A 487,587-nucleotide genomic window follows, 5' to 3' on the forward strand; every position below is an offset into this window, starting at 1 on the left:
CTATGGACATCTGCCTCTTGGATTGCTCTCAACTTGCCCTCTGATGAAACATTTTGTGAGCCGCAGTTACCTCCGATGGCTACAAGGTGGCGCTACATTCAGGTGAGAGCACAAGTATGCACAAAATGTTAGGGGCTTTTGCTAGATTTATCGGTGGATCTTGCATATTTTTTTCAGAGGCTAGATATTGCCTAGAAATGCTTTTCAACATAGAGATGCTGGAGTTATAATGTTTGGTCGGGCCTCAGCCCTTTCATTGTCTGCCCACTGTAACATATTTATTACCAGCACATGTGAGTGGTGACTCTGCTTTATGAAACTTATCATATATTAGGACAATGAATATAGCAGAAGGGGCGATCGAGATGCTTGCCTACATATTTGTTTATTTTTTTATATATGGCTGATTAATCTGTTCATGATATTTCCATTTTGTGACATGCTGCATTAAAATATGTCCTGCTTGCAGAATATATAAGTATTTGTACTGCGTTGGCCGAGAATCAAACCTGCGTCAACTGCTTGGAAGGCAGCTATGCTCACCAGTATACCTCCAATGCCCTCTGATCTGTGTGCTCTTGGTTCTAAACATTACGATTCTGAGTTCAATGTCTATCTTGCACCAGCTTCAACGGTGCATTTGGTTTAGATACCAACATGAAAAGCAGTAGAAAGTTTTTAGCAGATTGTAAGGAACTGGGATTGAAACCAAGGTCAAAGCTGTGAAGAAGAGAAGAATGAAAAGCAGCAGTACAAATAATAGATATGAACATATAGAGGCAGCATGGGAAGCAAAGCAGGGAAGAGAAAGAGAGAACATTCCAGGAAATGCCCAGGAGATAGATAAGAGTAGAACAAAAAGGGAAGAATGAAATTCAAAGCATGCCCAGAAAAGTGTTTGAAGGTCCCACCAGTCATTTATGCTTATTATTGTGTGTCTTTACTTTCAAAGTACAGGGTGGATCCTTTGACGATCCCTCTCTTGTATTTCAGCAGACACTGATAGTTGAGAAGTCTTTCCTCACATAGCTGGCAAAAGCTTGCGCTTTTCCTTGCTGGCAGCCTGGAAATGACAGCTTGGTCTTTTGAAGAAAATTCAAGCAAAATTAGCAGTTGATGGTCTCGATCCATCGACCTCTGTGTTATGGGCTCAGCACGCTTCCGCTGCGCCACTCTGCTGCTTTGTGAAAGTGTTCTCTTTATGCAGATGAGGAGTATTCAGCAGAGTAGTGTGGGATTGGTTGGGGTCTTACCTCATTTGCCTAAGTATATCGCAAGGTATGCTGGGTGCAGAAAATCTTTATCTTCCCCTCTCACAATCAGTCATAACTGAAAGTCAGACACTCTTAGGCACTAGCCGTTTCAGACCTTTATCAAGACAGCAGCTCTTGAACCCTCTCTCTCTCTCCTAGTGCTAGCATGCTCAGGATTTGGCTTTACCTGGGAGCCATAGATCTACCCTGTGAGGGTTTGCCCGTTGTAAGTCTTTTGAGCATTTGGAAGCGTTCGGGACGTGAGAGGACGTTGGACTGGAAACTATGCAAATTTGAAGCATCCAACCTTCCTGCTGCAGTCAGAGGCTCTTTCCATGGACATCTGCCTCTTGGATTCCTCTCAAATTGCCCCCTGATGAAACATTTTGTGAGCCGCAGTTACCTCCGACAGCTACAAGGTGGCGGTTCATTCTGGTGAGAGCACAAATATGCACAAAATGTTGGGGACTTTTGCCAGATTTATTGATGGATCTTGAATTTAGTCCCCTTTAATCCTGAGTGTCCCTGGGTCCACCTAGCCCACCACGCACAGAGCTGAGTTGCAGAGAGGTGGTCCGAGGCCATGCCCCATTTTATACCTCTCTGCAATGCAACCCTGTGGCACTTACTGGACATACCTGGTGAATTAGTTGGCCCCAGGGACCCTCAGGATTCAAGAGGATTTAACGCCCAACTTAAAACGGCCACAGGGCATGTTTGCACACATGTCACCTCAGGCCCCCCCTCCCTTCACCAGTTTGCAAACACGCGTTTTAAGAGATAGTTTTAATCCCCCTGCCCTATTATGTACTAGGGGCTTAGAGAGGAGGTAATGCTAATCACAGGGGTACCCCAACGCATAGTGTTCCCTAGTGTATGTAGGTGTTTTCACTGTATTCTAAGTATTTTAACATACCACTGGCTCCAGGCCTGGTTAGTCAGAGTCAGTTACCATCAGTACCCGTCTGAAAAAGTTGTGGGCACAGGATGATTTTGTAACAAGGCCTCTTTCTGCTCCTCTGTTGGTTCTTTCTGCCCATGTCTTCCTGCACTTTTCTTTGTCTTTGAGGACTTTGCTTCTTTCTGCATTTCTTTTGCTTCTTTCTGTGCATTTTTTCTTCTTTCTTCACATGTCCTACCTCTGTAGGCATAGTTAGAAACTAGCATTTGAAAAACCTTAGAAATTCAATCAAAAAACCATAGGTTTCAGGCACGTTATAGTTAGGAATTAGCATTTAAAAAACCTTTGAAAATCACTGAAAAAAACATAGGTTTTAGGCACGTTATAGTTAGAAATTAGCATCTAAAAAACCGTAGAACTTCACGGACAAAAAACATAGGTTTCAGGGGCGTTATAGTAAGTTGGACCTTTCACTCGTACAAAACCATAGAAATTCCCCCGTTATAGTTAGTTCAGCTAATTATAACTTGCGCGCCCGCAATGCACTGCTGATGACGTCACATAATACATCACTCATGACATGATCAGTGACATCACTGATGACGTCATCCTTGTGATAGAGTGGCAAACCTCCTCTCACCCTAATATAACCTTTGATACACACACCTCAAAAATAGAAACTAACATTTTCAAAACAATGGACATACCAATACCAGTTACAACACACCTATTCAGTAATTCCAAGATCTACACACATATCCACTTATTCACCAACAGTCCTATACAGTCACTCATACATGTACTCACTCATCATATGTACTCATACACCTGTGCATCCTGTCACACACCGCCACTCATCCATAGAGTTACTCACACACATAGCCACACATGCAAACAAAGTATCAAACATCCATTTACTTGCATATACAGGTATACACACACCACCACACTTACTTCTACAGAAACGTACACATACTTACTCTCTTAAACGATCACTTATAGAAACACATATTTATCTATACAGTAACTCTTCCAATATCTCACTCTCACATATACTCACTTATATACACCAATACTCACATATACTAGTTTAAAACATATGTTGTTACTCATAAAAACACTATTGAGACAGCCATTCACTCACTAACACACCCATACGCATCCACCCATACAGTTCTGCACTCATGCGGTCTTCAACACATACAAACAGTGAGTCACTCATTCATGCATCAATGCACTAATACCCCCACCAAACCATACAGACACTCAGACACTCATACTGATACTCAAAAAAACAACTAATAACCCATATAGACACTCATGTAGCTACTCACCAACCAATGCAGCCAATTATTCACAAAGTGAGAGACTGATACAGATATTTACATATTTAAACATTACCCGCTAACCCATGTATTCACTAAGATACACTTAATCAGTCAGTTATACAATCAATTTTACAGAAAAAATCATCCATTTAGACAATAATATACCCATTTATTCTTCCATCGACCTTGAGATATACATATATAAAACATATTTAATTTTCAGAAAAACACATTCACTGGATGATGTCATCAGTGATGTCATGAGTGATGCCATTTGAGATGTCACGAGTGATGTCATGAGTGATGTCGCTGACCATGTCATGAGTGATGTAACGTCATCAGAAGTGCATTGCGTGCGCGCAAGTATTAGTTAGCTGAACTAACTATAACGGGGGAATTTCTATGGTTCTGTACGAGTGAAATGTCCAACTAACTATAACGCCCCTGAAACCTATGTTTTTTTCTGTCTAAAATAAACTTACTTGCTGTAACTGCTGTGGGCTCGCCTGAATTCCTTTCCTGTGGAATCCTCGGATCGCAATATATATATATATATAAATATATATATAGCTCCCAAAGGTGTCCCACTTCAAAAGACACTCTGGGCACACTGGGGATTGTATGAACAACTTTTAATTGCAACCAGCATGACGCGTTTCGTCATTGCGACTTCCTCAGACGCTGAATGCAAAGTTCAAAAGCTTCTTGCTGTCAACAGTTTTTAAAGGTCAGCCTGGCTCCTCCTGTTCTGGCACAAGCGAAGAGGGACTCTTTCCATAGTCCTCCCCCTTCTAATTCACCTGGTTTTAGCTGCCATCTTGGAGTGTGTTTTGCGTTTGTCAAATGTGCAACTTCAATGTTCGTGGCTATGTTCCACTGGTTAAGTCTTCCATTGTTTTGGGTAGGAAACACACTGTTCAATATGATGGTACGATTTTGCCAGAAGTTGTTTGTGGAGCTTGTTGGTCCGCTGTGTCCCCTTCCGCCGGCCGCTGCTTTCGAAACCCGTGTCTGGGTAGACGATGTAAGTCATCCGTACTACCTTGCGTTAGTCGCAATTTCAGAAAACGGGGTTCACTTTCAACGGCGGTTCTAGCAGGCAGTATCCACAGATTCCATCACAAACGCCGCTTGCCTGCTGAACTGCTTGGGGCGGGTGCATCCTTCGTGCAAACGGCAATGCACGTGTAAATATAGCTCCCAAAGGTGTCCCACTTCAAAAGACACTCTGGACACACTGGGGATTGTATGAACAACCAGTGGAACATAGCCACGAACATTGAAGTTGCACATTTGACAAACGCAAAACACACTCCAAGATGGCAGCTAAAACCAGGTGAATTAGAAGGGGGAGGACTATGGAAAGAGTCCCTCTTCGCTTGTGCCAGAACAGGAGGAGCCAGGCTGACCTTTAAAAACTGTTGACAGCAAGAAGCTTTTGAACTTTGCATTCAGCGTCTGAGGAAGTCGCAATGACGAAACGCGTCATGCTGGTTGCAATAAAAAGTTGTTCATACAATCCCCAGTGTGTCCAGAGTGTCTTTTGAAGTGGGACACCTTTGGGAGCTATATTTACACGTGCATTGCCGTTTGCACGAAGGATGCACCCGCCCCAAGCAGTTCAGCAGGCAAGCGGCGTTTGTGATGGAATCTGTGGATACTGCCTGCTAGAACCGCCGTTGAAAGTGAACCCCGTTTTCTGAAATTGCGACTAACGCAAGGTAGTACGGATGACTTACATCGTCTACCCAGACACGGGTTTCGAAAGCAGCGGCCGGCGGAAGGGGACACAGCGGACCAACAAGCTCCACAAACAACTTCTGGCAAAATCGTACCATCATATTGAACAGTGTGTTTCCTACCCAAAACAATGGAAGACTTAACCAGTGGAACATAGCCACGAACATTGAAGTTGCACATTTGACAAACGCAAAACACACTCCAAGATGGCAGCTAAAACCAGGTGAATTAGAAGGGGGAGGACTATGGAAAGAGTCCCTCTTCGCTTGTGCCAGAACAGGAGGAGCCAGGCTGACCTTTAAAAACTGTTGACAGCAAGAAGCTTTTGTACTTTGCATTCAGCGTCTGAGGAAGTCGCAATGACGAAACGCGTCATGCTGGTTGCAATTAAAAGTTGTTCATACAATCCCCCGTGTGTCCAGAGTGTCTTTTGAAGTGGGACACCTTTGGGAGCTATATTTACACGTGCATTGCCGTTTGCACGAAGGATGCACCCGCCCCAAGCAGTTCAGCAGGCAAGCGGCGTTTGTGATGGAATATATAAATATATATATATATATATATTACCTACTGGCGATAGCCAGTAGGTATATATAGTTAGGATTGATTTCCATAGGGAAATCGCAACATTCTATTGGGCATAACTTTGGTGCCTGAATTTTTCAGCAACTTTGCCTCGCGGCGCTCCGGTCCTTCCCTGAAAGTTTGGGGGGGATCCGTCAAGCGGGGGCCGAGATCAAAGGGGGGTCCCAAAACGTGTTTTCCCCATGTTAATTTCCATAGGGCGGTCGGTCGCACTTTTAGCTCGAACGGCTGAATGGATTTTCACCAAACTTGGCAAAATTGTAGGGACTGGTAGCCCGATGTGCCTTTGCTATGTCTCAAGATATGTGCTCCAGTGGATTTTGAGTAATTTAGGTTTAAAAAAATGTATATATCTATAGCAGCTTACGTGTAAGCTTACTGTAAGCTTACTGTAAGCTTACCTTTTGAGCTCGAGATGCATTCTGATTGGCTGCCAATGTCTGTCAACACTCCAAAACAGAAACTGTTGGCAGCCATCTTGTGCCTCGGTAGACTGAGGCACAGGAAAGCAGAAAAACAAACGTGTAGAACTCAAAAAAGGGGCAGGGTAGAAGCACCCCGACCCCCTAGACCTGCTCAGGGGGTCCCACAAGGACCCCCAAGGCAAAACATTTTTTTTATTTTTTTTTAAAAATCGCGGGGTACGCGCACGGTATGCGTACCTCGACATTTAAAAAAATAAATACTTTTTTTTGTCTTTTTTTGTGTCTTTGGGGTCTTTGTGGGACCCCCTGAGCAGGCCTAGGGGGTCGGGGTGATTCTACTCTGGCCCCTTTGCGAGTTTCACACCTTTGTTTCACTGCTGTCTTGTGCCTTGGTTCTAACAAGGCACAAGATGGCTGCTAACACTTCCTGGTTTTGAGTGTTGACAGACAGTGGCAGCCAATCAGCATGCCTTCCCGAGAAAGCTGCATGGTCATTGGCTGTCAACACTTCTAACCAGGAGGTGTTGGCATCTATCTTGTGCTAGTGTTGACAGACAGTGACAGCCAATCAGCATGCCTTCCCGAGAAAGCTGCATGCTCATTGGCTGTCAACACTTCTAACCAGGAAGTGTTTGCATCCATCTTGGGTCTTAATAGACTGAGGCACAAAAACACCCTGACCCCTTAGGGTGCTCAGGTGGTCCCACTAGGATATTAATATATTTAAACGTTATCCGCTAATAGAATTAGCATTTAAAAAACCTTTGAAATTCACTGAAAAAACCATAGGTTTCAGGCCTTATATAGTTAGGAATTAGCATTTAAAAAACCTTGCAAATTCACTGAAAAAAACATAGGTTTCAGGCCTTATATAGTTAGGAATTAGCATTTAAAAAACCTTTGAAATTCACTGAAAAAACCATAGGTTTCAGGCCTTATATAGTTAGGAATTAGCATTAAAAATCGTCTGAATATATAAAAACTTTATCCGCTAATAGAATTAGCATTTAAAAAACCTTGCAAATTCACTGAAAAAACCATAGGTTTCAGGCCTTATATAGTTAGGAATTAGCATTTAAAAAACCTTGCAAATTCACTGAAAAAAACATAGGTTTCAGGCCATATATAGTTAGGAATTAGGCACAAGAAAGCAGAAAAACAAACGTGTAGAACACAAAAAGGGGGCAGGGTAGAAACACCCTGACCCCTTAGGGCTGCTCAGGTGGTCCCACTAGGATATTAATATATTTAAACGTTATCCGCTAATAGAATTAGCATTTAAAAAACCTTTAAAATTCACTGAAAAAACCATAGGTTTCAGGTCATATATAGTTAGGTATTAGCATTTAAAAAAACCTTGGAAATTCACTGAAAAAACCATAGGTTTCAGGTCATATATAGTTAGGTATTAGCATTTAAAAAACCTTGCAAATTCACTAAAAAAACTATAAGTTTTAGTGGTGTTATAGTTAGCTGGACATTTTACTCATACAAAACCATTGAAATTGCTCATATATAGTTAGTTGGACTAACTATATTTCGCGCACCCGCAATCCACTGCTGATGATGTCACATATTACATCATTCATGACATGGTCAGTGACATCACTGATGACATCACTGATGACATCTCAAATGACATCACTGATGACATCACTGATGACATCATCCAGTGACTGTGTGTTTCTGTAAAGTTTAAATATGTTTTACATATTGAAGAATGAGTAGATGTATAAGTGTCTGGATGAAGGATTTAGTAGGTGCGTGACTGACTGTATGAGTGAGTGAGTGATTAAATGTGTCTTACTGAATGCATGGGTTAGTGACTAAACTGTCTGAATGTGTGCATCAGTATGTCTGCTGTTGTGTAAGATGCTGTATGTGTTGATCAGTAGCTATATGAGTGGCTATATGGGTCATTGATTGGTTGCCCAAGTATTTGTATATGAGACTGTGTCTGTGTGTGGGTGACTGGGAGGTGTGGAAACAGCTGTATGGGCGGTTTACTGTGTGCATTGGTGTGTTGGTGAGTGAATGTATATCTCAGTGCTACATGTCCAAGTAAGTACATATATAAAACACAGTGCATGTGAGAGTTGGTATATATAAATGCCTATACATGAGAGCCAGTGATTATGCAAGTGGCTGTATGGATCAATGTATACTTGTATCAGTGATTGTTTAAGAGAGTAAGTATGTGTTAGTATATGTTTGAATAAGTAAGGTGTTGTGTGTATAACTGTATAGATGAGGAAATGGGAGTGTGATTGATTCTTTGCATGACTGACTAGGTGTGTGAGAAACTCCATGGATGAGTGAATGTGTGTGAGTGTCTCTATAGGTTTATAAGTGCATATGATAGTATTGTATTGATGAGTGACTGTATGTATGAGTGATTGTATGGGTGAATGAGTGGATGTGTGTGTAGACCTAGGTTATATTAAGGTTATATTAGAGTGTGAGGAGGTGCATCGTATTATCACATGAATGATATCATCAGTGATATCATCAGTGATGTCAAATGAGATGTAATCAGTGATGTCATCAGTGATGTCATTTGAGATGTCATCAGTGATGTCATCAGTGATGTCACTGACCATGTCATGAATGATGTAATATGTGACATCATCAGCAGTGGATTGCGGGTGCGCGAAATATAGTTAGTCCAACTAACTATATAGGAGCAATTTCAATGGTTTTGTATGAGTAAAATGTCCAGCTAACTATAACACCACTAAAACATAGTTTTTTGAGTGAATTTGCAAGGTTTTTTAAATGCTAATACCTAACTATATATGACCTGAAACCTATGGTTTTTTCAGTGAATATATATATATATATATATATATATATATATATATATTACCTACTGGCGGTCGCCAGTAGGTATATATAGTTAGGATTTTTTCTCTATGGGATTTTTGAAAATTCTACGTCTAATAACTTTGGCGTTTGTGGACGGAATTGGCTGAAATTTTCAGGAAAATGGAACATTTTGTTTCTGAGCAGCCCTTGGAAATTTGGGGGGGTTTAATCAAGGGGGGGCCGAGAAAAAAGGGGGGTCCCAAAACGCGTTTTTCCCATGTTAATTTCCATAGGGCGGTTGGCCTCACTTTTAGCTCGAACGGCTGAATGGATTTGCACGAAACTTGGCAAAATTGTAGGGACTGTTAGCCTGATGTGCCTTTGCTAGGTCTCAATATATGTGCTCCAGTGGATTTTGAGTAATTTAGGTTCAAAAAAAGATATATATCTGGGCGGAGCCTAACCACACATCTGATCTGATTGGCTGTCAGCACTTCATCCAAGAAGTGTTGGCAGCCATCTTGGGACCAATATACATGATAGCACCTCATTAAAAAGCATTGTAGTTAATAGAGGGTTTTAGGACTTTAGTTACATTATAAATCATTTGTTGATGGTACCATACTCGTTTTAGGAATTGTGGTGGGTTCTAAGGTGATTTTACCATGTGAAAAAACCTTCTGCTGTGATATCATGAATATTGTTTGAAAGAAAACTAATATCTCATGATTTTCCCACAGTGGTTTGGAAGGGGATCTATAAGCTAAACTGAAAGCATATTTTCTGTAAATTCACATTATCTTTCTCAGTCATGTGAAAATGAAGTCTGACATTCTCAGTAAAACATGTACATCCAACAAGGACAGAGACTGTCAGTTGATTCCTTTGTGTTCTACTGCAGCCTCCTAGAGTGTTCTAAAGAACAACTAGAGCGCTAACAGTCCTACTTATTACAAAGGTATGGCACACCTGAAGCCATCTTGATTGGAATAAAGTGGTAACTCTTAAAACATTTAATTTAAAAAGAAACAACATGAGGGGGTATATTTTGCCATAGAAAGTATGATTAGTGCTGCAGAATGAAAAATTAGGGCACATTTTGAGTGACTTCTCAAATCCTTTTCTATTTCATTAAAACATTCTGACATGCAGTCTCCCAAAATGGCCACCAGAGACAAAAGAGCCCAAATGTAGCCCAAATATCACCCAGATGTAGCCCAAGTATAGCCCAATGACAGAATGTCCCAGAGTGTTCTAAAGAACAACTAGAGCGCTAACAGTCCTACTTATTACAAAGGTATGGCTGTGTTGTACATAGCTTTTCCCTATCTGTCCTCTCCCTGCATGCTCTGGCTCCAACCTTCTAGACTGCTTGCATAGTTCTCTCTGTGTCACTGTCTGCCATTCCATTCTGTGGCAGTTACTACCTGGCCAGATGAGGTTACGGTCCTGTTACTTTTCTGTCTGCTGTATTAAACTGCTTACCTGCAATCTTACCGGATTTGGAGTCTTCTTTCGTTATACAACATTTTGGCGACTTCAGGATGGGAGCATCTGGCCAAATGTTTGCTACAGCCTAAGAAAAGATTATCCTACAACAGCGATCCGTTCCTCGACGAATCCACGAGTGTCAGCGCTTTGAGTTCTCGATGTCTTCTCCTTCTGCAACCGTCTGATGTCGAGATTTTATGGATTCAACTTCCTAAAACAGCGTTTTTGTTCTTTGCCTCCGTGGTTGCTACCCACAGCGTCACAAGCCTGAGGTGCGTAGCAACGGAGTTGAACGTCACTTGTGTGTGTCCCGCGTGGCCATAGCAACGGTCTTGCTGGATCTGCTTCCACGAGCGGAGTCTCGAGCTGAGTCTCGCGCATTGACTGCGCACTACTGCACGGACCTCCGGTTGTTGCGTGGTGTCTACGCAAGGTCATTAACGTGACCTTCGTGACAACATACGCTGGCGGCCATCTTTGTTTACTTCCTCAGTCCGATCTGTGCAGTTCATCAGTCCGATGCGAGCAGTTCGTTCATTTCAAGTTAAAGTCGTTGGCACGCAACGTTTCCACACAAGTAAGCACGTTATTCATTAACATTAACGCTAGGAAGTGCAGCGCCGAACATTTTTACTGGTCAAAGTTCATAAGAATGATACGATATTTATTAACATTTGGTGATTACTCCTAACGCTAGGAAGTGCAGCGCTGAATCTTTTTACTAGTCAAAGTCCAAAAGAATTGTACTTTCGTTGCGACACTGAACTCCCTGTGCTTGGTATTCATATTGTTTTGGCTGCTGGTCTGTAATGGCGCAATCTATAAACATCGCTCTTCCTCCTCAGTTTCTAACTGAACCTGGCAGTCCTTCCACTCCTTGGGAAGACTGGGTCATTATGTTTAATGACTACATTGAAGCCTTGGATGGTGAGGGCTTCTCTGCCAAACGTAAGAAGGCCATCCTGATGACCACATTAGGCAAGGAAGGGCAAAGACTTTTTAAATATTTACCTCAAGTTCTTTCCGCCACGTCACAACCTTTGGATGAATTTGAAGAGGCCATTGCCAGACTGGAGAACAGATTTGGAAGGGAAGAAAACCTAATTCTTCAACGTTATAGGTTTTACAAAAATAAACAACTTGAGGGCGAAAGTATTGATGACTTTGTTGCTCGCCTTCGTGAGTTGTCAGTCAAATGCAACTTCGGTCAAATGGCTGACGAGCATATTAGGGATCAGTTGGTGGTACAGGTCAACAATAGAAAAATTCAGGAGCGCTTGTGGGCCGCTAAGAACCCTACTCTGAAGGTAGCAATCGATCTTGCTAAGGTGGTCGAGGAGAGCGAAAAATGTATTAAAGAGTTATCAAAATCTAGTTCGGATACCAAGGTTGCGGAAGTATCTTATAAATTAACTAATAGCGATATCAGTGATGATGAAACTGCTGCTGTTGCGATTGTCAGAAAGAAAGGTTATGTATTACAAAAGAAAAATATGTCTCAACAGCCATTCAGTAGATCACAGTCGCAACCTAGTAACAAGTTTGTGTCTAAAATGTGCTCTAGATGTGGGAGTTATTCTCATTCTTCTGATGCAAAATTTTGTTTCGCTAATAACAAAGAATGTTTAAAATGTGGTAAAATAGGCCACTTTGCAAAAGTGTGTAAGAATAGAGCCAATCAGAGGGTTACTGTGGTGTGTGATTACAATGAACTGAAGCGTGATGTCAACAAAATACTGATTTTGTATGATTCAGTGTGCGCGTGTGATGAGAAGAGGGAGCGTATTATTAAAGCAAAGGTCTTAGTTGATGGAAAAAACGTTGACTTGATGGTTGACACTGGGTCCAAGTGGACTATCATTCCCTCGTCTATGTTGTATGAGGTTTGGGGTAACAAACATTTGGAGGTCTGTGACATCTTTCCATCCGGTTACCAAGGGGAAAAAATTAACCTCCTTGGTTACTTCAATGCAATGATTGTTTTCAAGAACAGGTCAACCCAGGGCAAGATTTATGTGTCTGTGGATGGTCCCGCAATACTGGGTCGTTCTCACCAGTACGATCTACACATTATTGTCAATCCCAGAGCTGATGATCCCGTTCTTGTTGTGGATGATTGTTACGTGGATGACATACTTGCCAGTCACAGTCAGGTTTTTCGTGAGGAACTGGGTGAGCTACAGGGGTACACACACAGGATACTGTTAAAAGAGGGCAGTATTCCCGTACAGCACAAAGCGCGGCGTGTTCCTTTTGCCTTGCGGGCTGAGGTCAAGGCTGTTTTAGATGAGATGTTACAGGGGGGTATTATCGAACCGATTGAAGCCTCCCCATGGGTTTCTCCTGTTGTCATCTCGCTCAAACCTGACAACAAGATTCGTTTCTGTGTGGATCTACGCTCCTTGAACAGATGTGTGGTGGCCGATATATTCCCTTTACCTAATATAGGCGAATTAGTTTCCACCCTTAAGGGAGCTAGGTTTTTCAGCAAGCTAGACCTCAAGCATGCCTATCACCAGATTCGTCTGGATGATGCCTCAAAGCATCTTACGGCTTTTATCACGGGTGAGGGAACTTTCCAGTTTACTCGCTTACCGTTTGGTCTAATCTCTGCTGCCAGTGTTTTCCAGCGCATGGTTTCTGAAGTGTTCAAGGGGCTAGATAAAATTATCTTCTTCCAAGATGACATCCTCATCTTTGGCAATACCTTGGAGGAGCACAATGATGTTTTACGCAATGCCTTAGGTAGAATTGTGGATGCGGGTCTCACGTTGCGCCGAGAGAAGTGTGCGTTCTTGGTTGAAGAGGTTGAATATCTGGGTTTCTGTCTCTCTGCTGAGGGTGTAAGGCCTAAGAAAAATCTCTTAGAAGCGATAGAGCTGGCTCCTCCTCCTGTAGATAAAGAACAACTCAGGTCCTTCATGGGGCTAATTGAGTTTTATTCTAAGTTTATCAAAGATTTTTCCTCAAAGACTGCTCCCTTAAGAGTTTTACTAAAGAAAGGGGTCAAGTTCTCTTGGACGAGTGAGCAAGAGTTTTGCTTTAACTGTATCAAAACTGAACTTAAGTCTTCAGGTGTTCTCACACCCTTTGACATTAGACGTCCTTCTATTTTGATGGTTGATGCCAGTGGTGTTGGTCTCGGAGCTGTTCTCCTCCAGAAACATAAGTGTGGTGAGAAAACTGTCGCTTTTGCCTCGAGGCCTCTGTCGACCTCTGAGGTCAACTATTCTGTTATTGAGCGAGAGGCTCTTGCGGCTGCATGGGGCGTTAACTACTTTAGAACATATCTATGGGGTTCTCGGTTTGTTCTTCGCACGGATCACAAACCCCTAGTAAATGTTTTGGCACCTGGTGGTACAGGCAAGGGCTCCCCTAGGCTGGCCAGGTTAGCTTCTCGCCTTCAGGATTACCAGTTTGAAGTTGAATTTGTTCACGGCTGGAGGAATGTACAAGCCGACTGTTTATCGCGTCTCCCGGTTTCTTTTCCCAACCCCGGGGATTCCTTGTGTGAACAGGGCGATGACAAGGCTGTTGCCTCCTTACATGATGTCGTGTCTTTGTGTGAGAGTTCCTTTTCAGCTGAGGAGTGGTCCAAAGGCATGGATGATGATCATGTTTTGAAAGCTGTAGTTGATCTTGTTCTCAAGGGGGCGAGAAGAGAAAGTGCCGTGGAACCAGCTGTCAGACCCTTTCTTAAGGTTGTCAATGAGTTGTCTGTGTGTGGGAAAAATGTTCTCATGAGGGGCGATCGTTATGTTCCTCCAAGCTCTTTGAGGGGCAGGATTCTTGGTTTAGCTCATGAGGGCCATTTGGGTCAAACTTTTACTCAGCGGCGTGTAAAAGAAAATTTCTGGTGGCCCTCAATCAACAGTGATGCTGTGGAGTGTGTTGTCAAATGCTCCTTGTGCATGGAAGGAGAGAAGCGTCTCAAGGTCATTGGTTCTCAATCTGTTGGCAGCATTTCCTTTAAAAGCTTGCCTTGGCACACAATATGTTTAGATTTCATTGGCCCTATGTGCGAATTGCCCGTAAATCAACGTTTTGCGGTGGTTGTTGTTGACTGTTTCTCTAAGTGGTTGACTGTACGTTTCATGAAGGAGATTACAACTGACTCCACCATTCTTTTCCTCAAGTCTGTTTTTGTGAATGAGGGTTATCCTTCAGTTCTCATTACAGATAACGGCACCCAGCTCACCTCTACCAAAATGGCTTGTTTCTTGCGTGAATGTGGTATATCTCATCACCGCACCTGTCTTTATAATCCCGAAAGCAATGGTCTGTGTGAAAGGGTCAACCGACTAGTCAAGGGTGTTATACAGATGTCAGTTGCTAGTGGGTGTTTTTCTGATGAGCGTGTACAAGAGCTGGTTTGGGCTTACCGCTCAACACCCCATGGGCAGGCTGGAAAATCCCCTTTTGAACTGATGCGAGGGCGTTCCCCTGTGTCCAAGCTAACTCCTTCCTGGTTGAGGGATGATAACAAGCTTTCTTCCCCTTCAGATATTTCCCCTCTTCCCATCTCCACTGGCGATTTGGTCAAGGTTAAGCCGGGTCGCTGCTCCAAGGGCCTTTCTAAGTTCACTGGTCCCTTCCGGGTTAAGAAAGCTTTTCCCCATTTTGTTCTTCTTGAGAATGGTGCTAAGTGGAACTACAGAAGGGTTGCCTTATATCAGAAGGAGGTCTCCAATACCCATGATTCCGATCTTATTCCTTCTGAGACAGGCTGCAGTGGCTATATGTTGTCTGCTCGACAAGACTCCGAGTCGCGTGACTCACCTGCTGTACGGGGGGAGGTGGGTGGTGGCGATGCTCCTTCGTCTGCGTGTGATGATATGCATGAGTGTTCTGATACTACCTCTGGTGTTTCTTCTTCCAATGTCTCCTCAAGGTGTCCACGTTCCCGTCATCCTCCAGCTTACTTGAGTGACTATGTTCATTAACAGCTGTTATTGTTATTTTGCTCTTTCTTTCCCTTGTTTTCATTTTGTTCCCAAAGGAGGGAGATGTGTTGTACATAGCTTTTCCCTATCTGTCCTCTCCCTGCATGCTCTGGCTCCAACCTTCTAGACTGCTTGCATAGTTCTCTCTGTGTCACTGTCTGCCATTCCATTCTGTGGCAGTTACTACCTGGCCAGATGAGGTTACGGTCCTGTTACTTTTCTGTCTGCTGTATTAAACTGCTTACCTGCAATCTTACCGGATTTGGAGTCTTCTTTCGTTATACAACAGGCACACCTGAAGCCATCTTGATTGGAATAAAGTGGTAACTCTTAAAACATTTAATTTAAAAAGAAACAACATGAGGGGGTATATTTTGCCATAGAAAGTATGATTAGTGCTGCAGAATGAAAAATTAGGGCACATTTTGAGTGACTTCTCAAATCCTTTTCTATTTCATTAAAACATTCTGACATGCAGTCTCCCAAAATGGCCACCAGAGACAAAAGAGCCCAAATGTAGCCCAAATATCACCCAGATGTAGCCCAAGTATAGCCCAATGACAGAATGTCCCAGAGTGTTCTAAAGAACAACTAGAGCGCTAACAGTCCTACTTATTACAAAGGTATAGCACACCTGGAGCCATCGTGATGGGAATAAAGTGGTAACTCTTAAAACATTTAATTTAAAAAGGAACAAAATGAGGGGGTATATTATGCAATAGAAGGTATTATTAGTGCTGCAGAAAGAAAAATTAGGGCACATTTTGAGTGACTTTTCAAATCCTCTTCTATTTCATTAAAAAATTCTGACATGCAGTCTCCCAAAATGGCCACCAGAGACAAAAGAGCCCAAATGTAGCCCAAATATCACCCAGATGTAGCCCAAGTATAGCCCAATGACAGAATGTCCCAGAGTGTTCTAAAGAACAACTAGAGCGCTAACAGTCCTACTTATTACAAAGGTATGGCACACCTGAAGCCATCTTGATTGGAATAAAGTGGTAACTCTTAAAACATTTAATTTAAAAAGGAACAAAATGAGGGGGTATATTTTGCCATATGAATTATGATTAGTGCTCCAGAAAGAAAAATTAGGGCACATTTTGAGTGACTTCTCAAACCCTCTTCAATTTCATTAAAAAAATTCTGACATGCAGACTGAAACATGCACTTTGAATACCAGCAGCAGACGTCCCTGGTGAGCAGTAGCTTTACTACAGTGATCTAATGTGCAACTAGAGTGCTAACATTCAGAATTTATGGCAAATGTGTGACACATCTGAATGCCTTCTTGATGGAACCAAAGTAAACAAGCATTGAAAATGCAATAGATCTCGCCCTCGTTTAAGTTAAAGCCATTCTGTTTTTAATGAGGTGGCTTTTTAGCTTTGCTTTTATTAGTGTTTTTTCAACTTTCATGTAAATAACATGCATCTGTATGCATATAAGTATATGTATGCATGCATTTATGTTTGTATTTATATAGATATACAGATGATATATGTTTATATATGTATGTATATATATATATTCACTGAAAAAACCATAGGTTATAGACCATATATAGTTAGGAATTAGCATTTACAAAACCTTGAAAATTCACTGAAAAAACCATAGGTTATAGACCATATATAGTTAGGAATTAGCATTTACAAAACCTTGAAAATTCACTGAAAAAACCATAGGTTATAGACCATATATAGTTAGGAATTCGCATTTACAAAACCTTATTTTACTCACACAAAACCATTGAAATTCCATATATAGTTAGTTGCACTAACTATATATCGCGCACCCGCAATCCACTGCTGATGATGTCACATATTACATCATTCATGACATGGTCAGTGACATCACTGATGACATCACTGATGACATCTCAAATGACATCACTGATGACATCACTGATGACAACATCCAGTGACTGTATGTTTCTGTAAAGTTAAAATATGTCTTACATATTGAAGAATGAGTGGAAGTATAAGTGTCTGGATGAAGGATTTAGTAGGTGCATGACTGACTGTATGAGTGAGTGATTAAATGTGTCTCACTGAGTGCATGGGTTAGTGACTAAACTGTCTTAATTTGTGCATCATTATGTCTGTTGTTCTGTAAACTGTTGCATGTGTTGATAAGTAGCTATATGAGTAACTATATGGGTTATTGATTGGTTGCCCAAGTATTTGTATGGGAGACTGAGTGTGTGTGTGGGTGGCTGGGAGGTGTATGACTCTGTGCATAGATGTGTGAGCAGTTGATTCACTAGATGTATGGTTTCAAAAGTGCATGTGGAAACAGCTGTATGGGCGGTTGACTGTGTGCATGAGTGTATTGGTGAGTGAATGGATATCTCAGTGCTACATGTCAAAGTAAGTACATATGTAAAACACAGTACATGTGAGAGTTGACATATATAAATAACTGTGCATAAGAGCCAGTGAATGTGTGAGTGGCGGTATGGATCATTGTGAACTTGTATCATGGATTGTATAAGAGAGTAAATATGTGTTAGTATATGTTTGAATAAGTAAAGTTTGTATAACTGTATAGTTGAGGAAATGGAGGTGTGATTGATTCTTTGCATGACTGACTAGGTGTGTGAGTAACTCCATGGATGAGTGACAGTCTGTGAGTGTCTGTTTACACTGATTGTATCTAAGGTTATATTAGAGTCTGAAGAGGTTCATCGTATTATCACATGAATGATATCATCAGTGATGTGATCAGTAATGTCAAATGAGATGTCATCAGTGATGTCATCAGTGATGTCATTTGAGATGTCATCAGTGATGTCATTTGAGATGTCATCAGTGATGTCATCAGTGATGTCACTGACCATGTCATGAATGATGTAATATGTGACATCATCAGCAGTGGATTGCGGGTGCGCGATATATAGTTAGTGCAACTAACTATATATGGAATTTCAATGGTTTTGTGTGAGTAAAATAAGGTTTTGTAAATGCGAATTCCTAACTATATATGGTCTATAACCTATGGTTTTTTCAGTGAATATATATATATATATATATATATGTATATATATATAGATGTAATTGCACAATTTGCACAGATGTGTTTTTTTTTGTTTTGCAATCATTGTCATTTCACGGGCAACTGATATTCCAATTTTAAACCATATCTTTTCATCAATACAATGTATTTTGCTTTTGTGCATGGACATATATGTACAATTGCTAAAAACAAAAAAACTATTGTTTTATTTTGTAAAACTATGTTGAGGCCATTTCAAGTTTGAGCATGATGTCCTTCTCTGTTCAGTTTTTGTTCTGAGGCAATGAAGTTAGATGGAAGCGACCCTCTGCTGAGACTCTTCTGCAAGGTGGTGACTAAGAGCACACCTTGGAAGAGCACAGATTTGATAAGGCAGTGGTTGCAATACGCTTCCCATGATGAAGTCAAGGTTGACTGTCTTCACCCCCTCAGGCAGGTGGAATGTAAAGTGTCGCAGAAGATTGGAGAAGAAGATGAAGAGCTCCGTCCTCGCCAGCTGTTCCCCCAGGCAGACACGATGCCCTGCGAAAAGAATTGGCAATCTTGGTCAGACTTGGACACATGTGATCAGCTGAGATATCAGAGTCCATCCCAAATGACTAGTGAGTGACTTTTATTTTGTTATATCATGCTCGTGCCATGCCAAGAGATGTATTACTTTCAGTTTCATTATCTCAGGATACAAAAATCTCCATATAATTAAATTGAAATAACAAAGATGTTAGAAGTGAAAAGAAGGAGAAAGGAGCACAAATAAAACATAGTTGAGGTTAAGTAAAAGGGGAGAAGGGATTAGTTTAACAAGAAATGGAAAATCCAAGGGCTTTCAGGTTTGGCACCTTTGGTGATGAAAGCTGTATGAAAAAAAGTGTGCATTGAAATTGCATCTGAACAGAAGGCAGTGGTGTATTTTTTACTATTTATTTTAGATACTGAGATAAAAGTGGAGTAGATAATCAGGGGATACAGAGCACTTAGGTCAGTAAGCTTTACTGGTTACAATCTCAACTTGCTGGTTATTCAGGCAAATGGGAGGTGTGTTTGTAACTGACTCAACATTGTGCTAATTTCAATTTGCACTGCCCTAGTTTTTAGGTCGAGCCTAAACAGCGCTTGTACTGTCAGGCGGTCTCTTGTATCTACTTTGTGGGTTCTGACTCCTCCTCTGCCTAGGAATGGCTTTTGTGTGTGTCATTTATTGTGTGCTAATAGCTGATGGTTGGTGCATGTCCCACCTTTCCTTACCAGTTAACTCCCATGGAGTTTTGCTGCTGGAAAGAGCAGGGACGCGCATGCTGCTAGAGTTCTTTTATGTTCTTTTTATTTGTTTGTTTTCGCCTGAATGCACTTTGGCTACAAAACATGTTCACCCCTTGTGAGAATACATGGGTTTTATTTGGTAATGTACTTGTGTTTTTTTTTCTGGCCTTGTGCGTGCATTTTATTTCCTTCTATTGTGTAACAGTATTTATTGTATATTTGGGCTGGTTTAATGTAATAAATGCTGCTAAGGTCCGTTGGGGCGAGTGCGCGCTTATTACTATTACACAATACATCTGCTAATATGCCAACCACACTTTAGGCATGCACACTTGTTATTATCACACTGGACATTTGTTAATATGCCACCCACACTTTAGGCATGCTGCTATGCTGTCTATGTATTTTGTAGTGTATTTTAGTGCCAGGTAGCAAACCCCCTCTCAGCCCCCCCTTCATAGCAGCACCAGCCTAATGGAGCCGCTGCAATTTTTTATGGGTTTAAACACAGAATGTTATTCACCTGAAGTCACTTTATGTAAATTAATATAAAAGAAATCCCTACCCTACAGCTGCATTTCTGACTTTATGTGTATATTTCGTTTCTTGTTTTAGCATTCACTGAACACAGTGAATGCAGCGAATCCTGTGATAACATCAAACAATTTTGGTGATTACTACTTGCTGGAAATATTTTTTCATTAGATCTTGCCTAGTTTTTTACCTGTAAACTCACTCTGTAAAATGCACAACATTTGGGAATATTTTGCGTGTTTTATGGTTTTGACGTCTGTATGTTTGTAAAATATTAATGAAAATAAAGTTGATATATATCACCAATGCTACATTTTTACTACTTTGTTATTTGGCTCTATATATATTACTACAAAAAACACACAATTGATGGATGGAATGCAGAGCAAATCAAAACATTCACCCCCAGTAAAGAGCTCTGGGTTAAATTCATCATTCTTTTGCTCACCATGTCACCTCAGTTAAGACCTGGCAAATGCAAATCAGTCTTGACCCTGTACCTCATAGGAACAGTCCAGTCGGAACTGCCAAGCCAGGTCCTCCCTGGACCGAAAACATGCATCCTAGGACCGGTTTCGGGGTTTAAACTCTTATCAGCTAGAATAGAATCCGGTGGCACAGCGAGCCTGGGACCCACATCTTGGTATAGCCGGCGCATTTAGGGCGAGAAGCACATTACAAAATTGTAACAAAAAACCTTTGAATAGATATTGGAGGTATGCTTCAATATAAGACTTCTCCCTCTGAAATTTACTAACTATGCCTATCTAGAATTTTAAAAAAAGTTACTTGAATAATACCATTAGACAGTAATATGTGAAATGTATGAAAAAACGGGACTTTTGAATATGCATTAGGAAAGTTGTCCAACGTACATAAAATTTGTGTTTAGAGTTTTTAAAATAAATATGAATAGAAGATGTCCAATCATGATAACGTGTTCAGCTAATTGTGTTACTCTGTATAGGTTTCTATTATACAAACCTTATACTACTTATATGAAGCACTTTGTGTTTGTAGAATTTTGAGTAAATTAAAATAAGTGTGTAGAAATAGTGCACTGCCTGTTTTTAAAAAAATTGGATATAGTTGTACTTATTGTAAATATTTTGTATGTATTTTTTGTAGCCCTGAAGAAGTCTGTGCAGGACGAAACACATTGGCTACTATATCTACTATGCAATGGCGTTTTTAAATGAAGAACATGAATAAAGAATAATTGATCTGAGACACTTTTGTCAGATGTAGTGATTTACGTTGTGTATCAAATATTTAGGTGTGCCTTCAGTACAAATCATTGGTGAACATATGCTGAACTCTCACTAAACAGACATGTTGTTAAACTTCTTTGAGTGCTGGCCCACTAGTGATAAATGTTGTTTTGAAGTTTCTTTCAAATTTTAGTAGAGAGGGGTTTTACTCCTGGTTCTGTGTACCACACACAGATTAATAATTTAACCTACTTATTTGGCTGTTACGTGTGGTACTGTATTGCCTCAATCCCTCTGTATATAGCTGTGTCATGAATTTATAAAGCATACATTCACCCATGGACATTTTCGGCTAAATAAAACTTATTTAATAATATCTAAAAGTAATTATTTTGTCAACCTCACAAGGATAAAAGGTACAGTCAACACGCAAGGATTTGAACCTATGTTTTACAGTTTATTGGTGTTATTTTGAGTTGCTTTTACAGGAGGCAAGTCATAGTTAGGTGCTACTGTTTGTTGGAACAAGGAAGTCCCTTTTTAGGGCTTTGTAACGGTTTTGAATGTAGAGGGGATGCTCTCATACTGCACCATAATTCAAGGGTTGAAACGTCGACGCATAACTAGAAGCACTCTAATCCAACCTAACCATCGTAAATAGAAGGAACAGAATTCCACTTCAACCTGCTATTATCACCATGTTTTCACGCTATCCCTAAATGTAGTTGTTTTCATGTATTTATGCACCTATTGTATTAAGTTGTGGCATATGTAAAAAGCACCTCACTTCTCTTTTGTTTCACTTTCATATTTATGTGTACATGTCCTGTGCCACATTGACACATGATTTTTTTCATATAAAGTCGAAATACGCTTCCAAATAGTACAATTAGTTTGTGCCTTCTTTCATCCTTTTTTTAAAATATGTGTTTACACAGATTTGTTTATAACAATAAATGTAATCCCAAGGTAGAAGGGGATAAAAAAGTTTAAAAGTTTAATTTTGGCAAGTGTGTTGTGGCAGAACCACTTCTCTTTTAATATCCCTAGGTTCTGCACATTACTGGGTATCCCCATTGTTTAATACTGACACCTGACCACCGCAGCAGTGGCCTCTAGAAGACTGCAGTACCAGAAGTCTTCCCACCGCCGTATTACGAGTTGACTATGGTGCCCACTGTGTGGCTGCAGAGTTCTTGCGGAGGTGGTGATTGGTTTTCCATGTATATCAATGCCTGTGTGAGCATTCCGACTGCTTATGTGTTGAATGCACACATATGCATGATAAATGTAAAAAATGCCATCTACCTATTGATGGAGTTCGGGCCATATCTGGGCAGTCTAGGCATTGTGTATATAGTATAAAAATGACTTACCTGTATATCGCAGCAAACAGGGTCATATTCTTTGGGGTGTAGATACTGCTGTGAAGGGGGGTCCAAAGAAAGGGATCAAAGTCGAACTCTGATAGGAAAGGGGTGAGAATGTCCCCCAAATCCTTGGTTTCCGCCAACCATTTAAAGTGGGGATTAATGGTAGTTTACCAGTTATGTGTTCTGGGACTTTAGGTAATATGTCTTTAATGATTTTGGTTGTGGGTTCCTGAGAACTGGTGCTTCACTCTGTTAAGTCTTGTAACATTTCTCTCACTTCAATTTCTGTAACATTTGAAGAGTGTTTGTGCTCTTTTACATTAATTACAACTTTTTTTTTGGTAGTTGCCCTTCCATAGCCTGCATTAGAATAATATTTAGTACATTTACAGTTCATAGTTTCTGTCAAAGCACTTTCTTGGCTGTAGGTGTAGCGCATATGAATCAAAAATTGCTTTCCTTGTTGTGAAGTGATAAATTTGGCTCCTTCTGTCATTAGTTTAATCATATAAATATATTATAGTTCAATTTTGCATGTCAGTGATTAATATATTTAAATTGAAGTTCATTTCATTTTAATTACTTATTTAGATTTTTTAAGATGTGTTGCATGGTTTTGCAAACTTGGAGCAGATGTTTGTTTTCTGAAGACAGAGTAAAAAAAATTAAAGTCACTTAAATTGATATTTTTTGCGAGTTTCTTGAGGTTTATTTATTATTTATTTTGAAAGTTTTATATAGCGCGAACAAGAACCTTGCAGATATCAGAGCGCTTTACAAATACATGGAATAAGAAAAACGAGCGAGTGAATAACAGGGTTATTGTGCACGAAATGACTGTAGGTTATCAATGGAGAGCAAATAAAATAGGGAAACAAGGAACATAGTAGATCAGACATGACATATAGTAAGAGGATAACCGAAAAGTCTCAGTAGATCCAAGGCAAATGTTCAGGTGAATTTAGCCATGAGGATCGCTTTGACTTCTTTTTTGAAGAATGCAGTGGAGGAGATAAGTCTGGTTTCTGGAGGGAGGGCATTCCAGATCCTGGGTGCCATTCCTGAGAAGGAGCGTTTATAAGTTTTTTCCTTCCAGAATCTTTGAGGTTTTAGAAGAAGATTTTTTGTGCTTCTAGTGGCTCTTGAGCCACCTGAAATTGTCAGCTTCTGGGTGAGGTAGCTCGGCGAGTTGTGGTGTACAGCCATGTGAGTCATGCAGGCGCTTTTCAGATGGCTTCTAGCTTCCTAAGGCAGCCAGTTCAGGGATTTTAAGTCAGGGGAAATGTGCGAGCGTTTTTTTGATCCAGTGATAAGTCTCGCTGCAGAGTTCATAGAGGCTCTTAGTGGTGCGGTAGCTGAGAGGGGGAGACCACAGAGGGCGACGCTTCCATAGTCTATCCGAGGAATGACTAGCGCTTGTACTGCGGTTTGGAAGTCCTTGGCTGGGAGGAAGGGTTTAATCTTCCTCAGAGTATTTAGTTGGAAATTAGCTCCCTTAGTTGCCTTGCTGATATGATGTTGCATATTGAGATTGGTGTCAAGGGTTACGCCTAAAGATTTCGCTGAATCCACGATGGTAGGTTGGACGTTGAGTGCAGTTAGGGGTTTAAGCCAAGTCTGAGTGATAGAGATTTTAGCGGGAGGTGAAATAAGAAGGAATTCCGATTTTAGAGCGTTAAGTTTGAGGTCATTCTCGGCCAGCCATGTCTGGGTCTTCTTAAGCGATGAGTTGAGTAGTTTGATGTCTTCAGGGGATTGTATTTTGAGGTAGAGTTGGGTGTCATCAGCGTACATGTGAAATTGTACATTAGATGCTTGCAGCAAAGTGGTGAGTGGTTTCATGACTAGGTTGAACAATGTTGGGGATAGGGAGGATCCTTGTGCGACGCCTAGTGTTACGGGAACGGGTGAGGACATCGAGTTGTTGATCTTGAATTTCTGGGTCCGGTTATGCAGAAAGAAGGTAAACCACTTGAGTACAGTCCCTGATAGACCCATTCTGATATTCAACAGCTCGAGTAGGTTCTCGTGTTTGACGGTGTCAAAGGCTGATGAGAGATCAAGTAGGATGAGTAGGCAGGTATCATTCTGATCTAAGATTTGGAGAGCGTCATCAATTATTTGTGTCATGGCTGTTTCCGTGCTGTGTCCTGCTCGGAAGCCTGATTGATGAGAGTTGAGGAGGTCAAACTGATCAATGTGTTTTGTCAATTGGAGTTGGACGCATTTTTCCAACAGTTTGGCCAGGGTAGGAATATTGGAGAAAGGACGGTAATCGTTTAGGTCAGTAGGGTCTGCTGTGGGTTTCTTGAGTATAGGCGAAACTTGTTCCACTTTGAGGGAGTCGGGGATGAGTCCTTGTTGAAGTGAGCTGTTAATAATTTTGGTCCAGAGCGGGAGAAGCAGTGGGATGAAGTCCTTTACAGCGTTTGCAGGGAGGGGGTCCGTGAGGTGATTACAAGGTTTCACGGTACTGAGCAGTTTGCCAATTGTTTCTTCTGTGTAGGTGTCAAAGGACGACCATGTAGCATTGTTTTTTAGTTCAATGGGTGTGATGCTGTGTGGGCTAGAGTAAAGGCTTAGATCATTGAGGAGGTCGTTCCTGATATTATCTGTCTTTAGATTAAAGAAGGCAGAGAATTCTTCACATGACGGTAGAGTGCTCGTAGTGATATGTGATTGTTGAGGTTGTTCCTTGGATTGTGTTCTGATTAGCTCAAACAGTTTTTTTGGCCGGTTTTTTGCTTTGTCAAGCTGGTGGCTAAAGAAATCTGCTTTCAAGCATTTGATTTTCCTGAAGTAGGCGTTTCTCTTTTCCTTAAGAGCTTTAAGGTGCAGAGCCGAGGGGGCTGATCTCCAGTTGCGCTCTGCCAGTCTCATGGCTCGTCTATCTTCATTGAGCCTACCATCATACCATGGTTTTGAGTTCTTAGCGGAGACTCTCTTAAGTTGCAGGGGGGCGACCTCATTGATTATTAAGGTCATAGAATTAAGGTAATGGTCAGTGAGAGCCTGAGCGTCTGAGGCACCAGTAGGGGGAAGGAGAAGATTGCAGCTGGGGGAAGGTAATGAGTTAGGGTTGAGTTTTTTCAAGTCTCTTTTCCAGACCTTAAGTTTGGTGGATTGAACCGGGTTGATTTTGACATTTTCGTTGATGAAGAATGTGATAATGTGGTGGTCAGACCAGTCACAGGGTTGGATTGACCCAAGTTGGGTAGATTCCTCTTTGGAGATGATTAGGTCGAGGATAGAGCCTTTGTCATGAGTGGGGCTGTTGCAGATTTGGGTGAGGTCAAGAGCATTGAGGAAGTTCTTGAGACTATTTACTACCGTGTCATTGTGATCATTCCAGTGGAGGTTGAAGTCTCCAAGGAATATTTGAGTGTTTTGATGACCGGAGTTGGTTGTGATCGTGTCCATGAGTTGTTGGGTGAAGGTGAGGTTGTCCCCCGGTGGGTGGTAAATAATATGTAGAGAGCATACAGGTTTGCCCCCTGCTGATGATGTCGAGGCAGATGTATTCACAGGAGGAGATTATAGGGGAAGTGGCTCTGGTAACTGAGAAGTTACTCCTATAAATGCATGCGATTCCACCGCCTGTCCTGCCATTCCTGTCCAGTCTAATGATGTGATAATTGGGGGTAACTAGAATGTCAATGATTGGCGTAGAGGATACTGTTAACCAGGTTTCAGTGAGAATGGTCAGGTCAAGGTCTAATGTGTTGATAAGGTCAGCTATGTCGGAGAAGTGTCTAGGGGCCGATCTGCAGTTGAGTAGTGTGCATTTGAGCCATGGGGTGATAAGGGAGGATGCGGGTTCTAGAGTGAGGGAGACTTTTTTAAGGTTATTAGGGACGGAGCCTCTATTGTTGTGTGTGGGGGGCCTAAGAGGGTTGGAGTGGATAGTGGGGATGGGAAGGTGTGTGGTGGCTATGTGGTTCAGGGGAACGGGATCATAGGAGCGTAGGAGGGAGCGTATGTCGTATTCTGAGAGTGGATTGATGGTAGGTCGAGGACGGGTGGCGGAATTACGAGCGGGGATTGAGATCGAGTGAGGAGAGTTTTGTGTGAGAGAGTGAATAGGATGGGTGGGGGACTTGTTAGGAGAAGAGGTAATGGTGGGTAAGGGATGTCTGGGTTGAATAGAGAGTAGCTCTTTGAAGTTAGTGATGGGAGCTGAGGGTGAATAAGTGTCAAGGGTACTGTAGTGGGAGAGGGGTATGCCATTGTGAGGGGAAGCTAGGGTAGGGGAGGGGTGGGACTGGTGAGGGGGTGGTGGAAGGGGGCGGAAGGAAGGTGGGGGAAGAGTGTGGGATAGGGATGCTGGGAGTGCCAATGTGGCAATGGGGTCTAAGGATGGGAGGGGAGAGGGTCCTCGGAGGGGAAATGGACCTGTTGTCGGATGAGGGAGTGGAGTTGAAGGAGGTAGGGTGTTCTGAGTGTCCAGCTGGCAGTGGGAGGGGAGGGGTATGGGAGAAGGAAGGCGGAGTGGGGGTGGGGGTGATGTAAGAAGAGGAGTGATCTCCGCCTGGAAACGGAGGGGGTGAGGTAACTATAACAGGTGAGTGTGTGACAAGAGTACTGGGGAGAGGGAGGAGGGGTGTGTCATTGTCATTCGGTGCTAGGGGAGAAGGAGGGAAGGTGGGAGGGGTGAGGGGACTAGCTGTAGGAGGCGCTGTGGAGTCTTGGGTGCTATGATTGGAGGTCAGATGGGTGGGAGTCGGAGGATTGGAGACATGTTCTTTGAAGGTGGGGAACAAGTTATCGAACAGGTTAAGGTTCTGGTCCGTGGATTGAATCAGGATAATGCCGTTGTTGTGGATAGTGATGGTTGCTCTCGCTGGGAAGGAATGGGATGGTGCAAAGGAAAGTGCTAGGCCATGAGCGGACTTCCTAGTGGCGCAGATCGTTAGTAAGGTGAGGAAGGTTTTCCTCCATTGCGCTCTATGTTTGGTGTAGAAGATGATATCGGTGGTTTTGACTCCCTTGTTTAGTGAGAGGTAAGTGTCCGCAAAGGGAGTTTCAGGGTAGGACTTCAGGAAGTTGTGTTTAAAACGTTTGGCGTTTTTTTTAGGGAGCTCAGGGGGGTAGTTGATTTTATAAGTGTACGTACCTGAGGGTTCCATATTGAGAGTTGAGGTGTAGTTAAGTGGAGGATGTTGTGTGGGTAAGGGGGGATGGTGTAATGAGGGCTAGGAGATCTAACAGGCTTGTCGGGAGTGTTGATTCAGTGCTATTGTAATTGCGAGAAGGGTGGGGTAGTTCAACTTAAGAAGTGGGCATGTGTGAATAGTGAGGGTGACTAGTTTAAAATGGCCGAATCCTTAGGAATGGTTAAGTAAGGAGGGGTGACTAGTCTAAGATGGCCGACACATTAGAGGAGGTAGGGAATTGTTATGTAGTCCAGCTTCACGGGTGGCTGCAGGACTGCAGACGGGCTCCAACATCCGCAAAACAGGTAAAGAGAATCACGAAGAACTGCATGTGACAATCCAGTTACTCCTCAAGTTGTGTTCCTCACAGCGGTAGATGCTAACAGGGATATTTCCCTAAAAGGGGATCCCAAGCACTAGTTGTTTTTGGGTGCTGTTTGGGTGAGTTTCACATTTATTATTTATGCATACTCACTCAATTTTATAATATTGGTGTGTTGTTGAAGTTGAGATTTTGTTGAAGCTTGTTAGTTTAGAAGTTGTTTTCTTTACTTTCTGTGTACAATGATAAATGTTACAGATTGTGTTACTATTTACTTATAAATAAACATTTTTATAGTTTAGTAATATTTAGTGGTCGATTCCGATGTCACTAAAAATGCCTTCCCAATGCTATTTGTAGGCTTACCTTACGACTGACTCGTATCTGGAGCTTTTTTCTACAAACGAGCAAGTACGATGCGTATTACAGGCAAATTTCCGACTGAATCGTCCGCTCCGATTCGTGCTCTATTTCACGACCGAACAGGCTCAGGAAACATGGAAATCGAGTCATATGGAGGCTTTTCCCAACCAGTTTCCGGACACGCAAATACGATGTGTTTTTTCTACGCGTCGTACAGGGTGCCGCTTCCAGCACGTCACAGAATTCGGACAGGGCGTATTTAAGCTCCGATTCGCGCCAGAACACAATCAACGGGGACGAGACGGAGCAGCCATTTATCCAATCGCGCATGTCTATCTCGAATCTTGCGCGTACGAGTCTATCGCCTCAGGCTCCTTTCCTGCCTACTCGGACGTAATTTTTTTTACAGCCGAGTCGGTTGTAATTTTCAAGCATCGCATCGTACTCAGCCATTTGGAAGGTGTGTGTATAGTTCGGTCGGAAAATATGACAGGTCCATTTCGGGAAAAACGTTTCCAGCCAAAATCGGAATCGACCCCAGGATGTTTAGTTTAAATATAAGTATTACTTACTTTGATATGTAGTTGTAGAAATTTATATTTTCTTCTATAATTGTTTATAGCGAGTTTCCTACTCTTGCGGTGTTTGTTGTTTGTGGAGTCATTATTTGCTTGAATCACTGTGCCTTATTTATATTGGTTGTTTACTTGCTTGAGTTGTTTGATTGGTTAAAGTTATATATAGTGTTATTTTTGTGGTCTGTTTAGTAAAATTAGATTTCTTTTATCAGTTAAACGGTTGTTTGGGCAATGCTAATTTATGTTTTCATTTAGTATTATTATATATATAATTGCATTTATTTAAATATGAATTTATTTGTTTCAATATAATATTTTATATTGTTATTTATATTCAAGTCTTTATGGTTCATAATAATGTTTTAGGTGTAGTTATTGTATTTTTATACATGTACTGCTTTTTAGGGGTTTAATGTTTAATTTTTGGGTGATGTCATATATTTTAATTTAGTTATAGATGTTTGTTATAAGTTTAGTTTTTTTTTATGTAATTGGTCTATATAAAAATAGAGTTTTTGGTGTTTATTGAATTTATTTGTTAGCTTGACTATGATTTTGTATTTGATATTGTGATAATCAATATTTTTGACATGGTATATGTCTATAAGTAACAATATTTGTGATCCCGATAATTTTGTTATCGATATATGCAAAGTTTGATATTTTTGTTGACGATATTTGTGTGCTCTATATTAGTGATAATCATAGTTATGTATGCGGAGTCAATATTTTAGTTCTCAATATTTAATTTATGATATTTGTTGTTCTTGATATTTGTTGGATCAATATTATGTCACTGATCCCTTAAAAATATATGAATAATAAATAAACACCTGAAATGTACTGACTTCATAAGATCTCCTCCATCACGTTTAGTTAATGATGTCAATCAACTGCAAGTAAAATGTACCTATCCACCTGGAGAGTAAAGACGCTCCTGCGATCTTTTCAACTTTTAGAGTATCAGATTTACCAGTGATATTAACCAGGAGCAGGAGATCTGCGATAGCACCTAAGATTGCCTCAACTTCTTATATAGCCTGTGCCCAGGAATCTGCCTGCGGTTTGTTACTGTGGTACTGATCTGTACAGTAAGTGCACCTATACAAATTTTACTTTGGAACATTTACTTACCCCCAAGGACAGTGAATAATAATACTTTGAGAGAGGGCTTGCAGAGAGAGATAAGGGATATTCATCATAGAGATGAGAAACAGCATACTATAGGAATCAACTAACTTGAGCTGTGTAATTTTAAATGGGAGATAAATATCCCAACTGTGGTTATTCAGAAAGCCTTGAAAATTGATAGATTTTGCAATCATTTCAATTGGTGTCAATTATTTACATTATACTACTTTCAAAAGGCTTACGTGATTACAATTTATTTTTATGTTCAATGGGCATATTTGTTGGGGTACTCCTATACTAACTTGCATGATAAACGTGTAAAGCTGTTCCAAGTAGATTCTGAAGGAGATATTTTATTATAATATGAATGATGAATTCTAGGTTTTGTTGACACTGTCTCAATAAAGAAAGTTCAAGGGAATTCTTTAAGATTCTCCATGAGTCTGATTTTAGTTTGGCCAAATCAAAGTATAAAAGAATGTCAAGCAGGCGCTCATTGGTATTCAGTTTCTAGAGCAGGCTTCTCCAACCAGTAGCTCTCCAGCTACCTGTAAGTAGCTCTCCTGTGTGCAGCCTAGTGAACTAAGCTTGAAGCATTTGCTTGGTTGAATCAATATATATATATACTAAGATGAAATGCATGTTTTCAAGATGAAAATGTTTATACAGAACTCATAAGTAGGCCTGGGCCGAACTTGCAGAGTTATCGGAAAACTCCACAAGTTTCTGCGGAGTTCCGCAAGAGTATGAATGAATGAATAATTTTATTTATATTGCACAGTTACTTAAAACCATTTGCAATACGTCTTACATACAGTTTAAAAGAAAATTGAAGCAACAGTTATAAAAGAAAAACATTTACATGCAATACTATCAAAGCTTTGTACAAAAAAAAGTAAGTATATACAATGATAAGACGGCATGAAACTGCCAGTTCAACATTTTTGCAGAGATTCAAGTAAGTTATAAAATTTACTAGCTAAAATAACACCTTCGCCGACTGGTTAGTGGTACTTGTTAAGCCACATTGTCTTTCATCTTGCCTAGGCCCTCTTCCTCAATAAGCCTAATTCGTAGCTCGGCCATGTATTTCCCAAACCTGGCCAAGTCCGACGGAAGAGTGCAGGGAAAAAAATACCGAAACGGCTTCTTTTACTGTTCGAATCCTGTTACGCAGCCAGATTTGTTTTAAAAGAATCTGACGAGGCTGAACCATACTGGGACATCAATAAATAAAGTGTAGTAAAGATTTGTGTTTGTAGTTGAAGAGTCTACATCTGATTTTGTGATCAAGAGACTTCCACCCAGGGTTTGATTCTTTGATTTGGAGGGGCACCAGTCTGGCCCATGTAATGTTTTTGAGTGCTTTCCTTCCCAGAGCTTGATTGAGATAGGGCTGGATTTTATGCCCAGTATATGATGTTAGCAACCTTGGTGGCCCTCTTCCTGTTACATATTCCATGAGGTCATTTGTGCGCGACAGTTGGAAACATTGTTTATTGATTGCATTTTTAATGGGCAGATAGTTTATTGACTCCTCCTGCCAGTTTTCAATTGCCAGGCCCAGTGTTTCCAGTGCTTTTTGCTTGTAACCTTGCCACGGGTTGGATGTCTCTTCATAAATTGGCTTAAGCGTACTCTTTAAGCTTCTGACTGGAGCTGTTAACACTTGATAGTAATACTTTGCATGCGTTCCCAGGCATTCCTTGCTTTGCTGCCTTAGGCCGAATTCCAAACAAATTAGGCTGTTGCGAGTATATTTGGGAAGTTTAAAAATATGTTTGTAGGCCAGGCATTGCACTTTGTCCAACATTGCGTCCATTTTGCCTGGAAATGCCTGCTGTGCATAAACTGCAGTTGCCCTAATTTTAGCTTGTATTACTTTTCTAATAGGGGCTGACGTTGGACTGTGCATTAACTCATTTAATTTGTATAGCGAAAAGATTGTTGACTGTGCTCTGGCCTTCATTTTGTGCATATGTGATGTTGGTTTACCTGTTTCATTTAGCCAGCACCCGAGATAATTGTACGATCTCGTGGTATTAATGATTTCCTTACCCACATGCCATTTCAATAAAGCTTTTTTGGGGAAATGGCCAAAAATGACTACTTTTGTTTTTTGAGCATTTATTATAAGAGGACAGAGTATTTCTTCTACCACAATCCACCTATTCCTTTTCAAATTCAAGGTGTAAGGATAGATCATGCCACTAGATGACACTGTTCCATTATTAATGCAAGCTGGAGATTGTGAATAATATAAGTTCTAAGGATCAAAGATGTTGCGTATCTGGACATCTTCTTTCACAGTTAATTTGAATGGCACTGAAAGGGGAACATCACTTACATGCAACTTTTACCACGCAGTGCTTTTACATCGCAGCTTTTACAATGCAAACCATTACAACGCATTGCCCTGGGGGGCGCTCTAGGATAGGGAATATATTTAATTTACTATCCAACACCTTCCCTACTATCCACGGGGACTGGAGTTGGAATAGTAAATTAAATAATTCACTATCCAGCGCCCCAAAGCACTATGTGTTGTAATGGTATGCGTTGTAAAACTCGCGTTGTAAAAGCATGCGATGTAAAAGCATGCGTTGTAATGTCGTACATCCGCACTGAAAACAGCCAAGCACACATGTGGCTTCTACATCGGGCGTACCTCCATTCAGCACTGTCAGGCAAACCTCAGTGAAAATGACGGTAGAAGTATGCTATCGCTAAAAGAAAGGTGAAATAAAAATGTCAAAAACAAGGGTTGGATTGCGCACTGCCTCTTTGAATCAAAGTGAAGAGCTGCGGTGTGCTACAAAGATACCACCCCCTGACAGAAGGTGTTGTAATGCAAATGAATGTCCGCAGCACTTAGGATAAATGCTGACTCTGCGCACAACCTCTCGAAACGAAAAACGTTTTTTGAAAATGTTTGCCAATGAAATTCAAATCGATGTTGTAATGAATTAATTCATCTTTTATTCACTGTTGTTTGTCACATGAATAAATTTGATCATTTTCTCATGGTCGATCAATTCATAATCCACATATTGCTTTTGATAAATTCATCGTCACCCAATGCATTTCGGACTATGTCCTTCATCAGGGGTGTTCTGTAAATAATATAAACACAACATATGTATGATCCCATAGGAAAAGTTAGCTGTACATAAATCAAAACATTAAAACATGTCTGTATGCAGGCAAAAATATGGAATCAATTAGCATGTTAACTCTTTAAGAAGTGAAATCAAACAAAGTCATTCGTGAATATTCGTAAGGTAAAACGAAAAATAAACCAACGTTAAAAATATCGTCAACTGATTAGAAGGCCACCTATAGGGAAAATACGGGAGTGTACAAACATGTAAAACTCAATGGCAGGTGACGCGGTATACATATCAGTCTGTGCGATGATTAAAACCCATTGGCGTGCAATCACTCGTAACACATTAAAAAGAATTGGCAGATGGTATAGCGTAAATTCTAGCGGTTTGTTCTCAGTGCACTAATGTGCTAATGTGAGAGTTACGTAGGGTATAAACTCAGCAATGTTGAACAAAGTTCACAGAAATATGCAAAATAATGTTATAGCGGAACTTACTGATGATGCGGCGTGGACCTACGCGTCTACTCCATGCGTCTGAAGACGTTAGTGTGTTTCGAATACACGGAAATGAACCCAACTTAAAACATCGGTATAGAAAGAGGACTATGTAATGCCGGCCATGTTGTGATGGTCAAAAAATAATCTGGTGCACAATTGCAAAGTAAACATAGGTGAAATATGTGAGATTGGCTATAGAATGCTTAAAGATCAAACGAAAAATTACTCATTTACAAATAACATGCAAACTCCATACGATCATTAAGACCCAAAGGTTTAGTGGATTGTAAAAATGTAATCCAATGGTTTTCACGTTGCAGCAAAAAATTGTTGTTGTCTCTGTCTTCTCGCTTTGTCACCACTTCAACAGCAGCGAACCTGAGCTGACTGATGTTGTGTCTCTTATCTTTGAAATGTGTCGCCAAGTTGGATTTAGCATTTTCAGTTCTTATATTACTTTGTGTTCATTGATGCGTGTTTTCAACTTTCGTGAGGTTTTGCCAGTGTACACTAATCCACTAATTCACATTCTCAGTGTCACACGTTGCGTTCAGTTTCAAGTGAATTTGAGACGCAAGCCAACAGCATGATCAAACGTTTTAAATTGAGAGGTTATCCTCACAACATCTTAGATAACGCCAAGGAACGCTGTGACAAACTCAAACGTCAGGACACACTAACAATGAAGAAGCAAGACAACACAACAAGACCTGTGGTTGTTTCAAAATTTTCAGTTGTTTCTAAACTTTACAAGGCGTCAATACTCAAACATTGGCCCATCATCAGCACATAACCAGATTTTAAACAACTTTTTCAAGAACAACCTCTGTTTGCGTACAAAAGGGGCAGGAATTTAAAAGAAATAATAAAACATCCAAGACCAACCATTTCCACCATTTTCAAAGGGAACCAACCATGTCTCAACTGTAAAAATTGCAATAATTTGATGAAAGGATCAGTTTTAAAACATCCCATGAAAGGTACTGACATTCACTTGAAACTGAACGCGACGTGTGACACTGAGAATGTGATCTACATCGTTAAATGCCCATGTGGATTAGTGTACACTGGCAAAACCTCACGAAAGTTGAAAACACGCATCAATGAACACAAAAGTAATATAAGAACTGAAAATGCTAAATCCAACTTGGCGACACATTTCAAAGATAAGAGACACAACATCAGTCAGTTCAGATTCGCTGCTGTTGAAGTGGTGACAAAGCGAGAAGACAGAGACAACAACAATTTTTTGCTGCAACGTGAAAACCATTGGATTACATTTTTACAATCCACTAAACCTTTGGGTCTTAATGATCGTATGGCGTTTGCATGTTATTTGTAAATGAGTAATTTTTCGTTTGATCTTTAAGCATTCTATAGCCAATCTCACATATTTCACATACGTTTACTTTGCAATTGTGCACCAGATTATTTTTTGACCATCACAACATGGCCGGCATTACATTGTCCTCTTTCTATACCGATGTTTTAAGTTGGGTTCATTTCCGTGTATTCGAAACACACTAACGTCTTCAGACGCATGGAGTAGACGCGTAGGTCCACGCCGCATCATCAGTAAGTTCCGCTATAACATTATTTTGCATATTTCTGTGAACTTTGTTCAACATTGCTGAGTTTATACCCTACGTAACTCTCACATTAGCACATTAGTGCACTGAGAACAAACCGCTAGAATTTACGCTATACCATCTGCCAATTCTTTTTAATGTGTTACGAGTGATTGCACGCCAATGGGTTTTAATCATCGCACAGACTGATATGTATACCGCGTCACCTGCCATTGAGTTTTACATGTTTGTACACTCCCGTATTTTCCCTATAGGTGGCCTTCTAATCAGTTGACGATATTTTTAACGTTGGTTTATTTTTCGTTTTACCTTACGAATATTCACGAATGACTTTGTTTGATTTCACTTCTTAAAGAGTTAACATGCTAATTGATTCCATCTTTTTGCCTGCATACAGACATGTTTTAATGTTTTGATTTATGTACAGCTAACTTTTCCTATGGGATCATACATATGTTGTGTTTATATTATTTACAGAACACCCCTGATGAAGGACATAGTCCGAAATGCATTGGGTGACGATGAATTTATCAAAAGCAGTATGTGGATTATGAATTGATCGACCATGAGAAAATGATCAAATTTATTCATGTGACAAACAACAGTGAATAAAAGATGAAGCAATTCATTACAACATCGATTTGAATTTCATTGGCAAATATTTTCAAAAAACGTTTTTCGTTTCGAGAGGTTGTGCGCAGAGAGTCAGCATTTATCCTAAGTGCTGCGGACATTCATTTGAAATAAAAATTTCCCCATCTATGGGATTTTAAAGGTAATGCCAGGAGGCTTATGCCATAAAGTTAAAATTACTCCATTCCCAACCTCTTCCCGCCTAAATGCTACTCGCTCTCCCCTTGTTTCTGCTAATATGCACACCTTCCCTTTTTAATAAAGATATACAAAGGATGCAGGGGTAGGCGCAAGGCTTGCAAGTGATCTGCTGGTGAGGAGAAGACTTCGGTCGGCTCTCGCGACACCATTCCCATTGCAGAGATTTGTCATTGGAGAGTAATATTCCAAATGTAGGACCTTATGTATGAAGCCTTGTGTCAGTTTTGCGTTTCCGATGCGTCACTTTTTGTGACGCATCGGTGGCGTAAAACATGCCTCCTGTTGCGCACTATTTACAAAGTGACGCATCTAAGCAGATGTGTCACTTTATAAACCCCTGCGCTACATTATACCTGGGTCAGGTATAATGTATATAGGGGGGGCGTTTCCCCGCAAAAAGCATCGTAGAAGTGACGCAGTAAAATCTATGGGATTTCACTGCTTCACTTCTAGGATGCCGTTGCGTCAAAATCTTGCGCCTGCCTCACATCAGGCGTAAGTCTGACACAGGCCCTTTCACATGGGGCTTGCCCCATGTGAAAGGACGCATTGCTGTAGTTGTGTCACTTTTGTGACACACCCCAGCAATGCGTCACTTTTGCGCTTACAGATACGTCAGAAATATTGACGTATCAGTAACTCTTTGCAACATCATGCGTCATACATTAAATATGACGCATCAGGTATGTCGCAAGGAGTGCGGACTGAGAAGTGCCGCATCGCTGCTTTCACACAGCGATGCGTCATTTCTCATAAATGAGCCCTAGAAATTAGAGCACTGGCTCAGGCAAGCATGAGACTGTGGGGGTTCAGCTGAGGTTTCAGTTTACAGTATAAGGCGCTCACACAGTGCAAGTAATAGCGGTGATGATGGACAGGTTAGGAAAAAGTGACGACGGTGCAAACAGTATAGAGGGAAACCTGAAAGCCTCTCTATGGTAAACAGGCACAAAGATGCCCGGACACTTGAAACAAATAAACAACAGGTACTGTGCACACGTTAGATAAAAGCAGTATTGGTAATGTGGTAGTCTCTTGAGGCAAAGAGAAATGTGAATAACGTTGATGGATTGAAGACAGTTTGTAGTATTAAACATTGGTCTTTAATTCTTTTCTTTATTTGAAAAAACGCAGCCGACACGTGTTTCATCACAGGTAGGAGACTGTGACTCATCAGGGCTGTGGAAGGCGTGATGAATATCAAGTTGTCTTGGGGTACGTGATTTATCCAGATAAAATGAGGTCAGCAGGGGTATGAGCTGAATGGAGATCCGCCGTGCATTAGGGTGCAAATGCTGCGGTCTGTCCTGAGAACGTATGTAATGCTCCTGGCCGTGGTGTGGCAAAGGTGAGGGAGCTGAGACTGTGCTCAGCTCAATATGGGACCAGCACAAGGTCATATGAGGCTCCAGGGGGCCAACCGCATACACCTATCCCGAGGGAGGAAGGATGTCACTATGGAAGACATGGTCTGCCTGTTTCGAAGTTCGCTGAAAAGGACTGATGACTGGAGGATGAAACAGGCTGCTTGAGACACAACAAAAGGAGGCCAAAAGAGAGGGCTGTTGGGGGTCCTGCTGCGATCAGGCACAGTGGTCTCGAGCATGTGGATTGCCCAGGAATGGTGACACAAAGGAGGCAGGGCCACAAATCTACCTGGAACAGTGAAGCTCATACGGCAGGGAAGGAACAGTGACTTGCCTGTGTGCCGGCACATGGGTGCAATGCAAAACAAATATAATCAAGTAATGGAAGGGCTGTGATGGACCACAAAGTCAGGAAGAGGTTTGAGAACAAGGGAAAGGAGAATCCTGCAAACACTATGCTGTTTCAGGTTATTCTGTTGTGTTCCAGCTGGTTTATGATGTACAGCAATGTTCTTTTTTTATGAAGAATAGCTGAATGCATCACCAAAGCCCTCCACCTTTTACTGCACAGCAATGGAAGCCTTGCTTTAGATTACATCAGAATAAGTACCAGGACTGCTATTAAAGCAAGCATTTGCAATGCAATAGGTCCCGCATTTGCGAGATTTTGATCTATTAGTATTGTAAATGACAATGCCTCTTATTTCTGTGTTTTGAAAACCTGCAAGCAACGACTATACTTACAAAGTGCACATTAATAAAAAGTGTTGTCATGTACAACGCCAATAGGTCAGATTTTCGAAAATGCAAGACCTATTGCATTGCAAATGCTTGTTTGGTTAGGATATTATTGTTAAATTAAAAAATAAGATCACTTTTATAAACGGCTTCCTTTCAAGTATATACAAGTACTGGCGACGACTTAAGCCGTGTGATTAAATTTCACACAATATGAAGCAGCAAATGACAAGCAAATTATGAATGACCTGGTTTGTCTATAGAGCATTTGCATGTATTTGATGGTGTATATGCAAATACTTTAATTCTGTTCAGAGACTGAACAGACTTTGGTGACGAGGGGAAGGCAACAGAGGACAGAGGCTGAAACCCGTGAGACTGAATACGCAGCAGAAGTCGGGGAGCTGTGGACAGAAGTAGGAGTGGAGAGCTGGAGAATTCAGAGTTTATATGTTTTAAATTATGCACTAACCTCGCCATGCATGTTCGACCTGCGGTGCCCATATTCATGTCCCATAATGTAACGTTTGAACATTAAATCGCATGTATTTAATGTTAAGTAAAAGTCAGGCAGTGTTGGTGAAGTACCGAAAAATAATTACGATCATATAGAGCTATACTTACTAATAGCCCTAATACCGATTACCATTAATCAGTCAGTTGGCAGTGTAGAAGGTTCAATCATTTATTAAACAAACAACTCTGCCAGAGGAGCCTCTCGCGACCTAACCCCTCGAGGTCCGCCGAGAAGACTGCTGGCACATTAACAACAGATCACATATATACTGTTACAGTTCGAAACCGTTACCTAAGAAGGAAAAATACAAGTTGGTACAGGTTGGTGCAAAGGAAAGACCATATATGGGACACAAAGCATCCTTACTTTAGCTCAGCTCGTTATAGCAAGGTCGAGGAGGGTGACTCCCTTCTGCCATCGCTAGGAGAGTTCGCACAGCACCTCCTGGAATGTGCTTATCCATCCTACCCCCACCTACAACCTTGACAGGCCTAACGGGCAGAAGCAGCAGTTGGCTACATTTGTCGGACTGTTTCCCAAGAGAACGACTCTTGCTAAAGATAATGGTAGGTTTCCACTAATGCCGTAAGCAGACTAGGCCACAAAATGGCGCTGGTCAGGTTAATCTGTATTGCTCGTAAAGAGGGCAAATGACTAGCATAAGACATCTATTGATCCTTTAACTACTACGTGTGTGTGGTTAGTAACACTCAAACACCTTCACTAGACTAACAGATACATCACGCTAATTAATAACTGTTACTATATGTTTTACTAGGCCTAACTCAGATTTCAGTTCCTCATTGGTGCTCAGAATATATTTTAATATATTTTAACGTTGTGCTTTTAGGCGAGAAAAAGATTGCGGTGTTTAAGAACTGTTTTTAGGTGTTGGCTGTGCTTTGTTGAGTTTGTGACTGAGGTCTGACAGCCTGTGAGTAAAGTATGGTGGTCCCTGGTCCTCCTGAGGTGACCCGTCCTGGACTGGTCTGTGATCCCAGGGCAGTGCAGATCGGTGTGCACGCACGCACAAACAGACATAAGGTCCTCGACCCGCAATGTCTAACATCATGCACTCTCTGGACAGGAGCTCATGGGATGCGCCACACATAAAGGGCACACAAATCAAAGATGTCAGGTTGGCGACCACCCTCTCCCTTCTGCAGCCCCCACTCCAGCCTGCAGTACAACAGGATGTCACCTGACTCTACCGCACACTGTACAGCATCTTGTGCCTTCAGTGAAGCACCCAGAAGGGTGAACACAGGCGCACATTAAGTGTCATGTCAACTGCCAACAACAGCACTTGTGTCTGGTCTCCAACCATGGTGCAAAACACACAGCGTCTGTTACTGCACCGGATAAGGAACACCCAGGCTGTCAATGTCCTGCCAAGCACCCTCGTGATGTCACTGCACTCCTATACATACACGTTTCCGTGCCTTGCTGCACAGTGTCTCCAGCCAGCAGTGTTGCCAATGAAGGCCCTTGGCCGGATCCCCACTGAGTATGCAGTACAGTCACCATCCATCAAAGAAACACAGGGGTAGTTGCATGGATGCACAGGCACACAAACAAAAACAGACACGTGCCACGTGGATGTCATCTAAGACCCTCTTCTCCATGAATGATATTATAATGCAGCCATGTCCTGGGGCACAGATGAACACACAGGCAGCACACGCCGAAGGGGCAGTGTCAGCTCTCTCCCCATCCTCCAGTGCAGCAGGTGGGAGTCTGTTGACGCTGCCTGCAGGGTCTCACACCGGTCAGAGGTACATCATTAAAGCAGGAGAGAGTCATCAACATTCGAAGATACCTAGGCCTGTCATTAAATCCATGGTGCCTTCCAGAGCAACCCTATTCTGTCATAGGGTTAGTCTCACCCCATCAAATATGATAATGCAGAAATTAATGTATTACTCACTAGGCTTTCAAGTAGAGAAAAACAAGTTTTATTAGAGTCATCTTTGCAGCATAATTAACAGCAATCGATATTCAACACTGAAATGCACTTCTGATAAATACCACAACAGGGCATGGATGATTTCTGCAGTTGCTTCCTATGTCAGCTAATGAAGTTGATGATATTATTCACAAGCAGGCTGTTACCACAGAAGAGGCATACCAAAACAATGCAGTAAATAAGGAGATATTTTATCCTTTTCTTGGAGGGACTTGTGAAACTAAATATTAGACATCTTTCAGATTTACACAGTATGCACCTTCACTATGCAAGCTTTAAAGCAATTGCCGGACATTGGGTTTCTGATTAAGGAGGGGTGAAGACCCTTCTCAATCAACAACCACAGTCTTTGTCAGGATGAGCCACAAAAGTCACTAAATTATCCTGTGCTTAACCCTCTGGTAGCTTGGCATGAAATCAGTCAGGCTTAACTTAGAGGTAATGTGTAAAGTATTGACGCATCACATAAACAGTAATGGAGTGAAAACTCAACTTAAGAAAAATTGCATACCAATTCAAGGAAAATAGAGTGATTTTAATAAACAAAAAACAGAGATACTCAATTACAAAGTAAGTACAGTGTCTAAAACCACAAAGCTCCACTTGCTGTCATCTGGTCATGCTAGATAAAATATATGCAGAAAAATGGTGGTGTAGGGGCAAAGCTCAATGTCGGGCTAGATATGGAGAAGGTGGCATAGAAGGTGGTAAGGGGCATTCGGGAACACGTTTTAATGTCCGACTGGACCTTGTCCCACACCGGCAGCACGTTGCGCTCCCAAGAGATCGAAATAGACTCAGACAGGAACACGCCAAGATACAGCAAGCCTCCATCTGCCACTTGCAAAGCCGACGCCCAGGAGCCCGCATATGCCCCGTCGCCCAATACCCACAGGGTGGACTTACGAGGGTTAAGATAAAGACCCAACACCTCGCCAAAGACGCGCATAATTTCCAACACCCGAGGGCCCAATCTATCCAAGTCCGTGAGGAAAAAGAGGACGTCGTCCGCATAGAGTGCGATCCTGTCCGTGAGTCCCCCGCCCCACCGAAAGCCCCGCATCTGAGCGTCCATACGTACCCAGGAGGCCAGGGGCTCCATAGCCAGCGCAAATAGGTACGGGGACAGTAGGCAACCCTGGCGGGTCCCCCGACCGATTGGGAATCTCTCATAGACCGCCCCCCGAGACTCGCACGGACGCCGTGATGTCGGTGTACAGAGGCTTGAGATAGGAAATAAAAACCGGGCCCAGGTTAAGGTGGGGCAGGAGCGCAAACAAGTAGGTCCAGCTCACGGAGTCAAATGCCCTATCGATATCCGCCAACAGTAGGGCTGCTCTCTCTCCCGTGGCCCCCATCGCATCAACCGCCGTCTGTGCCCGCCGAATATTATGTCGCGTCGCCCTGTGCGGCGTAAAGCCCGCCTGGTCCGGGTGGACCAGATCCGCCACATAGGCGGTTCGCCAACGCCTTTGCCAGCAGCTTAGCTTCAATGTTAAGCAAAGAGATAGGGCGGTAGGAGTCATGGCGGTCCGGTGGCCTACCTGGTTTCTGAAACACCACCACTTCAGCGTGGCGCCAGTCAGCCGGCAATCGCCCCTGCTCCCGCGCCACCTCCAGCACGGCCCGGTAGTGGGACCCTAATTGGAGGTGGAATTTCTTATAAAACTCGCAGGGGAAGCCGCTCGGCCCAGGAGCTTTCCCGGGGTTGAGCTGACCCAGCGCATCGCCCGATTCCTCCGCCGTAAGAGGGAGGTCCAATGCCGCGCGTGTGTCGTCAGAGACGGTTTTCCGGGGTAAATGAGCAATACATTTATCGACCTCCGCAGTCGGAAGACAGTCCCGCGGCGCATATTGCCCTGCGTAATATCGAGCAAAGCTAGCCGCCAACTCCACCGGATCCGTCAATGTCACCCCGGCATCATCTGTGAGCCCCAGCAGCGTCAGGGGCTGCAGTGTGCGCTGACACAGCCTATGGAGCATAGTGCAGGACTTATCCCCCCACTGGTAAACCCTACTTCGCGTGGCCAGCCATGCCTGCCGGGCCTCGTCTAGCAACACAGACGCATATGACTGCTATGCCTGCAAGAGTAGCCGCACCGCTACATCGTCCCCCCCTCCCTGACACCGCCGCTCAAGAACCTCCACGCGCGCTGCGGCAGCAACTACGGCTTCCTTGCGTCGGCGACGGGCCGCCACACACCACGCGATGTCAACCCCCCGCAATGTGGGCTTCATGGCCTCCCAGGCCACCGTCACGGCCACGTCTGCCCCAAGGTTCTCTTGCCAATAGTGGGCTATCGCCCCCCGCATATGGCGTACATAGTCAGCCTGCTGCAGATGCCATGAGGACATCCGCCACCTAAACGGTTGTCTTTTCCTGTGCAACTCAACATCTAAAGCTACTGGGGAGTGGTCAGACAGCCCCCTAGGCAAAATATCTGCCCCGCGCACTCTACTCAGGAACGCACCAGGCACAAAGACACAATCCAGTCGCGAGAAGGAGCCAAGCACAGCTGAAACGTAGGTATACTCACGAACCTTAGCATGCAAGTGTCGCCACACATCAATCCAACCCAACCCGTCCACCATCGCACTCAGCCGGGTGGGGGCTACTACAGTCGGTGTCCCCTGCGGTCTCCCACGGTCCATAATCACGTCCATCACATCATTCCAATCCCCGCCCAGTACGGCTAGGGACTCCGGAATCTCCACCCACACCTCAAACAGCCTCTCAGCCAAGGACCACTGCAAGGGGGGAGGCGCATACACACTCCCAAACACAACAGATTCTGAACCCACCATACCATTCACAAAGATAAATCGGCCCTGCGGGTCAAGCCACTGCCTCTCATGCACATATGCCAGCCTGCGGTGGACCAATATGGCAACCCCTCTGGAGCCCCTGGTAAACCCAGAGTGATAGACTTGGTGGTAGCCAAAGCGTTGTAGACTAAGTACTTTCGTCCCCATCATATGTGTCTCTTGTAGCAGTAGGACATCCGCTGCCTCCCTCTTCCCCATCGCAGAATTGCCCCCCGCTTAATTTTATCCAGCATCCCCCTGACATTCCAACTCAAGATACGCATGGACGCCCTAGGGAGTCCCGGAGTTGATGCATCAACCATAGTCCCAGGGAACATCAGACCAGGGCAACCAGCAACAGGCCCGAGTAGACAACACAATCAGAAATGGAGCAGCAGAAATCACGTGCATCCCCCACCAACCCCTCCCGCCCTCCCCACCCATTCCCCCCCCAGAACACCCCCCTCAACCCCCAATCCCCCTCCCCCTCCACCCACCCCTATACCTCATAGAACGCTGAAGTATCTGTCGCGGCATGGGTAACATCGGGCCCAAAACAGAGCGCCCAAGGCCAACCATACCAATGGATCCCAACTACCCACTCAACCAAGACGAACCCCCCCCCGCCAACTCCCTCCCACGTAGGAGACAAAAAGCCCCTGCACATAAGCTCCCCGAACCCTACCCCGCAGCCCCAAACAATCATGGTTATGCAAAGCGAACAGTCATCATATACTCAGTCCCCGACTGTCCGATCAGCAGGGTGCAGCCCTCCGATCGCCCCCGGCAAAGGCCCAGGACACCAGCAAATAATCTCACGCCCCAGCGTCCGTCAATGTTCCTTTCCGGAGTGGTCAGAGTCAGCAGGTGTCCCATCCCATGTTCCACTGCGAGAGGAGGAGCGCTTCCGCGACCTAGATCTCCTGTGCCGCTTGCTCCGGACATTCTGGTCGCCTCGCTCCTGTGATGAGCCCCGTGACGAGCCCGGATTCAAGCCCGGTTGGGCATGCTGCCGGACCCTTACCGTCTCATCGGTCCACCTGAAAACCTCCTCCGGGGTATCAAAGAAGTGGGTCCGTGACTGGAAAACCACTCGAAGGCGGGCCGGATAAAGTAGGGAATACTGAAGCTTCAGGCCCCGCAGTTTCGCCTTGGCAGCGATGAAGGAGTGGCGTTGTTGCTGTACCAGTTTAGTATAGTCCGGGAAGATCATGATCTTCTGGTTCTCGAATGTGAGCTGATCCTTAGCCCTCGCCGCCCGCAGGATGGTGTCTTTGTCGTGGAAGTTCAGAATTCGAGCAATCACTGGCGGGGCCGCTCCCCAGCAGGCGGCTTCTGCGTTAGAGCTCTGTGCGGACGTTCTATCACAAAACAGCGCGACAGAACATCCGGGGGAGCCAGCTCTCCAGCCACTGGGATAAGAAGCGTTCCATGTTCCCCTGCTCGCAGCCCTCCGGAAAGCCCACAAAGCGAAGGTTGTTTCTGCGCGCCCGCCCTTCGGCGTCCTCCACCCGGAGCGCAAGGCCTCTCTGAATGTTCTCCATCGCAGCCACTTTCTGCTTCAGAGTCCCCACATCATCTTCCACGCTCGAAATTCTGGACTCTGCCTCCGTGATGCGAGTCACTGCATTGCAAAGATCTTGACGAAGCAGAGTCACATCAGCCCCTACCGCTCCAATCTTGGCGTCCAGCATATCCCTGGACTGAGTTATCGCCGCCATAAGGGCTGCGTTGTCCAGCCCTGTGCCCTGGCCACCTCCAGATGCCCCAGGCCCCCCACTCGGTCCGGTGAATTTGTCGATTGGCCCCTGTTTGGAGGACGCACTGCCCCCACCGCCTCTGGTCATGTTGGGGATGGATAGGGGGGCAGTGCCCAGCAATCTATGCGCGAAGCATCTCAGGCCGGATCGACTGCGCCACCAGGATCAACAAGGGTCACTCCACCCTATGAGCTCTACTGCCCCAAGGCACACGGTCCACTAATGACCAGGGACACCTCAGACCTCCATGCAACTCCGGCCGTCCGCCATGGAGAATAGTGTGGCTCCGGTCCGGCTATGCCTCCCCGCTCCTGTGGCACCAGTCCAGACCCTTCAGCTGCTAGCCACACACCTCGGGCCGCCGGCTCCCCCGCACCACTGTCCAGAGTCTCGGGGTGGTCTACTGGCACACCAGCAACGGGCCGCAGCTCCTCCGCCTCTCGGCCACTCACACGGGGGCCCCGGGGACACTCACCGACCACGTCTCGTCTCTGCCGCCACTGCTCGCGGGCACTCTCAGCTCCCGGGTATCACTTCCGTGGAGGCCTCAGGGATTCCACCAGACAGGAATCCAGGCAAACCCGGCCGCACACCGGGCAGGATCTCGCCCCGGGGGCCACAGCGCCGTCGGCTCCTCCGCTGCACCGCTCAGACCTCCTCCACGCACCACCACTAGTCGCCCGGGACCTCCAAACTCGAGGCCCCGGTCTCCGGATCTCGGCGCAAGCCGCAGTCCTCCCCCGGCATCTCCACAGCCCTGTCAGCCACACCTGTACGTGAGGGCACGGCCAAGCCCCTACTCTTCACACCGCCACCAATCCAAGCCCCAGGGCAGGGGCCCAACAGCCGTGATGGCCGACCAGCCTCGGGAGCCCCCGACCGGGAGTCGCCAAAATCGAGGCCCCGGCTGCACCCGCCGGGACCAGGCCTCAGGCCGCCGCAGCCGCTAGCTCCACTGCCGAGGGTCTGGGAGCGCAAATCTCCGCACAGGAAGGCACCCCCGCCGTTCGCCACCACAGCAGCAAGTTTGGGCTAGAGTGCGGGTCCGGGGGCCAGGATAAATCGTCGGATCAGGATCGGGCTGGTGGGAGCTCTAGCAAGCTGCGTCCATTATCTTCGCCCGTGAAGCCACGCCCCCGCAAAATGCAGATCTTGCATTGCTGGCCGTGTCTGTAGCACAGAGAGTTGGGCACGACACTGTGTTGTGGTCGTCACGGACGGCAGAGTCTTGGTGCAAACAGGCTCATTCGCAGTTGCAAAGAGTTCAAAGCTTCAGGATTTTTTCTTTCTTCACAGAGTAGTGCGCTCTGATGCCACCCATGGGTCCAGGACCAGGGAAGGCACCTCTTGAGAATCAGGGACTCATTCTAGTAGAGGCCAACAGGGTCCAGGCCAGTCAGTTGCAGCTGGTCAGCTGGACAGAGCCAGGGAGTCCTCTGGAGCTTGTTGTGTCCCTGTAGCTCCTAATGGGAGGTCGCGCACTTGCAATTGTGAGTAAAATTTTATCAGGTCGAGCTATTTTTAGCACCTACTAGTCCCATCAGAGTAAACTAAGGCAAAGGAACAGGTTTCTGTTCATGCAGAGTGTGAATGAGCGATAAAGTGTTTTTTAACTAATTGCTGCTTGGAAAATTAGGTTTATTTTTCTCTCTCTTACTAGAGTTAGAGGTTTTTGTCAGGTGAGCAGTCTGAAGATGTCAGTTATTTTTCTCTAACACATAACATTGAAAAATAAATAGCCTGTAAATTAATATTATAAATATTTCACAATATATCAGGAATCACAAAAGCACATTGTTTTGTAATTCGGAAGTATGACGCAAAAAAGAGTTAAATAGGAGTAAAACAATCCGTAACACTTTACTTGGTGATGTGCAAATGATACATATTTGCAGAAACTCTATTTCCAAACAATATTGTTTATACACTACATAGTTTTATCGGTAAAGGTGCACGTCAGTGGGAAAGTTTGTGGCCATTTCAATGTAAAATCTGCTGATTACAAATGACAGCGTGCTACCACTTTATGCCTTAGTTATGTATTTATTAATAGTGATAGTTTTAAAATGTTAATGAACTAAGAGGCAAGTCAGGGGTAATGTGTACCCTATGTGTGGCCAGATTTGTAATGTATATGGAAAAAAGTTTAGTCTATAAAATCAAACAAGAGTTTTTTGTACTGCAGACATGCTGAACTTGCACATTTGAAGGTGATCTCATATGTGATAATGAAGAATATGGCAGCTAAATGAATACAATTATTTGCCCACGATCACATCATTTGAATACAGTTTATAGGTCAAGAGCATTACAAGTAGGTCGAGTAGATTTTTTTAAGTCACTAGACCTGCAGGTCTAGTAAAATATTTAGGATGTTTTGAGGCCTGCTCAGGTTAGCCTTGGATAATGGAAGCATGTCCAGTCTTCCTTCTCAGAGAGCAGGCCGGCCTCAAGCAGCAGGACAGTTCTCTGAGGAAAAAGGCAGTCCTTCAGCGACCCTTGACCCTGCTCCCAGGCAGGTCGCTCCCCACGCCACGCAGCTCCACCTGTCTGCGCTAGTGTCCCAAGCTCTGCTGCTGCCAGGTTCGCAGCCCGCCGTAGGTCGCGCTCGCCTCTCCTTTTTACTTTGTGCACTGTGATTGTACTCACATATTGTTAAATTATACTGTGCTGCTGTTTGGTTCTGTCTTCTCTGTTTTTTCTCCTTCCCCTGCACCCACGCACACAAGGCACTCCATGACACCAGACCAGCGTACCTCAACAGCCGACTCAGCCACTACAGCCCCGCCAGCTCTGCTCCTCAGACCGCGCCCTCGCCACCGTCCCCCACATCCGAAGAGTGACCGCCGGCGGCAGATCATTCTCCCACCTCGCCGCCAAGACATGGAACACCCTTCCCATCTCCTCAAGACCTGGCTCTCCGAACAGTAGCAGCATCCCCCCCTTAGCACCTTGAGACCCTCAAGGGTATGTAGTGCGCTTTACAAATGCTATGATTGATTGATCAGTTGTAATCCACAGGCCTAGGAGTGTACTGAAGAGTTACTTTGCGGGTCCCATATTTACATTTGGTGCCATCTTTTGAAGTGGGAAAAACTTCTAGACTAACCCACATCTGGCTCTGGAAATATCCTTCCTTCCCTACCCAGCCTCTAAGTGGTCTAGGGCAGGGGTTCCCAACCTGGGGTGCCCACACCGCCAGGGGATGCGATATGGCATTTCAGGGTGTGTGACAAAGAGGGAACGTATGTGGTGTATGCATAATAGAAATCCGGTGAGACTTTTGTAGGTGGTGCAAACATTTCCTAGTGGTGCGGGCATAGGAAAGGTTGGGAACCCCTGGTCTAGGACAACTGTAGGCTAGGGTCAAGTTCCTTTGTGAGTGTATTGGGGGCAGCCTTTTGAGAAGTAAGTGAGGCAGGGAACAGCTTTGTCCCATTCATCCTATCAATAGCTAGTCCACCTTTGTCTCACTGTCTGGGAAAAACACACAATGGCCAACTGTTATTCACAGTCTTGTGACCCAGGACACAGTCTGCAGGCACCAATTGGTTAGGACAAGAAAATGCCAACTTTCTAAAATTGGGATTTTCAGAATTGTGTCTTAAAATTTGACTACCATTAAAGAGGATTTTAAATTACAATTCTTATGAGACCAAATATAACATTTCTACCTGTTCCCAATCAAAACCACTTATTAAATGTAATAAGGTAACCCAATGCTAACCTATGTGAGAAGTAGCCTCACAGCAGTGAAAAACAAATATGAGAGTTTTACACTACCAGGATTTGTAAAACTTAAAAACGTTTGGCATACCCTTGAAATACAGTGTGCCCTCCCATAATGGCTGTTTAGGGCCTACAATAGAGGTGACTTATATATAGTAAAAGGGGAGGTTTAGGCCTGGTGAAAGGTTTATTTTACCAGGTTAAGTTGGCAGTTTAAAACTACACACAGGCTGCAATGGTAGACCTGAAACATGTTTCAAAAGGCTACTTCAGTGGGTGGCACAATAAGTGCTGAAGGCCGACTCATATCAGTTACTTTATAGGCCCTTGGTACATGTAGTAGTGTAGGAATAGGTAAATCAAATGTGTCAGTTTAGACTAGTCTAGTATACATGATTTATAAAGGGCATGGTTATCCACACAGGGCTTCCCAGCACTAGGCAGGTGGCAGGGGAGAGGGAATAGTAACTACTTGAATACAATTGTTTTTAGCAGTTTTCTAGAGGGGAGCTCGGAATCGGCCTTCCTTATCTGTGGAGAAAGTGTGTTCCACAGCTTAGGCACAAAGATGGCAAAGGAATGTCCACCAGCCCCAGCTTATTTTATTCTAAGGACAACAAGAAGTTACTGGGTAGAGGATCGCAGATGTCTTGAAGGCTGATGGGGAGTCAATAGGTTTTGTATCATTGTGGATCCTTTGTTGTGTATTGCTTTGTAGACCAAGCAACGCACTTTGAAATGTATGCTCTTTTGTACCGGAAGCCAGTTCAGTGAGGTTCTAAAAGCTGTTACTGACTGAAACTTCGGGATGTTCCACACAGTGTGAACTGCTGCATTTTGTATTGTTTGAAGCCTTTTGATGACAAATTTGGGCTGCATAGATATAGGGAGTTACTATAGTCTAGGCAAGAAATAATCAGGCCCTGTACTACAGTTCTACGTGTGGATTCTGGCAGCCACATCAGTAATCTCCTGAGGATGTGAAGAAGGCCAAAACAGGTGGCCGCTAATTTCTTTGCTTGTGTAGTCATGGCGAGTTCCTTGTCGAACCAAAACCTAAAACTTTTCACCTCTTCCTTAGGGGTAGCTTTACCGCCCTTGCTTGCTGTCCAATAGAGGCCTACCTACTGTGTGGGAGTTTCTTCTACTACCGGGCACCTCTGTTTTACCCCGGTTGAGTTTGAGGCTGCTGGCAGCCATCCAATTCACAACATTATTTAGGCATTGGTCTTAAAGGACGGTGTCAATCTGATGCGAAATAGGTATGACAATTTAGGTGTCATCCACCTAAGAAATGTCCGTGAAGCAATACTTTTTGGTAATCTCAGCCAAAGTACATACATAAATGTAAACAAAATGCCAGGCTTAGGGAAGACCCTTGTGGTACACCACAATCAGCAATCCCTAGAGAGAGTATTGGAGTGTTTATCCGCCTCAACAACTTGAAAAGTTCTATTTTGGAGGAAGGCTGCTAGCCACATAAGCACAGTTCCAGAGATTCCTATTTGTACCATTCTGTTGATCAGTGCTGGATGAGAGACCGTATCAAAAGCGGCACTCAAATCCAGAATGATGAGGGCTGCGGATCCTTCCTTATCTAGAATGTCTCTAAGGTCTTCAGAGGCTGATAAGAGTGCTGTCTCTGTACTATTTCCTACTCTGAAACCAGTTTGGGATGGGTGTAGGATATTATTTCCTCTAGGTAGGAAGCCAAGGTATGATTTACATATTTTTCCAGAATTTTACTAGGTCTTAGGTCCTGGCAAAAGGGAAATAGGGCGGTAATTTTTATTTGTCAGTGGATTAACGCGGGCTTTTTTTAACAATGACTTCACTAATGCATGTTTCTATGCTACAAGTACAGTGCCTAATTTGAGGGACGAGTTACAAATATTGGTAAAGGTACATAGGGGTGGTGCTCCTCCTTTAAATAAAATATCTGGGAGGGGGCTGGATTAATTGGTGACCCTGAGCTGAGAAAAGAGAGAATCGCTGTGGTTTTCTCAACCATCATCTCTAAAAATATACACCATTTTCCATGAGTTGGGTGGTGTGTGAGTAGAGTCTCTACGACTCCTTCCAGGGTTTGATGAACTTTATTAACCATTTTCAGAAAACAGATATGTTGATTTATTACAGCAATCTTCTGATGGCAAAGGCCCATTCATATTCTTGGGAGTTGCCATTAGGTTATTTACTATTTTATATATTTATTTGGAAAAGTGTGGGGCAGGCTCGATTGTTGCTGTGAAATATTTAGTTCTGGCATCCGATTGCATAATGACATTTTCTAACTGCATGCAGTGAGTTTCATGATCCCATCACAGTTTTTCCTCCATGCTGTTTCTAATCTCTTAGTTTATTTTTCCAATTGCAACCCTCTAAATCTGGGTTGATATTTGCAAGTAAAGTTTTCCAATCTCTTGGGTTAAGCTTCAACCAGTTGCACCCAGTATTGGCCTTATGGAATCTGGTGGCTTCCGAATTGTGTTTAATTAAGCAAAAACATATTAACTTATTCTCTAACCAGAAAATTTCGATCAGAACTCCTACTGTTAGGTGTGGAGAGCTGGAAAATATGTGATCTAATAAATAACCTCGATAGTGGGTAGAAGAGTCGAGATTTTGATAGTGTCAATAGTTAGAGAAGTTGGCAGATTTAAAACTGTATTCGGCAACAATTCCAGGAAGGGCATGCAGAAACTGAGTGGTGGGGCCGGGGGGAGGGGGGCGGTGATATATGAGGAGCCTTGAGAAGGTGGAGGTAGGTGCCAATTCTAGCATGAAACATAAACACTTACACCGCGGGAGAGTTACAGGTTCAAATGTCTCCTTTATAAATGACAGCTAGGCCTCCTCATCTCCTCTCTCCTCTCTTCTCTCCTACTCTGTCTTTGCTAGCCAGTTAGATGTGAACCAATTTTACAATAGTTGAAGGAGAGCGCACAAGTACTTTAGCACTATAAACAGTGGTTAAGTGCACAGAGTCTTAATGCCCACAAAAACAATTTGAGCAAACAGGAGATGTGTAGGCAAAAGGTTTGGGGGTGACCCTGCAAAGAGGGCCAAGTCCTAGAGCACTTGATAAAGTAAATTAACTAATGTAAAAATGGGGCATGGCCAGGCTACCGACCACGATGGGCGTGTAGTTCTGGAGCTCAGCCGATCCGCCTGACATCCTGGCCCTTAAGCCTGCTAATTGCAAGCCACCCTGCCCACCGGAGGTTGTTCCGTAAAGGTGACGACTTCACTGACCTGGCGCGCTGCTCCTGGATCTGCGGGGTGCCTGAAATCCAGAGAAACGTTGTGTTTGAGAATGTGTCTGCTGCACTGGCAGCCTCCTATCGGATCTCCTGTGATCCTTCGAATCGACTGTACTGACTGTCTGGGGACCTGAACGACAAAATTAAACATCTCTACGTAGAGGAGGTAAAGATAGTTCTAGGGCCTAACTAAATGTCAACATTCCATAAGACAACCGTGTACTAATGGCAGATGAGTGCGTATTGACACAAATCAGTAGTACTCATATTATCAACCTCTGAAGGATGAAAGGCTTGAACCTGGGACCATGGGAGTCAAACACAAAATCTGAGCACTGTGCGTTTTAGCTCATAGAGCAACCAGATGCCGGATGACACCACTGGCTGTAGTGTGATACATTCATCCTATGTTAAAGAGAACACTGATGTTTGTCAAGTAAGATATCATTACCTGCAGAGAAGGGTATGAATGCCTCCTTCCTCACAAAATGTCCTTCTTTGTCCAGGAAGTGACTTGGGTTAAACTCTTCAGGAACCTCCCAAATAGTGTGGTCATGAAGGGCAGAGAAGAGGTTGGCGATTACAATGGTGCCCTTAAAGAGAAAACAACAGTTTTTTTTTAATTCAAATGAGTTGAAATGTGTTGGATAAACTGGGTGAATTGATGCAAAACATAACCAGTCAGTGAACGGGCAAACAGATGGGCAAATGGGATTGGCAAATGGAAAAAGGCGAGGATGGACAGGCAGACAAGTGCACTCAAAGGCACGGGTGAGACAAAAGTACAGGCAAGCTGTTCAAAAAACAGATGCTAGGAAGGCAGGATACTGGACAGCAAAGAATCCCCCACTGCAGCTGGAACAAGGTCACCGAAGACCAGCTAATCACCAACCTCGCCCGCGACCCTCCAACCAAGCACACCAACACCGACACAGCCACCTGAAACCTCAGGCAATGGAATGACGACTGCGCCACCACACTCACCCCGATCAAGAATTCCTCACACAGATACACCGACAGAAGGGCCATCTGGTTCACTGCCGACCTCCAGGCATCCAAGCAGACCTGCCAAAGACTAGAGAAGGAATGGCGCCACAAGCAAACACCGGACAACCATGCAGCCCTCAAGAATGCCAGCCGCAGGTACCACCAACTCATTCAAACTGCCAAAAGGACCTCCTTCAAGGAACGCATCGATAACAACCCACATAACAGCAGAGAGCTCTTCAAAATCGTATCCGCAATTTTCATGCGTTCCGTGTCCTCAACTCCGCTGAAACTTCAGTCGTATATTCATGTTATGTTCAGCTTACAGTACCGGGATTTCTTTAGCAGCAGGACCCGCGGCTTCATGTAGAATGTCAGGATAGAGAAGCCTGGCCTGCATAGTCCCTTCAACAGGCGGCCATCCTGCAGCGGGTCGTAGCCACGCCCTCTGTTTCACGGTTTTGTCTGTATTTTCACTGTGGCCTGCAGCACAGCTTTAGCAGCTTAGCTTGCAGCACAACTTCAGCAGCTTTGCCTCTGGCGATTAATACATGGGGAGCTGGGTCCTTCAGTTCAGCCACGAAGAAAGCTGACACTGGAACTCTGCTGTACTTAGATGAGCAGTGCCTAACAGCGCACTTTTTACAAGTTTTAGCTCCCCCAACGCGACTGCCATAATCTTTTTTTTTAAAGTTCTTTAAAAGAACAGTTGCGGGAACAACTTAGGAGGATGCAATGAAGAGCGATGTGGGAATGGTCCAATGGTAAGTAGCAGGCAGGATTAGACTCAGTGTAGTGTTTACAGCAGGTCTTGCAGACAGCGCATGTGCGCTGCCTAGGCTCAACCTAAAAAGGGACACTTGGTCTGGCATTGGCTGCCAGCTTCTTGCCTTTTCTATTTCTCTTTTCTAATGTGTTTGTAAATCTTTATTACAAATAGCTAAAGAGGATTGGGAAAAGTTAGATAAATATAGAGGCTTGCAAAGCCAGATAGAGAGGGTTATATAGATAAACAGTATTGCAAGGATAGATAGATAGATAGATAGATAGATAGATAGATAGATAGATAGATAGATAGATAGATAGATAGATAGATAGATAGATAGATAGATAGATAGATAGATAGATAGATAGATAGATAGATAGATAGATAGATAGATAGATAGATAGATAGATAGATAGATAGAACAGACAAGCAGATAGATAGGAAAATGTGGAGGTAGATAGACTGGTAGAGAAACGGATAGGCAGGCTGATAGATAAACAGGTAAATAGACCGAGAGGCAGGCTGATAGATAAACAGGTAAATAGACCGAGAGGCAGACATATAGAAAGATGGGTAAATAGGTAGACAGACAGGTAATGAGGAAGGTACGTAGTTGTTAGGCACACAGACAGACAGGGTTGGATAAACAGACAGATAGACAGACAGACAGGTAGTGAGGTAGACAGACAAGCAGGTTGTTAGGTAGATAGATAGATAGATAGATAGATAGATAGATAGATAGATAGATAGATAGATAGATAGATAGATAGATAGATAGATAGATAGATAGATAGATAGATAGACACGATATTTTTAATCAAAGGCACAGCTTCAATTAGTAATATAATAGTTACATGTCTATATATGCATGTCTTACAAGAACACTGAAAGCAAACAAGAAAGCCATACAGCAGGACCAAATTAGTTTGCAAGCATAAATATAGTGTGCAATTATGCATACCAGCATGACATAAAAGAGTGCCGTTATACATGCACTTCATTGTATGCGCATTGAGAATAGGATACATTTATAAAGAACAGTTTCAAAAGGACACACTCAGGTATGTTGCAAAATAGCAGCAGTCAGATAAACAAAGGCCAATCCAAAGTAATTTACAACAGCATTTGCAAGAGACAGGAAATGATAAAGCTGGAATGCGCCCTGAGCTCACATCTAGTAGAAAGCATTCTGTTACCACATCAGAACTCAAAGGCAGCAAGTAAAAATAAACAAAAACACTGGCACTGAATGGAACTACCTTGTGGGTGGATGTGCCCCTTGTGAAAGAGGAAAATATAGCCACTCAAAATGATGGTAGCCAGTGGCTGAAGTAGGCTTCCCATTGCCCCATTCTGCAGGCTGTATTGGGCAGAAGTAACATGTGAATCACACAACAACACACCAATGAATGAAGAGGGCAGGTTTAAAGCCCCTTTAATTATGTATATTTTATATATATAATTTGAGGAATATCAAAAGGTCTTGACAAACACTGCATCTGAAAAATACTGTTGGCATAATCTGTTCTTAATTCATTGAGAAAGTGGAAGCCAAATACCATAAGAATAGGATCTCATTACAAGACCGGAGGCTACCATTATGCATATTTCTTTTAACGCAGTCCAAGCAGCCGCATACATCATGAAGCAAAAAGGTTCCAGAATAGAACAGTAACAGCAAATAAAAGGCATGAGCCCATAACAATCTGCCTCTTTTAAATGTGGCTCCAAGCAGAGAAGTTCATTTACATTTACTTTACTATTGCTTTACAATACTGTTTAAATACCGATCTCCGGGGGGCGCTAGTGGGCGCACTGCGGAATGGTTGATGTTAGACCTGGCATCATTGGCATGAGTCTCTCCTCCATTTTTTCTGTTTGCCTCCTCTGTTTACGATGTTTTTGCTGGTTGGTATATGCTTTGGGCACTGGGCCACTGCTGATCAGTGCCACAGTGCAAGTGCTCCCTATGTGAAATTGCTGTATTGGTTTACTTCCATGTTTGGCTTATTTGGTTTACTATCAGTCCCTAGTAGCGTGCACCAGGAGTGCCAGGGCTTGTAAATACAAATGCTGCTAGTGGGCTTGCAGCACATGTTGTGCCACCCACAAGAGCGGCCTAGTAAAAGTATGTCTGAAGGTCTACCATTGCTAGACCACGTGCAGTCTGACTGTCACAAGGACTGCGCAAGTACACCTACTTGCCAGTCCCTAAACCTTCCCTTAACTTCATGTTAGTCACCCCTATGGTAGGCCCACGGGCAGGGTGCATTGTAAGCATAAGGTAGGACAAGCCTGACAAGGTTGGCATGTCCTAATAGTGAATTACAGCCATAGTCGTTTTTCACTATTGTAAGGTAACCTGCTCTCCATCAGTTAGAATGGGCTGCCAGGATTATTAATGCTATAATCCTAGCGGGCTCGGGGAGCATGGTGCAATGTCGAGTTTGGTATCCCTGAACTCAGGGCTTAATAACGCATCCGTTTGTGTGGATGGTTTTTGGACTCTGTGTTTGAAAATAGCACTTTTAGAAAGTAGCTATTTTCTTGTCTAACTGTCTACCGGTCTCTGCTGGTTCTGGTGTGTGTGTGACAGGAGCTGGGTGGCTCCAGAGAGTCTGAATGAGTCAGTGTGGGATGAGTGGGGCATTTGCATTAAGAGTAGGGGAAGAGTAGCTCCTGATAGCCTGCCCTGCCTGATACAATGTTGGCTCCGCCCCCTGCCAGGCGACTGATGACTCTGTGCTTGCCTGGGACTTTCCTGGCCCACCTCCTGCCGGGCAGCTGATGGCCCTGCCCCTGCCAGTGACAATGCTGGCTCCGCTCCTGCTGAGCGGCTGAGGACTCTGTCCTGCCCAGTGAATAGGCCAGGTGCTTCGGCCTGGCAACACCCACAACAAACCCAAGATGGGGGGAAATTCCCCTGCATGGACAAAGGGATCAAAGCCAAAAAGGGGTATAAGAGAAGGACCCCTGAACCAAGAATTCAGATCACTTCTGACAAGGAAACCTGAACCAAGGACAAGAAGCCTGCTGATCTAAGGACTGCCTACCCCTTCTGCCAGAGTGCTGTTTGTTGGGGGAATCCTGCATTGCTTCTTTATTTTTGCCAAGGAACCAGGAGAGAGGAACTGTGTGTGTACTCTCACTCTTTGCTGAGAAAATCTCCAAGGGCTGGAAGAGTGCCAGTCTCCTGTTGAAGTCACAGGGCTAAAGGACTTCATTTGCTTAAAGTGCTATTTGCTGGAATTTGTGAATCCAGCACCTCTGAAAGAATTCAGCAATCTCGATGCCGACTGACGCCGCCGAATCCAGCTCGACATCGTGAGTAACGGCTCCAGTGTCCCGCTTCCTCGACGCCGGCCGCCGGGCCCGATCGACGCCAGCAGCAACGCCAGTGAGTAGTGAGTTCGGCTCCAGCTCCAAGTGACCTCGTGTCTGCACCGCCGCTGATCGCATCGACTTCGAGCCCTCTCGACGCCGTGAGCGCTGCTCACTCTTGCAACATCGACATCGACGACGCCGTACCCTGCTTCATCCCGTGAGCGCTGCTCCCGCCTGACTTCGGTCGACTCCGCTGCAGATCGCCCCGACTCCGAGGCCCGATCGACGCCGAAGACGCGACGCCGGACATCTCGACGCCGCTGATCCTCGAGTGCTTCACTTTTTCCAAGGTACTGTGTTGTGGGGGTCAGTGCGACTCCGGGCTCGACGTAGCGCTCCTCGCGGTCGACGCCGAACCTTTGGATTAACTTTGCCTCGACGTCGTGTGACTCCCGTGTGGGTTACATTGTTGCCAAGAACTGTGTTTTAGAGAAGAAGAGTTGCTTTTGATACTAAAGACTTTTTGTGCTAAGAAGAAACCGTGCTTGAACTATTATTTTTCCTTCCAAGAGTATTTATTAAGATTGTGGTATATTTTTGGCGTTATTTGGTCTTGTGCTAAGCCTTATATAAAAAATACTTATTTTTATAATACTACTGTGTCGTGTCCATTTGTAGTGTATTCACTTTATTACTGTATGTGGTCATAAATGCTTAACGCACTGCCTCTGAGATAAGCCTGTCTGCTTTGCCAAGCTACCAAGGGGGTGAGCAGGGGTTATCTAAGTGTGTGATCTCCTTGCCCTGACTAGAAGAGGTGTGTCCCTATTTGTCAGAAGTGTATACCTCTGCCAACTAGAGACAGCCGCTTCTAACATTGGTGGGTCAGCGGTGGGATTTTGAACTTTGCATTTATGACCCATGTGCAGTGATTAGTGTGCGCTACATAGTGAAAGCAGACCATAGCGCAGCCACAATCTGTTTTGGTTGGATATTCTATTTTTGTTCTCCAATTTCCTGAAGCTTGATTTTTGAAACTGCCAGTTTTGACCATGAGTGACGCCGGAGTCACTGCCCCTGTTGCTGTTGTTGTGGAGGAATTTGATAGAAGTAAGATGAACGACTATCCGCTAAAGAAGCTGAAAGCCTTTTGCAAACAGTTGAAAGTTCCTACCACAGGCATTTCAAGAGACCAGATTATCTCAAAGCATTGGAGGCCTGGTTAGAGGCCAGAGGTCCCTCTGATCCGGTGGTGGTACCGACAGAGGAAGGGGAGGAGGAAGTGCCCGTGACTGGGCCTGTATCCCCTCCTGGCAGCAGTGTTTCCTCCAAAGGTCTTTCCCCTGAAGAAAGAGAAGAAAGGGCGAAGGAGCGAGCATACAACATGGAAATGGCAAAACTTAAGATAAATGGGCAGTTGGAGTTAGAGAATGCAAGAGGCAGGAGAGAAGCTGATTTGGAGATCAAAAGGTTAGAGTTTGAAAGAGAGAAGTTAGCTGTTGAGCGTGATACCAAGTTGAGGGAGTTGGAGCTCCAAGCTAAAAAGTTAGAATTGAATCCCTCTGGTGGCAGCATCCCATCTGTGCCTGCAGAAAGTAGGTTTTATTTTCCCAAAGATGTGATCAAAGATTTTCAGAAGAATGAGGATATTGGTCAATGGTTTAAAGCATATGAGTTAGCATTGTTGGCCCACCGGGTCCCTGAGAAGGATTGGGGAGCGGGGTTGTGGGGTCGCTTTGTGAAGAGATACCCTGTTAGACATGCCTGTTGAGGATAGGATGTCTTATGCTCATATGAAAGATGCTTTAATGTTAAGGTATGGCCTAACCCCAGAAAAGTACAGACAGGCCTTTAGAGAATGTAAGAAGTTGCCTGGTACCACGTGGGTGGAGTATGTGTCATATTTTTGCAGAGCCATGGATGGTTGGGTAAAGGGCAGCAAAGTGGAAAGTTATGATGCTCTGTATGATTTGTTTGCTTGGGAGCACTTGTCTAATAACTGTTTTCCAGAGCTGCGCCAGCACCTTATTGATAGCAAGATATCTAACCCTAGAAAACTTGCTGAAGAGGCGGACCGCTGGGTCAGTACCAGGGTCCACAAGGGTCCAGTGGGAGACTCAGCCAAAGGTGGGCAGGGTCCCCAGCAGAAGAGTGGGGGGGACAAGGGTAAACAGAAGGAGTTCCAGAAAGGGCCCCAAAGTAATCCCCAAGGGAACCAAGGGAAGGGTTCCCAGCCTCCCCCAGATAAGAAATCAGAGGCCCCGACAGGTAAACCTGTTCGTAGGGGCCCCATGACTTGCTTCGCTTGTAAGCAGGTGGGACACCGTTTTTATGATCCTCAGTGTCCCTTGAAGAACTCTAGTGCACCACCACGTGCCGCCCCCCGTCAGTTGGCGAGTGTAGCTCTGGGAGGGGAGGAGATGGTTGCCCATGGTGGGGAGGGTCCCGCAGAGATGTCCCTGGTCTCCCTAGGAGACATGGAATTGGTCCCACCACCCCCTCTGCCTAGTAACACTAAGAAATATAGGCAGTGGGTGACCATTAATGGCCATAGAGTGGAAGCTCTCAGAGACACCGGAGCGAGTGTGACAGCTGTCAAGTGTCACTTGGTGTCCAGAGAGCAGGTTGTTCCCCACGCATTCTACCCTGTGATAGCTGCTGACAACTCCCAGAGAGAGTGTGAGGTAGCTCAAGTTTCCTTTGAATGGGGGAGAGTTTCAGGTACTCTTCAAGTTGCTGTAAGGCCCGCCATGCCTGTTGATTGTCTCCTGGGCAATGATTTAGAAGACTCCCCTTGGGCTAAGGTGGAGAGGGAGACACATTTGAAAATGTTGGGTGTGCCAGAGTGGGTGTGTGCAACCACTCGATCCATGACAGCAAGTAAGGGTGTTGATGGGGTTCTGGAGCCTGAAAGTATGGCCCAGGACCCAGCTGTGAAGAGAAGAGGCAGGGGGCGCGGGAAACCGTCCCCCGTAGTTCCCGTGGTCCAGGAGGAGGCAGACCTTGAGGGGTATGCCCTGGAACCCACAGGTGAACAAGTTGCTGAACTGGGAGACCTGCCCGAGCTGACCCACTGGCAGCAGGATGGTGGTCCCTCCAGGGAAGAATTTTGTGCAGAACAGAAAGTGTGCCCTTCTCTTGTGGGTATGAGGCAGCAGGCCTCAGCCCAAACCTCAGGTGATCAGTCAGGGTCACATTTTGTTTACTGGGAGAACGACCTCCTGTATAGCGAGCCTAAGGCTGCTGAGCCTGGGTCAGCCCGTGTGCTGGTGGTACCCCAGCGCTTCAGAGCCTTCCTACTGGGTTTGGCTCACGACGTACCGTTAGCTGGACATCTGGGGCAGGACAAGACCTATGACAGGCTTGTCACCCATTTTTATTGGCCTCAGATGAGAAGGGATGTAGACATCCAGTGCAAGACCTGTCAAACTTGCCAGGCAAGTGGGAAAAGCGGGCGGAAGCTGAAGGCTCCCCTCCAACCTTTTCCCGTGGTCAGTACCCCCTTTGACCGAGTGGGGATTGACATTGTTGGGCCACTGGACCCCAAGACAGCCCTGGGCAACAGGTTCATCCTGGTCTTGGTGGACCATGCCACACGGTACCCGGAAGCCATCCCTCTCAGAACAGTGACTGCCCCCGTGGTGGGACGGGCACTGATGGGTGTTTTCTCCCGAATGGGGTTCCCCAGAGAGGTGGTGTCAGACCGGGGCACCAACTTCATTTCCAACTATATGAAGTCTCTGTGGAAGGAGTGTGGGGTAACTTATAAGTTCACCACTCCTTACCACCCTCAAGGTAATGGGTTGGTTGAAAGATTCAACCGTACCCTTAAAGGCATGATTATGGGTCTTGAAGAACCAATGAGGCGTAAATGGGACGTCCTCTTGCCATGCCTGTTGTTTGCTTACCGTGAGGTGCCACAGAAGTCTCTAGGGTTCAGCCCCTTTGAGGTTTTGTATGGTCACCCGGTAAGAGGACCTTTGAGTCTGGTCAAAGAAGGCTGGGAGCAATCTCCCAGGAAACCTCCCCAGGATGTATACAGTTACATGCTGGCCTTTAGGAACCAGACTAGGCGCTTCAGAGATCTTGCTCAGACAAATCTGGAGGCCAGCCAGGAGGAGATGAAGCGGTGGTACGACCAGAAGGCCACTCTGGTAGAGCTTCAGCCTGGACAGAAAGTTTGGGTCATGTCCCCTGTGGAACCTTGTGCGCTCAAGGACAGGTGGACTGGACCATTTGAGGTTGTGGAGAAAAAGAGCGATGTCACCTACATGGTGGACTTAAAGTCTCCCAGGAACCCCTTGCGGGTCCTGCATGTCAACCGTTTGAAGCCCCACTTAGAAAGGTCCGAAGTGGGCATGCTCCTAGCTACAGATGCTGGAATGGAGGAGGAGAGTGAGCCTCTTCCTGACCTCCTGTATGCAAAAGAGCAAGATGGGTCAGTGGATGGGGTGGTCCTCTTTGACACACTGACCCCTGAACAGCAGCAGGATTGTCGCCAATTGTTGGGACAATTCCCTGATCTGTTTTCCTTGATTCCTGGTGTCACTCAGTGGTGTGTCCATGATGTGGACACCGGGGACAGCACTCCTGTCAAGCACGAGGCTTACAGAGTGACTGACAAGGTCAGAGCATACATCAAGGAGGAGGTCTCCAAGATGTTTGCCTTAGGGGTGGTTGAGTCCTCTAGCAGTCCTTGGGCCAGCCCAGTGGTCTTGGTCCCAAAGGCTGCAGCGCCTGGTGCTTCACCGGAACTTCGGTTCTGTGTGGATTACCGAGGACTCAATTCAGTCACCAAGACTGACGCGCACCCCATCCCCAGAGCTGATGAGCTCATAGATCGGTTAGGGGCTGCCCGGTACCTTAGTACGTTTGATCTAAAGTCTGGGTACTGGCAGATCGCCTTGACCGATGGGGCAAAGGAGAGGTCAGCATTCTCCACACCAGATGGGCACTACCAGTTCCGGGTTATGCCCTTTGGGATGAAGAATGCCCCTGCCACCTTCCAGAGGTTGGTCAACCAGGTCTTGGCTGGACTGGAGGATTTCAGTGCCGCCTACCTGGACGACATCGCAGTGTTCAGCGCCAGCTGGGAGGAACACTTGCGCCACCTCCAGGAAGTGTTGTGGGCCCTGCGCAGAGCAGGCCTCACAATCAAAGCCAGTAAGTGCCAGATTGGGCAGGGTTCAGTGGTGTACTTGGGGCACCAAGTAGGGAGCGGCAAGGTGGCCCCCCTGCAACCCAAGATTGATACCATCCTGGCATGGGCACCGCCCAAAACCCAGACTCAGGTGAGAGCCTTCTTGGGTCTCATGGGTTATTACAGGAGGTTTGTCAAGGATTATGGTAACATTGGGCACCCCTTGACTTCGCTGACTTCCAGGAAGCAGCCAAGACTTGTGAACTGGACTGACGCCTGTCAGACGGCCTTTGACACCCTGAAAACTGCAATGTGCACAGCACCCATACTCCAGACACCCGACTTTTCTAAAGAATTTGTTGTCCAGACGGACGCTTCAGAGCATGGCGTGGGGGCTGTTCTAGCTCAGGTGAATGAAGAGGGCCGAGACTTACCTGTAGCCTTCATCAGTAGGAGGTTACTTCCCAGGGAACAGAGGTGGAGTGCGATAGAAAGAGAAGCATTTGCTGTGGTCTGGGCGCTGTAGAAGCTAAGACCCTACCTGTTTGGGACTCACTTCCGGGTTCAGACAGACCACAGGCCCCTCAGATGGTTGATGCAGATGAGGGGTGAGAATCCAAAGCTGTTGAGGTGGTCCATTTCCCTACAGGGGATGGACTTCACGGTGGAACACCGCCCTGGCACAGATCACGCCAATGCTGATGGTCTGTCCAGATTTTTCCGCCTTAGTGATGAGGACTCCCTAGGGTAAGGGTAGTTCTCCCCACATTTCAGCTGGAGGGGACACGTGTTAGACCTGGCATCATTGGCATGAGTCTCTCCTCCATTTTTTCTGTTTGCCTCCTCTGTTTACGATGTTTTTGCTGGTATATGCTTTGGGCACTGGGCCACTGCTGATCAGTGCCACAGTGCAAGTGCTCCCTATGTGAAATTGCTGTATTGGTTTACTTCCATGTTTGGCTTATTTGGTTTACTATCAGTCCCTAGTAGCGTGCACCAGGAGTGCCAGGGCTTGTAAATACAAATGCTGCTAGTGGGCTTGCAGCACATGTTGTGCCACCCACAAGAGCGGCCTAGTAAAAGTATGTCTGAAGGTCTACCATTGCTAGACCACGTGCAGTCTGACTGTCACGAGGACTGCGCAAGTACACCTACTTGCCAGTCCCTAAACCTTCCCTTAACTTCATGTTAGTCACCCCTATGGTAGGCCCACGGGCAGGGTGCATTGTAAGCATAAGGTAGGACAAGCCTGACAAGGTTGGCATGTCCTAATAGTGAATTACAGCCATAGTCGTTTTTCACTATTGTAAGGTAACCTTCTCTCCATCAGTTAGAATGGGCTGCCAGGATTATTAATGCTATAATCCTAGCGGGCTCGGGGAGCATGGTGCAATGTCGAGTTTGGTATCCCTGAACTCAGGGCTTAATAACGCATCCGTTTGTGTGGATGGTTTTTGGACTCTGTGTTTGAAAATAGCACTTTTAGAAAGTAGCTATTTTCTTGTCTAACTGTCTACCGGTCTCTGCTGGTTCTGGTGTGCGTGTGACAGGAGCTGGGTGGCTCCAGAGAGTCTGAATGAGTCAGTGTGGGATGAGTGGGGCATTTGCATTAAGAGTAGGGGAAGAGTAGCTCCTGATAGCCTGCCCTGCCTGATACAATGTTGGCTCCGCCCCCTGCCAGGCGACTGATGACTCTGTGCTTGCCTGGGACTTTCCTGGCCCACCTCCTGCCGGGCAGCTGATGGCCCTGCCCCTGCCAGTGACAATGCTGGCTCCGCTCCTGCTGAGCGGCTGAGGACTCTGCCCTGCCCAGTGAATAGGCCAGGTGCTTCGGCCTGGCAACACCCACAACAAACCCAAGATGGGGGGAAATTCCCCTGCATGGACAAAGGGATCAAAGCCAAAAAGGGGTATAAGAGAAGGACCCCTGAACCAAGAATTCAGATCACTTCTGACAAGGAAACCTGAACCAAGGACAAGAAGCCTGCTGATCTAAGGACTGCCTACCCCTTCTGCCAGAGTGCTGTTTGTTGGGGGAATCCTGCATTGCTTCTTTATTTTTGCCAAGGAACCAGGAGAGAGGAACTGTGTGTGTACTCTCACTCTTTGCTGAGAAAATCTCCAAGGGCTGGAAGAGTGCCAGTCTCCTGTTGAAGTCACAGGGCTAAAGGACTTCATTTGCTTAAAGTGCTATTTGCTGGAATTTGTGAATCCAGCACCTCTGAAAGAATTCAGCAATCTCGACGCCGACGGACGCCGCCGAATCCAGCTCGACATCGTGAGTAACGGCTCCAGTGTCCCGCTTCCTCGACGCCGGCCGCCGGGCCCGATCGACGCCAGCAGCAACGCCAGTGAGTAGTGAGTTCGGCTCCAGCTCCAAGTGACCTCGTGTCTGCACCGCCGCTAATCGCATCGACTTCGAGCCCTCTCGACGCCGTGAGCGCTGCTCACTCTTGCAACATCGACAACGCCGTATCCTGCTTCATCCCGTGAGCGCTGCTCCCGCCTGACTTCGGTCGACGCCGCTGCAGATCGCCCCGACTCCGAGGCCCGATCGACGCCGAAGACGCGACGCCGGACATCTCGACGCCGCTGATCCTCGAGTGCTTCACTTTTTCCAAGGTACTGTGTTGTGGGGGTCAGTGCGACTCCGGGCTCGACGTAGCGCTCCTCGCGGTCGACGCCGAACCTTTGGATTAACTTTGCCTCGACGTCGTGTGACTCCCGTGTGGGTTACATTGTTGCCAAGAACTGTGTTTTAGAGAAGAAGAGTTGCTTTTGATACTAAAGACTTTTTGTGCTAAGAAGAAACCGTGCTTGAACTATTATTTTTCCTTCCAAGAGTATTTATTAAGATTGTGGTATATTTTTGGCGTTATTTGGTCTTGTGCTAAGCCTTATATAAAAAATACTTATTTTTATAATACTACTGTGTCGTGTCCATTTGTAGTGTATTCACTTTATTACTGTATGTGGTCATAAATGCTTAACGCACTGCCTCTGAGATAAGCCTGTCTGCTTTGCCAAGCTACCAAGGGGGTGAGCAGGGGTTATCTAAGTGTGTGATCTCCTTGCCCTGACTAGAAGAGGTGTGTCCCTATTTGTCAGAAGTGTATACCTCTGCCAACTAGAGACAGCCGCTTCTAACAGTTGACTTGTAAGTCAGCTCCGCCGGACGGGTGCCGAAAACGCGGCCTTTCAACCCCTGGAACCACTGCTAATGTGCTGTCACAGGCATAATTGCGAATCGGAAGATGTGACCAATACTCCGCTGGTGATGTGAAATTGCAAGGGACGACATTGTTCTCTAAAACGGCGAAAAACGGTGAGGAGACGAGTGGCGATCCAAGACGGCCGCACCTGTCACTCGGAGCCACAGATGATTCGAACTGACGCCAGCCCTGGTGTGACCCACAACCGGCAAGTACACCGTCCAGGCACTGCAGGGACCGACTTTCGCCAGGGCGACACTAACGTTGTGATGTGCGGTCAGTCGGGGCGCTCTTGCTGAGCTTGCGTGTCACCGGTGACAAAATGGCGGAGACGGTGGAACGCAAAACCTGCATATCGGCGGAGGGAAGGAGCGGGACTGTACGGAGGCAAAGATCGAGTGGACCGGTCAGCGGTAACGTCGGTGGAGCCAGCTATGAGGTAGTGTGCTAAGAGAGCGAAGACGGGTCCTCCGCTTGTCCATGGGCAGTGATCGGGGCTTGTGGCGGTGCGTGGCTCCTCGGACTTAATGAAGGCGCGGAACGAGCGGAGTGTACGTGTTGGAAGTGGTGCCTAACAAGCTGTATTGACATTGGGAGCGTGCTGTGGCCACAAAAAACTGGCTGCTACTGTGACTGGCACGAACGGCAGTGCGCAGATGGTGAGGTGCTCACACGCTGCGCGCTGGCAAGAAAAGTCGGGAAAGTAGTCCCCCTCGAGCACACTACACGGAACAGCGCAAGCAGCCCAAACGACAGAGCAAGCAGGAGTTGCTGGTGTGATCGCTGGTCATTGAGTGGCTGTCGCCGGTCGGGTGGCAGTGGTAGACGACCTGACGGGGAGTGCTGAGGTGTAGAGAGGGAGACAGCGCATTCCTATTGACGTCATATACCTGCCACAACAAAAACAGCTAGAGGAACATGCATCCTTGCGGCACATTCCGATGAATACCACTGGCACACGGTGGGCATCCAGAACACCCCAACGTCGAAATCGCTCTCTTGTGAATACCGCGCCAAAGCTGGGCCCGGGAACGCCGCGACACAGCCCTCTCACGTGTACTGTCACTATGGGGAAACCGGACAAACAGCAGACCAAATTGCCTTTTGAGGCCAGGAGACAGACCAAAGGCAATGCGGCAACATCGGACGCGGAAGGAGACCAAGAATCGACTGACGGGACCGGCATGGAGGCAGTCCTAAGAGCGATCCAGCACAGTCTGCAAGACATGAACAACAAGCTGGACAACGTAATGCAACGTGTGGACAACATGGCGGCGAAAATTGAGAAGCACGACGAAAGGATAGTGGAGGCAGAAAGGCGGATCTCCACAGTGGAAGATGAGTCCAGGACCACAACGAAAGCATACAGCGGCATTGAAAAGACACTGGAGGTCCTGCGTGCCAAGGTGGAGGACCAAGAAGCGAGGTCCAGACGGAATAAAGTCCGCATAGCAGGTCTGCCGGAGACCACCAACACGGGAAAAATGGAAAGCTACGTTGAGAAGATGCTGAAGGAACTGTTTGGCACTGAGAGCCTGTCAGCGGTTTTCCTGGTTGAACGAGCGCACCGCTCCTTGGCGCCAGTCCCAAAGCCGGGAGCCACCCCGCGCATAATAATTGCCCGCTTGCTCAACTATAGGGACAGAGACACGGTTTTACGACTCGCTAGAGAAATGGGCACAGTTACATATCAAGGCAATACACTGGAATTCTACCCAGATCACACCATGGCTGTACAGTCGGCGAGGAAAGAATTTGCGCAAGTAAAAAAGAAGCTACGAGAGCTAGGTCTCGAGTACGCAATGCTGTATCCTGCAAAGCTCAAAATCACGAATGCGGACAAACCTGTGATTCTACCGACGGTGCAAGCGGCTCAGGAATATATCAAGAAATTTGGTAAGCGGAGAATGACACAAGACCGAGAGGACCGGACATGCGATAACGATTGAGGAGCTGTTGGATTGAGGACCTCGTGTTTCACTAAATCGTCCTACAGATGACAATCTCCAGAGATCTCTACTACTTAAGTGAATGAAGGGGCCATGTTGAAGCAAATATGTCGCTCGCAGAAGTCCTCTAATGTCATGAACGCCGGCAGGTGGGGACATGAATGAATCATGCAAGTAAATGCAATTGGCGGACGGGACACGAGCTGTTGTCCTGCGCAGTGAGTACCATTGCGACCAAGTGCTCCGGACTGCAGATGCATTGAATGTGGCAATAGAGTACGAGACTGTGGTAAGACTGCGACGGGGAGTGGGTGAGGGAAGAAGGGTTATTGTGATCGTTAGAAACGACAAACGCACCTGTCCACATCCACCATGTGGATGGAGATGTGTGCACCTGGCGACACCCCCAAGCGGGTGTACCCCAGCTCAAGTTCTACGTTTGAATTGGTTGTTACAAGGGGATGGCTTTGGCAAAGTTTGGGCGCTGAAGTGGGTGGGGGGCGGGAAGGGATACAAGGGACTGTTCAAATAGATTCACTGTGGCTGAGAAGCATTGCGACCTCTCTATTTTGCAACTGCACTATTACTGTTAATGTACTCATTGCTAGACGATATGTTCTTTTATCAATGATGGCGCACAATGTGGCCGAGCTGTATGATAGAAAAAGTCACGCAATGCCATGGCAACACCCATAATTAATGGTCTGGCACGACCAGACACTCTAAAATTCATAACGTGGAATGTCAGAGGCTTGGGCAATCCGAAGAAAATTAGACAAATGTTTGCTTATTTCGATAGATTGCACATAGAAGTGGCTTTCCTGCAGGAAACACATATGGCGGTGAACAATACATCCACATGGGGGAGTAGATGGGCAGAATCAGTCACTAGTTCAAATTACTCGTCGTATTCCCGAGGGGTCAGCATACTAATACGGAAGGGAGTGCACTTTCAGATTTCAGAAGTACACAGAGATACAGATGGTAGAAGCGTGATAGTTGCGGGTACGGTAAGACAGCACAAGGTTGCATTGGTAAACACATATGGGCCTAATGTAGATGACCCGGGTTTTTTTGAGACACTATGGCACAAAGTAGCTGATATCCAGATTGACAGTCTAATATGGGGGGGCGACTTCAATATAGCACTGAAGGAGGGACTTGACAGGTCACTACACACGGCAGAACCACATGTGAGAGCGAGAGCGAGGCTCCATGATGTTATGGAAGATTTACGACTGGTTGACATGTGGAGGGTCCAACACCCAGGGGAATTAGTTGCTACGCACATAAACGCGGCGCACAAAAGTTGGTCTAGGCTGGACTACTGGCTGGGCACACAGAATATGCTATCGTGGACACACAATATCAAACATCTCCCTAGAACACTGTCGGATCACAGTCCAGTGCTGCTGGAGGTGAGGATTCCACACTACGAACCTCCGCCGTTCACATGGCGATTCAATGCAGCCGCACTACGTGACCCATTGTACGTCGACACACTCCATAAAGCAATTATAGACTATTTTGACCTAAACTGCCCCGCGGTAGAGGATCCTAGCTTACTATGGGAAGCTTTCAAAGCCACACTACGGGGGGTTTGCATTAGCACGACTACAGGCATACTAAGGGACATCAGGCAACAGTTAAAAAACCGCGAAAACGCAATACAAACACTAGAACAAAATTATACAACTACAGGGGACACTGCGCTGCTGGGAAACATACATGAACTACTAGCGGAACATAGACAGTTTGCAGCGGATGAGCTTAAATATATCTTTAAACGCAAAACTGCTAGAATGTATGGGGAAGGTGGCAGGCCGGGAAGAGCCCTAGCGGAAAAAATATGTACAGGGCGAGCACCACAGCACATTACAGCAGTCAAAACCCGAGTGGGCACGGTGACTCATGACATCAAGGGCATAATGAGCAAATTCATGGACACATATGGCAAGTTGTATGAGGCACGTCCGTCGATACCACAGCAGGACCTATTGTCCTACATGGAGGATGTGGAAATAGCGTGGTTGTCTGAGGGCCACAGAGCGTACCTAGCTCGCCCTATAACGACAGAGGAGGTTATTGACACTATTAAGCGGCAACCAAATGGCAAAGCACCAGGGCCAGATGGCTTTGGGATAGAATTCTATAAAACATTTGCAGACTTACTTGCCCCACACCTAGTACGTTTATACGGCGCAGCGCACGAGGCCCAAACATTGCCACCATCCATGAGGGAAGCCTTACTCATCGCACTGTTGAAACCAGGCAAAGACGAGGAGCAATGTGACTCATACCGCCCCCTGTCGCTCATAAATGTGGACACTAAAATAATCGCCAGCTTACTGGCGGAACGACTAAAACCACTAATGCCTCTCCTGATACGACCGGACCAATCCGGCTTCATACCGGACAGATCAACAACGCACAATACACGCACGTTATTTGCACTAGCACATTACCTGGCGCCGGACATAAAGACAGTGGCGGTTTTACTAGACGCGGCAAAAGCGTTTGATACAATAGATTGGCCCTTCCTTCACGCCGTACTAACACGCATGGGGTTTCCGCCAATTTTCATTGGGTGGATCACAATGCTCTACACGAATCTAACTGCACGCATTAGGATAAACAAACATGTTTCGGACCCGATTAAAATATGTCGAGGCACTAGACAGGGGTGTCCACTCTCCCCGATGCTTTTTGCCCTCATTCTTGAGCCCTTAGCCTGCAAAATTAGACAACATCATCACTACTCGGCAATACAGATGCCGTCGCGCCCCATACATATATCGCTATATGCAGATGATATGGTACTTTACGTAAAAAACCCTGAACAACACCTTAACCCACTACTGCGCGAATATTTGAAATTTGGCCAACACTCGGGGCTGCAGATCAACTGGGCCAAGTCCCTTGTTCTGACGCTAACAGATAGCACAAGCCCGACGGCCCTGGACTATCCCCTAGAATGGCAAGACGAACCGACGCGATACCTGGGAGTATGGTTTCACAGGGATCCAGAATTAGTTGTCCGCACTAATTACGGAAGAGTGATATCGACTCTGGAAGAGAAGGTTAAGAGATGGAACAAACTGCCGTTATCACTGGCGGACAGAGCTGCTATCGTAAAGATGGTGCTTCTACCCAAGTTCCTATATTTGTTTAATAATATACCGATCAAACCCCCTGCGGAGGTATTCCGCAATATAAATAAATTAGTCCTGAATCTGTTATGGGCGGGAAAGCAAGCCAGATTGGAGTTAAGAACACTACAACTCCCGTATGCTAAAGGTGGTTTCAAGGTCCCAGATCTATATCTATATTACTTGTGCGCTCAGGCACAGTTTGCACATCACTGGTTTCACGAAATACCCTTTCTGACACATGTGGCGGTGGAAGCGGGGGACACGGACCCGATTCCGCTGACAAGCATACTACCATATAAACGGGTAAAATTACATGACCATGACATTAACCCGGTTAATACCACCGTGGAAGCGTGGAGATTAATGGGCAAGTTAACGGATGGCCTACCACTTTATGCACCTGCACTCCCACTAGCTCATCATCCGGCGCTTTCAGTTACGCAGGAACAGGTCAGAATGGACATACTGAGAAACGCAGGTATTGACAAGCTGGGAGACCTATACAAAGAGGGGATCTTTCAAACATTAGACGACCTAGACTATATTAGCAATCCCACACTGCTGTTTAGGTTTACCTACTATCGACTGCAGAGGGCGGTGAAAGAGCACTTTCCTGATTTCCCGGCGGAACCACGTACCCTGGCGCCACTACAGCTGATACTCACAACACACAAGGCCTCACACCTGGTATCTAGGTTGTACACAAGCACACAGACAGACATTGGAGGGAACACCGCTAAGGCGAGAGATAAATGGGGCGAAGTGCTAGATGATACACTGTCGGAGGAGGAATGGGAATCCACTTGCCTGCTCACCGGCATGCTAACATCTAATGGTAACCTGAGGATCATCCACTACAAATACCTCCATCAAATGTACTATACGCCTCTGCGGCTACACAGATTCGGACTAAGGGACGACTCCAACTGTGTCCGCTGCAGGCAAGAGAACGCAGACTTCATACATTTAGCGTGGCACTGTCGCCCTGTGGCGAGATTCTGGGAACAAGTGATTCAAGCCTTAAATGACATGCTGGGGGAAACAATTGAGTGTACAGCCAAGGCCTGTTTGTTGGGTATTGTACCTCAATTAAGAGCGCAAAGACGTAAATTTTGTATGATAGCGCTATTAATGGCAAAGCGGAGAGTGTCACTGCATTGGAATAGTAAACTGAGACCACAGATGAAAAACTGGCTGGAAGATTTAACGTATTGCCGTGACACACTAAACACTTATGAGGAAGAATTGCCTGCTGGCTCACGCCCTAGAGACTATTGGGTGTATCTAAGGCAATATTTACTAACACATGCAGCGGAGCAAAGTGAATCACAATAGCGAAACGGACCACGGAGTAACAGATGGTGATGTGTACTGATAAACGTTTACAGTGGGGGGGGAGAATGCTGTGCCACAGTGACCTAAGTTAAATGAAGGATTCATTTTTGGTTTAGTTGTTGGTTAATTTAAGCAAAAAAATGTAAGAATCTGAACGTGTTTGTAAGCGATAATGGCACTGTACTGTATCGCACATGCTTCTACATGTAACGCCGCCGGTCTTAATGATGTCGGCTGATGGGCTGTGTACAACGCGTGACTCGATATCTACAACATGAATGTATCTAGCCGGCCTCTTATGGTTGTAGGCGTGGAAAATGTATTACGTTTCCTTTATGTGTGAAAAGTGCAATAAACGTCTTACACAATAAAAAAAAAAAAAAAATACCGATCTCCAATTTATGGAGGTTAGCCCCTGACCCCTCCCCCCATTTTTTAATCCTCCTCTTTCCCTTGAGTTTACTTGTTCGTTGGACTTCTCGGTCCTAAACTTACTCCTCCTTGGGGGGAGAGGTCTGCCTCCCATAGGCACCTCTCCCCCATGCTTCAGAGTCCCGATTTTGCACACTCACACTTGCGCATTATCAATCCTCGCTAATTCGACCTCCCGCTCTCATCTTCATGTTGCATTGCCTTTCGCTACCGTGCCTTAACCCAATTATGGGCTTATACTGTTACGCGGCCTGACCCTCTTCTCCATCTTTCGGAGAGTGCTGCTTTAGAGGAAAGGGCCTAGGCAATGCGCTCGTTGTGTGGTCGCTTTGCCAGGGTGCTTTCCTCACTCGCTCTAACAACGAGAGCAAGCTAATCGGGTGCTCAAGCTTTCTGACAGTTGCTCGACTCGATCAGCTGACATTCAACAGTACACTCGTTGCTGCGCTTGGAGGCTTCCTTTTTCTAACAATAAGGATTTAAAGTCTTTAATTTAGTGTCTTTAGTGTTTCACATTCTATTTTTTTAAAACACCTTTGTGGCTTTGTGGCTATCCTCTACCGGCTGTTCCCTACTAAAACCCACATTATTCCCCACTCCTTTGTTCTACCTGCCCTGAAACCTTTGTATCAATATTTTAAAAACATCGATAAATAAAGGGCGCAATTTACCTAATTTTAATACAGAATATAATTTTCTTTTTAAAAAAGGGATAAGGCATCTTACTGTCAACTTAATAACCCTTGTCATCTATATTATGTCTGATATAGACTCCGATGAGGCTAGCGCCCCCATCCCTAATATGGATAACGAAGCATTCAAAAGCATGGTCCATAAAGAAATTAGATCTTGTATGTTGGAAACCCTATCTAAAGTTATGGTATTAAAGAATTCACTCTCTTCTGAGGAGGTTGATGCTAATGAGAATCAACATATCCTATTCACCGACGATCTCATCGAAGTAAGGGGGAAAAGACTTAAAAGGAATAAGATTATTGATCATGCAACCCCCAAGAGCACTATGGGAGATCCCAGCACCTCAACTTTTATGGGAGGTCACAGCAGCTCAAATACATTGGGTGTCCTTGGCGGCACAACTCTTAATGGTGTCCTCAGCGACACAAACTATCTGGGTGGCCCTAGCAGCACAAAATATCGAAGTGCCCAAAATAATGATCTCGAGTTGGGAGATGACTATTTTCAGGATGATGATGCCTCTGATGTTCCAGACGAATACGACTTAGATTTAGATGACGATGACCAGGAGTTTTATTCTCAACCATTTGAGGACGACCTCCCTTCATCAAGACAATATTGTAGACCCTCTTGGCGAGGAAATATTTTCTCCCCTTAATATACAACACCCTAGAAGCTCAGAGTGGTTCCACCATGAACACGTGGGCAAATTAATTTAAAAATGGCTAAGGAACCCTTTGGAGAGAGATAGTCGTAATCTACTAAGAGACGAATGATCCAGACCTTCCATAGAAGACAAAGTCTGCCAAACCCCAAACCTTGACCCCCAACTAATGAAATATCTGTGTAAACTCGGTAGGGACCCCAGAAATGGGATGGAGAGGTCCCTTAAGGGTTGTCAAGACCGGGTCTTTGATATCCTTGGTCCCATGGTCAGGATTATCAGCTGAGGATAGCCACATCAATGGCACTCCCTTGGACACTGAAGTAATTAGAGGCCTCAGTCAGAGAGCCTTAATTTCACTGGGCAACGCCAATGCCAGCCTCAACTCCGAGAGGAGAAGAGTGGTTCTAACTACAATCAACCCAAAATTGAGTGATTTGGCTGACAAAGAGCCCTCCCTCAACCCCAAGGGATGACTTTTTGGGAAATAACTTATTAAGACAATAGGTAACTATGTGTCTACCTTTACAGCATTGGACAAGGCCCACCAAAATATGACAAGAGTATATAATACCAATAACCTTTTTGGACGGGCAGGAAGAAGGGGCCTCTCTTCCGGCCACTTCAACCGCAGGCCCTACCCTAGATCTAGAGGATACGACAGAAGGAGTTACAACCCTCAAATACCCCCCAGTTTTATCCACAAAGAGGAAAACGTTTTCGCTCCACAAGCTTCAGATCACAAGGAGCCTCCAGTGACAACAACCCTCAAAGTGAGAACAACAGCTCCTTTTCCTTCCCCTTCCTTTTCTCCAAAGGTGGGAGGCAGACTCAAATTCTTTTTTCACAATTGGAAACTGATTACTCAAGACCCATGGGTTCTGAATACGGTGAATGGGTTTATGATAGACTTTATAGAAATTCTCTCTCAAACCTCTTTCCCCAGAGACATCCCTCTCACCTTAGATCAGGAAAAAATAATAGAGGAGGAGATATCCTCCATGCTGCAGAAAGGTGCAATTATAGAAGTTCCCCTTGAGACGTTAAGGTTTATAAGCACATTCTTCCTCGTAGAGAAAAAGGAAAAGGGTTGGAGACCCGTCATAAACGTAAGGGAACTCAACAAATATCTTGTTTACAGGCACTTCAAGATGGAGGGCATTCATCTTCTGAGAGACTTATTATTAGAAGGAGACTGGCTGGTCAAACTAGACCTAAAAGACACTTATTTTCTTATCCCTATGGCCAATGCTCATCAACGTTTTCTTCAATTTATGTGGAAAAACCATCTCTTCCAATTCCAAGCTCTCCCTTTCGGCCTTACCTCGGCACCATGGTGTTTCACCAAAGTGATGAGATTAGTCGCCACTTCCCTCTGAAAAAAGGGTATACGTATGATCATATATCTAGACGACATCCTCATTCTATTCCAGGATCTTTCTCAAATCATTCAAGACCTGAAGACAGTAATAGACCTTTTAGAAAACCTAGGGTTCATCATAAACAGATAGAAATCGATATTATCTCCCTGCAGAACCCAGGAATTCTTCGGGTTTACCGTAGATACCACAAAATTCCTTCTTCTACTCCCATAAAAAAATATCCAAAATCAGGAAAGAGATAAAAAACATTCTGAAACAACAGAATTTATCATTAAAAGAACTGGCCAGGTTACTTGGTCTCCTTTCTCCCTCTATCCAAGCTATCTTTCCGGGTTCCCTAAATTATCGCGCTCTTCAAAGAGTAAAAGTGAGGGCCCTACGATCAGGCCTCTGGTATGGGGATCGCATTTCCCTGGACCAGGAAACAAGATTAGAGCTGACCTGGTGGCTAGAGAACTTGGATGACTAACCATACAGGGTTTTTTTGGGTTTCAGAGGAAGTAGGGCGCTCTACCTAGAGTCAACGTTAAAGGTCCTTTCAAAACAAATAAGGGTGCGGTGCGTAAAGAGCGAACGGGAAAAACCCTTAACCGTTCAAATAGAAAACCCAAAGACTCTCTCAAACATAAAAAGGCAAAGCTCTCGCAACCACAATTTAGTATAATCAAAGACAGAATGTCTAAACAAGGTAGGTAACAGTTCAGTAATAAGCAACAGCAAATCCGTGTGTCTTTATGTCTTGTCCTTCAGGAAGGTTGTTTATTAAATCCACATTCAGCCGACACGTGTTTCGTCGTGTTAGAGTTGAGTCAACACGACTCTTCAGGGCTAGTGGAGAGACCCACTGGTCAGTAGGTCGGATTTAATTGACGTTTCTGGACAGTTCGGTATATAAGGATAATAAACCTCAGAGATAGGTAGTAATTTTCCGCTCTGAATTTAGAGCAATTAATTAGTCTTCAGTATTAGTAAGTTCCAACCAAGTATGGTGAATGCACGCAAGGGAATTTTGGATCCCCTCCCGGTAGGGTCTGGTACGCACACGTATCCAGTATTCCCTTGCCTGCATTCACCATACTTGGTTGGAACTTACTAATACTGAAGACTAATTAATTGCTCTAAATCCAGAGCGGAAAATTACTACCTATCTCTGAGGTTTATTATCCTCATATACCGAACTGTCCACCAGAAACGTCAATTAAATCCGACCTACTGACCAGTGGGTCTCTCCACTAGCCCTGAAGAGTCGTGTTGACTCAACTCTAACACGACGAAACACGTGTCGGCTGAATGTGGATTTAATAAACAACCTTCCTGAAGGACAAGACATAAAGACACACGGATTTGCTGTTGCTTATTACTGAACTGTTACCTACCTTGTTTAGACATTCTGTCTTTGATTATACTAAATTGTGGTTGCGAGAGCTTTGCCTTTTTAGAGAACTTGGATGCTTGGAACAAAAAAGCAATTTTTGGGTCAACACCAGAGTATGTCTTAGAATACGATGAGAGTCTTCATGGCTGGGGAGCCTGTTTCCTAGATCAGATCACGGGCGGTGTTTGGTTTTAAGAAGAATCTTCTCACCACATAAACTACCTAGAATTGACTGCCGGTCTCCATGCTCTGATGAGTGTCGAACATTCTCTTCAAGGCAGATCTGTCATTCTAAAGATGGACAATATGTCCGCTGTTACCTATATAAATCGTCTGGGTGGAACAAAGTCTGCAGACCTCTTGAATCTAGCCAAGAAACCTTGGATGTTCTGTCAGGAACACAAGATCTCCATGAGGGCCGAATATCTTTCAGGGAAAACAAACATATGTGCGGATTGGAACTCGAGGTGCCTCTTAGACCACAGCGATTGGAAGCTCAACGTCTCTGTCTTCAATTCTCTCCACAATATATCGGGTCCTCTGGAAATAGATCTCTTTGCCAGCAGATTGACATTCCAACTGGAGAATTATTACAGCTGGATGCCAGATCCGGGTGCTCTAGCAATGAACGCCTTTCTTCAGTGCTGGAAGGGGACCAACGCGTACGCCTTTCCTCCTTTTGCAATGATCCAGAGAGTCCTTCAGAAAGTGAGCCATCAACATTGTTCAATTGTCCTAATCACTCCCTTCTGGCCATCCGCGTCTTGGTTCCCGACTACCCTGGAGCTGGCTTACGACCTTCCCTTCCTAATTCCTTCCCAAGTGGATCTTCTTACAGACATAGACGGACGAAGTAACCCCCTAGTTCAAACAGGGAATTTGAACCTTCTTGACTGGAGAGTGTCAAGAGATCCAATGATCTCTCAGGACTTTCGTCAATAGCTTCAGCTCTCCTCAGAGAGTCTTGGGACCCTGGTACACACTACCGGTATAACAGCATATGGAAATTATAGGTATGTTGGTGCTTGGAAAGGAATCTGGAGTCCCTGGAAGCACCTATCGTTGACACAGTTAACTTCCTTGTGGAACAATTCGTAAGGTGTCTTAGTTATAGATCTATCAATTGTTATAGGTCAGCTATTTCCACAGGACATGCTCTTATCAATGGTAAAATGGTAGGTAGAAACACCCTTATTTGTTGAGTTCTCAAAAGTATTAGACTCAGGACACCCCCTAGACCTAGATATCAATCTCTGTTTGATGTTAAGTTAATTCTTGATCTTTTCTCTAGCTGGCCTGATAATATTCATTTGAATAGGGAAAATCTGTCCATCACACTTGCTACACTGCTATGCCTAGTATCTTGTCGTAGGGTCTCTGATGTTAAAGCCCTTGAAATCTCAAATAGATCCTACAACATGTTTGGAGTCAATTTCGATTCGTTTAGAAGAACAAAGACTATGTCTGATTCAATCTTTTATCCACCTTTTGATCTTTGCAAAAAACTTTGTGTGTTAGACTGTATGAAAGAATACAACTGCAGAATGAATGCTCTTCGTCCTTTCGGTGTGAATCAATTACTTATCTCCTTCGTTAAACCTACAAAGCTATTTCTTCTGCTTCTATTGCTAGATGGGTTAAAATAGTTATAAACTTAGCAGGTATTGATTTAAAAATATGCCAAGCTCATTCGATCAGAGGTGCTATGGCCAGTAAATCCTTCTGGTCCAGTGGTAAATTGGATGATATTCTTAAAACTGCTGATAGGTCTAATACTAGGACTTTCCCACAGCTTTATTGTAAACCATTTGCTCATATATCTGATGTAGTCTTACAAAGCTACCAACACGCACAATGGTAGCCTCCGGTCTTGTAATTAAATTGCGATTCTCCTATTACCATGGCTATAGAATCTGGATTTCATTAAAGACACGGAGGCTAACATTATCCCACCTTCCCTTTCTCTTGTATATTTAAAGCCTACAGTATATACTTTTACTCTAACATATCTGATGTACTTGTTGTTATTGTATCCTTGTTTTATTTGAAGTTTTCTCAATTTATAAATGCTTTCTTGTCTTTTATTATACCTTTGTTTAATTACATTGCTTGCCTCCTTATTTTAGAGTTTTTTATTCTGGAGTTACTTGTATCTTTCTCTCTCTTTTTTTCAGTTAATCTCCCTTAACTTCAGGATTTTGACCTTCTTTCTTCCTTCTTTGGACTCTACATTTTTCAAGACTTATCCTGTTCCACACCACATTTAAAAGAGGCAGATGATTGTTATGGGCTCATGCTTTTTATTTGCTGTTAATGTTCTATTCTGGAACCTTTTTGCTTTATGATGTATGCGGCTGCATTAAAAGTAATATGCATAATGTTAGCCTCCGTGTCTTTAATGAAATCCAGATTCTCTAGTCATGGTAATAGGAGAATCGCAATTTACCAGTAGGAGTATGGCGAGAAAATAGGACGCGTTCTGGCTCATCAGAAAGCAGATTAAAAAGGGCCGGACTGCAACTCATTGCGTCATCGGAGACGATGGAGTCGCTTATAAGTGTCCGCAGCTTATCACTGATCAATTTTCTGCTTTCTATCAAAGGATTTATAGTAAACCAGGTATTATTGAATGGCAGGTCATAGTCAACTACTTGGCTGAGAGCCATATCCCCGGCTAAACTTTATACAATATTCTGTACTAGATGCAGAGGTGGAGATAGGCGAAGTGGAGGAGGCAGGGAGTAATTTAGCATCAGGGAAAGCCGCTGGGGACGATGCTATCCCCCTGGAATTGTATAAATTATTTATAGATATTCTAGCCCCTGAATTCTTACAACTGATAAACCACATATACAGTGGTGGGAAAGCTCCAGCATCATGGTGAGAGATGAATATTGCTGTTTTCCTTAAGAAGGGTAAACCATCGGAAGATAGAGGATCTTAAAGTCCAATATCATTGATAAACGCAGATGCAAAGATATTCTCCAAAATCTTAGCTATGCGACTGGCCCATTACATGCATGAGTTAGTTTCTAAACAACAACATGGGTTTGTGCCTGGAAGAGACACAACGGTGCATATTAATACTGCCATCTCTGCCTTTGATGTTGCTAGTGAAATACAAGAACGAATGGGAATGATAATGCTAGACACAGAGAAGGCTTTAGAAAGAGTCAACTGGGAGACACTCTGGGTGACTATGGGAGCGTTCGGCATTGGTGATCAATATATAGCTCTAGTGCAGAAATTATATACTGAGCCAAGGGCCAAAATTGGATTGGGTGGTAAAGTTTCCTCTTTATTTTCCAAATTTAGGGGGACGCGACATGGATGAAGTAGAGAAGGGCATTCAAGGGTTAACAAGTAACAAGGCCCCGGGCCCGGATGGTTTGCCTCCGGACCTTTTTAAATCTTGTATCCCACTATGGGCCCCTGTCCTCACAGCTGTAGTAAATGCAGCCACGGTCTTTGGATGCCCAAAGTCTTGGGGGGCATCGATCATAGTACCCGTGTTTAAAAAGGGTGACCGCAGAAGCCCGACATGCTATCGTCCAATATCTTTAATCAATTCTGTAGCCAAAGTGGTAGGGGGTGTAATCCTGAATAGACTAACTGCATGGGCAAACGAAAATAATGTCATATCCCCGATACAATATGGCTTCAGACCTGGACACTCGACAATCACCCAATGCCTGAACCTATATTTGATCATAGGAAAATATACTATGGCCCGGCAGGGAACAGTCCACATGGCCTTTATGGACTTATCGTCCGCATTCGACTGCGTGGACAGAGGCAAGTTATGGGTCACTTTATCAAAGATGGGTGTAGAGCAGAATTTAATTAATTTATTGGCTGACCTGCACTCTGATACTAGAGCTAACGTTCGATACACCCAAGACCTGAAAGTGACGGGGGATTTTAGAATTAATCGCGGTGTGCGGCAGGGATGTATCCTAGCCCCATTCCTCTTTAACTTGTATATCAATGAGTTAGAGGAACATTTGTTAAAAACAGGGGCAGATTATCCATATGTAGGTCAGAAAGGCGTCCCAGTCCTGCTTTATGCGGACGATGCTGTCCTCATTTCTAGGACAGCAATCGGCCTCCAGACACTTTTAAATTCTTTTTTTAAATTCATGGAGTCCCGAGGCTTAAGTATCAATAACTCTAAGTCTTATGTTATGAAGACAGGCCTGGGGCTGCGAAAAACCAATCTTTTTAACATAAACGGGGAAAAAATTCCAAGCACCAAAACGTTCTCATATCTCGGGGTCCTCTTTAATCACCAATTATCCTGGGGCCCCGCTATATTGAGAAAGAAGGGCGAGGTAACGCGTGTGAACGCGGCTATACTCAACTTCGCAAGAAAAATTCGTAACAGCCCGGTCGCTGCCCTGCTTAAATTATACCAGGCAAAGAGCACTGCCGTTGCCTGCTACGGAAGTGAGCTTTGGGGCTATAGTCGGTTGCGAGATCTGGAGGTTGCTGAAAATAATTTCCTGAAGCAGTTACTGAGGCTGCCAAGGGGAACAGGTAACTTCCCTGTACATGAGGAACTAGGGGTGTCCTACCTAAGCGACAGAATAGCAGTTAACCCCTGGTGTGTTGGATGAACTGTTGGCTAAATAGTGACATATCGCTTACCCATGATATACTAAAAGAAGCCCTAACATGGGAGTGTAGGTCCAAGGTTCCGTGGCTGAAGTACATCTGTGATTGTTTTACCGCAATAGGACGGGCTGATTTGTTTCTAATACCAAACTCTATTACCAAATTGGATGTCACTCTTGTGAAAAATACATTTCTGACAAATAGGTACTTAGCTCGGGAAGAGGTTGAGTTACAGAAAGACAGTGTTAGGAAACATGCATCACTCAAAAGCTGTCTTCAAATGGAACCATATTTATCATGGCCCATGACAGGCTATGAACGCTATTTACTAACAAGGTTCCGTTTTGATTTGTTTCACTTCTTACTGGCAGTACCGAGTGGAGCCCATCGAGGCCAAATGCTGCCAGCTTGCGGCTGTGAGGGAAAGTCTCCGCAAGACCTGGCGCACTTTTTATTTATTTGCCCTTTTTATACAGTACCCCGGAAGCTATACTTAAACCCTTGTCTCAAGGAACTGAAATTTGCACAGATTAAACCAGCACTTTATTACCTTCAACTCCTGAACTGTGACTGCACTTTGTTTGTATGTTGCTTCATGAAGATAGCTATAAGATTCAGAAAAAGTATGGAGGGATAATAATGTTGCTGCTGTTAGGTATAATGCAATTTTTTTATCTTTGCTATAAGTATTTATATTTTTAATGTGTATATTCTGCCTGTTATTCGTGTTTTATAGCGTTTACATAATCTTGTCTCACATATGAATTGGATCACCTGCTTTTTTAACTGTATGTTTATCAACTGTGCTTTTATGATTGTACAACTAACAATCGAATAAAGTTATTTGAACTTGAACTACTGAGCCAAGGGCCAAAATTGGATTGGGTGGTAAAGTTTCCTCTTTATTTTCCAAATTTAGGGGGACGCGACATGGATGTCTGTTATCCCTGCTATTGTTTGCGTTCTATATTGAACCCCATATTAAACATCTACTGCTGAACCAGGATATACGGCCATTAATGCTACATGGGGTTGAGCTCTAAATAGCTGATATGCAGATGATGTCACTGTATAGGCCGCCAACCCATGTACTGCTATGAACTGCATCTCCAAGGAAGCAGAAGCATTTGGGGTGTTTTCCGGATACAAGTTAAATCTACTGAAAACTCAAACAATATTGAACTATGAAACGCCCACTCCACATACTCCAGCGATGAGAGTTACAGACACTGCTACCTTCCGGGGGTTCGGTTAAGTAGTAAAGTGGAAAATATAGTCGCCCTTAATTACGAGCCGTTACTAAAGTTAGTCAACGCCAACCTACGGCAATGGAACTGATTTCCTTTGAGTATATGGGGTAGATGTAATATTATAACAAGCATTGGCTTAGCCAATAAGTCTTGCTTTTGGGACCTTATACGTATTTAGTTATGCAGCACAATATCCTTGGTGCAACAACATCAACTGTTGCATGGCTAAACACTTATAAGGTCCCAAAGGCGAGTCCAATTGGCTATGCCAATACTTGTTTATTATGCATGAGGGAATAAAAGCAGAAGGTGGGAGATGAGGCGCTGGAAGCCGCTCAAGTGACCGTGGCGATTCGGATTGCAGTTGATGCTGAAAACTGTTAGAGCTGTTGGCAGGCCTGGGACGGTGCGCGAGTAAACGAGAACAAAACCTCTCCTAGACAACACATTTAATACATTGGTAGTATATCCATTAATTTGTATATGACATCATTGTCCCACAACAATTTATTTGAAAACCATGTTTCTATTTATTTTTTAGACATTGAAAAATTATACTCTTTAGATATATACAATGCACATGAACATATTATACACATAACCGCCCCAATCAACCTGCAACAAGCAACCATCCTCACATGCATCCAAACAACCATACACAATGGCACAACAATACAAAAATACATTACAAAGCAAAGCACAAAAAAAGAGAAAATTTATAGAAAATACAGTGATTGAAAACATACAACAAGAAATAAGGAAAAAGCACCTCCGCCCGTTTCGGAAAGGGCTACTGTCCGGAGTTCGTTCGTCAGGGCGCAAAGAATACAGTTCTTCAAAAGGCGATGCTGTCGTCAAATTTCCAATAGTAAACCAACAATGTATGTTATAACAAAAGCGGGGGTCTCAATCTTGAGATATTCCAAAGCATATAAATATAATCTCCAATACACATAAGTCTATTCTCCGAATGTCCTGAAGGGGCAAGGTGTCTAGGCAGAGGTCACGGTTCCGGGAATAGAAAACCACCGAAATTCCAGCGGCTAAAGGGCCCTCGAGATGTAAAACGAAGATACTGTAAGTAACCAAGTCCTGGCTCTGGAGCGCGATGAAGAAAATGCCCCTTTAGAAAGCGGGAGAGACAATATTTTCAATTATACTGTAAAGATCTAAAAAGCAATATTCCTGACAACAGCTGTGCGAAACATCAATGGATGAATGCTCCAGGGGAAGACACGGTAATAGAAGGCCCTCGGATTTCACAGGGACTCAAAGTAAGCTAGGCAGGTCCTCCAACGGCATGGCGTCTACGGGTGACGCTGAACAAGTGGGACGGCGCGCGCTCTTAGACCATCAGAACAGCGGGTCAGTTCATTATGTTTTCTCGGGATGATGGAAGAGCCGCAGTGGCTAGACAATCTCGCAAGCAAAGGCATTAGGTCCCTGCAGTGACTTTTCAAGAGCATCAAAATCACCCCCAAAGTACTGATTAGTGATGCTGGTCAACTCCTGACAAATGTCCAGAGTGGCAGAGCATTGAAAACTCTGCCATTTCCAGCCGAACTCTTCCTACAGAAAAATATCGCTCTTTCAGGTGTTCTTCCATTGTTTTCTCAGTACAGAAATGTAGTCACAAGTTCACAATAATCTTTTTCGTATAACTAAAGCCTTGATCAATTCAAAAGGTCTGTATCTTGAAGATATCAATGTGGGTGCACTGGTACATTCATCTGTTGTGTCCTGCAAATCCCGTTTACTGGACCTAATATCCATGCTTTAAACAGTAATGCAGCCAGGGGGGCAATTTCTATTTAAAAGAATAATATTAGCGGTTTATTTTATTTAGGTAGTCAGTCCAGTGGTGCAGACATAAAACGAACTGGCAGCAGATCAGCTGCTTAAGGCAGCCATTGCATGTTACGTGTGATCTTCAAAGGGCAAGTTCAAATGATGCAACCTTTGTATTATTTTAGTATTAAGTGAATTCGTTTTTTTTTTTCTTTGTCCTCATCTTTCGCCCTTGGTGATCAACTAGTAGCATGTGAAAAATGACCTTACTGTCTCAGATAATCTGGAAGGAGCTCAAGCGAAACGGCCCTAATTGCCCCACAGTAAGTAGTGTCATAATCCAGCTAAGCAACTTTGGAACAACCGTCTGGGACAAATGCTGCGTTGATATACCCAGTCCTGTATCGATTCCACCTTTATTGGGTATAGTCAAGTAGGGGAGAAGATGCCAAGCAGCGTAATCATTGGACCTTGGGGGAAAAAAAACAACCCAAGATCAAACCGGGACCCATTACCAATTTAGTAGACTCCAGAAGTTTCTCTTATTTTGATTTCCTGATCTTAAAAGGTCCATCTTCGATGTCTGTAGCACTGATGTTTGCCAGTCAAGCAAGGTAGGAGGTAAAGGGTCTTTCCATTTCTTACATATTTCTCTCCTTGCCAACAATATACAAAAGAAAATTAGATCTTTTTCTGGACCATGAAACTCTGGAGAGATACCAAAAATAACAAGAGCGGAACAAAGAGTTAGTTGGGATCCCAGGGAGGTGGATATTAAAGTAGTAACAGAGGTCCAAAACAATGATAAAAGTGGGCAGTCAAGGAACATGTGTAAGTCCGAAGCCTCGGCCTAACCACATTTAGGACATGAAACCGGCGACTTATCCGAGAACTTCGACAAACGTTGGGGCGAGTAGTAGGCCCTATGTACTGTAAACAAGTGGTTACGACGTAACCAAGATGGTTTTACAATGCTCCACATGATCTTAAAGGAATCATACCACATATTCTCCACGCTGATATCAGTAATGTGTGTGGACCACAGCTGCTCTGGTAGTTGGAACTCAGCCTCTGCTTCATCCAGTAGAAGATTATACCAGAATGAGCCCTCTTTCTTGAATGGAGGCTTATCTGTTAGGAGAGACACTAATGTACTGTCCCCTCCCAGCTGAAATCTACCTTTAGGGGAGGTCCGTGAATGTGCCCAACTTTGCATTTGAAGGTATTTGAACCTGGAGAACCGAGACCCCACTTTTAGTCTTAATACCTCCCACGGCAGTAAGCTTCCCTCAACAAAGATGTCCCCCCAAACTACCAAACCTGACTCGCGCAATGGTGTTGCAAGGCTATCCAGAAGCCAGCTCGGGGAGCCAGGAGAGTTCCATAGTGGAGCCTTACAGTAGTAGTAGTCGATTCTAATAGTGCACCTCATTTTAGCCCATGTTCTACATGAATCTCTAAGCACCTTCAGTTTTATTTTCTTAAAAAACGTAGGGTCCACAAACTTAAACAAAAATTCTCGCTCAGCCACCTTTTCTCCTCTGAGTAATGCAGCAAACATATGCCCACAACCCAAATTTATCGGGGATTTTAACAACATCCTAACATGGGACATCTGGAAGGCCCACCCGTAAAGCTGTAAATCCGGAGCCGCCAAACCTCCCTTCTCTCTACGTCGCCTGATCTTCTTCCAGGCAATTCTCGGGTTGCGGTTGTTCCAAATAAAAGAGCGTATATCGCTTTGAAGCTTAGCTCTCATAGTGGGATTAAAATAAAGGGGAATGGTATTAAATAAAAATGTAAGCTTAGGTAAGATCGTCATCTTAACTAAATTAGATCTACCCAGTAGAGATAGTGGAAGTGTAGACCATGATTTCATTAGTCTACGACATTGTTTAGCAATAAGCGAGAAATTTGCTGGAACTATCTCGTCTATGTCTTTATATATATTCAGACCCAGATAACAAAGGATTGAACTTATCTGAGCCCCTGCCACGGGCTCAGGGTCATTCCAGACCATTATGTCTGTCTTGGCAGCATTGACCTCGTACCCTGATATGACTCCAAACTCTTTAGCCAACGAAATTACTGCCGGAAACGCCGACCGTAACTATGATGTAAAAATGAGAACGTCATCCGCATATAAGGCTACCTTCCTCTCCCATCCCTCAAACACAAAAGACTTGATGTTGTTATTGTCTTAAGTATTAAGTAAATTAGTAATATTTTTGACTATATTAAGGATCCTGTTGAGTAAAGGCAGGTAATAGAGTCCGACACTATACAGGAGCCATAATCATTCGTTTTGCAAATAGTACAAGAGCACAATATTGCCATCTAAATGAGGCACACGCAAAGTTCTGAAGACACATAGTAAAGGCCAGACATCCAAATATTCTAACCAAGCATTAGCAAAGCCAATAGGTCTCGTCTATGTGAGAGCTATTAAATTTGTCAAGGTTTTTTTAATTTTATTTTATTTTTAATAGCCTTCCCTGTGTGTCTATCGTTGCTGTACAGTCCCGCCAAAAGCAATTGCCAAAGCTAATAGGTCCCAAAGGTGCGACCTACTGGCTTTGCCAATGCTTTTTGCTTTACTACTGGCAACGCTGCCTGATGGTTAACATTGCTGGTAATATTTCAGTGGTGGCCTCAACTGTAATCTTGTCTTGTGGGTCACTGTTACAACATGAATAATATTAGTAGCTCTTGGTGATTTTTACTCGAACATAAACTGCTCATTTTACAGGAAAGGTTGAAGACCCTGTGTAGAGACTGTGGGTAGGTTTTACAGTAAGGGGACAGAGGGCTGGATTCTTACTATCACTTGTCCGCTCCACCGTGGTACTCACGTACAGTATTAGCTATGAGTTTTTGTCTGTGTACTTCCAGCTGGGAGCGCCCAATAACAATTATTGCATTTGTTAGTGGGATCCATCTTAGCAGCCCATTGGTCCAGCGGTAACCTACACTCCAGCTCTAGCAGCTACAATTGAGGGTCACGACAACACTGCATTGGAAGGTTTGAAGAAACTATTTGGGAGGCGAAAGGAGCATGGTAGAAGGGGGGAGAGGCTGAGGGTTACAGATTGTCCAAGACAGTCACAGAAGCGAGGTTGGGGCTAAAAAGAGGCAGGAAGTCCATAGAAGAGGATTGCCCAAGAGTTGGGGTCGTATCTCGAAGTGTAGGGTCTGGGTGTATAAATTGAAAATCGATTCCTGGTCATGACTCTTTGTGTGTTTGACTTTGAAGCAGCATTGCGGCACAGATGTCTATCAGGGTGTCCATGTAATGTTCAACTCTACAGATTGCTGAGGCATATGGGCGCAGTCAAAGATTAAAGGGCTTGCTGTGCGTCCAGCAGAGGGCAGCAATGATGCATTTAGTGCTCTTTGCATATGTTCATGCATTTATTATAACGACTTGTTACGAGCGATTGTCTGTACTGCATAAACAGATCATAAACAGTTTGGTTTTGATTGTGGTGGTGGTAAAAGCTGTCGGCAGTATTTTTATTTGCTGTACACAATTCTGTGTGTTAACCCCTTCGGTGCTCATGATGAGCTCAGCTCGTCATGGCATATACCTCTCAGGTGCTCATGACGAGCTGAGCTCGTCATGACCACACCCGTTTTTATTACAGCCCAGCACTGCAGGGGAATCGCCCAGCAGCCATGAGGTTAAAATACAACTGTAGTCAATGCAGAAAATGTGAATATAGGAAACTGTGGATACATTCAAACCCAGCGACACAAATCTGATTGCATGATACAGCTATTACTGCCGACAAAGCTGTTAGTGATATTTCCTGGTAGGTTGGATGGGAGTATGACTAGGGTGACCAGATCAGGACAATCAAAAACCGGGAAATTTTGCAACAAGTGCATGCGCCTCGCACTGGCAGCAGGGGGGAGGGAGAGAGGAGTGGGCCTGCGCTGTTTCCCTTTTAAGAGCGAGCCGGAACCATCTGTCAAGGCTCGCTCCCGCAAGGGAATCGCCAAACATGCACGCGTTGCAATTGAAAGCAATGCAACACATGCACGTTTTTGCCTGCAAAAGTGAATCGATGGATAAAGGTCTTTTTCCTAAGCGGCGCATGTGCGCTGTGTAGGCGAGACCTAAAAATGAATATTCTACCTAAGTTTCTTTAACTTTTCCATTCATTACCGATGCGGGTACCAGATGTGTTTTTTAGGCGACTTGAAGGGGCTATAGGGAGTTTTTTATAGGGTTATAGGAAAGTCAGTTATCTGAAATTGCCATATGGGCAGGGAGGACTCAAACTGCCAGATTTCAAATTCTATTTTTCGGCTGCATTCATTGGCCGAATTTGGGGTTTATTGAATGGGGATAATTTGAGGAAATGCACAGATGGCTATCAATTAGCATTAGGTCCAGATACCAGATATGCAATGCATAAGCTTACAGACCCTAACTATTTTAAAAGAGTAAGGTTTAAGGTGACTCAGGATGTGGTTCAAGTTTGGCGTGAAATATGTACTAAGTAAGCATGGGCGGATTTTGCGAATTGGCAATCCGCGAACTTGCGTATTTACGGATTCGAAATCCGCAAAATCCGCGAACTCTCGCGAGTTTGCGGATTTTTTGGGGTTTTTTGTGTTCGCAAGGATTTCTGCCAGTTCGCGAGGGTTATGTACCAGTTCGCAATTGCGAACTTACTTGTCGGCTCGCAACGGCCGCGACTATGTTGTTTCTACATCTGGTTCATCATCACAGGTTCACAGCACCCTCTGTTTCACCACTGCCACCCTCTGGTACACCAATGCCACCCTCTGGTACTGCCACTCTCTGGTTGGTTTATCACTGTAGATTATGGGGGTGAAAAAAAGCAAGCACACCTGCCCTGCTTCAACTGACATGAATTAATTTGGGGTTGATTAATGTGTCACTGAATTTAAACTTCCAGTCTTTCTGGCACCTGCTTCCTTATCTGTAATTTTCTTTCTGTTGCAGTGCAATTTTTTTTCACAGGACCTTAGTGGCCTACTTGTAGCTATTCTCTGAGCCTGCTGTGAGGGTCGGAGCAGGGTCATAGAATAGTTGCAAGTAGGCAACTGAACTCTGAGGGGGCCCCTCAGGAAGCACTACAGGGAATGGTTACTAATGATAAGATTGAACTTTTGCACCTGCTGAGTGCTTTCAGTTTTGCAAAAATCCAAATATCCAGCAGCATCCACAAAAAGTAATCCTTCCAGGTCAAGATCCAAATCAAAGTGACCAGCACATGAAGAAAGCACTGGGAGGAGCCTGCTGGACAGGAACAGGAAGTTGGAGACTGTGGGACACTTCCTTCCTCCCACCCCCCCCCAAAAATGGACTCCTTGCAAAGAAAAAGTGCAGGCAAATGTCAACCTGAGGAGTTATTCTGATTAAAATCATAATTTTCAAGGTTTATGCTGCCTGCTGGTGGACTTCTTGTGCGAAATTGCAAATTTTGCAATCTCGCAATTGCGAGATTGTCGCTGCCCGCCGCATCTACGTGTTCGCAAGTGTTTACTCCCGCGAAATTGTATAGTATTCTAGTTGGCAAGTGCGACCAAGCAAAAAATCCACTTTGCACGGATTTTACGAATTTTCGGCAAGTTCACGAGAGTTCGCGGATTGCGAATTTGCCGAAAATCCGCGAGCGGAACGGATTTTACGCCCATGCTTAGTAATAAGTTCTCTTTGCCAACTATACATGCGCTTACTCCATTATGGGGTAATCCACTCTTCCCCAATATCTTTTGTGTCAATGTGAGGCAAACTTGGGGAGATAGGGCACTTACAAATTTGGGCCATTTATATGACAGTCAAGGAGTACGATCCTTTGCTGCATTAGAGGCATCATTTGGCCTACCGCAAAGATAATTTTAAAAATATCTCCAGGTCAGGGACTATCTCATACGCAAATGCGAATGTATTAACAACCAGAAGACCTCTGGAGTTTATACATTACTCTATCAATCTTCACAATGCGGCATAGGTTTATGTCGCATAGTGAAAATGATAGCGGCAAAATGGAGCTAACGGTTATCAACTACATAACAGGATCAGACATACAAAAGGCACAGGAAATACTTGATCAGGCAATAATTTCTGTGACTCTCAAAATGCAACATTTTAAAACGGTATATATGCTTTATTATACACCAGATCGTATTTCTAAATTGACATCCTCTTGGAATTCAGTACGTGTATATTGTCCAAAATGAAATCTTTATGCTGCAGACATTGTACATATGTTTATTGAGTGCCCAGACCTAAAATAATTCTGGGATAGTTCATTCTAACTTCTATCTACACAGATGGGGATGAACTTTACCTTAAATAATAAAGAGATATTAATTGGTCCATCTATATTTCATTCATCAGTTTTGGTGCCTCCTTTTTTTGTTCTCTTCTTTTATTTTCCCTTTGTTACTTAAATAATGTGATGAGATGTACTAATAAGTAATTTAACTTTGTAAAATGTTTTGTAAGATGATGTGATCATTCTGACTCCCCAAAAAATAAAAATCTGTTCCTATTTTACATAAACTGTCCTGGAGATAATGCAGTTTCATCTTCTTACTTACTGCAGATTAGTTGTATGTAGATGTTACAAATGACCATTGTTTCCCATGCTGTTAGGTTTCTATCTTTGGGAGTGGACATTGAGACATGAGCTTTATGTCATATTTTAATTTACCAATTCTATAGTTTGTATTGCATACTTCTATGGTTTTACATATGTAAACCGAATAAAGAAAATGAGCGAATGACCATTATTTCTGTTTTGTTGACACTATTGCTTATGTTAAGGAAGTGGGTTTTTATGTATAACATGTAATTAACCATCGACCCTCTCAGCTATAACTATATTGAAGATTATTTCTTTTGTATATTGTAAGACCTCTGGGGCAGGATCCCAGTTTCATTTTGTTCTGCTGAAATGGAGATTTTACTAAACCTTCCAGAGGGGAAAGATTTTGCACAGCAAGTTTCCATTAAGCAAACTATGTTGTTATCTTTATTGTAATCCCACAGGATAGAATTTGTATGTATGTTTGGTACTCCACTGACATTCCATGAGATAATGTGCAGTCGTCAGATCGTCACTATCTTTTTCGTGTTCAGGAACTAGGCTTTAGTGCCTTTGACAGACAGGACCATATTTTTTGTATTCTGTTCGGGCAGACTCACTGTCCTCCAGTTAATTCCATTATTAACACTATTGATGAGCTATTAGCCTCCTTGCTCATTAGTACTTCCGGTCCTTCATCCTCAGCAAGGAGGGACAGATATGGCTTGTGGCTTTTTAGGTCAAGCCTAGACAGAGCTTGCGCTGTCTTCGAGACTTGTTGTATCTACTTTGTGGGTTTACAGCCCGTCAACTGCTTTTCATATATTTGTTTCAGTGTTATTTAAAAATCCTTGCTTCTAAGTGGTTATTTTTCCTATTTGGCTCTCCTTTTTTTAATTCTTTGTTCCCTCTCATGGAGCAGACCCCCATTACTTGTAGGCTTCCATTTGTCCCAGTTTAGCAAACTGTAAAATGTACTACTTTTTTCTTTGTGTAAGAGCACTGCACATGAGCGCTGGATGTTTTCAGTTGCTCTGCTTATATCCCCATTGTTAGGGCGCATAGAACAATAACCCCCTAAGCACCCCAAGCTCGGTATGCATTGCCAATTGAAGGGGTTGTTACCTGATTAGTGCTGCATTCACAAGTTGCTGTCTTTGTTGCACAATGCTCCTCCCCACACTTCCACATTGCTTGCCCAGTATTTTCTCTCTTGCTAGAGGCACTTTCCATTCCATGACATTCAGGTGAATAAGTGGAAGCCGAGCAGCCTTGTTCTTTTGTGTGACTGTTTGTTGGAGGCTGGTTCAGCATATAATCTACACCTATGGCGAGACACTGTGCACTGAGTCCAGGAAACCCTTAGTGATAGTGATTAGGTCCCTGAAAACCAAAACATTCAAGGGGTAGCTATGGGGAATAGCCAAGGCTTATCCAGGAGGGTGTAAAACAATTGCATGTCCTACTATATTTGGTCAGTAAGCTTTTCACAGAGTTCTAGGACCCTTCCCAAATGACCCTGAAGGAACCACTTGTTTCAAGGAAGGTTGGAGAGTCACCTCACCCGTGAATACCCAGAAGAGACCGGTACCTGCACCAGGGAGCCCGGGTGCATGGGGGTGAACTGGTATCGGAAAGTTCGATATTCGCCAATGGAGGGGCGTGGAAATTCAACAGCTACAGCATTTCGTGATCAAGCCAGTGGAACCAGGATGAAGAATCCAGATGAGAAGAAACTGAAAGCAGAGGGGACAGAGTCCAAACCATGCGGAGTTGACCAGGAGGCACGGGAGCACAGTATCATCCCTGGTTGGAGGTTCTTTTGGTTGCACGGTGAAGAAGAGACAGCAGTTGTGGAGACCAGGTGATGTTCCAGAAGCCCAGGAGCATTACACAAGCTGTCCCAAGCTGGTCAACGGGTGCAGGGTGCAGGGAGGTCAGTGGCTTGCAGGACCACCAAAAAGCCTTGGCAAACGCAAACAACGGTTCACGGGAGAAGATGCTTGGTTGCAAACCAACGAAGTCTGTGTGACTAACCCAGCAAGGATAAGTCAGGGTTGGCCATCAGCATCCATAAGAGCCAGCAGGAATCGATGGAGCCTCCTCAAGGACCATTTGGCAGCAGGCACAGGGAGTCACAGGGAGACCTCAACAGCACACAGAAGGTGAAGGCACCCGACGCAGAGGACGCAGGGCAAGATGGGGTTCTTGGAACTGTGTAGTGTTGGGGCAGTGGCTACTTGAAGCTTGAAGATCTTCCATGAAGACAGCCAACAACCCTTGGCAATGACAAACAAACACAGTCTAGAGGGAGGCTGTCTACGTTGGCTGGAGAGGGATTGCAGTCCTCTGACTTGCAGAGAAGACTGGTCAGGCCTCTAGAGAACCAACAAACCACCACCTGTGTTACAGAGACGGGCGATGTCCATGGGACAACAGGATCAGTCGAAGTCAAGGTGCCTGCAGATGCAGGGAAGTGACTCCTTCACTTCAAGGGAGATTCCTTAAGGCTGGGATGCAGGCTGAGTCCTTGGTGACTGAGGGGATACACAGCCATAGAGTTGCAGATCTTGGGAAAAGACAGGATCACTCCCCTGTCCTTTGTGTGATTTCACACCAGAGCGGGAACCAAGGGCTCCTGAACTGGGCCAAGCTGATCTATGCAAGGAGGGCACCAAAAGTGCCCTTCAGTGCAGTCTGGTGGAGCTTGGAAGTGCCACCCCTACCTAAATCTAAAGGAGAGGTGGTCATACCTCTCCTTTGCAGGAAATACGTTATTCAGCCTCCCCTGCTTGACTGAAGCTCATCAGTGGGGGGGCAGAACGCTGTCTAGGGTCAGCACCAGCGCGGGCTGGCAGTCAAACCCTGTAAGGCTACACAGGTAGGTATTGGGGGGTCGTCTAAGGAGCCCCCCAGTTCATGGTATCATGCAATGAACACTGAAATCGGTGTAGTTGCATGATTCCCACATGTTTGATACCAAACATGACCTGGTTCGGGCACCCATTATGAAGTTAGACTACTCAACTTGCCAGTGTCCACGACATACCTTATAATCCTGTCCCTCACTTACAAAGCCCAGAAATTTGAGTCTGGGATCTGTAGGGCTACTTCTGTTCATTCAGTGGTACCCACACACTTTGAACCATGCACCCTGCCCTTGGACTGAAGGGCATGCCTTAGGTGTGACTTATTGATTTTAAGTGTTGTGACCGGTATATAATGGGAAACTTATATCTGAAGTGAAGGGTACACGCACGCTGCCAGACAGACTGCAATGGCAGTTTTGCAGACACAGTTTGCATGGGCTCCTATAGGTGGCAAAATAAATTTGGCAGCCCATGGGAGACCCCTGGGGTACCAATGCCCTGGGTAACTCAATATCATATACTCTGGACATACAATGGTACCCCAGTATGCCAATTGTGTGGTGTACAAAGTACCTACCAAGCACATTTAGAGAAGAGAGCACAGTCACTGATAAGCAGGATCCCAGTGAACTGCAGTCAAAATACACTGACACCAGGCGAAAAGTGGGGTATCTATGACAGAAAGATCCCACTTTCCTACACTCTTTTGTTTTTCCCAACTATAACATAGCTGGTAGCACCTTCACTCTGAATATTGTTCTGTCACCACTGCTACATTCTCCCTTTCATAATGTTTAATTATCCCAGTAAAATATAAATGTATTGCTGAGCTGCTTGGTACACAGAAGTTGTCAGGGTTATAGTTGCTTCTACCTGAAACACAGGGATTGCTCGCTATACGACTTGAATGAGTCGGAACACTGTTTGTCTATCCTCTTTTGTGATTGGGTATAAGGTGGGCTACTGCCGTGGCTGGTTAAGCTGTCTCTGTGATCCTGAAGCTGAAAGTGAGTAGCTAGACTGGGAGGATGGCGGCAGCTGTTGGTGCAGGTAATAGATTGTGCAGCCTGGACTGCATGCCTCTCTGGGATGTAGGCATTTTGTCTTTGAAACCGTCTAAACCCTTTTTTTCAGAATGACTTTATGTCACAGCATATAATCCATAATTGCTGGATTTGTCCAATTTAAACAATGATTTGGCTGTTAGGGGCACTTGTCAGCTTCTGACTGGTGGATTGGTTTGTAATGGTGTGAGTATTTGTATAAGGTTTCGGACCCTCAATGAGGCGCTAATGCACTTTGAGGATTGGTAGCACTTTACTTCATGGGAAACCAATCTTAAGCGATTAATCAATTTTGTGCTATTTTAGTGAGTTTGATCTGATAGGATGCTCCATCCTACATGTTAATAACGTTGTCATGCATGGGTGTAATACATTAACCTACCATTTGTGTGTGCTTTTTAATCAGTATGCCATGATTTCATGGTGCCTTGATGCTATAAGTATATTTTTTCAGTGTATATCTCTGCCAAAATGAATTCAAGGCAAAGTTGAAAGAGCTCTTCCAGTGGTGTTATTGTATTCAGAGAAACGGGCTTGACAAGTGACTGCCTGCCTTGTGACACTTTCAGGCACCATATTGCATTGATGTCTTGTAATGTTGCTTGCAATTTAAAATTATTAACCTGTAATATGCTACTGGCTAAAAATAATAATCAGGAGTAGTTCACTTTAATGTCACATAAGGCATGTGATCCCTTGGTTGTGGCGGCTGTAGAGCGTCTACACCATAGGAGTATAAACCCAACTATGTGTGCATTGTATACTTCAGTGTGTCTTTGAACATGTAGATTTTTTGTATCGCTTTATTACTTTTTTCTAAGCACTTGTATCAGTTCCATAGCAAAGAGATCTCCTGCAATAGTATTTTTTGTATCCAATAGGATAAGGGCACTCGTGAAGCACAAATTAATTTCTGTGTTTTTAAAACTTGACATGATTGGCATTGGACTCCCTTAAAGTTGCAACGAGTTGGATTATCATCGCATTCTAGGTGTTGGAGATGCTCTGAAGCTAATTGTGACCTCCTGCATATAATTTTTGAATGTCCTTTTATAAAACAATTTTGGCAGCAAATAGGAGCTACAATACTAGAAACTATTCGTTTCATTCCCTTTCACACCTGCCACTATTTTGCTACATGACTTTAGAAGTTTTCCTACTATTTCACAACCTCAGAGTCGACTCTTACACACTGCACTTTCTACTGCTAAACTATGTGTTTTAAGACTGTGGCAATCACTTAGCCCTCCCTCCAAAGAGGACTGGATAGCTGTGATGATACAGACAGCATCCTTTAGACAGGTAATTTATAGGATGCAAGACCAAGAACAAATATTCCAGCAGGTATATAGCTTTTTCCCTTCTGCTTTTTCCTTTTCTTTTTCCTCCTTTTTTCCTCTTCTGTTATATATTACAGATGTATATTATTTGTCACATACTGATTTATATGTACTATATTGTTTTGTATCCTATGAAATTGCCTATCTTTGATCTCCAATAAAAATGATGACAAAAAAAGTCCGTATTCAATTCATCCCATGACTGCACACTCAAGGTGAAAAACAAAATGGAGTAGCATGCAGTCCATCCACTGAAACCAGGTTGATGACTCATCTGGCATTTGAAGTACTATATAAAACAACTAAAATACAATGCAGTAGCTGGCAGCACCATGTAGTTGGATTATTTTCTCAATGTAGGTCCTCAATTTGTGCTCTGGTGTCTGAATTGTCGATAGTGTGTGTGTTCTTGTGCCAGCTGTGTGTGCAGTAGATGCTGTTGTGAATCACTGTTGTCGTAATTATACCTTATTTCCAGTCCTGGGAATGGGTGGTATGTCTATTGATTTAATACACTTGCCTGTCACTTCACAGGTTGATCAAGAGATAAACCAGAAAGTATTTTTTCAAACCATTTAGAAAAAGCAAGCATTTCAAAGGAAAAAGTAAGAATATATCTTTGATACTAGCATAATAATGTGGACAGCTGGCATTCCTGGAAAGATATGTTGCGTTGTGTTCTAATTAATATGGCCGACAAACTGCACATGTTTTCAGTACACTTTTTCTGTAATGTATTGATGCTGTTTTCAAGTGTGCCACAAGCTCTTATGTGCTCCAGACTTTCTCCTGAAGGTAGCTGAGGATTATCAGACCGTTTTCATTTAATCATTTTAGGTTGTGACACATTGGGTAGCCTGATTAATGTATTAAGTACTCTTCCATGGCACACTATAAGTTGAAAAGAGCACCTTTAGGCACCATCTAGACACTGCACATGGTAAAACCTGGCTAATAACGACTATTAAAAACAATGCTAAATTACAGTAAGCATGTTGAAACTACAAAGAATAAGATAAATTAATTGTACATTTACTGACACATTTCAGAAAGAAGCTGCAAAAATAATCAAATAATATGCATGATGTCACTTCTGCCATTAATCAATATAGGTTTGTTTTCATTGTGTCGCCGACTGGTGCAGTTAGTGAAGGCATTATTTGAATAGAATTATCTTTATTCATCACTTAAATTCCTTTAGGTTGCAGACTTTTCCTATCTAGGCATAATTTGCATTTCTAGTGTTCATTAAATAGCACGAAAGCCCAACCTTGACTGTGTGTGGCCGTTCACCAGTTGCCGTGAAGTAACAGTAGATATTGTAGCACCCAGGATAATGTGCTGCATGGCTAAACACTTACAAGCTCCCAAAGGCGAGACCTATTGACTATGCCAATGCTTGTTATCTTTGAGGGAGATGTTTTCTTAGGGCTTCACTTAGTATGTGTGGTTATCTTTCTGCCTCTGTTAGCTTCCCTATAATGCATAAAATGAGATGGAAATGAATTGGTTCCTGTTATATCCGATGTGTGGATTTTAATGCATTCTATTACATTTTCATTGTCACCTTCTGTTTCCAAAGGCCTTACATTAATGCTACATTCTTTCCAGTCATAGTTCTCTGTTTGTATTGTGAAATAAGCCACTTTCTTTGCCAGTGAGTTTAAGTTGAGTGGTACCTATGACTGGTTTATGATCTCACTATAGCTGGGCATCAACTGATTCTGCTGTATTTGATACAGCTGGTTTCCCGGTGAGATTGTGGTATTATTAGTGGTGACTTTGATATGTTCTGTGTGAGGCTTTATTTAAGATGGGCTACGTTTAGTTCGACTGCTGGGGCAATTAAATTGTTACCTGTCCCCTTTTCAGATTGGTGAAATATTTGCAGATTATTACCAAATAACCTACATCGTAAGACCTCAATAAATATCTTGTTTATTAAAGTCAGTATGTAACGTTGTTCCCTGGGCAGCTGTTTATTTTACTTCTTATTTCCTGCGTGTGGTTCGTTGTCAGGGACAATATCTGGTTGGGTACAGTATCCTCATTATTATAACATATCCTTTGTGTTGATTTTAATTTTCCGTATTTTTTGTGGTTGTCTTCTTCTCAGGCTGAACATTGTCTTAGCTCTATTCTCATTTTCTTGTGTTGCTTTAAGTCTAGAACTAATGTGCTCACTATTGCTGGGAGGGTTGTTAATCTGTCTAAGAGTGTGGGGCAAGAGCAGTTGGCACTTCTGTCTCTCACCTCTCCTTTTGCCCCCCTTTTTAGGTCGAGCCTGGCAGTGCACATGTGCTGTCTTCGAGACATGCAGTATTCACTCTGTGGGCTTTGTACACGCCCATCACTTTTCATTGGTTGTTTCGTCTGGTTTTCGAAATTCCTTTGCTGTTGTTGGTGAATAGTTTACATGTGTCCCAACTTTTGGCTATTTTGTTCCTAAATTTCGAAAATCCTTTGCTGTCATTGGTGAATAGTTACATTTGTCCCACCCTCTGGCTGTTTTGTTATCGCTTTTGGAGACTGCCATTGCTATATAGATCCTTTCACTATCGGCCATAGGTTTAGTTTTGTTGCATCTTTTTTTATTATATATTTAGCAGTGGTTGCAACTTTGTCTGTATTCCGTCTGAACACTTCAAGTTTCCCATGATCTTTTAAAGTAAGGAAGCAGTGCTTTGCTTTTGTTCTGCACGGCCTGGCTCACCCACCTCTTTTGTCTGCTTTTGTTTGAAGCAAAGTTATGTAAAAGATCCTATATCTTCTCCAGTTGTGATTTGTGTACTGTTACGCTAGAACATATGTCTTCCAAAGGAGGAACTCAGCAGAGCAACACACCCTGACGAAGCTAGGGTGCCACTGCTTGTTTATGCCATCTCTTCCTGTTAGAATAAATACCTCCGTTGTTCAGCAAGTGCACATGAGCCATAGATTTGCATTTTCGCACACCACTTCCAGTGTATAAGTCCTTGAGGCATATTCTGATTTTATCAGTGGCTCTGAGATGGATTTGCTGCAAGGCACGCAGAACAGAGGCTTAATAGAGCCAGTGGTTGGAAAGCTCTAGGTTGTCAACCAATTGCTGTAAAAAACTGAGATAGGACCAATGACTTTGTCTCATTGGTAGGTCTGCAGAAATAGACAAACTGATTGTCGGAATGCCAGTATGTGAGATTTTGTGCACTAGGGATTGAGGTGAGTGGAGATATTTTAATAATTAACTTAGTAGGTCAGTGGGGTGGGTGGTGCCCCAACCGTGGTGATGGAGGCCACAGACATACACAAAATCTGCTTCCTGCTTTCGCGAATACCCAACACTTGCCAGTAGCTCTTCCCTCTTTCCCCTCCTTGTTTCCCTGTGCTGCCCATCCTGCCTGGAAAAAAAGCACTATGATGCTGTACGAGCGCTTTCCCTCCTGGAAGACTGGGAATGTAAATGTTATAGTGGTGGAAATCCCACAGGTGGATTCTTCCTTGGATTTACTGCTTTCTCAGATATTGGGTTTTCCTCTATGCCATGCCCACTGCACTATATTGTGTTGCGCCTCCCTCGCCTCCCAATACCACCACCCGTAACCTGTCACGGTCTTCAATGACTCACTATGGTGGGTGGAAGTGGACAGAAGTAGGCAGTAATAGGCGGTGATTAGTTCTAAGGATGGAATTCCTTCCGGCGTGAGTTGTGGGTGGTGGCAGTCTCAGAGGCAAAACACAGTTTACTTTTCTGGGGAAAAGGTCCTACGGGGCACACATGCTCCCTGACTCTTCTGCAGGCCTCTGCTTCCAGCCTCCTGCTACCAGCTTCAGCTGCATCAACTCCTCAACACATCAGTCCTTGCTTTGAGCAGCTGACAATCCTGTAAAATGAAATGTACACTTGCAGCCGCATCAGGTCTGCCCAAAGAAAACTGCAAAATATTGGAACCAGCAGAAGAGATACGTAAGCCTCCCTTGTTGGCTTCTTTCTACACCGCAAGCCAGACTGACTAGATATTAAATGTACTGACTTCTCATTTTTTGGGGGAGTTTTATACAGCGCAAACTTAACCCGAAGGTATCTGAGTGCTTTAAATGAACATCAATTGCATTACAAACGGACACCTTCATTTATTTCTTTTTTGTTAGGCACGGGGAGATTACACGATTTGCCCAGAATCACAGGATGTTGAGCGCCCCTTTTTTCCTATCCATGGAGAGACAAAGACATAAGGGAAGTAATTTGGTTATGCAGCTAAATCATGGTTCAACCACTGGCCGCAGAGTATCAATGGGACATGACTTCCTGTGCTACAGGGGCATACATCACCTTCTTGGGAATGTCCAAGCATATAGGTATCCCCTTATGGACCTGATCATCACATGGATGGAAATTTGATGTGGGATTTCTCCTCACACGCACATCTTTAGTTACTGAAGTCTAAGAGGCACATCAGAACTTTTTGCCATTTCAGTTCTTTGCTGGGGCAAACATAGAATAAGCTAACTTTGGACTATTTTTGCTGCTACTGTTACTAGAATGGAGCAAATATTTTTGCTCTGCTTTTTATTCTGGAACGACAGGGCATGATTCAATTTAAATAATAGTGGAAAACCCTCCAATAGCTGAGGAAGTGGTATCTCCAAAAAATATTCCACCTGTGGAATTTCCTCCATGGAGGAAATATAGCTAGTGGAGTCTCCATCCAACTTTTGTCTGAAATCATAATCAAGCCTTAGCTTGAGCAAAACTGGTGTGTCCCTTTCACATTGTGTACACAATATTTTGACATCTGGATTTAGCGCTTCTTCCATAAATGTGAAGATTTTCCAGTAGTCCAGCACCTCCATGTTTTGAGTGACTGATCTGTCACTAAACTGTGATTTCATCAAATATGCGGAGCAAAGCCAAAGACACAGAAGCAAAGGCATAACTGACTCACGGATAACCAACCTTCCTGACACCTCAAGGATAAATGTTGTTACCTTTTTAAGATGAAAGCCCTGAATAGTCGTGTCCTTCACACAAAGATGTGCCAGGCCAAGAGGAGCAATACTGCTGTAGCGCTGTATCTCATGGATCACGGCATTGGTGTATGGCAGCTTCTTCCGGTCTTCATATTGGATGATTTGGTTGGGTTCAAGGACATCATCAAGCTCTCTCTGGATTTTCTCTGGGGAGAGATATGCAATAGTTACTAGTGGGGAATACACTAGGGACTACCAAGCCTCCACTCTCCTCTCCCATCATGTTGAAATGATTCAGACCTGTGGCATTCACAAGCTCTGTAACTCCTGAATAGGAGCACATTCTTCAAGTGCAACTGTCATTTTCTGGGAACTTGACAAATTGTAATATTGATAATCTGGACTTTTTTTACAGTACTAACTGCAAGTTGGAAGCAGCTAAGGAGACTCAGAGTCCTTCCTCATTGTCGCAACCACATAAATCCACATCAACACAAAATGCATCTGATTTTCTTTTTTTTAATATATGTTTATTTTATTGTAAGAATTCAAACATGTCATAGCATATATCATTTAGCACATTAAACTATACAGTATATTACATATGTGTGCATAAAGTATCTAACCCCAACTACTATCAATGCATCTGATTTTCTGATACAAAAGTGAGAGCAGCAGTGAGAAATTTGGAATCAATAAATAAGGTGTTATGTGGTCCTTGGCGGACGGCCTGGCAGCTTGCCAGTATAGCAGATGCCATGGCCCTGTCAACCTCTCACCCTTTAGTGAAAAGGCTCCCATCACAGCACAGGAGGTTTATCAAGCAGGCACCATTTTTTAATACCACAAACTTTTTTGTATTAAGGAAAAAACCTGTAAAATGTTTTTCTCAATTAAAAAAATGAATGGTCCAATGGTGCAGTGAGTTTTCTACCTGTATGAGGGGGCAATCTACATTTTCTATGCATTTTTCAGTCATGCCTCACGTAACAAACTCGGACAGTGGCTGCGGTCTCGCCTTAATAAAGATGGAAAATCGTCACTGCGACTTAGTGGATTTTTCATGGATGACTGTCCACATCAGAGATTTATGATGGCAGAGACAACAGTAGCTCTACCACTGTGAACACAATGCTTCACCCAACTCAAATTAGAGGAGAGGAACTGAGAGTTTGGCAGGGCTGGATCAAAACTGGTTTGCGATTGTGGTACCACTCAGCCAAATCAAAATGAGTCCCTAGGTGTGTTAAGAATGTAGATGCATATTGTGGGATCAGGTAGTGCTCCCAGCCCAAGAGACTGCTAAAGACTGCCACTTTACTGTAGTCACTGATCAAATTATAGCATAGAATGTGCTGTCAAAAAGAGGGTGAAACTTAGGTAATTCACCAACAACCATCTCTAACATGTGTATTGCATGGCTTGTCCATGAACACAAAAGCTGGGAGGCTTATGGAAGTGAAATGGCAATGACTGTAGACTTGGAACTAGATCTTACCTTTCAGCAGGAAGCATGAGCTGCACAAATTGTGCCCTTGTTGAGGGTATCTGTAGCTTCTAAGACATTTCTCAGAAAACTTGCTGGCAATGTAGTTTGGTAAGATGAGCTTTGGTTCTGATGCACAAGTTACTTACCTTTGGTAACGATATATCTGTAAGAAACAGTATTTAGTGTTAGATTCCTTACCTTAGAATATCCCCAGGCATCAGGCTGGATCCGGAAAGTTTTCTTCAGCAGTACCCTTGCGCGTCGGTAGGCGTCGTCTGCGGCCCCGCGTCTGCCAACGGCGTCGTGATCTCCGGGATGACGTCGTCGGAGTACTTAGACGCTGCCCTCGCACGCTGACGTGAGTTATGTACATAGCTTTCCGCTGCAGGAATGCAGAGCCATGCAAGAAACCGACACTGGTGACATGAAACTAGGGCCCTGAAAGGGATGACCTTAACCCTAGATATTGGTTCCCAGAACGGGGTTGGATGGGTGGGTTGGTAAGGAATCTAACACTAACTACTGTTTCTTACAGAGATATCGTTACCAAAGGTAAGTAACTTGTGAATCTGAAAGAAACAGGTTAGTGTTAGATTCCTTACCTTAGAATAGATACCCCAGCAATACCAACCCAGGTGGTGGGTCTGCAAACCAAGATCACACCAGAAAGTCCTGGAGAACAGAACAGCCGAAAAAGCCATCTCTCCTGACTTGGCTGTCCAGGCAGTAGTGCCTAGCAAACGTGTGCAGCAAGACCCACGTAGCTGCCTGACAGATGACCTGCAAGGGGACTCCCCAACTAAGTATGGAAAAATTTTGCGGATCTGCGGTCCGCGAATTTGCACGAAATCGCAAAAAAATCTGCGAATTCGCGGATTTTCCTGCAAACTCGCGTTTTTGTTTTGCGATTTGAACTCTACTCAACTGGAGTAATTTCTACTTGCTAATCAGTAAGTGCTACCTCGTTGGGTAAATGTATAGTGCTTTTCCTACACTGCAGCTGCATAAAGGGCCAGAAGATTTGTCTCCACTGAACATGTGTGCCTGTAACTTTGCCACCGCGCCAAAAGGCACCGAGGTCCCTTGAGTGAGCTGTCCATCATAGTTGGGAAAGGGCGGGAAGACATTTGATACCACTAGTGTGTGGTGCGGGGCCAAACGGGCAGGGTTCTATGCGTGTCAACATGCCTCTCGTGTATAGGGTCAGAAAGCGAGGAGGGCAGCAGGTGAGGAGAAAGCAGCCTCCTGGTCACAAGAACTACACGGGGATTGCGTCGAGAAACTCATTGATTCAAAGACCTCCCTCGAGTATTAAAGCTAATTTTCAATGGCAGATATGGGGTTAAAGCACACTTGCCCGGCCTCGACCGTACTCACTAATGTTTTGGGCTGATTAAAACGTTACTGAATTTGAGCTTCAACTTGGGCACCTGCTGTAAGTGTTTCCTGTTGAGGTTTAATTTTTGTGACAGGAGTCTCGTGCCAGAATGAATTCTGCCCTGCAAAGTTATCCACGAAGATGCCACCGTTTTGTGCAATACCTCTACTGGAGTACTTTCTACTGGCTAATCAGTAAGTGCTACCTCGTTGGGTAAATGTATAGTGCTTTTCCTACACTGCAGCTGCGTAAAGAGCCCGAAGATTTGCCTCTAGCGACCCTGTTTACCTGCAACTTTGTCCCTTGAGTGAGCTGGCTATCAAAAAAAAATCCACCCGCAAGCGAATTTGCGAATTTTGCGGCAATTTCGCCATATTTGCGTCTCGTGAAATTGCCGAAAATCTGCCAATTTCTCGAGCAGAGCGGATTTTTGGCCCATGCTTATCCCCTACCCAGGGCAGTAGTAGCCGCCGTGGCCCGAGTGGAATGGGCGCGCAGCTCCACAGGAGTAGCAAACCTTGATTCACAACACGACCCACCGAGAGATGGTCCGCTTGTGCACCGCCCGTCCCTTCTTAGCGCCCACATAACCAACAAAGAGCTGGTCGTCCACCCGGAACAGGCATGTGCGGTCTAGATAGGAGAGCGCACATTTTGGGTCCAGATGGTGGAGACTCTCTTCCTCTTTCGAGGGATGCGGAGGTGGAAAGAAGGTGGGCAAGGTGATGGACTGCCCGATATGAAAGGCTGTAACCACCTTGGGCAGGAAAGAAGGACAAGTCCTCAGAACAACTTTGTCCGGATGGACTGAGAGGAAAGGAGGCTTAGAAGATAGAGCCTGGAGCTCACTCATTCTCCTGGTAGAGGTGATGGCAACCAGGAAAGTAGTTTTAAGAGTCAGAAGACGAAGAGGACAGTTATGAAGTGGCTCAAAGGGAGCGCACATCAGATAAGTCAGTACAAGGTTCAAGTCTCACTGAGGCATCATGAAAGGAACAGGAGGGAACATGTGTGTGATGCCTTTTAAGAATCTATTTATGACAGGGGGCTTGAAAAGAGAAGGCTGATCAGGAAGCCTCAAAAAGGCTGAAATGGCTGAGAGGTAGCCTTTGATAGCGCCCTGAGCAGAGCCCTGCTGGGCAAGAGAAAGAAGGAAGAGGAGAACCTCTGAAAGGGGGGGTAGAGAGTGGATCCACATCCTTTGCTGTGCACCATGCCAAAAACTTGTTTCACCTGCAGGCGTATACTGATTTTGTGGAGGGACGCCTAGCTGCCAGAATCACATCACAGACTTCAGGAGGCAAGTCAAATGGCCTCAACTGTCGCTGCTCAATCTCCACACATGGAGGTGGAGACTGGACAGGTTCGGGTGGAGGACCGTCTCCTGCTGCTGCGTCAGGAGGTCCTCCTGAAGAGGCAGTTGAATCAGGGGATCGACTGACATACTGAGTAGCTCGGGATACCAGTACCTTCGTGCCCAGTCCGGAGCCACAAGGATGACTTTGCCCCGGTCGCGCCTGATCTTTTTCAGCACCCTGGGCAGAAGTGGTATAGGAGGAAAGGCGTACAACAGACCGCAGCTCCACTCGCGATAAAAAGCATCTCCGAGCGAGTGCCGCCTTGGAGATTCCAACGGGCAGAACTGATGACATTGCGAGTTCTCTACTGTGGCAAATAGATCTAACCAAGGCTCTCCCCACTGCAGAAAGAGGCCTGGCGCCATGTCCGAGTTCAGACGCCATTTGTGAGCCATCATACACCGATGGCTGAGTTTGTCTGCCCTGGTGTTCAGGGAACCTGCCAAGTGTTGAACCACCAGGGTGATGCCCTGGCATTCCACCCATGTTCAGAGGCGCAGAGCCTCTTGACAAAGGGTCAACAACCCCACCCCACCCTGTTTGTTGCAGTACCACATGGAGGTGGTGTTGTCCGTGAACACCTGCACTACACTTCCCCAGACAGAGGGAAGGAATGCCTTCAGTGCAAGCCGGATCGCCCGCAGCTCCAGAAGGTTGATATGGAGCCGGGACTCCACCGGAGACCAGAGGCCTCTGATCTCCGCCTCTCCCATGTGGCTCCCACATCCCAGGAGGGACACATCCGTCACCACTACATGCTCCATTTGGGGTAAGGAGAGGGATCTGCCGTTAACCCAATCTCAGTCCGTGAGCCACCACTGCAACTGACTCGCAGTGCCCTCCGAGATCAGGACGTGGTCAGACAGGTTGCCCTGATGCTGTGCCCACTGAAACTCCAGGTCCCACTGCAGAGCCCGCATCCGCCACCTGGCGTGCTGCACCAGTAGGATGCAGGAGGCCATCAGCCCCAGGAGTTGCAGCGTCAACCTGACCGAGACCCGGGATAAAGGCTGAAAGATAGGAATCAGAGCCTGAATATCCCGAACCCGCTGCTCGGGGGGATAAACCCGAAACTGCGCCACTTCCAGAACTGCTCCTGCTCTGATAAAAAGAAAGGAGCTTCTAAGAGGGGCACAGGTGTGACTTCGGCACGTTGATGGAGAACCCCAGTAGGTGCAGGAGGTCGGCCGTAGTCTGGAGGTGGGAGACAACTGTGTGGGGCGAGCCCGCCTTCAACAACTAGTCGTTGAGATAGGGGAAGACTGAAACCCCTGATCTGCGAAGATGAGCTGCGACCACTGCCATCACTTTCGTGAACACCCAAGGGGCACTGGTGAGGCCGAAGGGGAGCATTATAAACTGAAAGTGTTCATGGCCTACAGCGAACCGCAGGTTGCGCTGGTGGGCCGGCAGGATGGGGATGTGAAAATAAGCATCCTGCAAGTCCAACGCAACCATCCAGTCTCCAGGGTCTAGGGCAGCTAAGACCTGAGACAATGCCAGCATCTTGAACTTCTCCTTTCGGAGGAAGCCGTTGACGTTCCAGAGGTCCAAGATAGGGCGTAGGTCTCCTTTGCCCTTCTTGGGAACCAGAAAGTAGTGGGAATAACAACCGCACTCTACTTCTGGCTCAGGAACGTGCTCGATGGCCCCCTTGGCCAAGAGGGCCGTAACTTCCTCTTGCAGAAGTTGCAAGTGATCCCCTGCCATGCAGTGGCATGGCTGGAGGGGTTGCCTCGAAGAGGAGAGAGTAGCCCCTTCGGACGATTTGCAGCACCCACCTGTCCGAAGTGATGGTACGCCAGTGAAGGAGGTGATAACCCTGCCCCCCACTGGCATTGAATGGGCCTGAAATGCCAGACAAGGAAGGCTATGAGGCAGATGTGGACTGACCCTGCCGTTGTCCCTCAGTACCACCACGGAGATAACCACACCTGCGTCCACGTTAAGACTGGTTCTGTGGCCTGTGGCTGGCTGGACGTGTGGGGGCGCCCCTTCCTTGGCCACGAAAGAGGCAAAAAGCAGAAGTTTGCTGGCGCTGGCTGAGGCCCAAGGACTTCGCCGTAGCCCTGGAGTCCTTGAAATGCTCTAGCGCACTATCTGCCTTGTCGCCAAAGAGGCGACGTCCATCAAAGGGAATGTCCATGAGCGTGGCCTGGACATCCCCCGAGAAGTTGGCAGACCGCAGCCAGGCATGGCGACGAATCTCCAGTATCGTGGAAATCGCTCTGCCCAGCTAGTCCGTGGTGTCAAGTCCACATCTAATTGAGTACCGTGCTGCATCCCGCTCCTCCGCCAGGGCTTGGGCGAGCCGTGTCTGGGCCTCCTCCGGACACTGTAGCAGCACCTCCGCAACTGTATCCCACAGAGAGTGGGTGTAACGGCCCAAAAGGCAGGCGGTGTTGACCGACCGCAGCCCCAAACTCAGAGAGGAGAACAGTTTCTTCCCAAACTGATCATACCTTTTGGATTCCTGATCCGGAGGAGCGGTCAGGAAGGCGGTCTGGGATTTAGAGGCCTGAATCACCAGGCTCTCGGGGGTGGGGTGAACGGGCAGAAAGCAGGGGTCACCTGGAGCCGGGCGGTGGTGTCAGGCCACGTTCCGATCCACAGGGAGGCCTGCAGAGGGCTTGGACCAGGTGCCCATCAGAACGTCGGTGAGGGCTTCATTAAACAGCAGTAGAAGCTCCGAGGAGCTTGCCTGCAGTTTGTGCACCTCAGTGAGGAGGTTAGTCCTCACGGCTGCGACAGGGAGCTCAAGAGCCAAGGCCTTGGCTGCCCTGTTCAACACCACGCTATAAGTAGCCCCCTCCTCCAAATCCACGGAGGGAGGAGAGATGAATCCAGTGTTAGGCGAAGTGTCTAGACCACTGCCTCCCCCAGCTCATCTTCCCAGTCCTGGCTCAATTGGCACTGCCCTCCCAGTCCTCCTCATCATCCATCTCCTGGAAACCAGGCAAAAATTATGGAGCCGGGTCGTAGGTGAACTGTTCACCCATCGGCGTCGCTCCGGCGTCGCACCCGGACAGGGGTTGGAACTGGGGATGGTGTCGTCCGAAGACGGCACCGGGAGCGACACCCTCGGGGTCGGCGCCAGCGGAGGAGTTGTGAGGTCGACTGGCGACTACCGATATCCAAGCCTGGATCCTGTGGAGCCCTGCGACGTCAGGACGATGGCGCCTGTGCCGAAGCACCCGACGGCGCCGGGGCCAGAGCCGCCGGCCCGCTAGGGCTCCCAGTCGGACTCGCGGGGCCCGAAGGCGCCTCAACAGGTTCTGACAGAGGGAAGTGAGTCCTCATGGCCATGAGGAAAGCACTTATGTCTTCCGATGTCGCAGGCAGCTCAGGGACCGGCAGGTATGGAGATGGACGCGGTGCCTGCGGCTCCAGCGGAGCCGCACGGGCGGTGTCGCCCGAACCCCTGGCCGTGTCGCATGAGCATCGGGGGAGTCGGAAGAGCGATGACGTCTCTCTAACTTCTTTTTCGAATGCCTTGACTTACTGGAGGACTTGGATGACTGCGGACCCGCGACCAGTCCCTTGACTTCCTCCTCGACCGGGACCTCGAGGGGCGCAGGGCTGACTGCCGGAGCTCGAGCAGCTTACGGGACCGCTCCTGTCTAGCCTTCGAGGCCAAGGCCCAGCAGTCAGGGCACGACTTGTCATCATGGTCGGCCCGAGGCAGTAAAGGCACCGATGGAGGGAGTCGGTCAATCCATCACCGTTCTTTAGCACACTCTGCCACCTCAGTTCAGACATGGCCATATGCAAATCAGTCCAACCCTGTGCCTCATGGGAACAGTCCAGCCCAAACTGCCAAGCCATGCCTTCCCTGGAAACAAGCTTCCTAGGACTGGTTTCTGGCATTTCAGCCGTCTTCAGCCAGTCTTGCTTGCACCATATGCCAGGCATCGTGCGATGCCTGGCATATGGTGCATGGAGTGTGTGGGGCACTACATGTGTCTCCCAGGGCACTTTTACAGTGACCCACAGGGGACAGGGGCCCTATTTGGGCCCCCAAAGTCCATTTCCAACAGCCATGAAAAGGCTGTCGGAAAGAGACATTGTAATATTTGCTATTGCCATCACTGGGGATTGCAATTCCGACCACCAATCAGTAGATCCTATAGGAGGTGGTGTTCTGTCCCCCATATGGCAAGGGTCCGACTGACTGCATCATTATGCAGCAGTCAGACCGAAGGGCTGTCTGTCGGTGGGATCGTCACTGATGCCTGTTGGTGATGGTCCCACTGACCTCGAAATCAGGCCCTTAGTTTCACAGCATTGTGGCAAATGTAGAAAAAGTTGTGCAAGCATAAGTGTTATTTGATCTTTAACCAATCTGAACTATGTAGTAGTGCAGTTGTTAAACTACAATCATATGTTCATGGACATCTGGCAAAGTGTATAATCGAACACTAAGCATGGGCGTAAAATCCGCTCCGCTCGCGGATTTTTCGGATTTTCGGCAAATCCGCAATCCGCGAACGCTCGCGAATTTGTCGAAAATCCGTGAATCCGCTCGCGGCGGATTTTTTGCTTGGTTGCGGCGCGCGGCGTGGTGCACGGCGTTCACTTTCCGTCATTTTAGCGTTTGCCGAGTTGTTTTTCTTTGCGAGTGACGCGCCATTTTAGATCTTGCTGCGTGTTCCCGCGGGAGTTTGTCGCCCGCGAATACGTACTCGCGGCTTGCCACCTTGCACAGCACACCTCGCGAGAGTTCGCAATTGCGAACATGTAGTTGCGGCGGAAAGGAACAATCTCGCACTTGCGAAATAGAGATTTTGCAATTTCGCACAAGAAAATCACCAGCAAACAGGATAAACCTTCAGAAAATTATGATTTTTATCAGAATCACTCCTCAGGTTGACATTTGCATGGCCTTTTTTTTTGCAAGGAGTCCATTTTGGGGGGGGGGGGAGGAAGGAAGTGCCCCACAGTCTCCAACTTCCTGTTCCTGTCCAGCAGGCTCCTCCCAGTGCTTTGTCCATCTCCTGGTCACTTTCATTTGGATCTGGAGCTGGAAGGATTACTTTTTGTGGGTGCTGCTGGATATTTGGATTTGAGGCCTTTTTGACTGTCTTTGGATCACTTTTGGATTAGAAATCAACTTTCACAAGTAAGTTTGTTTGGGGCATTACAGTTGCTGCAAGTACAATTTTGGAACTTTTTCAGAAAATTAAATAAATTATATTGTGGGTAGCCACAGTATCCAGTAGGACCAGGGTTGGTTATGGGTGCATGATACAACTGTTTTGTTGAATTTAAACACCATTGAGGCCATGGATGGGCTGGGATTGTGCAGATTTTATTGTTTTTTGTCGTTTTTTTGGGCCTGCTGGTGTGGCCCTTTGCCCAGGGGTGGTGAGTGTTGCATGGGCCTAGTCTTTCTGTGGGGTGTCTTCTTGAATTTAAACATAATTGAGGCCATGGATGGGCTGGGATTGTGCTTATTTTATTGTTTTTTGTCGTTTTTGGGGGGCTGCTGGTGTGGCCTTTTGCTTGCCCAGGGGTGGTGGTGGTGCATGGACTGAGTGTGCCTGTGGTGTTGTCCCACTCTCTTTGATGTAAACATCATGGATGGCATTGGATTGTGGTGATTTCTGGCTGTTTTTCTGTTTTTTGGGGGTGTACTGTTGATGTGGTCTGGCCATGTGGGTGGTGGTGGTGGCCATCTTGAGTGCTGGCTGGTACAGGCAACATGTGCTTGGGGTGTAAGGGGGCCATTTTGAGGAGAGGCAGTGTCTGAGGCCTGCACTTATTTTGCCTACTTTTCATCCCTTATGCCCAGGGGTAGTGAGTGTTGCATGGGCCTAGTGTTTCTGAGGGGTGTCTTCTTGAATTTAAACACCATTGAGGCCATGGATGGGCTGGGATTGTGCAGATTTTATTGTTTTTTGTCGTTTTTTTGGGCCTGCTGGTGTGGCCCTTTGCCCAGGGGTGGTGAGTGTTGCATGGGCCTAGTCTTTCTGTGGGGTGTCTTCTTGAATTAAAACACCATTGAGGCCATGGATGGGCTGGGATTGTGCAGATTTTATTGTTTTTTGTCGTTTTTTTGGGCCTGCTGGTGTGGCCCTTTGCCCAGGGGTGGTGAGTGTTGCATGGGCCTAGTCTTTCTGTGGGGTGTCTTCTTGAATTTAAACATAATTGAGGCCATGGATGGGCTGGGATTGTGCTTATTTTATTGTTTTTTGTCGTTTTTGGGGGGCTGCTGGTGTGGCCTTTTGCTTGCCCAGGGGTGGTGGTGGTGCATGGACTGAGTGTGCCTGTGGTGTTGTCTCACTCTCTTTGATGTAAACATCATGGATGGCATTGGATTGTGGTGATTTCTGGCTGTTTTTCTGTTTTTTGGGGGTGTACTGTTGATGTGGACTGGCCATGTGGGTGGTGGTGGTGGCCATCTTGAGTGCTGGCTGGTACAGGCAACATGTGCTTGGGGTGTAAGGGGGCCATTTTGAGGAGAGGCAGTGTCTGAGGCCTGCACTTATTTTGCCTACTTTTCATCCCTTATGCCCAGGGGTAGTGAGTGTTGCATGGGCCTAGTGTTTCTGAGGGGTGTCTTCTTGAATTTAAACACCATTGAGGCCATGGATGGGCTGGGATTGTGCAGATTTTATTGTTTTTTGTCGTTTTTTTGGGCCTGCTGGTGTGGCCCTTTGCCCAGGGGTGGTGAGTGTTGCATGGGCCTAGTCTTTCTGTGGGGTGTCTTCTTGAATTTAAACACCATTGAGGCCATGGATGGGCTGGGATTGTGCAGATTTTATTGTTTTTTGTCGTTTTTTTGGGCCTGCTGGTGTGGCCCTTTGCCCAGGGGTGGTGAGTGTTGCATGGGCCTAGTCTTTCTGTGGGGTGTCTTCTTGAATTTAAACACCATTGAGGCCATGGATGGGCTGGGATTGTGCAGATTTTATTGTTTTTTGTCGTTTTTTTGGGCCTGCTGGTGTGGCCCTTTGCCCAGGGGTGGTGAGTGTTGCATGGGCCTAGTCTTTCTGTGGGGTGTCTTCTTGAATTTAAACATAATTGAGGCCATGGATGGGCTGGGATTGTGCTTATTTTATTGTTTTTTGTCGTTTTTGGGGGGCTGCTGGTGTGGCCTTTTGCTTGCCCAGGGGTGGTGGTGGTGCATGGACTGAGTGTGCCTGTGGTGTTGTCTCACTCTCTTTGATGTAAACATCATGGATGGCATTGGATTGTGGTGATTTCTGGCTGTTTTTCTGTTTTTTGGGGGTGTACTGTTGATGTGGACTGGCCATGTGGGTGGTGGTGGTGGCCATCTTGAGTGCTGGCTGGTACAGGCAACATGTGCTTGGGGTGTAAGGGGGCCATTTTGAGGAGAGGCAGTGTCTGAGGCCTGCACTTATTTTGCCTACTTTTCATCCCTTATGCCCAGGGGTAGTGAGTGTTGCATGGGCCTAGTGTTTCTGAGGGGTGTCTTCTTGAATTTAAACACCATTGAGGTCATGGATGGACTGGGAATGTGCAGATTTTATTGGTTTTTGTCGTTTTTTTGGGCCTGCTGGTGTGGCCCTTTGCCCAGGGGTGGTGAGTGTTGCATGGGCCTAGTCTTTCTGTGGGGTGTCTTCTTGAATTTAAACATAATTGAGGCCATGGATGGGCTGGGATTGTGCTTATTTTATTGTTTTTTGTCGTTTTTGGGGGGCTGCTGGTGTGGCCTTTTGCTTGCCCAGGGGTGGTGGTGGTGCATGGACTGAGTGTGCCTGTGGTGTTGTCTCACTCTCTTTGATGTAAACATCATGGATGGCATTGGATTGTGGTGATTTCTGGCTGTTTTTCTGTTTTTTGGGGGTGTACTGTTGATGTGGACTGGCCATGTGGGTGGTGGTGGTGGCCATCTTGAGTGCTGGCTGGTACAGGCAACATGTGCTTGGGGTGTAAGGGGGCCATTTTGAGGAGAGGCAGTGTCTGAGGCCTGCACTTATTTTGCCTACTTTTCATCCCTTATGCCCAGGGGTAGTGAGTGTTGCATACTTGCATGTCCCTAGTCTTTCTGTGGGGTGTCTTCAATGTAAACATCATGGATGGCATGGGATTGTGCTCATTTTTCTGTGTTTTGTCGATTTTTTGGGGTGTATAACTGAACTGATGTTCCTCTGTCTTCCATTGCTTTTAGGTGCACAAGAAGACTCAATAGAACCACCAGTGCCAGGAAGAAGTCCTGCAGCGGTGTGTGCAGCATAACGTCACGCGACGTCACGTCTGGACACAGAACCCTCTGCAACTCGTGCAACTGCTGCCTGCTGACCTGCTCTGAAGAAGATGGCCCCAAAAAAAGTAACCCGTAGCTCCTCTAGCAAGAAAGGTGCCAGTAAGGAGCAGAAGAAGCAAGTTACCAAGGACACTGGTGTGCCGCCCGCCCCTTTTTTTGTGAGTAAAAAAAAAAGTATGCCTGCAGCAGCTGCAGCGGGATCTGCTGGGGACCAAGCTGGCAGCAGCACCCCCGCTCCATTGGGCTCAGTGCCACCACCACCACCACGCCAACTTAAGTCCAAGCCCTTGAGTGCTGCAGAGGCAGCCAGTATACTTCTTCAATCACCATCGACCAGTGATGTTGGCTCATCGCAAGAAAGCAGCAGCAATGTCCCTCAATCAACACAGGTTGTTGTAGCTCATCTGACGAGTGTTGAACAACCACAGCGGCAACAACAATCACATGTGCAAGTACAAGCCCAAGTACATGTGGAAGGAGAGGCAGCGCAAGGAGATGCGCATGCAGAGGTGCATGGAGGGTCACAACAAGTGCCCACAATAGTTGTTCCTCCCGAAGTAGGGGCACATCAGGAAATCGACAATCAAGGCGAGGTATCATTTGAGGAAGCCACTCCTCCTGATGATCCTTCATTGTCTTCCACAACCCTAGCAAGGAAGAGATCAAGGGTGGTGTCTACATCCTCTTCAAGCACACCTCCTTCTGATGATACGGATCAAACTTGGGAACCAGCACCACAGCCGTCTGAGAGTGAGGCACACCATGATCCAACAAAGGTACTTAAGCGTAAAAGGAAGCTCGTCCAAAGTCTCAGACTTATGGAGTGTGATGAGGCTCAACAAGAAGTGGCGGATACTGCTGCTGATGAAGACTCTGCCAACGACGACCCAGTCATCATAAAGGTCACTGCAGCCCCAGCGGGCATGCAGCAAACAGACATTTTGACCCTAGCCCGAAGAGCTGCTGCGCGTGATGATGATGATGATGATGTTGTCGATGAGGAGGCAGTGGAAACACCACAATCATTGGAGTTAAGTAGTACACCAACTCGTCCCGCTTCCATATTTCTTTCTGGCAAGAAGAGACCTGCGTCAACCTCGACCTTAATTAGTGGCGGTGAAAGTGGAAAACGTACAAAAGTTGGCCAATCCAGATCCTCCACTTCATCTGGCATTAGCTTCATGACCACCACCACCACCAGTATCGCCGCCTCCTCCAGGTCCCACAGACACTTCAAGTCCCCAGTTTGGGACTTCTTTACTGTTTGTCCCAAAAATCCAAGGTTTGCCATTTGTACCCTTTGTAAGCTTGCAGTTAGTCGTGGTAAGCCAGGTAGCAACTATGGTACCGGCGGCCAGAGTGGTCATCTTGACAGAAAGCACGCTGTCCAATGGTTTGCGCACCTAGCTGCGATCAAGAAAGGCCAAAATCAAGGAAACGTTGATGTTTCATCTGATGTTGACGAGCAGGAAGAAGACGTGTCAAACACTTCCCTTACACCCAGTACCCCTCTCAGCAGCACACCCAATGTGAGGCACACTAAGAGTGTTGGAGCGAGTGAGACACCAACGCACAAAAGTTCACCAGCGAGCAAAATTGGGTCAACGAAGTCATTATCAGCCCGTAAATGCTTGGTCCAGGCCAACATTAGAACAATGCTTACTTCAGACGTGCCATATGAACGCAACCACCCACTGACGCGTCTGTATAACACTAAGCTGGCTAAAATGCTAGCTGTGGACCTTCTACCTTTTTCTTTTGTAGAAGCGGTAGGTTTTCTTGAATTAGTTGCAACGCTCTGCCCTAAATGGAAGGTTCCGAGCCGGTTCTATTTTGCCAGAGTTGCGGTTCCAGCACTACATGAAGATGTGCTGCAGGCGATTGGGGCAGCTTTGCAGAAGAGTGCTGTTCACACAATACATCTGACAACAGACATGTGGACCAGTGGCCCAGGCGATGATTACATGTGCATCACTGCACACTGGGTCTCTTTTTCAGGTGTTATAGCAAAGCTAAACGCAGGTGTTGACCCGGACCAAGTTTTCAAAGCTGCTCGGAAACATGCAACACTAGCCATGTTTGCCTTGGAGAAAAGTCACACAGCAGAAAACCTTTTGGAAGAGTTTGACAAAAAGGTGTTGTCAATGCTATCCCCCCTAAAACGCAAGATTGGTTATGTTTCCACGGATAATGGCGCCAATGTAGTTAAGGCCATGTCACAGGGTCACCATGTTAGAGTGCCGTGTTTGGCGCACTGTATCAACCTGGTAGTTCAAAAATTCTTGAGTGATAAAGAGAGTCCAGCGTTCGAGGTAATGGCCACCTGCCGCAAAATGTGCAACCATTTCAGCCATTCTTTTAAGGCCCGGAAGCATCTGCGGAGACTGCTACTTCAACGTGGAATGCCAGTGAAAGCACTCATCCAGGAGGTGGCAACACGTTGGAACTCAACCTTCTACATGCTTGAGCGTCTGCATGAGCAGTATACGGTACTCGATCACTATTTCTTGACAGAGGCTACATCTCAGAAGGAGGACCTGCGGATGAGTAAGGCGCAATGGGCCATAGTTAAAAGCCTGACAGACATGCTTCGTCCTTTTGAGTTCTTCACGCGTGCAGTCAGCCAGGAGGACTGTAATTTGGGAAAAGCTATCCCATTGTTGTGCATACTGGAGCACCAACTGATGGCGGTTTCTTCTGAGTTTGAAAAAGATGAAAAAAAAAAAACCATTTCATTTTGTCTGAGAAAATATTACATCGCCTACGTGGTGATGAACGTCTTAAAAACATCAACTCAGATCAGCATTACATTTGTGCTACTATTCTGGATCCACGCTACAAAAAGGCGCTGGCAGACAACGCATTCTTTCCTTTCGCTGATGCAGATGTTCAAAAGTACAAACATTGGTTAGCCTGGTCAGCCAAGAGGTTTGAAAAAGAACGGCAGGTTATTGAAGGAGAAGCCAGTACATCAGCATCAGCATCAGCAGGCCATCCGCAGTCACAAGAATCCACTTCTGCACCTGTGGCTGGGGCACAAGTGACCTCTCAGCCGTTAAAGACACCGGCAACTGGATCATCTGCACCACACACAATGACAACACTAACAGTGGCTGGGGAGGAGGATTGGCTAAGTTTGATGGGGTATGGTTCTCTAAAAAATGTCACAGGCACAGCAAAAAGTAACAAAGTGGAGGAACAGTTGATGACCTTGAGTCGATGGTGCAGGACTATCTGAATGACTCAACAGTGGTCTTTCTTAATGAGGAGCCATTGCAGTATTGGCATGGCAAAAAACAATTGTGGCCACAGCTCTACAACCTGGCTATAAACTATTTGTCTTGCCCACTCGCAAGTGTGTCTTCTGAACGTGTTTTCAGTGCTGCTGGTGGCATTGTAACTGCCAAACGGAGCCGCCTATCGCCCAAAAATGTGGAGCGGCTGACAATGATCAAGATGAATCAGCACCTCATACCACCAGATTACAAAGTGCGAGAAAGCACGCCACATGAAGACGATGAGGACAGCAACGTAGATGAGGGGATTTTTTCTCTGTTCGGTGCCACTGACCTCATCCAGCCTGAATTCGCAGAGTATGATGACGAAATCTTGTTCTTATTCCCTGACACCGAGCCCTGAAAATGAGACAATCAATCAAGAACTTTCTTTTTCGTCCTTATTCACTTTTATTCCTGTGTGCTTTGTGTCTCTCTTTCTTTGTTTTGCACAGTTAATTTAATTCAAACTTTAATCACCTAATCCCAAAAACAAGACCATCATCAGAACTGTCTTCACTTGTTTGCTTATTGATTTGAAGGTGCCGCAGTCTACATTCCTCAGGTTCACAAGTTCTGAAGAACATGCTCCTCTATCCTCCTCCTCCAGACTGTGATTTCCCTCCAAGCAGAGTGCTGGATTACGCACAATGAAGAAAGACTCAGCACTTGTGGGGGTGTTGTACTTCTTTGCGGGTGAGTTGACGGTTTTGGGCCCATTGCTGTGAAGCTCTAATAATGGACAAAAGTGTTTTGGACCAAATATGAGGTGGAAATTTCTTGCCGTTTTTGCTGACTTGCTTGCCTTTGAGGTGCTCTTTGGCGGGGTTCCGGGGGTTTGTGTGTAATTTTTGGTGTCTGTCGAAGCACTGCTGCGACAGTCTAATCTTGATTGCATTTGCTTTTCAGGAAATCCGTGGTGGAAAACAGGAGTTATGATGATTGATGATGACCTAGCTGCACAGCGCGTTACTTTGGACCGAAGGCCGAGAGATATTGTAAGTATGAGATTTAGCTTTTTCGCTGTTTGGGGGTGTTGTCGGGTGTTTTTTTGCGGGTGGGTTGGCGCCGGCGGGTCTTGCCTGGGGCATTCCTGGGAAGGTCTAATACCGGATACAAGTGTTTTGGACAAAATCCATAAGGAACAGCCTTTTTTTTGCCATTTCTTCAGACATCTTGCTCAATGTAGCCTTTTGGGGGGCTTCCTGCTGTTCGTGGGTGGGTTGCGGCCGGGGTCTCTGTCGAAGCACTGCTGCGACAGTCTAATCTTGATTGCATTTGCTTTTCAGGAAATCCGTGGTGGAAAACAGGAGTTATGATGATTGATGATGACCTAGCTGCACAGCGCGTTACTTTGGACCGAAGGCCGAGAGATATTGTAAGTATGAGATTTAGCTTTTTCGCTGTTTGGGGGTGTTGTCGGGTGTTTTTTTGCGGGTGGGTTGGCGCCGGCGGGTCTTGCCTGGGGCATTCCTGGGAAGGTCTAATACCGGATACAAGTGTTTTGGACAAAATCCATAAGGAACAGCCTTTTTTTTGCCATTTCTTCAGACATCTTGCTCAATGTAGCGTTTTGGGGGGCTTCCTGCTGTTCGTGGGTGGGTTGCGGCCGGGGTCTCTGTCGAAGCACTGCTGCGACAGTCTAATCTTGATTGCATTTGCTTTTCAGGAAATCCGTGGTGGAAAACAGGAGTTATGATGATTGATGATGATGACGACCTAGCTGCACAGCGCCGCGTTTGGACCGAAGGCCGAGAGACATTGTAAGTATGAGATTTAGCTTTTTCGCTGTTTGGTGGTGTTGTGTCGCGTGTTTTTTTGCGGGTGGGTTGGCGGGTCTTGCCTGGGGCATTCCTGGGAAGGTCTAATACCGGCTAGAAGTTTGTTGGACAAAATCCATAAGGAAACACCAGTTTTTGCACTTTTTGTAAGTTAGGGTTCGTTAGGGTTAGCCCTAGCAGCAGGATTGCATGTGTTTAGGGGGGTTCTATTGCAACGCGGTTCTGTTGTTGTAGAGCACTGTTGGAGCGATGCTGGCTATGGATACTTTTGCTTGCAGGCAAGTGGTTTGAATACAATCCACGGTCTGTATTTGGGTCTACTGTTACTTTCAAAGTACGTTTTGTAACCATTTTTCTGCTAGGCATCGTTTTTGGAGATATGATTGGGTTCTTCTACATTTTTGCGACTGGCTTTAGTAAGGGTCTTGGTGGGAGCATTGCTGGGAAGGTCAAATTTTGTTCTAAAACACAGTAGTACACCCACCTTGAGGGGAAAGATCCGCTATAATATTTTGGCCATACTTATTGATCCTTAAAAAGGTGACTCAGACAGAGCACGCAATTTCAAAAATATTGTACTGTCTATTAGGGAAATCAAAGTGTGACTTTTTGAACCACACAGCGTACATACCTTTTATTTATTTATCAGTGGTATTGTAATAGCACTTCCTGTTTTCCGTTCAATAATTACAGGCCGGGTTTCAGTCAACATCCGCCAGGCAGGCAGTGGACAGGGTGTCTCTTCTGTCAGTGGTCACCACCACATTGATGGACGAAGCGTCAGCTGGAATGGAGGAGTGCCGCCAATAAGAGGAATTGTTTGCTGCATGCAACTTACTTACCAATTTCAACAGGACAACTCCAACAACATACGCAATACAGATACAGTATCCATTGTTGTCTTTTATTCTATGAGTGTGACTGCATGTGCTTACCTTTACTTTGTAACCAAAGATTGTCTGTAAACTCTGTATCTTCAATTATTGTTTGTCCATGCTCTGCTTTTTTTTTCTTCTCTCAACAAAACCTACCCAAAAAGAAACCCCCATTCCCATCCATTTTACAAACCCTAACCCTCTTCCCCCGGGCTGTGTTGTTTTGCTTGATGTCTGACTAAAATGACATCAATAATTCCACACACTTGCTGGGGAGGATAAGGTGATAGCAGCAACAGGCTGGTGAAGGAATACGAGGATATCTTCTAGACTTACTCAGCTTCAGTACTATATCTTCTAGTAGTAGTAGCCAATGTCAAATAAATTCAACGCAAGTACTAGTTATACTTGCAATACTTTACCATTTGTTAGGCTACATTATGGCACTGTTCTAGTGTACTGTCACCTGCTATTTTCTCGATCGTACCGTAACCGTTGTAATGCTACAGTAAGGAGTACAAACAAGGTTTCGTTTTCTTTTTTTCCATAGGCATGCAACTGCCACTGTGTCACACCACTAGTAACACCGCAATGAGGAAATGTCACCCGCCCAGGAATGACAACGTTAATCCCCATTTCACCTGGAGCCAGCCCTGGGCCTAGCCCTAATTTCTAACACAAATTACAGGTAAGATAAGCGTTTGGTGGGAGGTAGTATAATGGAGTATTATTTCGGAGTAGACAAGAGTTTGACGGTTGTACTACTAAAGTCCTACGACTGTTCAGGAAAACAAAGTTACTGTTACACCCCCGCCCCCCACCCACCAGACTGAAAAGCAGTAAAAAACAGGTATGGTCAGATAAAGTAGTTGAAAAATATATTTATTTATCCCTAACAAAATAATCTCCCTCACCCACCCTAACCCCAACGATTGTCTCTGAAACGTCCCAAAACGATCCCAACTCCCAAATCCCACCCCCCAAAAGTCTATAAAAAAAGGGCAAGGGACACTCCACTACTGGAGGGTGCTGGTGCTGGTGCATGATGCGGCATGGGCATCATACTCCTTGCGGAGGGTGGCAAGCTCGGAGCGGAGGCCCTTAACCAAGGTCTTATACCTCAGGACCTCCTGCTCCAGGTTGGACATGCGGACTCGTAGGCGGTGTTGGCGTTCCTTGCAGCTCCTGTGGGGGGCAGCTGGTGTTTCGGGTGCTTGGCGGTGGCGGTCGGCTTTCTTAGCCCGGCTCGGTCCCGCTGGTTTAGTCACGGAGGAGGATGCAGTGGTCACAGTCGAAGATGTTGCCCCGCTCGACTGCGTGTCCTCCTCCTCCTCCAGGGCCACCAGCCGCCGATACTCGGCGACTGTGGCCTCCAGCCTCCGTTGCCGGGCCAATCTAGCCTGCTCCCTCCTTGTTGTTGATTTGGAAGGAGCAACTATATGAAGAAAGAAAGACATAGTCTGTAACCAATGCTCCTTATTAATAACACAAAGTGATTGAGCCGAAAGTTGGGTCACAGAGTACAAGTAGCAAATTGAAAGCACAGTACATAACTATTGAGGACAGTATCTATGTAACCCTCCCACTTCTGCATCCTTGCTCTAACAGTAGTGGTAGTTTAATGAACTAATTCTACGACCACTATGGACTTCCATTACAGTCGACTATGACAGTACACCAGTCTTATTCTTCTTCTTCTCTCTTGTTTAGGGAAATGGGTACGTTATCTTATGCAAGCCGGCAGAATGACATGGACACAGCACAGTGAAGTTGCACCCGAGAAAAAAAGTTGCACACCATGATGATGGAGACAGACTTGCGTTACTGTACCGGTCCAGTACATGCAGGTGGTGAAGCTATTACTTTTCTATTACGGGTGGCACTGAGAATACTCTGTTACAAGGGCTACTGCTTAATTAATTTACCTTTCACCCTACAGTGCAAATGAGTACTAGAAAAGGAAACTGAAGAAGCTAACTAATTTGATTATCTATCACTTCACATGGGACGTATTTAATGACAGATGAGATGACTTTAGGTGCTTTGCTTAATATTGAGTGAACACAGTGATACACCCACACATGAATGACGTACTACAAGTAAACTAAAGTTATTAAGAGAGGTACGGAGTGTCCACCGTAATAACCAGATATATGCTGTGAATGCAAACGCAATACAAAGTACTGCTACTATTCATGGTAGTATTGGACACATTTACAATTTCTTTTCCTTGCCTTCCCTGCACTGGGACGGACGTGCGGGTGCGGTGGTACATGCTCTTCAAGGTAACACTTACTTCACCTGGCGACCATCTACTCTCTCTAGATACACATTTGCTATGTAAGAGTCAGAGAATACCATGCTCCAGGCATCCATTCATTCAAAGTATACGCACACATACAGTTTCTGTTTCACCCACCCAGGCTGCTGTCCTTCCACCCATCCTTGCTTCATCATTGACCCAGCCATGCACCATACCATATTCTTTCCTTCCCAGCCACCTCTGGGTCCAAGCAAACACATATCGTTCTTCTTTGCCAGCCATCATACAAGTTCGCGTCCCACTTACTTACACCCTTCTTTCGCTTTTCGTTCATCCCATCCATCACGTTCGTCTAAGAACTTATTGGGATTCTTCTCACCAAAAACTTCACAGCTAAGTCGAAGTACATTTCGAGGAGGCTACTACCTGGTTGATTTGTAATTGTAATACACCCGTGCAGAAAGCACACTATGCAGTCTTCAATCTCAATAAGTAAGGAATATATAGCTTACCTGTTTCCGCCACCACCGTTTGATCCCCCACAGGAACGGCCACCAGCTCTTCTACCGCCGCATCCTCCCCAGAGGCCTCCGAGTCCAAGTCCAACACATCAGCCACCTCCGCGCTGGCCCCGTCACCAGATGTTACACCTACAAAGTACATTTAAGAAAGTTAGAATACACCACTCACTACTATATAATATTTGGTCTAGGAGAAATGTTAAAAAAACAGAATACAATGTAATAATTTGTGACTGTCTACTCCATAGTAAAAATGTCTGTTGTCTTGCTGCACTTTTATGCACAACTGATGAATGCTTGCTTTTGATTTTTAACACGCACCACTTTTTCTCCTAACAGACAGAAGCTTGACTCCTGAGTCCTAAGAACACGACCAGGATCAAGTTCAAAGTAGGTGAGAGTTCGGCTCGACCACAAGAAATGTGTCCAATTAATCGTCAGCACTAACCACTTTTCCGTTTACAGTTAAATAGTTTTATGACAAAGTAGATTTCAATAAATGTGTTTACTTTTAATAAAGCTTTTACACTTAAATAGACTCTGTGGTTTTTGTTCCTCTAGACTAGAGTGGATGAGCTAAAGGTTTTGGAATTTTTGCAAGCATGAGTGCCTCTGACACTTCTTGACTGTGCTGTGACTCCGTACTACTCTCTTGTCCTGCGTACGATAATCTAGAGATCATTGGGGATCTATAATCGGTGACTTCGGGAGCTGAATGACTCTGCCACACTATCTAGTCAGTAAGGAGACAGTGCATAGAGGTATTGCTGAATATAATGGGAGTCCAATGGAATTGCCAAATGTCCAATCTTAGTTAGCTACACAGACAGACTAATAAGAATAGTCTAGTAATACCACAGGGAGTCATATTCGAGGCAGGATAAGAATTTATATCCAGTCTACAAGAAGATCAAAGACGATTTAGAAAAAATCGAATGAGGAACGCTAGGAAAAAATAGGTACTGTTTAGTAAAATGTAAACTTACTGGGGCCAGCAAAGGAGCCCTCGCCTGCCCGATCCTGGCCTGCATCCTCAGCACCCTCCTCCTGTGTCCTCTTGCCCTTGGGGGGAGCTGATGTACAACATGAAAGAAAGAAAAACCATAAAACATGGATGAGATTTTTCAACCAAATCAAACATTTCAAAAGAACAATAACAACATATTTTGGAAAAATAGCAAATAGATAGACAACTATTCCACGGGATCTATCTCATGTGGTATACTACGTTATTCGTATTGCCTGATTTGCGGAACGTTGACTTAGAAAGTTCCTATGTAACTCAATAAACAGACTACTAAAGAGGTTTGCCTAGGCCTGGCACTGCAGGCAGTAGTGCACAACACGTGACAGACAAAGTCCATCCTGCTTGCAGATCAGTGAATACTCAAACTATCAATCCACCCGCCACCACCGCCACTATTTCTTCTGATAGCCATGTGACTGTCTAAAGGAAGGACACTGGACTTCAGTCTGTTGGGGCTGATTTATAAGTCCCTTGCGGAAGTTGCGGCTGATTTTCCTCCATTGTTGCGTGCCTTTTCTGACGCAGCGGCAGAACAAAAGACTCGCCATGGTGTTGGTGCGGCGTATATATTAAAAAAAAACACACATATGGGCATATGGGCGATGCATCACGTTGTAAAGCCCTGCGCCATCAGGGGGCGTTCCGGCGCAAGGGAGGGCGTACCTGCGCAGGAACGAATCCTAAAAGTGGCTGAGGGAAATCTACAAGATGTCAATCAGTCATTTTTATGACAATGATGCATGACTCAAACCCTGCGCGCTTGAAGCCGACGTACGGCTTGATGCAGCATTGGGGAGATAGGGTACCCCAGAGCATTGCTGGAGCTGCGCCATCGTTGGCACGCAACTCCAGCAATGCGCTGCCTTTACGGCACAGATGCGTAAGGCTTCTGTGACGTTTTGGGCCAATGGGTGGTGGTGGCATGGCACACAATTACTGCCGCATCCCTGCTACTTTGCAGGGATGCGCCGGTAATAGAAAATATGACCCTTACTGTCTAGCATTACGCAGTTCTTTTCTTTACAGTACACTGATACATAATTTCTCAGGCCAATGAAATGCTTCTGAACACAACATACAAAACAAAGAAGCATAGTAGCAAGCAAGGCTACTGAGAAGGAGAGCAGTGCACCTGAAAATGAAATGCATAGAAGATTTTGAAATATAATTTACCTCAATGTAATCGGCAGCATTATTGCTCTTGGTAAAGAACAAAGATTTGCAAATAACAGAGCAGGATAAAACAGAGTAGTAAATGTACTACTACTACTACTCACCAAGCCCGGGGACCTCTACGCCGAGCGCGTCCAGCAAGTCCCGCTCCCGGTCCATGACATCGGTCCAGCGGTGGGTGGCCTGGTTATATGTGCGCCGGACCCCAGAGATCTTGTACATGGCCCGGCACACCTTCTCCCACCGCTGGCGGCGCTCCCGGATGCCATAGCCGGTCGCGATCTTGCCGCCTCCCAGGATCGTCTTGGGGAGGCGGCGCTGGACATGGAAGATCAGTGCCGCCACTTCCTCCGCGCTAAAGATCTCCCTCGGGACCACTTGCTCCCCCCTTAAACGCCCGCACGGGAGCCGGGCACGGGGTGCGGGACCCTTCCCCTTCTCAGGGTGCTTCCCGGCTCCCTTTACCATGGTCTGGGCAGAAATAAACTTAAATGATAAAGAAGAAATAGAATAGTGAAGAAGAAAAGAAAAGAGTTTAAAAAAGTAGTTTAAAAGTAACTAAAAGCTGCAGAAAACACAAAAATATAGAGCTAGAAAAATAGAGGGTTAGATAATAAGTAAAATTAGATCAAAAAAACTTCAAACAAGCAAAGGATGGCAGAGATTGAGAGAGGATAGAGAAAGCATGCCCAGAACCATAGCAATGAATGAGAAACAAGATGGCCGCGCCCGTTCACGACCGCGTGGGTAAGTTCGCGCGAGATTTTCCTTGCGAGTACGCGCGAACTTGTACTCGCGAGCAGCACACTTTGCGAGATTACACATAGCGGGCGGAAACGGAATTACGTCACGCCAACAAGATGGCGGCGCCCGTGTACGACCGATAGGGTAACTTGGCAAACGAATAGCTAGAAGCGCCTCGCGAACACGCGCAAGATCACGCGAATATACACGTCGCAACAAAAACAATTTTGTATTCGCACGTATTCGCGGCTTCCGAAATCGATCTCGCACGGATTCGCGCCCCAAATAACGCGCGAAATTGCAAAAAAAACGATTTTAGCTAAAATGAAAGCAATGAGCAGGTGCAAAAGTTCAAACTTAACATTAGTAACATTCAAGGTAGTGCTTCCTGATGGGCCCCTCCAGAGTTTGCAACAATTCTATGACCCTGCTATGACCCAAACAGCAGGCTCATAGAATAGCACCATAAAGGTCCTGTAAAAAAAAAAATTCACTGCAACAAAAAGCAAATTACAGATAAGGAAGGAAGCAGGTGCCAGCCAGACTGGAACTTTCAAAATTACTGACACATTAATGAAACACAAATTAATTGATGGCAGTTGAAGAAGGGCAGGTGTGCTAGCTTTTTTCAACCACCATAATCTACAGTAATAAATAAACCTAATAGGTGCCTGTGAGGATGTACTAGAGGGTGGCATGGGTGTCCCAGAGGGTGGCAGTGGTGAAACAGAGGGTGCTGTGAACCTGTGATGATAAACCAGACGTAGAAACAACATAGTCGCGGCCGTTGCAAGCCGAAAAGTAAGTTCGCAATTGCGAACTTGTCCCAAAATCGGCGCGAACACGCGCCAACACAAAAAACGGAAAAATCCGCAAGTCCGCTAGAGTTCGCGGATCTTCGCGGATTGCGAATCCGTAAATACGCAAGTTCGCGGATTGCCAATCCGCAAAATCCGCCCATATGACTTAACTGTGTATATGTCTTCAAAAAGGTATGGATTTGGGCATGGTTTTGACCATGGTCTGTCTGTGCGTCCCACATCTAACAAATGGTTACACTGCATGCCCGGTGGCTGTTCTAGTGGGGGGATGGCGCTCTAAGGCACTACGCAAATATTATAGGGTGAACTTAGGCGTAAATGCGGTGCAAAATGGTAGGTCATCCTAGATTGTGGTAAACCACAGACAAAGAACTCCAAGGTCCCTTGCACACGCTAGTGGTACATAGATTTAAGTTAGTACAGTAATGAATGTAGGAAAGAAAGAAACACTGTTCATCCTGTGCTCTGTGTGGTTCCAGGATTTATTGTCCTTGTTGTGCGTTCCTTGGTACAGAGTATTAGCAAACACATGTTTCGTCGCTACCATGAAGTATACAGTGACTTCTTCAGGGCAACATTTCTATGATTACGGTCCTTATTGTCGGTTGTACTTTAGTCCCAAAGGTAAATAGTAGTAGAAGGTCTTGAGGGTAACAGAGACCAGAATTCCATTTAATTAAAGTTTCCTGATGAAGCAGATATTCTGTGATGCAGACGAGTATTCAGAATATGCAGTTTCTAAATATTGTGAGACCCTATTCGTAGGGTTATGGCTGTCAGCCAGCTATGATTGTATTGTCACTGGTTACCCGATCCGGTGAAGCAGCTGGTGAAGTCTCCCGCGAGTGAGAGGGACGGTGTTGCAAATGGTACTGCACCCAGCATTTGAATGGAACTACCTCACACTGTTGGAAATCAGTTACTAAAGTACACTTTCTTCTTTATTGGGGGTATTTGTGCACCACAAATATTGCCTCAAAAAGGCAGCAGGAAGCTGTACATAGCAAACTCATTCAAAGTAAACATGGAGGCTAGAGGGATGGGTAGGTGAAGCAAGCACGGCCTGTGCAGGTAGGGGCGAAGGGCTGGGGGTTGGGGGAGTCGACATACAACCACGAGGGAAAGTTAAATTAAAAACAAGAAAACCATGTTTTTCTTTTTTTATTTAAGTTTCCGTTGTTGTCGAATGTCGAATCCCCCTCCACCCAGCCCCACCACTCTTACTTGCCTGTGCCGCACCTGAGATGTAGGTGAGACAAGGAAAATGTACAGGCTAGGATTGGAAAAGGATAGTTACCAGGAGACATGTTGAGACTTTTCCTGCTTTACAACTCTGAAAGAGAAGGCCTGTGGTGCAAAGGAAGGTCATTAAGAGTCATCACACACAGGCTCAAAAACATACACACACACGCAAAAAAGACATGTTGGATTGTGCATAGTTTGAGAGCCTCGGATAGCCAGCCTGGCAACGGATGTGCCCTTAGTAGTGTGGTTGCCATTGGACACACTGTATTTAGAAGCTGGGTAGAGCCATATATATAAGACTGAAGTGGATTCTGGCAGGAAGAGGAAGCAAATACGATTATTTTTTTGGTAGGCAAGATTTGCCCAATTTTCTTGGTTAGTGATTGGTAGAGATTCTGCCTGAAGAATAGATTTGATAACTGTCATTCAGGACTCCAAGAAAGTAGTGAGTAGTGCATCAGGCTGATCAGTGTTCTAGAATACGCCTGCCTGGACCAGAAGGACATAGAGGGGTAACTAAGATTTGAGGGTTTTCATACTCCACTGGCAGATTGGAAGTTGTCTTGTAGATTTATATTACTGAAGCAAACACAAGAAGTTTTCAGCCCTCCGTCCATCATCTCCTTGTGTTTTCTTTGTTTGCCCTAAGTTGGCAGGGTATGCCCAGACAGGGGTCCTTTGCTCACTTAATTAAATCTAGCCTGGCTGAGGAAGGGTGTTACCCCGAAACCGGTCCCAGGATGCTTGTTTCCGGTCCAGGGAACACATGGCTTGGCAGTTCGGGCTGGACTGTTCTCATGAGGAACAGGGTCAAGACTAATTTGCATATGGTTGGGTCTAAACTGGGGTGGCGAAATGAGCTAAAGAATGATGATGAGTTCCACCCAGGTCTGTGACTAGGGGTGAGTGTCTGAAAAGTTTCAGCACTCCATCCATCGTCTCCTTGTGTTTGCTAGGTTTATATTATTGAGCCACTGTTGGATGAGGGGCTTGGGGGTTCCCCCATTTATAATGACAACTCATTCATTGCTAATATGAGTTGCTGGCTTCATACACATAAGCACTTAGAGGTTTGAATGACATTCAGGGAGAATCTGAGTTAAGGATGGTGTTTGTAAATGACACTGCAAAGTACATTGGGGCTTCCTCAGCGTACTGGGGGATAGCGGTACATCTTGGCTGTTTTACTTCCAGAGCCTGTAGGTACAGATTAAATGTCATGCTATGGGACTGAGCATCGATCCATGTGAAACTCTACAGAAGTTAGGAATCGAAAGAGAGCTGGATGATTCAACCTGTACAAATAGTTTTTCTTTCTAGCGACGTATGAAGGGAACTAATCCAAGTCGGAGTTGTTAATATCCGTTGCATGAATGGAGGCTTTGAAGTATGACCTGGTGGTCATCAATATCAAAAGAAGCTGACTGCTCAAGAAGAACCAACATACGCAGGTACACTCTTATCTGTGATTTATAGAATGTTACCTACTTGCTTTTTTTTCACCACAATGGCTTTGGGCATTTGAACACAATATAAGTTTCCTAATTAACTAATAACAAAATAAACAAATAAATAAATACATTAAACAAATAAATGCATTAAATACAATATAATACATAATTATGTTACACGTTATTTCTTCTATTTAATTAAAGTCCACATTGAGGGCTGCCATCAGTAAGACACTCGGTACTTCCACTGGAGCCTCCTTCCAAGCACGATCTAAAATGTGACCCACCGATCTCATACTCAAACCATCTCTCTTTCAACTTGAGTGTGGCTTCTGTTATAGGGCTTTGGGGCCCCACCCCTTCAATTTCCATAAAAATGTAAATGCAATGTCTCCATCTTAAATGTAATGTTTAAAGTCCCTGGCTGCCTAGTACTGATCATGCTGATAAATTCAGGCTCTGAATGACAGCCCACTCCACATTACAGGGCTTATCTTTTCACAGGCTGTAGGCATCATTGGGGAGTGAATGCAGCAAAGACGCAATTGGTGACCGTTAGGAATGGGGGTCTCTAGTTGGCAAGGGCTGGTACCTTTGGACAAATAGGGACCCTTCTTCCTAGTCAGGATAAGGGAGTTACACACCTAAAAGAACCCCTGCTCACCCCCTTGGTAGCTTTGCACGAGCAGTCAGCCTTATTCTAGAGGCAATGTGTAAAGCATTTGCACATAACCAACAGTAATATAGTGTAAGTACTACAAAAGGACACCACAACAGTTTAGAAAAAAGTTTAGAAAAATATCCAATATTTTATATACTCAAGACAAGACCAAATACGATAAAAATCCACAATACAGCACTGTGAAGTCGCGGTGTGAAGTGGTGTGGTGCTTGTTGCGGTGCTGGCAGGTCATGGTGCAGATCACGGTGCAAGCAGTGGCAGCGTCATTACTGAAGCACTTTCCTCGGCTGACAAAAAGGAGTTGATGACGCCAGTGTTGGTAGGCCAAGGCTGCGGTGCGGGATGAGGGTGATGCATTGTGTAACTTTATGAGTAGTGCCCTCAAACCATGGTGCAAGCAGCGGCATTCATTTAGGCGTGGAGCGTCGTCGTCGGGGATACCAAGGCGTAGTCATGAAGCGGTGCGGAGTGCGGTGCCCACAGGTTGCAGTGCGAGCAGCAGCTTGGTGGCGACGTTAGCAGGCGGCAATGGTGAGATCAGGGTCACGGTGCGGCATTGCCCTCTGAGGTGCCTTAAGGACACGGAGTCCGCAGCAGCGTCGTAGACGCGTAGGGTTGCTTTTTCTTCTGTTGCAGCAGAAAAACACACAGTCCCCAGTGCTGAGGGCAGAAGAACTTGAAGTCTTTGCTGTTCCTGAGACTTCTTGAACAGGGTGCAATCTCTACCTCAAGCCGTTGGAGAAACTCACAAAAATAGATGGCAAAAAGTTCAGTCCAGTCCTTTCACTGCCCAAGAAAGAAGCAGCCACTGCATGCCAACACAGCAAAGCACAGAGCAAAGTGGTAGTTCCTTCTCACTTCTTCTCCAGTTCTTTTTCTTGGCAGTCTTCCAGATCCAAAAGAGTTCCAAAGTTCTGGGGTCTGAGCCCCGATATTTATACCACCAAATCCTTTGTTCTCTGAATGCAGAGAGTGTCTGTACCCAGCCCAAACCAGTTCTGTTCTCCCTGGTGAAACTTCCTGGCAGGAGATGGAGACAGCATTGTCCAAGGCAGACAGGGCCTATTCAGGTACAAGGGAAATCTCCCCCCACCACTCTAAATGCAGACTGGGCCTATTCATGTGCTAGTGACAACTCCTCCCACTACTCTGAATGCAGCCCAGGTCCATTCAGCCCAGCCCTGACTCATTCAGTAAAGGCAGGACACACATCAACCCCCCGGTGGCCATCTGAGAGAATGCACCTCCCCAACTCCTGTCACTCTAAAGCCAGACAGTCAATACACATCCTAGCAGAGGCAAACAGGATGGCTAAGCAAGAAAATACCTACTTTCTAAAAGTGGTATTTTCAAACACAGAATGTAAAAATCACCTTTACTAAAAGATGCATCTTTAAATTCTGAGTTCAGGCATACTAAACTTTATTTTCCTATCTGGTTCCAATGGGAAGTTATATTGATAAGATGTTATGAATTAACCCCCATGCTTTACTATGGGCCACATAGCCTTTCAATAGTGGAAAACAAAATTGGCAGTAGTTCTCTATCAGGTCATACACCACACCCACCAGGGCATGTCCTACCTTTCACATACACTGCACCCTGCCTCAGGGGTACCTCGGTCCTACCTTAGGGGTGACTGACAGGTAAGAAAAGGGAAGGTTAGGGCCTGCCAAGTGGGTACACTTGCCAAGTCAACATGGCAGTTACACACTGCATGCAGACTCTGCAGTGGCAGGTCTGAGTTACCTTTTATGGGCTACTCATGTGGGTGGCACAATCAGTGCTGCAGGCCCACTAGTAGCATTTAATTTAAATGACCTGGCACACTCAGTGCACTTTACTAGGGACTGACAAGTAAATTAAATATGCCAATCATGGAAACACCAATCCATAAAACAATTTACACAGACAGCATATGCACTTTATTACTGGTCAGCAGTGGTAAAGTGCCCAGAATCCTAAACCGAACAATGGGAGAAGACCATTACAACGCGGTCTTTACACAGCACTACCATTACGACACGGTCATCACAACGCAAGTCGTTACAACGACTTGCACTGGATGGCGCTACATACTAAGGAATAGTATGATTTACTATTCCAACACCTTCCCCACTGTTACGTGGGCTGGAGTTGGGATAGTAAATCATACTATTCCTAAGTCCAGCGCCTACTGTGTTGTAATGGTAGCGCGGTGTAAACACCGCGTCGTAATGACATACATCCCTGAATAATAGCAGGTCAGGAAAAAATAGGAGGAAGAAGCAAAAGGTTTGGGGATAACCCTGCAAAAAGGGCCATTATCAAGAGTGCCAAAGGAATTTGGTGTCACATGACAATAGACACTGACGCCCTGTGTGATGCAGTCATGCCCTTATGTATTGTTCAGGTTAAAGCTCCCTTTTCAACAGTCACTCTTTAATGTTTACTTGAAGACACTGCCTGCTCAGGGAGTACTATTGCCTGTGTACTGACAGAGCTAATGACTGAGGGTGAGTCATAAAAGCTTTAACTGAATTTAAACAGCTCAGATAAATTGGTCATTACTCTGGATATTTTCCATATGCTCTATTTAGATTAAGGGTGGGCGTAGTGGGGCTTCGTGAAGCTACGCAAAGTGGGCAAAACACTACGCCCACCCACGCACTTCGCGTAGCCCCACTACGCGCCACCCGCCTCCCTCCCGCCCTCCCTAAATGCTTACAATAATTTATTAAATAATTATAAAACCACTTACCTTGTCCTGCCGCGTCCCCGGGGCTCCCGCTCGTCATTGCACCACCGGCGCGCGCGTCCTGGATGCTAATGCGCATGCGCCGGCGGCGCAATGACGAGCGGGAGCCCCGGGGACGCGGCAGGACAAGGTAAGTGGTTTTATAGTTATTTCATAAATTATTGTAAGCATTTAGGGAGGGCGGGAGGGAGGCGGGTGGCGGGCAACTTCGCTACGCCCACAAAGTGGGCGTAGTGTTGCCTGCTTCGCCTACTTTGCAAAGGGCGAAGTAGGCAACACTACGCCCACTTCGTGGGCGTAGCAAAGTTGCCCGCCCACCCTTAATTTAGATACATTTAATATTGCTTTCTTTTGTAAAAGCTGCTGAAGTGCTTATTTATCACGAAGGATGCCACAAACAGCATCCAAGTTCGGACTCTGAAACAGTCCGCAAGATAGCACGCATACCGAACCGAGCTATTTGAGAATAGAAGGTCCTTCAGAGCGCGCACATATACTGTGCGCTGATTTTGGGTGTATTGAACAGGATCGACGTTCAAGATTTATCCACTACCCAGCCGATCTTAGGCTTGGACCGAATTATAACCAGCCAGAAGGCATAAAAAGAGAAACTGAACCTTACAAGCCCTGAGGAAGTCGTGGATCCTACCCCATCCGCGAAACACGTGTAGGCTGGATTCAGTGCAAGACTTAATATTAAAAGCATACTGTCAAAATATTGTGCTCATTCTGTAATTCTGAAAGTAATTTAACTTGAAAAAAATCTGTATTTAGGTGTGATAGCGCTTTACGAATACGTTAGGGATCTGCAGATCCATTTAAGGGGATTTTGGATGATTGCCCCTCCCTAAGCACCCAATAAGAATAAATATCCTGAATTACCCAATACTGCCGAAAGTTGAGAGCACCACAATCCATCCAGGGTATAATCATCCCACTTTTTGTCTCATGCAGCAGTAAAAGGAATCAGGGATAGTGTAATTCGTAGCATCGCCCTTGAATTCCACATAGTGACTGCTCTCTCAGCTCCAGAGTACAACAGGGTGTGTGCTTAATGTCTTTTTGTACCTGGAGATGAGAATCGGGTACACTATACATGGCGTACTCCTGGGCCTCACTGCTCTGCAGGCATTATCAATGGCGCATGGGCCCTATTGCAAGGAAGGAAAAGGATCCCCTGGCAGCTCTTTGAACTATCAAATACAATAATCAGGGTTTGGGGGTCCCCAGTAGATCTCTGGACCGGAGTGCCGCTACTCCTGCTGTACCAATGTATTTCTCCCACTAACTTCTATTGAGGTGTGAATCAGGCCTATTTGCATATATGGAACATGCTTGTGTGCTGCTGCGGGTACCGAAATGAGAAATGCAAATATACCTTTTTAGGTCGAGGGACCGCGCACTGCGTAGCAGTGGGTGGAGCCCAAGATTTAATGATTCTTAGCGGGGGCTTGGAACCCGCCCCTCTTCTCCATTGGCTGGCCTAGTAAATGCTGGCCAGCCATTCGAGGAGAAGGGGGTCACTCGGTTCAAGCCCCGTCTTTTTTGGGTCCGGGGATGTGTTTTTTGCGTTCTTTCTATCTGCGACGTCATCCGTCACTCAGCAAAAAACGCGCCCCAATTCCGAAAAGTTGTGGTCAGGAACAGCCCCGCTGCCATTCCATGTATGTTTGTGAGAAAATCCATGCCTCTGGGGTGTCAGGGTCTTCACCAGATAGTTCGGTGACAGCCCCCGCCAAGCCTGCTGGGTGGCCTTCTCTCTGGCAAGTGGCACCAGCGCACGCCAGACTTTGCTGCGAGATTCAGGGACAGGCCGCCAAGCTCCGGAGCTCCATGTTCACTTTTCTTTAGTGCTCGGCGCTTGATGATGTTTGCCTTAGTCATTGTGGCGATAAGTGCCTGCGGGCTGCAACCCTCCCTCCTCCCTCCTAGTTTAGCGCAATCTCAAGAGCACCGCTAATCTTGTTCCAGATCCGGAGAAGAGCCCGGTGTGAAGTGCTACAAGTCCCCGTCAGGGGTAGTGAGTGGCATATAATGTAATTACAATACAAGCCCACGCTAATAATACTACCACTGTGACACTCAGCGGTTGGCAGTCCATGGTAGTTCACACAGGCTGCATCATAAGCCCCTTTTACGTGTGTCACTTACAGACGACACAGGTGAGAGAAGACTCAAGTCCAGCGCGCTGCACGGTCCCAGCCCACCCAACAAAGCTGACCAGGCACGCAATGCCACTGTGGGTCCCAAACAGCTGCGTACTAGGAGCGCTTCCAGACACCTCACGGCCACAACCAGAGAGGGGAGGGTTTAACACAGGCCGTCCCAGCAGCTCCCTGCCCGTCCTGTCAGCTCCCTGCCCTTCCCGGCAGCTCCCTGCCCGTCCCGGTAGCTCTCCACCCGTCCCAGCCGCTCTCTACCCATCCCGGCAGATCTCCGCCCCTCTCGGCAGCTCTCAGCCCGTCCCGGCAGCTCTCAGCCTGTCCCGGCAGCTCTGTGCCCCTCAGCTCTGTGCCCCTCCCGGCAGCTCTGTGCCCCTCCCAGCAGCTCTGTGCCAGTCCCAGCAGCTCTCAGCCCGTCCAAGCAGCTCTGTGCCCTTCCCAGCAGCTCTGTGCCATCTCTCCCGTTAACCTCTGTCCCCTCAGGGCCATAAACTTTAAAACAAAATATCCCCAAATGGACAGAACCGGGGAGTACCCAGCTGCTGGAATGTGAACATAAGACCTAAACCTCGAAGCGCTGCGTCCCATAACATGAGGGGTGCACACAAGGGGTCCTCTCGCGCATGACATGGATACAATCCTCACACCGACTCAAAGCGAAGACACTTCCAGCCACAGATCCTGCAAGGTGCGACTGCTGCTCGTGTAGGCAAGTGCCTCAGTGCCCCACAAAGGAGTAGAAGGCACTATATTAGCATTGCAATGCAAAGCCCACATACCTCCCACTTCTCTCCGTGCTCTGCCCCCCCACACACACCAAAGCACACTCACTCTGGCACTCCTGGTGCACAGGCTTCTCTGCGCTGGATCTGTTCACTAGCGCGCAGCTGCCTGCAGGCGCTGTACCCAAAAGATACCCTTTGAGGACAACAGCGGGCGCTGCCAGCCCATGCCTCTCGCCTACCTGGGGTGCAGTCCTGCAGGATGATGGACAGGAAGTAATCCTTTGTCTACATGATACCAAGTGGGCGTCAGGTACCCACGCTGCCCATCCCGGGACCTGGGGGGCACCGCAGCCCCTCAGCCGCACTCCTGCCTCCAGGGGGGCACTGCAGCTGTACTCCCGCACCCAGGGAGCCATGCGTCTCACCGCATCACCGGCGGTCCCAGGGCAGCGGCGGCCAGGGGCTCCTCTCTGCACCGCCCGATGCAGTGACTGCTGCTCTGCCCGGGGCGGGGAGTGCGGAGGAGGGTCAGGAGGCAGCGAGAGGAGAGGAGCATTCTGGAGCAAGTGCAGGCGAGGGTCTGAGAGGAAGGACAGCACGGAGGTAAGGAGGGACCGCAGGGAGGTAAACAGAGACAGCAGGGAGGTAAGGAGGGACAGCAGGGAGGTAAGGTGGGACAGCATGGAGGTAAGGAGGGACAACAGGGAGGTACAGCACAGAGGTAAGGAGGGACAGCAGTGACTGTGCGTGCTCCCCTAGCTGTGCTTGCTTCCCTGCCCCCTCGCTGTGCTTGCTTCCCTACCCCCTGGCTGTGCTTGCTCCCCTGCCCCCTGGCTGTGCTTGCTCCCCTGCCCCCTGGCTGTGCTTGCTCCCCTGCTCCCTGGCTGTGCTTGGTCCCCTGCTCCCTGGCTGTGCTTGCTCCCCTGCTCCCTGGCTGTGCTTGGTCCCCTGCCCCCTGGTTCCCTTGCCCCCTCGCTGTGCTTGCTTCCCTGAACCCTCGCTGTGCTTTCTTCCCTTGACTCTCGCTGTGCTTGCTTCCCTGCCCCCTGGCTGTGCTTGCTCCTCTCCCCCCTGGCTGTGCTTGCTCACCTGCCCCCTCGCTGTGCTTGCTTCCCTGCCCCCTCGCTGTGCCTGCTCTCCTGTGTGTGTATGTGGCTCTGTGTGTGTATGTGGCTCTGGGTGTGTATGTGGCTCTGGGTGTATATGTGGCTCTGGGTGTGTATGGGGCTCTGTGTGTGTGTGGGACTCTGTGTGTGTGTGGGGGGGGCTGTGTGTGTGTGTGTGTGTGGGGGGCTCTGTGTGTGTGTGTGTGTGGGGCTCTGTCTGTGTGTGGCTCTGTGTGGCTCTGTGTGTGGGGGGCTCTGTGTGTGTGTGTGTGTGTGGGGGGCTCTGTGTGGGTGGCTCTGTATGTGTGTTGGTGGCTTTGTGTGTGTGGCTCTGTGTGGGTGTAAATGCAATCGGTCATGCATTTGCGAGCGATTAAGCTATTGGCATTGTAAATGACAATGCCGTTTATTTAACGATTAAGCTATTGGCAATGTAAATGACAATGCCATTTATTTATGATTTAAAAAAAAAAATGTCATGAGCTCTACCTTTAATAGTGCCGAGACCATTGCATTGTAAATGCTTGTTTCCTTTCCCTGTTAGGCGCATTGAGAAAGCGCTATGGCAGGCAGATTGAGCCTGACAAACATGTTGTGCACTGGCTTGCAGGAGCGAGTTACTGGCAGTGCATACTCTGAGTCACACAAGACCAGTCCCTGACGGATGAAGCCCGTTGGAGAATCAGATTTTTGCATTCAGGAATCAGGAGGCGGGAGACTAGTCTTAAAATTTGTAGTCTCCTGCCTGAATCGGGAGGGGTGGACTGTATGCATTATTACTATAAAACTTGGATGATCAAAGATCATTATTTAACAAGCACTTTAAGTTTGATAGATCAACGACTGAGCAAGTGGAAAGGCACTCTTAATCAAAACATTTTATCATTAAGAAAAGAAAACGTTATTAGGTCAAGTCTCACGCTTTCTATCCTAACTGGTGCAGCCCACTTTGGGGGGTCGGACATGGCTCCTTGAGGTGGATACACTTACTCAGGGCTATAAGTGGGATGACAAAGCAGGGGGGTCTCTCAAAGGGGTGTGTCCGATGAAATTGAGGGTGTGGCTTAAAAACACATACCCTAAAAAGCGCGCGCACACCACCGGAGGACTTTGGTTAAGGTCCTGACGAATGCTGAGCAAAAAGCAACTGACAGCAGAAACATGTTGACCATTGTTTACTATTGACTAGGATCCCGGTTCCTTAATTCAGAACCTGTTGGAGTCCGCCCACTTTGTTTTTATGCAATGCAGGTTGGTCTATATTAAAGACTTTTGTAAAGGCACAACCTTGCATTTTTTAAAACACTCACACCTTCACTATTAGTCACCTCCTAATTTCGGCACTGTTGCATTCACCACATCCTGCTCCGCTGTAATCAGGCGTTGTAGCACGCTGGGGGGACATTCGGTCACCCCAGCGGGGACCCGATGATGAAGCATGTCACCAACTAGTGGTGAGTGAGGGTCCTTCTAAATAAATAAGGTTATTCTTTGTTCCGAACACATGGTGACTTCCAGGCCCTTTTGGTTTTCTTCCTTCAAATAGGAGCCATCGGGCATACACAGGGAGACAGTTTGTTTGTTTTTCTCCTGCTGGGTGCCAGCATGTATGTGTGAGTTTTGACCACATCTGCGACACTAAGCGGGACAACATCACACTTATTTTCGTTTTATATCTCAGTCACTCCTTTTTTGCTATTATAGAATTAGCCGCGTGTGCACGTCCGGCGCTAGGCATGGGCAGTATGGGCAGCTGCTCAGGGCCTCGCGCTCAGTTAAAAAACATAGGGCCTCCATTCCACATGAAAGGCTTCATTAAAATCAGGCCATCTGCTCCTCCGGGGCCCCCTCCCCTCCGATCACCGCAATTTTACATTTTGCTAATGAGGTGTTAGTCCTGGGTTTACGGGCATGGGGGGGGGTGGAAAGAATGGCCAGTGGTCTTGGGACAGCAGGGAAGGATATTGTGTGTGAGCAGGTCAAGGGTTGGGCTGTGTCTGTTGAAAAGGTGCCATTTGCGTTTCCACGCAACAAATGGCCCTTTTGTTTTCAGGATCGGCTGAACAGTAAGTAATAGGTGGGGAGAGGCGGCTCAGTAGAGGAGGGAGAAGCCGTGGCTGGGCAATGTTTATAGGCAACCACTCGCTTCTAAGTCAGGGGAGGTGGCCCGGCCCCTTTCCCTTGGCTTCGATGCGCTGGATCAGGGCCCAAGTGTGGGGCCCCATTCTCTTGACCTCACATCCCTTATCCAGTGCTGTGAGCCCCAGGGTAGCAGAGGCCCCTCTCTTGTGCCGTGCAGCAATGGATCAGACCTCAAGGCCCAAGTGTGGGGCCCCCTGCCCTGGGACATGCAGTCATTATTCAGAACTGTGAGACCCAGGGTAGGGCCCCCAACCCCATCTTCTGAACTTCGTAGCACTGAAGTATGGCTCTGAAGCACATGGGACGAAACACTTTCCCCTGGGCTTGGTGCGCATCGAGCAGCTTAATAGAACTGAGTAACTAGGTTAGAGTCCCAGCGTCTGCGGAACATCCTGTGATTGTGGGCATATCACTATCTCCACATGCCCCTAAAAAATGAAAATATAATTTTTACTGCCTTAGAGCTGAGTTCACATCATATAAAACTGCAAATCCCCTCAAGTTATGGAACTGTGAGTCATGCCTGACTTTACTGCCACAGTCCATGTAACACAGCAGAGTTTTACATTTATGGGTGCATTTGCTGTGTTGGCAGTCCAGAGAATTTTCACATGCTCTGGAAATAGGGGTGAGTGGGGTGCTATAGCACCCCTAAATACTCCTGCTGTTGTTCAAAAGGTAAAGGAGCAATAAAGATGCTTTTGAATTATTGCTTTTATGTTGTCACATTTGTTGTGTGTGTTGATATCTGGGTCAGTGGTGTACCCTGCCCTTCAGGAGATAAGTGGATGGGAACGTGTGGAGTGAAAGTGTGAAGATAAAATATAGCAATAGAGGAGAAATGGGAAGACTTCTAACGTGGGACAGTATGTGATCTAGAGACAAGATGTTGGAGGGAGACTGAGAGAGGAAAGCAAAGAGGATAATTGAGAGAAGTGAATAACAGCAACACACTGACTATGGGGAAACAGTGTGCTTAGACCAGGAGGAGGCAAGGAAAAGTGTAAAGAAATAAAGTACATGCCGTATAGGAGGCAAAGAAGGATATAGGTGCTGGAAGTAGGAGTGCGGCCAGGGGGCGGGGGGGGGGCAGCTGCAGAACCCCCAACTTTAAAATGCTGGAGTTTGGAAAGAGAATGAGCAATAAAGATACCTGTAAATTTCAGACAGACATCAAACGTCTGGGGATATGTTCTGACAAATTGCTGCCTATTCTTTTAACATATAGATTGTTTTCTTTTCTTTGAGTGCAAAGTGAGAGGACTTTACAAATTGATCTATGTGACAATCTTGCTGATGTAAAAGGAAAGGCTATAGGATGTAATTTTATTCTAGCACACAATAGCATTTTAATATATAATGGTGTCGGGCAAGAACAGGCTGGCTTGGAGGTTGGTTGTATGTCACCAAGGGGCCACCTGCCAAATTTCCCTGGTCCATGCAAGATGTGCTACTAAAGCCCACGTTTTTATTTTGATTTCTGGGATTTGTAGTTGTGTTTATATCATTATAAAGCAAGACAACAAGCCCCAGAAATCAAAGGAAAAACCTGGACTGGAACACCACATCATGCATGGACCTGGGAAAAATGGCAGCTATGAGGGCAGGGAAAAGGTTAATGGGTGTTAGGGAAAGCATCTTAAGAGCTTTGAGGGTTGTACAAAATAATTCACGATCGACTACCAGGGAGTCCTCTGGGCCATAGACACATGAAGTTTAACCATTAACTCAGTCTGGGAAATGCTGGTTTTCTTCACTATATTTTTGTGGGGCAGGTCTCCTGTTGATCTAGGACAGCTTCTTTGCAGGGGTTTTTATAATATGTACATATTTGCATTAGAGCTTTGACCTGTAAATGACATCAATACAGAGCAATAGGGCCTTCTTTCAAAGTCAGATTTTAATTATTATGTGGCATGAAATCCAGAGGGACCTGAAAGCCCTGACCCTGGGTTTATGCTGTTTACTTTGGTTTTGTACATCCCTTTGTGTTACTGAATACCTGGGCTCATAAAATTGAACTCACACTTATCAATTGTAGATCCTGTACCATCATAAGTTTCAGCTACTAACACTAATGGATGATGAACAACTGGATGTCTTATTCCTAACAGAAATGTGGCTACATGATATCTCTAGACTAGACATCCCCAGGGATATTATGTATGTAGGGAAAACTGAGTGCACAAAAGCTGTGGGGGTATCGCTATCATCCTAAAAGACACACATAGATGTATATTTTCATTCCTTGTCCATCCCAGACTCTGAGAATTTCTCTTTTACTATAAACTTGTCACCCACTGCTTCCTTCTCAGGATTACTTATGTATAGACCTCCAGGTCCATATACTAAGTTTGCAGAAGCCTTACCTGAGATAGTAGCTAGCATTGCCATTGAAAAACCAAATTTCTCTCTCCTAGGGGATCTCAACCTTCATGTGGATATAATCAACAACCCTATGGTGTCAGGCAGCTTACATGACCTATGCTGTATGCGGCTCACTCAAAGAGTAGCAGGTCCCACCCATGACAAAGGACATCTTCTATATCCAGTGTTTAGAAATGACACTAATGTAAAAATTGTAAACCTATGTCTGATGACCATGCCCTGATCTCATTCACTGGAGGGTATCCCATCCCCTTTGGAAAATAAGACATGGGAAGCTCCTCCGCGCTATGGGGAAGGAGCACCGACCCCTGAAATAAAATTAAAACGACACTAACCCAGCGTTTATTATAGTTTTATTTTGTTTACATGAGTCTGGGGACCGGGGCCAGGGGGGCAACAGTTGTCCAAGTGGAGTGGTGTACACTGTTTTCTTTATTTTATTTATCTTTTTTAATGTAACAAGGCGTTAAACACATCTTACATTACAGTTGTTAAAAACATGACCAAGGATTATTACAGTGAGTCATAGGGTATCCTTTGCTAATCAACTTCTGGCCTCAACATTATTCGCACTCACATAATCTTGTAGTACTTTCAGAATGGTGTGCACTGTTATCAGTGAGCAGGACTATTTGGCTGGCTGTCTCAGGCCAGCCAAACCATCATGAGCATTAATGCGCTCTGCACCCTAGCTGCTTTGCTGGGTTTGAGACAGCAAAGCACAGGCTCCCAGTCCCCCTGGGAGAGTAAATCATAATTGCTCAGGCCAATCCTGAAGCTGCTCCCCTGGGTGAGAGCAGCTTCAGGATTGGGTGCAGGAGAGTCTGGGAGAAGCTGCCTGCAATGGAGGTCTGAGAGTAGCAAAAGATGGCGATGCGGTGGGCAGCAGGTAAGTTCTTTGTTTTATCCTTTTTTTATTGTTTGTTGTCTCTCCCCCTGGCCCTTCCCCTCTACTCAGACACCAGCCGCTACTGCAAAAAGAACATAATCAGCCTATGACGACGCTGGTCAAAACTCAATAAAGAAATATGAATGAACTCCATAGCCTCAAAAGAGCCGGCACAGGTAAACATCCCTCAGCAGCAAATTCCATACTTGAAGAGTGGATTAAGGACTCCCTAAATGAAACCATTCCTATCACTATTATAAATAATGGAAATAAAGAGAAATCAGCACCTTGCTTCACTGCCCACCTGGTCCCCCTAAAAAACCCAAAACTCTCCTACCTGATGGTTTTCGGGCATTTCCATCAGGAAATTTAAAAGGCACAGTCAGCATACTACAAAGCTGAAATAATGAATATAGTCAATGTCCTGAGGGAACTTTTCTGTAGTGTTAAGTCACTCACTACTCCAAAAGATAAAAATATTCTACCTACCCCTACAGTATCACCCTGCAACAAACTTGCAGTGTACTTCCATGATTAAGTTGTTGTTATCTACAGTAACCTACAACAGACAAAAAAAGCCTTGTCTATTCAGCCGGAGACACATGTTCTGCATGAGGAGATGACTTGTATCTCAAACTCCCCCCTACCACAGGGGAGTCACTCTCAGCATTATTTAGCATAGTTGAATAGGGATCTCCTGTGTACACGGCACCACCTCACATTCTGCTACAAGGAGCACAAGATATTCTCACCACACTTCTTGATCTCCATTCATCCCTTTCCACTGGAGTAGTTCCAGTGGTTAAACCTCTGCTTACAAAACCCAACCTTGAACCCTCATGTCCCGGGAACTACAGACCTATGTCCTTGCTTCCAGCCATTGGGAAGGTACAACAAAAACATACCAATCTAAACCTCTCCCTGTTCCAGCAGGAGAACTCTCTTCTTTACTCAACTCAGACTGGTTTCCTTCCACAACATAGCATGGAAACCACATTATTAGCAATAACAGAGAAGCTGAAAATATTACAGTACAAAGGAGGTTCCGTACCATTATCCTTCTCTACCTGTGGACAGCATTCAACAACGTTGACCACAAGACTCTGGTACTCAGGATGAGTAAAAAGGAATAGAAAATGATGCTATGACCTGGCTTTCCTCGTTCCTGAAAGAAAAGTCCTTTCAAATTTGCGATCCTCCCTACTATTCAGATGTCTTCCCTTTGAAGTGTGGGGTTCCCCAGTGCTTTGCATTGAGGCCTACACCTGACCACATTTATTTAAGTCCATTGGAAGACATCGTCAAGGAATTTTAGGTGCTTATGGTCTCCTTTGCTGACGACCCCCAACTGGCAGTCTCCCTTTACCCGGGAACAGGTTTACAACAACAACTAGCCCCTTTTCTAGAGAAAGTTTCATGATGGATTGCTAACTGCACACTTAAATTGAAGGGAAACAAAGCCAAGCTGCTGATTTTAAGAAACAAGCCAACACCACAAACAACCCTTGGATGGCCAGAGTGTCTGGGGGCACTGCCAATCTCTCTTCCTCCCTATTACGATCTTAGGTATGTGGTTGGATAGCGCTCTATCTATGGAGGCCCAAGTAATAATGTTTACAGCATCTTGATTTTGGCCTTATCAGAACCCTATGGAAAATCCTAGACCTCCTACCTACACATTCTAGGAGAATTGTGGTCAAAGTGCTGATTCTTTTCTGCTTGGACTATGGAAATTCCCTGTATATGGGCTCAACCAAATATATCACCAAGAGACTCCAGTTAGTCCAAAGTGTGGCAGCAAGGACTATCCTCAAGCTTCCCAAACATACCTCAGCAAAAATTGCATTGGCTTCCAGTGGAGGAAAGGGTAGAATTCAAGGCACTTTACTTGGCGCATAGGGGAATCAACTATAGTGGACTCTCCTCGATAGTGGCTCTTCTGGTACCTTACACTCATAGCAGTACCTCAACATCCTCCAATGCTTGATTGCTAAAGGTCCAAAGGATCAGCTTGGGGGGGCGTGTATCCTTCTTGCATTTGACCCCTAAGCTTTGGAATGCTATGCCCGCTGAGCTCAGAAACTAAATGAACAAGACCCGATTAAAAAAAATGCTTAAAACATGGCTTTACTCTCACTTGCTCTAGACATGTATCGCCTCAGAATCCCGCTAGTGTACACGGTGATCGACTCACGTAGCACTGGGAAGCCCTCGGCGGCTATGTGCTTTATAAATCTGCATAGAATAAATCTACATAGCATAACTTGAGAAGCACTGCTACAGGGTGGTAGTGACGAAATTCATAGCCAAGGAGCTCATTGGCGAGGCACCAACAAATATTGTCGCACCGAGGGCCACCAGCACTGACGCCGGCACTGGATGTCGCAAATTAGAGGGGGCTCACATCTTCCCTTTCGCCCAGGGCCCCAAAAGTCGTAGGACCGGCCCTGCCCGCTTGCGAGCTTTGGAACCGTTATGACGAGCTCAGCTCGTCATGAGCACACGAGCACCGTGGCTCATGACGAGCCATGGGAGGGGTTAAAAGAGTATTTACATGGCCGTGTGAACTGGATAACAATGCTTTTTTTTTCCCACTGGCTCCAGTACCCCTTCGGTCCCCACCCTGCCTATTCCTTACATTTCTATTTTACTTTGACTGCCACAGAGGCAGAATGCATTTCGCGAAAAGGCATATCACGAATAGTGTTGCCACCTTTCCTAGAGAAGATTATTGATCATTTGTTGTATAAAGAGTCTTTGCAAAAGTTTTCACCCAAACTCACACCACTCACGCTGCACTCTCTCAGACTATTCACCATCGCTCAGCAGAAGATAAGAGATAGCAGGGTGCAGCAGATGCAGTGGCACCAGGGCCTAGAGGCCAGAGGGGGCTACTGAAACTTGATTAATGCCTTACACGCTCATAAACCTGACGCTACAGCCGTGAGGGGAACCGCTTCTTTTCTTGCTATTTCTGCCTCCACTCCAACCCAACCATGAGGGGAACGGCTTGTTCCCTCACCTGACATCGGGCCACGCTGTGAGGGGAACGGCTCCCAGGACCTGGACTACATTTCCCAGCGGGAGCTGGGCGATACATGCAGATCGCGTCATCGCGGTGCCAGGAGGCGCTTCAAAGAGTGAGCAGCCCTCCCTCAGCACAGGTGCGCGCGGGCCAAAGGCGGGCCCGTCCGCACCCGTCAGAGCCAGGAAGAGGCTGGGCTGGGCCACCTCTCTAACGTTCGTCAAATGGGTAAGCGCAAACATTTGTTAATCAGGAACAGGAGGGTTTAAAAGGCTAAAATCCCCAGAAAGACTCCATCAATAATATCATACCTGACTTCGGCAGTGGGAGCCCTGAATAAAGAGATAGCCAATGCTGAAAAGGAGCTGGGACTGGGTACAAGTCAAATTTGCGGAGAAGGGACTTTGGCAATTGACCATCCACCGCATATTCCCGTACCACTAGAATCGGTGGCATTGATTAGTGCCCCAAAAACAAGGAGCGTAGCTAAGTTTTTTGAGACTGTATTGTCAGAGGTTGTAATTTCGGAAGCTCCCACTTTGGATAATGAAAGACCTACACAGGGTGCAAAGGGGGAATATGCGGAGAGAAAAGGCATTAACACAAAGCCAGTAAACTGCAAAAAGGCGCAAAAAAAAATGCCCCCCAAAATGTCGCCTAAGGTGGATGAAAATATCCAATTGACATTACGGAACCTGATAGAGGATATTTTTAGTGCGCAGTTTGATTCCATATTAATTGGTATTGCTAAAGACGTTATTGATACTCTTAACTCATGTGTTGCGGACCTTAAGAAGAGATGTGAGAGGATGGACTCCTTTTAGAGGGATATAAAGTATATCCCGCAAGTTACTTAAAAAGCAGGATTGTTACCTAATCCATCTATAGAGAGCGGGTCTAATCATCAAGTGAAACACCTAGGCAATCAATCATTTCAACTTTCAGGGGGAGGGGAAAAATCTAATTTTGTTGTAAGACCGGTGGTCAATCAAGATGTAGGAGCATTAGGGGTGAAGTCTCGCCCAGGTATTCCAAGCCTAGACAATTTGCAGTCTACTGGCCCATCGCTGACAATTACCGAGAACTGTGCCTCCCAAGTAAAGAAAATTAGTCATAATGGCAGTAGAATTAATCTCCCACCAGAAGCCACCCCCTTGGCAGCAGTTCTAGTTGGGGTTCCCCCGCTTAGGGTCCCTGATAGTGAATCAACGATGGCCTTGATACGAAAGACGAAACATTGGTGTGACCATTATTGTATCGGCCAACCTGAGATTTCTGCCCATATTATAATGGCTAGAAGGGTGGCTTGGGTTGGGGATGGACCCAAACAGGTACCTGGTGACTGCATCATAATTAATTTCAACAAACGGGATGTGGTCAACAGACTGTTCTGGGATACCTCTACCTTACATGGAGGCACTACCATTATGTTTCTTCTATCCCCAGCAAGTATTACAAGAGCCTGTGATAGAGTAAGTGTGGCAGACTCAACCAGCTGTTATCAGCCCCTAACATGCCCCCATTGCAGTAAAAGTTCTGCATTAGGTTCTGATATAATAAATGGGGGTGTAGTAACACCTTTAAATTTGTTACCTCGGTTGCCTTGGCCTGTTGAGGGAGGCTTACCCCTTTCAAATAGATTTTCGCCTCTAGCTCAATTGGAGGGGAATAATTGACTGAATGTGAAAGAGGGTAGTATTTCTGTAGCATGCCCTAAGGGTTCTGCCATAGCTGATACAGGTGGTGAAATTCCCCCGAATTGTATTATAATTAGGTGGAATATTGTGGGCCTTAGGTTAAAAAGAGATGACCCGATTTGGCTGGCATGTATTAAATCACATGATATAATAGCGCTACAGGAAACCTGGGATACGGGGGATAATTTCTGGCTGGATGGGTTTAGGTCATTTTTTCAACCTGCTCGTCCTGCCTTGGCAGGTCGAGCAATAGGTGGTCTAGTGCTCCTCCTTTCCCTCAAACTAAATGGTTCTTTAAAAGGGTAGAGGTAGATTATTCAAACTGCTTGGTAGTAGAAGTAACTTCCTCCAATCATCCAAAGCTGTTATTGCTAAACTTTTATAACTCTGGGGATTCTGATGTCAGGAACCAACACTTGTGTTTTCTTAAATTGTTTTTAGAGGAATATAGGTCAAAGCAATCCACTTATTATTATATATTGCTAATGGGCAATTTTAATATACATTTTTGTGAATTGAATTGTTTTATTGATGATCATTTAGGACATAGTCATTCGGTGGCTCCTCACTTTGAACACTCACCTGGGGGGAGAGCCCTAGAGGACCTTCTGTCGGAAGCTAATCTTTTTTAACCTGTTTTTATTTACTCATTCAGAGCGGTTTTCCACGTTCAAATCTAAGAGTAAAGACACTATTATTGATTATATATCTTTGTCCCCCATGTTGTTAGACAAAGTAGTATTTCATAATGCTAGGTTGTCTCCCTACAGCAACCACAACCCTGCCATTTTAGCACTGGACAATGGTGTTGGTATCTTGGGCTATGGGAAAAAAACAGGGAGTCAACTGTATGGTAATGTGCGATCAAGGAAGGAGGTTTAAGTGGTCTAAAGTGACGCCCGATTCCTTTTTAATGATTTTTGTTTGAAGGCTGAAGGGAACCTTGCAATATGCGCTGACTCCTCCAATCCAAAGGATATGGTACTCATAGCTTTTGATGGAATATGTAGACAGATCACAGCGGATATGACTAATAACACCAAAATCAAAGGGAATCGTGGAATAAGGTGGTTTGATGATAAGTGCTCACAAGCCCACCGTTCCCTAGTTTCAGCTCTGAAAAGCTGACCCCGAGATAGGGCTCAGGTAGCGAGCCTCCGGAAGCAGTACAAGTCAGCAGTGCATCTGCGGAAATCAGAGATTAAGTCAGTGTAAAGATGCTCCTGGACACAAGCTGCTTTAGATAACTTTATTCTCATAGACAACACACCATAAGCAGGACTGCATGGCAGTGAGCACAGTCCGTAAATAACTGTCAACTGTCAAACTCAGCTCAGCTGTCAACATTCCAGCTGGCAGCTGACCAATGACGTGCAAGGAAAAGGCATGATCTAGGGAGGGTAAGGGGAAGAAAGAAAGGACTAACCACAACACATCTCCTTTCATATGGAACATAGGAAGGTTAGAAATTTGCTAACCCCTTAAGCTGTAATATATTCAAGAATGGGCGGCCGTTTGAAATCGGACCAGAGAAGCCCGGTGTGGCTTGCATCACCTCTATTTCCCAGCGGCACCCTGCCACCTGTCTCCCCCCGCCGCCGCAGCCCCTGACATCGTGCTGCGGCCGCCGAGCGGGGGAGACTACAATCCCCAGCCTGCCTTGCGGCAGGAAGCCGCGAGACCTAACTTCCGCACCAGGAGGCGCTACTAAGTCCCTCAGCAGTCCCAGGGGAGCGGGCGGCCATTTGAAATCGGACCAGAGAAGCCTGGTGTGGCTTGCATCACCTCTATTTCCCAGCGGGACCCTGCCACCTGTCTCCCCCCGCCGCCGCAGCCCCTGACATCATGCTGCGGCCGCCGAGCGGGGGAGACCACAATCCCCAGCCTGCCTTGCGGCAGGAACCGCGAGACCTAACTTCCGTGCCAGAAGGCGCTACTAAGTCCCTCAGCAGTCCCAGGGGAGCGGGCGGCCGTTTGAAATCGGACCAGAGAAGCCCGGTGTGGCTTGCATCACCTCTATTTCCCAGCGGGACCCTGCCACCTGTCTTCCCCCGCCGCCGCAGCCCCTGACATCGTGCTGCGGCCGCCGAGCGGGGGAGACTACAATCCCCAGCCTGCCTTGCGGCAGGAAGCCGCAAAACCTAACTTCCGCGCCAGGAGGCGCTACTAAGTCCCTCAGCAGTCCCAGGGGAGCGGGCGGCCGTTTGAAATCGGACCAGAGAAGCCCGGTGTGGCTTGCATCACCTCTATTTCCCAGCGGGACCCTGCCACCTGTCTCCCCCCGCCGCCGCAGCCCCTGACATCGTGCTGCGGCCGCCGAGCGGGGGAGACTACAATCCCCAGCCTGCCTTGCGGCAGGAAGCCGCGAGACCTAACTTCCGCGCCAGGAGGCGCTACTAAGTCCCTCAGCAGTCCCAGGGGAGCGGGCGGCCATTTGAAATCGGACCAGAGAAGCCCGGTGTGGCTTGCATCACCTCTATTTCCCAGCGGGACCCTGCCACCTGTCTTCCCCCGCCGCCGCAGCCCCTGACATCGTGCTGCGGCCGCCGAGCGGGGGAGACTACAATCCCCAGCCTGCCTTGCGGCAGGAAGCCGCGAGACCTAACTTCCGCGCCAGGAGGCGCTACTAAGTCCCTCAGCAGTCCCGCGTCGCGGGAGCGCCGGGCTAAGCCCGGGCAAAGGGCGGGCCCTCTGAGGCCCTCAGAGGACCGATTAGGACGGGACGGGCCTCCCTCCTTGTATCTTCTGCTAAAGGAGGTATAGTGTATACACATTATTTTGATTTTCTTCTGTAAAATTACTATCTCCACTCTGATCATGCCCTGCACGGGGGGAACAAGCTCAGCTGCGCAAATGCACCAAACGATTACCACAAGCTCTCTGCCTATTGCTCATGTGATAGACATAAACTGTCCTTGTTACTCTCCATCTAGTACGTTATCTCCTCCATTAAACTCTCCTGGAGTGCATATTCTGTCCCTGTGGGATGAACTAAACAGTCTATGCAAAACAAAGTATGTCAGTTTGGATGCACCCTCTCTTGCCAAAGGTACCGGTACTATAAATACTAAGGGCAGTACACAGGAATCCCCCTTTTTATTGAACAAAGTTAATACACAAGCCTCTGTACTTCCATGGCTATTACCCGTCAAAAGAAAGCATGATGAGGACAATGCCGAAAGGACTCAATCCAAATTCCATAAACCATCTGTAAGTCCCGCACGGTCTGTTCATAATCTCCCTATCACCATGGAGACTGATGTCAAACTGGATGAATCAATATCTTATTCCCAGATCCCTCTACTGACTCAGATTGAACAGCTTGTTAAAACCATCATTTCCCCACTAACAGAAAAAATCAATGCCATAGGAGAAAGGCTCTTGGGTCTAGAGAATAAAATCACGGCTATCTTGAAACCCATCGATAATTCAGTAACATCAAACCGACCCCAGCCATCTACCACTCTCCTATCAGCTAAGCCAACTGCCATCCACAAAAGCATGCAAGTCACTCTACATTCCCCTAAAATCCCTGATTCAACTACTTCCAAAGCTCCTTTCAAATCTGTTATACCAAGGCCCTCAGAGGTCAAGACAGTACGCAAAGTACCACACATACATCTCCCGCCAGAAGCCGCGCCATATGTGTCCGTCCTCTCAGGAGTACCAGCACTTGCGATGGGAAAAGCTGAAAGACAGCAGGACCTATTGAACAAAGTTATATTCTGGATGGGAAGAAATAGACCCCTACCACCGGACAAAGACGGCGGAATCCTGAGTGTGAGAAGGGTGGGCTGGTTGGGTCCACTACCAAAAAACATTTCAGGGGACTTGATACTGGTTAGATTCAGGAACCAGAACATCGCACCATACTTAAGATCTTGTCCGCCCCAAGAAGGGGATGGCCCAATACATATTTGGGATCTATTTGATTTTTATCCCTGTATGCCAAATATCCCCCGGTTAGGACCTACAATAGCCTACCACCACGCGTTGGGGGGGGAAGTCCAGGTACCCAGTGGTATTAGTCTTTTTGTTTCCAACAGATTTGATCCATTGTACAACTGTCGTAACTCTTGAGTCTACTCATCTTAAAGGACAAACCCGTGTATCTTCACTCCAGATAGGGACAAACCCCTTGAATAATATGTTACACTACTGAATTCTGAGGTTGGGGTCATGTCTTCTTTGAAATTGAAGTTATGTTACTCTTGAATGTACATATTTATTTTCAATGATTGTCTTTTTTTGTACGCTTTTATGATTTTAAAAAACAAAATCGAATAAAGCATTTCATATATATAACCATATATTCAAGAATGTAATTCACACACAAAGGGGCCGATTATGATTGCGGTTTTTCCGCATCCTCCGGGCCGGCGGAAGCCACCGCCGGCCCGGAGGATGCAGAAAAACCGCTGCGGAGCCTCCAAAGACCCACCGCCAAATTAGGATGGCTGGTGGGTCTGGAATTCCGTCCGCAGCTTTTCCGCCGCGGTCGCCTTCCGACCGCGGCAGAAAAGCTCTAACATGGCTGGCGGTGTCTATCAGACACCGCCAGCCATATTAGAATGGTGGTGAGTACATGCTTTTCCGCGGCGGCTTTTCCGCCGTTGAAAAGCATACGGACTTTCACTTCGGGGGCCTGTTGCGGGCCCCCTGGGTGAAAGGGGGGTGGGGGGTGCACATGGGGGTACCTATGGTACCCCCCTGCATTTGCATGCACAAAGTGGCAGGCACTGCGCAGTGCCTGCTGCTTTGTGCATGCAAATGCGATGCATGCATTTTTAACCTTGCGGCGGGTGCAGCTTGAAGCTGCATCCGCCGCAATGTTAAAGATAGAGGATATGACCGCCACCCTGGTGGTCACATCCTAATCTGCTCGGAGGGAACGCCGCAGCCCCTGCGGACGTTCCCTCCTCCTCAGGGGTCGCGGACGGACTCAAGTCCGTTCGCGATCCTAATCGGCCCCAAAGTCTTTATATTTGCTTGGTTTACTAAGAATGCGCCCATAGCTGCTGGTGCTTGCGCTGGCTTCTCCGACACTTTCCGTGGGCCTACTTTCTGTGTCCTCCGTGGATGTGTCTACCCCACTAGCAGTGACACTTGTTCCTTTTGTGTTGACATCACACTTCCCTTCTCCATTATCAGAAGTCTCATGTTCAGAGTCTGTACAACTTGTCTCCACACTTTCCTGTGGCTCCACCGACTCGTCTGAGCTTAGACTCCTGTCCATTCCAATAGATTCTATTCCTTCTTGGTTTTGTCGCGGTCCGATATCCGTACTCTCCATAGGTGCACTGCATTGGCTGTCTTCTACATCATCCTCATCATCTGAACATTCTAAGTGGTGATCGCCCTGCTCGTCGCTACGTTTCTTTTCCGTTTGTTCCTTTACTTCTGATCCACGACACAATGCCATCCTTGAAGCGTGCCATACTTTTCCGTCACTGAGTAATGCTGAGTTACAAAAAACTTCTACCACCTCTAAGGGTGAGGAATATCTATCCTCCCCTTTGGCTATGTGTCCACTTTTTTTATCCTCACCATGTCCCCTACCTTGATGCACACTTCTTTGCAGTTCTTGCTCTTGTCATGCTTTTCTTTGTAAATATCTTGGGCGTGCTTTATCCTTTCCTTAATAGTTTCCATGGACCATCTTGTTGTTTTCGCTGACTTGAGCCATCCGATGTTGTCTTTTGAAATGGGTGTTCTTCCTCTCATTACTTCGAATGGGCTTGCTAATGTCTTTTCTCCAGGAGTAATCCTGTACCCCCATATCATCTTCTTTACTTCCTTTCTCCAACACTTTCCACATTTGTTTGCCAATTGGATGGTTCCTTTTATCACCCGATTAAACCTTTCCACGGCGCCATTTCCCGCCGGATGATAGACTGAAGTTGTTTTATGGATGATGCTATTCCTAGCAATGTATCTTTTGAAAGCTTCAGAAGTGAATTGGCTGCCGTTGTCGCTGACAATAGTTTTCGGTATACCTTCCCTGGTGAACACATCGTCCATGAATGTTAATATGTCGCATGTGTCAACCCTCTTGCACACCTTTATCTCTGGCCATTTTGACAGATGGTCCACCATTACTATTATGTACACCTGTTCTTCCTGCCATCTTATAGGACCTGTTATGTCCACTCCGATCCTCTCCCATGGCACATTGGGGCACACCAAAGGTTTCATTGTTGGCCGGAGAGTTGTTTGTGATTTATCTGAATTTTCACAATCTACACAGTCCCTTACCGCTCTTTCTATCTCTTAATCGCAGCCTGGCCACCAGTACCAACTTTGTATTCTTTGTTTAGTTTTGTTTACGCCCAAATGCCCTTCATGACATATTCTTATTACTCTATTCCTGAGAGTTTTGGGTGGTATGATTTTTCCTTGTCTAAAGATGAGATCGTCTTCTACAGAAAGTTCATTCCTCAATTCCCAATATGCTCGTAATTCTTCCTCCAGACCTTTTTTATTTGGCCATCCTTTGACTAAGAGTTCACGTACCCTTTGTAGTGTTTTATCCATGAGACTACTCTGAGTCCACTCCTCTTTTTGAATGGTAGGGAATTCTTCACAGACACTTGCCACGCATAACTCTTCTTCTTGTTCTACATTTTCCATGTTCTTCAATGGTAACTTGCTCAGGAAATCTGCCACCACATTTTTAGCACCTGGCAAGTATTGAACCTCGTAATTATAGTCCAAGAGTCTTATTGAAAGACGTGCTAGTCTGGGTGACGCTGTGTACAACCCTTTCACAGTTAAAACTTTGGTAAGGGGTTTTTGGTCGCATCGCAGTACGATTTTCTTGCCCCAGATGTACTGACGGAAATGTTCCATTCCCCACACACAGGCCAGTGCCTCCCGTTCTATCACCGAGTACCTCTCTTTCGTTTCTGTCAAAGAACGGGAGGCGAACGCGATGGTCACTTCCTTTCCTGTTTTTTCTATTTGTGTAAGTACTGCTCCTATTCCTCTCCCGCTTGCATCTGTGGTGATGACACACTCCAATTCTCCATCGAACCCCTGCAGAGGAGGTGCAGCGCAAATTTCTTTCTTTAATCTTTTGAAACTTTCTTCACAATCCTTTGTCCACTCAAATTTGTTTTTGTTTTTTAGTAGTGTTCTAATATTGTAAGTTTTGGTTGAAAAATCCTTTACGAACTTAGAATAGTATTCAACTAATCCCAAGAACGCTCTTACTTCATCCTTGTTTGCTGGTATAGGTGCATCTCTGATAGCTTTTATGAGTTCTTTCTTAGGCTTTATCCCTTCATGAGTTATTTCGTGTCCCAAATAGTTTACACTACTTTTGCTGAATTTGCACTTCTTGTATTCTGCGGTCATGCCGCACTTCTCCAATTTTTTCAGTACTTGTTGGAGTCTGTTATCATGGTCTTCTTGATTCCTTCCCATAACTAAAATGTCCTCCTAGAAGATGAGTATGTTCCTGACGCCTTTAAATATTTCCTGCATGAGCCTTTGAAAAAACGCTGCGGCAGACGCTATACCAAAGGGGACTCTTTTAAACCTGTAACACCCGAAGGGCGAAATAAAAGTTGTAAGGTGTCTACTTTCTGGTTGCAATTGTACCTGGTGGTATGCTGCCGCAAGGTCAATGGTAGAAAACACACTCATTCCTTTCGTGAGTGACAACATCTCCCCAATTCTTGGTAGGGGGTATTGGTCGATTACTATATTTTTATTCAAATCGCGAAGATCCATGCATAATCGGAGTCTGCCATTAGGTCTCTTTGCGACAACTAAAGGAGCGACCCACTCCGCAGATTCTGTTGGTTCGATTATATCTGCTTCTAATAATTTGTTAATCTCTTCCCTAACCTCTTCCTTTATTGTAATGGGTATGTGTCGTACTTTGTGTAGGCAGGGTACTGCGTCCTCTTTTAGTTTAATCTTGTGTTGGAAACCTCTTAACTTTCCGATTTTTCCATTAAATACCCCTGGGAACCTTTCCAAAATGTTCTTGTCCAATAAAGTGTCATGTTGAACCACTAAGACGGGCTCCGAGCTGTTGGGGTCTAGGGTAATGCCCAGCTTTCCCTGGTCTCTCTATCCTAATACTGACGGGCCAGTAGCTGCCACATACAGTTTACTGCACATTTCTCTTTCTTTGAAGAAGAAAGGCAGTTCTCTGAACCCCAGAAGTTTATTTGGTTCCCCTGTAAAGGTTTTCAGTGTTATGTCCGGTTTTTCCAACCTATTTCCTAAAACCTGTTTAAACTTTCCTTCCCACACTCTGTGGTTGACAATTGTGCATGGTGAACCCGAGTCTGCAATTATTTCTAGCTTTACACCACCAATTTCAACTTTGCAAACTGGTTTCTTCTTATTGCCTTTGTTTTCGCCTTTGTTATTTGTTGTCTCTTTCACATTTAATACGCAGAAGTTATATTCAGATTCATCTGACGAGTTTTCCTCATTCTACTCTTCCTCTTGGACATATTTTACTTTCATTTTTCCACTTCTCTTGCATGCTTTTTGAAAATGCCCTACCAACCCACACTTACTACATTTGGTGTTCCTCGCCGGGCAGTTCCAATCATTAGCTAAATGCCTGTTACTGTCACAGCGATAACATCTAAGGTTACCATATGTTCTTTCCTTACTGTAGGTTCTTGTACTGTTTTTTTCCTTGCTACTATAATTTTTAATTTTTTTCCTTGTTGCACTCACTTTTGCCACCACACTTGTCTCTTCATTCTTTCCCTTGCTCTCATTGATCACTTCCTTTGCACATCTCCCTGTGAGTTCTGCTTTTTTCACACTGTCAATTACCTGTTGTAGGGGTTTCTCACCTTTTGCCCACAAAGCATCCTGTATATTTTGATTAGCTGTACACATAACGATTTGGTCCCTAATGAGGTCGTCGTGTAATCCCCCAAATTTACACATGAGTGCCATGTTTTTTAATGCTGCTACATACTCATCAACGCTTTCCTCTTTACTCTGTTTCCTCCTGTAGAATTTGTATCTATGTACAGCAACACACACCACAGGCTTATAATAAGAATCCAAATCCTCCATAGCATCCACAAACACATTCCTGTCTGCCCCCTCGTGGCTTTTCTTTGCAATGTTATTGTATACCTTTAGACCACCTGCTCCTAAACGGTGCAATAATATTTTTTTCTTTTCCTCTGGTTTTAATGCTTCGTCCTCCTTGTCAAATGTGGATATATAATTACAAAAGTATTCCTTCCACTCTTCCCATTTGATATTAGGAGTACCTTCCCCTTTCAAAAATGGCTCAGGTGGCTGCAAGTTGTATATGTTGCTGTTCGCCATATTAAACTGCTTGTAGTTGTATTTATTTATTTATTTATTTTTTTATTGCACAATGTACCTCCCTCACACACTATACACAGTCTTCTTTGTTTACTTTTAAAAGGATACAGATTTATTTTTCCAGTAACTTCCACTGTTTGTTCTAAGTAAACTCGCGTTGCACGCTATTGAATCTGTGAGTGTTTCTTTTAGTATTCAAGTAATTCACTCAAGATGGCGCCCAGCGCGATGACGTCACATGCGCCGATGCGCAGTTCTCATTCTCCTCACAAGGCTTCCTTCGTGTACTTCCTCACACGATATTCGCTCGAAGTGAGTGTTAAGCCGTTTTGTTTTTCCTTCGTGTATTTTACTTTTAAAATGTTTATCTTAAATGTCATTAGACGATACTTTAATGCCACTTACTTTTCAAGCTTCTCATCACAGTTCGTAAACCTTCAGAGCATTAATTACGACAGACACTGAATGTTTTTTTTTTCTGCTCAGTTACGATTTCGAAGCGTTCAAGAAAAGTACCTTCAAATTATTTTGGTGCGCTTCTGCTCATGCTTCCTGCAACAATTTCTGAATAAAATGTCACTAGATTAAGTTCAAATCCTTATAAACAGATCTGCTCCAGTCTTCTTACACACCGATATACTTTCGCACCTTAGTTCTTTATTTATTTAACTCAGTTGTTATTTCTCCGCTTCGTGACAAGCCGTCTTATTTCCTTTTCATCCGGTTTTCTTGTCTCAAAGTTATCTTCTTTCTTTCATTTATTTTGCATAGGTTAACTGGCGTGTTGTGTCCTCGTCGCCAAATTGTAAAGATGCTCCTGGACACAAGCTGCTTTAGATAACTTTATTCTCATAGACAACACACCATAAGCAGGACTGCATGGCAGTGAGCACAGTCCGTAAATAACTGTCAACTGTCAAACTCAGCTCAGCTGTCAACATTCCAGCTGGCAGCTGACCAATGACGCGCAAGGAAAAGGCACGCGCTAGGGAGGGGAAGGGGAAGAAAGAAAGGACTAACAACAACAGTCAGAGACCTGGAATGCTTTTTTGTCTGTAGAGATCTTAAAGGATAGTTCTAAATTCTGGGCTATTGTTAATGCTCCTTTTTTCTCCACTTTAGAGAATGCCCAGGAGAGTAACATTACAGAGGCACAATGTTTGGTCCATTTTGAGGCAATTAATGGCTCCATTGTATTACCGTCCACCACTCCCAGTCCACCACCTCGGCAGGTAAAAGCCCCATTTGTGTTTAGTGAGGTGGATATTGAGAGAGCAATAAAGGAGACCTCTAGTAATAAAGCTCCTGGACCTGACGGTGTCCCTGCAGATCTATACAAATGTGATCCTAAGTTCTGGGCAAAAATATTAGCTAATGTTTTTAATGCATCTGGAATGCAAGGGTTCCCGGTATCCTGGAGCCAATCAATCATCACCCCAGTTTTTAAAAAAGGCCAGAGAGGGGACCCGTGGTACTACAGACTCATATCAATGATTGATTTGGTGGTAAAAATATTGGGCACGGTGGTCTTAGCTAAAGTTACAGAATGGACCACTGATAACAAGATTTTAACCGATCTACAGTACGGTTTTAGGCAAGGTGGAAGTACCATGGACCAGTGCCTCAATTTGTACTTACTAATTAGTAAGTATACTGTGGCTAAAGAAGGTTCCCTGCAGATGGCTGTTATGGATTTATCCACAGCATTCGACCTGGTAAACAGGTCTAAGCTGTGGAGTATCCTGTTGGAAATGGGTATTGAGCCGTGTTTAGTTTATTTTTTGGCTGACCTCCATCCCGACCTTTTTGCATCAGTTAGGATTTCCGACAATGTACTAGGTCTTTTAAATCAGAACGGGGCATTCGCCAAGGGTGTATATTGGCGCCCTTACTTTTTACACTTTATATTAACGCCCTGGACAAATCCTTAATGGAGGCGAGCCCGGACATACCGCGTGTAGGAGAGTGCCTAATACCGGTCCTCCTAAAAGCTGATGATGTTGTCCTTTTAGCTCGTATTGCGGTAGGTCTCCAGAAAATATTGGAGGCTTTTGGAGCCTACATGCTGTCGTTGGACTTGGTTGTGAAAAATGGGAAGTCACATATTATGATAACTGCCCAAAAAAATAGAAAAGTGAAAACGTTTTACTGTAACGGGGTGGAAGTGTCCAGGGTGACCTCTTTTACATACTTAGGGGTATTATTTGATGATAAAGGTTTATGGGTCCCCCAACATCAAATTTTAAAAAATGCAGTCACTAGATCTACAACAGCTTTATTAGGGTTTGGCCAGTGCTTGGGGGCTAGGCCGGTAGAGGCCATTCTTAGGAAATATAGATCAAAATGTCTGGCCATTGTGGTACATGGTTCTTTCATATGGGGTTTTAAACAAGAGTCGGGGGTACAGATAGTTGAAAATAGATTTCTCCGCAGTCTTCTGTCTGTACATCAATCAACATCTACCTTTGCCATTCACCAGGTATTGTGGCTGGGTTATGTTTCGGATACCTTGAGTTTAGCTCCATTATTGTGTTGGCTTAAAACCCGGCTTAATCCAGAATTGACTTTGAACCATATGATGTTGCGTGATAGTGTCAAACTGGATAAAGCTAATAAAATCAAGTGGTTGTAGTATGTCAAGTGTATGCTTTTTAAAATAGGGAGGCCTGAATTATTTGAAATCCCTGAAAGGATCTGTAAGGAAGATGTGAAGTGGGTCAACATGAATTTCTTGAACACACTAATGATTGAACTGGAAGAAATGGAGCTATAGAAACCTTCAGCTAGGGCTCATTTTTTGTCAAAAACCACCTTGTTAATTGAACCCTATCTGATAACTGTGACTCTGCCTTTTCATCGCTGGCTCCTGACTACGTTCCATTTTAATCTGATTCATTTCTCGTTGGGTGATCTTCCGGGGTGGTGTAAACCTGAGGACCGGATCCTTGTCATTGTGCTCATTTTTCTGTACAGGACACTTTACATTTTATGATGTTCTGCAGTTATTACAATGTTATCCGTAGGAAGTTTCTAATACCTTTAATGAGCGGAAAGGGCTTTTTACAAGTTAGACCGGCGTTACTATATCTTCAAATGCTGAGTAACCCCTAGGATATTTTTAATCTTACTTGTTTTCTTGTTGCTGCTGTTCGATTCAAGAAAAAAAGATGGCTTACTTTAAACAGTGTATAATTTTTAATGCTATTGTCCCATGGAATTTTCTTTTATAACTTTGAGATACTTGGCTCTTTTTTTAGACACAAAATCATTGCATTATATATATTGCTCAAATGTTTTTATGGGATGTGTTTTTGTACTTTTGTCTTCTGTACTTTTATGATTTTAAATAATCGAATAAAGTGCATTGATTGATTATAGCTGTATTTCACTTTTCAAACAGGGGACCCATTTTGTTTCTTGCACTATGCCCCATGACACACTGGCTAGGCCACTGACAGCAGCCTGAGATGAAGGCTCTTGGAGGTTAGGCTTTTTACATTTGTGTTTCGAGTTTAATATTATAGCCGAACAATGTAACTTTTCCTCAACTATTGGAGGTATCATTACATGAGAACACAATGCACCTTGGGGGTGGTTGCTCGAATCTGGAAGAAGCAGCCTAGCTCCTGTTTTGGGGAATAAGGGTTTTATCCCAAGCATTCAGTGGCAGCCAACTCTTGTGAAAGAGGCAAACCCCTTAAAGTTAATGTAAATTGACCTGTAAGCCAGTTGCAGGCCTGGTACTTGTGTTGATGAGTTGTTGGTGGCTCTACTCCACATGCAGCATCACTGCAGAATGTTTTGTGTAGTTGCACTAAGAGACTAAATGAGCGATTAACCCAGAGAGATCTACAATGCATCAGATGGCTGTGTGCTTTGCCGTCCGCAACCAGCTTTCATGCTGTCTAAAATGAAAGATGGTATCTTGTTGAAGGGTCTCATCTTGAAATTATGATGAAGATATCAGGTATCGGAGCACTTTACATCAGCATCAGTTTAGTTACAGACAGACACATTCATTTTTGTTAGGCATGGAGAGATTAAGTTATTTGCCCAGAATCACAGAATGTTGAGCGTCATTGCCTAGGTAGACTGCTTTACTCTGGATTCACTATCTTCTTTTGTACCCTCAACATGTGATCTTGAGGGCTTTTTGAGTCTCTGCTTTGCCACCAGTTCTTGTAGATTTCTGTTATGTCAGCCTACTGTTGCTTATCTTCCTTACTCCTTTTACTCAGTTATCTGAGATGGTTGAACTGCGGTTTTAAGAGTTCCAAGTGATATGGTTGTAGGAAGCTGGCTCTGTATATACTATAACAAAAGGAGGTATAGTGTGCACAAAGTCCAGTGGAACCCCAAAGATAGGCAGAGGAAAAAGTAGATAGCGCCGTACTCTTTATTTGTGGTAGTGTGTGCAAGCAGTAAGGCTTTATCAGAGGGTAATGTTAAGCATTTGTTGTACACACTCAGTCAGCAAATGATAGCACACACTCAAAGACTGAATTCAGACCAATTTTGTTTGTATAAAAAATATTATTTAGTTATATTTAGTTCTCAGAACCAAGCAAGCCTGGCAGAGTTAGTGATTTATACTTTGCAGTAACAATACAGTTTGAATTGCAGTTGTATATATTTTGGTTTATTTATTGTAGAATTACTGGAAATGCAATACCTTAAAATATTGTACATATTCTTTATAATGACCTTTCAATAGGATGTCAAGTAAATTACTTTGCAGATTACTTTTCTTTCACAGTGTAGTATACCTGGATACTGCACTGGGACATTTCCTGCAAACAGGTTAGTAAATGTGTTTTGGTTATTTGTACACAGTTGTATAGACATTTATAGATTTTCCAACTCCACACTTTGAAAAGTTTCATATAAAGCTGTCAATGTTATCCTATAGGAGGAAATAGAGTTATTGGTAAACAGGTAAGTACTTTGTTGTGGGAGTTGGTTTTCTGGGGTTATACTCAGGGGACTCCCAGGGTCGAGGACTCTCAAAGCACCCTCAGCAGCACTAGGGCAGGCGGGTGCAGAGTGCTGAGGCCCAATGTTATCCAACGGGGAAAAGGGGGCCTCCGGTTGGTGGCTGCTCACGAGCAGGCCACAAGGTTGTGGGAGCAAATCTCCTACACTTTATCTCCGGGCAAACGGGGGTTCAAGTTAGCACCAAAGGTAAACCCTCAGCAGCACTAGGGCGGCTGGGTGCAGGGTGCTGTTTTGTCGCTGGGTGCCCTGTTACTTTCAATGGGGATTCTCCAGTTTACAAACACACAGCAGGCTGGGGGATGAAGATCTTCTGGAAGCGACCACCACTTAGAAGGGTAAGTTGGGATGCTGGGAGTTGGCCAGACACCTTCAGTTGGGCCACCCAAGGCCATGGGGTGTCGGATGCAGGGGTGTCTTTTAGGGTTGGATCTTTTTACGAGCTTGTGGACGCGGTTGGGGGGACCAGCCGGATTGAGGCTGCAGGTGTCGGCTGGAGGCTTGAGACAGGTCAGGGATCACTGGATCTCAGGTCAGGATTGCTGAAGAGACCTCCTCGGGGTGTTGGGCCTGAGGTTCCGTGACGATTTTACTCGTGTTTGTAACATTGTCGTAAATACATAATTTCGGTATCAGTAAACCGCAAATGATCCATTTAGTATATCCTGGTGTTTTCGCTATGCTACGAGCAAGAGCACTCCTGTTACAAACACATTTCTGTTCTACCCATGGCATCCATCTTAGACACGGAAGCCATTTTGTACTCCTTGCCCTCACATAGTCAATGGACACGCAATGACCTCTTTTTATTTAAGGACACGTAGGCTTTAGCCGGCGATTCACCTTGCGAGTGACACGTGCACCTTAGGCCAGCAACGCAGTGGCAGCATGACTCGGCAAGAGCTGCCTCCCCAGCCTGAGGCCAGTCCTGCTATACTGGTTCTTGTGTTCGTTGGCCTGATCATGATTAGGCGGCCGAAGCTGGTAACCGTGCCCATTTACGACCCACAAACATCTCTTATCCTGTCTTTCTATCTTCCACACCTGGCTCTGCTCCTTTCCTTCTGGGCCTTTATTAGGGGGAGGTAACAAAATTTACGATGAGGCGGTCCGGGTCTTGAATGAAGAATTGACATGGGATTATGATGGACTAGTGGGAACCCCTCATTCGTAATGTTTTGACATCAGATACTGTTGACGATTCCTGTGCAACGCCAAATATTTATTGTTTAAGACACAAATGTTTAGAACTGTGGTAACATGTAAAGAATTTGCCCCAAGCAGAATATTTAGTATATAAGGAACAACCCTCTTTGTACAAATTGAACAGGCTCCTAGACACTGCCCGTGTGCAGTTTCTGTGACTTCTGTGTCCCTGCAGTAATAAACCTTTGGTCTTTGACGCCACCATCGAGAAGCCCGTGTTTCTGTTTGTTTGTGCACCGAGACAGGTTGAACTCCGGGGTCTTCGGGTGTTTTCCCTGACACCTCTGGACGGAACCAAAAAGTCCAGAACTCCAATTGGCGCCCAACGTGGGGCGACGTCATTCGGTACCGGTCCAAAAGCCTGAAGAGTTCGAGGAGCTTCGTGTGAAGATTTCAGAGGGAGGCGCCCCACTTCATCGATCCCGGCATATCGCAAAAGTGGCCCCGACGTTCTCTTCCGCGAGGGTTCCCGTTCAGACGGCTGCAGTGGTCCGTTGCCTTGACCGTCGCCCTGTCTTGGACCCGAGGTGCAGTCCTTAGTACGGCGAGACGTGACGGGTTTCTCCTTGGTGACGTCTTCAGTACCTCAGTTAAGTATTTTGTGAGGGTTGCTCCTGTTTGGATAATCCTTTTAGTTCTCAGTTCAGTTCAGTTCTGTAAGATTATCACTGGTTATTCTGGTTACGATAATCATTCTGTTCAGTTCAGGTATCGATACGTTTATCAGTTCTGGTAGGCCTAAGTTCTTGGTTTGAGTGCGCATCTTTTCTGTTTGTGTCTTGTTTGTTTTGTGTTCCGGATTATAAAATGGTAAGTCGGAAAAATTGTATGTTGTCTTGTTTTAGTTGCAACAGTGATTCCCAGTTGGAGGACTCGTGTTTGGTTCCTCCGATTGGAACTCCCCTTTATGATCTATATTGCAAATTTGGTGTGGGCCCTATCTCTTATAACGAGGTATGGATCCGCTTCACAGAGAAAGATGGTGTCCTTAGTTGGCCACTACATGGTAGTTTTGAACCTGACGTTCTCGATAATCTAGAAAGAAGGTTGTTTAAGAAGAAAGCCCGGCCGGCAATGTTTGATTCTTTCCGTTATTGGCGAAAAGAATCTAAACAGAGAGAAATTAAAAAGTTGAAGAAAGAACAGAAAGAGCAAGAGTTGACTTTAGAACAGTCTGCTAGGCAGCTGCAACTCAACGAGTCTGAGAAAGCGATGGAGGTGGCCAATAGAGAACGTAATTTAGCGATAGACAAGTGCTATCCTGCTTTACCATCGAGTACGGCTAAGATAGTAGAGGACCCTGAAAAGGATCCCCTGTTGTCTTACTTGTTACGATCACCCCCACCGTATGCACAGGGTGCTACGACTCCACCTATACCGAATGTTCAATTACCGGTTGCTGGACAACACGGTGTCCCTGTTCCCGCTCCCCTGAATCAAGTTCCTGTACCTCCTGTGGTCAATATTAATGTTCCTTCGACAACCCCTCTTCCAGGGTTGCCGGCTTCTTTACCTATGCCTGTGTCGCTCACACCTGCTACTTCACAAGCTATTTTTCCTGCTACTCCTACTGTTCCTAATCTATCTGTTCCAACTGCTACTCTATTTACTGCTTCTGCTAATATTATGACTCCGCTTTCTGTTCGTCGGAGAATCACTGATTCTGTCTCCAATATTCTATCTCCCTTCTATAAAACTCTGATTAAGACTCCTACCTCTGACTCTGTACAGAGGCGTAGTCAGCTTCCCAGTACTGAAGAAAGAGGAATATTAGATTCTACTGCTCTTAGATGGGTTTCGAAAGTTGGAAGATATAATGTACAAGATGTATTAGATACATTTATGCAATGGAATGAACCGACACAACGATATGTGTTCGATGAAATGTGTTTCCTTCTACGTGAGGAATTGGAAGAGGATGACCCTGAATCAAATCTAGGAGAAATAATTAATGTTCAGAAAGAGTTTGCTGCAGGTATGATAGTCGGTCAAAATATAAAAGAAGCGATGGAACTGGTTCTAAGTTATAGGACCGACTCATCCCTTCGTTCACCGAGAGAGTTAGAGAAACGCAGTACGAAACAAAATCGTCAATACCCAATGAGAGAGGTTCCACCAATTTGGCGTGAAGCTGTGCAAGCTAATGTAAACCTTGGTATTGCAGCCGCTCCAGCCCAATTCCAGAGAGTATGGATACATATTCCATGGAAGCGAGCTGAAGTATTAGCAGTGAAACAGGCCTTGCCAGATCCGCGTAAAAATCCTGCAGGGTACTACAAAGAGTTGGCTCAAACAGTTGACGCTTGTGTATTGAATCTTGCTGACATAGATCTGCTATTTGGTAATGTAGTACCGCAACCAATTTGGGCTAAAATTCGTAAAGAGAATCATCCAGTTGCCCTAGGTGGTGACTGGGCAGCTATAATTGCAGCGGATGGTCAACAAATAGGTGGTTCTAAACCTGAACCCTTAATTGCTAATTTGCCTGGTAGGATAATCGATTTAATGAAAACTTTGATGCCAGCATTGCGCGTTAACTGGGACAAATTGTCCGCGTGCAAACAAAAGAAAGACGAAAGCGTCTCCTACTTTTTCACAAGATTCGAGGAGACTTTCGTGGATCATAGTGGTCAGGATATGAGCACAGAAGGAGGCCAGAGATTATTTGTTGATAAATTTGTGCACAATCTGTTGCCAGAACTTAGTGGTAAATTAAAGAATTCTGAAAGTGCGTGGGCTGTCTCTACGACTGCGCAAATACTTGCGACTGCCCAGTACTATGAAAATAGGGATAAAGAAGAGAAGGAAAAATCAGATAAAAAGACGAAAGATTTAAAAACTAAAGTACTTTTACAGCAAGCTTATCCGCCTCGCACTAATCAGACTAATATGCAGCAAGGGTCATATCAAAGAACGGAATATAATTTTCAAAGACCACAATACCAATAGAATCAATGTGCTTATTGCAAAGTGGAAGGTCATTACAAAAATGAGTGTCCAGTTCGGGCACAAAATAATGCTGCGGCAGCTCAGAGAGGTCGTGGTAGTTCCATGCAAAACTCTAGAGGTCGAGGACGAGGTGCTATGCCTCCGCAGACGAGTGATCGCCCTTCTAATTATTTCGACCAGCGAAATGGACAATCTGCCCAACAGAATAGGTCTCCACAATATCATGTTGAAGACTATTATGAAGCTAGTGAGGAAGTTCAGCAAAGTGAGTACTAGGACAGCCATGGACAAAGAGAGGGAGTAGTATCAGTTCCAGTAGATCAGAGTGGGCCTTATGTCGCAGTAGCAACATCAGGTATAGTCGAACCGTTTCTGTTGGATACTGGTGCAGCAAAAAGTTCTATCATACATGCGAAACTCCCTGGCGCACCTTTGTCTGGCTCAACAAACGTTTCAGTAGGTTTTTCGGGCGCCCCTGTTCATAACCCTGTTTCTGGTCCTTTGTCTATTTCTGTTGGACCCTGCCACTTGAAAGCACCCCTGATTTTGACGACAGGTTGTAACGAAAATCTGCTTGGTTTAGACTTGTTAAAACGCCTATACGCGACATTGTACTGTTCTCCAGCAGGAGTACAGCTTACGTTGGGTAAAAGAATAATCTCTCCGATGTACTTGTCGATGGATGCGCTCCCACCAGAGCTGCGTTCACTCCCTGATACTCTTTGGGCGACTGGTCCTAATGATGTAGGTCTGTTGGAAATTCCACCCTATGTAGTAACTTTGAAAGCAAATGTCAAACTTCCACGAATTCCACAATACAGAATCTCTAGTGAAGGTGAGCGTGCGCTCCTACTGATAGTGCATGATCTGATTGAGAAAGACGTTATAGAAGAAACTAGAGGTAATGTCTGTAATAGTCCTGTACTGCCTATTTTGAAACGAACTGACCCTACAAAACCTCCAGTATATAGGTTTGTAATTGATCTCAGAGAGGTTAATAAAATTGTGATTCCACAGTTTCCTGTGGTTCCAGACATTACTGCATTGTTAACGTTGATTCCTGCCACAGCAGCATGGTTTTCGGTTGTCGACTTGAAAAATGCCTTTTTCAGCATTCCGATAGCCGAAGAAAGCAGAGATATCTTCGGTTTCTCTCTAGGAGGACGAAGCTTCAGGTTTAAACGCGCTCCACAAGGCTATTGTGAAAGCCCATCCATTTACAGTCAAGCATTAAAAAGCCAGTTAGATTCCTTCGTACTTCCTCCTGGTTCTGCTTTAATACAATATGTTGATGATCTTCTAGTGGCTGCTGATGACAAGGAAACTTGCAAAACAGCTACGATTTCTTTATTGCATCATTTGTCAAATTTGAATCACAAGGTGTCACCTTCAAAAATGCAATACTGCTGCCAAGAAGTGACCTACTTAGGTCATCTCTTGTCAAAGGAGGGAAGGAAGTTGACCCCAGAAAGAATAAAAGCAATTACGCAGATGAATGTTCCTAGCACGCAGAGAGAAGTACGTGCCTTTTTAGGTATTACCTCATATTGTAGGCAATGGATCCCAAATTTTTCTCTTTTAGCAAAACCATTGGTAGCCTTGACTGGGAAAGGTGTTCCGAGTCCGGTACCATGGTCTGCAGAATGTCAACAGAGTTTTTCTGAATTGCGAAATGCACTGTGTTCAGCACCTGTATTGGGTACACCCGACTACAGTAAGCCATTCACGCTCTATGTCCACGAGAGAGAAGGTTGTGCATTGAGTGTGTTGACGCAGAAATTCGGTGATAAACAACGCCCTTGTGCGTATTTTTCATCAACATTAGATCCAGTAGCTAGAGCGTTGCCTAGTTGCTTGAGAGCTACAGCCGCAGCTGCAGCTTCCATTCGACAATCTGCTGGTTTAGTAATGAACAACATGCTAGTGGTTATGGTTCCTCATGCGGTGGATACACTCATGAACCGAACCAAGACGCAACACCTTACCAGTGCTAGATTATCAGGTTATGAACTGACACTGTTAGCTAGTCATATTCAGATCAAAAGATGCAATGTATTGAATCCAGCAACATTGTTGCCGACTAGCCAAGAGTCGAGTGATTCCGAACCACACGACTGTTATTTCAAAACTGAGGAAGAAACAAAAGGACGAATTGATCTAAAAGACACTCCGTTGTCAGATCCAGATGGCACGCTGTATGTTGATGGGTCTTGCTTCAAATTGGAGAATGGTGATGTGACTGCTGCTTATGCAGTAACGACCTTGAGTACGATTGTGGAGACTGCAAGAGTGAGTCAGAATTCTGCCCAGGCTGCAGAATTGATCGCGCTAACAAGAGCGTGCGTTTTAGCTAAGGGAAAGAGAGTGAATGTGTTCACAGATAGTCAGTACGCGTTCGGCGTGGCCCATAGTTTTGGCCGTTTGTGGAAAGAGAGAGGTTTCATTACGTCCCATGGGACTAAGATTCAACATGGCCAGCTAGTTAATGACTTGTTGGAATCTCTAACCTTGCCGACTGAAGTTGCGATTGTGAAATGCAGTGCTCATAAAGCAATCACGGATGATGTTGGTCGTGGGAATGCTTTTGCCGATGAGACTGCAAAACAGACAGCTAGAAATATGATGAGTAGAATGTATGTTGCAACATCTGCAAGATGGATTTCTGAGTCTGGAATGTGTGAAGACACAGTAGAAAGCGTGAAAGAAATTCAGAAAGAGGCGACTGAGGAGGAAAAACTTGCATGGAGAGAGAGCACGGGTAAATTGGACTCGAGTGGGTGTTGGATTGACTTGTCGGAACAACAGCGTTGGATGTTGCCTGATGCGTATGTGCTTGCAGTAGTGACAATGGCACATGGAACAGCGCACATCAGCTCAAAAGGGATTTGTAAGATGTTGGCTCCGGTCTGGAAGAATGATGGGATTAGTAAGTGTGCAGAGAGAGTGGTGAGAAATTGTATGGTATGCTTGATGCATAATCCTGGCAAGGGAATCCCCACACCTGCAGGTCACTTCGCTCCTCCTTCCTGCCCCTTTGAAGTGATCCAGCTAGACTTCATTCACATGGATCGTTGTAATAATCTAAAGTACGTCCTAGTGGTAGTTTGTGCTTTCTCCAGATGGATCGAAGCATACCCGCTAAAGGACAATACTGCCTTATCCACTGCCAAAATTCTTCTTAAAGAATACTTCCCCAGATACGGAATGCCACGGATTGTATGGTCAGATAACGGAAGTGAGTTCGTAGGGAAAGTTATGCAGAGTGTGTGTGCCGGCCTAGGGATTAGACAGAAGTTTCATAGTGCGAATCATCCCCAGTCCGCGGGTTTAGTCGAGGGTTACAATGGCACCCTTAAACTGAAACTTGCTAAGATACAAGCATCCACGGGTTTGTCCTGGCCAGACGCATTGCCTTTGGCTTTGCTATCAACAAGAGCAACTGTACATTCTAGAGTAGGGCTTAGTCCTTATGAAATAGTTTTTGGTCGTCCTGAAAATGTTTGGGGGGTACCTAGACCAAAAGAATTCAAGCAGCTGGAATACCCAATGTTAATTGATTACCTTTTCGACTTGACTGCTAAATTGAGTCTTATTCACCAACAGGTTTTCGATGCATTGCCAAAGCCACCGGAGAGTCCAGGCCATCAGCTGAAACCGGGTGATCAGGTGGTCATTAGAAATTTTGCAAGAACGAAAAATCTTCAGCCCAGATTCATTGGCCCTTTCCAAGTCCTACTAGCAACGAGAACTGCTATTCGTGTGGCCGGAAGGAAGAACTGGATCCATACGACACATGTCAAACGTGTACCTTTGCCACTTCCTTACGACAACTGGGTAAAGAAAGGAATCGGTGCCTCTGAAACGGAACAAGTCCCCAGGTTCATACCTTTCAGCGATGCAGAACTGATCACTGATTCACCAAATTCTGACTCTCCTCTTGAAACTGCTCTTTTGAACCCTGAACATTTGTCATCCACACCCAACGAACATTTGCCATCTGCACCAAAAGAACATTTGTCATCTGAAAACGTGAACATTGCAACGTCGGCTGAAAATACATTGTTTCCAGACCAGACAGCTCCTGCAAAACTGAGATACAACTTACGTTCTCGCAATATGGACAAATAAAGCAGGAAACTGCCTATTTTCAGATTTGAATTTCCTATACACTGCCTCCAGCCAGGAAGTTTGCTAAAACTTTGTATTGTTTCTTTTTGTTTTAAAATTGCCTTGCCGTCTGGGTAGCCGTAGGGTCGTGGCTGTGTGCCTAGTTGAATCTGCGGGGGTCAGACACAAGGTCGATCTTTCTGTTAGTTCTGGGAACTCCCAGGGCTGATAGAGGCATTTTCATCTACGTACACATCATCAGTGGTCGCGAACGGTCGTAGAAGATGGAGCTTCCTGAGCTGCAACGAGAAAATGTAATTTATGTACGCAGAAATAGACTGTACAGAATACTTCACAGCAAATGCTTTCTAATGCAATGTGCAGTTACATTTTTAATTGTTTTGATAACGTTGGTGGGTGGAATCGTCTTTGGTGTACATTTGATTTTTATGCCAGTAACTACAGTACCTCCCCTTGATCCTACTACTTCTACGGTTTCTTCTATGCATTCTTTTCACTCATTTCCTGAACACGAACAAGCTCGACGCTCAGAATTTATTAACAATACATTTGTACAGCTCTTGCATCAACACCAACTGGTAGTTAATACTACAGACTGCTGGGTGTGTGGCCTGATACCTCACACTATGGATAAAGGCATTCCCTATCTAGTCTTGCCTTTTAGCTACAATGGATCATTTCAGGCCTTTCAGACCATTTTTTCATATGCCCTTGAGACCTATCCTCCGCGTCCACCACGGTCCACTAAATACAACTCAGCCAACAAAGCTTTAGTCCAGGGAATTATTGATATGATTAAAGACGTCAATAATACTCCATCTTACCCTAGAGATGAATTACGGGTGTATTTGAGTTGGAACTCTACAGAGTATCGCCTTAGTTTGGGAGAAAGCAAGCGTAAAAGCTCCACTTCAGTTTGGGTCGTGCCTCACCGAGGTCAGGTCTGTTTGCAAGGAAATGGGAGAAATCTGAGAGCTCAGCTAGGGAGGAGTGAGTGCGTTGAGACTTACGTATTTCCGTCTAACTCCTCCCCTGCCTTCCTGACTGCTAGGGGTACCTACTTCATCTGTCAGGACAGAGCATATACATGGCTGCCTGCTGACTTTTCAGGTTCATGTTATATTGCTCGATTGTTACCTCCGACATACACTGCTTCTTCAGATTATCACAAGACCAGAGTAGCAAGAGGTGTCTTCAGCAAGGAAGATACCGCTGGTCAAGAAGCTGGAGACTTTTTCAAAGGTTTCCTTCCGTTTTGGGGGCCTATGGCCAATAGTAGAAATCTACGTCAACTAACACGGGTAGTTGAATCTACTATTACAGAAACTGCTGGTGCCCTTAGTAACTTAACAGCTGAGCTTCAGGCGGATCGTCTCATGACGTTGCAGAACCGTATGGTTCTAGACGTAATACTTGCAGATCGAGGTGGAGTATGCAGAATGATCCAATCGAGCTGCTGTGTCTTTATTCCAAATAATGCTCCAACAGTCTATGAAGCGATCTCTAAGCTTCACAAGATTTCCGACTCTATACACGTAGATAAGGGAAACTGGTCCTTCATGGAGTGGTTTTGGACTCTGGTATCAGCGTGGGGATGGAAGGTTCTGATGGTCATTGGTGTCATCCTAGTATTTCTGTTCTCGTGCTGTCTTATTATCCAATGTGGTCCCGCTCTGTGTAGTCTCTGTGCTGCAACCTGTTTCAGAAAACCACCTGCATTAGGAGAAAAGGCACGAGACAGGATGATGATACAACAACATGTCACTGACCTAATGAGCATAGAATTAGACTCTGACTCTGATATAGACTGAGTAATTGCCTATGTAAGGGCAAAAGGAGGGTCTGAGGTTCCGTGACGATTTTACTCGTGTTTGTAACATTGTCGTAAATACATAATTTCGGTATCAGTAAACCGCAAATGATCCATTTAGTATATCCTGGTGTTTTCGCTATGCTACGAGCAAGAGCACTCCTGTTACAAACACATTTCTGTTCTACCCATGGCATCCATCTTAGACACGGAAGCCATTTTGTACTCCTTGCCCTCACATAGTCAATGGACACGCAATGACCTCTTTTTATTTAAGGACACGTAGGCTTTAGCCGGCGATTCACCTTGCGAGTGACACGTGCACCTTAGGCCAGCAACGCTGTGGCAGCATGACTCGGCAAGAGCTGCCTCCCCAGCCTGAGGCCAGTCCTGCTATACTGGTTCTTGTGTTCGTTGGCCTGATCATGATTAGGCGGCCGAAGCTGGTAACCGTGCCCATTTACGACCCACAAACATCTCTTATCCTGTCTTTCTATCTTCCACACCTGGCTCTGCTCCTTTCCTTCTGGGCCTTTATTAGGGGGAGGTAACGAAATTTACGATGAGGCGGTCCGGGTCTTCAATGAAGAATTGACATGGGATTATGATGGACTAGTGGGAACCCCTCATTCGTAATGTTTTGACATCAGATACTGTTGACGATTCCTGTGCAACGCCAAATATTTATTGTTTAAGACACGAATGTTTAGAACTGTGGTAACATGTAAAGAATTTGCCCCAAGCAGAATATTTAGTATATAAGGAACAACCCTCTTTGTACAAATTGAACAGGCTCCTAGACACTGCCCGTGTGCAGTTTCTGTGACTTCTGTGTCCCTGCAGTAATAAACCTTTGGTCTTTGACGCCACCATCGAGAAGCCCGTGTTTCTGTTTGTTTGTGCACCGAGACAGGTTGAACTCCGGGGTCTTCGGGTGTTTTCCCTGACACCTCTGGACGGAACCAAAAAGTCCAGAACTCCAGGCCACCCAAACTCGGGCAGTGGGCGACGGGTGCAGAGTGGTGCAAACTCGCAGATTTTGCAAGAGCTGGAGCCTGTGGGTGAACAAGTCTGGTGTTCACAGGACAAAAAGTATTTTCCTTGGAAGGGAGGGCAGGTCCTCGGGATTCTCGGGGTTGCTGGCTGCAGCACACATCAGAGGTTCGCTTCTGCAGGTTTGAGGTGGGGACAGGCCGGTAGGGCAGGGGCCAAGTCAGTGGATGCCTTCCACTTCTTTGCTTCGGTACAGCTGTTCGGTCCTTCTTCTTCTTCTCTTCTTGGTCGTTGCTTGTCTGACTTCTTGGTTCCGGATTTGCCCCCTAAATACAGTATTTAGGTGGTGTTTTAGGGGTCTTGAGGTCAGTAGCCAATGGGCTACAGACCTTAGGGTGACTTCACCCTTGGTGTGCTCACCCCAAGTGGTGAAGTGAGCACAATCCCTAATCCTGATTGGCGAGTGCATGCCATTTGCAAGATGGCAGGCACTGAATAGTGGGCTTCACCTCACCTTCCCCACTCCCACCCCAGGGGTCCAGAAACATGTCTCGTGGTGGCAGGCTGTTGTGTATCAGTTAGGGAACCCACCAGAGGCTGGTTGTTTTTTAGGAGGCATCTCTAAGATGCCCTCTGAGTGCATTATTTATTAAATTGCACGCTGGCATCAGTGTTGGTTTAATGTGCTGAGAAGTTTGATACCAAACTTCCCAGTTTTCAGTACATCCATTTCGGAGCTGTGGAGTTCATAATGACAAGCTCCCAGCACCATATACTCTTAATGGCATACTGCATGCACAATGTCTAAGAATCCGTCTAGACACTGTAGGGGTACAAGGCTCATGCACCTGTACCCTCACCACTGGTATAGTGCACCCAGCTAGAGGGGTGGCTGACCTATGCCAGGGCAGTGGGTTGTAGGCATGGCACACAGGGATGAGTGCCATGTCAACTCTTCACTTTGTTCTGCACCAAAACACGCAGCCTGCAATGGCAGTGTGTGTGTGTGTGTAAAGGTACAGGGCCTCTAAGGGTGGCACAATGAATGCTGCAGCCCTTAGAGGCCCTCCCTGGCCACCCCGCCCTTCGTACTAATGGTATCTTTTACAAGGGGCTGACATGTGGCCGTAGAGGAGCCAATTGGGGGTACAAGGTACAGTTTTGGTGAAAGAACACAGGCCCAGGGACTCAGGGCACATCAAGTCAAAGCGCATCAGTAGTCTGGCAAAAAGTGGGGGGGTTACTGCAACATAAACCCAGCTTTCTACAATGGTGTCACCAAATACCTGTGCAATAGACATGAGGATTACAGCCTGGAGAGTTGGTGATTTCAGTCCCAATTCCAGCAGTTCTGTTTAGGCGCCAATCCATTTAGGAAGCGTTCTGGAGGTACGAGAAGTATTCGCATGTGTGTAGGATGACAACTTCTCTCCATGTTAACACAGACATTTTTTCCAGTCATACACTTCTAACTCACAAATCATTGGTATTCAGTGGTTTTCTAATTAATTTTATAGAAGCAAACTAAGACTACAACACACAAAATGCTTACATTCCTATACCACTACCCACACCTAAAGCCTAACATGAACCTTTGCTGAATTTATCACTACTCTACCCTCTATACGCACTGTATATACATAGAATCTATGTTTGTATCGTGATGCCAATTTTGACGTAGATATGATGTAATCTAGGGCTTGTAGGCTACCTCCAGAAGGACCAATAAATGGGCTCACCGTGGCACACCCAAAGGCACCCTTGGCCCACCCAGATAAAAACTTCCTGGAGCCTGGCCTGATATATGAGACAATAAACAACATTATACCTACAACAAGGCAGGACTATTGGCTTTGTCAATGGTTGTAGTTGGATAAGATAAACAAGCAACAACTATGGCTTTGTTTTTTATGATATTGAAAATACTTCAGTTCTGAAATGATGAAACTGTGAAAGAACTAAAACGAGTCTCTTTAAAGTTATATCAAAGGCTTTGAGCAGTGGTCCTGCTGTAATTACACAAATAATTTCACTCTGAAGGTGAGGACAAAAAATGGAGAGCCCAATAGGGACCCATCTCAGCACCTGCTTTTAAGAACTGCCAATGGTGAACACCGGCAGGACCCAGCCCTCTTAAAGCCCTGAAGTTACTGTACGCCCAACCTCTGGCTAGGGTCCACACAGGCAGGGTTTATTTAGACAGGTGGCAATTGCAACGGGGCACCATTATACCCAATTCTGTTTGCCCCTGATTTTGAGCGACTGGCCTTTAAATGCGAGCAAAGGGCCTCTAATAGAGAATATTATTCGGGAAAAAACATCACACAGCAGTGTGGTGTTTTTTTTTTGTGGCATGCAGACAAAACATTAATGTTTCTGAGGAACGCGAAGTGGTTGATGCCCCTACTATTACCAATGTTGCCAGAATTTGGACAGGCATCGGGACTTAAAGTTAAATAGGAGAAGTCCTACTAATACCCACTGAGAAAGCCGCCAATGGCAGGCAGACCTCCATATCTTGGGGGTACACTACAATGGGAACCCACCACTTTCAAATACCTGAGTATCCTGATTGATCATATGGAATTCGACCTGAAGGGCTGCAATTTTGATAAATGTTTTGCAGGGGTGCGTGGTGCCCTTCCGTTCTGGTTCCAGGTGCCACTCTCTCCTTTTGGCCGGAAGGCCACCATAAAAATTGTAGTTCTTCCCTCCCTACAATACTTCTTTATGGCTCTACCCCTACACTTGCCAAAGACATTCTTTTGGGAGCTGAGATCCTTATTCTCAGAACTGATATGAGGGACACAGCATAAACGTCTGGTACTTGATAAGACCACGCATTCCCTGGATGGTGCCAGAATCCAAAATCTATTACATAGCCGCTCAGCTAGTGTGGATCATGAGATAGCTGGCGATAGAGACTAAACCAGAACCACAGGACCTACAGCATCTAATGCAGGAGGGGAATCACTTGAAACCACTCTACGACAGGACCAAATCAAGTCACACTATAGAGCAGTAAGGGTCATTAAGGTCTACTGGGACAAATGCACCAAGACATTGGTAGTGAAATTGCCATACTTTCCCTAACCTTACACTGTGGGTAATACTGGGACTATCGGACGTAGCAGATCACCACTCTGTGCTTGTAGACATTGATGGGTATCAACACTCTGGGTGACAATTACTCTGGTGGTAAACTACTTACATTCAAAGCACTTGTGGACGATCTTTGCTTGCACAGAGGTCTGTTCCTAACCTTCGACACAGTGTGTGGCGAGCTCCGACATCTATGGGTCAAAGAAGCGGTGGAACCGCCATACTCGGAGTTTCTAACTGTATTACTGGCATATTGGACACAACACAGGGCAGTGGCAAATATGCACCGTGCCCTAGCCCCCTCCTTCTCAATTTCACTGGGACCCCCTGAAACTCAAATGAGAACAAACACTTGGACCTGACATAGCAGACAAGGAATGGGGGGAAATACTGGATTATACTAAAACAGTGAACAGAAACCATGGCTCAAACAGCCACAACTCAATTATTTACTCTGTACATACCTATGCCAGGTGCATCTGGCTACAATGTACCCAGGGCTCCTTTCAGAATGCCCTAGATGTTGAAATGAGATGGCAGATCTTTTCCACATATTGTGGGACTGTCTACGCATTGTTCCCTGCTGGACTACTATCCTGACACTGCTGACTGAAACCAACCCAACCATTCCGTACAAGGGAGAACGACACATAAACATCAAATGTCAAGGGGGCAGGGTATTGTTTTGACACATATACAGTGTACACATTATTAACAGGGGAACTGCACAAAAGCTGGAAAAGGCAGAAGTGGTCTCCTCACAGAGGTGAGGATTAGAGGATGGATGTAAACGGGTTATGTTGAATGCTTTTGCAATGTACTGGCACCAGCATGATGTGAGACCACAGCATGTATGACCGTGTATACTGCTAACAGCTGTAACAATGATAATGGCGTCATATGTATGTGGACATATTAATAATTTGAAAACAAAAAAGGGTTATGCAAAAAAAACACTGACTGGGGCACCGATTGGGAAGAACTGTAAAAGAAAATACTTAACTGCAATTTATAACGATAGCAAAAAGAAAACATCCGAAGCAGCTGAAGTTATACCTGAGGAAGTAGCAGTCTCCATGCAAAACATAATGATAAAAGGTAAAAAATAATGCTAGAGACTATGAATACTGGAAATAAGTTGGCGGAATCAAGACAGGCCTGGATGAAATTATATTTTGCATTCAAAACACACAATGCCAAATTATTTTGATCTTTAATTGGTTGGACAGCAAAACACACAAGATGATGGACGAAATGTTGCACAGTGGCAAAACATTCACCCCGAGTCACAAATCTGAGTTTAATCCATTGTTATTTTGCTCACCAAGCCACCCCAGTTCAGACATGACCATATGCAAATCAGCCTGACTCGGCCTCATGGGAACAGTCCAGCCCGAACTGCCAAGCCATGTCTTCCCTGGACCGGTTTCTGGCTATCAGCCGTCTTCAGACAGGATAGCTTGACTCCAATGGGGTAGTGAGCAGGGGACCCAGGTCTGGGCATTCCCGTCCCACATAGGGTGAACAGCAAAACACACAAGATGATGGACGAAATGTTGCACAATGGCAAAACATTCACCCCCAGTCACAGATCTGGGTTTAATCCATCGTTATTTTGCTCACCAAGCCACCCCAGTTCAGACATGGCCATATGCAGATCAGCCTGACCCTGTGCCTCATGGGAACAGTCCAGCCGAACTGCCAAGCCATGTCTTCCTTGGACCGGAATCAAGCATCCTGTGACTGGTTTCTGGCTATCAGCCATCTTCAGCCAGGATAGCTTGACTCCTGTGGCGTAGTGAGCACGGGACCCACGTCTGGGCATACCCTTCCCACATAGGGTGAACACGAAAACACACATGATGATGGACGAAATGTTGCACAATGGCAAAACATTCACCCCCAGTCACAGATCTGGGTTTAATCCATTGTTATTTTGCTCACCAAGCCACCCCGGTTCAGACGTGGACATATGCAGATCAGTCCGACCCTGTACCTCATGGGAACAGTCCAGCCCAAACTGCCAAGCCATGTCTTCCCTGTACCGGAATCCAGCATCATAGGACCGGTTTCCAGCTATCAGCCGTCTTCAGCCAGGATAGCTTGACTCCAGTGGCGTAGTGAGCACGAGACCCACTTCTGGGCATACCCTTCCCACATAGGGTGAACAGCAAAACACGCAAGATGATGGACGAAATGTTGCACAATGGCGAAACATTCACCCCCAGTCACAGATCTGGGTTTAATCCATCATTATTTTGCTCACCAAGCCACCCCAGTTCAGACATGGCCATATGCAAATCATCCTAATCCTGTGCCTCAAAGGAACAGTGCAGCCCGAACTGCCAAGCCATGTCTTCCCTGGACCGGAATCAAGCATCCTAGGACCGGTTTCTGGCTATCAGCCGTCTTCAGCCAGGATAGCTTAACTCCAGTGGGGTAGTGAGCACGGGACCCACGTCTGGGCATACCCTTCCCACATAGGGTGAACAGCAAAACACGCAAGATGATGGACGTAATGTTGCACAATGGCAAAACATTCACCCCCAGTCACAGATCTGGGTTTAATCCATCGTTATTTTGCTCACCAAGCCACCCCAGTTCAGACATGGCCATATGCAAATTAGCTTGACCCTGTGTCTCATGGGAACAGTCCAGCCCAAACTGCCAAGCCATGTCTCCCCTGGACCGGAATCAAGCATCCTAGTACCGGTTTCTGGCTTTAAGCCGTCTTCAGCCAGGATAGCTTGACTCCAGTGGCATAGTGAGCACGGGACCCACGTCTGGGCATACCCTTCCCACATAGGGTGAACAGCAAAACACATAGGGCACAGGGTCAAGACTGATTTGCATATGGCTGGGTTCAAACTGGAATGGCATGGTGAGCAACTAAACAATGGATTTAGGCCCAAATCTTTGTACTGGTGTGAATGTATGACATTGTTCTACATTCTGTCCATCAACTGTTGTTTTTGCATTTGTCACCCCGAGTGGGACGGATATGGTCAGACTTGAGTCCCGTGCTCTCCATACCACTGGCATCAAGTTATCCTGGCTGATGAGGGCTGAAAGCCCGAAACCGGTCCTAGGATGCTTGTTTCCAGTCCAGGGAGGACCTGGCTTGGCAGTTCGGGCTGGACTGTTCCCATAGGGCACAGGGTCAAGACTGATTTGCATATGGCTGGGTTCAAACTGGAATGGCATGGTGAGCAAAAAACCGATGGATTTAGGCTCAGATCTCTGTACTGGGGTAAATGTATGACATTGTTCTACATTCTGTCCATCAACTGTTGTTTTTGGTTTAATTGGTTGGAGAACTGGGTCCTATAGAGCAGATGAAGATAATTTCATATCTTATGATACCTGGAAGTCACATATAGATACCTTTTATGCTAGCATTATGTCCACCGCACCTGATCTTTCTAATTACTCAAATATTGATCTGACAATTTTCCAAATGAAGTAGAAGCATTGATTTAGAAATCTTAGTCCTCAAAAGAAGCTGGCCTGAATGAGATTCCAGTTGAAGCTGATCACAGTTTTTGGAGTTTACTACTCCACAACCTATTTATATGGCTCTAAGAATCGGGCAATGTTCCATCTTCATGACAAGTGACTGCAACACATCCCATATATAAAATAGTATCAAAAAGGGATCAAAAACATTACTGCCTCATTGCTCACCTTGACGCAGATGAAAGCTCTTTGCAAAATACATAGCAGATAATCTTTACACTTCTGCTAACAACCATATTTTAATTTCATTCAGTCAAAATGGCTGTTCTATGGCTGACCATATTATAGCTGTTAGAAATCGGGTCTCTAATTGGGGAGGTATGCAACCGGTCCAAGAAGGGACGCACACTCTAGTAAGGGTTAAGTGTAGTACACACAAAAAGTTTAACTGTGCTCACCCTCTGGCATCTTGACACAGAGCAGTCAGGCTAAACTAAAGAGGCAATGTGTAAAGTATCAATGCACACTCACACACACACATAGTAACATAGTGAAAACACCACAAAAGTGCTCCACAACAGTTTCGAAAAATAGGCAATTTTTATCTGAGTAAAACAAGACCAAAAACGACAGAAATCGAACAAGATATTCATTTTTAAATAGTAAATTGCTATGCAGTGTTTAGCAGTCAATAGCTCCAACTGGAGCTATCTGGCTGCGCTTGACCAGGAGGGATCCAAACGTTCAGTCTGCCCGTGATGGAGCATGGTTGGAAGCACGCAGACACTGGTACAGTACCTTGGATGCGTCAATGTCGAGAGCATGGTGCATTGATTCTCTGGCATTGATTTTAAACCGCTGGGCTGAAAACAATGCATCAGTAGATAGCTATGCAGGGCCACGGACAAATCTGAGTTGGAGCGAGGCAATGCTCTAAACTCGGTTCTTCTGAGGCGCTGCGGCAAAGTTGGGGCTACGTTGAAAGTTAAGGTTGTTGCGTCACACATTCGGCATGCGGTGTCCCCGGAGTCGGGGCAGGCAGCAGTGATGCAGCAACCTCGCAGGGTAGCGCCAGTTCCGAACTGACTCTTGGAGTCGATGCATCAGTTTCTTGGTTGCAGCACCAAATATACCTCCAAAGGCCCAGGAATGGATTTGGCACCACTTGGCAGGACAGGATTTATAGCAGAGGACCCAAGTGCTGGTAGCAAGATGTCCCTGAGACTTCAGCAACAGGAGGCAAGCTCAGTCAAGCCATTGGAGAACCTTAGAAAGCAGGATGCAGAGAGTAAAGTCCTGTCCTATCACTCCCAGGCAAGACGCAGCAGGCCAACTCAGCAAAGCAAGCAGCACAGTCACAGTCCCTCCTGGCAGCACAGCAGCTCTTCTTCCAGGCAGAATGTCCTCAGTCCAGAAGTGTTCTGAGTACATGGTGTCAGAGGTCCAGTACTTATACCCTATTTGGCCTCTGAAGTAGTGAGACTTCAAAGAAAGGTCTTTGTAGTGCACAGGACCCTGCCCTTACCAGGCCTGGCTCCTGACACACTTCAGGGGGTATGCATCTCTTTGTGTAGGCCCCCACACAGCCCTATTTAGATGCAAGTGACAGCTCCTCCCACCCTCTAGCTTAGGAAGGCTCAGGAGCCCGGCGATGGGCCACACCTCAGCTCCCTTTGTGTGTGACTGTCTAGAGTGAATCCACCAGTCATCCAACCCACATGTGTATTCTAGGGATAAGCAGAGGCACAGAATGGTTAAATAATAAAATGCCAACATTCTAAAAGTGCCATTTTCTGACCTGCAATTTAAAAGCCAACTTCACTAAAATATGTGTTTTATATGGTGAGTCCAGAGACACCAAACTCCAATTTTCTATCTGCTCCCAATTGGAAAAAACATTTGTAAGGTGTTACAAGGCCGCTCCAATGCCAACCTATGGGAGAGATAGGCCTTGCTATAGTGAAAAACGACTTAGCAGTTTTTCACTACTGGGCATGTAAAACTCACACGTATATGTCCTACCTTTTAAATACACTGTACCATTCCCATAGGACTACCTATGGCCTACCATAAAGTTGTCTTACATATAGTAAAAGGAAAGGCTTGGACCTGGCAAGTAGCTGAACTTGCAGATTGAAATGGCAATTTAAAATTTAAAATTGCACACACAGGGCCTGCAGTGGCAGGCCTGAGACATGTTTGCAGGGCTACTCGTGTGGGTGTCACAAGCGGTGCTGCAGGCCCACTAGTCGCATTTGCATTACAAGCCCTGGACACCAGTGATGCACTGTATTAGGGACTTATTAGTAAATCAAATATGCCAGTCATGGAGAAACCAAATACCATCATATTTTAGACGCAGAGCACATGCACTTTAGCACTGGTCAGCATTGGTAAAATGCCCAGTTCTATAACCAGCAAAAACTAAGTTCAGCACACAGTCAAAGACAGGAAGCCAGAAGCAAAAAGACAGAGGAAACCACACCAAAACATGCCAGGTCTAACAATAACACTTAAACATTTGGTGGGCAAAGCTTTAAAAAGCATTTTTAATCTCTATATGAATGTTCTATTGACTATTCTTCTGCAGTTGATAAGGTCAGCCAGAAAAATAACTCTGGGGAATTAGCCTGACAATATTGCATTTGTTGATATCTCAATATGATAAAACTTTACTTCAAATTTAATTAAAAAGGAAGGCTTTTTCAACTAAGCCACTAACCCCAAATGGCCCCAAGCAGGGCTGTATCCTAGCCCCTCTATTTCTTTCATGGTACATTGCATATTTGTCATCATTTTACAACCACACTGAAGGCTTATCTCCAAAGCTAGGAGGGAAATTGAATAGCTATTTGACATATGAAGATGAAATAATTATCTTCTTGTTGACCTAATCTGGCCTACAACTTTAGTTACCAAAGCAACAGGGATCCAACCGTGTGAAAAATGAGTAGAGAATCAAGGGATGGTAAAAAAGTATGTCCTTTGGCAAGTCTCAAAACCAATTAAGACAAAAAATTGATGACTAAGAGGAAGTCAGAAGCTATAACTGCTTAGGGCTTACAGTGTATAACATTTTAACATGGTCAAATCCCATTTCAAACATTAAAACAAAAGCCTATGTTTTTTTAGACTAAGTTAAGAGATTTTCCAACGTTTATGGAGGCCAACCCTTTTGTTAGTTCATAATAGCAATAAAGTCTAAACTTGCACACTCTTTTTATATGCTTCAGTTGCTTTTCAGGACAAGTTAATAAATGTATATAAAAGAAAGTACATTTTTACTGAACCTTTTTTCATCTACGCTGCATACTAAATTGTTATTCTAATTATCTTTGACATTGATTACTGCAAGTCATACTGCTGTAATGTTGAATTATGTGTGTGATTGTATGGTGTCTGATGAAAACTCTCTCAGATTCCTGATATATATGGAAATAATAAATATGAATGGATACACCACTTAATAGAGCCTTGCGGCTGCAAATAAATTCACTTCCGAGAACAGTTTGCCTCCATTATTCGTCCTTTCAATGTCACTCGACCTAAGCGCAAGGGCTTAATAAGACGCACTATCAGAAAAAATAGGAGACTAGTCAACCTGATAACTTTAGAGAAGTATAAACATGCACACTAGACACTAGAATCATATACTCACTTAATTCAGGAATATTTATCCTATAATGTGGAACCTGTTTGCAAACTTAAATATTTAAGATTTTGCCCCCTATTAATTCCAATATATCAATTAGAAGGCTTATGGAATGCAGACCTGTTACTTTTCAATGATTGCTTGATGATTACTTGATGTGATTATAAGGATGAATCTATAATTTGTCAATGTGCTGCACTATTGAACTTGAGGAAAACATATTTGAAGTCTTGGGGCCAGATGTACGACCCACCAATTTGAGACTTGCAAATTGCGTTGCATTTGTGACTCGAATATTGGGATGCGCAACAGTGTCTCAGAGACTGTTTGCGAATCCTGATGGGGTCGCAAATTGCATGTCTCATGAATATTAGTGAGGCAGTCGCAATTTGCGACCCCATTGGGAATGGCTAGCACTAACAGGGATGGTGGCCTGTTTGGGTCAGCAGACCACCATGTCTGTGACCGCTTTTTTTATAAAGCAGTTTTCTATTTCAAATGCAGTCCATTTTTTTCTGAAAGGAAAACGGGATGCATTTAAAAAAGAAAAATGAAACTTTTCCGATTCATTTTTTAAGGGCAGGCAGTGGTCCCTGGGAACAATGCCTGCTCTTTAAAATATATTTCCTCGATTACTCACAAAGGGCAAGAGATCCCCTGGGGACCCCTTCCTGTTTGTGAGTGGTTTACCACCTACAAAATCTGGGACCCAGCCCCACAGCGCGCAAGACCTCAAGAAGGTATCCCCAGTCCACTGTGTCGAACGCCTTGGCGAGGTCAATGGACACCAACACCATCTGTTCCCCCGATCCCGCACCTCATGCAGAATTTGATTCAGCCACCGCAGATTCATAGCTGTGTTTGGCCCCTCTATGACCCCACACTGATCCTCATGGACCAAGTGAGTCATGTATGGCGCTAATCGAGAGGCCAGGAGCTTACATAAGATTTTAACATCTGCATTGATCATCGTAATCGGACAGTACGATGAAGGCTCATGGGCATCCCTTCCCAGCTTTAGAATCATGCATATTTCCCCTTGTGTCATGCTCGGTGGGAGAACTCCGCGTTCAAATGCCTCGAGATAAACCTGCAACATGAGTCGGGGAAGTGTACCTGTGAATGCTTGATAGAATTCAGGAGGGATCCTGTCACTACCCGGAGATTTGGCCAATGGCAGATGCTGCAGGGAGGATTGTACCTTACCCAGTGTTAGAGGTTCGTCTAGTTCCTTCTGCACCTATTTAGGGATAGACCCTAGGGTCAGATCCTGGAGATAAGGGAGATAGGAGGCCTTGCTGATTGTTAAGTCTGCAGTGTATACTAACTCGAGATGGGATTTGAGCACCCACAACAGTCCCACCTCAGAGAGCACTAGGTTCCCTGTGGGCTCCCGCAAAGCCACAATTGCAGAAGGGACGTGTTCCCGGCGGCGAATCCAGGCCAGTATACAGCCTGATTTAGCCCCTTCCCTATGAAGGCGTTGTCTGTATTGTGTAAGAGTGTATTTGTCAAGCCTGTCCCAAATGTCATGGATGCGTTCCCGGATGCCACGTTCCCCATCCCTCCCCGACGAATCAGAGGTCTCAGAGGTCTGTACTTCCAAGAGGCGACGTTCCTACTCCTGCAGCTCTCGTTTATGCTGCTTCCAAACCTTGCACGGGCCGTCGTCAAACGATCTGGGCCCCTCCGTTCTCTGCCGAAGTGCCGCCTTTGGAGGTAGGGGTGCCTCAGGGCTCTATTTTGAGCCCTACTCTCTTTAACATCTATATGGCACCTCTGGCGGCACTGGCGGAGTCTTTCGGCGCCCAGATCGTTTCTTACGCTGATGACACCCAGCTCCTCTTCACCTGCAAGAAGGGTTCTGACTTCGATGGAGTGCAGATCAGAGGCTGTTTGGGGGCGGTGTTCGAGTGGTTTGAACTTAACAGCCTCAAATGCAACTCCGACAAATCGGAGCTGCTGTTTTTCGGCTGTCCACCCGATCCTAGGTGGCGGTCTTGGTGGCCCCCAGCCATGTTTCCTCCTGCGGCCGCGTCCTCCAAGGCCAAGAATCTAGGAGTGCAGATCGACGATGGTCTCACCTTGAAGCCACAGATTCTTGGCCTTGTTGGGAAGTGTTTTGGCATCCTGAAAATGCTTAGAAAATTCCTTCTGTTGCTATCTCATGACCACAGGAAAGGTACCGTACAGGCCCTGATAGGCTCCCGTTTGGATTACGCAAACGTGCTCTACCTGGGCCTGCCGGAATATCTCCTATCTCGCCTACAGGTAGTGCAGAATTCTGCTGCCAGAGCCATTTACGGTCTCCACCGGAGATCCAGTGCCACGGTTCTATTAAAAATATTGCATTGGCTCCCTATTAAAAAACGGATTGCTTTTAAGGCGCTTACGCTTGCTTTTAAAGCACTCCATGACTCAGGTGCGAAATATATCAGGAAACGACTGACTTTCTACTTACCATCAAGGGTGCTGAGGTCTGCCTCCCTGGCCTTGGCATCTGTTCCGCCAATCAGACGTGCCCGGATTGGAGGTCGCTCCTTTCGTCACCTGGCACCTCAACTTTGGAACTCCTTGCCAGTCCCTCTGAGGAAAAACTTTAATCTGCTAGCTTTCAGGAAGGAGCTGAAGTCCTGGCTGTTTGTTCAATAGTTGTTCTGCTCTGTTTCATTTGCTCCTGACTTCTGCATCGGGTTTCTTGAAGCGCCGGGACACTCCTCGGAGTAGCTGAGCGCTATATAAAACCGATTTTAACATAACATAACATAACAGGTAAGGCTTATGCATGTCCCTCTCATTACTGACTTCAGGGCTTCCCATTTCATGGCCAGCAATTGGTCCGACCCGGCCCAGTTTAGGTCGACATAGTCAGTCATGGCTGTTTCTAGGTGATGCCTCCCTACCTGATCCTCAAGGATCTCTGCTGGCAATCTCCAGATCCGTGGGCCACGTGTCGGGGCCCCTCCGCTAACCACACACGCCACAGGGGAGTAATCAGAGAGGAATCGCGCTTGATGAGTCACCTCAAAGGACATAGCTACAACAGAATTTGCGAGTAAGACCCTATCCAAGCGACTGTGTGTTTTATGAGTGGATGAAAAACAGGTGTACACTTTCTGGGTTGGGTGTCTCTGGCACCATATATCTTGGGCTCCTATATTCCCCATAACCTCACGGAGTTTCATTGTCATCCTTGGTTTTGTGCCAGTGCGGGGCGGGAACCTGTCATGGACGGGGTCTAGGACACAATTAAAATCCCCGATCCAAAGTAGTGGAACCTCTAGCTCTGATACCAGTACCTCCTGCAGGGAGTGAAAGAAGTCCGGGTCATCTGCATTTGGGGCATAAGTGTTCATTATGGCAACATCCCCCATTCATGTCAGCTCCCACATATTGGATGGCGAACGGGACCCCGGGGCCACCCAAACAAGGACTCTCCTAGCACAGGTAGAGAATGAAGAGTGGAAGACCTGTCCCCGCCATTTCTTTGCCAATTTCTGAGCCCCTTCGTCCGTGAGGTGAGTTTCTTAGAGGCATGCTATCGAGACCTGATGTCTGCGGAGAAAGGACAGGACCCTGTATCTCTTGGTGCATGTGCCCAGCCCCCTCACATTCCAGCTTAGAAATGTAAACCCCATGTATGCTAGAGTATCCAATCCCGTGTGTTACATGTCTCATGTAGCTACCTAGGCCCTGTGCCTTTACAACCAACAAAATTCAGATAAATGTTGCCTTGACCCCATTAGACTAGCATCTGTACCATCAGCTCAGGCTAAAGAGCAAATATGTAACTCTGGACTTGCTCTAGAACCACCCAACTTTAAAACCACTCATGTGAGTAAATTGCCCGTAAGACACCCAAACAACTAGTAACAATGCTGTACTGAATGAGGCAGAGGGTCAGCCTAAGTACTACAGAGCAAAGCAGACACAAATGGAACAAAGACCTTGACATCCTATTTACAGATGAAATATGGGAATATAGTTACTTTCAAACAGGGAAGTTACTACCAAGCAGTAAGCTCAACGTAATTCACTATAGACACCTCAACAGAACATACCACACACCCCTGCATAAATACGGCCTTAGTCAAGATTCAAAATGTAACAAACGCTGAGCCACAGATGCATACTTTATGCATGGAGCATGGAACTGTATCAGAGTGTAGACCAAAAGAGATCTGGTCACCAATTGTACAGTACCTGTTGCAGTCTGAGGAGGAAGTAGACCATAAGGAGACTTACACCAGACTGTAAATTTGTGTACAGGGAGATGATGTGGGGTTCTTTAGGGAAATATCAGCTGTTATGCAAATATTTGCATGTGTTTGTTGATGTAAAACATAAAAGCATAAATAAAAAATACATAAATCACCCGAATAAAATATTCCTTAAAAGGTGCCACCCACACGAAGTGAAAAGCAACAATTCACATTCCCCAATCCTGCATCTCTATTACCAACAATATGTATTCTAGAATGTCGCCTTGCATGGCACCGCCTGTTGGGGTGTGGAATGTCCTGTGACAATGCTATTTAAAATGCTGTAAAGGTTTTCTGTGATTGATTTTTCTTGTCAACATGTTTCTAACTATAGTATTTTTTAGGTCAAATATAAATATTCTGTTTCTTTATCACGCTGCTACATAATGGGTGCAAGTATCAATGGCTGCACTTGTGTCCCCCTCGAATCTGCAATCACAGAGTACTTTTTCTTACATTTTGTAGATTTTAAAGATTATTCATATTGGTATATTTGAATGTTGCTTTATTCGCCAACTCACCTTGTATATGGGGATATATGGTCCTTTTCTCTGTGTGATATCTTCGCACATCCAGAATGTCTAAGGAGTCTCTGTCCTACTCAGAAGAATATATTTAAACTCTTATGGGTGGTCCTTCTCTCCTTTCCTGACCATCCATTTCCCCTGCTATTGCCCCCACTGCCAACATCTCCCGTGTCCTCTTGGAAAAACTTGAGAAGCTAAGAAAAAAACAGATCCGTACCGAACTGCACGCCCGCATGCTAACAGACTACCTCAGATCAGGCGTTATCCCAGTGGGACTCCAAATTCGCAACACACCTGCTATCTTCACCCAAGACCCGAAGTTTAGGACAAGCTTCCGTCACCTTGCAACCACCTGCTTCAGGCACTGGATGGTGCTTGGCATAGACACAGCAATTGAACACAGTAAACAGGAACTCAAGGAAATCGAAGAACTGGAACAACTGATCCTGGCAGACTCCACCATTCTGGACGCCAAAAATCTCATAGAAACGGTCAATACTACGATCTCTACATTCGGAACCTTTGAATTGAACAAGAAAGCAACCATGATACAAAAGGACATCAAATTTTACAAAGTTGAACAAACATACCCGTATCTCAACGAGGAATTTTATAATACTCCATACGTGCTGCCTAGATCCAGGAACTGGGGCAGATTCAGAAAGAATCAACGGATCACCTTTTCCGATTCATCCAATACCTCAGCCGAGGAATCAGACCCCGGCGAGGGCTCAAGTGCTACACGCCAGGCGAACAGGCCACCTCCCCTACTCCCCCAAGGTTTTTTAGGGAGAGGCCGCAGACGCGGCCAACCAACCACACGCCCCACCAGAACTCGCCAATACCAACCGCAACTCTCAGGGGAGAGACAAACACGCAATCGTTTCTACCAATGGGGCCCTCAATAGTATCCACACCTGTCATGGTACTAGCTACCCCCAACTCCATCGCTGAAAATCTCGCGGAGTCAATTCCAATTTTCAACTTATCTGACCAAATCCTAACGGCAGATGAAACGCGGATTTTCTCCCGTGGACTGAGTTTCGTCCCCACTGAACGGACTAATTTCCTGGATCTTCAATAGAGTCTACTCAAATTTTTTCGCAGAATACGTTTGCGACAGTTCTTCATAAATGGACCAGAACCCATTGAACCGGTGATACAACGTTTTCACCCTGCATCAACCTTCAACCCACCATCCTCCATGATGCCACCTGAAATTCTTGCCTTTGAGCGGCTTCTACTTCGCGATATTGCAGAACTACAAAGTTAATTCCAATATGTCCCTTACAATATCTCACTCACGAAAAAACATGCCCTCCTCAGCCTCAAGAATAACACCGATCTTATAATTAAACCAGCAGATAAACGCGGTGGATTTGTGGTGATGAAAGCAGACAAATACGACCTGGAAATCAAGTGCCAACTGAATAACACTGACCACTACCGCCCTTTGCAAAAAGACCCCTTTCAAGACATCCGGGAGAAAATACAAAGCGTCACCACACAGGCCGAATTGAGAGACATTATCACACATAAGGAATATCTTTTCCTTAACAATCCTCACCCACGTACCCCTGTCATCTACGTACTCCCGAAAATCCACAAGGATCAAAACAATCCACCGGGCCGACCTATTGTCTCCGGCTGTGGGTCTATCCTCGAACCGATTGGCAAATACCTGGACGCCATCCTTAAAGAGTTTGTCCCCATCACGGACACCTTTATCAGGGACACTACTGACTTAATCAACACCATCGATGACAAGCCCTACAACACAGAGACTGACCTCATGGCTGGGTTAGACATCGAGTCTCTGTACACGAATATTCCACACGCCGAAGGACTACAAGTAATCAAATCCCTCCTCATGGATAGACCAACTCCTCAGAAGATACCCACGGATTTCATCATGGATCTTCTAAGAATCGCACTCCAGAACAACTACTTCCTTTATAAGGAGACATTCTATCTACAGGTCAAAGGCGAGTCAATGGGCGCTTGTTTTGCCCCCAATTTGCGATCCTTTTCGTCCATCACCTTGAAAAAAAACATATTTTACACAGTAACAACCCATTCTCCAACAATATCAATTTATGGCGTCGTTACATTGACGATGTCCTTTTGATCTGGAATGGCACCAAGGAAACCTTAATGTCATTCATGGACTGGCTCAACCAGTCACAGGAACATCTACGCTTTACATGTGACAGCAGGATCAACGACCTTCTTTTCCTAGATGTGACTATACACGCCGAAGATGGGAAACTAGGTACCTGTCTCTTCAGAAAACCGATGGAAAGAAACACCCTCCTCGAGTACAGTAGCTATCATCCATGAGGACTTAGGGATGGACTACCATATGGACAATTTCTCCTGATCAGGAGAAATTGTAAATGGCGCAAGGACTACTTCAGAGAGGCGGAGGTCCTAGACAAAAAATTGACAGCAAGAGGCTACCCCAAACGCCTTATCTCAAGCGCAAGAAAGAGAGCATGGTACTGCCACAGGGAACACTTTCTAACAATCCAAACCAAGAAACAGCTGAAGAGGATTACCTTTGTCTCCAGATTTAGTCCCAACAGCAACAAGGTGGCCAAAATCATCAAGCGGAATTGGCACATACTTCGCCAATTCGAACCGTTCAAAGAAGAACCTCTGTTCTCCTACCAACGAGGGGATAACTTGGCGTCTCACTTGGTACATGCCATTACCTGGCCCCAGAAGACCACGGACAAACACAGTATAACTGCTGCCTGGGTGCTCCCACCAGTAGTTGGTCACTTCAAGTGCCAGAACTTCTCAGTCTGTGAACTCACCTCCAACACCAAAGGATTCACCTACAAAGACAAAACATACACCCTTAAGAATCATACAAACTGCAGATCGACTAATGTCATTTACGTCATCAAATGCCCCTGTGCCTACCGGGGAAGGCGCAACTTCACTACCTTCTCAGATTCCTCATATAGTTCGGGTGAGGACTCTGATCGAGCCGGTCCCAGTAGTGCATACGGATACCAGGACTCCTACGGTCCATCTTATCAACCCCCTTTTTTAGGACAGGGAGGATGGAGACCCCCACGTGGCAGAGGCAACAACTGGGACAGGGGAACTGGCAGAGGCCAATTCAATGCGGGCCAGGAGTGGGACTCCGGGAGAGGAAGAGGCACGAAGCAGGTGAGCTTCCCCCAGGAGGAACACGGGGAAAGATCCACCCGCAGGAAGAACTACAGATGGTAGAGAAGACCTCCCCTGTGATTAATATCTCAAAGTACACTCTCAAGGAGGATGAAACAAAAGTGCTAAGTCGTGGTCTGTCCTTTGTTCCCACCTCCACACCGGATACCTTCAACACTGTGGTCAAACTTCACAGATTTTTTAGGAAGATACGACTTAGATACTTCTTCAAGGACAAGCCTCATCAACCTTCCACGTCCACAACTAACTTAAGGATACCGTCTACATTTGTACCATCCACGTATGCCATGACCCAGCGAATCTTGGCCTACGAAAGTCTAGTTCTACGCGATGTAAAGACAATCCTGGGAGATAAGAAATTTGTCAAACACAACACCAGCAGAGCTGAGAAGTTCGCACTCAAATCTCTAAGGAACAACACGGAGATAATTGTCAAACCCGCTGACAAGGGCGGTGCCATTGTAGTCCAGGACTTGGACAACTATACGGGGGAAATTCTGCGACAATTAAACGACGGGATCAGCTACAAAAAACTGGGCGGTGATCCATCCAAAGATCTGATGGCTGAAATCCTGAGGGTCACACAAGATGGTCGACAACAAGGATTTCTTACAGAACACGAATTCCAGTACTTGAACCAGAAGCACCCTCGACTCCCCACCATCTACACGTTACCCAAAGTCCACAAAAATCTTCAACAGCCTCCGGGACGGCCTATCGTCTCTGGATGTGGTTCATTGCTGGAACCCCTCTGTAGGTATATAGATTTTTTTCCTAAAACCACTGGCGGAGGCTACAACAACATATCTGAGAGACACCACCCACACTATCAACCTGATCGATGGACATCCATTTGACTCTAGCCGACACCTTTTGGCAACATGTGACATTGTGTCACTGTACACCAGCATACCCCAGGAGGAGGCCCTTGTGGCAATGACAATTGCACTGGACACTCGGGAGGCACCAGTCCGGGTACCCACATCATTCATCATCCTATTACTTAAGATAGCTATGATGAGGAACTTTTTCATCTTCCAGAATTGTTTCTATCTTCAGACCAAGGGTGTGGCGATGGGGGCGGCCTTTGCCCCGGACCTGGCCATAATTTTCATGTCCATGTACGAAGATACCTTCATACTCGCCGAGGCCAACCCTTTCAGATCTCAAATACTCATGTGGATGAGATACATAGATGATATCATCTGCGTCTGGTCAGGAACCGAGGATGAAATCACCACCTTCTTCAACTGGCTCAATGAGAGGTCCCCTGATATACAATTTACCATCAAATTTGATAAGAAGTCCATTGACTTTTTGGACCTAACAATCTTTGTGGATAATGAGACCCTTCAAACAACCCTCTTCAGGAAACCGACGGAGAGAAATTCCTTACTTTTGTACTCCAGCCATCACCCGAGGGGCCTCCGCGATAACCTCCCATTCGCCCAGTTCCTGCGGATCCGCCGTAACTGCAGTAGGAAGGATGACTACATGGAACAATCAGAAATACTAATGGGCAGATTGCTGGAACGTGGATATCCAAGGCGTTTGGTCAAGAAAGCCATGAAAAGAGCATGGTTCAACCCCAGGGAAACTCTACTACAATCAGGAGAAAAATCCAACAATAAGGAGGAACGCCTCATTTGTGTAACAACCTTCTCCACAAAAAGTAATATGGTGAAAAAAACTATCAACAAGTATTGGAACCTGATATCTGAGGATCTCAACACCGAGTGCCCGCCCCTGCACGCCTTCAAAAAGGCAAGGAACATTAGAGACCATGTGGTGCGCTCTTTCCTCACGACTCCGGAAGCACCATCAATTGCCACAATGTGGAATCTGCCTCCCATTGTGGGACACTACCGATGTGGATCCTGCAAAGCATGTCCAAATACGATTCAGACTAAGATCTTTAGCCACAAACAACACCAAGTTCCTCTCAAGTCACACACGAACTGTAACTCCACCAATGTGGTTTATTGTATAATATGCCCCTGTGACTTGATATATGTGGGACAGACACAACAACGTGTTAAAGTACGCTTCCTGCAGCACTGCAGTCGTGTCAGGTGCAAGGTCACTGGTGCCCCTTTGGTTGACCACTGCAATGCCAACAATCACCCCCCTGAGAGTCTGAAGTGGACAATTTTGGAACAGGTCAAACTAGGCCCAAGGGGTGGTAGTATAGAACCGGTCCTTAATGTAAGGGAGATAAAATGGATCCGATTTTTTGATTCTGTCACTCTGGGCCTGAATGAATCTGAGAGTAGTTTTGCGCAAATGGCAACACTTTGATCCTTGTCCCACACATTGATAGGTGTCCAATATAATACCTCGGACCCCTCATAACCTCGTTCCCCTGTATTCATTCCACTGTACCCCTTTCATTCATTCATCTCTCTGAGTGCCTTTGATGCCCTATGAACGCTAGACTACCATGCTTGGCAGGTCCGCGCCAGTAGAGTATCGACCCCAATGGTTAACTAACATGGTATAATTGGTACCCAAAGTTTGCCAAAATGAGTGTATGACTATCATGATAATACAGTGTTAGTAAGGAATGTTTATTCCCCCCTTCTTCGAATACCGAGCGCCTGACCGCCGTGGTTTGGCAGGTCCGCGACTCTATTTCCCCCATATTCAGTAAATGTGCATGTTGGACATAATGTTATTTTGCAAGAAAGCTCGGAACATTGTACGCTTGAACGCCATGTATGACAGGTCTGCTTTTTGTATTTTTTGTATTCATTCCACCATATTTCTTTTATTCATTCATTTCTCTGAGTGCCTTTGATGCCCTATGAACGCTAGACTACCATGCTTGGCAGGTCCGCGTTAGTAGAGTATCACCCCCAATGGTTTACAACATGGTTTAATTGGTAACCCAAATTTTGCCAGACTATCACGATATAATAGTGGTATTAAGGGATGCTTTCCCGTTTTTTGAATACCGAGCGCCTGACCGCCGCGTTTTGGCAGGTTCGCGACCAAAATCCCTTATATTCAGTAAATGTGCGTGTTGGGCGTTATTTTATAATTTTACTATGCAAGACTGGTCGGAACATTGGCCTTTTTCCCTCCTAAATTCTTTATGCATCCAATAATCTGACAGCCAGAGATGTGGTACTAACACACGTGCGCCCTCTGACCGCGGTGGTTGAAGGTCCCAGTATGTGGTGCACATTAGTCCGCATCTGACGTTTCTGGTGGAATTGTTTAATTTAATGACATGGCCTACCCCTCGCTTAAACTGATATGGGAGTCTTTCCTCCCCGCACCTCCTACAGGACGCCACCTGGTCTCTTAGCAACGCGCTAGAGTCTTTCCTCTACGAGTTTAGAAATCCAACCCGGTTACCTGGGCAACACTTCCTCGTTGTGCCGACAGATGCGGAGAGACGCCGGCTCCTAAGTTCGGCTCTGTTTCACCTCGGGTGAGTTTCTAAAAGCAGAAGTTGCTTTACCCCGCTTACCATATAATCGATTCTTGGGTGCAACGCTAATACCATCTGATACTTGGTGTCTTACAGATGATTGACGAGTGTGCCTGATTAACCCATTGAGCGCACTTACACGGGGACATTGTAATCCTTAATCAGAAGACGCGCGGAGACGCCCGACTGTCCCTCCCTGTAATTTTTGTCGTTTTCTACAACGGGTGAGTGCCTGATCCAATTTTACAGTGTGCCCCCAGTCTAAACCGCTACCCTCATATGATTACAACTCCGCTTTTAATTTTAATTTTATTTTCGGTTTTTTTTCAGACATGGCACGATCCAAAAGTGAATTGTGAGATTTTTAAATCACGCCAGGCACGACGGCAAGATCGGTGATCTTTACCACTGTGTCTATCAATTAAGGTAGGCCGCCCCTGTTCACGCCCCAGACCTTGTAGCAAATGCTTCAATCAATTGGTACCTGTTACTTCAATGTCAGTTTCTTCATTATGATTTCCAGACGATACCACACTGGAACAAGGGACCGCTTGAACACGGACCACGCCCAACGGGCAGGCCGTTTTTTCTACCTGCATCGTCAGGTAAACCAAACCACGTAACTTGGTTTTCTAGAGCTCTTCCTCAGTATAAGCTAACCTCTCTTCCAAACCCCTTTATTCTTCCTTTAATTTTTAAAAATACCCCTTCTGGGTGTCTTGATGAATGATTATGTCGGGACTCTTTTGAGACCGTTTCAAGTAATTTAGTGTTTTAAATTTGTGCCTAGGAACCAGCCCCACATTACCCTCACCCCCCTGTCCCTCACGTCCTGATGAAGACCCGCGAGTAAGGATCTACAGTCCTACACCTTTGGGTCGAAACGTAGACCATCCTCTACAATCAAGAACTCCTAACCCCAGTTTGATAGTAATAATCATTATGGGAGTCTCTTTTCTTTTGTAAATTGGTTTATTGGACATGTGTGTTTTTTGACCTCTTCCTTGTGGATCTATGACAATCATGGTTTGAATGCTGAATTTCATGTTTTATGAATTTTTGATTAGTAATGTATAACTAATTGAAATACACCCCCTCCCTCACACACCTTCCTTCCCTTCTGTGGGCGCACCCAAATTTGTGTACTATATGTATGATTTTTCGAACATTGAATGTCCTTTGGTGCAGTGACAATAAAAACACTGAGCACCATCATTTGCTTTTTGATTCTATTTAAATAATTATGTGATTGAAAACATTTTTCTATGTTCTTGGTCTGGGACCCTTTTCATATACCCCTTACTATATATCGGTCAGACTACACAACCCATCAAGAACAGAATCATCCAACACAAAAGCCAGATCAATTGCAAAGTCCTTACGGCACCCCTGGTCTCCCACTTCCTTGAAAAAGACCACCTCGACAGCGACATCAGATGGTAGGTCATTGAACAGGTCACATTGCCACAGAGAGGCGGAGGCATCAAAGCCCTCCTCAACAGATGCGAATGCAAATGGATGACCTTTTGTGACACGATCAACAATGGACTCAATACCATTGATGAATGTAACAGTACAATATCCATCTGACCATCCCCCTATCCCCACTGTTTCTTTTAATCTTTCTTGAACTTATGGTCTAACTGACGCCACTGAATGACCACTTTCCATCATTCTCATGCCTCTATAGACCTCTTGTACACACACTGCTAATAGGTCCTAAACTGTACAGGGAACTGTTGCCTTAATAAGTATGTTTTTGCCTTGTTACCTGCCTGTATAGACCTCCTGTGCATACACTGCTAATACGTCCTAATTTGTACATGGAATTGTTGCCTTAATAATTATGTTACTGCTTCGTTACATGTTGCATGCTTGACCACGCATCACTATGCCACTTGCACAGGTAACACCTGACACTCGCTTGACATTCCCTGAATGCTGTCCCCCTACTACACCAACTATACCCCTGCTGGACCACACCCAATCTCCCGTGGTCAACAGCCTTTATCTGCCACGTCTACAGCATGCTCCTTTTCATACCTTGAGCCCGCCCCCCCGCCTCCCCGCTTCTGGGATTCACTCTACACTAACATTGACACCCCACCACCCCATCTGTCATTTGCGATTGGTGTTCTCTTGGCTAGCACTCTCCTTTCTTCGAAGGTTTGACAGGATTTACAATCCTCCCTGAGCCAAATCTCACGATTGATATGACTCATACCGGGCACTCCCCCTCCCTGCGCGCTTAGCCAATCACCCGCTCCCTCGCTCCTGAGACCTCCGCCTTCCACCCCTTCTACGCCCCCGCCCTATCACCATCAGGCTACCTGCCAAGCCTCCGCGTCTCCCGGGTTACTCAGAACTCCCGGATATTCAACGTGGCAACCCCACGCCGAGGTACGATCTCCTCCTTGCCAGCTACCGTTTTCAGCTTTCCCTTGCCGCCACCTTTACCGGCCTTATTTTGCCCCTTTGCTTCCTTAGATTCATTCCCGACATCCCAATCACTTCTTGGATTGGAATACAGGAATTCTTCAACCTACCGGACCCCCTACTCCAGCTGCATCCATTGCTCATCTCGGTAAGCTTGGCCGCCCTTTGTCTCCCCCGTAGACTCTTCTGTCCAATTTGCCATTTCTAACCCTCCTCCTTTGCCCCGACAGACGAGGACACGACTCTGGACCCCACCCCGCCCTTATCAGCGGCCTCCTCTAGCTTCGATCTTTGGTGAGTAGCTCGGTACTTTTTTGATCCCCATAGCCCGGCTTCCATGTCATTCCCCTCACTTTTCTCCACATTTCCCCTTCCCAGATCGAGCGCCACGCCAGACCTCTACCAGACGCCACCGCTCGATGATTCTTCCTTCGCAGCCCTGATCTCAGGTACCCCTTGCTGGTTTTTGCCTTGACCGTTCGCTCCCCTTGCCCTCCAGCCCTTGATAGCCTAGCTGTCCCCCGTTCCACTCCTCGCCTCGCGCCTCTCCATGAGCCTCACCCCTTTAAGCCAGGCGACCCTCTATTATCTCGGCCTCCTTTCGACCTACTATGCCATACCCTGTCCCTCCTGGTGCACAGCCCTGCGATGTTCCCGCATCCCTCCCACATGGGCCTGCCAGTCTTGACCATCCCGCTTCCCTCCACCTCCCTCCCCCGGGGCACAGGCTTATCCCTTCAGTAACCACCACCCGCGGACGGGCCCCTGGCTACCTGTATACTCAGACTACCCTCCCCTTCGCTTAGACGGTCATTCCTTAGTCACCATCTAGCCTTCCAGATAGCTTCCCCTTCCCTCCAGCCTAGGCACCTGACCCCCTTCTTACTCCCTTGTCTCTTACCACCCGTGCTCCAACCCTTTTCTTTGCCTTCATGCAGCACTGCCCTCAACCCAGTCCTGATGAAGATCCCACCTTGAGGGGATCGAAACGCCGTCGACCACCCAGCGCGAATACAGGCGCAAAACACGAAGCGGCTCACGATACTAAAGAGACCTAAAATGAACTCTTAAAACTACTCGGAACCGCCGTGTATCGAATATTTCACTGTACATTTATGCACCAGTCACCTTGCACCACCCACGCTGTTTCACATTGTCACAAGCGTCGCTACCTTGGTTTTCACTTACACACCTAGAGCACCTCGTACAATTTGGGTTATTTTTTTTTTTTTTTTTTTGTTAAATTGTATACTGCAGTGCTGCAATAACTGCAAATTACTTCTTTTGTTCTACCTTTTCCCTTAAACGTATGTATAAATGATGCCTTGAGCACATGCCATAATCAATACCGAGTCTCCTTGCTTCCTTTCCGATAATGGTGTATACATATCCTTACTAACTGTCTGTAAAATAATACCAGTTGAGATACTATATTTCTTTACTATACCGAATCCCAATCCCAACACGGTTGATGGGTACCTTGCTCCTGTTGTTTTTACAACATAATGGGTGCAAGCATCAATAGCTGCACTTGTGTCCCCCTCGAATCTGCAATCACAGTACTTTTTCTTACATTTTGTAGAATTTAAAGATTATTCATATTGGTATATTTGAATGTTGCTTTATTCGCCAACTCACCTTGTATATGGGGATATTTTACCACATAGAGAAGGGCCCAAAGGAGTGTTACAGCAGTTGTTTCTGAACCTGCATAGAACAAGTCCAATAAAACTTGAACCAGGTTGGCCTCATCAAATGTAGCGTTTGGATCATTTTTGGCCTGCAGAGGAAAGAGTTTCACTCAATAAATTACTAGTACAAGGTCACATAGAGCACCAGCATTGCCAAAGAAGCAATCTACTGTCTTACAGATTGTGTGTCTGTCATCCACAATCAGGACTTCACACTGCATAATACACTGGCATCAGGCTGCCACACTTACTTCAAAACTCCTGCTCCACTAAATGCATCCCTAAACCCTACATGCTGGTCTGTTCTTCAACTCCGGTAACAGCGACTCCATCCAAGCAGTACCAGAGGGATCTGCACTGCTGTCAACAGAGATACTCCGTGAGAAAGCCATCTATGTAGGATGCTGCGCAATGCATAGAGTTAGTGTGCTAGCTGCAGTAGTGCAAAGAGTTAGTGCGCTAGCTGCAGCAGTGCATAGAGTTAGTCTGCTAGCTTCATCAGTGCATAGAGTTAGTGCGCTAGCTGCAGCAATGCATAGAGTTAGTGTGCTAGCTGCAGCAGTGCATAGATTTAGTGTGCTAGCTTCATCAGTGCATAGAGTTAGTGCGCTAGCTGCAGCAATGCATAGAGTTTGTGCGCTAGCTGCAGCAGTGCATAGAGTTAGTGCGCTAGCTTCATCAGTGCATAGAGTTAGTGTGCTAGCTTCATCAATGCATAGAGTTTGTGCGCTAGCTGCAGCAGTGCATAGAGTTAGTGTGCTAGCTGCAGCAGTGCATAGAGTTAGTGTGCTAGCTGCAGCAGTGCATAGAGTTGGTGCGCTAGCTGCAGCAGTGCATAGAGTTAGTGTGCTAGATTCATCAGTGCATAGAGTTACTGCGCTAGCACATATAGTCAGTGACTGCTTCTCACAGACATTTGTGACCGTCCACAAAGGTATATTGTATCGCAAATGTACTTTTATGACCCAATTAGACTTTTTATAGTTGTCAGGAATTACAAAGGGATTGCAGGCACCTGTAAGTGCAGTTAAAGGAGTGGATACCTGCACCACATGTGCGGAGATCTCTTCAGCTATAAATGCCACTCAAGGGATGGAAAGTGGGCTTTCAAAAGTTGGGAATGCCACAAAGATATTCATATGGTACACTCTACACCACAAACTCTTCACATCTGCTCACATCATATGTCTGTTTTTCTAGCAGTGTTTGTAAGCATAGGATTAGCACTATGAAACCCATGTTGAGTTAGAAAAGGGACAAAGCCTTTTTGTCATTTTTGGTGCAGAGTCTTTAGGCATAGGATTAGAGCTGAAAAATGACTACTGCCTTTTACCATTTCAGGCACAGAATCACAGCTTTGGACAGGTAACATATCATCCAGGCTAACCCAGTAAAGCAGCCCTTATTAGAGTTCATCATTGAGGCATAGCTTTGTCACGCTGGTTGGGTGAGTCCTATGATTCAAATGTACATCCAGAGTTATTAATATTGTTATTCATTGGAAGGTGATCATTTATTTGTGTTTATTTATGCACGGTTTGAATTGTTTTTCTAATTATTTAATTTTTTAATAATGAACAAGTCATCATCCGATAAAATACATAATACAGGGTGTACCTTGTATTATGTATTTTATCGGAAAGTCTGTAATGTATTTTGTTTATGAACTTTTATGGTTTTGCACAAGTAAACCGAATAAAGGGGCATATTATCAAGGGGGTTTATCTCCGCTTTTTTGGCTTTAAAAGCCAAGAAAGCGGAGATAAAATTATCTCCCTATTACCTAGCTGTCGCTAACACCAGTTAGTGACAGCTAGTAGGAGATAGCGACCATCTTGGGCGCCACTTTGTATGTCAGTGAAATTTATCACTAATGACATGCAAAGTGGGCATGCCAAGATGTTAGCGACTGGAAACAGTCGCTAACATCGTGTGACCAGGGGGCGGAGCTGCTCTCCTTGGGGCAACTCGCGCCACTTCCGAAACCCCCTCCAGGTATGATCCCCTCTTTTTCATCCCTGCAGCAGCCCGTGGTCTGGAATGGGGCGGCGCCTTGGGACACATCCAGCTCTCAGGACGAGGAGGGACGCTGCTTCTTTAACTGGACTGAGGGTGATCCAGGCCACGCCCCCTGGTCAGCTGGGACCCCGGAAATAAAAGCCAAGCCGGCGGAAGAGACGGTGTGTTCATCACCCGGAGGTGTCGTGGAGTCGAACAGGGAGGACGGAGACATAGGGAGCAGCAGTAGCAGAACCGGTGACGAGAGCGAAGCGGAAGAAGGAGCGGAGGAAGCGGAGAGCCCAGCTGTTGCAGAGCCAGGAGGCCAACGACACGGCGCTTCGCCCAGCCACACTTCAAGGGAAGTGTGGCTAACCCAGGTACGGGACCGTATCGTGGGCTGGGCGGGTAGAAGAGGTTTTAAACCTCTGTAGTGCACTCGCCGCCGATAACCTATCACTGAATCCCTTCCCTACACAAAACCCCGACACTTCGTTATCAGCTTTGTGCACGAGTGCAGTCCTCACCCCTTCCCCTGATCACCTACTGTGACCCAGAGCCTTTGCCTGAGTCTGTGTTCTCTTCTCTTTTCCATGCGCGCCGAGACCGACTAGCAAGACGGACGCGACTACAGCACCCAGAAGTCCACGGGAGAGAGGAAAACCCGCGGGTGACTGCAGGAAGGAGAAGAGCTCCCCAGTCCGACGAGTCACAGAACCTCCACTGCCCTATTACAGGAACCTTCCACAGCGCAAGCGACTGTTAAAAACAATAAAGCCTGCTTTACCAGCACTCCCCGAGTACTTGTTTCCCTTGATCCCGCCACACATCGCTATCTCCTATTACCAACTTTTGGAGATATTCGCGCTAAGCGCGATTATCTCCAAAAGCTAACACCTGCCCCTGAGCAGTTCTTAGCCATGTTATCCAATGGTAGGTGGATAACATGGCTAAGAGCATTAGCTCGGTAATGCATGAATATTGCTGACTTTTCAGCGATATTCATGCATTTCGGCCGTTTTTTATCACTTAGGAGATAAACCTTGATAATAGCACGGTTCCTAAGCGATAAAAATCGCCGCAGCTCAGCAATAAAAATATTGACGCTAAGCCAACATAGCGATAATTATCGCTAGTTGTTGGTAATATGCCCCAAAGTGTTTTGAAAGAACAAGCCATCACAGAAATTCATATTTTGATTTCTCAATTGTTGTTTTTAAGCAATGTTTCATGGAATATGAGTAGGTGAAGGGTTAGTGGGCTTTACTACTAATTGTTTATTTTGAAAATGTTCAACAATAGCGTGTGTCTAGCATTGGAAGATGGCGGCATAAGCCTTCAGCTCCTCACTAACAGAACGGGTAATCAAAGTAAAAACCGTATTTCTTCGGCGAAAGCGTGATATTTACCGATAGGAATGTGCACACGATCCCTAACATTCCTTGAAAAGTCGGCGCGGTGCTGCCAAACAGCGAAGTGCAAGGAGGTCCCACGAGGTGCTCCCACGAGGGCTGACGACCGACTCCCGACTCCCGAGTCCGCCGCAACCACCGCTGAAAATCACTGCAGCCTCATCGGACCCCCGGTGTGAAACTAAGCCGACAGTACAATCACTCCTTAACAACGGTTCTGTGCTGCCTCAACAATGAGGCACTTTCAAAAAAGGCTGATGACAAACTCCCGGGTCCGCCGCAACTGCCGCGACCACCGCTGAGAGCACTGCAGCCTCATCCGTCCCCCGGCGTTGAACTAAGTCGGCTGAAGGAACAGATCATAGACGTCTCTTAATCATCAAACGTCACCGCATTGATAATCATCAAAACGTCACCGCATTGCCACAGTATTCAGCAATCTGCAATCTCACAGAGGTGAAGTGAGTAAAGTGAGTAAACCAAATAAAGTGGTTTTGTGTAATGGGCAGTTTGAACTACTCTGAGCTGTTATGAGCAATTGAGCAATGCTGGTAATGCCCAAACCTGCTGATATATTGTTGCTCTGGCAACCATTATGCCATTAAGCTACTTAACTCTATTAAGCTCCATTATCTACTGATCTTTTACTGCTTTGGCAGCCATTAAGCTCCGTTAAGCTCTTCAAGAGTTATGTGCGGCAGCGGCAACCATTTTATGTACTGGACACAGAGCTGTAATTCTTTTACAGCAATTACTAGAAGACACGCAGATTGTAATAGTGGCATAAGGAAAGGAGGCATAAGGAAATGCATAACACATTAATTTACCATATCCAGCCAATGCTACCGATGTTAGCGATGTTACCGAACAAAACAGTTATGACACAATACCAATACCTTTTTCTCTGTGCCTGATCTTAAGATGGAGGAAAGTTGCAATACTGCCAGCAATCTATCTGTAATCTGACCGTATCCTGACTTCATTCCATTACATTCTGACTGCAATTACTAGAAGCTGTTATTATTTTACAGCAATTATTAGAAGACAAGCAGACCATAATAGTGGCATAAGGAAAAGAGGCATAAGGAAATGCATAACACATTAATTTACCATATCTAGCCGATGTTACCGATGTTAGCGATGTTACCGAACAAAACAGTTATGACACAATACCAATACCTTTTTCTCTGTGCCTGATCTTAAGATGGAGGAAAGTTGCAATACTGCCAGCAATCTATCTGTAATCTGACCGTATCCTGACTTCATTCCATTGCATTCTGACTGCAAATAACTTCGAAAACTATCAGCTAACTATCATCCTGCATGCCACTACCCAGGAGAATCACGCACCACATCCCATCTGGTTTATCTCCAAAGGCCATCAGTGAACCAATTTATAACTTGGCACCTGCATGTGCCACACGACCTGCACAATCACTTGTATTTAAAGACCCAAAGTACAAAGGAAGGATCTGTACCAATATGGCAGAGAAAGACTCTAAGGCGAACCTAAAAAGAGTGAAATCTGACCCGCCATCACCAGACTCACCATTCAAACCCAAGCAAGACAGCAACACTACCATGGAGACCATCTTAGTAAAACTAGCAGAAGTACAAGAAATTGCTAAGTCTACTAAAGATGAGATATCTGCAATTCGCACAGACATGAGGGAGGCGAGTAATAAAATTACTGAAGCTGAAAATAGAATCAGTCAGCTGGAAGATGATATGGTGACAACGAAAAAAATGGTCACGAGCCTAGATCAAAAATCTGAATCTTTTAACAAGCAAATTGCAGAATTGGAGGACAGAAATAGAAGGGGGAAAATCAGCATCTTTGGAATTCCTGAAGGAAGTGAAGATGAGTCGGGCTCCTGCATTGGATTCCTAGAGAAATGGTTGCAAAAATAAAATTTGACAAGCCACTGGAATTTGACAGGGCCCACAGAGTCCCAACAAGGAGAAACCCTACTCAGTCTCAACCCAGACCAATTGTTTGCAAACCGCTACAGTACCAGCACGTGGAGGTAATATTAGCTTTTATAAAGAAACAAAATCATCTGCTTTGGAACTCAAACAAAATCTTCATCTCATAGGACTACTCGAAAGCAACTGTTGAAACAAGGAAGAGCTTCCTAGCGCTCCCTCCAAGAATGACAAGGTTGGGCTGGAAATACTCTTTTGCTGGCCCGGCTAGATACCGTGTTATAGCCCAAGGATCTACTCATGTCTTCTGCGACGGCTCAACACTCAAAAGAATCTTAGACAGTTTTGAAGACCTCTCAAATGATGATCTCTCAATAGACACATCTAAGATCCAAGAGCATGTTCAGAGGAATAATAGTGTGACCTGAGCGCAACCAGGGCTTGAGGCTTGAATTACGGTTGTATGATCTCTTGTATAATCTCTTGTGCCATACACCTTCATGTGGTGGGGTCACATGGCTGCACTGTAATCTGTAAAGTTGGGTCACTAAAATAATTATGTTATATCCTGTTATACATGATACACGTATTATGTATTACGTGTTACTGTATTGCTAGTGCCTCTGACATTCACAAGTGCCTCTGACATTCACAAGACTACACGTATTACGTATTCTAGTGCCTTAGACATTCACAGGATTATTAATATCATTACATCTCATACGATATTCAACTAAGGCTATCCTAACTACATCCACGAGCATGAGCCCATTATATCTCAGGCTAACATGAGACAACTATAACTTGGACTAACAAGAGTTTACAAGAGTTTGCTATACCTCGTACGACATTTGACATTCCTCTAATACTACTTGAATGCTAGTCGAATTACACCCAGATTATTTTACCCACAAGATTAACATTACCGCACCATCTATTAACGAACTACTAACGAACTAACAATGGTTTTAGTTATTGGATGCTGGAGTACTTAGACATTGTTTGAGCTTTACCTTGTGCACTATTGGGACACTACCAATTTCTTTATACGCACTAGTGGGACACTAGCAGTTTCTTTATACGCACGTCAAGCAAAAACCACAACACAATTCAACACAACACTAATTCATATAAATCAATCACTGATATTGTACGTTTCTCTTATGGTTCCGCACGGTTTAAAGAGTACCCACAAGATGTTGAATATAATGTTAAATGTAAATAGGGTTTCGACAAAACATATGTACATGTATTTATATAGCGCAAATCACCGACACAGTATCTAAGCGCTTGCTTAGGGAACCCGTCCTGTTATTCCCCTGTGAGAAACCCCGGCAGGGTGTCCACAAGGTGAAAGCCAGGCATCCCACCGCGAGGGGCCGTAGTGGAGATTAAGCAAGCTATTGCCCAGAGTCACAGAGTGTGACCCCGTGAGTCGAGTAGGCACCGGAGCGAGAATTATCGAGTCCATGGAATTTTTTGAGCCCGAGACCCGCCGAGGCGGGGAATTAAACCCTGGTCCACGGTCGATCTCAGCTTCGGGGTCTGCCGCCTCTAACCACTGAGCCACGCTTCTCCACATAAGTTTCCACATGTTCCGGGAGGGAGTTGACATTTTCCTGCAATCGCCACGTCATACTCTATGCACTTGGGGGGTGGGAGGGGAGGGAGGGATGGGGTGAAGGGGAGGGAGGGGAAGGGGGGATCCGGTTGATGGGGTTGTTGATAGGTTTAATGAGAATGTTCCTACATGTTAAGCCAGACTTAGACACTTTTACAAGAAATGTCCCTCCTGATGTTATTTTCTGTTGCTTCTTTCCTTTCGTCTCTTTTTTCACCTTTCCTTTTCTCCTTTTCTCTCTTTTTTCCTTCTTCTTTCTTCCGCTCGGTAGCCAAAGTACAATGAGAATTTTATGCCTTACAAAATATTTAAAAAAAGGATCACACTCACGGAGTTGGTCTTCTACGATCCACAATACCAACACAACAGACACAAAAATGAACTCACTACTTAAGCAGATTAAAATTGTCTCTCTAAATGTTAAGGGCTTGAATCTCCCAGTATTAAGGAGGAAAATTATGGACTACATTGACAAGCAGACAGCTGACATCATTCTCCTACAGGAGATAATGCTAGATAATAAATTAGCGAGCTCTTTGAAAGGCAGCCTCTATACAGAAGTTCTTTGTGCAGGCGCAGTAGGGAAGAAGAATGGAGTAATAACTATGATAACAAAGAGATCTAGGTTAGAATTAATTTCATACTCAACAGACAAGCAAAGGAGGTGGATTATCGCTAAAATACAGAGAGAAAACTCATCCTCTTTGTAACCAACATCTATGCCCCGACGAACTACGACAGCTTATTCTGGGAAGACCTAGAAAATAACATTCTCACGATCCCGGACTCTGCTTCCTCCGTAATTGCGGGAGATTTTAACCTACCTTTGGACCCTTGTCTTGCTAGGAACTCCTCCTGTAAATTTAAAGTTAATAAATCACACAAGGCACTGATACACTTATGCAAAAGATTCAATATGCTAGATGCTTGGAGGTTGCAAAACCCCACAGAGAGGGACTGCACATTTTACTTGTTTCCCCATAACTCATATTCACAGGATAGATTTCTTTTTGGTTTCAAGGAATGATATAAGGAGGGTCGACCAATCAACCATTGAACCGAGAGTGGTCTCCGACCACTCCTGTATTACATTGACGCTTACAGACTAATCCTCACATACCAAAGAATCTCTCTGGAGATTTAATGATGAGGTCTTAGTCTCATTGGATCACAAAAAAATATTGAAGATTTCATCATTAACTTTCTGGTTGACAACAAAGTGAATGACAGCAATAAGAACTATGCAAAGATAGTATCCCTCTTGACCTATATTTCTTTTACAAATGGCTTCTAGGAAGCTCAATCTTGGGGCATATGAAAGAATGTTCTGCTACATATAGAACTAAAGTTTCATTTGTACTATTTATTTTTTTATAGAAAAAAGTTTTTGTTGATTTACATTAAAACATAAGTGAATCAATCCACAATTTCATGAGACATATTTTACAAAGAAAACTGTATAGATAATTTTACATAATACAGTGTATACTAATCATGTGTAACACAGTTTATACATTATTCTCAATAATAAATATTTTAGGAAAATCCAGATTCACAATCATCTCCATACATACAAGCCTCTTATTCTACTACATACACATCACTTGCACTCACTCATACACACTACACACCCCAGTACCTGACTGCATACACAGATGAACCAAAGAGGTGAGGATCTCAACTCTCTAATGCTGTGCTGAGAGCTGGGGTGTTACACACAGCTTGGTCAACACGCGTTTTAATGGCTTATTTTTCTTTATTTGCCATCTTCTTCAGGACTTATTTCTTGGAAGATTTGGTTTGCGGGCTGGATGAAGGAGAAAAGCGAAAAGGACTCTGAAATAATAATGATACAGAGCATTACTAGATTACTCGCAAACAGCCCCTTAGGAGTAATATGAGCCTATCTCCTAAAAACATATACATACTTTGAGCAACTGCCCCATATATACATAGGCTCTAATGTCTGCTCCAGGGGACTGGTATAAGAGTAGTATTACCTCTAATGAGCTGAGAAGGTTGGGATTAAGGTTTTCTGTAGTTTCTGCGTTCTCTGCAACCTTGTCATAGGTGTGGCTTAGTCTCCGGTGTGTTTCTTTACTCCCAGACTGACGGGGAACATTTCTTGACTGGGTACATTAAAGAAAATGTATACGAAAAGACACAATTAGGGTCGCTCTCAATTAATTTTAATAGCTTGTATAAATTCGGCCTATATCAAGATGCAAATGAGAGCAAGTACATACCTGTCAGTCCCTGAGTCTTTATAGAGTCACTCATGCGCTGATCAGTAACTTCCTCTTGATATAGCAGCGATAGAGTAGGCTTTGGTCTGCCAGCCTACGAAATGATAAGTGCATTACTGCTTGTTTACAGGATCTATTCAACGCGCAGGGGGAATGGTGGACAGACATATTTCCTGTCTATCGGTATCTGTGAAAACCCCCACAAACACTTAGCCTTATTATGGTACAGGTGAGCTAAACGGGCGTGTGAAACATCGCGAACGTAAGGGCTTGGGTTTTCTGGCGCGCTTCTAGGAACTTTACACACCCAGATTGGTAATTTGTAGGACCAAGCGAGTGAGTATGACCTCGCATCAGGTTGCACTCAGACTAAGAAGTGCTCCAAGAGGTTATTACGCATGATGTAGGGCATACTAGGACTGTGTTGCCTACCCTGTCCCGTCACAAAATAACAATAGCTGATCGTGTTAAGAGTCAAGCAAACTGCTATCTGTAGTGGTCAGGCACAATTTACCATGTGTTATCATAATATCAGGACAAACGCACGATGCTTTGTATTGTCCCTTCGTGCCAGTGACTCAGAAACGTGTCCATAATTGCGTGGACTGACATGCAGCGTTACATGGCATTAAAACGATCTAAGTTGTAATAAGCTGCCCTAGCTCAACGTGTCATCTCCTTAAAGGAATAGATGCACGGTGCTTTGCATTACCCCTTCATACCAGTGGCTCAAAAACGCAACAATAGTTACGTAAAGTATCATGCAGCATTAAACAATCTGAGTTGCAACATGCTGTGCTGGCTTGAAAGCAGGAATAAATCCCTCTGTGCTTACCTGGCATATATTAGTGCGGGGTGACTCTCTCTCGTTCCCGTCATATTCGTCTCTGTGGGTCCACGGCAGACTAAAGCTGCTGTTCAAATATGTTTGGCAAGCGGAGCTACCGGTTTGTTGGTAATGGGAACCAGCTGTGAGTTCCTGTGACGTGGCCGGCGGTGCGACTAAATTGTGCACGCCAGTTTCTACGGTTGTGCTCCGTCGGCGCCATCTTGGGAAGGTGACCTACGCCAATGCATATAAGTGTGTATGAATATGTCCCGGCGATGCGTTTTAACCCATAGAGCATAGTTTCGCATTAAATGTGTGAACTATGAGCGATATATAATTACGTTATGGTTCTGTCACCTACAGAATATATGCATTAGAAAAAGTAACTTATGCCGATGAGTATAGGAATGCATACCGGCAATACACTCAAGCCCGTGTGGCATGTACCCTCATCAACCAGATGGGATGAGGGGGATGTAATAAGGTCAACCTGTCATAGTTTACGCTATGTACATTTCTAAGGAGGAGTGACAAGGTGCACCTCCTCTCGTGCCATCTTAGAACGGTATGGGCGAGGTGTATGACCAATCTTGTCTGTGTAATATGTTAATAAATATGGAATATTTCAAACACAGTCTACACTGCTCCGTTTTCCAACACAAATGACAGTGAGAGAAAACTAAATTATGTGCTCGTCAATTTTAGGGCACAGCATATGGTTACCTAAACCTCTGGGTTAGAAGATGAAAATGATTTATTAGATCCATGAAGGAATACCCAGCGTGGGTCTGAATATCAAGTTTTATTTAGAAGGTTTTATAGAGCGCGAACAAGACCCTTGCGGGTATCAGAGCGCTTTACAGGCGTATATCGGAAACAAACAGTTCTGTGAAAGCACACAATTGTAATATATTGCTGCCACTTCAGGCATTCCTAAAAAAAAAACTCCATTACCGCAATGACTTGCTCTCTTCATCCAAAGTATTTGCCACATATGTATCCCTTTTAAAGACTGCGCCCCTGTTGCCCGGATCTCCTTCCACTTGTTTCACCTGCCCCATTTTAATGATTTCCAGAGAAGGCTCCCCATGTCTGCATGCGGTCTCAAGTTTGAACACAACTGGAGCAGACATTAGAGCCTATGTATATATGGGGCAGTATATATTTCATATGGATTCTCTCACAGTTTCCTTCATTTTCAGCCATATCCTGAGTCTATGACGATATAGAAGAAGTATTGGAGACAGGATAAAAACATCAATCTGCCTTGCGTAATTCTCAGCAGTCTGCCTATACAAGACAAAGGTAATGTGTGAGAGAGTTAAGTCTTGGGCCGAGTAGCAGGCCATAGCCTATAGTAAAAGTGTATGCTAGACCTTAGGAGGAGGCACAGACTAATCGCCTCAGCAGACCTGTGGGATCTTGTTAGTCCTTGATAACACAGAATAACTACTGTAGATAGGACAACATAACTACCTGGTCTGAGCATATTTCAGTAACCCTTATGCAAAAGACCCAGGCATATTAGGAAAGAGTGAGGATTGGGCCTAACAACAGGGAGGTTGGAAGTCAAAACTAAGGAACAGATAATTACCCACCGTCTAAATAGATCAGTGGGGTTCCCATGGTTAATATAGACCAGACCCACAGAAAATAAGTATTGAGATATAACATACTGAGGGGTAGAGGACCTCCTAATCAGGGAAACATCTATGCTATGTTAAGTTTATCTAAAAAGTACTGAAGAGGTATTAAAGAAGCTTTTCTCTTTCTCTATCTATTTCACTTGTTTTCCATGCCACTTTTTGGTGTAGGTTTATCACGTCAATGAGAACACTCAATGTTTGGCACATTTGCTCAAAGTATGTAAAGGAATGTAGCTCAAGAAGATGGCAAATAAAGGAAAATAAGCCATTGAAACGTGCGTTGACCAAGCTGTGTGTAACACCCCAGCTCTCAGCACAGCATTAGAGAGTTGAGATCCTCACCTCTATGGTTCCATCTGTGTATGCAGTCTGGTACTGGGGTGTGTAGTGTGTATGTAGTGAGTGCAAGTGATGTGTATGTCGTAGAATAAGAGGCTTGTATATATGGGGATGATTGTGAGTCTGGATTTTCCTAAAAAAGTTATTTTTGAGAATAATGTATAAACTGTGTTATTACAAATGATTAGTATACACTGTATTATGTGAAAATATCTATACATTTTTCTTTGCAAAATATGTATCATGAAATTGTAGATTGATTCACTCATGTTTTAATGTATATCAACAAAAACTTTTTTCTATAAAAATAAATAAATAGTACAAATGAAACTTTAGTTCTATATGTAGCAGAGCATTCTTTCATATGCCCCAAGATTGAGCTTCCTATAAGCCATATTTCAAAGAAATATAGGTCAAGAGGGATACTATCTTTGCATAGTTCTTTTTGCTGTTTCTTCCCCCCTTCTCCCTGACCTAAGATTACCTCATAGGGGGGTGCCTTATCTACGAAGATCATTAGTGGTTTTTTAATCACAGGCCTCATTGGTGTTCACTCGTCCGTCGGATGAGGTAAGCGAATGTGTCCATTTCAAAAGTGTTCTCATCTTTATTTTCAATTCCTCTCTGAGATTGGTGTTTGGAGACTTTTTGACTTCATCACTCTGTTTGGATCATATTTATTGTCTCAGATATCTTGGTTTGGTTCTATCCTTAATTTTCCTTTACCTACACTTTACACGATCATTCGCAGTTTTTATCTCTTTAGAGTGATTTCTTTTACTCCACCAACGGATTTGGTTCTCACCAGAGAGAGTAATGGAAGCCCTACAGACATTTGGCTTTACAGATTGAGACTTTACAGCACTAATAGGTGAGAGTGCTAATATCAACCAGAGGGTGACACTATCTGGTGTGGAAAATAATGAATGGCAAACATTACTCAACTTAAGAAAAAAAATGTAAGAGAATAGAGTCTCACGCAACATTTATGTTAGAATATCTTCGGGCTGGAGTCATCCCAACTGGGCTGCAAGTACGTAATGTGCCAACACTGTTCGTAGAACTGCGAAAATTCTTGGAAAGATGGTCCCATATAAGTAATAGGTGTTCAAGAGATTGGATGATCTTACTCATAGAAAAGGTAAGAGAATTAGCAGCAGCCCTAAACCTAGAAATTGAAGAATTGGAAGGAAAACTTAAGAGCAGCACAGCAGTGGAAGAGGCTAAGCTTAAATTAGACAGCCTGAATGCTGAATTACATGACTTTGAAGAATACATAATCAAGAAAAAGACTGACAAACTTAAGAATGATATGACATGATTTACCCTAGAGAAGGCATACCCATACCTTAGGACTAACTATTATCAGGAGTGGCAAAACGGTAATGAGACCCAAGCTCAGGGGCCCAGTAACAAGAGAACAGTCCTCACCTTTTCAGACACCAACTCATCGGAATCCGATGGAGATGGTGCAGATAATTATGACCAATTTCAGGAACCACGACCACAAAGAGGGAGAGGTAGAGACTATCAACAATATCATCAGACACCACCTCCTTTTTTTAGGGAGAGGCTGAGGTCAGAACAGAATCCGTTTTGCAAAAATGGACAGAAGAGGGTACCAGCAAATGGACCCTCAACCTCCTCAGATGTATATGAGGACCAGGAACAGCCAGTACTGGAGGTCCTAAAGAATGCAAACAAAACTGACACCATACCTATCTTTAGTAAGTAGAGGATTATCTTTTGTACCCAACACCAACTGCAATAAATTTAAACTCACTCAAGATATCTTCTCCTTCTTCAGGAAGATCCGTTTAAAGAATTGAAGTGTTGGAGGAAGAAGAGAACCTTTCAGGGTGCAAACCAAAGTCTACCTTTACTCTTACCTTGGAGATGGTAGGGTCGAAAGTGGCAATTTCTGAAAGATCTGTTCTGAATGAGATTAATAAGGTCACCAAATACACTTATAGTAGTAGACCAAATCTCTCCACTCTGGAAAGAAAAGCTCTCCAGAAAGTACAAGATACCCCCAACCTGACTATAAAACTTGTGATAAGGGAGGGGACATCGTGTTGATGGATACTACAAACTATGATGAAAAAGTGAAGGAAATGTTGGCCGTGGAGGAACATTACAGACCCGTTAGACCTGGGTCAATCACAAAATTACAGGAACGAATAGAGAAGGTCACTAGTAAGGCCAAAGTAAAAGATAGCTTTTTTCGAGTTTTAGTTTTAAATTCACAAAAGCAACAGAGTACAATACATTACAGAATTAATCAGTATTAAACAAAGTTAAAAAATGTGAATTCATGGTGGATCTACATCTAATCACACATTTCAAAAATGCTGAGACTAGGTACATTGACAATTCATCTTCTAACATCTTAAGTTTCAACAGGGCAGGTCTACACTCTCTCAACCCCCATTTCTTCAGTAAGAATAATATATATTTTTTCCTCGAGAGTGAATAAAATTTACGGAATAAAACACAATGAATCGTGGACTGTTGTGATACATGGTCACAGGGCCACAAAGTAAGGTTTATTGACCAGCTATTTGTTTCTGGAAAGGTAACTAGTCTAATAAAACTGTCTCCCCTCAACTGTGTTAACAACATCCTAGAGTAAGTGCTCTGGGTAGAAATTAAATATTGCTATAGGCCAGGTCCCTGCAGTATTATTTGATTCTGTAATACGGACCCCTTTTTTCCATCCAGCTGCCACCGTTTGTTCTCTAACAATTCAAGACACCTTTCTTTTAATTTTTTCCTGGTGATTAACGTTAAGGCAGTAGGGAGTCAAAGTATTCAGGATACCCAATCTCTGTTAAAAAGCCCTTTACATATAGAAACCACTTGATTTTATGTGTCCCCTGGAGTTTTAAACAGTCCTGTTTAATTTCCCTGTTAATCCCGGTTTCTTCAGATGTACAAACCTTATGCCATAAAAGCACAGGGATTATTTTATTAAGATCTGAGACATATTCCAGCCCTAATTCTTTGTGGCATACATATGTAGATGTTGAGCTTGGGACGGCTAGTAGATAACAGAAGAAAGCATTTTCACACAGTTGAATATCTCAAGTATCTGCAATCCCCCATATGCCTGCCCCATATATTGCAGTGGACACACATTTCGATTTATAAATGTCCACTAGAATGTGTACTGGTTGACCCCCCGGTTTGTTTGCGAACTGTCGTACACGAGCAAAAGCTAAATGCCTTTTAGCGGCTGCTGACGACCAAGTCCCCTTCTTATTAAAAGTGATCCCTAAATAAGAAAAATTATTTGTTGTCTCTATCTTTGACTTTGCTAAAAACGTGTTCCATTGAACGTTAACTTTAGTTGAACAACACATGTTAAAAGTTTTCCCTATATTAATTTTCAAGCCTCTGGCTCCCATATAATCTGAAAACGTGGTGAGCGCGCGTTTTAGACCTACTTGAGTTCTGGCCATAATTACCGCGTCATCTGGGTACAGCAGTATAGGGACTGGGCTGTCTTTCATTTGGGGGAAGTCCAGTTTATCTAAAGGAATGTAATTGGCCACACTGTTTATATAAAGAGTAAACAAAAAGGGCGCGAGGATGCAGCCCTGTCGGACTCCTTTCTGATCAGTAACTTCCTCTTGATATAGCAGCGATAGAGTAGGCTTTGGTCCGCCAACCTACGAAGTGATAGGTGCATTACTGCTTGTTTACAGGATCTATTCAACGCGCAGGGGGAATGGTGGACAGACATATTTCCTGTCTATCGGTATCTGTGAAAACCCCCACAAACACTTAGCCTTATTATGGTACAGGTGAGCTAAACGGGCGTGTGAAACATCGCGAACGTAAGGGCTTGGGTTTTCTGGCGTGCTTCTAGGAACTTTACATACCCAGATTGGTAATTTGTAGGACCAAGCGAGTGAGTATGACCTCGCATCAGGTTGCACTCAGACTAAGGAAGTGCTCCAAGAGGTTATTACGCATGCTGTAGGGCATACTAGGACTGTGTTGCCTACCCTATCCCGTCACAAAATAACAATAGCAGATCGTGTTAAGAGTCAAGCAAACTGCTATCTGTAGTGGTCAGGCACAATTTACCATGTGTTATCTTAATATCAGGACAAACGCACGATGCTTTGTATTGTCCCTTCGTGCCAGTGACTCAGAAACGTGTCCATAATTGCGTGGACTGACATGCAGCGTTACATGGCATTAAAACGATCTAAGTTGTAATAATCTGCCCTAGCTCAACGTGTCATCTCCTTATAGGAATAGATGCACGGTGATTTGCATTACCCCTTCATACCAGTGGCTCAAAAACGCACCAATAGTTACGTAGAGTATCATGCAGCGTTAAACAATCTGAGTTGCAACATGCTGCACTGGCTTGAAAGCAGGAATAAATCCCTCTGTGCTTACCTGGCATATATTAGTGCGGGTTGACTCTCTCTTGTTCCCGTCATATTCGTCTCTGTGGGTCCACGGCAGACTAAAGCTGCTGTTTAAATATGTTTGGCAAGCGGAGCTACCGGTTTGTTGGTAATGGGAACCAGCTGTGAGTTCCTGTGACGTGGTCGGCGGTGCGACTAAATTGTGCGCGCCAGTTTCTACAGTTGTGCTCCGTCTGTGCCATCTTGGGAAGGTGACCTACGCCAATGCATATAAGCGTATATGAATATGTCCCGGCGATGTGTTGTAACCCATAGAGCACAGTTTCGCATTAAATGTGTGAACTATGAGCGATATATAATTACGTTATGGTTCTGTCGCCTACAGAATATATGCATTAGAAAAAGTAACTTATGCCGATGAGTATAGGAATGCATACCGGCAATACACTCAAGCCCGTGTGGCATGTACCCTCATCAACCAGATGGGATGAGGGGGATGTAATAAGGTCAACCTGTCATAGTTTACGCTATGTACATTTCTAAGGAGGAGTGACAAGGTGCGCCTCCTCTCGCACCATCTTAGAACGGTATGGGCGAGGTGTATGACCAATCTTGTCCGTGTAATAAGTTAATAAATATGGATTATTTCAAACACAGTTAGTCTACACTGCTCCGTTTTCCAACACAAATGACAGTGAGAGAAAACAAAATTATGTGCTCGTCAATTTTAGGGCACAGCATATGGTTACCTAATCCTCTGGGTTAGAAGATGAAAATGATTTATTAGATCCATGAAGGAATACCCAGCGTGGGTCTGAATATCAAGTTTTATTTAGAAGATTTTATAGAGCGCGAACAAGACCCTTGCGGGTATCAGAGCGCTTTACAGCCGTATATCGGAAACAAACAGTTCTGTGAAAGCACACAATTGTAATATATTGCAGCCACTTCAGGCATTCCTAAAAAAAAAAAAACTCCATTACCGCAATGACTTGCTCTCTTCATTCAAAGTATTTGCCACATATGTATCCCTTTTAAAGACTGCGCCCCTGTTGCCCGGATCTCCTTCCACTTGTTTCACCTGCCCCATTTTAATGCCTTCCAGAGAAGGCTCCCCATGTCTGCATGCGGTCTCAAGTTTGAACACAACTGGAGCAGACATTCGAGCCTATGTATATATGGGGCAGTATATACATCATATGGATTCTCTCACAGTTTCCTTCATTTTCAGCCATATCCTGAGTCTATGACGATATAGAAGAAGTATTGGAGACAGGATAAAAACATCAATCTGCCTTGCGTAATTCTCAGCAGTCTGCCTATACAAGACATTTGCATATTAATTTGCAGTGACCCCCGACGAAGGGCTGACGCTACAGCCCGAAATGCATTGGGTTTATAATAAAAGGAATGCTGCTACGAACTATCTGTTGTACTTGGATCTTATTTTGGAAGAGGCCTGGATGGGCACGCTAAAATACGAGAAGTTCCCAAAGTACATTCTTGTCACGTATGTGGATTTGAAAATGCAGACAATTTTTGATAAAACGCGGATAAAAGGACGAACTTTGAATAATGTGAAACAATGATAAGTTGGTTGGATTTAATATCCTATTACGCAGTGCAGCTGGGAGTGGAGCGTGGATTGTGCGCTCCCTATATTCATGTACAGACCTTAGGAGGAGGCACAGACTAACCGCCTCAGCAGACCTGTGGGATCTTGTTAGTCCTTGATAACACAAATAACTACTGTAGATAGGACAACATAACTACCTGGTCTGAGCATATTTCAGTAACCCTTATGCAGAAGACCCAGGCATATTAGGAAAGAGTGAGAATTGGGCCTAACAACAGGGAGGTTGGAAGTCAAAACTAAGGAACAGATAATTACCCACCGTCTAAATAGATCAGTGGGGTTCCCATGGTTAATATAGACCAGACCCACAGAAAATAAGTATTGAGATATAACATACTGAGGGGTAGAGGACCTCCTAATCAGGGAAACATCTATGCTATGTTAAGTTTATCTAAAAAGTACTGAAGAGGTATTAAAGAAGCTTTTCTCTTTCTCTATCTATTTCACTTGTTTTCCATGCCACTTTTTGGTGTAGGTTTATCACGTCAATGAGAACACTCAATGTTTGGCACATTTGCTCAAAGTATGTAAAGGAATGTAGCTCAAGAAGATGGCAAATAAAGGAAAATAAGCCATTGAAACGTGCGTTGACCAAGCTGTGTGTAACACCCCAGCTCTCAGCACAGCATTAGAGAGTTGAGATCCTCACCTCTATGGTTCCATCTGTGTATGCATTCTGGTACTGGGGTGTGTAGTGTGTATGTAGTGAGTGCAAGTGATGTGTATGTCGTAGAATAAGAGGCTTGTATGTATGGGGATGATTGTGAGTCTGGATTTTCCTAAAAAAGTTATTTTTGAGAATAATGTATAAACTGTTATTACAAATGATTAGTATACACTGTATTATGTGAAAATATCTATACATTTTTCTTTGTAAAATATGTATCATGAAATTGTGGATTGATTCACTCATGTTTTAATGTATATCAACAAAAACTTTTTTCTATAAAAATAAATAAATAGTACAAATGAAACTTTAGTTCTATATGTAGCAGAGCATTCTTTCATATGCCCCAAGAGTGAGCTTCCTAGAAGCCATATTTTAAAGAAATATAGGTCAAGAGGGATACTATTTTTGCATAGTTCTTTTTGCTGTTTCTTCCCCCCTTCTCCCTGACCTAAGATTACCTCATAGGGGGGTGCCTTATCTACGAAGATCATTAGTGGATTTTTAATCACAGTCCTCATTGGTGTTCACTCGTCCGTCGGATGAGGTAAGCGAATGTGTCCATTTCAAAAGTGTTCTCATCTTTATTTTTAATTCCTCTCTGAGATTGGTGTTTGGAGACTTTTTGACTTCATCACTCTGTCTGGATCATATTTATTGTCTCAGATATCTTGGTTTGGTTCTATCCTTAATTTTCCTTTACCTACACTTTACACGATCATTAGCAGTTTTTATCTCTTTAGAGTGATTTCTTTTACTTCACCAACAGATTTGGTTCTCACCAGAGAGAGTAATGGAAGCCCTACAGACATTTGGCTTTACAGATGCAGACTTTACAGCACTATTAGGTGAGAGTGCTAATATCAACCAGAGGGTGACACTATCTGGTGTGGAAAATAATGAATGGCAAACATTACTCAACTTAAGAAAAAAAATGTAAGAGAATAGAGTCGCACGCAACATTTATGTTAGAATATCTTCGGGCTGGACTCATCCCAACTGGGCTTCAAGTACGTAATGTGCCAACACTGTTCGTAGAACTGTGAAAATTCTTGGAAAGATGGTCCCATATAAGTAATAGGTGTTCAAGAGATTGGATGATCTTACTCATAGAAAAGGTAAGAGAATTAGCAGCAGCCCTAAACCTAGAAATTGAAGAATTGGAAGGGAAACGTAAGAGCAGCACAGCAGTGGAAGAGGCTAAGCTTAAATTAGACAGCTTGAATTCTGAATTACATGACTTTGAAGAATACATAATCAAGAAAACTTGAGAATGAAATGACATGATTTACCCAAGAGAAGGCATACCCATACCTTAGGACTAGATATTATCAGGAGTGGCAAAACGGTAATGAGACCCAAGCACAGGGGCCCAGTAACAAGAGAAAAGTCCTCACCTCTTCAGACACCAACTCATCGGAATCCGATGGAGGTGGTGCAGATAATTATCACCAATTTCAGGAACCACGACCACAAAGAGGGAGAGGTAGAGACTATCAACAATATCATCAGACACCACCTCCTTTTTTTAGGGAGAGGCTGAGGTCAGAACAGAATCCGTTTTGCAAAAATGGACAGAAGAGGGTACCAGCAAATGGACCCTCAACCTCCTCAGATGTATATGAGGACCAGGAACAACCAGTACTGGAGGTCCTAAAGAATGCAAACAAAACTGACACCATACCTATCTTTAGTAAGTAGAGGATTATCTTTTGTACCTAACACCAACTGCAATAAATGTAAACTCACTCAAGATATCTTCTCCTTCTTCAGGAAGATCCGTTTAAAAAAATTGAAGTGTTGGAGGAAGAAGAGAACCTTTCAGGGTGCAAACCAAAGTCTACCTTTACTCTTACCTTGGAGATGGTAGGGTCAGAAGTGGCAATTTCTGAAAGATCTGTTCTGAATGAGATTAATAAGGTCACCAAACACACTTATAGTAGTAGACCAAATCTCTCCACTCTGGAAAGAAAAGCTCTCCAGAAATTACAAGATACCCCCAACCTGACTATAAAACCTTGTGATAAGGGAGGGGACATCGTGTTGATGGATACTACAAACTATGATGAAAAAGTGAAGGAAATGTTGGCCTTGGAGGAACATTACAGACCCGTTAGACCTGGGTCAATCACAAAATTACAGGAACGAATAGAGAAGGTCACTAGTAAGGCCAAAGTCAAAGTCAAAGATAGCTTTATTCGAGTGTTAGTTTTAAATTCACAAAAGCAACAGAGTACAATACATTACAGAATTAATCAGTATTAAACAAAGTTAAAAAATGTCAATTCATGATGGAGCTACATCTAATAACACATTTCAAATATATATTACAGAATAAATCACTATACAAAGAGTTAAGGGGTTTCAATTCATGGTGGATCTACATCTAATCACACATTTAAAAAATGCTGAGACTAGGTACATTGACATGGAGTAGTTTCTGTCCTGTAACTCCAGTTCTGTAGTAGAGGTATCTCTGTTATAATCATAATCTAGTGAATAGTCCCGCCCATGTGCGCGGACCCCGGAGCAATCAAAAATAATCTCTTAAGTTGTCAAAACATGCAGAACTGCACAGACACTTAAGAGAGAATTTAAAGACAGATAATGCAGCCTATATCCACAGGTTACACTGTCCAGTACTTCAACTAGGAATTCCACCAACATCCACAAACAGCACAGCCTGTCCAGGGTTTTCTACAGAGAAAACCTTGCCTTTAACAGCAAAACCCTCTGGAATGATAGAGAGGAAGAAGTGGACAGACAAGCCCCATAGGCTGCCATTATGTGGCTCAAAACAGGATACTGTGCCTTTAAGAGAACTTTCCAGAAGCCTCACAGTATCCCAGAATGCACTGCAGGTCCCTTTTACTTTCAGTTCTCTTTGAAGGCGTAACACGCCAGACCTGTAGCATTCCTTACATGAATATCTCTCTCCACCGGGGAGGAGGGCGGGCGCTTATGACTATAACAGAGATACCCCTACTACAGAACTGGAGTTACAGGACAGAAACTACTCCTTCTGTAGTAGGGGATCTCTGTGTATAGTCATAATCTAGTGAATAGAATGGCAAGCCCATCCCCACACCAAAGCGGCGGTGGAGAACAGAGAAATAACACCACTACCGTGCGAACAGATTTCGCAGCGAAGCCTGCCCAACCTGAGCATCTGCCCTGGCATCAGTGTCCAGACAGTAATGCTTAAAAAAGGTATGGACCAACGTCCAAGTGGCCGCCTTGCAGATTTCTGCAATTGGAACATTACGGAGCAAAGCAGTCGTGGCAGCTTTGCCTCTGGTGGAATGAGCCTTAGGTTTACCCCCTAAGGTCTTATTAGCCTTTCGGTAACACAATTGTATACAGGACACAATCCACCTCGAGATTAACTGTTTAGAGGTAGCGAGACCGGTCCTGACTGATCCCTAATTGATAAACAATTGGTCTGACCTACGAATATCCTTGGTTCTATCCAGATAAAATTTCAACACTCTCCTAACATCCAGGGAATGCAGAGATCTTTCTGCTGGAGATGAAGGATTCTGAGAAAAAACTTAGGTAAAGTCATAGTCTGGTTAACATGGAAATCAGATATAACCTTTGGAAGAAATTTAGGGCGAGTACGCATAACAACCTTATCAGCATGAAATACAGTATAAGGTGCTTGGCAACACAACGCCTGAATCCCCCTCACCCTGCGGGCCGAAGTAATGGCCACGAGGAACGCCGCCTTCCAGGACAGGTGCTGCAACGAAGCCTTATGAAAAGGTTCAAAAGGCTCCTTCATCAATCTGAACAGCACCACGTTCAATTCCCATGAAGGCGAAGGAAGCCGGACAGGAGGGAACACTTTCTTCAAGCCTTCCAAAAAACCTTTGATCACAGGGATCTGAAAGAAGGAAGTCGGTGAAGGCCATTTCCTGTAGGCAGTCAGCGCAGCAAAATGAACCTTAATGGAATGGACATTAAGGCCAGACTGCGCCAGGTGTAGAAGATACGGAAGGATGACATCTTCCCTACACGTTGTTGGGTCATAATCCTTGGACTTGCACCAGATGCAAAACCTCTTCCACTCGTAAGCATAAGAAGTCCTAGTGGAAGGTCGCTTAGCCTGCTCCAGTATGTCCATACAATCTTCTGGTAGATTCAAATGGCCATATTGCACTATCTCAGGAGCCATGCCGCCAAACTCAAAGAAGAGAAGTCGGGGGGGCAACATCTGCCCACCCGAACTTCGTGAGAAGGTCCGGCCTGCATGGCAGCTGTATGTGAGGAAGGAGAGACCGGTGAAGCAGGTCCGTGAACCATCACTGCCTGGGCAATTCGGGGCAATCAGGATCATCCGCGCCCTGGACTGGGACAGCTTGATGAGTACCGCCGGAATCAGGGGAATGGGTGGAGAAGCGTACAGAAAGCTGTTCGCCAGTTAATCCATAACACATTCCCCAGCGTCCCCCGCTGGTAGTACCTGGAGGTGAAGTCTCGGCATTCGCTGTTTTCGGCGGTGGAGAACAGATCTACGTCTGGAGTCCCCCACCTTCCGAAGACTCCTCCTAGTACTTCATCGTTTATGACCCATTTGTGATTTTCCTGAATCAGTCTGACCAGTGCGTCTGCCTGAACATTCTGCATACCTGGCAGATGGGTAGCCGTTATCGTCAGCCCTCTGGCAAGAAGCCAGCGCCAGATCGCCTGCCCCTCCTGCGACAGAGTGCGCGATCTCGAACCCCCCTGCTTGTTGAGGTAATACATCGTGGTCGTATTGTCCGTCTGTACAAGCAGAGAGGTGGTCTGGAAGGACGGAAGAAACGCCTTCAGTGCCAAGTGAAAAGCTCTGAGTTCCAGGAAATTGATGTGATACGTGGACTCCATCGGGGACCACGTTCCTTGTCTCTGTCAGTTCTCCGGAACGCACCCCCCAGCCGTGCAGAGACGCATCCATCACGATAGTCTGTGTGGGAATGTCCTTGTGAAAGGGAACCCCTCTGAGGAGATTCTCCGCTGAACACCACCACTTCAGAGACTGAAGAGCACGCAGAGACAGTCGTATCTTGTCGTCCCAAGATTCTTTCCTCTGATCCCACTGTTCCTCCAAGCACCTCTGCAAAGGTCACATGTGCAGCCGTGCGTGTGGCGTGAGGAGGATACAAGAGCCCATCGACCCCAGTAGAGAAGACACCGTCCTCACTGTTGTAGATGGAGCGGCCATAAGAGCCTGAGCCTTCCGAAGGAGTGATAATCATCTCTCCTCTGAAGGAGACACGCTTGCTGACAGCGTATTGATGGAGGTTCCCAAGTACTGTATGCACTGGACCGGAATCGGGACAGACTTGGACATGTTGATGTGCAACCCCAGCTTGTTCAAGAGAACACACGTCTTCTGGAAGTGTGTTTGAGCTTCCGAGAAGGAGGAGGTCTTGATCAACCAATCGTCCAGGTACGGGTAGACAAACACCTCATTTTTCCTCAGGTGTGCAGCTACCACTGCCATGCACTTCGAGAATGTTCTGGGCGCAGATTTCAGCCCGACTGGCAGTACTGTGTACTGATCATGATTGGCGCCGTCTTGGAATCGCAGGAACGTCCTGTGTTTGTGTGCAATGGGCACATGGAAGTACGCATTCTGTAGATCTATGGCACAGAGCCAATCTCCCTGTTGCAGCTGAGGATAAACCTGATGCAACGACAGCATGCGAAATTCCTCTCTCTCTCTGCGAATCCATTTGTTTGCTTGTCGCAAATCCAGAATGGGCCTGAACTCTATCTTGTCCTGCTTGCGAACCAGAAAGAACCGGGAGTACAGACCTCTTCCCCTTTGAGACAGAGGTACATCTTCTATTGCCCTTTTCCTTAACAGGATATCGGCCCCCGCCTGGAGCTTGCGCAGCTGAAACCGCGAGCTGACCGGAGGAATTGCTGGCGGAGGGCTGATGAACCGAAGACTGACTTAGACCCGGCCGGCCTTTGTTTGCCGAGGAGCATCAAGCTCTCCCGCGTATGCGCACAATATACTTGTTAAGTAGTAAATGGCGGCCCGGGACCACAGACAAATCCTGGGAGGATAAACGCCGCTATAAAGGGCAGAAGGCCTCAAGCCGTTTTCCACGCCCCAAACCTACAGCCTTCCAAAAGTCTCCGATTCAGACTTCTTGTGGGCCACTCACTACCCTCATGGCAGCCCAAGGGTTGCCCAAAGAACGGGAGAGTAGAAGCACACTGCTGAGCCGCAGGCTGCAGAGACGCCCGACGAATACAAGTACGGCAACGTAGGACAAACCCACCATACCTGGGGGTCGGCAGGAGAGAAAACTCCGCTCCGACACAGATGCTTAGATCTGAAACTATCAGTCCCTTTAGACTATCTCTTGTAAGGCTTCCCTCCTGTCTCTCGGCAGGGGAACCATTAATTTGTGAAGAAAACACCCCCACACAGGGATCTTACCACAACGGCCCAGCAACAACGGGCCACAGCATGATGTCTACATGCCACCACCCCTGCGACCAAGTCAGGAGTACGTTCGAAGCCAGAACCTCCTGGCAGATGGTAGTGGACGAAAGTTAAGTACAGCCAACCAGTTAAGAGTCGGAGAGAGACTCCTCTTACTCATGGAAGACACATCCCTGGCATCAAGGCACGGGGGTTCTCAGACTGAGGGGCTAAAGGCCCCCGGGGTGGTAGGTGGGAGAGGGAACCTAGAGAATTCCGAAACATCCCCGGTGGTCTCACCAGTGGTGGCAGAGCAGGAGGCGACCTAGCCGATGAGTAGGTATGCGAATACTCAAAACTAAGCAAAAGGACCAACGTCCCTCGCTTACACAGGGTGAGTAGCCACAGACTCCCCATCAGAAGGGTTCCTCGACGCTGATCAACTGCTCGGCGTCGTGAGTGGACGGTGCCGGGAACACAAAGTCCCTTCCTACGAAGAGAGGCTCACCACGGGCCGAGGCCTGGAACAAGACCCAGGCGTTAAGCGCCGGCCCATGACGTCGATCTCACTACGACGTCACCATCACTATGACAGTGACTGTCTCTACGACAACCAACACTCCGACGTCAAAATGTCACTACGGTGTCAACCACCGAGATGCCGAGCCATCCATAACGGTGATGTCTGGACCCAACGGAAGATAGCGGAGCCCAAGCGATCAACGCCCCAAAAGGAGCATCACTGCTCCATGACGTAGAGCCTCACCGCTCCATGACGTCGAGCCTCACCGCTCCATGACGTCGAGCATCACTGCTCCATGACGTCGAGCATCACCGCTCCCTGACGTCGAGCATCACCGCTCCATGACATCGAGCATCGCCGCTCCATGACGTCGAGCATCACCGCTCCATGACGTCGAGCATCACCGCTCCATGACGTCGAGCATCACCGCTCCATGACGTCGAGCATCACCGCTCCATGACGTCGAGCATCACTGCTCCATGACGTCGATCATCACTGCTCGATGACGTCGAGCATCACTGCTCCATGACGTCGAGGCACTCCATGACGTCGAGGCACTCCATGACGTCGAGGCACTCCATGACGTTGAGGCACTCCATCGACGTGGAGGCACTCCATCGACGTCGAGGCACTCCATCGACGTGGAGGCACTCCATCGACGTGGAGGCACTCCACCGACGTCGAGGCACTCCACCGACGTCGAGGCACTCCACCGACGTCCAGGCACTCCACCGACGTCCAGGCACTCCACCGACGTCCAGGCACTCCACCGACGTCCAGGCACTCCATCGACGTCCAGGCACTCCATGACGTCCAGGCACTCCATGACGTCCAGGCACTCCATGACGTCCAGGCACTCCATGACGTCCAGGCACTCCATGACGTCCAGGCACTCCATGACGTCCAGGCACTCCATGACGTCCAGGCACTCCACGTCCTCGAAGCCGACCGGAACCGCATCATAGCTCAGACGTGTCCTTACCGGGGAGAACCCCAGAGGTTACAGCATGGGACTCGGTAGAGGACCCACCCTTTCCTTACCCAGAGGCTGAAGATGCCTTCAAACTCCTCTGTTCTAAACCTGGGAGCCGAAGCTTCCCAGAAAAGAAGTCACAGAGAAGACAGGTGTCAAAAGACACAGGCAAAAACCGAATACAAACCTGTGAGCTCCAGCTTTGGTCTTTAGTACAGCTGCAGACAAAGCACTTGTCAGACTAGAAGTAGTATAAGACAAGAATACTGCAGAAATTCTGCCAAAAAACACAGCAGAATGTAGATAAAGGGCAAAGACGTCGAGTGAAGTTGTAAAAATCCACATTTATCACAAAAATAATATAGAAAAAGCTCAAAAAAGAAGAGCTAATGCTCCAGGGTCCTGCTAGCAGGAGCCAGAAAAAAGAACTGAAGGTAAAAGGGACCTGCAGTGCATTCTGGGATACTGTGAGGCTTCTGGAAACTTCTCTTAAATGCACAGTATCCTGTTTTGAGCCACATAATGGCAGCCTATGGGGCTTGTCTGTCCACTTCTTCCTCTCTATCATTCCAGAGGGTTTTGCTGTTAAAGGCAAGGTTTTCTCTGTAGAAAACCCTGGACAGGCTGTGCTGTTTGTGGATTTTGGTGGAATTCCTAGTTGAAGTACTGGACAGTGTAGCCTGTGGATATAGGCTGCATTATCTGTCTTTAAATTCTCTCTTAAGTGTCTGTGCAGTTCTGCATGTTTTGACAACTTAAGAGATTATTTTTGATTGCTCCGGGGTCCGCGCACATGGGCGGGACTATTCACTAGATTATGACTATACACAGAGATCCCCTACTACAGAATTCATCTTCTAACATCTGAAGTTTCAACAGGGCAGGTCTACACTCTCTCAACCCCCATTTCTTCAGTAAGAATAATATATATTTTTTCCTGGAGAGTGAATACAATTTACAGAATAAAACACAATGAATCGTGGACTGTTGTGATACATGGTCACAGGGACACAAAGTAAGGTTTATTGACCAGCTATTTGTTTCTGGAAAGGTAACTAGTCTAAAAAAACTGTCTCCCCTCAACCGTGTTAACAACATCCTAGAGTAACTGCTCTGGGTAGAAATTAAATATTGCTATAGGCCAGGTCCCTGCAGTATTATTTGATTCTGTAATACGGACCCCTTTTTTCCGTCCAGCTGCCACCGTTTGTTCTCTAACAATTCAAGACACCTTTCTTTTAATTTTTTCCTGGTGATTAACGTTAAGGCAGTAGGGAGTCAAAGTATTCAGGATACCCAATCTCTGTTAAAAAGCCATTTACATATAGAAACCACTTGATTTTATGTGCCCCCTGGAGTTTTAAACAGTCCTGTATGATTTCCCTGTTAATCCCGGTTTCTTCAGATGTACAAACCTTATGCCATAAAAGCACAGGGATTATTTTAATGAGATCTGAGACATATTCCAGCCCTAATTCTTTGTGGCATACATATGTAGATGTTGAGCTTGGGACGGCTAGTAGATAACGGAAGAAAGCATTTTCACACAGTTGAATATCTCGAGTATCTGCAATCCCCCATATCCCTGACCCATATATTGCAGTGGACACACATTTCGATTTATAAATGCCCACTAGAATGTGTACTGGTTGACCCCCCCGGTTTGTTTGCGAACTGTTGTACACGAGCAAAAGCTAAATGCCTTGTAGCGGCTGCTGACGACAAAGTCCCCTTCTTATTAAAAGTGATCCCTAAATAAGAAAAATTATTTGTTGTCTCTATCTTTGACTTTGCTAAAAACGTGTTGCATTGAACGTTAATTTTAGTTGAACAACACATGTTAAAAGTTTTCCCAATATTAATTTTCAAGCCTCTGGCTCCCATATAATCTGAAAACGTGGTGAGCGCGCGTTGTAGACCTACTTGGGTTCTGGCCATAATTACCGCGTCATCTGGGTACAGCAGTATAGGGACCGGGCTGTCTTTCATTTGGGGGAAGTCCAGTTTATCTAAAGGAATGTGATTGGCCACACTGTTTATATAAAGATTAAACAAAAAGGGCGCGAGGATGCAGCCCTGTCGGACTCCTTTCTGATCAGTAACTTTCTCTTGATATAGCAGCGATAGAGTAGGCTTTGGTTCGCCTACCTATGAAGTGATAGGTGCATTACTGCTTGTTTACAGGATCTATTCAACGCGCAGGGGGAATGGTGGACAGACATATTTCCTGTCTATCGGTATCTGTGAAAACCCCCACAAACACTTAGCCTTATTATGGTACAGGTGAGCTAAACGGGTGTGTGAAACATCGCGAACGTAAGGGCTTGGGTTTTCTGGCGTGCTTGTAGGAACTTTACACACCCAGATTGGTAATTTGTAGGACCAAGCGATTGAGTATGACCTCGCATCAGGTTGCACTCAGACTAAGGAAGTGCTCCAAGAGGTTATTACGCATGCTGTGGGGCATAGTAGGACTGTGCTGCCTACCCTATCCCGTCACAAAATAACAATAGCTGATCGTGTTAAGAGTCAAGCAAACTGCTATCTGTAGTGGTCAGGCACAATTTACCACGTGTTATCTTAATATCAGGACAAACGCACGATGCTTTGTATTGTCCCTTCGTGCCAGTGACTCAGAAACGTGTCCATAACTGCGTGGACTGACATGCAGCGTTACATGGCATTAAAACGATCTAAGTTGTAATAAGCTGCCCTAGCTCAACGTGTCATCTCCTTATAGGAATAGATGCACGGTGCTTTGCATTACCCCTTCATACCAGTGGCTCGAAAACGCAACAATAGTTACATAGAGTATCATGCAGCGTTAAACAATCTGAGTTGCAACATGCTGCACTGGCTTGAAAGCAGGAATAAATCCCTCTGTGCTTACCTGGCATATATTAGTGCGGGGTGACTCTCTCTCGTTCCCGTCATATTCGTCTCTGCGGGTCCACGGCAGACTAAAGCTGCTGTTTAAATATGTTTGGCAAGCGGAGCTACCGGTTCGTTGGTAATGGGAACCAGCTGTGAGTTCCTGTGACGTGGTCGGCGGTGCGACTAAATTGTGCGCGCCAGTTTCTACGGTTGTGCTCCGTCTGTGCCATCTTGGGAAGGTGACCTACGCCAATGCATATAAGTGTATATGAATATGTCCCGGCGATGTGTTGTAACCCATAGAGCACAGTTTCGCATTAAATGTGTGAACTATGAGCGATATATAATTACGTTATGGTTCTTTCGCCTACAGAATATATGCATTAGAAAAAGTAACTTATGCCGATGAGTATAGGAATGCATACCGGCAATACACTCAAGCCCGTGTGGCATGTACCCTCATCAACCAAATGGGATGAGGGGGATGTAATAAGGTCAACCTGTCATAGTTTACGCTATGTACATTTCTAAGGAGGAGTGACAAGGTGCACCTCCTCTCGCGCCATCTTAGAACGGTATGGGCGAGGTGTATGACCAATCTTGTCCGTGTAATAAGTTAATAAATATGGATTATTTCAAACACAGTTAGTCTACACTGCTCCGTTTTCTAACACAAATGACAGTGAGAGAAAACAAAATTATGTGCTCGTCAATTTTAGGGCACAGCATATGGTTACCTAATCCTCTGGGTTAGAAGATGAAAATGATTAATTAAATCCATGAAGGAATACCCAGCGTGGGTCTGAATATCAAGTTTTATTTAGAAGGTTTTATAGAGCGCGAACAAGACCCTTGCGGGTATCAGAGCGCTTTACAGGCGTATATCGGAAACAAACAGTTCTGTGAAAGCACACAATTGTAATATATTGCAGCCACTTCAGGCATTCCTAAAAAAAAAAAAAACCTCCATTACCGCAATGACTTGCTCTCTTCATCCAAAGTATTTGCCACATTTGTATCCCTTTTAAAGACTGCACCCCTGTTGCCCGGATCTCCTACCACTTGTTTCACCTGCCCCATTTTAATGCTTTCCAGAGAAGACTCCCCATGTCTGCATGCGGTCTCAAGTTTGAACACAACTGGAGCAGACATTAGAGCCTATGTATATATGGGGCAGTATATATTTCATATGGATTCTCTCACAGTTTACTTCATTTTCAGCCATATCCTGAGTCCATGCCGATATAGAAGAAGTATTGGAGACAGGATAAAAACATCAATCTGCCTTGCGTAATTCTCAGCAGTCTGCCTATACAAGACAAAGGTAATGTGTGAGAGAGTTAAGTCTTGGGCCGAGTAGCAGGCCATAGCCTATAGTAAAAGTGTATGCTAGACCTTAGGACATGGGTACTCACAAACTTTCTCTTGGGGGCCAAATTTACAGTGTGGTTTGTGGCCGAGGCGGGGTCAGTGGAGGAGGGGGAAGGGGCTAGAAAGAAAAAACGTGTGACCATGAAGTTCAACACAGGCCCCTGCAGCTGACGCGTTCATCCACTGAGCCAACAGACCAGCATACACACACATCTCTCTTTCTCTCTCTCCCTATCTCTCCCTATCTCTCCCTCCCTCTGTCTCCCTCCTTCTATATCTCTCTCTCGCTCCCTCCTTCCCTCTCTCTCTGTCTCCCTCTGTCTCTCTCCCTCTGTCTCTCTCCCTCTGTCTCTCTGTCTTACCTCTCTTTCTCTCTCTGTCTCCCTCCATCTCTTTCCTTCCCTCTCTCCGTCTCCCTCCATCTGTCTCCCTCTGTGTCCCACTGTCCATGTCCCTCTGTCTCCTCCCTCCGTCTGCCCTCTGTCTGTCTCCCTCCCTCCCTCTGTCTGTCTCCATCCCTCCCTCTGTCTCCCTCCCTCCCTCCCTCCCTCTGTTTCCCTCCCTCCCTCTGTCTCCCTTCCTCCCTCTGTCTGTCTCTCCCCCTCCCTCTGTTTGTCTCCCTCCCTCTGTCTGTCTCCCTCTGTCTTTCTGTCTTCCTCCCTCTGTCTGTCTGTCTCCCTCCCTATGTCTGTCTCCCTCCCTCTGTCTGTCTGTCTCCCTCTGTCTGTCTGTCTCCCTCTGTCTGTCTCCCTCTGTCTGTCTCCCTCTCTCCCTCTCTCCCTCTGTCTCCCTCCCTCTGTCTGTCTCCCTCTATCCCTCAGCCTCCCTCTGTCTCCCACCCTCCCTCTGTCTCCCTCCCTCCCTTCCTCTGTCTCCCTCACTCCCTCCTTCGGTCTCCCTCCCTCCCTCCTTCTGTCTTTCTGTCTCCCTCCCTCTGTCTTTCGGTCTCCCTCCCTCTGTCTTTCTGTCTCCCTCCCTCTGTCTGTCTGTCTCCCTCCCTCTGTCTGTCTCCCTCCCTCTGTCTGTCTCGCTCCCTCTGTCTGTCTCCCTCTCTCCCACTGTCTCCCTCCCTCCCTCTGTCTGTCTCCCTCTGTCTCCCTCCCTCTGTCTGTCTCCACCCCTCCCTCTCTCTGTCTGTCTCCTTCTGTCTGTCTCCCTCCCTCTGTCTATCTCCCTCTGTCTGTCTCCCTCCCTCTGTCTGTCTCCCTCCCTTTGTCTGTCTCCCTCTCTCCCTCTGTCTGTCTCCCTCTCTCCCTCTGTCTGTCTCCCTCTGTCTGTCTCTCTCAGTCTGTCTCCATCCCTTCCTATGTCTGTCTCCCTCTCTCCCTCTGTCTCTCTCTGTCTGTCTCTCTGTCTGTCTGTCTCTCTCTCTGTCTGTCTCTATCGCTGTCTGTCTCTGCCTCTATCTGGCTCCGCCTGTCCCTGTCTCTGACCCTATCTAGCTCCGTCTGTCCCTATCTTTTTCTGTCTCCGTCTCTGCCTCTATATGTCTCTATATGTCTTTATCTGTCTCCATCTCTATCTGTCTCACCTCACCCGGTTCTCATTCCCTGCTGCTCTCCCACCTCCCCCGGCTCTAACTCCCTGCTGCCCTCTGTCAGCTCACCCGGCTCTCACTCCCTGCTGCCCTCCACCTCCCTCACCCGGGCTCTCACTCCCTGCTCTGCCCTCCCACTTCCCACACCCGGGCTCCCAATCCCTGCTCTGCCCTCCCACCTCACAGGGCTCTCACTCCTTGCTCTGCCCTCCCACCTCACCTGGCTCTCACTCCCTGCTGCCCTCCCACCTCCCTCACCCAGGCTCTCACTCCTCCCTGCTCTGCCCTCCACCTCCCTCACCCGGGCTCTCACTCCCTGCTCTGCCCTCCACCTCCCTCACCCGGGCTCTCACTCCCTGCTCTGCCCTCCCACCTCACTCGGCTCTCAGTTCCTGCTGTCCTCCCCCCCTCCCACCTCCTCTCCCCTGTGTGTCAGCCTGGCTGACACAGCTTCCCGGGCATCCCACTGCTTCACAGCTCTTTAAACGACCATTTGTTTGTTGATGAGGCTTTGTTCACCTCTTAGCGCCCCTGCAGCTCCACTCTTGACTGTGGCTGGAATTGCCCGGGCCCCCACAGAGCAGTGTCTCTGACTCGCACTGCTGCTCCGCGAGGTGTTTGCTGAAGTTAAAAAAAATTAAAACACAGAGGTGTGATGTCTCAAGCTCCGCGGGCCGCCACTGAAGGCTTGCCGGGCCGCTACTGGCCCGCGGGCCGTACTTTGAGTACCCCTGCCTTAGGAGGAGGCACAGACTAACCGCCTCAGCAGACCTGTGGGATCTTGTTAGTCCTTGATAACACAGAATAACTACTGTAGATAGGACAACATAACTACCTGGTCTGAGCATATTTCAGTAACCCTAATGCAGAAGACCCAGGCATATTAGGAAAGAGTGAGGATTGGGCCTAACAACAGGGAGGTAGGAGGTCAAAACTAAGGAACAAATAATTACCCACCGTCTGAATAGATCAGTGGGGTACCCATGGTTAATATAGACCAGACCCACAGAAAATAAGTATTGAGATATAACATACTGAGGGGTAGAGGACCTCCTAATCAGGGAAACATCTATGCTATGTTGAGTTTTTCTAAAAAGTACTGAAGAGGTATTAAAGAAGCTTTTCTCTTTTTCTCTATCTATTTCACTTGTTTTCCATGCCACTTTTTGGTGTAGGTTTATCACGTCAATGAGAACACTCAATGTTTGGCACATTTGCTCAAAGTATGAATATGTTTTTAGGAGATAAACTCAAATTACTCCTAAGGGGCTGTTTTCGAGTAATCTAGTAACTCTCTGTATCATTATTATTTCAGAGTCCTTTTCGCTTTTCTCCTTCATCCAGCCCGCAAACCAAATCTTCCAAGAAATAGGTCCTGAAGAAGATGGCAAATAAAGGAAAAAAGCCATTGAAACGCGCGTTGACCAAGCTGTGTGACACCCCAGCTCTCAGCACAGTATTAGAGAGTTGAGATCCTCACCTCTATGGTTCCATCTGTGTCTGGTACTGGGGTGTGTAGTGTGTATGTAGTGAGTGCAAGTGATGTGTATGTTGTAGAATAAGAGGCTTGTATGTATGGGGATGATTGTGAGTCTGGATTTTCCTAAAAAAGTTATTTTTGAGAATAATGTATAAACTGTGTTATTACAAATGATTAGTATACACTGTATTATGTGAAAATATCTATACATTTTTCTTTGTAAAATATGTATCATGAAATTGTGGATTGATTCACTCATGTTTTAATGTATATCAAAAAAAACTTTTTTCTATAAAAATAAATAAATAGTACAAATGAAACTTTAGTTCTATATGTAGCAGAGCATTCTTTCATATGCCCCAGGAGTGAGCTTCCTAGAAGCCATATTTCAAAGAAATATAGGTCAAGAGGGATACTATCTTTGCATAGTTCTTTTTGCTGTTTCTTACCCCCTTCTCCCTGACCTAAGATTACCTCATAGGGGGGTGCCTTATCTACGAAGATCATTAGTGGATTTTTAATCACAGGCCTCATTGGTGTTCACGCGTCCGTCGGATGAGGTAAGCGAATGTGTCCATTTCAAAAGTGTTCTCATCTTTATTTTCAATTCCTCTCTGAGATTGGTGTTTGGAGACTTTTTGACTTAATCACTCTGTTTGGATCATATTTATTGTCTCAGATATCTTGGTTTGGTTCTATCCTTAATTTTCCTTTACCTACACTTTACACGATCATTAGCAGTTTTTATCTCTTAGAGTGATTTCTTTTACTCCACTAACGGATTTGGTTCTCACCAGAGAGAGAAATGGAAGCCCTACAGACATTTGGCTTTACAGATGCAGACTTTACAGCACTAATAGGTGAGAGTGCCAATATCAACCAGAGGGTGACACTATCTGGTGTGGAAAATAATGAATGGCAAACATTACTCAACTTAAGAAAAAAAATGTAAGAGAATAGAGTCGCACGCAACATTTATGTTAGAATATCTTCGGGCCGGAGTCATCCCAACTGGGCTGCGAGTACGTAATGTGCCAACACTGTTCGTAGAACTGCGAAAATTCTTGGAAAGATGGTCCCATATAAGTAATAGGGGTTCAAGAGATTGGATGATCTTACTCATAGAAACAGCAAGAGAATTAGCAGCAGCCCTAAACCTAGAAATTGAAGAATTGGAAGGGAAACTTAAGAGCAGCACAGCAGTGGAAGCTAAGCTTAAATTAGACAGCCTGAATGCTGAATTACATGACTTTGAAGAATACATAATCAAGAAAAAGACCGACAAACTTAAGAATGATATGACATGATTTACCCAAGAGAAGGCATACCCATACCCTAGGACTAACTATTATCAGGAGTGGCAAAACGGTAATGAGACCCAAGCACAGGGGCCCAGTAACAAGAGAAAAGTCCTCACCTTTTCAGACACCAACTCATCGGAATCCGATGGAGATGGTGCAGATAATTATCACCAATTTCAGGAACCACGACCACAAAGAGGGAGAGGTAGAGACTATCAACAATATCATCAGACACCACCTCCTTTTTTTAGGGAGAGGCCGAGGTCAGAACAGAATCCGTTTTGCAAAAATGGACAGAAGAGGGTACCAGCAAACGGACCCTCAACCTCCTCAGATGTATATGAGGACCAGGAACAACCAGTCCTGGAGGTCCTAAAGAATGCAAACAAAACTGACACCATACCTATCTTTAGTAAGTACAGGATTATCTTTTGTACCCAACACCAACTGCAATAAACTTAAACTCACTCAAGATATCTTCTCCTTCTTCAGGAAGATCCGTTTAAAAAAAGAGAAGTGTTGGAGGAAGAAGAGAACCTTTCAGGGTGCAAACCAAAGTCTACCTTCACTCCTTCCTTGGAGATGGTAGGGTTGGAAGTGGCAATTTCTGAAAGATCTGTTCTGAATGAGATTAATAAGGTCACCAAACACACTTATAGTAGTAGACCAAATCTCTCCACTCTGGAAAGAAAAGCTCTCCAAAAATTACAAGATACCCCCAACCTGACTATAAAACCTTGTGATAAGGGAGGGGACATCGTGTTGATGGATACTACAAACTATGATGAAAAAGTGAAGGAAATGTTGGCCGTGGAGGAACATTACAGACCGGTTAGACCTGGGTCAATCACAAAATTACAGGAACGAATAGAGAAGGTCACTAATAAGGCCAAAGTCAAAGTCAAAGATAACTTTATTCGAGTTTTAGTTTTAAATTCACAAAAGCAACAGAGTACAATACATTACAGAATTAATCAGTATTAAAAAAAGTTAAAACATTTCAATTCATGATGGATCTACATCTAATAACACATTTCAAATACATATTACAGAATTAATCACTATAAAAACAGTTAAGGGGTTTCAATTCATGGTGGATCTACATCTAATCACACATTTCAAAAATGCTGAGACTAGGTACATTGACATTTCATCTTCTAACATCTGAAGTTTCAACAGGGCAGGTCTACACTCTCTCAACCCCCATTTCTTAAGTAAGAATAATATATATTTTTTCCTGGAGAGTGAATAAAATTTACAGAATAAAACACAATGAATCGTGGACTGTTGTGATACATCGTCACAGGGACACAAAGTCAATTTTTTTGACCAGCTATTTGTTTCTGGAAAGGTAACTAGTCTAAAAAAACTGTCTCCCCTCAACCGTGTTAACAACATCCTAGAGTAACTGCTCTGGGTAGAAATTAATTATTGCTGTAGGCCAGGTCCCTGCAATATTATTTGATTCTGTAATACGGACCCCTTTTTTCCCTCCAGCTGCCACCGTTTGTTCTCTAACAATTCAAGACACCTTTCATTTAATTTTTTCCCGGTGATTAACGTTAAGGCAGTAGGGGAGTCAAAGTATTCAGGATACCCAATCTCTGTTAAAAAGCCCTTTACATATAGAAACCACTTGATTTTATGTGCCCCGTGGAGTTTTAAACAGTCCTGTATGATTTCCCTGTTAAGCCCGGTTTCTTCAGATGTACAAACCCTATGCCATAAAAGCACAGGGATTATTTTAATAAGATCTGAGACATATTTCAGCCCTAATTCTTTGTGGCATACATATGTAGATGTTGAGCTTGGGACGGCTAGTAGATAACGGAAGAAAGCATTTTCACACAGTTGAATATCTCGAGTATCTGCAATCTCCCATATGCCTGCCCCATATATTGCAGTGGACACACATTTCGGGGCATATTATCAAGGGGGTTTATCTCCGCTTTTTTGGCTTTAAAAGCCAAGAAAGCGGAGATAAAATTATCTCCCTATTACCTAGCTGTCGCTAACACCAGTTAGCGACAGCTAGTAGGAGATAGCGACCATCTTGGGCCCCACTTTGCATGTCAGTGATATTTATCACTAATTTTATTTATTTATAGCATTTGTAGAGCGCTTCTGCAACCCTACGGGCATCCTGGCGCTGTGTACATATTGCTGAAAATACTGTGCATCAGAGGAGGGGGATAGTATAAAGTTCTGGTGAGATTAAACTTTGGGGAAGAGCCATGTTTTCACCTTTTTACGGAAAGCCATCAGTTCGTCTGTTTTCCTGATGTCGATAGGCAATTTGTTCCACAGATGGGCTGCGGCTATGCTGAAAGCTCTGCCACCATAAGTGGCTTTCCTGATCCTGGGTATGCTTATCAGGTTGGAGGATGAGGAACGGAGGGACCGTGTGGGTATATACCATTTGAATTTCTTTTGAAGTGGTCGGGGGCCCATTCCGTGTACTGCCCTGAAGACAATGCAGAGGGATTTAAAGCAGATCCTTTGATGTACAGGTAGCCAGTGAAGATCGGCTAGAGCGAGGGTGGTAGAGGATCTTCGCTCTCGGGAGAGTGCCAGCTTCGCTGCTGCCGCCTGGATGCTTTGCAATCTGGAGATCAAATAGGTCGGGGATTCCAGAAGCAGAGCATTACAGTAATCCAGGCGGCTGAGAATGGTGCTCCTAACTATGGTGGTTCTGACCTGCGCTGGTAAGAGGGGTAGCAGCTTTCGCAGTCCTCTCATTAAAGCAAAGCAGCTACTCATCTGCTTGTTGACATTGGTCTCTAAGCTCAGACAGTCGTTAAAGCTGACTCCGAGATTTTTCACTGATTTCACTGGGGCTAATGACTCCCCCAGGTCCAAGGGCCAGAAATCGGTGGGTAGACTTCTGGTAATTCTGCCAACTGCGCAGTGCATTATTTCCGTTTTATCACTATTAAATTGTAGTGAGTTCTGGTTTAGCCAGAGTGTCATTTCTGCCATACAGGTATGGAAAGCCGTGAGTGAGTTGGCCTGGGCACCATCAAGGGAAATCATCAGCTGCGTGTCGTCCGCATAGTTGATCACGCTAATACCGTGGGCCTTGATAATGCCCAACAGGGGTTGCATATATATATTAAAAAGTATCGGACTGATTGCGGACCCTTGTGGGACGCCATGTGGGACTTTAACAAATTCCGACTGATATGGGGGGATGGCTACTGCCTGCCATCTGTCTTTTAAATAGGAGTGAAACCAATCGAGCGCCACTCCGCCGATTCCAGTATTTTTTAGTCTTGTCAGCAGGATGTCGTGGCTCACCGTATCGAAAGCGGCGGACAGGTCCAGCAGAATCAGGATTGCTGATTCCCCCCTGTCCGCCCTCATTCGCAGGTCATCCAGAACTGTCAGCAGAGCTGACTCGGTTCCGTGAGCTGGTCTGAAACCGAATTGCTCCTCTTCCAGGATGTTGTTGGTTTCTAGGAAGAGGGCAAGGGATCTGCTGACCCACCGCTCTATGATCTTTATAGGGTATGGCAGGAGCGATATAGGACGGTAGTTTTTTTTGCAGTTCGGGTCTAGATTAGGTTTCTTTAATAGGGGGGTAACAACCGCCAATTTCCATTCTTTTGGTACTGTGCCAGAAATGAGGGATTGATTGCAAAGCTGTTGCAATACTGGGAAAAGGTCATCCCTGAACTCCTTTACTATTTTGTGAGGCAAAGGGTCCAGAGGGGACCCTGAGGTTGTATTAAGAGCAGTTTTTGTGAAGTCTTGTTCTGTAAGGACTTTAAAATGTTCTAAGGTAGCCTTTGGGTTGGGTCGTCCTGCGTTGTCTTCGCTCTTCTCCCTATTCTCGGGGTTACTAATATCCTGCTCAGAGGAGATGGAAGCACCCTTCATTCCCTCAATGATTTTAGTGATTTTTTCCTGAAAGAAGGAAGCTAAGTCATCGCATAATTCTTGTGAGGGCTTAATTTGACTGTTCGCACAATCCGGATTGGATAACTCTCTGATTATCCTGAAAGTGTCACGGGACTTATTAGAGCTGTGGAGTAGTAAGTCGGCGAAATAGTTTGCTTTGGCTGCGATGATATCTTTTTTATATCTTACAATGGTTTGTCTCCATATCAGTTTCTCCGGCTCCGAGTAATTTTTTCTCCACATCCTTTCGGCGTTTTTACAGGCTCTTTTCAGTGCCTTCAGGTTATCCGTGTACCAGGGCGCGGAGGGTCTTCCTCTTTTCCTGATTACTTTCAGGGGTACAGTATCGTCGAGCTTTTTGGTTACTTCTTTACACAACGTGAGATAGTTAGTGGTGATGTCGTTCTCTGGTATGCAAAGTGGGCGTGCCAAGATGTTAGCGACTGGAAACAGTCGCTAACATCGCTATCTCCTATTACCAACTTTTGGAGATATTCGCGCTAAGCGCGAATATCTCCAAAAGCTAACACCTGCCCCTGAGCAGTTCTTAGCCATGTTATCCAATGGGAGGTGGATAACATGGCTAAGAGCATTAGCTCGGTAATGCATGAATATCGCTGACTTCTCAGCGATATTCATGCATTGCGGCCGTTTTTTATCGCATTTACGATAAACCTTGGTAATACCAAGGTTTATCTGCGGTAAAAATCGCCGCAGCTCAGCGTTAACATTTTCTCTCTCACCAAGCAATAGCGATAATTATGGCTATTGCTTGGTAATATGCCCCTTCGATTTATAAATGTCCACTAGAATGTGTACTGGTTGACCCCCCCCCCCCCGGTTTGTTTGCGAACTGTCGTACACGAGCAAAAGCTAAATGCCTTGTAGCGGCTGCTGACGACCAAGTCCCCTTCTTATTAAAAGTGATCTCTAAATAGGAAACAGTATTTGTTGTCTCTATCTTTGACTTTGCTAAAAACGTGTTGCATTGAACGTTAATTTTAGTTGAACAACACATGTTAAAAGTTTTCCCAATGATAATTTTCGAGCCTGTGGCTCCCATATAATCTGAAAACGTGGTGAGCGCGCGTTGTAGACCTACTTGGGTTCTGGCCATAATTACCGCGTCATCTGGGTACAGCAGTATAGGGACTGGGCTGTCTTTCATTTGGGGGAAGTCCAGTTTATCTAAAGGAACGTGATTGGCCACACTGTTTATATAAAGATTAAACAAAAAGGGCGCGAGGATGCAGCCCTGTCGAACTCCTTTCTTTATCGGGAATATAGATGTACATCCACCCTTACATCCAAAGCGTACCTTAGCCCCTGCGCCCCTATATAGTTCCTTAATAAAATTCAACATATTAGGTTCAATTTCCAGTTGTGACAAGGTATCCCATAAAATTTCGTGACTCAGGCAGTCGAAAGCCGAACTCAAGTCAACGAATGTTAAATATGTTACCTTTTTTTGCCACCACATATTTCCCAACTAATATTGCCAAATTTAGCCCTTGTTCAACAGTGCCCAGTCCCGTTTTAAAACCATACTGAAATTTCGAAAGGGCACCTGTCTCTTCTGCCCATGACTGCAGTCTGTTTAGGATGATTCTGCCTGCCACTTTCATCAGGGAGTCTAAATGAGAAATGGGTCTATAACACTTTGGGTCATTTTGGTCCCCTTTTTTAAATATTGGGACCACAATCGCCTGTTGCCAAGTGTCAATAAACCCTATTTTATTGCTGCTATTAAGAACATTAGTCAAGAGGGGCGCCCATAGTTTTACATTTGACTTATAGATATCTACTGGGACCCCATCGGGCCCAGCGGCTTTACCAGCTGCGCTTTCTGCAATTGCTATTTCCACTTCAGGTAGGGTGAACTCAATATCTAAAGGGAACAAGCCCTGTAGATTAGTCCCCCCCCCTTCCCGGGGCTATTTATGTGCCCTGTTCCCACATGCTCATCTTTTTTATACAGTGCAGTGAAGTAATTTACCCAGGTTCCTTCATCTATGGCCGTCTCTATGGAATCAGTATTTCTATTCACAAAGAAAGGGGTATTGACTGCCTTCCAGAAGCCAATATTATCCTTCAGGATGCATGCTTGATGTAAAACTCGCCATGCTTCCTGCTTCAGTTCCTTTTTCCTAGATTTAATAGTAGAATAATAAATGGATCTAGCTTTTCTTATCTCAATAACATTTTTCGGTTCCCTCTTGAGGGTTGCTTTTAGGACTGTGTGTGCCTTGCTACACGCTGAGTCAAACCACCCCTCTGCCTTTGCGCTCGCGCCTTTCCTGGATGTCCTTTTTAATGCCTTGCCGATTTTTTCAGAAATCTTCTGAAAGGCTGCAATTACTGAAGGACAATCGGTGTTTTCTGATAAGCAGGTCATAAAGTCCTTATACTGATTTTTCAACAATATTACAAAAAAGGCTGTAGAATCTACTTTATTCCATTTTATGGAATAGCCGTTCAATTTTGCTAAGGTTAACCCATAGTTATAAAGATTATCAATTGCATCATTGTTCTTATTGTTTCGCGATGGGGAATATAAGGAGAGACTGATGGGAAAATGATCACTTAGTGCTATGTCTCCCGTTTTAAAGCCACGAATATTGCTGAAGAAACTATTGGAAACCAGGGCAACATCTATCACAGAACAACACCCCCTGCCATTATAGGTGGTTTGCAAAACAACCAGTGGACTACATAAATCATTTGCAAATCCCAGATCTAATTGGGAAATCAAAGAATTAAAAAGATTGCCAGTGTTGGAGTGTTCAAAATGGGAGCAAGGATCACCCTTTAGATTCTCCACCCCACAAACACCCGAGTAACTATGATTACATAAGTGGCAGTTAAAGTCCCCCATTAATATGACACAGTTCCCCCCTTGCGTATATTCAATTAAATTCTGCAGACTTTGTGTAAGACCCTCAAAGACCTTGTTTAGTTCTTCCCTTGGAATATTGTTATAAAGTGACCCTGGGCGAAGCACTACGCTACCCGCTCGCGGAGTTTGCGAATTTTTCGCAACTTCGCACTACGCGAGCTGCACGTAGCACAGTGCGAACATGCGTAGTGCAGCGTAGCGTAGTGCAGCGGTAATTTTTTGCTTGTTCGCGGTCCTGAACGTCATGTTCGCGACCGCGAGCAAGCAAAATGACATCCCGGCGAGATTCTCAACACGAGGAGGTCAGGTTTCTCATTGTGAGTGGTTGCGCATGCTCGCGACCGCTCTCAATGAGAAACTACCTGTTCGCGTTGAGAAATCTGCAGCTCGAGTAATAATCTACTCGAGCGGCAGAAAACTACAGCTCGCACTGTGCAAGATGCCGTTTTCAATGCTTGCACAGGGCCGGATGCTTGTCCGCACTGTGCAATCATTGAAAACGCATCTTGCACAGTGCGAACATGCTACTACGCAGCTCGCGTAGTGCTACGTGAAGTTCGCGTAGTGCGAAGCGTAGCTTCGCGTAGCGCTACTACGCGAACTACGCCCAGGGTTATTATAAAGGTTGATCAACGTACATGCTTGGTTTCCTCCCAGGGTCAAAGCAGAATCTGATAATAATCTGATTCCATGTTACACTTTCCAACAATGACAGCTGCAGTGTTGGAAATATAAGTACAGAGCCCCTGAGTTCCTACCCCTCCTTGACAATTTAGCAGGTGTGTGAAGTGTACGGAAACCATTAATATGGATTTCCTCCCTCTCCGAGCATTCTTGTAAACAAATAACTGAGTAATTTTCTATAAAAGACAAGAACACCGGCTCCTTAAATGTATTTGATAAACCCGCTAAAGTTCCAGGATAGTAGGGTAGTAACATCGATCTTAGATCATTGTGGCCCTGTCGTTGTTTAAAACAACCAGACTAGTGCATGGCGATGTTTGAGTTAGTTGTATTTCTATACCCCATTGATTGTCTGACGTCACTTGTTCTTGTGGCACCACTGGTAATGAAACCGACGGGGTATTAAAGTTCCCTGTCTCACACTTATCAATGATGCAGTTACTGCCTGCCCCTTTACCTAATGCGGTACGCTTAGGAGAAAATTGCGAATTTTGATTCCAGAACCCATGTTTACTTTCAGTTTTTTGTTCTACGGTCGGCCGTAGTCAGTATACCATATCTAAACAACTAAACCTGTTTTCGGTAGGGACGCCTCTCCATCTATTTATTTGGCCATACCCCCCCCTTTCTGTTCTATCCCGATTCTGATGCTTAACCCGCATCTAGTTGCCATCACAATCTGGTGTTTCAGTTACAGGGTAAAAGTAGGAAAGTGGGCGGGCTTCTATGGGTGAATGTGTTTTATAATTTCTCCAACTACAGATATGGTCAACCGTACGGGGATCCCTAAAGTTGACCAGTACACAGTCACCCGGAATTGTTTTTGTACTGTTCCCCACCCATGTAGTTCTTCTAACCATCCGTATTTTACTCGTCATATGAGGGGGTAGGGGTCGGTTAGTTTTTAGCCAATGAGCTACTTTGTTTTTCAAGGTCATAAATGATTCCTCCGAGTGAGCACTTAGTTCTGGGACTCCAGTTAATACAACCAAGTATGGGCTGGTTTCTGGGGGAAGGTTTATGATATGTCTTCCCTGTGGAGCATCTAATGTCAGGCCCCCTCTAGCATAATTTGGGGGGATGTTAGATGCAATGATGCCCTTCTCAGGGAAAACAACGGGACGAGGTAGTTCTAACGGTAGATTGCTCGTTGGTGCACTTAAGTTATTTAAATTTGGTTGCTTAGGGAGGGGCGGAGATTTACTGGTTTCTTGTGCAGCCAACTCAGTGCTTAATAATGCAATACGTGGGCATAGCTCCTTTTCCTTCAAAGTAGCTAACAGGCCCACAGTGATCGCCTCAGTTGAAGACGTTGTGTTTCGATCTGTGATAGTCTATCTTCCAGGGGTGTAAGAAAGAATTTTAACAGGGCCCCCAATTTTTTTACCAATCTTCCTCGCTTCTTATCTTAGTATTTAGTAAAACTTCAGAAACCGAATCTTCACACTGAGAGTTTAATGTCGTGGCGGTCTGCCTAGTTTGAGTGATCCTTTCACCCTCCCCCTTTTGATTATGGGATATGTCAGTATTCTCCATGCCTTTAGCTACTTTTGGCTTTCTACCTCCCATCACAATTGTATTAGCCCGCTTTCTCTTTGGTTTTGCACCCTCCCTTCTCTCCCTTAGTTGCATGGCATCAGATTCTTGTGGTGAGGAATCCCTTGTTGTTTCTATGTTAACCTCTGCTCCTTTTAATGAATGCAAGACACTCCCAGACTGAATGCGTACCTGCTCGTTGGGAGTAGGGATACTGTGAACAAGTGTGTGAACTTCAGTTATATTGGCTCTTAGTGGGTGTTCTGGGGTTCGAGCAGTAGCGATATGGCCCATGGATGATCGATTCGCCATGGCCAAATCTTGAGACACCCGGCGTTCCATCAAAATAATCCCTTGGTCTAATACGGAGTTTGCTCTTGTTATAAAATTATTCAGGGTACCTGTTAAAGTAGCCCCCCCTGCAGCAACTCTGCTCTTGCTCTCCCGTGCTGGCATGTTAAAATATGAAAAGCCTCAACCAAGGATACTGTTTTACAATAACAAAGTACGTACAGTTTATTTAAAGGTGGACGAAAGAGATGGGGCCCGGTCCGGTCTCTATCGGGCTCGAACGGGCTAAAACGGGCCCGCCCTTGGCCCGGGCTTCGCCCGGCACGCACCCGCGCGCATCCCCGTCATGGGTAAATGGAGTCTGTGATATCCGTCCAAGCAGGGGGCGTGGGCGCTGAGGGAAGAGGCTGCAGCTGTGTGTCAAAATAGGCTGCTGGTCCTCGCAGTCCCTCCGTAAAGCACAACCTCCAATTCAGGCAGCAAACACCTCTACGAGCGGCTCCCGCGAAGCGGGGGCCACGAAAAGTATTTCAAAGTCCAGGCAGGAGGCGTGGGCGCTGAGGGAAGAGGCTGCAGCTGTGTGTCAAAATGGGCTGCTGGTCCTCGCAGTACCTCCGTAAAGCACAACCTCCAATTCAGGCAGCAAACACCTCTACGAGCGGCTCCCGCGAAGTGGGGGCCGCGAGAAGTATTTCAAAGTCCAGGCAGGAGGCGTGGGCACTGAGGAAAGAGGCTGCAGCCGTGTGTCAAAATGGGCTGCTGGTCCTCGCAGTCCTTCCGTAAAGAACAACCTCCAATTCAGGCAGCAAACACCTTTACGAGCGGCACTAGTAAGACAATTGAGGAGTCTGTTATTTGTGAGAAGGCATACCAGTTTCTGAATAAATCAGACACAGTTACACTAGCACTATATGGTGTGCCTAAGACACACAAAAACATCCATGATCCGCCCTTACGACCGATCGTATCCTCAATCAACTTGTCCACGGAACCGCCGTCTAAATATGTCGATGCGTTTCTATGTCCTCTTACAACCATGTACAAATCCTACATCAGAGACACAGGAGACATTATTAACAAACTAGAACATGTACCATTTGACCATAGCTGCGATGTCCTGGTGACCCTGGATATCGAAGCATTATATACAAACATCGCTCAACAACAGGCAATAGAAGCAGTGAGAATGCTCCTGTATAGAACACCAGGAGAGAGGCCAGATGCTTTTATAGTGGGATGTTTAGAGATTGTCCAGAAAAAAAACTTGTTTGACTTTAAAGGGAACTTATTTCATCAAGTTAAAGGGACCAGCATGGGGGCATCCTGTGGCAAATATATACATGGGCGAGTATGAATTAAAAAATATCTTCAATGAAATGTCACCATTTTACGAGAACATGCAAGAGTGGCACAGATTCATTGATGATATTTTTTCATATGGCATGGGGAAGATGATACCCTCTCCACTTTTATTGAATGGCTTAATGCCAGTGACGATAATTTAAAATTTACAGGTCACAAGAGTACCGAATCCGTGGAGTTTTTGGACATCATCATAAAAGGGGAGAGAGGAGAAATCTCGGTGGATTTTTTTAGAAAGCCGACAGCCAAGAATACTATTTTGTCTCACGATAGCTATCATCCCAATTGCCAGAAAGATTCCATTCCCTTTGGAGAATTTCTACGCATCAGACGCAATTGTTCAAGTCTTAAAGACTACGATACTGATGGGGAGGAACTGAAGCACAGATTGCTACAACGTGGATACCCCAAACGTCTGATATTGACGAGCACATAATTTTGTTTTCTCTCACTGTCATTTGTGTTGGAAAACAGAGCAGTGTAGACTGTGTTTGAAATAATCCATATTTATTAACATATTACACGGACAAGATTGGTCATACACCTTGCCAGTACCGTTCTAAGATGGCGCGAGAGGAGGTGCACCTTGTCACTCCTCCTTAGAAATGTACATAGCGTAAACTATGACAGGTTGACCTTATTACATCCCCCTCATCCCATCTGGTTGATGAGGGTACATGCCACACGGGCTTGAGTGTATTGCCGGTATGCATTCCTATACTCATCGGCATAAGTTATTTTTTCTAATGCATATATTCTGTAGGCGACAGAACCATAACGTAATTATATATCGCTCATAGTTCACACATGTAATGCGAAACTTTGCTCTATGGGTTACAACACATCCCCGGGACATATTCATATACACTTAAATGCATTGGGGTAGGTCACCTTCCCAAGATGGCGCCGACGGAGCACAACCGTAGAAACTGGCGCGCACAATTTAGTCGCACCGCCGACCACGTCACAAGAACTCACAGCTGGTTCCCATTACAAACGAACCGGTAGCTCCGCTTTCCAAACATATTTAAACAGCAGCTTTAGTCTGCCGTGGACCCACAGAGACGAATACGACGGGAACGAGAGAGATTCCCCCCGCACTAATATATGTCAGGTAAGCACAGAGGGATTTATTCCTGTTGTCAAGCCAGCGCAGCATGTTGCAACTCAGATTGTTTAACACTGCATGATACTCTACGTAACTATTGTTGCGTTTTCGAGCCACTAGTACAAAGGGGCAATGCAAAGCACCGTGCATCTATTCCGATAAGGAGATGACACGTTGAGCTAGCGCAGCTTATTACAACATAGATCGTTTTAATGCCATGTAACGCTGCATGTCAGTCCACAAATTATGGACACATTTCTGAGTCACTGGCAGGAAGGGGCAATACAAAGCATCGTGCGTTTGTCCAGATATTAAGGTAACACATGGTAAATTGTGCCTGACCACTACAGATATCAGTTTGCTCGACTCTTAAAATGATCAGCTATTATTTTGTGACTGGATAGGGTAGGCGACACAGTCCTAGTATGTCCTTCAGCATTCGTAATAACCTCTTGGAGCACTTCCTTAGTCTAAGTGCAACCTGATGTGAGGTCATACTCGCTCGCTTGGTCCTACAAGTAACCAATCTGGGTGTGTAAAGGTCCTAGAAGCACGCCAGAAAACCCAAGCCCTTACATTCGCGATGTTTCACACGCCCGTTTAGATCACCTGTACCATAATAAGGCTAAGTGTTTGTGGGGGTTTTCACAGATACCGATAGACAGGAAATATATATGTCCACCATTCCCCCTGCGCGTTGAATAGATCCTGTAAACAAGCAGTAATGCACCTATCACTTCATAGGCTGGCGGACCAAAGCCTACTCTATCGCTCCTATATCAAAAGGAAGTTACTGATCAGCGCATGAGTGACTCTATAAAGACTCAGGGACTGACAGGTATGTACTTGCTCTCATTTGCATCTTGACATAGACCGAATTTATACAAGCTATCAAAATGAGTTGAGAGCGACCCTAATTGTGTCTTTTCGTATACGTTTTCTTTAATGTACACACAGTCAAGAAATGTCCCCGTCAGTCTGGGAGTATATAAACACACCGGAGACTAAGCCACACCTATGACAAGGTTGCAGGGAACACAGAAACAACAGAAAACCTTAATCCCAACCTTCTCAGCTCAATAGAGGTAACACTACTCTTATAGCAGTCCCCTGGAGCAGACATTAAAGCCTATGTATATATGGGGCAGTATATATTGCATATGGATTCGCTGACAGTTTCCTTGATTTTCAGCCATACCATGAGTCCATGACGATATAGAAGAAGTATTGAAGACAGGATAAAAACATCAATCGCCTACAGAATATATGCATTAGAAAAAATAACTTATGCCGATGAGTATAGGAATGCATACCGGCAATACACTCAAGCCCGTGTGGCATGTACCCTCATCAACCAGATGGGATGAGGGGGATGTAATAAGGTCAACCTGTCATAGTTTACGCTATGTACATTTCTAAGGAGGAGTGACAAGGTGCACCTCCTCTCGCGCCATCTTAGAACGGTACTGGCAAGGTGTATGACCAATCTTGTCCGTGTAATATGTTAATAAATAAGGATTATTTCAAACACAGACAGTCTACACTGCTCCGTTTTCCAACACAAATGACAGTGAGAGAAAACAAAATTATGTGCTCGGCAATTTTAGGGCACAGCATATGGTTACCTAATCCTCTGGGTTAGAAGATGAAAATGATTTATTAGATCCATGAAGGAATACCCAGCGTGGGTCTGAATATCAAGTTTGAACACAACTGGAGCAGACATTAGAGCCAATGTATATATGGGGAAGTATATATTGCATATGGATTCTCTCACAGTTTCCTTCATTTTCAGCCATATCCTGAGTTCATGACGATATAGAAGAAGTATTGGAGACAGGATAAAAACATCAATCTGCATTGCGTAATTCTCAGCAGTCTGCCTATACAAGACAAAGGTAATGTGTGAGAGAGTTAAGTCTTGGGCCGAGTAGCAGGCCATAGCCTATAGTAAAAGTGTATGCTAGACCTTAGGAAGAGCGGTACAAAAAGGGGTACAAAAAGGGGTGGTGATGGACGGAGCATCTGAACCAATCAAACACTCAAACCCAGTCAAAAGATCTGGGTTGAATCCATCACCTTTCTTTAGCTCACTCTGCCACCCCAGTTCAGACATGGCCATATACAAATCAGTCTGACCCTGTGCCTCATGGGAACAGTCCAGCCCGAACTGCCAAGCCATGCCTTCCCTGGACCGGAAACAAGATTCCTGGGACCGGTTTCTGAAAGCCATGAAGTACACGATCAAAGGTATCAGGGATGGAAAAGGACCAGTTCAGACAAACACCCCAAAAATTTCAGACTCTTTTAAAGAGTTTTACGAAAAGCTATATAGTCCCATAAAATCACATAAAACACAAGAATATTTAGAAAAGGCAGCATTGAACTCACTAAGTGACCATGAGAGGGGCTCCATTAATGGATTAATCACGATGGATGAACTCAAATTGGCCATTACAAAAATTAAAACTGGTAAGGCCCCCAGACCCGACGGGTATAATGCATCCTTTTATAAGTTCTTCGATGAACACATTGGTGAACCTCTACTACTTCTATACCAACAGTTTGCAACCTCTGGCCAAATAACTGGCACACCATCGGAAGCCATAATCACAGTCATCCCAAAAGAAGGGAAAGATGATTCATTGACAAAAAACTATAGACCAATTTCGCTAATAAATCTTGCCTGCAATTATATATGATTTTATCTTCCAGAATACAAAATATATAACTAAACTCATCCACCCCTCTCAAACAGGATTTCTAAAAAACAGGTTTTCCAGTGATAATACCAGAATATTTTGCCATGCAATAGAGAAAGCGAAATTACTAAACTCTGCGACGGTCGCAATAACGCTCGCCGGTGAAAAAGCGTTTGATAAAGTCGACTGGACATTCCTAGAGATGTCAATTAGGAAATATATTCTAGGAGAGAACATGATCAAGATGATCATGGCACTATACCATGAACCAAGAGCTTGAGTGAGAGCCGGAGGAACGCTTTCAGAATGTTTCCCGTTAAAACAGGGTGCGAGGCAAGGCTGCCCATTATCGCTCTCCTTATTCTTACTAGCAATTGAACCTCTCCTCCAATGTCTATGGGCCAATCAGGAGATCCAAGGCATAGATTTTGGAGAGAACACATTCAAGGTCGCAGCATGCGTGGATGAGGTTCTAGTTGTGACCAAGGATGCATGCAAATCCAAGCTTATTCGGCGGCTTCAGGGAATACCCTCAATATTGATAAGACCGAAGTTAAATTACTCAGTCTATGTGGCTCCAGGGAAATCTTGGGCAAGTCTTGGCAACCTGTACCAATAAAGTATCTAGGACTGGAATTCACAAACTACGTCATCCACTCTAGAGGTTAACAAATAAAAAAAAATCACAAATCTTCTTGAAGGGTGGTCTCCAAAATTCTTATTGTGGTGGGGAAGGGTTGAAACGTTTAAAATGATGATCGCTCCTTTCATAAACTATGTCGGTAGTATGCTCCCCATGATGCTATTGGATAACTTTTTAAATAAGGTGGATAAGGCTATTAGTAACTTCCTATGGCAAGGGAAAAAAGCGAGGATCTCCACAAGTAAATTAAGGCTCGGGAAGAACATGGGAGGAGTTGGCCTTCCTAATTTCAGAAATTATCAAATAGCATTCCTCTGCAAACAGGGAGCTGCATGGTTCATAGATAACCCTAACTACAAACCACAATGGGTAGATGTGGCATTAGAACTCACTAAAGGAATCCCCATACAAGCGATTATGACTATGCAGACAAATAAAATGAAACCCTCTAAATAAATCATAGCAAAAACAAAAAAAAGCTCTACAACATCTGGAGACTGTCCTCACAACAAAAATGGGTGCATCAAATGTACAGGCAATCTGGAACAACCCTGTGATAAAAATAAATGAAGAAACTATATTCTGGAAAGATTGATCACACAGAGGGACCAATTCCTTAAAGACCTATGCAATGAGACTGGTCCTATTCCATTCTCCACAATTAAAAAAGATAAGGGTTTAACCAAGTTAAATTTTTATGACTTCCTGAAATTGAAAGTCCAGATCTCGAAACTTACCTATAATTTTAACCCCCCCTCACTCCCCTCAAAACTCACCCAATTCCTAGGAGCAGGCCACACAGTCTCAAGGATTTACAAACTTCTGATCCGAGAGCCATGCAAACAACACTTGAATAATGTGACAAAGTGGGAAGCAGAACCAAACTGCAAAACAATTATACTGGACTGGAATCAAATACACAGAATGCCCTTCAAACACAAAATCTCCCCTACTCTCTCACAAACAAAATTTATGATCATAAACAGGTCATACTGGACCCCCGAAAGTCTATTTAGATTATTTCTAATCCAATCCCCACTCTGCTGGAATGGCAATGCCCACACAGGTCACTTATCTCACATGCTTCTGTTATGCCCAATGCTAGAAAAGTTTTGGAATCAAATTTTCAAATACATTTCACTGACTTTTAACATCCGCCGGTTAAAGAACTATCTTATATTTTGGCTGGCTTTCTGGACCCTGATTTGACAGGGGAGGATGAATGCTTTCTGCTTGACTTAATGTTAACACTTGACTGTAAAATAGTCCTTTGTAATTGGAAGAGCTTTGGGAAAATCAGATTCAAGAATTGGCAAGAATTGTAATGTTTTTAAGAGCAGCAGATAATATTTTCTTAAATACCTCCCCCTGGAAGCCCAGACACAGGATACTATGGAAGACGCTGGACCAAAATGATCACGCTCCTTATCACCTCACACCCCTCACTGCCCTTGGAGACCTCCCGCTGGAACTAATTGAAGGCTTCCCCCTTTTTGATTTGACTTTAATACACTACCTCTAGTTCTTTGGCACCAAGCTCTAGCCTCTCTCCTCTTAATTTCTCCTCCTTCTGTACCTCTTCGCTCTCCGCTTTCCTTCTCTTTTTTCTAACCTTATTCTGCAGCCTTGAACTGTTCAGAATTCGACCCTTGCTAGAATTTGGTCTATCATCAAATTCATGGATAATATGCTGTGCATGATGACCGGTCTCATTCAGTTTGTACCCCAGTGAAACATTACAGAGGAAAGTACAACTCAGCATATGGACCTGACACGGACCTGCCAAGTATATCCAGTGTACATGCTATCTCATCATAGTACTCGGTAATTAAGGCTTTCTGCGTGCCTGGTCGCCGAATCAATTTCTTGTGTTCCTTTGCATTTAGCCGATTGTAATATGCTGTCCGTTCCACCACTTGTTGTCTTCTAGTATTGGTTACATGAATGACGTGATGTACACACAATACTTCGCCTGTTCTTTTATGTATTTTGTGGTGTAAGTAAAATCAATAAAATTTCCTTGAATTGAAAAAAAAAAGAAAATGTTCAACAATGTTTCCACAGACTATATAAACTAAAAGAAAGCATTATTAGATAGAAAGGAATTTTGCTCCAGGGATACATGTTTGAGGATCATCCTGCAGCTGTAAAATATTTTCCTTGCTGAAGGATAGGTAGAAGGCACATTGAGTCCCCTGTCTGGCTTATCAGTCAACTCAAGGCGATAGCAGCTGAGATGCAGAGAGAAACAGTAGCTGGTGTTTCTTTATCGAACATTGCTTCAATTTTTAAGAAAAGGTATGGGGGTGTGAACCATTTTTTAAACTCGAGTAAACCCCCTTTTGTTGCTAAGTTTTGCGTAGTTAGCCTATGGAAAAAAGGGGTTGGGAGATACTGATGTAAAGAAGCTATATAATCCTGTCAGAATGTTATAATATTTTGATAGTTCTTTCTTCTGACAAGTATTATTCCCACTATTTTGAATATTTTTATAATAGTTACTATGAATATTATGTGAAATAGGATTTTGATTTGAATAAATCTCTAAAATACAGTCTTAGGTTCCTTGTGTTTGTGAGTGTGCCTATTCATTATTAAAGATGGTTTGGGGGCGGCATGGCTAAGCAAGATGGCCAACTAGAGGTGCCCTGCTGTAGCTCCCACCAAGAAGAGCATAATCCTGCCACATCCGGACACACCTAAGGCATTGAAACCCCACGGATAAGGGTGCATACCCACTGGAGCCCTGGAGTCCCCATTGTGTCCTCAAAAATAAGCCCCCACTGATGTGTGGGCGAGAGACAGGCTCCTGTAAAGGCCTGGCTGTGGAGTGGCCTTGCGTGAGGTGGCGCTCCCAGGGGAGAGCGTCACCAAGAGCAGTGCGGTAGGCCGGTGGGACCATGAAGCCGGGCGAGCCCGGAGCCTAGGGGTTCCAGTGCAGGACACCACAAAAATCCCTGTGGCTATACAGGGCTCCAGCGTAACACTGAAGACTAAAATGGACATGATGGCCATGGAAATAAATCACGTGAGATTGGAACTCCGCAAGAGCGACGCAAGAGTCATAAGTACTGAGGAGGAGGTCACCACCCTCTGAAAGAATGTTAAAGGACTCCAGGCTACGGTAGTGGGCCTAAAACACAGTATGATGAAAATGGAAGAATGTCCGGGGGACACCAAAGGGAGCGCCAGAAGGAATAACCTGCACTTCCTTGGGCTCACGGAACAAGAGGAGGGCTCCTCCGCGGAACTCTTTCTTGAAGAATGGATTATTGATGCGCTCTAACCCAAACATTTGTCTAAATTCTTTTCCATAGAACATGTACATAGGGCATTTGGGCCCTCGCCCCATCCTGGTTGCAAAACACGCAATGCACCCTAGACGCATAGGTATGGTTTGCATCTTAGGAGTACTCTAGATTGTTATAGCATTGTACATGTATGCCCACAAAACTTGTCTCAATAAAATGGTGAGCTTTTCATTCTATTTACTGTTTTGACACTTCTCATAACTTTCTTCCATCCTACGTTTATTTAATCCCCAAATCCACAGTCCTGCTGATTAGTAGAAACAACAAGACAGAACCTGCATATGGACTCAGCCTAAGTGAGTCTTAGCCCTTCAAGTGGCTCCCCTCTATCCTTGACCTTTGGAAGTAGTGCTAAAGGTGCCCAGATATCCCAAATTCAAAATCTGGGGTTTCAAAATTTTCTAACACAAAGTGCTTTGAAAACCGAGAGGTAACTGTGACCTACCTGTTCATGATCTGCCCACGGTTCATTACTGGTTGGCCTGACTTTGCTACCGCTCCCACTACGTTCTTCTCCGCCACATCATATTTTGTTCAGCGGCTGCTTGCAGAAGGGGTTTCCGCCGCATGAAGCCCCCGTTGGCTACAGCCTGCAGTTTTGTCCCACTGGAAATCTTTTAATTCCCCCAAAAAAGACTAGGTCCGAACGAGGGAATCTTCACTGCGACTTCGCCTAGCGGCTCCTCAATGATGACACCTTCTCCTCAGACACCGTCAGCTGCCCTGCTGAACTTTATCACCACCCCCTTTTCTGAATCGGAACTTTATCTTCTCAGCCTTTTTCTTTCCCAATTTCTACTAAGTCCGAAGGTAAGTGGAGACTATGCCCAATCCACTTCTTTTTAAAAAATTTTTATCTCTCATTATTGTAAGTACGTCTTGAAATTAACATTACCCATACAGTAGCAGACATATGTACAAAAAGTCAAATTGTTTACACCACAACCTATTTGTATAGGATTTGCGTACATTTATTAAGAGACCATCTTGTCAACATTTCCATTAATTGGTAAAGTGCATTAATCACTATCATCCGTCGAGAGTCCTGCTGTCGGCATTGTACAAATATTCCTTCTAAATTTGTTCCATCCTCCCCACACCCGCTCCCATTTCTTGGGACATCCTCTGTGTACATACACTGCTTTTGTGGCCACCATGGCCCAGTCCATGTCATTAAACCATTCCCGTATGTCGACACATTCTGTGCTCCCCAGAGCCTAGCGACATTACATTTGGCTATTGTCATGCCCAATCTTGGGTCTTGCAATTGAAATTAGTGGCTTCCCATATGTTCAGGAGACATTGTTTGGGGTCCGGTGGAACCGGAGCCTTGGCGACTCGTCCTATTGTGTTCATAATTGTTTTCCTGTATAGGTTGATAGCAGGGCAGTCCCATATGGTGTGGATGAATGTACCTATTGCTCCTCATTGTCACAGGCAGAGTGGAGAATCCTTCCTCTCCTTTTGGCAAGTAGTACCCTAGTGAAAAATGTCCTGTGGCACACTTTGAATTGTACCAGTCAGAGTTGTCAAGGTATGGCTACCGCCTGTGGAGACTCTAGCGCTTCCTGCCAGTCAGTGTTGTTTAGTTCCCATATACCTGCCTCCCATCTCTCACGGAGTCTCTGTGTGGGGTCAGCCTGGTTATTAATTATTTTCTGGTAGGTTTGTGATAAAGCTCCATCATCAATATGCTCTGCGAGTAGCCAGTCCTCCAGTGGAGAAGCCTCTGGGAGGGGAGTGTCTGGCAGAATGATGGTCATAAATGTATGTCTAATTTGGAGGTAGCAGAACAGTTCTGTGGGTGCCATCTCATATTTACCCTATGACTGTGCAAACGGAATGACTCCTTACTCCTTAGGTCCCCCCTGATATGCCTATTGCATCCCATTGCTTACATCCCTTGTAATCGCTCAGTCCGCCTAGTTTCCCCATCTGCCAGAGAGGGGTTGGCTGAGTTATTGTGTTATGCCAGCCCAATTTTTAACGGACTGTGTACCATATTTGAACTGTGTGCGAAGTAGGGCCTAGAAGTTCTGTCCGGAGGGTCTTGTTGTAGAGTGCCCTTATGACCCCTCCCTCTCCCAGAGTGTGTCTATCCATGCAAAATGCAGGTTTGGTCTGGGGAGAATGAAGCCACTGGTTAAGCACGATAAGTTGTGAGGCCGAGTAATATGTCTGTATGTTCGGAAGTGCTATGTCGCCATTGTACCACCCCCTGATAAGTCTGTTCACAGCAATCCGTGCTGGCTTCCCGTCCCATAAGAGATTACGCGCTCCCGCCTCTATCTCCTTGAAATACTACATTGGAATGGGAAATGGGGTATTTTGCAAGGCGTAAAGAAATCTGGGTAGTGCCATTTTTAAAAAGTGCAGCCCTACCTATTAGTGTCAATGGAAGGGACAGCCAGTGTTTGGCATCTCGACGCAGCTGCTTCAGGGGTTCCTGGAGGTTCCTATTCATAAATTCATCAGGGTTTCCTGTTATAAATATTCCAAGATACCGAAAACCGTTTTCCACCATTCCTACCTCCCAGCCCCTAGGAAAAACCGGTGGCGGCCACTCAGTACATATAGGACCGACTTACTACAGTTGATGGTATACCCCGAGTACCTTATGTGTGCCTCGCTTATGTCCAGTAATCTGGTTAAAGAACGCTTCGGAGATGCCAAGTATAACAAAATGTCATCCGCACACAGGGATATCCGGTCCTCCCACCCCTCCGTCCACCGGAGTCCACAGATAATAGGATCTCTCCTTATCCAGGTCGCCGGCAGCTCTAGTATAAGGGCAAAAAGGAGCAAAGGCAGTGGGCAACCCTGTCGCGTTCCATGTCCCAGGGGAAAAGCTGCAGAGTTTCTACAGTTTACCTCCACTTGCGCCAGTGGTTTTGTGTATAGGAGGTGTATCCAGGATCGAAATTTGGGCCTAATCCCCTGACCCTCAAGAACGGCAAAGAGGAATGGCCATACAACTGTATCAAGGCCATACGTTTGTCAAGGAAAAGGATGACGGTGTCTTCCTGGATAGCATGTTTGGGACCCAGTACCCCATGTAGACATCGCAGATTGAGTGCTGTATTCCTTCCTGGCATAAGCCTGGATTGATCTGGGTGCACTAATGTATTGAGATGGGGTGTCAACCTGTTGGCCAGTACTTTAGCCAACATTTTTGCCTCCGTATTTAGCAATGATATGGGCCGATATGATGCACACTCATGGGCAGGTTTCCCCGTATTGTGGATGGCCACTATTGTTGCCATGCGTTGGTCCCTCTGGAGCTCTCCCACCTCTAGGCCAGCCTCGTACATGCTTAGCAAGTGCAGCGTTAATTTCGTTGCTGCTTTCTTATATAGTTCAATAGGGATGCAGTTGGGCACCAAGGCTTTCCCAGATTGTTTGTCTCCAATGGCTACTACTGTTTCTTATGGTGTGAGATCCATCTCTAAGGATTGGGTTACTTCCTCTGTAAGTGTAGTGAGACGGATATCACTGAGAAACCCTGCGGCCTCGTCTGACATGGCTGTGGCTATAGGGGTATAAATTCTCTCATAATGATGTGGGAAAGCGGTTACTATCTGTTGTGAGTCCTCAGTGATCGCTCCAGTGTCGAGCCCTGCCTGTCTATCTAAGCAAGGAGTTTATCGGCCTTATCCCCCTGTTTCGATATTGTGTGTTGTGTTGGTGCCAATTTGGTTTTAGCCCCCTCCCACATGTGTTCTTTGTATTTTTGCTTTTTTCCTATTTAGTTGAGCTGTGTTGCGCTCAGAGGGGTTCTGGAAGTGTATGGTTTCCAATTATCATACCTCTTGTTCCAGGGCTACTGTTACTTTTGTTCTTATTACGTCCCACGATAAGCGAAATTGCCTGTCCTCTAATAACCTACTTGTATGATTCCCATAGGACAAGGGGGGAGGAGACCGAATGTTCATTTTCATCGAAGTACTATTGTGTAGACTTGGTCTGACCTTTCCAAATCTTAGGGCTTTTTGAATATGCTGGGTAAATCAGAAATTTACGGTGTGGGGCCAGTGGGTTCAAGGCATATTTGAGGAAAATGGGAGAGGGATTTAAGATGCCCCTAGCTAACTAATTTATCTCGTTAAATTTCCCCACCTCTTCCGCCAGTGTGAACATGTAGTCTATTCTAGAGAGACTATTGTGTGCACCTGAATGAAACGTGTATTGCCGGGCCTGGGGGAACCAGGAGTGCCAAATGTCTGCCAGACCCAGGGACTCCAGGAAGTCTGCGAGCAGGGATTTTGTTCGATGTTGTCTGGGGGGCATCCGATCCATTGAGTCAGCAAGTGTAGTATTAAAGTCTACCCCTACCACTGGTTTGCCCTCAGGGAACTGAAGGAGGAAGGCGCCCAGCGCCAGGAGGGCCATTGAATGAAGCGCTGGGGGGATGTATAAGGTGACTATGTTTATTACCCGCCCCTCCCATTGACACAACACAGCCGCAAATCATCATTGTTCGTCAGTCCATGTACGTTGTATGATGAGTGGGTACTATTTCCTAACCAGGATTCCCACCCGTGACCCTGATGTGAATCCTGAATGTACTTCTAAATGGAAGCCCCATCTGTCCAGAGCGCTACATGTTGTTCCCACCAAGTGGGTCTCCTAAAGTAGGGCAACTGCCGGCGCATGACTTTTAATATATTGCAAGACAAGGCCTCTATTCACCTTGTCTCTAAGGCCATTCACATTCCAAGAGATGAGTGGCAGGTGTCGACTACCTGGGAGGTGCATGTCGGGTGCAGGTGTGGCGTTATTCATCGGTGTGGCCGCCTGTGTTATCTGAGTCATCTATACGGATGGATTGAATAGTATATCGGATTTGAGACCATCTGTGATGGGCGTCAAGTCGTGTCATGAATAGAAAAATTACAACAATTACTTACCCCTCCATTCCATCCCTCCCCATCCCTGCCTACCTGCATGGCAGATTTAAAACTAGCCACCTCCCCAACAGTGCAGAGTGCTTGTTACCCATCCCCCGGTACCTCTGTGGGGGGAGCATGTCCAGTATCCCCCCGTGACCACCCCTGTGTCTCTAGTGTCTGGAGTGGCGATAATGCAGCGGATGAATACCAGTACCTAGAGGTGGGGAGCATAACAGAATCAACAGAAGTATGTTTGAATCCGGATCTTGTACAATAGTCCTCACTGATCAGCGTCAGTCCTCCTTAGGCGCCTGAGTTACAGTAGTTTTTTTCTGAAGTTTAACGCCAATGTTTAAGTCTTGTAGGGCCTTTGCGCTCTCGAGGAGATCCTGGTAGTAGCTGTGCATCGCTTTATGCCTCTATCCCCCGAGGAGTCATCTGTGATGTCATCAGTGATTTCACTGACCATGTCATCAGGGATGTAATATGTGACGTCATCAGCAGTGCATTGCGGGGGCGCAAGTTTTAGTAAGGTCTACTAACTATAACGGCCGAATTTCTCTGGTTTTGTATGAATGAAATGTCCCTCTAACTATAAAGTCTCTGAAACCTGTGTTTTTTTCAGTGAAAATCTAAGGTTTTTTTACATACTAATTTCTAACTATAACGTCCCAGAAACCTATGGGTTTTTTTCAGTGAATATATATATATATATATATTCACTGCTGCCTTTGGTATATCGGCTCAACCACCTTTGTCGTAAAAAATCGTATACTGGAACATTTGCGAGCAATCACCAATAAGGATAACAGCTATAGCACAGCAAGACACTTTGCCAAGGAACTCAAATCTGATTGGACCATGGTGAGTTTCTTTGCCCTAGACAGTGTGTCTGCCAACATAAGAGGAGGGAATCGCATTTCCGCACTTCGGAGACGCGAATCCAGGTTTATATTACAAGCAGGCCCCAGTTTCCCCATGGCATGAACCAGGATGAAGAATTGTACAGTCATTTATAGTGTCCCGTCGAAACCACCTGAAATCAATGCAACCATATCGCTACAACATACTATTCCTCTATTTATCCTTTTAACTCACTCATCCCACACCCCTCCCCCTATGCACTAATCTAGTTTTAACTGCAGATACGGTCTATAATTTACATTTCAAAGAGAGCTTTGATTACAAGCAAATGTAGGATTGACAATGTGTGTTCGGATTACTAATGGTCTACCCTTTCAATCCCACAGGAGAGCATCGCACTTGTGGCTGCGCTATGGCACTAACATGAATAAATGATAAGAGCACGAGAGTCTGAGACACCCGTCCTGACTCCATATCACATAGAAGAATTAGCGCACCCTGGTACTTTACCGACATTAGGAGGACTAACCTCATCAACGTGAAGGTACTCATCCCATAATTGGAGATATGAGGGACACAGAATGTTTTGACGCATATGAGATGCATCTATCATACCTGAACCTTTATTGGATAAATGCACAGTTGACCTACATGCCTGTATTCATACTATGCAATCATGACGAATGCATGTATAAATAATGATTTGTACCTGCTAGTTTTCTTAATCACACCTTGCTTTTCATGTGACTTTGTAAAAATATGTGATATAACATAACTACAATTTTTCCACAAATGCCCAAATATGTTGTTTTGGTTGTTAACTAATGTACCATACAGCTAATTAACCTTTTAAAACACAATTTCATTTTGGCATTTTAAAGAAAAGACATTGATATGAAAACGTTTTCTATGTCCATGACTATGACTGTGTGTTTTTTCGACTATATATACTTGCACTTTTGGAGACGTGGGTCATGTGACCAAGACCACGGACGTGGTCGAAACGCGACGTTCTTTCTGCACCGAATAAACCACCTTTGCTGCAACTTCTGTGGGCTCGCTTGATTTCGTTTGCTTGTGGAATCATCGCATCACAATATATATATATATAATCATGTTTTCCTGCTGTAAGAAAAGGTATCTTCACACAGTTTTATTTCATTTGTTGAAATGTGTATAATTATTTTTACCTTTGACCAATAACTGAGGAGTATACAACATTGGGATTCATCCTGATATTTAATTGTGCCTAGTTTGTTGCAAAACTAGAAGTGGTAGTATTTCTTCACCTGATAGCTGATGTCACCATGAGTGGGTGTACAAGTATCCTTGCAAATATATAAAAAAAGCATTAGTTTATTGTAATGTTGCAGTGTGAACAAGGGCGAGTTAGCCTGAAACGCTTAGCTGTTCTCTGTGTGGTTGCAATAAAAACATTCTTGCTGATTCCCTCGTTTGCTGGCGTGCGCTGTGGCTCGAAACGCTGAGAGAGTTGAGGAGGAGCTGACGTTTTCATATATATATATATTCACTGAAAAAACCATAGGTTTCACACCAGTTATAGTTAGATGGAAATTTTACTGGCATAAAACCAATGAAATTCCCACGTTATAGATAGTTGGACTCACTATAACTTGCGCGTGCAATGCACTGCTGATGACGTCACATATTACATCACTCATGACATGGTCAGTGACATCACTCATGACATCACTGATGACGCCATCCAGTGAATGTCTGTCTTTCTGAAAATATGTGTTATATATGTATATGTAAACGTTGATGGAAGAATAAATGTTAAAATAAGTGTTTACATGGATTTTTTTTTTAAATTGATTGGTTAACTGGCTTATTAAGTGTATCTTAGTGAATTCATATATTAGTGAGTAATGTTTAAATGTTTAAATATATGTATTAGTGTTTCACTTTGTGTATAAGTGGCTGCATGGGTTGGTGAGTAGCTACATGTGTATGTATATGGGTTATTAGATGTTTTTGTTAGTATCAGTATGAGTGTTTGTATGGTTTGGTGGGGTATTACTTAGCACATGGATGCATGAATGACTGACTCTCTCTTTGTATGTGTTTGGAAGACAGCATATGTGCAGGACTGTATGGGTGGATGAGTGTGTATATGTGTGTGTTAGTGAGTGAATGACTGTCTCACTAGTGTCTTTATCAGTAACTACATATGTTTTAATCTAGTATATGTGAATATTGATGTATAGAAGTGAGTATATGTGAGAGTGAGGGATTGTAAGAGTTCCTGTTTAAATTAGTATGTGTTTCTATAAGTGATTGTTTAAGAGAGTAAGTATGTGTAAGTTTCCTTAAAAGTAAAGTGGTAGTGTGTGCATAGCTGTATATGCAAATAAATGGATGTTTAATAGTTTATTTGCATGTGTGAGTATGTGTGAGAGTATCTTTTGGATGACTGTCGGTGTGTAACAGGATGTATAGGTGTATCACTACATATGATGAGTGAGTATATGTATGAGTGACTATATAGAACCATTGGTGAATGAGTGGATGTGTATATAGATGGTGGAATTATTGAATTGGTTGTTGTAACTGGTATGGGTATCTCCATTTTTTTGAAAATTGTAGTTTCTATTTTTGAATATGTGTTTCAAGGGTTACATTACAGTGAAAGGAGGTCTGTCACTCTGTCACAAGGATGGTGTCATCAGTGATGTCATGAGTGATGTCACTGACCATGTCATGAGTGATGTAATATGTGACATCATCAGCAGTGCATTGCACGCGCAAGTTATAGTGAGTCCAACCGACTATAACGTGGGAATTTCATTGGTTTTATGCCAGTAAAATTTCCAGCTAAATATAACTGGTGTGAAACCTATGGTTTTTTCAGTGAATTTAATAGGTTTTTTAAATGCTAATTCCTAACTATAACTGGTGTGAAACCTATGTTTATTTCAGTGAATTTCATAGGTTTTTTAATAGCAAATCTCTATAGGTATGAAAAGTAATATTTTTTATAACATATTTTATATTGTATAATTATGTAAATTATTATTTTATTTATTTATTTATTTTTGCCCCGGGGCGCGTACCGGGGAGCGCCCCGGTCAGCGTAATGTTGCGGCGCGCCCCGGGGCGCGTACCGGGGAGCGTCCCGTTAGCGCTATTTTCGCGAACGAAAACAACATCGTGACATATCGCGTAGACGCGTGATGCGTCATATGGCGCACAGCGTAAGCGCACCCGGAAGCACGCGAGCGCATACGATCGCGCAACGTCTTGACGCGCTTACACTACGCACCCACGGGCGCGCCCCGGAGCTCGACTACGGGCGCGCCCCGGGGCGCGTAGCGTAAGCGCGTCGGGTCATGTGACCTGAAAATAACACTTTCTATTGGTGCAGAACAGTTTTGGTTTCCAAATGAGTAAAGCCCGGGTCATATGACCTGAAAATAACACTTCTCATTGGTTCAGGACACTTTGTTTTTTGCAAATGATGAAAGACCCCACCTTCTTACCTTATTCTGACTTTGTCCTTTGACTGAGGAAGACCTGTTTCAGCAATAGAGAGAATTATTTTGTACTTTCAAATGGCTACTGTAGCTGCAACAGCTGGAGCATCTGCACCACCACCACCACCACCACCACCAAGAGGACCACCACAACAGTACATTGGTGGTCAAGAAGAGGAGGAGGAGGAAGAGGAAGAGGAGGAGGGGAGAAGATGGCTGGCTGAAGACAATACCCCATACCAGCCGAGGCCACACATTCTATGGGAGTTTTTTTCAATCCCAGAGGGCAAGAAAAAAGTGAATGCGGCCAAGGTAACTTGCCTAATCTGTGGCGAACAACTCTCAAGGGGCAACACAAACAAAAAATATTCCTTTGGTAATAATACCATGATTAGACATATGACCCACAAGCATCCAAACAACTACTCTGCTGCAGAGATCAGGGAACTGGCCAGTAACCTCCCCCAGTATTCAAGGACCTCCTCCAAAAGAAAGCAACCCAGTCCATCGGGACTAGAAACAACGGAGACGATGCCTTGTATTCAACCTCGATTTGCAAAATTTAGAATCACATGTATTGATTGTGGCAAGCTCATCTCCTATGGTGAAAAGAGCGTAAAGCTCATCGTCCTTGCTGGAGACAATCACAAATTCCCCAAAGAAAAGTAATTTTTTTCATTTTTTGTTTTTTGCTCCAGTTGAGCCATTTTCAATTCCCCTTTTTTTGTTTTTCCCTATAAAAAATACAAAAAAAATATAAAACTGTTTTGAAAAGCTAAAAAAAGTACAAAATGTTCAAAAAAACATTAAAAAAACTATAAAACAACAAAAAGAAGAAAAAAACAGTTCTTTTTAGAACTACCTTTTAATTATAAAAATAAACCTATATTTTTAATGAATCTCTGTCAATTTTTTTTTCTTAGGGTACGCGTACCGGGGCGCGCCCCCCAAAAAATAGAAAAAAAAAATTTAATGAAGGAGTTAGCATGAGGGAAGAACACAAAGAGAGTAATGTTAAGAGAAAGACAGCTACAGGATGAACACAGAGGGATTGTTTATTACATAGTAAAAAACAGAGAAGGTGTAATAGAGTGAAAGTGAGAAAAGTAAAATGACTAAAGGAGCGAAAGAAGGGAAGAGAGAGGAAGAAGACTAAAGTAGAGATAGTGGGAGAATGTGAGTGGGTGTTGAAAGAAAAAGAAAGGACAGTAAAAAATTGAGAATGAAGGGTAGTGGCGTAACCGGGATAAATGAAGAACGGTGAGTGAGGGTAAGAAAAGACCAGTTAGTGTAAGTAAAGAGGGGTGAAAGAGGGTGAAATATTGAATTAGGATAAGACATGGGGAGTGACAAAGAGAAAGGACAAAGAGAGTAAAGAAAACAGTACCTGAATGGGTTTGAGTGAAACAGCAAACAAAGATAAGTAATGCAATGTGTGTGACTTATAGGGAGTCAGTGGGTGTAGGTCGGGGTGTGGGTGTGTAAGGTGTGTCTCTGGGTGTGGCTGTGTGGGGTGTTTTGGTGTGGGTGGAGGTGAGGGTGTGTGAAGTATGTGTGAGGAGTGTATGGGTGTGGGGTGTATATGTGTGCGATGTATGTGTGTGTATGGAATGTGTGTGTGTATGTGAAGAGTGTGTGTGGTGGGATTTTTTGTGTATGAGGTGTGTGTGTGGTGTGTGTGTGGGGTGTATGTTAGAGGTGTGTGTATGTATTGAGAGGGGGATGAGGTGTGTGTGTAGGAGTAAGGTAAATAATTAAGAAAAACAGAATGAGTGAAGAAGCGAAGGAAGGGAACAGAGGGTAAGTGAAGTAAAGAATAGGGATTGAAAGAAGTTTAATATGAGAGGGGAAATAGGGAAATTGGAGTAAACATGGAGAATAAGAATAAGTGAGGGAAGCAGAATAAAGACACAGGAGTGAGGTTGGTTGAGATAATATTAGTGAGCTTAAAGCAAAGGGTGATGACAAAATACATTTTTATAGTCATACTTACCATATAATAAATGTAACTTTAATTAATTTGTTTTACTACACTTTGTATCTGTGAAAGAGAGAAGAAAAAATAAGTTATAATTAGTAAAATGTGTATTTTAAATTAAAATATACAAATGAAGAGGTTAAAAATCATAACAGTGTATTTAGAAATAAAGTAAGAGTGAAGGACACAGAGAGGGAAATAAAGTAAGGTATAAGGATAAAAAGAGAAAAAAAGAAATAGAATGAGAGCAAATTACTAAGAGTAAGGCATATAGATTCACTGACAGAGGAAGAGAAAAACAGAGAAATGAACTGAAGGTAAGAAAGATACTAAAACAATGTGAGTTAGCAAAACTAAGTCAGGAAACAGTAGTAAGTAAAAAGATAATAACAGAGACGGAAAAGAGTCTAATTAAGGATACATTTAGAAGATTGAGAAATAGAAGATAACTGAGAGTAAGTGAAGAACAGTCAAAGTGAAGGGATGAAGGGAGAGAGGATAATATACAACGATTGAGGGAAATGGAGTCAGGAAGTTAGTAGACAGACACACTAAGAGAAAAACTGAGTGAGGTGGAGTACAATGAGTGACAAAAGGAAATGAGTAAGGGAGCAAAAAAAGGAAAGAGAGGAGAAGACGACTAAAAGAGTGGTACTGAGAGAAAATAATTTGGTGATGAAAATAAAGAGAAGGACATTGAAAGAAAGGAAATGAGGGATAGTAATGGAACCAGAGTAAAAGAAATGGGATGAAGAACGATGAGAGAGGAGCAGTGAAGTTGTTGTAAAAGAAATGATAGAAGGTAGATAAACACAAGTGAACATAACACAAGGAGAGTGAGGCACTGAGGACATAGAGGTAGTGAACGCAAAATAGAGAAAAGAGATCAAAAGAAAGGAGCAAACAAAGATAAGCGAGGGAGAGTGGGTGAGTTATAGTGATAGAGTGCGACAATACTGCTCAGTGAGTAAAGAGGAATTAGTAAAAGAGCAAAGGAGGAAAAGACGGAAAAGGGAAGTAAAGCAGAGAGACTGAAAGCTGAAAAGTGGTGCAAGGGAGAGAGGGGATGCAGACAGTTGAAATGAGAATGAGGGGTTGTGAAAGAAGTGCAGTAAACGAATGGGTGTGAAACAGAGTGAGAGAAAGGCAGTGTGAGTGAGTAAAGAGAGCTGAAAGAGAGAGGAAAAAGGAAAATGAGTGTCAGAGAATGGGAATACAATTTAATTTACACAATCCAAATTATAGTATAACTTGTACAACATGTTACATAGTTTATTTTTGCTGTTCTCAGAATATATTGAATTTCACTTAAAACAGTGAGTTCAAATTACTCATCATATGACAGCGGGAAAAAAAACCACAATCTAAAAGATTGTGTTTTAAAAAAAAAACTTAGATACTGACAAATGACAAATGTACACTAATCTTTGATTGACTTACTTTTCCTTGAGGCCAAATAGTATATCATGGAGGTCCTTTTCTCGTTGCAAAGTACTCTGCTGTTCACAAAAAAATCCATTTCATCGACTTTCTAGAAGAAAAGCTCCAAGAACATCTGAAATATTTTCATTATTTTCATATACTCCTTTCTTCAGTCATGACTCCTTACTCATTCCTGTACCTTTCCTTTTGGCCAAATAGTGTCAGATGTATGAGTATATTTTCAAATTAACTCTAAGAAACTCTGAAATTACCTTTTTTCCGACGTTCTGAAAGAAAGGCTCATACAACATTTTCACAATATTTAAGTATTTGTAAAACCATCTCTGACTCACTCAAGTTCATCATTTTGTATAATACTAATATCACTTACTATGAGATCCACTTACAGTACCTATATGACAAGTCAATTTTTTATATTACCTGGATCACTTTTACTCAGAATATATTTTTAAACAGCAAAATAACCTTTATTAACTGCTCCCTTCTTCAAAGGCCAATTACCTTTACTTAAATTTTGGTTGTAAAAACACTAGGTATGAATTTTTTAAGCCAAAAGGCAAACGTTGTTTGAAAGTCAAATGAATGTCGTTACAGTGGGTCCAACCTTTATAACTTTTTAAATAGCATGTGTAATGCCCTGATGTTGTAGAAGGACCGTCATGAAAAATAATAGCTACAGTTGCAAAGGTTCTTCCTGATATTGATAACTGAGAACCAACGAAATTTTTAATAGAAGTTGTCAATTTAGTTCCATCAGGTCTACATCGTTGGAACATTAAAATGACATACTGACCATAATTTTGTAGAAATAATGTGGACAGCATTGTAGACTTACATTGGGTACACACCATATTGTGATCCGCTGCTTTAACTAGATTATTAAAAGGCACTGATTTGCAGTCTGGTAAAGTCAAATATATAAATCTTTCAGTGTCTATTCTAGTAGTACTTGATAAAGTACAGTTGTCGCAGTCATGCTGCCATTGATAAGAAAGGCTAAAAAGATTTTTTATATCTACACCTTCATCTTCCAATACATCAAACATATACATTAAAAATTCCTGAAAATCCTGCTGAATATTCTGTGAAAATTGATTTTGACCAGAACATATGTCTAGAAGATTTCGAATTTCTGAAACACTTTCTATTTTTGCTCTATCACTGCTACATTTCTCAAACACGGAATTCAACAAACAACAGAATCTTTGATCCCGATTTTCAACAATCTGTTCTTGTATATTTTGAAGAAAAAAAACAACATTAACCACTACATTAGCATAGCAGTTGACACCAGAACTGTTTTCAAACTGAAATTCAACATCTTCAACAGAATCCTTTTTCTTTCTCCTTACAATTACAGTTTCATCTACTTTTTGTCTTTTTGCTACTACCTCACTGCAATTATTCTCATTTCTTCTTTTTCGGCCTACCACACGTTTTTCAAACAGAGGATATTGAGGCAAATGTGGAGCATACTCTCTTCTTAACCTATTGTATTCTTTAACACAATGTAGATCTGCACAAATCTTTGTTTCATCACACTCAATCAAGTACAATCCTGATAAAGTTCTGACTCGTGATAATGCCACATATGCCATACCCTCTTTAAACACAGAACTTCCAATGTTCACCAAAGCGCTATCTACACTTAAACCTTGAGATTTATGAATTGTCACCGCATATGCCAAACAAATAGGAAACTGTTATTGGCGAACATATAAGTCTTTCACAAGCAAAAATCTAGCTGAACAACGACAAATTTGTTCTATTTCCTCAATGCCATCAAATTTAATTTTTAAAATTTCAATTCCATCTCTGTTTTTGTAATTCACAAAACCAACAACATGACCCATTGCTCCATTTAACAGACCTCTTTCAACATTTAAATTCCTTCTCAAAATGATACGACAATTTAAACACACATTCAGAGTCTTTTCAAAACCAGCAGTTTTAGATATAGTCTTCTCTAATGAATTCAATTTTGATTTCAAATTTTCAGACAAAATAATTGTTGCTCCCATATGTTCAATTTTATCTATAGCTTCCAGTTTCACTATCTCTTCATTTTCTAACTTTAACATTTAGTTGTTGAACATGGAACATTCTTTCAGAGTTGGCATCAAACATATGCCAGATTTCTTCTCGTTAATTTTCTTAAAAATATACTCTGGAAGAATGTTTTCATTTGGGTACAAATTTGAAATTAATCGTCCATGTAAAGCTTCTTTCCCTTGCTGACTTACTTTTCCGATTCTTACATCTTGTAGAATATTTTTATAATCTTCATCCTTTGCCTGCCGCATATTTTGAAGCAGTTCTGCATATTTGAAGTTTAACCATATATTAACGTTTCCAATGCTTCCTAGGCACTTCCTGGTATCTTCATGCATGAGCATTTTGAACACAGGTTGTCCTTTCACTGGAGTCAACTGCAGTAGATCTCCAAAAACAATAATATGTTTTCCTCCAAATAAGACATCATAGTCTGTTCTAAGAATTTCTTGCATTCTCAAATGCACAAAAGCAAGCATTATATTTGACACCATGCTTACTTCATCAATGATAAGAAGTTTCATTTTCTTCAGGACTCTCGAAACTTCGGAACACGCATCTCCAGATAGCTTGTTATATTGCAATTTGTTATAATGATCCACTGGCAGCATCAGTAAACGATGTAAAGTAATCCCTTTAATGTTATGTGCTGCCAGCCCAGTTGGAGCAGTAACAACACAAGATAGCGGTGATTCAGTCCTTTTCTGCAGATAAGTTGCAATTGCTTTAATCAGAAAACTTTTTCCAGTTCCCGCTTCTCCACTTACGTACAGTTGGACTGGTTTAAATGATGTACATGAGCACTCTTTTTTCTCATGAGTGAATCCATGTTCAATCTGATCTGTGACTTAGTCATATATCTGTTTCTGCTCAAGGTTTAGTTGTTTCACCAAATCTTCTAAGTTAACTACATCATCTTGAGCTTGTTCCATAGCTCTTTCCACCTCATCCATGGCAGTGGCAGCTTCATTTTGAATAATTGGTCCTCCAAGTGGATCCTGACTCAATGAAGCAGAACTCTGACTGTCTTGAGAACTGTCTCTAGCAATCTCTGCAGCAATTGGGGCTTCTTGCACTATTTCTTCGTACAACATTTGCAGATAATTTGGAAAAACAGGACATTCTATGGTATCCTTGGTTGCATTAAAAGAATCTTCATAACAGAGAAAATCTCCAAGTAGTTCCTCTTCTGTACGCCATGGCTTAAAGAGTTGCAAAAGAGCTAAATAGTAAAATTCCCTTTTGTCTGGATTTTCACAACTCAATTTTCGATGATTAATCAAATGGCCTTTTTTTTGTTTCACTAGACATCCTTCACATCCAATGACAGCATATATTCCATTATTGATATCTTCTCTGATGTTCCTCTTATAAATATAGCTTTGAAGAACTTCATAGAGACAAACGTTCTCAAGGTGAGGACTTCTATTTGGATAGTATGTATACAACATGTTTGTCTTCAAAATATCTGTACTTTCTGGTTCTTTCTCCGCCAAAGACTCTATCTCTTGTACAGATTTCAAAACTCGATTTCGTGTTGCAGCAAGACCTAGACTCACCCAAATGATGGTTCTAGATTTGGCATAGAGACTTGCTGATGACAATCGATCAGAACATTCATATGCTCCAATTTCTCGATGCGACAACATCTTCAGACTGTAACTGTATAATTTCTTGCTTAGACTCTTTTCATGTGAAATGTCCTCCCACATTTCCTTCAGTTCTGTCTTTTCTTTTTTTGTGATGTAAGACGTCACATATCAATCAATCAATCAATCATGCTACTTGTATAGCGTGCTACTCACCCGGGAGGGTCTCAAGGTGCTTGGGGGAGGGGGTCTGCTACTGCTCGAACAGCCAGGTCTTGAGTTATCTCCTGAAGGCGAGATGGTCCTGGGTCAGCCGAAGGTGGATGGGGAGGGAGTTCCATGTCTTGGCCGCCAGGTAGGAGAAGGATCTGCCTCCGGCGGTTGCTCTTCGGATGCGTGGTATGGCGGCGAGGGCAAGGCTAGTAGACCGTAGCTGGCGGGTGGGCGTGTAGAAGGTCAGGCGGTCGTTGAGGTACTTCGGGCCCAGGTCGTGGAGAGACTTGTGTGCGTGGGTGAGGAGCCTGAACGTGATCCTCTTTTTGACGGGGAGCCAGTGCAAGTCCTTCAGGTGGCCGGAGATGTGGCTGCGTCGGGGATGTCCAGGATGAGTCGGGCGGAGGCGTTCTGGATGCGCTGGAGTCTTTTCTGTAGTTTGGCTGTGGTTCCGGCGTAGAGGGTGTTTCCGTAGTCCAATCGGCTGGTGACAAGGGCCTGGGTGACCGTCTTCCTGGTTTTGGTCGGGATCCATCGGAAGATCTTGCGAAGCATGCGTAGGGTGTGAAAGCATGATGAGGAGACGGCGTTGACTTGTCTGGTCATCGAGAGGGAGGAGTCCAGGATGTAGCCCAGGTTGCATGCGTGGTCTGTTAGCTTGGGAGAGGTGCCCAGGGCTGGGGGCCACCAGGAGTCGTCCCAGGCAGAGGGTGATGGTCCCAGGATGAGGACTTCCGTCTTGTCTGAGTTCAGTTTCAGGCGGCTGTTCTTCATCCAATCGGCGACGTCTTTCATCCCTTCGTGTAGGTTGGTTCTGGCGGTGTCGGGGTCGCTGGTGAGGGAGAGGATCAGCTGGGTGTCGTCGGCGTAGGAGATGATGTTGAGGTTGTGTTGGCGTGCGATGGCGGCAAGAGGTCTCATGCAGACGTTGAAGAGGGTGGGGCTGAGTGATGATCCTTGCGGAACGCCGCAGATGACTTCGGTGGCCTCGGATCGAAATGGGGGGAGGCGGACTCTCTGTGTTCTTCCGGCGAGGAACGAGACGATCCACTCCAGTGCCTTCTCTTGGATGCCGATGTTGCTGAGGCGCTGTATTAGGGTGCGGTGGCAGACAGTGTCGAACGCTGCGGAGAGGTCCAGGAGGATGAGTGCCGCTGTTTCCCCGTTGTCGAGCAGGGCTCGGATGTCGTCGGTTGCTGCGATGAGGGCGGTCTCGGTGCTGTGGTTGGCTCTGAAACCGGACTGCGAGGGGTTGAGGGATGCGTTCGTCTCGAGGAAGGCGGCAAGCTGTCTGTTGACGATCTTCTCGATGACTTTGGCAGGAAAAGGAAGGAGCGAGATGGGGCGGAAGTTTTTGAGGTCGGTGGGGTCCGCTGTTGGTTTCTTCAGTAGGGCGCTGAGCTCGGCATGCTTCCAGCTCTCCGGGAAGGTGGCGGTGTTGAAGGAGGTGTTGATGACGTCTCGGAGTTGGGGTGCGATGGTGGAGTTGGCCTTGTTGAAGACGTGGTGGGGGCAGGGGTCAGTCGGAGATCCAGAGTGGATGGTGTTCATCGTGCGGGCTGTGTCTTCGGTGGTCACCGTGGTCCAGGTGCGGAGGGTGGCGGTGGGGGGCGTTGGTTCGGCGGTTGGGTGCGTGGGTGGTGCGCCGAAGCTGTTGTGGATGTCGGCAATCTTGCGGTGGAAAAATCAAGCCACAGCAATAGAGTTGTCAGCAACGAATTGAATATCCATGTTAGCATTCCACATGGACAAAATCACTGGGTTGTAGTCGTTGATGTACTTGGACTCTTCGTTTCTTTTTAAATTGTATGTATTTTTTGGTGACTTCCTTGTCACAGTATGTCGCAGAGAAGACATCAAATTATTTACTCTTCCTTTAGAAATCACTGGTCGTGGAAAGCTGAAACGACATTTTGTGTAGAACTTGTCCTTGTTTCTGAATTTTCGACGACAGTACTTTCCACAACGATGGGATTGAAAGCGTAAAACTTGTTGCCTTAAACTGTTTTCTTCGGTAGTTTTCGGAACAACACATGTTGAATACTCTTCGATGAAGCTCATCACTTTCTCATCCGAATCTGTTCCAAATTTGGGTGCATCTTTAATCCACAACAACATATGTATGTGAGGAGCACCTCTCGCTTGACACTCCTTTCTCCAAAAGAAATCCAAAACCTCTCCAAGGGGAGGATTTTTTTGTTGGTAATAAAAGACATCATAGCTTCAAATCTATGATTGAAATATCTGCATACATTCACTGGATCCAAAGAACACAGTTCTCCAGGTGTTTTGAATTCTATATTTTGTATATTTGCATTTGCCTCGCGTAGAAATTGAAGTAAGTCGTCCCATGCATACTCGGCACAGCTAAGAGTGAGGAACCATGTAGGAGTTCCTAAGTTTCTTAGTATACATTTCAATTCCCAATGACGACGGTACCAATACTCGTTTGTACCACGCTGACATGCCATGAGATTGATTAAATGAGATTCCAAAATATTATCTTGCAGATTCACTTTCTCCATAAAGTCCCTCGCCGAAACATTTTGCAGATGTGCTCCACTTTTCAGTATATGGTTTACTGCATAGGAAAGCCCAGACAAGTCACTTTCATACAGTAAATGAAACAAATAGGGAATGCATTGACGAAACCTTGGATCTTCAGCATATAATCTTACAGTTTGACACTCAGATGCAGGAATTTGAAGTGGTCGATCGTCATATCGTCCACCTCGACCTGTTGGAAATAGCTCTGGAAAACAACGAGCTTCCAAACTTTCTTCCCATACACTAATGGGACTTCCTTTTGCTGCTTTCATTTGAAACAATTCAATTGCATTCCCCATTACTTCTTTGGAATGCAAAGGATGAACAGTATAATATTCATATATTTCTTCACTTCTAGACGCATCAACTTTTTCAATTTGGCCGCCTGAACAATCACTGTCTTCATCTGCAGCTGTTTCCTCTGCTGCAACACATACATCTTTGTAATACTCATTGTTTTTGACTAAATACAACGTTGCCTTTTTTACTTTCCTAACATCCACTAAATCTTGCCAGATTTTCTTACCCTTTGTCGGAACCCCATTAACTAGAATAACTAAAGGTTCCTCTTCTACTTTTTCTATACCAATTGTATCAATATTTTTTTTTAAATCTAGAGGCAAATAAACAACTCTTCCCTTTAATCCTCTCTGCAAATCTGTAGGAGGCAATTTCCCTATCTTAGGCTCCATGCGAACAATTGCCTGAAAAGGATGGACACATTGAATCAAAATAGACTCATATGTATTTAAATCCATCAACTCACGGGGAATGTCTACCAACTCCAGATTATTATGAACAGCTCTAGCAGGCATTCTGTTTTGATTTAATTTATCATAACAATATTTACAAATACGCTGATCACAACTCAAATCAAAACAATTCTCCACCCACAAATAAGTTGCAAAATCCTTCCACTCATAATTATTCATCTTTTCACTTTTTACGTATAAATCAACTAATCTAGTTTGATGTTTATAATGACTTCGTCGACAACACACACAAGTAAAATTCGGCCTTTCACTTGATTTCACCTTAAACCTGGTAATTTCCTGCTCAAACTTTTCTGTACTTGAAATCTGTACATTCTCTTCCACATTACCTTGAATTGCTGTGTCAATTTCTACACTGTCCTCTTTTTCACCAAAATAACAAATCTCAATTTCTTCACAAATCTTCTTCACATCTAATTCAGTTCCATGCAAAAGAGCACTGTTTAATTGTTTAAGCTTAAGTGCTGGACTTTTTACATAATACAACATTCTCACTAATTTCCTCATTTTGGTATGATGCACTGCTAACATCCTAAAATGATGAAAAACACTCTGACAGACTTTTCTAGAAAGACAAGCCAGTGAATGCCCTTGCAAACCTGTGTTTTCTCTCACTCTGCAAGGATCTAAGTCTTGCAACAACTTCACTTTCTGCTTTAGACTTTTCTTACTATATGGACGTAAGAAATTACAAAACAAATCAATTGATTCCTGTCGCACACTACAAATACGACTACACTTCCAAGTGTACACTGGACCCTTAGTACGTCTCCCTAAAACTTCATCAGTTAACACCTCTTCTGGTTCTCTAGGCACAAGTTTCTCTTTTTCAATCGGACAACCGTCTTTCACTTCATACGCTCGACCACTGGTGTCAACTGCATGCACTAAATCATTCTCCTGGAAGTAACTCTCCTCATTAAAAAATGGCTCACAACTTGAACTGTGCATCCATTCTCCTGAAAAAAATTTACAAAAATTAGTCTGATTAATTACTCTTTTCCATCTACTGTTTGATTTGAAAACTTCAATTGTCTTCTTAAGTGTCCTAATTCAATTCATTATTAAAATAAATAATTTTTTCTTAACTTCAAAAGCCTGATCAACAATCTTCTCTACACTTTTCTTTTTCTTATAAAAAGCAGCTCTCTGTTTACCTTTCCTAATGTTTTTTAACAAATTTAAAACCACCCTATTGCGAAACATTCGTTTACGAATGTCTCTAAACTGATTCTGCCTTCTATTCCTATACATATTATTCTCTCCTGCTCCAGTTGTAGGATTCTTTGAGGTTCTCTCCTTCCTTTTCAAATGTACTCTCTCATTCTCTTTTTCTACATGCTGTCCAACATTTTTTTTTGATCTACATATGTTCCGTAAGAAAGACTTACTTGTCTTACCAGGAGCTTTGTTCCTGTTTTTTGAAGTATTTGTTGTTGAAGAGTGCTGTAATTCCGTTGCTGTTTTTGTTTGTAACCGTATTTCATTTTTCCTTCTTCTTTGCCTTGAGGGCATCTTTCCTTACTCTTGAAATCTTGATTTCAATCTGTGTTAAAAAAAAATAGCACATTATAGACCACTATTATCAAACAACAAAGCAATGACAAAAAGCAAACGGTCTATTCAGGGTTACAGATCAAGTGAGGATTCTCCAAGGGTGCAGAAGAGGTGAGACCTGTATTGAAGAGTGTAGTGGAAGAGAGGTATGTCCACAGGTACAAAGAAAGTGAGACCTGTGTCTAAGAGTGCAGTAGGAGATAAGCTTCATGAAGTCTAGTCCACTGCACTCTTACACACAGGCTTCACCACCTATGTTCTCCAGGAAAGGCCTCTCTCCTACTACAGTCTTGAACTCAGGCCTCACCTCGTCTGTCCCTCTGGACATGCCTCACCTCATCTACACAATCTACTTCCTAATCTAAGGTAACACAGGTGACATTATTGTGAAAAGATGAAATATATGTATTTAATCATGCAGACACTATTTATTCTTTCTCAAAAATGTAGAATTCATTGATTTGTCCCAAAATCGATTTTTCAATAACATTTTAGAAACACAGTGCAGGTCCTACTATTTATTCTTTCTCAAAAATGTAAAACTCATTAATTTGCACCAAAAATATTTTAGTAGTGTAATGAAAAGCTTAAATGAATGAACAACCAGAGAGAAAGGGCTATTGTAAATACTCTCCCGCCCCTGGGGTTAACCAATCCTAAACAACTAGAGAGTATATCAAACAACAAATTACAAGAAGCTCCTATCACAGAAAAAGTAAGTAAAAAACAGCCACCAGCACCCCCCAGTGCTACATGCAAACAGTTCTGCTGTGTCATAGAAAAGAAAAGTGGGGTTAATCAAATGAGAAAAAGAACCCTCAGGCACCCTCCGAAGATGGGTAGCCGTTTGTCTTCATTGGGTTCTTGAGTTAGTGCATGTGAAAAGACATCATACTAAGAAAAGTGCAAATTAAAATGAGTATAGATCACTCCCTCAACCAACACTTTTAATGGAGAGGTGATTCGAACTCAATTAAAACCACTGTGTATAAACGGACATAGAGAGTTAAGTAAGTTTGAACTCCCTGTCCTAAAAAACGGTCGACATGTTTCAGCTATCTGGTCTTATTCGACCCAGCATTCCTCAGGACCAGAAATGTAAACTCACCCGACCGGGCAGTACACGCCCTAAAGTGTCTACTCACGGTGGGTGGATATTCACAAAAAACGTATTTCTACCCACTTGCGGTTCTATGTGTTGGTAGACGTCTTATGCAAAACCTCTATTCTACGAGGTGTATGGAATTTGATTGGAATCCCATTATAGTCATACGTGTAACAAAGGTGGTGACTTCTCTTTGTGGGTTCATATCTCCCCAATTAATGACTCCATGAGTCCGTGGTGGAGGAAATCTTCACGACAGCATTAGTTTACTGGCGACTCCCCGCGTCTACACCTACAGACGGCTCTTCCACAGCTCGAAAAACACAGCAGAACTGTTCGCATGTAGCACTGGGGGGTGCTGCTGGCTGTTTTTTACTTACTTTTCCTGTGATAGGAGCTTCTTGTAATTTGTTGTTTGATATACTCTCTAGTTGTTTAGGATTGATAATGAAAAGCTTATATATATGACCTTTTCTCTGTTTTTCAAATGTTATTCTAAAAAAAGATTATAAGGCCTAAGCAGGAGTGCTCATGTGATGAAGCCTGTCCAGGGGAGCACAAAACGTGAGGCTTGTGTCCAAGAGTGCAGTGGACAGGACTAAACTGGAGTAGTGTGCAAAAAAAAGATGAGCCTCATTTATAAAGCCCTGCGTCAGTTTTGCGCTACTGATGCGTCACTTTTTGTGACGCATTGGCGCATAAAACATGTGCCTTGTTGCGCCATATTAAAAAAGTGAGGCATGTAGGTAGATGCGTCATTTTTTAAACCTCTGCGCCACATTATACCTCTGTCAGGTGTAATGTACACAGAGGGGTCATTTCTCCGCAAAAAGCCTCGTAATACTGACGCAGTGAAATCTGTGAGATTTCACTGCGTCACTTTTAGGACACTGTTACGTCAAAATCTTGCACCTGCCTCACAGCAAGCATAAGACTGAGGCAAACGCTTTCACATGGGGCTTTCCCCATGTGAAAGGATTCTGACACCTAAGCAGGAGTGCAGATGAGATGAAGCCTGTCCAGGGGAGCACAAAAGGTGAGGCTTGTGTCCAAGAGTGCATTGGACAGGACTAAACTGGAGTAGTGTGCAAAAAAAGATGAACCTCATTTATGAGGCCCTGCGTCAGTTTTGCACTGCTGATGCGTCACTTTTTGTGACGCATCGCCGGCATAAAACATGTACCTTTTTGCGCCATATTTAAAAAGTGACGCATGTAGGTAGATGCGTCACTTTTTAAACCTCTGCGCCACATTATACCTCTGTCAGGTGTAATGTACACAGAGGGGGCATTCCCCCGCAAAAAGCCTCGTAATAGTGACGCAGTGAAATCTATGAGATTTCACTGCATCACTTTTAGGACACTGTTACGTCAAAATCTTGCACCTGCCTCACAGCAGGCGTAAGACTGAGGCAAACGCTTTCACATGGGGCTTTCCCCATGTGAAAGGATGCATTGCTAGAGTTGCGTCATTTTTGTGACACACTCCAGCAATGCGTCACTTTTGCGCTTACAGATACATCAGAAATACTGACTTATCTGTAAATCCTAGAAACATGATGCGTCATACATTAAATATAATGCATCATTGGTGTCACAAGGAGTACACAGTTAAAAGTGATGCATCGCTGTTTTCATAAATAAGGCTCTCAGTGTGCTTCCTAATCTGAGGTAACACAGGTGACATGTTTGTGAAAGCTTCAAATTATTTTATTTAATCATGCACACACTTTTTATTCTTTCTGAAAAATGTAAAAGCTATTAATTTGCCCCAAAATCGATTTTTCAATAACATTTTAGAAACACAGTGCAGGTCCTATGTACAATCATTCCATTTCAGTACTGAAAACTCACTATTTTACAAAATAAATTTCCTATCTCTTGCAAACATTCCTACCAAGCATTACCCAAAAAATGAAACAAACCAACAGCAAAGAAACTCAGTCTGCTTCCCAATCTGATGTAAAACAGGTAACATGTTTGTAAAAGATTCAAATATTTTTATATAATTATGCACACACTATTTATTCCTTCTTAAAAATGTTAAAGCCATGGATTTGCACTAAAATCGTTTTTCAATTACCATTTTAGGAACAGAACACAGGTCCTATGTACAAGCTTTTATTTTCACTACTGAAAGTCATTAATTTGCCCTAAAATCGTTTTTTCTTTAATATTTTATGAACAGAGCACAGATCCTATTTACAAGCATTCATTTTCACTACTAAAACCCATTGTTTTGCACTAAAATCGTTTTTCAATTAACATTTTAGAAACACTGCACAGATCCTATATACAAGCATTCATTTTTACTACTGAAACCCATTGATTTGCACTAAAATCGTTTTTCAATTACCATTTTAGGAACACAACACAGCTCCTATGAACAAGCATTCATTTTCACTACTGAAACCCATTCATTTACCCTAAAATTGATTTTTAAAATAACATTTTAGATACAGAGTGCAAGTCCTATGTACAACCATTCAACTTCACTACTGAAACATCACTATTTCACAAAATACAAATCCTCTATTTTACAAATATAGAAACCATGCATTTTCAAAAAGCATCACACAAACCAACAGCAAAGAAAATCAATGTGCTTCTTAATCTGAACTCTCTATCTAAATGAATCATAACTCACCTTTACAAATGCTTTAGGAGATTCAGAACAGTGTCAGATACACACACCAATATTTCTTTAGCAGAGCAAAAGGTATGTTCTCAGGCACTGCAACCATCAATGGCACAGAAAACCTCTAATTCTACACACATATTCCTCATGGTAACCAATCAAAACTCTTCCCTCTCTATTTTCAAATCAACACCCTTCCCCCCTCAGCCCTTTCTACCTGTTACCATAGCAACTCCCTCCTCACTGAGCTCCCAGGGTTAAAAGTTTATTCTACAATGTTGCAAATCAAATTAGCAAGCATGTTTGACCTCTCAATACACCAGCTTATCCACTGCAATCTTTCTTTAAATGACTTTTTCTTAACCACTCAAATTACTTCTTTCACATAACAGAACCATGCACCCTAACTTTCAGTTTTCAACTATCTGAATCCACCAATCATTGCTTGTGGTTCAAGAGCACTGAAACTCCACAGTTTTTTTTTTTGCAAACTCCTACCTGTTCCAACTGCCAATTCATTCCTACACTTCATCTGACTGCACCAGAACCTCCTCTCACCATGTACTCTGTCTGGATTATTGGACATAGCTACATTCACTGGGCTGAAAGGTATGCAGCTATCAGAAATTTTCACAACCTTGATTTACCAAATGTGCACATAAAATGGATTGGCCAAAGAGGATTGAGATGTCATCAATTGATACCATTGGTGAAAACCTTTTACCATCTGCCGCACCCTGACCTCATAATTTTGCACTGTGGTGGAAATGACCTAGGCACTTTGACTGGGGTAGGTCTGGAGATGGTTTTAAAGGACACCTTTGGGCAATTGATGACACTTTTTCCACAAACTGCCATGGTATATTCCAATATATGCCAAAGACAGAAATGGAACTGGTCCAACCAATTTTGTCCACAATTTGAGAAAGCACGGAAACATGTGAATAAATCTGTTTCTGCTTACATGAGAGACTATGGAATGCGTTCAATATACAACAACAACTTGCGTTACAACATGCAAGATATCTACAGAGCAGATGGTGTGCACTTCTTAGATGAGGGGAATAGAATATTCCTCCTGAATTTAAGACTGTGCATTGGTACCTACTTGTAGGTACCTAAATCAGCCACAGAACCCAAAAGCTCTTTTCAGGGCTACCCTACCTCTGATCACTCCAAATGATTATCTTTTTCTAACTTTTTTCACTATTTTTCACCAAAGTACGCTCCCCGGTACGCTTCCCGGTGCGCATACCGGGCGCTCCCCCCGCGAAAAATTATTATTATTTTTTTTTTTCCGCCTATATAGGCCTCCTAAGACCCCCTCAGAAAACCTAGAGGGTCAGGGAGTGCCTACGATGCCCCTTATACCCATTCCCAACGTTGTTTGTCCTCCATTTTCTGTCTCAAATCTACCGAAACACAAAATCGAGGACTTCCGTAGCGCTGCCGGTACGCGTACCGGGGCGCGCACCGGGAAGCGCTCCCAAAAAAATTTAAAAGTTAATTTACATAAAAACCACTGGAGAGACTTTCACTAAATATAGAATAGGCCCTACTACATACCAGTCCCTACCATTTTCCCAAATTTGGTGGAATTCCATTGAGCCATTTGCCCTGTAGCCCTGTCTAAATATCCTGAGGTAAATTACATGACAAAAACACATATGAACAGTTAGGATTTACAACCAATTAAAATGTTACTTTCATTTTCTACTATTTTTTTACTGACATTTGATTGGTTATGTACATGAATATAAATAAAGGAAACACGGCCATTTTGACTACACCTACCTGAGGTACATCTTGAAATAATTTTCTCCATTTATCTTCATCACCTTTCAATAAGGTAAGTTGTTAATTTGTAAGGGGCACTTTAAGGTAATTTGTAAAAACGTTTTCTGATAGTTATTTACTATCCCTCTGTAATAGTTATAGATTGAGATAGGCTTCTCTGTTATAGTTATGGATTGACTTAGACTTCTCTTGTATAATTATGAATTTACTTAGGCTTTATCACATACACTTTTTTATATTTCTACTTCCAGCCTGATACCATACACTGCCCAAAGATAACTTCACTGTTAAAAAATTAAAACTACCTGTCTGAACTTAAACCCAACAGTGCCCTATCTCTACTGATAGATTTATTTTTTATGCAATTCACAGCAAGAAAATGGAAGGAGAAGCAAATATTTCATTGGAAGGAGAAGCAAATATTTCTTTCGAAATTGTTGTACAAAACAACCCTGAAGAAAATATTGCTGAGAATGATGACTTTGACTTTATGGATGAGTCTATGGACCATGAATTACTTGATTGTGTGGAAAAAATGGAATCATGGACTGAAAATGAGGACATTCCTGACCATATAATATTGGAAGTGTTATTAAATTTTGAAAAATCAGAGCAATAAATTTTTATTTAATAATCAAAAATTGTTCCAGACATTATTCATTTTTATATGTAATTCATGAAGTAGTACCAAAATGATTATAATATAAAGTGAGACTTATAGTATACTGTGCAACGTTTTTGCTCATAGTTACTTCCTTTCTCCCACTTTATTATCTCCAATGTGTATTTGACATCTCTTTTTCATCTCCTGCCTCCATGTTCTTTCTGCTTTCCTGACAGACTATGATATGGATTCCATATACCACAATAACTTCTGTAACAACATGCAAGATATCTACAGAGGAAACGGTGTACATTACATTTAAGACTCAGCATTGGTACCTACATGTTGGTACTTAAATCACCCACACAACACAACAACTCTATTCAGAGCTACCCCACCTCTAAGCACTTTAAATTATTATTTTAGTGTTTCACTGAGTTTTCCCCATGTGTGTGGGGGGGAGGTGTGTGTGTGGGATGTGTGGGGTGTGTCTGTGAGGTGTGTGTGTGAGTGTGGGTGTGTGGGATGTGTGGGTGTGTAAGGTGTCGGCGTGGGGGTGTGGGGTGTTTGGGTGTGGGTGGAGGTGTGCGTGTGTGAGGTGTGTGTGGGGAGTGTGGGGGTGTGGGGTTGTGTGCGTGTGGGTGTGTGTGGGACGTACTTGTAGGTACCTAAAACAGCCACAGAACCCAAAAGCTCTTTTCAGAGCTACCCTACCTGTAATCACTCAAAATGATTATTTTAACTATTATTTTCACTATTTTTCACCAAAGTACGCTCCCTGGTACGCTCCCCGGTGCGCGTACCGGGCGCTCCCCCCGCAAAAATTGAAAAAAAAAAATTGTTTTGTCCCGCGGGACCCTTTTATGTCCCCACATCAAACCTAGGGGGTCAGGGGGGGTGTACCCTGCCCCCTTTTGGTCATTTCCCCTTTGTTTTTTGCCTCCTCTTGTGTCTCGATCCTACCGAGACACAAGATAGCGGCCACTGCGGACTGTTTCGAATGTTTACAGACACCCGAGAGCCAATCAGCTTTCCGGGCGCAAGTCGCGTAGCGCGCCCGGTGCGCTCCCCGGTACGCGTACCGGGGCGCGGCTATAGATATATATATTTTTTTTAACCTAAATTACTCAAAATCCTCTGGAGCATATATCTTGAGACATAGCAAAGGCACATCGGGCTACCAGTCCCTACAATTTTGCCAAGTTTGGTGAAAATCCATTCAGCCGTTCGAGCTGAAAGTGAGTTTGACCGCCCTATGGAAATTAACATGGGGAAAACACGTTTTGGGACCCCCCTTTTATCTCGGCCCCCGCTTGACAAATGCCCCCCAAACTTTCAGGGAAGGAGTGGAGCGCCGCGAGGCAAAGTTGAGGAACATTTCAGGCAGATTTCTCCACCGGCGCCAAAGTTATTCCCAATAGAATGTTACGATTTCCCTATGGAAATCAATCCTAACTATAACTACCTACTGGCGACCGCCAGTAGGTAATATATATATATATATATATATATATATATATATATATATATCTCCACACCAACGTTGGCTTATGTCCAAGCCTCTTCACTCGGCGGGCACACGGCAGGGGAAGCCACCCCTGAAATATAAACACACCGTAACCAGCGCTGGTCCCCTTCAATCCCAGGTGGACAAAAACACCGGAGCCGTAGCCTCTGTTTCAAGTGCGAATTTATTTGCAACTCAATGTACATTGTGTCGCAAATAAATTCGCACTTGTGGTTACGGTGCGTTTATATATATATATATATATTTATATATATATATATATTCACTGAAAAAACCATAGGTTATAGACCATATATAGTTAGGGATTAGCATTTAAAAAACCTTATTTTACTCACACAAAACCATTGAAATTCCATATATAGTTAGTTGCACTAACTATATATCGCGCACCCGCAATCCACTGCTGATGATGTCACATATTACATCATTCATGACATGGTCAGTGACATCACTGATGACATCACTGATGACATCTCAAATGCAGTGGATTGCGGGTGCGCTATATATAGTTAGTGCAACTAACTATATATGGAATTTCAATGGTTTTGTGTGAGTAAAATAAGGTTTTTTAAATGCTAATCCCTAACTATATATGGTCTATAACCTATGGTTTTTTCAGTGAATTTTCAAGGTTTTTTAAATGCTAATTCCTAACTATATATGGTCTCTAACCTATCTTTTTTTCAGTGAATTTCAATGGTTTTTTAATAGCAAATATCATAAGCTGTCGAATGTCAAGTACGTGGTAAGTAAAAACATTTTCGTGTTTATGCACACTGATCTGCTTTGAATGCTGCCCCCCCCTCCCCCTCATTTCTATTAGGAGTACTCTCTCTTTGCAGATAGTGAAGGGTAGTTAACGCAGGCCTTTGCCCCCGTTGTAATCCGTCGTGCCTGCTTCTCTCTCCATTTGATTGATTGTTATCCAAGCATTTACTGTTTTAGAATTGGTTCTCTTTGGTTCATTCTCTATTTACAAACAAGCACAGAGTCGCAATACTCTGTTTAGTCTTTGCAGATAGCGAAAAATCGTGTAAAAAAACAAAAGGAATCGAGCAAAATCAGTAGGCCACTAATGGGATCTCTTTTTGACCTCGCTAAAATAGAAACATTAGGAACAACCCCTCATGACAAACACGAAACTATTGAGATGAACTGAACTCCACACCATGATGGCTGCAATACAGCTCGGCTCCGCCACTCACCCCGCCCAAAATAACGATAAACTCTATGCAAATATTACAAATATATACAACACACCAGCAAAGTAACAGGGTAAAACATTTTATTAAACAACTATTTACATAACTATTTTATACTTTTTGTTGCCCGATCCGGCTAGCTCAATCGATCGAGCATGAAACTCATGCACTCTGATGGTTCAAAGTTTTGAGGAGTGCTTGTAACACTGTCTGAAGCCTATTTGCACTTGCTTCAGCTTCACTATTCTCAAAGTAAAGTGGGGGCTGTTTGAGGACGTGACTGCATTTGTGAACAATGTAATGCGGTGCCACCCTGAACCGCTTGACGGAGGCCCCCGAGGGACGGTGTGATGGCGCGGACTCGGAGGGGGCGCTTGGCTCCGGCTCCCTCCCCAAGTCGTGTTCTCCTGGTGTAGCCTGAGATCGCCCCCGACATAGGTGGCCGGCTCCCGGGATCAAGCGGAACTTTTTGCCTTTTGGTAACTCTTCCATTCTTGACCTTGTCCCACAATCCGTTTCACCTAAAGACACGCTGTAGTGGGGCGCCCCTTTACCATTTCAGTTGCCATTCCGCCCGCTTTTGCTACACTGTGCCTCTTCCGCTATTCAGCTGTTTACCGCCCGCTCTTTCGACTACAGCGTCTCGCTCACCATGTAGTTGAGTTGCTCCCGCTCTTGCGGTGCAGCGATAGCCGGCTGCCACAGTACTCTCAAAATGGCGGCCGGCTCTTCAGATTTGGGCGTGGTCCACTAAAATTGCCCTGCGACACCTTGGAACTCGGACGCTTGTCTGCTAGAGATTGGGCTCCATTCTCGAAAGCGTCCCCTCAGCCTTGAAGATTCTACAAAAGTCTTGGGGGCCCCCGACTCCCGCAGGCTTCTGGTGGGGAGCGGCTAGCATTATTGCTCGTCGAATGGCCACGACGGAGCTACGAAATGGTGGTGCTCTCATGCTAACGCCAGCTTCAGTCTGAAACATCCAGAAACACTGTAGACTACCAATTCGATCAGTTCCGGTAGCGCCCCAACGTGACCCGGTAGAGAAGAACTAGCCCTCCCCTCTTTGACTGATGGTTCTTGTTGCCTGTCCCTTCTGTTGTCATTTAACAGAACTATTTAGCCTGCTGAAAGGGTTGTGTTCCAACCGCTGGTTGGTGGAGACATTTTGACTATATTCTGGACCTGCGTTGTCGCGTAATGCGTCATATGACGCGCCGCGTTAGCGCATCCGGAAGTGATCCGGGGCGCGACGCGCAGCGCGTAACGTAAGCATAACAGGTCATGTGACTTGTTAATAAAACTTTTCATTGGTTCATTTTACTTTTCTTATTCTAATGATGAAAGGCTTGGTCATATAAATATATGTTATAATGTTCCAGGCTAATGTACTTTCCCGGAAAATTTACAACTGTCCTGCAAGTAAAATATATTCCTTTTTCGAGAAAAAGGGCGTTTCTTCGTCCCATGACGGAGCCGTTGAGCAAAAGAGGGTCGGCCTGCTGTCTTAGTCGCCGATACGCCTGAATATGAGATTCTTATCGATCACTTTATGTTGCAGGAGTAGAAAACACAACAGCCCTTGACCATTTATCTTTACTGCGTTCCTGCGTATTATACCTTTTACCCTTCATGTAATTGGTCTGCTTTATTTCACTTGCCTTTTACTGATTCTAAAACAGTGACTATTATTAAAAACTTTACCAATGTATATACTACTACCATGTTTTCTTTTAAAAACCTTTATTGTGAAAATGTCATTATACAAATACGGGCCTATAACCACGTGGGCCGGCCACGGAGCAAACTGTAATCGTATATGATGAGTAGACATTTACACTGTAGAGGAACGTAACGGGCGGGCCATTAGGTTGCAAGAACTAAAGTGTCTAACAGTTGCGGAATCGGTGGACGTACATTTTATAATTAAAATACGACAGGGCCAGTTACAATAAAATTATCTAGATATACATTTGCGGGCAAGTACCATGGGTGACGTTAATTCGAACTTTCAATAGTACATTAATCAATAACACATCAGAACTTAATATCAATAGGGATATCGAAATATTCAATCTATTCTCGTCCCCGCCCGCCATGTGCTTCAAAACTGCATACGTATCTCGTGATATCAAGGTTGTGCAACCAGTACACAAAAAGGAGTTACGAGTGCCATTTATTCCGGCGCCATTTTGGGCGAGGACGGGCAGGTCCAGGATATAGTCAAAATGTCTCTACCAACCATCGACTATGATGATGATGTTCATATGCTGTATTTATTAGAGTAACACTCATCTGTCCACATGAAATTAATTTGCCACAATCTAAACATGTCATTTTAATCTTTCCAAAGTTCTTCTAAATATTTGGGACCGTTTCCCTTGCCTCTGATGCTGTCAGTGCCACTTCTTTGATGAATGTACTGGCAGGTCGGGGGTTCTCCTCCAAATCTCTCTTTTATGCAGCACTATAATTAATCGGTGCCACCTCTCCATATGACGATGCAAGGTATAGTTACCATAACTATATTTTTTTTCGGTTCCTCTGGAGAGTACATCGTGGCAGATGAAGCGTGTAACGTACCGGGCATTTACCTTTTTTTGCATGTAGAGGAAAGGAAAAAAAATTCGAGCGTCCGAGTTCTAAGGTGTCCCAGGGCCATTTTAGTGGACCAGGCCCAAATCCAAAGAACAGGCCGCCATTTTGAGAGTCCTGTTGCAGCCGCCTGTCGCTGTAGCATCAAGAGCGGCCGAAACTCAGCTGAATGGCAACTGAAACGGTAAAGGGGCGCCCCACTACAGCAGACGAGCCTCCACCTAGGAAGGCCCGTTCACGCCGCCTCCCCCCCCCCCTTCGGGCACCCCACGCCGTTATTCGGAGCAGGATTGTAGGATGGCCACACCAGTACGGCAACTTGCTAGACACCACCTCGGTGCCTACCGAATCTCAGCGCCTTGTGGTGTCTTCTATTCAGAAAACATTGTTGTGCTGCCTTCGACCTATTCGCCGCAAGTGCGCACGCAACTCAGCTGCATAGCTTGCTAGACACCACCTTGGTGCTAACCGAATCTCAGCGCCTTGTGGTGTCTTCTATTCCGAAAATATTGTTGCGCTGCCTTTGGCCCCATTCGCACATCGGTCCGCTACTGACGCCCTCTCACAGGCCAACGGGGCGCCCCACGCCGACTTTCAGCATTGTAGGATGGCCACACCAGTGCGGCAACTTGCTAGACACCACCTCGGTGCCATCCAGATCTTGGCATCTCAGCGCCTTGTGGTGTCTTCTATTCAAAAAATATTGTTGCACTGCCTTTGGCCCCATTCGCACATCGGTCCGCTACTGCCGCCATCTCACAGGCCAACGGGGCGCCCCACGCCGACTTTCAGCATCGTAGGATGGCCACACCAGTGCGACAACTTGCTAGACACCACCTCGGTGCCATCCGGATCTTGGCATCTCAGCGCCTTGTGGTGTCTTCTATTCAGAAAATATTGTTGCGCTGCCTTTGGCCCCATTCGCACATCGGTCCGCTACTGCCGCCATCTCACAGGCCAACGGGGCGCCCCACGCCGACTTTCAGCATTGTAGGATGGCCACACCAGTGCGACAACTTGCTAGACACCACCTCGGTGCCATCCGGATCTTGGCATCTCAGCGCCTTGTGGTGTCTTCTATTCAGAAAATATTGTTGCGCTGCCTTTGGCCCCATTCGCACATCGGTCCGCTACTGCCGCCATCTCACAGGCCAACGGGGCGCCCCACGCCGACTTTCAGCATTGTAGGATGGCCACACCAGTGCGACAACTTGCTGGACACCACCTCGGTGCGATCCGGATCTTGGCGCGTTGTGCTGCCTTCGGCCTATTCGCACATCGGTCCGCTACTGACGCCGCCTCACGTGCCAACGGATTTTCTACGCTTTTTATACCCTATGCCGCATAACAGGTCATGTGACTTGTTTATAAAACTTTTCATTGGTTCATTTTACTTTTGGTTTCCTAATGATGGAAGGCTTGATCATATGACATAAAAATAAAACTTTTCATTGGATGAAAACTATTTTTTTTTCTCAAACGATGAAAGCCCCACCTTGTTTCTGGATGTTTCAGACTGAAGCTGGCGTCAGCATGAAAGCACCACCATCTCGTGGCTCCGTCGTGGTCATTCCGCGAGCAATCATGGCAGCCGCTCCCCACCGGAAGCCTGCAGGAGTCGGGGGCCCCCAAGACTTTTGTAGAATCCTCAAGGCGGAGGGGACGCTTTCGAGAATGGGGTCCAAGACCTAGCAGACAAGCGTCCGATTTCCAAGGTGTCCCAGGGCCATTTCAGTGGACCAGGCCCAAAAAGGAAAGAGCCTGCCGCCATTTTGAGAGTCCTGTGACAGCCGCCTATCGCTGCACCGCAAGAGTGGGCGCAACTCAGCTGAATTGCGGATTTTGACACAGTGGACCAAAAGCGGACGGAATGGCAACTGAAACGGTAAAGGGGCGCCCCACTACAGCAGACGAGGCTCCACCTGGGGAGGCCCGTTCACGCCGCCTCCCCCCCCCCCCCGGGCGCCCCACGCCGTTATTCGGAGGGCGGCAACTTACTGGACATCACCTTGGTGCCATCCACATTTCAGCGCGTTCTGCTGCCTTGGAACTATTCGCACAACAGACCGCTACTGACGACCCACCCCCCGGGACGCCCCACGCCGGATACCCAAATCAGTGCGGCACCCAGGCAACATCACCTGGGTGCCGTCCAGACATCTGGACGTTGTGCTGCCTTGGGACTATTCGCACAACCGACCGCTACTGACCATTGTTCCTTCTTTTTCCCTAAAAATGTTTAAATGTTTTTACTGTTTTTGTTTTGTTGTATATATTTATAAGTTATTAAAGTTTTATAATCCTACTACTTTGTTGGAGTGCTATATATTTTTAATGTGACACATAATTGTAAAAACTTTGATGTACAAAGAGTCATCCCTGGAATCTTCCGCTTCAGGCTCGGTCCCCTCCCCAATCACAATACAGGATGGTTTTCAGATAGTAGGAACGCGTGTGGTGTGACGGATCTCATCGGGTGTGGGCCTTGATCTACTATAACTCCTTTGAAGAGGGGTGATTCTTTACAGCTGGGGCCATAAACTACATCTGCAAGGCTAGCTGATAGCCTGGGACCGGCCTGGACAATCGGACACAGAGGAAGAGGAGTGTCAGAGGGTGCGGTAGTGAATAGGGCGAAAGGGAGGTGTCGGGTGGGCACAGGGTGTGATTCTCAGGGAAGAGCAGCGCAGATGGGGGGAGGTTTATTGCCCATGCATAAGACAGAGAGCGGGGGTGACCAGTGCCTGGGGGAGATGCTTGCGAGGGTGGGGAGCCATGCTAAGGATCGACAGCGTGCAGAGAGTGGGTCTGGTCAAGTCATCTAAAATGGCTGCCGTGCACGACAAAAGTGTGGCATTTGAAAAAAGGCAAGATGGCGCGGACAATGTTTTTCAACACTTCCTGATTTCCTTCGAATCGAACGTTAACAGACGTTGGGGCATATTACCAAAGTTAAGCGATATTTATCCCTAACGATGCTTAGCAACGAATTTTTTACCGCTAAGCATCGTCAGAAATTATCGCAGATAAACCTTGCTATTATCAAGGTTTATGGCAAATGCGATAAAAAACGGCCGCATTGCATTAATATCGCTGAAAAGTCAGCGATATTCATGCATTACCGAGCTAATGCTCTTAGCCATGTTATCCACCTCCCATTGGATAACATGGCTAAGAACTGCTCAGGGCAGGTGTTACTTTTTGGAGATATTCGCGCTTAGCGCGAATATCTCCAAAAGTTGGTAATAGGAGATAGCGATGTTAGCGACTGTTTCCAGTCGCTAACATCTTGGCATGCCCACTTTGCATGTCATTAGTGATAAATATCACTGACATGCAAAGTGGGGCCCAAGATGGTCGCTATCTCCTACTAGCCGTCGCTAACTGGTGTTAGCGACAGCTAGGTAATACGGAGATAATTTTATCTCCGCTTTCTTGGCTTTTAAAGCCAAAAAAGCGGAGATAAACCCCCTTGATAATATGCCCCGTTATCTCTCCCACACTACCGGTCCCCCTGGGCTTAAACGCCGAGATGGTAGGGACTGCATCCCGTGAAGATAGGCCGAGACGTCACTCAGCAGAAAAAAAAGTTTAAAAAAAAGTCTATAAACATACAATAAGTTAAAAGTCAATCATTCTTCATTCCTTGTAGTACGCTCCCCAGTCCGCTTCCCGTTACGCTAACCGGGCGCACCCCACCAAAAAAACGATTTTTTTTTTTTTTTTTGCCCCGCGGAGCCCTTTTAAAGCCTCTACATCAAACCTATGGGGTCAGGGAGGATCTACTATGCCCCCTTATGGTCATTTGCCCCTTCGCTTTGGCCTCCTCTTGTCTCTCGATCCTACCGAGAGACAAGATGGCGGCCGCTACGGACTGTTTGGAATGTTTACAGACGCCGGAGAACCAATCAGCTTCGCTTCACAAAGCTCCGTAACGCGAAAAGTACGCGAAGTGGAGCGCTGCCCGGAACGCTGTTACAGATATATATCTTTTTTTGAACGTTAATTTCTCAAAATCCACTGGAGCACATATATTGAGACCTAGCAAAGGCACATCGGGCTACCAGTCCCTACAATTTTGCCAAGTTTCGTGCAAATCCATTCAGCCGTTCGATTATTATTATTATTTTTTTTTTGCCCCGTGGGGCCCTTTTAAAACCTCCACATCAAACCTAGGGGGTCAGGGAGGATCTACTATGCCCCCTTATGGTCATTTTCCCCTTCGCTTTGGCCTCCTCTTGTCTCTCGATCCTACCGAGAGACAAGATAGCGGTCGCTACGGACTGTTTGGAATGTTTACAGACGCCGGAGAACCAATCAGCTTCGCTTCACAAAGCTCCATAACGCGAAAAGTACGCGAACTGGAGCGCTGCCCGGTCCGCTGTTACAGATATATATCTTTTTTTGAACGTTAATTTCTCAAAATCCACTGGAGCACATATATTGAGACCTAGCAAAGGCACATCGGGCTACCAGTCCCTACAATTTTGCCAAGTTTCGTGCAAATCCATTCAGCCGTTCGGGCTAAAAGTGAGGCCAACCGCCCTATGGAAAACTCAATGTTAAAAACTCGTTTTGGGACCCCCCTTTTTTCTCGGCCCCCCCTTGACGAAACCCCCCCAAATTTTCAGGGGCTGCTCAGAAACAAAATGTTCCATTTTCCTGAAAATTTCAGCCAATTCCGTCCACAAACGCCAAAGTTATTAGACATAGAATTTTCAAAAATCCCATAGAGAAAAAATCCTAACTATATATACCTACTGGCGACCGCCAGTAGGTAATATATATATATATATATATATATATATATATATATATATATACACAGGGGAGAGGCCAGCTCAACAGCACCGGTTGGCAACCATAAAGCGGGGTAGGTCCCGCCTTGAACTTATGCATTTAGGATGGTTGCAAGTGCAAGACAAAGAAGGCGCGCCCACTGGGGATAATTATTATCATACCGGCAGAGGTATGCAGTGATGTATCGCAACACAGAGATCCCGAATAAAGTCACTCCTGTCACAAACTCCTTACGCAGCACAGGACTGCGTCCTCCCTCCCCGTGCGGCTTCTCTACTCAGGTGAGTGTCCTTTCCAATGCGGGGGGGGGCGCCGCGTTGTATTTTCATACGATACCACAGTTTTTTAGCAGGTCATGCGTGGAGCTCCAGAATGGGAGGGCGTGCCGGTAAGCGGTTCCTGCTGATGCCGCCTAAACACCAATACCAATCCCATCTTTGCAGGAAAAACGGGCCGACACATGCTCGGAGCTTGACAGCAGGCTTTTATTCAAAATTTAAGCGCAAACATGATGTTCGGTGGAAAAGTTTGGCAGACGCGTTTCAGCCTGTCGGCTTTCTTCAGTGCCCAGTTCCATCGCGTACAAGTTGTTGCTGCTGAGTGCTGGTTAAATAACATGGATGGTCCACACTGATTGGTCTGTTGATGTTGACCCATCCTCCTCAGTTTTGTTTGGGCGCTACTCCACTCTGGGATTTCTCGCATACCACCGTGAATGGATCGTACAGTGAGGATCCAGTCAACTAGCCCAGTGGCTTCTTCTTGGATGGTTCCTGCTGGCAGGCTGTCTCCCAATAAAGTGAGCTTTGAACTTACCTTCGTGTGGCATTGCTTCAAAGGAGTGCCTGTGTTTGATGGATATATATATATATATATATATATATATATATATATATTACCTACTGGCGGTCGCCAGTAGGTATATATAGTTAGGATTTTTTCTCTATGGGATTTTTGAAAATTCTATGTCTAATAACTTTGGCGTTTGTGGACGGAATTGGCTGAAATTTTCAGGAAAATGGCACATTTTGTTTCTGAGCAGCCCTTGAAAATTTGGGGGGGGTTCGTCAAGGGGGGGCCGAGAAAAAAGGGGGGTCCCAAAACGTGTTTTTAACATTGAGTTTTCCATAGGGCGGTTGGCCTCACTTTTAGCCCGAACGGCTGAATGGATTTGCACGAAACTTGGCAAAATTGTAGGGACTGGTAGCCCGATGTGCCTTTTGTAGGTCTCAATATATGTGCTCCAGTGGATTTTGAGAAATTAACGTTTAAAAAAAGATATATATCTGTAACAGCGGACCGGTTAGCGCTCTGGTTCGCGGACTTTTCGCGCAACGGAGCTTTGTGAAGCGAAGCTGATTGGTTCTCCGGCGTCTGTCAACATTCCAAACAGTCCGTAGCGGCCGCCATCTTGTCTCTCGGTAGGATCGAGAGACAAGAGGAGGTCAAAACAAAGGGGGAAATAACTATAAGGGGGCATAGTAGATCCTCGCTGACCCCCTAGGTTTGATGTGGAGGTTTTAAAAGGGCCCCGCGGGGCAAAAAAAAATAATAAAAATAATAATTGAACGGCTGAATGGATTTGCACGAAACTTGGCAAAATATTAGGGACTGGTAGCCCGATGTGCCTTTGCTAGGTCTCAATATATGTGCTCCAGTGGATTTTGAGAAATTAACGTTCAAAAAAAGATATATATCTGTAACAGCGCTCCGCTTCGCGTAACGGAGGTTTGCGAAGCTGATTGGTCATTCTGTCACTGGGCTATAGTTGGGCTACATCTGGCTGATATTTGGGCTACATTTGTTTTTTTGTGTGTCTGGCGGCCATCTTTGGGCTACATTGGGCTACATTGGGCTTCATTGGGCTACATTCGGCTAATTAGCAAATAGCTCATCGCAAACTAGGAATGGTAAAGAATCGCTATTTATTCCTTAAAGTTCGCTATTTAGGAAATGCAAATAACTTTGATGATACATATGGCGGTTCATCTCTAACAAGATAAGAAGCATAGGGATAGATTTATGATGACTGGCGCATCACCAGGGATGTGTTAGTCATTCTGTGCCGCTGTTCCGTCACCTATGGTGTGCTGCATTTACAATGCGGCGCATCACGGGGCAAAAACAGCACAGATGCGTGATGTATCTGTGCCGTAAAGGTGGCGCATTGCTGGAGTTGTATCGCAAGTGTGATGAAGCTCCAGCAAGGGTCGGGGGTGCCCCTGTCGCAGGGTTTCTGTTCTCACACAGAACTGTGGACAGAGGATTGGAACCTCGGCGAATTAGGGTGTCCCAAAACTCACGTTAGTAATCAAAAACTATTTAGCAAGCTAGGTACAGTGTCACATTGGATATAACAAACTCTCAATGTTTAGACAATCCAGAATATGAACTTATAGTACCTCAGGATACGTGGAACTCATGAACAGTCGGTCGTTATATATTTCTTAGAAACCAGAACATGGAGTTAAGAAGAACACATGTGTATTTGAAATGTTTATTTACTAATGCCGTCTTCTCAGGCGTAGTACCTTAGATAATAAAAGTACACATATTATCAGTAGCAAAATTACCAGCATAGTTACTAGTACATAAAAAGTGAATGGTGATAGTATGTTAACATGTTGTAAATGAATAAGAGTTAGCAACACTTATAAGCAGCCGCGGGCCGTGGAGGGAGTTACGGTGAGGCAGGGAGGCGGGGAGGGGGAGAAGCAGGGTGGAGAATACAAGTACACATATTATCAGTAGCAAAATTACCAGCATAGTTACTAGTACATAAAAAGCGAATGGTGACAGTATGTTAACATGCTGTAAATGAATAAGAGTTAGCAACACTTATAAGCAGCCGCGGGCCGTGGAGGGAGTTACGGTGGGGCAGGGAGGCGGGGAGGGGGAGGGGCAAGGTAGAGAGGGCTCCACCCTGCTTCTTCCCCTCCCCGCCTCCCTGCCTCACCGTAACTCCCTCCACGGCCCGCGGCTGCTTATATCTCACCCTCCCTAATACACATATTATATTATTTGCTAAGAAGGTCTCTTTGTGTTGGTTTAGGGCGTGCCCATACTTTAGTGTCTTAGATTTGAAGGAATCACATCAGCATACACCAGCTCTCTCTTCATGTGAACCGCATCAACTGTTGTGTATGTGTGTTCGGCAAAGCAATATAAAACCCGCCTCATGCCCAGAATTGGCAGAAGTTGCACTTATGTTATGAGTATGAAGTCGTGGAGATCAGACCTCATAACAATTCTGTATCGTGTTGTTCTTGAAACTTTAGCACTCGCTGTACAGATATAGTTTAACAAGCAAAGCAGATAGTAGAGCAATAACATATTATTCTCATGTAAACCACGATGAACTACTAGGTTGAAAGCTAAAGCAACAACTAAATGTCGTGTGCAGAAGTTGCAAAAAAGGAAAAATGGCGTTTAAACCGGTAATGAGCCCATGCTAACTTAACACGGTGTAAAGATATCCAGGACCTAGATGACACCTCCTCATGATCCGGAAACGAACTGAATAAGATAATAGAAGTGCCATCTCATGAGAGCAGATTGCAAGTTTATATGTGGACGGTCCGCAAGGTAAAGCATTAAAAACTAGGAAAATTCAATGCTAAAGAAAAATAAAACAGCCAAGTACTTTATCGAGTCTTAAGCCAATAGGCAAGGTAAATAATAAAAACTTGACAATTAAGTCAATGAATTGTCAATGAAATGCTAGTACTCAGCATATGAAACATGAAAAAGGTCTATGACATAACTGTGTATGCAAAATAAGCTGCAACAGCCTCCAACAGGAAGTCACCGTCTTCATCCGAAAACAGTTCAGCCATCCAATTTAAAAGCGGAAAAGAACATACGTGCTCTCCCAGCACCGGATCCTCTATCACCATCAGAGGACAGCTCGGTGGGTTTTCAAGAAAGCTGTGTTCCAAGAAAGACTGTGCTGCCGCCAGTAAATTCCAGGGACCAAGTAGTCCATGCATCAATGCCACAGCCATAATCCTTTCGCCAGGACAAACCAACTCGTGAGTAATGATAGGAGTCATCAGCTGATTAAAGTCGACGTCAGGAGAAACCGGTCCGCAGAGACACAAATCAATGGCCCAATCGAAATCACAGGTCAGGCAGTGAAATACAGGCTGGACACAGGTGAAGTAGGAGAACCGAAAAGATAATCCATATGCCGTGCTTAATATCGCCAACGGCATTGTGCCATAATATTCTAGCATGCGATTGCGGAACAGTGTCAGCAGCTGCAGGGTCGGAGGTTGCATAGGAGGGACATCCATATTTAAAAATGTAAAAAAGTACAAGAGCGTCCGCTGGTAATGCAAGTAAAAATGCAATCCACGAACCAGAGTGGAGAAAATGGAATGAAAGGGAGCAGGGATGACTCCAAAGATTTTCTCAAATGAAGTCACGAGACCACTGGTAACAACTTTAAAAAAGTGTGCCAGGGATTTTGTGGAGGATGCGTTAAAGATAGTCGGAAACATGTTGCTGAAATTGAAAGGCAAACCTGTGTACGGGTGTTCGCTATGTGAAGTACGAAAGTTTCACGGGCCGAACTCAAGGCCACCTCTCTCTGAAACAAAAGAGCTCTTATTCTTGTCATGCCGTTGAAACGTGTCCCAAGGTTGGTATTTGTGGCCAGATTGAAAACTCCCTATGTTGATGTGTGGGAGGAAATAGAACATTTCTGCAGCAAATAACCCGTTCACTTACTGTTACGATAAAAGGAATACTTTTAATTAACTCAGAACAATCTTCATTATTGAGCATCAAATAACTACCATTTTCCAACAACTTGAACGTGGGGATGATAGCAGGAACTGGCGTGCCTTGCATCACGCAAGCCATATTTGGTCGCTGTTTGTTGCATGAATCGTGTAACTGTATGTGCCTACACATTAGTGAATGATCTGGCGTCTCAGTGCATTCCTCTCCATTCAGATAAACTTCTTGATCATCTTTGAAACATCTGTATGTGTATGGAAGCGACCAGACCTCATGAACAAAAGCACTACCTAAAGGTTCATAAAGACCTATTGGTATATATTTCATACAATTTGAAAACTTATATAAAGCAAAAGGCAGCGTTATTAAACCGTCGATAAGGCATGGTGCCAAAAAACCTGCAATCCTCTGCTGATGATGTCACTGAGCATGTCATGAATGATGTAATATGTGACATCATCAGTAGTGGATTATGGGTAATAGTATCTCTAGTTTACTCCCCTATAGCTGTCTTTCTTTTAACATAAGTGTGTGTTTCCTTCCCTTATACTTACTGTTTTTGGTTCGCTTCCAGTTCGCGTACCAGCGAGCGAACTAGGAAGCGAACTAAGAGAAATAGAGGTTGGCACAGTTCCAAATATTGTACCAATTTTTTAATAACGGGGAGGTAGTTCTGAAAAGAACTTTTTTTTTATTTTTCTGAACATTTTTTTACTGTAAGGTTCCCGATTCGCGAAGCGGGAACGAAGAAAAAAAAATATTTAAAAAAATAATTATTCATAAACATATAAAATATATTTTTGGATTTAAAGAAGAATAAATTTTACAGCTACAGATATTAGCTGTTAAAAAACCAATGAAATTCACTGAAAAAACCATAGGTTATAGACCATATATAGTTAGGAATTAGCATTTACAAAACCTTGAAAATTCACTGAAAAAACCATAGGTTATAGACCATATATAGTTAGGAATTAGCATTTACTAAACCTTATTTTACTCACACAAAACCATTGAAATTCCATATATAGTTAGTTGCACTAACTATATATCGCGCACCCGCAATCCACTGCTGATCATGTCACATATTACATCATTCATGACATGGTCAGTGACATCACTGATGACATCACTGATGACAACATCCAGTGATTATGTGTTTCTGTAAAGTTTAAATATGTTTTACATATTGAAGAATGAGTGGATGTATAAGTGTCTGAATGAAGGTTTTAGTAGGTGCGTGATTGACTGTATGAGTGAGTGATTAAATGCGTCTTACTGAATGCACGGGTTAGTGACTAAACTGTCTAAAAGTGTGCATCAGTATGTCTGTTGTTGTGCAAGCTGCTGCACGTGTTGATCAGTAGCTATATAAGTAGCTATATGGGTTATTGATTGGTTGCACAAGTATTTGTATGGGAGACTGAGTGTGTGTATGGCTGGCTGGGAGGTGTGTGACTCTGTGCAGATCAATGTGTACTTGTATCAGTGATTCTATAAGAGAGTAACTATGTGTTAGTATATGTTTCAAAAATGTAAGGTGCTCTATGTTTAACTGTATAGATGAGAAAATGGAAGTGTGATTGATTCTTTTCAGGACTGACTAGGTGTGTGAGTAACTCCATGGATGAGTGGCAGAGTGTGAGTGTCTGTATAGGTGTATGAGTGCATATGATAGTGTTGTAAAGATGAGTGATTGTATGTATGAATGATTGTATGAGTGAATGTGTGTGTAGACATAGGAATCAGTGAGTGCGTATGTAGTAACTAGTATTGGTGTGTCAATGGTTTCAAAAATGATACTCTCTATTTAACACTGGGTGTAACGGAGGTTATATTAGAGTGTGAGGAGATGCATTGTATTATCACATGAATGATATCATCAGTGATGTGATCATTGATATCAAGTGAGATGTCATCAGTGATGTCATTTGAGATGTCATCAGTGATGTCATCAGTGATGTCACTGACCATGTCATGAATGATGTAATATGTGACATGATCAGCAGTGGATTGCGGGTGCGCGATATATAGTTAGTGCAACTAACTATATATGGAATTTCAATGGTTTTGTGTGAGTAAAATAAGGTTTAGTAAATGCTAATTCCTAACTATATATGGTCTATAACCTATGGTTTTTTCAGTGAATATATATATATATATATATATATATATCCCCCACAAAGAAAAATGTATTTCTGGATAACGAAAAAACTTTCCCGCGGCACACCATAGGTCGAGTTCAATAACGATTTATTGTCTCACAAACCAAACAGTACGACGGGTTTCGTTGAAGCCTTTGTCAAGTAAAAGACATGTGCCCAACTTCCCATGAAATAAGGGTTGTAGTTCATAGGCAGTGAAGACACACTTGAAAATCACATATGAAAAACAGAATGCAAAATCCTATGTAAATAAATGCTGTTACACAACAAATATGCTTAATAATGGAAATGGCAAATTTTGATTCACGATGTGCATCCAATAAAAAAAACATTTGTTAGTCATTTTTGAAGTATTTGCATATTCGTGATTATATACCTTGCCACAATTTTGTGTGCATTCATACCTATTATGCCCAATGCCGGCACAGTTTCACTGCATCATTTCATAATTGCAAGTGCACAACTATATTTTCGAGGCATGAAATTCAATAGTGCATCATGTAATTATCAGCATTACAGCAGATCCAAATTCATCTACTCTTAACAATTGCTTCTATACATGCAGACTTCTGAACAGATCAGACTATTGTAGGTAATGTACCAGAAATCAACAGATTCAATCATCGATTAAAAATTAGACGATTAAAACAATTAAGGGTAATGTATCCGTGTAGGTATTATTGCTAAAAATTGTTCGGTCAAAAAGAAAACCATTTATGTGTGATAATGAAGATCAATAGGATCCTATTCCATGCATCCACTATTTTCATACTGTCTCTGTGACTAGGGCCTAGGTCTGCTGCTGTTTGTGGTAATTTATATACAGTGAAATGATTACATACGGTGAATAGGTGAATAATGAAAACAAATTATGGGAGAAAGGAACATGTCAAACTGTACAAATGGATATACTTATTATTATTTCTACATAATAATAAGACATAATAATAAGTCTACCTACACTAAACCTAGTGTGGTATGAAGGGCCAGAAACCTCCCAGCAAGTGCTAATCTGTCATTGTGAAGCCATGGCATCCTCCACCCATTTAAAAATACACTGTCATGAAAACCCCCTCAAATAAAAGTGATCAAGTTAAAACAGCCAAGCTGATCAACATACTGGGAGGCTCAGAAAGACTGTGGTTTCCATCAACATCACTTATAGCCCATTTGTGTGGCCAATTCCTCCCCATAGTTTACGCCATTTGGGACTTTGGTATTGAGCTCTATGATGTACTTTGATTCAGTGACTCGTAACAGCTTCTCACAATCCCCACCTCTAGGATGTGGTAGTATCCTGTCAATGCCATAAAATGTAAGTAAATTTGCATTACTCTGATGTTTCTCCTGAAAATGTCTTGCGACAGGATAATTGCAGTCAACATTAGTTACTGCCCTCATATGTTGCAGAACACGTGTTTTTAACTGTCATTTCGTGCTGCCTACGTAGTTTAACCCACATGGGCATACTAGGACATAGATACAGTACTCGCTGGTACATGTTATGAATTTGTTGATTTCTTTTCTCTTTTTTCTATCTTGCGCCACAAAATAGCTGTCCGGATTTGCACTATGTCTGCAGGCCTTACAGGAATTGCATTTCCTGAAGCCCTTGGCCTTTCCCAACCACGTGGTGGTGCTGGATGTTTGATAATAACTATGGACTAGGTGGTCCTTTAATGCCTTCGATTTTCTGTAGGTTATTTATGGTGCCTTTCTTACATCAGGACCAATTACGGGATCCGTCTCTAAAAGGCCCCAACCGTTTAATGACATTTCTCAACTGGTTTGATCTCACATTAAAAGTTGTAATTAATCTTGATGCTTCACTATTATTAGTCAGTTTCTGCCTTTTCACTAGCTGTCTCAATGGTCTTATACTTATAACCTCTTTGTCTAAACCTCTTTGTCATGGTGTATTGTTCTGCAGCAAAGTTGTTTTCTGTGCTGCAATTCCTTCACGCCCGAAGGAATTCACCAAAGGGAATGCTATTATTGAGAGAGGCAGGATGATGACTGTTAGCGTAGAGTAGAGTATTTCCAGCCGTCTCCATGCAGAAAAGGTTGATGATCATTTTTCCTCCTTCAATGCGGATAGCCACATCCAAAAACTCACAATATGAGCAACTAATGGAATGGGTGAATTTGAGATTTAGGTAATTCCTTCCCAGTTCATTTATGAATTCCATGGCAAGATCCACAGGGCCATCCCATATCAGGAACAGGTCATCAATATACCTGATCCACGCATTCCTCATACCAGGCCAGAAAATGATTCACCAGGCTGGGGGCAAAACACGTGCCCATCGCAGTTCCTGCTTTCTGACGGTATAGGATTTTATCAAAGATGAAAATATCCTCATTGAGGCAGGATAGCATCATAGTCCTTAGCATCTGCCTGTGTTCCCAAAGGGAGATATGCCTTTCCTTCAGGAAATACATACATGCTTCCATTCCCTTTTTCTGCTCAATACACGTGTATAATGAACACACGTCCAGTACTATCATGTGATAATTATCTTCCCAGGTGATGTCATGAATGTGACGTAAAAAATCTGTGCTATCACGAAAATAAGATCTTAATTTCGTTACATAAGGTGACAAAAACAAATCCAGAAAAATTTAAGTATTTTCTAATAATCCCCCATTGGAGGATACTCTAGGCCTCCCTGGTGGTCTAGTCAAATGTTTGTGGATTTTCGGGAATAGATAAAAACAAGGGGTGCGTGGATTTCCAGTTTTCAAAAACAAATATTCAGCTTTATCCACCAAACCCTCCTCCCACCAAACTTTCAGTAAATCATGATACTTGACAATTGATGTAAACCTATTTTAAATAAGAAATAATACATTAGAGATAAATTATAATAAATAAAGTAGAAAATATAAAAAATTCATGAGAAGATTAATGTAAGAAAATATAAAAGATGTAATTAAAATATATAAACGTCCTTTCCTTCCATCCAAAACAAAACCGAACAAAAACATAATAATTAATAAACATTAATAATTAAACATTATTAATAAAAAACATATTATACAAAACCAAAAGATACATATAAAACTATGTTCTATAGTACATAATTAAATATTCAAATCAAGAAATTAACAATAACTAAAATACAACAAACAATTGGAATAATGATTGAGCTAATAAATAATGTAAATAATTATCAATGAATAACAATATTTTTCAATTTATTACTTAAATTAATATTAAACATCTATTTAAAAAGCAATCATTTATATTTAAAATAATCTCCCATGCACATTCCCTTCAATTCCCTACTAAATTTAAAATCCCTAATTACATTTAAAAGCTAAAAAGATAGTCTTACTATTAACATTCTTCCCAATTATATTCTTAGGTTGACAATATTTTTGACACACTATTCTTGTATCACAATATTTTCTCTTAGACATTTTGGCTTACTTCCACAGATGATATTAGGGAAACTGACAAGGAAATAATGTAGAGCACATTTAAAATTATTGACAGTGGTTATCAAACACTTTCAAAATATATAAGCACAATCTTAGCCATTATTTCTTTCGCTCTCACCCTTTAAAAAGAACATTTTAATCTCTTGCAACAGCGACAGGGCTGTGTGCAGGCAGTAACACAACTGAATTATGCACAAAAAACTCTGAAAGTTAATAAAGTGCCATGGAAGCGCATAAACAAATCAGCGGTGCCCCCCCCCCATATAATTTCTCCTAAAAAAACTATTTCCAAGAAGTAGACATTGAATAATTGTTTAATAATAGAAAAGTTAGCAAGCACTCTGTTTTCTTAAACAGAGGATCCACATCTTACATGGCTTATGCATGGAATATTTTCTTTGACACTCACTGCTTTCCATGTTTATGATGTTCAAAACACACATCCTTGGTTTAGTTTGACAAAATACACAATGCTTTTCTTCCACACATCTGGAAATTTCCTTTCAAGCTCAGTTGTTGAAAAAAAGATAACCCAGCATTCTTTAGCTTATCTGAATGCACCAAACAACTAGGACATTCACTACTTTGTGATTCTATCACTTTGCAAGGCACTTGTAACACATTGAAGTCTGGCATTGTTTGTATACTCCTAGCAGCATCTGTCATTTATTCCTTCTTATCAATAATGCCTATGAAATGGTTCCTTTCTAATTATAAAAAATGAATCTTGCAGTGGGTTGACTGTGAGTTTTGTACATATAGTAACTGTTCAAACAACAGTGAAATGTTGTGGTAGAAAATGTTTCAAAGTATTCCTTTGCCAAAAGTAGACATGGTAAATTATGCAATTTAATAAAATAAACAAGTTTGTTCCAATTCTGCCACAGAAAGAGGTGCTTTTAACCTCTGCAGTAGAAACATTTGCCCTTCAAACTGTCTGATCTACATCTGAAATTCAACAGCTTCTGCAGACTCAGTTCATGACATATTTTGTTAATTTATTGCTCACCATCTTCCATGCAGCCAACACAACCGGCGTAGTCAATATTTTTAAAAGCATCTGCTCTGGCGTATTTGCTGGCTTTAAGACATGGATACCAAGGTGAATGAGAACTAATTCCATCTGACTGAACAAAAATATTGTGAAGCAATGTCATTCTACTTTAGAGGAGACATGTTGAACATTTTAATTGAAAACTGTGATTTGTCATTTGACAGATTTCATACTAACCTAGTGAGACCTGTTTTCTGGTGCATGGTCTGTTTTGAAACAGTTAATCTGCACATTCCGATGTAACAGCTACCAATAATGTCCCATGAATGTCCAAGAATTTGACCAGTCAGAGTGCATCAAGTATATTGCACTGCAATGATTTTGCCTATAATTAAAAAAAACTATACATAGAACAACACAATGCTATCACTTGGTAGACCATGGTAGGTACCAGACCAACAACAGTGTCTGCATTTTCAGGTTCAATTGGTGTTGTTTTGCAGAATGCTTCAGCATCATCTTCAGCATCGCCAATGCCACCATTTTCACCTGCGGTTTCAGCATCCCCATTTTTCAAGAGACTTATAACAACCTCACTATTATCTACATCTGGAGAAAATTCATGAATTTGCACTGAAGTCCGGAAATGTTTGGTCACTTCCACTTTATTACGGAAGAACCTTCACTGGTCTCATCTGAGTATTGTTCTCTTTCTGGTGCTAAATGCTTGAAAATATCCATATGCTGTCATAACAAAGTTAATTTAACCAAAACAATCAGAAGCTGCTTTCTTTCTGCTTATATAAATAAGTTTTATCAACTTTACACTTTTTTCCCTTTTTTTATTATTCCTTGGATTTGTTTGCATCTCGACGCAATAGTTGAAAGAGAAATAGGGTAAAATAGGCTAGTTTTCGTCAAGTATTATTATGTGTAGATGTATACGTTATATTCATAGAATAGTTGTCAGTATCATTCAGAGATGCTATGATCCTTAAATATATTCTATTCTCAGTATCCCCCTTTTGATTTATATATGTTTGTTTATTGAGATGTAAGTTTCAAATATGAATGCACAATCATTAATGTTGTTACTCATTGAAAGGGAATAATTTAGCTTCTGTGAATGTATTCATGTTTATTTCTATACCTTTTGAATTGTTTTTCCAGTTATTGTTTTTGAATAATGAGCAATCCTTCAGAGAAATTGATATATTAATTTCCCATTTATTGTTTCTAAGCAATAGGCAATATTTCACTTGATTAAGGTAAGTGAATAATTAGAGGGGTTTTACCCCTAATTGTATATTTTGAAAAAGTTCAATAATGCTTCAACAGAATACATAAACAGGAACAAAGCATAATTAGATAGTGAGAAAATTAGCTCCAGATACAAGCTTGAGGGTCACCGGAGAGCCGTAAACACCTTTCCTTGCTGAAGGCTGCAAGGAAGGCACGTGAAGTTCTCCACTTGGCTTATCTGATGATCCGAGAACATAGCCGCAGAGAAGCAGACAGGAACAGCAGCTGATTTTTCTTCACCGAGCATTGCTTTCATTGTTCAGAAAAGATATGTGGGATGAACCATTTTTGAGTACGTTTACAACCTATGCTGACATATGGGAGCGAATCAACATATGGAAAAGATGCACTGATTCTAGACAAAGTGATTCGTAAAACCTATAGATCCATCTTTCAGCTACCCAGCTATGTATCTCCTGCCCAAATAAGCCTCGAATTTGGCCTCCAGAAGCAGACGGTGGAAAGAAGATCCAAAACGCTGAACAAGGAACCTTAAACGCCCATCTATGGACCGAGCTGCAACGACGAGAGCAATCACCTGCCAAAGAGTATCTGTCGGAATCACTAGAGAGACTTGAATTGACTGATCTTTGGGAATCATCAGCAGACCATAAGAGCTTCAAAAAGGTTGTAACTAAAGTAACCAAAATAATATCGTTAACAGAAGACAAGGAAGCTCTAGCAAAGAGGGCACAAGGATGGATAGTGCTAAATGACTACAAAACACTTAAGCCACAAGCTTATTTGGAACGGGGATTCAAACAGCTTGGTATTTTACCAATCCTCCCACATCTGGCGCCATGGAAAAGGAAACAAGAAGATCAGATTTGCCGTCTTTGTAGAGAAGGACCTGAAGATTTGACACACATAATTTGTATTTTCCTAGGCTTAATGGATAAAAGGAGATCTTTACTACGAGCAAGATGGAACCAGAAGGGCATCAGGACTTGTAGACAGGCAGTCAAACTGTGCTTCAACCCGTAGGAGACCCAATTAAACTGCTGCCTCTCAAAAAATTTTGATACAGTGATGGAAAGACTCAAGAATAAGAAAAATTAGGAAGCATACTAATAGACAGATAGTCCTCCAGAGCACCATACTGGGACTCCAGCTCATACAATAACATCAACAAATTAAATTGGAAACATGAACTTTATTCACCACCACACAAAACGAGACTACGGCGACCCATGTATTTTAAAGTTTGTTAGTTAATTTTATCTTTTGATATATACTTCATTTTAAACTGTGGATTTTAAAAAATTGTGAGTTTTAATTAACTGTACAATAAAGTTACCTATTTAATTACTTACATTTTTGAAACTCAAGTATGTCCCTTTTTGGTGCTAAGGTTAGCTTAGTGAGCCTAGGAAAGGAGTGGTTGGGGCCATTTATGTAGAGACACCTCATATAACTGTCATAATATTACTATATTTTCCATTGTCCTGCCTTCTGACAGTTATCAATACCATGATCTTGTTTATTTTGTATAATAGTTAATATTCATATTGTGTGCATTAGGATATGATTTTGATCTTAATGAGTCTTGAAAATATATTCATAGCTTCCTAGTATTGTTGAGTGCGCCAATTCATGCTGAAAAGGGGTTTGAGTTCCAATGACTATCCCAGTGAAATCTCAGAGGGCTCAATGTTTCATAAACACACATTGCTCAAGTAATGCTCAGTAGATTGTGGGGTGGTTCCAGTCCAGCTGGTTATTAGTCTTAGGCTGGCAAATTGACTAAGGGCTTAGCACCAGAGGGTCTTAAACCTAGGATTTTTCTCAGTTTAGGAGTAGTAAAGTTAGGACTCCTAACTTTAGGACTCCTAAACTGTGAAAAATCCTAAGTTTCAGACTTTCGATATTCACAGAAGGCATTTAGGAGTCCTAAAGTTAGGACTCCTGACTTCTGTGAATACCGAAATGAGTAAGTGCCTTCTGTGAATACCAAAATGAGTAAGTGCCTTCTGTGAATACCAAAATGAATAAGTGCCTTCTGTGAATACCAAAATGAGTAAATGCCTTCTGTGAATACCAAAATGGTAGTAAGTTTAGGATTTTGTCTTAAGTTAGTTCTGTGAATCGGGCCCCAGGTCAGGATTTATGTGCGGTCTGTCATAGTGTGAATTTTGAAAGAAATTGGGTTACTGGTTGGGTGGGGGCTAAACCCAATATTCTGTGGGATATCAGTTGCATTTTTATCTGAAACTGGCTGAAATTGGCAATTACCGCCCTCTATACATTACTGCTAAGTATCCAAATTTTCATTTGCAATATAAGCATTTACCGCGTGTAGTAATTGCTTTACATAAGGTATTTCGTGAAATAAATCCTCAATATCAGTATCCATGCCACATTTAGAGGATATACACAAGTACTACAAATCTATATATTTATTCTGCTAAATGCCACACAAAAAAACACAAGTTATTCTACCATATGGTCTAATTATGATGTCGGATGGAATGCAAACCGACAGACTATCGGTGGCGCTATGTCCGAGATCTGAGGCAGCTGTACGACCGCCGGGTCAGAGCGTATCTGGCGGGGGAAAGACCGTCACCTCTGACAGGCTCACAGAGCCCATCGTGACATCAGTCGGAGCCTAATCCTGACAATGGGGGTGGTGCCTGTGGAGGCACCCCTGTAGGGATTAGGATGTCCCTTTCCCTCTGCCTTTACATGGCGGTTTGATCACCATGTACCATGTAAAGGCAGACTGAAAGGTATGTTGAGGCACCTACCAGGGCCCCAGTCCCCAGTGGGCCTCCCCTATGGGGCCGGGGGACACATGCGGACCCCCAAACATCCATGCACTGTGTGCCAGGCACCACAAAATCCCTTTTTTTACTGGGTTTGTGCTGCAACACTTTTTCAGGCCGCAGCACAAGCCGCAATTGAAAAAGGCTTGTTTACGATCGCCTGCACAGCGTTCATATAGTAAATGAGCTGTCAGAACCGCCGACACCTTGTTGGACTGTCCCATGTTCACAATGATGGCGGTTGGATGCTTGTCCGACCGCCATCATAATGAGGCCTAAAGTTTGCATGCAGAAACAAAATAGATTAGCTTAAAAACATAAATACTTAAAAGTGCATAAACAACCTGGACATACGTATTTAGGATTATTGTTAGGAAGCCAATATTATGTTCTTTCATGTTTCCCCCTTGTGAGTGGCCATGCTGACTCGATGTAAGCTCCAACAGTGAGAAAAATATATGGCATGTAAATCTGATCGCACAGTCCAATTGCATTACTAGTGGTGTTAGCCTCATATTGTTTAAACAATGGGAAGAAAATTTGCTTTCATAAGGCATATAAGCAAGAAGTGGCAAATTGTCTCTAGCCCTCCCAAAGAACAGGTGTATAGGCCATTATTGTTTCAGTTGACTACGTAGCAGTGAAAGCTCTACTAGACAGGGTTTCAAACCTGAATGTATTATAAAGAACATCATATTTCAGGTTTAATAATCAATTCATGGTAAGGTTTTTCAACCCAAGGTGAGGATCCACATGGGTTACATCACATTGAATGTAGCTAAATGTAAAGGAATTCAGTACTCCTTCCCCGGAAAATTGAGTGTATGTCTGTCCCTTTTAGTGAGTACCTCTCTGCACCATGTGCTTAAAACATTTCTCCTACATTATGATCTCTAAGGAAATATTCAGTTCATTTGCATGTTTGTTGGGGGTTGGCACCAATAACTTCTTTTTGGTATTCTGTGAAAATCTGTGAAAACTCCTGGGTATTCCATACTTCATCCGAAATCTAATTAGTAAGAATGTCCCAAGAAGGTCACAATGTAAATATCCTACACTTAGGGCCACTTAGTCCACACCCATCTACTCACCTTATCAATCTGGTCGATGTAGAGGTCAATAAAATCTTGTTGTTCCACCTTTGGGCTCTCCTGGTGATCCTTTACCTCCTTCTTCATGTAATTACGAGCAAACTCCATGAGTTCAAAGACCTTCTGGTGAGGGCCTGGGAGGAGGCATATCAGCCGTGGGAACGTATCATACAGCTGGAGTAAAGCGTGTCCTGAGTTAGTTACATGCAAGAACTACTACACTTCATATTAAATAACAAACACATTTAATACAGTACTGAACAAGTATCCAAATAACTCACAGTCCTTATTGGAAATCAAATTTTTCGCTTTCCAAAATGAATCAAACACATTCAAAGGACTAGAATTGTGATTTTATGGTCACTCTGTATATGCATTTGAATCCCTTCTTTAGAGTGGCCATCAAGTTTTCACTGTTTAGAGGTTTCACTGAGAAATGCTCTGTGTTCATGATTATGAATGTATATTTTCGATGTGCTAAAACCATGGCAGATTTTGAACATATGCACCAACCTGTAATCCATGTAAGAAAAGAATTGGTAATTCTAAGACTTACATATGTGGATGAACTAGATTGGAAATACGTGTGGTTCAGAAATCATTATAGCAATGCATTCACTTTGTAAAATGTGACATTAGAAAATATGTTTCTACATGTTCTGATATATTTAAAGACTTATCTTGTTTTAAGAAAAAGGTTATGTGTACGGAATTATACAATGCAGTCAAAGTGGAGAAGAACAATAGTTAGTTACCTGTAATCTGTGGTTCTCCAGTATTGGTGTCTTTCATATATTCACATGCCTGAATCATTCCCCGTCGTCGGAGTGGGAGTCCCACGGTACATAAAAAAGCAATAATATGCTATAAATACATAGTAAATACCAATAAAAACAAACCAGGAAGTAAAGTAGCCAAAGCTACAGTAGAAAAAACTTCCACACCTATGACTATCCTAGTCATTTTGTATAGTCCAAAATACAGCCAATCAGGCGCCAGCACCCACCAGAAGGTTCTCCCCAGAGGCTCAGGCTCTCAGATTTTCTCGCAAGGAGTGAAGGTAAACCAATATAGCCTAAAAGTCTCTGAGGGGAGGTGGGCGGGTTGCATGTGAATCTATGAAAGACACCAATACTGGAGAACCACAGATTACAGGTAAGTAACTATTGTTCTTCTCCAGTATTAGGGGTGTCTTTCATTTATTCACATGCCTGAATCAGAGTAGCTAGCAGTACACATCCGTGCTAGGTAGACGCCACTTGTAGTCAAGCTTGTCAGCATATAAGTCATATAACAGTGCAAACTGAAAATACACATATTATTTTAAGCATAGCAGAGTGCAATCATGCAAGCATGTGTAACAAATAAAACATAGGAAGCGTCTGACAGCAGTAAAAGGAGGTAGGAAACAGAGGCTCACCAAAGTTGAAAAGATTCTGCAGAACTGCTCGACCCACAGAAGTATCAGATTCGCTGGTTGCCTCCAGACAATAATGTCTGGTAAATGTATGGCGACTGGCCCAAGTAGCCGTCCTGCAGATCTGCTGAAGGGGAACTCAAGCAAATAAAGCCGTAGATGACGACATTGCTCTTGTAGTGTGCGCTCTAGGAGCTGCTTGCAACGGTCGTCCTGCTTGTGCATGGCAAAAGGCAATGGCAGAAGATATCCATCTTGCAATAGTCTGTTTAGAAACTGCCTGCCCCCTACGAATTGAACCGTAGGTGATAAATAGTTGGTCAGAACTGCGCAAAGCGGATGTTCTCTGCAGATAAAATTTAAGACACCTTTTAACGTCCAGCGTATGCAACGCTCTTTCCGCCGGTGTTTGCGGGTTTGGAAAGAATGACTTTAGAATTATAGGTTCGTTGATGTGAAAATTCCGAAGGTACCTTGGGGATATACTTCGGATTAGTGCGGAGCATTACAGAGTCACTTGTAAACTGCAGGAAAGGATGGTGAACAGTGAAAGCCTGGATATCCCTGACTCTCCTGGAGGATGTTAAAGCCAGCAGCAATGATACCTTCCACGAGAGATATTTCAGGTCTGCCTTGTGGATGGGTTCGAATGGGTGACGCAGGAGTTGTGCTAGGACCACATTTAGATGCCACGCCGGAGGTGGACGGCGTACTGGAGGGAACATTCTAAAGAGGCCCTTAAAGAATTGTTGTATAATCCTCGCAGAATAAAGGGAATTGGTCCCATCCTGTCGATACCTTGAGATCGCAGCCAGAAAGACCTTCAAGGTTGCGTGAGACAGGCCTGATCTTGCTAATTGAAGGAAGAAAGGCAGAATCTCCTCCGGCTTTGCTGAAAAAGAGTGAACCCCGGTTGAGCGACACCAGATGCAGAAACGCTTCCATTTAAGACTGTATGTCTTTATGGTAGCGGGTGCCCTTGCCTTGGCCAGAACCTCTTTGCAGTCTTCCGGGATGTTTAGTTGGGCGAACTCACGGTACTCAGGCGCCAGGCCGCTAATCTCAATGATGTTGGATCCGGATGGTAAACCTGTCCGTTCTGAATGCTGAGTAAGTTCGGGATTGGATTCAGCTGAATCGGTTTGCACTCCGACAGAAGAAGGAGCTCTGTAAACCAATATTGGCGTGGCCATCTGGGAGCAATTAGAATCAGTCAACATGGTTCACTCTTCATTTTCTGCAGGGCCTTGACGACTAGTGGAATTGGTGGAAAATGTACGCATATGTCAGAGACCAATCTATCGAAAACGCATTCCCCTGAGAGTCCTTGTGGGGATGCCAGCTTGCGAAGAATTGGCATTTGCTGTTGGTCTTTGTCGCAAATAGGTCTAGGTCTGGTCGACCCCACAGGTGAAAGATGCGCTCCACTGTCTGCTGATTCAGTTCCCACTCATGAGTGGAGACCGTCGTCCTGCTGAGTGCGTCTGCCAGGACGTTCTCTGTTCCCGGAACATGCACTGCTTGAAGATTTATGTTGTGCTTTAAAGCCCATGCCCATAGGCCATGAGCTTCTTGGGACAGGAGAAGTGATCGTGTTCCTCCCTGCTTGTTGACGTAGTGCATGCTTGTTGTGTTGTCTGTTCTCACCAACACATTGGCATCCTGAATGATTTCACAAAACGCCTTGAGTGCAAGAAAAATGGCTCTCAGTTCCACACGGTTGATGTGCCACCGCCTTTGTTGAGCCGTCCACTTGCCGCTGATTGTGAGGCCTTGAAGATGCGCTCCCCAGCCCTCGAGAGACGCATCTGGAGTGATGGTAAGGCTTGGTGCCCCTGCTGAAGATGTCGCTTTTGTGTCCACCAGAGGAGAGAATTCCGCATGAGCGGTGTGATCCTGATGAGATCTTCGAAGGTGCCGGTGACCTGTAGCCACTGAAGGCTCAGTTCTTTCTGAAGTGGTCTCATCCTGAGGCGGCAGTTTGGTATTAATGGGATGCAAGAAGATAACATCCCCAGAAAAGACTTGTACAGTCGAACTGAAATTAATCTTCTTGATAGTAGATTCTGCGCCATGTGTTTTATCTTCATTTGCCTCTCCTCCGAGACAAAGGCTTGGAGCTTTTGGGTGTCCAATGTTGCTCCTAAGAAAGCTCGTCTTTGAGAAGGTTTAATTTGGGATTTGCCGAGGTTGACGGACAGACCCAGAGACTGAAACAGGTGTAGACACAGTTTTTTTTTTTTTTTTTTTTCTCATTTGCCATTACCTTCGTTTGGGGAGATACCAACCACCTAGCGAGTCCTTACCTTAGGGTCCTCTCAGAAGTCCCCTCGATCCATTACCTGGACTCGAGCATTTAATGGGTGGGAGATAAAACCCAAAAATACGAGGCAATCAGACTGACTCCATCTAGGTGCGTTACCACCAGTAGGACCATTATCGGAGCGAGACTATATCCAGTCCAGGGAGTGTTATCGGCATAATCATAGGACCCGGGGGAAAAAACCCCCCAAAAAAACCCCGGATTCTATCTCCATTCGATAAACAGTTCCCAAAATGTCAAATTACGCCTACTGCCTGATCTGTTAAGGTCTGATTTAGATGTTTCATATAATGATGTAAGCCATGCAGAGTGCAAGGGAGCTGCTTTCTCCATCCATTGTATACAAATTTGCCTTCTAGCCAGCAAGATAGCATATAATAGGAATAACCTTGCTTTCCCTGTGATGTTAATGTCCAAACCAAAAATGATAAGTGGTAGTGTAATTGTGAGTAATGTATTCATGATGGAATTTAGAGTTACCTCCACTTCTAACCAAAACCGCCTTATATCAGGGCATTCGAAAAACATATGTACATCCGATGCTCCTGTGACATTGCATTTATTGCATTTTTTATCCGGGAGAAATTTGGAAAGCTTAAGTGGCGTAATATATGCACGATGTACTGTGAAAAGGTGGTTTCTTCTTAACCATGAAGGTTTTACAATCTTATACAAAAGTGCGAAAGAAGTTTGCCACATCTCCTCATTATGAGAGCCCATTATTGCCCCCCACAATTGGTCTGAAAGAGAGAACTCTCCGTCAATTTCTTCAAGCAGTTGCCAGTACCAGAGTGCTACCTCTCTTTTTCCCACTAGCTTCTCCACTAGTTGTTGTTCTAAGGGACTTACATTCCCCAGATGTTTATCTTTTTTGCGCTGGCCCCTTGTCCAGCTATCCAGCTGTATATATTTAAATCTAGACAATCCGGGGCCAACGTGGTCTTTTAACTCGTCCCATGTGATTAATAATCCTTCGTTTACTAGCTGTCCCCATCTTATAATCCCTCCTTGTTCAAGTACAACTGACAAACTATCTCTCATGTATAATGGGAGCCCGGGTGAATCCCAAATTGGGGCAAAATTTGAGTAGTATGATAGCCCGAGTTTTTTCCTTATACTGAGCCATGTCTTACACCAGGATTGTAGTATTTTAAGTTTGATTTTTTTGAAAAATTTCTGACTGGCAAATTTGGACATAAACCCGTCCGATGGTAAATTTGCTCCGATTAACATGGCTTTGTACATTGATCCATTCAGAAGATTTGTTGGGGTTTTTAAAAGCATGCTCGAATGTGTCATTTGAAATGCCCACGCATAGTATAGTAGGTCAGGCAAAGCCAGACCTCCCTTCTCCCTTCTCCTCCTAAGCTTCTTCCAAGCAATTCTTGTTGACTTATAATTCCAAAGAAAAGAGTTGATTTCTTGCTGACTTTTTTCTATTGCCTTGGGATCAAAAGCCAAAGGGATTGTACTAAATATAAAAGTATATTTGGGGAGGATACACATTTTAACTAAATTCTCTCGACCTAATACCGAAAGTGGCAAGTGTGTCCAAGTTTTCAGCAGCTTTTTGCTCTCTCTGTGGATTCTGTCGAGATTGATTTGACAAATGTTGCCCACATCCTGGGTAACTCGGATTCCTAGGTACCGCATGGATGGTGAAACATTAATACCCAGGTGTTGTTCTGGAATATTCCAGGTCATGATTTCTGTTTTGCTCGAGTTGATGTCGTACCCAGAGATAAGCCCAAATTCTTTTGCTCGCTGTATAACTGCGGGTAGTGCGGTTTTTGGGTCAGATGTTAAGATCAGGATGTCGTCAGCGTATAGTGCAACCCGCCTCTCCCACTCCCCAAAACGAAATGGTGGAATATTCGCTTCTGCTCGCAGAACCTGAGCAAATGGCTCGATATATAAATTAAAAAGGAGTGGGGAGAGCGGGCAACCCTGTCTAGTGCCTCTGGTGATTTGAAATGCCTCAGTCAAGATGCCATTAACCAAGAGCTTGGCTGAAAGAGCACTATATAGCTGAAATATTGCTTTACAGAATCTACTTCCAAAGTTAAATTTTGTAAGGACATCCTCTAAATAGGGCCAATTCACCCGATCGAACGCCTTAGTTGCGTCTAGCGTGAGCGTAGCCAGGGGTAGGGAAAAGGCGGAAGCGATGTCTATGGCTCCTATCAGATCGTGTGTTAATTCTGAAAGTTGTCTCCCTTTGATGAAGCCCTTTTGATCTTGGTGTATAAGGCTAGGTATTACGCCACTCAGTCTAGTTGATAGTATAGTGGTAAAATTTTTATAGTAGTTGTTGAGAAGGGATATGGGTCGATAAGATCCACACTCCCTGGGCGATTTGCCTAATTTTGGGATAAGAACAATTGTCGCCTCCCCCCATGATTTCGGTGTTGGGTGTCCCTCTATTAAGATGTCATTAAATAAACCACACAGGACCGGGGTTATAGCTTCTTCCAGAGCCCTTTTTTGGAACGACGTATTGCTGTCCTCACCTCTTCCTCTGTAATCTCAGTCTCTAGAGCTTTACTCTGTGACATTGAAAGGGCAGGTAACAGAATTTCTTTGAACCAATTTTCCCTGGCCCCTGGATTGTTAGGGAGACCTTCTTTGTAGATTAGTTCAAAGAAATCATGGAAGGCGTTACCTATGTCTGAGTTAGATGTTCCTGCTGTTATTTCTCCCTCTACCTGAATCTCTTTGATATATTTAAGGGCTTTGTCTGATTTTATTTTCCAGGCCAAGACTTTGCCGGCGGTCTCACCGAATTTGAATTGTGATATCTTACTTGCTTCCCATCTTTTATTAAGCCTTTCTTGTAAGATACCCTCTAGTTGTGACTTCTTTTCAGCTAAGCTCGTCTGTTCTTGTGGACTTGCCAAACGCTTATCGGTGTTTTGCTCTATTAGTCTCATTTCCTGCTCCAAATTAGCTATTTTCCCTCTGTATATTTTACGCCTGTACGAGGCCCTGTTAGTAATCTGTCCTCTCAAATAGGCTTTAAACGTTTCCCAGACCACCGCCAGGCTTGAGGAGCCCAGGTTTAAGTCAAAGAAAGTTAAAGACTCTTGTACTAAGAACTTTACCTCCTCCTCCTCAAGCAAGAGTGTGCGATCAAAAGACCACGTTGTTAATGCGGTCTTGTTGTCTAACTTCATTGAAAAAAATATTGCGGAATGGTCTGAGAGGTGTGAAGGAAGGTAGTCTATTGTTAGCAGAGTGTCTTTCAATGAGTAGCTGAAAAATGCATAGTCAATTCTTGACTTATGCTTGAACCGACCATTTCGGAAAGACACCCCCATTTTATTACCCATTTTTTCTCTCCACAGGTCTGCCAAGCCAAGATGTTTCATTATTGTGGTCAGAGTTTGCCTTGATTTAGGTGAACTAGGAGTTTTAGAGCTTGTGGATTTATCTAGTTTGGGGTTAAGTACGATGTTGAAGTCACCCACCCAGATCACTGGGTCCTGCATTACTGTCTAAAAATTCCTGACTGCATCTAGATGAGACGGATCGTCTACATTAGGACCATAGTAGCCCACCAAGGTGCGGATTTGGCCTTCCAGTGAGACTCTGACTATCAGCCATCTCCCTGAATAGTCTTCTTTGTATTCTAGTATTTGGGCTTTAGTTGATTTCTTAAAGATGATAATTATCCCCCTGGTATTTGCGTTATGGTCTGTAGAGCAGAATTTGTCTATCCATTTATATTTCTTTAGTATCTGTTCGGCTTCAGACTTAATTAGGTGTGACTCCTGAAGGACAATTATCTGTGCCTGGGAGTCCCTTAGGTATTGAAAGATGCGCTCCCTTCTGCCCTTCACCCGTAACCCGTTAACGTTCCAAGATAAATAATGGTACGATGTCATCTTGTTATTTCCCTGTCACCTTCACCCTCCTTCATGGTAGGCTTTTGGCTTCTAGTAAATACTACACTTAGGTTTATGGAAGTCAACTTTGAGTCAAAAGGAGACGCTAGAGTACAATTTTGTTTCGGCTTATGAGGACTTTTTGTATTATAACCCCCTCTGTCCCCCCTCCCCTCCACCCCCCTGGGAAAACCCCCCCTACTTACTGTGGCCTGATGACTAGCCACCTTTTACGCCCATTGCAGCTTGCTCTTATTTCCTCAGCTGCAGATGCCTTATTAAATCCGGGGCTGTTGTCAACCCGTATAAAGATTAGCTGTGCCATGGAGTTTTTACTATGTTCTCTGAGGGAACCTTCCTAGAATATTTTTAAATCTTAGTCTTCCTTTTCCCCTTGGGATTTTTTTTTTTTTTTCAGTATTTTTCCCTGTTTTGTATATTTCCCCTTTCCCCTATTTAAATTATTTTTTTTTTGTTCTATTTTCTTTTGTCATATTATATATATTTTTATTTTTTTATTTTTGTTGTTCTATAGTATTTTGTTCGTAGTGATGATTATATACTTTACTATATTTGGTCAATAAGGGTTTTTTTTTCCCTCTTTTATTTTACCTTTCCTTTTTATTTTTATTTTATTTACGTTTTTATGCTATTTCCTCCCTGTTTTTTTTTTTTTCTTTTTTTTTTAGTGGTCTACTATCTGGGCTATTCTACATTTTTAGTCTTCTTATACTAGGTTATTTTGCTTTCTGAGCCTGCACTTGATCTTGTATATTTTGCAACAGATCATCAGCATCCTGTATAGAGCGAATGTTATGCATTTTGTTGTTATACATAATTTTTAAGAATGCGGGGAATCTCATCTGGACATTAGCGCCCAGTGATCTAAACTTTTCCATGCGCTGTCCTAGCTCCCACTGTCTGTCAAGTGTGGTTTTAGAAAGGTCTGAGCGAATCTCGAAAGGGAAGTCGGGACCCTGTGTCGTTTTGGCCTTTAGCGCAAGATTCAAAACCCTTTCTTTTAGCGCATATGTCAGAAAGTTAACTAATACTTTCCGGGGTTTACTTCTGGCGGGGTTCAGGCGAAATGGGTCTCGATGTATCCGCTGTATGTCTTTTTCAAGGGACTCTGCCGACTCTTCCAAATTAAGAGATTCCTTCAATAACTTAACTATGAAACTCTTAAGGTCACTCCCCTCTTTCCCCTCCGGAATCTTCAAAATTCGAATATTGTTGCGTCTGGAATAATTTTCCAACACTTCAATTCGATCCCGCATACTTTCTCCGTCCTTTTGGAGAGTGTTTATTTTGGCTCTTGCTGATTCAAGGTTGGAGGCCAGGGCTCCCACGGAGCATTCAAGTGTCTCTGTTCTTTCATACAGTCCATCCACTTTTTTTCTAGGATATCGCAGGATGCTCTTATATCTGTCTGATTGGCTTTAGAGACTGCGAAATCGTGTCTAATTTCTTGTCTCATTGCAGTAATCGATCCTACAAGTGCCTCGAGGGCGCTGCTCACTCCGGGCTCTCCCTGCCAATTACCCAATTCTAACTCTTCGTGGAGGGTGGGTGATTCTCTAACAAAGCTTGTTCCCGGGAGGAGTTCCACTGCGTCCTCCACGGTTAACATTGATTCAGGGACTTGTGCGATAGTTTCTAGCAAGTCTGGAGATGGTGTCTCAGGTACACTCTGAGTGAGATCTTCTCTTGCCCCCGTGATGACCTTTGATGTATCTTGTAAATTAACTTGCTCTCCGGATGTAGCCATGTCTTGTGGAATTTGCAAAATCTGGGGTATGGGCTAAGAAAAATGACCGTAACGACGGGGTTATAGCTTTAGGGGCTATTACGCATTTGTTTTTACGTTGCCTTGTCTGCTTAGTGTTTTTTGCACCCTTGCTCAATACAGGTCTTCTTAGTTCCACCGCTCCTGTTTTGTGACTCAAATCCTGCTCATTTGCTATGCCCCCCCCCCACATTGCACTCTGGGACTTGTAGTTTGTGTGATTTCACTGTTTTGGCCCCTCTGTAACCAGCCCTGGCTTTGCTTCTTGTAATGCGAGGTTGTAATTGTGCCCCTCTGGCTGCCTCCCATGCCCCCTCAGAACTCACTGCGTTGCTTTCCAGGTTAGATGCTGAGATTGCCAGATGAGAGCCTCTTTCCGCTTCTGTACAGCTCGCCTCCGCGTTTACTGATTGTGACTCCAAGTCCAGGTGTCCCGCTGATAGCGAACGTCGGAGCCCTCTCTCACCACCACTGCCTGCAGAAAATCCTCTCAGGGCCCCTCTAACTGCGGCCGCCCGGCCGCGTCGAAGCTCCACGGCTGCCCGCCTCCAAGTCGGGTGAGGGGCGGGTGCCGGGGAGACAGCAGTATTCGGCAAACACATTCGCCGATAGCCAGACCTTTAATATACGATGACGCCGCTTTCCAGCCTCGTGCAGGTTAGAAAAAGAAAACCAGCTCCATTCGGGAGAAAAATTAGGCTTCTCTGCAGCGGGGCATCTAAGAGTGCTGCCTGGTGCGTGCGGTCCGCTCTAGCCGGCGGCCGCCATGTTTTCCTCCCCCACCAAGATTTGGGGTGTAGACACTGTTGTAGATGATAATGTGCAACCTCGCGAGAACTGGCATTTATAAGGTAGTCGTCTAAATATGGGAACATTTGAATTCCCTCCAGCCGGAGGTGTGCCGCCACCGGGGCCAAAACTTTCGTAAATACTCTTGGCGCTGACTGTAGTCCGAAAGGTAGGACTTTGAATTGGTAATCCCTGCCAGCCACCCTGAAGCGCAGGAATTTCCTGTGGCGAGGTAGAATGGGGATATGGAAATATGCATCTTGGAGATCTAAGGTGACCATGAAATCTCCTGCTGCCAAAAGATGTAATATTTCCTGAAGCGATAACATCTTGAATGTTAACTTCTTTAAATACTTGTTTAGAGCGCGAAGATCTAGGATCGGTGCGCCACTCTCCGTTTTTCTTCTTTATTAGGAAAAATCTGGAGTAAAACCCCATTCCCCTCATCTTCTGAGGTACGCTCTCGATCGCTCCTTTTTGAATCATCAATTTGATTTGGGCAAACAGCTCCTTCAGGTGAGCTGGAGGTGGTCCTTTCGGTGGGACATTTGGAAGAAATTTCTCGAATTCTAGGGCATGGCCCCTGGCCACGATCTCCAGGACCCATTTGTCTAACGTTATCGACAGCCAATTTGAGTAAAATTTTGATATTCGTCCTCCAATTTTTTCTCGAGAGTGGGGTTGTGGTGGTGGCAGGTGAAATGTCTCATTGGCGCTTATCCTTTCCACAGTAATTTGTCTTTCCCCTGTTTTGGGTATAAGTAGACTTTCTCTGGCCATAAGATTGGTAGCGCTGGGTGTGAAAGCGCTGAGTGCCCTGTCTGTAGGAGGATTGCTGGTTGTATCCACCTCTGTTGGAGGACGATCCCCGTCCTCTCGCTCCTCGAAAGGGTGGCTTGCGGAATTGAAGGCTGCCCAAGGATTTCACTGTTTCCGTATCCTTTTTAATCGTCTGCAAGGCTTCCTCCACTTGGGGGCCTATACCTTATTCTGGACCTCTTGTCTGAAGGAAGTGGAATGTAGCCACACCTGCCTACGGAGGAACGCAGCACCCGCTAGTTGTCGAAAGCCAGTTGAGGCTACATCAACTGGTGAATCAATAATCTCTTCTGAGATTCTTTGGCCTTCTTGTAGGGTCTTCAGCGCCTCAGCCTTGGAAGGCTCAGGAAGGAGGTCAATGAACGGTGCGATGTCCGACCACATCTGTCGGTCATATCTTCCTAAGATGGCCAATGAATTAGCCGCTCGAACAGTCGTAGCCGCCATGGTGGAGACGCGCTTCCCAATAGAATCTTGGCGTTTGCCATCTCTGTCCGGCAGGGCTGTAACAGGAAAGGAAGGATTTCTAGCCCTCTTTTGTGCTGCTTGGACAATTACAGAGTCAAGCTTAGGCTGTCCAATAAGGCACGCAGGTGATTTGTCCGGTGCCCTGTACTTTTTCTCCATCCGTGGCAGGACTGGAGGAATGGATGCCGGGGTTGCCATGACCTTAATCCCCTCCTGCCAAATAAAGTCAATGATGGGTATAGACTTGATCTGTTTTCTGGGCTGGTCTTTAAAATCATATAGAAAACAGTCTTGTTCCATGTGTTCCGTATTAATATGAAAGCGTTTAGTAGCACGCTGCATCAAAAGGTGGAAACTGCCCACGTCCACCGGCGGTGAAATTGAGACAGTCTGAGGTGAAGGAGAAGGAGTTTGCACCTGGTATTCATCCCACTCCGACTCATCCTGTACCTCTCCTTCTTCTCTTTGATCATCTTCATCCGAAGACTGAACACCCAAAGGCTGATTGTGTGGTGGAGGTGAAGAAGGATTTGCTGGTTGAACAACTGGCAAAGGCACTTCAGTAGCCGGAGTAACAGGCACCGAGCCTGTAGATTCAGATGGCGGAAACCTTCTATAATAATCATCCAACATATATTGTAAGTTAGTAAGTAAAGCAACTGGCACTTGCGAGACAGGGACACTGTCTACAGGGGACGCCATACGTACAGGTGATTGTATATACTCCTGTTCTTCTGATTGATATTTTATATTTAACTCAGAAGGACTAGTGGCTACTCCGAATGTCCTTTGAACCACTTCATCCTCACTGTCGAAGTCTAAAAGCTGGTCCGGAACCTGCGACGGCGACTTCTGAGGTGAAATATGTAGGGGTGAGAGCTGGAAAGCTGGTTCACGCCTTTGAACTAAAGACTGTTTTGGTGTCAAGAACACCGTAGACGGTGACCAGACTTGCAACGCAGTGCAAGATGACAATTGCGGCGTCGACAGTGCGTCCACCGTTGCCGATGAAGCAGACGTCAGTGGTTCCGCCGTCGACGGCATAGACTTAGTCGACGAAACAGGCTTCGTCGACGGCACAGGCTTCGTCGACGGTATGGCAGTCGTCAACGGGACAGGCTTCGTCGACGGTATGGCAGTCGTCGACGGATTGGGCTTCGTCGATGGTGCGGAGCTCACCGACGAGCCCGTCGTCGGTATCTTCTTCGTCGACGGAAGAGCTTTCAGAGGAGTCGACGACGAGGCGTCGACGATGGCCGTCGTCGACGATAGAGGTCTAACAGATACATAGACCATAGTAGGTGAAGAAGCTGCCGTCGACATAATCATCTGGGGCTTGGGAGATGAGAATGTCACTGTCGACGTAGATGCAGCGTCGACGGAGGTCTTCGTCGACGATGAGACAGTAGATTGCGCCGTCGACGATAAAGAAACCTGAGGTGAAACCTTGACAACTGTCTGAGGCAATCTTTTGGTGGACCGTTTTTGAGGTGCGGAAGAACCCTCCATGTCCTTGCCTGTGGAGATAGCCTTAGAAGTGGAAGGCTTGTCAGATCCCTTAGAAGGTTGATGTTTTTTAGCAACCTTAACTCCAGGAGATGGCAATACCTCAGACGCAGGCCTCTTTCTAGACGCTGAAGTGGAACCAGAGGCAATACTGCCAACCTCAGAGACAGGATTATCAGAATCCTTAAGCTTTTGTAGCCACAAAAGCAACCGACCCTCTCTATCTCTGAGAGTCTTCTGAGGAAAAGTTCTGCAGATCTTACAGTCCTTGACTTGGTGATCTGGGCACAGGCAATAAATACATATTTTGTGGGGGTCCTCTTTAAAAATCCGGAGCTTACCACAAGAATCACAGGCTCTAAACAGAGATTTCTTTGAAGACATCCTTGAAGAAAAGATCCAAAAGGAAGAAAGAGAAGAAAACTGAGCAGAGCTCAGGGAGACTCCCTTCACACGCCATGCGGCAGAAAAGCTGAGAGCCTGAGCCTCTGGGGAGAACCTTCTGGTGGGTGCTGGCGTCTGATTGGCTGTATTTTGGACTGTACAAAATGACTAGGATAGTCATAGGTGTGGAAGTTTTTTCTACTGTAGCTTTGGCTACTTTACTTCCTGGTTTGTTTTTATTGGTATTTACTATGTATTTATAGCATATTATTGCTTTTTTATGTACCGTGGGACTCCCACTCCGACGACGGGGAATGATTCAGGCATGTGAATCTATGAAAGACACCCCTAATACTGGAGAAATATAAGTTTAGAATATTGTTTTTCAAAGATCTTCATTAGGCATGTGGATTTTCAATGCATTCCTATGAGACTACATCTGTCTTAGTGTTGCAGACAACAATTTCATTGCTCTAAGTAATAAATTGCATTGCCTAAGTACAGTCTGCCAGACAACATGCAAGTTCAGCTTTTAGCAGTCAAGTCAGAGTTTGAGAGCCAAAGCTGAGAAGGAAGGAGATGATGGGAACAGGAGTTATGGAGCTGACATACAATGGTACATATGTAATATATAGAAAGGGCTGTAGCATCCCGGGGGAGTCCATCCTCATCTAATGGGATCTTTTTTGCTTTGAGCCAAATGTCCAGAAATTGGATGCCTCCAACCCATTAGGAAGGAAAGTGGAAGTAAAATTGGTGGACAGAGCTGGTGCAGAGATAAAATGGGCAATTCTCTTCCCTAATGGATAACAAATTAAAACAGAGCACACGTCTTTAGCAGGACAAAGTCCAGTTTATTGATCCAAGTGGTTTAGGTAGACCAAAGTGCAAGACAATGAAAGTGCAGCCAACACGGGTTTCGTCCCCTGTGGTGCGCAGGCCTGAGGCTTTCTCAAGGCTGGAGGTAATGCATAAAGTTAAACACCAAAACACAATCACCAATTGAAAATATAGTTTAAAAGTCAATCTACAGAGAAAGGAGGCCCATTGTATAGATTATTCATGTACAGATGTACCACACGCAAAAGACAATGCAATAATCAAAAAAATATATATTATAATTGATAGCTCCACAGTTCATCTGAATTAGACCAGGTAACAAGGTGAAGATGTAAGAAATAAAGGGTGCGTTAATAACCACCATGCAGAAACATTAATGAATGCAAAATAATCAAGATCATCAACTTTAAAAACAACCCGAAGAAATCTAATTGTACATACAGATTGATGGAGCATGGTTGATCCAGTCAGCGATCCAGTGGGCGTTGGTAGAACCACGAATAGTAAATGCCACATGGTCAAAGAGTAAAGAGGAAGGAAACAGTAGACGGGTATAAAGATACAACAGGACGATTTTCGTTTGAGCGCTTGCGAAATGATTTCAAGTTAGTCGTGATGTGCTGAGATCCCCAAGCATTATGCACTAACGTAAGGGAATGGGGTGGTCAGGATACTATCCCTCACTAAATGAGGGTGCAGCCCATGAGTTAGAAGGTGGAACGTTATATTGTGCAAAATAAGATATCTTAACATGTGTACATAGGCACTAACATAGTTTCATTCCAAGTGAGAATAACCACTAGTGCCATCTTCGAGAGAAACATCAGCCGTAGGTGCACCACCAATGTGTATTAATTGGTTGGAATTAAGGTGTGAGTTGGTGCTTGCACCTCTCAAAACAGATATAAGTTTTCTTATATCGGAGGTCACTGCACTAAACCTCTTCACTGCGGCGTGAATTCTGCCGCAATGCTGGACATTCGGATCGTGGGGGTGGTCATGACTTGCCAACCCTGGCAGCGTAACAACAGAGCCAAATGGCAGCCTTCATCCTACTGGACCTCTCAGCGGCCTTAGACACCATCTCCCACCGCACACTAGCCACCAGACTACACGACACCCACATCTGCAGAAAGGCCTTTGACTGAACATGCTCCTTTCTCACAGGCAGAACTTAGCGTCCTTCCTGTCGGAACCAACGGAGACCAGATGTGGAGTGCCCCAGGGATGCTCCCTCAGCCCCACCTTCTTCAACATCTACATGGCCCACCTGGCAAACATCGTCAGAAATCATGGGCTCAACATCATCTCCTATGCCGACGACATCCAGCTCATCCTTTCCCTCACCAAAGAACCCAACATCACCAGACACAATTTCCAAGAAGGGATGAAAGCCGTCACCACCTTTATGAAGAGGAGCTGCCTGAAACTCAACTCAGAAAACAGAAGTCCTCATCCTTGGCTCCACTGCATCTGCCTGGATCAACACCTAGTAGCCCCCGCCCTTGGAAACTCCTCACCATGACGGACCACGCACAAAACCTCAGCATTATACTAGACTCATTGCTCACGATGAACCGCCAGATCAACACCGAATCCTCGATCTACTTCAACATCCTCTGCATACTCTGAAAAAGTTCATATGTATACTCCCCGAATCAAGAAAAATGGTCACGCATGCCCTCATCAGCAGCAGACTGGACTACGGCAACGCTCTCTACACCGGAATCAACAAGAAACTACTTTGCAAGCTGCAAACCATCCAGAATGCCATAGCCAGACTGATCCTAAACATCCCCCATCACAACCACATCACCCAACATCTCTGCAATCTCCACTGGCTTCCCATCAAAAGAAAATAAGCTTCAAGCTCTTCACTCACGCCTACAAGGCCCTCTACAACATCGGACCAGCATACCTAAATGACCACCTCTTCTTCCATGCACCCGAGAGACACCTCTGATCAGCTGACTGTAGTAAGTTTCTTTTGAGATGAGGAATAAATTAAATAAAAATAGACCAGTTGGAGAATAAACAAAGTAGTTTTATTCTCAAGTAGAAACCCACGACTGATCACAAGGTAATCCTGGACTCTTCTGAAAACATTAACTCAACCTTCAAGAATACATATCAGTCATATAGAACAATAAGAATGTAAGATTCTTGAAAGATACATTATCTTACATTTGATTATATTAATACATCTACATACTACACATCCCCCTTTGTATCGGATTAACAAATCTAATAAATAAAAACTATATAAAGCTAAATAAAATATACAAAATGAATAATTATACAGAAATAATGAAAATACAGGAAAAATACAAATAAATACATTTATTCATGACATAATCACAAAAACGGAGGGGTGCTGACCTGACTCTTGCAAGCCCATGCATTCTACCCCTACCATCCCCCTCTCCTCTGTGAGAAATTAATGAATGTGAAGTAGAATGAGAAGGAATCACATTTGAATCACCATCACCAGATGAAGTTGATCTCATGGGAAGATGAGAGTGACAATTGAGAACTTGACGGTTAGGTAAAATAATGTGGCCACTGGTAGACCTGTCTGGCTTTTTGCGTAGTCCCTCCAATTTATTATTTATTTTGTCCCCTTTTTGCCCCGCATACCTTTATTAATTTTTGTGTCCACTAGCTTTTTCTAGGTGTTGGTCAAGGGGATAGGTGTTCTTTCCCCCCCTCATAGTTTTTCACCTCAGGCCTAGAGGCCTGTTCTGACAGGAATAGTTGGAGTCACAAAATGGTGGCTACCAACTCCCCTAACTGACACACCTGGAACCTGTCCCATAGAGAAGTATAGGGCGTTCCAGAACCTTCTGGTCCCTTCTGGACCTTTGAGGGTCAGCCTATAAAAGGCGGAATGCTGGACAGCCATTTTGTCTTGCCAGAGAGAGTCAGCTGGAGGACAGGCTATCTTGGAAGGTGGAGGGAGGCTAGTGAAAGGGTTGACCTCCTGGACTGGGAAGCAGCCTAATTAATCCACTTCTCTACTCCTCCTTTGGGATCCTTGTCTTGTCCCCGCTGTGCATGGTTAAGGGAGACCCTGGGCGCCTGACTAATCCCTAGACTGGAAGAATAGGGAGGTGAACAGGAGAAGGAGACTACAGCACTGTGGGGTGCAGTCCTCTGCCCAGTGAAGAGACTATTGCGGAGAATCACTCAATCGGAGGAGGGCTAATCTTGGTGCCCCCCCCTTGCTCCGCTCGTTGATTGAGTGCTGACCGACTGTTGGAACCTCTCCCCTAGCGCCACAACCCCACCGTGTCCCTCTTCCTACCTGTTGCAGCGGGGGCTGAGGGAGCGGAGGCAGTAAGACGAGGAGCCACTCTGCTCTAAAATCGGCGTGTGAGTGCTGAGGGAGCGGAGGCAGTGAGATGACAAGCCGTTCTGCTCCTTAACCGGCGCGAGGTGAGCGGCGCCGTTACGGAGCAGTAGCTGGAAATCCTGAGGAGAGGAGTGGACCTGAGGAAGCCCTGGTCTATTTCCGGGTGGGCGGAGACGAGGAGAAGTGTCGACCGAGCAGCGCGGTCTCCGGCAGGGAGACACTCGCTTTCCGCGCTTGCCCAGTAGTGCCGCCGGGCTCTGTGAGGCGGAGCCGGCTGAGGAGGTTGGAGCGGAAGCAGCGCTTGCCTGCGCAGATCAGCCTCGGCAGAGTTTAACCCGAGGGTGTGTGTTCTGAGGCTAGAAACCGGCAGCGGAGACGTCCTTTGCAAAAGGGGAAATTAGAAATTAATGTTTTCCCCGCGCCAGCACCGAGTAAGCAGTTCGCTGGGCGAGGAGCAGTGGATTTGGCAACTTGGGCTTCTGGGGAGCCTCAGAGCAGCAGCGACGCGTGGAGACTTGGGAAGCATCGTCTCCACGCTACAGTAAGGAGAACGTGGGGAAGGAGGGAAAACGAAGCCACTAGAAATTGACCTTCTCTCTTCGAGGAGCAGAGGTGAGGGGCCCCTGGAAGTTCTGATTAAAGGGGAAGAGTGGTAATGGAGCTGACGAGGAAGTAGCTTAAACACTGGTCATTTTCCTCAGCTGTGTAGAGGAGGTGGGGCCTGCTGTTAAAATAAAGATATCAGTTCCTTTTAGAGACTGCTAGTGCCCATGTGAAACTCTTGTGTATTTAAACCCTCTCAGTAACTGCTTAACTGTTAGGAGGGTGAGAGGTGCTGTGGGAGGAAGGATAAGGGCACCTTGTTGAGGATAACTTTAATCAATTCTGGAGTGCGATTAAATGTACTAGTGATGTTAATTGATGATTTGAGTTAGCATTTCTACAGAGATTGTAACAATTTCATGACTAAACTGTGCTGAGTTGTAAACTCTAAAAGGAAAACTGCTTAAGATGTTGATTTAGTAACTGCAAAAGACTAAGGGCCCGATTCACAGAACTAACTTAAAACAAAATCCTAAACTTACTACTTTTGGTATTCACAGAAGTTAGGATTTTTTCTTAAGTTTGTCTTAAGACAGACTTAAGACAAAATCCTAACTTAAGTCTGTCTTAAGTCTGTCTTAAGTCTGTCTTAAGACAAACTTAAGACAAAATCCTAACGTCTGTGAATACCACTAGTAGTAAGTTTAGGATTTTGTCTTAAGTTAGTTCTGTGAATCGGCCCCTAAGAGTATTTACAGATTGAATGTATAATATTAAGTTGTGATTCTGAAAACAAGAGAGCAAAGATATTATTTTTATAAACAAGTACGTATTTTTCCAACATTGGTGTAGCGTCCTTTTTATGTGTTATTGCGTGGATTTACTGCTGGGTGGTTTGCAACCTTTACACTTGTGCCTCTAGTATCTATGTCTTACCCTAGGCCAGGCTACCCTAGGTGACCTGTCATCCCAGGTTCCAACATATTGGTGTCTAGCGGTGGGATCCTGACTGTGGTTGCAGCTACTCAGTAGTAATTGAACGTAATACACTAGCCTACAACAGGAGTTTTCTCCTAGCGGCCCTCCTAATTTGTCCTTTTGCTTTTCCAAATTTGTTCCTGGTGGTGGGGTGGAGGTGGCTCTAGGTTGCCCTTGCAACTCTAATTTCCTTGTGTGTATAACTTGGTATTGCCTATTGTAAAATGGAATTTGCACTAGAAAACCTAGATACCTATTCTGTGGCTCAGCTGAAAGATTTCTGCCAGAAAATGGGGGTATTTTTTAAGCATGGTGCCAAGAAGGGGGAACTCCAGACCAGTCTAAGGGCTTGGGTGGAGGCACACAAAGAAGGGAAGGAGGAGGATGAAGGGGCGGACCGGGACCCGGTTGTGGAGATAGATGGATTATTCCACTCTGAGGGGGAAAACCTACTCCCAGGACCAGGGTCCTACTCCAGGAAAGGCAGTAGTGTTTCCGGGGGAAGCTTAACCGAAGCAGAGCTCGCTGACAGGAGGGAAAAGAGGCAATTAAAATGGGAGTTGGCTAAGCTGGAGCAGGAGAAAGAAGAGAGGAGGATGGCTCACGAGTTCAGGTTGAAAGAGTTGGAACTCCAGGCCCTGTAACGGGGGCCCTCTCCTGTAATAAATGGTGGCAGCGAATCCAAAGAGACAGCCAGGGAGTCCAGACCCTATTTGCCAAAAGACCTTATTGCTAGCTTTAGTCAGGGAGATGACATAGCCAAATGGTTGGCTGCCTATGAGGTCTCCTTAAGAGCCCATGGGGTGCAGGAGAAGCACTGGGGGGGTGGTTTGTATAAGTACATGCCTCCTACTGGTCGGGACACCTTGCTGGCCCTGGAACCAGAGGAGCAAACCAACTACCCCATCATGAAGCTAGCATTGGTAAGGAAGTTTGGGCTTACCCCAGAAAGGTATCGCCAGAAGTTCAGGGGGAGCCACAAGTTAAGCACTCAGAACTGGGTGGACTTCCTTGATTATGCACGAAAGGCATTAGAGGGCTGGGTCAAGGGCAGCGAGGTGAAGGACTATGAGGGGTTGTATGATCTATTTTTGAAAGAGCACCTCCTTGAGAAATGCTTTCCCGAGCTGCGCCAACACCTAGTGGACAGCAAGCTGACCAATCCCCGGAAGCTTGCAGAGGAGGCGGACATCTGGGCAAGTACCCGGGTGTCCTCAAAGGGGACTGGAGGGGATTCCCAAAAGGCCGGACAGGGCGCCCCCCCAGAAGAAGGAGGGGGGAGATAAAAAGAGGGAGTTCACTAAAGGTCCCCAAAACAATTTCCAAGGGAAGGGAACAGGTTTCACCCCTAGGGCAAACCCACCCAGAAACCCTAATCCTGGCCAAAGCCAGCAGCCAAGGGTTCTCCACTGCTTTGAGTGTGGTGGTGTTGGACATTATAAGGGAGATGTCAGATGCCGAAAGAGACCACCCCCTCCCACCGGAGGAAAACCACCGGGAGTAGCTAGTGTAGCGCTCGGGGAGGAGTTGCCCTTAGATAAGGGGGGTGAGTGGGCGGGTGTCACCTTAGTGTCCCTGGGAGAACGGGAGATGGTTCCTAAGATCCAGGTGCCCCCAAATACTGCAAAGTATGGGCAATGGGTCACCATCAATGGCCAGAGAGGGGAGGCTCTGAGAGATACAGGAGCCAGTATGACTATGGTGAGAAGTCAACTGGTGTCTCCAGAGCAGGTGGTTCCCCATGTACTCCACCCCGCCGCGATGGCTGACGGCAGAATGGGCCACTATCCAGTGGCTGAGGTTCCCTTTGAGTGGGAAGGGGTTGCAGGTTCACTTCGAGTTGCCGTAAGCCCTGCCGTGCCAGTTGATTGTCTGCTGGGGAATGACATGGAGCACAACACTTGGAGAGAGGTGGAATACCGGACGCACTCTGCGATGCTGGGTACACCTGACTGGGCCTGTGTGAGCACACGGTCTGCGACTACCCGAAGAGGGAGTTCGCCTGGGTTGGAGCCTGGAACAATGGCCCAACCTGCTGCCAAAAAGGGACAGACCCGGAGACAGGAAGAGCCTGCTTCGGCTTCCACGCCCCATGTGACAGATCGGCCACCTGCGGTGGTGGACCAGGAGTCCGTGGAGGGGGAAGTAGACTCTCTGGAGGATTTACCCATCCCTGCTGAGTGGCATGTGGAGGGAGGACCTACCAGAGAGGAATTCTGTAAGGGGCAGAGGGAGTGCCCTACCCTTGAGGGACTGAGGCGTCAGGCTGAAGCCCAGGCAGCAGGTGATGCTACGGGACACCACCATATTTACTGGGAGGATGGACTCCTCTACAGTGAACCCAAGGTACCCTTACCTGGCTCATCAAGGGCCTTGTTAGTCCCGCAGCAATACCGAGCCTTTCTGCTGGAATTGGCTCATGCAATACCCTTGGCAGGACACTTAGGCCAGGACAAGACCTTTGCTCGGCTTGTCCTCCACTTTTACTGGCCTCAGATGAAAGTGGCGTCCAACACTTACTGTCGGACATGTGTATCCTGCCAGGCCAGTGGGAAAACAGGGGTGAAGCTGAAGGCTCCCCTGGAACCACTTCCGGTCGTTAGCACCCCCTTTGAAAAGGTGGGCATCGACATTGTAGGGCCATTGGATCCACCAACAACAGCTGGTCACAGGTTTATCCTGGTTCTGGTGGATCATGCCACACGGTACCCAGAGGCAATTCCTCTGAGGACAGTCACTGCACCTGTGGTGGCTAGAGCCCTAATGGGGATCTTTACCCGAGTGGGATTCCCCAAGGAAGTTGTGTCCGACAGGGGGACCAACTTCATGTCAGCTTACATGCGGGCGATGTGGAAGGAGTGTGGAGTGACTTACCGGTTCACGACTCCTTATCACCCCCAGTCGAATGGACTGGTAGAGAGGTTCAATAAGACCCTGAAGGGCATGATAAGAAGTCTGCCTGAGAGCCTACGGAGGAAATGGGACGTCCTCCTGCCCGGTTTGCTGTTTTCCTACCGAGAAGTGCCGCAGAAGGGAGTGGGCTTCAGCCCTTTTGAACTGTTGTACGGGCACCCTGTGCGTGGACCTCTCAGCCTGGTGAAGGATGGCTGGGAAAAGTCTCCCAGGAAGCCTCCTCAGGATGTGGTGAGCTACATGTTGGCCTTCCGGAGCCAAATGGCCAAGTTGTGGAAGCAAGCTTCTGACAACTTGGAGGCCAGCCAGGCAGTAATGAAGGAATGGTACGACCACAATGCTCACCCGGTGGAGTTGTAGCCTGGCCAGAAAGTGTGGGTGATGGAACCGGGAGAGCTAAGTGCCCTTCAGGATCATTGGACAGGCCCATTTGAGGTGTTGGAAAAGAAGGGTAAGGCCACTTACTTGGTGGATCTTAAGACCCCTCGACAGCCCCTACGGGTGCTGCATGCCAATCGCCTCAAACCCCACCATGAGAGGCCAGAGGTCATCCTGATGATGGTGACTGATGGTGCTGAGGAAGCAAAAAGCGAGCCTCTCCCTGATCTCTTCTCATCTCAAGAGAAGGATGGGTCGGTGGAGGGAGTGATTCTCTCCCCATCCCTAACTCCTGAGCAGCGAGAGGATTGCCGCCAGGTATTGGAGCAGTACTCTTCATTGTTCTCCCTTGTCCCGGGAAGAACCCACCTGTGTACCCATGGTGTGGACACAGGAGACAGCCCACCAGTGAAGTCAAAGACCTACCGGTTGTCAGACAAGGTGAAGGCTAGCATCCATGGAGAGGTTGCCAAGATGCTAGAGCTAGGAGTGATAGAACCTTCCAACAGCCCTTGGTCCAGTCCGGTGGTGCTAGTGCCAAAAGCCGCCCCACCAGGCACCACACCAGAACTGAGGTTCTGTGTGGATTACCGAGGACTGAACTCAGTTACAAAGACTGATGCTCATCCGATCCCGAGGGCGGATGAATTAATTGACCGGCTAGGAGCTGCCCAATATCTAAGTACCTTTGACCTCACTTCAGGGTACTGGCAGATCTCCTTGACAGATGGAGCAAAGGAAAGGTCAGCCTTCTCCACGCCTGAGGAACACTTCCAATTTTGCGTGATGCCCTTTGGGCTCAAAAATGCCCCTGCCACATTTCAGCGGCTGGTGAACCAGGTCCTCTCTGGGATGGAGAGTTTCTCTGCTGCTTACCTGGATGACATCGCTGTCTTCAGTAGCAGTTGGGAGGACCATTTGCAACATTTGCAAGCAGTTCTTCAGGCCCTGAAACAAGCTGGATTGACCATCAAAGCCAGCAAATGCCAGATTGGGCAGGGGTCGGTTGTGTACCTTGGACACTTGGTGGGTAGGGGGTCAGTGCAGCCCCTGCAGGCAAAGATTGAGGCGATCATGGCCTGGGAACCCCCCAAGACACAGACTGAGGTCCGAGCTTTCCTGGGCCTCACAGGCTACTACCGTCGCTTTGTGAAGGGATATGGCACTATTGTAGCGCCCCTCACAGAGCTCACCTCAAAGAAACAACCTCGACGGGTAGTTTGGACGAAAGCTTGTCAGCAAGCTTTTGAGAAACTGAAGCAGGCAATGTGTGCAGCACCGGTCCTGAGGGCCCCAGACTTCTCCAAGGAGTTCATTGTCCAGACAGATGCATCAGAACATGGCATTGGGGCAGTGTTATCGCAACTAAATGAAGAGGGCCTGGATCAGCCTGTGGTCTTCTTATCCAGGAGACTGCTTCCCCGGGAACAGAAGTGGAGTGCAATTGAGAGGGAAGCTTTTGCGGTGGTGTGGGCTCTGAAGAAGCTGCGGCCATACCTGTTTGGCTCGCACTTCCTGGTTCAGACTGACCATCGCCCCCTTTGTTGGCTAATGCAGATGAAGGGGGAGAATCCCAAGCTGTTGAGGTGGTCCATCTCCCTACAGGGAATCGACTTCCGGGTGGAACATCGGCCTGGAGTGGACCACGCCAATGCAGACGGTCTCTCCAGGTATTTCCGCCTTAGTGATGAGGACTCCCAAGGGGTTGGGTAGTTCTCCCCACTTTCAGCTGGGGGGGACGCGTGTTAGACCTGTCTGGCTTTTTGCGTAGTCCCTCCAATTTATTATTTATTTTGTCCCCTTTTTGCCCCGCATACCTTTATTAATGTTTGTGTCCACTAGCTTTTTCTAGGTGTTGGTCAAGGGGATAGGTGTTCTTTCCCCCCCTCATAGTTTTTCACCTTTGGCCTAGAGGCCTGTTCTGACAGGAATAGTTGGAGTCACAAAATGGTGGCTACCAACTGCCCTAACTGACACACCTGGAACCTGTCCCATAGAGAAGTATAGGGCGTTCCAGAATCTTCTGGTCCCTTCTGGACCTTTGAGGGTCAGCCTATAAAAGGCGGAATGCTGGACAGCCATTTTCTCTTGCCAGAGAGAGTCAGCTGGAGGACAGGCTATCTTGGAAGGTGGAGGGAGGCTAGTGAAAGGGTTGACCTCCTGGACTGTGAAGCAGCCTAATTAATCCACTTCTCTACTCCTCCTTTGGGATCCTTGTCTTGTCCCCGCTGTGCATGGTTAAGGGAGACCCTGGGCGCCTGACTAATCCCTAGACTGGAAGAATAGGGAGGTGAACAGGAGAAGGAGACTACAGCACTGTGGGGTGCAGTCCTCTGCCCAGTGAAGAGACTATTGCTGAGAATCCCTCAATCGGAGGAGGGCTAATCTTGGTGCCCCCCCCTTGCTCAGCTCGTTGATTGAGTGCTGACCGACTGTTGGAACCTCTCCCCTAGCGCCACAACCCCACCGTGTCCCTCTTCCTACCTGTTGCAGCGGGGGCTGAGGGAGCGGAGGCAGTAAGACGAGGAGCCACTCTGCTCTAAAATCGGCGTGTGAGTGCTGAGGGAGCGGAGGCAGTGAGATGACAAGCCGTTCTGCTCCTTAACCGGCGCGAGGTGAGCGGCGCCGTTACGGAGCAGTAGCTGGAAATCCTGAGGTGAGGAGTGGACCTGAGGAAGCCCTGGTCTATTTCCGGGTGGGCGGAGACGAGGAGAAGTGTCGACCGAGCAGCGCGGTCTCCGGCAGGGAGACACTCGCTTTCCGCGCTTGCCCAGTAGTGCCGCCGGGCTCTGTGAGGCGGAGCCGGCTGAGGAGGTTGGAGCGGAAGCAGCGCTTGTCTGCGCAGATCAGCCTCGGCAGAGTTTAACCCGAGGGTGTGTGTTCTGAGGCTAGAAACCGGCAGCGGAGACGTCCTTTGCAAAAGGGGAAATTAGAAATTAACGTTTTCCCCGCGCCAGCACCGAGTAAGCAGTTCGCTGGGCGAGGAGCAGTGGATTTGGCAACTTGGGCTACTGGGGAGCCTCAGAGCAGCAGCGACGCGTGGAGACTTGGGAAGCATCGTCTCCATGCTACAGTAAGGAGAACGTGGGGAAGGAGGGAAAACTAAGCCACTAGAAATTGACCTTCTCTCTTCGAGGAGCAGAGGAGAGGGGCCCCTGGAAGTTCTGTTTAAAGGGGAAGAGTGGTAATGGAGCTGACGAGGAAGTAGCTTAAACACTGGTCATTTTCCTCAGCTGTGTAGAGGAGGTGGGGCCTGCTGTTAAAATAAAGATATCAGTTCCTTTTAGAGACTGCTAGTGCCCATGTGAAACTCTTGTGTATTTAAACCCTCTCAGTAACTGCTTAACTGTTAGGAGGGTGAGAGGTGCTGTGGGAGGAAGGATAAGGGCACCTTGTTGAGGATAAATGTAATCAATTCTGGAGTCCGATTAAATGTACTAGTGATGTTAATTGATGATTTGAGTTAGCATTTCTACAGAGATTGTAACAATTTCATGACTAAACTGTGCTGAGTTGTAAACTCTAAAAGGAAAACTGCTTAAGATGTTGATTTAGTAACTGCAAAAGACTAACAGCCTGATTCATGTAGGTAAATTGCACTCGCAAAGGGCCAGATTCTGAGAATCTGGCCCTTTGCGAGTGCAATTTTTGCATTTGGTATTCATGATACCAAATGCAAAAATCGCTATGTAAGAAGTCGCATATTTGCGTGGAATGGCATTTAAGGAATCTCTAATAGAGATTCCTCAAATGCTATTCATGACACAAAACAAAATAGCGATTTTGGACTTTTGGGGCCGCTATTTACCGACAGGTCAGACCTGTCGGTAAATAGCAAAAACTCAGAAAAATGCTTTTAAAAGCATTTTTCAAAGTTGCATGTAGCACACACACATGTCCTTTGGACATGTGTGTGCGCAACACCTGTCCAAAAGTACATTTTAGGGGTGCTACAGGGCGTCCTTTGGACACCCCTGGCACCCTTAAAATCGCTATCTTAGTTGCGAGTAGGAAATTGCTACTCGCAAATCCCCATTCATTCCTATGGGCCTCTTGGCCCATAGGAATGAATGGGGAGTATTTGCGAGTAGCAATTTGCTACTCGCAAATAAAGAACATGTAGGAATCGCTATTTAAGTAGCAATTCCTACATGAATGCCGTTTTGCGTGTCCTCAATAGCGAATCGCTATGATTCGCTATTAGGGACACGCAAAACGGCATGTACATGAATCAGGCTGTAAGAGTATTTACAGATTGAATGTATAATATTAAGTTGTGATTCTGAAAACAAGAGGGCAAAGATATTATTTTTATAAACAAGTACGTATTTTTCCAACATTGGTGTAGCGTCCTTTTTATGTGTTATTGCGTGGATTTACTGCTGGGTGGTTTGCAACCTTTACACTTGTGCCTCTAGTATCTATGTCTTACCCTAGGCCAGGCTACCCTAGGTGACCTGTCATCCCAGGTTCCAACAGCCACCAACACCAAACCAATCCGAATTGTCAATAGCATTAGTATCATGCTTGTTTTCACGAATTATGGCAGCTTGTTTATTGGTTATTTTGATGAGAGTATTTTTGTTCAACAAACCCCTGTCTCGCAGAAGCACTGCCATTCGTGAAACTCTTGTGAATTGAACAGGCGTAGAAAATTTAGATTGACCTTTAGAAACGTTAACAGGTTTTCTGATGATAACCCAATCACCTAGAAGTTGGTGTGCGACCTCTTAACAAAACCAAAGGCGACACACCAGTTGTGCTATGAGGCGTATTATTGTAGTTCCAAACTTTGTGAAACAAAAATAAAGTAATATTTAATGCACTAGCTACAACTGTTTGTACAGCCTATTTTAACAGACGGTTTGCACGCTCCACAAGTCCATTAGAAGATGGACTGTACAAAGGAACTAAAGTGTGTTTGACATCTAATTTGTTTAAAAATAAATCAACATCATGAGCAGTAAAATGTGAGCCATTGTCAGTTATAATTTCCTCAGGTGTACCCTCAGTGTAGAATCAACGTAAAAATAAAATAACGGAGTTGGCATCTGCACTTTTCACAAAAGCAAAATAAATCCATTTTGAGAAATAATCAACAGCAACAATTAACAGTAGCAGTGGTACCTGGATGCCCCTCGTGAGCTAAAGAGATGATACAATCCCGAACACCTCTAGGAGGAATACATTTATCCTGGTGCGGTAAAATATTTTTGGAAAATAATAATTAAGAAGCAACTTGAGCAAAAAAAAATTGTTCTACAGATAAGCTTCTATCCATAGGCCAACCACTAATCACATATTTTTTAACATTCTGTAAACAATCATCTTCTTTAAAACTACGGACCCATTCTTCTTGGGTATTTTTGTCGTTTTGCACAACATCTTCGATTGAGTATACACATTCAATATCATCTTCTCAATTAACAGGCTCCTGAATGGGAAGAGGAATATGTGACAGGCAATCTGTCCAAATATTTTTCCCAACCGGTAGATATTTTATGTCGAAATTAATTTCCTGGAGTCAGGCCAATAATTTGACCAGCCGCAAAGATGCTTTGTTAGAAGAACTGTCACTTAACATGTACATTAAATGTTTCTGATCTGTATATAATTGAAATGTTGTTCCCCACATGTACATGCGAAACTTCTCCACAGACCAGGTGCAAGCTAAGGCTTCACGCTCGATGGTGCTATAATTGAGTTCAGCAGATGTCAAAGTGTGAGAAGCAAATGCAATAGTGCACTCTTGCCCATTAACCATCTGACTGAGAACAGCACCAAGCCCTTTAGCAATGGCATCAACCCTTATCATGCTTTGAACACCATAAGTGAAAGGTTTATTAGCTGGAGCATTGATAATCAAACCTTTAACAGAAGTGAAAGCATCTTATGTTTCGGAGGACCACTCAAATTTGTCATGCTTTAACAAATTCCTCAGAGGTTGTACAACAAATGCATATCTTTTAACAAATTGAGCATAATATTCACTCAACCCAAGAAATGCTCTTAAAGAATGCTTGTCCGAAGGCGGAGGCGCATTTTTAATGACATCCAGCAAAGACGTTTTAGGTTTTATACCTACACTACATAAGTTATGACCTAAATAATCTACATTCTGAGCCAGAATGTTGCATTTATTAATATTGACCAAACCATGAGTTTGTAAAATACCTAAAACTTTCTCAACTAAAATATAATGTTGTCCCAATGTTTCTGAATGGACCAGGATGTCATCTTGAAACGCCTGAATGCCAGGACAATTATCAAAAATCTTGTCCATCCGCCTTTGAAATATGCTCGCTGCCGATGCTAAGCCAAAAGGAAGTCTTTTGTACATATAAACACCAAATGGTGTTACAAAAGGGGTTAGGGGTTGTGATTTTGCAGACAAAGGAATCTGTTGATTGGCCGAGCATAAGTCTATGTTAGAAAAGAATTTGCTGCAACGTATTTTAGCAAGCATATCATGAATTTTGGGCAAAGGATTAGCATCAATGACAATTTTACGATTTAAAACCCTTAAATCTGCACATAGACGAATATCACCAGAATTTTTACGAGATGCAACTGCAACCGAAACCCATTCAGATGATTCAAATGGGCAGATTTTGTCTTGAGAACACAATTGGTCAAGATGTTTCTTGAGGTCATCCTTGACTGAAAGGGGTACCGGGCGTACTTTTTGAATTACTGGAAAAACGTTCTCTTTTAACTTTATAGTGTGTTCAAAATCTTTGACTAAACCGATATCATGAATGAATACAGCTTGGTACTTACCAAATAATTTGCATAATGTGGAGTCCCGTGTTTTATCCCCAAGGACAACAGGTTCAGGATGACCAGGTTTCAATATTATACCTAAAGCAGCTTGATCTCGCCATCCTAAAATGTCTCTACTATTCAGTGCAACATAAATCTTAGTGTGCATGACTCTACCTTTGAAATCAATAGTATCAGGAAAATATCCATGCATGATAATGTCGTATTCGCCAAACGCCTTGGGATTAACATCAGTAGGCAGTAACTTTGTATTAGGCCACAAGTTGTTAAAAGTTTTTACATCTAAAATAGTGATTGGGGAACCAGAATCAGCCATGACATCAATTGAAATTGGGCCTATTAACACTTTACAATTAGGTCCTTTAACCTTATTACCATCAAGGGAATTAATGTGAATAGATAAGGAAGCAACATTAAGAGCATCACAAATTGCATCTTCTGTGTAAACAAGATTAACTTTCCCTTTTTCTTTTGGTACTCTACTCATAGAGAAGAAATGCCCAATTATTTTGCGTTCAAAAATGTTCTTATCTTTAGTACGAGTGACAGCATTCCCATTGACTTCACAACCATAATCATGATAGATGCTCATTACATTAGTATTTGAATTAGTAGTAGAAGACTCAGCTAAAAATTTGACGATGTAACTGAACATTCAATACTCTTTGCAATTATCATGACTTCATCTAATGTAGGATTTTTGCAAGTCAGAATACGTTCTTGAATATTTTTGTTAAAACAGTTAAACATCAATTGATCCCGAAGTGCAGTATCAAGATAAGATCCAAATTCTCATTTAGAAGCAAGAACTCGTAAAGTTGCCAAATAATCCTCAATAGACTCCTTAGGTAATTGTTTCCTTTTTACAAAAACATGACGTTCAACCATCATAGATGGCTCATCTTTGTATTGTTTTCCTAAGCGAGACATTGCTTCCTTATACACATCCCAAAGATCATCAGAAGATGGATTTTGAAGTACAGGTAAACTGTCAAAAAGTTGTTGTCCCGCATCTCCTAAATAATTAAATAAAATTGCTCTCTGCCTAGAAGCAGAGTATTCCAGAGCATCAATAGCTTCCAAATAATTAGTGAAAACTCTCAGCCATTGTGCCATGGAGTTTGTGGCTTACCAGCAATCTTCAAAAAACATGGAGGAGCAAAAATGCTATTATTTGAATTTGCTAAAGTAAAACAGTAGTATTAAAAATAAAACAATGTTAGTATCTTAATTCTCCACGGTTTAAATGCTTTGAATATTTTTATTGAGTAGGTATTACCAGCAATGTAGACGTTGATGCCACAGAAGTTGTCCCAACACTCGGTAAAATCAAGAGCTGAATCAAACTTGCCGATGAAATCTTGAATACGTGGCAATAATTGTTGTGACCGCAGAAAATTTCGAAGCGTGATGCAAATATTGCATTAATTACTATGCGATTCTTCCCAAACAGACTAAACGGCCACTGAAGCGTGGTGAGTTTTACGTGTCATATGCTAGATCAGCATTAACAACACGTCATTGCTCTGTGCGGACAATGGAAGTTGAGAAGAAGAGAAGCGTGCTCTTGGAATGAACGCACAAATTGAAAACAAGCAGCTTCTTCCCAAACGGTAAGTTCAATTGTTGTTATTCTAAAGATGCAAATCCAACTGTCGCATACCAAGTGCAAGCAGGCCTTGAAATTATGAAATGATGCCAAATTAGATGATTTACTTACAAGCACACGGTTTCTGCCGAAAACACAGAGATGTCCAAAACGGCAAAACAGAGTTGCAATAGTCGGTGGGTCTGTCTGTAAATACCGATAAATTTCTTGCGTCCAATAAATCCACAACAATATTGTCGACAAAATATGTAGTAAGTTTCTTCTGAGATGAAGAATAAGTTAAATTAAAATAGACCAGTTGGAGAATAAATAAAGTAGTTTTATTCTCAAGTAGAAACTCACGACTGATCACAAGGTAATCCTGAACTCTTCTGAAGACATTAACTCAACCTTCTAGAATACATAGCAGTCATATAGAACAATAAGAATTTAAGACTCTTTAAAGATACATTACCTTAGATTTGATTATTTTAATACATCTACATACTACACTGACCTCTCTGGCCACCATCCCGCATATCTACAAGACCAGAACATAAGGAAAGTCCTTCTCCTATCTCGCACACAGGCCTGGAATGACCTCCACCTCCGGCAAACTCCCACACTGCCCCAGTTCAGGAAGGACTTCAAGACCTGGCTCTTCAGAGGATCCCAGCACTCAACGGAGAGCCCCCCCAAGCGCCTTGAGACCCTCGCGGGTAAGTAGTTGCACTTTAAAAAACCCTGATATATTGATTGATTGAACCACCCTGCACCATTGTCAATATCCACATACAAATAATATTACTTCCTCTAACATATTACCTTCAAACACAGTCATAGAACCACACAATACTAACATGAAGCCATTACAAACCACCCCGAACTTGGACTACTAGTTGAAGACATGTTATAAGGTTATCAAATCCAGTTACTAAAACCTATGTTAGCTACAAACTTCAGAAAAGGGCTCTCCAGAAACCGAATAATTGTCAGTTACAGAGGTGAGTGGATATCTCTAATCATATAATGACAAAAGATATGCATACTTAAAGGGGCCATGATGCATCTAGGGAAGAAGAACTAAATATGTAAATACTGGTAAATTAAATAAAGATGTAGCAGTCGTAGTAGTGGGGCCGACTACCATATATTTTATTCGAAGGTATCAATCTAGGGGCTAACATAGCCTTGTGAATCGGGGGGACTGTATTAAAGATAATCATATTCCTACTTGGACTGAATCTTGTTTCATTTTGTGATTTGCTATCTGTGCGCTTCCTGGATTCCAGCTGAAGTTAGAAAGCCAACCAAGATGCTGTGGGCAAATCAGAAATTGGCAGAATCATCCATCATGACACATTTGGGAATAATAATCCATGCAGGAGGAAATTACTTTTATGGAAGGATTCTAGAAGACAGAAAAGAGGGTAACTTAAAATGTGGAACTTGCGGCATCCAAATGCCTAAAGATCAGCATGTGATTGAATTTCACACTATTTAGAGTATGGTGATTAACAACATTTGAAAATTCAAATTTACCAAACTAATGGAAGGGGAGAATCTTTACACCCGAATCAACCAACTTCATCCTCCTTCTGTTAATGATTACTACCCCAGCTGCCCCCCTCTCACAATATCAGTGTGAGGAGTTAACCACTTTCCTTTCAACGAAAGTGGCAGATATTCAGGCCTCATTTTCTCCAAATTGGAATCTTTCTCTCAATTCGGACACATTGCTGGGCCCTGTTCTTTGAACATATTTCAGCTCCTAGATCTTTCAACTTGTGTATATCTTTTCACCACTACAAAGTCAGGCTCACCGCTCGACCCTTGTATCCCCTCGTGTTGGGTAATCTTGAAGCCAAATCCATGGACCTGCTCACTCAACTCTTAAAAGTTTAACATTTGGAAGGCAACATGCTATGGTCAGACCTTTACTTAAAAAACCCAATCTTGACCCATTTACCTGGTCAAACTATAGGCCAATATCTGTCCTACCCATTCTATCAAAGTTCTGGAAAAGCATGTGAACAAACAGTTCACGACTTATGCAGAACGTAATGGCCTGCTCCACCATTAACAATAAGACCTGAGAGCCAGCAGTCCCACTCAGTCAGTCCTCCTTGCTGTGACGCATTATCTGGTAAGGAGGCACTGCAGCATTCATAGGTTGGCACCTCAGTGCCGCTTTTGATACAATCAACCACAATATGTTACTTCAAAGACTAGAGGCCATGGGGTACAAGATATGGTCCTGTTATGGCTGGTATCAGGATCACTCTAAGCCTCACCCTCTACCTTCAGGGGTCCATCAAGGAACCGCTCTCAGTCCAACCCTGTTGTTGTATCCCTGCTTTCTCTCCTCTTTGTCCTTTCTTAGGGTCCTGTTCTCTGATCCTCTGCCTGTCTCTATGATGTCATCCATAGTTCAATCTGTGTATGTTTGAGTGTTCTGTCAGTTACCTTGGAGGCTGAGCAGCAGGGCAGCTGCTCCCGTTGGGGCCTTTACCTGGGCCTTTACCTTAACCTTTACTGGATCATACTATCTTGATTATATGCTGTGTCTATTTATCCAATGACTTCATATCAACAATAAATCTACATCTGGAACACAGCAACCAAGGAATCATCTTTATTTTATGAATGTTACACTGGCGACGAGCTAAAAAAGGACCCATTTAAATAGAAAAGGATTACGCTGAACTTTTAAACCTCATCATTGCAACTTAAGAGAAGAAAAGACATGTTTAAAATATTCTTGCTTACCTCTGGGTGCCCCACTAGTGTCTGGATCCAACTGACAACCTTAGCCCAGAGCATTCTGTAACCTTTTCAGGAGCAGCCTTACTTCTAAATTATCTGCAACAAGCTCTGGCACATACCTAAAGGACTACCTTGTCTATGAGTGATTATTCTGTTGCTACTTGTGCCAATCTGTTGCCCAAATGTTTCCTGTTTACAAGAATGCTACTTGGTCTGCTTTGTACTCCATGTTCTAAGTTGTGGATTATGTATATACTGGCTAGTAAAAATGGCATTTAAGGCTGCATTACTTCTACAATCTACGTGGACTCCATTTTTTGTGACTTGGATGATGTGCACTGGCAGCTTGGGAGAAGAAACTGCTTTGACATTTATGAGGACGAATAATCTCAATCTATCTGACTTTAGGAACTCCAGCCGTTTCAATTTACATAAATTTGTAATATCTGTGTGGTCGGAGGTGTTTTAAGCAAAGCAAGCACTATTACATTTTTTATTTTTATCTAACTTGGCTGCAATTTGACACTGCAGCTGTTTGAACTACATTGCTGTGATTTAAATTAGGCATTGAGCTTGTGCACCTTACCATCTCGTGCTGTGCCGCAGTGTTCTTGTGTGACATCTCTGAGTTGTGATCTGCGTTGCTGTAGGACGCCCAGCTGCACTGACGCGCCGTAAGCCACATGGTGTCAACGTGCTGCCATTTTGCGAAATACGTAAATTCCTCAAGTGATCATATCAGTTATATGACATTGTCTTTGGAACTAGCAGACTGTTTGGGACTATCAGCTAGATTCATGAAAGGGCCGTTTTGCGAGTCTTTAATAGCGATTCATAAGGAATCGCTATTAAGGACTTGCAAAACGGGATTCATGTAGGAATTGCTAAATAAATTGCGATTCCTACACATTCCTTATTTGCGATTAGCAAATTGCAAATTGCAAATAAGGATGCGATTTCAAGGGTGCCAGGGGTGTCCAAAGGACACCCTGTAGCACCCCTGAAATGAACATTTACACAGGTGTTGCGCACACACATGTTCAAAGGACATGTGTGTGTGTAACATGCAAAAGAAAAAAATGCACTAAAGTGCTTTAATCTATTTTTTCTCTATTTACCACGAAGTCAGACTTCGTGGTAAATAGCGGCCAAATATTGCGAATTCGCAATTTAAAATTGGTTGATGAATTGCATTTAAGGAATCTCAAATAGAGATTCCTTAAATGCAATTCCTCGCACAATAGCGAATTCTATAATAGCGATTATTGCATTTGGGATGATGAATCCCAAATGCAATAATTGCGCTCGCAAAGGGTCAGATTCTCAGAATCTGGCCCTTTGCGAGCCGATTTTCGTTTCATGAATCTGGCCGTATGTCTCTACATTATAAAATCTTATTTATGGTCTCCAATGTGCATTACAGATTTCTCGAGTACTATGTTCAAGTACTTTTCTTTCCAGATGCATTTATTGTTGCTTTATTTAGACATGCTTATGATGTATATGATGATATATTGCTCTTCTCTCTATTTAGCTACAATATAATGCTCTAGGCATGTTCTTACCTATATGTTTCTTTCTGTGTAAGTTATCTCACAGTTTCATTTTACTGTGCTTCTCTACATTTTGAGATCTGCTTATATTCAATTCTATTTATGTTTGCTTGTACTGAGCCACTTATGTGCTCAATATCTATTGAGGTGCTCAATTCTGTTTATCTTGCTGGTGATGAGTTATAGAAGTACTCAATCCTCGTTATGCTTGTTGATACTGAGCCATTTATTTGCTCAATTTTGTTGAGGTGCTCAGTGTGGGTTATACTTACTAATGATGGGCCACAGAGGACTCAGTGTTTGTGATGAGCCAAAGGGGTGCTCAGTGTTATTTATGCTTGCTTGAGGAGTTGTAGAGCTTCTCATTTTTATTGGTTAGGAGCCGTAGAGGTGCTCAGTTTTATTAGTGATTATTTTTTTGAACCACTTAGGTACTCTACTTTGATAGAGGTGTTCAATGCTTATTGAGATGCTAAGTTCTATTTATGCTTATATGCTGTGAACCACTTATGTCCTCTACTTCGGGAGGTGTTCAATTCTTAGTGTGATGCTCAGTTTTATTTATGCTTACTGATGATGAGCCTTAGAGATGCTCAATTCTATTGGTGCTTTCTTGTGCTGAACCACCACTTAGGTGCTCAATTTCAATTGAGGTGTTCAATTTTGCTTTCTTTGTGATGAATTACAATATTCTTGCATTCATTTGTTATCTTCTGGTGTTTGTACAACCTTTTGTACTCACACCCATTTCAATGTTTAACCTCTTCTCCCTTCTATCTCGAAGAGGGTGTATATGGTGTGTGTTCGGTGTTCTTGTATTGTTTTGCTCCTCTACCTTCTGTTCTCTTTTCCTCATTGTTTTTGTTAAGGGGAAAGGTGTGTTGTATCCCTGCTTTCTCTCCTCTTTGTCCTTTCTTAGTGTCCTGTTCTCTGATCCTCTGCCTGTCCCTACAATGTCATCCATAGTTCTATCTGTGTATGTTTGAGTGTACTGTGCTTCCGTTGGTGCCTTTACCTTAACCTTTACTGGATTTTACGGTCTTGATTACATGCTGTGTCTATTAATCCTATGACTTCACATCAACAATAAATCTACATCTGGAACACAGCTACAAAGAGCCATCTTTTATTTTATGAATGTTACACCTGTTTACCTTGTACGAAGGCCACTGGCGGACATTGTAGAGAACTGTGGTCTTACCCTTCTTTAATATGCCAACGACACTCAGATTATTGTCTCCCTGTCATCTCAGGAGAAAAATTGCTGAGAGGCTTTGAATGGCTGCCTCACTAATGTCATCTTGGAGGAATACCAACTCTTTCAAGTTTTGAACAGGGATAAGACTGAGGTGTTACTGGTGGGCAATCATCCCCACCTTTGGGGCCCTTATTGTGGCCTGTGGGTGTGGTTTCTGCCTCTATGCCTATAGTAAAGAATCTGGGAGTGTGGCTTGAAGAAAGTCTATCCATGAGTCATCAAATTACTAAAGTGGCTGCCACATGCTTTGGCACTTTACGATGGCATAAGAACATTTCAGAATGTCTCCCTACTTCTGCACAATGGTCCATAATCCAGGCTTTGGTAATCTCCGGGCTGGATTGTGGTATTATTCTCTATATGTGAGTCAAAATAGCCTGCTCGGATGACTACAGATTGTGCAAAACATGGCAGCAAGACTTTTACTACATCCTGCCAATTGTTATCCTTCAGCTAGTATACGTCGATAACTTCACTGACTTCCAATTGAACGTTGTGTTCAATTTTAGGCACTTTCTTAAATTCATAATTGTCTTTGCAACTGTGGCCTCAGCTATCTTAATTCTCTGGTGTCACCAGATATACCCAACTACTCCTTGCGGTCTAATAACCTGGAATTTGCTACAAATCCTCAAATCAGGAAATCTCATCAGAGACCGTGCCTTCTTCTTTTTAGGTCATAAGCTCTGGAACTCCTTATCCCCTGAATTAAGAGCCTGTCGTTCTTTATCGCTTTTCTGGAAGAAGCTACAAACGTGGCTGTTTTAATCCTGGTGTTGTGCTTCTATGGATTCCGTATGGTAGTGCCGCACTGGGAAACCTTTCATGGGTAGCCATGTGCTCTACAAGTCTATTTACTAATAATAATGCGAACGCTAATGCTAATAATAATAATAATAATGATGCTAAAGCTAATAATAATAATACTTGAGGACTGATGCTGGCTACCCTCAATACTACTGGGGAAACCAATGCCCAGAGGTACTCATCCTTTGCAACACAAAGGCTTGTTAGGTATTAGCACGCCTGCAAGGCCTGATTTGTGTAGCCCTGCGTGACTTTGTCAAGAAATGTAACGAATAGCAGCTGCTTGTGCTGAATTGCAAGGTTCAAGTTCAAGAGCTTTACATTTTGACTTAAGAGGCGTTCCATGGGTAGTGCATCTGCATTCTCATGCATCCACCTATGGATTTTGGCACAATTCTGGTTTTACTAAAGCTGGTAAACCTGGGAATGTGTCAAAATGCTACTCCTTCCCCAGTGAGGCGTAATGAAGAGAAATATGTAATTTCTCTTAAATTTTCCTCTTTTCAGCAGCACATCTTGAAAAAGGAAAACGCATCTAAGGATTTTTTTGTGCAGGAAGGCCATTCACTCTCTCAGTTGAACGCCACCCTGATCTTAGCACAATACTCATAGGGAATATCATTGATTCAATGTGATAAAAGATGACAAAGACTCAGTTGCATTGATAAAAGGACGCAATACATAATACATGTGGCTTCCAAGAAATCTGGGTGCTGGAAGAAGTCATGCTTGATGGATTCACCTCCATAACACTCCAGCAACCACACAGAGTAAGGGAAGACCCATAGGCAGCTTAACCATCTGGGTATCAACCGGCCTCTCAGTTAAAACACAGCTATGTACAAAAATGAATAACAATATGCAACATCTAAGACTACAAAGCGACATCTGGCCGTTCGACATGTTCAATGTATATATTCCATAAGGAAACTTAAAACCCCATGCCTTTGCTAAAACACCATGAGAAGTTGTAGGAAGCTGGCTCTGTATATACTATACCAAAGTAAGGTATAGTCTACACAAGGTCCAGGGAAGCTTCAGAGGTATAGCAGAGGCTAAATTAGGTAAGTACTAGCAGCTCTCTTTGTCGGAATGTGGGCAAGCAGTTAGGCTTATCCAGAGGGTGTGTTAAGCATGTATTCATGCACTCAAGGACCGATTACAGATACTTAGAGACAGAATCCAAACCAATTAGGTAGGTATAAAAAAGGCATACTGTTCAAGAAAATGCAGTTATGATTGAATTTGCAATCTTTGCAGGTCGGTATGTGCTTTAAAAACAGTTTAAGTTACACAGTAATTACTTTGATATTATTTTTCAGTCACTTTTGGATTACTTATGATCGTACAATACCAGGTAAGTACGACTTTTTATACTCAGCAATTGCGTTCTCTTCTCTCCATACAAACAACAGTTCAACACCTAGAACATTTTTAGGCCCAAATTCTCTTAACATGGGTTCCTAGGGGAGAAAAGTGTTTGCAGTTTTCCAGGTTAGTACACAATTTATGAGTGGGAGTTTTGGGGCTTAGGACCAAAGTTCACCAAGGTCTAGATGGGCACTTGAGTTGCACTACCAGTAGCACTGGAGTGGCCGGGTGCAGAGTGCAGGGGCCCAACGTTAGCCAATAGGGCTAAGGGGGCCTTTGGTTAGGGACTGCTAATGAGTAGGCCACTTGGATGTGGGAGTAAAGCTCATATGGTTAAGGTCAGAACTGCAGGAGTCAATGACCAAAACAGGAGTTGCACCACCAGCGGCACTGGTGCGGCCGGTTGCAGGGTGCAAAAAGCACATTGTTTTAATGGAGACATTCAGTTTTGCAAAGTTGCTGCAGGCTCAGGCAGGCAGACTTCCTGAAGGGGACCACTGGCTGGAGATGTAAGTTGGGTTCCTGGGGGGATGCCTGCACACTGTCGGTTGGGCCACCAAAGGCCGTGGGGCATTGTGCAGGGGTCTCTTCTGGCATTGGGTTTTCTTACCAACTCTGGTCGCGGTCGGGGGACCCTTCAGGTTGAGTCTGCAGGCGTCATCTTGAGGCTTAAGGGAGTTTGGAGTTCACCTGATTCCAGGTCAGAATCGCTGGGGAGACCTCCTTGTGTTGTTTAGCCACTCGAACTCGGGCTGTGGGCGTTGGGTGCAGAGTGGTGCACAATTGCAGAGTTGCCGGAATCCGGATTCTGGAGGTGAGTCTTTGCTTGAGCAAATCTGGTGCTCACGAGAGACAGAGTCTTTAAGATGGTTGCATGGCAGTTCTTCCAGGCTCTGAGGGTTGCTGGCTACTGGACTCGCTGGGGGTTTTGCTGTAGGCAGGCCGGAAGGGCTGGGGCTAAAGCATTTGATGCTCTCTTCTTCTTTTTTGGTCAGCATGACTCTTCGGTCTTTCTTCTTTCTACCTCAAATCTGAAGAGGCAAGGTTCAGGGTTGCCCCTAAATACTAAGTTTAGGGGTGTTAAATGGGGTTGCAGGTTGGGACCAATGAACCCCTTCCTTGGCGTGGGTACACCCCTATTATGCCACCCTCCAGTGGGAGGGGGCATGAGACTCTCCCTAATTGGCTGAGTACCTCCATCTTCAAAATGGAGGGGACTGAGATGTGTGCTTCACCTCGCCTCCCCCACCTATGGAGTGGGGTTAGCAAAAGTGACCACACTTCTCTTCCTAGCATGTTTTTTTCACTGATTCTCCTGCTCAAAGTGGGGGCCAGAACAGGTGAGAGCCAGTTGTTGTGGGCAGCAAAAGGCAGGGACAGCTTCCAAAGGAGGCAGGCCTTTGCAGCTTCCCCTTTCGTGGACCCAGGACATCTTGGGGGAGGATGTATGACAACTCTGCCCAGGATGGACTTTGTTTCTGGACCCAGAGAGAGTGAAACCCGTCTGGTCATGGTAAATGGTGGGCAGCCATTCAGGAACCACACCAGGGCTGGTCGACTTTCAGGGGGCATCTCTAAGATGCCCTCAGAGAGCATTTTACATTAAATCAAACACTGGCATCAGTGTGGGTTTAATGTGCTGAGAAATTTGCTACCAAACTTTCCTGTTAAGACATTATGGAGCTGTGGAGTTCGTAAAGACCAACTCCCAGATCATATACTCTTTATGACTTTACTACAATTATCACGTCTAAGAATGGATTTAGACACTGTAGGGGTACAGGCCTCATTTCACTGTACCCTCACCTTAGGGCTGGTGCACCCTGCTAGAGGGGTGACCTACCTAGGCCTCAGGCAGTGGATTGCAGGCATGGCTCACAGGGATGTGTGAAAGTGTGCTTCTAATGATCCATTAGTCGCATCCCCATGGGCACACTTGCATATCTCCTCTATTAGGGGAAATGAGGATTCCACACGATTTCGTCTTAAGTTAACAAATCTTTTTATTCCAATTTTTTATGAATTTCTTTCATTCAATGATTCATTGTATTTCATATTGTTTTTTATAATCTGGTAACATTGTTGAATTAACTCCTATGCATTTCGGGCATGATGATGCCCTTCCTCGGTGAATAGCACTAGAAAAGTCAAAAAAATGAATATTACAAACCTAAATATAATGAACACTACATGATTCGAATAAAACTCGAATACTACCCAAGTGTTGGTCACACGTGTACTGAGTTAAAAAAGTGTAAAAAAACACGACATTGGCGCAATGTGACAACGCGTGCAGTGAACTCATACTAGGTGAATCTATACACATAGCCTAAACACTTACACAAAATCCATTAGGGTCCTCCAACAGATACCATTCTGAAATGGACATAATACCAAAAGTAAACGATTGAATATTCCGGTATTTACACAATTCAGCAGCCAAATATTTCGAGGTACTCTGACCTACCTATCTTACAAACAATCCTTTTGTTCAAAAACGTAATCTCAATTCGAACATCAGGTTCTCAACAACGGGACGCCGATCGCGCTTCCGTGTTGTTTGGCTCAATGGCTGCCATTGGTTTATAATCCGATCATGTGACCGTAAAAAGGGAATAGAGACTCAATGGCGGTAACTCGACCGACGATCTTCAAAAATGAAACAATATTCACTGAAATGGCTCCATGAAATAAATAAATAGCAAGCTCAAAACCACGAGAACTAAAAATGCCAACTATCTACAAATTCCCCAGAAAAGTGAATGTGAATGAGCGGTTGCAAACGATAAGCCATGTGTGTGCTGTAATCAATGACCAATAAAGCTATATGTGTTGAAAAATGAAATAATAAATGCTTATTATTGTCTCTTCCTTCTTTTTTATCCACGCATTCCAGTATCAGAAATTTTAATTGAGATATATTGTGATGTTCTTCATGAAAATGAGCAGCAATCGATGATTTCATATTTGTGTGTGCGAATGTTTGACTTGTGTTCTGTCATTCTGATTTATATTTTGCTTTCTGTCTTGCCGACATAAACCTTTCCACAAGGGTATTTTAGTAAATATATCACATTTGATGTGTTGCAAGTTGCAGTGACCTTAAGTTTATTTACATGCCCCTTCATAGGATGATTAATAGTATTGCCTTTTATGATGTTATTGCATTTTCCACAATTTAAACATGGTCTGGTTCCTTTGTGCGATTGTTTTGGGATAGGTTTCTGTTTCAATATCTCTCCCAAATTCTTTCCCCTAGTGTGTGCAAAGAGCGGAGGTTTAGAAAAGATGGTGTTAAAATCCGGTTCAAGATTAAGAATTGACCAATGTCGTGTAATGATTGTTTTGAATTTCCCACGAAGAGTTGAATATTTCGAAACTGCCACTATTCTGGAGTCTTCAGGTTTCTTTCTTTCTTTTAATAGATCTGTTCTACTGATACTCTCCAAACGTTCTTTAGATTCTTCTACCATTTTTAGTGGATATCCTCTGGTCAAGAATCTTGTTCCTATTTCACTAATCCTTCCAGCCACTTTGTTGTCATTAGATATTATTCTTTTAACTCTGGTCATTTGGGAGAAAGGAAGATGTTGTTTTAGACTAGTTTGATGAAAACTTGACAAGTGCAACGAATTTTCTCTGTCAGTCGGTTTTCTGTATATATCAGTCTCTATTCCACTTCCCGTCAATGAGACTTCCACGTCCAAAAATGTAACTTTCTCTTTGGATATCTCCCATGTCAATTGAATGCGTTCATCCATGTGATTAAGTTCTACTAAAGCTGCCTCCAATCTTTCTTTTGAGTTCTTCCAAATTATGAAAATATCATCAATGTATCTGATAATCAATTTCAAATTGTCACGCCACTCCTCCTTTGAGAAAATATTCACCTCCTCGTACTGTTTCATGAATATATTTGCATATACCGGTGCAGCCGAATTGCCCATGGAGGTTCCCACCAGCTGTTGATACCAATCATCCCTGTATTTAAAATAACTCTGATACAAAGTGAAAAGCATAAGTTCCATAAGGAACGTTTGCATGGGAGTTTGTAAATCCATGTTAACTATTGCTTGTTCCATCACCTCTATTCCAAGTGAGTGGGGAATCGACGTGTATAATGATTTTACGTCGGCAGTACATAGTATTACAGGGATGTGTGCCATGTTGACTCTTCACCAAAATAAGCAGCCTGCAGTCACAGTGTGTGTGTGTGTGTTATGGTGCCAGACCTCTAAGGGTGGCACAATGGGCACAGCAGCCCTTAGAGACCTTCCCTGATCACAGGGACCTTGGTACCAATGGTACCTTTTACAGGGTACCTGTGGCCAAGGATGTGCTAATTGTGGATACAAAGGTACAGTCTTGGTAAAGAACACAGGCCCTGGGAACCTGATTGGCAGGGACCCAGGATATATCAAGTCAGGTGGCATCAAATGTCAGGCAAAAAATGGGGGGGTAACCATGCACCTTCCTACAGCAGTGTACTAAGGCAAGACAGGAACAGGCAAGACACAGGGTTGAAACCAGATGTAGAGATAGAACCAACCTAATATCGGTTTGTAGTGACTTATACATCAAACCTCACCCTATGATGCGGGAGCTAGAGCTTTTCAACAAGGAGTCTGTGGGGGGGCATGCCTTCCTTCCCAAAAAAACATATCAGGAAAACGTAGCCAGACCACAAACTGAGAAGACTGCTGGTAGCTAGTGCTCCACGTTCAATTTAACGGAGGCGCTCCATTTGACATGCTGCAAAGAAAACCTTCATGCCTGGCAATCATGCAAGTCTAATTGACTTTATGTTACTAAGTCTACAGTCTTGGCATCTTGCCATCAACAAGATTTTCAAAAGAAGAGTCAAAAGTGACCACGATCATCTCATTGCAAAAATCATTCTGTCCGGCAGTAAATCTTCTATGTTCAAAATAGAGTGTTATCTAGAGTTTGACAGTCTGGCACTCAAGTCAAATTGTAAACATCTTAGCTGGAAATGGAGGTCTCATGAAGGATGCGACTATGAGGCAAGTAAATGCTTGAAATATAAATTTCAATAATTGTTAAAAATGGAAGTCATACCTGACAAAGGAAAAATCTGTGGCCTGTAGACTATTAATCTTAATTGCATGCACCTCACGAGCCAAGCCTTGGGTGACCTTTGCATAGTGGTTTGATGTGGAATCCTTACAGCACAAGCAAATCTTAATGACTAGGCACATTACCCTGGGGGGGGCAAAGAGATCCTCAATAGCCTAAAACAAGCGGACAAATGTCTCAGCTAAAAAGAAGGAAAACTTCAAAATATAGCCAGGAGAGGTGCGCCAATGGTGAATGCTTCTCCAAGACCATGGCACATATAACCACCCCCTGTTTTAGTTTTGGATCAGGTCCCAGCAACTGAGGTCATTTCTGAAACCACATCTAAGTTCTCAGATAAAGAAGTCTACAAAACTATATAGAGCCAAAAGACCTCTGAAAGCACCAGGCCTTGACAGAATCCCTTTGGATATTGTTTTGCAATAACACTTGCATTGCTCTGAGCTGCTGTCTTGAAGACAACACACAATGCCATTTATGAGCATAGAGAGGTCCCATCTTCCTGGAAAACAGCAATCATAGTTCCAAGCCACAAAAAAGGTCTCTGTACTGTTCCCCCAACAGCTGCCCAATTTATTTTGCTGGATGTAGCTGGGAAAATCTATGGCAAATTACTTCTTAACCACATCCAATACTGGGCAAAGGAGAGCAAGATTGTATCCTGTCTTCAAACATTGTTTAAGAAAGCAACAAGGATCATAGATCAAGCAATGCAACTGTATTGTATATGCACTAAATATGTAGTACTAAAATATTAACCATTGTATATAGTCTTCATAGATCTAAAGACAACATTTGACTTGGGTGAAAGAATGGTCTTTAGGCTTAAACTCAAGGAGCAAGGACTACCAGAAAACCTCCTCTCCACTCTACAAATTTGCTGGAAAAATACAGCCAAGGTGAGGGACAGACCAAGAGGGTAATGAACGCCTGAATTTGAGATTGAAACTGGATTCAGTCAAGGCTGTGCACTTGCACCCACTTTATTTCACTAATTTGTAATAAATAGCTATTGAATCAGCTCTTGAATCAGGACATGGCAGCGATGGGTGAAGAGAAAATATGCCTATTACTATATGCTGACAATCCCGCACTATTGGAACCAACTGAGCTGGCAATGCACCATTTACAGAAAGGATCAACATTCCAAATCTATGAAGCCGGCCGAGACCACATCAAATGCTTTGATTTTTTAAGAATGCATAATAATGATAAAGTATCCTTGACATAGCAAGCTGCAAACATTGGGTCTGTCATGAGCCAGAATACAGGCGCTGTCCTAAGTTTTTATAATAAATGTGGCAGAAGAATGAAAGAGCCTGCCCTCCAAGCTTATAAAATTATACCGCTGGCTGCTACCACATATGGGGCCGAGCTGAGCAGTGGGGGTTCAGAAATGCATCAGGACTGCAAAACATTGATAATTAATTACTGCTGCACTTGTTTCATTTTTTGACTAGGTACAACAATGGAGGCACCAAGGGCTATGTTGGGTCTACTCAGTGCCAAGGCCGTGATTTCTAAAAAATGTATCTTATACGTAACCTGACTGTGGACAAAACCAGAGTGGAAAATGTATTTAAAAGAAATCCTTGATGTTTAGATGAACAAAGCCCTCCTAAAATTGCGACAACTCTACCATATTGCCCAAACTCTAAAAGAAATAGGATGTGCTGCATACTGCATGAACCCTGGGACAATGAAAAGATTGAGACTTTTCACTAATTAAAAGGTGTTATTGGGAACAGATCCTGGTTAAACAATAACATAACATGTGTATTGTGTAAATTCGCCAAATCACCCAAGGCGCTGAATAACAGATGTATACATAAGAGGAGGAAGTCTAATTTAGTTTCTAAGCATTAAGGCTCTAACCTACTATGAAATGTACATGGAGCTTATGTTCCCTGAGGCAAAAAAGAGTTTGCACATCAAAGTTCGACTATGAGTACTCCCAGTCTTGGACTACACAAAAAAGTTGACTAACAACAAGAACTGCGTACACCTTCATAACTTTAGCATAAGGTACCAAGAACTCTGTTGCATTTTATGCTTTTACGTGTAATCTCCTTGCAGGCGAGGAGGCAGCTACTTTGCCCACTCTTAAAGAAACATAACATAAGGCATTGCAGGGACGCTATGCTACTATGTTACCCAAAAGACTCAGATTACTTTTTTATGCCGGTAGTCTTATATATTTTCCTGGCCTGGAAGCTTACATGATCCGGTTTTCTTTAAGATCTTAAGCATTCATTTCTTATAATTCTGTTTGTACTGTATACTACCAGCTGATTAATTGACCACAAGAGATCCAATTTTTTATGGCTGGTTTAAAGAATTTTGACTATCCATACATATTTCTAATGTAAATATTTTCATGATATGCTCTATTTATACAGCTTATTTTTAACTGAAACAAATACAATTTGACATATGAAATAAACAAATGTCATTCATTACAGTCACCCCCCCCCAAAAAACCTTTGGTAGGATGAGATGACAATATTTATGTGAGGCATTATGAAGATATAATTTCGGAGTATGACATAAGGAGTATATATTGAACTAAACCACCACAAAACAAATAGCGGTTTGCCAAATAACACAACAAGACTACCCACTCTCACCCAGACTATTTGCCTTTTAGATTTAACTACTAGATTATTTATTAGACTATATTTAAATATTCTAAACAGGGTAACAGGTCCACAAGTGAAACTATGCAGATGATCTAGCTATTGTTGCATCACTTTCAAGGTCTTCAGTGAAAGGGTTTTTTAATATTACTGCAATTTCAGAAACATCTCAACATCTCAATAAATAAATTCAACCAGAATAAAATGTATTTCTTAGCAATTCACTTTTAAGGTCACCCAGAATACGAGAAAGGAATTTATAATGTATTTTGGATTAAACAATTTCAATAATCTATCAAAAATCTATTAGCTTAGTCTCTAGTTTTAAAAGAGATTCTGAAACAAGTTGATCAAGATGAAACAATCTGTCTATATTATATAAAAACAACTATATAAAAGTACATATTTCTCATAACTATCATATATCTTCCAACATGCACCAACTATATACCTGAACACTTGTTTCAAAGAATTGGAACAATGTTTCTCAAAATGTAAGTGGACAAATAAACAAGTAAAGCTTACTGGAAAATGCTAATCCTATCAATCAAGAAAGGAGGATTATAGTGACAGAAACACATCAAACCACTTACTCAAAATGGATACCTGGAATATTTATGATATCATTGCCCTGCAGGAAACGTGGCTAACAGAGCCAATTGACGTACCTGGTAGAATCAGTTTTCATGTTAGTGCAATTCACACTCAACGCTATGGTCGAGCAAAGGGAGGTCTGTCAATTTATATAAGTACTGCACTAAACATCGAGGCCTCCCAACTGGCAGCCTCCAAAGCAGACATGCAAATAATCAAAATTGAGAGGGCATCTCAGGCTGGCATCGGAACCATCATACTAATAAATATATACGCCCATCCAAAAATGAAGTTAATAAAACAATTATTTCATGCCATGAACAATGTAATATCAGGTTTCCGTCTTGAACATCCAGAATGGGAGATAATCCTGACGGGCGATTTCAACGTCAATCTTATGCAGCTCCCAGAAGAGGAAGAGAATATTATGGCAGCCAACGAACTTTGGGCGGTTGAAACACAAGAGATCCCGCCAGCCAAGAAGACCGACCATGTCGGAAAACAGTTGTTGTGGGCTTTGGAAAATCAGGAGTTGCGTGTATTAAATGGAAGAGTCAAACAGGAGAAACCCCCCTCAATCACCCATATAGGCCCAAGTACAAGTACAATTCTGGACTATACCATCGTCTCGCTTCCCCTATTGGGGTTAATCAAAAACTTCCATATTCAATGCTCAGTGGATAGTGACCACTCAATGCAGCATATTGAGATTAACCTGGCACCGACCAAACATTTAAAAGCCCGAACAACAGCTGGAGAAACAACAACAATTGATCTGAAGCGTTTAAGATGGACGACTAGTTCATTACCACAAATAGCCAAAGACGCTAAAAACTTACTTCAAATCATAACCAAAGAAAGTGACCTGTGTGTAGAAACATGGACTGCCTTTTTGAAGAAACTACCAAAAACTGGGGCCAGTTTGAGAAAGAAATCCAACCAAAAGAAACATGGTCAACTCAGCAAGACCATACTATTCTTAAGGAGACGTCTGCGGAAATCTATGCGGCAAGCAAAGGGTCGCAGTTCACATTCACCCATTTGGCAAACAGTCCGATTAATCAGGAAACAATATAAAAAACAAATCTGGATTGAAAAAAAAACCCAAGTGACTGACTTTTGGACTAAGTTATTATATAACATAAAAAAAATCTGATTTCAGAGCATTTTGGTCACAAGTAAACTCATTAAGTAGATCAGGTAAAACAATAAGCATGACTTGTGTCACGGAAAAGGCATGGACTCAACATCTACTTGATACTTTTTCAGTGAATCCATCCACAACCGTAACTCATAGCATACTAAAAACAGTGGAACTGAAGACCTCTGTCCCTCTAAAATTTAACAACTGTAATGCCAATCAGCTACGTGGCGATCAAACATTCATTTCACATGCGGAATTTGAAACATTGCAAATAATTAAGAAAAGCAGACAAGACTGTGCACCGGGACCAAATGGAGTCCCTCAGGCTATTTACAAGGAGGACCCTCAATATTGGGCACGCAAGTTAACCATCCTATTCAGGTCAATAAATAACACGAGTCGGCTCCCAGATAGCTGGCGAGGGGCGATCATAAACCCAATCTACAAAGGAGGAGACCGTAAAAATCCATCTAATTACCGTCTGATAGCACTTATCGATGCAGAAGCAAAATACTATGCATCCTTGGTGCTAATCGACCTTCTTAAATGGTCTGAGGATAATAGGAAAATTCCGGTAAGTCAGACCGGGTTTCGTAGAGGTACAGGCACCATGGCTAATGCCATGGCATTAAGTTTAATCGCCGAAAAAAGTATGCAAAACCATCAAGCATTGTATTCCTGCTTTGTAGACTTTAAGGCGGCTTTCGACCGTGTCAGCCGTCAGTTACTCTGGCGCAAGTTAAAACTGCAGGGCCTGCCGGACACAATTTTAAATCCCATAATGGAATTATACACAAACACCTGGATGCAGGTAAAAATTGCTAATGGCCATTGTCTAACACGGAAGATCAACACATATGACGGATTAAAGCAGGGCTGCGTCCTGGCCCCCCACCTTTTTAATCTGTTCATGGCAGACCTAACCACAAGGTTGGATGGGATTAATGCCCACCCGCCGAGGCTAGGAACATTAAGGCTGACACATCTCTCCTATGCCGATGACGTGGTGCTCCTAAGTCAGACAAAAATAGGACTACAGCGCCTCCTGCATGAACTGGGAGAGTACACAAAATGCAATCTTCTTGAAATAAATAGCCAGAAAACAAAGATCATGATAATGACTCGTCGGCGTAACATACAGCCAGTCTTTACTATAGACAATAAGAAACTGGAAGTTGTGGACAATTATAAATACTTGGGAGTACAGCTGGACAGACGCCTCAACTTTTCTCTGCACTCCGATGTCATCGAAAAAAAGGGAACAGCCCTGTTACATGCATTTAATAGTATTACCAAGCAGCTAAAAGGCCCTTTTTTCAATCCCCTTCTGACAGTCATTAAGGCCAAGTTACTCCCTACAATAGGCTACGGCAGTGTGCTACATCATGGCAGAAGTGCACAGCTTCTTGACAAGATTCAAATTAGAGTCTATAAGCGGGTATTCAGTTTACCACCCAATGCCTCACCTTCGCAGGTCCGACTGGAGTTTGGCCTACAATTTCAAGAACTGCAAAAAAAGTATGAGACCATTAAATTCTGGTATGACATATGGATGAACAGAGAAACAGAAATCAACCTTGCCACGTGGGAAGCTATGCTAAATAATCCCAACTCTCAGTACGCCAAGTATTTAAAACTGTCCCTCGAAACTACGGAACTTGCATGTTTGTGGCAAACCAAGCTACCGGTATCATCATTTAAGCTGGTTGTAAAAAAAGCTGCAAATAGGCATTCTCTGGTTAACGATAAGTCAATTTTTAGTCACCGAAGACATGCTTGGATGTTAATTCAATCATACAGTGTACTCAAACCCGCAGCCTATCTGGGGTTTTCATTTTCGGCATATGTCAAATCGAAATACCTCAATTTAAGGATGGGTAATCTGCCGACAAACGCAGACAAACCGGACTGGATGACCCCTGACACCAAGGAGTGTGATCTATGTGGCAACGCAAAACAAGACTTTATCCATCTACTCTGCATCTGTCCTGCACTGGATCAGGAACGACGGCACTGGCTAAAGGCAAAATTTATCGAACATGGAATACGTACTTGTTGTTCCGCTGTTATGAAAGTACTGTGTGCAGCAGATCCACAATTTATTTGCAAATCAGTTAATTTTGTCATGATGTTTGAGAGCAAAAGGGGTGTCACTGCACAAAGCTGAAAATTGAGATTATGCGGTTAATCTGAGAGTAAATAACCTCTACATCTCACTGACATGCTAGAAATTGCACCTGCCATTTTTCCTTGCCAGTCAGTGAATACAGTGAAGGAAGATGAGTCAAATTCCCGTTCAACTACCAGTTAATGGACACTCTAGAATCAAATTGATTAGGCACTGAACATTCTTTGATAAAATGTTGTTTTTTAAGACTGCTATGATTGCATATTGACCAGCTCTAAACCGATGCTATTAATTTATTTTTATTTATTTTAAAATTTGTAATGGTTTTTATTAACTATACAATAAAGTCATTCTTCTACAGCCACTTACTCAAAGCTCAATGTTTGGAAATCTCATATTTTTAAAATAAACAAATAGGTTTGAGTATAGGTTTGTCTCACCTAGAAAACTTTAAACGACTAACACTCCTGATGATTCTTTGTCACATTTGGAAGTATTTTTGTCATAAGTGCAATATACCACAAATAATATGAAAACCCTGATCCTGAGAAATCTAAGGTTCTAACACAAATTCTAAATATCATCAATATCTGTTCAGAAGTTGTTGAATATCAATAGTATTGATCACCCTATCAATGCAGCTGACACTTTAAAATCATTTTGAAAATGCCTTTTTTACAATGTTTTTCAGTACTTCCAGATCCTTCATTTATTTAAACCATTGAGTAAGTAAGAGTGGTTGATAGAACTTAGTACAAAAAAAGTAATGAAAAATGAATAGCAACATGTTATTGAACAATAATGGACAGAGAAGCGGATTTAATTCTCCAGGCAACAGAGAATATCAAAGAATATCAATTTTACTGGGGAGGAATGGTATCATGCGATTAAACATTTTTTGACTTCTCGACTGCCTTAACATTTCAATGTTCCATTTCTTTAGACCTGGCGAAAAAGTAATTTTAGGGAAAATACACATGATTGAATATGACAAACATATGCAACTGGTCATCTACATAAGTACTCAGAATGTCTGCCTTTACAACACTTTTGGTAAGAGTTTCCTAGAAGTAATCCAACATCAAAGGGTGCAGGTTGATTCAAAGTGGATTATTATTATTAGGTATTGTGAAGAGAGTGCAAACTTAACTATAAAAACTCAAAATGTGTTTATGTTGCTTTGCTATTGCCCTACAATGGCCAAATAATGCAGTTCGAAGTATGGTTGGAGGCATTTATCAACTATACAGCTGAGGAGAAGACTATTGCAAATCAGAAGGCTGCAGGAAATCAATACAAACACAGTCACCATGATCTTTTTACTAATTATTATTAACTATTATTTATTTTTTGATCAGCAAAGCAGATATGTACAACTGCCTACTCACATCTTTTTATTTTTTTTCATTGAGTTTTTCAACATATTTTATGCAAGAAAGGCAGTAAACAACATAATTATTATATGAGAAAAGAAGAAAAGAAAAACACATTAACCTGCAGATATAACAAAAAGAGAAAACAAGAAATAACAAGCCAAAACAATTTCCCATTAGATCCAGCCCGTGACTGGAGCCCAAATCTTAATGCCAGTAGTCCTCTTTTTCCGACCCTTGGTCCTGTATAAAGCCAATTCAAGGTTATACATTGCTAGAAGATGAGCACGCCAAGTAGTAAAAAGTGGAGGATCGGGGATTATCCAATCATGCGTGACACATGCTCGCACTAGTGCCATACAAATAAAAACAAAACTTTTTCTGTACTCAGACCATACATTAGAACGATCATCTGATGTTACACCTAACATAACCAATTCCCCAGTTATAGTTACCGGCGTACCCAATAGAAGTCCCAAAAATTGTTCAATGGAAGCTAATTTTGGACAAGAAAAAAGCATGTGCACGGCATCAGCGGCCACTTTGCCACATCTACTACACGCTGTCCCAACAGTTGTTCCCCATTTAGCTATCTTGCCAGGCATGTAATACAAATCATAAAGAGCCATGTAATGTTGGGTGCGCATTCTCCCAGTCAGCAGAACCCTATTTGCTAAACTTATTGATTCCTCCATATTAACTGTATTAATATCCAACTTTGTTGCCCATCTGTTTTGATGGTACTCTAAATCATCAGGAAGTGATGTAATCAGTAATACATAGAATTGGCCTAGTGGTGTTTTTCTGAACATGCTCTCAATAAGTGGGATTCTCCTCAATTAGGATTCTCCCTGGGGTCCCAAAGAATGCATAAAGCTACTAACCTGTAAGAATTTAAAGAAGTCACGTTTTGGCAGCCCATATTTGTTTTGGAGCTCAGAAAAAGGAACCAAGTGTCCGTCTTGCAGTAAATCATCCATATACTGAATTCCATGAAAGCGCCTTCTGTTTATAACAGAGTCTCGAAATATTGATGGAAGAATATCTGGTGCTGCCAAAGGTGTATAAACAATATTAGAACATTGGAATGTTGGGAGCTCCATTGCAGACAATGGAGTGCTCCCTGCTTCTAAGGGCCGGTAAAGGCCCGCAGAGCAACATTCCAATGTTCTACAAAGGCTTCTCGAAGTTCGAGGGGATTTATTTCCCCTCGAGCTTCGAGAACCCTTTGTTTAATTTGTTAGAACATTCTGCCCTCTAGTGGCAGAATGTTCTAATAGCCTTATAGCCCTTCGTAGCAGGGCTATAAGGCTATTAAAGTCCCGCTGTTTCGTTAAAGTCCCTCGCCTTCGGCTCGGGCCTTTAACGATTCAGTGGGCCTTTAATAGCCGGTATTGCCTGCTACGGCGGGCTATAAGGCTATAATCTTTGACACACCCAGCTGGCGTTTAATAAATCTCCATACGATATAGACTGACTTCAAAATCTTAAATTTAGTTTTTTTTAAATAACTGGGATCAATAATTTTCACTAAGCAGCCCCTACATCCCTCCCCAAGTCCAAATTCATAAATAGAAAGAGAGTGGCATGGCAGAATACGAGCCCTATTACCAATCACCAATGGGCTGATAAACTGCAAGACAGACGCTAAATAATAAAATGAAACGTGCGGTATACCCCAACCACCCTGATCTTTCGGTAATATCATCTTTTTATATGCCCGTCTTTGATGCCTATAACTCCACAAAAATCTTGCTGACATCCTTTCTAACTGCTTAAAGCAACTAAGGGGGAACTCAAGCGGTATAGTACGGAACATATAAAGTAGCTTGGGTAGTACCATCATTTTTAAAACATTAGCGCGCCCATAAAAGGATAGATGAAGATGGTCTATTCTCTCCAACATTGTATTAGCTTTTTTCAGAACCATATCTACATTTAGATCAGGAATATTAGAAAGAGGCAGTGATATTTTAATACCTAACTAGGTAACTTCTGCCACCGTCTTAATATGCACCGATGGGTCCTGACCAAAATGAAAAATGTGAGTCTTGGAAATATTCAGCTTGTGTCCGGAAAAAGAACCAAACTGAGCTCCTAGTTCCTCTATCGCTGGGACCGCATGAACGATATCCGTAGTTACCACAACAATATCATCCACGTAAGCGAGAGCTCTATAGTCTCCGTGGAAAACTTGAACCGGTTTAATTTTTTCAGAATAATTCAGCTTATTCAGAAACAAATCAATATATAAGGCGAATAGAAGCGGGGAACACGGACACCCTTGCCGTGTTCCACGAAAGATAAGAAAGGGGGCAGATTCCTGTCCAAGCAACCTAATAGAAGCTGTTGGGGAAAGATAAAGAGCCTTCAAGGCCAAGAATATTTTTCGACCAAAACCCTTCTGATGTAGAAGGTCCCACAGATATGGCCAGGCGAACCTGTTGAATGCCTTTTTGGCATCCAACAGGGTAACACCCATTGTGGTCTCAGTTGCCAGTGCCCAATACACAAGAGCAATAAGACGGCATACATGAACTGTGGTATCACGGTTCGGGATAAAACCGTGTTGAAATTGGAACACAATAGATGGAATTATACCAGATATCGGTGAAGCTAAAAATTTTGAATAAATCTTGCTATCAGCATTAACTAATGATATGGGCCGATAAGAGGCAGGCAACAAAGGTGGTTTGTCTTTCTTCAAGAAAGCTATTATCATCGAATGCCGTCAAGATACCGGGGCCTTACCCTTCTGTGCTTCCAAATAGGCTAGCATCATATCTTCCTTTAAATAAGTGCCGAAACATCCTAAAGAACTCCAGTGGGATACCATCTGGACCTACTGCCTTGCCTAAAGCAAGTGAAAGAATAGCAGCTTCAATTTCTTCCCATGTAATATCTCTCTCTAGGTCTGCAACCTGTTCTAAATTTAAAATAGATATTCCACTGCTAGCACTGAAATCCAGAAATGAATCGGAGGTATAGCCAATTATGTCTTCCTTATAACGTTTGCTGTAGTATTGACGGAAGACTTCCCAAACTTCATCAGCTTTTTCATGAATTTGCCCTGTCTCATCCTGAATACTATTAACACAGTCGACACAGGAGTTTCATCTCTTCAAAAAACTGCTTAAAACGCATCTGTTTAGCCAGTCTACCTAACTTTCCTTTCATCTGCTCCAATTCACCCGCGCCAGGACACTCTTGAGTAGTTGCGCGCGTTAGAAAAGTACTATATCATATCATATATCATAGTTAGCTACCTCTCTTTGTCGGATCGTTTTGGCTAAAATTTTACCAGTATTTTCTCCCACCTCGTAAACTTGCGAGCGATGAACTGCTATTTGTGCAGCTAGTTTACTAGCAAAAGTTTCATAAAGCCTCGACTTTTGAACAGCCAGCTCCATCGAAATTTGTTCTATATTTTGACCTAAGGTAACGGCTGTCATTAGTTTGGATTCAAATTCCTGCAGTTACTTGAGTTCAGCTGCCAATATCTCCCGAGTTTTCCGCTGTTTATTAATTGAATAAGACGTCTCTCCCCGTACCCCCGATTTAAAACCGTCCCAGACTACACCTGCGGGTGCGGATCCTCGATTAAAATTAAAGAAATCAGGAATCCACCTCCCCATATGTTCCATATATGGTGGATCAGCTAGTAATTTCCGCTCAAATATCCAGGTCCGATTGGGAGGGCTAAAATTTACTTTGAATCCTAAGGTGATCGGGTTACGGTCCGATATTGTTTTGGGAAGAACATCATAACTAGGATCCTTAACATAGCCAGTAGTGATAAAAAAATTATCTAAACGAGCAAATTTCTGATGCGGCGCAGAAAAAAAGGTATAGCTGGGAGAGCCTGAACGTTTGGCATAGCCTACATCTACTAAACCCAACTCTTTGATTAGCCCTCTCATAGCTTTGTAAACTTTCTTTTTCCTACCTTGATACAAAGAGTCACTAGTTATGTCATACTTTTTATCCGGGAAACCCTTTTTGGGTAGCTGTTGCGCCTTACAAGTTAAAAAAATAAATAAATAAATAAATAAATATCCAAATGCAAATTAAAATCTCCACATAGTATTAAAGGGGAGGGCCATCCAGCAAGCTCAATGCTGAGGTGATTCAACATCTCAGGGTCATCTAAATTAGGACCGTAAACAGCACAAATAGTCCAGGAAGAACCTTCAAAAGACATCTCACCGATCACCCTGCGACCATACGAGTCAACTTTTAGCGGTTTACAGGTCCCCCTACCCCGTCTTTTCATAATTGCAACACCTCTTGTAGTTGTTCCTTGTCGCGTGCACCCCACAACTTCAATCAATCAATCAATCAATGACATTTATAGAGCGCACTACATACCCGTAGGGTCTCAAGGCGCTGGGGGAGGGGGGGTGCCGCTACTGCTCGAACAGCCAGGTCTTCAGCTTCTTCCTGAAGGAGAGATGGTCTTGGGTCAGGCGCAGGTCGGTCGGGAGGGAGTTCCAGGTCTTGGCGGCCAGGTAGGAGAAGGACCTTCCTCCTGTAGTCGCTCTTCGGATGCGGGGGACGGCGGCGAGGGCGTGGTTGGCTGATCGGAGGTGGCGTTTGGGAGCGTAGAAGTTGATTCGGCTGTTGAGGTAGCTTGGGCCTTGGTCGTGTAGGGCTTTGTGTGCGTGGGTGAGGAGGCGGAAGGTGATTCTTTTGTTGACGGGGAGCCAGTGAAGGTCTCTCAGATGTCCGGAGATGTGGCTGGTTCGTGGGATGTCGAGGATGAGTCTGGCTGAGGCGTTCTGGATCCGCTGGAGTCTCTTCTGGAGCTTGGCGGTGGTACCGGCGTAGAGGGCGTTGCCGTAGTCCAGTCGGCTAGTGACGAGGGCCTGGGTGACGGTCTTCCTGGTCTCGGTGGGGATCCACCAGAAGATCTTCCGTAGCATGCGTAGGATGTTGAAGCACGCCGAGGAGACGTTGTTGACTTGCCTGGTCATGGAGAGGGAGGAGTCCAGGATGAAGCCCAGGTTGCGTGCATGGTCTGTCGGTTTGGGTGCGGTGCCCAGGGCGGGGGGCCACCAGGAGTCGTCCCAGGCGGAGGGTGAAGAGCCCAGGATGAGGACCTCCGTCTTGTCCGAGTTCAGTTTCAGGCGGCTGGTCGTCATCCACTCGGCTACCTCTTTCATCCCTTCGTGCAGGTTGGCTCTGGCGGCGGCGGGGTCGTTGGTCAGGGAGAGGATCAGCTGGGTGTCGTCGGCGTAGGAGATTATGCTGAGGTTGTGTTGGCGTGCGATGGCCGTGAGGGGGCTCATGTAGACGTTGAAGAGGGTGGGGCTCAGTGAGGATCCTTGGGGGACGCCGCAGATGACTTCGGTGGCCTCTGACTTGTACGGTGGTAGGCGGACTCTCTGTGTTCTTCCGTCGAGGAAGGAGATGATCCATTCCAGCGCCTTGTCCTGGATTCCGACGTTGCTGAGGCGCTGTACTAGGGTGCGGTGGCAGACAGTGTCGAATGCCGCGGAGAGGTCTAGGAGGATGAGGGCCACTGTTTCTCCGTTGTCCATCAGGGCTCGGATGTCATCGGTGGCGGCTATGAGGGCGGTCTCGGTGCTGTGATTGGCTCGGAAGCCGGACTGTGAGGGGTCGAGGGATCCATTCGTCTCGAGGAAGGCGGCCATCTGCTTGTTGACGGTCTTCTCGATGACTTTGGCTGGAAACGGTAGGAGCGAGATGGGGCGGTAATTCTTGAGTTCGGTGGGGTCCGCTGTGGGTTTCTTGAGTAGAGCGCTGAGTTCGGCGTGCTTCCAGCTCTCAGGGAAGGCGGCGGTGTCGAAGGATGTGTTGATGATGTCTCGCAGGTGAGGTGCGATGACAGCGTCGGCCTTGTTGAAGACGTGGTGAGGGCAGGGGTCGGTCGGTGATCCGGAGTGGATGGAGTTCATCGTGCGGATGGTGTCTTCGGTGCTGATCGGGGTCCAGGCGTGGAGGGTGGTGGTGGGGGGTAGTTGTTCAGTCTTGGTGTGCGTTGGTTGGTTGATGAAGCTGTTGTGTATGTCCGCGATCTTGTTGTGGAAGTATGAGGCGAGGGAGTTGCAGAGGTCTTGCGATGGGGTGATGTCGTTGTTTCCTGCGCTGGGGTTGGATAGCTCTTTCACGATGTTGAAGAGTTCTTTGCAGTTGTGTGCGTTGTCCAGCCGGTCCTTGAATGCAGTTTTCTTGGCGGCGCGGATCAGCTGGTGGTGCTTCCGGGTGGCCAGCTTGAAGGTGGTCCTGTTGTCCGGTGTGGGTTCCCTTCTCCAGACTTTCTCGAGGGCTCGGCAGTTCTTCTTGGAGCTCTTGAGTTCGTCGGTGAACCACGGGGCTTTCTTGCTGCCGGGTCTGTTGGGCGGGGTCCTCAGCGGGGCGAGTTCGTCCACGCAGGTGCTGATCCACTTCGTGAAGTTGTCGGCGGCCTGGCTGGGGTTCGCGGAGCTGGCAGGAGGGTGCTGGCTCAGGGAGGTGGCGAGCTGGTCTGCTGTGATCTTGTTCCAGCTTCTGCGGGCGGCCTGTTGCTGGTGGTGGTGGGTCTTCGTTCTCTTGAAGGTGAAGTGGACGCAGCTGTGGTCCGTCCATTGCAGCTCTGTGGCGTGGCTGAAGTCGATGTCTGTGCTGGAGGAGAAGACTGCGTCGAGTGTGTGTCCGGCGAGGTGGGTGGGGGTGGACACCAGCTGCTTGAGTCCAAGATTGGCGAGGTTGTCGAGCAGGGTGCTGGTGTTGCGGTCGTTGTTGTTCTCCAGGTGGAAGTTAAGGTCCTCCAGGAGGATGTAGTCAGCGGAGGGTAGGGCATGCGGGCTGACGAAGTCGGCGATGTCCTCGCTGAATTGTGTGCGTGGTCCCGGGGGTCGGTAGATCAGGGTGCCTCTGAGGGTGGTGTTTGGGTCGGTGTGGATCTGGAAGTGCAGGTGTTCCGCAGTGGTCAGGGAGTTGTCCATACCTAAATCTCTCAACCAGTGCCTATTGTTCCAGGATAGATGTGTTTCTTGTAAACACAATACATCCAGCTTCATAGAGTAGAGGATTTGGGCCGCTATCCCTCTTTTCTTTTTGTCATTCAACCCACAAATGTTCCATGAACAAATCCTTAATTTAACCATTATCAACCACCAGATAATTTCCGAGGGCTGACAAAAAATAAGTATTACATTTTCTTGGCTCATTTCTAGTTAAGACACATATATCAGCATATGCAGTGAGAAGACCATTACATTTACCTAACAGATTCCAATTTTTCCTTACATAAAAAAACGACTTTGCTCTTTCTTGCCCCCCTCAACCAACCCTCACCCACCCCAACACCCACCCAAAAGAGGCAAAGGGACTGAATAGTCCCTTAAGGTGATGGAAAAAGAGGCAGGATGCATCTCGCTGGTCGCACCTGTCTCTTGACGATGAACAAACAAAGACAACACACAGTGTATATACACAGAGCGAAAAACATCCCAAAACAGCTCAACAGGTAAAGGATCTATAAAAATATTATGTTACCCTACATAGAGGCCAAGAACTCCTTGGCACTAATCTCTGACATCAAAAAGTGTGTTTTCTCTTTGTATATACTCTTAAATTTTGAGGGATTAAGAAGATATGCCTGTGCACGTTTGGCCTGGAATAAAGGTATAAGCTGACGAAGCTGCCATCTCTGCTGCACTGTTGCCTGACAATAGTCAGGACGAACCAAGAATTCAACCCCCTTCCCCTTTCTCTTACGATCAGGCCTAGCCAAATCATACAGAGCTTCACATGACAAAAAATTCTTTAGAGAGATGAGTATTGCTCCAGGCTTAGCAGTTGTAGTCTCTCTACCATTCTTCCGCCGAAAATGAAATCGACGAGCCCTTTGAAGTTCAGTTTCCCACTGCCACTGGGTCAGCTCAGGGAAGGCTTCAGTAAACAGTCCTATGATGAATTGATGAATGTTACTGCCTTCTCTTCCTTCCGGAACGCCTAAAACGCGGAGAATATTTCTCCTTGATCTGTTCTCCAAATCAATTAATTTCCAGTTAATATCTTCACGCAATGCCACCAGTGATGAGATATCAGTTTTATGCTGCACCATTTCATCCTCTATTGCTGATATTCTACCTTCTGCCTCCCCTACTCTGGAAGCCACTTCGTTACAAGCCTTGACAACATGACAGACCGTATTCTTCAGCTAACGGACCGCCCCTTGCGTATGCAGGTTTTCAGCATTCGTCTCCTCCCGATGCTGCAACATTGCTTGATAGATAGTGGTTAGGGTGACTTCGGGCTCCTTGTATCCTTCATCATCACCCCTGGCCCTATTAGATTCAACCGGAGGTACACCAGGGTGGCCCAGTATTGGGGATCCTTCATTCTCCACTACATTACTGGACAGTAGGTTAGGTCCATCGCTAGGTTCAGTCATTTTTCGAACAGTGTTCTGCTCATCACCCCATTCTTCCCTTCTTAATGGTGTGGGATCATCATCCTCTAATGGCACTGAGCTCGTCAGACTTCTATGATCCTGCCAATCCCCCTCCAGACTCTCGGACTCAAGGGCTTTAGACAAATCAGACATAGAATAAAAATTACAAGCAGAGTCAATGGAGTTTACATCATCCCCATGGTCAGTTGATTCATTTGATCCAGCTCTTACCCCTCCCTTTGTAACCTTTGCAGCCATGGTTGAGCCCTCTCTGCCTTCATGGGGTTTATCTGGGTTGCCCAATTTTGTTGATGAATCAACAGCTGGTTTTAATCCCATGATCTGGTGTGGTATAGCTCCCACCTGTATAGCATTTATACTAGAATCCATGGTGATAGTGCTTGTAACGGTTCTGAATGGTCCGGTAGGTGCAACATAAGTGTCTAGATCCTTTGCAGGGGCCATATGCCTACATATTTCCGCCTCAGAGCGTAGAGGGGGTGGGGGGGTACAGCATAGTCTAATTGCTTAACGATTCCTTTGACCATCCGTAGTCGTAGAGCACACATTCATATTCATATTCATATTTGATAAGGTATCTGCATTTGGCACAGTCACAGGTTGGTTCCTATCTTTAGGCTGGGTTCTGTTTTAAAAAATTCCCGTAATTTTCGCAGTTCTCACTGCATCCTCTGGTTTCCCCATAGAAGACACAGAAAGGGATGGTGACCCCTGTATATTTGCTGCAGACGAGGTATCAGACAAAGTATCATCTCCACCGGCGCTATCGATAGCATAATTAACCCCGCTGCCAGTACCAGGACCAGAACCATTCCCACTCGTCTCCACACTGACCAATATACCTCCTGCGGCAGTCGCCGCCCGTGTCTTGGGACCTTTAACCACGGTAGAGGCACTAGCGTTCTTGGGCGCCATGCGTGCTGAATGTGTCTTCCCTCTGGTCCCTCCAGACCAGTCCGGAGTTTTGGAATGGCCCTTTATGGCTGCTTTTGGTAAGCTCATTTCTGCAGAATGAGATCGGGGGGGAAGCCGCTGCCGTCTGCTGCCCGCAGTTGAAAGGCGTTCCGAACCAGAGCGCAAAGAACGCCAACGGCAAAGATGCAGGCGGCGGTGTAACCGAACCCAATCGATCAGCATTGCCGAGCGTCATTAAACGTAAGAACAGATGCCGGTAATCCCTTTAATCTCGCACAAAGACGCCGTCAGGTAAGGGCAGGCGCGTTGCTCAGCGAGAAGCACTCAGAGCCTCCCACTCGGACACGCCAGCATCCGCCATCTTGCCCCGTCAAAATGCTCTTTCAATGTTACTCACATCTTAAATTATCTGGGAATGTATTTGTTGCTTTAAAGTATGCAATCCATTGGAGAGATATAATGAAAGAACAATAGTATCTTACTGTTATGTATTGCCTTGTGTCCACTTAGGGACACCGTAGTATGTTTCTCCTGTTTTCCCGGCGAGGACACCGTAGTGCTCTGCATCACCAGCTGTCACCCTGCTTTGACAGTTACAGCTGGTGACGTGAGGCAGCTTGTACAGCTTACGCTCCGGTCCCGGAGCCTGTGTTGGTAAACAATAAAGTACTTGCGCAAACCGTTATCTTCACATGCGTGGTTCTTAATAATGGCGACCAGGGCCAACACCGGAACCCACAATAAATGAAAACATACTTGAAGAAAAATTATTCCATAAAAGGTGCAGAAGAAATATACTTGAAGAGAAGAGTTGATATAAACTGGAATGAAATACTGAAACTTCTTGGCAAGAAACTAAAAACTACGGACCAACCATCAGTCAAGTAAGAAACTTTAAAGAAATGCAAATTAAACGAGATTAAAGAGAATGAAAGAGTATTCAAAATTAAGGGGTAAAACTTAAAAGGAAATAGAAGGAAAAACAAAAGGAAAATGGACGAGTGATAAGGGGAAAAACGAGGTGAAAGATATAACAGGCGTGAAAAGGAAAGAAGAAAAATACGCATAGAAATCACCTCAGGAAGAAGTGACAGTTTAACGACAAACCCCAACTGCCAGCTGATCACCACGAACCAAGAAAGGAATGCACATCGTGACGCGCTACGCCAGTAAGTCGGCCATTTTGAAGAGACTAAAGTATGCAGACTAGTTAAACAAAGAGGAATCTGTGACGCTACGCGCATAACGTGCTGCCATTTTGACGAAAACTAAACAATTTCAGACACCAGAGAAACGCGCGTTTACGGAGACATAGCAGGAAAACAAAACACAAGAGCATCACGCTGGTAAGCAGATTTAAAAAAAAAAAAGTGCTTACACATGCATACTAGGTTGTGTATCAATAGTAAATAAAAATAATTAATAAAAGAGACATACGAGCGGAGACACGTGCAGACAAAGAAACAGAACGCAAAGTAAACCCTCAGAAGGAAAAAAAAACAGTTTAACAACCTCTCACAAAACACTATAAACATATAATAAAAACGCTTTCAACCAATTTAATGCACATGATTATCCACAAGAAAAAAATAAATAAAAGAAGATGGCATCAGGTTACTTGTGGAACTTATCTCCTCCACAGCCATTTCTACCGGGAAAAGAAGAGCCTGTATGAAAATGGGAAGAGTGGAGGGAGTACTTCGAAAACTATATTTCACAGTTTGAGGACGACGACGAATTTAACTCAAAGAAAAAATACAAACTTTTGTTGCATTGCCTTGGTGCTGGAGGAATAAAAGTTTACAACAACATCAATAAGAAAACAAGAGGAGAAAGTGAGAATGACTTATACAAAAATGCTATAGATGATCTTAATACGTATTACAAGCCCAATGTATGCGTGGGAGTGGACAGATATAAGTTCTTCCACAGAAAACAGGGAAAAGAAGAATCGGTAGATGACTATGTGTCAGCACTCAAAAACTTAGCATTGAACTGTAGATTTTGCGACTTACATGACGGGCTCATCAGGGACCAAATTGTAATGCAAGGTTCTAATGCAAATATACAAGACAATTTATGGGCTAAAGGAGAGTACCGGCTTCAAAATATAATAGACATTGCTAGAAAGGCAGAATTAACTGGCCGTTGCGCAAAAGCAGTAATTGCAGAATGCAGCGTGAAGAAGGAGAGTGCGACAGTTAACAGAGTAATGCTAGATAAACGAACATCAAAACAAGCTTGGGGCAACAGAACGTCCAAACCAGTTTACAGCAAACAAAGAGACAGTGATAAGAGACTTTGCTATAGATGTGGCGACATATCACACTGGGCGTATGACAAGAAATGCCCCGCAAGAGGAGTGAAATGTCCATACTGCGGAGTAGTAGGACATTTCCAAAAAGCATGCAGAAGAAGGAACACACGTTCCGTCAAATATGTCAACGATGAAGGGGACTACCTACAAAACACTTCAGATGAAGAGGATGATAGCTTGTATGTCCTCAGTATAGAAGAAGAACAGGTGAACGAGGTCAGCACTAACAAAACAAAAAGGAAAAAGAAGCCAGTTTGTGAAATGACGATAGGTGGTGTAGGTATCAGCATTGTGGCAGATTCGGGCTCACCCTACACAATCATAAATAAAAAGTATGGGAAGAAAAATTCTCACCACAAATTGAGAGACCACTTAGATAAAGGGGACATAGTAATAAAATCGTTTAATGGTGAATCCATCAACGTTTGTGGAGTAAGAAGGTTTAAATTCAACTTCAAAGGTAGAGAACCAGATGGAAAATTGTACGTAGCAGCTGTAGGACCATCCGTGCTGGGATGGATGGATCAGGGCGACTTGGGCATCATCCTAGACCCAAACCAGGAAGACCCTGTCCTAGTAGTACAAGGAATAGATGACTACAGTGGAGCTTTAAAAGGATACAAGCACAGAATCAGGGTTAAACCACAAGCTATACCCGTCGTGCACAAACCAAGGAACGTCCCGTTTGCAGTCAAGGATGAGGTCAAGTCTCAATTGGAAAAACTACTTAAGGAAGGAATCATAGAACAGGTGGAAGCCAGTGAGTGGGTTGCACCTTTAGTCGTAGCCAAACGTCCTAATGGAAAAATCAGGCTATGCGTGGATCTTCGCGACCTGAATAAAAACATAGTTGTAGAACAATTTCCACTTCCAAAAATAGGTGAAATGTTGGCTACTACAAAGGGGGTAAAATGGTTTACAACCATCGACCTGAAATCGGCGTACCACCAGGTACCATTACATCGCAGCAGTAAAAACCTCACTACCTTCATCACACCATTTGGGTGTTTCCAATTTACAAGGGTCCCCTTTGGACTAGCTTCCGCAGCAGCGATGTTTCAAAGACTCATGAGTGATATTTTCAAGGGAGTTTCCAACATCTTGATATTTCAAGACGACATCTTTGTGATGGGAAAAAACAAAGATGAACACAATGGGAAAGTGCAACTGGTATTGGAAATCTTGGAGGCAAAGGGACTCACAGCAGAGTGCAACAAATGCAAATTCGCACAAGATTCTGTGAGTTACCTAGGACACGAAATCAATGGCAATGGGATAAGCCCAAAGAAGGACCTACTTGATGCCATCAAGAACTCACCAGTACCCAAAAATAAAGAGGAAATGAGATCATTGCTAGGGCTGGTGGAATTTTATGCAAAATTCATAAGGAATTTTTCTAGCACAACCTATGATCTTCGGCAATTAATAAAAATGAGAAGCAAATTTGAGTGGGACGAAACCTGCCAACAAGCATTTGAGAAGCTAAAAAAAGAATTGTACAGTGCAATGCCTTTGCAAGGATTTGACCCTTCGCTTAACAATACCATCACCACTGATGCAAGTTTCAAAGGACTTGGGGCAGTGCTAACACAGAAAGACGACAAAGGTGATGATTGTACAATCGCATTTGCATCACGATCCTTGACACCAACAGAGGAAAGATTCTCTGTCATCGAACGGGAGGCGGTAGCGTGCGTATGGGCACTAGAACACTTTAGGAACTTTGTGTGGGGTAAAAAAGTCACTCTTTGCACCGACCATAAACCCCTCACCAAAGTGTTCACTACAAAAGGCCTGTACAATGCATCGCCAAGATTAGCGCGGTTGTCCATGCGCCTTTTCGATTACAACTATGAAGTCCACTATGTTCCAGGTGTTAGAAACATTGTAGCCGATTATCTGAGCAGAATGCTAGTAGAAAAAACGGAAACAGAAGCAACAAATGAAAGCGAAGAATGCTGCATAGCCATCTTAGAAGAATGTCTCCAGGGAATTTCAAAAGAGGAGTGGCTAATTGAACAAGAAAAGGACGCTGACATGCAAAATGTGATCAAAATGCAGAAAGAAGGATGGACCAGCAAAAAGAACATGAGCGAAACTCTGAGACATTTTTACGAAGTAAGGAATGAACTATCGCATGAAAATGGGTTACTATTAAGAGGAGGAAGAGTAATTCCCCCAATCACCATGAGAAAGAGAATTTTGCAGCTATGCCATGAAGGACATTTAGGCATAGTGAAGAGTAAGAAAAGAGTGAAGGAGAACTACTGGTGGCCAGGAGTAAGTATTGATGTAGAAAGGATGGTAAGAGATTGGGGAATGTGCCAACAGTCGGACAAGAGCCAGGTGACCCTCAGACCACCCCTCCATCCCATTAAATGCCCCGCTATGCCTTGGGAAAGAGTGGGGGTAGACATAATGGGACCCATACAAGACCTGGGTGAACAATGGTACATAATTGTAATCATTGATCATTTTACAAAATGGCCTGAACTCAAATTTACTACCAGAGCAGATTCAAAAACTGTGGTGGAATTCTTGGATGGCGTGTTCATACGTGAAGGCCTACTGAAAGTAGTTGTTAGCGACAACGGCCCACAGTTTATATCAGATGCCTTCAAAGCATATGTTTTAAGAAATCAGATACAACACAAAACTACATCTATGTACCACCCGTCAGGTAATGGCGCAGTGGAACGGTTCAATAGGGTTCTCAAGGGTATAATACAGCTAGCGAACAGTAACAGACTAAGGGGCCGATTACGATTGCGGATTTCCCGCATCCACCGGGCCGGTGGAAGCCACCGCCGGCCCAGAGGATGCGGGAAATCCGCCGGGGAGCCTTGCAAGACCCACCGCCATATTAGGATGGCTGGTGGGTCTTACTATCTGTCCGCCGCTTTTCCGCCGCGGGCGGATTCCGCCCACGGCAGAAAAGCATTAACATGGCTGGCGGTGTCTATCAGACACCGCCAGCCATATAAGAATGACTGCGGAAAGATGCCTTTACACGGCGGCATTTCCGCCGTGTAAAGGCATACGGATTTGTGTTTGGGGGCCCGTTGCGGGCCCCCAGGGGTGAAGGGGGGGTGGGGGGGTGCAAATGGGGGGTACCTATGGTACCCCCCTGCATTTGCCTGCACAAAGCGGCAGGCACCGTGAGGTGCCTGCCGCTTTGTGCATGCAAATGCACAACTTACTTTTTTATCATTGCGGCGGGTGCTGCTTCAAGCAGCACCCGCCGCAATGATAAAAATACAGGATGTGACCGCCAGGGTGGCGGTCACATCCTAATTTGCACGGAGGGACCGCCGCTGCCCCTGCGGACGGTCCCTCCTTCTCTATGGTGGCGGACGGACTCAGGTCCGTCCGCCATCATAATCGGCCTCTAAGTTGGAAAAGAGAAATCCTTAAGACCTTGTGGACTTACAGAATCACACCATGTGACTCCACTGGCCATAGTCCATTTGCACTCATAAGAGGAAGGACACCCCTTACCAAGGATAATGTGGGGTGGACATCAGCTGCAAAGAAAGTGCACTGGACGGCAGAGCAAGTCAGGAAAAGAACAGAACAAGTGCAACACAGTGTCAAGACCCGGTATGATGTTAAACACAACTGTAAACCAGTGCAGATATCGGCTGGGGACATGGTAAAGGTGAAGAGGAGCGGCCACATAGGAAAGGGGCAGGACAAATACTCAACGCCCTTACTGTTAATGAGGTGTACTGTAATTCAGCTTTGTTGAGCGATGGTAGGGTGTGGCATTTCTATGCCATTTTTGTGTACAGACCACCAGAAACTCACGAAGACATCACACAAAAGATAGAGGAATTGAGTAGTGAACAGGCGCACACATCCAAACATAACATGGCCCTATCAGACTCATCAGACTGCGAGTCTGACCTCGGACTTGACAACTCTGGAGTCTGGTCACAGAGCGCTACGGAGTCTGCCTCAACCAACAACGCGCCTGCCATTTTCCCAAGTGCTGGCACTTGCAGAGCAGCGAGGTTATTGCCCGCAACCCCTATATGCAATCACCTACCACAGGGTACCACTAGCAGGTGCGGTAGAAGGGTGCCACCCCCTGTGAAGCTCAGTGACTATGTGTGTGACTAAGCTTATGTTTTTCCCCAAACTGTATGGTTGTCATTATGGTTATCATTCCTCCCTCACCACACTCAACGGGGGAGGATGTGTTATGGATTGCCTTGTGTCCCCTTAGGGACACCGTAGTATGTTTCTCCTGTTGTCCCTGCGAGGACACTGTAGTGCTCTGCATCACCAGCTGTCACCCTGCTTTGACAGTTACAGCTGGTGACGTGAGGCAGCTGGTACAGCTTACGCTCCGGTCCCGGAGCCTGTGTTGGTAAATAATAAAGAACTTGTGCAAACCGTTATCTTCACATGCGTGGTACTTAATACTTACCTGTCCCCAGAAGGAGCTCAGAAAAGGTGCCACTGCTTTTGCGGCTTCCATGAGGCGGTTCAGAACATCATCCTCAAAGGAAAAACGATGCCCAAAGACCACAGCAGAGATGACATTGGTTACACAGCTCATGATTAGGTGACAAGGGTTCAAAGGCCTCCCTGAGAATAAAGAAAGCATAAGTCATATTTGAGAATAAGGGCCTGACTTAGAGTTGGGAGATAAAGACACTAATGTCTGAAGGAACTGGTCAATTCACAAATAAATTGTGGACTCTTTTAACTTTAAATGTTATACATGATCCCTGTATTTTTTATTTACAATCAGCCCCCTAACAGTTCACTCACCTTTTGTTTGTGTTTCTTTAGAACATTCCCTACAAAGTTCATTGATGGTCAAATTGAATTCAGTTGGAAATGGTGAACGTGTCTGACTGCTTGGGTGATTTTCATTGTCATGAAATAAACTTCATTTCCACAACTTAAAGCAGTGTCCACCTACCCTTTGGAGAACACAACATTGGTGATCAGGATGACCAAAGCTGTTCAGGTGACAGTGCTGGACTACATTACCTCTGATTTTTATTCTTGACAGTGCTGAGAGGATCCTTTGCAGCTTCATGACATAAGCTGTATCTTTGCATCACTGTGTTTATCGCAGGCATTTTCCCCTGCTGCCCGCATCCCCGCTGCAGATTATGAGCACTTATATTTCTCTTCGCTTGGCTTCAAAATGTATCTCTGGCTCTCTTTCTGTATGTCCTTGCTGATGCCTTCTCCTTTTGAGGCAAATCAGGCCATGAAATGCACTGGCTGAATGAAAATTCATGAACACCACTGAGACACTTACCTCAGTCTATTTTCATCAGAGAAAGCGTTAGGGCCAAACTACCCACAGTAAGGTGTACAACAGGTATTGCACTGACAAGAATATGATAAATGTGATAACTCTGCTATCTAGGACAGTGTTTCCCAAACTGTGGAAATGTTGAGAGTGAGTAAGTGAATGTGACTACAGCGACGTTGGGTTCCATTTTGTATTGCGGATAAATAGCAAATGTACATTGGTAGATCTGCCACACTTGGGTGGTAATCCCCCAAACCTTTTACCTTCACTCCTACCATTTTGTTTAATTCGTCTTTGATGGCTTTAGCAATCTGTGCACTTTACCACTGCTAACCAGTGCTAAAGTGCTTGTGCTCTTTCACTAAAACATGGTACAATAGCTTATGCCTGATTGGCACATTTAATTTACTTGTAGGATCCTAGTAAAGTGGTACTACATGTACCCAGGGTCTATAATTTAAATTATACTAGTGGGCCCTTAGCACTCATTGTGCAACCCACTACACTGCCTTTTAAAACGTGTCTCAGGCCTGCCATTGCAGCCTATGTGCAGTCTTAAACTACTATTTTGACCTGGCAAAATAAAGCTTTCATATAAAAGAATGCTGCTCCGTCGCACACCAAATCCAAGGCGCAATGCCTTCAAACAGAGAAATAGAATCCATTCTGAACCATAGTAATCAATATTTTCTTCCCCTGTCTGCAAAGTTTTTCAAAAGTTTTTTTTTTCAAAGGCAATGTGATTCCAATCTTTAAATGCTCATGAAACGTTCATTTAGGCCTTTTGTCACAGCATGTAGGAATTCACTTTTCCTCTCAGGTAACCATACTGTTGTATCTAATGAATTATGGGCAGAACGTTCTTCATCAGAGGTAACAATGAAATAGAAGAACCCATCAGTAACTGACAATTGTCTCGTCAATGTAAATATCAATTTCAAATTCAACGAATATAAGGTGTATGATACCAAGAATGAATAGCGAACTCTACTGTGAAAAATAACACCCTTACATGCAGGCTTAATTTGAATAAATAAAGTATTTTCTCTTTACTAAAGAATAACCATGATGCTAATCGTTACGATGAGTGCTCCATAACTAAAACACCCCATGAGCCTTGACACTCAGTGAACCAATAAAATGAAAAAACATTGTACATAATCACAAACTAAAGTGTCCATCAAGGGAGTAGCCAGAAGAATAAAATACCCCCCCCCCAGTTGACCCTTATATAGCAATATATGCACGAGTAATATGAGCTATCCCAACCCTTCACATGAAGTGTCATGGGAATATACCCCAGGGAAATTTGCAGAACATTATGCAAAATTATGAATAATCTAGCATGATTTTAAAGGAATTTTGCAAAAAAAGTACATCCCTCATCAGCCAGGCTAACTTGAATCCAGTGGCAAAGTGAGCCCAGGACCCACGTCTGCATCTACCTGGCACTTTTAGGGCGAGAAAGCAAAAGACACAAATGATGGACGGAATGCAGAAAAAATCAAAACATTCACCCCCAGTCAAGAGATTTGGGTTAAATCCATTGTTGTTTTACTCACCATGCCACCCCAGTTTAGACTCAGCAATATGGAAATCAGTCTTCACCAGATGTGGGTTCCATGCTCGCTACTCCACCCGATTCAAGCTAGCCTGGCTGTTGAGGGCTGTTACCCGAAATCGGTCCCAAGATGCTTGATTCTGGTCCAGGGAAGAGCTGGCTTGGCAGTTCAGACTGGACTGTTCCCATGGCTGGGTCTAAATTGGCATGCAAAAAAAGAAAACAAGTTACTTACCTGTAACTGTAGTTCTACAGTATTAGAGGCTTTCATAGATTCACATGCCTGAATCATTCCCCGTCGTCGAGATGGGAGTCTCCGATACATAAAAAAGCAATGCTTAGTTGTATAGCAAACTGAAAAGAGGCCTAGGCCCATTTCCCTTTTGCAACCAATAACCTTCATTATGTAAAAGAGACCAAACTTGTCCTTGGACCAATCAGATCTCCTCACCCTCTAGAACCCCCCTGAGAGAACCATTTGCCCCTCAGATTCTCGCGAACTTGTGCCATAGACACCTTCCGTGCTAAATCCAAGGTGTGTCTCTCAGGGGAGGAGGGTGGCTCACATGTGATTCTATGAAAGCTTCCAATACTGGAGAACTACAGTTACAGGTAAGTAACTTGTTTTCTTACTCCAGTATTGGAGCTTTCATAGATTCACATGCCTGAATCAGAATAGCGAGCAGTAAGTCATAGCACATTTTGTTTTGTCACCTAAGACCATGAACAAGGCAACATATGTCATCTAACAATTGTAGTAGCCATATATAAATACAAATAGAAAGATGTTCATAAATCATATATAATACAGCATATGACAATAGAATGTGCTTATGTCATCAACCAAGGAAGGAGGGATGATAAAGAAGGCTCACCGTTACTGGAAAAGGTTCCTCAGTAAAGCTTGTCCCACTGCCACATCCTTCTCTGCAGGTGCATCAAGGCAGTAATGTCGGGTGAAAGTATGCGTACTCTTCCAGGCAGCAGCCTTGCAGATATCCTGTATAGGTACGCCCGAAAATAAAGCAGTGGAGGTGAACACTGCTCTTGTGGAATGTGCACGAGCTCGTGCATCTAACGGTTTCCCCGCCCCCCTGATGACAGTACTGTATTGCACTTGAAATCCACCTGGCAATTCCCGGCTTCGACAATGGGAACCCCTTCCTGGGGGCACTAAAAGCCACAAATAATTGGGTAGATTTCCTGATTGGCTTTGTTCTTTGTAAGTAAAACTTCAAACATTGTTGAACATCTAAAGAATGGAGAGTTTCCTTTGCAGCTGTCGACGGTTGAGGGAAAAACCTTTTAAGGCTCAACGGCTCATTCAGATGAAAATATGTTGGTACTTTTGGAATGAATTTGGGATTAGTCCTGAGGACAATCTGTCCTCCCTGAACTGTAGGAAAGGTTACGGAATTGTGAGAGCCTGTATTTCCCCCACTCTCCTGGCTGAAATGAGAGCTATTAGAAGGGACACTTTCCAGGATAAGAATTTAAGATCCACCCTGTGAATTGGTTTGAAGGGCTGTTTCATCAACTGGGATAGAACAATGTTCAACTTCCAGAGCGGTGGTGGAGGCCTTATAGTGGGAAAGACTCTAAATAATGCCTTCATGAATTGTTTTATAATTCTCTCCAACCATCGAGATGGACCTAAAGAAGTTCTCCTATATCGAGAAATCGCCGCCAGATGCACCTTAATAGAAGCATGGGCCAAACCAGATTTCGCTAGCATCAGAATATATGGAATGATTTGATGTGCCGCTGAATTCAGAGGATTGAGATTGTTTCCCTGGCACCATAAACAGAATCTCTTCCACTTTATCCTGTACGTTCTATTTGTTCTCTCAGCCCTGGCCTTTGATAGAAATTTCTGCAGAATGCAGGGATATACTAATTTGTGTCATTCGTGGTATTCAGGCCGCTAATCGCTGTGATTTCTGGTATGGATGAAGCACTTGTCCCCGGGACATAGTCAAGAGCACTGGTATTAGCTGTAGACAAATTGGATGATTCTCCACCAGTAGGAGCAACTCTGTGAACCACTATTATCTTGCACGATTCCTTCTTCATCTTCGTGAGCACCCGTGGCAGGAGGGGAATCGGTGGCAAAGCGTAGGCAAAGACGCCTGACCATGCCATCGAAAACACATTCCCCCATGACCCCCTTTGGTGATGCCAGCTTGCAAAGAACCGGCTTTATTTGTTCTGGGCTGTCGCAAACAGATCCACTGTAGGGACTCCCCATTCGCCAAAGACTGTAAGTAACATGTCCTTGTGGAGCTCCCACTCGTGGCAGGTCAATTTCTGTCTGCTGAGAGTGTCCGCTTTGCTGTTCTGATCTCCTTGAAGATGCACCACCTTTAGAGATACTCCATGTTCTACAGCCTATTTCCATATCTTTTGTGCTTCCCGCAATAGGGAGAGTGATCTTGTGCCTCCCTGTATGTTGAGATAGTGCATCGCGGTTGTGTTGTCTGTTCTCACTAAAACAGATCTTCCCTGAATCCTTGGTAGGAAAGCCAGCAGCGCCAAGCCTACTGTTATTAGATCCAAAAAGTTGATGTGAAGTTGTTGTTCCTGCAATTTCCATCGACCACTGACTTGCAGATCCTGAAGGACTGCCCCCCATCATTCCAAAGAGTCGTCTGTGGTATTTACCAATCGAGGTGGTTCGGTAAGGAAGGAAAGACCCATCGTTACTGCCTCCAGCATAGCTGGCGTGACTTTCACTTTGTCCTCGAAGGATCCCTTTGCCTGGTGCCATTGTAGATCTAGTTCCTCCTGCATGGACGCATTTTTAGTCGGCAAAAAGGAATGAGAGGTATGCACGAGGACATCGTCCCTTGGAGCGATTTGTATTTGCGTACTGAAAGACACTTTTTTCTTTTGAACTCCTTGGCCAGAGTTACAAGTCCCAGTTGCCTCTCTCTGAAGGGAAATGCCAGTTCCGCAAACAACTGTATGCATGCCATAGTTGAAGTCTGAGCTGAAGCTCCCGACAGTGTTTTTCTCCACCAATCGTCCAGGTATGGAACTACTTGGTTTTTTGTTTTCGGAGAAAGGCTTCCACTGGCGCTAGGCAGTTTGTAAAAATTCTCGGGGCAGATTTGTGGCCAAATGGCAGCACTTTGAACAGGTAATGGTCTCCGGCCACTGTAAACCGAAGATACTTTCTGTGGGAAGGAAGAATAGGGATATGACAATATGTATCTTGCAAGTCTAGAGTGGTCGTATGATCCCCTGGGTTTAAGAGCAGCAGAATGTCTTGGAGGGTCACCATTCGGAATGACTGTTTTTTGAGGTAAGTATTCAGAGACCTTAGGTCTAGAATCGGACACCACTGGAGAGCATTCTTCCGGACCAGGAAGAAACAGGAATAAAATCCCTTCCCTTTTTGGGAGATCAGCACTGGTTCTATTGCTCCCTTTCGGAGCATTGTACCAATCTCCCGGCGCATTTGAGATAAATGTTTGATCTCTCGACTTGTAGGTGGAGTGCAAGGGGGGAATTGAAGAAATTCTAGAGTATGTCCGAATTGTATGATGTTGAGGACCCATTTGTCCGTAGTTATTGTCTGCCAATGATGCAGATGGGAAGTCACTCTTCCACCCAGGGGAACTTGTGGAGAGGACGGAATACATGAAGCCGGATACCGGAGGTTGTTATTGTCTTCTATTATTATCCTTTTGTTGACGACCCCCTCGTCCTCTAGGAGCGAACTTAGTATAGCTCCCTGACTGTCTCCGCCCCTACTGTTGACGGTATTGTTGTGATGACGAAGAATAAGAGGGGTATCTTCCCTGTTGGTAAACGCTTCTATAGGATGGTTGGCTCTTCCTCGAGCGCCTCAAAATAGCACCTTACGACATTGTAATATACCAAGGGCCTTCACCGTATCTGTATCCTTCTTGATACCCTGGAGGGCCTCATCTAATTGCCTTCCAAACAAATCTTCCCCATCGAATGGGAGATCTAGAATCCTATTTTGGACCTCCGGTCTAAAGGCAGTAGCTCTTAACCAACCTTGGCGTCGTAGGACCGCTGCGCCCCCCAGGGAGCGAAAGGCTGTGGTCGCGATGTCCATCGCACAGTCGATGACTTCAGCCGTAGTCCTCTTTCCTTTCTGAAGAACTTTTTTCGCTTCTTGTCTGTTGTCCTCTGGAATGAGGTCTTTGTATGAAGCCATATCACACCACATCTGCCTGTCGTATCTGCCCAGAATGGCATGGGCATTCGCTGCTCTAACGAGGAGAGCTGACATAGAGGAAAACCTCTTCCCCGCATTGTCTAAACGTCTTCCTTCCCTGTCAGGAGGTGCAGATATAGGCGCTGATGGATTCTTAGATTTTTGTTGCATCACCTGGGAAATTACTGAATCCGGTTTAAGGTGGCCCACTAAACACGCTGGTGCATCCAAAGGGGTCTTATATTTCTATTCCAATCTAGCAAGCACAGGTGTAACAGTTGCCGGTGTTTTCATCACCTTCAAGCCTTCTTCCCACACATGGTTGACAATCAGTATGGACCGAACCGACTTATGGTATGGCTCTTTAAAATCATAGAGGAAGCATTCCATCTGTGCCGTAAACATTAGAAGCTGGAATCTCTTCACGGCTCTTTCCAGTAAATTATGGAATCCACCAATATCCACCGATAATCCATGGGATTAGGTAGTCATCCCATTCCTTGTTTGGATCTGTTATTTCTCCCTCTTCCTGGTCATCATCGTCTGTGGTAACCGGATCCTGGTGGTGCTGAACTTGAGGTATTAGTGGCGTAATTTCCTGTAGTGACTCTCTGCTTCTAACTGGAGAAGCAGGGATAGAGCGTGGGTGTGAAATGGGGATTTCCTGAGAGGCTATAGTTGGCGGAAATATTTTTCTATAGTCTGTCAGCATAAACTGGAAATCCATCATCATGGAGGAAGGCATAGCAACCATTTCCTCTTGGTACCCTTGTCGATAGTATTGCTGTGAGGGGTTCTGGGTCTCTCCATATCCCTCTTCGTAATCATCTTCCTGGCATTTTACTTGTAGTTGTGATGGCCTACTGGCATAACCAAAGGGTTCGTCATCCTCCTCCTCTTCTGAATCCTCCTCCTCTAGTAGATGCGATGGAACCAGAGAAGTAATTTTGCACGGGGAGGTGACTTCTGGCAAAATCCCCTTCTCACAGATAATCAGCTCTTTTTCTGGAATTTCTCTTGTCGACGAGCCCGTGGTGGAGATCGCCGTTGACACTACTGTCTTCGATGCCGTCGTTGACACCAGGCGTAGACAATCTCTGTCATCGACGACATAGTAACCGTCGTCGATGTTCCCATCGACGACCCCGTCGTCGTCACCGTCGACGTCGATCCCGTTGTTGACATAGTCGTCGTCACCACTGCCATCGTCATCGCTGCTGTCGTTGATGTTACCGGTGTCGACGATACTGTCGACGCTGACGTCGTCGACACCACAATAGGCAAAGATGGTGACTTTGCAATTTTCTTCACCTCTATCTTCGTCGTCAACAGCGATGGTTTCTTCGTCGACGATCCCGTCGACGATGCAGATTTTTTAGCTTTTTCCTCAGGAGGCATAGAAGACGGCTTCCTGAAGGGCTCATTGACCTGAGGAGGTGACTTTGATGGCTCAGAAGTAGATTCCTTTCACGATTTCTTACCAGAAGTGTGTCCTTTACTCTCCTTTTCCTTAGGTTGGGGAGATTTTGAAGGACTACGCCCAGAAGACCCATGAGTGGTCTTTTTGAGGGCCTTCCCAGGACGTTCCCCTGAGGAATGAGTAGAGGAGGATCCCTCATCGCTGTCACTATAGATAACCTCCTTTCTGGCCTTTATCTTCTGAAGCCATATCAAAAGACGTCGCTCACGATCTCTAAGAGTCTTACTAGAGAAAGTGCGACATACCTTGCAGTCCTTGGCCTGGTGATCAGGGTATAGGCAGTAAATGCAGTCTTCATGAGGGTCATCAGTGTAGAGCCTCTTCTTTGAACAAGTAGCACAGGCTCTAAATAGACACTACTTCTCTTTCAAGACACTCCTAAAAGAATGTACTGGAAGATAGTTCAAAGAATTATCAAAACCAACTGAAGATGAAAGAACAAAGTTCCTCAAAAAGGCTGAAAAGACAGAGTTTAAGCAGAGCTCAAAGAAGACTCCCTAGTACAACGTGCGGTAGAAAATACTGAGGGGCAAAAGGTTCTCTCAGGAGTGTACTAGAGGGCGAGGAACTCTGATTGGTCCAAGGACAAGTTTGGTCTCTTTTACATAACGAAGGTTATGGGTTGCAAAAGGGAAATGGGCCTAGGCCTCTTTTCAGTTTGCTATACAACTAAACATTGCTTTTTTATGTACCCGAGACTCCTGTCTCGACGACGGGGAATGATTCAGGCATGTGAATCTATGAAAGCTCCAATAGTGGAGTAACAATGGATTCAACCCAGATCTGTGACTGGGGGTGAATGTTTGATTAATTCAGCATTCTGTCCATTATCTGTTCTTTTTGTACTTTTCTCATAGGGCACTCAACTTCCTATTCCCTGAAATACACACTTTCCTCACCCTTTTTACCACAGAGGGACACTCACAAATCCTGAATTGGTGGAAATAAATCTAGAGAATCATGAGCTATATTATCTTTAAAATGTCTATGTCTATGTCATGTGTGCATTGTAAAAGGGCTGGTGCATCCATCTTTAGTTTATAAAAAAACTAGCACGCATGATTGTAATAGTCTCTAAATTAAATCTTCTAAATGGTCCAGAAAAGTGCCAGGTGCAATTCAAAATGCAGAACATTTTAGAGATGTATTAAATTAATATATCCAATTGATCCATATACCAACCTTCCTGAGAGGTGAGGAACTCTACCATGTGTTGCACCTCATCTTGTATTAGGTTCTCCATGCTCTTCTGCCCAATGCCCAGGCTGCGCAGCATGATTGTACTTGCACGTCTCTGCTGCTTCCAATTGTGACCAGTGGCTGTGCCAACACCTATAGATACATGAATTCATAAATGGGGCATTTATGCATGTTGTCAATTATAATGGCAAAGGTCAATGGATTTATTAGGAAGAGGCCCAGACAAGCACAATGCAATGAATGAATGGCATATCTGTAATACAGTTCATGCTTGTGCAGGTTATTCACTCTACCAGCCTTCAGACTTACAACAGCCTTCGTCCAGTCACTTGCTGGCTCTCCCCCACATTCATTGTATCCGCTTAGGGAGATGTTTGTCCTACTTAGCTGCAATATCTTTGAATTCTTTTCTTTTGGAAATCAGAAATGTGGCTGATGTCAATAATTAAAAAAAAAGTGTAAGACCTGGCTCTATGCACAGATTTGAGGCCTTGAGGCCTTGAGGCCTTTAGCTAGTACGCTCTTTCTTTTGTGCCAGGGTGCTTGTCAGATAGGCAACCATTGCATTCTATAAACTTGTTAACATAACATGAAAACCGTTTACTATATCTTTTTTTAGTAAAAGGAAACAAAATCTTCAGAACTGAATCTAGATCAATTTCTGCTCTGAGCTTTCCTGCCTTCATCAACAACTGCATCAGGACAGCGTTATTCAGCAACCCACTATTGTCAAACCTCAACTCAGATCCAGTTTGCACCATTGGTGACTCATCAACAACCACCTTTTTTCCAGAAATATTTCTAAGTCCTATTGTAACTCTTCGATTGGGACCTACCTAGGCTTCATATCTGACCCACACTCCATTGCAGTCGACCTTAAACATTACCTTTATCCCAGTCTAGCGTGACCAGTTGTCAGCTGTAAGAACTTTGCGCTTTTTGGCGCTTAAATTGAATTCAAACTTTGAAAATGTATTTTATGTTATGCTATGTTATGATTTTGCCTTAACTGTTTTTGTACTTCTAGATGCTTTACACATTTTCTTGCTCTGTTGCACAGCTACCAGGGATTGAACTCAGGTTTAAGTTACTGAAACCCTTACTGGACCTAACAAGAATAATGACATTTTTACTTGTGGTGAATAAGCATCCACCACATATAATAATCCATTTCTTATATTTTTGAAAACTGGTTGTATGGATGTGTGTGAACTCAACGAGCATCCACACTTGTTCTGAAATGAACTGTAAGTAGAAATAGAAATAGAAATCTTTATTGTTTCAGTTAATAAAAACCAAACAATATTGAAATAATTTATATTCTCTTTTCCTTAAAATTTTGCAAAAGTTTTCAACAGATTATATTAAAGTGATCTCATACATATATATACCGTGTTAATAACTTTTTGGCTAAAACAAAACAATCTTTTTTTTTAAAAACCTATCTAATCTATAATCTAATCTATAAAAACCGATGTACCTAACCCAATATATGTTTATCAAAAAAGCAGGGCTTCCATTGCTACTTGTTTTAGTCCCACTATTATAGTCAATGATGCTGTCCCTACTAACAGTTCATGTTAATATTTGCCAAGCACTACCCCAGCAATGGCATGGTGATTTTGTTATCCTTTTTCATTATTATCTGTTCATATTGTATCAAAAATATCATATTCTTACAATTTAGACGGGAATCCGTTGCGTCCAAACCCTTAATTATTGCAGTTCTACAAGACCTAATGCCTCTCTCAATAAATATCTTTTTCAAAAGCCACACACGGATCTGCCTTAAGCCAGGGCATATACAAATAAGATGAATAAGGTCTTGCTTCTCGGTGCCACATAATGTACATGATGTGGACCCATTGTATCTCAATTTGGGATGATCCGCTAAACTTGGCAATAACCCAAACCTGGTGGCCGTGAATTTCCTTTTTTAGATAGTATGAGTATGTTGTACTCAAGTATTACCATCTAAGCGTGCGACCGCTTTGCAAATGTATTTTTATCCTCTATTAATGCATGTATTTTCGCTATTTTATTTACCATTTTACGAAAAACGGGAAAGGAGGGAAACTGTGCCCAAAGTTCTTTAGACTTTGTTTCTTCCATAGCCGACTTCAAAAACTTGCCATAAATGGAGTGCTGATCTTCTTTCTGGGCTCGCCACAAGGCATCGTGTAAAACGTTTGCTCGACTCAACCAGATTCTATACCAAATCTTGACATATGCATAATTTCTTCCAATCCCTTGATGGATAAAGCCAAATTCCAACCTCACATGTGCTTGTGACGCAGTGTGCGGTAACTTTAAGACCCTTTTGTGTGCTCTTACTTGAATCTTATCCAACAGTTCAGCATCTGTTCCATGTAAAACGACGCTTCCGTACTCCACTGTCAGCATCAATTTGACGGCCATTACATCAAGTAAGGGCTTTAAAGATGGACCCTTTAACTTTTTTGAAAGGGCACAAAATGCGTATATTAGACCATTTCCTTTTGCTTCCAAATATTGTTTATGTTTTTTGAAATTTAAACGATCATGTACAGACCTAGATATTCGTAGTTGTCAACTACCCCTAATGTTATTTCTTCCAGCCTGACAGGGAAATTGCATCCTGCCCGCTTTGCAATAGTCATCGCCTTTGTTTTCTTTATATTAATTTCCAAGGCGTTGACCTTCGCAAATGACATTAGCTCATTTAGTGATCTTTGTAAGCCAACTCCTGTCTGGCTGGGTAGGACTATATCATCAGCGTAACAAAGATGTGATATCGGCAATGGACCTAGACGAGGGGGATGAGCATTTATCTTATTTAATTTTATTGAAAGATCCGCCATAAAAAGTTTAAATAAGTGGGTGGCTAATACACAGCCTTGCTTTAGCCCTATTGCAGTGTGGATTTTCCTTGAAATTCTCGTACCATTTGCAATTTTTATTCGTATCCATGTTCCCGTATACAATTGAATAATGGCACACAGTAAAACCTCTGGGATACCCATTTTCTTCAATTTACACCACAATAGACTTCGCTCTATGCTGTCAAAAGCTGCTTTAAAGTCAATAAAGCAGAGCATTAATTTTAAATTCGAACGATTACACCTTTCTGCAATCATGGTCAAAGCAAGTATTTTGGTTGTTGTATCAAACCCCTTGCGAAATCCGGTTTGATTCATAGGAATCAGCTTATTTTTTGTAGACCATTCTATTAGGTCCTCCAGGATTAGTGAAGCATTAGTGAACTGTAAGTATTTTATATAGAGTTGTTGTGCTGGTGTGAAGGGCCACGCTTTAGGGGACAAGTAGCCTGGTGTCAGGTGATTTAGGAATTTATAGGTTAGGCAGGCCATCTTAAAGCAAATACAGTCTACTATAGAAAGCCAATGCAAGAACTCAAGTGAACAGAAAACATGATGGCATATATTAATGTTTGAATGAGCATGGCGCAAAGCGCTTTTGCACTGTGCTTGTGGTCTAAAGTATGGTAACTCACAGCTATGTTTTGCATTGTGTTGCACAAATCAAGCACCATCACAAAACTACATGACTAAATAAACCCTGTGACCCATAATCCAGAATCCGGACAAACTAGGCAGATTATCATTGCTCCCCACAAGTACTCTCTAGATAAGGAGATGATGACACAGATTTCAAACAGGTGGGGGATTAACAGGTGTCCTCTTTCTGCATCCTGGGGCATATTTATTGGGACATGCGTTACCCCTGTATTATAAGAAGAGCTAATCCCAATACAACAGATATGGTTAAACCTAAAATACAGGATCAATACAGGAACAATCAGTGCCAGTGGAACTAAGGGTGTGGGAAACACTTCAGCACCACCCCCACAGATCGGATATGATTCAATTTGCTCAGGATTACCTGTTTGGATACACTTTCTTACACAGCATGACACCGAAATACCCCATGATGGTGCTGGTCTCCTCATCTGCTCTACGTTCAATTCAGCCTAACATTAATGCCCCCAGAAGTGATATCCTTGAAACCTTGGTCTTGAGAGATTTATATGCCTTTAATCAGGAACGTACATTTACCCTTGTAATATTAGTTTGCAGAAAGAAATGCAGAATGTTCCAGGCAATTCGCTCCCCATGCCGCAAAGCACCACCTGTTGTGCCCGTGTCCCTGAGCTCGCTGCTGCCGCATCTGCTGTAAGTTTGAGGCCCTCCTCCACCCGCAGGCTACCACCTGCGCCTCATCCCTGGTGGACAGTGGTAGGCCATAGGTTTCTGTGTACTCCAACTGGCCCTTTTTTTCCTGTCTGCCCGCTGTGATTTTGCTCTCTGTTCTGCCCTGTAATCTGTTTTTGTTCCTCCTTATTCCTTTTTGTACTATTATTGTGCCTTTCTACTAATTCCGCCCACTCTGCTCTTCTGTTCCCACCACTGCGTCCCCTGCGGCTCCGCCCCGCTTGCCCATTCGTCCCGTTCCCGCCTCCCAGCTGCTCCTCCCTCCCACCTCCCCTTCTTATGGCAGCCACTGCGCGGTGAGGAGAGCGACCCTTGACTCTGTTCCAGGCAGGTCGCTCCCCACACCGCACAGCACCACCTATTGTGCTTGTGTCCCTGAACTCGCTGCTGCTGCGTCTACTGTAAGTTCGAGGCCCTTCTCCACCCGCAGGCTACCACCTGCGCCTCATCCCTGTTGGCCAGTGGTGGGCCGTAGGTTTCTGTGCGCTTGCACAGCCCCTTTTTTTCCCTGTCTGCCCGCTGTGATTTTGATCTCTGTTCTGCGCTGTAATCTGTTTTTATTCCTTTTTGTACTATTATTGTTCCCTTCTGCTAATTCTGCCCGTTCTGCTCTCCTGTTCCTGTCTCTGCTTCCCCTGCGGCCCGCCCCCCCTGCTCGCCCATTCGTCCTGCTCCCACCTCCCAGCTGCTCCTCCCTCCCACCTCCCCTTCTTATGGCGGCCGAAGGCGTGCCTAAGCCAAGCCCGTCTGCGCCTGTCCGCGCCTGGACCACGCCCAACACCAGACCCCCTGGCCCTTGCGAACGCCACGACGACCAACGCCGCAACGACGCCTGCACCCTCCATGCACTCAAAACCGGTAGATCACACACCTGTTTCCAGCCCACCCCGAAGCACACCCAAGGACCCTTCACCTGCCGGAACTGCAACTACATCAGCCCCCAAACCACCACCACGCCCACTGGAGTAGGACGCAACACCCTCCGATGCACCCTACTCAACACCCGCTCCACCGGCAAACATGCCATTGAACTCTGGGATCTACTCGACTCCTCCTCCCCAGACGTCGCCTTCCTGACGGAGACCTGGATAAACCCCTCCTCGGCACCCGACATCGCCACAGCCATCTCTGACGGCTACAAGATCACCCGCAGGGACCACGCCCAACGGAACAGGAGGAGGAATCGCCATCGTCCACAGAAACACCCTCAGAATCTTGACCAGCACCAACGACACCCTGAGCGCTGCGAACACCTGCACTTCCAGATCCACACCAACACCAACACCACCGTCAGAGGAACCCTCATCTATAGACCCCCCGGTCCCCAACCACAGTTCAGCTACTCCATCGCCGACTTTGTCACCACGCACGCTCTTGCATCACCGGACTACATCCTCCTCGGAGACCTGAACTTCCACCTCGAGAACACCAATGACAGCAACTCCACCACCCTGCTCGCCAACCTCTGACTCAAACAGCTTGTCACGACTCCCACCCACTCCGTCGGACACACGCTCGTCCCCATCTTCTCCGCCAGCAACCAGGTCACCTTCAGCCGCACCACGAACTCCTCTGGACCGACCACCACTGCGTCCACTTCACCTTCGAGAAGCCACCATGCACAACCACACACAACGGGCCCCCCACCGCAGCTGAAGTAAAGTCACTGAAGACCAGCTAGTCACCACCCTCACCCAAAACCCACCAACGGACACTACCGACACCGACTCCGCCGCCCGCAACCTCAGGCGATGGATTGACAACTGCGCCAACACTCTCGCCCCGATCAAGAAACCCTCAAACAGACGCACCAACAGAAAAGCCATCTGGTTAACCGCCGACCTCCAGGCATCTAAGCAGGCCTGCCGCAGGCACGAGAAGAAGTGGCACCATGACCAGACACTGGACAGCATCACAGCCTACAAGAGTGCCATCCGCAGACACCATCAACTCATCCGAACCGCCAAAAGGACCTTCTTCAAAGAACGCAATGACAATAACGCACACAACAGCAAAGAGCTCTTCAACATTGTGAAGGAACTCTCCAACTCCAGCTCCAACTCCAATGACATTCCACCATCACAAGACTTCTGCGACTCCCTAGCCACCTTCTACTACTGCAAGATCGCAGACATCCACGACGGCTTCAGCAACCAGGCCGGCCAGAGAGACACCAACACCCCAGATTCACCACCCCCCAGCCATATCGACCCCCTGCTTTCCTGGACCGACGACAACACCTCAAAACCATGAACACCATCCACTCTGGCTCACCATCTGACCCATGTCCACACCACATCTTCAACAAGCAAGCTCCACCATCGCACCCCATCTTCACAAGATCATCAACTGCTCCTTTGAGACCGCCATCTTCCCGGATGGCTGGAAGCACGCCGAGATCAACGCCTTACTCAAGAAACCCAAGGCAGACCCCAAGGACCTAAAGAACTTCCGGCCCATCTCCCTGCTCCCATTCCCAGCAACCACAGCACCGAAACTGCCCTCATCGCCGCCACTGATGACATCAGGCCCATGCTGGACAATGGAGAAACCGCAGCCCTCATCCTCCTGGGTCTCTCAGCTGCCTTCAACACCATCTGCCACCACACCCACTGCACTCGCCTCCATGACGCAGGGATCCGCGACAAAACCCTGGACTGGACCACCTCCTTCCTCATCGGCAGAACACAGAGTGTCCGCCTATCCCCATTCCGTTCTAAAGACACCAAGATCATCTGCGGCGTACCCCAAGGATCATCCCTTAGCCCAACACTCTTCAACGTCTACATGGCACCGCTCGCCAACATCATCTGATCACACGACCTCAACATCATCTCATACGCGGATGACACCCAGCTGATCCTGTCCCTCACCAAGGCCCCCCACCACCGCCAAATCCAACCTCCACGAAGGAATGAAGGCCATAGGCGAATGGATGATAAACAGCTGCCTAATAATAAACTCAGAAAAGACGGAGGTCCTCATCATCGGATCCATCCTCTCCGCCTGGGACGATGCATGGTGGCTGGCCGCACTGGGGACTGCACCGACGCCCACTGACCACACGCACTACCTGGGGGTCATTCTGGACTCAGCGTTGTCTTTGACCCAGCAAGTAAACGCCGTCTCCTCCTCCTGCTTCAACACCCTCCACATGCTCTGCAAAATCTACAGATGGATCCCACCGGAACCAGAAGGACGGTCACCCAGGTCCTCGTCAGCGGCTGGCTTGACTATGGCAATCCTCTCCATGCTGGTAACCTCAGCCAAACTCCAGAAACAACTACAACGCATACAGAACGCCTCTGCATGCCTCATCCTCGGCATCCCCCGCCACAGCCACATCACAGCCCACCTGAAAGACCTGCACTGGCTCCCCGTCAAGAAGAGGATCACCTTCAAGCTCCTCACCCAAGCTCACAAAGCACTCCACAACACCAGACCAGCGTACGTGAACGAATGACTCACCTTCTACACCCCAAACGGCCATCTTCCCTCCGCTGACCTCGCCACGGTCCCCCGCATCCATCGAGCAACCGCTGACGGCAGATAGTTCTCCCACTTCACAGCAAAAACCTGGAACACGCTCCCCATCCGCTTCCAACAGTCCCAGGACCTACTGACCTTCAGAAGACTCCTCAATACCTGGCTGTTCGAGCAGTAGCTGCACCCCCACCCCCTCCAGTGCCTTGATACCCTCACGGGTGAGTAGTGCGCTGTACAAATGGTTGATTGATTTAATGATTGAAAGAAATGCATAATAAATATAAGAACAATAGTGTTATTAAATGTTCCGATAAAGAGGGAGGGAAAGTGACTAAAGATAAAACAAAGTGACCATGGGATTTACTGCCAACGCTATACATGTCTTGATCTCAATCAGTTAGTGGAGATTCAAGATGTGCTCATATTTGTGAGTCAGCGGGCAAAACTAGATGGTTTCCTGAGTGATATTGAATTCCTTAACGAGAACACAAGTATTATACACCCTTTTTAAAGTACACAAACATGCTTCCAAACTTCCAGGGACAACAATACTCTCAAGCTGTGGCTCTATCTTAGAGCCACTGGCTAGATACATTGAATAGTTTATCAAAGATATGGTGGCCAGTATGAGAACATATGTGAAGGACAAGACACATTTTATCAGTTTGGTTAGGGACCTATATTTTAACCACCTGACTGAAATTTTAGTCACCCTTGACATTGAATCCTTATACACTAATATTCTGCAGGAAGGGGCATAGAGGCGATAGAGGCCCTCATTAAATAAAGAAAGGGATCCTTGCAATTACCTACCTGTTTCATAATTTATTTGCTTTGTATTGCTCTCGTCAATTTATTTTTCTGGATTGAGGGTAATCACTATTGCTATTACAATTACAATTACTACGCAAAGGTACATCCATGGAACCATTTTCACACCAACATTTTCCAATCTCTTTGTAGAGGCTCTTGAGGTATTGTGTATATGAACTCTGTGAATCCTTTTTAACATTAAGACATGAGAAAGAAATATTGATTATATCTTCATGACTGGCTCATCAATGCACAACCTTACTTTTACTTCACATAGCATAGCAGTAACAAATGCATTGATAACCGAGATCTTACTGTAATGATCAAACTTTACTGTACTGTTAGAATTTTATAATTACGATCCTCGGCCTTTGAGGACTCTCTTTTAGGGAATGTGTTAGACTTGAAAGAGGTGAATACCCTTTCATTGAAATTACTAGAGAGAGGATATTCCAACTATCCAGTAAGATGATCCATGAAAAGAACAGGGTATTCCCAGAGGGAAAGTATTCTAGTACGCACAAGCAAACAGCCTCCGGACAAAATCACCTGTGTCATTACTTTTGGATGCTTATCCAACAAGTTTGTAAAAACCATCAGGACCCTCTTGAGGGTAATGTACTCAGGTGTTTTTGCCCTAGACATCATTTGAGGATATGGGGTGTATTATGTGGTATAGTTGAGTGACCTCATCATGAAATATGCTACCAACCCCTTTATGACCAGTCAGGTTTCACTTATTAAACCTTAGCTCAACACTGGGTAACTGTGGCTCTGAGCAGTCAGGCTTACACAAAGGAATATGTGTAAGGCATTTAAACATCACCAAAACAATTGAAGTAGACACTCAAGAAAACCAACACCTATTTATAATAAGGGTAGTATATGTTTATGATTTTATGGCCACCAAATAGAAAATATCAAAGGCGGGTTCCAGAGATATAGATTTTACAAGAAACAATAAATCAGGACTTTTCACATAACTACAAGCAAGCACTGGGAAATTAAAAGTATTTGACACTTAGAAAAGGTTTCAAGAAAAACTTTTAGAAGTTAATGCAGTTTCTTAGTATTACCTTGGGCAACCAACTCCAGTAGGGAGCCAGTCAAGGAGACCAACAAGGTCCAAAGAAGCAGTTACCTTCTCAAAGAAAGCAGTCTTCAGTCCAGTTCCAGCATCAGTGGCCCCTTGCCAGTGACTTCTATTGAGTGGTCCTGCTGCAAGAGAAACAGGTTGCTGAAGGATGCTGATAATGCGGTGCAGTCAACGGGGGACCTCTTTGAGCTACTCCTTCGTCCATGGTCCAGGTGAGGTGGTTCTGGTCACAGGGGTCAATGTCCCTCAAATTCCTCCCAGGATCAGCAGATGTCCAGTCATCACTGGACTACTATTTGCCCGGCACAGTAGGTGCAGCGTTTTCAATCTTTTGACAGTAACTCCCTATCTAGGCAACCAAATTGCAGTCCTGCGACTTTCCCGGGTCCAGCAGACTTAGGTGCAACTTTTGAGTGTCGGGGCCTGGTCTCTTGTCTGCCCAGCCGTAATTAGGTGATCTGGGCAACTAATTCACCACAGCAGGCTTTTACAGCTTTAGTGGCCCTGTGCTTTAAACAAGAAGTCAGAAAACTGACTCCTGGAGTTTCAGCTTCTGGCTGGGATTAGGGGGTGATTCCTCCAGTAGCAGGACACAGTGGACACAGTCCTTTTCCTCGCTCACCTAAGGATCAGCAGGTGCAGTCTGATTTTGTTGCAGCCTCTTCTTCACCTGTTCCAGGGTCAGTAGAGCAGTCCTTCTTCAGTCCTCTTCTCCAGTCAAGCACAATCTGAGTTGTGGGTGCCCCCTTTATGTCCAAAAAGTTATCTTGGGGGAGTTAGGGGTCACTAGCCAATGGGCTACCAGGCTTTCTCCCACCTGATGACAACTTCCTGTAAAGTGTGGCTTCTGCCTATCGCAGAATGTAGTATTCTGCACACTCCCAATATATCAGGACCACTTTCTTGGTGTGTGGACCTCAGTAGCCCGTTCTAATGGTGTGGCAGTCTGTGGGCTTCCCGCCCATGGAAAACACTGTTCAGCCAGTGTTTCCCCCTCTCTGTCTCACTGGCCACTGGAAAAACTAGAGAACAGGGTGGCAACTTTCTAAAAGTTGCATGGGGCAACAAGTTACATTAATTTCAACTTAGGTGTCAAGCCAGGCGTAATGTAACAAGTTGTATGGTACCTTGAAGAACTAACTTTGGAAGTCCTGTTCAGAAGTTAGCAAAGCTGAGGTTTTCTGCAAGTGACTGTATTCACCAAAAAGGCTTCCTCTCTCTCACAGTAAAAACAACAATTGAGGGTTTTTATTCCTAGAACATGTTAAACTCATGTTCTACTTTTCTAATGTACTGCACCCTGCCTTAGAACTCGATAGGCCTGCTGTAGGGGTGACCTACGCATATTAACAAGCATTTACAATGCAACGGTCTCGCCTTTGCAAAAGTTAGAGCTATTGGCATTGTAAATGTCAAACTTTTTATTTATGCGTTGGTTTTGAAAACAGATAAATAAATGGCATTGTCATTTACAATGCCAATAGCTTAATCTCTCGGCAATGCGAGACCTATTGCATTGCATTTCGCTGCCTGTGCAAGAAAAGTGTGGGGTGCAGGACGAGATACGACAGGATGCATGCATATTCCGCTAACAAGAAAAGCAATAGTGCTGGGGTTTGACTTCACTAAGTGTGAGGGGGTAGAGGAAGAGGTGCGGGTAACCTCCACGGGAGTGGAGTGGAGGGTCAGGGGGGGGGGATAATTGTGCAGTTATCAGTTTCTGGACTTTCTGGGATATATGCCATTCTAAAGGAGGCCCAGATGTTATATGTCAAAGCCTGCCTGGGCCGTGACCGCCTTATTCAGCTGTTGGGGGTCTGACACCCCCCTACGCCATGGCAAGGTGTTCTCTCGACCAACAGGTGGAAACTGGGAGGAGTGGTTCATGAGCTAGGGTGGGGGGGTGTCAGGCCTTCTCTGCCAGGGCCTCTCTTAGCTGTGACCTCCTTGTCCAGGGAGCACGTGCGCTCTCAGGCCCCCTCCTCCGGCGGTGAAGGGGGAGCCGAGGCCTTTCCGCTGCCTCAGACCTGCAGGAAGGCAGCTGCTCCCACCAGCTGCATGGGAGATGTTTTCAGATTTCTGAAGTCTGTGGCCTTGTGCCCGGGAAAGGCTCTCTTTGAGAAGAGAGACCGGGAGACTGTTGGAGGGAAGTGCGCTGCCAAAGCGGGTCTGAGGTAGCCACCGGGAGTGAAGATGGGGCGAGGAAGAGAACTCACGATGAAGGGAGGTAGCCACAGGGTGACATGTTTGCTGGATGAGGGGAACCCACGGGGCTGTCTCTCACACTGCTGTCTCTCTCACACTGCTGTCTCTCTCACACTGCTGTCTCTCTCACACTGCTGTCTCTCTCACACACACTGTGGTTTCTCACACACTGCTGTCTTTCTTACACACAATGCTGTCTCACAATACTGTCTCTCACACTGCAGGTGTGGGTTGTGGGTTTCCAGCGAGTACACATTTTTTTACTGTACGCCCACTTTCCCACCCAGAAAAAAAAGGTGTAGTCCTGTCAAAATATCCAACCTTTTCCAGTGTGGAAAGAGAACACTGTGGAGCTATCGAATACCATCAAACATGCATTGGTAGATATTTATAGATTCACAGTGCGTTCCAACCCTGGAAATATTGCTTTCCAACCTCTGTACATAGATTTCTGAAAAAATGGCGAAACACTAACATCTAACCCTTGATACAATGATCCCTAGTGTAATCTGAGAGGTATTATCAGAGCTCCGATACAATATGAACGCAGCCGTAATTTGTCACCTCGGTAGATTGTACGAAAGGTATAAGTGGATTTGTTTTATAAGGACACAGAGTTTTGAAGTATTGTGACCCTTTAACTAGCAGATATTTAATAAAATTCCACACCATTGGATGGGGTACGGCTTACTCGCCATGCACTGTTGCTGGAGGTTTTGCCAGGCTTGATCGGCTAGCGGGGCTGTTTGTGGAGAGTTGGGAGGGAAGTGGAGGTTTCAGCGAGCAGGTTTGCGGCTCCAATTTGGATGAGTGAGGGAAGTGGGGAGGATCGCATGGCTCGGGACAAGGGGGAGGCGCCTGTAGGGGGGAATTGTGTCCCAGACGGCGGGAGTTTCTAATGGCAGTATAGAAATGCTGGCGGGCGGTCAGAAGCACGTAGGGGATGAGTGGGTGGTGGAACTATTGAGGCAGTAAATAAAGAGGTACACGCAGACAGATCTATCAAGTCTGAGGCCCGTGCTCTTTAAGTTATTTCACGGACTCGAGTTAAAAATTTAAGTTTTACCTCACTCTGTCATCATTCATACTGCTAGATAGACCCGAAGGAGTGTTTCAACAGCGGTGAGCTTTTACTTTGCCTCCTCAAATGAAATCAACACGTCTCCTACATATAAATCACTCAGTTCCCAAGTACCTTCTTGCAATCCACTCTGCTGTCTTTGCCGTCTCTTTCAGGTTTTGAAAGCCTGGGCAGTTTCATATTTCCAAGTGAGGCATAAAGGGGGAGTCCCTGCACTACATGCATAGAGAAGCGCTCAAAGATCGGAGACATCAGTGCTATTAAATAAGGTGTTCCCGGCCACCCTCTCGTCTCAGCATGAAGTGCACCGTGCCCAGGCCCCAGATCATTTAAGGGATAATATCCTGCCAGGAGGTTCCTCGAAGGGCTCATGTGGAAAGGGGCAAGGGGGACACTGTGTTTAGGCAGCCTGGGGAGGAGGCAGCGAGGAGTTTAGTTGTTAAGTTAGGGGGAGCGCTTGGAGGGCCGCATTTCTGCTGTTTTGGCTGCGGGAGGTTTGTGGTCAGGATGGAGGAAACTGTTTCGGACGGGGGTGCGGTGGGGGAGGGGCGGTAAGTTGGACAGCTGGGGAGGAGGTAGTGAGGGGTCTGGTTGCAGGACGGATGGAGGGGCAAGGCCGTAGCCACAGGGGACCTTTGCGACTGGGGGGGATGGGGGGGGGGGGGAAGGAGTAGTCATGCTAATGCCTTTCATCCTTCAGAGGCCGGTTGGGTAGTGCCGCGGGCGCTCAGACATGGCAGGCACGGTCTGTGAGGGGTGAAGAGGGTATTGGAAGGGAGGTTGTGGGGAGGGTGATGGGTGCCGAGCAGATTGTCACCTTCAGAGGTGACATGGATGGAGTGACCTGGGTTAGCCGGGCTGAGGGTATGCGGTTCTACGGGGCGCAGGGGGGCGGCAGCACCCGAGGCTGGGCCCATGGCCACGTGACGGACCTTGCAGCGAGCGCATGGAGGTTGGGGTACGGTTTGCTTGCCAAGCAGTGTTGATGGAGGTTTTGCCGGGCTCGATCGGCTAGTGTGGGCTGTTTGTGGAGGGTTGGGAGGGAAGCGGAGGTTTCAGCGAGTGGGTTTGGGACTCCAATTTGGTTGAGTGAGGGAAGTGGGGAGGGTCGCATGGCTCGGGAGCAGGGGGAGGCGCCCAGATAGGACACACAGACAGACATACATACACTCCTGCAATAAACTTGAGCATCACGTGTAATAATTTCAGGACAAGCCACACCGACTAAAATTACAAAACGGCGATAAGTGTGTTCTCTTAGATGAATACAGGGGTATGAAATGTGCGTTGCTGAGGCTGCATCTTCCCTCCCGCATACATGCGAATCCGATGAAGGGAACCCCAGAGCGGCTGGGGCCTGTGCGCTGTGCATGCCCTGTGCATTATTCAACACACCAGGTGAGCCTGCTCTGGTGCCCTCTGGACGAGCCTCCACCCACAGCCAGCAATCACCTGGACGGGGGCTGTGTGCTTCAGAGACAACAATACTAAAACAAGTTTCCAGGTGTCTGTGTGAGTAGCTCCGGGAGGGGGTGCGGGAACGGAGACATGGACAGCGGGATGAGGGGCGGGAACGGAGACACGGACAGTGGGAGGGGGGGCGGGAACAAAGACACAGACAGCGGGAGGGGGGGCGGGAACAAAGACACGGACAGCGGGAGAGGGGTCGGGAACAAAGACACGGACAGCGGGAGAGGGGACGGGAACAAAGACAATGGACAGCGGGAGGGGGGCAGGATACAACCACGCGGGGGTCTTCAGAGGGGACCGGGAGCGGCAACAGAGACGTTACCAATGCCGAAAAAACAGCCCTGTAAAGAAAAAAAAAAGTAAACGCCCCCCTCCGAATGACGAACAAAAAAGGGCGGGGCTTAAAAAAAAGCAAGAAACGCCTACGAATCTGCTCCAGCCCCGAGTGACACACATCTCTTCCAATGGCTAGCCTCCATTTACGAAGCTAGCCAATGGAAGAGAGAGGCGGGTTAAAGCCCCACTGTTGAAGTCATTAAATCTTCGGCTCCGCCCCCACTACTTCGCAGTGCGACGGTAGCCTCGACCTAAAAAGTCCTAACCAGAAAAAATATATATATTACTAAATTCAAGCTGAACCTACTCATTTATAACCCACAGACAACCCAAATCAAAACTTCATAGTTAAAGAGCTAGTATGGGACCATGATCCATTGCAATAGTGCTATATGTGCCTTATTACAAATGGGACAGCACTCAAAAGATGGTTTCAAGTTGATGACAGAGATCCAGTTTTAAAAAATCATACTTCTAGGAACCTTGCCATCACTGTGCAGGCTCAAAGCAAATAGAACGAGGAGTAACGTGGACTTATATATACCAGAATTGAAAGAAAAACACAAGTACCCCCAACCCTTCCCCAATTGCCTGTAGTCCTTGGCACATAACTGGGCTCATAACATGAGGCAAGATAATAGATTTTTCCTCCAAGCGCTCATTCACTTTTGATCCTAAATACCTTGGCTGAATGCATATTTAGCAACCCTTAAAAACAAGTAGTGGAATAACGTGTGAAATTTAAAGAGCAACTGTAGAGAGACTGAAATTATCATACTATTGATAACCCTAACACAATCCTACTCGAATCTCTCACAGTGATCCTTCTTGCACCCCGACAACGCATGCAGGTTAATCTTACACAGGCCTAAGCCCAAGTCCACAGTACAAAGATTAGAGAGAGAGGATTTGAGTCATTCATGCTACTACATTTAAAATTAAAATAAAACACCTACTATTCACTGCCATGCAGACATTTAATATAACAAAACCGTTCCAATGAAGACATTTGTAGAGACATAAAAAGTTCAGAGGCCAGCGCCGTTATACCAACCAATCAACCGAAAATCAGTACGAATTATGCATGCCATAGGATTAACAGGATCTTTGCAGCAGTTAAAAAGTCGGTGTATATATTAATTTTGTACGCCCGTAACAAATGGATCTAGTGATTAAGCAAGGTATTAAGGAATAACGCCCTTTTGTTCAACAAAGCCATTAAAACTGCGACTGATTCTCAAGTGAAATCGGATCGATCACAAAATAAAGGGACCTGCGAAGCCGCCAGCATAATGTAAGTTACAAAAAAATGTGAACCTCACTTCCTCATCCTCGATACAGCTAAGCTCTGCGTTCCATAACACCATAGCCCCACCTTGGTGGTCCTCGCGCATGACGTGGAAGCACTTCTCGCACAGGCTTAAAGCAAAGAAAACACATTTAACACACACCAGGAGCCTGTATGTAACACGTGCGGATAATCCTCAGCGCCCAGCGTAATGGTAGTAAGAGCTATACAAAAAGTATAATACAATGCGATACATATTCTGTCTGTATGCGTAAAAAAAGCCTCAAACCTTTTCCTAACTAAAGAGCTGCGTGAAAATACGTAGAGCAGAAACTTCTGCCAAGAAAATAGATACAGGGGAAGGGTACAGAGCGGAGAGGGACTGCTAACAAACTGAAGCGGGTTCTAGTGACACCTACACGGAACTGGCGGGGATGCCTTAGAGACAGAGTCCGGATTTCATTTTTGGAGGGGGTTAGCGAGGACCGTTTCCTTTTAGGGTAATTTTATGCAGAAACAATGATCGGTTTGATAATTACAGTCCAAATAAGTAGCAGACACAAAACTCACGTGGAGTCGACGGGAAAGTCTGATAGGTGCTCCCTATAGTTGCAGCACGGCTTGGGGGCAGGTAAACAGTCCCCGCCCGCAGGTGCCGGGCTCGCCCTGTCACACCCCGGGCAGGAGCTGTCATCCAGCGGGCTGGCCTGGGAACACACTGGGCCGCTCCCGGAGGGGCACTGACAGTTGGCGCATTGCCAAAGTGAGGGGTCGCCAGAGCCCGCCACCCTAACTTAAAGTAAACATTGAAAGCAGCCCGACTGCTCTCTGGGACAAACTTCACTTTGCAAACCCACAGGCCGAGGTCAGCTGCAAGTACAGGTCTGTGCAGCCCATAATCTGTGCCGGGCACCCCTTGGCTCCACCGCCCCAGCTGAGATATGCACTCCACCCGGTCACTTACCATCAGACAGTCGGTGTTGACTTGGCTGGCAGGGTCCCGCAGCATTCGACTTTTTGGGGTGTGGGATGCACACCATTTTCCCATGATTCCTCTAATCTTGTCCATTATTCAAACAGAGTGCGTGCTGATTGGTGAGTGCCCTGCCCAAATGGCACCTGGATAAGAACATTCTTCAAAAGTGGGGCGACATCTCGCCCCAACCAACCTCACAGCTGAATTGCGCCATTGTGGCGATCATATATATATATTCCATATTTGTCCATGTAAACATATTAATCCAAACATATGATTCCCTAGTTTCAACTTTTTCAATGTGATATACATCCACACGTGGAATGGAATGCCAATTTTCCGTTTTCTTATGTTCTAGGTGGGCCATACGAACCTCTTCCAAAAACATGAATGATGCAAATTCATCGAAGACAGTATTTTATTGTATAAAAAACCCAATGCATTTCGGGCTAAAGCTGCCCTTCATCAGGGGTCACTGTAATCAGAAGCACAACAATACCCATTATCACTTAAAGCCATCATTACATGTAGCGTAACATTACTAGTCAAAGGTGAAAGTTTATTTTTTCTGAAACTACATTGCCAAGTACTATGCGTGTCTGACCCCTTTACAAATCCCTCACAAAGTAATCTAATGATCTCAACCAGCAAATCCTGTAAGCTAAGTGAACTGTTCCCCCAGTATATTTAGTGTATTTAAAGTGACTCCCTTTTGTACCCACGGGACAATCTTCCATCTAATTAAGGAGCCCTGTTTTAAACAGGACCTTCCTCATGTGGCTCATACTCCTTCGCCCTGAATGATTCTAGCTGCTATCTCCCTTTTCCTTGCGTGCTCCAACCACCTTCTACTTTCTACCCACCTCGCTTAACCTTCCTTTCCCCTCGCATGTAACCCAAGTTTCGTTATTTCTCACCTCACACTCCCTCCTTCACTCGTACACATCACCACGCTATAGCGTGCTAATCCCTCCCCGCTTGGCTCACTCCGTACATTCCCCATACCTCCGAGTCACTCCTTCAATTAAAAATCCCATCTATACCCTCTAAATACCTTTCATTTGTTGTCTCCTCTAATGCGCACCTTATGCTCCAAACATCATTTCAACCTTCAGCCACATTCCGTACCTGCCATGAATATTTAAAAGCGGCCGTCATCATCTCCCGTCGGCCTGGGCTTTCGCTCCCCACACAGCTGAACTCAACAAGCAATCATTCCCTCCCTTCCTCGACCTTTATTTGATCACATGCTCCCTTTCTACATTGCTCCCGATTGGTGCACACTTCTCACGTTTCTGCCGTCATTATTGCAGTTTTGCACAATTTAAATGCAAAAAAACATCATTTCCCGTTATGCACCTCAATGATAGACGAAAACCTTAACTACGTGCCACTTCATCACAGCTTATAAATAATAATTATCATTATAACTTCTGTTTGTTAAATGCAATTGTTATTAAGTGCAAATGAAGATTTATCAACCTCATTTCCATATAAATAAAATGCTAGCTTATATGATGAACCATGATGTCTCGCCCCGTGTGGATTCGAACAATGTTAGTGAATTTTATATTTTCTTATCTCTTCATCTGCGGGTGCAATCCCAACGTCGGGCATACTTTCTGCTAGAATTCGACTTTGTGCATGGCATCCATTCGCCCCAGGCGGGCCTCCAAGTTCTCCCAGGTGCTTGACATGGTGGTTCCGCGGCGACTGTTTTCTGTCTCTTGGTTCAGTCCCTGAACGGATGCATCACCCAGAGGGGGTCAACTGTGTTCACCGTGGCGGGACATGAAGGGGAAAGTGGTGCCCGCCGTAACTCCTGGGCTTTTAAGTGACGAAGTTGAAGCCGATTTCTGCTGGGGTCGTTTTTGCTCCAGGTCCTTGGGGAGGGGCTGACAGTCACTGTCCTGCAGGGGAACGGAGCCTCACCAACCGACAAACATGTCCGCCTTCCTTTAAACACACGGGAGGGAAAGGGCCACGGCGCGCTCTGTGCATGCACGACCGACTTGGCGGACGCCCAGACCCAGGTTCGCTCGCCTCCGGCTCTGGGAGAGGCTCGTGCTCGACCGGCTGTCTGCTTACTGGAGTGCGTGCGGAAAGCGGAAGCGCATGCACTGAACTTGAAGCTGTGTCCGGGTGGTCTATTCTATTGGGAAACAAGCCGTGAGCGTGCACGCTCCCGAACTTCCCGTTTCGGGATGTGCACGCTCACGGCTGTCTTGAGGCGGGAGCGGTGGCAGCAGGAGTGGCGGCGGGTGGCAGCAGAAGTCAGGAGTGGCGGCTAAGGCCGCTGATGCGGTAAGTGGGGCATAGTGGGGGGGGCGGTGTGTGTGTGTCTGTGTGACTGTGTGTGTGTGCGTGCGTCTGTCTGCGCGTCTGTCTGTGTGTGTGTCTGTGTGTATGCCTGTGCGCGTGCCTGTGCACGTGTCTTCAGCTGGCCTGCATAAGCGCGTCTACAGACAAGAAACGCCGCGCGTGCCCTGCTGTGTCTCCCTTCAGAGCCAACTCCACGACAATAGGTCGAGAGAGCTCGACCTAAAAATGGGGTTTGGGCTTTTCTATTGATTAAAATGGCAAAGTGGAACTGCCCTGCCAGTCTGCAGTGGCAGACTGAGAGCCACGGTTTACCTGGTCCCACTCAGTGATTTCACAATAAGTGCTGCAGTCCCATAGGAGACAGTTACTTACAGACCCTAGGTACCCCTGGTACCAGATATTAAGGACTTAGCAGTAGGTTAGCGTGTGCTAATTGGGTATAAGCCAATCAGCAGACATGTTTAAGGGTCAGGGCACTTGCATTGAGGTATAGTTAGTGGGCCTCAGTGCACTCTCAAAGTCAACAAGCATTTGCAATGCAATAGGTCTCGCATTATGAAAGTTTGAGCTATTGGTCTTGTAAATGACAATTTTTTTATTTATGTGTTGATTTTGAAAATAGCTAAATTAATAGCTTTGTCATTTTCAGTGCCAATAGTTATAACTTTCGCACATGTGACGACTATAGCATTTGTAATGCAACATGTTTTGTATTTACGTGACTTAGATGTATTGATATTACAAATAGCAACGGCTTTTAATTTTTTTAAATAATTAATACTTAAATAAAAGTGATTGTAATTTATATTGGCAATAGCTTAAACTTTTGTAAATAACGTTTGTGAAGATTATGTTCAGTGTATTTTATTGTGATGAAAATCCAAGAACAGAAGTGAAATAACATCTTTTTGTGACATTTGTAATAAAGCTTGAAACATTGAGAGAACATAATTGAACCAGTTGTTGTTGAATGGTTGCACAGATTGATGCTGTGATGTCGCGGAGTGATGTTGTGATGGCACGGAGTGATGTTGTGGTGGTGCTGAGTGATGTTGTGGTGGCGCTGAGTGATGTTGTGGTGGCGCTGAGTGATGCTGTGGTGGTGCTGAGTGATGCTGGGATTGCGCTGAGTGATGTTGTGGTGGCGCTGAGTGATGTTGTGGTGGCGCTGAGTGATGTTGTGGTGGCGCTGAGTGATGCTGTGGTGGTGCTGAGTGATGCTGGGATTGCGCTGAGTGATGTTGTGGTGGCGCTGAGTGATGTTGTGGTGGCGCTGAGTGATGCTGTGGTGGTGCTGAGTGATGCTGGGATTGCGCTGAGTGGTGCTGTGGTGGTGCTGAGTGATGCTGTGGTGGTGCTGAGTGATGCTGTGGTGGTGCTGAGTGATGCTGTGGTGGTGCTGAGTGATGCTGTGGTGGTGCTGAGTGATGCTGTGGTGGTGCTGAGTGATGCTGTGGTGGTGCTGAGTGATGCTGTGGTGGTGCTGCTGAGTTCTCTCTGCAACTGCACTCTGCAACTGCACTCTGAATCTGCACTCTGAATCTGAAATCTGCACTCTGAATCTGCACTCTGAATCTGCACTCTGAATCTGCACTCTGCACTCTGAATCTGCACTCTGCACTCTGAATCTGCACTCTGCACTCTGAATCTGCACTCTGAATCTGCACTCTGCACTCTGAATCTGCAATCTGCACTCTGCACTCTGAATCTGCACTCTGCACTCTGAATCTGCACTCTGAATCTGCACTCTGAATCTGCACTCTGAATCTGCACTCTGCACTCTGAATCTGCACTCTGCACTCTGAATCTGCACTCTGCACTCTGAATCTGCACTCTGCACTCTGAATCTGCACTCTGAATCTGCACTCTGAACTCTGAATCTGCACTCTGCACTCTGAATCTGCACTCTGCACTCTGAATCTGCACTCTGAATCTGCACTCTGCACTCTGAATCTGCAATCTGCACTCTGCACTCTGAATCTGCACTCTGCACTCTGAATCTGCACTCTGAATCTGCACTCTGAATCTGCACTCTGAATCTGCACTCTGCACTCTGAATCTGCACTCTGCACTCTGAATCTGCACTCTGCACTCTGAATCTGCACTCTGCACTCTGAATCTGCACTCTGAATCTGCACTCTGCACTCTGAATCTGCACTCTGCACTCTGAATCTGCACTCTGCACTCAAAATCTGCACTCTGCACTCTGAATCTGCACTCACAATCTGCACTCTGCACTCACAATCTGCACTCTGCACTCTGAATCTGCACTCTGCACTCACAATCTGCACTCTGCACTCTGAATCTGCACTCACAATCTGCACTCTGCACTCACAATCTGCACTCACAATCTGCACTCTGCACTCACAATCTGCACTCTGCACCCACAATCTGCACTTGAATCTGCACTCTGAATCTGCACTCTGAATCTGCACTCTGAATCTGCACTCTGAATCTGCACTCTCAATCTTCACAAACGAGCGAAGGAACCTGTACGCAGAGCGGGGGTGCTGCAAGCAACTGAGTCACTTCATGTACATTGGACAGGGTGAGTGATGCACGTGTACCCTAATTGTGCTCTCACTGTCTTTTCGTGCGCCTGTCACTCTTGGGAATGTCTGCTACTATCAATCAATGAAACGCAATAGCAGAGGTGGACTGGCTCGTAAATGAAGGCCGGTGGCTCTGAAAGGCTGTTCTGCTGGAAGAAAAGTCAGCCGAATATCAGAAGGCAAATGAAAGGTGCTCTCCTTTTATTGCTCAAAACGCTAGAAGGCCTTCACGCCAGGCAGGCTAGATAGAATGGAAAGGAGTCTCTTAATCTAATATCAGAGGAGAGTCGAGGGGACTAGAACACACTCGCCTAATGCAGAGGAGAGTTTGGGGCCTGGCGCGAGCCAGCATGAGAGTGAGGAACCAGCTCACGAGAAACTATGTGGATGAATGCTGCGTCATCGTCAAACACTCGTCTTTCTAATTCAGATTTAAAAAAAAAGAAATATAGCACATGTGCCAGGGTTGTTCATGTGGCAGAAGTATAGGTGACAGTAGTTGGTGCTGCAGTGTTGGTTTGTGAGTGCTAAGGTGTTTTCTACTTCTGCATCGAATGGGAAAATGGCAGGAGTGAGGAAATGCTGGAGGTAGGGGGCGAAGAGGGGGGTGGGTAATAAATATCCGAAAGCAAAGGAGGCAGGTCCCTAGAACGGAGGAGAAATACGGCTGAAGTGAAAGAATAATACGTGCGAGACGAGACCTGGAGAAGCAGACGGACTGCAGGACGAGGGAGAAAGGCAGAGGACGAGAAGACTGACAGAGGAAGGAGGCAGAGAAAGGGTGACTATCGGAAGCAGCATCGGAAGCAGCAACGAGGGACGGGGAAAGGCACCAACCCAAACAAGGCGCACAATGCCCTGTGACCGCAGCTCTGTAGTAATGCTGACCAGCATTTTACAGCCATCGCGCGAGATGTTTTATGTGCGCGGAGGGAAGCCGGATGGGGGTGGGAGAGCCTGGGGCGTGAATGCGAGCGAGGGGAGGCAGGCGGATTAGGGAGATGCGCGTGCTTGTGTGGTCACGTGACCCGCTTTTGTGGCCACGTGACCTCACATGCACTGTGAAGAAACCGCAGTGGTTTCACTAGACGATCGAGCACTTAAGTTCTCGATCCCTCAATGCGCTTGCGCGCATTGTAAGTCACGAGACCTAAAAAACCAGCAGTATCTGTCCAAACCTTTGGAGGTGCCCATACAAAAAGACACATTTCCGTATGCATCCCTATTTTGTCTTTCAAGCATTGCCGCAGTATCAACATATCAGACCATATAGCGTGAGCTTGCAAGTTTCCATCTATTGATATTGCCATTACTTCCATGTGGTTTATATCACTGGTTACTAGTCACCCTAAATGTGGGGACTGTGTGGCTTGTAACTTTCCCTCTAATATTAATGTATTGGATTATCAAAACTTTAAACTTTACTTATTTCTCTATAACTTATTTTTTACAAACTGCACCTCCACTTTTGCCTTTAGTTTATTAGGCAGAGTGTCTTAACACAGCTCTAAAACACATTTAAAAGTGTTTTCTGTTTATATTTGCTGTTTGAAATATGTACAGATAAGGGCTTAATCAGGGACACCTTCTCCGTTAGAGCAGAGACAGCTGTGTTGAGAGCATGTGCAGGCCCCCAGTTCCCTGAAGAGGGCCGGGAGAGGCCGCTCCCTCCAGTCAGGGTGTTGCTGCCTTGCTGGTTAACAGAGTTTAGCAGCGCCAGGATTGGTCAAGGGAGTTTGCTGGTGCCCGCACTGCGGTCGACGGAAGAAGAGGTCTTGAGCAGAGGACATGTTTGTAAGTGTTTAATTTTGAATTGTTCTATTTTATGTGTGCCCCCCGTAGATGCCAGCAGCAACTGGGCTAAATATAACAGCTTAGTGGGATTTAGCTTATTTATGTACCGGCCTGGACATTAACCCCTTCCATGCGTCGGACGGCCGCCGGCCGTCCGACGTCACGGTGGGCGTGTGCGGAGGACGGCCGGGGGCCGTCCGAACCACGCCCACATCGTAAATCACCCGCACCGCGGCGGAATTTTCGCCGCGGTCAAGGGGTTAAAATACTGATTGTGTTGGTAGAAAACCAGCGAGGTAGCAATGGTACTCCTGATCAATGCAGTTTAATTACTATACAGGATTTTCGGATTAGACTATTTCATTGCTAACTCTATAACTCTGGGTAATCTGCCTCCTCTATAGATTTTGGGGCATTTTGTTTACCATTCATTGTGGACTCCGTAAATCAGCTTATTCCTCCTCCTTGGCCAATTGTGCACACACTATCAACTCTGACTCCAGGAGCTCCATCAGCAAAATCAAAACCCCTTTTTCAACCACTTTACAGAAGTAAAGAAGCATTTCTTACTTATGACATATTTCCTCTTGTTGCTGATTTAAATACTAATTTTCTCATAAATCCTCACTCAGAACCCCTGCTCAGCTCGTCTAATTGGGAGGCTAGCACACCTTGTCATTAGTGGGTTTTTCCATTTTCCTGCTATGTTCTTTTGACAATAATTTACCCCTTATTCCTCACTAAGGGGCATATGTACAAGGGGATTGCTCACCGGAACATCACTTCTTTCGAGTTACGTGGCACAGTGCCCTGAACCATATTTACAAAGCGGCGCTAAGCCACTTTGCATGGATTAATGCCGCATTGTAAATATCGTACCCTTTCACGCAGTTATCTGTGTAAAAGGGGAGTGCAATGGGGATTGCTGTGGGCGTTCAACAACAACAACACCGATTGCTTTTTTGACGCTGCCTCATATTTACAAGGATGTGTAAATCTGAGGCAGTGCCAAAAACTAACACCATGCAAAAGCAGGCCTTCAATTAGAGCAACAATCTCTCCTGGTACAGAAAGACCATATTTTATTTTTATTTATTTGAACTTATATTGCGCACAGCTACCCTCAATGGATTTCCCGGCGCCAGGGATAGACAAAAGAAAGAGAAACAAGCAAAAAGGCCCAAAACAGAACAAACCGTGCAGAGGGATTAATTGAAGAAACGGGTCTTACATTTTTTACGAAAAGGGAGGAGATCAGTCTCGGCTTTCAAGGCCGGCGGAAGAGCATTCCACATCTTTGGGCCAAGATAAGAAAACGAGCGGCCACCCATTTTGGCCAGTTTAATTCTGGGAACAGAAAAATCGCCACTAGTGGAAGATCTTAAAGTGCGACCAGGCTTGTAGACTTGAACCAGGTTCTGCAGATATTTAGGGTCAGAGCCCTGCCTGATTTTGAAGAGAAGGCATAAGGTTTTAAATTTTACACGGTTCGGGACCTTAAGCCAATGAAGGTCACGTAGAGCCTGAGCTGCGGAAGTTCTCCGGGGTACATTGCACAATAAACGAGCTGACGAATTTTGCACCACCTGCAGTTTATTTATAGTGGCCTTATCGGCCCCAAGATAAAGCACATTCCCATAGTCGATGCGGGAGATCACAAGAGCCTGGACGACAGTTCTCCGAGTAGAGCAAGGCAGCATCCATAGGATCTTCTGCAACCATCTTAAGGTGGAAAAACAGATTGCAGCGACCCTTGTTACCTGCTGTCTCATAGAGAGCCTGTCGTCGATGAGGAAGCCGAGGTTGCGGGCTACGGGGGCTGGATTCGGCAAAGGACCCATATCACAGGGCCAATGCCGAGGGCCCCACAGATCTTTATTCTTGCCCAAAATAACAACCTCGGTCTTGTCACCGTTGAGCTTGAGCAGATGGTCATGCATCCAAGCAGCAACGCGTGACTGGCCAGATTTCAAGGCAGAGACCTCATGGCCCTCACTGCTGGAAAGAGAGAACACAATCTGCGTGTCGTCGGCATACGAATAGATTGTCAAACCGGCGTCCTCCACGATGGTAGCAAGGGGTCTGACATAGATGTTAAACAGCAGAGGGCTGAGAATCGACCCCTGGGGGACGCCATATGCCGAGGAATAGACAGCAGATTCAGCTTCTGTCGAAAACACCTGAAAGGTGCGCTCACTTAGAAAGGAGGCAATCCAGGCCAGCGCAGATCCAGCAACACCAAGGGAGCGGAGAGAATCAAGAAGAATGGAATGAGACACGGTATCGAACGCTGCACTCAAATGCAAAAGGATGAGTGCAATGGTCTCCCCGCGATCGATACCGTGCCGAAGCCTCTCTGTCACCCCGAGGAGTGCGGATTCAGTGGAGTAATGTGCGCGAAACCCAGATTGGGACGGATGTAGATATCCCACGTTCTCGACAAACGAATTAAGCTGAGTGTTCACATGTCGTTCCAAGATTTTAGAACATGCAGGCAGCAGGGATATGGGCCTGAAATTGGCTAAGTTAGTGATGTCCGCGCCGGTCTTTTTCAGCAAGGGAACGACCATGGCATGCTTCCACTCCTGTGCCACCATAGACTCTGTAAGAGATGTATTCAGAAGTCTCATTAGGACTCTCCGTGGCTCGAGGTCCAACAGTTTTAGAATTTTCATAGGAACAGGGTCCCGAGGGGAGCGTGACCTGATATTGTTCAAGCACGATGAGAAAGTGATGTCATCAAACAATAGCCAGTCGTAGATGTGCATTAAGGGAAGGGGAAGAGGACTGCTAAAAGTTTCCGCCGGTAAGGAATCAGCAGATGGCGGAGGAGTAATCAAGGATTCATGGATACGCTCCACCTTAGAGATAAAGAAATCTGCGATGGCATCACACTGAGGTTTATCCAAAGCCGGAGGAGAAGGTAACGTGTCTGCTCCCGTTAGCTTCTTCACCACTGCAAAAAGAGTCCGCGGACAGTTCTGTGCTTGAGTAATCGTGGATGCCGTAAGGGTGGCCTTGGCCAATTTACAGTTAGCATGATAGCTCTTTAATGCTTCTTTATAAGCCACCTTACTAGGGGTTGAATAGGAAAGCCTCCATTTCCTTTCCAGAGCCTTGCACTTGGCTCGTTGTAATTTTAAATCTTCAGAGAACCAAGGTGCAGGAGGATGAAGGGATCTGTGGTTATTAAGTGTAGGAGGAAGGAATGCAGTTACAGCATCCATTAACCACTGGGAAACTACAGCATTAGATTCTGATCCAGAGCTTTCCACAGTCGGAGTAGATTCAGTAAGATGTTGATTGAATGCCACCATATTAAGCTTGTCCCACCGATAGAAAGGCTTGCTCTTACCGGCACAGGGCTTAGAATTGGGTAAAGAGAGAGGTAACATGAAGTGTACCGCAAAATGGTCTGACCATTCTAGTGGGCGGGCCCTTTGGGAGCAGTCGTAAGGTAGATTAGAAATAATTGGGTCTAGCAAGTGACCGGCCGAGTGAGTAGCCCCCGAGTTGCGAAGTAAAAGATTAAAAACTTCGAGGTCAGATAATAACGACTGACTGAGAGTACCTTCAACATCTTCAAGATGGATGTTAAGGTCACCAAGAATGGTGAAATTAGCCGTTTTAAGTAATACGGGAGATATACTATCAGCCAATGAAGATATCCAAGGGCCAGCATTGCCCGGAGGGCGATATATCAAAAGACCGGAAAGCGTTAGTTGAGGGCCAATCATTAATTTAAATAGTGCGGCCTCACATCCAGGGAGGGGAAACGACTCCAACTTACATTGGTAGATGGTTTTAAAAATAATAGCAATCCCCCCACCCTTCCCGGAAGCCCTGTCCTGACGTATCATCACGTAGTTGTTAGGAACGGCTATGGCAATGTCAGGTCCAGAGCTTTCATGGAGCCAGGTCTCAGTCAAAAACAATGCATCTGGCGACTCATCATTTATAAAATCAAATAAATTGCATTTATTTTTGGGAAGTGATCTACAATTAATACTCCAAAATTGGAGAGGAAGGGAGGTCAGGAGTTTCTTAGTGGGCTTCCCTTTGCCCCGGTAATGCGCCTTGGTGTACAACCACAATGCACTATTTGAACAAGCAGGGAGGAACCTGGTCACGGTCCCTGTCACTGGAGGCTCAAGCCAACGGATGTGACTGCTTGCCAGAGTTCTGACCAACTCCACAATTCCTCTTCCCGGGGCACTAACATGCAAGCAGACTCTCTCAGTTGCAACTTTGCCGAAGCTCACTACTAGATACTAAATACCAAGGTCGCTCAAGACATTTTCCAACAGTGGGTAACACCACAAATTGACCAGTTGCAAATGCAAAATGCAGCCTTTTCGCATCCAGGTTTCCCCAACCAGGGTCCAAAGGTAATGCGCTTTTGGTCAGCTGGTCAGAGACCATATTTTACGCTTTTTCTCCCATACCTCTCATTCCGATTCCGGAGAGGCCTCACCAGTGGTGGTATCCCGACCTTCTTCACCTGTCCGAAAGGCCAAACAGGAAGTTGCCATGCAGGCCGGACAGCGGCAGCTGGCATAGACAAAGGGTGGAGGGGTGGGGGAACATAGGAAAAGAAGCTCGTGGGAGGAGGAGCACGCGGGGGAGGTGTAAGTAAGAATATATGATAATATAATAAAAATAACTTACCTGAAGTCGTCGGCCTCCTCCCTCATCACACTTCCTGTCCTCTTCCTGGTCCCAAAAGACACAATTGATGGACGGAATGCAGAACAAATCAAAACATTCACCCCCAGTCAAGAGATCTGGGTTAAATCCATCATTCTTTTGCTCACCATGCCACCCCAGTTTAGACCTGGCCATATGCAAATCAGTCTTGTCCCTGTGCTTCATGGGAACAGTCCAGCCCGAACTGCCAAGCCAGGTCCTCTCTGGACCTAAAACAAGCATCCTAGGGCCAGGATAGCTTGATTCCAGTGCACAGTGAGCCCAGGACGCCCGCATACCTGGCGCACTTAGGGTGAGAAAGAAAACAAGTTACTTATCTGTAACTTTGGTTCCCCAGTATTGGTAACTTTCATAGATTCCCATGCTTTTGTATCAGTCCCCGTCGTCGGAATGGGAGTCTCGGTAACAAAAATAACATAGCAGTAGGTACAAAAGAGAAAGGAAAAGGCCTAGGCCTCATTCCCTATTGTAGCACATCCGCCTCTTTTTGTAAAAGAGACTAAACTAAGCAACAGCCAATCAGAAGAGCCTCACCCCATAGAACCCTCCTGAAGGTACCTCAGAGCCTCAGATTTTCGTAGCCGTTGTGTAACAGTAACCACATCTGCTGAAGGCTGAGCTTTCCTCAGGGAGGAGGGTGGGCGCATGGGAATCTATGAAAGTTACCAATACTGGGGAACCAAAGTTACAGGTAAGTAACTTGTTTTCTTGCCCCAGTATTGGAACTTTCATAGATTCCCATGCTTTTGTATCAGAGTAGCTAGCAGTAAGCAATAAAGCACATTTTGTGGCTGAAATATATATATATATATATATATATATATATATATATATATATATATATATATATATATATATATATATATATATATATATATATATATATATATATATATATATATCAGTCTGTACATTTCCATAAGAGAATAAATAAATACACATTGGAAAAGTCATTAGTACTAACATGAGATACAAAATGTGCAGAAATAGGAAGGAGGGATAGTAGGGAAAGCTCACCAATCAATGGAAGAGGTTCCTCAGGACTGCCTGGCCCACGGCCGTGTCTTCTTGTGTTAAGGATTCGAGGCAGTAATGATTCGTAAAGGTGTACGCGCTGCTCCAAGTCGCAGCTCTGCAAATGTCCCTGATGTGTACTCCCATGAAGAGAGCTGTAGACGAAGGCACGGATCTTGTGGAGTGTGCTCTAATCCTGCTGTTTGGCGGCTTACCCGCTGTCGAATGGCAATAGAGAATGGTACTGGAAATCTATCTCGCAATACTTTGTTTTGAAAGTGGAAGGTCCCTAGGCTAATAAGGACAAATCAATTTTTTTTTTAAAAAAGCGTCTTTACAACATGTTACCTGGAAGACCGCTTTCCCAGTGGCTATCCTGCTAATCGAGGCTCTTTGTGCAAAATATTCTTATCTAATTTTTGATTTAAACAGGGTGGTCTTGAGAACACATCCTAGTTTTTGCCTAAGGTCATTTCTGATTTACAATAACATTCAGACCATTACTCTCCTAACGTTTTTTCCCAACCCTTCCACACCACCAGAAAACGTTGTGTTCACTTTATATTTCAAATAGGTGCTTAAGCTTTCCCTTGACAAAACTGAGGAGATCAGACATTCTGACCACTTGTTTAGTAACTATAGTCCACTGCACACTGGTTTGCCTTCCTCTAAGCAATCTATCTCTAGGTGAATAGTCTCTTGCATATCTCTCACTTAGCAGTTAGCCAACAAAAGCCTCCCATGTCAACTTGGAGTCCACTGTACAAGGGATAAGGCAGCCACTGCTGCTCTGTTCAGAAATGTACCCATTGCAGAGATTTGCAAGGCTGCAACATGGCGATCAGCGCATACCTTTGCTCGCCATTATTGCCTGGACTCAGAAACTCAAGTAGATTCTTAAGTAGGGCAAGCTTCACTTAGAAATCTGTTTGGTTGATTGTATTATTAGCTGCTAAAAACTGCATTCGTCTGCAGAGTTAGCGGATAGGCTAACTATTCTACTCAATGCTTATGACAATTAATGAGTATCCCCTGGAAGAGAAGGATGAGTTACTTACCTGTAATCCTTGTTCTCTTCCAGGGAAATACTCATCAAAGTCATAGCCAACCTTTCCTCCTCAAGACCTCATTCCACAAGTTGCGCTCCCCTGTAGTGTCAAAACTGCAGTCACCACTAATGGGAGGGCAATGACTCCTACACTACATTCAACACTGAGGGGAACGCAAATTTTGAACTGCATGTACCATGATGGAAAGGGGCACATTTTTATGGGGTATGATGAAGTGTCCGGCAACACCCTTTTCCCTGCCCAAACTGATTTTCATGACCTCCTCTACCATTTATCACATGCTCCTAATGTTCCTTTTTGTAAAAATTGCATTCCGGCCCATTGATTACCGGAGAGAACGGCCTATATGCGGACGTAAAGACACAACTTGTAAATGACCTCTGTGTATACCAAAAGTCATAAAGTTAGACTTTTGTCTCCGATTATCTTTGTGAATCGGGCCCAGAGTTTTAAGTATGTCTATGTATGCCATAGAAATGCAGTGAGGGAGATGAACCAAAAAGAGGATGGTGGTAGGTTATTTCTTTTTCAGGTGGAACTTTTACTGTTAGCCTAGGTTTTGAGGTGGGCTTTAAAGCCACTCATGATTTGAGGTATTGGGGGGTCTTTAATTGTGCTCCTTCAAGAAGAACACTTGGAAGGGGAACAATCTGAAGTTTCACAAAGAATTTTGTGGGCTGGTTATATTTTATTTTAGCTGAATGTTTAAGGTTGTGAGGAGCTGTGAAAGGTGGCATACAATGCATGTCTTCAGATCCATATATGTGTAATTCTTGTATGGTTCTGTCGTTGCCAGAGGAAAACTAAGATTGTTGATTGTGGGAAGTGCTAGTTGAGTGTCCACCTGGTGAGGTTGAATTATGTCATTATATACGTAGTGATAGGAGAGAAAGAGTACAGATACAGTTCCTGTAGTGAGCTACTGAATAACTTAAGGTTACTCATGACTTAAGTATTTAACTAGGTTTTCACCAGTAGGGAGATTAAATGGAAAATCTTACCTCAACACAGATACAAGGCTTCAATGGCAATTGGCATGATCAATTCTCCAAGCTACATGGTTGTAATAAAATGAGGTTCCTGCCACAGGGGGACACTAGCATGTTTTCAGATGGAAAGATGGTAGAGAGGAGGCAGGAATGTCCATCATTTCTACTTTCAGAGACTTGAGCTTTTGAGACCAGAGAGCAGTGCATGCCGGGAAGTGTGAGATAGTCATATGTGCATCTTTGGAGGAGTAGTGTGAGAAAAGGGAAAGAAAAGAAAACCTTCTAATCATCCCTAGAGTACATTTGGAAGAAGCATAAATATGACATGATCTTACAGTGGGTCATGACATGTTGCTTGAAGCTGGTTGTGCTAAACTCAGAACAATTGAAACCACCAAACTTGGTGGTTCTCAATATGTCACATTTGAAAGGTTATTGCATCTAAATCCAAAATCAGTGAGAACTATATTCCCCTGTGTTTAGAAGTGCAGATGTTGCTCCTTCAACTGTGAGTGACTGCTATGCAAAATCTTGATCATGACCAACAAGAGGTCATGGAGGCCAACCTTTAGGTCTTATTAGAGAAAGAGGGATAAACAAAGTCATGCCGGTACCATGATTTCAGTGCAGTAAGGAAAAAGGGCTGAATGAAATTGGGGAAAGTCCAAATGCGGTGATCCAGGAATGCAAATACAGTCTGGATAGGTTTAAGGCATCACCATGGATCTCAGAGTGGTGAAATACAGGAGGTTGCCAAAAAGAACAGTGAGAATCTATTCACCAGGCGGTATAATGAAACAATGGTCATGAGGCTCAAATTGTAGTTGGCCACCATCTTGAAGTAGACAGTTTAGTGCTAGCAAGGAAAAGAGGACTCTTCTCAACAATGGCCAAATATGAAAGTACATGTTTAGCTCTTGTTTCACTCAGGCTTTACACTGGAACACAATTCTTACCAGCTGTTATTTATTTGAGGTCAATGGTGTGCTAGCTTTAAGAAAATAAATACAGTGACAGGATGGCATTGCCATTGTACTGCATGTGGCATTGGCTAAAATTCACAACATTGAAATAACTGACGAATCCCAATGTAACAGCTTAGATAGGTCTTGGGATTAGCGAAGAACCAAGGATATAGCAACAAGTGGTGGCATACAAGAAATAGATGTCCTGGAGATCCTCCATACAGCATAAAAGTGCTTTCAGTGTATTTAGGAATGTACCTCTTTGCTGTCCATATTTGTGGAGGGAAGGTGTCTGAGGTCGTCCTGATGTTTCCTCGGACTTGGATACCAACATGTCTCTCACGGCTTCATATCCATTGGTTATAACCAAAGGGGTGTGGCCCACCCACAGAGTGAATGTATTTCCATAGGTCTTTGCAAGCTGTGGACACAAAACAGACAAATGGAGTCCCTGAAGATGGGAAACATAAATGACCACACCACATCATTAAAAATTACTGTTGCTTTAACATTGCCCTCAAATACTGCCCTATCCAAATCTCCATTCATCTGCTGTCTTTACTTAGCAGCAATACTGGATAACTGCAGTTACAGGTAAGTAACACATTTCTTATCCAGTATTATGAGTGTCTTTCATAGATTCACATGCCTGAATCAGAGTAGCTTGCAATGCACAAAGCACATTTCGGATGGTACAGTATCTGCAAGTCATTAGATAATAACATATCAAGCAACTAGTAAGAGCATATAGTTGCAAACAACAAATACCGTCAAAATACATAATAGAGAAATGTGCATACATGAAAAGGATGGAGGGATGAAAGAAGTCTCACCTCTAGTGAAATAGATGCCGAAGCACTGCTTGTCCCACCGCAGCATCCTTCATAAGTTCCGTGTCCAGGCAGTATATTCCTAGTGAAGGTATGTGGTGACTTCCATGTTGCTGCTCTGCAAATGTCAATGACAGGCACACCTGCAAAAAGTGCCATGGAAGTGGACATCGCCCTAGTAGAATGAGCTCGTACTTTTGAGTGCAGGGGATGTCGTGCTTGTTCATGACAAAAGGAAGTAGCTGCCGAAATCCAGCGGGAAATGCTCTGTTTAGTGAGCCGAAGACCTTTCCTGGGCATGCTGTAAGCCACAAATAGCTGATTTGACTTTCTGAAAGTCTTTGTCTTGTCAATAGAAAATTTCAAGCACCGCTTGAGATCCAATGAATGCAATGATCTTTCCGCTGCAGTACTGGGATTTGGAAAGAAGGAACGCAAAACCACTGGCTCATTGAGATGGAAATCCGATGGGACTTTCAGAATAAACTTCAAAATCACTCTGTCTTGTTTAAATTTCAGAAAAGGATCTTGAATCAAGAAAGCTTGCAGCTCACTCACCCGCCTCGCGGATGTGAGCGCAAGTAGGAGAGCTGCCTTCCAAGATAGATATTTCAGGTCAGTACTGTGTACTGGCTCAAAGGGATGCTTCATGAGCTGATTAAGGACTGTATTAAGGTGCCAGGTAGGAGGCAACATTTTCACCGGAGGGAAAGTCCTGTATAATCATTTTCAGAACTGTTTGATCAGTATGTGAGACCAGAGAGAAGGACCCACTGAAGACCTCTTGTAGCGGGATATTGCAGCCAAGTGGACCCTGACGGAGGAGTGAGCAAGGCCTGACGTTGCCAAGTGGAGAAGGTAAGGTAAAACTTGCTCCGGAGATGAAGAGAAAGGGTGTATTCCTCGATTCTTACACCTGGCGCAAAACCTCTTCCATTTCAAAGAATATGTTTTATTGGTGCTTTCCGCTCGTGCTCGAAGTAGGATGGCTCTACAGTCAGGTGGAATATTCAAATTCTGAAGCTCTGAACTCAGGAGCCAGGCGGCTAACCTGAGAGATGCCAGATTCGGATGTTGGACTTGTTTGTTGCTCATCGTGAGCAGAGATGGACACTGTTTCAGGCATATCGGTGGCTCCAGAGATAGGCGGTGGAGCTCCATGAACCAATGTTGTCGTGGCGAAGTTGGGGCTATTAAAATGAGAGTACAAGGCTCCACCTTCAGTTTCCTGAGGACTCTGGAAAGCATCGAGAATGGCGGAAAGGCGTACACAAAGACGTTGCACCATGGGATCGAAAATGCATTTCCTAGAGACCCTGACTGGGGATGCCAACTTGCGAAGTGTGGGTATTTGGCGTTGGATCTTGTGGCGAATAGGTCCATCAGTGGAGTGCCCCATCACGAGAAGATTTGATTGAGGATCTCCTGATCCAGTTCCCACTCGTGAGATATTGTCTTCTGTCTGCTCAATGAGTTGGCGAGTACATTGTCCATGCCTGGGACGTACTCCGCCCGAAGAGATATTTTATTTGAGATTAGCCAGCTCCAGATTCCCTGCGACTCTCGAGAGAGTGTTAGTGAGCTCGTCCCTCCTTGCTTGTTGATATAGTGCATCGTCGTGGTGTTGTCTGTTCGGACAAGCACAAGGGAATTTTTGATTCTTGGAAGAAAAGCCTGAAGGGCCAGGAAGACTGCCCGCAGCTCGAGGAGATTGATATGAAGTCCTTTCTCCGAGGAGGACCACTTCCCGCTTATCCACAGCTCTTGCAGAAAAGCTCCCCAACCGTCCAAGGAGGCATCTGTTGTGATAATGTGAGGAGCAGCTGGAAGTAGGAATGTCAAGCCCTGAGAAAGGTTTCGAGATGACATCCACCATTGTAGGGCTTTGACTATCTGGAGAGTCACTTTTATAAGGTCATCGAACAACCCTGTGCATTGGACCCACTGCTTTGAGAGTGCCTCTTGTAAAGGTGGCATCCGTAGACGACAGTGAGGAATCAGGAGGATACACGATGACATCATCCCCAGCAGAGACTTGAAAAGGTGAACCGTCAAGGCCTTCTTTGATGCCACTAGAACAGCTAGTGCCATAAGCTTGTTCGTCCTCTCTTGGGATGGGAAAGCTTTCTTCGAATGCGTGTCCAGGGTCCCACCTAGGAAATTGATGCATTGAGATGGTTGCAGGACTGATTTTTCTTGATTGAGCGTGAGACCCAAGAAATCGAAGAGCCTTAAACAGGCTTTAGAAGACCTGGACACGTCTTCCAAGGATGGAGCCTTGATCAGCCAGTCGTCCAGATACCGAAAGACTTGGTGATGACGCTGCCTGAGGTATGCCGCCACAGAGGAAAGACATTTCGTGAAGATGCGAGGTGCAGACTTGAGCCCGAAGGGCAGGATGAAAAATTAAAAGTGCCTGCCTGCTACTACAAATCTTTAAAAAAATGTGTGATTTCTGTGAATCGGAATATGGAAGTAAGCGTCCTGAAGGTCTAGGGACATCATAAAGTCTTCCTCTTCCAGTAACTGTAGTACCTCCTGAATCGTTACCATGCAAAACGACTGCTTCTTCAGGAATTTGTTGAGGGCCCTGAGGTCCAAGATCGGTCTCCACTTTTTTCTTTCTTCTGGATCAAAAAGAAACGAGAATAAAATCCCTTTCTCCTTTGAGATGGAGGTACCTTCTTTATTGCTCCTTTTTGGAGCATAATAGAGATTTCCCGCAGAAGCAGCTGTAGATTTTTGTGATGCATTGGTCGGGGAGGGGTTTGGGGAGAGATTTGCATAAATTCCATTGAATGGCCGAATTGCACTAATTGAAGGACCCTATGATCCGTGGTAATCTTTTTCCAATTTTTTAAAAGTGGAAAATCTTTCCTCCAATTTTTAATGAGTGTAATGAAGTCTGGACTGGCTGAATAAACATGTCATTGTCTACGCCCGCTGTTCTTTCATTGTCCTTTACCCCGAAAGGACGACTTGCCATACGAAGATTGCTGTTTCTGTTGTTGGCGCTGTTGATATTGAGGTCGACTCTGGCCTGACGAGATTAAGACCTATATTGGAAATTTCCTTTATAGGAAGACTGACCTCTTCCTCTACTTCCACGAAAGGACTGGTTTTTGTACTAGAGAGTGCCCAAAGCTCTCGCAGTGTCCGTATCCTTTTCAATATTCTGAAGTGCCTCATCAATCTTGGCGCCGAATAGTAACTGGCCATCATAGGGAATGTCCAATATCTTCGTTTGCACCTCAGGGCGGAACGAAGTTGCTTTTAGCCATCCCTGGCTTCGCAAAACTGCCGCTCCAGCCTACTGGCGGAAGCCTGTCATAGCGATGTCCATCAGACAGTCTATTATCTCTGATGCTGATGTTTCACCCTCTTGCAGAATCTTTTTTACCTCCTCCTTGGATGAATATGGTAATTCTGACAGATATGGGGCTATATCTGCCCATAAGTGTCTATTATAGCGTCCCAAGAGCGCTAAGGCATTTGCTACCTTCACTGTCATTGCAGACATTGAGGGAAACCTTTTCCCAATGTTATCCAATCTTCTTCCTTTCTTATCAGGAGGTGCGGATAAAGGGGCCGAAGGATTTCTGGAGTTTTTCTGGGCCGCCTGCGTTACCACTGAATCCGGCTTGGGGTGCCCCGTCAAACAGGCCGGAGCAGTATCAGGCGCTCAATACTTCTTATCCAGCCGAGGAATCACTGGAGATACAGAGGCGGGGTTTTGCATGATTTTAACACACTGGGTCCATAGATAATCAATCATAGGTATTGACCTAACTGCTTTTTTGAGAGGTTCTTTGAAGTCATACAAGAAGCAGTCTTGTTCTTGAGAGACCATTGCGATCTTAAAACATTGAGCAGCCCTCTCAACCACATTATGGAACCCTCCAATGTCGCTTGGTGGTGAATCCACGGGCGCGGGTACTGGAGATGCGGGAGAGGGAATGACGTAGTCATCCCAGTCGTCATGTACAGATTGAATATCTTGCAGCTCACCCTCTTCTTGTTGTTCTTCCTGTGAGAAGTTGGCCTGATATATGATGCTCACTAGTTCTAGTGATCACCTTGTATAAGTCCAAACAACCCTTATGGTGATTGGTTGTAAGTCAACCTTATAGACCAGCTATCCTAATGGTAGCATGGACAGAGCAGTCTTAGGCTTAACTCTTTTGGCATGTGGAGCCAGCTGTTTTACCACATATAACCCCTTGAATACCAAATGAAAGGACACCACACAGGTTGTTCTGAAAATAAACAATATATTTATTAATAACAAAACACCTCTGAACTCTTTATGAGATCAGAGGGCTAAGCACATGACAAGACTCTTAAGAAAAATACAGTAAATCGCACAAATTACAATGGTGCCCTAGGGGCACGGCAAACCATATACTAAGTAAACGGTATAAGGAACTCGATAGAGGAGATGAAGAGGCCCAGAGGCTGTAGGTTCGCTGGGACTACACTACCCTAACCTTAGGTAAGTAGCAGGAGGCCCACGGGATGCGTGTGCAGAGTCTGAACTCACACGCGCGATGCGGAACAAAGTCAATGGGCAGAACAAATTACGAAAAGGTAAGTAACAGACAGTTCCGACTAGTTAAGTCTAAAACGACTGGATATCTGGACACTAGGAGAGTCACTCTACCTATGAGCACCGAAATGCTCTCGTTACCTCACCCACGGGCTGCGGGTGCATAGGTGTGAAACCGTGTCGGGTTTCCGCGTTGAAGTCAATGGAGCCTTGAAGAAAGATGCTGCAGGCGACCAGGAGGAAGATGTCCGGTTTGATCCAAGGGTGGATCGAGGAAGAAGAGGACCTGAAAGCAAAGGGGACAGTGTTCAAAGTCACTAGCCAGTGACCGGTGTGGACCCAGGAGGGAACCAGATGCTGTTGTTGCGATCAGGTGAAGAGTGGACGCTTGTCTCTGCAGCCACGTGGACCAGGAGGTGTCTTCGACGACCAGGATGGAGGCATGAGCTGTCCCACACAGGCTTTCGCTGTCGGCAGTGTCGGGTCCGGATTTGGAGTCAACAGGCCTTGGCAAAGGCAACCCACGCGTTGAGTGGAAACAGCATCTGGTGCGGACCAAGAGGGTCCGGGGTGCTCCTCTTTTGGAAGGGAGCAAGGGCCAGTCTGGAGCAACCAGACCAGCAGTGTAGATTTTGTGGATCGTCGTCTAGGAGGCCACTAGCCAGCCGGCAAGTGACCAGACAACACGTCAAGCAGCAATCAAGCAAAAGGGCCCCACGCAGATCTCGTGGATGCTGGAGGGCTGGTCTTCTGTGCAGGAGCTGCTCGGGGCTGGGGCTTCTCAATCCCCAAAGCACTTACTCGAGGATGCCTCTGAAGTCGTGCTGGAAGCGAAGTGCAGTTTCTTCAAGATGGCCGGTCCCATGTGTCTCGTCGCACCCACAGTTCTCAGCTGTGCTGCAGATGTGGGTAGAGGTCGGAGAGGTCTGGGAATCCGGGTCTCGTTGGGCTCTGAGGTCTGGTTCCGGCAGGAAGGATGACAAAGTGAACCGCTAGGACACTTGATGGTGCCTGCAGTTGCAGGGTGGACACTCCTTGCCCACAAGGGAGATTTCTTCAGTCTTCTGTGGAGCAGAACGTCGAAGTCCAGAGTTTCTTCTTGTAAAGTTGTTCAGGATAATCTAACTTGGAATGGGACCAGCTCCTACCTTCATCCTGCTAAAGGGCTCCTACCTTTATCCTGCTAAAGGGGGCTGCACTAGTGACTAGGTCCCTCCCATGGGTGGGACCAGGAAGGGGGGTGGTTACACCCCTTATCCTTTGTCCGGTTTCACGCCAGAGCTGGGGCTGGAGTGCCCCAGCAACTGGTTTGAACCGGGGTATGCACAGGGACACCTGGTGTGCCCCAGGCATATCTCATCCCTTTCAGCCCTCCCTACCTCAATACACAAAATCCTGTCTGGGGTGGTGCTAGCACCTCCCAAGGCAGGAAACGCTTTGTCCAGCCCGACCTCGCTGGAAGGACTCCCAGCAGCAGGAGGTCAGACTTGTGTCTGTGGTGGCAGCATCCATTTAGTGATGCTGAGGCTCTGTTTAACTTTAACCGGGGTTCACAGTTACATACATGTCGTGTCCCTCTAAAAGGGTGGAATGCTGCCCCCGTCACCAGAACTGGTGAGGGTGTAGTATTCCAATTCATATGACACTTTACTCGACATGTTTTGATAATGCTATGCCAAAGTTAGCAATAACCGCGAGGATTATAATGCACTGAAGAGTATATGGTATAGCGTTATCATGGAAACAGCTAAAGGACTTGGTTCTGAAAGCTGCAGACAGGCTCAGCTCATGCTAGAGCACCATCTCACATAATTCCAAGCACTCTGCCTTCAGGATTGATAAGGCCTGCCATAGGAGTGACTTATAGGAGTATATGTGGCCATTTTGGGGTTAGATATAGGTATACTATATCCACAGCAAAGGGTGATTACACCACCTTGACCCAGCTGTCTTACCAGCCAGTTGTGTATGTTAAGATGGCCAGCCAGGGGTGGCATAATACATGCTGCAGCCCCTGGTAGGCCTTGGGTCCACCTATGCCCTGGGTACCTAAGGTACACTGTACAGGGGCTGATAAGGTGTCCCAATACCAATTGGTAAATGCACCTAAAGTACATGTGTGTCAATTTAGAGAGAGAACAGCTAGGCTGTGGGTCTGATTAGCAGGCCCACAGCCAGGGAAATTCGTAAACCAGTGAAGCAAAAAGCAAAAATCTGGGGTGACCATAGGATTGCAGACCCTACTCTCCTACACTTCCTCTTCTCCTTCTTCATCAGAAGTTGGAGGATGCGGTAAATCGACTCTCTCTGGTTGAATATTTAATGGTGGAGGTCGTGGTCTTGGAGACGGAGTTACTCTGGCAGGCGGAGGAGCCGGAGACTCCGGAAACCTCTGTTTATAGTCCTGAATGAGGTATCGCAAATCCGTAACTAAGTATGCTGGAAGACAAACCATAGATGTAGGTGGTGGATGATATACATCTCCTGATCTTCCTCCTCATCTGAACTTTGACACTTCAAGTTGAGTTCCGAAGGACTTGTCGCCATTTGGAACATGTCACCATCGTCTGAGTCTTCCTCCTGTAGGTGACATGCTGGAGGAATTGGTTGGACCCGGAATGGAGATGTTAACGCCGGCGTCTGCCCCCTTTTTGTGATTTAAGGCGTATGCATGTTGCTTCTAGGCCGGAATCCATCACCGTCGACGAGCCCATCGACGGTATGATAGTCGACGGTGGAGCGTCGACAGTTGACATAGTCGGTGGAGTCGACGGCAAAGATATTACTGTTGTCGATGATTTCTTCGTTGACGGTTCCTTTGTCGACAGTGTTTTAATCAACGAGCCCTTCGTCGACGGTGTTTTCATCATGCTTTCGTCGGTGGAGTCGACGTCGACGATATTGGCTTCGTCATCGAGGTAATCGCTGATGCGGTCATCGGCGAGGTCAGCGGCGACGGGGTCTTCGACATCAACGGCGTTTTCTTAATGGCTATCGTCAACGACAAAGCCTTACCTGCCATCGACAATGGGGTCGTAGTCGTCGACGATGATAATGACGATGATGCCGTCGATGTAGAGACTGTCGTCGTCGACGTAGAAACATAAGAAGCTGCAGATACAGTTTTCTTTGACAATGAAGATGCCGTCGACGATGTCGTCGTCGACGATGTCGAAACTGGCTTCTTGAAGGTGTGAACTTCCTTCACAGAAGTTGTCTTAGTCAGAACCTCTGAAGACTTTTTTGATGTCTTCTTTTGAGGATGAGCCGTAGGGCTGGGAGAAGCCACCCTTAGTCTCTTCAGAGATAATTTTGAAGAGACTGAAGAGCCCTCACTCTCCTCAGAGGAATCAAGGTGGTCTCTGTCTTTTAGCCTCTGGAGCCAAAGTAAGAGACGTCCTTCACGGTCCTTGAGGGTTTTAGTAGAAAAGGTACAACATACCTTGCAGTCCTTAGCCGAATGGTCTGGATACAGGCAATACAGGCAGTCTTTATGCTGGTCATCAATATGTAGCCTTTTCTTTCCACAACAACCACAGGATCTAAAAAGAACCTGTTTTGGTGTTTCAGCCATAATCAAGTAGTCACTGAAGTAACAGGAGAAAAAATATCCCAAAACACCGGAAACCAGTTTTGTAGAAACAAACCTGAGCAGAGCTCAGAGGAGACTCCCTTAGCACAACGTGCGGTAGAAAATCTGAGGGACTGAGGCTCCTTCCAGGAGGGTTCTAGAGGGAGATGACAGCTGATTGGCTCTTTTCTAGAGTTTGGTCCTTTTTACAAAAGGACACATATATGTTACTAATGTGAGGCCTATAGGCTTATTTCTCTATATGGCTATAGGACATTACTTTATTTATGTACCGGGGACTCCCATTCCGACGACAGGGAATGATTCAGGCATGTGAATCTATGAAAGACACCCATAATACTGGATAAAATAACCTGCCCTCTTTAACTATTGAAGGGGAAAAAGACATGGTGAGTTCCAAGTTCTTTTGTGTGTGCACTCTTCGAACACACTCTTCACAGTGTTAGGGCCTGTGATTTACTTGTGGGTGATTGCTGCTTGGACCCGACATCCTCTACATATTTATTACATCTTATGCTTGAACACCATGAGTCTTTGAATAAACAGAGTCCACCGTGGGGCTCTTTGTAAAAAGATGGAACAGGGGAAACCCACACTGATCCTATTTTGGCAGCCTAATGGAATGTTCTCATTTGGGTTGCATAACACAGACACTGAGGCAAAAGACAAAATGATGCAGATCATAAATAATCACAGAGCCAAGGGAAATTTATGTCAACCAGCTCCATTGGTTCTGTGATTATTTGTGATCCGCATTATGCTATACTGTTCGAACATGCTTGTTTGTACAACTTGGCAAGACATAGCGCTGGAAGTTGGTTATGCTAAACTCAGTCTGGACAGGTTCAAGAGATCGTGATTGATCTTAGAGTGGGTGAATAGAAACCAAGGCTGATTTATTGTGTTATTTGTGTTTCCAAACTCCACAAATGCTGCTAAACTACTTCAGTGCGGGTGCTCTGGCGTGAGGGTGGACTTGTGTATACCTTTGTGCACTCCTCCAAAAAGCAGGACGGGCACTCACGGAGTCAATAGAGCAATTTATTGGACAAAATAAGCAGACGCGTTTCAACGACTTGAGCCTTTCTCAATGCTCATGTCGGAAAACATATCATAATCACAGTTCATTTAAATTCATCAAACTGCACTCTCATTGGAGAACGTAATGGAGGCAACAAAGATGGACTGATCACCAAAGTAAACTCCTCATTACTGTGGGCGTCATATAAGCATATATCATATTTAAGTATCATAGTGGAGAAGTGTGGCTCAATGGTTAGAGTGGCAGACCCTGATGCAGAGGTCTGGCCCGGGACCAGGGTTCAATTCCTGCCTTGGCTGGTCTTGGCAGATCTTGGGCTCATAATTCCTCGGACCTGATTTCTCGCCTCGGTGCCTACTCTAAGCATGGGTCCCACACTGCAACTCTGGGAAATAGCTTGCTTAGTCTCCACAACGGCCCCCTACAGCGCTAGGGATGCCTGGTTGCACCCTGGGGATGCCCAGGAGTGGACATTTCACGGGGAAAAACCAGGAAGGGTTCCCTAGGGGTATGAGTACAGGCCAGGACACTCAGGAGTATCAGTGCGCTTTACAAGTATGGCTACATTTACATTTAAACACCAAATGACCAAGCATTGAGAAAGGAGCAAGTCGCCGAAATGCATCTGCTTAGTCAAATAAATTGCTTTACTGATCTCATGAGTGCCTGTCCTGCTCTTTGGAGGAGTACACAAAGGTATATGTGAGTCCACCCTCACACCAGGGCATCCGCCTTGAAGGAGTTTGGTGACATTGGTGGAGTTTGGAAACAGATGTAAATGATGCTGCCAGAACCGTCGATGTTCGTAGTGACTTGGCCCATGAAGGAAGTGATCTAATTAGGGCCACATGGGTCACCGCCAGCCACCTCTCAGCCTTCCATGCCTAATGAAGAGTCAGAGAAACAGTGGAGAATATACACCAATAATAATTTATTGTACACGCTCAGACCGGGACCCCGTCTGCACAGTCTAGAGAGAGTGTTACAGAGGGAACTGAGAACTGTAAGCATAAAGGCCCAGATGTAGGTAAAATAGATTTACCGATTTTTAATTACCGAATTTTACCGATTCGGTAATTAAAAATCGGTAAATCTAAGGGGTGGATATGTAGGTATTCCAGATGTGCTGGAATACCGATTCTGAAGAATTCGGTATTTACCGAATCGGTAAATACCGATTTGCACAAGGGTGCAGGGGGTGTCACTTTGACACCCTCTGGCACCCCCAAAACAGGCTCGGGTGCCATGTGGCAGGCATACATGCCCTAAGGGCAGGTCTGCCTGTCACATGGCATAGGTGTGCATGTACACATGTGCATGCACACCGGAATCGGTATTTTACCATCAAATTGGATTTGATGGTAAAATACCGATTCTGTAAGCCTCTGGGACTCTGAAGAGTCCCACCTACATCTCGGTGCCTCAGAATCGGTAAAATTACCGATTTTTTATTTTACCGAATCGGTAAAATTACCGATTCGGTAATTTTACCGATTCGTTAAAATAATGCCCCCTACATACCTGTCACCCATATACCGGTCGGTAACGGCCGAAAATACCGATTTTCGGCCGTTAGCGACCGACCTACATCTGGCCCTAAGATACATTATATGCATTGCATGGCTAACTAATACCACGCCCACAGTGGAATTTTCCCAACAGATGTAGATGAACAGCGTGAAGACAAAAAAAAACTTCTACTCTTGTAGCTTGCACAACTCAGAACATTCTCAATGCCGTTCCACACTGGGCAGCAATCAAACTGCCAGACGGAGGAGGGAGGAACTTTATTGAGGGGAAGAGCTATGCACTGGCATTAAAAGTTCTTTGTTGCAGAAACAAAATTTAGCAAGGAGCATTTATCAGAATAAAACAGGATTAGTTTCGAACAGTAAAGAAAATGGCGTAGCAAATGCTAACTTATGCATGGCATCAAAAAAGCATCAGCGAGCATAATCTAACACCCAGCAAAACACTGATTTATGATCGGGGATTATTGAATTCGAGGAAGATTAGTCATTGGACGGAATATCTGTGTTTGAAGGCTAAAGATTACAGAATGATGACATCTGCGGCAGGCGAGGGCAATACTCAAATTACATTGCAAGTATAAATATATCACTTGTTATAATGGTGTGCAGGATTGTAGTCGCGTCGGATTTACAAGTAAGAACTGCTCCCACAGAGCGTGAGGCAGCCCATAAAGGGGGAATATTGTGAGGTTAAGGATTTAACAACATACAATACTTAGCATGTTACAAACCAGAACGAGTATGATGGGCGTTTTCTGGTAATTGTCGACTTCTATCAGCACTAAGTATCTTCAATCATATGAGCACCAACCAGCAAACAAAATCATGGCCATTGGTGTTTAAATATGATACATGCTAATATGGCGGCCACAGTAATAAGGATTTAACTTTGATGGTCAATCCTTCTTCGTTGACTCAATTGCGTTTTCCGATGAGAGTGCTGTTTGATGAATTTAAACAAACTGCGATTGTGCTATGCTTTCTGACATGAGCATTGAGAAAGGTGCAAGTCGCCAAATTGCGCATACATTTGCATTTGTATTGCAGGAGAACGCACAACAGCAACAGATACCCTTACAGTCAGTGTCTGCTATATGCAACCTAAATGAGAGCAATACACTGGGCTGATTTACACTAAGAGGATTTCATTTTCTTACCCAGAGGGGGTGAACTCTGTTCATAGAACGTATCATGACCCTGGTCCCGGTGGGCATAGAGGGTTGTCCTTGTGACACCAAGAGTGGCAGCCGGACTGGCTCCGCTTTATTGTGGATGCTGAAGATTGTTTGTGGCTCCCCCCTTTCTCCTGTTCTGCCTCATTAACCTGCAGTAAACTAAACATGCTCAAGAGGCAATTTGTGCTGAACAGAACACAACAGGCTTGCACTTGTCTGCTTGTTTTTCCCTTCATGGTTTCTTCTTGCTTTTTTGGGACACATTGGCACTGGCCTGTGCCTCTGTTTACAGGCAGAAGATTCACGCGGGTGCCCGCACATGCGCAGTTATCAAGAAGAAGTCGCGATGGAGGAAGAGGGAAGCCCGGGGACGCCGCCGTTAAGATAAGGTGTTTTAAATTGTTATTTTTGGAAAAAATTGTGATAGTGAGGGCAGGAGGCGAGCGGGAGGCCAACTCCGCTCCGCTGCGAATATGCAGAGATTTGCCTGCTCCGCCTACTTCATGGAATACAGAACAGGCAACATTCTGCACATTCCATGGGCGGAACGGAGTTGTTCATTTATAAGGAGACAGGGAGAAATACAAAACGGAAGGACAGAGAAAGAGAAAGATGGATAAACTGTAGCAAAGGAAGAAAGTAGGAGACTACAAGAGTGAGATAATGGGGAAGGCAGTGTCTGGTGGTGGCTGAAAAAGGCATGAGGTGGAGTTTGGGCGACGCAACCTTCGTATTCTGCATGCCAAAATTCCATTGCATTGGCCACAGTCTTCTGAGCAGAGCCCTGGACACCGGCACTCTTTCTTTTACCAGTAAAGCACTGGCTACAAGTGGTGACTGTTCAGGGCAGTTCAAGACACCTATCTTTTCTAATTTCCCTGTGATTCCTCCAAAGCATGGTCTCTTAAAAAGAGAATAGAAAGATCCAGAGAAGACTTCTGTTCTCAGGTTCATGGGAGGGATTAATCCTTTAACTAAAGGAGATCTGGAGCTTCCCCAAAACCTCTCTTTAGACCCCTTATAAGTTAACCTTAGAGGTAGCATTAAACACATTTTAAATATCAGCACATTATTCAAGCAAAAACAGATAGGGCTAGATGTAGGTAAATAGTATTTACCTATTCTAAAATACCGAATTTTACCGATTCGGTATTTTAGAAATGGTGAATGCTATGTAGCAAAAATTTCTGTAAAAATTACCGAATCGGTAAGATTCGGTATTTACGGTAAAATGGGGAAAGAGTCAAGGGTGGCAGGGTGTCACATTGACACCCTATTGCACCCCTGAATAGTGCTTGTTTGCACAAGTGAAGGGTGTCTACAAGGGATTTTATTCAAATATTAATTGGCTTGTTTCTTGACATTAATCTTTGAGTTTGTTGTAGACAATCTAACTCTCATGTACCCAAAGGGTAACAATAATCACTCTTAATTGCATAGAATAACGAAGAAACACACGAAGAAACCTGTTTATATGAAAGCATATGTTTTATGTTCTAGAAGTCAATTCAAGGGGATACATTGGAAATTAAAAATAACAATAACAATCGGCAATAGGTCATGAACAGACATTAGACCCAATCAACAAGTCGATTCGTCACCATACATCAGCTCCTATAACTCAAAAGAGAGTAACTGAGGCCAAAATAAACACAAAAGTCACTCTTAAGCACATAAATTGCTTGGGAGGTGATGTAGAGGTCGACGTTTCGGTCTCTGTAGCTGTAGTCTATGAGACCATCATCAGGACAAAGTATATGTTGCAAAAGGAGCCCCTTAGCTATCTGGGGCACAGATGGTCTAGATAAGATCAAGTGGTAAGAAGATGGAACAAAGGCCACAATTGTGAAATCTCGGTAGGACGCCGGATTGTGGACGGTTACTCCGATAATATACAACCATTGAGACGTCTCATTCCTCACCAGAAAAGCTTGCATGCACTGTTACTAACTGGCCAAATTTGTTTCACTAGAATATTTTGTGCATTGATACAGTGGCCGTTGAAATGTTGGGAAATATTAGGAATCTTGAATGTTGAGGCATGTCTGAAGCAGGTGCAATAGGAATGTCACTGCCTTCTGGCAGAATCTCTGCCTTGAGGTTGACGCTTCTTGCCCTGTTGCCAATAGGCGGCCGTTGGAGGGTTCCTGTAGGTTTGCTGATGTTGCTGGTACGAATAACCATATCGACCCCGATTCCCCTGCTATTGATACTTCTGGTAGCCTCCTCGAAAGGAGTAGGAACCTCTACCTCTACCTCTTGCTCCTCGAAAGGGTGTATTCCGATATTGCAAGGAACCCAATGATCTTGCGGTCTCGGTGTCCTTCTTTATCTCTTGTAGTGCATCGTCAATATGCTTACCGAACAAGAGATTGCCATCAAAAGGCATGTCCAGGATTTTTGTCTGGATTTCTGGGCGAAAACTCGTGGCTTTCAGCCAGCCCTGGCTTCTAAGAGTAGCCGCTCCTGCTAGTTGACGGAATCCAAGAGATGCAATATCCATTGAGATATCAATGATCTCGGAAGCGGCTCTTTTACCCTCCATGAGAATTTTCCTTGCCTCCATTCTCTTATCATCTGGCAGATCTTCTATATAGGGCGAGATGTCCGACCACAGTTGACGGTAATATCTGCTGAGAATGGCTAAACAATTTGTAGCTCTAACAGTAGCACCCGCCATTGTGGTAAATCGCTTGCCTATATTGTCCAGGCGCCTTCCATCCTTGTCAGGAGGAGCTGTTATTGGAGCTGAGGGGGTTCCTTGATTTTCTTTGCGCTACCTGAGAAATAACAGAGTCAGCTTTAGGGTGACCAGAAAGGCAGGCTGGTGCATCCTCCAGCGCTTTGTACTTTTTGTCAATCCTAGGGAGGATTGCCGGAACAGAGAATGGAGTTTTCATAATTTTTATTCCCTCTTTCCATATGTGATCAATTATGGGAATAGAGCGCGTAGATTTCATGCTCTGGTCTTTAAAATCGTATAGGAAGCACTCCGTCTTCTGTACTGGCATGCTTAGATGAAACCTAGTAGATGCCCTTTCCATAATGGCATGGAATTCTCCTATGTCCTCAGGAGGAGAATCTGCAGCTGGAGGGATCTGTGAAGCTGGAGCCAGAATTAGATATTCATCCCATTCGTCTACGGTAGTGGGCAAATTAGGAATTTCTTCATCCTCAGCCACCGTGTTCCCGTCATCATCCTGTAGCAGCCGTGAAGGCAACGGCACCTGGGAATCAGAAACTGGTGTTGCAGGAGTCACCGGTTGCATTTGCACTGGAGAAGGTTGTTGTGGAGGTGGAGCTGGAGGAAAACGGCTGTTGTAGTCCTTTTAATCCTGAGTTGTGACGGATCATGTGCCTGTCCTTAGGGGTCATCATCATCTTCTGATTCCTCCAAGTAATGGCTTGGAGGCAAAGGTGAAATATGCGAAACATCATGATAAAATTGTCTGGAAGACGACAATTTAGAACTCAAAATAGGCGGAAATTGTAAAGGCATAGGTCTTTTACGCTTCAAAGTGGCAGAAATATATGTCGAGGGTGATTCATATTCTGCTGAAATGGCTGTAACAGACGGCATCGCCGACTTAGTGATCATAGTCTTCGTCGACGGAAAAGACAACGTCGATGATGTGGTCGTCGACGTCATGGCTGAAACTGTCGTCGACAGTGGACTCGTCGTCAAAGGCATAATCATCGTCGACAGTGAGAACGTCGATGGTAGTATCGTCGACGGCGGGCTCGTCAACGTTATCATCGTCGACGGATGGCTCGTCGACGATAGCGTCGTCGACGGCGGGCTCTTCGACGGAACATGAAGCGTCGTTGATGGGATACTCGTCGACGACGGGATAACTGTCATCGATGGTGGAGGCATCGTCAACGAGATTTTCGACGACGAAGCCGGCGTCGACATGATGTGAGTCGTCAACGGCGTATGGACACTCGTCGTCGATGCCGTCGACGGTATACTTTTCTTCGACGATGAAGATCCACTCACCTTCTGCAGTGATTATCTCATCAACGAAGATGTTCTACTCATCGACGGAGGATCTTGAAGAGATTTTGAGGTAGTTTTCTGAGAAATCTTCACCTTATCTCTTGATTTTACCTCAGAAGAGACTTTCTCTTTTTTTGAGGAAGAGTGACCCACTTCAGAAGAGGATGATTTCAAGGTCTTACTTAGCTTCTCAGGAGGATCTCCGGATATGTCCCTCTTTTTGGACACAGGGGTGGACACTTGAGGACTGACACTTTCTTCACCTTCAGAAACCACTTCAGATGATGCCTTCAACTTATCCAACCAAACCAGCAGACGACCCTCTCTATCCTTCAAGGTCTTGGCAGGGAAGGTCCTACAAATCCTGCAGTACTTGACCATGTGTGCTGGGTCGCGACAATAGATACACTCCTTATGAGGGTCCTCAAAGTGCAGCCTCTTCTTTCCACATGAAGTACAGGCCAAAGCAAACTCTTCTTAGAATCAGACATACTTTCTTCAAAGAAGTAAAGCTTGAGGAAAAAAACTGAGAAGAGCTCAGGGAGACTCCCTAACACAGGAGGTGCGGTAGAAAATCTGAGGGTTTGCGTCTCTGTGGGGAAGGTTCTAGGAGGGGCTGATGCCTGATTGGCTGGCTTCCAAGTTTGGTTCTTTTTGCAAAAGGCTAGTGTAGTGAGTTTGCTATCTACTATAGCCTATGATGTAATGTTATTATTACTATAATGCATATATTTTATTGTACCGCGAGACTCCCACTTCGTCGGTGGGGATGATTCTAAGCATGTGAATCTATGAAAGATACCCCAATACTGGATAAGATGAAAATCATTGGAGATACATCTGAGCCCTGATGGACACCTCAGGATATGTAGGTGAACTTGTATACGTATGCTCCTAATTTGACTAGATGGGAGTGATTAGATAGAAAGGTAGTGAACCAAGTGAACTCAGTTCTGCTAATGCCAACAAAACACTCCAACCTTTTTGTGTAGGATTTGGTGGTTAATGGTGTTCAATGAAGTTCAGGCCCAGTCATTTTAGGGCACTGGGTGAGCCATTGTCCATGTAGCTAATAATCTCCTCTCTGATGTTTTGTAGCATGGGTTCTGTTCCCTTTGGGTCTGATGCCAGACTGGAAATTATTTACGAATCCATTTGCCTAAAAGTTGGATGAGAGTTTGCAAGAGAGAACAGGAGAGAAACACCTACTATTTTCTGGTGCAAATACACATGTCTAATGCTCATTCATTGAACTTCCAAACTTTTAAGGAATCTGTAATTGTCTGTTCCAAGCATTCTGAACAGCCAGCTGTGGTTTCATTATCACATTAAGATTCATGTCTTAGGGTAATGACAAGAGTGTTAAAGCCCTATAATACATTATGCATGGGGGCAGTAGATGATACACAAGGGGATTCAAAATGGTGCAAAATGTGTCCCTTCGCTCTCAGCTCATAAGTAAGCATTTCCATTGTTATTAATGTCTATATCTTTTTGTCCAATCAGTAATCTTTGAAGGGAATGTGCTTATCCATCCGCTCAGTATTTCATGTTTTAACCTTAGAGGGAAATTGACAGCCAAGGACCAGTCAGATCTAAACATTGCCTTCTAAATTACCAGACTATTGATATTGCAATACCAATTTATACTCGGTTTCCTGATTTTATACCCTTCTCACATTTTTCTGTTTAGTCTGGCACAGCTGCTGGCACTCTTCTATACTTCTGCATCTGCCTTTCTAGTGCCAGCTCCAGATATTGGAGACTCTGTCTGATATAGCCAAAATCTTCTTTTGCAGACATCAAATGATTTAATTTTACTTTGATGAAGGAGATATCCGATTTAGTACATTTTCAACCCTCCCGGGTGGTGTGAATTCTGGATTGAGACGAATAGGTGTGAATAAGTGGGGAAAAAGAAATTATCCTTCGGTCATTCGAAATTTGATCCCACATCACTTCCAATGGGTGTAGATTGCCTGAGACATAGGTATTTTGGGGCAATCTTGTTTAGGATCCAGAAGAGATCCTTTGATGATCCTACCTATTAGAGTGAGTTCAATGTTTCTTGTTCTCTCTCAAAGACCATTTAAAAGCTATCCATAATTGACCTTCTTTGTTGTATTGTTCTAAATCATTGAGTGACAGTCCACCACCACATCTGGATGCCTTTAGTAATGTTGTTGATACACTTGGATGCTTATTTCCCATACATATTTTCACAATTTGACTGAACTTTACACATATGTAATCTGAAAATTGATACAGACAGTGCCTGAAACAGCTAAATTAGCAAAGCAATATATTCAGATTCTATACTGCAATCTGTCCAGCCAAAAAATGAACAGGTGATGACATCTAGCAAGATCTCTTCTGATGTTTGCAAATAGCAGCAGGTAGTTAGCTGCATACAATGTTTGAAGTGTTGGTGTTGTATTAACTTCAAAATATCAAACTCCAGGAAAATAGGGGAGGTATCACCCTTTAGGTAGGCCATAAAAAGCATGTGATATCTTGCTGTTTATGGCCTATCTAAAGGTGACAGCCCCCCATTTTATCCTGGAGGTTGGGATCTGCTCCTGCCCCTATTATTTCCTACTAATCCAGGTTCAATGTAAAGCATGATAGTGTCCTGTAGTGTCTAAAAGATTTCAGCACTGCCTTTAAGGACTAATCCGTGTTGTTCAAGGACAACAGAATATTAAAGACAAAGAAGCAAATCATGTGTAAGATGTTCTCAAATGTAATCCTTCCATTTCCTATGAATGGTTAATTTTCTATCCCAGTTGTTCTAAGGACAGTGCAAATAACAGTGGGGGTGGGGGTATCCTGGTCGCGTATCTCTATACAGCAAGAATGGCAAGGTTTCTTAGTTGCTAATCAAAATGTTCACCCTTGGGGATATGTAGCTTTCCCACATATTTGCCTGCTTGACTGGGTTGAGTCCCATCCTTTGAAGAACATTTAATCAAATAGACCAATCAACCCAGTTAAAGGCATTCTTGTCATCAATGGCCAATACCATCATTGGGATCATTCTCCTTTCTGCTTTTTTTTTTCAGGTGTAGTGCCCTTCTTACATTGTAAAATGTTTTCATATTTTCTTTATTAAACTCTGATTGGTCCAAGTCTATTAAATGCGGCATCAGAGATTCCAACCTAGGCACTCACATTTAAAAAAAAATATTTTTTAGTTCAGGTAAGAACATGTGTCTGTGGGAAGAACATTGGGCTAGATGTAGGTCGGTCGGTAACGGCCGAAAATCGGTATTTTCGGCCGTTACCGACCGGTAAATGAGAATTGGTATGTAGGGCCCATAATTTTACAGATTCGGTAAATTTACCGATCGGTAAATTTACCGAATCTGTAAAATACAGAATCGGTATTCATACCTAATCGGTATTTTTGATATGTAGGTGGGACTCTTCTGAGTCCCACAACCCTTACCGATTCTGTATTTTACCATCAAATATATTTGATGGTAAAATACCGATTCAGGTGTGCATGCACATGTGTGCATGCACACCTGTGCCATATGACAGGCGGACCTGCCCTTAGGGCAGGTATGCCTGCCACATGGCCCCCGATTCTTTTTTGGGGGTGCTAGAGGGTGTCAAAGTGACACCCCCTGCACCCTTGGCAAAATTGGTATTTACCGATTCGGTAAATACCGACCGGTAATGCCCCATTCATTCCTATGGGCTTCATACCGAATTTTACCGATTCGGTAAAAGGAACATCTGGATGTTCCTACATCTCCACCCCCTAGATTTACCAATTTTTAATTACCGAATCGGTATGATTCGGTAATTAAAAATCGGTAAATCTATTTTACCTACATTGGGCCCATTGTTCTTTGGGTTTCTCTGATTTATATAATACAGTGGCAGCTTTTTCCATATGGACTCAGAAGCAGTGTTCATATCTCTAAAATAAATTGTAGACCTGAGCTATTGAATATCACTCTATTGGATGAAGGATACTCCACAGTTCATGCATCCTCGGATCGGAAATAGCCCTGATTATATATTGGGACGAGACAGCCAATGTGTTGTTCCCTTCTTTTATGGTTATCGTTTTCAGCCAGTTCAGATTTGATCATCTTGAGCTGGAATGTGGCTGGCCTTCAGTCCAAGTTGCATCAACCGATTGGCTGAAATTCGTAAAACAGCAGGATATCCTTATGTTCCAAGAGACTTGGGCTACCCAAGACTTATAAATTGATGGGTTTGAATGCTACAACATTCTAGCCCCAATGCCCAAGCTCAGCCGACCCTCTGGGGGTCTATCGATCTGGGTAAATATCGCTGCAGGTGGTAGCGCTAAAGCCAAAACCACCAAAATCTATAACTTTCAAGCCGTATTGTATAACAGGGGGATCTCTTTTTATTTATTAATCTTTATAATAATGATTTCCTTTCACAAAACTTTATTCGACAGTTAAGTCATAAAAGCACATTACACAATACATTTAAAAAACAGTTTTTAAAATTATCTAAAAATAAAAAAGTACAATTAAATCATTCTATAACCATTGAATATAAAAATCCCATAAGATCACATTAAAATTGATATCTAAAACGACCATTAATTCATTACACAGATATAGCAGTAACACTGAATTTACAGTCTTAAGATAACACATAGCTTAATGCTAGCGAACAGAACATCTTGCAGCAGCAGATCCCAATAGGCATTAAATATGGTAAATGGTCTCTCATTAGCACCTCAGTGCAATGATTTCGAACGAATTCGCCAAGCCCATCCTATGAACTTCGCAACAGCTATAGCGATGGGGGGGGGGCGGGATCTGTACACAATATCCGCAAGGCAACAAGCATACCTCCGGATGCCCATTGCCCTGCAAATGGGCTTTATCCAAACTTTACGGGGCACAGTGTACATGGGACAGAAAAATAATATTTGCCCCACAGTTTCACATTGTTCTATGCACTTATAACATTTATCGTTACTCGAACCTCCCCATCTACAGGTAAATTCACGGGTTGGAAGAGCACCCACCCTTAGTTGAAAGTACAGTTTACGGTCATAAACTTTCTCAATTAAATCCCAATACCTTTCAAAGACTGGGCGGGACTTAAATTTGAGGAAGCGACCTGAAAGGTGGGTTGAAAGACCTTGTGAGATTTCTAATGTGAATACCATTTCCCAATACCTTTCTTTCAATTTTTCCTTCGAAGGGAACACAGCATTCAGGGGGTCATTCCAGAGCTCTAACAACCCGAGCTTCCCTGGGAGGTATCTGATTTCATTTAGCCATTTTATCTTGTGGAACGAGTCAATTCTTATAACATCCATAAGACCCCTAATGTAATGGACAAGTTCCTCCGTGCACCATATCCTCCGCCAATAGAGTAGAGGGCGAAGCTTCGCTAGGTGTTCCACGGGCTTCTTGCCAAGATCCAATAATAGCGGTCTTAAGGGGGTACTTTGTGGGAGGCTTGTTACTTTGCGTAAAAACGCGTTCTCCAATACAGTTAAGCATTTCAGGTTTTCGAAAGCCCATAGATCTGCCCCGTATAGGGATGAGCTCAGTACCTTCATCCCATAAATCTCCAAGACAGGACTAATAGGTTTTGTCAAGGATGTTTTAAACTTGGTTGAGAAGGATTCCTGGTTGCTGTTTATGTGATAGAACGGCCCGATCTAATTGGCAGTTCCATCGCATATCCTTCTGTAGGGTAACGCCCAAATATAAAAAAGAAGCAACCTGTCCCAGGGGCAAACTATCCATAAGTACGTTGCCCTTATGTTCGTTAAATGACATAAACTTTGTTTTAGCTGTGTTTACTTCCAAGCCATGTAATTTACAGAATTCTTCAAAACGCAGCAGGGCTTTTTGTAAACCGCTAGGGGTCTTGGAGATTATTAAAGTATCATCCGCAAACATAAGGATTGGGATGTGTAGCCCTGCCAACACCGGGGCATCCGTGGGGGAAAGGGAGAGGAAGTCGACCACCCCGTTGACAAAGAGTGAGAACAGGGTAGGCGCCAAAACGCATCCCTGTCGAACACCCCAGCCAACCGGGAAGTCTTCCGTCACCTCTCCCCCACCCCCCCACCGAACCCGTGCAAAGTTGTCCTCGTGTAAGCAGATGATTAGGGACAGTAGTTCTGGGGCCATCCCCATCTCTCTCAGAACCTGCCATAGTTTTTCTCGCAGCACTAGGTCAAAAGCTGCCCTTAGATCAACAAATACCACATAAAGGCCTCCCTTTTCCTAAAACCACCGTCCTCCAGTATAAGATATCAAAACGAAAGACTTGGTCTATCGTACTGGTACGGCGCCGGAAGCCGGCCTGCATAGGACTCAGATTGTCGTAATCCTCTATCCATGTATGGATCCTATGCAGAACCTATCGGCCTATGACCTTCTGCACAGAATCTATTAGGCTGATTGGCCTGTAGTTAGCGTCTACTGCCTTGTCGCCCTTTTTAAACACTGGGACGATTTCCGCACCCTTCCAAGAGGGTGGGACATCCGCTCCTTGGGCGATTGCATTAGCGATATACGCTATGTAATGACGCCAGTTTTTTTTGTCATTAACAAAAACATCTGCCGGGATACCATCCATGCCCGGCGCTCTACCCCCGGTCACTGCATCCAACGCCCTATCAACATCTTTAAGATCCTCATCACTGCTCCTTGCATACTGCGGCTTAAAATAATGGACCCAAGCATCTTGAGCCACGTTATTCTGTGGGCGGTCAGGACAACCTCCCCTGTTCCATTTGAATATATCCCAAAACAACTTGGGGTTTTTGGCCATACAGGCGTCTTTGAGTCTTTCCACTTTTCTTCATCCCAACTCCTTTTTGCCTCTAGCATTACTTTCCTATAACAGGCCCGTGCAGACCTTACCATTGGCATGTCTCTTGTCTTTAAGGCAAAGCCAAGGTTAGCCCGAGCTTTCCGGCAAGATGAGTTGTACCATCCGTCCGATTTATGTCCCCTTGATTTCCTGCGAGCATTGGGCCAACAAAAGTATGTATTTAACCCTTCAAAAAGTTTTGTATGGACCTCTGTCACATTGTGGCTAGTGTCCATACTGGCGGTAGCAGCACCTAGCACTAGCAGTGCGTTAGTTACATATTTATTAATTGCAGCTACAATTTCAGGATTTTCAACGATTCTGCTCCATTTTAGGTGGCGCATATCATTGGCTAATGTATAGTCATGCACTGAAACTCCCTTGGTCGGTAATGGGCCCCCGGCAAGGGAAAGATTAAAAACGGAGGTGAGTGGACGGTGGTCACTCTCGATACGGTTATTTACCTCCATGTCTATAAGATAAGACCATAGCCTTAGGTGGACAAGCATATAGTCTATGCGACTCAACCTTAGGCCATTATCAAAAGTGTTCCTGCCAGGCATATCCGACAAGGTACGCCCATTTGCTGCCATCAGATGACTTCCCATGCACAATCATTTCAACTGAATTGCTACCTCAGTCCACCTTTTTATTGGATCTACCTCAAGGTCCAGAATACCCCAAATAGAATCCTCCTCCTCTGTAAGCTGGAAATCATCATGACCTAGGGGCTCAAAGGTTGTGTTAAAGTCCCCCGCTACAATAGGCAAGGTATCCTGGGGCAAGGTCCTTAACAATTATTCCAGACAGTTTACAATCTCAGATTTTTTCCCCCCCGGGCAACCTCGCGCTTAAACATTAAAGATTTCCAAACGTATTCCTGCGGGAGTACTAACTCTTACTGATAGTATATTGTTGTTACTTACTGGGCGCTGCTTGACTTGACACCCTAGTTCTTGCCTCACCCATATGACTAATCCCCCAGCTGGTCGACCCCTATCTTTTTTCAATGCTGGGACATAGAAGTTGAGATAGCCAACACGGAAGACAGGTTCTACTAACCACGTCTCCTGGAAAAGGCATATGTCGAAATTTTCAATAAAGTCCGACCATTCTGGTAGGGCTAGTTTTGAGCCTAAACCTGCTAGGTTCCAAGATATCATTGAGGTTGTCCCATTACCTTGAGATGAACCAGAGTTACCAAAGAATCACACTGGCTACCCCAACCATCAGAACCCACACAATTCACCAACACAGTGTTCACTCTAGATGGAAGATAATGATTTCCATTCAATACCAAATTGGAATTTTATAAAAAAATTATTAGAATTTATTGCCTGCATCCAACGTCCCAAAGACTGCCTTAAGACAGTGGGAATTTTTTTGAGAGGCGACTTCAATGCTAAATTACCTTTCACGAGGACCAGTAAACGGCCATGCAGCAGAGGAATAAACTGCCATGGGAGCAATGAATTAGTGGAACACCTGTATAATCATAATTTAAACAATGTCATGGAAATTGCTGCTGTAAAAAATGACAATAATTCCCCGGAGCTGACCTTCAGAGGGAGGGGGTGTGTTTCCACGATTGATTATGTTTTTATTTCCCCTGTCCTAGAGGACTGCTTACTGAAAGCAGAAGTTATTGCCACAACCTACGGGGACCACAACCCGATTCAAACAGTGCTGAGACTATCCGCTAGGCCAACGCTTAATATAGAATGCTGCGTCAGGAACTAATCACCTTCCACTGACAACCTAAGACTGGCCTGGTGGGGTGTTAATAACACTGATATGTTCTGTAAGATGGCCCGGGATAACTTCAACCTTAAAAACTCCTGTCTGTTCGCTCAGGACCCCATCCTGAGACAACTAATGCTGTCACTAAACTTTTTGAGGCCATAAAATCCCTACTGTCAAAGCCTATTACTACAGCGCAATGGAAACCTAGATGGTTTAATCATGAATATTCAAAGGCTAACAAGCAGCTACACAAGGCCCGCTGCACAGCCTGAGGTGTAACCTAATCGTTAGATCATCAAGGCAGAAGTATAAGCTAGTGATTGTTAAAAGGAAGGAAGAACTATTAAAAGAGCGTTGGAACGCACTTGTTAATGCTGCCAGCCTAAAAAATGGGAACATTTTTTGGGCTACCTCCAAAGACCTGAGAGCAATGGGACAGCCACTAACCCCGATAAGCTGCAACATATTAAGTGCAACCTGGGAAAGTCATTGCTCCATGATCTACCTAGCTCCTGCATAATATCTGGATCCTTTCAAGCACAGGATTCCAACTAGGATCCCAATATTGTTACCTGAGGTTGAGGAGGCCATCCGCCAGAGTGTGGCCAATAAAGCCCCAGGTCCGAATGGGCTACCTATTGACCTCATTAAATACAAACCTGATTTTTGGTCCCCTCATCTGCTAAATGTTTTTAACAACCTAACTAACGCTCCGTTACCAACCTCATGGTCAACAAGTATTATTGTCCCAATTTTTTAAATGGGCAGCCGCTCGCAACTCAGTTGCTACAGGCCAATTTCCCTAATAGATAATACCCTTACATTTTTAGGTAGAGTTTTATATAACAACATGTTTAAATAGGCTGAGGAAAATCATATTCTAGAGTCCTGTCAACTGGAGTTTAGGATCAAATGCCTAAACCTTAAATAAATTATCGCAAAATATACTATTGCACAGTGTTCGCCAATATATTTAGCTTTTATGGACTTGACCTCTGCCTTCAATTTGGTTAATAAGTCCAGTGTATGGTACATTTTTTTAGCATATGGTTTGGATGAGGCTTTGGTGCATTTCCTAGCTTATCTACACACTGGTTTGAAGGCTTGGGTCAGGATTAGCGGCAAGGGTGAGGTGTCCAATGGTATTAAAGTAAGCAGAGGGGTTAGGCAAGGGTGCGTCTAAGTCCCCCTTCTTTTTATTATTTATATAAATAAATCATTGATTGCAATCACCAATGATGCACCCAGAGTTAAAGGTAAAATACTTCCTGTGCTACTATACGTCAATGATGCGGTTTTAATGGGTTGCACACCTAATGCATTACGCACTTTAGTACGGGGATTTAACGACTTTATGACTCGCCTAGACCTACGCACTTATTTTAAGAAATCATTTATAATGTCCTGTGTGCCAAGGAAACATTCCCTAAATTTCATATCCATAGGCGACCAAAAATGAACTAGCACTAGCACTTTTCCATATCGTGGGTTGGTCTTTGCTACGAATGGCGCCTGGACTGAACACTCTGTGTTTTGTACGAACAAGTTCTCAAAGTACAATAACTCTATTCTCAACCTACCTCGCCCAAAAAGAACTGGGGCAATTTTAGCAATTCTAAAGATTTTCAAATCCCAGTGCATACCCACAACCACTTATGGCGCAAAGGTTTGGGGTACCGCCAAAAGCTCTATGATCCAGCAAGAGGAAAACAGATTCTGTAGGAAACTATTGGGCGCACCAATTTCCACTTCTCAGTATGTCTGCCACACTGAACTAAAATTAAGTTATATTGAAGATTTTATAAGGGCACGCCCAAATTGTTCTGGCTGGCCATATGGAAAAATGCAGATGCGTCCCTCACTAGAGATATATTAGATGACTGTGTCAGCTGTGAGAAAGGGATGGACATTCCATTGCTTGCCGGGGTAAATAAGAGCCTAAAACGAGTTAACTATGGCAGGCTTTTTTTAAATCCGAATATAACCGAGGCCACAGACAAAAAAGCTCTGAGGACAGCATTGTATACACTCTACAGTGCAGAAAGATTAGAGAGGGAATCTAAGAAATTAACTGTTGCAAACTTTACATCCATTGAGCATACGCACACTGCTTGTCTAGTCATCTCACTCTGCCCAAGTGCCATTGGGAGAGGGGTTTCTCTTCTGCTTAAGGGCTGGCACTGTAAAATATCTGCTTTGTTTTCTTCTTGGGTATAATCAAACCTTGATTCCCTGCCATGCCCGTGTGATGCAACGAGCAGGCACACACTTTCACATTTTCTATTTTTCTGCAAGCTTTACACAATATATGCTAAATGGCTGTTAATACAATTTTAAAAAATGCAACGTGTCCATTTAGCAGACCCGCTTAGAAGTATACTTAAATTGGAAAATGATGAATTAGTCTTTCGTGTTGCCACTTTTCTGAGAACAGCTGTATGGGCTCGCAAAATGATGTGCAATCCATCAAGGCTGTCTGTATTTTGTTCTCTAACATTATGGATTTTTGATCATGCTATTGTAACTGTTTTATTGTGAATTTTAAATTATTGTATGTGTTGTGCTATCCAAATAAAGTTTTAAAAAAAGAAAGAAAGAAGTTATTGTTTACTGTGTGTGTGTTTGAACTATGCATTCAGACTACAGTAATTCAGAGCTAGTACACCTTTTCCTTGCACAAATAGGTATCATATTTTCGTTTGATATGCCTCATTCTACACCTTGCCACTAAGAATTACCTTCACTGTACTATCAAAATAATATACGATTGTTATTTTTAACATTTCGAGTTTTATTGCCGGGTTTAGGTGGTGACATTTTTGCTTTTTATGTTTGCGGCATAAGCTTGCAAAAAATAAAAATCCTTGCTTTTCAAAGCCAGTTAAATACGCGTGCCACTGCTTGTTAATTATTGCTTATCGATTTGGAATTATGTGAGTCAAAACTTTTATACTTCCATGTAATTAAAGAATATTTAACCACCATACAATTCACAGTAGCAGCTGTGGCAACGACCAATAACATTACTAGCATGGCCATTCCTCTATATTTCTGATGTGTGTCTCAGATTTAATACCCAATGCAGTTGAAACAAAGGCTTGGAGTGCACTTATTCAGTAAGTGACTTTATGAACATACAACACTTAGACAATAGACATTTGTGTGCATACCAAGATATGGTTGTCACTCTTTTTATCTACTTATCTAAAAAGACTGTTATGTTTTATGTTATAAAAGAGAAACATTTTGCATACAAAATGTGTTGAACTATACAGTAAATTTCTATTGATGTGAGTTTTGCATGTTGACGTTTCTTACAGCTCTGAAGAAGTTCCTCTAAAGAAAAGGAAAGAAACACGTTGGCTGTTTTTATTTCACAATGGAATGAAGAATACTGAAGGAAATTGAATATGGGACTCTCAACCTGAATACTGTATGGCACATATTGAATGAAACAAATATTTACACCTCTGGTCTGGAAAGAGAGGCTAATTCATTCATGCAATTGGACCTGCCTTTTCGCCTACTCTGACCAGCTAACAATGCAGCCGGCATAATAAAGTTATGTGGAGGGCCTGCCCCTCATCTTTCGTAGGTCTTTAGATGAGGTGTCACAAAATTATGGCACTGGTAAATTTAGCCATGGATCTGTTTAGGTTGAGTCTTGACAGCGCTTGTGCTGTCTGAAAGACCTGTTGTAACTTTTCTGTGGGCTTTTGGCTCACCCAATAGCCAATGGTTGTTATCTGTGGTATTCAGAAATGCTGGCTTGCTATTGGTGCATTAGCGCAAATGTTTGATGACCCCTCCTCCCTCCTTCCCCATGGGCACTGAAGGTTTAGTGCTGTTTATAGCTCCCTCTACCCATCTGGTCATTGCAGGTTTAGAGTTGTTTATAGCTGGTGTCTCCAACAGAAACAAAAGCGGTCTTCCAAGTTCCTTGTATGTGGGGGCTGAATAGAGTGCTTTTAGACATTTTTGTGTGCGCCTGCTCTGTATTACTGTTGTTAATGGAAACTGTTGTACGGACTAAAACTGTAATCATGCTGATTGTCCATATCACCTTATACGATTTCATTTTCTCCGTGGATTTCGCTGGTTTAGAGTGCCTGTCACTTTAAATATAGACCACACACCCTGTACTGTATGCAACCCTGCAGTGGTAAACAGCAAGTGCTTAATTTTAGCAGATCTCCCTGGAAGAGGGAGTTGCATGTTGGTTTTGTAGCCTGTAGCCGTTATCTCTGCATGGGGGTGAATTAAAAAGTCATGTATTGTTTGTGCATTGCTCACTGGTTTACAGATTGGATACTAGCGTATAACAATCTGGTTTCGCTTTCTAGTTTCTGCGGGCGCCCCGCATTATTTTGTTTGTGGGTTGCTTTCTGAAGAGATTACAAACCAGGTGTTTGGGCTTCAATATACATACTTAGAGCAGGTGTAATGACTTGTTTAATTGTACTCAGCGCTCATATATTCCTATGTCTAAAAACAAAATCTTGCCACCTAATAAACGGTTTCAACATACGCAAACCTTCTCCAAACATGTAACTGCAGAAAAAGATATTGTACCAAGGCGTGGTTATTGGTCTTGAATTGTAACACTAAACTTCAATAAAGAAATTAAATAAAAAACAATCCTCATGACAAATGTGAAAAAGTTAAAGAGTGACATAACGCGGCGCTTACACAATAGTGGTCAATGATAGGTAACTATTTGGGTGTTTACATAAACTGGTAAACGGGAGAATTTTTAGGCAGGGCTTCCGCAAACATTAGTTGGAGGGCACCGATGGGAGCACAAATTAGTGACAGGGATACCCCCACCGGCAGTTAGGGGACAAAGACATTAGCGAGCGACAAGTGTGTTTTATACGCTAGAGTAACCAACAGTAAAGAACGAGTTGAGCAGAACGCTCGAGGAACTTTCCCTTTTCCCACAGCTTGACGTAAAGCAGCAAGCGTGACGAGCAGTGCGTTTGTGGACTAGTACACAAGCGCAATTTAAAAGGGGTTGCAGGTAGGCCGATGAAGGGCAACCTCCCGGTAAATATATCTTATGAGTTGGTGAAGGTCCCCACACAAAAATGTATGTTTTTAACTTGATGTTTTGGTCTGCTGCCATTTCTGGCAGAATGTGTTATGCTTTCTCTGTTTTCTGTAGGTATAACTAACAGAGAAAATTGGTGCAGTGTGGATAACTAACCCTGACCCTGATGAAATTGCCTTAAAATCACATTGGCAACGAAACATGTTGGTTTTTAAGAGAGCAGACACACAGCAAGGAATAAAGTAGGACAGCTAGTGCTTGTCTAGCTCGTTTTTAGACTAGGAGTACCGGGTTTCTATGCTAGATCCCGATACCCCTTATAGGGTTTTCATATACTACATTGAGCACGTCCTCTTTCTTTTTCTTTACCACTAATATTGGTTACAAGTTGGCAGTTGCTAATGATGAGAACCTGAGGACACAGGCGAGAACCAGCCTGTAGACTCCCATGGTGTTACTCCCGTGAGGCACTGTCAACTTTCTTCACACATTGTTTTCATTTTTTAAATTGCTTCCACATTATTCTTCACACTACTCTCCCTTTCTTCACAATTGGGGGTGGGACACACAGTGAGAGGCAGCAGGCGCATCAGTTTTTAGAATACTAAGTGACCGAAGTCACCTTAGAACAGACGGGATACACACATCCGCCGTCTTGTCATACAATATTGTGTGACGGTGAATTCATGGTGGATGCATTTAGCAGTTCATTTATTTAACAGAACAGTTCTTTTGTTGTGTTGAACTCAGTGAGTGGGGGTGACCTGTTTCTATGTACCCTCTAAGCTCCTTTTTGTGTATAATAATTTTGAGTGGCCCTGACCTTCGTGCAATGACAAAGTTCAACACATCATGAATGACATTAGCAATTAGCTAATGCCGGATGAATATGATGAATGACACAAGCATCCATGGCTGAGTTAATAATCCCCTTCTGCACACATTGCAGGAGCTCTCTCTATGGGAGCTAAGAAAGAGATCATTTTTTTTGTACATTTTTAAGCTTGACATTAACCAAGTCTGTTCGATTTTAGGAAACACATGTATATGCACATAAGGTATTTGCTTATGGGGCTTCATCAAGAAATATATGTGCAGACATGAGGATTAGTTGAATCTGGAATAGAGAATAGATAACTCAGACAGCTATGATATTGTTTCTGAGCCCTTTGCAGAGTGATACCCTCTAGTAGGAAATTCTCCGCTTTTGGTAGGCTTGGGTCCTGTTCTCCAGCCATGCCCACAAACAAGTAGATACTGAGATGCAGGACCAGCAAACACCTCTTGTTTCTTTTCATTACCCACTCCAGGAAGTTGCGGTGAAGGTGTCAAAGGCCTCAAAAGTCGCTCAGCATTACATGGGCATTGCCATGTTTATGTAGGTATTGCCACAGAACAGTATTGCCACTAGATAGAAGTATTCAGGACGGAGTTCCAGTAGCCAGAATGCCAATTTAATGTCACCCACTCCAAATGTGGACCCTGTCCTAAACCCTCTCATTAGCTCAGTTGTCATATCTGTAATGTCTTGTGAGTTAGAGATGACGGGACCCTTTTGGTCTGTGATGGACTCCGTAGAACAGTGACATAAGTGCTTGAGTGTGGGGATGCAATTCATGCTGTTGAATCTTCAGTAAATGGTTACATTCTGAGGAATAAAGACATGAAATAGCAAGCTTTGTGTGTGATGTGTTTATTTGCACGAACCCGGACTCAGGAGGATGCTACAACTGGCAACAAGATAGAACTGAGAGTCCTCGCCCGGAAAGTTGACTGTGGTCCAGCAAACTGCCTGTGCATGCCATGTGTGCCTCAGTCAAAGTGAAAGTCGACGGTTGGCGTATGTTGGGTCAAAGTGCAACTTCAGCCAGTGCAAGGCCTGTGAAGAAAATGAAGGCCTTACAAAAAGTTTGTTTAGCTTCGGTTAGAAACTTGCTAGTAAAGTCGAGACAAGAAATACTGTGCCACGTCAATCAATCAATCAGGGAATTGTAAGCATGCTACTCATCTATGAGGGTCTCAAGGCACTGAGGAGGGGGGTCTGCAGATCTATTTAGCTGAAGAGCCAGGTCTTGAGGGTCTTCCTGAAGGTGTTCAGGGAGGGGGCTCTTCTGATGTCTGCCGGTAGCTTGTTCCAGGTCTTGGTTGCAATGTGAGAGAAGGATCTTCCGCCTGCTCTGACTCTGTGGATGCACGGGGTTTTGGCCAGTGCGAGGTTGGAAGATCTGAGGTTTCTTATGGGTATGCTGAAGTTGATTCTGTTGTTGAAGTATTTGGGTCTGTTGTTATGTAGGCATTTGTAGGTGTGAGTGAGGATTTTGAAAGTGACTCTTTTCTCCACGGGGAGGCAGTGAAGACTTCGTAGGTGTTGACTGATGTGTTCGTGTCGGGGGATGCCGAGGACGAGTCTGGCGGCAGTGTTCTGTATTGTCTGGAGTTTGCAGGTTAGGGACTTGTTGATGCCGGCGTATAGTGTGTTTCCATAGTCCAAACTGCTAGTGATGAGTGCGTGGGTGACTGTCTTCCTTGACTCAGGGGGATTCCACTTGAAGGTCTTGCGGAGGATGCAGAGGGTGTTGAAGCAGCTGGAGGTGACGGCGTTGACCTGTCAGTTCATGGTGAGTGATGAGTCAAGTATGATGCCGAGGTTCTTGGCATGGTCTGAGGTGGTAGATGGGCTTCCGAGGGCGGTTGGCCACCAGGTGCTGTCCCATGCAGAAGGGGTGGTACCGGGGACGAGGACTTCTGTCTTCTCGGCGTTGAGCTTCAGGCAGCTGTTGGTTATCCAGACTGTGACGTCTTGCATTCCTTTCTGGAAGTTGAGTTTGGCAGTGGTGGGGTCTTTGGTGAGGGAGAGGATTAGCTGGATGTCGTCGGCATAGGATACGATGTTGAGGCCGTGTTGTCGGACAATGGCTGCGAGGGGGGGCCATGTAGATGTTGAAGAGGGTGGGGCTCAGAGATGAACCCTGTGGCACTCCGCCGGTGATTTTCCTGGGGTCAGAGAGGTAGGGTGGAGTCTGATCCTTTGGCTTCTTCCGGTGAAGAATGATGGGATCCAGTCCAGGGCTGTTCCATGTATGCATGCGTTGTGTAGTCTGGCGACTAGTGTGCCACTGGAGACGGTGTCGAAGGCCGCGGATTGGTCGAGTAGGATGAGGGCAGCGGAGTGGCCTTAGTCCAGGAGGGTACGGATGTCATCTGTGGCGGCGAGTAGGGCAGTCTCTGTGCTGTGGTAGCTTTGGAATCCGATGGGTCAAAGGTGGTGTTCTCTTCAATGAATCATGTCAGTTTCCTGTTGATTGTTTTCTCTGCAACTTTGGCTGCGCAGGGGAGGAATGAGATGGGCCGATAGTTCGTGAGGTCGGGGGGGTCAGCTCTGGGCTTCTTGAGCCGAGGTCTGACTTCTGCACGCTTCCAATCATCTGAGAAAGTGGTGTTGATGGTGCGTTGTAGTTTGGGTGTGATGGCGGCCGTAGCTCTGTGGTAGATGTGAGGGGGGCAGGGGTCGGTGGAGCCTCCAAGTGGATGCTTTTCATGGTTGAGGCCGTGTCTTTGGCCGTGATCAGTGTCCAGTTGGAGATGGTGGGCTGGCTGGTGTTTCTGGTGGGCCGTCGGTGGCACCTGGTGGATGGTCGATGAAGTTGTCGTAGAGATTTTTGATCTTGAGGTGGAAATAGGTTCCAAGCTTGTTGCAGAGGACTAGGGATGGGGTGATGTCTGTGGCTTCGCTGCATGGGTTGGTCAATTCTTGAATGACACTGAAAAGTTCCTTGGAGTTGGTGGAGTTGGCCAGGAATTTGTTGTGGATGAAGTTCCTCTTGGTGGCTCTGATCTGGTTGTGGTAGTCCGTCATGGCGTACATGTAGGTGGTGTGGTTTTCAAGTCAATTCAATGATCTTTATTCGGATATGCAGTGTCCATAAAAGCTGTGGTGTTCAGTTGTCTTGGTGTTTCTCCAGTTCTTCTCCAAGCGTCTGCAGGAGCGTCTGGCTTCTTGGAGAGAGATGGTGAACAAGGTGGCTTTCCTGGTGCATTGTCTGTCGGGTTTGCGCTGCGGGGCAAAGCTCATCTGCGCAGTCGGAGATCCAGGTGTGGAGTTCTCTGGCTACATCGTTTGCGTCGGGTGCCCAGGTGTGGTTGTCTTGGGTGAGGGTGGACTTAAGTTGCTCATCTGTAACCTTGCTCCAGTTCCTGCATGGGGGCATGGGGCCGGGTTGGGTGCCTTGGATTTGTTGATGGCGAAGTGTACGCAGTGGTGGTCGGTCCATGGCGGCTGCATTGTGTGGCTGAATTGGACGCTGTTTCCTGCCGCCAAGATGGGGTCGAGGGTGTGTCGTGCTCTGTGGGTCGGTGTGTTGACGAGTTGTTTAAGTCTGATGCTAGCGAGGTTGTCACAAAGGATAGTGGAGTTGGGGTCGCTGGGGTTGTCGAGGTGGAAGTTCAGGTCTTCAATAAGTATGTCGTTTGTTGAGGCGATAGCGTGGGGTGCGATGAAGTCAGTGATGGTGTTGGTGAAGGGTGTTCGGGGGCCGGGGGGTGTGTAGACGAGGGTTCCTCAGAGTGTGGTTTTGGGTGTGGTCTGGATCTGGAAGTGCAGGTGTTCGGCAGAGGGGAAGGTTTCGCGGGAGGTGGTGAGGTGGAGGGTGCTCTTGTGGGTGATGGCGAGGCCCCCCTCTTGGGTCTTGTATCTGTCTGGCAGTGCTGATATCGGGGCAGAGGATGCATTAGTCCAGGTCTCTGAGAAGAAGGCAATGTCAGGTGAGAGAGAGTCGAGTAGGTTCCAGATTTCCATGGTGTATTTGTGTACAGAGCGTACATTGAGGAGGATGCATTTTAGAGTGTCGCTGGTGCTCGCGTCGGCGGGGTTGGAGGCCGGGGTTGCGGTGAGTGTCCGGTGACACTGGATGCAGGAGTACTGGCCGTGGGTCGTGTTCGGTGAGGCCTGTTGGCATTCTCTATGTCTTCCAGGGTTGAGTGCGAGGAGGGTGGTGGTGTGGTAGCGATGGGTAGTGGGAGGTCCAGAGTTCCTGTCGCTGGCTGCAGTCGGGTCGGGCTGGGCGCAGACGGGCTTGCCTTTGGTGAGTCTTCGGCGCACTGGCGGTGAGCCCACTGTGCGCGTCTGCTGCGTGACCACGCAGCTGCCACCATTATGCAAGGGAGGTAGGAGGGAGAAGAGGCTGGGAGGCAGGAGTGGGGTAATTCCGGTGGGGGGGAATTCCCAAGGGGAATTCCAGGGGGGATGGGCCGCAGGGGCAGAAGCAGCAAAAGGCGAAAGAAACAGGCAGGCTCAAGAAAATAAAAACAGTGGTGGAATTAGACAGAGATGGGCACAATAACAGAGGCACAACAGAGAAAAATTAGGAAAAAATGGCTGAGAAAGGTTACAGTGGTTGCAGGCAGTCTTGTCCCAGTTGAAGCGGGCAGCAGGCGCAGGAGCGGGAAGCAGCCTCCAGCCTCCCAAGGAGGAGGTTGGGGGTAAGAGAAGGCACAGCAGAGCTGCGGGGAGAGAGTGGACCTAAACGGAGGGTCGTAACACAGAGCCATCAATCTTGCAGTACGACAATGCTAACGGCAGCGACAACCAGATACAGAGAAGCACCAAAGGCAGTGATCGCCGAGTGCACGGAAGCGCTAAATCTGGAAAACATTCCTAATGCAAAATAAAGCTAAAAGCAGTGACAGCCAGATACAGAAAGTGCAATGAGCGGTGACAGCCAGATGCCAGAGAACACTGTGAGTAGAAGCAGATGAATACAGAGAAACATTAGAGGCAGTGATGACCAGATACATAGAGAATACGATCACTCTTACCAGAACCTCAATAAAGAGAGCTATCCGACCTCAGCACCAGGTGCCCCAACCCAAACACAGGGGTTATGCTTACGAGACTGGTGGATCTCATTGGATCAACTAAAAGGTTGGGAGGGGCGTTTGTAATAGTGAAATGTTTCTTTTCCAATGGAAACGCGAGAAGTAGCCATACCATCTCAGTTTAGCCATAACGACACTGAAGTAAGCATGTCGCAATGTCTTACAGATGGTGTGAATGATGTTGGTCCAGGTGAATAGCACATTCTCTCGTAAGGAAGGAAAATAACTGGTTATGCTGTCCCTGCATTGCTGAAACTACCTAGTCTCTTTGATACCGCAAAAAAGCAGAATAATGGCAGCAGATGGACCGCCTGGATCGAATCTTTCAATGATTTAATTAATGGGCTGAAAGAAGCAAATGACAAAAAGATCATAAAATATCTGAAGAATTTGGCAGATGAAGTAGTCAAAGAAGTGATAAAGAAAACACCACACAGTGGTGAAGTGATGTATTTTCTAAGCATCAGTGGAGAAGCGTGGCTCAGTGGTTAGAGGCGGCAGACCCGGAAGCTGAGATCGACTGTGGACCAGGGTTCGATTCCCCGCCTCGGCGGGTCTCGGGCTCAAAATTCCACGGACTCGACAATTCTCGCTCTGGTGCCTACTCAACTCACGGGGTCACACTCTGCGACTCTGGGCAATAGCTTGCTCAATCTCCACTACGGCCCCTTGCGGCGGGATGCCTGGCTTTCACCTTGTGGACACCCTGCCGGGGTTTCTCACAGGGGAATACCAGGACGGGTTCCCTAAGCAAGCGCCGGGACGCTTACGGGCAGCTGTGCGCTTTACAAGTCCAGCACATTTACATTTACATTTACATTTACATCCGTTTCGCGGGCGAATTTGTGGATTTTTGACGATTCCGCGAATCGCGCACATTTACCCAATAATCCGCAAATTCGCAAGCTATGAATTATTTTGCTTGGTCGCGCTTGAAAAATACAATATCGCACGTGCGGCGCTGACTTACCGTGATTCTGAGTCCGCCGAGTTGATTTTCTCCTGATTTTTGCGTGTGCTGCGCTATTTTTGATCTTGCTGCGTGATCGCGCGAGAGATTTTCGAACGCAATTACGTTATCGCGGCTTGCTATCTTGCACGGCGAGAGTTTGACAACGCGAGTACGTCATAAAGGCCCGCGACGGCGCGCAGCTGACTTCCGACGGGAGGTTTGAACAGCTCGCGTTCCCAAAATTGCAAAAATTGCAATTCTGCACAAGAAATCCACAGTAGGAAGCATAAACCTTGTGAAAATGATGATTTTGATCAGAATACTTCCTCAGATTTTTTGGGGTGGGGTGGGAGGAAGGAAGTGCCCCAGAGTCTCCAACTTCCTGTTCCTGTCCAGCAGGCTCCTCCCAGTGCTTTGTCCATGTCCTGGTCACTTTTCATTTGGCTGTGGAGCTGGAAGGATTAATTTTTGTGGCTGCTGCTGGATATTTGTATTTGAGGACTTTTTGGAGTTTGGAGTTTGGATCACTTTTGGACTTGAGATTTTACAAGTAAGTTGGTGGTGTTTGTTTGGGGCATTGCAGTTGAGGCAACTCCAGTTCTTAAACTTTTTTCACAACAAAATATATATTGTGATGGGTAGCTAGCCACAGTATCCAGTAGGCCCAGGGTTAGTCATGGGTGCATGATACAACTGTTTCTGTGATTTTTTTTTTAACTTAATTCTCAATTATGTCATGGAATTTTAGCTCACTGTTATATGTTTTTTATTTTTTTTATTTTGGGGTGCCTGTTAAGCCTCACTAGCCAGTAGGCCCAGGGGTAGTGAGTGGTGCATGGACCAAGTCTTTCCGTGGGGTGTCTTGAATGTAAACATCATTGAGGGCATGGATGGCATTGGATTGTGGTGATTTTTATGTGTTTTTCGATTTTTTGGGGTGTTGTTGGGGCATGGCCATGTGGGTAGGGGCCATTTTGAGGGCTGGTACTGGCAGGGACTGGCCATGTGGTGGGGGTCAAGGGGCCATTTTGAAGGCAGGCAGTGTGCTCAGGCCGGCACCCATTTTGCCTTGCTTTCATCCATTATGCCCAGGGTTACTCAGTGGTGCATGGACCAAGTCTTTCTGTGGGGTGTCTTGAATGTAAACATCATTGAGGGCATGGATGGCATTGGATTGTGGTGATTTTTATGTGTTTTTCGATTTTTTGGGGTGTTGCTGGGGCATGGCCATGTGGGTGGGGGCCATTTTGAGGGCTGGTACAGGCAGGGCCTGGCCATGTGGTGGGTATCAAGGGGCCATTTTGAAGACAGGCAGTGTGCTCATGCCTGCACCCAGTTTGCCTTGCTTTCAACCATTATGCCCAGGGTTACTCAGTGGTGCATGGGCCTAGTCTTTCTGTGGAGTGTCTTGAATTTAAACATCATTGAGGGCATGGATGGCATGGGATTGTAGTGATTTTTGAGTGATTTTCGACTTTTTGGGGTGTATAACTGATGTTCCTCTGGCTTCCATTGCTTTTAGGTGCACAAGAGAACCACCAGTGCTAGGAAGAAGTCCTGCAGCGGTGTGTGCAGCACAACGTCACGTGACGTCACGTGTGGCCACAGACAAGACAACTCTGCAACTCGTGCAACTGCGGCCTGCTGTTCTGACATCTCAAGAAGATGGCCACAAAGAAAGTTGGCCATAGCGCCTCAGCGAAAAAAGTTTCCAGTGCCACTGCCAGTGAGAAGGAGCAGAAGAAGCAAGTGGCACCACCTACCAAGGAGACTGGTGTGCCCACCGACACCTTTTTTGGGAAAAAAATAAGCCTGCAGCAGCAGCGGTGTCCGCCAGGGACCAAGCTGGAAGCAGCACCTCCGCTTCATTGGGCTCAGTGCCACAACGCAAACTTAGGTCCAAGACCATGAGTGCTGCTGCGGCAGCCACTTTGGTTGTTCAATCACCATCGAGCAGTGATGTTGGCTCATCACAAGAAAGTACCATCCAATCAACGGCGGGTGTAACTCAGCTGACGAGTGTTCAACAACCACAGCCGCAACGACAACCACATGTGCAACTAGTACAAGCGCAAGTACATGGGCAAGGAGAGGCGCAAGGAGAGGCGCAAGTAGAGCCGCAAGGAGAGGCTCAAGTAGAGCCGCAAGGAGAGGCGAAAGTAGAGCCGCAAGGAGAGGCGCAAGTAGAGCCGCAAGGAGAGGCGGAAGTAGAGCCGCAAGGAGAGGCGCATGGACAGGTGCATGGAGAGGTGCAACTAGAGGTTCATGGAGCGGCACAACTGCCTACAACGCTTGTTCCTCCAGAAGTAGGGGCACACCAGGAAATTGATATTCAAGAGGAGGTATCATCCGAGGAAGCCACTCCTCCTGATGATGATTATCCATTGTCTTCCAGATTAACCCTGGGCATAGTTCGCGAAGTAGCGCTACGCGAAGCTACACGAAGTGCACTTCGCACTACGCGAACTTCACGTAGCACTACGGGAGCTGCGTAGTAGCATGTTCGCACTGTGCAAGATGCATTTTCAATGATTGCACAGTGCGAACAAGCATCCGGCACTGTGCAATCATTGAAAACGGCATCTTGCACAGTGCGAGCTGTAGTTTTCTGCCACTCGAGTAGATTTTTACTCGAGTGGCAGCTTTCTCAACGCGAACTGGTAGTTTCTCATCGCGAGCATGCACGACCACTCGCAATGAGAAACCTGACCTCCCCGCATTGAGAGTCTCGCCGGGATGCCATTTTGCTTGCTCGCGGTCGCGAACATGAAGTTCAGGACCGCAAACAAGCAAAAAATGACCGCTGCGCTACGCGTGTTCGCACTGTGCTACGTGCAGCTTGCATAGTGCGAAGTTGCGCAAACTTCGTAAACTACGCGAGCGTAGCGCAGTGCTTCGCCCAGGGTTATTCCAGATCCCCAGCAAGAAAAAGGTCAAGGAGGGATACTACTACTACTACAAGTTCTTCTTCAAGCCCCCTTCCTTCTGATGACCTTGATCATGATTGGAACCCAGCCATGCAGTCTGAGAGTGAGTCACGCCATGAGCTGACAAAGGTAGCTAAGCCTAAAAGGAAGGCTCCCGCAAAGCTTCCACTTATGGGTGATGACGACGAACAAGAAGTGGTGTCTTCTGCTGCTGATGAACAGTCTGACGATGAGCCAGTCATCACAGTCATCACTCCAGCCCCAGCAGGCATGCAGCAGACAGACATTTTCACCCTAGCCCGAATGGCTGCTGAGCGCGATATGGGCGGCGTGGCACTGGTACCACCACTGTTAACTACAACACCAACACGACCTACAGCTCCCATCTTTTGTAGTCAGAAGGGCCGGCATGGACCTCCATCCAGCTCGACCTCAAGTAGTGGTGCTGTAAGTGAACAACAGAAACAAATTCAGCCACGCCCATCCTCCACTTCATCTGGCATTGAAAGTCAAAGTAGCACCTCCACCTTCAGCAGACATCACCAGTCCCCAGTTTGGGACTTCTTTACTGTTAGCCAAAGGGTGGACAACATGGTTGTTTGTTCGATTTGTAAAGTATTAGTTAGTCGAGGTAAGCTTGGTACCAACTATGGTACCGGAGGCAAGAGGTCCTCTCAAAAAACACCATACTATCCAGTGGGATGCGCACCTAAGGAAAATCGGGAAGACCAAAGTAGAACTGATCCAAATGTATCTATTCACATTGCATCTGATGCTGACGAGGGGCTGATTCATGTGCAGGGGGGAAGTGAAGAAGCGACAGACATTTTTTCTGGTACACCCAGTTCTGCTGGCAGCAGCACTGCAGTGGTATCGCCCACACCCTCTACCCCTGCAACATCTATGAGGCACACTAAGAGTGTGGGTGAGACACCTATGCGAAAAACTACATCAATGGGCCTAACTGGTTTGAAGACGTCATCATCATCATCATCATCACGTAAAATGATCCAGCCCACCATTCGCCAAATGTTGTGGTCGGAGGCGCCAATTGAACGCAACCACCCAACGGTACGTCTATATAACGCAAAGCTGGCTAAAATGCTAGCGCTGGACCTTCTCCCTTTTTCTTTTGTGGAAGGGGTGGGGTTTCTAGAATTAGTGGCAACAGTCTGCCCTAAATGGAAGGTTCGGTTCCAGCACCACATCAAGATGTGCTGGAGGTGTTCGGGGCAGCTTTGCAGAAGAGTGCTGTTCACATTATCCACTTGACAACAGACATGTGGAGCAGTTGCTAAGCCCTTGAGTACATGTGCATCACTGTATACTGGGTCTCTTTTGCAGGGTCTTTGGCAGGGGTTAGAGACAAGTCAAGTGCAGTTGTTGACCTGGACACAGTTTTTCAAGCTACTCGGAAACATGCAACATTAGCCATGTTTGCCAAGGAGAAAACTCATACTGCAAAAAACATTTTGGAGGAGTTTTACAGTAAGGTCTCTGAATGGCTGCAACCAAGAAATCGCATAGTTGGTTATGTTTCCACGGATAATGGCAGTAATATAGTTAAGGCCATGCAGAAGGGTCAATATTTCAGAGTGCCGTGTTTGGCGCACTGTATAAACCTGGTTGTGCAAGATTTCTTGAAAACTGAAAACACAGTCAAAAAGTTACTGACCACCTGCCAAAAAATCTGCACACATTTCAGCCATTCTTTTAAGGCCCGGAAGGAGCTGAGGAGCATTCAACATGAACGTAAAGTGCCAGTCAAAGGACTCATCCAGGAGGTGGCAACACGTTGGAACTCAACCTTTTACATGCTTGAGCGTCTGTCTGAGCAGTGCATGGTAATCAATGACTATGTCTTTAAACTAGGTACTGATCATAAAGACAAGAGGCTAGAGTTGCAGGAATGGAAGCTAGTTAAAAGCCTGACAGACATGCTTCGTCCTTTTGAGGTCTTCACGCGTGAAGTCAGCAGGGAGGACTGTTCTTTGAGCAAAGCTATCCCATTGTTGGTCATGCTAGAGGACCAACTGAAGGACGTGTCTTCAATGTTCAGAGATGATGTTGGAAAGCAAGATGCATATCAGTTTGCGGAGAACTTATTAACACCATGCACGCTAAGCGTTTCCCCGCTGTGCGCTGACTTTTGCGAAAACCCGCGGTTCATGACGAGCTCAGCTTGTCATGAGAGTACGAGAGGTGTAACTCATGACGAGCTGAGCTCGTCATGAGCGTCGAAGGGGTTAAGCTGCCTAGTTGTCAATGAAAGGCTTCAAAACATACATACAGAACAACATTACATTTGTGCCACTATTCTGGATCCACGGTACAAAAAGGCAGTGGCCAGCATAGCATTCATTCCTTTTGATGAAGCAGATGTTTCAAAGTACAAACATTGGCTAGCTGTGTCAGCCAGTCGGTTCGAAAAAGATCGGCAGCAAATTCAAGGAGCCGTCAGAAGTCCAACTGAATCAGCAGGCCATCCAGCGTCAAGTTCCACTTCTGAATCTGTGGGCGAAGGGAGTCACTTTCCCTCACAGCCGTTAACGACACCAGCAGCAATGGTATCATCATCCTCACCTGCACCAGGCCCAGCCATAATATTGTCTGAAGCGGATTGGCTAACTCATAAAGGGTTTCTTTGTTCCAGTGCTGAGAAGGCCACAGATGGTACGCAAAGTGGAGCAACCGTGGAGAACCTTGAGTTGATGGTGCAGGCCTATCTGGATGAGCCAACACAGGTCTTTACTAATACGAATCCATTGCTGTATTGGTACAGGAAAATGGATCTATGGCCACTGATCACCAACCTGGCTATACATTATTTGTCTTGCCCACTCGCAAGTGTGTCTTCTGAACGTGTTTTCAGTGCTGCTGGTGCCATTGTAACTTAAAAAAGGACCCGCCTCTCGGCCAAAAATGTGGAGAGGTTAACACTGATCAAGATGAATCAGCACTTGATACCACCAGATTACAAAGTACGTGAATGCACGCAGGAACAAGAGGACACCGACTTAGGTGACGGAAGTTCTTCTCTGTTACCTGACCTACTCCCATCTCAATTCATGGAGTTTGAGGACGAGCTCTACTTCCCTGACATCGAGCCCTGAAAATGTCTTCCTTTTTTTCGTCCTTATTCACTTTTATTCCTGTGTGTCTTTCTTTGTTTTGAAACTTTTACCACAACAAAACTCTAATCACCTAATCACAACAAGTCCATCAGCAGCACTGTCTACATCTTATATTCCTTATTGATTTGAAGGTGCCTCAGTCTGCATTCCTGAGGTTCACAAGTTCACAACTCAATCATGCTCCTTTATACTCCTCCTCCAGACTCCCCCTATCCATTTCCCTCAGCGTTTAGGCCCTGTTCTGTCCCTGTCCTCAGCTTCCCAGCAAGTAGTGGGCAGCTGCTACATTTAGGTTTTGGTGAAGTGGCGCAACCTGGACTTTGATGTAAGTTCTGTGCTAAGGTAATTTCTGCGAATTCTCCTGTGCTGCACCTCTGAATATGTTTTGATGCATCATGTGCCTTGTTCTTACACCTCTGAATGTGTTGTTTATGCATCATGTGTTCTCCTGTGCTGCACCTCTGAATGTGTTTTGATGCATCATGTGCCTTGTTCTTACACCGCTGAATGTATGTTTATGCATCATGTGTTTTGTTCCCAGGCCCATACCCCTAAATGTACAGTGATATTTAGTTGGTTGTTTTCTCCTAGTATACGTGTTCCCTGTGAGGTCCTGGTTCCCTGTGTAATATTCTCCTAAGGTGGTTAGGGTTGCGTAGGTGGTACTTACCGGTTACCAGTAGTTACTGGTTGTGTGCTAAAGTGATTTATACTCTATGTTCTAAGTGCTAATTCTAACAGTATTTCTAGTTATAAAAGTGCTGATTCCTGACAGTGGTACAGGTGGCCCTGTCTTGTACATATCCCCTGTAAATTCTGCCCGTGCCTGTTGGCACATTGTAAAGTGTGTGTTTTTATCTAATGTGTTTTGGTGTAATACAAAGGCTATTTTTATACATAACCTTGTGTGGAGTTTCCTTTGTGATGGGCCTTGAGTGTTGTTGCTGGGGGTGCATGCGCAAACACTTAACTCACATTACCTCCGAGTTTAGCCTTACTGCTCGTGCTACGTTACCAAGGGTGTGAGCAGGGGTTATCTTGGCGCGTAACTCCCTTGCCCTGACGTGGAAGTGGTGGTCTCTGACTGACTTTGGCACAAGCCCTGGCCGGCCAGAAATCCCATTTCTAACATTGGCTCGTTCATAATGATGTTGGCAATGTTTTAGGGGGGTTTGGTGTTCTTTGGTCCAGAATTGGCAGAATTTTGGCCTTTTTGGGTGTTTTGCGGGCACGTGTGTTTGGGTGGAAAAAACTAAGTGAAAACTAGTCGTAGACCTTCTTCTTCTTCTTCTTCAAAGAGCGCAGTGGTTCGATTTTGTTCTGTCTTGCTGAGATCCTTGTGAATCGCTGGAACAAGTGACTGTCCAGGTGAGTTTCAAGAGGATCAAAGTAGTTGAAGTGCTGAAAACAGCAATGTTTTGTGAACAGCATAATTTGCCATGTTTTGAATATACCAGTCTTGCATCTTTTAGGGGGGCTATTTGGGGGGCTTCTAGGTTTCTGTGGGTGGGTTTTGGGGTCTGGGAGCACTGCTAGCACAGTCTAATATTGATTGCATTTGTTTTTCAGGAAATCCATGGTGGAAAAGGGGAGTTAGGGCCTAGCTGCAGAGTGTATTTGGACTGAATTGAAGGTAGGCCCATTTGTGCTTTTTGCCTGTTTGGGGGTGTTCTGCTTTTTAGTGGGTTGCTGCAGGGGTCTGGGGGCATAGCTCGGAAGGTCTAATATCGGATACAAGTGTTTTGGATGAAATCCATGGTGAAAAAGGTTTTGCGTTTTTGCTCACTTGCCTGTCTTTGGGGGGCTGTTTGGGGGGCTTCTAGGTTTTTGTGGGTGGATTTTGGGGTCTGGGAGCACTGCTGGCAGAGTCTAATGTTGATTGCATTTGTTTTTCAGGAAATCCATAGTGGAAAAGGGGAGTTAGGGCCTAGCTGCACAGCGCATTTGGACTGAATTCCAGGTAGGCCCGAAATTTGCTGTCTCACTTTTTGTGGTTTTGCTTTTTGGCTGTTTGGGGGGGTTAAACTTGTTTCCGCCTGGGTTGACGGGTCTGGGGGCATTGCTGTGAAGGTCTAATACAGGATAAAAGTGGTTTGGAGAAAATCAGAGGTGAAAAAGTTTTTCCATTTTCAGGCATTTCGCTCATTTTAGCGTTTTCGGGGGCCTGCTTGGGGGGGTTCCTGGTGTTTGTGGGTGGGTTTTGGGCTCTTGGAGCAATGCTGGGTATGGATACTTTTGATTGCAAGAGGTTTGGAGAAAATCCATGGTGGCAAAGGGGAGTTGGGGCCTAGCTGCAAAGCGTGCACGGACTCCACGGAGTGATCTGGGAACTATGCAGAAATTTGTCAAAGTGCCCATTTTTCCATTTGTGCTTTTTGGCTGTTTGGGGGGGTTAAACTTGTTTCTGCCTGGCTTGACGGGTCTGGGGGCATTGCTGTGAAGGTCTAATGCCGGATAAAAGTGGTTTGGAGAAAATCAGAGGTGAAAAAGTTTTTCCCTTTTCAGGCATTTTGCTCACTTTAGCGTTTTCGGGGGCCTGCTTGGTGGGGTTCCTGGTGTTTGTGGGTGGGTTTTGGGCTCTTGGAGCAACGCTGGGTATGGATACTTTTGATTGAAAGAGGTTTGGAGAAAATCCATGGTGGCAAAGGGGAGTTGGGGCCTAGCTGCAAAGCGGGCACGGAGTGATCTGGGAACTATGCAGAAATTTGTCAAAGTGCCCATTTTTCAATTTTTGCTTTTGGGCTGTTTGAGGGGGGGTTAAACTTGTTTCCGCCTGGGTTGACGTGTCTGGGGGCATTGCTGTGACGGTCTAATACCAGATGAAAGTGGTTTGGAGAAAATCGGAGGTGAAAAAGTTTTTCCATTTCCAGGCATTTTGCTCACTTTGGGGGGTTCCTAGTGTTTATGGGTGGGTTTTGGGCTCTTGGAGCAGCACTGGGTATGGATACTTTTTATTGCAAGAGAAAATACATTGTGGCAAAGGGGAGTTGGGGCCTAGTTGAAGAAAGCGTTTGACACTATTTTTAACTTAGGGCTCGTTAGGGTTAGCAGTATTGCATGTGTTTGGGGGTGTTCGAGATTTTGGCAACTGGGTTCTGGGGTCTACTCTTGGAGCACTTGTCGAGAAATGTCTACTTTTGGTTGCAAGTGGTTTGAAGAACGTCCATGGTGGGAAAGGGGGGATTTGGGCCTACTTTACTTTCAAAGTACGTTTTGTCACCATTTTCCACTAGGCCTCAGACAGGTAGCAGTATCGCACGTTTTTGGGGTCTGATTGGGGGTATTCTAAATTTTAGCGTCTGTGTTTAAGGATCTGGGAGCACTGCTGGGAAGGTCTAATTTTGTTCTAAAATTGTAGTTTACACTACACCTAGCTTCAGGGGAAAGATCCGCAAAATTCGCCTATACTTATTTATCCTTCAAAAGGAGACTCAGAGTACGCCCTTTCGAAACTATTGTACTGTCGATTCCGAAACTGAAAGTGTGACTTTTTGCACTACACAGCGTACATACCTTATATTTTTTTCTCGGTGGCGTTTTAATATCACTTCCTGTTTTTCCATCAATATTTACAGGGTGGCTTTCACCCTGTGCAATGGAACAAAGGATGAAGTCAGGCTTCACATTAGCGACCCGCAATTCAGCATCCGCCAGGCAGGCAGAGGACAGGTTGTCTTCTGGTCACCAACATTGATCGACGGAGCCTCAGATGGAACGGAGGAGTACCGCAAATAAGAGGAATGGCTTGATGCATGCAACTTCCCAAATTCAACAGGACAAGTACAACAACATACAGTAACAGTATCCATTCATTTCTATATATATTTTAAGTAATGTTATTGCTGTGAACTTCTATGAGCGTGACTTTGTATTTCTTTGCTCTCTGCTTCTAAATTCATCCCTCCAGCTATTGTATAGTTTTACTTTGCTATTTTTCAAACTGATTTAATGAACAAAGTGTTTCTCAGAGTGCAGAGATAGGCAAGTGAAAACGCATAATTACTGCAGCCCTGTACTGTCGCATTCTTTCATTCATTAGAAAGTATTACTTAGTTAAAGTAACCTAACCATCCATTTAGCAATCAACTTCATGCCTGCAGAAGTGCATGCACTTCCTTTATGCCCCTTAAAATATTTATGGATATCTTCGTATCCAAAGATTTGTTTATCTTCATTTGTTGTTTGTCCATGCTGTGTTTTTTTCTTCCTCTCTCAACAAAACTTTCCCAAAAACCCCCATTCCCATCCAATTTCCAAACCCTAACCCTCTTCCCCCGGGCTGTGTGGTTTTCATTGATGTGTGAGTAAATGACAACAATAATTCCACACACTTGCTGGGGAGGATAAGGTCATAGCAACTGAAAATGAATTACATTTCAAGGCTGGTGAAGGAATCGAAGGATATATTCTTACTCAGCTTGACACAGACCCATGACTATTGGCAAATCAAAGCTGATTTTCATGGGCGCCATGAAATGGATTGATCATGAAGAACATCCTCCTCCTACATGTGGCAAATGATTACGCTGCTGTGTCCTTCACCTTCAGTACTATTTCTTGTAGTAGTAGCCAATGTCAAATTCCACACAAATAGTAGTTATACTTTCAATACTTTAGCATTTTTAAGGCTACATTTTGGCACTGTTCTAGTGTACTGTCACGTGCTATAGTATCTATCGTACCGTTCTAATGCTCCGCTAAGGCCAATCAAGGTTTCAATTTCTTTTTTTTCATATGCTGCAACTGCCACTGTGTACCACCACTAGTACCACCGCAATGATGCTATTTCAAACGCCAAGGATTGCCAACCTTAATGGCCATTTGCCATGCAGCCAGCCCTGTGCCTAGCCCTAATTTCAAACACGAATTACAGGTAAGATAAGCGTTTGAGGGGAGGAAGAATAATGGAGTAGTATGAGAGACGAGAGCCTGGTGGTAGTACTGGTAACGTCCTAGGACAATTGAATTCACTAACTCTGTGAGAGGCACTTACTGTTGTAAACATTTGGGCAATTACACAATTTGAATCAAGAAGCCACTTAAGTTTCAGGAAAACAAACTTACAGTTAACCCCCCCCTCCAGCCTCAACTGCAGTAAAAACACGTATGCTATGTTTAAGTTGAAAGTAATAATTATTTATATCCCTAACAAAAATAAACTATCCCGCAAGTCCCGACCCACCCCCCCTCCCTAACCCCAAAGAATGTCTGTGAAATAAAAAGTCCCCAAAGTCTAAAAAACTGCTTCTGCTCAAGGTAGGACACCCTGAGTGTTAGGCGGTCCAAGAAGAGCATCAGCAAAACCGTTGTTGAAAACCTTGCACTGGCTCCCAGTGCGTGAGCGCATCTCCTTTAAATCATCATGCATTGTCCACAAAGCCCTTCAAGGCAAAGGACCCCAGGCCCTAAGTAGCTTGATACGCCCGTACAGACCCTCACGGGCCTTGAGATCGGACCTTGAAAACCTGGTCATAGTCCCCAGAATTAGGAAGGCCCGCTCGGGAGGCCGGCGCTTCTCGGTAAATGCAGCAAAGACCTGGAACGCCCTCCCCAGACACATTCGCACTGAACCGTCCCTTAGCAAATTTCGTAAATGTCTCAAATTTTTTCTTTTTCCCAAAACCTCTTAAATTCCCTTGCCCCCTTTAGAGTTTCTTATTTTTTGCATGGTAGCGCTGGGACGCTTACGGGCAGCCATGCGCTTTATAAATCCAATTTCAATTTCAATTCTTGCACCTGCTGTGGGGGGCAGCTGATTTCTTGGCTGCTTGGTGGTGGTTGGTGACTGCGGTACCATGGCTCCGTACCGCTGGAGGCCTGCGCTGACTGGCTGACCCAGGGAGCGCGGAGGAGGATGCAGCTGTCCCTGTGGATGTTGTGGTGATCTGCGACTGCGTTTCCTCCTCCTCCTGGGCCACCAGCCGCTGATATTCGGCGACAGTCGCCTCCAGTGTCCGTTGCCGGGCCCGTCTAGCCAGATCCTTCCGTGACAGTTTGGACGGAGCATCTATATGAATTAACAAATATCCACCAAGCACTCTTGTTGAGTTCAAACAACACAGAATCAATGTTCATGTATCTTTAATTTCATCTGTTCATCAGATTCTTCATCAGATTTCTTCATCCAATGTGTAACAATATAACAGCCAACACGTGTTTCGTCTAGTCAGTCTATGACATACAGACTTCTTCAGGGCTGTAATTAATACAGTAACCAAAATTACATAACAATAACCATATGTAATAATCACAATTATAGACACCGAGTAAGTGTATCCAGGAAGGTACAACAAGAAAGTACTAGTCACCAAGAGAAAGCGAGAAATACCCACAAGTGAAACACTGATACGTTTAAAGCCCAAAGAAGAGAGCCCTCATTCACACTAGATTGAAGTATACGTAAAAGGTAACATACCTAACTTCAATCCAGATTTTGCCAAAAATAATAATCATAAACCTGCAAAACCAAATAGGGCCCAGTCACCAACTGTACCAACAGATGAATCATCATAATCTATACAAAATTACCCAAACAAACTCACCCATATTATAGGGGAAGCACCATGTAGTACATGAGCTTCAATGTTCAATATATCTCCTCAGTATTAATCTGTCATTACTAATTTGTACATTATATTATAAACGGAAGAACTAAACCACTTATGGCATTTGCCATCACCAAATATAAGCTCTCTTAAAGCAAATGCGTAATTCGTATAAATGTATAAGTGCTCTTAGGACATCAAATATTCCACTGTGCTCAAATTATGAACCCTATGTATTCCAGCATAATCAGTGCTCGATATTGTAATTACCATATTAGTACCTTTAGACAGTAAGTCGTGATCCAAATAATGGTTCCCGTATAAGTCTCAACTCCAATCCAAAAATTCGCAATACTCCAAGTCCGAGTATATATTAGGTAAGTATTAGCTCTGTAATTTCTTAATGGTAGGCTGCAATCAAATAAACCAGTATTATAATAAACACTAATAAGAACCACAGTTGTACTGTGTAACAACTATTATAGCACCCGGCTCACCTTATCTCTGCTCCCTTCGTGTTCGAAGCGGTCGCGTTCTACACGCGCGCCATCTTTGAATGGCAATATATAGCCTAAAACCACGGGCGCCATCTTGAAGTGGTGATTATTTCTCTCGCGTATCCCTATCTTAATATGGAACAGTCAGTATAAACTTTGTGTCCTCGCAACTGTAACTACAATCTCATCTTAAATTACCACATGTCCGCTCCCTATGTATCCAAAGCGGTCGCGTTCAACACGCACAACATTTGAAATGGCATCGTATAACCTAAAACTGCGGGCGCCATCTTTTAGTTTATTAAGGAGCCTGTCTAGACTACGTATCCTCGCAGATTTCTATACATATCCTCTATAATGGCCACTCTTGCCCATATATTCGTAAAGTATGAGAATTATAAAAGCTATTATTATGTCATACAGTCACAATAGACAACCTGTTTGGCGAGTAATATTACTTGTGAATAATCAAAATTTAACCGCAATCTATCAATCTTTCTGTGTTCTCATCGTTATCTACAGTATGATTGCACACTAACCAAAGTTATTCGGAACCATATCAATTAGTGGTTTAGTCGACCTACACGTGTATTCATTAACCTATTAAATGCTATGTAGTATTTACTCCACAACAAATCAACTCCATCAGTGCCACAAATCCTCACAACACAGGGGAAAAAAGTAACCCCACCTACATCTGACGATACAACCCAGCACACTGGGGCCAAATGGTCTTTCATTTCTGCATAGATATAAGCAGAAAATCTAATCGCACATTCAGGATACCGAGGGAGAAGGAAAGGAGGACAGGACATCAGATATAGTTACATCAGATAAATCAGTATCATTCTAGTCATAGATCTTATATTTGACATAATACTGTACAGACAGTGAATGTAGTCCATTGTTATACATTATATTGCTTAATAACACCAGAGCAATAACAGATTGTATACAGCATCATCAGGTTATTCTTGCCCTAAGTAATATTCATATTCATGGTCAATGTTCAGACCACGCTCAACTGCCTTAAGTTTCAATAACCACATCACTTCTCTTCGCCTTAACTGTAATTGTCTATTCCCACCTCTTGCATCACGTTTAATATGATCAATTCCATGATATTTAAACGTATGTTTATCTTTTTCTTCAAAGTTTCTGACAATGTGAGAGGCAATGGGATAACGAGTATCCCCTGTTTTCAAAGCTCTAAAATGCTCAACCATTCTCTCCTTAAGTTTCCTAATGGTACTACCAACGTAAATCTGTCTACAAGAACAGACTATAACATAAACAACATAATTGGTATCACAATTAATGAACGTATTAATTAGGTGTTCGCCTGTGTTGTTATAGTTAAAAGTCTTGATCTTATTCACTGCCCATCTGCAGGAGCTACACCTTCCACACTTATGGAAGCCTGTAGATCGCCCAGTGAGCCAATCCGGAACAGTTGTCTTCAACGGGTAACTAGGACTGATGAAATTAGAGAGGGTACGACCCCTTCTAAAAGTCAGTCCTGGTTTATCTCCAATAAAAGGTGACAGATCTTTATCCATCTGTAATAGATGCCAGTGTCTATTCAGGATTTTGAACAGTTGAGCACTATCAGAGCCATAATTAGTTACTAGGCGAATCTGATTTTCTTTGAGTACAACAGATTTATCCTTGAGAGTACTAGACCTTTTGAGTTTCTTTACTCTTGTTATTGCATTTTCAACCACTTTGCTCTGATATCCACGTTTAAGAAATCTCTTAGTAAGATCAGTAAGATTGTGCTCGAAGTCAATATCTATCGAACAGTTCCGTCTCGCCCTTACCATCTCACCATAAGGGATCGCTTTGATCTGACTATTTGGATGACAGCTTCGAGCATGCAACACAGCATTGCAGCTAGTAGGTTTACGGAACATGCGACTGCAAATTTTATTGTCTGTGATGAATAACTGAATGTCCAAAAAATTAATGTTATTTTTATCATAGTGGGTGGTAAATGACAGGTTGAGAGTGTTATCATTTAAATAGTCAAAGAAACCTTTGAGTTCATCTACTGAACCTGTCCACACAAGGAGGCAGTCGTCGATGTATCGCCCCCAATAGTGGATATATTGAATCCATTTTCTACCGGATGGGCCCCAGATTCTCTCCGCCTCAAAGAACCCCATAAAGAGGTTCGCAAAGGACGGAGCAAATCTGGAACCCATCGCGGTACCAAGGCGTTGTCTATACCAGTTTCCATCAAAGAGAAATACATTGTTCTGAAGCACCAATCTTGTCATCTCCAGAATCATCTGATTGTGATCAAAATATTCTGCACTCCTATTGCCTAGAAAGAAGTCAATAGCATGTATACCCAATTCGTGATCGATGTTGGTATACAGAGATACCACATCGAGTGTAACCAATATCATTCTCTCATCCCATACCAAATCATTCATGAGGTTGAGTACGTGTTTAGAATCCTCAATAAAAGAAGGTACATTTTTAACATAAATCTGTAAAAAAGTATCAACATATTGGGAAAGGCGCTCAGTTGGCCCCCCAATACCCGAAATTATTGGCCTGCCTGGTGGTTTAGTCATGGATTTATGAATTTTGGGTTGCGTATACATACATGGTGCACGTGGTGTAGTGACTTGCAAATATAGATATTCATCACGATCAATAAGAGTTTCCTCATACCAAGTTTTCAGTTGATCATTAATAATTTTAGACAGACTTATGAGAGGGTTACTTTGCAATTTTTCATAGTACACACTATCATTCAATTGGGAATATACTTCTTCTTTGTAATCTGTTGTATTTAGAATTACCATGTTCCCACCTTTGTCTGCTCTCCGTATAGTAATATCCGGATTAGCAGCTAATTCTTTTAATGCTAGTCTCTCTCCTGGCAATAGGTTATCTCTGTACCTCTTAGCTTTGTGTAAACACTTAGCATCCGTAATCCTGTCTATATCCTGATTCACCGCCTTAGAAAAGGCTTCAATTGTACTACCAGAAACTACTTGTGGTGTCCATTTTGATCTCTCTTTCAACCCACTTTCTTCACTCAAGAACCTATCTATTCCCAAATCATCCAATAATTTGAGTATAGTGACTGGATCTTCCTCTCTCTCAGTGAGGGACAATAATAATTGGGTTTCTTTCAGTTCTTGAATGGTAATTTCACTTATTGGTTTTATTTTCACTTGTTTGGGTTTATCTGGTACATTTGCAAAGTATTTTTTCAGTTTGAGCCTCCTTACAAACTTAAATACATCAATCTTAGTCATATACCAATCTGACATAGTAGTTGGACAAAACCCCATGCCTTTTTTAAGTAAACTGATCATACTCTCCGATAATTCAGTTGAAGACAAGTTCACAATTTCAATATCACCCACATCATTATCATCATTGTCAATTATGGTTTCCATGATCTCGTTCGCATGCCGACCCTTCCTCCCTGTCCTCCTACCTCCTCTACCACCTCTCCTGGTTTTCTTACAATTGCCCCTCTGTTCCTCTCTGAGTCCCTGTTTCCACGGCGCAGTCTGCGCACCTCTACTAAAAAATTATTCTCAACTGGTGTCAGGGAAGCGGTCTCAGAGTTATCTTCATTTTCACTACTGGAAATGTTACTAGTCCCAGGATCACTGTCACTCACTGATGGGGTGCCGCTCTTTTGTTTATCAGTCGTAGGTTTGGTAATCAAATAGTCAAATTTCCTTGCAAAGGTATAAACTCGACCTGACCGGTAGTCTTTTTCGTCGCGTTTAATCTTTCTAGCCTTCCTTTGCTTGATATCATTTTGAAGTTCATTAAGTTTATCATCCAAAACATTATAGTTCTTAATGGTTGCTTCGGGAAGGTTCATTTCTTTAATTTCATCTTCCACTTTTTGTATTTCTACCAATAGCTTCGCTATTTTTCTCTCCGCATTTTCTATTAGAATATTGATTAGATTTTTAGAACTAGTATTTAGTTCCTTCTCCCATGTTATATAAAGATCAGGTTCTAAATCTTCGTAGGTGGGTATGATCTGGGATCTAAGACCACGTGGAATTCTATTGAGTTTGATGTATTGTTTCAAAGTAGCGGCATCCCACCATTTGTTCAACTCTGTACGTTTCAGGGATTCAAGCTTAACAAACTTGGCTCTAAGGCCTTCTTTTTTGGTCTCTTTGGGTGGTCCCATGGCAGCTCCAATTGTGCCACCTGCCACTAATTTTTCAAAAAGTTGCTCTGCCATCTATATGAAGAAAGAAAAAAATAGTCTGTAACCAATGCTCTTTAAGATTAACACAAAATAATTCAGCAGAAAGTTGTGTCACAGTAGAACTAGCAACTTGCAAGCACAGTACATAACATTTGTGGCCTGTATCTATCTAACCTACCACTTCTTCAGCCTTGCTCTAACATTAGTGGGAGTTTCAGGAATCAATGCTATGAGCACTATGGACTCACTACATTAGAGTCGACTATGACAGTACACCAGTCTTATTCTTCTTCTCTCTTGTTTTGCGAAATTGGTACGTAAACTTCTGGAAGCCGGCATAATGCCAGCGCAGTCAACTTGCACCCGCGAAAAAGAGAAGCACGCCATGATGACACGGGCTTGCGTTACTGTACCAGTCCAGTACATGCAGGTGGTGAAGCTCTTACTTTTCCATTACGGGTGGCACTGAGGATACTCTGTTACAAGGGCTACTGCTTAATTAATTTAACTTTCACCCTACAGTGCCAATGACTACTAGAAAAGGAAAATGAAGAAGATAAATAATATGATTATCTATCCCTTCACAGGATATGTATTTGATTACATATGGGATGACTTTAGGTGCTTTTTTTTTATTGAGTAAACACTGATAGGCCACACATGAATGACAGAGTTGTACTAAAATTATTAACAGAGGTAGTGAGTGGCCCCCATAATCGCCGGATATATGCTGTGCTTGCAATACAAAGTACTGCTACTATTCATGGTAGTATTCGGAAAAATGACGACTTCTTTTCCTTGCCTTTCCTACACTGGAACGGACGTGCGGGTGCGGTGTTACATGCTCTTCAAAGTAACACTTAGTTCATCCAGTGACCGTCTACTCTCTCTACATACACATATGCTATCTATGAGTCAGATAGTACCATGATCCAGGCATCCATCCATTCAAAGTAAATGTCAATCATTCTTCTTAATGTCTCAAGTGGACAAACCTTACTTTTTCTCACGGGAAAACAACATTTTCATTTTATTTTGGAAACCGCAAGCCATGCATCCGTGCTTGACTTGCATTTGAATTTCAACCAAAGGGTATATTGCGCACACATACAGTTTCTGTTTCACCCACCCAGGCAGTCCTCTTTCCTTTCTCCTACCACCCATCCTTGCTTCATCCTTCAACCGGCCATGCATCCTATTCCCAGCCACCTCGGGCAGCATTGAAAAACACGTATCTTTCTTTGCCAGTCATCATTACTTTTAACTTGCTCGTCCTTCCACACTTACTTACACCCTTCTTTCCCTTTTCGTTCATCCCATCCATTAAGTTCATCTCTGATCTGACTTGGATTCTCGAAAAAACTTTCACAGCTGAGTTGAAGTCAATTTAGAGGAGGCTACTACCTGGTTAATAAAAACTTAGTTCTAAATTTGTAAGTCTTCTTAACAGTATAGTATACTTGTACTGTACAACATATACACCCGTGCAGAGAGCACACTCTGCAGTCTGCTATCTCAATAAGTAAGGAATATAATAGCTTACCATTGTCCGCCACTACCGTGGCATCCCCCACAGCAGCTTCCGCTGGCTGTTGCACCGCCTCCGCCCCTGGAGTGCCCACCTCCGCGCTGGCCCCGGCACCGGTGGATGGTTGTGCCGATGTTCCGCCTAGAAAATACATTTCAGATTCTTAGATGACATATACACCACTCCCTAGTATTTTGTCTAGGAATTAAAAAAATTCACTACAACTACACAAACAAGTGTAATAATTTGTGACTGTCTAGTCAAAACTAAAAATTGCACTTTTTTTCAGGGAAGGGTGTTGCTTGTCTTGTTACAGTGTTTGGCACAACTGATGAATGCTTGCTTTTTAACATGCACCGTTTTTTTCATAATAGACAGAAGCTTCCCTTCTAAGAACAAGAGCAACATCAGATCATCATCACTAGGACGGAGGCAGCAACGATTCAGCACCACAAAGAAGATTTGAAGTTCCAACAAGGTGAGGACTCGCCCACAATTAATGTGTGACATCACTAGGCACTTTTCGATTTTCAATCCACCGTTTATGTTGTATGATGAACTTGATTTTAATAAATGTTTTTACTTTTAATAAAGCTTTAAAACTTACATAGACTCTGTGGTTTTTAGTCATGAGTGAGTGAGCGAAAGGGTTTGCAATTTGCAAGCATGAGTCCGTGGCTCTAACAGTTCTGGACTCTGACTCCGTAGTCTTATGTCCTGGGTTGGATAAACATCATTGGGGATCAATCATCGATGAATTAGGGAGCTAAATGACTCTGTCACACTAGCTAGTCAGTAAGGAGATGGGGGTTCAAATTCTGTTATGCACTATTAAGTGTCCATAGTTCTGTTTGTGCAGAATTGTCCCTGCAACAATAGTAGTATGGATTGTCCTCCTATCCAATCAAAAAGTAAACTAGTATCTTATTCTTTGTTGGGAATTATCAAAGCATAAACATTTAGAAGACTTCAAAAGACATTATGGACAACCCAGAGGACTGCACTCAGTGCATAGAGCTATTAATGAACAGAATGGGAGTTTCGTTTAACACTTTTTGCCAACTGTGCAAGCTTAGTTAGCTACACAGACAGACTAATAATAATAACCTAGCAGTACCACAGGGAGTCATAGTAGAAGCAGGATAAGAATTTAGAAACAATCTACAAGAAGATCAAAGACGATGTAGGAAAAATCGAATGAGGAACGTTAGTAAACAATAGGTACTCTAAAAGGTAGGGAAGTATAATTATTAATATTAACATGAAAACTTACTGGGGCCAGCAGAGGAGCCCTCGCCGGACCGATCCTGGCCTTCCTGGTCCTCGTCCGCCGGCGCCGCTACCTCCTCCTCCTCTGTCCTCTTGCCCCTGGGGGAGCTGATGTACAACATGAAAGAAAGACCCAAACATGGATGATTGTTGTCAACCAAATCAAACATTTCAAAAGAACAATAACAAATTATTTCGGGGAAATAGCAAATAGACAACAATTGCACTACATTTAGTGACCTATCTGGTGTAGTCTACTAGGATATTAGTATTGCTGGATTCGCGGACCGTAGACTTGGAAAGTTATGTAACTCACTAAACCAACATTAAAATACTCAAACTATCAATCCACCACCACTCTTATTAGTGGCAGGTGTACAAAGGAAGGACTGGACTTGAGTCTCTAGGGGCAGATTTACTAGTCCCTTGCGTCTCTTTTGCTCCGTTGTTGCGTGACTTTTGTGACGCAGCGGCAGCGCAAAAGAGGCGCCATGGTGCGGGGTATATTAACAATGTGATGCATATGGGAGATGCATCAACTTGTAAAGCCCTGCGCCATCAGGGGGCGTTCCGGCGCAGGAACGCATCCTAAAAGTGGCTGAGTGAAATCTACAAGATTTCACTCAGTCACTTTTAGGCCAATGCTGCGTCACTCTAAACCCTGCGGCTGCTTGAAGCAGACGTACGGCTTGACGCAGCATTGGGGAGATAGGGCACCCAAGAGCATTTCTGGAGCTGCGTCGTGGTTGTGATGCAACTCCAGCAATGCGCTGACTTTAGGGCACAGATGCGTGACGCTTCTGTGTCGTTTTTGCCCCATGGTGCGCCGCATTGTAAATGCGGCGCACCATGGGTGGTGGAGGCGTGGCGCACAATTACTGGCGCATCCCTGCTAATTTGCAGGGATGCGCCAGTAATTGTAAATCTGCCCCTTGATGTCTAGCATTACGCAGTTCTGTAAAGTACACTCCTACATAATTACTCAGGCCAATGAAATGAACACAAAAAAATCGAAAACAAATAAGCATAGGAGCACCGCCACTGAGCAGGAGAGCAGTGCATCTGAAATGCAATCACAGAACATTTTGAAACATAATATACCTATAATGTAATCGGCAGCATTATTGCTCTTCGGAAACAAAATTTTTTTGCAATATGATAACACATAGGGCAGGAGAAAACAGAGTAGTGATGAAATAGCTACTACTACTCACCAAGCCCGGGGATCTCGATGCCTATCAGGTCGAGCAGGTCGCGTTCACGGTCCAGGAGGTCGGACCACCGGTGCGTGGCCTGGTTGTAGATGCGCCGGACCCGAGAGTGTTGATACATGGCCCGGCACACCTTCTCCGATCGCTTCCGACGCTCCCGGAGCCCGTACCCGCCAGCGATCCTGCCGCCTGCCGTGATGGTCTTGGGGAGGCGGCGCTGGACATAATAAACCAGTGCACCACCTCCTCCGCGCTAAAGATCTCCCGGACTGTGACGTTCTCCCCCCGCAATCGCCCGCATGGGAGCTGGTTACGGGGTACGGGACCCTTCCCCTTCTCCTTCCCAGCTCCCTTTGCCATGGTCCTGTACAGCAGGAAGAAAAAAAAAAGGAAAGAATAGAGAAAAAGTAAAGTAATTTTTTTTTTAAAGTAGCTTTAAAAGTAACGAAAAGTTGAAAAAAACACAAAATATAGATCTAGAAATAAAGAGGGATAGATATAGAGTAGAAAAGATAAAAAAAGTCCAAAGAAACAAAGGATTGCACAGATGAAAGGAGGATTAGAAAGCATGCACAGAACCATAGCAATGAATGAAAAACAAGATGGCCGCGCCCATTGAGGACCGCGTGGATAAGTTCGCGCGATATTTCCCTTGCGAGCACGCGAAAACGCCCGCGAACACGTAATCGCGTGCCACATACGACGCGAGCATGCAACTAGCGGCCGGAAACGGAAACACGTCACGCAAACAAGATGGCCGCGCCTATACACGGTCGCATGGGCAACCTCGGGGTCGGTGCGCTGCAAGCGGTCCGCGAATAAGCAAAACACCGCGCGAACACGCAAAAAAAAAGAAATCCGCAAATTTGCACAAATTTGCGGATTGCAAGTTCGACTTCGCACGAATTCGCGCCCCGCGAATCTCGCAAAATGGCAGAAAAATGAATTTTGGAAAACTGGAAGCACTTAGCAGGTGCAAAAGTTCAAGCTAATTTGTAACCATTCCGTGTAGTGCTTCCTGAGGGGCCCCTCCTGAGTTCAGTTGCCTACTTGCAACTATTCTCTGACCCTTAAAGCAGGGTCAGAGAATAGTTACAAGTATGGCACAATGCTCCTGTAAAAAAAATTAAACTGCAACAGGAAGCACTTACAGCTAAGGAAGCAGGTGCCAGACTTGAAGCTCAAATTCAGTGACACATTAACCAGCCCCAAATTAATTCATCTCAGTTGAGGCTGGGAAGGTGTGCTTTCCCCACCATAATCTACAGTGGTGAACAAGAGGGTGCTAGTGGTGAACCAAAGGGTGACAGTGGTGAACCAAAGGGCGATGTGATGAACCAGAGGGTGGCAGTGGTTAGTGCTGAACCAGAGGGTGGCAGGGGTGAACCAGAGGGTGTCAGTGGTGAACCAGGGGATGACAGTGGTGAACCAGAGGGTGCTGTGATGAACCAGAGGGTGGCAGTGGTGAGTGCTGAACCAGAGGGTGGCAGCCGAGGTGAACCAGAGGGTGCTGTGATGAGCCAGAGGGTGGCAGTGGTGAGTGCTGAACCTGAGGGTGGCAGGGGTGAACCAGAGGGTGGCAGTGGTGAACCAGAGGGTGCTGTGATGAACCAGAGGGTGGCAGTGATGAACCAGAGGGTGGCAGTGGTGAACCAGAGGGTGGCAGTGATAAACCAGAGGGTGGCACTGGTGAACCAGAGGGTGCTGTGATGAACCAGAGGGTGGCAGTGATGAACCAGAGGGGTTCAGTGATGATCCTGAGGGTGGCAGTGGCGAACCAGAGGGTGGCAGTAATGAACCTGAGGGTGGCAGTGACGAACCAGAGGGTGGCAGGGGTGAACCAGAGGGTGTCAGTGGTGAACCAGAGGGTGACAGTGGTGAACCAGAGTGTGCTGCGATGAACCAGAGGGTGGCAGTGGTGAGTGCTGAACCAGAGGGTGGCAGCAGGGGTGAACCAGAGGGTGCTGGGATGAACCAGAGGGTGGCAGTGGTGAGTGCTGAACCTGAGGGTGGCAGGGGTGAACCAGAGGGTGTCAGTGGTGAACCAGAGGGTGCTGTGATGAACCAGAGGGTGGCAGTGATGAACCAGAGGGTGGCAGTGCTGAACCAGAGGGTGGCAGTGATGAACCAGAGGGTGGCACTGGTGAACTAGAGGGTGCTGTGATGAACCAGAGGGTGGCAGTGATGAACCAGAGGGGGACAGTGATGATCCAGAGGGTGGCACTGGTGAACCAGAGGGTGCTGTGATGAACCAGAGGGTGGCAGTGATGAACCACAGGGGGACAGTGATGATCCAGAGGGTGAACACGCAAAAAAAAAGAAATCCGCAAATTTGCACGAATTCGCGATTGCAAGTTTGATTTCGCACGAATTCACGACCCACGAATCTCGCAAAATGGCAGAAAAACGAATTTTGGAAAACTGAAAGCACTTAGCAGGTGCAAAAGTTCAAGCTAATTTGTAACCATTCCCTGTAGTGCTTCCTGAGGGGCCCCTCCAGAGTTCAGTTGCCTACTTGCAACTATTCTCTGACCCTGCTCTGACCCTCAAAGCAGGGTCAGAGAATAGTTACAAGTATGGCACAATGCTCCTGTAAAAAAAATTAAACTGCAACAGGAAGCACTTACAGCTAAGGAAGCAGGTGCCAGACTTGAAGCTCAACTTCAGTGACACATTAACCAGCCCCAAATTAATTCATCTCAGTTGAGGCTGGGAAGGTGTGCTTTCCCCACCATAATCTACAGTGGTGAACAAGAGGGTGCTAGTGGTGAACCAAAGGGTGACAGTGGTGAACCAGAGGGCCCTGTGATGAACCAGAGGGTGGCAGTGGTTAGTGCTGAACCAGAGGGTGGCAGGGGTGAACCAGAGGGTGTCAGTGGTGAACCAGAGGATGACAGTGGTGAACCAGAGGGTGCTGTGATGAACCAGAGGGTGGCAGTGGTGAGTGCTGAACCAGAGGGTGGCAGCAGGGGTGAACCAGAGGGTGCTGTGATGAACCAGAGGGTGCTGTGATGAACCAGAGGGTGGCAGTGGTGAGTGCTGAACCTGAGGGTGGCAGGGGTGAACCAGAGGGTGTCAGTGGTGAACCAGAGGGTGTTGTGATGACCCAGAGGGTGGCAGTGATGAACCAGAGGGTGGCAGTGGTGAATCAGAGGGTGGCAGTGATAAACCAGAGGGTGGCACTGGTGAACCAGAGGGTGCTGTGATGAATCAGAGGGTGGCAGTGATGAACCAGAGGGAGACAGTGATGATCCTGAGGGTGGCAGTGGCAAACCAGAGGGTGGCAGTAATGAACCAGAGGGTAGCAGTGACGAACCAGAGGGTGGCAGGGGTGAACCAGAGGGTGTCAGTGGTGAACCAGAGGGTGACAGTGGTGAACCAGAGTGTGCTGTGATGAACCAGAGGGTGGCAGTGGTGAGTGCTGAACCAGAGGGTGGCAGCATGGGTGAACCAGAGGGTGCTGGGATGAACCAGAGGGTGGCAGTGGTGAGTGCTGAACCTGAGGGTGGCAGGAGTGAACCAGAGGGTGTCAGTGGTGAAGCAGAGGGTGCTGTGATGAACCAGAGGGTGGCAGTGCTGAACCAGAGGGTGGCAGGGGTGAACCAGAGGGTGTCAGTGGTGATCCAGAGGATGACAGTGGTGAACCAGAGGGTGCTGTGATGAACCAGAGGGTGGCAGCGGTGAGTGCTGAACCAGAGGGTGGCAGCAGGGTGAACCAGAGGGTGCTGTGATGAACCAGAGGGTGGCAGTGGTGAGTGCTGAACCTGAGGGTGGCAGGGGTGAACCAGAGGGTGTCAGTGGTGAACCAGAGGGTTCTGTGATGAACCAGAGGGTGGCAGTGATGAACCAGAGGGTGGCAGTGGTGAACCAGAGGGTGGCAGTGATAAACCAGAGGGTGGCACTGGTGAACCAGAGGGTGCTGTGATGAACCAGAGGGTGGCAGTGATGAACCAGAGGGGGACAGTGATGATCCTGAGGGTGGCAGTGGCGAACCAGAGGGTGGCAGTAATGAACCAGAGGGTGGCAGTGATGAACCAGAGGGTGGCAGGGGTGAACCAGAGGGTGTCAGTGGTGAACCAGAGGGTGACAGTGGTGAACCAGAGTGTGCTGTGATGAACCAGAGGGTGGCAGTGGTGAGTGCTGAACCAGAGGGTGGCAGCAGGGGTGAACCAGAGGGTGCTGGGATGAACCAGAGGGTGGCAGTGGTGAGTACTGAACCTGAGGGTGGCAGGGGTGAACCAGAGGGTGTCAGTGGTGAACCAGACGGTGCTGTGATGAACCAGAGGGTGGCAGTGGTGAACCAGAGGGTGGCAGTGATGAACCAGAGGGTGGCACTGGTGAACTAGAGGGTGCTGTGATGAACCAGAGGGTGGCAGTGATGAACCAGAGGGGGACAGTGATGATCCAGAGGGTGGCACTGGTGAACCAGAGGGTGCTGTGATGAACCAGAGGGTGGCAGTGATGAACCATAGGGGGACAGTGATGATCCAGAGGGTGGCAGTGGCAAACCAGAGGGTGGCAGTGATGAACCAGAGGGTGGCAGTGATGATCCTTAGGGTGGCAGTGGCAAGTCAGAGGGTTGCAGTAATGAACCAGAGGGTGGCAGTGATGAACCAGAGGGTGGCAGTGGTGAACAAGAGGGTGGCAGTGATGAACCAGAGGGTGACAGTGGTGAACCAGAGGGTGCTGTGATGAACCAGAGGGTGGCACTGGTGAGTGCTGAACCAGAGGGTGGCAGCAGGGGTGAACCAGAGGGTGCTGTGATGAACCAGAGGGTGGCAGTGGTGAGTGCTGAACCTGAGGGTGGCAGGGGTGAACCAGAGGATGTCAGTGGTGAACCAGAGGGTGCTGTGATGAACCAGAGGGTGGCAGTGATGAACCAGAGGGTGGCAGTGATGAACCAGAGGGTGGCAGTGGTGAACCAGAGGATGACAGGGGTGAACCAGAGGGTGACAGTGGTGAACCAGAGGGAGACAGTGCTGAACCAGAGGGTAACAGGGGTGAACCAGAGGGTGGCAGTGGTGAACCAGAGTGTGGCAGTGGTGAACCAGAGAGTGGAAGTGGTGAACCAGAGGGTGACAGTGCTGAACCAGAGGGTGGCAGTGGTGAACCAGAGGATGCTGTGCCCATACACGACCGCATGGGTAACTTCACCGTGCTAGCTGCTGGCGAACACGCACAAAGCCCCGCGAACATGCAAAAAACCCCACGAACACGCAAAAAAAACCAAATTCGCAATTTCGCAAGAAGTCGCGAATTATGCGGATCGCGAATTCGCTTTCGCACGATTTTGCGGACCGCGATTTCGCAGATTTCGCCCATGCTTAGTATTTTCAAATTAAAAAACTGTTAAACACCAAGTTCAATCCAGTGCAAAATGTCAACTACAAAAGGTACATTTTCAGTCAGAAAGGGCAGAGAGCAGAAGGAGTTTTTAGAAAGACTATATTCGCTCATCAAACATTGCAAATTCAACTAATTCAATGAAGAAGAGGCCATGCATCTCAGAGTAATAGATGGCTGTCTCTCTGATTCCTTCTGACGATGATCACTGAAAGAGACACTTAGTTTGGGGCAAGTACTGATGGCTGTCAGAGCTGAAGAAAGAGCTGACAGACAAGCCACTAACTTGCAGGCTGGAACAGCCCAAAATGAATCAGCACTGAGTGTGAAAAGTACGTCAAAACACATGGGTATAAGGCCACAAAATAATGTCTCCAAAGAAGAGGATGTTATATTTTTTATGTGGATTTTCCTTTTCACATGAAGGTACATGTCCCTCCATTGGACAGATATGCAAAAACTGTGGGAAAGAGAACCATTTTGTAATGCTGCAAAGTGAGAGAAAGATCAAGTGCATCAAGTTGAGAAAACAAAATGGAGGAGAGATAAAGTGTGTCACATCAAGAAAACAAAATGGATGCCAGAAATTTCTAGAGGTGTTCCAAGCACGCCCACAAAGTCAAGCAGCAAAATCAGTTGAGGCAAGTGAAAACAGAACAATGTCGATTGTGGTCAAATTCCTCGTATAAAAGTTTGTCATTGTCAATCAACAGTGAGGAAGATGGGTGTGCAATGTCATTGTTGACCGCTGGATGCCGTGCACACGTAGGATTTGCTTTATTAAAGGAAGAATAAGGGTTGAAGCTATATCGACAAGTGAAAGTGCAAAATTAATTTGGACATTGTCCCAAAATCATACTGAACGTGAATGGGTATTCCATACCTTTTAAAATAGGCAGTAGTGCATCGATAACCATTATACTAGTGGAAAAGTACAATGAACTATCTCCGGTGCCCCATTTTAACCCAATCAAAAACCAAAGTATAAACGTGCGCTACTTTGATGCCACTGCAAAGTCAAGGTTCATTCATAGCAACTGTGAAGTATTAAAATACGAAAGAACAATTACCAATTCATGTCCTGCCAGGCACTTCATCGAGTGCATGTTTACTCAGTTTTAGCACTGATGCTGTTGTGGAGCCGATTTCTGTAAACTACACCGTCAATGCCTATCATGAGATAGTGAATCAGTTTTTATCCTCGTTTCATGGACTTTGAAGACTTCAGGAAATGAAAATGTAATGTCACATAAATGAGGACATACGTCCTGTTGCTCAACGACATTGTCAAATTGCGTTTCATTTACAAGAGGCTGTTGATAAAGAAATTGATGAAATAGGTAATGGGGAGAACACGCACAACTTTTCCTCTATCGTTGACCTCATATTCAATTTGTCGCGTGCTCAAGGGATTTCACTCTCTGATCAAAGAGTGTGGCATTCCATCACAATGTAGTGTCTCCTGATAGTGTCCATCCCCACTAGCACTGCAAGGGCCCCCTTTCCTGGGGTTGTTCTGTGTTCAAGTTATGAACAAAAATAAGACAGAAAATGTTTCTGTGTGATTAGGCAATATTTATTCGTTATCGTCCATCTTCAAATTTAGTTCATAATATCGCTTGATTTCAGCAGTGATATGCAAATCTGATCATACTATTGTATAAAACCATCAATTCCTTCCTCCTTTCTAATGCATTTCTGGCAGACAAGCCCTTCATCAGGGGTTAGCTCTGCCACAGATCACACGGCGTGCTCACTTCACGCAGCACTTTGGGTTGAAAACAACTCGCCTGTCTGTGTTTAGCATGCCGGGTGAATGTGGCCGCCGGACCCCCCCTCAATACCAGTGATGTCAGAAGTGCTTTATCCAGAAGGGGTGGTCATACGGGGAGTCCCAGAAAACCTTCTAAGCACCCCCACCTTGCAGTGCTAAGGGGGACGGACCCTATCAGAGGACGCTACATTGTGAGAAAGAAATTGAGACATTATTAAAACATGACATCATAAAGTGATCCACTGCTCTGACGCCTTGGGTATCACCCATTGTTGTGGTGCCCAAAAAGGACAGTGGAGGTGATGTGCGCATCTGCATTGATGTGTGCCAAGCAAACAAGGCAATTGAAAGAGAATGACTTACAGGTCCACACATTGCTTAAATGATTACACAGCTGAATCGAGCCAAAGTCATTTTCCACCTCGATTTGAACAAAGGGTACATCACTAACTCAAACTAGAAAATAATTGCAGGTACATTGCTACCTTTTTGACTCATGTTGGGTTGTTTTCATATGTTTTCTGATGGAGGAATTACTCTGGATCCTAAAAAAGTACAGGCCTTGTCTTCCACTTCTCCCCCATAAGTTGCAACTTTTTTGCAATCCTTCCTTGGTATGGCCACTTACTGTTCAAGGTATATACATGCCATTTTGTCTGTGAGTGCCCCATTGAGAGACTAAACTAAACTAAATGTTATATTTTGTGACTGTGAACAAAGCTTCAAGAAAATCAAACGTGCAATTGGTAACGTCACTAAAATGGCATACTTTGTTCCGAAATTGCAGCCAGAGATTTCTGTTGATTCAAGCCCAGTAGGGTTGGGAGCCATCCTTGCCCAGCACACTCAACATTCCAATAGCCCAGGACACATTGTGGCTTATGCTAGCAGGAGCTTGTCATCGACAGAACATGCCTGTTCACAACCTGAAAGTCTTGTTGTAGCAACAATTCCACAATGTGTCTAGTGTGCTAGTTTAATGACCTGTTGTCTCTCCCTCTCATATATCACAATTCTTGAGCCTCAAAATATAATGCCTTCTGGAGTAACTGAAAGGTCTTCTCTTGCTTAGAATGAGCTGCTGAGCACTCACTTTGTTTGATAGACTCATTCTCTGAGCTGCCCTCTGGGTATAAAAAGCCATGAATCAGTCTGAAAAACTCCACTGCCTTTTTGGGAATGTTGTGTAGAGCAAGATGGTCAAATTGGGAATGGGCATCACCTGGGATGGTCCCACCATTTCCCTGCCCCATTATTTTCTTGCCCAATTGTTTTACACCATTCCCTTGTGTTCGAAAACTGATTTCTGAATTTCTACCCATTTACCTTCCCCAGGTCCCTTGTAAATCAAATGTAAATCACTCCATAATCGGGGGCGTGGCTTGCACCCAGCGACGATGGCAGCTGTCCCGTGACTCTCCTGCAGCGGCGGGATTTCAAGAGGAACGGACAGCACCTATTTCGCACGTACAGCTCCTGAAATGTAGGACTAGCTGTGGGACGCCTTGTAGCAAAGGCGGACACTGTTTGGAGGCTTCTTGCTATTGGTCGAGGTCGTTTGCGGCTTTTGTGCTCCGCGGCTCGGCTACGGTGAGCTACTGCCGCCATCTTGTCTACTGCCTGAGAGTCGCAGACGGAGTTTTTCTCCAAGCGACGCTCTGGTGCTTTATCTTACTTACTGGCATGCAGACGACCTCAGCGGCATCCTTGCATTCTTCACAGGTACTTTTTGGAGGCTCTCACCTTATTTAATATTTCATCGCTCTGGAGAATTTTGCTCCTCACAGTTTGGCCTCCATTTTGGAATTCATTCTACATACTCTCATATACTTTGAGGTGATTTTCTTTTCTTTTCCTTCTTGGCTTGTGACTCCGAGGATGCATGGGACAGGTTTTAAACACCAATGACACCTTACTGTACCTCAGTGATTGCCTGCATTTCTATGGAACTTTCTCACATTCCACGATGGCTTAGGAGGATCAACGCTCAAATATTGATTTCTTGTTGAGTTTTTTTTGCTTCTTCACAACTTTGGTTTTGAATGAGTCGCTAACACCAGAGAGATTTTGCTTTCTCCTCATAAGTGAACGCATTATTTATACCTAGGCTTTTGCGCAGCTATACTCTTATTACAGTGTGTGCTCCTTATATTGTAGTCGCTTGTTGGTGTGCCTAGGTATATTATATTATCTTTGCATTCCTGTGCAATAGAGTTTAATTCTTTAATGTTTAACCGTCTTGTAATTTCTGCTGCATTATATTGCTGGGACGCTTATTTCTAGGTCTATGGGACGATTGTCCAAGGTTGCTATTGCCGCAGCCCACTCCTCTCAAGTCTCTCATACGCACTAGCTCTCATTTTGACTGCTTATCCATGGAGGACTCAGACGCTTCCACATCCAAAGGTGCCTCAGTGCCCCAGTCTACTTATAGTTCTGTTGCTACTAAGGCTTCCACAAAACGGTTGAAGAAAGACCCTCCTTCTCCACCTAAACAGTCAACATCTGTGACAATGGATCTCTTGTTTGAAGAGATACGAGCTTTGAGGCCATCTATGGAGGAAACCAAATACACTTTTTAGATGCTCTCCGAGAAGTGGTCTAATATGGATCAACGAGTTGCTGTGTTAGAGCAAACATTTGAGACTTTCTCCTCTTCCGCCTTCAAGGTGAATTCTATCTCTTCACAGGTCTCCGCACTTCATAAGTAGATTGAAAATTTAGAGAACAGAAATAGGAGAAATAACCTTCGCATATATGGTCTTCCTGAAGGAACGGAAGGCTCAGATTCGCTTGCCTTCTTTAAAACATTTCTCCCAACTCTTCTTAAATTGCCTGAAGGTACTACGCTAAACATTCAGAGAGCGCATCGACTGGGATCACTATCACGCCCAATGTCTTCCTCTTCGTCTCACAAACCAAGAGGAGTGATCTTGTACTTTCTGGAATACACTGATTTACTAATGGTTGTGTCCGCTACGAGAGCAATGAATCGCAAAATGTGGTCAGGCAAGTCTCTGTTTTTCTCTCAGGATTACGCTAAGTCAACAGCGGATAGGCGTAAAGAGTTTTTGTCCTTACGACCCCAATTGCGTTCAATAAATGCAAGATATGGTCTTTTCCATCCCTGTTTGTTCAAAGTGACTACAGGCAACACAACTATAACTTATGAGGATCCACTAAAGTTGAAGAGCTTTCTTTACTATTTTCATGTTGATACCATGGAGGGATGCGCCAGTTATTTTGTGTGACGTTAGACACACCTTGAGCCACCATGGATGCGTCGCATTTACAATGCGGCGCACTGTGGCGCAAGGTTAGAAAGATGCGTGATGCTTCTGTCAGCAAGCGTGACACATCTCCAGCACTGCTCAGGGGTGCCCTATACTTGCTGTGCTGTGTCACTCCTTACGCCTGCTACAAGCAGGAGTAAGGTTTTTACGCAGCGGGACGTAAAACTGACTCCGTGAAATCTGCGTCACTTTTACCGGGTTTCCTTGCGACGGAACGCCCACCCTGCACACATTATACCTGATGCAGGTATAATGTAGCACAGGGCTTTACAATGTGACGCATCTCACTAGATGCGTCACGTTGTAAATATGTAGCATAGTGGCGCATTGTTTACGCCGCCGCTACGTCACAAAAGTGACGCATCGGCGGCGTAAAAGTGTCTCAAGGGGCTTGTAAATCTGCCCCCTAAAGCCTCCAATACCTTTGGGTCGAGTTTGTTCTATATACATCTGCCAAACAAAAGCAAAAAACACAGCCCCCAAACTGAGCTCATCACTCCTTGCTTATAGGCTTGCAACCTCTATGCTACTCCAACCTCTCGGAGGGCAGGCTATCAATGCCAAGGATGTCTCTGCGGGCAACAGGCTGTTGACCTAACTAAACCGGTGGTGCTGAAGGCCCCCCTAGGTCACAAGTTCTAAAAAAAGAAGTGGGGAGATTAACCTAGTTAGGCAGTATGCAAGTGACATCACGGTGCGTGACATCACAGCACATGGCATCACGCATCACGGTGCATGGCATCATACATTGCATCACAGGAAGTGACATCATAGGAAGTGGCATCGCAAGCCATGATTTTACATGTAGTGGCATCACCAGAAGTGACATCAGATCTTAAGCCCTCACATATATGTGTAGCAGGTCTATCGTGAGCACATTTGAGCGCAAGCACAATTCGGGTATACAGGGAAACCCTCCTGATTTTGGCAGAATTCACACTTTTGTAAGCTACACATAAAACAATGGTGCCTTTTGTCAGCGTAAAGCTTCCTTTATCAAGGATTGCCCCCCCCCTTCTCCCGAAAGTGTCCACCCCTCTATCTCTCCATCGGAACGAGCTAAGCATGTCTTTGCTCACCATAGAACAGCACCCGATGTGCGCTTCGAATTCAAGGGTACCAGAATAAAATAATTATTGTTTTGGACGTTGGCAACGCCGGGGTCACCTCCCATTCACCATCCTTTTCCATGTACTTTTTTTTATCAAAATCTGAAAGCCTAAATTATAACAAAAAGTCTAAAGAAATGACTATAAATTAATGAAGTGAGACATCATAATGCAAGTGGTATGCAGCCCAGAAGTGCATTTTTTAGACTCATCGTTGTAAATATCACTTCTAATAGGCTGGTGGCTGCTGTTAGCCCTCCGGATTGTCTCCTTGCTTCACAAACACTTCTCCTAAGCTCATGCCACCATGGCAACCAATAATACACACACAGGCTGGACTGGCACAAGGATTTTTGCTACATCGGCAAAATAATTTCTTGCCATAATTCTGATTTCCCAACCAATCCCCATTTGGGTGCCAGCAGGAGCCAGAGTCTGAATCAGATGGTAATTTCTGCTGCAATTTCATATAAACTGAGTTCTTAACTGCATACATTTTCCAAAGAAAAATCTGGTGGAATTTGTTCAATGCACATTCCGAATTTGTGGACCTTGGAATAGATGAAAATACAGTGTTTATCCTTTAGCCACAATTTGCACCCTACGGTATGAGTATTTTCTAGGTGTGGTATTACCCCAAATGATAGAAGGCAGCTTGGAATAAGCCCCTGCCCCTTGCTCCATATTCACCCCGTTTCCCAGCATACCTGCCTGAGAGTCTCATGGTGTAGACTGAAGTTTAGCGCCCACATGCTTCCAACGATAGGGAGTGGAGTTGGTCCAGGTGGAAACTTCCTCGCCGCCCATTGTAGATTCAGAAACTGCCCCAGGAGCAGGACCACAGCCAGGGCAACTAGCGCCCACGTGACCTCCATCGCTTCCATCCTGTTTGGGAGCTTTACCCGGAGCTGAACCCGCAAACTCTTTACCTGGACCGTCTCTCAGTCAGGGGTGTCTCTTGTGGGGATGTTTCACTCTTCCTTCTTTTTCTCCTAATGCCAAGCAGTCACAGTGTAGACTGTGTGAATAAGGACTGGAGACCTCTGGGAGAGGCGCCAGCTTGCACAGAGCTGCCATCATGTCGTGCCAAATGCTGCATTAACGTCTCTTCTCCCCGGGGCTTGTAGCAGAGCTATGGAGTGGTCAAGGCAGGTTCCAGGCAGCAAAGCTTTCATTCCAGGTGAATAAAGCAGACTTGTTGAGTACACAGCAGGCCACATCAGCAGGCAGTCCTCGGAGAGTCTTTCCGCAGGTTCAGAAAGTGAACTGAAGAGTGGGTCTGATGGCGCTATTTTTAGCCAAACAATAGTATACGAGAGTAGCCACTTTTACTAGGGCGAATCTATTGGTACGTCCTATTAATTAAAGAAAAACATCTGTTTTGTTAAAAGGACTATCATCTGTTGGAATTTACTCTGTAGCATGCTTCATCATTGAGTGCTCAACACAGATTCCAGTATTGTATTTTGGCAAGTTCTACCTCTTTTGTCCAAGGGAGCTATTTATGTGGTATTTTTTATCGCCTATGGTTGGGGAAACTAAACTTAAAATTGCCTAGGAGTGCCCTCAATCAAACTAATCTAATTTTATTCTCAGGCCCCCCTGACAAGATTAAAAACAAAGGGCCATATGTAGGTAGCTTATTACCGGTCGGTAGCGGGCGAAAATCAGTAAATTTCCCGTTACCGACGGGTATTTAGCTTTTTTTAATGTAGGTGGCTGGATTTAAGGAATCGGTAAATTACTGAATCCTTAAATCCTATGTAGGGATCACTCAAGTGAGTGCATTTTTGATTTAAGGATTCGTTATTTACCACCAACTACAAGTTGGTGGTAAATATCGAATACCTTTAAAAAAGTAATTTTGTGCTATTTTAAAAGTGCCATGTGGCAGACATACTTGCCCTTAGGGCATGTATGTGCGCCACATGTGCACAAATGCACAATTCAGCGGTGCAACAGGGTGTCAATGTGACACCCTGCCACCCTTGAATATGCTCCCCCCATTACCGATTCGGTATTTATCGAATCGGTAATAGTGAATGGCTTCCCATTCATTCCTATGGGCCTTTAGGCCCATAGGAATAAATGGGAATTACCAAATCGGTAAATACCGAATCGGTAATACCGAATATTACCGAATCGGTAAAATTTACAGAATTTTTACCTACATACTATTTACTGATTCTTAAATACCAAATCGGTAAAATTCGGTATTTAAGAATCGGTAAATTGAGATTACCTACATATGGCCGTAAATGTAGCGGCTATTTACCTGGCCACCTGATAAGTAGTGAAATTTCTCTACTATTTACCCGGCTGCTGGCTAAATAGTACAAATTGTTTACGATTTGGCCGGCAACCTTGAAAATAACGGAAAAGGTCATTGTTTGCCTGGCTGCTGGGTAAATAGTAGATATTCTGCACTGTTCAGCTGCCCGCCGTGCAGACAGGAGAAAATCTTCACAATTTTCATGGCGGCTGGCTAAATAATAAAGATTTTACACTATTTGGCCGATGCCTTGCACATAACATAACATATTCACTATTTATCTATCCGCTGGCTAAATGGTAGAGATTCTGCTCTGTTCTGCTGATGGCCATGCAAATAGCAGAAAAACGCCACAGTTTATCTAGTCGCTGACTAAATAGTACATATTCTTCACTATTTACCGGGCCACTGGCCAAATAGCAGAGGTTCTGTACTATGTGGCTACAAGTCACGCAAACAAAAAAAACTTCACTCATTACGCAACTGTTGACAAATCAGCACACATGTACAATTAGGCCCAAAACAACAAGA

The 487,587-nt window shown here is 44.7% G+C and overlaps 1 protein-coding gene across 1 annotated transcript; it reads right to left on the reverse strand.

Moving 5' to 3' along the window:
* Positions 1-18,719: 18,719 nt before the first annotated feature.
* On the reverse strand, positions 18,720-485,703 carry LOC144790964 (cytochrome P450 2J5-like). The gene is made up of 9 exons (XM_078665581.1): positions 485,492-485,703; positions 415,042-415,204; positions 382,391-382,540; positions 373,133-373,293; positions 305,569-305,742; positions 197,727-197,868; positions 101,461-101,648; positions 53,038-53,179; positions 18,720-19,008 (listed from the first exon to the last, which is right to left on the reverse strand). Exons 1-9 carry the CDS (start codon positions 485,666-485,668, stop codon positions 18,776-18,778), a joined length of 1,530 nt encoding a protein of 509 aa, XP_078521707.1. The 5' UTR covers positions 485,669-485,703; the 3' UTR covers positions 18,720-18,775.
* Between the last annotated feature and the right edge of the window lie 1,884 nt (positions 485,704-487,587).

This window comes from Lissotriton helveticus, chromosome 11 (assembly GCF_964261635.1).
Source record: "Lissotriton helveticus chromosome 11, aLisHel1.1, whole genome shotgun sequence".
Classification (NCBI taxonomy): Eukaryota; Metazoa; Chordata; class Amphibia; order Caudata; family Salamandridae; genus Lissotriton; species Lissotriton helveticus.

Bases quoted from the DNA above. Each gene is read 5' to 3' on its own strand.
- LOC144790964 (XM_078665581.1), bottom strand. From the start codon at position 485,668: ATGGAAGCGATGGAGGTCACGTGGGCGCTAGTTGCCCTGGCTGTGGTC. The intron at 53,180-101,460 runs GTAACAACATTT...TTTCTCTTTAAG, and splicing joins AGGGCTTTCATCTTAAAAAG to GGCACCATTGTAATCGCCAA. The intron at 19,009-53,037 runs GTAATGATATCT...TTCTTTTCGCAG, and splicing joins ATTCATACCCTTCTCTGCAG to GGCATCGTGTCTGCCTGGGG.